Source organism: Corythoichthys intestinalis, chromosome 2 (genome assembly GCF_030265065.1).
Source record: "Corythoichthys intestinalis isolate RoL2023-P3 chromosome 2, ASM3026506v1, whole genome shotgun sequence".
Lineage (NCBI taxonomy): Eukaryota > Metazoa > Chordata > Actinopteri > Syngnathiformes > Syngnathidae > Corythoichthys > Corythoichthys intestinalis.
This window is the reverse complement of record NC_080396.1, coordinates 75423113-75999828: the sequence shown is the minus strand read 5'-3', so window position 1 is coordinate 75999828 and position 576716 is coordinate 75423113. Positions and strand designations below refer to the sequence as shown.

General features: G+C 42.1%; 3 protein-coding genes and 147 non-coding genes across 153 annotated transcripts; 145 read left to right on the top strand and 5 right to left on the bottom strand.

Annotated features, from left to right (window-relative positions):
- Positions 1 to 26676: 26676 nt before the first annotated feature.
- LOC130910563 (retrotransposon-derived protein PEG10) lies at positions 26677 to 28144 on the bottom strand. The gene is made up of 2 exons (XM_057827983.1): positions 27968 to 28144; positions 26677 to 27894 (listed from the first exon to the last, which is right to left on the bottom strand). The coding sequence occupies exon 2, from the start codon at positions 27670 to 27672 to the stop codon at positions 26677 to 26679; it is 996 nt and encodes a 331-aa protein (XP_057683966.1). The 5' UTR covers positions 27673 to 27894; positions 27968 to 28144.
- A 51529-nt stretch (positions 28145 to 79673) lies between these two features.
- Positions 79674 to 79755, bottom strand: trnas-uga (transfer RNA serine (anticodon UGA)). Its single transcript has one exon. It is a non-coding gene; the product is annotated as a tRNA-Ser (tRNA).
- Positions 79756 to 111256: 31501 nt separating this feature from the next.
- gabrd (gamma-aminobutyric acid type A receptor subunit delta) lies at positions 111257 to 184783 on the bottom strand. 2 transcript variants are annotated; one of them, XM_057817748.1, is made up of 10 exons: positions 184709 to 184783; positions 174315 to 174683; positions 142739 to 142854; positions 134809 to 134876; positions 131257 to 131477; positions 127245 to 127327; positions 122725 to 122862; positions 119551 to 119706; positions 115096 to 115307; positions 111257 to 112047 (listed from the first exon to the last, which is right to left on the bottom strand). In XM_057817748.1, exons 2-10 carry the CDS (start codon positions 174380 to 174382, stop codon positions 111730 to 111732), a joined length of 1380 nt encoding a protein of 459 aa, XP_057673731.1. In that variant the 5' UTR covers positions 174383 to 174683; positions 184709 to 184783; the 3' UTR covers positions 111257 to 111729. The 2 variants fall into 2 exon arrangements, with proteins under 2 accessions (XP_057673731.1, XP_057673740.1); XM_057817757.1 differs by lacking the exon at positions 184709 to 184783 and adding an exon at positions 184564 to 184582.
- On the top strand, positions 184260 to 529171 carry cfap74 (cilia and flagella associated protein 74). 3 transcript variants are annotated; one of them, XM_057817725.1, is made up of 40 exons: positions 184260 to 184350; positions 184824 to 184949; positions 185185 to 185293; positions 194876 to 194927; positions 195867 to 196016; positions 198689 to 198787; positions 203039 to 203143; positions 211007 to 211180; positions 211429 to 211539; positions 211666 to 211768; positions 219455 to 219612; positions 219957 to 220164; positions 220235 to 220375; positions 227224 to 227352; positions 227429 to 227547; positions 245085 to 245151; positions 253801 to 253890; positions 253982 to 254164; positions 254260 to 254359; positions 257700 to 257806; positions 263278 to 263400; positions 263476 to 263597; positions 295751 to 295879; positions 340606 to 340693; positions 341386 to 341559; positions 348528 to 348661; positions 348733 to 348982; positions 349091 to 349219; positions 351365 to 351486; positions 358097 to 358231; positions 358409 to 358521; positions 358613 to 358668; positions 360945 to 361064; positions 364519 to 364674; positions 364775 to 364913; positions 518049 to 518203; positions 518293 to 518416; positions 524621 to 524739; positions 528687 to 528821; positions 528954 to 529171. In XM_057817725.1, exons 3-40 carry the CDS (start codon positions 185191 to 185193, stop codon positions 529056 to 529058), a joined length of 4827 nt encoding a protein of 1608 aa, XP_057673708.1. In that variant the 5' UTR covers positions 184260 to 184350; positions 184824 to 184949; positions 185185 to 185190; the 3' UTR covers positions 529059 to 529171. The 3 variants fall into 3 exon arrangements, with proteins under 3 accessions (XP_057673708.1, XP_057673700.1, XP_057673717.1); XM_057817717.1 differs by lacking the exon at positions 184260 to 184350 and having other exon boundaries at positions 184748 to 184949; XM_057817734.1 differs by lacking the exons at positions 184260 to 184350; positions 348528 to 348661; positions 348733 to 348982; positions 349091 to 349219 and having other exon boundaries at positions 184748 to 184949.
- On the bottom strand, positions 260015 to 260096 carry trnas-aga (transfer RNA serine (anticodon AGA)). The gene has a single exon. It is a non-coding gene; the product is annotated as a tRNA-Ser (tRNA).
- trnas-aga (transfer RNA serine (anticodon AGA)) lies at positions 305131 to 305212 on the top strand. Its single transcript has one exon. It is a non-coding gene; the product is annotated as a tRNA-Ser (tRNA).
- Positions 307202 to 307283, bottom strand: trnas-cga (transfer RNA serine (anticodon CGA)). Its single transcript has one exon. It is a non-coding gene; the product is annotated as a tRNA-Ser (tRNA).
- trnas-uga (transfer RNA serine (anticodon UGA)) lies at positions 374637 to 374718 on the top strand. Its single transcript has one exon. It is a non-coding gene; the product is annotated as a tRNA-Ser (tRNA).
- On the top strand, positions 377667 to 377748 carry trnas-aga (transfer RNA serine (anticodon AGA)). The gene has a single exon. It is a non-coding gene; the product is annotated as a tRNA-Ser (tRNA).
- trnas-uga (transfer RNA serine (anticodon UGA)) lies at positions 378678 to 378759 on the top strand. Its single transcript has one exon. It is a non-coding gene; the product is annotated as a tRNA-Ser (tRNA).
- trnas-aga (transfer RNA serine (anticodon AGA)) lies at positions 381708 to 381789 on the top strand. The gene has a single exon. It is a non-coding gene; the product is annotated as a tRNA-Ser (tRNA).
- Positions 382719 to 382800, top strand: trnas-uga (transfer RNA serine (anticodon UGA)). The gene has a single exon. It is a non-coding gene; the product is annotated as a tRNA-Ser (tRNA).
- Positions 385073 to 385154, top strand: trnas-aga (transfer RNA serine (anticodon AGA)). The gene has a single exon. It is a non-coding gene; the product is annotated as a tRNA-Ser (tRNA).
- On the top strand, positions 386084 to 386165 carry trnas-uga (transfer RNA serine (anticodon UGA)). The gene has a single exon. It is a non-coding gene; the product is annotated as a tRNA-Ser (tRNA).
- trnas-aga (transfer RNA serine (anticodon AGA)) lies at positions 389114 to 389195 on the top strand. The gene has a single exon. It is a non-coding gene; the product is annotated as a tRNA-Ser (tRNA).
- trnas-uga (transfer RNA serine (anticodon UGA)) lies at positions 390125 to 390206 on the top strand. Its single transcript has one exon. It is a non-coding gene; the product is annotated as a tRNA-Ser (tRNA).
- On the top strand, positions 393155 to 393236 carry trnas-aga (transfer RNA serine (anticodon AGA)). Its single transcript has one exon. It is a non-coding gene; the product is annotated as a tRNA-Ser (tRNA).
- trnas-uga (transfer RNA serine (anticodon UGA)) lies at positions 394166 to 394247 on the top strand. Its single transcript has one exon. It is a non-coding gene; the product is annotated as a tRNA-Ser (tRNA).
- On the top strand, positions 397196 to 397277 carry trnas-aga (transfer RNA serine (anticodon AGA)). Its single transcript has one exon. It is a non-coding gene; the product is annotated as a tRNA-Ser (tRNA).
- trnas-uga (transfer RNA serine (anticodon UGA)) lies at positions 398207 to 398288 on the top strand. The gene has a single exon. It is a non-coding gene; the product is annotated as a tRNA-Ser (tRNA).
- Positions 401237 to 401318, top strand: trnas-aga (transfer RNA serine (anticodon AGA)). The gene has a single exon. It is a non-coding gene; the product is annotated as a tRNA-Ser (tRNA).
- Positions 401911 to 401992, top strand: trnaf-aaa (transfer RNA phenylalanine (anticodon AAA)). Its single transcript has one exon. It is a non-coding gene; the product is annotated as a tRNA-Phe (tRNA).
- Positions 402920 to 403001, top strand: trnas-uga (transfer RNA serine (anticodon UGA)). The gene has a single exon. It is a non-coding gene; the product is annotated as a tRNA-Ser (tRNA).
- On the top strand, positions 404268 to 404349 carry trnas-aga (transfer RNA serine (anticodon AGA)). The gene has a single exon. It is a non-coding gene; the product is annotated as a tRNA-Ser (tRNA).
- Positions 405279 to 405360, top strand: trnas-uga (transfer RNA serine (anticodon UGA)). The gene has a single exon. It is a non-coding gene; the product is annotated as a tRNA-Ser (tRNA).
- Positions 406961 to 407042, top strand: trnas-uga (transfer RNA serine (anticodon UGA)). The gene has a single exon. It is a non-coding gene; the product is annotated as a tRNA-Ser (tRNA).
- On the top strand, positions 408309 to 408390 carry trnas-aga (transfer RNA serine (anticodon AGA)). The gene has a single exon. It is a non-coding gene; the product is annotated as a tRNA-Ser (tRNA).
- Positions 409320 to 409401, top strand: trnas-uga (transfer RNA serine (anticodon UGA)). Its single transcript has one exon. It is a non-coding gene; the product is annotated as a tRNA-Ser (tRNA).
- Positions 411002 to 411083, top strand: trnas-uga (transfer RNA serine (anticodon UGA)). The gene has a single exon. It is a non-coding gene; the product is annotated as a tRNA-Ser (tRNA).
- Positions 412350 to 412431, top strand: trnas-aga (transfer RNA serine (anticodon AGA)). Its single transcript has one exon. It is a non-coding gene; the product is annotated as a tRNA-Ser (tRNA).
- On the top strand, positions 413361 to 413442 carry trnas-uga (transfer RNA serine (anticodon UGA)). The gene has a single exon. It is a non-coding gene; the product is annotated as a tRNA-Ser (tRNA).
- On the top strand, positions 415043 to 415124 carry trnas-uga (transfer RNA serine (anticodon UGA)). The gene has a single exon. It is a non-coding gene; the product is annotated as a tRNA-Ser (tRNA).
- Positions 416391 to 416472, top strand: trnas-aga (transfer RNA serine (anticodon AGA)). The gene has a single exon. It is a non-coding gene; the product is annotated as a tRNA-Ser (tRNA).
- Positions 417402 to 417483, top strand: trnas-uga (transfer RNA serine (anticodon UGA)). Its single transcript has one exon. It is a non-coding gene; the product is annotated as a tRNA-Ser (tRNA).
- trnas-uga (transfer RNA serine (anticodon UGA)) lies at positions 419084 to 419165 on the top strand. Its single transcript has one exon. It is a non-coding gene; the product is annotated as a tRNA-Ser (tRNA).
- Positions 421443 to 421524, top strand: trnas-uga (transfer RNA serine (anticodon UGA)). The gene has a single exon. It is a non-coding gene; the product is annotated as a tRNA-Ser (tRNA).
- trnas-aga (transfer RNA serine (anticodon AGA)) lies at positions 423125 to 423206 on the top strand. Its single transcript has one exon. It is a non-coding gene; the product is annotated as a tRNA-Ser (tRNA).
- trnas-aga (transfer RNA serine (anticodon AGA)) lies at positions 423799 to 423880 on the top strand. The gene has a single exon. It is a non-coding gene; the product is annotated as a tRNA-Ser (tRNA).
- trnas-uga (transfer RNA serine (anticodon UGA)) lies at positions 424136 to 424217 on the top strand. The gene has a single exon. It is a non-coding gene; the product is annotated as a tRNA-Ser (tRNA).
- On the top strand, positions 424808 to 424889 carry trnas-aga (transfer RNA serine (anticodon AGA)). Its single transcript has one exon. It is a non-coding gene; the product is annotated as a tRNA-Ser (tRNA).
- Positions 425145 to 425226, top strand: trnas-uga (transfer RNA serine (anticodon UGA)). The gene has a single exon. It is a non-coding gene; the product is annotated as a tRNA-Ser (tRNA).
- On the top strand, positions 425818 to 425899 carry trnas-aga (transfer RNA serine (anticodon AGA)). The gene has a single exon. It is a non-coding gene; the product is annotated as a tRNA-Ser (tRNA).
- On the top strand, positions 426155 to 426236 carry trnas-aga (transfer RNA serine (anticodon AGA)). The gene has a single exon. It is a non-coding gene; the product is annotated as a tRNA-Ser (tRNA).
- Positions 427166 to 427247, top strand: trnas-aga (transfer RNA serine (anticodon AGA)). The gene has a single exon. It is a non-coding gene; the product is annotated as a tRNA-Ser (tRNA).
- trnas-aga (transfer RNA serine (anticodon AGA)) lies at positions 427502 to 427583 on the top strand. Its single transcript has one exon. It is a non-coding gene; the product is annotated as a tRNA-Ser (tRNA).
- On the top strand, positions 427839 to 427920 carry trnas-uga (transfer RNA serine (anticodon UGA)). Its single transcript has one exon. It is a non-coding gene; the product is annotated as a tRNA-Ser (tRNA).
- Positions 428176 to 428257, top strand: trnas-aga (transfer RNA serine (anticodon AGA)). Its single transcript has one exon. It is a non-coding gene; the product is annotated as a tRNA-Ser (tRNA).
- Positions 428850 to 428931, top strand: trnas-uga (transfer RNA serine (anticodon UGA)). Its single transcript has one exon. It is a non-coding gene; the product is annotated as a tRNA-Ser (tRNA).
- On the top strand, positions 429187 to 429268 carry trnas-uga (transfer RNA serine (anticodon UGA)). Its single transcript has one exon. It is a non-coding gene; the product is annotated as a tRNA-Ser (tRNA).
- trnas-aga (transfer RNA serine (anticodon AGA)) lies at positions 429861 to 429942 on the top strand. The gene has a single exon. It is a non-coding gene; the product is annotated as a tRNA-Ser (tRNA).
- On the top strand, positions 430872 to 430953 carry trnas-uga (transfer RNA serine (anticodon UGA)). Its single transcript has one exon. It is a non-coding gene; the product is annotated as a tRNA-Ser (tRNA).
- trnas-uga (transfer RNA serine (anticodon UGA)) lies at positions 432554 to 432635 on the top strand. The gene has a single exon. It is a non-coding gene; the product is annotated as a tRNA-Ser (tRNA).
- Positions 434913 to 434994, top strand: trnas-uga (transfer RNA serine (anticodon UGA)). The gene has a single exon. It is a non-coding gene; the product is annotated as a tRNA-Ser (tRNA).
- trnas-aga (transfer RNA serine (anticodon AGA)) lies at positions 436595 to 436676 on the top strand. The gene has a single exon. It is a non-coding gene; the product is annotated as a tRNA-Ser (tRNA).
- On the top strand, positions 437269 to 437350 carry trnas-aga (transfer RNA serine (anticodon AGA)). The gene has a single exon. It is a non-coding gene; the product is annotated as a tRNA-Ser (tRNA).
- Positions 437606 to 437687, top strand: trnas-uga (transfer RNA serine (anticodon UGA)). The gene has a single exon. It is a non-coding gene; the product is annotated as a tRNA-Ser (tRNA).
- Positions 438278 to 438359, top strand: trnas-aga (transfer RNA serine (anticodon AGA)). Its single transcript has one exon. It is a non-coding gene; the product is annotated as a tRNA-Ser (tRNA).
- On the top strand, positions 438615 to 438696 carry trnas-uga (transfer RNA serine (anticodon UGA)). Its single transcript has one exon. It is a non-coding gene; the product is annotated as a tRNA-Ser (tRNA).
- Positions 439288 to 439369, top strand: trnas-aga (transfer RNA serine (anticodon AGA)). Its single transcript has one exon. It is a non-coding gene; the product is annotated as a tRNA-Ser (tRNA).
- trnas-aga (transfer RNA serine (anticodon AGA)) lies at positions 439960 to 440041 on the top strand. The gene has a single exon. It is a non-coding gene; the product is annotated as a tRNA-Ser (tRNA).
- trnas-aga (transfer RNA serine (anticodon AGA)) lies at positions 440634 to 440715 on the top strand. Its single transcript has one exon. It is a non-coding gene; the product is annotated as a tRNA-Ser (tRNA).
- trnas-uga (transfer RNA serine (anticodon UGA)) lies at positions 440971 to 441052 on the top strand. Its single transcript has one exon. It is a non-coding gene; the product is annotated as a tRNA-Ser (tRNA).
- trnas-aga (transfer RNA serine (anticodon AGA)) lies at positions 441643 to 441724 on the top strand. Its single transcript has one exon. It is a non-coding gene; the product is annotated as a tRNA-Ser (tRNA).
- On the top strand, positions 441980 to 442061 carry trnas-uga (transfer RNA serine (anticodon UGA)). Its single transcript has one exon. It is a non-coding gene; the product is annotated as a tRNA-Ser (tRNA).
- Positions 442653 to 442734, top strand: trnas-aga (transfer RNA serine (anticodon AGA)). The gene has a single exon. It is a non-coding gene; the product is annotated as a tRNA-Ser (tRNA).
- On the top strand, positions 442990 to 443071 carry trnas-aga (transfer RNA serine (anticodon AGA)). Its single transcript has one exon. It is a non-coding gene; the product is annotated as a tRNA-Ser (tRNA).
- trnas-aga (transfer RNA serine (anticodon AGA)) lies at positions 444001 to 444082 on the top strand. Its single transcript has one exon. It is a non-coding gene; the product is annotated as a tRNA-Ser (tRNA).
- Positions 444337 to 444418, top strand: trnas-aga (transfer RNA serine (anticodon AGA)). The gene has a single exon. It is a non-coding gene; the product is annotated as a tRNA-Ser (tRNA).
- Positions 444674 to 444755, top strand: trnas-uga (transfer RNA serine (anticodon UGA)). The gene has a single exon. It is a non-coding gene; the product is annotated as a tRNA-Ser (tRNA).
- trnas-aga (transfer RNA serine (anticodon AGA)) lies at positions 445011 to 445092 on the top strand. Its single transcript has one exon. It is a non-coding gene; the product is annotated as a tRNA-Ser (tRNA).
- On the top strand, positions 445685 to 445766 carry trnas-uga (transfer RNA serine (anticodon UGA)). The gene has a single exon. It is a non-coding gene; the product is annotated as a tRNA-Ser (tRNA).
- Positions 446359 to 446440, top strand: trnas-uga (transfer RNA serine (anticodon UGA)). The gene has a single exon. It is a non-coding gene; the product is annotated as a tRNA-Ser (tRNA).
- Positions 446696 to 446777, top strand: trnas-aga (transfer RNA serine (anticodon AGA)). The gene has a single exon. It is a non-coding gene; the product is annotated as a tRNA-Ser (tRNA).
- trnas-uga (transfer RNA serine (anticodon UGA)) lies at positions 447033 to 447114 on the top strand. Its single transcript has one exon. It is a non-coding gene; the product is annotated as a tRNA-Ser (tRNA).
- Positions 447705 to 447786, top strand: trnas-aga (transfer RNA serine (anticodon AGA)). The gene has a single exon. It is a non-coding gene; the product is annotated as a tRNA-Ser (tRNA).
- On the top strand, positions 448042 to 448123 carry trnas-uga (transfer RNA serine (anticodon UGA)). Its single transcript has one exon. It is a non-coding gene; the product is annotated as a tRNA-Ser (tRNA).
- Positions 448715 to 448796, top strand: trnas-aga (transfer RNA serine (anticodon AGA)). The gene has a single exon. It is a non-coding gene; the product is annotated as a tRNA-Ser (tRNA).
- On the top strand, positions 449052 to 449133 carry trnas-aga (transfer RNA serine (anticodon AGA)). The gene has a single exon. It is a non-coding gene; the product is annotated as a tRNA-Ser (tRNA).
- trnas-aga (transfer RNA serine (anticodon AGA)) lies at positions 450063 to 450144 on the top strand. Its single transcript has one exon. It is a non-coding gene; the product is annotated as a tRNA-Ser (tRNA).
- On the top strand, positions 450399 to 450480 carry trnas-aga (transfer RNA serine (anticodon AGA)). Its single transcript has one exon. It is a non-coding gene; the product is annotated as a tRNA-Ser (tRNA).
- trnas-uga (transfer RNA serine (anticodon UGA)) lies at positions 450736 to 450817 on the top strand. Its single transcript has one exon. It is a non-coding gene; the product is annotated as a tRNA-Ser (tRNA).
- On the top strand, positions 451073 to 451154 carry trnas-aga (transfer RNA serine (anticodon AGA)). The gene has a single exon. It is a non-coding gene; the product is annotated as a tRNA-Ser (tRNA).
- On the top strand, positions 451410 to 451491 carry trnas-aga (transfer RNA serine (anticodon AGA)). Its single transcript has one exon. It is a non-coding gene; the product is annotated as a tRNA-Ser (tRNA).
- trnas-uga (transfer RNA serine (anticodon UGA)) lies at positions 451747 to 451828 on the top strand. The gene has a single exon. It is a non-coding gene; the product is annotated as a tRNA-Ser (tRNA).
- On the top strand, positions 452421 to 452502 carry trnas-uga (transfer RNA serine (anticodon UGA)). Its single transcript has one exon. It is a non-coding gene; the product is annotated as a tRNA-Ser (tRNA).
- trnas-aga (transfer RNA serine (anticodon AGA)) lies at positions 452758 to 452839 on the top strand. Its single transcript has one exon. It is a non-coding gene; the product is annotated as a tRNA-Ser (tRNA).
- On the top strand, positions 453095 to 453176 carry trnas-uga (transfer RNA serine (anticodon UGA)). The gene has a single exon. It is a non-coding gene; the product is annotated as a tRNA-Ser (tRNA).
- Positions 453768 to 453849, top strand: trnas-uga (transfer RNA serine (anticodon UGA)). The gene has a single exon. It is a non-coding gene; the product is annotated as a tRNA-Ser (tRNA).
- Positions 454105 to 454186, top strand: trnas-aga (transfer RNA serine (anticodon AGA)). The gene has a single exon. It is a non-coding gene; the product is annotated as a tRNA-Ser (tRNA).
- Positions 454442 to 454523, top strand: trnas-aga (transfer RNA serine (anticodon AGA)). The gene has a single exon. It is a non-coding gene; the product is annotated as a tRNA-Ser (tRNA).
- On the top strand, positions 455453 to 455534 carry trnas-uga (transfer RNA serine (anticodon UGA)). The gene has a single exon. It is a non-coding gene; the product is annotated as a tRNA-Ser (tRNA).
- On the top strand, positions 456463 to 456544 carry trnas-aga (transfer RNA serine (anticodon AGA)). Its single transcript has one exon. It is a non-coding gene; the product is annotated as a tRNA-Ser (tRNA).
- On the top strand, positions 456800 to 456881 carry trnas-uga (transfer RNA serine (anticodon UGA)). The gene has a single exon. It is a non-coding gene; the product is annotated as a tRNA-Ser (tRNA).
- Positions 457137 to 457218, top strand: trnas-uga (transfer RNA serine (anticodon UGA)). The gene has a single exon. It is a non-coding gene; the product is annotated as a tRNA-Ser (tRNA).
- trnas-uga (transfer RNA serine (anticodon UGA)) lies at positions 476209 to 476290 on the top strand. Its single transcript has one exon. It is a non-coding gene; the product is annotated as a tRNA-Ser (tRNA).
- trnas-aga (transfer RNA serine (anticodon AGA)) lies at positions 477219 to 477300 on the top strand. Its single transcript has one exon. It is a non-coding gene; the product is annotated as a tRNA-Ser (tRNA).
- On the top strand, positions 477892 to 477973 carry trnas-uga (transfer RNA serine (anticodon UGA)). Its single transcript has one exon. It is a non-coding gene; the product is annotated as a tRNA-Ser (tRNA).
- On the top strand, positions 478229 to 478310 carry trnas-aga (transfer RNA serine (anticodon AGA)). The gene has a single exon. It is a non-coding gene; the product is annotated as a tRNA-Ser (tRNA).
- trnas-aga (transfer RNA serine (anticodon AGA)) lies at positions 478566 to 478647 on the top strand. The gene has a single exon. It is a non-coding gene; the product is annotated as a tRNA-Ser (tRNA).
- On the top strand, positions 478903 to 478984 carry trnas-uga (transfer RNA serine (anticodon UGA)). Its single transcript has one exon. It is a non-coding gene; the product is annotated as a tRNA-Ser (tRNA).
- On the top strand, positions 479577 to 479658 carry trnas-uga (transfer RNA serine (anticodon UGA)). The gene has a single exon. It is a non-coding gene; the product is annotated as a tRNA-Ser (tRNA).
- trnas-uga (transfer RNA serine (anticodon UGA)) lies at positions 480250 to 480331 on the top strand. The gene has a single exon. It is a non-coding gene; the product is annotated as a tRNA-Ser (tRNA).
- Positions 480923 to 481004, top strand: trnas-uga (transfer RNA serine (anticodon UGA)). Its single transcript has one exon. It is a non-coding gene; the product is annotated as a tRNA-Ser (tRNA).
- On the top strand, positions 481595 to 481676 carry trnas-aga (transfer RNA serine (anticodon AGA)). Its single transcript has one exon. It is a non-coding gene; the product is annotated as a tRNA-Ser (tRNA).
- On the top strand, positions 481932 to 482013 carry trnas-aga (transfer RNA serine (anticodon AGA)). Its single transcript has one exon. It is a non-coding gene; the product is annotated as a tRNA-Ser (tRNA).
- Positions 482269 to 482350, top strand: trnas-aga (transfer RNA serine (anticodon AGA)). Its single transcript has one exon. It is a non-coding gene; the product is annotated as a tRNA-Ser (tRNA).
- Positions 482606 to 482687, top strand: trnas-aga (transfer RNA serine (anticodon AGA)). The gene has a single exon. It is a non-coding gene; the product is annotated as a tRNA-Ser (tRNA).
- Positions 482943 to 483024, top strand: trnas-uga (transfer RNA serine (anticodon UGA)). Its single transcript has one exon. It is a non-coding gene; the product is annotated as a tRNA-Ser (tRNA).
- trnas-aga (transfer RNA serine (anticodon AGA)) lies at positions 483280 to 483361 on the top strand. Its single transcript has one exon. It is a non-coding gene; the product is annotated as a tRNA-Ser (tRNA).
- On the top strand, positions 484290 to 484371 carry trnas-uga (transfer RNA serine (anticodon UGA)). Its single transcript has one exon. It is a non-coding gene; the product is annotated as a tRNA-Ser (tRNA).
- trnas-uga (transfer RNA serine (anticodon UGA)) lies at positions 484963 to 485044 on the top strand. The gene has a single exon. It is a non-coding gene; the product is annotated as a tRNA-Ser (tRNA).
- Positions 485635 to 485716, top strand: trnas-aga (transfer RNA serine (anticodon AGA)). The gene has a single exon. It is a non-coding gene; the product is annotated as a tRNA-Ser (tRNA).
- On the top strand, positions 485972 to 486053 carry trnas-uga (transfer RNA serine (anticodon UGA)). The gene has a single exon. It is a non-coding gene; the product is annotated as a tRNA-Ser (tRNA).
- trnas-aga (transfer RNA serine (anticodon AGA)) lies at positions 486309 to 486390 on the top strand. Its single transcript has one exon. It is a non-coding gene; the product is annotated as a tRNA-Ser (tRNA).
- Positions 486646 to 486727, top strand: trnas-aga (transfer RNA serine (anticodon AGA)). The gene has a single exon. It is a non-coding gene; the product is annotated as a tRNA-Ser (tRNA).
- On the top strand, positions 487657 to 487738 carry trnas-uga (transfer RNA serine (anticodon UGA)). Its single transcript has one exon. It is a non-coding gene; the product is annotated as a tRNA-Ser (tRNA).
- Positions 488667 to 488748, top strand: trnas-aga (transfer RNA serine (anticodon AGA)). Its single transcript has one exon. It is a non-coding gene; the product is annotated as a tRNA-Ser (tRNA).
- Positions 489004 to 489085, top strand: trnas-uga (transfer RNA serine (anticodon UGA)). Its single transcript has one exon. It is a non-coding gene; the product is annotated as a tRNA-Ser (tRNA).
- trnas-uga (transfer RNA serine (anticodon UGA)) lies at positions 489341 to 489422 on the top strand. Its single transcript has one exon. It is a non-coding gene; the product is annotated as a tRNA-Ser (tRNA).
- trnas-aga (transfer RNA serine (anticodon AGA)) lies at positions 490351 to 490432 on the top strand. The gene has a single exon. It is a non-coding gene; the product is annotated as a tRNA-Ser (tRNA).
- trnas-uga (transfer RNA serine (anticodon UGA)) lies at positions 491024 to 491105 on the top strand. Its single transcript has one exon. It is a non-coding gene; the product is annotated as a tRNA-Ser (tRNA).
- On the top strand, positions 491361 to 491442 carry trnas-aga (transfer RNA serine (anticodon AGA)). The gene has a single exon. It is a non-coding gene; the product is annotated as a tRNA-Ser (tRNA).
- On the top strand, positions 491698 to 491779 carry trnas-aga (transfer RNA serine (anticodon AGA)). The gene has a single exon. It is a non-coding gene; the product is annotated as a tRNA-Ser (tRNA).
- trnas-uga (transfer RNA serine (anticodon UGA)) lies at positions 492035 to 492116 on the top strand. Its single transcript has one exon. It is a non-coding gene; the product is annotated as a tRNA-Ser (tRNA).
- trnas-uga (transfer RNA serine (anticodon UGA)) lies at positions 492709 to 492790 on the top strand. The gene has a single exon. It is a non-coding gene; the product is annotated as a tRNA-Ser (tRNA).
- trnas-uga (transfer RNA serine (anticodon UGA)) lies at positions 493382 to 493463 on the top strand. Its single transcript has one exon. It is a non-coding gene; the product is annotated as a tRNA-Ser (tRNA).
- trnas-aga (transfer RNA serine (anticodon AGA)) lies at positions 494054 to 494135 on the top strand. The gene has a single exon. It is a non-coding gene; the product is annotated as a tRNA-Ser (tRNA).
- Positions 494391 to 494472, top strand: trnas-aga (transfer RNA serine (anticodon AGA)). The gene has a single exon. It is a non-coding gene; the product is annotated as a tRNA-Ser (tRNA).
- On the top strand, positions 494728 to 494809 carry trnas-aga (transfer RNA serine (anticodon AGA)). Its single transcript has one exon. It is a non-coding gene; the product is annotated as a tRNA-Ser (tRNA).
- Positions 495065 to 495146, top strand: trnas-aga (transfer RNA serine (anticodon AGA)). Its single transcript has one exon. It is a non-coding gene; the product is annotated as a tRNA-Ser (tRNA).
- trnas-uga (transfer RNA serine (anticodon UGA)) lies at positions 495402 to 495483 on the top strand. The gene has a single exon. It is a non-coding gene; the product is annotated as a tRNA-Ser (tRNA).
- trnas-uga (transfer RNA serine (anticodon UGA)) lies at positions 496075 to 496156 on the top strand. Its single transcript has one exon. It is a non-coding gene; the product is annotated as a tRNA-Ser (tRNA).
- Positions 496747 to 496828, top strand: trnas-aga (transfer RNA serine (anticodon AGA)). Its single transcript has one exon. It is a non-coding gene; the product is annotated as a tRNA-Ser (tRNA).
- On the top strand, positions 497084 to 497165 carry trnas-uga (transfer RNA serine (anticodon UGA)). The gene has a single exon. It is a non-coding gene; the product is annotated as a tRNA-Ser (tRNA).
- Positions 497758 to 497839, top strand: trnas-uga (transfer RNA serine (anticodon UGA)). The gene has a single exon. It is a non-coding gene; the product is annotated as a tRNA-Ser (tRNA).
- trnas-uga (transfer RNA serine (anticodon UGA)) lies at positions 498095 to 498176 on the top strand. The gene has a single exon. It is a non-coding gene; the product is annotated as a tRNA-Ser (tRNA).
- Positions 498432 to 498513, top strand: trnas-uga (transfer RNA serine (anticodon UGA)). Its single transcript has one exon. It is a non-coding gene; the product is annotated as a tRNA-Ser (tRNA).
- trnas-uga (transfer RNA serine (anticodon UGA)) lies at positions 500115 to 500196 on the top strand. Its single transcript has one exon. It is a non-coding gene; the product is annotated as a tRNA-Ser (tRNA).
- On the top strand, positions 500788 to 500869 carry trnas-uga (transfer RNA serine (anticodon UGA)). Its single transcript has one exon. It is a non-coding gene; the product is annotated as a tRNA-Ser (tRNA).
- trnas-aga (transfer RNA serine (anticodon AGA)) lies at positions 502135 to 502216 on the top strand. Its single transcript has one exon. It is a non-coding gene; the product is annotated as a tRNA-Ser (tRNA).
- On the top strand, positions 502472 to 502553 carry trnas-uga (transfer RNA serine (anticodon UGA)). Its single transcript has one exon. It is a non-coding gene; the product is annotated as a tRNA-Ser (tRNA).
- trnas-aga (transfer RNA serine (anticodon AGA)) lies at positions 502809 to 502890 on the top strand. Its single transcript has one exon. It is a non-coding gene; the product is annotated as a tRNA-Ser (tRNA).
- trnas-uga (transfer RNA serine (anticodon UGA)) lies at positions 503482 to 503563 on the top strand. The gene has a single exon. It is a non-coding gene; the product is annotated as a tRNA-Ser (tRNA).
- On the top strand, positions 504155 to 504236 carry trnas-uga (transfer RNA serine (anticodon UGA)). Its single transcript has one exon. It is a non-coding gene; the product is annotated as a tRNA-Ser (tRNA).
- On the top strand, positions 505165 to 505246 carry trnas-aga (transfer RNA serine (anticodon AGA)). The gene has a single exon. It is a non-coding gene; the product is annotated as a tRNA-Ser (tRNA).
- On the top strand, positions 505502 to 505583 carry trnas-uga (transfer RNA serine (anticodon UGA)). The gene has a single exon. It is a non-coding gene; the product is annotated as a tRNA-Ser (tRNA).
- trnas-uga (transfer RNA serine (anticodon UGA)) lies at positions 506175 to 506256 on the top strand. The gene has a single exon. It is a non-coding gene; the product is annotated as a tRNA-Ser (tRNA).
- trnas-aga (transfer RNA serine (anticodon AGA)) lies at positions 506510 to 506591 on the top strand. Its single transcript has one exon. It is a non-coding gene; the product is annotated as a tRNA-Ser (tRNA).
- trnas-cga (transfer RNA serine (anticodon CGA)) lies at positions 517254 to 517335 on the top strand. The gene has a single exon. It is a non-coding gene; the product is annotated as a tRNA-Ser (tRNA).
- Positions 522886 to 522971, top strand: trnal-caa (transfer RNA leucine (anticodon CAA)). The gene has a single exon. It is a non-coding gene; the product is annotated as a tRNA-Leu (tRNA).
- Positions 529172 to 576716: the final 47545 nt, after the last annotated feature.

The window sequence follows — 576716 nt, the reverse complement described above, 5'->3', positions numbered from 1 at the left end:
TATGTGCCATGTTTGTCTTTGTTGTAAAGCATTTTGGGGACCTTCCGGGTTTTGTAAAGGGCTATATAAATAAATTTGATTGATTGATTTGATTGATAGTCTTTGCTCTAAGTTTCTTTCAGCCTTTACAGTTGTCTATGTATATGATGCTGTTTAGCTGATTTATGGTTCATCTTCAGCTGTGTACGGCTGTGGGCAGCCTTTTTCTCATCAAGGGGGACTATGTAACGGTTACTTCTGTGATCCTCTTTGTTCCTTAGGACATTCACCACACAGTGGCTGTCTGTATGTTCACGTTCTTCTTCAGTTGCTACCTACTTTTTGGGGAGTCAAGTGTGATCATGTGTGCGTGGTCCGTTGCACTCCAGAGTGACGAGTGGTTGAGCTGGATTTACTTATTTTTTGTGTATTAAAAATGCATAAGTGGAAGTTTGCTCCCTTTTTTACTTTTTATGTACCCATCCAGCCCTGCCATGCGTTACAAAAACTATGTGTGTGTTCGGAATCGAATGTCCACACGAAGTGGTGACCCAGTCGGCCAAAAACTGCCAGCTTTTTATCACTTTATGTCGTATTTTTGGTTGGTGTACTTTATCATTTATTGTGTACATATGATTGCTGTGAGTCTGTGACTTATTTACGTGTTACCCTTCAAGGATATGAAGAATAAAGCACAGGTTTGGTGTCAAAAGAGTTGTTTTGATTTTTAGTTTTCAACAATAGACAGTTCACACACTTGACACATCATCACTGATTGAGAGTGCCTCAGTGCTTTTATGATAATGTGTTTACCATCAAGGCTTACAACGCAGTTTGGAAAGTTACATAGCACCAGAAATCTGCTATGGCTTCCCACTGGCTGATTGTAGGACACGGCAAAAAAAAAAATCGGGCTGGAGGGCTGTCCATAATTCTTTGCAGACCTCGGACAAAACGCTGAACACAGTGCTCGACGCCAATTTGATGCTAGCCCCCACAGCTTCCTGGCTTCCACCCGAGGCTAAAATTCGTAATGTGACGGCATCAACAATCTGACAGACCGCCTCCAAATCAGTCTTCTGCGTCGCCTGCGCCTCAACATTTGTATGATCAACATTTGTTGTTCAATGTTGATGAACTAAAGATCCACATTCAAGCGTTTTATCTCCGTTAGCATTTTAGCATAGTCTTCAAGAGTCCCCCAAAACCCTACAAACACAACTCCACACCCCTCTAGTGGCTTGGCGGTGAATGAGAGGGCTAAACAAGAGTCATTACATTTATCCTCTTATTGTACATATTAGATTTATTTGTTTATTATTATTATTTATTTATTGCCAGCGATGCCAAGAGTAGAGACGTGCCTGGTGTATTACTGGGGTAGCGCTACCGATTTCACCAACGAGACCTCGCAACAATAATCACATGACTCCATTATACCAATCAGATGCAAGCTTGCTGCTCTAGCTTCACGCCTGCCTGTTTAATCATGTGGTGTCTTTAAAGAACCGTAAAAAATGAAGTACAGTGCCTTGCAAAAGTATTCGGCCCCCTTGAACCTTGCAACCTTTCGCCACATTTCAGGCTTCAAACATAAAGATATAAAATTTTAATTTTTTGTCAAGAATCAACAACAAGTGGGACACAATCGTGAAGTGGAACAAAATTTATTGGATAATTTAAACTTTTTTAACAAATAAAAAACTGAAAAGTGGGGCGTGCAATATTATTCGGCCCCCTTGCGTTAATACTTTGTAGCGCCACCTTTTGCTCCAATTACAGCTGCAAGTCGCTTGGGGTGTGTTTCTATCAGTTTTGCACATCGAGAGACTGACATTCTTGCCCATTCTTCCTTGCAAAACAGCTCGAGCTCAGTGAGGTTGGATGGAGAGTGTTTGTGAACAGCAGTCTTCAGCTCTTTCCACAGATTCTCGATTGGATTCAGGTCTGGACTTTGACTTGGCCATTCTAACACCTGGATATGTTTATTTTTTAACCATTCCATTGTAGATTTGGCTTTATGTTTTGGATCATTGTCCTGTTGGAAGATAAATCTCCGTCCCAGTCTCAGGTCTTGTGCAGATACCAACAGGTTTTCTTCCAGAATGTTCCTGTATTTGGCTGCATTCATCTTCCCGTCAATTTTAACCATCTTCCCTGTCCCTGCTGAAGAAAAGCAGGCCCAAACCATGATGCTGCCACCACCATGTTTGACAGTGAGGATGGTGTGTTCAGGGTGATGAGCTGTGTTGCTTTTACGCTAAACATATCGTTTTGCATTGTTGTGGCCAAAAAGTTCAATTTTGGTTTCATCTGACCAGAGCACCTTCTTCCACATGTTTGGTGTGTCTCCCAGGTGGCTTGTGGCAAACTTTAAACGAGACTTTTTATAGATATCTTTGAGAAATGGCTTTCTTCTTGCCACTCTTCCATAAAGGCCAGATTTGTGCAGTGTTCGACTGATTGTTGTCCTATGGACAGACTCTCCCACCTCAGCTGTAGATCTCTACAGTTCATCCAGAGTGATCATGGGCCTCTTGGCTGCATCTCTGATCAGTTTTCTCCTTGTTTGAGAAGAAAGTTTGGAAGGACGGCCGGGTCTTGGTAGATTTGCAGTGGTCTGATGCTCCTTCCATTTCAATATGATGGCTTGCACAGTGCTCCTTGAGATGTTTAAAGCTTGGGAAACCTTTTTGTATCCAAATCCGGCTTTAAACTTCTCCACAACAGTATCTCGGACCTGCCTGGTGTGTTCCTTGGTTTTCATAATGCTCTCTGCACTTTAAACAGAACACTGAGACTATCACAGAGCAGGTGCATTTATACGGACACTTGATTACACACAGGTGGATTCTATTTATCATCATCGGTCATTTAGGACAACATTGGATCATTCAGAGATCCTCACTGAACTTCTGGAGTGAGTTTGCTGCACTGAAAGTAAAGGGGCCGAATAATATTGCACGCCCCACTTTTCAGTTTTTTATTTGTTAAAAAAGTTTAAATTATCCAATAAATGTTGTTCCACTTCACGATTGTGTCCCACTTGTTGTTGATTCTTGACAAAAAAATTAAATTTCATATCTTTATGTTTGAAGCCTGAAATGTGGCGAAAGTTTGCAAGATTCAAGGGGGCTGAATACTTTTGCAAGGCACTGTATATACATATATATATATATATATATATATATATATATATATATATATATATATATATATATATACAGTGGTACCTCTACATACGATCGCTTCAACACACGAACTTTTCGACATCCGACGTAAAATTTGACTCGCCATTTGTTTCTACATTAGACGACATGCTCGAAATACGACGACAATGGCAGCACCGCAGACGAATACACGGCGGATTTTCTTGTGTGACAAATCAACACAGGTTTCAGAAAAGGTTGGTACAGGTGGTGAAACAAGGAAAAAGTTGATGCTTACCTTCGAAATGAAGATGCAAATGACAGAAAAATATGAGCGTGGGGTGGGCATCCATGAAATGGCTCAACAATACATCTCCACGGTCCTCCTCCGACCATCGTTCGCCAGTCTTTATAAATTAAGCTGACAATTCTTATTGTCTCCAAAGAAATCGCCAGCTTCGCCACGTTTTCATCATTTCTTTTACAACTTATTCAACACAAAACGCCTGCTGTCTGCCGCAATTGGTGGTGTTCTCAAGAGAACATTCAAAGTGAAAGTGAAACTCAAGCTCACCGGTCTGTCTCTGGCACGTGAGCCCCGCGGTGCGTTCAGGTACACAAAAAAACGTCCGCCTTATTAGAACCCGAGTCGTTACACTATTACAGGAATTATTATTATTCTTTTTATTACATTATTCCAATTTTGATTTATAATTTATATGTTTTGCTACGTGTAATTGCCATTTGTAATAGCACCAGCAGTATTTTTTAAGTATTTAGTGCAGGTTTTTGGGCTGTGGAACGAATTAATGGAATTATAATGTATTCCTATGGGAAAATCCTGCTCGACATACGACCATTTCGACTTACAAACAAGGTCCTGGAACGGATTAACTTCGTATGTAGAGGTACCACTGTATATATATATATATATATATATATATATATATATATATATATATATATATATATATATATATATAAATATATATATATATATATATATATGTGTGTGTGTGTGTGGTTGTGTGTGTATATATATGTATATATATATATATGTATATATATATATATATGTGCTCAGAGAAAAATACCCATTGTGAAAAAAAAAATCCAACAAAAATATAAGCAGTTACTCATTTCTTGAGTATTCTTTTCACCAAATACTTTTTTACTTGTAATTGAGTATATTTTTTGGACGACTACTTTTATTTTTACTTGAGTAATATTATTTTGATGTAACGCTACTCTTACTTGAAAAATGTTATGGCTGCTCTGCCCACCTCTGCATAAATTGCCAGATGACACGTAATGACATCTGGCATAACCATTCAATAATCTTCATGACAGTGTCATGTCATAAATATGAGTGTCTTATGACAAACTTATGACTCCACTGTCAAATGAAGTGTTACCTGACAAAATAATCTGTCTAACAACTTGGTGTTGAAATGGAATACATTTGATCCAAGTATAGATAGCTCCAATTTTAAACTCACTAAACAGTCACAAACTGCAAGAACCATTAGGAAATATATGGACGATTTTGGCTTAAGTGACGTCTGGAGAGCAAAACATTTAACAAAAAGGGAATATACCTTTCAATCCCTAGCCCATGGTTCGTGTTCAAGAATCGATTTTTTTCTAGCGAATAATTCCGCTATTAATAATATTTCGCCAAGAATACATCCAATAATCATCAGTGATCATGCACCAATTTCTTTAGCCCTTAAAATTGACTCCCGCACAATACCCCCTGCAACCTGGCGCTGTAATGATTCCTTATTAGATGACCCAGCATTTGATACATTGTTAAGAAAGAATGGAAAGACTTCATGGAACTTAACGATTCCCCAAACATCTCACCATCGCTGCTTTGGGAAACAGGAAAATGCGTAATTCGAGGCAAGATTATCTCATATTCATCATATAAAAAAAAACAAGAACAGAAGTTGGAAAACGAGTTAGAAATAAAAATCAAACAACTGACAGAGGAATTCGCCAATAATCCCACGGACAATACCACAAAAGAACTTTTCAGCGCCAAAGAACAACTCAATAGTATTCTGTCTAAAAAAACTCAGTTTCTGTTACAACAACTACGATATACCAACTTTGAGCATAATAACAAATCCGGGAAATATTTAGCAAACCAACTCGAACGTAACAAAGAAAAAACATTAATTACAACAATACAAGATTCAGCCGGCATAATAACACAATCACCAGAAAAAATTAACGAAACTTTCTACAGCTACTACAAAAACTTATACTCGGTGACAAACGATCATAATGAAGACATTGACCTATTCATTAATAATCTTGACATCCCCCAAATAACTTTAGAAAGCCAACAATTGCTAGATACCCCACTTACCCTCGCTGAATTATGGAATGCCGTAAAGGACATGCCAACAGGTCGCGCACCGGGGCCCGACGGGTTCTCGACATCATATTTTAAACACTTTTGGAATATGCTGGCACCACTTTTCTATAGAATGGTTCAAGAAATCAGTGCCAAGGGTCAAATTAGAGACAATATGAACACTGCAGTAATCAAACTACTGCCAAAAGAAGGGAAAGACCTAACCCAACCAGCAAACTATAGACCAATATCCTTAATGAATACAGATATTAAAATTATTGCAAAGGCTTTAGCTACTAGATTAGAACAAACTCTTCCCACTATAATTCATAAAGACCAGACCGGCTTTATTAAAGGACGTAACTCTACAAACAATATAAGACGCTTGTTAAATCTTATTAATATTGCACAGAATTATAAACAGAAAGCAATTATCCTCTCTTTGGACGCAGAAAAAGCATTTGACAAAGTCAACTGGATTTTTCTCTTCAAAGTTTTGGAAAAATTTGGCTTCGGTGAGCCATTTATCCGCTGGATAAAAATATTCTACAACGCCCCAAAAGCCACTGTAAACACAAACGGGGTCATTTCACAAAGTTTCTGTCTTCAAAGGGGAACTCGACAAGGCTGTCCACTCTCACCCCTATTATTCGCTCTATTTATTGAACCATTAGCAATTGCAATAAGACAAAACGCTAATATCAAAGGGATTTGCTCGCGCACATCAGAACACAAAATTAACTTATACGCAGACGATATACTATTATATCTAGAAAAACCAGAATCCTCCCTACATGAGACTTTTGAACTAATAAAGACATTTTCACAAATATCAGATTATGCTATAAATTGGTCGAAATCAATTATAATGCCCTTATCAACAAACTCATGGAATCCTGCAAATCAAAATCACAATATTCCAATAGGGAATATAAAGTATCTTGGAATCAACACTTCACCAAAACTTACAGAATTAACTAAACTAAACCATACACCTCTCTTAGCAAAAATATGTGAAGATTTGACACACTGGAATAATCTACCCATCTCACTTTTGGGCCGGATAGCAACAGTCAAAATGAAAGTATTACCACAAATAAACTATTTGTTCTCAATGATCCCCTTTAAACCCACTCAAAAATGGTTTCAAGACCTAGACTCAGCCGTCACAAAATTCTACTTTAAAAACAAGAAAAACAGAATTAGCCTTGCCAAATTGCAAAGAAATAAACCAGAGGGGGGTCTAGAGGCCCCTAATTTCCAACACTATTATATAGCAAATCAAATACAATATCTTATTAGGTGGTTATATCTTAACACTGAACAACAGTCATGGCTAGAATTAGAGCAAACAGACTGCAACCAAATACAATTGGCAAACCTCCCCTTTATTAGCTCTAGTATTAAGCACCATAGCTGCTTCAAAAACCCAATGATAGCATGTACCTTGAAAGCCTGGTGGAGAGGTATGGAAATTACGCAATCACAACAAGCCCCGTGTAAATTCTCACCAATCTGGCACAACCCAGACTTTGGAGTTAATAAAATTCCTATTTATTTCAGCGCATGGGATGATACGGGAATAAACCAGTTACAGCATTTGTTTAAAGATAATACATTCATGTCATATGAAAAAATAATGCAAGATTTCCAGATCAAAGGGGTCAATTTCCTGCAATACAATAAAATCAGGGCAGCCATCAGAAGCAAATTTCCATCACTAACGGGTACGTTAGACCCACCACCTTTCGTAAATAAAATAATAAATATACATCCTCAACAAAAAAAAATACTTTCAAAAGTATATAAAGCCCTCTCATGTAACAACTCTACTTGCCTACCAATCGAAAAATGGAATAACGAACTTTCGGTAACATTAGATAATAACTATTGGTCCAACATCTGTAAAAATACATTTATAATGACAAAGAATAAGAACCTTCAGCTTATACAGTTTAAAATACTGCACAGATGGCATATTACTCAATCTAAAATGCACAAAATGGGGTTCTCCCAATCCGATAAATGTACAAACTGCAACGAAGATACTTCAGATACATACATTCATGCTCTTTGGCAATGTAAACCAATACAAGATTTCTGGGCACAGGTAACGAAGAAACTCTCTTTCCTATTGAACTGCAGGATTCCATTGTCTCCAACTCTTTGTCTGCTTGGCGATCTGAATACAGTGAATATCTCTATCCATCAAACCCGTCCACTACTAGCAAGTCTAACGATAGCCAAAAAAACAATATTGTTGAATTGGAAAAACAAACAAAACATTAACATTAACCAATGGCTAAATCTAATCATTGAATATATAACATTAGAGAAAATATCTGCCAAACAGACAAATAAAATGGACAAATACGAACAACAGTGGGAAACGGTCGCAAGAATGATGAACATAGAATAAGGATTCTCTCTCACCTGCGAAGGAATGCCACAAAAATAATAAAAATGTACACATAAATTGATGTATGCGGGGTGTCCAGGGAAGTTGTATGCATCCTTCTGCAGCTGGAAACAGGACATGTTTAAATCCAAACTGTTTTGTACACTCCCAACAGCATGTAATAAATACACTTTCTTCCTTCACAGTTTAGTCGGTCAATGGGCTTATTTTACAAGGATACTCATAGACAATTTGGTTTCCAGCTGCTGGGGAACATATGCAACTTTTTTTTGGAACACCCTATATATTATCAGACTTGGAACAATTAAGGAACTATGCGTAAATAATACACTTCACCGGTCCTTGGCATACATCTAATGGTGTTTGATAAACCTCTTCTTCTGTCAGCTTTGCAGGTGGAGTTTGTTGGCGTCCTGCCCTGGGCCGTCCCGTCGCCGGTCTTGGCCCCCGGGATTTTCGGCCGGGGCTTGTCTGGTTGCGTCTGGCTGTGCGGGGGTCCCGTCGGGCGCGCGCTGGTGTCGTGGGCGGGTGGGGGGGCCGCGCGGGTGCCGGTCCGGGGCCGCGGCCCTTCCCCGGCCGGCCGGGGTGGGGTGGGGTGGAGTTGGGGTGGGGGCCGGGGGGTACATACGGCAGCCATGGTTCCCTCCCAGGTCCGCCCGGCCGGAGCCGCGTCTCCCTGTACCGGGTGCCGGGGAGGTGCCCTCTGGTGTCATGCCGCGCGCCCCTCCTGGCCCGGGGGTGGGTTGTGGGGGGCGCGCTTCCGTCCCCTTGGTCTGCTTCCGGCCCTGTCCGCCTCCCTGGGCCGCGGCGGCCGCTGCTGCCCCCCGGCCGGCGGAGTCGTTGGCGGGGCCTCTTGGGGCCCGCGGGGCCTTGGGTGAGGCTTGCTGTCCCTTGCCGGTGGGGTGGACGTCCCCTGGTCGCCGGCGCTTGGTGTGGCGCCTGCTCGGGGTGCGGGGTGGGTGCTCGGTGGTGGTGGGGGGGGGGGGGGCGGTCGCGGAGGCGCCGTGGGTGGTCTGGGGCGGGGATTGATCGGGGCCCTGACGCCTCTTCTGCCCTGCGGCCGGTGGTTCTGGTGGACGGGGCCACGCCCGCGGGAGCCTGCCTCTTAACTCACGCACTTCTCACTTCGGCACTGTAAATATTTTTCACCTTGGCACTTACATGCTCATACATTTCTCCGGGGAGAGTTGGGACGGGGCTTTACAGTCCCGGCCCGGCTCCCCCCTGTTTTTAATGCACCACACACCAAGGTTGTGGGATGGTTGGGACCTGTTGGGGGTGGGGGTACCTCACGGCTGCCTCCTCACCACGGGCCCCGCCATCTCTGCACCTTTTTTAAATGCACCACACATCATACTCCACAGGAGAGCTCTGGCAAAGGGCGGTGGGACGGGCGGCTGGGCAGAAGCTCCATGCTGCGGTCCCACTGCCCCAAGCCAAGCTCTCCTATTTTAATGCATACATTGCACTACCCTCCCCTCACACCCCCATCACGGTGCTGGGTGATGGCTGCCAGTCGGGAACCTGGCAGCCACAGTAATAGGGTGGTAGGTGGGTCCCACACTTTTTTATATGGCGTGGCTCCTGGGGTGTGGCCTCCCCTCTGCCTCGGCTGCCGGCCGCGGGAGTAGGTTGGGGGGTCGGGTCCCCGATCTTGCATCGCCCCGTGGCAGTTCCTGGGCGTTCTCCTGCCTCCGCCTTCCCCTCTCTTCTCTGGCTGGGCATCCGCCCTGCGCTCCGTCGCGGGTCGCTGACTGGGCGCCGGTGTATCAGCGGGGTGTCGCCTGCACCGCCGGGGGACCCTGCCTTGCCTGGGGCTTGGTGGGCCGCTGGGGGTCCCGTGGCGTGCCGTGCCGGTTGGGGGGCTGTGGCTCGTGGCCCGGGTGGGCGGGCGGGAGTGGGTGTAGGCGTGGGGTTGGTGGTGCGTCCCCTCCTGCCATCCCTGAAGGCCGGTTGATGGGTGCGCGGGTGGCCCGGGGGACCACCCTGGGTCCCGGGGGGGGGGACGATGGCTCCTTTGCTGGGCTGCGGGAGGAGGGATGGGCTGCGCATGGCCCCCCACCCCCGCGCCCGCCCTCCCTCCCTCCCCGGGCTGGCTGGGTGGGGGCTGTGGCCCTGGGTTGGCGCCCGCGCGGCTTCTCCGCCCGTCTGCGTGGCTGTCGCGCGCCCGGTGGGGCCTGCGTGCTGCTGGATGTGGTAGGGCATTCTCGGGTCGGGGGTCCCGGTGCCGGGATTGGCGATGCGGCGGCGTAGGGTTGGTCGCCAACGGGCTTACTCGTAAGAGATTCACACGATTACTGGGTTCTAGATCACAGAACTGATTTGTGCACACTCTACCCCTTTCAATCACTTAGCTTATAGGCTTATAGACACCCCCACCCCCATTCTCCTCTTTCACTGGCCAATAGGCCCCCACATGGTGTAAACCGGAAATACATCTTGCTGACGATAGCACCAGCATATTAGTAACTAGTTTAGATGTTCAATGTATATCTAGTTGTTGTTTGTGTATGTGTTTCTTTTCCTTCTTCTCTTGTATTTCTTTTCTTCTGTCCCCCCATAATCCCTTCCTGTTCGCTGCTTTGTCATAATAAAAAGGTATTTTGAATGATCACAATGGGAGTATGTCAGACTCTCAATGTGAAACATTAAAACTGTTCAGAATCTGGGCACTTAGACTTCCATTCTCTGTGTCAAACAGCTGAACAGGACAGGTTTAAAAAAAAAAAAAAAAAAAAAAAAAAAAAAGAAATGGAATACATTTCAGTAAGCATATATTATCTCCTGGGTCATTTCATCATCTTAGCATCCTGGTCTCTTCACCAATCGTTTTGAGTTTGAGTTAAATTTGACGTGATGGATAAAAAAATAAAATAAAATGAAAAACAGTATGTTGCAATGCATTGAAGTTGCTGGTAGAAATCTTTACTTGAGTTTAACAGAAAGAAGTTTAACAGGACGGCATGCCAGAGAGTGTAACACTTAATCATCCTTATGTGGACAATTGCATTCGACCAAATTACATGTAATTAATGTAAAAACATATAATTATTTCAGTATTTAATGAATTATTTCATGAACACATATTGCAGCACTTCATTAATTTATTTTATTTGTCAAGCTCACCCAGTGAGTCAGTAGGCCAGACTAACACCTGATTGGTTACCCAGCACATCAAGCCAAGATAAGTCAATTTTAGAGAAAGAAAATGGTCATGTGACCGTATTCCAGGCACGTGTAGAGGGGGAGGGGAGGAGGCTGCCCCTTTCCTCCTACATGCCCAAAGTGCCCCTTTTGACTGTTTTTTTTTTTTTTTTTTTTTTAATATATTTATTTATTTTTACTTATGTGTGTTTGTGTTGGCCGATTGTACAAGCACGCCACCGGGTTTACTTGAACACCGTCAACACCTAAGCCCTAACAGACACCTAAGCCCCTGCGCGCTTTTCTTCTGTGACCTGGGTGTGTGGTAAGGAGCCTGAGGACATCTGGTGGTTGAAAACAAACGGTGATACCCTATTAAACCGTGTTTGAGCAAATACTGTAGTGAATTCTTACACCAGGCTTATTGTGAGAATTTTAAAAAAATAATAATATGTAATTTTATCTGATTTAGTTTTCTTCTTTAATAATGAATTACCCTCCGTCCCAAGGCTATTTCGACCAGTGTGTCACTACCCTGTATAGTCAACCATATTTCTCCCAAGGCTATTTCAACCCAACCATACCGATAACCATATTTGTCTGTTCTCTTCACAACTTATCTAGATGGGTATACATCTTTAAGTTCTCTAATAATGAAATAAGAGTTTTGAAAAAAAAACTGTGCTGATGGTGGCTCAGTGAACATCTTATTTGGTTTGTTCTCAGATGAACAACAAGATGAGTAAGGAAGTTTTGATATAGAGGTTGAAGGAAGAAAGACTGACTGAGTCACAGCCAGAAAGTGTTGATGACAGTGTTGATTTCTATTCACTGTTTCCCTCTACCAATTAAAGTCTGTCACAATCAGGGCTGTCAACAGACTTGCAGGGGCCCGGGGACAAGAGACCATTATAGGGCCCCCCCACCCCTGCTACAGGCTTGTCATGACAACATGACTTTTAATGCTTTGCAAGCAAATGACAGTGTAAATTTTCAAATTATTTAATTTGAGATGGACAGTTATATTTAACAGACCGTAATGTGATATGACACAATATAATGAAACAATTTCCATCTATTATCCTATGTTGGCTACAATATAATACAACTAAGAGTGTTATGCCTGCCTGCTAAGCAACAAAACAGTATAACTAAACATCCTGTGCCTGCCCCCTCCGCATCCCTGGGGTTATCAAGCCCAAGTCAAACAGTGATGCGCCTAGATTTTTTGACAGCAAAGTCTTTTATAACATCAGTGAAATCCAGTTTTTGAGCACGCTCACGCTCAATGGAGAGCATGGCTAGGTTGTTAACAGGTTTGTTTGTGCTGTTTCGGTGATGGATTCGTATCAGCGTTTGCTATAATACACAGTGGGTTGTAAACCCAACATAAATCCAGCCACCTGACCCGAGTGTCTGTTCAGCCTCGCACACCTGCTCCCCAAAGACTAACATATATCCCTGATTTCCCATCTCCGTCTCTCTCCTCGGCTCAACGCGAGCGGTATGTCTTGTCATACCGCAGCTCAATAGGCTACAAGCGGCCGGCGACAGACTCGAATCGGGCTTTGGTCCCAGTGATCGCGAATGTAAACCGTTCAGTGTTAGCGGCTGTTGTTCACTTACAGACATCACCGTCCACAGTCAACTCTAGCCCTAATTCTCTGGCTTCTTGTCCCCCTTTTAAAAACTTAATTTTTTTGTCATTCACCTCCATGATTTTCATCTGTTTTTCTTTTCTTTTCTGCGCACCCGATTTATGACGATTCACCATGTTTAGAGTTCATAACAGTGACAGATTTTATTTTCCTGCTTCAGGGCACATAGATAGTGTAGCCTTGAGTGCGCCAGAGCAGGGTCAGTCCATTCTTTGCTAAGACGGGGGGTGTTGTGCAAAAAAAAAAAGGAAAAAATATTTGTATTTGTATTTGAAATATTTAATATGTTAGAGTTTTTAACTATATCGAGTGACCCCAAAATGCCCCCAAATCAACATGAAGTGACCCTGAAATGCCCCCAAATCAATAGGAAGTGACCCGATATCAACAGGAAATGACCCGGAAATGCCCCAAAATCAACAGTAAGTGACTCCAAATGCCCCCATATCAACAGAGGGTGACCCGATAGCAACAGGAATTGACCCCTAATCAACTGGACGTGACTTGATATCGACAGGAAGTGACCCCAAAATGCCCCTAAATCAACATGAAGTGAGCCGATATAATACTAAGTGACTCCAAATTCCCCCAAATCAACAACTAGTGTCCCCATATCAACAGGAATTGACCCCAAAATGCCCCCCAATCAACTGGAAGTGACCTGATATCAACAGGAAGCGATTCCCCAAATCAACAACTAGTGACCCTATATCAAGAGGAATTGACCCTGAAATGGCCTCAAATTACAGTAAGTGACCTGATATCAACAGGAAGTGACACTGAATGGCCCCAAATCAACGACTAGCGACCCTATATCAGTGGGAATTCACCCCAAAATGCCCCCAAATTACAGGAAGTGACCTGATATCAACAGGAAGTGACCCTGAAATGCGCCCAAATCAACAGGACGCTACCTTATATCAATATGACATGACCCTGTAATGCCCCAAAATCAACAGGAGGTTACCTCATACCAAAAGAAAGTGACCCCAAATCAATAGGAAGTGACCCAATACAGCAGGAAATGACTCCGAACGCCCCCAAATCAACAACTATTGACCCCATATCAACGGCAGTTGACCCGAAAATTCCCCCAAATCAATTGGAAGTGACCTGATACCAACAGGAAGTGACCCCAAAATGCCCCCGAACAATAGGAAGTGACCCAATACAGCAGGAAGTGACTCTGAATGCCCCCAAATCAACAACTAGTGAGCCTATATAAATAAGAATTGACCCTGAAATCCCACAAATCAACTGGAAGTGACACAATACAACGGGAATTGACCCAAAATGACCCCAAATCAACAGGAAGTGACCTGATATCAATAGGAAATGACCCTAAAACACCCCAAGATCAACAGGAAGTGACCCAGTACAACAAGGGACTCCGAATGCCCCCAAATCAACTGGAAGAGACTTGAAATCGACAGGAGGTGACCCCAAATTGCCCCAAAACAGGAAGTGATCCACCACAGCAGGAAGTGACTCCGAATGCCCCCAAATCAAAAACTAGTGACCCCATATCAACACGACTTGACCCCGAAATGCCCCCAAGTGGGAAGTGACCCACAACCGGAACTGACCCAAAATGCCCTCAAATCAACAGGGAGTGACCCGATCTCAACAGAAAGTCATAACGAAATGCCCCCAAATCAACAGGAGGTTACTTCATATCAACAGGAAGTGATGCTGAAATATCGCCAAATCAACAAGAAGTGATCTTGAATGTCACGCATTACTACTCACCTCGGATACTACACATTTGCAGTGTATTATGTTGAAATCTGAATTGTTATTTCTGAGATTTATAATGTCATATGTACAACCACATTCACTGAATTCTCATTGAGTTTCCACCCAATGTTCACTAACACCATGGCCCAATAGTGTAGGCACCTTGCTTTGTTAAACAGCGTGGGTGGATAGTCATTGCAGTTGCGTTCACTTTCTTTCACTGAGTCGTGTAAATGAGATGGCAATACGGCTCCTCGATTGTCAACCCTAAGCCGAGCGCAATAGGCATTGTCTGCTTGCGGTGGAATCTTTTCTGAGTCGGGGTGATGAGATTGAATTCGCTTTGTGGGAGTTACAAACAGAAGCAATCATGGTTGATGCAAGCTGGGATTTCAGTAGCTGTTTATTTCCAGGCCAACAAATGAGAGGTGCAGTTAAATAGCAAGCAAATTGGAGGGTAAAATGGCAGATCAGGGCTCACAATACCCAGAGCTACTATACACTCCGTCCCACTCACAGGATGCAGGGCCCCTTTGGGTGTACTCTCGTAAGTGCTCCATGTGTGTCAACGTCTCCATCCAGTCAGAGGGTTTTTTTAACGAGCGTCACATGTGACCTGGCATAGAAAAATGAGTCAGGTCATCTTCAAAAACACATTTTGTGAAACGTACTCCACTAAGACATTAAAAAGTATCTCAATGCAAATGAGATGATGCAACTACTAATGACATGACAAGACCACACACAGCTTTGTTGTTGGAAGTCCTATGATCACACCGGTGTTATTTTCCTCAACAATGATTATGAAAATATTTCATCGACGAACAGTTTTTTCATGACGAGCTAAAAACTAGCTAAAAACACGACTAGAACATAGCGAGATGAATGCCATTTTTCGTCTGACGAGATGGCAACGAGACGAAAATGCAACATTTTTTCAGTCATATGCACACAATGCGTGACATTTTCATATTGTTCGTGGTGTACGTTAGCTTGCATCGTAGCACTGTTTGGGTCGTGTCACTCATGTGAGATGTGCTGCACCTCTCCTCCTCACCGGTGTTTAGGAGGTACATGTAGTCCCCGGTTTACGAACGAGTTCCGTTCCTTCGCTGGCGATGTAACCCGGATTTCCGCGTAAATTGGGATTAACCCTTTAAATACATCAAAACACCCTCAAAATTAAAAAAAATAAATAAAAACTATGCAAAATCATGTATTATACGTCATTGCCAAGACGTTGGAGCTAAGTCCTAGTTAAACAGTAAGCTAAGCTCCGAAATGACGATGTCAGACATCCATGTGTTTTGCTAACTCATGACTTCAACGCTTGCAGAATGAAACTAAAATAAAATGAAATTAAATCCGTCTCATCTTCAATAACAGCAATAACATACGATTAGCATGTATAAGTTAGCGTCATCATCAAATTCATTAAAATCAATCACATAAATTTGCCCCAAGTATTCGATCACAATTGAAAACGCACAATAAACTGTACAAAATAGGTTAAATGCAGCTGTCGCCTCTGGATGCTTCACAGGCAACAATTGTGCGCGTAGGCTGTCACCTCTGTCATTCTGCTGACGGCTGCTCTGTGTGTGCGTGCGTGGGGTGGGTGGGTGGGTGTTACATGTTATCGCGTCTACGCTTCCTGCACCAAAATAAAAGCATGTATCACAAAACAAAAGTCAACATTTAAAATGAGAAAGAAAGAAAAAACGACGACACTCAGGCGTCGTGAAGTCAAAATCGCAAAAGTCGGGTCCATCGTAAACCGGGGACTACCTGTGTCTCAAGCTAGACTGCGCTCCATCTTGCTTGTTTGGAAACACGGTAAGATTGTTTTTTGGCAAGAGAGAACATGCAATGTTGCTATAACCTTTAAAGGTCTGTGCTGAGTGATCATCAGATGCTAAACGTAACCCTAGCATTAGCGTTGCATTCGCGTTAGCATTAGCTTCAGAATGGCGAGCGTCCTTTTAAAACACTGGCCAGTCTAAAGCAGAGTCACTTGGCTTTTCTGGTCAGTAAGTCTAGAGGATGTTAAACGCTTGGACAATTTTTTTTTACAAGCGGTTCGTGGCTTCTTGGTAACTGAAAGTCCCAGAGTTTTGGGGGCTATAAAGAAAGACCACAAAGGCGTCAAATAACCCCAATACCAAATTGACTACTTGACTTTGTCAAACAATAGACTGCTCAAACAAGCAATCAAGCAGAAAACCCCCCTACACACTCCTGTGCAGTCGCTGCCTAGGTGTGAAGGGGGGGGCTTCACTCTGGATAGCTGCAATTAGCATCTTGAATATTTGCAAAGCCAGGGCTTCCTTGGCTTTGTCAAACAGGAAGGAACACGGAGATGGCCTGTCACCATGTTCTACAATATGATAGACATGGCAGCACTGAATGCATATGTGTTGTATCAGGCGTGCACCGGAAGGCAAGAGAGACGAGTGGACTTCTTGGTGGGTCTTGCAAAGGAATTGGCTCACGCTCATGTGGACGCAAAGAAGGGGCAGAAGGAAAAATTGCTTTAGCAACAACCTCCAACACCTAGCCCCGGGAAAAGGGCGAAGTGTCATATTTCACCACATAAAAAGTGATTTGTTTTATTTTTTTTTATTACACCATCCCTTGTACTGTAGACAAATTGCACCTTTTGAAATATGTAAAAAGGCTGTCTGCTCGATTGCCTGCCTGAGCGGTCCACTGTCCAACAAAGCCAAGGGAGCCCTGCCCTGCAAACACTCAAGATGCTAATTGGAGATGCAATCCGGCCGTATGGTTTTGCGAGTGTGAATGGGGTTGACTAATGAGGACCTTAATGCTCACAATAGATATGCTGATTAGGGTCAGATGACCCTTCTCTGGATACAAATGGGATTTGTATCAACTGATCCACCCTTGGTATTGAAAGTAATGTACTGATTCTCCTGCTGAGTGTGTATTATCATCACAAAGTTGGCGTTGTCCTTGTAGACGCTACAATACGTGTGTGTCTATGTTCATTCGAAATTGTTGGAAAACTTTATTAACTTTTGGACTAAAACTATAGAATTTTACAGACGAAAACATTATGAGTAACTGTCGATGAAAACAAGACAACATTTTTATAAGATTTCGTCGCCTAAAACTGCAGGAAGACAAAAACATTTTGTAATAACTAAAATATGACTGTGACGAATAAGTAAGAATGAAACAGAAAGCAAAATTCTTGGACAAAACATAAGACGGAATATTGAAAACACTTGGCCGAAAAACTAAAAACCGAAAGGCTGAAAAATACACGTGCATACAAGTTTAAAAAATATATATTATTATTTTATTGCTTTATTTTCCAATTAATGTCCTTTGCCTTGGCATTGGTTCTACAACCCCTGATGCATGGGACATTTACCGTAATTTTCAGACTTTAAGGTGCACCGGATTAGAAGCTGCAGCTGTCGTCACTGAATTATGGGATATTTTCACCAAATGATATTAACCGTAGAACTTTATTTGACAGTGGCATCACAAGACTGTCGTAATTATGACTTGACAACGTCATGAGCTTTAAACGAGAGTATTTTTTTCTCATAGGCACCATCTAACTGTTTGTATTTCTCTAACACACCAGATATAAAATAAATAGCACTTATACCATAGTTTAAGGAAGACAAGCTGAATATTGGGCATAAAAGATACACGATGCCTTCTTTTCACGGAAGCCGAACGTGTGCGTCATGAGCCAGATTGAAACACCAACTGACACACCACCGGTCTGTCCCAACACCAGAGAACGCCCGATATCCAACTGTCAAAACGATTTACATGACTCCAACAGCCCCTTTGGCGCTAAAGTGGCAAAATCCACAACCCTCGTTGCCTAATCCTCCTTTCCAATCCACAAACAAATAATAATCCCAAACACACCCTTCTTCCTGCCGAAGGCCCGCCTCGCGAGAGCCTTCGAACGCCTGAATGTTTAACGAAGTGTTGTCATTTTTTTCTTGGGAACCTTTTGTTGACTTCTGATATGGTGACCTTGGAACGAGTTTGCTTCCTCGCCTGAGTCTGTGCCTGTTTGTCCTTTCTGTTTGATCAATGTCGACTCAGAATAAATTGTCAACTGGTTTTTCGAAGCCTTTTTCCAGCTTTTAAAATGGCGTCTGTACAAAGGGTTAAGACTAAGGTGAACGCGCAGAGTTTGGCCTTCTGGCCGGAGTCCCGACGGCCTGGGTCGTTAGAGCTGCGCCAGCGCGGGTCTGGCGGTCTGGCTAGAAGGTCAGATTCCTTCAGCATTAATGAATGCTTATGACAGATGTCATTTAGTGTCATCTGGTAGTTTGTGGATTTGGAGAAGGCTTATAAAGATGTCCCCAGGCGCACCCTGTGGGGGGTACTCCAGGAGTATGGGGTGGATGGGTTGGGGTTAGGGGCCATCCAGTCCCTCTACCACAGGAGCATAAGTCTTGTCCATGTCGCCGGCAACAAGTTGAACCTGTTCCCGGGGGGGGTTGGACTCCACCAGGGCTACCCTTTGTCAACAGTTCTGTTCGTGACTTTCATGGACAGAATTTCTAAGCGCAGCCAGGTGGTGGAGGGGGTCAAGTTCGGTGGGGGGAGGATCTCATCTCTGGTTTTTGCAGATGATGTAGTCCTCCTGGCTCCATCTCACAGCAACCTCTAGCTGTCACTGGGACGGTTTGCAGCCGAGTGTAAAGCGGCTGGGATAAGAAACAGAACCTCCAAATCTGAGGCCATGAGTCTCAGCTGGAAAAAGGTGAATTGCTCGCTTGAGGTCAGGGGTGAGTGCCTGCACCAAGTGGAGGAGTTCAAGTATCTTGGGATCTTGTTCACAATGGAGGGTAGGTCAGAGCGTGAGAGCGACAGGCGGATTGGGGCGATGTCTGCAGTGTTGCGGGGTCTTAACCGGTCTGTCGTGGGGAAGATTCCGGAAGGCAAAGCTCTTGATTTACCGGGCCATATACGTTCCTACCCTTATCTATGGCCATGAACTTCGGGTAATGAACAAAAGAACAAGATAGCGGATACAATCATCTGAAATTAGTTCGCAGAGGGGTAGGGTGAAGAGCTCAGTCATCCAGGACAGACTTGGAGTAGAGCCGCTGCTCCGCCATGTCGAGAGGAGCCTGTTGAGGTGGTTCGGATATCTGGTTAGGATGCCCCCTGGATGCCTTCCTTGGAAGGTGTTTCAGGCATGTCCAACTGGAGAGATTATATCTCTCAGCTGGCCTGAGAATGCCTTGGGATTCTCCCAGACGAGCTGGTGGAAGTGGCTGGGGGAGGGCTATATGGGCCTCTTTTCTGAGGCTGCTTCCCCAGCGACCCCGATTCGGCAAAGCAGGAGACAACAAGAACAATGTTACTTGAGTCAAATTTTTGGCTACTCTACCCACCTCTGCTGCCTGTATTCAGACAACGTCTACCACATAATCAGGAATTATGACCAGTTTAGGTCACTAGCTGCTAAATTACTGTGCTATGCCAGGATTGAAAAGGGCTTATGATACTGTATGCGTGCATAGGAGCGTTTAACTAGTGTGTGTAAGACCTATTCCAGAATTACAGCATGTCCATAACGGCACCTCATAAAACGGGCAGTTACAATATGGTAAGGTGATGAACCTGTACCACGTTGTCACCCGTTTCAAATTGTGTGCTCAAAGCCTTTCGACCTTTGTTTCGGAAATAATTCATTTGAACAGATATTTACGTTATACTCACAAAAGCCAGAGGGTCTACAAATTTCCAGTGCGACTCTCTCTTGCTACACAATGATTGCTTTCTGTGTTTTTTCCGTCCATGAATCGAGCAGATTTTGTGTACCTAACATGAGTAATGGTAAGGCAAACACACATCAGGCTGAACGCCAGAGCTTTAGCGCGAGGTGTCACAATGAATTCATGCAAGGCAGTGGGATGCGCGACTGCTCAGCTTGGGTGTGAATTCACAGAAAGCTTGACTGGGCTCTTCCGCTCCTCCAGTGTGCATCTCCGGCACCTGATGATTAATGCGGTTATAAAATCAATTGGCCGACTTTTAAGCTTTACACTAGATCATCTACCGAGAGCTCAGTCGTGCGCATCGAAGCGAAGCAAATGCTAGGAACTGGGAGAAGAGCACGGGATACAAATCAAACATCCAATTCCGGTACGCTCCCACCTTCGCTGTCATCTGTAAGACTTTATTTGTCCCCGGAGAGCTTTGCTAGTCCAGTTTAGCATGTTAACAATATTGAGGATATGCTGCTTCTGGTTTTATTTTGACATTTACGGCCCCGTAAGGGAAAACGTTCAATTTAGTGGTGATTGGTTTGGTGAAAACCTTTTTTCACCACGGCTCAATAATTATATTGAATCTCACTTGCAGCCCTGGCCTGATTAGAACGAAAAGAATTTCTTTCTAATTTGTGACATGTCTTGATTAAGGGAAAAACATCCTATAAAATGAAAATTAAATCCTGCTTTGGCAAAATTCATATACGAGTAATTAGGAGGGTGTGGGGGGATTTGGTTTTCTTGATGTGAATGTCTTATTTTTGGGGACAGTTTAAATACAGTGAGGAATATAAGTATTTATAAGTATAATCTAAAAAAAAAAAATCCCGAAATCACTGTGTGATTTTTTAAAACATTTTATATGTGTTATACTGCTGCAAATAAGTATTTGAACACCCTAACCCAAACCCTAACCTAACAGCACAAACAATACCACTTCCAGCCCCACTGAGTCTTCCTTATAAATAGATAACGAAATATTTCTTTAGCCCTAAACTTAACTAGACCCTGATATTACGTTGTACAGTGGTATGGAAAAAGTATCTGAACCTTTTGGAATTTCTCACATTTCTGCATAAAATCACCAACAAATGTAATCTCATCTTTGTCAAAATCACTCAGATAAAAATGTGTCTGTTTTAACCAAAACCACCCAAACATTTATAGGTTTTCATATTTGAATTAGGATAGCATGCAAACAATGACAGGTGTGTGCCCAATCACCAATGAGTGGTTTAAAGCTGCCCTGTCGACAAAAAAACAAACATCTGGTAAGAATTGTCTTGATGAGAAGCATTGTCTGATGTGCATCAAGGCTCGGTCAAAAGAGCTGTCTGAAGACCTGTGATTAAGGATTTTTGAGTTGTATAAAGCTGGGGAAGGATACAAAACCATCTCTAAAAGTTTTTGGATGTTCATCAATCGACAGTCAGAGGAGTTGTCTACAAATGGAGAGAGTTTGGCACTGTTGCTTCTCTCCCAAGAAGAGGCCGTCCACCAAAGATGACGCCAAGAGTTCAGTGCAGAATACTCAGAGAGGTAAAAAGGAAACCTAGAGTGTCTGCTAAGGACTTACAGAAATCACTGGCACAGTCCAATACCTATGTGCACACGTCAACTATATGTAAAACTATGGCCAAGAATGCTGTCCATGGGAGGACTCCACAGAGGAAGTCAATGCTGTCTAAAAAACATTGTTGCTTGTTTAATGTTAGCAAAAAGGCACTTGGACACTCCACAGAAGTTTTGGCAAAATATTTTGTGGACTGATGAAAGTTGAATTGTTTGGCAGTAACACACAACGTCATATGTAGAGGAAAAATGGAACAGCTCACCAAATGAGGGATCATCATGATTTGGGGCTGTTTTGCTGCCTCAGGGCCTAGACAGCTTGCAATAATTAATGGAAGAATGAATTCAAAAGTATATCAGGATGTTTTGCTGGAAATCGGAGACTGTCAGACAGTTAAGGCTAGAAATAGGATGGATGCTGCAACAGGACAATGATCCAAAACACAGAAGTAAATCAACTTCACAATTGTTTCAGAAGAACAAAATACATGTTTTGGAGTGGCCAAGTCAAAGTCCAGACTTGAACCCCATTGAGATGCTGTGGCATGACCTAAAGACTCTGACAGCAGTTTTGTAGAGAAGAATGGGCCGAGATTAGCCCTTGTCGATGTACCGGACTGATCTGCTGCTACCGGAAGCGTCTGGTTGAAGTTATTGCTGCCAAAGTGGGGGGGCACAAAATATTAAATGTGATGGTTCACTTACTTATTTTTCCCCCTTCTGTCATTGTTTGCATAGTATCCACATTAAAATATGAAAAGCTACAAATGTTTGGGTGGTTTTAGTTAAAGCAGTTTTTTTTTTTTTTTTTTTTTTTTTTACATTTTTACATCTGAGTGATTTTGACAAATATCAGATCACATTTGATGGTGATTTTATGCAGAAATGTGAGAAATTCTAAAAGGTTCAGATACTTTTTCATTCCACTGTACTGGTATATAATCCTATTTAAAATTTAACTACAGTATATGACTTTAAAGCAGGGGTGTCCAAACGTTTTACAAAGGGGGCCAGATTTGGAGTGGTAAAAATGTGGGGGGGCGACCTTGGCTGACGTCCCTTACGTAGAACAATGTTAGGGAGGCGTGAGCAAGGAGGGGATCCCAAAGCAGACAGCCGGTTGTGAGGATGGATATTTTATTGGTGAACAAAATGATGACACGAGCGTCGAGGCAGAAGGCGGGTGACGTCAGGCTTGGAGGGCTTAGCAGGGAGGCGAAGCGGAGGCTCGGGGAGAGGCAGGCGTGGAATCCGACAATCGGCGCGCATAAGACAAGTCCTGGGGCAAGAGCAAAAATGTCAGCAACTAGTAATCAAAACGATGAATCAAGGAAATGCGAGATACAACTGACGGAAGTAACCAGACGAGTTGATCGGGCGACGAGGTGGTGGCGTCCACTGGCTTTTAAGGAAGGCTGATTGTTAGTTGCCCTCACCTGTGGCCGCTCCACCCGTCTCAACCTGTAATCAGATAAAAACATGTGCACCTGCCCCAGGTGGGTTAGGTGTCAGGAGGGAGGGGCGGAGGCCCTAACAGGACCCCCCCGCCTACGGGCGCCACCTGGCGCACGACGAAGAGCCCCGGGATGGGCACGGTGGAAATCCCGGATGAGTGCACGAGACAACACCCACCGGGCCGGGATCCAGGACCGCTCCTCCGGGCCATAGCCCTCCCAGTCGACCAGGTACTGGAGCCCCCGGCCACGGCGGCGAACGTCCAGAAGCCGCTCCACCCTGTAGGCCGGATGCCCGTCGACCGACAGAGGCGGCGGAGGGGGCGGAACAGGGGGGGCCAAGGGACTTGTGGAAACCGGCTTGACTTGGGAGACATGGAACGTGGGGTGCACCCGGTAATGAGCAGGGAGCCGAAGACGCACAGCGTTGGGGTTCACCACCTTGATGACCTCAAATGGGCCGACGAACCGGGGGGCGAGCTTCGCCGATTCAGTCTTCAAAGGCAGGGATCGGGAGGAGAGCCATACCTTTTGGCCGACGTTGTAAACCGGCGCAGGCGCACGGTGACGATCGGACTGCGCACGGGACTTCTCAGAGGCACGGAGGAGCGCCGAGCGCGCCTGCTCCCAGACCCTGGAGCAACGCTCGATGTGAGCCTGGACCGAGGGGACTGCTATGTCCCGTTCCTGCGTGGGGAACAATGGGGGCTGGTACCCCAACGAACAAAGGAACGGGGACATGCCTGACGAGGCATTCGGCAGAGTGTTGTTGGCATATTCTACCCAAGGTAGGTGATCGCTCCAGGTGTTGGGGTGAGCTTGCGTGATGCAACGGAGGGCTGCCTCCAGCTGTTGATTCGCACGCTCACACTGGCCGTTGGACTGCGGGTGGTAACCGGAGGAGAGACTCACACCCACCCCAAGTGCTGCGCAGAACGCCCTCCAGACCTGCGAGGTGAATTGAGGGCCTCTGTCGGAGACTATGTCCGCCGGAATGCCGTGTAGACGAAAAACGTGGTCAGTGAGCAGGGTTGCGGTTTCCGTGGCTGATGGGAGCTTGCGTAGAGGGATGAAATGGGCGGCCTTGGAGAATCTGTCCACTACAGTGAGGATCACGGAGTTTCCTTTGGAAGGGGGTAGACCAGTGACGAAGTCCAGGGCTATGTGGGACCAGGGCCGGCTCGGGATGGGTAGCGGGCGAAGGAGTCCACTGCTGGGCCTGGTGGATGTCTTGCTGCGAGCACATACGGTGCAGGCCTGGACATAGGATCGTGTGTCCTCTTGCATGGTTGGCCACCAGAATCGTTGGCGCAGGACATTCAGAGTCCTCCGGATGCCGGGGTGGCAGAAGAGGCGGGATGAGTGAGCCCACTCTAATACTTGTGCACGAAGCTCCTGGGGTACAAATAGGTCAGATTGGGGACCGTCTCGAGGATCTGGGTGCTCACCCTGGGCGTCTTTTATTTTACGCTCGATATCCCACTCCACGGAGGCAAGGAAGCGGGTTTGTGGGAGTATCGGGGCAGGTTCTTCCTTAGGTTCGATAGTCTGGAATTGACGTGAAAGGGCGTCGGGCTTGATGTTTTTGGATCCTGGAATGTAGGACAGGGTGAAGTCAAAGCGACAGAAAAACATTGCCCACCTGGCTTGTCGTGGATTTAATGTCCGCGCTGACTTGAGGTACTCTAGATTCTTGTGGTCAGTGAGCACGACAAAGGGCTGTGGGGTGCCTTCCAGGAGGTGGCGCCATTCCTCCAGAGCTAGTTTGACTGCCAGGAGTTCTCTGTCCCCGATGCTGTAATTCCGTTCTGCGGGTGAGAGCCTGCGGGAAAAAAAAGCACACGGGTGGACCTTGCCATCGGCGGGCTGGCGTTGGGAGAGCACAGCGCCCACACCCGTTTCTGAGGCATCAACCTCCACGATGAACTGCAAAGATGAGCTGGGGTGGACCAGCACCGGGGCGGAGGTGAACCGGCTCTTAAGGTCACTGAAAGCGGCGTCCGCAGCGTCTGACCAGAGGAAGGATTTGGCAGTGGAGGTGAGAGCCGTGAGGGGGGCAGCTACCCGGCTGTAATTGCGGATGAACCTTCGGTAAAAGTTGGCAAACCCGAGGAAGCGCTGCAGTTGCTTCCTGTTGGAGGGGCGAGGCCAGTCCAGGACCGCCGTTACCTTTGCCGGGTCCATGCGTAGCTCCCCCTTTCCTACGATGTACCCAAGAAAAGTAGTCTCCGGAACATGGAATTCACACTTCTCAGCTTTTACATACAGCCGGTTCTCGAGGAGCCTCTGAAGGACTTGACGGACATGGATCTCATGTTCTGATCGCGTGCTTGAGAACACTAGGATGTCATCCAAATAGACTACCACGAACCTGTTGATCATATCACCTAGGACGTCGTTAACCAAGTTTTGGAAGACTGCAGGGGCGTTAGTGAGCCCAAAGGGCATCACTAGATACTCGAAATGGCCCAGGGGCGTGTTAAAAGCAGTCTTCCACTCGTCACCCTCCTTAATACGGACGAGGTGGTAGGCGCTACGCAGGTCTAACTTCGTAAAGAGGGTAGCCCCGCGGAGGGGGGTGAAGGCAGAATCCATAAGAGGAAGAGGGTATTTGTTTTTAATTGTGATGTTGTTCAGGCCTCGGAAGTCGATGCAGGGTCTACGGCCGCCATCTTTTTTACTCACAAAAAAGAACCCCGCACCGACTGGGGAGGAAGAAGGACGAATAATACCTGAGGCCAGGGACTCCGTGATGTAAGCTTTCATTGCCTCCCTCTCTGGTAGCGAGATGTTGTAAAGCCGTCCCTTCGGGAGAGTCGCACCAGGAAGCAGAGTGATGGCACAGTCGTATGGACGGTGAGGAGGGAGTGACATTGCCTGGTCCTTACTAAAAACTTGCCCCAGGTCGTGGTAGCATTCTGGTACCGCCGAGAGGTCAGGCTGCTCCAGTTCGCGGACCGATCGGGTAGGCACTAGGGCAGATTTCAGACAGTGAGTGTGACAATATTCACTCCATGCCGTTAACTTGGGGTGTGTCCAGTCTATGGTGGGGTTATGAGTTCTCAACCAAGGCAAACCAAGGACCAAGGGTGTACGAGGACTACGGAAAACGAAAAAGGAGCTCACCTCTCTGTGGTTGCCAGATAAAAGGACGTCGAAGGCTTCAGTCTGTCGGCTCACGCTGAAAAGAGGCTGTCCATCAAGCGCAGTTGTCTTTAACGGGGCAGGAAGTGGGTGTGTCTCCAGCCCCAACTGGTTCACCAGGCTCTGATCTATGAAATTTTCATCTGACCCACAGTCTACTAGGGCTGTGACTGTGCGGGAGTGACCCCTCCAAGAGAGTGTAGCGGTGAGCTGGAGCCGACGTGAGGAATTTTGGGAAACGTGGCTCACCAGTAGTCCCTCTTCTATTGGCGAGCCTAGCAGTTTCCCGGACGCACCGGGCAGCTGCGTATAAAGTGCCCTCCCTGACCGCAGTAAATGCACAATTGAGCAGCATACCTGCGTGTGCGCTCCTCTTGGGAGAGCCTGGTGCGACCCAATTGCATGGGCTCGGGCTGGTCAGCAGGGGGCGGGGTCGCCGGCGCAGCGTCTGTGACCTGTACAGGAAGTGGAGGCGGGGACGGAAGGGCCGCGAAGCGAGTGCGCGGAGCGCCCGGTTGTTCCTTGCGTTGTCGTCGTCTCTCCCTCTGGCGATTATCGATTTGAATCGATAATCGAATCAGACTGTCCAATGAATCCGGCTCGTCCCTCGTAGCCAATTCGTCTTTAAGAGATTCGTTCAATGCGCCGGTGAAAATCTCCTGGAGCGCCGCGTCGTTGAAACGGCTTTCAGCGGCTAGTGTCCGGAACTCGATTGAGAATTCTGCGACGCTCCGAGACCCTTGGCGCACGGACATAATTCGCTTAGCGGCCTCTCTGCCGCGAACGGGATGGTCGAAGATTTTGCGCATCTCCTCTGTGAAGCGGGAGTATGACGTGCACAACGGGGAACCCTGCTCCCATATGGAGGAAGCCCAATCCAACGCGGTCCCTCTCATGCTACCAATAAGGTAAGCTATCTTTGCTCTGTCCCCCTGATACATGGACGGCTGTTGCTCAAAAACAAGGCTGCACTGGACTAAGAAAGCCCGACACGTGCCAAGGTTACCGTCGTATGGAGCCGGTGCGGGAACGTGGGGTTCTCGACCTGTAGCCGATGACGCTGGGTTAGCAACAGGCGTGTGGCTTGGCGAGGCGGTGGGGTGACGTAGGGGTGACGGGGCCGTGCGCGCCTGAGGTAGTGGTGTGAGTTGCGCCTGGATGGATTGGAGTGCATGAGTTATGTCCGTTACCTTACTGAAGAGATAGTCTATGGCTTGGTGGTGGTCGGCGAGTGACGTGGGTGAGCCGGCTGTGTTGTCCGCGGGATCCATGGTGGCCCGATCAATCTGTTAGGGAGGCGTGAGCAAGGAGGGGATCCCAAAGCAGACAGCCGGTTGTGAGGATGGATATTTTATTGGTGAACAAAATGATGACACGAGCGTCGAGGCAGAAGGCGGGTGACGTCAGGCTTGGAGGGCTTAGCAGGGAGGCGAAGCGGAGGCTCGGGGAGAGGCAGGCGTGGAATCCGACAATCGGCGCGCATAAGACAAGTCCTGGGGCAAGAGCAAAAATGTCAGCAACTAGTAATCAAAACGATGAATCAAGGAAATGCGAGATACAACTGACGGAAGTAACCAGACGAGTTGATCGGGCGACGAGGTGGTGGCGTCCACTGGCTTTTAAGGAAGGCTGATTGTTAGTTGCCCTCACCTGTGGCCGCTCCACCCGTCTCAACCTGTAATCAGATAAAAACATGTGCACCTGCCCCAGGTGGGTTAGGTGTCAGGAGGGAGGGGCGGAGGCCCTAACAGAACAATATATTTAAGCAAATTTTAGCAAGCCATTCTGTGTGTCACATTTGCTTTATTATTTTTTTGAATTGATAATTTTAACAATCTCACAACTAGCCTTTGTGGCGTTCTCTTTCAACTCTCAGGCTCTAGCAAAATACCGCTGCTGTGAAATTAAACTAGCTTCAAGTTGCTTCAATTTCTCTCTGCGTATCTTGTTGTTGCGTATTTTAGTGAAGAATTAGTCCAATTTCCACCTATCCTTGAAGCGTCGGACATCGCAGTCAACTTTTTTTTTTGTTGATTGTCCCCATTTTAGAAAATTGCAAGTAAAGCGTAACATGGGGTAATGTTGTTTGGAGTGCTGCTGCCTTTTAGTGGGTAAATGAGGAGCAGCATTTAGTATGTAAGCTACTTCATATGCTGGTAGCAGTACTGCTGACTAATTTATTAAGTCTGTGTGCGGGCCAGACGTTATTGATTTTATGACAGATGCTGGGGGCCAGATGAAATTTGACCACGGGCCGCATTTGGCCCCTGGGCCGGACTTTGGACATGTCTGCTTTAAAGGATTAATATATCTAGTTCTAAAAGTAGAAGCTGGAGGAATGGTTTAATGTATTCCCTGAAGAGTGACCTCTTCTGACCAGCTTGAGCTCTTACCTCCTATCAACGACCAATCAGATCAAGTGTTTGTCCTCCCCACCAAACACGCGCACTGCTTTCAACTACCAAGCCGATCAAACGTTCCTCATCCACCTACCGCGCCCCCTACGAGTACCGCGGGTGGCAGCTGGATCTACTTTGGAAGCAATGCAGACCATGTGGATGCGTCAGGTTAAAAAAAAAAAGTCCATGTCAAAGTTGGTCCTCCTCCAATCCAGGGGGCAGTAGAGGTAACGTAATGCGCCTAAACCAACAACCAACATTACGGGGCACAGAAGACAAACTAAAACAGGCGAAGAAGTTATCATTGATTAATACTAGGAAAGTTGTGGCAAATGTACAGAGTGGGAACTATTAAATGCAGTATTACTAACACTCTTGAAGTGTATTTATTTTATATTTTAATATCAGGAAATGCTTATTTTGCTTCAGCACCTATTTTGCACTATTTCAAGAGATGATTTGTCAGTTTTGGAACCACAGCTGTCCTCACTGTATTATGGGATATTTACGCCAAAAGATATTAACCAGTAACACTTTGACAGCGGCATCATAAGACCAAATGAACCACCATGAAGCTTTGAACCAATTGGCTGCTAAGCATCACTGCTTCAAGAAGCTTCATTTGGCCATCACTCCTCCCTTGCGGGAGACAGTCAACCTCTGCTGTCAACACTGTTGTCATCCAACATGCGTCCTAGCATGCATTGCAGCGCAACAGATGTAAATAACAATCAAAATTCATGTTCCGTGCTAATTATTTCTTCAGTTACTGTTCCAGTTGTTTAATTCATTGCTAGCTATGGTATCTGGTAAATCTTTATTTGACAGTGGTGCCATAAGACTGTCATATGACCATTATAATCATGACATGACACTGCCATGAAAATTAATGAATGCTTATGACAGATTTCATTTTGTGTGATCCGGCAAATGATCTCACTTTTGAATGGATATTGAAGGGAATAGTATCTTTTTTCGTGTTTACTGTTTGACTGTTTGTATTGCTCTAACACACTCAATAGAAAATAAATAGCACTTACAGTGGGGAGAAGTATTTGATACACTGCCAATGGGTTTTCCCATTGGCAGTGTATCAAATACTTGTTCTCCCCACTGTATACCGTAGTTTATGAAAAACAAGCAGAATATAGGGCATAAGAGATACATGACGCCTTCTTACCACGGAAGTCTAACATGTGCGTCATACAACTGACTGAGCAAGACTGACGCTGACGAGGCAAGACATCTACAAGCCCACGTATGCACCACCAACTCTCGAAATCAGTTCTCCCAGACAGTCCAGAACAAATAGCGGGACGTCCTGTCCCAACACAAAGAACACCGAAGAACGCTCGATATCCAACTGAAAATACGACTGATAAGACTCCAAGCGCCGTTTTGACGCTAAGGCGGCAAAATCCACAATCCACGTTGCCCTGACAACATTAACTCCTGAATCCTCCTGTCCAATCCACATACAGACAATAATCCTAAACAATGCCCAAGCACACCCTTCTTCCAACAACCCGCCCCGCGAGAGCCTTCAAAAAGACTGAATGTTTATCATTGTCATTTTCTTCGGGAACCTTTTGTTGACTTGTGATATGGTGACCTTGGAAAGAATCTGCCTCCTCGCCTAAATCTGTTTCTGTTTTACCTTGCCGTTTGATCGCTGTCAACTCAGAATAAATTGTCAACTGGTGTTTCGAAGCCTTTTTCCAGCTTTCAAAATTGAGTCAGTAAAAGGGGTTAAGACTAAGGCAAACACACAGAGTTTGGCCTTTTGGTCGGGTTGTCGGGGTCTCGTCGGCCCAGGTCATTCGATCTGCGCCAGCGCGGGTCTGGCGGTTCGGGTGGCGTGGTTCTGGTAATCTGGCTAAAAGGTCTGATTCCTTCAATGTAAAAGATTCGAGCTGGACATGAATGGAGTTCGTGAAATAATTTGCAGGATGACACTTAATGACATGTGTCATAAGCATTCATCAGTGCCCATGATAGTTTATTGTCATAATTATGACGGTCTTATGGCAGTCTTATGACACTGCTGTCAAATAAAGTGTTAGTAACTATTGCTATTAACCCAAATGAATCAACAAATAAGCAGGACTGGATTATTAGCTGCAGGATTCATAATGAGGGAAAAACGTAGTGGTTTATAGTCTGAAAATTACGGTATGTTTTGTGGGAGTATGTTCACTGGTAATGATTTACAGCTAACTGTCTGTAAGCCAACATTGAAAATGTTAGTATCTTATTTTTATAAAAAGATTTCCAGCTGACAACTGCTACCTGACTTTAACTGTTACCTCAGTCAATACTTACAAAAATGCGTGTTTTGTCTATTTTTGCACATACACTGTGAATTGAAGAATGTTAGAACAATAAAAATGCAAATTCACAATTCTTCTTCTATTTATTTTGCACTTTAAAATGAGCTGCTTTTTGTTTTTAGCCAATAGACCAAACTTTATCTTTGGCCACTTCCATCTGAGGATTGGAATATCTGATGAAGTGGGAACACTAGGAGAAGCTCACCCAAAGCCCACTATACTGCTGTTGCTGAATTTCAACATGGGGAAATAATAAGAGAATGGAGACGATTTTTCTGACATGACTCTTGGTCCTCCTCCGGCAGAATCCTGGAGGGTGATGTCAGGCCGTCAGGTAAATTACACTTACCCAGACTGACTCCCTGATTTCACTGCATAAGCCTTTGGCACTCTCCTCATCATACTCCCCTGACTTCCACCTTAATATATGTTCCTCTTGTGGATGACAAAATATATTTCTATCTGATCAAATTATGATACTTTTTATTAGTAGCAGTAGGGTTGGGCATCGTTTGAATCTGAACGGTTCCGATTCCATGTTTCGATTCCGGTTCCAAACAATTCTCGATTCTGATTCTTTTAAAAGGCAGGTTTAAAAAAATTACATAGCTTATATTAATTTCTTAACTTCTTGATTATTTTTTTTTAATTATACGAACTTTCAAATAACTTTGCTATGAATTTCTCACAGGGCTATTTTTAACTCGTATATAAATATCAGTCTTTGAACTTGAATATGATGAAGTTTCTTTCCACAGGAGTGCACTTTCACAAAAAGCTGACAGAGAAAACATTTACACATATTCTTTTGCCTATTTTTTAGAGTGTCTTATGCTGCAGGCATTTATCGTATTGCATCGTTTGTTTTAACTGGCATTTCTACAAGTTAGTTAAGGGCTAACATTTTGCAGATGTCAGGCGGGAAGTGTTCTGATCTTAAGTTGACTAAATTTGAAGTTTGAGTTCTTTCTAAACTGATATATTGTTCATCTGTCCACAAGATATCACTATTGTAACTCCGGACTCTACAGTTTTTCTTTGGTTTTGCTAAGTGCTATTGGCTTCCTCTAGTGGTGACTTTAGTTGGAAAAGAATCCTTGAGGTGTACAGACACCACACACCTCCTCTGCTCTACATATTGTTGGGAACCATGTATAAAACAAAATCTGTAAGTTTGCAAGCTTTAACAGAGGGTCTGATATCATTTCGATGTGTTTTTTCTGTTACTATGTTGTTATTTATGTGAAGTGAAGCAACATGTTTTTGTGCTAAGCTAAATTAGCCACTTCATATGATTTGCTCATAATGGAGCTAGTCTTCACATGGCTTATTCTTCGTAGTGTTTGGCAGCTATTTTTTCCGGTCGGCGGTAAGCGCATCGAAACTTGGAATCGAAATGAAAAAATTTGAACGGTTCCGGGGCAACCGAAGTGTTTGTTCTGGATCCCATCTATGCTTGATGCCCGACCCTAACTATTAGGCTACAAAATTGTTTGTAAATTTAAACTCTATGAGTGAAAGCCATATTCCGAAAACAACATATTCTCTCCAGCAGTCGATTTGGGGCATTTTGACTGATATTTCAAGGTCCCGTATTGTGTTTTAATGTTTTTCTTTTTTTCCCAGTTTTACAAAAGTTTTTATATTATGTATTATGTATATATGGCGGAAAACAATCAGGTGACTTGAAGGTCCGCTCTGAGACCCCCAATTTGGCCAAATTTCAAAATTGTCCTATATGCATATGCGATACATCATTGGAAAGATTAAAATCTCAGTTTTCCTGGGGGAGGAAAATTTTTGAACAGGAGGGCATTTAAAAAAAAAAAAAAGAAAAAAAAAAAAAAACAGATGTAGAAGTGAGAGCATGAGAGAGCATAATTTTACCGAGATATTATCGCGGTCTTACCTTGTTTTGATCCAAAAACACAGCTGTGAATGGCCGGACTTTTTGGGGATTTTATGGGTAAAACACGGTAACATAACAAGGGTTGCTTTGCAGATATCGCAGACATCAAGGAGTGGTCGAGATTTTCGTTTTCAAATATTTACCCTTTTAAACGTTTTTTTTTTCTTTGTTTGTTTGGATTGATTATTTACTATCTAAAATATCAGGGGAAATGCGACAGTATAAAAAAAAAAATACAATTAAGCAATAGTTTTGAGGTAGATATCTGTGACCTATTTACAGACACTATTTTTTTCATTGACGTAATTTGTCCAAAAGTTAAAAATATGCGATTGAGTAAATTTTTAAAGTCATTTTTTTAAAACAAAATATTAGACATAAATTAATCATTCTAAGCTAAAAATGATAGACATTTTGAATAATAAATATAATTATGCTACTTACCTTCTTTTTATGGCTGGGTTGAAACAAAAGCGGTTGCGTGGTGTCCGTAAACTGGGGTCTCCAAGGTAAAATGGAAAAATTAAAAATAGTTTCGGCATAAACTTCATTATGTATTGACGGGGCGCGGGGCCAATAAATAGGGGGCCTGCATTATTGGCGAGGCCATGAAAAGCTGACCGAGTGGAATCACAGACAAAGAGCTTCTTTCGTTGAAAATTCATGTGACTAATTGCTTAAATCCCTGAATTCTTTATAGATATGGACGTAAACGTCTCGGTTCTTGGTTAAAAGCAAAAAAAAAAAAAAACGTGCAGTTAGCATTCATTTTAAGAAAATACGTCAAAGTACAATGCTAGTCTGTTAGTAGATGTAGCTAGCAGCCAACTTATGTAAACAGAGCTTTTCCGGTGAAAATTCTTGTGAATAAATGCTTAAATCTCTGAATTCTTTATAGATATGGACGTAAAACAGTCTCTTTATTTTACGTAAATATTGCAAACTATGATGCCAATGCAGTAGCGGCTAATTTCTCCAATTGATTTTTCACACAACATTTCAAAATGCATGCATGGTACGTAAGATATAATAATTACCTTGAATCCTTGAACAAATCACTTCTGAGACAATCCTTCCCGTTTGTATGCGGTAGAGCTTTCGTACTTTTACGACAGACATCCGTCGTTAGATCGCTGGGTGCATGTGTTTGTGAACAGCTCCTCTTGATGTGGGCAGCCCCCTACTTGAAGGCGTGTAGCAGTGCATAACCGATCTGACCCGTCAATACCATTATGAAGTCTATGGTTTGGGGGCTTAATGTGCCATGAAATGGCTATGGCAACATATAGACATATCTATCAAACACAACAGTTCTTTTAGCTTAAAATACAACCGTTTATTTTAAAGTGGGGTGCAAGAGCAGAAACTGTTTTTTCAGCTTTGTCTGTGTTATCTGCCATAAAAATGAGTGTAATGGGTATTTTTTATTTGTCCATATATACAGGACTGTCTCAGGAAATTAGAATACACAATATTCTAATTTCCTGAGACAGTCAGGAACGGCAGCTTGCACAAAACAATGCTCTTGTCCATTGTCCCATCAGGATGCGTTTTATAGGGGAAAACTAGCCCCTAACTGTCCAAATAAAATGTCGCCTCCCATCACTGCTGCTGTTAGCGTTTGTTTGTGTGCGTCAGATTTACCGGCGTACCAGAAACATATGAGTAGGGAGGTTCCGCATGCGGACAAATGGAACTGAAACAATTAATTGCGTTAAAATTTTTAACACGTTAAAAGCTTTATAATTAATTAATCGAAATTAATGCGTTAAAGTCCCAGCCTTAATATATATATATATATATATATATATATATATATATATATATATATATATATATATATATATATATATATATAAATTATTTTATAGCAATTATTTCACATTCTAATGATTTTGCAGTAATTTAGTAGTAAACTTATGTATTTTTTGCTTCTAAATGTGATATTATGGTGCAACATATTAATTCACATGAATTCACATAAATAGCCCATTACAAGGCTTAGCAAAGCAGTAGGTACTTTTGTGTGTTTATCCACACGCACCAGTGCATGTATGCAGTTAGTAAATATTACAATGCACACATATGCGCTTGAGTCATTCTTTAAGAGAAAACACAATAACATCCAATTCAGAGGACAGCAGGTGTTCGGCATCCAATTAGTAGACACCACATGAAGTGCGAGAGCTGCGGAATACTAAATGTCCAAAAGACTCAAAGGAGACAAATTGCAGTTTTTGATAAAGTGTATTGGTATTAGGAAAGAAACATCATGTAGTTTTTGTTTGATGTTGTCAGGATGTCTGTCCAGTTTGCTAATTTGCTAAAGCTGCTTAGCTATAGACATGGGTGTGCTAGTTATGGATGGGACGATACACCTAAACTTACGATACGATGCACCTTGATATGCCAGGGTTACAAAATTATAGGTCCTGATACAATATCTTAAAAAAAAGGAAAAAAAACCTACATAATTAAAACATTTTTGTTTCAGTTGCCCAAACGGAAACACAAGGGCCTATCAGTCATCTCACATTTTTGGAATTGGGAATGTTCAAGTATATTATATAAAGCTAGTGAAATACTTTCCCAAAAAAAAAAAAAAAAACTGGTTAAAGCCAAACACTTTGGGAATGCTATTATCTATGAAAAAAATGAATAACAAATTATCTCTGGAGTACTTGTTTCATTTTGTTCATATAGTAACATAAGCACATTCATATCATTTTCTGACAAGAACTACCAAGGGTGGATCCGTTATTACAAATTTCTTTTGTATCAACAGAAGGGTCATCAGACACTAAGCAGCATATCTTTTGTGAGCATTGAGGTCCTCATTAGTCCTTCCCAGTCACACTCGCAAAACCACAGGGTTGGATTGCTCCAGTCAGCATCCTGAGTGTTTGCAGGGCAGAGGTGCCTTGGCTTTGTCGGACAGTGGACTGCTCAGGGAGGAAATCAGGCAGACAACCTTTTTATATCCTCCAAAAGCTGCAGTTTGCCTACGTACAAGGGGCGGTGTAATACAAAGCAAAACATTTTTTTATGTGGTGACATCCAGTGTTGTTAATAACGGCGTTACAATATAACGGCGTTACTAACGGCGTTATTTTTTTCAGTAATGAGTAATCTAATTAATTACTTTTCTCATCTTGGCAACGCCGTTACCGTTACTGAGGCGGGAAAGGCGTGCGTTACTATGCGTTACTAAGTTGGTTGAATAAAAAAAAGTCTGAGAGAAACGGACTCACGGGGACGAGAGCAGAGCAGGAGTGGGGAAGACGCCGTTGCAACCGCGATGCTAGGTGGCTCCAATAATACCTGACTGCAGCCATAGCCGACAAACTACGCCCACATGACACGGTAGATATCATATTATAGAATTAGATGCAAATGACAGACACTGCTGCATTGCCAACATGTTTTAAGGACTACATGCGTTTGTAAACAGCCGCCATCTTAAAGCAGTAGACCTCTCAGGAAGGCCCTGATGTAGAGATCCTTCCTCGCGAACCTAAGTAATTTTTTTAAATCTAAAATGCTCCTAAATCGGCAAAATCTTAACTTAAATCTATCTTTAAATGATTAAACAGTTTTAAAACTTACACATGTTAAAAGTAGACAGAAGGGAACTAATGTAATAACGGGAGAAATTTTAACAACTTTAACGATTGATTTACAACTTTAAATGACTTCCACACATAGCAAAGGTTACTAGCTAGTTATCGCAATACCCTTGTGTCTAGTTAAGTGGAGGGTAAAGAATTGGGCTTGGGCCAATTGTCCCCCAAACCCTTTAAGCTTCACATTGTGTGACCTGTTTTTTTTTTTTTTTTTTTTTTTTTTTTTTTTGAGAAAAAAAAAATATCACTAGTTACTTTGCCAAGTAACTAATTACTCTTACATTCAGGTAACTGAGTTACTAACGCAATTACTTTTTGGGAGAAGTAATTTGTAACTGTAATTAATTACTTTTTTAAAGTAAAATTAACAACACTGCATGGCACTAAATGCGTTAGTAGACAGCCGCCATCTTAAAGCAGTAGACTTTTTAGGACGGCTCTGTTGTAGAGAACCTTCCTAGCGAACCTAAGTAACTTTTTATCTAAAATACTTCTAAATCGGCAAAATCTTGACTTGAATCTATCTTTAAATGATGAAACAGTTTTAAAACTTTCAGATGTCGAAAGTAGAGAGAAGGGAACAAATGCAATAATGGGAGCAATTTTAACAACTTTTAACAGTTGATTCAGGGTAAAGGGTAAATTAGGGTAAAGAATTGGGCTCGGGCCAATTGTACCAAAAACCTTCACATAGTGTGGCCAATGTTTTTTTTTTTTTTTTTTTTTTTTTTTTTTTTGAGGGGAAAAAAAAAGTAATTATCACCAATTACTTTGCCAAGTAACTAATTACTCTTAGATTCAGGTAATTGAGTTACTAACGCAATTACTTTTTGGGAGAAGTAATTTGTAACTATAATTAATTACTTTTTTTCAGTAAGATTAACAACACTGGTGACATATGACACTTCACCCTTTTCACGGGGCTAGGTGTTGGAGGTTGTTGCCAAAACAATTTTTTCTTCTGCGCCTTCTTTGCACCCAAATGAGAGTGAGCCAATTCCTTTGCAAACCCACCAAAAAGTCCACCCCTCTCTCTTGTCTTCCGGTGCATGTATGATACAACACATATGCATTCAGTGCTGCTATGTCAATCATATTGTAGAACTCGGCGACTGGCCATCTCCGTGTTCCTCTGTGTTTGACAAAGCAGAGGGTGCCCTGGATTTGCAAATATCCAAGATGCTAATTGCAGCTATCCAGAGTGAAACCCCACCTTCACACCTAGGCAGCGACTCCACAGGAGTGTGCAGGGGGGTTGGCTGCTCGATTGCTTGTTTGAGTGGTCTATTGTGTGACAAAGCCAAGTAGTTAATTTGGTATCGGGGTCATTTGACGCCTCTCTGATCTTTCTTTATAGCCCCCGAAAACCCAGGACTTCCAGTGTTCAAGACCCCTTACAGCAAATGAACCAACATGAAGCTTTGAGCCAGTTGACTGCAGAGCTTCATTGCTTCAAGAAGCTTCATTTGGCAACTCACTGCTAGATGTAATTTCTCACTTCCCTTGGGAGAGACAACCGTCCACTTGCTGTCAACACTGTTGTCGTCCAACATGATTCCCAGCATGCATTATGGCACTACAGATTTAATAACATTCGAAGTTCATGATCTGTGCTAATTATTTCTTCGGTTACTGTTTTCATTGTTTCATTATTTGCTAGTCATGCTATTTATTTGTTGTTATGTGATAATTTTAGTTTTCTTTTGAGTTATGACTTTCATTTGATTATATAACCACTTGCTATTACTTGTCAATGCTTGTGAAGTGGCGAGAAGCCTATTCTTCTGCTGATACATTTTCAGTGGGAATTCCACAAAAAATTTGGCGTCTACTTATGGTGAAGGTGCTTAATCTGTAAATTGATGCATGCACCCCAGAAAACTGCCGTGACTATGATACAATAACACAATGTACAACTGGGGGAAAGAAATTGCTCTTCCTGCATGCTTTCTATGTCAAAGTAAAGGGTTATTTACCCAAGTATCTGAAATAACTCGGATGTGATCCTGTTAATTTAATTGTTTTTGATGTTTTATGTTTTTCAAAACTGTTTTTTCATTGCATAGCCCCAGACATACTTCTGATTAAAAATTCTTCTCCCCAAACAGGAGCGTTCCCTCAGACTTTAAAAACTGCAGTAAAAAATCCTCTTCTAAAATAAAACTAATCTGGATTTCTCAACCCTTAGTAGTTATAGGCCACTATCAAATCTGACATTCCTGGGGAAAATCATCGAGAGGGTTGTTTTTGAACAGATCCAGGCTTTTATGATGCAAAACAATCTTTTTAACTCATTTCAGCCTGGATTTCGGCCACAACACAGCACTGCGACTGTGCTTATCAAAGTCCTAAATGATATTTGTTGGAATACTGACGCATTCTGCCACTATTGGATCTGAGCGCCGCATTCGACACGGATGATCACGACCTACTCAGCAGATTGGAACAGTGGTTAGGACTCAGTGACACTGTTCTTCAGTGGTTCACATCTTATTTACAATGTAGGGAATTCTTTGTGTCAGTCGGAAACCATCAGTCAGAATGAGCCAAATTCACGTGTGGTGTTCCTCAAGGGTCCATTCTTGGACCATTTTTATTTAATATCTACACTGTATCACAAACGTGAGTACACCCCTCGCATTTCTGCATATATTTAAGTATATCTTTTCATGGGACAACACTGACAAAATGACACTGACACAATGAAAAGTAGTTGGTGTGCAGCTTATATAATAGAGTTAATTTATTTTCCCCTCAAAATAACTCAAAATACAGCCATTAATATCTAACCCCCTGGCAAAGAAAGTGAGTAACCTCTTAGAAACTACATATGTACATCCCTAAATGTCCAAATTGAGTACTGCTTGTCATTTTCCCACCAAAATGTCATGTGACTCATTACAGGAGTGCTGTCAGCATTGCTGCAGAGATTGAAGAGGTCGGGGTTCAGCCTGTTAGTGCTCAGACCATACGCCACACTCTACATCAAATTGGCTGTCAACCCAGGAGGAAGCCTTTTCTGAAGACGGTACACGAGAAAGCCCGCCCATTTCATCAGACCATAGAACATGGTTCCAGTAATCCATGTGCTATGTTGGCATGTCTTCAGCAAACTGTTTGCGGGCTTTCTTGTGTACCGTCTTTAGAAGAGGCTTCCTCCTGGGGTGACAGCTATGCACACCAATTTGATGTAGAGTGCGGCGTATGGTCTGAGCACTAACAGGCTGACCCCCCACCCCTTCAATCTCTGCAGCAATGCTGACAGCACTCCTGTAACGAGTCACGTGATATTTTGGAGGGAAAATGACAAGCAGTACTCAATTTGGATATTTAGGGGTGTATGTAGTTTCTAAGAGGCTACTCACTTTCTTTGCCAGGGGTTTAGATATTAATGGCTGTATTTTTAGTTATTTTGAGTGGGAAATAAATTATATAAGCTGCACACCGACTACTTTTCATTGTGTCAAAGTGTCATTTTGTCAGTGTTGTCCCGTTCTGTGATACTCTGTATATGCTTCCCTTAGCTCAGCTCATTGAACAGTATGACTTCTATCACACCTATGCAGATGACACACAACTCTATATTTCTGTCCCCCAGCATGATTATAGTCCCCTAGTCTCCCTGAGTAAATGCATTCATCAAATCAATGAATGGATGTGCAGAACTTTCTCCAGCTACATGTGGGGAAGACAGAAATACTCATTTTTAGGCCAAAAAAGGTAAGGTCAAAGATGCACGCACCTTGGCACAATGTCACTTACATCTACAAATCAATTCAGAAATCTTGGCGTAATTATTGCCTCAGACCTAAAATTTGATAGCCATCTAAAGTTAGTCACTAAATCTGCTTATTACCACCTAAAAAATATAGCCAGAATTAAGGGGCTTCTGACTAAACAAGACATGGAAAAGCCTATCCATGCATTCATTTTCATAAGATTGGACTACTGCTATGGTATATTTACAGGTCTTAATAAAAAAAATTAAAAAAAAAAACGTCAGCAAACTGCAGCTAGTACAGAATTCTGTTGCCAGAGTTTTTACAAATACGTGGAAACTGGACCACATTACACCGGTTTTGAGAACGTCACATTGGCTTCCAGTGACAAATGATAGACTATAAAATACAGTACAACTGCTCGTCTACAAAACACTTAATGGCCTTGGACCAAAATACATGCTGGATTTGTTGGTTCCTTATCAAGCATCTAGACCCCCAAGGTCGTCTACAACCGGTCTACTGTATGTTCCACGAACAAGAACCAAGCAAGGTGAGGCAGCATTTAGTTATTATGCTCCTTAACTCTGGAACAAGTTACCTGAAGGTCTGAAGTGTGCCCAAACTGTCAGCTCCTTTAAATCAGGGCTAAAACACTTTTATTCATCACAGCATATTCCTGACTGTCTATACTACTATATTTCAAATTGCAAGCTATTTGCTTTTTATTCTTTTTCTGCTTTATTCCCATTTCTGATTTCAGTTATTATTAGGTTTTTTTTTTTTTTTTTTTTGGTTGTTTGTTTGTTTGTTTTTTACTCTTCGTGAGTTAATGTGATTTTTATGTATACTTTTATTTCTGCTTGTGGATCTTCTTGTGATGTAAAGCACTTTGAATTGTCTTTGTTTTAACTTTCTTCTGATTTAATGTGATTTTGACGAATCATATATATGGCGGAAAACACAGACAAGACTGAAAAAGCAGTTTCTGCTTTTGCACTCCTCTTTAATAGAAACTGCTGTATTTTAAGCTTAAACAACTGTTGTGTTTGATAGAACAATATGTCTATATGCTGCTGTAGCAGATTCATGGCACAATAAGCCCCCGAACTATTTTTAATTTGTCCGTTTTACCCTGAAAACCCCCGTTTACAGACGTCGCGCAACCACTTTTGTTGCAACCCAGCCATAAAACACAGGTAATTAATTATATTTATTATTCAAAATGTCTGTCGTTTTTAGCTTAGAATCATACATTGATGTCTCATATTTCACAAAAAAAAAAAAAAACAACTTTAGAAAATTATTCACTCACATATTTTAAACTTTTAAACAAATTATGTCACAATGAAAAAAATGGCGTCTGTAAAAAAGTCACGGATATTTAACTCATAACTATCGCTTAATTGAATTTTTTTTTTTTTGTTTAGTGTTGCATTTTCTCCGATATGTTAGATGATAAATAATTGATCCAAACAAAAAAAAGTTGGGAAAAAAATGTTTAAAAGGGTAAGTATATGAAAAAGAAAATCTCGACCACTCCTTGATGTCTGCGATTTCTGCATCGCGACCCTTGTTATATTACCATGTTTCACCCATAAAATCCCAAAAAATCAATCTGTGGCCATTCACAGCTGTGTGGAGTTCTTGGATCAAAACAAAGTAGGTACGCGATAATATCTCGTTAAAGTCATGGCGTCTGTAATTCTGTTCTCGCGTGCTCTCACCTCCAGATAGCGTTTTGCTGTTTAAAAAATATATATTAAAAAAAAAAAGCCCTCCTGCTCAAGATTTTTCTTCCCCCAGAAAATTGAGATTTTAAGCTTTCCAATTATGTATCACACATGCATATCGGACAATTTTGAAATTTGGCTAAATTGGGGCTCTCAGAGCGGAACTTCAAGTCACCTGTATGTTTTCCACCATATCTCTGCTCATGATTCTTCATGTGATGTAAAGCACTTTGAATTGCCTTGTGTTGAATTGTACTATACAAATAAATTTGCCTTGCCTTGCCTGGCCATGTACACTGCTGGCCAAAAGTATTGGCACCCCTGCAATTCTGTAAGATAATGCTCAATTTCTCCCAGAAAATGTTAAGTTGCAATTACAAATGCTTTGGTAGTAATATCTTCATTTATTTTGCTTGCAATGAAAAACCACAAAAGACAATGGAAAAAAACAAAATAAATCATTATCATTTCGCACAGAACTACAAAAATGGGCCGGACAAAAGTATTGGCACCCTCAGCCTAATACTTGATAGCACAACCTTTAGACAAAATAACTCCATCAATCAGTTTCTTACAGTGCTCTGCTGGAATTATATACCATTCTCCACAGGTGTTCTATGGGATTCAGGTCTTGACTCATTGCTAGCCACCCTAGAAGTCTCCAGTACTTTCTCTCAAACCATTTTCTAGTGCTTTTGAAGTGTGTTTTGGGTCATTGTCCTGCTAGAAGACCCATGACCTCTGAGGGAAACCCAGCTTTCTCACACTCACATTATGCTGCAAAATTTGTTGGTAGTCTTCAGACTTCATAAAGCCATGCACACGGTCAAGCAGTCCAGTGCCAGAGGCAGCAAAACAACCCCAAACCATCAGGGAACCTCCATCATGTTTGAATGTGGGGACTGTGTTGTTTTCTTTGAAAGGCCTCATTTTTTCCCCCTGTAAACTCTCTGTTGATGATTTGGCCCAAAAAACTCTCTGGGTCAGAAGTGGGGTCTTCCTGGGTATCCAACCATAGAGTCCCTTTTCATTCACACGTTGACGGATACTACGGGTTGACACTGTTCTATCCTCGGCCTGCAGGACAGCTTGAACTTGTTTGGATGTTTGTTGAGTTTGTTCATCCACCATCCGCACAATCTTTCGTTGAAATCTCTCATCAATTTTTCGTTTCGTCCACATCTAGGGAGGTATGTCACAGTGCCATGGGCTTTACAATTATTGATGACACTGGACACGGTAGACACAGGAACATTCAGGTTTTTGGAGATGGATTTGTAGCCTTGAGATTGCCTATGCTTCCTCACAATTTTGCTTCTCAAGTCTTCAGACAGTTCTTTGGTCTTCTTTCCTTTCTCCCTGCTCAATGTGGTACACACAAGGACACAGGACAGAGGTTGAGTCAACTATATTCCATTTTAACTGGCTGCAAGTGTGATTTACTTATTGCCACCACCTGTTATGTGCCACACCTAAGTAATGTGCTGTTAATTACATAAATTAGAGAATCATTTTACTTTCCTCTGGCCCATTTTTGGAGTTTTGTGTAAAATGATAATGATTTTTCATTGCAAGCAAAATAGACGAAGATATTACTACCAAAGCATTTGTAATTGCAATCATTTTCTGGGAGAATTTGAGCATTATCTTACAGAATTGCAGGGGTGCCAATAAGTTTGGCCAGGAGTGTACAGTGCTTCGTCACAGCTGTGGTATTTAAGTGCTGTTGGAATAAAGCTAAAGATTAGAATTGTTACGAATTTAAAAAAAAAAAAAAAAAAAAAAAAAAAAAGCCCCTTGTCCAATTGCAATAAAATTGTCTTAAAATCATGAGAGACAACAAATGTAACAATTTAACTTATTACTTGTAAAGTATCTATGTAATCTAAAAATTCATACACTTTTGGAGGCGATATACAGTATATATATTGCATTGTTGTCTTATTCAATTGAACTCAGCCGAGCAGTGTAGCGCCCCCGGCAATTGCATTTTCAATGTATTTGAAGAATCATGTTTTAAAACTGAGGTAGTACTTCAAATATCTACGTGTATTCTTGCAGATTTGGGCAACATCCTCCCCCAGGATATCAAATTGTATGCCTTTACATCTACAATACCTACCGTGAATGGAAACTTAAAAATAATACGAAAAGTTTCCCGAAGCCTGCCTGACTTTTACTGAAAAGAAAATGTCTTTGTTGTTGTTTTGCTTGCTGTTTTCTGTAGCAGACTCTTAAGTCTGCCACCTCAAGTTGACCTTTTGAGAAGACTTGATTTTCCTGCCAGTTTCTTAACAACTTGCCAAAAATATTCCGTTTAACACCACACTTAATGTTTCTTCCATGCTGCACAGAAAAACAGTTATACTGCTGATCCTTCTTTGTCTCCTTTTCACCGTCTACAGCTATCCTCGCGTGAGGTACTGATTGAAAGTCTGACTGCCGGCAGTGTTGGTGAGTTTGCGCCCGTCCTTTTATAGCCTCAATTATATTGATGTGGCTCCCTATCTTTTCCTTTCAATCCCAAAGGCGTTGGGTAGGCGAAGACAATTATTTGTTCAAAAACAAGGGATCAGCAAAAAGGCCTCTGTCTGGATTAAGCAATCTTTTAGCTGCGAGGCAAGAATGACAGCACATCATGTCAGGGAAGAATTCACTTTGTAGGTAAAGCACAGATGTATACACAGAGTGAGTGTAGCTTATAGGAGCGTAATGCTACACGAGTGCAGGATAAGCCTATTTGCCTGTTGTCCAGTGCCAATCATGGGTTAGAACAGTCTTTCATTGTTGTACATACATGCAGGCCAGAAGTGACAATAACACATGAGGCCTCGTTGTTGTTTTTTTTGTGGTGATCTGAAACAGCGAGCGATAAAAGTCGAAGCCCACTATGAGAACTCCTCCTCTCTGTTTCTGCATATTGCTTCTGGCAATCATCTACAGGGAATCTACCTTCAAAGCATTGTTTTATGCTGTGTACCTGCATCAAAGCACGCGATGACAATTTGGATTTGAATAACATGTTTTAGCACGGAAACATATTGGCAACGTTGTGTGCTAACTCCATGTGGTGTCACGTTAAAGGAATACAAGCGTAGATCACGAGGGCCCTCCAATCCATTAGTCTTCATTTTCCTCGGGATTGGCTTTGATCATCGGCCACAGCTCCAGATGGGCGAGGTGTCAATGGCGGAATCGAGCTACAGATATGAAAGTCAAGTCTTTAAACAGATGCATTCGAGGAGGTTTTAGTTGTGCATGGAAAAGAGTACACTTAATCACATGCTGGTAAAAGGGATTAACACAAACAGCCCTGCGCATAGGCAATTAGACAGTTGCCTAGGGGGCCATCGACACTGCGGGCCAAAAGTATTGCCCCCCCTGCAATTGTCAGATAATGCTCATTTTCTCAATTATAAATGCTTTGGTAGTAATATCTGCATTTATTTTGCTTGCAATGAAAAAAACACAAAAGAGGGTCGAACAAAAGTATTGGCATTCTTTGAAAAATCATCTGATGCTTCTCTAATTTGTGTCATTAACAGCACCTACTGCCCGCCTGTGGCACATAACAGCTAGTGGCTATAACTAAATCACACTTGCAGCCAGTTAAAATGGATTAAAGTTGACTCAACCTCTGTCCTGTGTCCTTGTGTGTACTACATTTAGCATGGAGAAAATATAGAAGACCAAAGAACTGTCTGAGGATCTGAGAAGCAAAATTGTGAGGAATCATGGGCAATCTCAAGGCTACAAGTCCATCTCCAAAGACCTGGATGTTCCTGTGTCTACCGTGCGTGGTGTCATCAATAAGTGTAAAGCCCATGGCACTGTGGTTAACTTCCCTAGATGTGGACAGAAAAGAAAAATTGATGAGAAATTTCAACGAAAGATTGTGCGGATGGTGGATATAGAACCTCGACTAACATCCAAACAAGTTAAAGCTGTCCTGAGGTCTGAGGGTAAAACAGTGTCAACCCATACTATCCGTAGACGTCTGAATGAAAAGTGATTCTATGGTAGGATACCCAGGAAGACCCCACTTCTGACCCAGAGACATAAAAAAGCCAGGCTGGAGTTTGCCAAAACTTACCTGAGAAAGCCAAAAACGTTTTGGAAGAGTGTTCTCTGGTCAGATGAGACAAAAGTAGAGCTTTTTGGGAAAATGGATCAACATAGAGTTTACAGGGGGGGGAAATGAGGCCTTCAAAGAAAAGAACACGGTCCCCATAGTCAAACATTGCTGAGGTTTTAGGGTTAGTTTGCTGCCTCTCGTACTGGACTGCTTGACTGTGTGCATGGGCGTGCCAACAAATTTTGCAGCATAATGTAGGGCCCAGTGTAAGAAAGCTGGGCCACCATCAGGGGTCATGGGTCTTCCAGCATAACATTCATCCAAAACACACTTCAAAAAGCACTAGAAAATGATTTGGATACACTGGATACCTCTTAATTAGCCAGCAATGAGTCCAGACCTGAATCCGATAGAACACCTGTGGAGAGATCTGAAAATAGCACCCTTCAAATTTCAGAGACCTGGAGCAGTTGGCCGAAGAAGAATAGTCTAAAATTTCAGCAGAGCATTGTAATGGTGTATACTTATATAGCACTTTTCCACCTTTCAAGGCGCTTTACACAATCTCGCCATCCACCTGTTGTTGACGCAGCAGCAGGAGCAATGTGGGGTTCAGTGTCTTGCTCAAGGACACTTAGACGAGTTCATCAGAGCGGAGACTTGAACTACTCTACCACTGAGCCACGCCACCCAAGAAACTCATTGATGGATACCAGAATCAGTTGGTCGCAGTTATTTTGTCTTTTGTGTTTTTTCATTGCAAGCAAAGTAAATAAAGATATTACTACAATAGCATTTGTAATTGCAATCATTTTCTTGGACAAATTGCGCATTATCTGACAGAATTGCAGGGGTGCCAATACTTTTGGCCAGCAGTGTAGTTGAAGGGGCGCCGAATTGCGTTGGACAGAAAAAAAAAACTCAGGGACATTGTTGTTTTGGTCAACAATTTTTATAACACAAATATTTTTCCGTTATTATGACAAGACGATAACGAGATAAAACGTGTCTTGGGAGACTAGAACGTAAAGAGACGAATGCCAGTTTTCGTGTGACGAGACAAAAATGCGCCATATTTCTCTCATTTGTTAACAATGTGAGACACTTTCTTATTTTACGTGTAGTCAATCAGCTTGCAATCGTAGCAGTGTTTGGGTCGTGGCACTCATGTGAAATGTCCTGCAACCCCCATCCAGACCAATAAAACAAACATAGAAACCAACGTAATTTCCAGACAATAGAGCCGTCCCGATTAATCGACATAGTCGATGACGTAAATGCATCAACGAGCACGACATCCCATAGATGGTTAAAGGCGAGTTAAAAAATATGTATACATATATACAGTACGTGTGGAAAGTTGAGAATGGCAGACACTTGGGATGTAAACGGGGAAAGTGGCACAAAGCCCAAAAATCAGACCAGAGTGGCCAAAGCATAAATTTATTTTAACACAACAAAGGTGGGTGTCACTGTCGTGTGCAGTCTTTGTGCCGAGCTTGCATACCACGGCAGAACGTCGGCCATGAAGTGGCACATGACACTCAGGCATAATTTTGGAAGACGACAGGAGACAACAAGCTGGCGGATCGTAAGTCCATCAAACAACATTTTTTTATTGTAGTTGCCTTTATGTGTGTCGTACGACGGAGTATTAGGGGCTAATGTCGGGCTAACGTAGCTGGATAAGCAGCTTCCCTTCCGTTGCCGCCTCCGTTAAAATCAACAATATTAAAAGCATTTTGTGTTTTAGAATCAGTTTTATAAATAACGAAATCCTTATAACGTCGCTATATTTACATCAAATTATAATCATTAGAAGAATTTATACTACTGCTTCGACGTAGTTCCTTGCTAAGGTAAATGTATGTAAAGTGTGTAGTGGCTCACAGCTACTGTACATTACCCTACGTAATAACAAGACTATATATTGTCGTTGTACGAGTACGACTTTAATCTCGTAGTCACTTTTAAAAATGTATATATATGGCTCTAATATACGGTGGCCGAGAGGTGTCAGGTGAAGTCCAAACACTTTGCGAATAGAAAAAGCACGAACCCTAATTGCAAACGCTTTGCAAAAGAAAAAAAGCACGAATGCAAACTGCCACAACACGATCCCCCAATTCCTAAAGCGCGATCGCAAATTGGCAAAAGCACAAACCCCAGTTGCTACAACACGGCAGCAAATGGCTCGCAGCATGAATGCAAATTGCCACAACACAATCCCCAATTCCTAAAGCGCGATTGCAAATTGGCAAAAGCACAAACGCCAATTGCCACAACACGACAGCAAATGGCTCGCAGCACGACCGCAAAAGGCTCACAAGACAATTGCAAAGACGATGAACCAGAAGTAAAAAATAAATAAATAAATAATAAATAAGACGACACTTTGCCGTAAAGTTGCCCCCCCCCATCAGTCACAAATTTATACAAAAATGATGTTAATCGTTTGTGCTGCAACGGTTTTGTAGATACAGTATTATGCTTTGATTGAGATATTAATTTCGAGTGGGGACGTCACTCGTAGCTTTTTCTTAGCTTAGCTCCCGCAGCTAATGGAGCGTACCAACTCTCTCAATAACAGAGGGGTGTCCTAACAACTAGCACGAAAAGAGCAAAAAAAAATTTGGGTCCATTTTGCGGTAAATTGGGGGGCTTGAAATATTAATTTTGAGTGATGACGTCCCTCTAAGCCCCTCATTTACTGCAAAAATGGTTCCGAATTGGTGCCACTCGTTTGTGCTACTTGTTAGGACACCCCTCTGTTATGTTATGTTAATGGTGCGTACCAACTCTCTCAATAACAGAGGGGTGTCCTAACAACTAGCACAAACGTAGACATAAGACGTAAACGTTCCGCGCACCCCCCAGCTCTCTGCCACCACTGTAAATACATTGTAGTAACATTTGTCTATAAAATTCTTATTACTGTATAAGTACACCTCAGCATAACATTGTGTCCTTTTTAATATTAAAGAAGAAAATAAAAATAAAGCAAAAAAAAAAAAAAAAAAAAAAAAAAACATCTAGCCAGATGAGACGGGGGCAACAAGGACGTCCATTCAGCCAGGGGTCAGGATAGTCAGGCGGCTGCAGCTGAAAAAGTAGCCCGTCACCCAGAGGGGAGGGGGGAAAGGGGACACCGGGTGACTTGTGATGAAGAGACTAGTCAACTAGATATTAGAATTACAAAAGAGAAAATAAAGACAAGTGGTAGGTAGAGTAAAAAAAAACGGGGGATAGGACTCAGTGGCTGTACTTACCCCAGCATTATAGCTCCTAGGGCAGCTTAGAGTGATCTGTCAGTCCAGTCATTTTTCAACTATCCTGAATATAAGCTTTGTCAAACAGGAACGTTTTTAGTCTAATCTTAAATATACAGACCGTGTCGGCCTCTTTAACTTTCTTTAGCTTCATTAGCTGGTAGCTGATTCCATAAGACAGGAGCTTGGTAACTGAAGGCTCTAGCTCCTACTGTACTTTTAGAGACCCTTGGAACTACCAGTAGACCTGCATTCTGAGAGCGTAGTGTTCTGTTGGGGCGGTATGGAACCAGAGCGTCTGTGAGATAAGATGGCACCATATTTAATTAATTAATTAATGGTCTTAAATGTAAGAGGGAGGATTTTAAATTTAACTCTAAACTCAACTGGAAGCCAGTGAAGGGCTTGGAGCACAGGAGTGATGTCTAAAAGTCTTGCTGCTGCGTTGTGGACTAGCTGAAGACCTTTTAGGGAACTTTTAGGAAAAGCTGCGAGTAAGGAGTTACAGCAATCCAATCTAGATGTAACGAACGTGTGAATTAATTTTTCTGCATTGTTTTTAGACAGAATATTTCTAATTTTGGCTATGTTGCGCAAGTGAAAAAAGGCTGTTCTGCAGGTTTGTTTAATATGAGTATTTAAGTGTATATCAGAGTATATGAGTAGGGTTAGGGTTAGGGTTAGCTACTTTTTTGATACACTGAACGTCACTTCCCCTTTTCCCCATTTAATATAAAGAAAAAAGAATTTTAAAAACATTATAAGTCGATGCGAACTCTTTTGTGCAACTAACTCTACTAATTATGCAAAGATGGCAGGGAAACAAAAGAGATACAAAGTTTTGTCCAAAGAGGAAACAAAAAAGGGAGGCTACTAGGATACTCAAGAATTAACATTGGCCAAACATTTAATTCCATGGAGTGACATCACCCCCCCCCCCCCCCCACTCCCAACCGAACTTGTTAGCGCTGACAAGCTCGGGTGGTTGCTTTAGCCACACTAAGCCACACGGTTGCTCGGCACGGTTGATCGGCATAGCATCCTCTCATCATAACAAATAGTAGATATCCATCCTTATAATATCATTCTTCTGTACCAATATTCAGCATTGGATGGAAGCCAAATTATCTGTTTTATTTTATTACATTGTTAAGTTTGCAATCATTAATGCAGATGCTGTAGAATGTTAGTAACAGAAAAATGTCAAGTGTGTTTAAGTATTTTTTTTTCTCATGAAGTGATTTTCCTAAAAATCAGGACTCTCCCAGTCTAATGGGATTGGGTGTCTTAGCGCTGTCAATGGCAGCCATTGAGTAAACCGTTAGTGGACTTGTGGAAGATTTTGGTAGCAACTATTTAGAACACCTTTTCAGGTTTATACTGTATATTGATTCTTGGCAGAAGGATATCGATAATCTATCAGGATACAAAGTATCACGAAATATTACAATTTTAATATTTTGCTACAACCCTGGTCAAAATAAAAGCATGTGATTCTATATGTACTGTATGAATGAGCTACAACGTGCCTGTCAGGCACAACGCCATTAGTTTCACATCCCTGACCTAAGCACTACCTAAGCTATATGGTTCACTAACAAAATATCCTAACTTGTTGTTACACCGCCAAGGGCAGTGAGGTTCGATAACAAACATTCTAATGTGTGAAATATGTTTATTCCCTGAATGGAGCCTGTTCGCCTCGCTACTAACCCACTTCCTGAAATAGATCCGCTCCATTCACTCTCTGAAGTGTTCCAAAGAGGGTGGGGGGGATGCTTCAGCTGCCCATGTCCTACATAATGTAGTTATTGAAACCAAAAAAAGAGAAAGAAATCAAACCTTGCATTTACATCATATCACAGTCATCACTGTCTTCATCGTCAGACAAGCAGTCAATTGTAGAATAGAATAGGATAGAATACATTGGTTTGAAAAAGTGTCTGAACCTTTTGGAATTTCTCATATTTCTGCAAAAAAATCTTCATCAAATGTGATCTGATTTTTGTCGTAATCACACAGATGAAAATACAGTGTCTGCTTTAACTACAACCACCCAATCATTTAGAGGTTTTCATATTTTAATGATGCATGCAAACAATGACAGAAGGGGGGAAATCAAGTGAATGAACTCTCTGCCTAAGGACACTTTTGAAACCTTTGAGCAATTGGAACCAATTTTTACCAAAGTCCAATTTTTACAAAGTCCAATATCTCTGTGCACACATTAATCTATATAAAACTATGGCCAAGAATGGTGTTCATAGGAGGACAGAGGAAGCCACTGCTATCTAAAAAAAATAATAAAATAAAAACATTGTTGCTCATTTAATGTTCGCAAAAAGGCACTCGGACACTCCACAGAAATCACAGAAGTTTTAGCAAATTATTTTGTGGACTGATGAAACCAAAGTTGAATTGTTTGGCAGTAACACACAATGTCATGTGTGGAGGAAAAATGGAACAGCTCACCAACATCAACCCCTCATCCCCATTGTGAAGCATGGTGGAGAGAGCATCATGATTTGGGGCTGTTTTTCTGCCTCAGGGCCTGGACAACTTGCAGTCATTAATGGAAGAATGAATTCAAAAGTATAAGGAGGTGTTGCAGGAAAACCTGAAGCCGTCTATCAGACAGTTGAAGCTAAAAAGAGGATGGATGCTGCAACAAGACAACTATCAAGAACATAGAAGTAAATCAACTTCAGAATGGTTTCAGAAGAACCAAATACACTTCCTAGAGTGGTAAATGTCCCAACTTGAACCTCATTGAGATGCTGTGGCATGACCTAAAGACAGAGATTCATGAATCTGACTGAACTACAGCAGTTTTGTAGAGAAGAATGTGCCAAGATTAGTCCTGATCGATGTGCCAGACTGATCTGCAGCTACAGGAAGCGTCTGGTTGAAGTTATTGCTGCCAAAGGGGGGGCCGCAAAATATTAAATGTAATGGTTCACTTACGTACTTATTTTTCCCCCTTCTGTTATTGTTTGCATACTATCCTCATTAAAATATGAAAAACTATACATGTGTTGGCAGTTTTAGTTAAAGCAGACACTGTTTTTTCATCTGTGTGGTTTTGACAAAGACCGGATCAAATTTGATGGTGATTTCATGCAGAAATGTGAGAACTTGCAAAAGGTTCAGATACTTTTTCTTACCACTCTAGAATAGAATAGAATAGAATAGAATAGAATAGAATAGAATAGAATTAGGGCCGCAGCTATCGATTATTTAGTTAATTGATTAATCCATTGATTAGTTAGTTCAAATAATCGAGCAATCGGAATACGAAGATGTAATACATTGCAGAATACATTTTAAAAGATGTTAAACAAAGAAACAAGTGTTTATATTTGCAATAATATTTATTTTGGCTTGCTAAAATTTGACTTTCAAAAGAGCATTACCGTATACGCGAACACTAAGTAAAATTCCTGTGTGTATGTTCAAACTTGCACTTGCAGAATTGCACTTTCATATTACTAGAGCAACAAATGCATTTAAAACTAAATTAAAATACCTGAGGTTAGCCTTAAACTATATTAAAATAATATTAATAAATGAGGATTTAAGTACAACATAACAATTCGCTAACTTACATAGCAAAAGTCCACTTTCTTAAATGCGATAAAATGCTTTTTTTTCTACAAAGCTCTTAACAAACCGTTCAAACACATATTCCCACAAAAAACTGCTAAATATATTTCCACAATAAATAACAAATACATAAACAAACATTAGCTCAAACAAAAACCTACCTTATGTTGGTCTTAGCAGGGAGCAGCTGGATTCAGCTGCTCCCTGGATTCAGCTATTTTAGACGAGTTATTCACCATTGCCACTAGAGGGAAGCGTTTCCGTCAAATCAATAAAACTAAATGCAACACTGTCAAACCAAACCCTTACAACGTCACTCTAATTAAACGAATCGTCGACCCAGAAAATTTGATTCGAAGCTTTTTTCAAATCAAATTATTCAACTTAATCAGTTAATCGTTGCAGCACTAAATAAAATAGAAAAGATGCGCTTATTGTCATCGCACAAACATTAGCTCAAACAAAAACCTACCTTATGTCGGTCTTAGCAGGGAGCAGCTGGATTCAGCTATGTTAGACGAGTTATTCACCATTGCCACTAGAGGGAAGCGTTTCCGTCAAATCAATAATACTGAATGCAACACTTTCAAACCAAACCCTTACAATGTCACTCTAATTAAACGAATCGTCGACCCAGCAAATTTGATTCGAAACTTTTTTCAAATCAAACTATTCAAGTTATTCAGTTAATCGTTGCAGCACTAAATAGAATAGAAAAGATGCGCTTATTGTCATTGCACAAAGTACTACGAGATTTAAAGCTTTGCCATAATTTGCACCACATCAAAAAAAAAAAGTACAATAAGGCTAAGATAAAAACACAGGTTACATTGTACACAGATTGGGAATCAAATTGACATTTACAGTACTCAGACGAAGAGGCAGATGGCTGACTTGATATGACAGTTTGTGCATAGATATTGACGTAACAGTGCAAAAATGCTATAGTGTAACTGCAAATATTGCATATGCAGTACACAGATCATGCAGTATTCAGATTGAGACAGATGTCGGAGAACATATTACTTAGTGAGATGCATGTGACAATGTTGTGGCATTAGCAGTGCAATTACACTGACATTTCAGTGCAGACTTAAGTTGAGTATGGTGACAGCTACTGGAAAAAATCTGTCAGTTTGTTTGTTTTTGGCTGGTAGCGCCTGCCAGAGGGCAACATGTTGATGACGTGGAAGCTGGGGTGTGTATATTTTTTTTATCATTAAATTCGTATGTCAAGGTACCACTGTACTTAAAGGGACAAGTCAGAAAGCAAACAAAAAAAGAGTACTGAATTCCATGCAGGTTGGTTTCACATGTAGACACATAGGTTCAACCTAATAAGTTTCCTTTTACAAGACCATTATACCCCTAACTGCTCTTTAATATGGCAATCTGGCTGTAAATATTTGAAGAACAGATGCTGCGATGTGGATGCTCATTTAACACATTATGAGCCAAATTTTCTCCCAGGAAATGTTACAAGAAAACATTGTTCTTTTTTTTTTCACAGACGGTGCATTTGCAATTAAGCTTGAAAACCAGCGAATGTTTTCATGCGGGCTCCTGGCACCTGTTTGTGAATTAGGTGACATGACCGCACAATGCTCCAATAAAATGAAGGGCCCTGTGCGTTCGGATGGCGTTTGAGAGATGTGACCTGGAAATGCGCTGTTAAAGGGGAAGTTCAGAATTTTTTACATTTGGCTTAATTTTCGCGCTAGCGGAGATTTAATTAGTGGGTGGAGTTGGTTTTAACAAATTCCGTGCAGTTTGTTAGTTATTTGTTAGTTGCAGGGCTCCAGAGTGGCTAAGCTAGCACAAATCAATGGTGGTTGCTAGCCAGTGTACTTTTGGTAACCCTTTTAAATTTCATCTTAATCTTTTGGCCGATAATATTTATTAGTCTTTGTCATATTTTAGTCATCTCAAAATGTCTTTGCCTAGTATATAATTTTCGTCGACGAAAGCACAACACTAATTTAGTCTAATTTTAGTGGATGTTTACTAAAAAAAATTGTTTTAATTTTTTTTTTTTTTTTTTTTTTTTAATTTACTCCAAAAATAACACTTTTTGGTCCATTTTGCAGTAAATGATGACACGACTTGCAGCCCCTCCATTTACTGCAAGATGGACCCGAACGGGTGCCATTCGTGTGTGCTATGTTTGCCCTAGTTGTTTAGACACCCCTCTGTTATTGAGTGAGTTGGTACGCTCCGTCATCCGCGATGGAGAGGCTGCGAATGACGTCATCACTTGAAATTAATATCTTTAAAACGATTGTAGCACAAACAAAAAATTTTAAGGCACATATAAACCATAAGCGATTGAAAACATTTTTAGCCGTTTTTAATTAAAATGGGGGGCTGGTTGACCTCAGATTGACCTATAAAAGAATTGTAAATATCTCAAAAACGATATCAGCACAAGCAAAACTTTTTACAGCATAACTAACAACAAACGATTGACATATTTTTCATATAAATTTGCGTCTGATGAGGGTTACGGAGCCCCTAAAAGGACAGCAACAGAAATAAAATAAATTTAAACTATCTGGTGTGCACTAAAAACAATCATGTAAATATAAAGCATTTAAGCGGGCTTTGCTATGCACGTTGGCCAATTGTTCTTTTGTAGTAAAGCTCAACTAAATCCTGTATTATCATTTTTAGCACGCCAAAAATGCTGGTGTCCAATGCGCGCTCAAACTTAACTCAAACAATATAATAAATAAATAATTAAATAAAAATCTTACAGAAAAACTATTGGCCAACTTGCATAGCAAAAGTCCGCTAGCTCAAATGCTATATAAAGCTCATGTTTACCAGATTGTTTATAGTGCGCACCAGATAGTTTAAATTTATTTTATTTTTGTTGATGTCCCTTTAGGGGCGCCGTAGAGGGCCAACTTCACGGAGGTAGTTTTTGGCGCCAAATTTTCGGTCACATCTCTAGATAATTACATATTTATATGGCGGAAAACACAGACAAGGCTGTAAAATCAGTTTCTGCTCTTGCACCCCTCTTCAAAACAAACTGTTGTATTTTAAGCCAAAAGAACTGTTGTGTTTGATAGAACAATATGTCTATATGCTGCAATAGCAGTTTCATGGCGCATGAAGCCCACGAACAATTTTTAATTTGTCCGTTTTACCCTGGAGACCCCCGTTTACATACACCTCGTAACTGCTTTTGTTTCAACCCAGCCATAAAAAGAAGGTAAGTAATCGTATTTATTATTCGAAATGTCTGTCATTTTTAGCTTAGAATCACTAATTTATGTCTAAAATTTCATTTAGAAAAAAAACGACTTTAAAAAATTATTCACTCGCATATTTTAAACTTTTAAACAAATTACGTCACTATGAAAAAATTGGCGTCTGTAAATAAGTCTCGGATATCTACCTAATAACTATCACTTAACTGCAATTTTTCGTTACCGTCGCATTTTCCCCAATATTTTAGATGATAAATAATTGATCCAAACCCCAAAAATTGAAAAGAAAATACGTTAAAAAGGGTAAATTTATGAAAATGAAAATCTCGACCACTCCTTGATGTCTGCGATTTCTGCATCGCGACCCTTGTTATATGACCATGTTTCACCCATAAAATACCCCAAAAATACAGCTGTAGCCAAACACATTGTGTCTTGACACTCAGTGAAACATGCTACGTGGAGTTTTTGGATCGAAACAAGGTAAGTACACGATAATATCTAATTAATATTGTGGCATCTCAATTTTCTGGGGAAGAAAATTTTTGAACAGGAGGGCATTTAAAAAAAAAAAAAAAAGTGTTTTTTAAACAGCAAAACCCTACCTGGAGGTGAGAGCAAGCGAGAGCAGGATTACAGACGCCATGACTTTAACGAGATATTACCGCGTACTTACCTTGTTACGATCCAAAAACTCCATGTAGCATGTATCACCAATTGTCAAGACACAGCTGTGAATGGCCACAGCTGGATTTTATGGGTGCAACATGGTAATATAATAAGGTTCGCGATGCAGAAATCGCAGACATCAAGGAGTGGTCGAGATTTTCATTTTCATATATTTACTAGGGCTGTCAAACGATTAAAATTTTTAATCGGGTTAATCACAGCTTAAAAATTTATTATTCTTTATTAATTGCAATTCAAACCATCTATAAAATATGCTATATTTATCTGTAAGTTATTGTTGGAATGGAATGATAAGACACAAGACGGATATATACATTCAACATACTGTACATAAGTTCTGTATTTCTTTATTATTATCATTAACATTAACATTCTGTTAAAGCGATCCATGGATAGAAAGACTTGTAGTTCTTAAAGGATAAATGTTAGTACGAGTTATAGAAATTTTATATTAAATCCCTTCTTAATGTTTTCGTTTGACTAAAATTTGTAAAATTTTCAATCAAAAAATAAACTAGTAGCTCGCCATTGTTGATGTCAATAATTACACAATGCTCATTGTGCTTAAACCCATAAATTCAGTCGCACCAAAGTGCCAGCAGAGGGAGACAAATAAACACAAGTAAAAAGTGGACATGTCACTGTGCTGTCATTTTAATCTGTTTGAGCGGGGCATGTGCGTTAATTGCGTCAAATATTTTAACGTGATTAATTTAAGAAATGAATTACTGGCCATTAACGCGATAATTTTGACAGCCCTAATATTTACCCTTTTTAATGTTTTTTTTTTTTTTTTCTTTGTTTGGATTGATTATTTTTCATCTGACATATCGGCGAAAATGCGACAGTAACAAAAAAAATAAAATTAAGCGATAGTTATGACTTATTAGGTAGATATCCAGGACTTTTTTACAGACACCACTATTTTCATTGTGACGTAATTTGTTTAAAAGTTACAAATATGTGAGTGAATAATTTTTCAAAGTCTTTTTTTTTTTTTTTTTTTAAACGAAATATTAGACATCAATTAATGACTCTAAGCTAAAAATGACAAACATTTTGAATAATAAATACTTACCTTCTTTTTATGGCTAGGTTGAAACAAAAGCGGTCGCGCAACGTCTGTAAATGGAGGTTTCCAGGGTTAAACGGACAAATTAAAAATAGTTCGGGGGCTTCATGCGCCATGAATCTGCTATGGGACCGTATAGACATATTGTTCTATCAAACACAACAGTTCTTTTGGCTTAAAATACAGCAGTTTCTTTTAAAGAAGAGTGCTAGAGCAAAAACTGCTTTTTCAGTCGGGTCTGTGTTTTCTGCCATATATATATATATATATATATACAGTGGTACCTCTACATACGAAGTTAATCCGTTCCAGGACCTTGTTTGTAAGTCGAAATGGTCGTATGTCGAGCAGGATTTTCCCATAGGAATACATTATAATTCCATTAATTCGTTCCACAGCCCAAAAACCTTCACTAAATCCTTAAAAAATACTGCTGGTACTATTACAAATGGCAATTACACATAGCAAAACAAATAAATTATAAATCAAAATCGGAATAATAATAATAATAATAATAATAATAATAATAATTCCTGTATTAATGTAACGAATCGGGTTCTAATGTGGCGGACGTTTTTTGCTGACCCTGAACGCACCGCGGGGCTCACGTGCCAGAGACAGACCGGTGAGCTTGAGTTTCACTTTCACTTTGAATGTTTTCTTGAGAACACCTCAATTGCGGCAGACAGAAGGTGTTTTTGTTTTGAATAAGTTGTGAAATAAATGATAAAAACGTGGCGAAGTTGGCGATTTCTCTGGAGATGTTACCACAAAAGGATTGTCAGCTTAATTTATAAAGACTGGCGAACGATGGTCGGAGGAGGACCGTGGAGATGTATTTTTGAGCCATTTCACGGATGCCCACCCTACGCTCATATTTTTCTGTCATTTGCATCTTCATTTAGAAGGTAAGCGTCAACTTTTTCCTTGTTTCACCACCTGTACCAACCTTTTCTGAAACCAGTGTTGATTTGTCACACAAGAAAATCCGCCTTGCATTCGTCTGCGGTGCTGCCATTGTCGTCGTATTTCGAGCATGTCGTCGGATGTAGAAACAAATGGCGAGTCAAATTTTACGTCGGATGTCGAAAAGTTCGTGTGTCGAAGCGATCGTATGTAGAGGTACCACTGTATATATATATATATATATATATATATATATATATATATATATATATATATATATATATATATGTGGTGCACACAGTCAGAAGTCAAACATGTTTTAGTAAAAAAATTAAAAAATACATACATGTATATACATATATATACATCAGAAGTCAAACATGTTTTAGTAAAAAAATAAAAAAATACATACATGTATATACATATATATATATATATATATATATAAAAATGTGTTGTTTTTATGGTACTTTACTAATTTTAACAGGGAGATGTTTTGAAATGAGAGCATTTGACGTTACGATTGTGGTCACTGAACAAATTAATGTCTTATCTTGAGGTATTTTTTTCCACCTCAAATTAAATACGGATTAAAAATAAAGTAACGACTTGCATAGCAAACCTCTCCCTGTAAAGGCGCGAGTGTTCCCGAGCAAGCCGATATAATCAATGGACACAACACAGATGGAAAGTAAGGAGCTTGTTCCTGCTAATGGCCGAGCCAATGAGCTGTACTAGTGACAAGCTGCAATAGACGTAAGATAAGACGTGCAAAGCTGTTTTGCACCCAAAGCCATTATTGTTTCCTCCCCTTCACCGGTCTCAACCCCTTTCAGGCATTTAGAATCTCACTCTGCTGTAGATTCTAAATTGAGGATTGCATGCTGTGAAGCATGTGCACAAACTTGGATCAGTTCAAATTTCATGGCAGAGCAGCATTTCTCCAAATGATGAGCAATGATAGAGTTTACATGCAAGCGTAAAATAGCCGTTGTTTTTTAGACTCAACAAGGCAATCTATTCGCGAGATTGAGATACTGAGTGTTTTGGTCCAAGTCTGAAGTAGTTCTATTGTGAGCAAATTAAGATTATATCGAGTCCAGTCAAGTCAAGTCACAAGGTTAAATAAAGTCAAGCCGGGTCAAAAGGTTGTCAAGCAGAGTTGCGTCAAGTTACAAAACTGTTGAGTCGAGTCACAGATTTGCATAATTTTCAGACCATAAACTGCAACTTTTTTCCTTAATTTTAAATCCTGCAGATTATAGTCCAGTGCGGAATTTTTAATTGATTTATTTGGGTTAATAGGTAACACTTTATTTGACAGCAGCGTCGAGTTAGTGACATAATTTGCCAGATGACACTTAATGACATCTGTCAAAAGCATTCAGTAAAGCCCATGATAGTGTCATGTCATAATTATGATGTCACTGTCAAATAAAGTGTTACCAAATACCATAACTAGCAGTCAATGAAACAACTGGAACATTAACTGAAGAAATAATTAGCACAGTTGTTGAAAACAGTTCGTTGAAAAGCTTGCAAGGAGAAGGAGGAAGCTATACAATGGACTACAAAATAAAGCTTCCACAATCGTTCTAACTAGCCCCTCCTTCACTTCGTTTTTTATTTGGGATGGCCCTAGCAACAGAAGGGTGTCTTGCCCTAAAAGGGAAAAAGGAGAAGCAAGCTGGCGACACCTCTTGTCTTTGTTTAGCTATGTGTGTGCATGTAGGTAAATGGTGTTATACTTGTATAACATCATTCAATCACCACCTTTCAAGCTGCTCAAAGCACTTTACACTACAGTGCCATCTACCTACTGGTGACGCAGCACCAGGAGCAATGTGGGGTTCAGTATCTTGCTTCAGGATACATAGGCGAGTTCATCAGGGCAGAGAGTTGAACCCACAACCCCTGGGTTGGGGACAACTACTCTACCACTGAGCCACGCCATCCCCAAATAGGTGGAATTATATACATATGTGTCAGCACATTTCAGCAAAGCAAAGCGGCCTCTTCTGACCTTGACCAGGCAAGACAAAAAATTCTTTCTTTGTCAACAATAATAGTAAGCAAAAGCATTTCTTCATTGCGGGCCGCAATTGATAAAAGCAAATATATAGTAACTTAATAACTATTTCATCAAATACATTTCATGAAGCAATAGCATTTGGTAAGTAGTAAAATGCAACAATATAATTCATTCAACATATGATGTTCCTTTGGTGGGCTGCGGGACGAGGGATGGGCTGGGCTGCCCCATAACCCCCCGGGTGGGTTGTTGTTTAGGCACTCAGGTTTACCCTAAACTAGCAGTATGCCCAGCGTTGCCGGTGTAGGTAGACAATACCCCTGGATTTCACAAACTGCTTTGGGCCATGCACTTGACAGTGACGTTCCATTATTCTTGGCCGAAGAGTCGAAATGCTCTCCCAGAGCCGTGCTCTCCTGCAAAATGCCTTTTTACAGGTGTGACAGTTGTTCCTGAGAGTAGCAGTAATGCATTTGCTTGAAAGTGTTTGTTTAAAAATGCCTATTTAAAAGCGATTGAGGATATCACACACGGGATATAATTATTAATAATTAAAGTGCCGATGACAGCAAAAAGCATGTTTATTTCACATTTCACGCTGTATTTCATGCTCCTGATTGAAATGGACCGCTTGGATGTGTGTGGAAGCGATCGATATATTTATTTAATCATTTGAATCCCGCGCCGTGAAAATGAGTGACTGAGTCTGAATTGAGGAAGAAGGCGAATGTGACGTCAGCAGACTAATCATCTTCTCAATACAGCCATTAAATTATTATGCAGAATGACTGCGGATTCAGCTGATTAATTCTTTTATTTTTCGCATCACACCAGCCCAATGTGCTGCAGGCTTTTGTTGCTGCACTAGGGAGCGGCATGTGAGCCTTTTTGGGTTTCAAGAAGATCCTGTTCACCACGAAGAATGGGCAAAACAGGTCCAACAACTGTAGGACCATTGGACGGACAAGGAATTGAGTAAGCTACATGTTTCATGTAATGTCAAATACTGGGATCATGGCACACATTTTAATAAGGAGGTGGCTTGCATTTTGTGAGTGAGAATGCTCCCTGTCCACCGAAATGGCAGGAGTGGCCGCCTCCCTCGGCCGACAACGGGTGGCTTGTCGCACAGCATGGTTGCCATGATCGAGCAACCCAGCCGCCATGTGTGACATGAGTCGGGGTAGTTTTGTATGTTTTTTTCTTTTTCAAAAGGCAAGGAAGAGACTTGGAAGAGCTGCTCGGTTCAGGTTAGCATGTAACATAGCATTTAAGTTTGACTAAAACATTGTAGACAGTGGTTGATACCACTACCACCACAGTTTAATGTTCCGAGATTTAGTACAATTTTTATTTATTTGATATTTTGAGTTATTTGGACATGTATTTTCAAAGGGTGCACACTTTAGTTAATATTTGAATGTTTACTTGATTTGATATTATAATTTGAGGTAACGACCTACAGCTGTTTAAGACCTGGCACTTACCATCTGGCGGGGGGGTTGGGGTGATATTTCAAATTCATTTAAGTAGGATTACGTGGCATTAATTTTTCCACTGTTTATTATGATGCACATTAGTTGATTAATTGTTTGAAGTCATTGTATGTTTCTTTTTCCATCTGTTGTTATTTAAGTTGACAATGTTTGAATAATTTGTTGTCATACCTCCCTCAGGTGGTCGTTAGTAGAGTCCTTCCTGATTTAAAAGATTAGGAGGACAGTTTTGGTTGAAGCATATTGTTATGTTGCCCTTTTTTTTATGTTGGGCCCAAATTTAACTGTTTTTTGTGACTTTATGAAGTTGAATTTTAACTTTAAACACCAATGTCCTTGTGTATGTTGGTCCACTACATAGACATTGTAGTCAGTTGGAGTGAATACAAATGTTTGTTTGTAAATGCCTTGTAATTGGGTGGCAACCAGTCCAGGGGTTTCCCTGCCTCACACCCTAAGTTTAACAGCTAAAGCTCAATCTCGACCCCGCTGAGGACAAGCGCAGTTGAAGATGTATGTAAATCGTAATCAAAGCAAAGTGACTGCTGAATCTAGATGCATCCAATTACACAAAGTAATCAGCGTTGTAACAAAATCATCTGTCTATTAAGTCGGGATGGCCAGCTACAGGATAAGTGAAGTGACGAAAATCCTCTAGAAATCTCTTTACCAAAACTAATGCATGGCCAGATGGGGTTGTTTTAGTTGCCAATGATACTGCTTTCCTTGTATTTAACGATGTGACTGCTGAACTAGTGTTGTTTTTGGCAGCCCTTTTAATTTTTGTCTTAGTCTTTTGGATGTAAATACTTATTAGTCTTAGATATATTTTAATCATTTCAAAATGTTTAATTTTAGTCGCCATATACGCAAAATGTTTTTGTCTGCAAAATTCAAAGGCTTTAGTCAAAAAATAAGGGCTTTCGACAATATTGAAGCTCACTTCCTGTTGATTTGGGGATATTTCAGGGTAACTTCCTGTTTATATTCCTATTAGATGGGCGCTTTGCATTGCAAAGCTCCCGTTTCATAAATTAGAAATTGACGGTCTGAACAGGACAAAGCGCATAGAAGTGGACCATTTCAAATCCGATCTGGGCCACATTTTTCCAGAATGTGGTGGCGGTCCGAACAGTCAAATCTCTCAAATTGGAATTTATGCAACAATTACGTCAGCAAAGAGCGAGAGGCATGGAGGACGGCATCAATGTAGCTATACAGTAGCGATAGCGCCTAGCTTGAACTCTGCTTTCTGGGAAGAGGTGAGTTTAACAACAGTCAAAAAATAAATGAAATGGGGGGATGCTTGGTTTTCTTTCTCTGTGGTAAATGAGCAGTACTGTATTTCAATATTGCTTACATGGCCGAGTGTCGGGGCAAACTGACTGTATGTGTGTGCGTGCAAGCACGACGCACACACATACGGTGCATGCGTTCTGTCAATCCATATTATCTTTAGTGCTGTGAAATTTATAGCGTTAACTGGCGATAATTAATTTTTCAATTAATCATGTTAAAATATTTGATGAATTTAACGCATGCGCGGAATGACCCGCTCATGCATTGCCTCAAACAGATTACAATGATGCTGTTTTTTTGCACATTGAGAGCTAAGAGGCAGAGGAAGGCGAGTGGACACAGGCGTTCATTGGACCGCGCCGTTTATTGGCATACGCTTCGGCAACTCCTTCACAACAAACATAAGTATCATTTAGTTAAATCACAACAAAAATAATATTCCTATCTCTCAAGAAAATTATTGTTCACAAAAAAAAAAAAAAGAAGCTGGCATTCCCAATCAAAATAGCTATGCGAAATACAGATATAACTTACTCAGACTTTGGTCAAACTCTATTCATATATTTCGCTTAGCTCAACAAATACACTGGATGGCAATATTTAGTCACAATATACAAACTATCAGTGGTGTCGTACGTTGTGAAGCCAGCACTCAAATGACCGTGAAGTACAATGGAATGGATGGACCCAGTATACAGGGAACCACAGTGTCAGTCAAGGGACAAAACACACTCATTGGCTCGATTTCTAAGTAATTTAAAACTCGCCATTGACACCTTGTGGTGTATTTCAATCACTACCTTACGTAGTTAAAGACACTGTGGAAGAACGGCAGGGAGCCCATGTGACGTCACCGCGGCGACGTCAACAATGGCGAGCTACTAGTTTATTTTTTGATTGAAAATTTTACAAATTGTATTAAAACGAAAACATTAAGAAGGGTTTTTAATATAAAATTACTATAAATTGTACTAAAATTTATCTTTTAAGAACTACGTCTTTCTATCTGTGGATCCCTTTACCAGAAAGAATGTTAATAATGTTAATGCCATCTTGTGGATTTATTGTTGTAATAAACAAATACAGCACTTATGTGCAGTACTTTGAATGTATATATCCGTCTTGTGTCTTATCTTTCCATTCCAACAATAATTTACAGAAAAATATGGCATATTTTAGGGATGGTTTGAATTGCAATTAATTACAATTAATTAATTTTTAAGCTGTGATCAACTCGATTAAAAATTTGAATAGTTTGAAAGCTCTAATAAACTTTGAATATTGTGTGTGCATGCATTTTATCAATCCATATTAACTTTGAATATAAGACTGAACGGAGATTATGTCTGTTATTTGTGTTCTTTTTTTGGAAATCTGAAATCTGATCACCGTGGAATGATGCAGAGCCAGCATGCGTCGTTTGTTTTGATGCTTCTGCGCATGCGGGTCAGTTTGCTTGGTGACTGTCAGACTGCGAGTTAATGCGCATGCGCAATACTTGAACGTGCTCAATGGACAAACGCAGTCTGAACGGGCACGCCAAAAAATGGATATGACAAAAGATTGGAATTGTGCATTAATACCTGCGGTATGAACCTAGCCTTAGAGTGTGAAAGATCACTCAGCACAGACCTTTAAAGGCCAATGCAATTTGCATTTTCTCTCTTGCCAAGACAAGAAAACAAATATTATCATGTGTTTTAAATAGGGCTGACAAACGATTAAAATTTTTAATCGAGTTAATTACAGCTGAAAAATTAATTAATCGTAATTAATCGCAATTCAAACCATCTCTAAAATATGCCATATATTTCTGTAAATTATTGTTGGAATGGAAAGATAAGACACAAGACGGATATATACATTCAACATACGGTACATAAGTACTGTATTAGTTTATTATAACAATAAACAATATGACATTAACATTATTAACATTCTCTTAAAGCGATCCATGGATAGAAAGACTTGTAGTTCTTAAAAGATAAATGTTAGTACAAGTTATGGAAATTTTATATTAAAACCCCTCTTAATGTTTTCATTTTATTAAAATTTGAAAAATTTTCAATCAAAAAATAAATTAATAGCTCGCCATTTTTTATGTCAATAATTACACTGCTTACTCATGGTGCAGCAAGCTATAAGATCAGTTGGACCCAAGCGCCAGCAGAGGGCGCCAAACACCAAAAAACAAGTAACAAGCGAACATTACACTCTGCTGTCATTTTAATCTGAGCGGGGCATGTGCGTTAATTGCGTCAAATATTTTAACGTGATTAATTTAAAAAATTAATTACCACCCGTTAACGCGATAATTTTGACAGCCCTAGTTTTAAAACAAGCAAGCCTGGAACATAACTTGAAGGGCATCCTAAACTCCGATGAGCGGAGGGGGCGCAGCACATGTCACATGAGAAACACGACCCAAACACTCTATGATGCAGGAATTTCATATGTACAATAGGAAAATGCCACTCATTGTGAACATATGACAGAAACTATGTCGAATTTTCTCTCGTTCTCGTCTCGTCAAACGAAACTCTCATTATGTTTTAGGATGTATTCACACCAGGAAAGAGCATAGTTCAGTTTATCAATACATTTGGCCCGGACTTTTTTGATGCGGTTCCTTTTCACATTGCAATTTGAGCAAGCAAACCAGGATTTGACAAAATGGTCTGGGCAGGGTAACATGGTAAAATGAGGAAATAAACGATCCAGAAGTTCCAGAGTACTGCAAATGCGCTCATAATGATTTGTTTTATCCAATGACAAGCATTTGTGGGAAATTTGGAGCATCAAAGGCCTTTGATGCCGCGTTCATTTTACAAGGACAGTAGACATTCCGCTTCTCATGGTTCCACATTGAACCCTGACTCATATTAGGTGATTTACTGCTAACCACAGACTGTGATACTAACCATACAACATTTCCTTGCTACAGAAGCCTGTTACATGCAAAAAGTTATGTGATTTCAGCTATGATCCGGACTATGGTGCGGTCACTTTCACACATATTGCAAACTGCACCACGGTAACTTGGAAGCGAACCAAGACAACCTCTCCGGCAAGGTCTTGGACCGGCTGTTTGGTCCGCACCAGAGTTTGCTGGTTTGTATTCACACCAGCCCGACTTTTTTGGTTTGGTCCGGAACAAACAGGGCAGGTGTGAATGCGTCCTTAAGGCTGATTTATGCATCTGCGTTGCGCTGACGTCAAACCTACGCCGTTAACGCAGACCATATTTGGATGCTCCGTTGTAGCCTGACGTGCGCCCCCCAAAAAATCGGATTCAGATTCAGAGATTTTATCTGTCATTCGCACAGGTCACGTGCGGGGATTTTTTGTATGAAAAAAAAGGAAAACTACCAGTGACTACTGTCATATTAACACGTCGTGAGATGAACGTCGAAGGACTCTGATTGGTCGGCTCAGAACATTGTTTCCGGTTCAGCACAACAACACCGTCATTTTCAAACATCCAAACACCTCTGCAGATGTCTTCTGTTTCACCTACGCTTCAATATTTGTATTTAAAACATTTGTTGTTCAATATTGATTAGCTGCAGCTCCAATACATGCGTTACATCTCTGTTGCCATTGATGTTTATGACCGTAGGAAAACTAAAGCATTTCGACAAGTCCCCCAAAACTGTACAAAGACAAAGTCACACTTCTCTAGTGGCTTGGCGGAGAATTACAGAGCAACGGGTTCCCCTGACGCAAAACTTCGAATGCTCAATGACGACGTAGGGTCTATGCCGTCACTCCGTCGTCAACGGAACACAGAAGCATAAATCAGCCTTTAATCTCCCATGCAGATCGCGGACCCGTGGGGCTCCCATGGAATACATTGCTTTGGTCATTATGGGGCTGCTGAATGAGACCAAACGCCGGAAACTGTATGTGTTGGAAATTCAGGATTATTTCACCAATTGGACTGAAACTTTTCCCCTTCCTGACGAGCGTGCTGGGACTGTCGCAGAAGTTGTGGCGTCCGAATGGATATGTTGCTACGGGATCCCTCAAGTGCTGCGCAGTGAAAAGGGCCACAACTTTGAGTCCGAAGTGTTTCGAGGGTTGTGCAACTTGTTTGGCATCGAGAAGAAATATATGGCACCATTTCGAACCCAGTCAAATGGTCAAGTTAAATGATTCAATGCCACTCTCCAAAAGGTTCTTACCACCAGGCGGATCATTGTGGACTGGGACCTTATGGTTCTGTATGCGGTGATGGCCTAGAGAGCGACCAAACACAATTCCAGTTTTGGTTCACTCAAAACTTTCTAATGTTTGGTATAGAAGTGAGTGAGGCAGTGGACCTCGTGGCAGGATTACCCCCTGACATGGTCGATTAACCATTGCAGCCGGAGTATGTCCAGCAGATGCGGGATCGGCTGGAGTTGGTCCACCTAATTACACGAGATGTCATGAATGAGTCAGTCGCACTTGCAAAATGGCAGTATGACAAAAATGTAGAAAAAGGTTGGCGATCCTGTGTGGTACCTTGTCAAAGGTACTCGTCATGTCAAGAACAAGGTGAGGAAGTTCCTCCTATCTTATGATGAACCGTTCTTTGTACTTGGTCAATCGGACAATTTGGTTTATGGTATCCAGAAGGACTCGAGGTCAAAGGCAAAAGTTGTTCACCATGATCAGCTGAAGCACTACCACAGTCGAGAGCCATTGAACAATGCCTGGGCTCTGGACCAGTCACGACCGTCTTCCCATGTTGATCATGAGGCGGTTGGGAGTGTGGTGGTGTGTCACACCAGCTGGAAGGACAAAGTCAATGACTTGGATGTCGGCCCAGTGCACTGGACCATTATGGTGCATGGGTGAGGTAATGTTGCACTGTTATTGTGTGTCATTTCTTGTTATTGTTGGACCGGCTGCCTCTTGTTAACTGCTGAGTCTATTTATTTGTTCATTTTGTATAACAACTGTAAGAATGCTGCAATGTTATTTCTCAATTGCCATTCAGAGTTGGGGTAGTGTTGTGAGTGCTATCTTGGAACCCACAGGCTTTGTGTGGCATGCGCGGGTGGGGAGATAAAGGAAGCGCGCGCTGGAATGAATGCGTGTGAGGGCGATGTTCGAGGCAGCCGGACGTGTTGTGTTCACATCAAGAAACGCCACATGTTGTAAGTGATCCTGAGCAGTTTGTGATTTCCACATGTCACTCCAAGAGTCACGACCAAGGAAAGTACGTGTATTACATGTATTAACATCCACGGGAGGCATTTTTTAATTTTCATTTTGGTATTCTAGGTTGAACCAGAAACTTTTATCATCATCCTAGCGACACTTGCTTTGTTAAAAACGACTAGTGAAAAATCGAGCTTCTATTTCTGGTGTTTTTTCTATTGTAGCTGCTTGTGTTTGGAGACTTGACTTCTGGCACCCTAGTTTTTTTTCCCTACCGAACAACTGGTGCCGCTGAACCCTCCACCATCACAAAGCGCTCACAGACGGACACACTTTGAGCTTCCCCTCATTGAAAGACCAGCATCCCCCACTGCTCTCTAGACGCCTTTAGCACATCATCGTCATGAAAAAAACTGTTCGTTGACGAAATATTACCGTTATCGTAGTCGGCAGCGAAAACAACAACGCTGCCGACAAAATATGGATGAGAATATCCTCAATATTCTTGGACCTGACTGTACATGACTACGATTTGAGTTTTCCTTGGCAAAAATGGAAATTGGAAGAACATAAAAATCGACGCTTAAAAAAAATGACACCATGTTTCATGTGTTCCTGGAAAGTGTTTCCAGCATATTGCTTTCACATTCAGCTCACTTAACAAGTCCTTGGGCTTCCACTGGTAAAAAGCAATTCAGAGCTGGCAACTCTATTGAGCAGGACAGAATTAGGACATGGCTATCTCACTGCGAAGCCATCAGCAGACATATGGCTCAAACGATACTTGAGCTAACTTAACATATGAGTTTATTCGGAGCGCTCTCTCTGCTCTCCTTATTATGTTGTAGTCAGACAACTGACTGCGTTTTTGCTTTAAGACTGGGGTCCCGACGTAGCCTGGCCTCAATGACCACAGGCGCTGTTGTAAATTGGAAATGAATGTCGTGGCAGCTCTCCCAGCTCAGAGAAAAGTAGGGGATGGCAAAGGAAGCAACCAATTAGTATTTAAACAATAAATCCTCCGTGCCCTTGGAGTGATTGCCCCGACTGCGGGCGTTGTGCAAATTTTCATTGTTTATCCGTATTAGCAAAGTGTCAGATTTCACGTAAAACACTAACAGGCGGAGAGCAAGGTCCAAAATTTGAATGTTAGGGCCCAAAAAATCTTGCAAAATAATCTTTCAAAACTTCACATATGTTAGGGGTGGAAACCTCTGGGTAGCTCACGATACGATACGGTTTGCAATATAATGGGGATGATGTGGCTCAGTGGTAGAGTAGTTGTCCCCCAAACCAGAGGTTAAGGGTTCAATTCTGTGCCCTGATGAACTTGCCTAAGTATCCTTGAGCAAGATACTGAACCCCACATTGCTCCTGGTGCTGCGTCACCAGTTGGTAGATGACGATGTAGTGTAAAGCGTTTTGAGTGCCTTAAGGTAGAAAAGCGCTATACAAGTATAACACCATTTACCATAAGGCTCACGATATGGCGCTACAACCATTACAAATACATGTGTGAGGAAATCATTCTACATAACAACTAATAAACAGAAAATTTAGCTGTTTTTAAGCTTCTGCTGTGAATTGAAATGAGTTTATCACTAGTACACATCAAATCCATTTGAAGTTGGGAGGGTGGCAGCAAATAAACAATCATTCACCCGTCTAAAATGTTGTTTTTTACAATACAGTGGCAGCTCGAGATACGATCACTTCGACACACGATCTTTTCGACGTCCGACGTAAAATTTGACTTGCCATTTGTTTCTATATCCGACATGCTTGAAATATGACAATTTATGACAGCGCTGCAGTTTTTTTGTTTTCCCGCAAGACGGACGCACGGCGGATTTTCTTGTGAGGGAAAGCAACATGGGTTCCAACAATTTTAGTGCAGGTGGTGAAAAAAAGGAAAAAGGTGAGGCTTACCATTGAAATAAAGATGGAAATAATAGGAAAGTATGAGCGTGGTGTGCGCGTCCGTGAACTGGCTCGACAATACGGCCGTAGAATAGGGTTGTGTCATCTTAGGCACCCCACGATTCGATTTGATCACGATTCAGGGTGCTATGATTCGATTATTGAACAATGATCACGGTATTGACTATGATCAAGCTTATAAGGATTATCGATGCATCGTACATTACTAATTAATGAAGTAGCCAAACAAAATTTATGTCCATTATTTATTTAAAATATCCTAATGATTCAACAGGAACGATGGAAACATGCCCATACAACATAAGGCTGCCCTTAAGCTGCTTTTTTATTTATTCATTTATTTTTACATGAAAGTGCAAAAACATTAACCATTTTAAAGGCAGTTCTTATTTCTCACAATAATACAATAAAATTTACACAGGTGGAATGAATTCCACATTTTCTGGAAACAAAGTGTCTTTAGAAATAAGACTTCTTTTAACCAATATTCTTATGTATATATATATATATATATATATATATATATATATATATACAGTGCCTTACAAAAGTATTCGCCCCCCTTGAACCTTGCAACCTTTTGCCACATTTCAGGCTTCAAACATAAAGATATAAAATTTTAATTTTTTGTCAAGAATCAACAACAAGTGGGACACAATCGTGAAGTGGAACAAAATTTATTGGATAATTTAAACTTTTTTAACAAATAAAAAACTGAAAAGTGGGGCGTGCAATATTATTCGGCCCCCTTGCGTTAATACTTTGTAGCGCCACCTTTTGCTCCAATTACAGCTGCAAGTCGCTTGGGGTATGTTTCTGTCAGTTTTGCACATCGAGAGACTGACATTCTTGCCCATTCTTCCTTGCAAAACAGCTCGAGCTGGATGGAGAGTGTTTGTGAACAGCAGTCTTCAGCTCTTTCCACAGATTCTCGATTGGATTCAGGTCTGGACTTTGACTTGGCCATTCTAACACCTGGATACGTTTATTTTTTAACCATTCCATTGTAGATTTGGCTTTAGGTTTTGGATCATTGTCCTGTTGGAAGATAAATCTCTGTCCCAGTCTCAGGTCTTGTGCAGATACCAACAGGTTTTCTTCCAGAATGTTCCTGTATTTGGCTGCATCCATCTTCCCGTCAATTTTAACCATCTTCCCTGTCCCTGCTGAAGAAAAGCAGGCCCAAACCATGATGCTGCCACCACCATGATTGACAGTGGGGATGGTGTGTTCAGGGTGATGAGCTGTGTTGCTTTTACACCAAACATATCGTTTTGCATTGTAGCCAAAAAGTTCAATTTTGGTTTCATCTGACCAGAGCACCTTCTTCCACATGTTTGGTGTGTCTCCCAGGTGGCTTGTGGCAAACTTTAAACGAGACTTTTTATGGATATCTTTGAGAAATGGCTTTCTTCTTGCCACTCTTCCATAAAGGCCAGATTTGTGCAGTGTACGACTGATTGTTGTCCTATGGACAGACTCTCCCACCTCAGCTGTAGATCACTGCAGTTCATCCAGAGTGATCATGGGCCTCTTGGCTGCATCTCTGATCAGTTTTCTCCTTGTTTGAGAAGAAAGTTTGGAAGGACGGCCGGGTCTTGGTAGATTTGCAGTGGTCTGATGCTCCTTCCATTTCAATATGATGGCTTGCACAGTGCTCCTTGAGATGTTTAAAGCTTGGGAAATCTTTTTGTATCCAAATCCGGCTTTAAACTTCTCCACAACAGTATCTCGGACCTGCCTGGTGTGTTCCTATGTTTTCATAATGCTCTCTGCACTTTAAACAGAACCCTGAGACTATCACAGAGCAGGTGCATTTATACGGAGACTTGGTTACACACAGGTGGATTCTATTTATCATCGTCGGTCATTTAGGACAACATTGGATCATTCAGAGATCCTCACTGAACTTCTGGAGTGAGTTTGCTGCACTGAAAGTAAAGGGGCCGAATAATATTGCACGCCCCACTTTTCAGTTTTTTATTTGTTAAAAAAGTTTAAATTATCCAATAAATGTTGTTCCACTTCACGATTGTGTCCCACTTATTGTTGATTCTTGACAAAAAAATTAAATTTCATATCTTTATGTTTGAAGCCTGAAATGTGGCGAAAGGTTGCAAGATTCAAGGGGGCTGAATACTTATATATATATATATATATATATATATATATATATATATATGTTTTCACAGATTTCTGTACTATTTTGCCTGTTTGTAGTGTTACCTCTGTACTTAATCATGGTTTTACACGTTCTGCATATGAAATACACTTCAGCGAATTTGCTAATGAGCTTAGCGCTCAGCACCAACTGTTAACACCTCAAAAACAACATCAATAAAGGCTAAACAGTGCAAGAGAGTTCGTGTACTTCTTATAGACACAAACGGGTCTTAGCAACACACTCAGGACATTTTTCAATTGACATGATTTGAAACTACTGCTGGACATCTGAAAGACAAGGAGCAACGAACTATCTCTCTTCCCCTCTCGCTCTAAAAAATAACTTGCTCATAGAAGCGCAACCACTGGGTCCCTGGCACTCCATGCCTGTCTCATACACAAATTTATTTTTCTTTCTTTTGAAAAGGAGTAAATCTCTCGCTCAGTAACTGGCAGCATCCAGCCTAACGTTGTGCGTGCGTCCATTAAAGGTGTCCGGGGCGGCAGACCTGTCTTGAATTTTGTTCCGCTAAGAGCGGCTGTCATAATTTATTAGGGAAAATCATCGTTTTTTAACCTTTATGAATCGTAATCGAATCTTCACGTGTCAAATCGCGATGCATCTAATAATCGATTTTTTGGAACTCCCTTAATGTCTATGATCTCGGTGGTCCTCCTCCGTTCGCCAGTCTTTATGCAATGCTGGCCAAAAGTATTGGCACTCCTGCAATTCTGTCAGATAATGCCCAGTTTCTCCCAGAACATGATTACAAATGCTTTTGTAGTAATATCTTCATTCATTTTGCTTGCAATGAAAAAACACAAAAGAGAATGGGAAAAAAATTAAAACACTATCATTTTACACAAAACTCCAAAAATGGATCGGACAAAAGTATTCGCACCCTTTGAAAAATCATGCGATGCTTCTCTAATTTGTGTAATTAACAGCACCTGTTGCTTAGCTGTGGCACATAACAGGTGGTGGATTAAAGTTGACTCAACCTCTGTCCTCTGTCTTTGTGTGTACCACATTGAGCATGGAGAAAAGAAAGAAGACCAAAGAACTGTCTGAGGACTTGAGAAACAAAATTGTGATAAAGCACAGGCAATCTCAAGGCTGCAAGACCATCTCCAAAGACCTGAATGTTCCTGTGTCTACCGTGCGTAGTTTCATCAATAAGTGTAAAGCCCATGGCATTGTAGCTAACTTCCCTAAATGTGGACAGAAAAGAAAAATTTACTAGAGATATCAATGAAAGATTGTGCGGATGGTGGATAAAGAACCTCGACTAAAATCGAAACAAGTTCAAGCTGTCCTGCAGTCCGAGGGTCCAACAGTCTCAACCCGTACTATCCGTCGGCGTCTGAATGAAAAGGAACTCTATGGTAGGATACCCAGGAAGACCCCACTTCTGACCCAGAGACATAGAAAAGCTAGGCTGGAGTTTGCCAAAACTTACCTGAGAAAGCCAAAAACGTTTTGTAAGCATGTTCTCTGGTCAGATGAGACAAAAGTAGAGCTCTTTGGGAAAAGGCATCAACATAGAGTTTACAGGAAAAAAAAAAACGAGGCCTTCAAAGAAAAGAACATGGTCCCCTCAGTGAAACATGGCAGAGGTTCCCCTTATGTTTTGTGGTTGCTTTGCTGCCTCTGGCACTGGACTGCTTGACCGTGTTTACGGCATTATGAAGTCTAAAGACTACCAACAAATTTTGCAGCATGATGTAGGGCCCAGTGTGAGAAAGCAGGGTCTCCCTCAGAAATCATGGGTCTTCCAGCAGGACAATCACCCAAAACACACTTCAAAAAAGTACTAGAAAATGGTTTGAGAGAAATAATAATAATAATAATGCATTTTATTTATAACGCACTTTACATTTAACAAACAAATCTCAAAGAGCACATTGGCAAAAAAGAAAATAATAAATAAAATGAAAAAGACTAAGAATAAAACAGTAAAAGCAAAACAGACACAAGCACAGATAAAATCAGATGCCAATCAGATAGAAGTAAGTCAAATAAAATTAGCTAGAATAAGCTTTTTTAAAAAGGTGAGTTTTTAGTCCTTTTTTAAATGCATCCACCGTCTGCGGGGCTCTGAGATGGTCTGGAAGGGCGTTCCACAGACGGGGAGCAGCAGCTGCAAAGGCCCTGTCGCCCATAGTCTTGAGCCGAGTCCTGGGCGGGAGTAGACGGTGCTGTTGGCCTGACCGGGTTCTGTCTGAAGTATGTAATGTGAGGAGTTCGGTGAGGTAGGTGGGGGCTACACCGTGTAGACAGTGATGGGTGTGAAGGAGGATTTTGAATTCAATACAGAGGTGAACAGGGAGCCAGTGTAGGGTGCGGAGGATGGGGGTGATGTGCTCATGTTTACGCACCCTCATCAGGACCCTGGCAGCGCTGTTTTGGACATACTGAAGCCTCTGTAGGCTCTTGCCAGGGATCCCGATGAGGAGTGCATTGCAATAGTCCAACCTGGAGGAGATAAAGGCATGTACGAGTCTCTCTGCAGCAGGACGGGAGAGAGATGGCCGGAGTTTGGCAATATTGCGGAGGTGAAAGAAGGAGGTTTTGCAAATGTAATTGATGTGATTGTTAAAGCTAAGATGGGGGTCAAACCTGACTCCCAAATTAGTCACAGAAGGGGAGAGGGAAGATTTGTGGCCGAAAAAGGAGACTGAGGAAATGGGGGCGGAACGGAGCTGGTGAGGGGTACCAATGTGAATGGCTTCTGTTTTGGAGCTGTTCAGCTGCAGGAAGTTTTCACTCATCCAAGCCTTTATCTCCTCCAGGCAGGAGTCAAGTTGAGAAACAGAGGAGGAGGGGGTGGAGGACGGAGTGACCTTGAAATATAGTTGTGTGTCGTCAGCATAGCAATGGAATTGTATTCCATGCCTGCTGACGACACGACCGAGGAGTAGTATGTAAATGGTGAAGAGGGTTGGACCGAGCACAGAGCCCTGGGGGACTCCGCAGACAACAGTGTTAGGGCGGGATTTAGCATCCCCCAGGGCTACCAACTCGGTCCTTCCCCTGAGGTATGAGTTAAACCACTGTAGGGCAGTGCCAGAGATACCTATATCGTGTTGGAGGCGGTGAAGGAGGATGTGATGATCAACAGTATCAAATGCAGCAGAGAGGTCGAGAAGGATAAGGTGGGAAGTAGAACCGGAGTCAGAGGTCATCAGAAGGTCATTGGTGACTCTGATGAGCGCTGTCTCGGTGCTGTGGGATGGACGAAAACCAGATTGGAATTTTTCATATAAACGATTTGATTTCAGGTGGTTATGGAGTTGGATGGATACAGTTTTTTCAAGAATTTTGGAAATGAAGGGGAGATTGGAGATGGGTCTATAATTTGACAGAGGATCGGGATCAAGAGTGGGTTTTTTGAGGAGGGACTTGATGATACCTGTTTTGAGGGTGGCCGGAACATGCCCGGTTTGAAGGGAAAGATTGATAATTTTTGTTATTAAGTGGCTAATGGAGTGGCAGTGTGCTTTAAGCAGAGGGGAAGGAAAGGGGTCTAAGGAGCAAGTGGATGGTTTGGATTTATTGATGACCTTCACGACCTCCTGCTGCACTGTGGGGGAAAAGTGAGACAGGTTGTGGGTGACGGGTGCAATGTCACATGATGTGACAGAACTGTAAGTATGGGAGAAAGACGCGCGGATATTGTGTATTTTGGTAGTGAAGAAGTCCATGAATTTGTTGCACTGTGAGACTGTCTGATTGTGGTGTACTATAGTTGGAGGTTTAAGGAGGTGTTTGACGGTGGTGAAGAGTTGTTTGGAGTTACCTAAGTTACTGTTAATAATGTTGGAGTAGTGAGCTAACCTGGCCCTGGAGAGTTCTTTGGCATATTTCCGTTGATGTTCCCGGTAGGCCAACTTATGCACCAGCAGCCGTGATGTAACATAGGCCCGCTCCAGGACTCGGCCAGTCCTTTTTAGTGTTCTCAGCTCCTCTGTGAACCAGGGAGCTGAACGGGTGAAGGTGACTGTCCGGTTTTTTTGTGGCGCATGAGTGTCAAGGATAGACAGGAGATTGTGGTTGTAGTAATCCATGAGTCCAGTGACTGATGTATTTGGAGGAGGGGAAAGGAGCTGCAGATGCTGACTGAGGGATGTGGAGTCGATGTTCTTGAAATTCCTGAAGGATATATGACGACGTAGTTTGGTGAGGGGGGCAGGGAGAGGGATTTTGAAGGTGACTGCATGGTGATCAGAAATGCCAATGTCCTGGATATGAAGATCTGAAATGTGAATGGAATCTGTAATGACTAAGTCCAAGGTGTGGCCCTTGGTGTGGGTGGGACCATCGACAGATTGGTGGAGATTGAGACAGTCCAGAACCTGTTTGAATTCTGCAGCCAATCGACAGGAGAGTGAGTCCATGTGAATGTTGAAATCGCCCAGTACCAGTACGTTAGCGTGTAGGGTGCAAAGTGAAATGAGAAAATCATGAACTTCAGAGAGGAATGATGGATGTGGTTTTGGGGGGCGATAAATAACTGCTATGGTTGCAGAAGTGGCGTGATGTGAAGTGATGTGTTTACAGTTGAATACCAGGTGTTCAAAAGTGTTGACGTCTGGGACAGACAGTAAGGATGTTTGGATGGTGCTACGGTGAAATACAGCGAGGCCACCCCCCCGGCCAGTAGTGCGAGCCTTACTGAGGTAGTTATATCCAGGGGGGCAAGCCTCATTGAGGACAGAATAAACATCCGGCTGCTGCCAGGTCTCCGTGAGACAGAGAATGTCTATTTTCTTGTCTGTGATATGATCTTGGATGAGTCCAGCTTTGTTAGACAGTGATTGCACATTGAGTAGTTCCAGTGTGGAATAGCTTGTAGAGTCCGGTCCAGTTAGTGGGCGAAGAACGCTGTGATCCACTCCGGATTTTCTCACCGCCGAGCCGCACGAACCCCCACCTCCAGCATTCGAAGCAATGGCGCGCACCACCGGCCAGAGGGATGCGATGCGCCCGGCACGGTCACCGAGACCCGACTGAACAAACCGGCGACCGGATCCTCTATGGATGTAGCGGGGTCGGCATGGGAGATGGAACTCACCAGAAGACGCGCCGGTGTGACGGGAGCTCTGAAGCGGCACAAAGATGACGGTGGAGTGGCCAGGAGCACCGGCGCTAGCCATTAGCCAGGATCCCGGCGAGCGACGATGGGTGGCAGCCGCGCAGCCAGCACGATCGCAAGCCCCCACAGAGACGGCAGTCCACCCCCAGACACCCACTCGAGGGCAGACAGCAAGCACGAGCCGATAATAGGTGAACAGATAGATGTCTGCTCAAACGCCAGCACCGAGGTGAGCTTGACAGCTAGCTCCGTGTTAGCAACGCCATTCAGGCTGAAGGTTCACCGGGCTTGATGGTAAAATGTATTAAAAGAAAGGAGCGATGGTGGGAACGTGGAGAGCCAAAGTGGAAAAAAAATAACTTATCTCGTGGAGGACGGATTTGAAGGGTTATGTGGTGTGCGGGAATGAATCCGGTATGGAGAAGCGGCGAACAGTCAACGCCAGCGTCCTCTCCCACTGAAGACCTACAAAGTGGACAGCAATGAGTCCAGACCTGAATCCCATAGAACACCTGTGGAAGGATCTGAAAATGGCAGTTTGGAGAAAGCACCCTTCAAATCTCAGAGACCTGGAGCAATTGGCCAAAGAAGAATGGTTTAAAATTCCAGCATTGTAAGAAACTCATTGATGGATACAGGAAGCGGTTGTTCGCAGTTATTTTGTCTAAAGGTTGTGCAACAAAGTATTAGGCTGAGGGTGCCAATACTTTTGTCTGGCCCATTTTAGGAGTTTTGTGTAATATGATAGTGATTTTATTTTTTTCATTCTCTTTTGTATTTTTTCATTGCAAGCAAAATAAATGGAGATATTATTCCCAGAGCATCTATAATTGCAATCATTTTTTGGGAGAAATTGAGCATTATCTGACAGAATTGCAGGGGTGACAATACTTTTGGCCAGCGGTGTAATATTAGCATTAAAGAATGAGCCCAGGGAAGGAAACGGCATGAGTTGGGTTCCAGAAAACAATTAAACATATACCGTATGGATTTCAAGTCCATTGGCTGAACACAAGTTATGATGATCGCATTAGCAAGAATACCTGTACAGAGCAATAGATCGAAATGCATATCCGTTGTTGGCAGGACTCGAACCTGCGAGGGGAGACCCCAATGGATTTATTAGCATTCAATCATCACCCGATTGAAGGAATAGGTATGAAATTGGGCTCTAGAAAACAAGCATTGCTGTCAGGAATGAAGAAGAGCTTCAAGTCTATTGGCTGAAGACAAGATATGACGCTAACATTTGCATCAATGCTTGGACCAATCAAGTAAGAATCTTTAGTATCACACGTCCACTGTCAGCAGGACTCGAACCTGGAAGGGAGACCTTAACCACTCGGCCACAACAACTACCATGATATAAGTAAATGCTAATATTAGCATTCAATGAGGAGCCGACTGAAGTAAACAACATGAAGTTGGGTTCCAGAAAGCAATTAAAGATATGCCGTGCAGATTTCAAGTTTATTGGCTGAACGCAAGATGTGACACTAACATTAGCAGCATTGATTGTACCAAGTAATGGCGCAATCATTAATAAAGCATGCCCGTTGTTGGCAGGACTCGAACCTGCGAGGGGGGACCCCAATGGATTTCAAGTCCATCGCCTTAACCACTCGGCCACAACAACTGCCAGCATGTAGTGGAATGCTACTTTTAGCATTCAATAATCACCCTATTGCAGGAATCCATGTTTAATTTTAGAAAGAAATTAATAAAAAATATATATGAATATATTTAAATAAAGGGTTTTCAAGCACTTCAAATGTAAGAATTATGATAAGTTTAAATTACTGTCACACTGAATTATTTTTAAACCAGAATAAATTAGAATATATGTTTGTTTTTATTAAATATTCAAAGAGTGAGTCCACTCATATCAGCTCAAGCTGCTCACTTACACACAGTAAGTTGCCACAGCAACTGTTTAACAAGTTAAACGATTATTAACGCATACGGCGCTTTCAGACATCTCTGGCAAGAGGAAACTTTAACATCTGTCAATCATCGTTAACTTTAGTAAGCAACTCCAGTGCACTGCCTGACCAAGAAAAAGAGCAGTTTACAAAATAGTGTCAAAAGGTGCAATTTTTGGAATGTAAATGACTCCGTGCTCATTTGCTCAACCTCGATGTGCAATATGTCAAATTAAAGCTAAGATGTTAAAATTTTATGACCAGTTGTCAAAACCGTACTAAGATTTTTTGTTTATCAGTAATCAAGCACTGTGTGTGATTTTCCATATTTGGCATTTGAAAAGTCCTCAACTTTAGCTGCTTATGACACTTTCAAAAATATAAACGTTTTGGAAAAAAGTTCATAACATAATCTTTTGATGATTTAGGAATAAAACAATGTGTAACAAGCAGAGGTTAATTTGTGCCGTAACAAGATCCGGCACCTCTTGATTTTGGCCTCCCTGTGTTCCGGGACCTATTTGGGCAGATCCAGCACCTCTCCTGTATAGAAAATAATAATAATAATATAAAAAAGTTTTTTAAAAATGTATTGTAATAGCCCCGAATGGGGGGGGGGGGGGGGGGGTCTCCACTTTATTGTGGCAGCAATAGGAAAACAATAAATAAAATAACAGCGGACTGCCGCCACATTCGACCGCTAACTTTTGCTTCTCGCCCGTCTCCCCCTCGCGTCCTACTATCTCACAGCTCTCCAGTCCCAGCGTCTATTAATGGGACTCTGCATAGTTACGGACATTATAGTATAGAATAAAACAATAATATGCATAAATTATTAATTTTAAAGAGACCCTGCCTCTAACTATTGATATTATCTTAAATATAATAAATACCTCATTAGTTACTGGCCACGTGCCGCAGTCCTTTAAATATGCAGTTATTAAACCGCTTTTGAAAAAAAACACTCTTGATCCTGATATTTTGGCCAATTATAGACCTATCTCTAATTTACCATTTCTCTCCAAAGTCCTTGAAAGAACGTTAATTAAACAGCTCTGTCAGCACCTACAGGACAATAGTTTATTTGAACATTTCCAGTCTGGCTTTCGAGCTCATCATAGCACTGAAACTGCATTAGTCAAAGTAACTAATGACTTGTTACTAGCTGCTGACGTTGGATTAGTCTCGATCCTGGTTCTGTTGGACCTGAGTGCAGCCTTTGACACAATCGACCATAATATCTTATTGCAGAGATTAGAATGTGACATAGACATTAGAGGAGCAGCCCTCTGCTGGCTTAAATCATATTTATCTAATAGGTACCAGTTTGTCAATGTAAACCAGCAATCATCACCGTACTCTAGAGTTAGTTATGGTGTGCCGCAAGGATCGGTCCTCGGGCCCATCTTGTTTACGCTCTATATGCTTCCTCTAGGTAATATCATCAGAAAACATAGCATTAACTTTCATTGTTACGCTGACGACACACAACTGTATTTATCAATTAAACCTGAGCAGATCAGGCAAGTGGACAAACTAAGCACCTGCGTCCGAGATATAAATACCTGGATGAGCACTAACTGTCTTCTACTTAATCCTGAAAAGACAGAAGTCCTTATAATAGGCCCGAAAAGTGTGAGAGACTCTTTAGCTGCCCAGATAGTCACTCTGGACAATGTAAGTGTAGCCTCCAGCACCACAGTTAAAGTTTTATTCGACCCTGACTTATCGTTTAAAGCTCACATTAAACAAACCTGCAGAACGGCCTTCTTTCACCTGCGCAACATAGGCAAAATTAGAAATATTTTATCTAAAAGCGATGCAGAAAAATTATTTCACGCGTTCGTTACATCGAGATTAGATTACTGTAACTCCCTACTTGCAACTTGTCCTAAAAGTTCCCTAAAAGGTCTTCAGCTTGTCCAAAACGCAGCAGCAAGACTTTTAACAGGAACCAATAGAAGAGAGCACATCACCCCTGTGCTCCAGGCCCTTCACTGGCTTCCAGTCGAGTTTAGAATTAAATTTAAAATCCCCCTTCTTACATTTAAGACCATTAATGGGTTGGGGCCATCTTATCTCTCCGATGCTCTGGTTCCATACGGCCCCAACAGAACACTCCGCTCTCAGAATGCAGGTCTACTGGTAGTTCCCAGGGTTTCTAAAAGTACTTTCGGAGCTAGAGCCTTTAGCCACCAAGCCCCTGTTTTATGGAATCAGCTTCCAGCTAATATTAAAGAAGCCGAGACAGTCTGCACATTTAAGATTAGATTAAAAACGTTCCTATTCAACAAAGCTTATGGTCAGGCTAGTTGAAGTCGGAGTAGACTCAAAGTTTAGTCTAAGCAGCACCAGAAACTATAAAGCTGGGGGAAGTACAGCCACTGAGTTCTATCTCCTTTTTCTCACTCTACCTACCACTTATCTTACTTTATTTCTATTTTCCAGTGTTAATATCTAGTTGTCTAGTCTCTTCATCACTAGTCACCCGGTGTCCCCTTTCCCCCCTCCCCTCTGGGGAGGGGCTATTTTTCAGCTGCAGCCTCCTGACTGTCCGGACCCCAAGCTGGATGGATGTCCTTGTTGCTACCCCCGTCTCATCTGGCTAGATGGACCTCTTCTTGTTCCTTTACTCCACCGCATTTTTTACGGACTGTAACTTCACCTGCTAATTCCCATTAGCGGTCCTGGGGCTTCCTGTCTATCCGTCCTGGGAGTGGATCTCTCCTGACCGTGGTACTCCCCAAGGTTTCTCGTTTTCTCCCGAAGACTCTGGAGTTTTTGGAGTTTTTCCTTGCCGACATGGAGGGTCTAAGGACGGGGGATACCCAGGACTTGAATTTATTTATTCATTTTTGTGGCTTCATTTGCTGTTTCTGATTGTGTATCATATTGCCTCTGCAAAGCCCTTTGAGACGACATTGTTGTGATCCAGGGCTATACAAATAAAATTGAATTGAATTGAATTGAATAAATTCATTTACCGAACAAATCCCAAGAATTGCATGTTGTTTATGAAAAATTAAAGTTATTTGAAAGAGTTTGAGATTTGTTGATGCACTGAAAAGCTGGACCAACAAATCACACCCCTGACATAAAACAAAAAAACTTTGGAAATTGGTGGTATCTGGGGAGCAAGCAGCGAGGATCAAACGGTATTTCAACATGCCAAAAAGACAGTTACATTTACGGTCTTATTTCAAAAAGAAGGAAGTTGATTCAAAACGAGTCAGAAACGCATCAACCGGCAATGTGGGCAGCTGCAGCAATCATGCTAACAGGCGGGACCAGGTGCGGCAAGAGGCTAGCGCCGCAGCAGCTAGCCAGGTTTACGGACAGCCAGCCAAGCCGGGGCAGAAGGCTGCTACCGTGGCAGCAGCTGGTCAGGTTCAGTGCTACCCGGAGTGGGGGCCAGCTACAGTGCCAGCAGTCAGCCAGGTGGACCACCAACAGCTGAAGCAACAGGCCAGTACCCTTATGGAAAATTCGGGTTTGAGCTGCACAATTTGTAAGGTGGTAGGAACTTTGGGGCCAGAGGAGACAGGGGGGAGGAAACTCTTAAAAGAATAGGTTTGTGTTATTTATTGTACTCTTGTAATCAATCAAATCTATTGTAATCAAGTTAGACCTGTTGAGAAACTAATTGCTGACTGTGTTCTGTTAGTCCCACCTGTGGTTATGTGGGCAATTGCCCGTGCTGTGCAGAGTATAGCCTAAATATTTGTAATTTGTTGTCATAACATCTATACGATGGATATTATCTGAAACTGGGCCTTGTAAGTCCCGTGTTGTTTTCCGCACCATTTTCTCATCCAGGACCTGTGCCTGTCTCGTCATCCCTGCGCTGTCATATGTACTATGCGTTCCGGCACCTTATGATTTACAAATTAAGCACTGGTAACAAGGCATGTTTGAACAGTTTTTTTTTTCGTCTATACTCAGAGAGAAACCCATAATTTCACCAAAAAAAGAAATGCTCAAAGTGTAAAGGATTGAATAAAAATATAAAATCCTCAGATCAAAGTGTTGTCAATGTGCAGCTGACATCCTCACTTACCAGAAGCATCATTTTTAGTATGTTTAATTGAATGATCGTATGCGCAAATAAAGCTTTCTGGGGGGCGTCATACATGCATTTAATGATATGCAAAGAGTACCACACAGGCAGCACCTGAGGGCACCATCACTCTCTTCGTGCGAACAGAGAAGCACTTCTAAGGGTTGATATCCCCCCCCCCCCCAACTTCTGTTTTTTTTTTTCCTTCTTCTTCATCCATGTGCACTGGAGTGGCAGGGTTTCAGTTTCCATGCTCTCCTCCTCTCACTCTGTCTATGTAGGGCAGCCCGTGGATCAGCTGACAACCCCATCCTCCCACATGCCCACACAATCTTGTTAAAGCATGCAGTTAATCTGAAGAGGAAAAGGGCTCTCTTCACTCACAAGTCACACTTTCATCATGCCATTGTGTTTTCTTCATCACGTTGTCACAAAAGATTTCACATTTGCCCTAAACCCAGGTGCTGGGATGACTGTTCCCTACATTATCGCTTCCTGCGATGCCGTTTTTCCTCACTGGGAGTGTCACTCGGAATTGGGATTTTACGCAGCAGGTGTATATTTTTACCTCAAAATTTGCTAGTTGGGTTGCCACTCAAAATTAGACACAGAAAAAGACTCGCAAGGCCAGAATTGGTGGTATACAAATAAGATATTTGTATTTTAGAGATATTTGTTCCCATAAGTTTGTTCATTTTACTTTATATATTCATTTCTATATTGTTTTTGTATATATCTGTATTGTTTCTTTTTGAGAATGGGAGTAGAGAAAATCCACTGCGAATTCATGCTCAATTTCAGTGTTTTTCAACCTTTTTTGAGTTACGGCACGCTTTTACATTGGAAAAAATCTGGCTGCACACCACAAACCAAAAATGTTCCTAAAAGACTTTCTGTAGTCTTAAAATAATTTCTCATTATCTATATGTCCGCAGTAGTGATGGGCGATACCAGTGATTTTTGATTCGATCCGATACCAAGTATTACCAAGGCCAAATATTGCGCTCCCGATCCGATATCGATACCGGAAGTTCATATTTTTTATATATATATATATATATAACCCTGCAGAGTTCTCAGCCTTTCTGATGATATCTAATGTACAACAACAGCAAGCACTCAAAAACTAATAAAAGTCTTTTTGTGTCAAATATGCATTGCAATGGAAAAACTGCTGCTTTTAATAACTAGCAAAGCAGTTTCCCTACAAACTCACAAACCAATCCATCAACAACAAAATCTGATTAGTCATTCTCTCTTTAAATATGACCCTTAAATTCATATGCACAGAACATTTCCCTGCTACACATTGTATTGATCAAATTTTAATCTACCTAAGTTAAATATTTTGAATCTAATTAAAGAAGCAATTAATAGTACCAGGTTACCGCCCTCTAATGATAGATAATTAAAAACAAATCCAATAAACGATAGTAACTTGCAATTTAAAAAAAAAAAAAAAAAAAAAAAAAAGGAATAATAGCTAATTTTAGAAATACAGTAAGGGGAGATGTGTGTATTTAAAATGTTATGTAATAATTCATGAACGTGATATGGGCTGATTTGTCCTCATTGTATCAAAAATTAATAACATGGAGACTCACATTTAGGTTACAGTAATACTTCACTGTTGAATATGTCACAATGGTCATTTTTATATAATGCGGTATAAACTTTGCTTTTCACAAACAAGATGTAGCTATAACTTTCCATCACAAAGCATATTCAGTAGTGCTGCAAAGTTCTTTTTATGTGAGATGACAAAAACGCCATATTTATCGTTTCATATTGCACATCAGCCACTAATGCTTATATCGTCTCTGATTATCTATTAGCACCTACGTTACCTGGATAAGTCCTGCCTTTCGCAATCGCCCCTTCTAAAGTACTTTGCTTTGCTTCGGCGGCGTGCGCTTGTCTTTCCTCGTGTCCTCCTCGGCTTGAGCGGCATGTTTTTCATCCATTTAATTCGTCGTGTGCTTCGGGATGCATGTTTCTTTAGTGTTTCGTGAGGCTTTTGGTATAACCAGAATATCTGACAGTTTCGGCACAAACTGTGCACTTAGCCTCGTTGCTATTTATTAAAATGAAATATGTCCAAACCAGACTTCTTTTATGATCCATTGTCGATGCCGCAGCCATGCTACCACTAGCTTCCTAATGTTTGTTTGTATTGACTGTGTTGGTGCCTCGCTAGAGGGGCGGAGGAAAAGCAAGCTGATCGACATATGATAGGGACGTAAATGGGGGCGGGAGCAGACACCGGTGCTCTGCTTATGTGCGTGCACTGCTTACGTGCGTGCAGAACGCAAAAGGCAAAGTCGTACAAAAAGTGCACAAAAATATACCCCAAAAAAAGACAAAGAAAATATAATATACTTATTCCAAATATCGATACTTTTGCTTGGGGATCGATACCTAAAACTTAACGCGCTGGATCGAAATATCGATATTTTGGTATCGATCCGCCCATCCTTAGTCCACAGTGTAAAACTTGAGCCTGTTTAGATGAACTCAAAGCCGATATCCTGGCTGGAATCTTCTTCAACAGCTCTCAGTCCTTCTCTGTTTTTTTTTTTTTTTTTAAGCATTTAGGCTTGAAAAGCTCAGAATTATCAGACAGGGGGACTTTAGCTATGTCTTTAACTGCATCTCGCTGATAATGGCTTTGCAGGCAAGTAATATTAATGTCGCTGCCACATTGTGGGACTTTTTGGATTTAGCAACAAGTTCAGCAACAAGGTAACTGGCTTTCAGGGTTTCTCATTTACCTTTGTATTTTTTCGCAAAAAGTTGACTGTTTCTCTGTGTTTTCATCAGCCACTTTGCTGTCCTCAACAATGTGTTGGAACAAAACACAGGGGGAGGATTGACGGTCATCACATTTGGATAAAATGGAAAGGACACTTTCATGTGTATGAACACTTGACGAGTTTAATCAAATGATGTACAATAGAAGTGCTAGGGTCCACATCCATTGTCGCGGATAGCAGGGTGGTTGACGGCTAGAAATCCGACCAGTTATTGCTCATGACACAAGCATTACCTCGCTCATCTGCACACGAATCAACCTTCTGCCTACTCCTTCCGTCGTACTGCACCTCCGCCCGATGACATAAAAAAAATGCGACATTGGATAATTTCTCGCGGCACACCTGACGATCTCTCAAGGCACAATTGTGTGCCCTGGCACACTGATTGAAAAACGATGCTCTTATGATCTTAAATAGCTTTATTATGTGAATTAGAATCATATTTTGAGACGATTGGACTGTATACAACAATTTGGCAAAGCGCAGATGACGAGAAATTAGTCTTTTAATCTGCTGTTTAACCCTTGCCTGTCTTTATAGCGCTCTAGCGTCCCCAGAAGGAGAATGACGTCGGCATTGTCACGATTTAATTTAGCGCTCTAGCGTCCCCAGCAGGAGAATGACGTCGGCAGGGTCACGATTTAATTCGATTTAGAATTCAGCCCACTGAGGGGGAATTATTCAGAATGAAGAAAATGAGACGAAGGGAGCAGCAAAATGTCATTGCTTCAATCTTTCTACTCTAATATTTTTACAGAATATTCTTTTTATCAAAGTATTTTTCCCAATTGCTAAATAAATGGTGTGATCATGACAAATAACAGTCTTGTGCTAAATGGAATATGAAATATTAAATTATATTAATTAATGTCATATTTATTCATTACGGCACGGCAAAATTACTCCATAATGGTCAACTCCTGAATGATATTTTATGCCACTGGAGTTAGTCCGGCTTTTGTCATTTCCCTGCCCCAGCTTTGGAGAGCGTAAACAAACCAGGAGGCGTGACAGCTAGCTGACATGCTAACCAGAACTGAGCGGCGTTTCAAAGTCTTACTCTCGCCTTTCGAAGTGAAAAATCACACAAAACTACCCTGGATCATATGATACGGCGGCTGTGGTTGTCAGTTGTCTTCCCCGATCGGCAACCCACTGGCGGCAAGCAAATTACAGCTCATTGTTCCTCTGCTGCGGGCAGGAGAGCTCGTTTTCCATGGAAGCCTGCCGACGTCAGAGCGGGGCGCTGCTCGTGGCCAAGCCGAGAAAAGCGCATTCTCGCTGGCGTGGTGCGAAAAATCAAATAATCCGAAAAATAGGCTTAATCCACAGTCGTTCTGCATACTGTAGTATTGGCTGTATACTGAAGATGATTACCCCGCTGATATCTCTTTCACAGTCTTCGTCAATCCAGGAAGTCACTCATTTTCATGGCGCGAGATCCAAAAAATTGAATAAATATATCGATCGCTTTCACACACATCCAAGTGGTCCATTTCATTCAGGAGCATAAAATACCGCATGAAATATGAAATAAACATTCTTTTTGCTGTCATAGGCACTTTAAGGACTGCAGTCTTGTTTTTTCTCTCACAATAAAGACCATTGAAACAGCAAGGTTTTGCTCATGTTCATCAAAATATACTGTGGATAAAAGCTGTAGAGTTGCTAATGTATGGACTGAATCTTTGGCAACAAAGCTTTATGGAAATCCCAGTAATCTGAGGGCTGTCCTCTCACTGCTAGAGTAAACCCTAGTTGGATAAGGATTTGAAATTGAATGTGAAGATGAATCTGACAGAGTTGCAGTGTTAAAGTGGATAGAATAATTGCTGTCTGTGGTTTTAAATCAACTCTGTCAAAAATTGCTTACAGCAATTATTGGGGAGAAGAAATAACAGAATAACAAACTTTTTTTTTTTTTAAATCATGAACTTGAGTTCAAAATTTCCTCCCTCATGGTGTCCACTGCTAAATATAAATAGATCACGATAGCAACGCTACAATCATAAGCAACATATGGCGGAAAACACTCAGGTGACTTGAAGTTCCGCTCTGGGACCCTCAATTTGGCCAAATTTCAAAATTGTCCGACATGCATGTGTGATACGTCATTGGAAAGCTGGGGGAAGAAAATTCTGAACAGGAGGGCATTTAAAAAAAAAAATTAAACAGTAAAACCCTATCTGGAGATGAAAGCACGCGAGAGCAGAATTAAAGATGCCACGAATTTAATGACATATTATCGCGTACTTACCATTTTTCGATCCAAAAACTCCATGTAGCAGGTATCACCGATTGTCAAGACACAGATGTGAATGGCCAAAGCAGGATTTTTGGGGGATTTCATGGGTGAAACATAGAAATATAACAAGGGTCGCGATCCAGAAATCGCAGACATCAAGGAGTGGTTGAGATGTTCTTTTTCATATACTGTATTTACCCTTTTAAAGTTTTTTTTTTTTATTATTATTATTATCAATTTTTCTTCATTTAGATCGATTATTTATCATCTTAAATATTGGGGGAAATGCGACAGTCACGAAAAAAATACAATTAACTCATTCACTCCCAGCAATTTTCACCGGAGCAAGGCCCTTCGCTCCTGGATTTTTAATGATTTTGCAAGGCCCACAGAAAATTCTGTTCTATTGCTATATGAACATGGAACCCACCATAAGAAATATTAGACTCTCTTCTTTCAGCAGAAAAAAAAGTAAGTTCATATCTTTTTCCATTCTTAAGAAATCAGCATTAGAAAATAGCTTAGTTTGAGCAATTTTCCAATTTCTGATGAAAAAACCGAGAAAATGAGCTTTTTTTTAAACGCATACATTTCAAACATAACTTTGACTTTAACACTGCTATTTTTTGCTTTAGTCACATCCCAAAATTCTGAATAATGTTTTCCTTTTACAAAATAACATGAACAACCAGACAAATAGACCTTTTGATAGCAAAGTAACAATTTATTCACACATACCTAACTGAGAGATGACGCTTGGTGGCCGCGACAGCGGGTTAAACTTTTCCCTCATTGCCGCCTGTCTCTTAAAGATGGATTTTTTTTTTAGTCTTTCTTTTGTGGTGACCACTGCCTCGTTCGCCCGGGGGAACTTGTGTTCCTGGGGTGGAACTGGTTGTGGCGTGCGTATTTCCGCGCGGGAAACTGCGGGGGACGCGGGCGGCAAGCCTGTGGAGCAGGCCCTGCTAGGCGAGCAGCACGGTCACAACTACGCTGTACTGGTTGAATCGGGTTGGAGGTTTTACCATATGGCCCTCCAGTGGCCAGTTTTATTGCTTTAAAATGGGTTTAGAGCTTTGTGCATTCTAAGATACATGGGAACCTGTAAAAGGCGTAAATATACGTTTTTGGGACAGTGAAGCAATTAAAAATAGAACGTATTTATATGTTTTTGGGAGCAAATGAGTTAAGCGATAGTTATGAGGTAGATATCCGTGACTTTTTTACAGACGCCAATTTTTTCATTGTTACGTAATTTGTTTAAAAGTTTAAAATCTGCGTGTGAATAATTTTCTTAAGTCGTTTTTTTTTTTTAACTAAATATTAGACATCAATTAATGATTCTAAGCGAAAATTGACAGGCATTTCGAATAATATATACGATTACTTACCTTCTTTTTATGGCTAGGTCGAAAACAAAGCGGTTGCGCGATGTCTGTAAACGGGGTTTCAAGGGGAAAACGGACAAATTTAAAAATAGTTTGGGGAATTAATGCACCATGAATCTGCTATGGCAGCATATAGACATACTGTATTGTGCTATGAAACAAAACAGTTCTTTTGGCTTAAAATACAGCAGTTTATTTTAAAGAGGGTGCATGAGCAGAAACTGCTTTTTCAGCTTGTCTGTGTTTTCCGCTATATGTGATAATTATTTCAAACCCCTTCATGTCCGCTGCTTTAATAATAATAATAATAATAATATCAACCACAATGGGAGTACATCAATCTCCCACGTAGCACAATAAAACCAGGGGCACTGGAAGTCAGTCAGAGCAGGGGGTGCTGAGGGTCTTTTTTAGTTTTTACCACCCAAAAAAGTTTTTTATGCCCGCGCGTTTTCTCCATAGAAGGCCTGCACAAAGGCAGTACACACGCATGCTGGATAGTTTATGTACAACTACTAGGCTACTAAAAAGACAGCATTCTATTTCACCCACAGTGTGTGTTGGAGTTTTTGTATTGAAAATAAAAGCGTCAGTGTATTATAATGCAGTTTCCTGCAGCTAGACAGCACAATGAAACACATTTGAAAAGTAATAAGCCTCAGTTTAACGCCCCATTTTCATGAATTGCGTCATATTCTATATGACCCGATGTTCTGCCAAAATATCCTACACAGCGAAACATCCTACCAGACATCGGCCAATCAAACGTGCGTTTGAGGAGGAGAAAATGGACCGGCACATTCAGCACGTGAAAAGAGATAACTTTAAGTCTGAACAGTATGAAAACAATTAACTTAAAATTGTAGAGTCTATTCTATCCTTACAACATATGTAAAGACAATCTATCATAATTTTCAGACTATAAGCCACTACTTTTTTTCCCTCATTTTGAATCCTGCATTTTATAGTCCAGTGCAGCTTATTTGTTGGTTTACTTGGATTAATAGGTAACACATTGACAGCGGTGTCATAAGATCGTCATTAATATGACATGACACTATCATGGGGCTTACTGAATGCTTATGATAGATTTCATTAAGTGTCATCCGGCAAATTATGTCACTCCATGTATGTCCATCTTGGATCTTTTACATCCATTCAAAAGTGAGATAATTTGCCTGATAACACTAAACGACATCTGTTATAAGCATTCATTAATGCTCATGATAGTGTTATGTCATTATCATGATTGTCCAGTGACAGTCTTATGGAGCCGCTGTCAAATTAAGTCTTACCAAATACCATAACAAGCAATGAATTAACATTAACTGGAACTGGAACAGTAACTGAAGAAATAATTAGCGCAAAAGATGAATTTTGATTTTTATTTACATCTGTAGCGCTGTAATGCATGTTAGGAGGCATGTTGGACACCATTAGGTGGCAGCAGAGGTTGACTGTCTCCCGCATGGGAGCAGTGATGGCCAAATGAAGCTTCTTGAAGCAATGAATGGTGGTTCATTTGGCCTTATGACAGTTGTATGATGCCGCTGTCAAATAAAGTGTTTTCGGTTAATGTCTTTTGGTGTAAATACCCCATAATACTGTGAGCAGTCCAGTGCGGCTTATCTATGAAATAATGTCGTTTTCGTGTCAAATTTGGTGGGTGGGGGCTTATAATCTGTTGCGGTTTAGTCCTAAAATGACCTATATAACAAAACTCATTATATAATGCAAATTGGTTGCTTCAAAGTTGGTGAGGACAATTTGAGCATCCTGAAACGTTGGTAGTGTTATGTCCTTACCGTCCCTTTGCAAACCTACGCCCTTGCATGTAACCTGTCTAGTATGAAAAAAAAAGAATCAGAGGCCTGTTGTTGATCTGAGCCCTAAGCTGCTTTCCAACGAGCGGGCGGAGCAATGTCTTCAAGAGAGCAACAAGAGCACACACAGGGATAACAATATAACAAAAAAAAATACACAAAGAAAGCCTCGTCGGGCCACTTTGCCTTCACTCGAATGGTTGCAGCTGCAATATTTGGAGCAAAGCAGGGGAGCTTTATTTTCATTTGCACCACATTAGCTTTCAATTTCACCCATTCATGGCCATTGACAGCAATAGGCAATGACTGCCCAACCCAAGTGGATTGAACGTCTCTTGGCAGGTACAGAAAAATATCACTCCTACGAGCGATTGTAATTAGAAAATATGCAAGGCCAGTTGGATCTTCTCGTATCTCATTCTGTGATAATTTGTTCATCCATGACTTCTCCTAAGGATACCAAAGAAGCAAGAGCAAAAAGTTAAACAAGACATCAGTGAGACAAACAGTGTTGATAGATGGGAACAGGGGCATAGGCGAGCTAAGCGGTTGCCCAGGGGGTCATATAGTGGAATGAGCACCAAATGGTTTGGGGGGAGGGGGTCCTCTCTTGCTTCCTGAGCGTATTCTAACATATCAAGTAAGGATGGGAACATATGGGCGCCACATGAAACGTTAGGATTTTCTATACAAGGCTCCCGATAACGTACAATGACAATAAAGGCTTTTCATTGGATTCAATATCTATTTTTGGGAGAACGGAATTTTTTTAGCGGGTCGTTTTGGTGTTTGGGCAATGTGGATGGGTCACGGTTTTGGCTAGGCGGTACGCAGAGAAACCCAATTGGGAAAAAAACAGAATTATAGATGGTAGTTTTTGCATTGCATGCAAAGCTAAGCTGCTGCATTTTATCGCTGCGTGTGTGCATACATTTGCGTGTTGATGGCATTTGAGACTCCAGTTCCTTTTACAGATGTTTATTGGTCATCAACACACCGTGTAATTAAAGTTCAAATAGACAAAATAAGTGTTAGGGCCTCTGCTTCTCCTTCCTGAGCCCTGGCCCACCTCTGGTAGGTGTGCGTGTTTTTATTCTGATTACACAGTGGACGTCAGACGGGTGGAGCGGCCACAGGTGATGGCGATGATAATCAGCCCTCTTTAAAAGCATCGGACGCAGCCACCTCGTCACCTGATCAACGTGTCTGTTTGCTAAGTCAGTTGTATCTCGCATTCTTCAGGTATTGCTCTGATTACCGGCTCACGACATTTTTTGCTCTCGTCCCAGGTCCTGTTTTTTGCGCGCCCCTTGTCGGATTTCATGCCTGCCTCCTTCCCGAGCTTCATCACCTCACACCCACTCGACGACCCCGATCATCGAGTTCCACTGCTTTTGTGTTGGACACAATAAAGCCTTTTGGTTCATTGCCACACCGTGCCTGTGTCTGCATGAAGATCCCCTCCATTCCGGGAATGCTAACAGTTTGATCGGGCCACGATGGATCTCGCAGACAATCCCTCCGGCTCTCCCAGGTCACTCCGGGACCAACACCAAGCCATTGACTTCCTCTTCCATAAGGTAACAGACATTTCCCACTCACTCCAGGCCATACAAGAACAACTCGCCGTCACCCCTTCGCCATGCTGCCGCCTCGCCAAGCCGCGTTCCCGCATGTAACCCGGCGTCATTGGCTACGGGCCGAGAACCTCACGTCCCCGCTCCGGCGCCTTACGACGGCAACCTCGGCGCTTGTCGCGCCTTTCTTTTGCAATGTAGCCTAGTTTTTGTAGCCTGGTACTCCAGACTCGCCGCTGTTCCAGCTATTGAGTCTGGCCACCATTAAGCGGATAAAATTTCCAGGGCGGAGCAAGCCACAGCAAACAGACAGCGGAGTGGACCAATCAGCGACGGGCGGGACGAGGGACTTGCGCGCGAAAGTAAACATACGAGGATAGCGGAGTTTATTCAACATGGTTAGCGCGAGACAGACTGTTGTCAATGACTTGTGTCGATGTGTTTTTGGTAATTTAAAACTGATTTTACCATGGATTAGAACATATTCTCGGCTCTCCTGTGATTTGAACATATTCTCGGCTCTCCTGTACGCCATCTGTGTTGTTGTGGGGACGACTTCCGACGCGGAAAAGTGACGTTGCTCGTTAAGAACACGTCACCGCAAATAAACAAATCTGATTTGTCGATTGATTTTGTACTTGCTCGAGAGGCCGTTAATGGGCTGGGTCCCGGACTATACTCTCAGTGTTTGGAAAAACACAGGGAGAACAGTCTGGCCGTGCCAGGCAATAGTTTTTGAGCAACAGCCGTACACATACCACGAAGACAGAGCAAAAATTGCCTACCATATTGGCTGCCTAAGTGGCGTTGCTCTCGATTGGGCATCATCGGTGTGTGAGCAGGGATGTGTGAGTCGCTCATACGCACTTTCACTGGGGAAATGCGCAAAATCTTTGACCACCCAATCCGTGGAAAAGAGGCAGCCAAAGGGCTCATGTCGGCTCACCAAGGGTCTCGGAGCATCGTCGAATTTTCAGTTCCGGACGTTGGCCGCTGAGAGTCGTTTTAATGACGCGGCACTTCAAGAGGTATTCCTCCGCGCATTAAACGAGCCTCTCAATGACGAATTGGCCACCTGGGACCAGCCAGATTCATTGGACAATCTCGTCAGCCTTTCTATCCAAATTGACAATCGCATTCGTGAACGCCAGAGACAACGCAGGGTGCTGCCAGACGTCCTGCATTTGCCCCTCACGGTCTTCCCACGACCACCCCCGCTTCCTGTCCGGGCCACTGACATGGCGTCGATGACATCGCCCCCTGCTGAACGGACTGCACCAATGCAGTTTGGCCACACCAGGCTGTCGCAGGAGGAGCGTGCACACAGGTATTTTGCACAATTATGTATTTACGGTGGTCAAGGTGGGCACTTTATCTGCAGCTGCCCGCTGCGTTGGGGCTCACCAGGAAAGGGGGGACTACTCGTGAGCCATCTGTCCCATCATTCCTCACGCCGGCTCCAGCTCACAGCCACACTCACCTTGAAGGAACAGTCCTGCAGCGTGACCGCCCTCGAGGATTGTGGTTCTGACGAGAACTTCATGGATCGTGACCTCGTGGACCAGCTGGGGCTGGTTACGCACCCGCTTCCTGCCCCATTGAAAACCACGGCACTCGATGGGCGTCTCCTTTCAGTGTGTGTCATAAAACCGACGCAGTTGACATCCTGCTGTCCGGAAACCACAGAGAGGTGAGCTCCTTTCTAGTCTTCCACAATCCCGGCACACCGTTGGTCCTCGGCCTGCCTTGGCTAAAGACACACAACCCTGCCATAGACTGGACACACCCCAAGCTAACGGTGTGGAGTGACTTCTGCCATACTAACTGTCTCAAATCCGCTTTAGTGCCTGCTCGTCCTGTCCAGAGCGTGGGACAAGCTGACCTGTCCACTGTACCAAAATGTTACCACGACCTGGGGCAGGTATTTGATAAGGACTGTACAGCATCGCTCTCGCCACACCGTCCTTATGACTGTGCGATCGAAGTCCTTCCTCGTGCGACTCTTCCCAAAGTTCGCCTCTTTAACATCTCTCTACCAGAAAGGGAGGCGATGGAAAAATACATTACAGAGTCCTTAGCAACTGCTACCATTCGCCCGTCGTCTTCCCCTGTAGGTGCGGAATTGTTTTTCATAGGTAAAAAAGACGGCGGCCTGAGACCCTGCATAGACTTCCGAGGCCTGAACGAGATAACTGTCAAAACCAGGTACCCTCTTCCACTTCTTGATTCTGCGTTCACCCCCCTCCAAGGTGCTGCTATTTTCACAAAACTCGACCTACGTAGCGCCTTTCACCTTGTCCGTATTAGGGAGGGGGACGAGTGGAAGACAGCCTTTAATACACCCCTGGGCCATTATGAGTACTTGGTAATGCCGTTCGGACTCACAAACGCTCTAGCGGTTTTCCAGAACCCTTTTAGTGACGTCCTGGGAGACATGATTAATATATTTGTGGTGGTCTACTTGGATGACATTCTTGTGTTCTCCCGCACACCTCAAGAGCACGAGAACCACATCCGTCAAGTACTCCAGCGGCTCCTCGAGAACAGACTGTACGTCAAGGCAGAAAAAGGCAAGTTTCATGTTCCAGAGACTACGTTTCTTGGTTGTGTCGGAGCTCAGGGGCAGCTACGCATGGACCCGGCAAAAGTCACGGCGGTTCTGAACTGGCCTCGCTCCTCAGATTGGAAGCAGCAACAGCGGTTTCTCGGATTTGCCTATTTTTACCGCCGCTTCATCCGTAATTACAGCCGGATCGCGGCTCCACTCACTGCCCTCACTTCCTTCGCCAAACAGTTTCTTTGGTCCAACGCCGCAGACTCCGCCTTCAGCAACCTCAAAAGCCGTTTCACCTCTGCCCCGGTGCTAGTCCATCCCCACCCCTCACTGCACTGCAGTTCATCGTGGAGGTCGACGCCTCAGAGATTGGCGTGGGCGCTGTGCTTTCCCAACGCCGGCCCGCTGACGGCAAGATCCATCCATGTGCCTTTTTCTCCTGCAGGCTCTCTCCCGCTGAACGCAATTATAGCATCGGGGACAGAGAACTGTTAACGGTAAAACTGGCCTTGGAAGAATGGCGCCACCTCCTGGAAGGGACATCCCAACCCTTCATCATGCTCACTGACCACAAAAACCTGGAGTACCTCAAGTCCGCCCAGAGACTGAATCCACGACAAGCCAAGTGGGCCATGTTTTTCTGCCGCTTTAACTTCACCCTGTCATACATTCCAGATTCCAAAAACGTCAAGCCAGACGCTCTGTCATGCCAGTTCCAGACCACCGAATCCAAGGAGGAACCCACTCCCATTCTTCCACCAACCTGCTTCCTCGCTTCAATGGAGTGGGAGATCGAGCAGAAGGTGAAGGACTCCCATGGTGAACACCCAGACCCCCGAGCTGGCCCACAACCCGACCTGTTTGTACCCCAGGCTCTCCGTTCCCAGGTGCTGGAGTGGGCTCACTCCTCCCGGCTGTTCTGCCACCCCAGCATACGTAGAACCATGGCTGTGCTGCACCAGTGGTTCTGGTAGCCGTCCATGTCAGAGGATACCAGATCCTTTGTTCTGGCATGTACAGTATGTGCCCGCAGCAAAACTTCCACCAAGCCCAGCTCTAGACTCCCCCGCCCGTTACCCATCCCAAGCTGCCCTTAGTCACACATAGCGCTGAATTTCATCACCGGTCTGCCTCCTTCCAAGGGCCACACAGTGATACTCACCGTCGTGGACAGGTTCTCCAAAGCCGCCCATTTCATCCCCCTTCGCAAGCTCCCGTCAGCCACAGAAACCACAACCCTGCTCACTGACCATGTATTCCGTTTGCATGGCATTCCGGCAGACATCGTCTCTGACCGTGGACCCCAATTCACCTCACAAGTTTGGAGGGCTTTCTGTGCGGCCCTGGGTGTGGGCGTGAGCCCCTCCTCTGTTTACCACCCACAGACCAATGGCCAGTGCGAGCGGACCAACCAACAGCTCGAAGCGGCCCTCCGTTGCACCACTCAGGCTCACCCCGGCACCTGGAGCGATCAACTACCCTGGGTCGAATACGCGCACAATTCCCTGCCAAATGCCTCCTCGGGTATGTCACCATTCTTGTGTTCCTTGGGTTACCAACCCCCATTATTACCCTTACAGGAACATGAAATCGCCGTCCCGTCTGTCCAAGGCCACATAGATCATTGTTCCAGGGTCTGGGAGCAAGCGCGCTCCGCACTCCTTCGCGCCTCTGAGAAGTCCTGTGCCCAGGCTGACCGCCACCGTACACCTGCACCCAGCTACGCCGTCGGCCAAAAAGTGTGGCTCTCTTCGAAGTCCCTGCCACTGAAAACTGAGTCTGTTAAGCTATCCCCTCAGTTCGTTGGCTCCTTTGAGATCACCAAGGTAGTGATCCACCCTACCTTCCATGTCTCCCAAGTCAAGCCAGTTTCTACGAGCCCTTTGGCCTCCTCTGTTCAGCCGCCTCCACCAACTCTCTCGATCGATGGGGGTCCTGCCTACCGTGTGGAGCGGCTTCTCGACGTCTGCCGTCGTGGCCGTGGGCTCCAGTATCTGGTGGACTGGGAGGGTTATGGCCCAGAAGAGCGGTCCTGGGTTCCAGCCCGGTGGGTGTTGTCCTGCAAGCTCATCCGTGATTTACACCACGCCCATCCTGGGCGTCTTCGTCAGGCGCCAGGTGGCGCCCGTAGGAGGGGGGGGTCCTGTTAGGGCCTCTGCTCCTCCTTCCTGAGCCCTGGCCCACCTCTGGTAGGTGCGCGTGTTTTTATTCTGATTATAGAGTGGACGTCAGGAGGGTAGAGCGGCTAGCCTGGTACTCCAGACTCACCACTGTTCCAGCTATTGAGTCTGGCCACCATTAAGCGGATAAAATTTCCAGGGCGGAGCAAGCCACAGCAAACAGACAGCAGAGTGGACCAATCAGCGATGGGCGGGACGAGGGACTTGCGCGCGGAAGTAAATATACGAGGAGAGCGGAGTTTATTCAACATGGCTAGCGCGAGACAGACTGTTGTCAATGACTTGTGTCGATGTGTTTTTGGTAATTTAAAACTGATTATACCGTGGACTGGAACATATTCTCGGCTCTCCTGGTCGCCATCTGTGTTGTTGTGGAGACGACTTCAGACGCGGAAGAGTGACGTTGCTCGTTAAGAATACATCACGCAAATAAACGAATCTGATTTGTCGATTGATTTTGTACTTGCTCGAGAGGCCGTTAATGGGCTGGGTCCCAGACTATACGCTCAGTGTTTGAAAAACACAGGGACAATAGTCTGGGCGTGCCAGGCAATAGAGCGGCCACAGGTGATGGTGATGATAATCAGCTCTCTTTAAAAGCAGTTGACGCCGCCACCTCGTCCGCCCGATCAACGTGTCTGTTTGCTAAGTTAGTTGTATCTCGCATTCTTCACTTATTGCTCTGATCACCGGCTCACGACATTTTATGTTCTCGTCCCAGGTCCTGTTTTTTGCGCGCCCCTTGTCGGATTTCATGCCTGCCTCCTTCCCGAGCTTCATCACCTCACGCCCACTCGACGACCCCGATCATCGAGTTCCACTGCTTTTGTGTTGGACACAATAAAGCATTTTGGTTCATTGCCACCCTAACCCTAACCCTGTGTCTGCATAAAGATACCCCTCCATTCCGGGAATCCTAACAATAAGGAAACACATCTACGTACATTAAACACTGTAAACATTAGCATTGCTACATTGAGGCTAATGAGGAAAAAGACAATGGGGAAAAAGACAACCTACTTTAGCCTGCTAGTCTTCTCCAAAACACAAACTTACGGTTAAAAAGTGACACCTCAAAACATGAAAAATTGCTGGTTAACAGCATTTGTAAACGGGAAAAAAAAATCTATTACTGGCACCAAGCAATGACAAAAAGTGCTTTTTTGCAGAGTGTAAAGCTTATGGTTAGCGGTTTAGTGAACGTACTTGCGGTGAACATTTCAAAATAAAAGCACGCCATGTTCGTCATATAAATAACGATTTCTGGAGTTAATCCCACAATTCACAATTCAGATTCCACACTAAGAATAGCTTTAAAATGACACCCTTTACGAAAAATCTGATTGGCAATAAATAATTATTATAATCATTATAATATATAGTAGTATACTATAATATTAATGCTAGCTTTTTTTAAGAATTGTTTTAAATCATGTCGGAAAGGCTAAGTCAGTGTTCTGAATGTGTGAAAATGTTTTTGTGATTTAATAACCGTAAAAAAAAGTCATTGCTAAAGTATATATATATTTTTTTTTAATTATTAGATTAGTCGACTAATTGTAAAAATAGTCGGCTGACTAATCGGGAGAAAATTAGTCGTTTGGGACAGCCCTGCTAAGAATGCTTGATTGATGAATTAGTATTAAAATGCCATTTCCCGTTAATACACAGCACTAATACTAAAAATACTAATACTAAAAGCTATTTACTACTTCAATGAGAACATTGTTTTCTTCATTCTGTGCGTGCTGGGGTGATGTGCAGCAATTTGATACCGAGGGATGCGGACTAGGTAGTACTACAAAGGCCATACTCGTGGCAGGCGCTGTTCTTCATTTCATTGCTACCCCGCACAGTGTGAGAGAAGACAAGCGAGAATGTCATCTCGAAGCGTAGGAGGGCTGCATTTGAAAGGTATTGTCTGGTAAGAAGAGGCTGCAAGCGTTTATCCCCGTTCTAAAGTGGCTCAAAACCTTGAGACCTCAAACACTCGATATCGGTCCTCGTAGGCTCTTAGAACGACATTCTCTGTATTTACGAGTTGCGGAGGAATTCTTCTAAAGCGTGTTCCATCCCTCAAAAGAGAGAAAGGGCAGGGAAATTAGAACGAACTTGAACAACTCCCCCGCACAATCATGAGTGGGCCTTTTCAGACATCATAAAAATGCAGAGCACTCAAACGGACTGATCAGGCTCGCGAGGAAAGCCAGCCCTTCAAAATGAAGTAATCAGCTTTTTTTTTGGTAAAAACTGTTTCCTTGAAAGGATATGTTTCACATAAAAAACAGCAAAGGTGTGAATTGTTTTGCTTTGTTCATTTTAACTTCACTCTTATTCCTGATAAGTGTTTTGTTGTACGGTTACGGTGCGTTCGGTTGTCTTGGCAATACTGCCATCTCATGGTGATGGGAATAATAACCTGACCCCTGCTCATTTTTCTTATATGTTCCAATTCCTTTCCTGGGTGCAGGGGTTTGGGGAAATTAATTTTCAACACGAACTAGTTTAAAGTTCTCTTCACTAATTTAAAATGAACTACATGTGTTCAGATATCTTCAAATTCGATATTATATTGCAACTGGAACGTTTTCAAAAACACGTTATGGACAAGGGCTTAGGTTTGGGCTCAACATTGGTAGAGACGATATAACAGCATAACCTGCAATAACCCTTTTTGCTGGGACAGGACATTAATAAGACAAAACAGATTGGGTGAATGAGGGTCAGGGCTACATTTCTCACGAGTATGAACCTTATTAATTGATAGGCGAAATAATCCATGCGAAATAAGTCTGTATTGATTTATACTAACTTTTATATGTATTAGTTCAAGTTATACATTGTTTGATTCAACCCTTTGTTTTCAAAAACTACTAAAGAAACACTTTGAAAACTTCCAGAATAATTATCTGGATTTTTTTTAAAGCAAATTTAAATTGCAATATTTTAACATAAATTATATTAACATACACAATAATCTCTTAACTATCCAGGAATGCAAAATAAAAATAAATAAATAATCAATTGTTTTGAGACCACACAACAATCTGTCTAAATCAAGAAATTGAATATAACTGAAAAACGTCCTAATCAGGGAATACTAAAAATAACTAAAAATGGAACTTTCCTTCAAGTAAAACACTGATGGTTTTGTCCACAAACAGAGCCAAACTCAACAAAGAATAAAAGCTCCTTTGGGCTGCTTTTAGACCACATAAATATTTTTTTTCTCACACTTTAATTTATGGTAACATTAGAAAACACATACTGGAGAGCACTTCTCTCTCCCTAAGCAGCTTCCTACTCGAGTTTTGCAGGTTAGCGAATTCACACAGTTTCATGTTAGGCTAACTCTGATGCAGATCGGACTTTCAAGAGCAAAATTAGTGTTGTGTTCCCCACCTCCACAACATTGACGTCTTTTTACATCTGTTACAGGGGTTGCCTGGGGCGTCACTAGGTTTTAAGAATGGCGGTGGGTCAGCCCCCAGGAGTTAAACGGAATGTAAGTGAACATAGCGTACAAGCACAAAACTTCACAAAAAGCTAACAAAGACTAATCATTCTACTATACTTTATATATGGCGAAAACACTTGGTTTGAAGTTCCGTTCTGAGACCCCCAATTTGGCCAAATTTCAAAATTGTTCTAATTGCATGTGTGATAAATCATTGGAAAGATTAAAATCTCGATTTTCTGGGGGAAGAAAACATTTTGAACAAGAGGGTACAGTATTTTAACGAAACAAAAAATTAAACAGTGAAACCCTACTGGAAGTGAAAGCACGAGAGACATAATTAAAGACACCATGTTTTTAATGAGATATTATCGCATACTTACACTTAATTACATTATTTAAAATAAATTAAGTAAAACATTAATGAATCAAATTAAATTAGTTACACTTAATTCGCTACAAAATTACTTATTGGCCTTAAAGTACCTATGACAGGATAAAAAAAAGTCCTAAATAGCATTATTATGTGAAATAGAATTATATTTTGAGACAATTCGACTATATACAACAATTTGGGAAAGCGCAGATGACGAAAAATTTGTCTTTTAATCTGCTATTATAGCGCTCTAGCGTCCCCAGCTGGAGGATGACGTCGGCAGGGTCACGATTTAATTTGATTTAGAATTCAGCCCACTGAGGGGGAATTATTCAGAATGAGGAAAATGAGACGAAGCGAGCAGCAAAATGTCATTGCTTCAATCTTTCTACTGTAATATTTTTACAGAATATTCTTTTTATCAAAGTATTTTTTCCCGATTGCTAAATAAATTGTATTATCATGACAAATAACAGTCTTGTGCTAAATGGAATATGAAATATTAAATTATGTTAATTACGGTATTTATTCAGTACGGCATGGCAAAATTACTCCATGATGGTCAAAACTGTCAACTTCTTGCACCTCCTAAACGATATTTTATGCCACCGGAGTTAGTCCGGCTTTTGTTATTTCCCTAGCCCGGCTTCGGAGGGCGTAAACAAACCAGGAGGCGTGACAGCTAGCCAACATGCTAACCCAAACCGAGCAGCGCTTCAAAGTCTTATTCTCGCCTTTCGAAGCGAAAAATCACTTAAAACTACCCCGGATCATATCACAAGGCGGCTGGGTTGTCGATTGTCTTCACCGATCGGCAACCCCCCGGCGGCAAGCAAGTGACAGCTCGTCGTTCCCCTGCTTCGGGCAGGAGAGCTCGTTTGCCAGGGAAGCAGCTGGAGAATGACCGCCGGACAAACCGCCGATGTTGATGGACCGCTGCCCGAGCTCAACCCGAGGATAGTGGTCCATTTCCGGTGTTCTGCCAAATTTAGCACCCTTGTAATATTTTGCTCCCAAAACTGTTGTAGCTGTGAATAAGCTCTCTTTTACATTCAGTTGGACTCTTAATGTTATCCACAGGTGCTAAATAAACAAGTAACATCATAAGCATACATGTTCAACAGGAATATGGTGTAAATTAATGCTTAACTACACGGCGAAGGCGTAAACAGTGAGAGAGCAGCGTGCAGTTGTTGTGTGCAGCTAACATGGCAGGATGCGTCTGAGGAGAATTTTCTACATGTCCGTCCATGATCAAACGTAAGTAAATATTCCTTCATTTAAATAAAGTTTGAAGTGTTTACTTTGTAATCGCTGCATTCGCGGCAATTTTTAACACAAAAGTTGCAATTTCTGATGGAGTGAAAAATTTGAGAGAACACTGGGCACACGAAGAGGGCAATAAGCCGAGTATGGCCCTTTCCCGGCGGGCAAGCGAAGAGGACCAAGGGGTTGTGCGACAAGCCACCGGTCGTCGGCCAAGTGGCATTCTCGGTGGACAAGGAGCATTGTCAGCCACAAAATGCAAGCCACTTCAATATTAAAATGTGTCCCATGAGCCCATGAACACGATATTTACTCACTTCCTCGTAAGTCCAATGGGCCTCTCCCTGGTGCAGCAACAAAACCCTGCAGCACATTTGGCTGGCGGGATGCGAAAAATAAACAAATTAATCCGCAAAATCAGTCCATCTGCATGCTATAAAGCAATGCTGTATTGTGAGATCCTAACCAAGGTGACGTCACATTCGCATTCGTCCTCAACCTGAGATTGGAGCTGGAAGTCAAGCGGTCCATTTCATTCAGGAACATACAAAATACTGCGTGAATTATGAAATAAACATGCCTTTTGATGTCATAGGCACTTTAAATCAGCAAAAAACAAACCAGAAATGAGCAAGATTAAAAAAAAAAAAAAAAAAAAAAAAAAACTTGCAATAGGAAATGGGTCCTAAAATGCAGATACAAAGGGACCAAGCAAATCCAGCAGGTATTTTGGTCCAAGGACATTAAGTGTTTTGTTGACCAGCAGTCAGATTTTATAGTCTATCCTTTGACTCACCAAAAGCCAGTGTAGTGATTTCATGGCTGGTGTAATATGGTCCGCTGCTTTACATCACTATAAAATCGGCAAGACACAATTAGGAAAAAGAAATAAAAACACATATAAACGGATACATAAAATTCACGTTAAAATCAGCAAGATGCCGTTTGAAACAAAAACAATTGAAACAAGCAATAGAAGTAAAAAAACTAAAACAAATAAATGGATTAAAAGCTAAAGTCACACACTTAGGTATTTGAACAGTAGAGGCCGTTATGACTACGCTGCAGTAAACAGTAGTATTTTGAGCCCTGATTTAAAGGAGCTGACCTTTTGAGCACATGTCAGATCTTCAGGTTGTTGTTGCCTCTCGTCCAACTTTTTCTAGTTTCAGCTCCTCCTTAAATTTAATTGGGTTGTTCTCAAGATCCAGGATAGTAAATCTTGTTGGCTGTGATTTACTATTGAATATGTAGGACAGGGGTCCCCAACTTTTTTTGCACCTCGGACCAGTGTGATGTGGGCCTTTGCTTTTCCACAGACCGGCAATGTGTGACAGAAAAATAAAGAAAATATAAATAACTCGACCGAGCTAAAAACAAATGTTAAAGGGAACCTCTGACTTAAAGACTTCTAGGCTCTAATTAGCCACAATTGTTCTCTTTTATTAAAATATGTTATTAGAAACACATAAAATATTGCCATTAATTTCAAAATCTATAATACTGAGTACATATTTTTACCTACGGAGGGCACCATGTTTTATGCACGCAAAGGAGGCTCGTGGTGATGACGTAGATTGTCACTGTCACTAGACGAACACTACCGAGTTACTCCAATTCCTTCCGAGACGTCCAACACATGCGCACATCGGTTAAAAGCGGCGTGTACTTACTATTTGTGTTTTTATTGAGTCTTTTATTACTTTTTAATCTCAACTCATAATACTTATTGCATGTGTTTCACTGTCATACTTTTAAGCATTGTGTTTTCTTGTGGTAGCTTTAAAGCAGACTGTTGATCTGTTGACCACATTATTATTTAAACCACCCTTATTTGATATTACTACGTTTTAGTATTTCCTCAAGGCATCTTTAGTATGTTCTGTCTGTATGCATCTAAACAAAACAAGCTGAAAGCGCATGGTAGTACTTTGGGTGTCATATTCCCCTCTTGTAGGACGTTTCGCTAGTGAAGCACATTTTAGCAGAAAACCATTTTTTTCCCTACTCTCCTCGAGTCTCATCCAGCCTTTTCCTGTTCAATTTGCTTTTGCTGCTCGTTTTGTGAAATATCGAGAGTGCTGTAATGCTCATTAATGTTCCTCTTGGGTTCAAATTGAAAGGGTTGAACAGATGACATAGTCTCATGGTTTCACAGATGTTACCGCCCTGCGACATCAACAACAATGGCGACCTACGAATTAAACTAATTTTACAAATATTGTATAAAAACAAAAACATCAAGAATGGTTTCAATATCAAATCAATGTAACTCATAATAACGTTTATCTTTTAAGCACTATAAACCTTTATATCTGTGGATCCCTTTAAGTGCAGGGAAAGTGTAACTCACCATATGCTGAATCAGGGGCAAAACAAATGTCAACACGGCCTGGGTGCGATGAGCATATATGGGAAACCCCCCCAGAGTTCACATCACTGCACTGATCCGCCGGTCGAGCTCCCGCTTCCTCCTACCATCACTCGTGAACAAGACCCCAAGATACTTGAACTCCTCCACTTGGGGCAGGATCTCATCCCCGACCCAGAGAGGGCACGCCACACTTTTCCGACTGAGGACCATGGTCTCGGATTTGGAGGTGCTGATCTTCACCACAACCACTTCACACTTGGCTGCGAACTGCTCCAGTGAGAGTTGGAGGTAAGGATTGATGAAGCAAACAGCACTACCTCATCTGCAAAAAGAGATGCAATACTGAGGCCACCGAACCAGACCCCCTCAAGGTTTCGGCTGCACCTAGAAATTCTGTCCATAAGAATTATGAATAGAATTTGTGACAAAGGGCAGCTTTAGCTGAGTCCATCCCTCACTGGGAACGAATCAAACTACTGCTGGCAATGCGGACCAAACTCTGACACCAGTCGTACAGGGACCGAACGGCCCTTACTAAGGGTACCAAGAGTACCCCGTACTCCCGAAGTGCCCCCCACAGGACTCGCCGAGGCGCACGGTCAAACGCCTTCTCCAAATCCACAAAACACATGCACCCTTGAGGACCCTCCCGAAGGTGTAGAGCTGGTCCACTGTTCCACGGCCAGGATGAAAATCACACTGATTCAACTTCCCGACGGACCCTCCTCTCCTGCAGTCCTGAATAGACTTTACCGGGGAGGCTGAGGAGTGTGATCCCTCTATAGTTGTAACACACTCTCCTGGCCCCCTTCTTATAAAGGGAGACCACCACCCCTGTCTGCCAATACAGAAGCACTGTCCCCGATGTCCATGCGATTTTGTCAAGGCGGGTCAGCCATGACAGCCCCACAACATCCAGAGCCTTTTGGAACTCCTGGCGGATCTCATCGACCCCCGGCCTTGCCACTAAGGAGATTTTGCTTTGATTTACAGACAAAATATTACAAAATGGACAATACACACTGATTGTCCTATTTGTAATATTTTGTCTGTAAGGTCAAAACAGGACTTTTCCGACACCATTTACAGTACATTGCCGTCAATGGCAGCCAACGAGTATCAATAGATTCTTTTTACATAACAGCCACACACGACATCATAAGAGGTGCATTTCTTCCCTCGGAAAATATCATCTTTCATAGGGGCAATTATTCTCATCGTATATGCAAATCCCACTTGACAGTGCAAAGCCTTGTGCGTGAGGAGAGAACTTCAAAGTAATACTTGGAGAGAAAACTAGAGGCCTGAAGAAAGCTGAGAGACTGAAATTTTTCAGTCAGCTTTCCAATGAGCAGGTGTGACACTAAACACGCATATCTTTTGGAAGCTTGCAAATGGGAGGTCAGACTTAGTTTATTTTCACGCAATACAAATCCTCTTGTTGGAGATCACCTCATCCTGAAAACAAGTATCTTAGGTGGGGTCGATGATGTGTCTACATGCATCAAGCAAATCACCTAATTAAATAAATGATTTTGATCTCTTGCCTCCACCTATCCCTTACACCCAACATTACTGCTATCCTGGTTCACACTAGAGGTGTGGCAATACAGTCATGTAAAAAAAAATAGGACACCCTATGGAAGCCTGTGTGGGTTCTAACATATTTGGTCATATGGATATTTAATATCAATTTTAACAATCTTGAGAGATTCAAGTAATACAACTAAACAATTAAAACGGAAAAAAATATACAGTTTATTTTTAATAACTTTTTGTAAACTGTAATTTTAAATAAATGCAATTTCTGTTGAGGAATAAATAAGGACACCCTCACATTCAATCCCACTTAAAATGGCTAAAATCACACACAGGTGTATCACATCAGATTACAACATCAATACCCAGTGTTTTGAATGAGGCTTGCCTTATTTAAACCTCACATTTAGTTTGTTGTGCCACTGACTGTTGAAGTGAGAGAAAACACCTTGGTGAGATGAGGAGCTGTCTGAGGCCTTTAGAAAGAAGATTGTAGACGCTTATGAGTCTGTTAAGGGATTTCAAAAGATCTCAAAAGAATATGAAATTATCCATTCCACTATCCTGAAAATAGTCTACTAGTGGAGAACATTCAAAACAAATGCCAACATGCCGAGGTCTGGCCGTCCAAGCAAGTTCACCCCGAGAGCAGACCGCAAGATGCTTAAAGAAGTCTCCAAAAACCCTAAAATGTCATCACGGGACCTAAAGCAGGCTCTTGCTACTGTTGATGTGAAAGTGCATGCCTCTACAATCAGAAAGAGACTTCACAAGTTTAAACTTCATGTGCAAGGAGGAAACCTTAGCTCTCCAAGAAGAACACAAAGGCCAGACTGAAGTTTGGCAGAGTGAATGTAGACAAAGACCAGGATTTCTGGAATAATGTTCTTTGGACAGATGAATCTAAAATTGACTTATTTGGACACCAGAACAGAGGACGTGTTTAGCGTAAACCCAATACAGCATTTCAGGAAAAGAACCTCCTACAAACTGTGAAGCGTGGAGGTGGACGGTTTGGGGATGCTAATCCACCATGAATTCTATCGTGTATCAGAGAGTGCTTGAGGAACATGTGAGAAAAATTAAAGCTAAAGCGAAACTGAACCCTGCAACATGACAATGACCCTAAACATACCAGTAAATTCACCAAGGACTGGCTGAAAAGGAAGAAATGGAGAGTCCTAGAATGGCAGAGTCAAAGCCCACATCTTAATCCCATTGAGATGGTGTGGGGTCACTTGAAACAGGTTGTACATGCAAGACACCCCTCCAACATCTCACAGCTGAAAGTATTCTGTGTTGAGGAGTGGGGGAAACTTTCTTTAGACCGATATCAAAGACTGGTAGATGGCTACAAAAAGTGGCTCACTGAAGTTATTTAAGCCAAAAGGGGCAACACTATCTATTAGGTGGTAGGGTGTCCTTTTTCCTCAGTTAGAATATGCATTTTGTAGATATATTTGGTTTAAAACTTTATTAATTTTTGTTGTTTACCCTCAACTAAATCATTTTTTTCCAGAGATAAAGAAAAACAAGATGAGATATTGATATGTGAACATTTCTTAATAAAGAACTGAATATTTCATGGGGTGTCCTAATTTTTTAGCATGACTGTATATTGAAAACGTGAAATATTGCGATAAATTGTAGCCCACAAGGTTATCGATATGCACCCATCGAGAATCAATATATCGTTTTAAAAAGGTGTGACTTTTAAAAACAAAAGAACCCAACAGGTTGCTCCCAAACTCATCTATTATAATCGTGTCTACGTTAGCTCACTGGCAGCCATTGATGGCTGCCAGTTTGACTTTTTCATAGCCAGTCTTGTAGGCATTTACAGGTCACTTCCTGTTCATTTAGGGCACTTCAATATGAATGTTGGTACCAGGATTAGCGATCAGGCAGAATAGAATAGGATGTCAACATGTCCATACATACAAGTGATTCACATATTACTGGGTTCTACACCTCACAATGCTGATTTGTGTACTCTTTTTGACTCACCGCCCACCTCCGCATTCTCCTTTGCCCCTGAAGGGAATAGTATCCTCTCCCATATTTTCTGTTTCACTGTTTGTATTACTCGAACACAACCAATAATAAAAGAGCATAGCATCTAAATCATAGTTTAAGAAAACCAGTTGAATATAATGTATATGAAGTATGAGTGGATTGATTGGAATTTGCAGCACCTAGACAACGGGTAGATAAGGATGCTTGCTGACTACGGAAGCACAACATGCTCGTCATGCAGCTGACTGAGCGAGACTGATGCTGACAAATCCTGCCATCAGCTCTTCTGGGGGCCAACAATGGACAGTCCAGAACAAAGACGGGACAGTCTGTCTTGCTACAAGGAACGCCTGATAACAAGAAGACTCCACAACCAGAATTTGAACACTCAGCTCTCTTTGGTGCTTAGGCTGACAAAATCTCCAACTCTGGTTGCCTCAGCAACAGTGACGCACGAACTCCGCAGCCCAATCTGCAAACAGACAATTACGCAAAATAACACCCAAACACACCCTTCTTCTGGACCACAGCCCGCCCCACCAGAGCCTTCAAAAGACTGAATTCTTTAGCTTGAGCTGTCTTTTTTCGGGAATCTTTTGTTGTTGACCCTTCCTCCTTGTATGGGTCTATTTGCTGTTTTTGCCTTGCTATCTGACTGCTGTCGACTTGGAATACATTGTCAACTTGTGTTTCGGAGCCTTTTTCCAGCTTTAAATATTGAGTCAGTACAAGGGGTTAAAACAGACCCCCTCAATGCTTTAGCTGCGCCTAGAAGGTCTGCCCTTAAAAGTTATGAACTGAATTGGTGACAAAAGGCAACCTTGGCGGAGTCCAACCCTCACTGGGAACGAATCCGACTTACTGCTTACTCTGACATCGGTCGTACAGGGACCGAACAGCCCTTACCATGGGGCTCGGTATCCCGTTCTCCCGAAGCACCCTCCACAGGACTCCCCGAAGGACACGGTCCGAATCTACAAAACACAATTAGACTGGTTAGACTGGTTCCCATGCACCCTTGAGGACCCCGCAGAGGGTGTAAGGCTGTTCCACGGCCGGGACGAAAACCACACTGCTCCTCCTGAATCCGAGATACAACTCAACCCGACGAACCTTCCTCTCCAGCACCCCTGAATAGACCTTACCGGGGAAGCTGAGGAGTGTGATCCCTCAATAGTTGTAACACACCCTCCGACACCGTCCTCGATGTCCACGCGATGTTGTAAAGGCGTGTCAGCCACGACAGCCCCACAACATCCAAAGCCTTTAGGAAATTCGGGTGAATCTCATCCACTCCCGGGGCTCTTCCACCGAAGAGATTTCCAACCACCTCTGTGACTTCAACCCCAGAGATAGGAAGCCCATCTTAGAGTCCCCAGACTCTGCTTCCTCAAAGGAAGGTGTGTCAGTGGAATCAAGGAGGTCTTCAAAGTATTCTCCTACTGTAACTAATTACTTTTTAAAGCAAGATTAACAACACTGCATAAAAGTAACATTACTTTTTAATCCCCAAACATTTTAGGATCCATGCAAACACACACTGGAACCAGTCATGGACGAAGTTCTTTAATGGCGAGGAAACTGTCAGAATAGGAAGAAGGAGTAAACATACTCCAGTCTAAATGAAAAATCAGAAGGAAGGAAACAAGTGGTGGCCACAGTAGGGAGAAAAATGAGTTATCAGCCATGCAAAGTAGTAGGAACACTTCATCTTGTTGTACTCGTTCGATTCCAAACTGTGGCTTGCAGAGCTAAGCTATCAACCGTTGGCAAGATAAACTGTATTTGTGTGTGCAGGGTCACTACTGAAGATGCACTAGCAGGTTGATGCACTTATTAAAGCCGTCCTTTGCATACTTGCATTCCATGTTTGTGTTTAAATTTGAAGGTCACAACAATTTGCCATTTCCACAGGCGTCATTCCCTCTAAAGTTATTTTGGTTTTCCCCACAGCTGCCTAAGACATATATACACAGTCCTTCTTGGATGGCAGCCATAAGCGTCCGTGTTTTTTCTTCCCTTCTCACATGGTATACGCCACCCAGTAGATCACGTTGACCACAGCGAAGGTGAAAGGGAAAACGGCTCTGGCGTAGATGTCAATGGTATCGGCGTCAATGGGTTTGCAGACGCACTTGGAGCAACACTTCTTCTCCTCGCTCTCTTGCATCTGTCCGGATCTCCTCCTGGACTCGGACTCCTCGGAGACGGCCTCCCCGGGGATCTCGCTGCTAGAGCGCTGTGCTCTGTTGTGGCGGTTGGATATGACAACGCCTTGGTTCATTCCGGTGACGGACAAGGAGAACAGAACCATGGCCTGTTTGCCGTTCTTCACGATGGACTGCAAGAACACACAGAGAGGCAATTTCTGAGGACAAGAACAAAATAGTCTTAAGCTTAGCTGTTATTAAAATAATTACCCTAAATTCATACAATTCATGATTTAAGCAAAGATGTTTGAAACGCTGATCTCGATGTGATCTTTATCTTTAACCTCTAAAGGCCTACGATCACGCCGATGTGATAGATCGCATACAAAAGTGAAAAATAACATTTTTTTTTCAGTTCGAATTTGCTGATTTTTGTCAATTTTTCAGCATAATGTGGACATGAAGTAGGTTATTGTAAAAATAATAACTTTAAATGTGAAGCTGTGCTGAAAAAAACGATACGAAACAAAGAAATGTAAAGCAACTTCAGAATGAGCCTGTGGCAGCAATGAAGCAAATTTATTTATTTTCCTTCATTTAATTATTTCTATATTTCTTTGATACCTAAAAATACTTTCAAACTGCAGATATGTTGGCTGTGAGCCAGTAATGTTAGCTCGCTGTGCTATGATTGCGTCATCACATGAGGACGAAGTTTCTTCACACTTCACGGTGGTGAACTGCCGAAGGTTTTTGGCGCCCAATTTTTGGTCACATTTCTACAATAAAGTGAATAAGTGACTAGCAGCAAGTGGGGATGTGGTGGTAATATAATAGTGCGTATATGACAATATACAGTATTATCTAAATTATTATTATTATTATATTATTCATTCATTCATTCATTCATTTTCCATGCCGCTTATATAATTATTATTATATTGTCTAAATTTTCTTTTTGTCCTATGGCCATACCAGCCAAAACAAACATACAAAGCGACAGTTTCTTTCCAAAAACTGTCACCATACTCAAGTTTGCAGTGAAATATCACTATCATTACACTGCTAATGACACAACATTGTCAAGTGTATCTCACCAAGCATTATGTTATCAGACATGCATTGAGGAAAATAAGTATTTTAACACCCTGCAGTTTTGCAAGTTCTCCCACTTAAGAAAGATGGACGGGTTTGAAATTGTCATGATAGGTGCTTGTCCACTGTGAGAGACAATCTAAAAAAAATCCCGAATTCATAGTGTATGATTTTTTTAACAATTTATTTGTATTATACTGCTGCAAATATGTATTTGAACACCTGTCTATTAGCTAGAATTGTGAGCCTCAAAGATCTGCTAGTCACCTTTAAAAAGTCCAACGAATGCGTGGAGTGGAGGTGGACTTTTTGAGTCTGACTTTAATGACCTATTTGAGGCGGGTAGCTGCATATAAACACCTGTCCACCCCATACAATCAGGAAGATTCCAATTCTTAACATGGTCAAGACCAAAGAGCAGTCCAAAGACACCGGAGACAGAATTGTAGACCTCTACTAGGCTGGACAGGGTTACGGGGGAATTTCCAAGCAGCTTGGTGACGTAAGACCCACTGTTGGAGCAATTATTAGAAAATGGAAGGAGCTAAACATGACTGTCAATCTCCCTCGGACTGGGGCTCCATGCAAGATCAACCTCGTAGGGTCTCAATGATCCTAAGAATGGTGAGGAATCAGCCAAGAACTACACAGCAGGAGCTGGTCAATGACCTGAAAGGAGCTGGGACCACCATTTCCAAGATTACTGTAATACACTAACAGGTCATGGTTTAAAATCATGCATGGTACAGAAGGTTCCCCTGCTTAAACCAGCACATTTCCAGGCCCCTTTCAAGTTTGCCAATGACCATGGATGATCCAGAGGAGTCATGGGAGAAAGCCAAGTGGTCATCTGAGATCAAAATGGAACTTTTTGGTCTTAATTCCACTTATTGTGTTTGGAGGAAGAAGAATGATGAGGACTATCTTAAGAATACCATCCCTACCGTGAAGCATGGGGGTAGTAGCATCATGCTTTGGGGGTGTTTTTCTGCATATGGGAATAAATGACTGCACTGTATCAAGGAGATGATGGCCAGAGCCATGTATTGAGAGATTTAGGGCAATAAACTCCTTCAAACAGTTAGAGCATTGAAAATGGGTCATGACTAGCAACCCGAAGCAGACAGCAAGAATAAACAAGGAGTGGCTTCGTAAAAAGCATATCAAGGTTCTGAAGGGGACTATCCAGTCTCCAGACCTAAACCCAATAGAACATCCTTGGCTGAAGCTCAAACTCTGTGTTTCTCAGTGACAGCCCAGAAACCTGATTGATCTTCAGAAGATCTGTGTGGAGCAGGGGTGCAAAATCCCAGCTGCAGTCTGTGCAAACCTGGTGAAAAGCTACAGGAAATGTTTGGCCTCTGTAACTGTAATCAAAAGCTACTGCAGTAAATATTAACATTGATTTTCTCAGGTGCTCAAATACATATTTGCAGAAGTATAATACAAATAAATTGTTAAAAACATCATACACTATGAATTCGGGATATTTTTTAGATTGTCTTTCACAGTGGACAAGCACCTACCATGAAAATTTCAAACCAGCCATCATTCCTAATTGGGAAAACTTGCAAAATCGCAGGGTGTTCAAATACTTATTTTCCTCACTGTATGTCTGAGAACATAATGCTTAGTGAGATACACGTGACAATGTTGTGGCATTAGCAGTGCAATGATAGTGATATTTCACTGCAAACTTGAGTATAGTGACAGTTTTTGGAAAGAAACTGTCTCTCAATATGTTTGTTTTGGCTGGTATGGCCATAGTAGACGGGACAAAAAGGGAATTTAGACAATTTATAGGTAAGAAATCTCTCTAAAGGTTGTACTTTATTGAATTTGTTAAACAATTAGTTGTCAGATAGTCAATTAATCAAGGCGCTCTTCGTCCTTTGAGTGTGAATATCGAAGGTTAAGGGGTTTTAAAACAATTCACATGGGAACAAAGTTTTTTGACTCCCTATTTTATATTCCTGGTACAGTATGTGCTATGAAATTGAGTAGTTTTGAAGGTCAGCGGCATAGAAGCTTGTCAGCGAATGGATTAAAAGCTGTGTTCTCAAAGGCCTACTCATTACTCACAACAACACCTGAAGCGGTTAGCGGCCAATAGCGCTAAAACATCTCGGGAATGGGTTCCTCACCTCAGAGCCGAGCTTGTTGGCCTTCACCTTGGCTTTTTCTTTGAGTCTGTAGTCAGCGTTGTAATGAGCAAAGGCGTACTCGATTAAGGCGGCGAACACAAACACGTAGCAGATCCAGAAGTAGACGTCCAGCGCCTTGATGGCTGATGCGCGAGGAAGGGAGGAGCGGGCGCTCACCATTAGAGTGGTCATGGTGAGAACAGTTGTGATACCTGTCGGAACAGAACAGCGTGAACGTTTTCGTTTGTCTCATTTTGCTTTGGTGCTCAGTTGCTGCTGTTCCATTATAAAACACTCTTAAGGCCGAGTTATGCTTCCGCGTCAGACCTACGGCGTCAAGGAACACCCGATTTACGACATTTCGCTGTAGCCTCTTTGGCTCCTTCTCATTTTTCTGACTTCGTGCCGTGTCAACACATGTGACTTGGTGGAAATGGACGATGGATGATTAATCCGCTCAGACAGTTGTTTTCGGTTAAGCGCGAAATCACCGACAATGTCAAACATTTTTCTACACGCAAAAAGGAACAAAGCCGACGAGAGTATCAACGAAGAGCAAGTACAACTACTTCTACAATGTCTCGTCAAGACATTATGAAGATTGCCAAATGGCAAGCAATTTGTGGGTGGAGATTGCTGAAAATACGGGGCTGGAGGTCAGCCAGCGATTGAATAGAAAAAATGGAATAACTACCGAGACAAGTATGTGTGTGTGTTCGGAATCAAATGGCCACACAAAGCGGTGACCCAGTCAGCCAAAAACTGCCAGCTTTTTATCACTATATGTCGTATTTTTGGTTGGTGCACTTCATCATTTATTGTTTACATATGTTTGCTGTGAATCTGACTTATTTACGTGTCACACGTCAAGTATATGAAGAATAAAGCACAACTTTCAACAACAGACTTTTCACACTCGATACATCATCACTGATTGAGAGTGCCTCTGTGCTTTTTATGATAACGTTAACATCAAAGCTTCCAACGCAGTTTGGGAACTTCCATAACCGCCAGAAATCTGCTATGGCTGTCCACTGGCTGGGCTGGATGGCTTTGCAGACCTCGGACAAAACGCTGGACGCAGTACTCGACGCCAGTTTGAAGCTAGCCGCCACAGCTCGCTGGTTTCCACCCGAGGCTAGAACTCTCTGTGCGGCATCAAAAGTCGGACAGACCGCCTCAAAACGTCTTCTGCGTCGCCTGCGCTTCAACATTTGTATGATCAACATTTATTGTTATGTTGATGAGCTGAAGATCCACATTCAAGTGTTCCATCTTGCATTGTTTACTTATTTTTTCTCATGTTAAACTAGACTAGAGGAAATCAACAAGCATTCCCCAAAACCGTACAAACACAACGCTACACCCCTCTAGTGCTTTGGCAGTGAATTACAGAGCAGCGCGTTCCCTTACAGCAGAACTATCGATTGCTCATGCCGTAGTCACTTCACCATCACCGCAAAGCAGGAGCATAACACAGGCTTTAAGTTCACGTGTGTAGCAGCACGCATTTACAGTGAGTTGTCGAGGCTATGTTTATGAAATGGTGTACATGCCGATTTGCTGTCGAAAAAAGAGTCTAGGTGCTACTCAGGTGAAAGTGGCTAGAACAAAGAGACTAAAAATGCGACAGTGTCATGTTCTGGATGCGTCACATTTGTTTAGTGCTGCAACGATTAATCGGTTAACTCAAGTAACTCCATTACAAAAAAGGTTCGATTAAAATTTTGCTGCTTCGAGGATTCGTTTAATTAGTGGCGTTGTAATGGTTTATTCTGAAAGTGTTTGCATTTAGTTTTATTGATTTGGGGTGGAGTCACTGAGTGGCAACAGTGTATATGATATAAATCATCTAACATGGCTGGATCCAGCTGCTCCCTGTTAAGACTAACATAAGGTTGTAAAGTTTTTGTTTGAGCTAATATGATTGTTTAAGCATTCGTAATTTAGCTTAGAGGTATATTTAGAAGTTGTTTGTGGGAATATATGTTGGAAATGATTGGTTAAGAGCAGGGGTGCTCAAGTCCAGTCCTCGAGAGACCCTATCCAGCTTGTTTTCCATTTCTCCTTCCTCCAACACACCTGACTCAAATATTCAGGATCATTATCAGGCTCCTGCAGAGCTTGCTGATGAACTGATCATTTGATTCAGGTGTGTTCAAGGAGGGAGACATTAAAAATAAGCTGGATAGGGGCTCTCGAGGACCGGACTTGGGCACCCCTGGTTAAGAGCATTGTAAAAAATAAAATTTAGCATTTAATAGCATTTTAGCTAACTGACTTTTGCCAAGCAAGTTAGCCAATTGTTCACATGTTGTACTTTGATCCTCATTTATCAGTTTTTTTTTATACAATTTGAGGCATGAAAGGTCCCTAAATTACTCGATTATTCGAGCTAACGGATAGATTAATCGATGACTTAAATCATCGATAGCTGCAGCCCTACATTTGTCTAATGTACGCTGTAGAGATATTTATTCCCAGATATTTTTTAGTTTTACTCAAGACTAGAGCTGCAACAATTAATCAATTAAATCGAGTAATTTGATTAGGAAAAAAAGCTTTGAATCAAATTTCACTGCTTCAAGGATTAATTTAATTAGAATAGAGTTGTAATGGTTTGTTTTGAAAGTGTTTGCATTTAGTTTTACTGATTAGGGGGGATACACTACCCTCGAGTGGCAGCAGTGAATATGTTATAACTCATCTAACGTGGCTGGATCCAGCTGCTCCCTGTTAAGACCAACATAAGGTTTTTGTTTGAGTTGAGTTGAATATGATTGTTTATGCATTTATAATTTAGTTTAGAGGTATATTTAGAAGTTGTTTGTGGGTATGTGTTTGAACAATTTGTTAAGAGCATTGCAAAAAAAAGTTAGCATTTTATAGCATTTAAGCTAGCAGACTTTTACGAAGCAAGTTAGCCAATTGTTCTTTTGTTGTACTTCGATCGAGTTGTAATGGTTTGAAAGTGTTTGCTTTCAGTTTTATTGATTTGGATGGATACTGCTCTTTAGTGAAAACAGTGAATATAACATTAACTCATTTACCATGGCTGAATCCAGCTGCTCCCTGTTAAGACCAAAATAATGTAGGTTTTTATTTGAGCCAATGTTTTAAGCATTCCTAATTTAGTTTATAGGTGTATTTAGCTCTTTTGTGTGGGAATATGTGTTTGAACAACTGGTTAAGAGCATTTTATCGCATTTAAGCTAGCGGACTTTAGCAATGGAAGTTAGCGAATTCTTCTCTTGTTGTACTTAAACGAATGTGCAGTCCTGCATAGTTTGAAAAAGCACTCGGGAGTTTTATTATGTATATGCATTAATGCTCTTTTGAAAGTGCCATCTTGCTCTCTTCGATATCCGATTAGTCAATTATTCGAACTAACTAGTTGATTGATTAATCCACTACTAAAATAATCGATAGCTGCAGACCTACTCGAGACATTCATGTATACAGTATATTACCGTATTGGCCCGAATATAAGACGGTGTTTTTTGCATTGAAATAACACTGAAAAAAGAGGGGCTCGTCTTGTATTCACGGTCTAGACATTATACCCATTCACGACACTAGATATCATTGAAGCGATGTTTTGTCATGACAGTTCTCAGCTACTCTCTCCATTCACGACGCTCGATGGCGCCAAATATCATTGAAGCCATGTTATGTCATGACAGATCTCAGCTGCTCTTTTTAGTTTAACCAGTTTACATTATTTTATTGCAATGTTTTTCCTTATTCAGATTTGTTTCAAGACTACAGTTACAGTTAGACTTCACTTTGATGGTTAATGATGTTATTGCAATTATGTTGTTTTATCACAATAGATTGGTTTATTTACATTTCAAAAACCAGAAGCCATTCATTTACGAATGTGATTGCACTTTAGTTTACATATTTAAATGTTCAGACATTGAGATTTGAACGAGGCAAAATAACATGCTTTTTCTCTCAAATATATTGTTATGATCATTTGTTTCGGATGTACTCTAATTATTTTCTGTATAAAAATTAATTTGGTGTTGAAAAAGCCTTTTTTCAAACTTCAGTCTTGAAAAAGAGGGGGTCGTCTTATAACCAGGGCCGTCTTATATTCGGGCCAATACGGAAGTATTAAGTCTTTTTGACTTAATTTGGATAAGATAAGAGTGCAGCTCTTAGCTTCTTCTCTGAAACAAGGTCATAAACAGATAACACAGCCAAAAACGAAACCACAACTAGGAACCAAATATTGAGAACTCACCACGCTCGTCCCATTTGGCTTGCCAGATAAGTGCTTTGCCATAGAGAATGATGTTGCGTTATCATAGCAATGTTGCATTTCAATCAGAAAAGACAGAGGCTAACTAGCTACACATTAACGTAAACAAAGATCATACGAAAATATGTAATGATGTGTTGTGAGAGACCAAAAGTATTAAGGACAACAGCAATCTTTCCAATACCAACCTAAAGATACACGGGCAGGAACTGCTGATTGGCTGATCCAAAAGGACACCCAGGACATGGCAACCAGTAAAATGGAAGGCATGTACGATTGGATGATGTACACTCCGCGATTACGTCTCAGCTGGAAGCGAAGGCTGAGCCTTGGAAATCTTCCCGCTGAGAAGAATAGGAAAACCAGTGGTTAATTGACTTGTTGTTTTTATTCATTCATTCATTCATTTTCCATGCCGCTTGTCCTCACGAGGGTCGCGGAGGTGCTGGAGCCTATCCCAGCTAACTCGGGGCAGTAGGCAGGGGACACCCTGAACTGGTTGCCAGCCAATTGCAGGGCACAAGGAGACATACAACCATTCACGCACACACTCATATCTACGGACAATTCAGAGTGTTCAATCAGCCTACCAAGCATGTTTTTGGGATGTGGGAGGAAACCGGAGTTCCCGGAGGAAACCCACGCAGGCACGGGGAGAACATGCAAACTCCACACAGGAAGGCCGAAGCCCGGGATTGAACCCTTGATCTTAGAACTGTGAGGCAGACGTGCTAACCACTCAGCCACCGTGCCGCCTTGCTGTTTTTAGAAGATTGCAATTATCAATGATGAAAATTCCCCAGTTGAAATTCAGCTGTTCTTCAAACATGCTGACGGTAGGGATTTTTAAGCCTTGTGGAGTCAAAGCTTTACATTTTAAAAGAGATGTGCAGACTGCCATATTTGTTTGAAACACTGGAGCTACTAATATTTTCTAATCCTCCTATGGTGCTACGGTTTTGCACTGCTTTTGTGAATAGAATACAGTGTATAATGATAAGGGACCAGAGGTGGGTAGTAATATGTTACATTTACTCAGTGGTGAAATGTTACTGTTGTGTATCAGTACTTTACTTAAGTAAAAATATGAAGCGTTACTTTTTACTGTTACTTCACTACATTTTCGAGCACATATCTACTTTTACTCCACTACTTTTCAATTTTTCACCTGCGTTCCATGGTACTTAATACTAATATTATATACAGTGAGGGGCAGAAGTATTTTCACCCCTTGCGATTTTGCAAATTCACCCACTTAGAAAATAGGTAGAGGTCTGAAAGCCCCCAAAACCTGAAAGATCTAGAGAAGATTTGTGTGGAAGAATGGGCCAAAATCCCTGTTTCTATATATGGCGAAGAACAACAGAAAGCATCTGACCTTTGTAATTGCAAACAAAGGCTTCTGCACTAAATATTAGCTCTGATTTTCTCAGGGGTACAAATACTTATGAACCCTGGTAAATTATAAATAAATTATTGAAAAATCGTAAAATTTGAGTTCCCGGTTTTTTTTGTTTGTTTGTTTGTTTGTTTTATGTCTCTCTAATAGTGGCAATGCATCTATGATCGAAATTTCAGACCTCTACCTATTTTCTAAGTGGGTGAACTTGCAAAATCACAAGTGGTGCAAATACTTCTGCTCCTCACTGTATATGTACGTATATATCTTATGTAAAACATTTTTGTATCAGGAGAAAAATACTTACACTTTTCACTTGTAAAATACATTTAAAAGCATGTACTTTTGTACTTTTACTCGAGTAATGTTTTTCTTATACTGCAGGTATCATCACACACTAAATGGAACTTGTAGTGTTAGTGTAGCTTAATTTTTTTGCCACTGTATCTGTACTTTCTTAAGTAACAAAGTGAGTATTTCATCCACCACTGCATTTACTTGAATCCTTTACTTTGGGCTACACTAGATTAGTTTCGTTTCCTCTTTATTCTACGTATTAGATTTGACTATTTTTGCCAGCACAGCGGCTCTACCAGTTTCACCAATGAGACGTCGCAACAATAATCACATGATTCCATGATACCAATCAGAAGTAACAATACAAATGGCCACACATGAGCTGACAGTCAGAAGTCCTATGATCACGCCGGACTGTTTAATCGCGTGGCCTCTTCAAAGCGCCATAAAAATGAAACGATTTGACAACGAGTCAACGTGACTGGAAAGCACGGATTTCAAGATCCAACGATAGACCAGGGAAAACCAGAGATATGATCATTTTTATTTAATTGTAGGAAATGTGTTTTTCCTCCACTAGAAGGCACTCATCGTCTTTGGATAGGTGATTTTTTATTTTTGTATATTTATTGTCTAATATTGCCTAATATTGTCATGTAACAGGTTATAGTATAGTAATATAATAACGGTTCTACTCGATGGGCTTGAAAAAAAAAGTACCATCGTTTAAACCATCAGAGGTCGACAATCACGCCCTAGAAAATAAAGATAAAAAAAAAAACTAGGGCTGTCAAAATTATCGCGTTAACGGGCGGTAATACATTTTTTAAATTAATCATGTTTAAAATATTTGACGCAATTAACGCACATGCCCCGCTCAAACAGATTAAAATGACAGCACAGTGTCATGTCCACTTGTTACTTGTGTTTTTTGTCACCCTCTGCTGGGTGCGACTGATTTTATAGGTTTAAGCACGATGAGATTTGTGTAATTATTGACATCAACAATGGCGAGCTACTAGTTTATTTTTTGATTGAAAATTTTACAAATTTGATCAAATCGAAAACATTAAGAGGGGTTTTAATATAAAATTTCTATAAGTTGTACTAATATTTATCTTTTAAGAACTACAAGTCTTTCTATCCATGGATCGCTTTAACAGAATGTTAATGTTAATGCCATCTTGTTGATTTATTGTTATAATAAATAAAATCCAGTACTTATGAACAGTATGTTGAATGTATATATATATATATATATATATATAGAATTGTGAATAATTACGATTACTTAATTTTTAAGCTGTGATCAACTCGATTAAAAATTTTAATCGTTTGACAGCCCTAAAAAAACATTTAAAAAAAAAAAAAAAAAAAAAAAAAGACTTCCCTTAAGGATCCTTCGAAAGTGCGGACTTGAAATTCTCTTCCAGTTTTTATTTGGACCCGATACACCACAGGAAACCGGGGATACGATTGTTTTAATCTCATGGTCATCTCATGGTCAAATACATTGAATATACGCCCCGAAACACTTTTATGATCAGGATGACTACTTTTACCTAAGTAATATTGTTTTGAAGTAACGCTAGTCTACTTTTTTTGAGCTATTTTACCCGCCACTGAACTACAAAATGCCTAAACCACTGGCAAAACTGAGACTCACCAGATTTGAAATTCATCATCTCTGTGACAAACCGATAGTCCGTGATTGTGAACTGTGAGAGCTCCAGTTTGTCCAGGCCGTGGATGTGCTTCTGACTTTCTGACCAGTGGTAGACAATGTCCTCCGAGGAGTAACCGTCTAAAACAGAACAAAATTAGCTATTCGCTAGCGATGGTTGAAGTTAGGGAGTAGAAATCAATTTATTTAAAAACATTATTCTAAAGAAGTGTTTCCTCAACTTAGAACAACAAGAAGTACAAAAATATGTACAACATGAATAGTTTCATAGTAGATCCTGATAACCGAGGGGAGAGGGTGAGTCAAGAGGAGAGGTAGGCAGGGTGGAGTGAATCACATGTACAGGTAAGTGTGGCTATACTAACATCCTATTCTATGCTGCCTGATCGCTAATCCTGGCACTGACAATCTCTCTACCTGAGTGTGTCTAATTGCACCCAATCATGCATGAATCCATTCAAGCCTCTTTTTGACTTATATCCCGGTAAATTCTCGTGTAAGGTGATGCGGGATTTACATGAGTCATTGCTTTCACATTGGGACAGATATCCTGGGAATAACGCTGGTTGGACACTTTCACAGACTTGTCCCATGTTGCCGACTTGGCGCTCTCTGTGCGGGGAGGGCGGCTGGCGCGATTTTATAACCCGGACATTACGTCATTTTTAGTTGGCATTGGCAACAAAATAAACCACACATTTTCAAAGATGGACCAAGGACTCTCTTCCTCAGCTCTATGATCCAGAAGAGTAGCAATTTAATTTCGTTATGTTTTCAGTTTAATTTAGCTATTTCCAGTTTTCCAAAATAATAATTGCGATTTGTTGTTGTTTGTTTACCGCTTTTCGTCTTACTGCGAGGAAATGACGATCGGCCCTCCATGATATGTATGTCGTCAGCCGTCGTGCTGTGACCCGGTAATTTAACGCCTGTTTTCACACATACCGCTTCCCGGGAAAGTCCCGTACATTATACTAAGACATGACTCGGTAAATTTCCGCGTCATCTCTGTGTCAGTCAACCTGGAAAATTGCTTTCACACATAAAGGCTATCCGTTTAAATTCCAGGATTTTAACGGTGTTTAGGTAGGTGTGAAAGGAGCTTCAGATGTGTGATAGTCCTTCATACAAGTGGAAATGGTGCACGGGGGCCGTCCCAATACCCCGGCACCTCCCCAGCCAATCAGGAGGGTGAGCTACCACGGTTTATCCCTCCTCCTGCAGCTCCGACAAAGGAGCCACCGCCATCCCCCCCGGACCCAGGGCGGTCCCTTAGACCATCCGCGCCCCCAATAACCAGCCTTCAGGGAAGGGAATGTGGGGACCCGCCACCACCCCTAAGCCTGCCCCTAACGCTAAACCAGCCACCGTCGCAACCCCCCAACCGACACGGCACACCACAGGACCCCACGGCCCAATAGGCCCAGGGAAGGACAGGATCCCCACCGGGAGGGGGCGACACCCCACCGGGATTCAGCCGGTGACACGCGCCGGGGCTCAAGGAGAGTGCTTGCATAGATACAGTGGGGCAAATAAGTATTTAGTCAACCACTGATTGTGCAAATTCTCCAACTTGAAATTGTTATTGATGCCTGTAATTGTCAACATGGGTAAACCTCAACCATGAGAGACAGAATGTGGAAAAAAAAAAAAAACAAACAGAAAATCACATTGTTTGATTTTTAAAGAATTTATTTGCAAATCATGGTGGAAAATAAGTATTTGGTCAATACCAAAAGTTAATGTCAATACTTATGTTATGTACCCTTTGTTGGCAGTAACGGAGGCTAAACGTTTTCTGTAACTCTTCACAAGACTTTCACACACTGTTGCTGGCATTTTGGCCCATTCCTCCATGCAGATCTCCTCTAGAGCAGTGATGTTTTGGGGCTGCCATTGGGCAACACCGATTTTTAACTCCCTCCCCAGATTTTCTGTGGGGTTGAGATCTGGAGACTGGCTAGGCCACTCCAGGACCTTAAAATGTTTCTTACGAAGCCACTCCTTTGTTGCCCTCGCTGTTGGGATCATTGTCATGCTGAAAGACCCAGCCACGTCTCATCTTCAATGCCCTTGCAGATGGAAGGAGATTTTCACTCAAAATCTCTCGATATGTGGCCCCATTCATTCTTTCCTTTACACAGATCAGTCGTCCTGGTCCCTTTACAGAAAAACAGCCCCAAAGCATGATGCTTCCACCCCCATGCTTCACAGTGGGTATGGTGCAATTCAGTATTCTTTTTCCTCCAAACACGAGAACCTGTGTTTCTACCAAAATGTTATATTTTGGTTTCATCTGACCATAACACATTCTCCCAGTCCTCTTCTGGATCATCCAAATGCTCTCTAGCGAACCGCAGACGGGCCTGGACGTGTACTTTCTTGAGCAGGGGGAGACGTCTGGCAGTGCAGGATTTGAGTCCCTGGCAGCGCATTGTGTTACTGATAGTAGCCTTTGTTACTGTTGTCCCAGCTCTCTGTAGGTCATTCTCTAGGTCCCCCCGTGTGGTTCTGGGATTTTTGCTCCCCGTTCTTGTTATCATTTTGACGCCACGGAGTGAGGAGGGAGTTGAAAGTCCGTGTTGCCCAACGACAGCCCCAGAACATCACTGCTCTAGAGGAGATCTGCATGGAGGAATGGACCAAAATACCAGCAACAGTGAGTGAAAAGCTTGTGAAGAGTTACAGAAAACGTTTGGCCTCCGTTATTGCCAACAAAGGCTAAATAACAAAGTATTGAGATGAACTATTGGTATTGACCAATTACTTATTTTCCACCATGATTTGCAAATAAATTCTTTAAAAATCAAACAATGTGATTTTCAGGTTTTTTTTTTGCACATTCTGTCTCTCATGGTACCCATGTTGACAATTACAGGAGACTCTAATATTTTCAAGTGGGAGAAATTGCACAATTAGTGGTTGACTAAATACTTATTTGCCCCACTGTAAGAGGGAGGAAGGCGGAAGCTGGCGATACCAAGGCCACCCTGATGCGGTGCGGGACCAGAGCCTCGACCCCAACAACCGGCATCTTAGGCAAAGAGGAGGCCCCGCCCTGAGAGCCCCCACCTACCGCCCTATTACCCAGCACCGTAATGGCATTGTGTGGGGAGGGTAGTGCAGTATATGCATTAAAATAGGACAGCCGGCTCAGGGCAGTGGGTCAGCTGCATGAAAGTTCTTCTGAGATCTCAAAATAATACATTTTCGAGGTGTAATTGCAATACCGTGACACGAGTGTTGTTTTCGTCAACGATGACAATAACTAAAATATTTCCTCAACGAACTATTATTTCATGACGATGACAAGCTAAAAACGCGTCTTGGGAGACTAAAACATTGCAAGATGGATGCCACATATCGTCTGACTAGATGGGAACGAGATGATGATTTGCATAGTTTCCGTCATAAGTTCACAATGCGTGACATTGTCGTACAGTAGACAGTGTAGTTAGCACGCATCTTAGCAGTGTTTGGTCGTGTCACTAATGTGACGTGCTGCGCTTTTCCCCCGGCCCCACACGCATGCTTACTTACCAGCCGGTAAGTAAGCTTGTGCCCACTCCAGGCTCCTTTTGTGAGACACGTGTCAGGTGATGCTTGTTTAGTTTTGTTTTCTCATCTTGGCTCGATATGCCATGTTGCTTTAGCCTTTGAAGGTCTGTGCCAAGCAATCATTAAACACTACTTAACTTGCGTTCGCCTTAGCATTGGCATTTAGCATGGTGAATGGTAAATGGTGTTATACTTATATAACGCTTTACCACCTTTCAAGGCGCTTTAGACTACATCGCCATCTACCTACTGGTGACGTAGCACCAGGAGCAATGTGGGGTTCAGTATCTTGCTCAAGGATACTTAGGCGAGTTCATCAGGGCAGAGAATTGAACCCACAACCTCAGGGTTGGGGGACAACTACTCTACCACTGGGCCACGCCATCCCCATGTCAATGTCGTCTTAAACTCTTGAAAAACTTTTTTTATACAGTTTGCAGCATCCAGGTTTATTTAATTGAAAATAATTTGCTTTTTTCCTGCTGAGTGTGTATTATCATCACGGAGATGTGTCCTTTTAGACTCTACAATTTTGTGCTCGTCGTCAATGTTCATTCAAAATCGTTGAAAACCTTTTATTTAATGATTTATTCATGGACTAAAACTTTTGAAGTTGATAGATGAAAACATGAGTATTTGTGACTAGAACTAGACGAAATTTGTCTGACTTTCGTTAACTAAAACTAGACAAAGACGAACACATTTTGAAATGACTAAAATATGACTAGGACTAATAAGTATTTTCGTCCAAAAGATTAAGACTAAGACGAAAATCAAAAGGGCTGCCAAAAACAACACTGCTTGACACCCTGATGTTTTGGCTTGTTGGTTAGCATACTGTCAGAATCTCATATTGGCATATGTAGCCACAAGGCGTAGTACGAGCGACAAAACGCTGCCAGTCTGAACGCAACATTTTAACAAGGATTGAATGTGTGTCTTACAGCTTTCCAGGTCAAGCATGCACTCCTGTTCATCCATGGGATACTTTGTCAGGTCCATGTCGCAGGCCACTGTTGAGGTAATTCTGTGGAGGGGGAGAATACCAATTAATCAACATTCTTTTATTGTTCTTCAAAGGTGCAGGGCACAGAAGCTTGAAGCCATAACATCTGTGAAAAATGTAGCAGGGCTCCAGGCTGCGACCAAAACTATTTTGCGACTAAAATTAAAGTCAGTACGAGGTTAAAACCACTAGTTGGCGGTAATGTAGCGAACTGATTTGACGGGAAAAAATACAAGACAAGAAAAATAAGGTGGAGGTGGTGGGCAATGTGTGGAGCGGGTTTATAATTGGGGTAGCCGGAAAACTTGACAGCACTTTTGAACACTGGCTAAAAGGACAATAAGTGACTTCTTCCTTTTCAACAAACCCGCCGTCACTGTTTCAAAGGAGGCCGACGGGTGGAATAAGTTCGGCTAGGTGGCTCGACACACACGATGAGCGATGGCAAAATGCCAAAGTCATCGCCGTTGAGCTGAAAACCAACACACGCGATGCAACTGCAGCGGCAAGCGACACGCACCGCCCTCTGCCTGTACGTCATCTCTCATCTCTGAGTATCGATGAATTTAAATGGCATTTTAAAATTTCCGGTGTTTTCTGAGCGCTAACAACTTCCCATACTGCTGCTTTTTTATTTATGTTCCAGAAATTATGCCAAGAGTTATCATAAAGTATGTGCTGGTTGCACACTGCTAAAATGATACGCTACTCCATATAAATAGTGACCAAGTAAGTTGATGCTATTGCGTGAAACGGGGCGCGGGGCCGCTCCGTAGGGGTTCTATTTTCAAAAACTTAAAATTCAAATATTTTACAGACCAAAGCCGCTAGCAATGAGTCACCATGAGCAGCGGCATAGAAAAAAATTCAAAGTTGTTCCCAAACAAAATCCTGATTAATTATTTTTTTTATATAACTATAGCAAAACTTGAATGGCTATAAAATTCTCAAATTTTACGCTCGATGCACAAAAATCACCATATGCAGCGATAATCACCAACAGTTTCAGGATCAATAGCAATATTTAACATATCATATAAATTTTGGCCCATAATAGCGACTTCAATTGTTTTTTATTTAGTTCCATTTTGACATAGGTTTTCAACAGCTAATAAATTAATAAATCACTCAATTTTCACATCAGAAACTTGAGTAAAGCAAATGTTGCACTTTTTTATTTACTCTGAATTTATTTAGGTTCAATTCCGATGTCACTATTGCCTCAGCACGTCTTGCTGGCTATCTAGCCCTCGTCGTTTTTAGATTGAAATGTTACATAATATAAAACACGTCAGAGCCATTTTTTTTTGTAATGATGCAGAAATGTCTAAGTTACTAGATTTTGGGGAGGTTGGACAAAAATTAGCTGATTATTTGAATGTAAACTTATTACGCTATTGTGTATGGATACAAAATCCAACATGGCGGCCGTCACAAAACAAAGAGCTTTTTAAGTTGAAAATTCTTCTAAATAAATGCGTAAAACCCAGAATTTCTTTTGATATGAACGTAAAACAGTCTAGATTCTTGGTTAAAAGCAAAAAAAAAAAAAAAAAAAAAAAAAAAAAAAAAAAAAAAAACAGCCAGTTATCATTCATCAACATAAATCACACATAAATATTTCAGGCTAAACTTACTTAAATTTTTTCCATTAATTTCATTTTTCACATTTCAAAGTGCATGCATAGGGCTATTTTATTCAATAATTACCTTGAATCCTCTACCACATCACTCTTGAGACACTCCTGCCTGCTTGTATGCCCTAAAACTTTCTTCCTAAATCCGGCGTTAGAACGTGTGTTTGAATTTATTGCAGTGAAAGCCGCCACAACGCTCTGCCTGGCCAGGCCTTATACGGGAAGCAATGGCGCAATGTCTGTACAAGCTTTCTCGTCAACTGATTGGGAAGTCTATGGCCATTGACAGCCAAGTACTTCCATGTTATTGACAGCCATGTGCGTGCTTGACAATGACAGCCATGTACGGTGATACCTTTACTTGAGAACACCTCTACATACAGAATTTTCAGGTTAAGACACACTTAAATGGGGAAATATTGCCTCTTCTTCAGAAAGAAATTTCAGGATACAAATGGCAAAAATACACTATGGCTAGTACCGGCACCTCCCAGAGTTTACTGAATGTAACATACTTATAGTTGCTTTGCCATTGGCTATTGCATAGCATTCCTGGCATCCAACTGGCTAAGAGGGGCCTCTACTGTTTGTGTATGTGTGTATGCCAGCATCCGCGTCATTCGCCCCTCGTGTTCCGACAGCTTTACATGAGTGTATTAGCTTTTATTATTTACTCTATTCTTGGTTTTTTACATTTTGCTCAACTCTGATTTGTTTATTGCACATTAATCTAATTGTAACATGTATTTGTTACATATTTTTATGCATTTTTATGCATTATAAAAGATAAATGTCTGAATTTTGGGTGGCTTGGAACAGATTAGGGCATTCACATGGAAAAAGTGTCTCTACTCACAGAATTTTCAAGTTAAGAAACTACTTCCAGAAGTTACAACCAATTAATTTCGTAGGTAGAGGTACCACTGTATGTCACTGCCATTGACAGCTATGTGTCTCAATTCTATTGATGCAAATGTACTTGGATTCAATTGACAGCCATGTACATCCTTGCCACCGACAGACATATACGTCTTTGCTATTGACGGCCATGTATGTCCATGCCATTGACAGCCATATACGTCCTTGCCATTGACTGCCATGTACGTCGATTCTATTGATGCCACAGTACTTGGATTCCATTGACGCATATGTAAATCAGTGCCATTGACAGCCATGTATTTCGATTCTATTGATGCCAATGTACTTGGATTCCATTGACAGCCATGTACGTCCATGCCATTGGCAGCAATGTACGTCCATGCCATTGATGGCCATGAACGTCTTTACCATTTACGGCTATGTACGTCATTGCCAGTGACGGCCATATACGTCCTTGCCATTGACGACCACATATGTCGATTTTATTGATGCCAATGCACTTGGATTCCATTGACAGCCATCTAGGTCCATGCCATTGACGGCCATATACGTCCTTGCCATTGACAACCATATATGTCGATTCTATTGATGCCGATATACTTCGATTCCCTTGACAGGCATGTATGTCCATGCCAATGACTGCCATGTACATCCCTTCCATTGACAGCAATGTACGTCCATGCGATTGACGTCCATGTACATCCATGACAATGACAACCATATATGTCGATTCTATTGATGCCAATGTACTCTGATTCCATTGAAGCGTATGTAAGTCGGTGCCATTGAAGGCCATGTACGCCAATGTATCAACAGGAAATGACCATATAATGTCTCCAAATCAACAGGAAGTGACCTTATAGCAACAGGAAGTGACCCTGAGATGTCCCCAAATCAACAGAAAGAGATCTGATATCAGCAGGACGTGACCCCAAGGGCTTTACCTGCCAAAGCAATGGTACTGTTGCCATTTCTCCAGAAATGGCATTTTCTAGTTGTATGAGTCATTTGTCTGAATCTGGTGGGCCATTTCTGCTTTGGCATCTGTTTTGCGAAGGAGTTCCCATCTGGCCTGTTGCTGAGCTTGCACATCACCTCCCTCTGAGAGTTGAAAGCGTTTCACATTCCCTCAGTCATACCACACATCAGTATTCTCAACTATTCCTAGGAAAATTGCGTGCATCTTTCATGACATTTGTGAGTTCGTGTAGTATATTTGCTGCAGAGGCTGCCGGCGCTTCAAGACAAAAAGTTCAAACTTTAGAGGTTACCATGGAAACTGTGTTTATTCGCCTCTCGTGGCATGAATAATGAGGCGCAGTAAGTGGGAGACGGTGCGCTCACGTTTTTTTTTTTCAAGTGCAAACATTTGAATACTGCAAAATAATGGCAATGCGATCAACACATTTTTCACGGCCGACATTCCGCTCGTACCGGCTGCTGTACAGAATGACGCCGTTGGGCTGCAAGCGTATCAGTTTGTTCTCCACGGTAACATCGTGGAACCAAGCAGATTTGGCATTGACAATGAAGGTGTCGGGCAGCCAAAGCTTGTCGACGAAGCGGCTGTCCAGTCCCAGCGTTTTGTTGGTGTGGTTGTAGGACAGGCGGTCGTCGTGCCAGCTCTGCCTCAGGAACACAGTCATGGTGTACTCCTGCCAAAGACACACAAATATGAAGACTGAGTCATGGACTGACCAACAGACTAGAAGGAAGATTAACATTGCTGCTTACCATAATTAGTGAACATCAATTATGGCACAGCCAATTTTTTTGTTGTTGTTGTTTGTTTTTGTTTGTTTTTATTTAACCACAGGTGAACGCATTTAAATTGCAGAGATGCGCGTGTGTCTACATTTCCAGCTAAAGCTTTAAGCCCAGAATGATATAATCGTAAACTAATCGCAAAAGAATTTAGTGATTAATAGATTTTTTTTTTAAAGGGCGGGAGTGTAAATGTCTCAAATTTAGCATTTAAATTTGTACTAAGCAAAAAAAATCGCATAACACCAAATCATTCAATAATTCTGCCAAACAATAAAGTACAAATAAATTTACTCAAGTACAAGTAAAAAGGTATTTGGTAAAAAGAATACAGGTAGTCCTCGGTTTACAAAGGAGTTGCGTTCCTGCGCTGGCAACATCATCCGAATTTCCGCGTGAATCGGTATTAGCCCTTTAAAAATTCAAAATAACTATCCAAAACGACCAAAAGTATTGTACTTTGTTTAATGATGGAGGATACACTGCCCTCTGGTGGCAGCATTGGGTCTGGCTGGACTGTCCTTCAATAATGCTCTCATAAAGGAGGACTCAGACGTCTGACATGGATAAAGGATAGCTGCGCTCTGGTTCGGCCCACATAAGGCTTTAAGTTGCTTCAGCCAAAATATGTTTGTGTATGTACGTGTGAGCAATTTGTTATAAGAATTGTAAATACAGTAGCATGCATAGCATTTAAGGTAGCAGACTTTTGTGAGGCAAGTTAGGCTAATTTAATCTACTAAATTTACACGTTTGAACACCAATCATTTTGTGTATTATTTTATTGTTAAAAAGTGTGTCGTTTTGCACAGACGTGTACATATGTGTGTTACAGCTTTACGAATTGTCAAACACGAAAGAAGTAAAACGCTTCAAAAAGCACAATTGCTTTGTTTGCTGTCTGTCAAGCTGAACAACTTCACTTTCAATGAGGACAGAACAAGTCATGTTAATAAAGTAAAGTAAAAAATGAAATACTGTGAGGTACAATTAGGTACTGTTTGTGTGACAAGAAAAAAAAAAGACTAGAGACAAAATGGCGGACGAGACTCCGGGGTCGTAAATAATATAACTTATTACATAACCATATTAGGCCAAACAAACAGACAAATATCTTCACGTTCCAACTGGAAAACTCTAAAGAAATGAGCTGCATAACAGCTGCACGCCGCTCTCTGTTTACGTCTTCGCCGTGTAGTAAAGCATTATTTTACACCATATTCGTGTTGACCATGTGGCAGCTACGCGCTCCTCCGACGTCGGCCGGTTTGTCCGGCAGTACTCTCCAGCTGCTTCCCCGGCGAGCTCTCCTGTCCGTAGCAGGGGGACGAGCTGTAACTTGCACGCCACCGGGTGGGTTGCCGATCGGCGAAAACAATCAACAAACCCGCCGCCATGTGAATTGATCCGGGCTAGCTTTGTGTGATTTTTCGCTTCGAAAAGCAAAAATAAGACTTTGAGACATCACTTGGTTCGGGTTAGCATGTCGGCTAGCTGTCACGCCTCTTGGTTTGTTTACATTCTCTGAAGGGCAGGGAAATGACAAAAGCCTGACTAACTACTGTGGCATGAAATATCGTTCGGGGGGTGCGACAGTAAAGGTGAAATCGACAGTTTTGACCATTATGGAGTAATTTTGCCACGTCGTACTGAATAAATGCCTTTTTATTATTTCATATTCCATTTAGCACAAGACTGTTATTTGTCATGACCATACCATTTATTTAGCAATTGGGGGAAAATAGTTCAATAAAAAGAATATCCTGTAAAAATATTGGAGTACAGAGACTGAAACAATGACATTTTGTGGCTCTCTTCATCGCATTTTCCTCCTTCTGAATAATTCCCCCTCAATGGGTTGAATTCTAAATCAGATAAAACCATGACCCTGCCCGCGTCATCCTCCTGTTGGGGACGTTAGAGCTCTATAATGGTAGGCGTGGCTAAATGCCGGATTAAAATACTAATTTCTCGTCATCTGCGCTTTGTCAAATTGTTGTATATAGTCGTCTCAACATATGATTCTAATTCACATAATAATGCTATTTAAGACTTTTTTTTAATCCTGTCGTACACACTTTAAGCTTATTTTCAGCTAGCTATTATTCTTATTTCCAGAAATCTGAGTAAAATTTACTTGAAGCACTGGCAGATCATTTCACTTATTTCTAGTAGATTTACACTGAAAATAAGGGATTTTAACTAGTTTTAAGCAGGTGTGTTTTTGTAGTGCATATGTATTGCTTCAGGAAGCAAGAAATAAACCATAAGACCACTCAACATTGTCAGAAATAAAGAAATTAAATACAACTGAAAAAAACTTAAATCAGGGATTAACAAAATTAATAAAAATGGAGCCTTTCTTCAATTAAGACACTACTGCTTTTGTCCACAATCACAGCCAAACTCAACAAATATGAAAGCTTCTGTGGGCTTCTTTAAGACCACAAATATAAAATTAAAATGAAAAGGGGGTAAACCTCGGTTCGTTACATTTCTCACAGTTTAATTAACGTTAACAGTAGAAAACACATACAGGAGGATATTTCTCTCTAAGCAGCTTCCTACTCAAGTTTTGCAGGTTAGCTAGTTCACATAATTTAATGTTATGCTAACTCTGATGCAGGTCAGTCTTTCAGTAGCAAAATTAGGGGTGTGTTCCCCATCTCTACAACATTGACCTCTTTTTACATTACTTACAGTGGCTCCTGCTGTCGGGGGAAAAACTACTATTCCTCGTCTTCGAAGGGGGTGGAGGAGGCGTCATGTTGTACTGTATTTGTGTCAGGGCTGTGATTGCATGTGTGTGTGTGCGGGGGGTCAAGTCATCAGCCAATGAAAAGTGCGTTTGAGGGGTAAAATATGGACTGGCACATTCAGCAAATGAAAAGGGGTCAATGAAAGTCTGAACACAATGAAAGTAATTCACTTAATAATGGTAGGGTCAATTCTATCCTTATAACATATGGGAAGACAATCTAAATGACCTTTATAACTGAAGTCATTATATAATGCAAACAAGGTTGCTTAACAGTTGGTGGAGACAATTTGAGCATCCTGAAAAGTTGCTAGTGTTATGTCCCTTCCGTCCCAATGCAAACCTACGCCCTTATGATATAGTAAACTGCTTCCAAGCCCTTGAGGCATTAATCAGGTTTATTAAAACCAAATTTGCTGTGAATCGATTTTTCCTGTGCATGTGTGCGAATGCCTGAAATTTACCATGTTGGCTTCAGAGATGTGATCAATGCTGGCCACTTCTATCGCCATGGCCACGTTCACGGGTGGACCTGCAGGAGGAGGTGTGAGAAGAGAAAAGCAAACACACACACACATACAAACGCACTACTACCCCACACCTCAATTTCCCTCCCACAACTCCAACACTCCTACGGCGCACAGCGATTAGGCATTATCCAGTTGAACCATGCTAAGTGGCACATCACACCACGGGCCGTCATAAACACCGCCGAGCTTTCACGGGCTCACACGGGGCAAGCTTCTGCTGGCGTTCATGCAAACCCACACTCACACACACCCACGCGTGGCTGGGTTCTCACTCTGCAGTTCGCCATATGATTAGCATGAAGCTCGAGGGCGCTCGCGGGGGAGCACAGCGAGGAATAACGGAGGTTATTTTGGCTGAACATTATGGAATCATAAACAGCCTTTCCCCACCATTCAACACCTTCCTTTGGGAAATTGTTTACGAGGCGGATAAGCTACAGTGCTGTCAAGGTTAACAGAGGCGAGTGCATCTACTTTGCGTGCTAGCTTTGAATTTTAAATATGTTTATATTGGATTTTAAACCCTATCATTCCAAGATTTGATTCTGAATATACAGCAGGGTCATTTTTTATAGAGTGCCATTTGGACGTAACAGGGTGGACACTAACAGAGGGGACATTTTGTGCTCAAGTTAGTCCTCGGCCGAGCTGAGCTCACACAATAGCTAATATGATTTAGGATACTGGATGGGAAAGCTATCATTTTACAAATAAACCTGGGGAAATTATTTAATTTCTTTGATATATAACTTGAGCAGAGTGGACACGTAATGATCAACCCCATTGAACGTACTTCATAAAACTGCAAAATCATATTCTTAAAGAAGGTCAAAAATAAAATTACTCAGCATAGTCTAATTTCCCGCCATTGGTGGGATGTTATCGCAGAAGAGTAATGTCATGAATATATTGGGAATTTTTTTAAAGACTAGAGATGTCGCGATCGATCGGCATCCCGATCGATCGGGTTAGATCACGTCATTTTCAAAGTATCAGAATCGGCAAAAAAATATCGGTCATGCCTTTTTTAAACATATATATATTTTAATTAAATCGTTTTCTAATTGTATTTAACGTTACAGACATAATATGTTGCACTCATCCAGAGTCTTTAATTTAGCGGCAATTAAATTATTAAAAAATGTGTCACGATAGAATATTTAATGCTATAAATATATGCGCTGCACGACCCTCTCACTCAATGTCATGCTCAATCTGTAATGACGCCATTTTACCAATATAGAGAGATAAAAGGCAGCGCAAAACAAGTAGAGTGAATTTTGGCAGGCTTTGTAGCCTTCCTTCAATCAGCTATAACCTTGCAATCCCTCTCCTTATGATTAGAAATATCATAGGACGCAATGTGGGGAAGTAAGGTGGCAATAGATCTTTGTCTTAATACCATAACGTATTCCCCAAAGCAGAGAAGATATATCCATTGGTAGCATGACGCACAGTCATGGTTTTACTTCCCATCATGGTTTAACTTCCCATCATGCATTGGGGCATGCTGCAGCATCATTTACTGAAAGCTCAACAAATACACTAGATGGCAATATTTTGTCACAATACACAAAGTCACAAGTCTTTCTATCCGTGGATCCCTCTCACAGAAAGAATGTTAAAAATGTAAATGCCATCTTGAGAATTTATTGTCATAATAAACAAATACAGTACTTATGTACTGTATGTTGAATGTATATATTCGTCCGAGTTGTATTCATTTTTTTCTTAATGTATTGCCAAAATGTATATGATCGGGAAAAATTATCGGGAACGATTGGAATTGAATCAGGAGCAAAAAAAAGCAATCGGATCGGGAAATATCGGGATCGGCAGATACTCAAACTAAAACGATCGGGATCAGATCGGGAGCAAAAAAACATGATCGGAACAACCCTATTAAAGACCAAATGTGCAGTAATTTCATAAAATGTCAAATAGGGTCACAATTAAAGTAATTAAACATTGTCCAACAAATAAAGCATGAAAAAAAATTTTATATGTTGTATATTTGACAAAATAATCGCGTTTCCAAAGTTCGAGCCTGAAAGGGGACGAACCCGGAAGTGATACGTCACACCGAGAACAGCGATGGCAGCGCTCCATAAGGCCGCCATACAAAGCCCTTCAAACAATGATTCAAACAGCGATATAAGCGATAGATCGAGCGCAAGTGAAGAGATCCAAGTTTTTGAAGAGGAGGAGGTTGGAATTTTATGTTGAACAGTACATGTATTAGCCAGACGCTAATCAGGATGCAAACAATGTGCCCAGACTACCTGACATGGAATGGAGACAAGACCCATCGAGATTCCAAGATTGGTAAGATATAGGCTGTTATTATTATTATGATTTGAAGCATGTCAGGTAAATAAACCACCTACTATTGCCTGGGATAAAAGAAATGTTTTGACGAATCCCCGGTCATGTTGTGGAATGAACAGTAGAAGCTAGCGACGTTAGCTTTTATTTACCTGATATGTTTCGGCGAACACTTCCGCTTTCGGACCCTCTGACGAAGGCAGAAGTGTTCGCCAAAACATGTCAGGTAAATAACCACCTACTATAGCCTGGGATAAAAGAAAAGTTTTGACGAATTCATAAGTGTAGGCAAAATTAACTCAATACAACTATGATCGGGGAACTATGACTTCTACTGTTCATTCCACAACACGATCAGGGTTTTGCCTTGAGTTACCTTTCGACTTACGTAGCTACCTTGTACTGTTCATTCCACAACTGTTGGTAGCTCTGCTTTGACAAAGGCATCAGTCATCTATCCAAAAATCACACTTACTTTTTTGCAAATCCTTGATCATAAGCAGACGGGTTGAGGAAGCAGGCATCTTCGAAGTGTTTGTAGCCGAGAACACTACTCGATGAAGGCGTGAAATTCATTCGCTTCGTGCGAACGAAGGATGTCCATTTACGTGCCCTGCTATCCTTTGGCCACTCATACAAGTTTTCTTTCGATTGAGAACAATACATCGCCACACACCGCCGTGGCATCTTACCGAGAAGCAATGCAACAATACTGTTCTATGGCGGACTTCCCTCGCAGTTCTCTGTGTGACGTAATTTCCGAAAATTTTCGAAGATTGTCGAAGAAAAGCATTATCGTTGTCAAGGGCGTTGCTATGGATTAAACAAAGAATCTGGAAGGGTTGCGTAAAAAAAAAAAAAAAAAATGACGAAAATATTCTTATAATTGTTTAGCCATTGATATTATTCAAAAACATGGTTGGCCAACCTTACTTCACATTTGGTCTTTAAAGGGACAGGAACACAAATTAACATAGTGGACAGCGACATAGGGAATGAAAATGTTTTGCTTTTTTTTTTAAATTAGATAATATATTTTAATTTCAAAACAACACAAAATTAAAGATTAAAGAATAAAATAATAACAATTATTTTAGATTAATAATAATAATTTATAGACTGAATTTGAATGAAACACTGGAAAATTCAATAACTACTTTTTACCAAAAGTAAATTAAATTAATAAAATAATGAAAGAAAAAAAAAAAAAAACTTAGGAGCATGCACTCTTGAATTTATAATAAATGGCAATTAATAAAACTTAGGAGCGTGTACTCTTGAATTTATAATGAATGGCAATTAATAATACACAAAAAAAGTTGAATGTGTATTTGTCATACTTTAGTGTAAGTAGAGCTTCATTTATACGAGGGATACAAATGGGGCCCTTTCAAAAAAAAAAAATGACCCAGCATTACCTTGAGATACGAACGCTTCTGTATAAATAAATTTCATTTTAACGAAAGGTTTTTCGAAGCGTTTCGCTGTGTATTAGGAAAAATTAGTCATTATTGGAACGATAATACATATTTAGGCTGCAACAACTAATCGATTAAAATCGATTAATAAATTAGTTGCCAACGAATTTGGTACTCAATTTTTTTCCCTGCAGCTATAAGCAGTCTCGTTTGGGTCCTTGTTTGTGTGTAATGTGAGTCTTTGCGGGCGCCAGTGATTAGAGCAAGAGAGAGAGAGAGAGAGTTCACTGCTACACTCAGGTTGGGTTGCTTAACCAATAATATTACGAAGTGTCGAGAGTTAATTGTCTTGTGTGTTGTTAGATCCAGTGTGCCTCCCTCAGAGGTGACAAAATGAAGCCAATTCTATTGTTTGTATTCTTTGTTGAGGAGACGTTACAACATAGCACGCAGTGCTAAGCTACATAGCTATTATGCTAATCAGTGTCTTATAGCAATCCTAAGTAACCTTTCAGTTTTGGTCAATTTAGGGACGCAGGTGGACAAAAGCGGTAGTGTTTTTGCCTTCAGAAGGACTGCGTTTTCCATAAGGTGTTGTAAAATCCTGACTTCCCGGTCGCCTGCAGATGGATGGAACGACATTTCTGTTTCCAGCGGCTGTGTGAAGGGTGAATAGTCATAAGGTAATGAATATAGTTGTGGCTAAGCATATGACAATGCTGAAAATAAGAAATGTTTGATTTTGTACTGTATTCCCATATAGAGATAGATTAGGATTTTACGACAGTGTGTGCTGGTCCTCATGGGAAACGCAGTCCTCCTTAAGGCAAAAACACTATCGCTTTTGTCCACCTGCGTCGCTAAAATCGACCAAAACTGAAAGGTTACCTCGTGTTACGTTAAGTGTCCGTTTGTATTGTGTTCTGGAAAAGCACATTAGCACTTGAGTTGCTGTCATTTCTTATTTTATAAAGAAACTACACACACAAACCCATTCATATAAGAGCTTTTTATGTTTTCTACTCACAATCTTTATTAAAAACTTTAACAACTTTTATGTACTTAAAACAGTACAGTTGTATACTATAGTTAAGTAAGGAATTTTGTCTTCATTGTTACTTACAAGATGCCTAAAACAACAACAGTTTTTTTTTCTTCTTCAGTGGCCTGATCTTTCCCAAGATGTTACCGTATATTACATTTTTTTCACCATTGTAGCTCTTCAGGCATAGAAGTATTGTCAGCATATACTAAGTGTAATCGACACAGGTCACAAGTTATCTTGGATTCAGGGGATATTTACTTGCAGTCACACTAACTGACCACTGAATTGACCCGAATAGAGTATGGCAGAAGAGAGCACACTTTAGGTTGCTATGCAGTTAAACCATTGAAACCAGTGCATTAAAGAGAAAGGTACGTTTCAGGCTACATCTACACTAGGACAGATACTTTTCTCCAGGGTGTTTTGCCAACTATTTTTATACCTCCCCGCAATACGTTTAAGGTGCGTTTAAGGCCCTTCAGCTTCTGCAAGGTACGCTTGCATTTGCGCAAACTACGCATACGTAGAAAGGAGCAGCCTCATGTGTTGCGTCAACACCAGCGTGGTTTACCAATTACCACACCAGGGGTCGGGAACTCCGTTTTGTGATCACTGTTTTTTTTGTAGTGAACGCAATTGAACGTACCACGCGGGAGCGAGAGTGAAGGGAGAGTACGCTCGGCTTTTACGAGCAGTCACCGAGTTGTGATTGAAATAAATCTTTAGAAAACAACAACGAAAGCCTGACATCGTTACTTGGGATGTTACAAACGATGCTCAGTTGAACTCTCACCACTTGGAAAATAACAAATAGAAACAAATGGAGTGGCGCTGCGTATATTTCCTGGAAGCTGCAACCTGGAGTGCTTGTCGATAACAGTGGAGATCCTGGAAGTGGCGACAGTTTTGACAGGTGTAAATGTGAAGTGGCGACAGTTTTGACAGGTGTAAATGTCAAGAAAAAAACTGATCCCACGCCTCTTTGACTTGGGGGTACCACGCAGGTCACTTTTCGGGGTTTAATTTTCCTCTACACAATTTTGTATGCTCATGTTCAGTCAGCATTGAGTTGGAAGGGGCCAGTTGGCTGAACGGAGACGAGCTCTGTATGAAAACGCTCATTTCAGCGTAATCTGCGACGGGAGGATCACTAATGGGCACTAAATTGAAGCATATTATTGTGACATACTTAGAAGGTTCACGAAAAATATGTGGAAATGAAAAAAGGGGAAGGAATGTCACATCTTGATCGTCCGCCTCCACTGTTTACGATGCCGTCATGCCGCAATAAAAATGGCGACGGCATGTCGTTACCTTCTTAGTATCCGATTGTTGTTCGGACACACTAGTCTATATTAAGCGGCGAGTAATATTAGCCGACTAATTTATCTGTGTAAATTCTTGTACGGATCAGAGGCAGATTAGCGTAGCTGACATGCCGTATATTCTAACTAATTACATGTTTAAGGCTATTATCCGTCCTAATGTAGACATAGCCTGAATAGCTGTCCACTATAGTGACCTCTTAAATTAAATCACTCCAGTAATTACTTCATTTAATCATGTCATAATTATCATTGAATATGTAATTTAAATCATGTGCGCATTTTTAACGTACCGTTTTGCCATATTTTTTTATAATGTCCCTCGGAAATTAATGTGTATTTCTCACCACCTCTAGACATCTCCAAGCTAAGATGCCTGGGATTTGTTAACTGAGGGAAAGACCCTAATCACTCGTGCAAGAGTGCACAAATAAAATGAAGGAAAAAAACGGGAAAATAATGAATTATAAAGTCATTACATACTAACATTACATGACTCTAAGTACAGCCGCTGTTCTAAACTGTGACCAGCCCATGCACAAAGGCTTCAGTATATTAATTTACAGTGTATCACAAAAGTGAGTACACCCCTCGCATTTCTGCAGATATTTAAGTATATCTTTTCATGGGACAACACTGACAAAATGACACTTTGACACAATGAAAAGTAGTCTGTGTGCATCTTGTATAATATAGTTCATTTATTTTCCCCTCAAAATAACTCAAAATATAGCCATTAATGTCTAAACCCCTGGCAACAAAAGGGAGTACACCCCTTAGAAACTATGTACATCTCTAAATGTCCAAATTGAGTACTGCTTGTCATTTTCCCTCCAAAATGTCTTATGACTCGTTACAGGAGTCCTGTCAGCTTTGCTGCAGAGATTGAAGAGGTGAGGGGTCAGCCCGTTAGTGCTCGAACCATACGCCACACTCTACATCAAATTGGTGTGCATGGCGGTCACCCCAGGAGGAAGCCTCTTCTGAAGACAGTACACAAGAATGCCCGCAAACAGTTTGCCAAAGACATGTCAACAAAGCACATGGATTACCGGAAACATGTCCTATGGTCTGATGAAACGGGTGGGCTTTCTTGTGTACCGTCTTCAGAAGTGTGTACTGTCTTTGTCAGTGTTGTCCCATGAAAAGATATCCCTAAATATCTGCAGAAATGCGAGGGGTATACTCACTTTTGTGATACACTGTATAAGCAAGTTAATATACTGGCACAAAATCAATACCGATTACTTCCAATATTATTTTGAATGCTTTTATCGGCAGATATATCAGATAACTGAATATTTCAACGAAGCTATTTTACTAAATAACTGTGGTAAGACTTACAATGAATTGAATGAGGGGAATGGCAGCACACAACGGACTAGATTCCTGAATGCTCAGAGCACTTTTTTGTTGTTGTTAAAATGAATATATTCCATTCACAGTCTGCACTGAGCACAAGATGCTGCATGATGATGGTCATTGCGCATGACATGCTCCACCTTAGCACAACTGAGTTAAGCTGTGAGATTGAGAAATCTATCTGTGAGGTCATTGGATAGTTTACATCTTGCAGCCATTCTTAGCAAAGAACACTCTATCCATCTGTTTTACATCCATCAAATGATGAAGGACTGCACATGACTGTATAACGATGCATATTAGTGTAACTAATGTTATGCTAAGGATGGCTGTAAATGTCATGGGATGAAATGTCATCCAATGCCACAAGCAATAGATCTCATACTCACCTCCTATCCCAGGGCGAAAGTTTCTGGCATAGCCCTTCATGAGCTCATCCAGATTAGGTAACCAGGATATTTCAATGTCTGTACCTACATAGTCCCCAATGTCGCTCAGCATGGCCCTGAAAGTCAGACACAAAAAGAGCAAATATAGCAGTCAATGAATCTTCAGTCACATTAAATTTGAAATAGGACTCAAAAATATTCAGATGGGAAAATAAATACTTTACACTTTAACACTCAAAAGAGTCATTTCCACCTGGATTCGACGGAAAAGAGAACACTGGGAGTCTCACACACTTTTTTACTATTTGAAATGAAGATGTTAGCCCAGAGGTTGTTACCCTTTTTGACTGAGAAAGCCCAAAAAAATAACTTCAATTATGTTTAAATGTGATTTCACCAGAGCCATACACTGCAAATTTATAATATCCCAATAAGATTGATCTTGTTTTGAGTGTTAAGGAGTAGTTAACCAAAGGAGATAGTACCTTTTCTCGTAGGCACAGTCTAACTGTTTGCATTATTCTAACACACAATATAATCAATCAGGGAATAGTATCTTTTCTCATATTTACTGTTTCACTGATTATATTGCTCTAACACACGCAATATAAAATAAATAGCATTTATACCATAGTTTAATGAAAAAGGGCATCATATAGGACATAAGAGATACATGACGCCTTCTTATCATAGAAGCCCAACGTGTGCGTCATGCAACTGACTGAGCAAGATCGACGCTGACAAGCCCACATCTGCACCCCAAACTCTCGCAATAAGTTCTCCCGGACAGTCCAGAACAAATGGCGGGACACCCTGCTCCAACACATGGAACACCGGAGAACGCCTGATATCCAACTGATAACACGACTGACAAGACTCCAAGAGCCCCTTTGACGCTGAGGTGGCAAAATCCAAAACCCTCGTTGCCCTGACAACAGTAACTCCCAAATCCTCCTGTCCAATCCACAAACAGACAATAATCCTAAACAATGCCCAAACACACCCTTCTTCCTGCATACGGCCCACCCCGCCAGAGCCTTCAGAAGAATGAATGTTTAACCAAGCATTGTCATATTTTTCTCGGGAACCTTTTGCTGACTTGTGATATGGTGACCTTGGATCCTTGCCTGGGTCCCTCCGTGCTGTATGATTGCTGTTGACAGGAAGAAATTGTCAACTTTTGTTTCAAAGCATTTTTACAGCTTTCAAAATGGAGTCAGTACAAAAAGTTAAGACTAAGGTGAACGCGTGGAGTCTGGCCTTTTGTCTGATTTGTTGGAGTCTTGCCGGCCCGGGTTGTTGGATTTGCGCGAGTCCGGCGGTCTGGCTGCCGTGATTCCAGCAATCTGGCTAAAAGGTCAGATTCCTTCATAACAGATTAATGCATCAGATTATTTCACTTACTTTAAGTAAATGTTACTATTTGTTGTTATTAAAGCGACATTAGGCTTAATCTTCGAGCGAGGGTTTAATTAGTCACTGGAGTTGATTTCAACAAATTCCGTGCAGTTTGTTATTTATTAATTTCAGGGCCCCGGAGTGGCTAAGCAAGCGCGAGTCAATGGGGCCATCCTAGCATGCCAAAAAAAAAAAAAAAACGATATTAACATATCTATACATACATATACAGTGGGGCAAATAATTATTTTGTCAACCACTAATTGTGCAAGTTCTCCCACTTGAAAATATTAGAGAGGCCTGTAATTGTCAACATGGTTAAACCTCAAACATGAGAGACAGAATATGGGGGAATAAAACAGAAAATCACATTGTTTGATTTTAAATAATTTATTTGCAAATCATGGTGCAAAATAAGTATTTGGTCAATACCAAAAGTTCATCTCAATACTTTGTTATGTACCCTTTGTTAGCAATAAAGGAGGCCAAACGTTTTCTGTAACTCTTTACAAGCTTTTCACACAGTTTTGCTGGTATTTTGGCCCATTCCTCCATGCAGATCTCCTCTAGAGCAGTGATGTTTTGGGGCTGTCGTTGGGCAACACGGACTTTCAACTCCCTCTGTAGATTTTGTATGGGGTTGAGACCTGGAGACTGGCTAGGCCACTCCAGGACCTTGAAATGCTTCTTACGAAGCCACTCCTTTGTTGCCCTGGCTGTGTGTTTGGGATCTTTGTCATGCTGAAAGACCCAGCCATGTCTCATCTTTAATGCCCTTGCTGATGGAAGGAGATTTTCACTCAAAATCTCTTGATACATGGCCCCATTCATTCTTTCCTTTACACAGATCAGTCGTCCTGGTCCCTTTGCAGAAAAACAGCCCCAAAGCATGATGTTTCCACCCCCATGCTTCACAGTGGGTATGGTGCATTTGAGTATTCTTTTTCCGGCAAACACGAAAACCTGTGTTTCTACCAAAAAGTTCTATTTTGGTGTCATCTGACCATAACACATTCTCCCAGTCCTCTTCTGGATCATCAAATCCTCTCTAGCGAACCGCAGACGGGCCTGGACGTGTACTCTCTTCAGCAGGGGGACACGTCTGGCAGTGCAGGATTTGAGTTTCTGGCGGCGCATTGTGTTACTGATAGTAGCCTTTGTTACTGTAGTCCCAGCTCTCTGTAGGTCATTTACTAGGTCCTCCCCATGTGGTCCTGGGATTTTTGCTCCCCGTTTTTGTTATCATTTTGACGCCACGGGGTGAGGAGGGAGTTGAAAGTCTGTGTTGCCCAACGACAGCTCCAAAACATCACTGCTCTAGAGGAGATCTGCATGGAGGAATGGGCCAAAATACAAGCAACTGTGTGTGAAAAGCTTGTGAAGAGTTACAGAAAACGTTTGGCCTTCGTTATTGCCAACAAAGGGTACATAACAAAGTATTGAAATGAACTTTTGGTATAGACCAAATACTTATTTTCCACCATGATTTGCAAATAAATTATTTAAAAATCAAACAATGTGATTTTCAGTTTTTTTTTTTTTTCACATTCTGTCTCTCATGGTTGAGGTTTATCCATGTTGACAATTACAGGCCTCTCTAATAATTTCAAGTGGAAAAACTTGCACAATTTGTGGTTGACTAAATAATTATTTGCCCCACTGTACATATCTATATATCACATAGTCAAATAAAGTCAAAATGCAAATCGTTGTTCAAAATGCCCATGCAGCCAAAACAATGTCACGCTAAACAGCCGTAATTCATTTATTTGTGCAGGACTATTTTTTTTTTTAGATGCGTAATGCGACCACAATAGAGAGAGGAATGCATCGGCCACTCGTGCTCATGCTGCATTCGAGGAAGGACCAGGACCAGGATGCTTAGATGATTAAATGACCCAGGAGATGGGAGTTGCTTCTTGAAATGTAATCCATTTTAACATCTAGTTGTTACAGATTATTTTGCCAGGTAACACTTTATTTGGCAGTGGAGTCATACACTGCTGCCCAAAAGTATTGGCATCCCTGCAATTCTGTCAGATCATTTTGCAAATTTTGTAGCATAATGTAGGGCCCAGTGTGAGAAAGCTGGGTCTTCCTCAGAGGTCTTCCAGCAGGACAATGACCAAAAACACACTTCAAAAAGCATTAGAAAATGGTTTGAGAGAAAGCACTGGAGACTTCTAAAGTGGTCAGCAATGAGTCCAGACCTGAATCCCATAGAACACCTGTGGAGAGATCTGAAAATGGCAGTTTGGAGAGGGCACCCCTCAAAATTCAGAAACCTGGAGCTGTTGGCCTCAGAAGAATGGTCTAAAATTCCATGCAGAGCAATGAGAAACTCATTGATGGATACCGGAAGCGGTTGTTAGCAGTTACTTTGTCTAAAGGTTGTGTTACCAAGTATTAGGCTGAGGGTGCCAATACTTTTGTCTGGCCCATTTTTGGAGTTTTGTGTAAAATTATTCATTCATTCATTTTCCATGCCGCTTATTCCTAATGATTTAAAAAAATTCAATGTCTTTTGTGTTTGTTCATCGCAAGCAAAATAAATAAAGATATTGCTGCCAAAGCCTATTTTACTCTAGGCTAATTAAGGGCTTGGGATATTGTTTGCTATATTGTTATTGTCCTCCATTTTGAAAGCTGTAAACAGTCCTGCTGTTTTTTTTCCATTAAGGTACAGGTACTTGGATGGCTTCCAATAAGTCATTTAATGACTCCCCAGTTCACCCCTGGTAATTGGATATTGGATGTCCTGTTCCCAAACACTATTATTAAAGTGTTATTACTATGAGAAAATGTGCAAAGACTGAAATAGATTTAGTATTGAATTATTGAAAGAAAGCGCTATTTTTCTAGGAATAATTTTCATTGCTACTCTGCAAAAAGACAACTCCTTCAAACTAGTTAAATTCCCTTGTTTTCAGAGTAAATTTACTAGAAATAAGTGAAATTATCTGCCAGTGCTAGTAAAATTTACTCACTTAGATTTCTTGAAATAAGAAATAAAACCCAGTTTTCATTAAGCCGATATTAAGCCTGACAGGTCATTTCAAGCAATACATATGAGTATTTAATCTTAAAAAAAAAAAAAAAAACTTTAAACACTCATTTTAAGTAACATTTTGTTTATAATAAGCAAAAATCATAACACATTAAGGAAATTGAATCTTAAAAAAAAAAAAAAAAAAAGGACTCAATTATATCAAGCAACAAATCATGTACTGTATATTCCAGCTTTTTAAAAAGGCAATAAACACTCACTCGAAGCAAAATGAAGTTTAGAACAAGCAAAGAAACAGTTGAAACAAAAACTTGTTTTCTAAGATTAAAATGTCTTATTTGTTACTTTTTTTAAACAATAAAAATTGATATGATGTTCGGACATTTGAGATTAACTTTGTCAATAAAAGTGATTTGTTCAAGTTATATTGGAGTGTTTCTTATTGGGGGGGGGGGGGGGGGGGTAAATGTGTCAGAAATGTTATTAATTTAAGATTTATTTTTTTTCTTGATTTAGGTGAAAAATTATGGAGGACCAGGAGTGCAAAAATTAAATAAATCAATACACAATTAAATATACTATTACATGTGTCATCAAAAGCCTTCTATTTCAATATTTATTTATTTATTTCAATATTTATTTCATTTTAATTTATTTCAATATTCATATATTTATATATAATATTTTATAATATAATATTTTATAATAAATTATTAGTTGCGTGCGTAGAGTAAAATCACTGGGAGAAATTAGCCGCTACAGCACTGACATTATACTTCGCAATATTCACGTAAAATAAATGCAAATTGCACGTTTTTTTTTTTTTTTTTTTTTTGCTTTTACCCAAAATCGAGACTGTATTCCGTCCATATCTGTAAAGAATTCGGGGAGTTAAGCATTTATTCACAAGAATTTTCACCAGAAAAGCTCTGTTTACATAAGGCGGCCGCTAGCTACATTTACTAACAGACGAGCATTGTACTTCGACATACTTACGTAAAATAAATGCTAACTGCACTTTTTTTTTTTTTTTTTTTTGCTTTTAACCAAGAATCGAGACTGCTTTACGTCCATATCAATAAATAATTTGGGGATCTAAGCATTTGTTCACAAGAATTTTCACCGGCTCTGTTTATATAGGGCGGCCGCTAGATACTCTACATTCACTAATTGACTAGCATTGTACTTTGACATATTTACTTTGACATATTTACGTACAATAAATGCTAACTGCAAATTTTTTTCCTTTTAACCAAGAATCGAGACAGTTTTACATCCATATCTATAGATAATTCCGGGATTTAAGCATTTATTCACAAGAATTTTCAATGAAAAAAGCTCTTTGTGATTCTACTCAGTCAGCTTTGACGGCCTCTCCAACAATGCAGGCCCCCTATTTATCGCCCCCGCGCCCCATAAATACATTATTAAGTCTATGTTGTGTGTATATTTATGTAATTTTTGCACTCCTGGTCCTTCATTAAAAAATTACCTTTTAGACTGAAGGGGAAAGGATATCATCATCGCACACACCGTATAATTGTTTGCATTAGTCTAACACATATATAGTCTAACACATACATATGGTACAGGTTCTCGTAGGCACCGTCTAACTGTTTGCATTACTCTAACACGCGTAATATAATTAATCAGGAAATAGTATCATTTTCATATTTACGGTAGGACTCCACTACTAATATAAAATAAATAGAACACCATAGTTTAATGAGAAGAAATAGAAGAGATACACAATGCCGTCTTATCACAAGATTGACGCACCAACTCTGGCAATCAGCTCTCCCAGCAAACTCCAAGGACAAAGCGCTTTGTCCTAAAACAAGTACAACCAGCCCGGACAGCAAAGTTGATAGCGGGCGTCCCAATCCGCGGACGAACCTAAGCCGCCCAAAACCGGCCACAGAGGGGATGACCCAAAAGCAACGCCCAGAAACACCTTCGACAAGGCCCGCCTCAGCAAAGACTTTAAAAAGACTGGACACTGAGATAACACAGATTTTTGCTGCTCTTAAACATGTAGCCTTGTTTTGGATCCAGAATTGTCCCTCCGTCATCTGTTTTTGCCTTGTTTTTACCATTGTCGACGAATAAACTGTCAACCTGTTTTCGGCCCAGACGACGGAGGGGATGGACGAGCGGCTGCGGAAGAGTCAACTGAAGCCCTTTCTGAAGGTAAAAAGACGTTTGGTCATAATTCGAGGCGGGTGAAAGTTGACTTGACGCGACCTTCGACCATTTTGTGTTTTGTCTAACGGTGAATGTTGCATTCTGTCATATGGGGAATTAGTTTGGTAACAGTAGTCTTAACACTAGAGGGGCAGTATTATAGATTTGCGCATGAAGTACAACATCCATTTCGTAGTTTAGGCTGGGCAAAAGAAAAAAAAAAAAAAAAAGAGATAAAAGGACAAGTTTAGATTAGAAGCGTGGTGTCCCCGGTAACCAATTAAATTGCGAGAGGCAACAATTGAAGAGGGGTTGTGAGTCGCCCCCTCCCCCACACCCCCCACGCGTCCCAACCGCAGGTTGTGAAACAGCGCTTTCTGTCCCCCCCCCCCGCATGCTGTTTGGCGTCTGGGCGACACAATCACCGGATTGTTGCTTCCCGATTGGATTTGGTGGGACACACGTAATATATACATGCGCATGTATGCATAGACATATAAATATATGTGTATGGGATAGGTATGGGCATGTATATGGAATTGTAGATTAGTGTGCGAGTGCCCCCCGAGATAACAGAGTGAGTGTTCTTCAAGCTTTTAAAACATGGAGTCAGTACAAAGGGTTAAAATAAGAGGACGCGCGAGATTCGGCCTTCCCGGCGCGGGGCAGCGTCAGCCGAGCGGCACTTGTTTTGGCTGGTGCTGTTCCCGGGTGCGTCTGGGCCGGGGGGGCGAATTTCAACAAGACGTAAACACTTCCTGAGATCAAATTGTAATATTTACTTACAAAGTAAGTGGAAAAAGTCTTACAAATTAATCTGCTAACTAGTATTTAAAATCTAAAACAAGATAGAGAAAAGAATTGACTAGATTTAAGAAAAATCATGTTATTAAGACCTTATAAATTTGTAATGTAGGAGTACATTGTCGTTTGTTTGTTTGTTTGTTTGTTTTATTTGTTGTTGTTGTTTATGATGAATCACTTTTGTACGGCTTTTTAAAAATTATTATTATTATTATTATTACTTTACATATATGCCCACAACAAGCATTTGTTTCTGTTATTCCACAATGTGCTTATATATATTTTCTCATTAAAATTTTAAGCATGCTGTCATTTAAATTGGCTTTTTTTTTTTTTTTTTTCCCCCCATCATGGAGTCTGGTAGAATCTCTTATTGATTTTTTTGCTGTAATTTCAGGGATTTTCTATATTTGTTAGATTTTTTTTTTTTTTTTAATTAAATCTAAGACAATGGAACCCCGTTGGAGCCCTAAAGATCATTTCAAAATTTTGCATGTAAGCGCAGTACAGCTTCAAAACCACTAGATGGCAGTTTTGTACTCTAAAATAAATGACTGAAGAGGGACAGCGTGTCCTCTTACAAATAAACAGCACACTCTGCATCTGATTGCACTTGACAGAATGTCAAGTCTCGTCCACCCTGTCACGAGAGGCCCATATTCAATAATGAGTTTTCACTCAACGTGAAGACCTTTCACCAGAGATTGACTTTGACAAATCACGACTTGCAGAAAATAAATGGACGGCCGCACAAGGCGGATGTTCATAATGCGTGTGAGGCAAAACCTTGCGAGAAGGTCATAACATTTGAAAGTCACCTTACGCTTATTGGAAGCATGATTTTCAGGAATGAACAGCGGCTAAAATGATATTCCTGCAGTGAAGCCATTTTGTTGAAGCGGCAGTATTTTTAGCTTGGCAATCATTGCCATGTCTGAAATAAATGGGATCATTGTGGAAAATTAATTAATCACTGTGTGAGTCCTGGTTAGCGTTCGCAAAATTCATGGTGCCGGAAAAAGCCATTTCTGCTCTTGCACCCCTCTTTAAAATAAACTGCTGTATTTTAAGCCAAAATAACTGTTGTGTTTGATTGAACAATATGTCTTTATGCGAAATGTCTGTCATTTTTTGCTTAGAATCATTTATTAATGTCTAATATTTAGTTAAAAAAAAAAAGACTTTAAAAAATTATTCACTCGCACATTTTAAACTTTTAAACAAATTATGGCACAATGAAAAAATTGGCGTCTGTAAAAAAGTCATGGATTTCTACCTCATAGCTATCGCTTAATTGTAATTTTTTTCGTTACTGTCGCATTTTCCCCAATATTTTAGATGATAATCTGTCCAAAGAAAGAAATTAAAAAAAAGTTTAAAATATAAATATATGTAAATGAAAATCTCGATTACTCCTTGATGTCTGCGACTTCTGCATCGCGACCCTTGTTATATTACCATGTTTCACCCATAAAATCCGCCAAAATCCAGCTGTGACCATTCATAGCTGTGTCTTGACACTCGGTGATAAATGCTACATGGAGTTTTTGGATCGAAAAGAGGTAAGTACGCGATAATATCTCGTTAAAATCATGGCGTCTTTAATTCTGCTCTGGTGTGCTCTCACCTCCAGTTAGGGTTTTGCTGTTTTTTTGTTTGTTTTTTTTTAAAGGCCCTTCTGTTCAAAAATGTTCTTCCCCCAGAAAATTGACATTTTAAGCTTACCAATGATGGATCACACGTGTATATTGGACAATTTTGAAATGTGGCCAAATTGGTGGTCTACAAATTCTTAAGACACCAAGTCAAGTGTTTTAATATATATTAGGGCTGTCAAAATTATAGCGTTAACGCGCGGTAATTAATTTTTTTAATTAATCACGTTAAAATATTTGACGCAATTAACGCACACGACCCGCTCACACAGTATTCTGCCTTTTGGTAAGTTTTACAGCAAGGCTTTTTGTGCTGCAGCACAACAGCGAACTCTTGTGGTCGCTTTGCGACATGGTTTATTTTTTTCTTGCCAGTTCAATATGGCTGCACGACGTCTCGGGCTGACGCCTACGTTGTAATGTTGTGCTTATATGATCTTTGGACAAGATTTGTCCGTAAGTATGGTTGTTGTAAAGAATGTACCTATTATGTTAGTTAGCGAAATGTTCTATTTTTTGTATGAGACGCTTTTTGTTTATGTTTAGTGAACCTGTATAGCGTGCTAAGCTAACGTTGTTGCTAATGCAATGCTTGTGTACTTTTTTTTTTTGTAGTTTTATGACGGTCTAAAGAGGACAATGGTTTGAGGCTATTTTATTAATAAATCAGATGAAAAAGGAAGAAGTCTGATTATTAAGGCGTCGTTCACTAGCTGTCTAGCTTTGGAAAAAGTAGACGCTTCGGAGTGAGGACAGCATAGACAGATTTAAATTACAGTAGAGCGAAATGCCCACTACAGTCCTTATGTACCGTGTGTTGAATGTACAGTGGGGAGAACAAGTATTTGATACACTGCCAATGGATTTTCCCATTGGCAGTGTATCAAATACTTGTTCTCCCCACTGTATTTATCCATCTTGTGTCTTATCTTTCCATTCCAACAATTTATTTTACAGAATATATATAATTTACAGAAAAATATGGCATATTTTATAGATGGTTTGAATTGCGATTAATTGCGATTAATTACGATTAATTAATTTTTAAGCTGTAATTAACTCGATTAAAATTTTTAATTGTTTGGCAGCCCAAATATATATATATATATATATATATATATATATATATATATATATATATATATATATATATATATATATATATATATATATATATATATATATATATATATATATATATATATATATATATATTTTTTCCATGTATGCCTTGCCTGCCAGCATCTTACCCCCTGCTGTGATGTGCTGGACTGTCTCAGGGGCCTCTTTGCATAGCCTGCACCTGGGGTCCTGTCTAGTGTGATAGACCCCAGCCTCTATTGATCTTGTGTTTAGGGCTTGTTCTTGTGCTGCCATGATCAGTGCCTCCGTGCTGTCCTTCAGTCCGGCCTTTTCCAGCCACTGGTATGTTTTCCCCATGTCAGCTACCCCCTTAATTTGTGAGTTGTACATACCATGCAGGGGCTTGTCCTTCCACATCTCCGCAGGGTCCTCCTCCTTACTGAGCTTCTGTTTTATATATATATATATCAGGGGTCGCGTTAACCTAATATTTTCCGTCGTTCACCGGTTTTTTAAAACGGTGACGGAAAAAACTGAAGTCCATCTGTCATTTTGACAGGTTGCAATTCACACCCCAGACCACAGGGTGGCGAGTGAGCATATTAAGTAGCTATTGTCTCTCTTGATGCATGACGTCGTTGGCTTTACTCGGAAAAATGTCAAGGCAACTGAGTGTCCGAAGTTTCTTCAAAAAGCCCCAAAACGACGATGTTGATAAAAGAGGTGAAAAAATAGGGACTGATGCAATGGAGGATGAAGGATGACAACGATTCAAGTGAATCGCCGGTTCACTCCTCACTGCGGCGAGCAGCTGAAAACGCCACCAATTACCAAGAAGGGCAGAATTGGTAACACGGTGAAACCGGCATAAAGCCAAAAAAGCGGACCAGACTAGCCAGAGCCTGAAATTATTTCAAGGAAAATATGGAGGGTGCCACCACTGTGTGTACTCTTTTTGCTAAGCTGAGCTCGCATACCACGGTAGCACGTCGGCTATGAAAGAACACTTGACGCACCGTCACCCATGTGTATTTCGGAAGACAACAGGAAACAACAAGCTAGCGGATTGTAAGTCCATACAACTTTCTAACGATTTTTTAAAAAATTGAAGTTTCCTTTATGTGCGTCGTATCAACGTGCATTCTTATTTAATAATAATAAAATAAAATTAAAATATATATATATATATATAATGGAATTATATAATATTTTATTATTATTAAATGTATTAGGATCATGGAAGGTCCCACTTGGGGGGGTGTACATATATCCTGTATATACATAATATAATAATATATATGGAAACACAGCACTGGCCTGCTTACTGTAATCCATGACTGCACTAATGTTATTTACTCTAAAGTATTATTGTGTATATACATATAGTGACTGCATCAAGATATAGTCATTTTAAATATTTAAGTGACGGGTAAAAATAGATTATGACCGGATTTTTATGATTGTCAGTCAAAATGACAGACAACAAAAAAGTGTAGCGCATCCTCTGATATATATATATTAGGGCTGTCAAACGATTAAAATTTTTAATCGAGTTAATTACAGCTTAAAAATTAATTAATTGTAATTAATCGCAATTAATCGCAATTCAAACTATCTATAAAATATGCCATATTTTTCTGTAAATTATATATATATTCTGTAAAATAAATTGTTGGAATGGAAAGATAAGACACAAGATGGATATATACATTCAACATACGGTACATAAGGACTGTAGTGGGCATTTCACTCTACTGTCATTTAAATCTGTCTATGCTGTCCTCACTCCGAAGCGTCTACTTTTTCCAAAGCTATACAGCCAGTGAACGACGCCTTAATAATTAGACTTCTTCCTTTTTCATCTGATTTATTAATAAAATGGCCTCAAACCATTGTCTAAAACTACAAAATAAAAGTACACAAGCATTGCATTAGCAACAATGTTAGCTTAGCACGCTATACAGGTTCACTAAACATAAACAAAAAGCGTCTCATACAAAAAATATAACATTTCACTTGCTAACATAATATGTACATTCTTTACAACAACCATACTTACGGACAAATCTTGTCCAAGGATCATATAAGCACAACATTATCAGCCCGAGACGTCGTGCAGCCATTATGAAGAAAGAAAAGAAGAAAATAATAAACCATGTCACAAAGCGACCACAAGAGTTCGCTGTTGGACAGCACAAAATGCCTTGCTGTAAAACTTACCAAAAGGCAGAATACTTTCTGAGCGGGACATGTGCGTTAATTGCGTCAAATATTTTAACGTGATTAATTTAAAAAATTAATTACCGCGCGTTAACGCGATAATTTTGACAGCCCTAATATATATATATAATTAGACCGTATACATATATAGGCTCGGTCCTTGGGCCCATCTTGTTTACACTGTGTATGCTGCCATCAATATCATCAGAAAACACAGCACTAATTTTCATTGTTACGCTGACGACACACAATTGTATTTATCAATTAAACCTGATCAGATCAGGCAAGTGGATAAACTAAGTACCTGCGTCAAAGATGTAAATACCTGGATGAGCATTAATTATCTTTTACTTTACCCTGAAAAGACAGAAGTCCTTTACATAGGCCCAAAAAGTGTGAGACACTCTCTAATAGGCCCAGATAGTCACTCTGGACAATGTGAGTGTAGCCTCCAGCACCACAGTTAAAAACCTTGGAGTTCTATTTGACCCAGACCTATCATTTAAAGCTCATATTAAACAAACCTGCAGAACAGCCTTTTTTCACCTACGCAACATAACCAAAATTAGAAATATTCTGTCTAAAATCGATGCAGAAAAATTAATTCACGCGTTCATTACATCTAGATTGGATTACTGAAACTCCTTACTCGCATCTTGTCCTAAAAGTTTCCTAAGAGGTCTTCAGCTAGTCCAGAACGCGGCAGACTTTTAACAGGAACTAACAGAAGAGAGCACATCACCCCTGTGCTCCAAGTCCTTCACTGGCTTCCAGTCAAGTTTAGAATTAAATTTAAAATCCTCCTTCTTACATTTAAGACCATTAATGGTTTGGGGCCATCTTATCTCACAGATGCTCTGGTTCTTTACCGCCCCAACAGAACACTTCACTCTCCAGAATGCAGGTCTACTGGTAGTTCCCAGGGTCTCTAAAAGTACAGTAGGAGCTAGAGCATTTAGTTACCAAGCTCCTGTCTTATGGAGCTTGGTAACTAATACCAAAGCTAATATCAAAGAGGCCGACACAGTCTGTACATTTAAGACAGTTCAGTCTAAGATGCACTAGAAGCTATAATGCCAGGGGAAGTACAGCCACTGAGTCCTATCCCCTGTTTCTCACTCTACCTACCACTTGTCTTTATTTCTCCTTTCTAATTTTAATATGTAGTTGACTAGTCTCTTCATCACTAGTCACCCGGTGTCCCCTTTCCACTTTCCCCTCTGGGGGAGGGGCTATTTTTCAGCCGCAGCCACCTTATTATCCTGACCCCTAGCTGGACGGACGTCCTCGTAATACCCCACCAGCCCCCCCCCCCCCCGTCACATCTGGCTAGATGGATCCCCTCAATTTGTCTCACCCCATTGCGTCTCTACAAACTGGAACTCCTTCTGCTAATACCCATCATCAGTCCTGGTGCTTCTATAGTCTGTATAGTCTGTCTGTCCTGGGAGTGGATCTCTCCTGATTGTGGTTCTCCCCAAGGTTTCTCCTTTCCCATGGGGTTTTTGGAGTTTTTCCTTGCTGCCATAAAGGGTCTAAGGATGGGGAATGCCCAGGACTTGAACTCATCTAATTCATTTACTGTATCTGACTGTGTATCATATTGACTCTGCAAAGCCCTCTGAGACAACCTTGTTGTGATATAGGGCTATACAAATAAAATTGAATTGAACTGAATATAGGGAGGAAGGAGTAGGTCGAAAGTTTCGGTCGTGTGCAGATGAGCGAGGTATTGCTCGTGTGGCGTTCAAGAACTGCTCGGATTTCTAGCCATCAGCCACCTTGCTGTCCGCAACAATGTGGACCCCAGCACATCTATTGTACATCATTTGATTAGACTCATCAAGTGTCGATATACACAAAAGTGTCCTTTCCATTTTATCCATATGTGACCACCGTTAATCCTCCCCGTTTTTTATTCCAACACATTGTCGAGGACAGCAAGGTGGCCGGTGGCTAGAAACCTGAGCGGCTCTTGAACGCGACATGACCAGCTATCCAACAGTCTATGGTGCCAAGCAAGCTTAAATGTTTTCTCCAATCGAAACAATTATCGATGGACTATTTCCTTCACCTTTGTAAAAACACAGAGAAAGGGGCAACTTTTTTTATTTTATTTTTTTTAAACTACATAAGTCAATGAGAAAGCCCTCGAAACTTTGTTGCTGAACTTTTTGCTAAAAGTCCCACACAGTGGCAGAGACATTAATACTACCTGCCTGCAATGCCATTGTCACCAAGATGCTTGGCCCTGGCGGTTAAAGGCATTGCTAAAGTCCCCCCGTCTGATAATAGAAAAAAAGAAAGAAAAAAAAAACAGACTTGGTGTGTGTGTCTTTCTTCAATTCCTGCCAGGATATGATGCTTTGTGTCCATCATTTTTTGTGTTTAAATGATGACTTTTGTTTAGTGATGAATGCTTTTATTTTGGCACAGGAAGCGTAGCGCAGGTTGTAGCTCCGCACACAAGAGCATTTACACACCCGCCCACCCCACGCATGCACACATGAGGAAGCAGCCGAGTGAAGAGGTGACAGCCTGCGTGTACATTTGTTGCTTTTGAAGCATCCAGAGGCAACGGCCGTATATAACCCCTTTTGTACTGTTTATTGTGTGTTTTCAATTGTGGTCGAATGCTTGGGGCAAATTTATGTGATTGCTTTTGATGATGTGCGGACGCTAAATGATACATGATAATTATTTGTTACCGCATTATCAGTAGCTACTTGTAAACACAAATTTGAATTGCTGTTATTGAAGATGAAACTGATTTAATTTCATTTTATTTTGGTTTCATTATGCAAGTGTTGATGTCACTAGCAGCTGAATAGGCAGCAAACCAGACATCATCATTTTGGAGTTTAGCTCGCCGTCGAGCTAGCTAGCTCCAACGTCTTGGCGAGGACAGAACAATGACATATAGTACATGTTGTTAGATAATTTTTTTTTAATTTAGAAGGTTTTTAGAGGTATTTAGAGGGTTGATTCCGACTTATGCGGAAATCCGGGTTGCATCGCAAGCACAGGAACAGAACTCGTTCATAAACCGGGGACTACCTTTTGGAACATTTTTGGTTTGTGGTGTGCCGCAAGAATTTTTCAATGTGAAAACGTGCCGTGAATCAGAAAAGGTTGAAAAACACTCGCTCAGGTGATTATTGCTTTTGTCTTTTTTTTTTTGTCCTGAGTTTTGTTTCATCATCTCGTATTCATTAAAAGAATTAAGAACCCTCACTAAATAAACCTTCCTGCGTGCAGGGTTACCAATTTGATTGCTCTCCAGAGGAGGCGTATTAAACATTTGCATCGCTCCATCCATGACAAACATTCAAGTCAATTTCCTCTCTTCCTCACTCTCAAGGCTTGGATCTTCGCCCCGTCTCTATGTGGCTGCCAACATTTCGCAATGAATTGGATGTGCGGCAAAAGCTTTGAGAGCTAATTACAGTACATTTAGGTAGTTGCGTGTGTCGTCATACAGACGCAGGCCGTGATTTTTATTTCATCACTGTTTGATTCGATATACTGTACATGTATTAAGAGTGTGGCTATAATGTGTTAATTACAATTAATTACAATGTTGCGGCACAGTGGGTGAGCAGTTGCACATCCGTCTCACAGTTCTGAGATCAAGAGTTCAATCCGCTTCTTGGGTGGAGTTTGCATGTTCTCTCCATGCGCGGTTTTCTCCGTGATTAATTCAGTCTCCTAACCTGTCACGCCATATTGATTGTTACATATATTCGCTACGAATACATTCCACATATAAATTGGGGAAAGATCCAATCGAGAAATGTTTTATTTTAAAAAAATATACAGCTGCTGGTTAAACAATGGCTCATCTCGTCAAACTCGCGAAAACATCGTTTCCCGTCCCAAAAAAAAAAAGCTTTTAGTGACGTTCATTGCTCCTCTTTTAATGAGGAACTTTATTTCTGACAAAACTTTGGAATTGGGCTTATCTACAAAAAACAATCCACATGACGCCACAGTATGATGTATTGCTTTCCGTAAGAGCAACATATTGTTTCCCGTAAGAAAAGCTTTTCGTTCAAGGTAGCCATTTATATCGATACTTATATAAAAATGGAACTTTGTCTATGTGTGTACACATATTAGGCAGTATTCAGATTAAGACAGATGTCTGAGAACATATTACTCATTGAGATGCACGTGACAGTGTTGTGGCATTAGCAGTGCAGTGACATTTCAGTGTAAACTTGAATATTGTGACATCTCTTGGAAAGTTTTTTTTGGCTGTTAACGCCTGCCAGAGGGCAACAGGTTGAAGAGGTGGAAGCTGGTTTGTGTATAGTCTTTTATGATCCTATTCATCATTGCTCCTCTTACTCCGCTACTTTGGGCTACACTAGTCATTGCATTTTTCCTTTTTATTCTACAACCCCTAGCAAAAAGTATGGAATCACCAGTCTCGGACGAGCACTCACTCAGACATTTTATTATGTAGAACAAACTCAGATTAAAAACTTGAAAAAATAATGAATTAGTTCAAGACTCTTTGGCATTCAGAAACACTAAAAGAAATGAATAAAAAATATTGTGGTGGTCAGTAAATGTTACTTTTATAGAGCAAGTGCAGGGAAATAAATATAGAATCACTCCATTCTGAAGAAAAAAATATGGAATCACTCCATTTTGAGTAGAAAATTCAGACACACCCAGTCAATTTCCTTTCCTTAATTGGGCCCCTGCCTCAGATTAGATCTGCTCGTTTGTCAGCAGTTAAAAACAGCTCAGTTATCACACCTTGGAGGGCCGCTGGACCAAGTGGATTCACAAGAATCATGGCTCCAATAAGAGAGATGTCTCTTGAGACCAAGGAGAGGATTATCAAACTTCTTGAAGAAGGTAACGCTACACGTATGGTTGCCAAAGATGTGGGCTGTTCACAGTCAGCTGTATCAAAAATCTGGACCAAGTACAAACAGCATGGCAAGGTTGTTAAAGTTAAGCGTACTGGTAGACCAAGGAAGACGTCCAAACAAACAACTAAAGGCCATATGTCTTGAAAACAGAAGCTGTACAACAAGACAAATGAAGAAGAAATGGGAGAAGGCTGGAGTCAATGTATGTGACAGAACTGTGCAAAATCGCCAAAAAGAAATGGGATTTTCACACAGGAAAGCTAAAAGGAAATCATCAATGACACTTAAACAGAAAAGGACAAGACTGCAATGGGCCAAGGAGAGGCAATCATGGTCTGTCAATGACTGGCTGAAGGTTATTTTCAGTGATGAGTCAAGAATCTGCATTGGACAAGGTGATGATGCTGGAACTTTTGTTTGGTGCCGTTCCAGTGAGATCAACAAAGAACAAAACATCAAAATTCCCTCAGTCCTTGATGATATGGGGCTGCATGTCAGGCAAAGGCACTGGGGAGATGGCTGTGGTTAAATCTTCAATAAATGCACAAGTTTTTAGAAGAAATTTTGTACAGCTTTCTTATCGCTTCAATTGAAAATATGTTTGGGGATAATGAAATCATTTTCCAATATGACAATGCATCATGCCATAGAGCTAAAACTGTTCACACATTCCTTGGAGAAAGACTCATGCAGTCAATGTCATGGCCTGCAAATAGCCCAGATCTCAACCCTATTGAAAACCTGTGGTGGAAATTGAAAAAAAAAATGGTCCACAGCAAGGCTCTTACCTGCAAGGATGATCTGGGATCTGCAATCAAAGAGAGTTGGCACCAAATTGATGAAGAATACTCATCAAGTCCATGCCTCAGAGACTGCAAGCTCTCATAAAAGCCAGAGGTGGTGCTACTAAATACTACAGATGGGTTTTGATTGTTATTTCTTTCTTTATTTCTCATAATTCCATATATTTTTTCCTCAGGATGGAGTAGTTCTATATTTATTTCCCTGCACTTGCTCTATAAAAGTAACATTTACTGACCACCACGATGCTTTTTATTCATTTCTTTTAGTGTCTGAATGCTAAAGAGTTGCATTTTTTAAAAATAATTCATTATTTTTATATCTGAGTTTGTTTTAAATAATAAAATTTCTGAGTGAGAGCTCGTCCGAGACTGATGATTCCATACTTTTTGCTAGGGTTTGTACATGGCGGAAAACACAGACAAGACTGAAAAAGCAGTTTCTGCTCTTGCACTCCTCTTTAAAATAAACTGCCATAGCAGATTCATGGTGCGTTAGGCCCCCGAACTATTTTTAATTTGTCCGTTTTGCCCTGAAAACCCCCGTTTACAGACGTCGCGCAACCGCTTTTGCTTCAACCCAGCCATAAAACAAAAGTAATTAATTATATTTATTATTCAAAATGTCTGTCGTTTTTAGCTTAGAATCAATAATTGATGTCTCATATTTCGTTTAAAAAAAAAAAAAGACTAAAAAATTATTCACTCACATAATTTAAACTTTTAAGCAAATTTTGTCACAATGAAAAAAAATGGCGTCTGTAAAAAAGTCACGGATATCTACCTCATAACTATCGCTTAATTGTATTTTTTTTGTTACTGTCACATTTTTTCCGACATTTTAGATGATAAATAATTGATCCAAACAAAGAAAAATTAAAAAAACATTTAAACATTTAAAAGGGTAAATATATCCCCGAAAAAATCTCGACCACTCCTTGATGTCTGCGATTTCTGCATCGCGACCCTTGTTATATTACCATGTTTCACCCATAAAATCCCCCCAAAATCCAGCTGTGGCCATTCACAGCTGTGTCTTGACACTTAGTGATACATGCTACATAGAGTTTTTGGATCGAAACAAGGTAAGTACGCGATAATATCTCCTTAAAGTCATGGCGTCTGTAATTCTGCTCTCGCGTGCTCTCACCTCCAGATAGGGTTTTGCTGTTAAAAAATATATTTTTTTAGAAAATGCCCTCGCGTTGAAAAATTTTCTACCCCCAGAAAATTGAGATTTTAAGCTTTCAAATGATGTATCACACATGCATATCGGACAATTTTGAAAGTTAGCCAAATTGGGGGTCTCAGAGCAGAACTTCAAGTCACCTGAGTGTTTTCCGCCAAATACATATTAGACTTGACTTTATTTTTGCAAGCACAGTGCCTCTGCTAGTTTCACAAATGAGTCATAATAACAATAATCACATGATGTCATGATACCAATCAGACGTAACAATCAGTGTTGTTAATAACGGTGTTAGAATATAACAGCGTTACTAATGGTGTTAATTTTTTCAGTAGTGAGTCATCTAATTAACTACTTTTCTCATCTTGACAACGCTGTTACCTGACGATGTAAAGGCGTGCATTACTACGCTGGTTGAATGACGCGAGAAAAGTCAGAGACACAGACTCACGGAAACGAGAGCAGAGCAGAAGTGGGGAGGAGGGAAGGAAGTTGTGATGCCGTTGCAAATGCGATGCTAGGTGGCTCCAATAGTACCTAACAGTAGCCTACAAACTACGCCCACATGATGCTGCGGTACGATGCTAGATATCACCTGTACTGTACAGTATAATGGCGCGCCAATCGTCATTTCCTTTTTCTTCGCCGTAAGACGAAAAGAACCGAGGAAGAGACAGCCTATCGTCCATCCATAGACTTCATAATGATATTGACGGGCCACGGAGTGCGGAGCCGATGAATAGGGGGCCTATCTCCGTCAAAGCTGACCGAGTGGAAACACAGACAAAGAGCTCTTTACATTGAAAATTCTTGTGAATAAATGCGTAAATCCCTGAATTCTTAATAGATATGGAAGTAAAACAGTCTCGATTCCTGGTTAAAAGCAAAAAAACGGGCAGTTAGCATTTATTTTACGTAAATATTGCAAATTATGACGCTGATGCCGTTGCGGTTAATTTCTCCCATTGATTTTTTTCACAACGTTGCAAAATGCATGCATGGTACGAAAAATATAATAATTACCTTTAATCCTCGAACAAACTGAGACAACCTAAATCCGGAGTTGGATTGCTGCATGTGGTGAATAACTGCGACTGACCTTGACCGATTGAAGCGGAGTGTGGGATGGCCCCCTACTTTAAGGCGTGGCGCAGCGTCTGGCGAATGTGACCCGTCAATATCATTATGAAGTCTATGGTCCATCTTTGGAAATGTGAGGTAATTTGTTGCCGATGTCGACCAAAAATGACATAATAAAAAATCCCGTCCTTCGCACACCACGCACAGAGAGTGACGAGTCACCAACACGAGACAAGTCTGAAAGTGTCCAACCCTCAGTTTATTGTCCCCTAAGAAGGGGAAACTTGTCTTACAGCAGGTAAGACACAATTAAGCGATATTTATGAGGTGGATATCCGTGACTTTTTTACAGACAGTAATTTTTTCATTGTGACGTAATTTGTTTAAAAGTTTAAAATACGCGATTGAATAATTTTTTAAAGTCATTTTTTTAAACGAAATATTAGACATTAATTAATGATCCTAAGCTAAAAATGACATACATTTTGTTTCTTTTTATTTGAGTTTAACACAAGTACCTCAGTCTATACATCTCAGCCAAAACAAAAGTAACAATTAGAATAATCTTATTCATGGTCCATTTGGTAACAGTGGAAAGGTAAATGCTTAATCTTTGTCATAATTCCAAAGTTGTGATTGGCTGTGTCATAAGCAGGTCCTTTATCTATTTTACACAGACCACATATACATCACTAACAAAACAATACACAGGGAGACACTCGCACACACACAAAAAAAAAAAAAAAAAAAGAAATAAATTTAACCAAAATAAATAAATGAAAGAATAACAACCAGGAAACAAAAAGCATATAGTTCGATAATTCAATAGGTAGCATTGATATTGTAATGAGAAAAAAATAAAATAAAATAAAAGTTAAATTAATTACATACATAAATTTTGAATAATAAATATTATTAATTCCCTTCTTTTTATGGCTAGGTTGAAACAAAAACGGTTGCACAACGTCTGTAAACGGGGGTTTCCAGGGTAAAACGGACAAATTAAAAATATTTCGGAGTTTATGCGCCATGAATCTGCTACGGCAGCATATAGACATATTGTTCTATCAAACGCAACAGTTTTTTTGGCTTAAAATACAGCAGTTTATTTTAAAAAGGGGTTCAAAGACCAGAAACTGCTTTTTCAGCCTTGTCTGTTTTCCACCATATAGAACTGAAATAGCTTGTAAATACAAAAAAATTTTGCATTTTAAACTTTTTATGTAATATGTGTTTTAAATTGCGAGTTTTCTTGCTTATAGACTTGTCGCAAATAAAATAGGAGACTAATCGGCATGGAAATTAGTCGAAACTCCCATCCCTACTTTTCACACACGTGTTTACTTTTCTAATAAAGAACTCTACCACTGCTGTTTCCTCCATCAACCCAGCCTCAGTTAGCTGCTTGCTAATGCCGGTTGCCAAGCAACCTTGAAAGAAACGGATGGAATTCCACAGGCAACCAGGAACCCCCACGAATGGACAATTATTTATAGAAACGTAGACATTTATGCTGGTTAACGATTTTTGTGTTCTCTTATATATTTGAGTTCAGTTGATGGAAAAGAAATATCATGATTTTTTTTACAACTAACATTAACAAAGCCATATCCTTAGCTGTCTGCTGATATTTCTCATTATCCCGACGTACTGTGAAAAATCACCACCGATAAGAATAATCTTTTATTAGACGCAGGGTTTGGTGGTGAATCGAAAGGTGAGTGACAGCTCAGCGGTAGCAAAAGGTGCCTGAGTCCTAAATTTAGCCACGAGCCAAGTGCGGTGGAACGGAGGAGCGGGAAAGAGTCATTATTTTCTCAGATGGGTGGGCGGTTGTAGTGATGCTGGCAGGCTGCAATTTTAAGCGCGTGTGTCCGAGAGCGGGAGAGCTGACACGCAACGAGGCGGAAGAAGCATAGCCCACACTTTGCATTGTACTGGGCAGCAGTGTTTTTTTAGGCAGCCCTTTTTATTGTCGTCTCATTTGTCTCAATCATATTTTAGTTATTTCAAACTGGGTTGGTCTCCGTCTAGTTTTCGTCGACATTTCCAACAATTTGGAATGACAGACATAAATTGACAGACGACCACATATTGTAGCGACTACAACGACTATGCCAATTCCGTAAGGCTTTTCCATAGATTTTACTTAGAGGTGTCAGATAATGACTTTTTAACCTATACCCCAGTATTGTCCAACTCCAAAAATCCTTTATCGATGTCATACCGATAAGCGGTCATAGCCTTAACATTCACTTAGTAATAATTATGTATTTTATTACTTTTCTTACGGACTATTTATTTCTGCTGACTAACTGTAAACTGTGATGAGTTTACAATTCATTATTTTTTTTCATTTATTGTTCATTTTAATTGTGCACCATTAATGATTATGGCGATCGATAGGGTCCGATCACGTCATTTTCAAAGTATCGGAATCAGCAAAAAAATATCGGCCATGCCTTTTTTAAATATATATATATTTTTAAATTAAAGCGTTTTCTAATTGTATTTAACGTTACAGACATAATATGTTACACTCATCCAGAGTCACACTCATCCAGTGTCTTTAGTTTAGGCTTAAGGTAGGGTTATCAAATTTATCCCGATAACGGCGGTAATTAATTTTTTAAAAAATGTATCACGTTAAAATATTTAACGCAATTAATGCATGCGCTGCACGACCCACTCACGCATTGTCGCGCTCAATCTGTAATGGCGCCGTTTTACCTACATAGAGAGATAAAAGGCAGCGTAAAATGAGTAGAGTGAATTTTGGCAGCCTTTGGAGCCATTTTTTAATTGGCTAAAGCCTTACAATCCCTCTCCCTACGATTAGAAATATCATGGGAAGCAATGTGGGGAAGCAAGGTAGCAATTGATCTTTTTCTTAAAACCCTAACTTATTTCCCAACGCAGAGAAGATATATCAATTAGTAGCACTACGCACAGTCAAGGTTCCACTTCCCATCATACATTTAGACATGGCTACAGTATCATTTACTGAAAGCTAAAAAAATCCACTAGATGGCAATATTTAGTCACAATGTACAAAGTCACAAGTCTTTCTATCCGTGGATTCCCTCTCACAGAAAGAATGTTAATAATGTAAATGCCATCTTGAGGATTTATTGTCATAATAAACAAATACAGTACTTATGTACTGTATGTTGAATGTATATATTCGTCTGAGTTTTATTCATTTTTTTCTTAATGCATTGCCAAAATGTATATGATCGGGAAAAATTAGCGGGAATGATTGGAATTGAATCGGGAGCAAAGAAAAGCAATCGGATCGGGAAATATCGGGATGGGTAGACACTCAAACTAAAACGATCGGGATCGGATCGAGAGCAAAAAACATGATGGGAACAACCCTAATTATGGTCTTTCCCTCAATTATCAGATCTCAAGCATCTTAGTTTAGAGACATCTAGAGCTAATTCTAGGAACAGCTGCTGTGCTAAGCTATGACCAGCCCATGCACAAAGGTTGCAGGCCTGCACATTAGTTTATGACCCAGCATACATACTGGCGTGAAACAGATACCAATATTTCCCAATATTACTTTAAATGCCGTTATTATTGGACAATAATAATGCCGGCATGTTCACAAATGGAGACACAGAGTTCTTGTTCCACTGATTTACTGTAGTATAACTTTCTTTACACCACACACATTTTAGAACTGGTGAGACAACGAAATGGTGTACAATTGAATCAATGAACATATGCAAAAATATAAAACAAAAACAATAAGATACATACCACTTTGGCCTGCTAGTGAACAAACAGGTAAGTAAATGTGACTTATTAAGCTTATTTATAGCTCGATTTTAGCAACTTGAACGAGGTCAAGCTATCTAATGCACACTGGTGATTTCTGCTCCGGACTTTCTTAGCAGAAAACAGGAAGCAACCTGATTAGGTGTGCGCTCATAGTTAATTAAACTTATAAAATTCAACATTTAATTTAACTTGTAAACAAATTATTATTGAAAATATAGTCCCATGTACTGAGGAGGTAGTCCCTGGTTTACAAACGAGTTCCATTCCTACGCTGGTGACATAACCCGAATTTCAGCGTGGAATTAACCCTATGTGTACCCCTAAATTAAAAAAAAAAAAAAAAAAAACTATCCAAAAATATTGTATTTTGTTTAATGATGGAGGATACACTGCCTTTTGGTGGCAGCGCTGGGCCTGGCTGGACTGTAGCCTTGTGTTGACTGAGGAGCAGACTCGTCCGACATGTATAAACGACAGCTGCACTCTGGTTTGGCCCACATAAGGCTGTAAGTTGTTTCAGCTAATATGTTTGTGTATGCATTTGTAATTAGGTTTTGAGCTACAGTTTGTGGAGTTATGTGTAAGCGATTTGCTATATGAATAGTAAATACGTTAGCATTCGTAGCATTTAAGGTAGTGGAATTCTGTTAGGCAAATTGGGCTAATTTAATCTACTAAATTTACATATTGATCAAACTAGATGAACGTTTGAACACCAAGTGTATTGTGTCAAGTGTTTTATTGTTAAAATGTGTGTAGGTTTGCACATAAGTGTAGATATGTGTGTTACAGCTTCTGAAATTGTCACAAGTGAAGGTAGTAAAAAGCTTCAAAAACCACAGTTTCCTTGTTTGCTGTTTAGTGAGGACAGAACATGTCATATCAATAAAGTAAAGTAAAAAAAAGAGGTACAATAAGGTACTGTTTATGCGACAAAAAAGAAAAAAGAAAAAAATGCCTGGAGAGTAAATGGCGGACAAGTCTCCGGCGTTGAAAAGTCGAGATCACGGAAGTCGTGTACGTCATAACATGGGGACTACCTGTAAAATGAAAATAGCTAAACAAAAACAATGCACACTTAAAAAAAAAAAAAGTACTATGTAAACCTCCAATTAACATAAGCGAAACAAAACCTCCTCCCTTTGGTGAAATAAAAGATTGCAGGGAAACTTCACAGCTGTTACAATAATATTTATATTTTATCTAGTTTTATTTTCAACTGGAAGCACAGAGCGCGACGAGTATAAACCGTAGCTGACTGTACGCTTGCTATGCTAAAGTTAATTCTAACGCTGTGCTAACACAACGAGTTACATTTAGCGTGTAATGATCAATCAGCACAGACGCATAGACTTCATACTATATTGGGGCCAATTAATAGGGGGCCTGCATAGTTAGTGTGGCTGTCAAAGTTGACCGAATGGAATCACAGACAAAGAGCTTTTTTTATTTAAAATTTTTGTTAATAAATGTTTAAATCCCTGAATTCTTCATAGACTTGGATGCAAATCAGGATCGATTCTTGGTCAAAAGCAAAACAAAAACAAAAAAAAAACACGCAGTTAGCATTTATTTTATGTAAATATTGCAAACCATGATGCTAGTCATTAAGGAAATGTAACGGCCGCCTTATGTAAATAGAACTTTTCTGGTGAAAATTCTTGTGCATAAATCCTTAAATCCCTGAATTCTTTATAGATATGGACGTAAAACAGTATTGATTCTTGGTTAAAAGCAAAAAAAAATGTGCAGTTAGCATTTATTTTAAGTAAATATGTCGAAGTACGATGCTAGTATGTTAGTCACTGTGGCGGCCGCCTTATGTAAACAGAGCTTTTCCGGTGAAAATTCTTGTAATTGAATGCCTAAATCCCTGAATTCGTTTTAGAAATGGATGTAAAACACTCTCGATTCTTTGTTAAAAAAGCAAAAAAATCGGCCAGTTAGCATTTATTTGACGTATATATGTCGAAGAATGATGCTAGACCGTTAGACAATGTGGCTGCTGCCTTACAACAAAGAGCTTTTTACGTTGGAAATTCTTGTGAAAAAACAAAAAATATAATAATTTCCTTGAATCATCGAAAAATCACTCCTGAGACAATCCTTCCTCTTTGTATGCGGTACAGCTTTCGTACTTTTTCAACCTAAATCCGGTGTTGGATTGCTGCTTTCGTACTTTTTCAAACTAAATCTGGTGTTGGGTTGCTGCATGTGTTGCTGCGACCGACTGCCGGTAACTGAAGCGGATTGTGGGATGGCGCCCTACTTGAAGGCGTGGCGCAGTGAAGGTGGCATCTGACCGGTCAATGTCATTTTGAAGTCTATGACAGACCTTAAAAGGCTAAACAATACTGCACATTCTCTCTTGCCATGATACAAAAACAAATCTTACCATGTTTTTCAAATCAGGCAAGCCCGGAGCGCAGCCTAGCTTGAAGAACATCATTTTTTGTATGTCTTTGGAAGTGAATGCGTTAACCACCAGCCACCGGTGACGGTCAGGTTGTAAGGACATGTCACATGGGTGACACGACCCAAACACTGCTAGGATACAGCCTTACGTAGTACTATTAAACTATGCATGGCGCATTTTCGTATTGTTGTCGTCTCATCAGACAAAAACTGTCATTCGTCTCGTTCCATTTTCAACCTCCCATGACACGTTTTTAGCTCGTTATTATCTTGTCATCGTCGTGAAAAAAATTGTTCGCCGACCAAATATTTCCTTAATCGTCATCGTTGATGAAAGTAACAATGCTGTGAAGAACATAATATGGTTGGAGACAAAGATAAATAATCAGCTTAACTGATGATGTTTTTATATTGGAGGCTAGATTATTGCAAATCTATTCATTTCAATGGGGAACATTGATTTGAAATGAGTGTTTAAAATTATGAGCATAGTTGTAGGACAATTTGAAACCTCACCAATGTCCAAGTTTTAGTATTAAATCATTTAATGCTTGACCCCTATTGACCAGGCCCGGATGTGTGGTTGTAAGTGACATGTGAGCCGCCAGACATGGGTGCACCTGCCCACCTCATTTGGCATTCATCTCCATAACAAACGAGTCACCTCCTCCATATGCATTATGGAAATTGTGTCATTGAGACCGTGAGTGCAAAAGTAAAGCAGACCAAAATGTATTGTTGGTTACACTTAATTTGAAATCAGTGTAATAAGACTGTCAAAATGATGATATGAACGAGGGCTATGACAGATGTCATTAGCCCCTTTCACATACCGAAACACCGTTTAAATCCTGGGATTTAAACAGGCAGCACTTACAATTAAGAGCAATTTCACGGGTCGACTGACACGGAGAACACACGGACATTTACTGAGTAGTGTTTTAGTATAATGTCCGGGACTTTCCGGGAAGCAGTGTGTGTGAAAGCAGGCGTCAAATTCATGGGTCACAGCATGATGGCTGATGACGTAAATATCATGGCGGGCCGATCATCACTTCCTCTTTCTTCGCTTCACGAAAAATGGTAAACAAACATCGCAATTATGAACACACCAAGCTGGAAATAGCTAAATTAAACTGAAAACATAACAAAATTAAATTGCTTCTGGATTGTAAAGCCGATTGACTCTATCGATTATTTTGTAGTCGATTAATCGATGAACTAGTTAGTTCGAATAATCGAGTAATCGGATAAGGAACATAAAAGGGTTTAAAAAAAATGAATAGGGATCAAAGTACAACCAAAGAACAATTGGCTAACTTACATAGCAAAGGTCCGCTAGCTTAAATGCTATAAAATGCTAACTTTTTTTTTTTTTAACAATGCTCTTAACAAATGGCTCATATTCCCACAAAAACGGCTTAATATATTAATTAACTAAATTATGAGTGCATTAAAAAAAATTAGCTCAAACAAAAACTTTCAGCCATGTGAAATGAGTTATGTCATATTCAGTGTTGGCACTAGAGGGCTGTGTATCACTCAAATCAATAAAACTCAATGCAAACACTTTCAAAACAAACCATTACAACGCCACTTTAATTGAACGAATACTCAAAGCAGCAAAATTATTTGAATCTTTTTTCCAATCGAATTACTCCAGTTAATCAATTAATCGTTGCAGCACTAGTGTGGTTTATTTTGTTGCCGATGTTACGGTCCAAAACTGCGGGAAGAAGGTTGTACCTTAAAGCAAAAAACAACGGAGGGATGCGTTCAAGGGTTTATTAAATGTAAACAATAATAAATGCGATCGCGGAAAAGGAGGCATAACATAATGGGTCCTTGACACCAGGTCGACGGGGATCAATAATACTAACCTAAGCGGTAGGCAGAAAGCTGTTAAACAACAAAACAAATACACTCAAATACCAGCACAAAGTGGGGGATTTCAAAACAAGGGCGGCAGACGACCAAGCTAGCAAATGCACGAAATTTGAGAGTACAAGGTGTCAAATGGCGCCCAGCAAGTTAATATCTCGGCAATCTTCTCTTGGATTGCCTGGGTTTAAAAACAGTCTTGATGAGCTTGAATTGGCTGCAGGTACGACGTCGAGAACGCTCCCACAACTGGCTCTGTAACAAAACACGATCCGACCAACAGAATGTGACAGGCGATGCTGACCGAAAATTACGTAATTTCCGGGTTATAAAATCTTGCCAGCAGCCCTCACCGCACAGAGAGCGCAGAGTGGGCAACACGGGACAAGTCTGAAAGTGTCCAACCTATGTCATTTCCAGGATATCTCTCCATGCGTGAAAGCAATGACGCGAGTAAATCCTCGACACCTTACATGGGAATTTACCAGGATATGTGTGTGAAAGGGGCTATTGAGTGTCATTTAGTAAATCATGTCCCTTTTGATGCAATATTGAGATTTTTTTCAAGGACACTTAATGTAATCAGCATTCATTAATGCTGTTGACAGTGTCATGTCAGTCTTATTTGGAGAGTCAAATGATGTACATTTTACTAATCTGATGATATAATTATGGCCAATTCATAAAAGCAAATTTACAGGATGAAAGCCGTGTTTATTCCATTCAAAACAAATTCAAACATATTTTTAACAATCATTCATTTCAAAATAAGGCAACCAAAACTATATATATTTTTTTTATAGGTTGCTATTTGTTTCCTCAGTATATATGAAGCTGTATTGTCAATAAAGTTGGACAAAAGCTCATTCAACTTTTTTTGTGTGTGCATCATCAATTGCCATCTATTATAAATTCAAGGGCACAGGCTCCAAATTTTTTTTTTTTTTAATTTAATTGAGTTGACTTCTGGTAAAAGGTTGTGATGGAATTTTGCTATGTGTTTTATTTAAATTCAGTGTATAAAGTAACTAATATAAGTAGAAAGAAATTCCAAACAATAAAATATCTTTAATCATGTTGTTGTTTTTTAATTAAAATATTTTTTAGTTGTGTTTGTGTTTTCCAAAATTCCAAAATTCCCCATTCATGAATGACATCACTCTTCTGAGATAACACCACACCAGTGGCGGGAAATTCAACTGTGGTAAGCAATTTGATTTTTTTTTTTACCTCCTTTAAAAATCTGATTTTGCCGTTTTATGTAGTACTTTGACTGCGCTTGATCATAATGTGTCAGCTCTGTTAAAAGTATGTATTAAAGAAATTGAATCATTTCAAAAGGTTTATTTGTAAAATGAAAGATTTCTCAGTCCAGTCCCAAAGCCATGTTAGCTATTAGGCTAGCTTTCTAGACTGACGACTAACGTTTGCACAAAATGTCCCCTCTGTTAGTGGCCACTCTGTAACGTCCAAATGGCACCCTATTGAAAAAAAAAAACATAAATGTGAAATCATATTGGAGGTCCTGCTGTCATTCCTCCTCTAAGCCGCGGCCGTCTGTTTCTTTTCAGTGGCCGAAGTACTCCCATTTCTCGCTTCACTTTTGGGACATTTAAAATGCAGTGGTAATAAAAATTATATGGACCTTTTGGAATGTCTCAAATTTCTGCATATAATCACCATCAAATGTGATCTGATCTTTGTCAAAATCAGACAGATGAAAAAAATGTATAGGTTTTCATATTTTAATCAGGATAGTATGCAAACAATGACAGAATGGGGGAAAATAAGTAAGTGAACCATCATATTTAATATTTTGTGGACCCCCCTTTGGCAGCAATAACTTCAACCAGACTCTTCCTATAGCTGCAGATCAGTCTGCCACATTGATCAGGACTAGTCTTAGCCCATTCTTCTCTATAAAACTGCTGTAGTTCAGTCAGATTCCTGGGATGACTGGCATGAACCGCTGTCTTTAGGTGATGCCACAGCATCTCAATGGGGTGCAAGTCTGGACTTTGAGAATGTGTATTTTGTTCTTCTGAAACCATTCTGAAGTTGATTTACTTCTGTGTTTTGGATCATTGTCTTGTTGCAGCATCCATCCTCTTTTTAGCTTTAACTGTCTGACAGAGGGCCTCAAGTTTTCCTGCAAAACATCCTGATAAACTTTTGAACTCATTCTTCCATGAATGATTGCAAGTTGTCTAGTCCCTGAGGTAGCAAAACAGCCCAAAATCACGATGCTCCCTCCAGCATGCTTCATGGTGGGGATGAGGTGATGATGTTGGTGAGCTGTTCCAATTTTCCTCCACACGTGACGTTGTGTGTTACTCCCAAACAATTCAACTTTGGTTTCATCAGACCGCAAAATATTTTGCCTAAACAATTGTGGAGTGTCCAAGTGCCTTTTGGCGAACATTAAACGAGCAAAAATGAGGGTTTTTTTAGACAGCAGTGGCTTCCTCCGTGCAGTCGTCCCATGAACACCATTCTTGGCCAATCATTCCTTATAGAAATGCGAGGAATTCCAAAAGCTTCAGATACTTTTTCATGCCACTGTAGCTAATACCGTATTACAGTATGATGGAAAATGTTTGTGGTTTTGAAACCATGACGTTTTAATACCACGATAAACCTTGAAACTGCTAACTGGCACATGCCTACCCGTAAGTACCCTAAAATTGCAAGGAAGTGACTCAAAATCAACAGGACGTAGCCTTCAAAAGCCCTAAAATCAACGGGAATGATCAATGGACGCCCGGAAATTCCCTAAAATCAACAGGAAGGGATCCAAAATTTACAAGAAGTGACCCGTAAGTACCCAAACATGACAAGGAAGTGACGTAAAATTTACAGGGAGTGACAAATAAACAGAAAGCGGCTCTGAAAACGCCCTAATACCAACAGGAAATGATCCAAAATGTACATGACCTGACCCCTTAATGCCCCAAATGTATAGGAAGTGACCCACAAGTAACCTAAAACGACAAGGAAGTCACCCAAAATGAACTCTTTGGTTTACATTGACAACTACAGACATCCAATTCACTTTAACTAAGAGGACTGTCTGTGAATACGAATATTTCAGTGCTATTGTCAAATCCACACGAATCTATAACATGTACCGCGAACCAAAAACGAATCACCAATATATCTGAACACCTGTAAGAACCTCATCTCACCTGGTGAGAAGATCCTTTCCGACCAGGAGCAGAGCCATCGTGCTTAGCATAAAATTGGACAGATCCATCTTCACATGTGGTCCAAAAAAAAAAAACTGGATAAAAATAAGTTTTCCTCAGTGAAAATTGACGCCGGAGCTCTTTAGATGTTATTTAAAGAGACTCTCCTGGTGATCAAATGACGCGAGGAACAATAAAGTGAAAGTGCGCGTCTGAAGCTGATGAAAACAATTGCGGTCGTCATGATGATGATGATGGCACCATGTTGTCTGAAAGCGCGCAAGGGGAAGGCGCACCGGAGGAAAAGCGCGTGGATCTAGCTCCAAACTGCAACGGACTGATCCGACAGCAGCGCAGTGCAGCCTCCTCCTACAGCAATGAGAGAGTGAGAGAGAGAGAGAGATTTACTAATCTGTTGTTCTTCCCGCCCTGGTTTGACATTTTAACACCACACACTCAATCTGTCTACATAGACACGAAAATGGGACTGTAGGATATTATAATACAGAATTACATAATGTGGTGGTACATACACAAGTTATCCCCATTAGATCATATGGTGTCTGGCTTTCCATCATGACAACTTAACACTGTCACTGACTGGATGTTCATCATGATTCTATTGCCTTGCCTCCTGGACAAGAAATTACTGTAGCATGTACAAAAGTGATGGCAGCTATGCTGTCATGGTTGGTATATCGGGTCACTTCCTGTTGATTTTGAGGCATTTCGCGGTCACTTCCTGTAGATATTGGGTTAGCTGTTGATTTTTGGCCATTTCAGGGTGAAGGAATCTGACCCTTTAACCAGACTGCTGGAATCACGCCAGCTGAACCGCCAGACCCGCGCTGGCACAGATCCAACGACCCGGGCCGGCGAGACTCCGACGACCCGGGCCGGCGAGAGTCCGACAACCCGGCCAAAGGGCCAGACTCCGCGCGTTCACCTGAGTCTTAACCCCTTGTACTGACTCTATTTTGAAAGCTGGAAAAAGGCTTCGAAGCACAAGTTGACAATTTATTAAGGTCGACAGCAATCATATAGCACAGAGGGACCCAGGCGAGGATCCAAGGTCACCATATCACAAGTCAACAATAGGTTACCGAGAAAAATGACAACGATTACTTAAAAATTCAGTCTTTTTGAAGGCTCTCGTGGGTCAGGCTGTGGGCAAAAGAGGGGTGTGTTTGGGCGTTGTTTAAGATTATTGTCTGTTTGCGGATTGGACGGGAGGATTCGGGAGTTACTGTTATCAGGGCAATGAGGTTTGTGGATTTTGCCACAACAGCGTCAAAGGGGCTCTCTTCGCAAACCATTTCCATATATTCTGGGAATGTGTGGTTATTCAAAAATACTCGTTGGATTTTCATTATCATCTATAAAAGATTTTTAATTTTGATATTCCTATGTCCTTTGCTACCATTTACTTATGTAAAATACGTATATGTGCAACAAATTAGCTGTAATGAAAAGAAACTCATCCACATTCTGTTGGCTGCAAGCAAAAAAGCATTGACAAGAAAGTGGCTCAAACCTGAAAGATCAACAACAGAGGACTGGTTTGACATCGTTAGAGAGATTTTCATTCTGGAGAGGATTTCCTCCTCACTAAAACTATAACTTAACATTTTTTACTTGATGTGGACAAAATGGACAGAATATGTTAAGCCTTGAAGGAGATAATACCTTTTCTCATAGGCACCGTCTAACTGTTTGTATTACTCTAACACACCCAATATATAATAAATAGCATTTATACCATAGTTTAAGGAAAACAAGCAGAATATAGGGCATAAAAGATGCACGACGCCTTCTTATCACGGAAGTTCTCCCGGACAGTCCACAAAACAAGGAACACAGGAGAACACCCGATATCCAACTGATAACACGACTGACAAGACTCCAAGAGACCCTTTGCCGGTGAGGTGGCAAAATCCACGACTCTCGTTGCCCGGACAACAGTAACTCCCGAATCCTCCTGTCCAATCCACAAACAGACAATAATCTTAAACAACGCCCAAACCCAACCTTCTTCCTGCCCACACCCCGCCCCGCGAGAGCCTTCAAAAGACTGAATATTTAACTAATCTTTTCTCCTGCGAGTCTTTTGTCATCTTTTGTTGATGGGTGTGATATGGTGATCTTGGAACGAGTTTGCATCCTCGCCTGAGTCTGTTTCGCCTTTCAGTTTGATCGCTGTCGACCCGAATAAAATTTTAACTTGTCCTCGGTAAGCCTTCTTTAAACCTTTCAAAATGGAAGTGGAAGTTGGAATGGAAGTTTCAAAGTGTTAAGACTAAAATGAATGCGCGGAGTTTGGCCTTCTGACCGGATTTTCAGGGTCTCGCCAGCCAGGGTCATTGGAGTTGCGCCAGCGTGGGTATTGCGGTTCGGCTGGCGTGATTCCGGCTGTCTGGCTAGAAGGTGAGATTCCTTCAAAGAGTAACTAGTTACTTGGCAAAGTAACTGGTCTTGCTTTTCATGTTTTACACGTTATTACATGATCCATTCTATAATGTCTTTCACATCAAATGTGTTTATATTAACTGATTGAATTGAACTGTTTTTTTTTTTTTTTTTCTTTCGTTAATTCAAAAAAAAAAAAAAAAAAAAAAACACAGGTCACACTATTTGAAGTTCAAAGGGTTTTTGGGACAATAGGCCCTAGCCCAATTCTTTACCCTAAACTTAGACACAGGGATATTGTGATTACTAGATTGTAACCTTTGCTATGTTTGGAAGTCATTTAATGTTGTGAATCAACTGTTAAAGTTGTTAAAATTGATCCCGTTATTGCATTAGTTCCCTTCTGTCTACTTTCGACATGTGAAAGTTTTAAAACTGTTTCATCATTTAAAGATAGATTCAAGTCAAGAGTTTACCGATTTAGGAGTATTTTGGATAAAAAGGTACTTAGGTTTGCTAGGAAGCTTCGCTACAACAGAGCCTTCCAGAGAAGTCTACTGCTTTAAGATGACGACTGTTTACTAACGCCGGCGAGTCTGTCATTTCGCATCTAGTTCTATATACAGTGGGGCAAATAAGTATTTAGTCAATCACTAATTGTGCAAGTTCTCCCACTTGAAAATATTAGAGAGACCTGTAATTGTCAACATGGGCAAACCTCAACCATGAGAGACAGAATGTGGGGGAAAAAAACAGAAAATCACAATATTGCTGAATTGGAAAAACAAACAAAACGTTAGCATGAACCAATGGCTAAATCTAATCACTGAATATATAACATTAGAAAAAATATCTGCCAAACAGTCAAATAAAATGGACAAATACAGTGCCTTGCAAAAGTATTCGGCCCCCTTGAACCTTGCAACCTTTCGCCACATTTCAGGCTTCAAACATAAAGATATAAAATATTAATTTTTTGTCAAGAATCAACAACAAGTGGGACACAATCGTGAAGTGGAACAAAATTTATTGGATAATTTAAACTTTTTTAACAAATAAAAAACTGAAAAGTGGGGCGTGCAATATTATTCGGCCCCCTTGCGTTAATACTTTGTAGCGCCACCTTTTGCTCCAATTACAGCTGCAAGTCGCTTGGGGTATGTTTCTATCAGTTTTGCACATCGAGAGACTGACATTCTTGGCCATTCTTCCTTGCAAAACAGCTCGAGCTCAGTGAGGTTGGATGGAGAGTGTTTGTGAACAGCAGTCTTCAGCTCTTTCCACAAATTCTCGATTGGATTCAGGTCTGGACTTTGACTTGGCCATTCTAACACCTGGATACGTTTATTTTTGAACCATTCCATTGTAGATTTGGCTTTATGTTTTGGATCATTGTCCTGTTGGAAGATAAATCTCCGTCCCAGTCTCAGCTCAGGTCTTGTGCAGATACCAACAGGTTTTCTTCCAGAATGTTCCTGTATTTGGCTGCATCCATCTTCCCGTCAATTTTAACCATCTTCCCTGTCCCTGCTGAAGAAAAGCAGGCCCAAACCATGATGCTGCCACCACCATTTTTGACAGTGGGAATGGTGTGTTCAGGGTGATGAGCTGTGTTGCTTTTACGCCAAACATATCGTTTTGCATTGTGGCCAAAAAGTCCAATTTTGGTTTCATTTGACCAGAGCACCTTCTTTCACATGTTTGGTGTGTCTCCCAGGTGGCTTGTGGCAAACTTTAAACGAGACTTTTTATGGATATCTTTGAGAAATGGCTTTCTTCTTGCCACTCTTCCATAAAGGCCAGATTTGTGCAGTGTACGACTGATCGTTGTCCTATGGACAGACTCTCCCACCTCAGCTGTAGATCTCTGCAGTTCATCCAGAGTGATCATGGGCTTCTTGGCTGCATCTCTGATCAGTTTTCTCCTTGTTTGAGAAGAAAGTTTGGAAGGACGGCCGGGTCTTGGTAGATTTGCAGTGGTCTGATGCTCCTTCCATTTCAATATGATGGCTTGCACAGTGCTCCTTGAGATGTTTAAAGCTTGGGAAATCTTTTTGTATCCAAATCCGGCTTTAAACTTCTCCACAACAGTATCTCGGACCTGCCTGGTGTGTTCCTTGGTTTTCATAATGCTCTCTGCACTTTAAACAGAACCCTGAGACTATCACAGAGCAGGTGCATTTATACCGAGACTTGGTTACACACAGGTGGATTCTATTTATCATCATCGGTCATTTAGGACAACATTGGATCATTCAGAGATCCTCACTGAACTTCTGGAGTGAGTTTGCTGCACTGAAAGTAAAGGGGCTGAATAATATTGCACGCCCCACTTTTCAGTTTTTTATTTGTTAAAAAAGTTTAAATTATCCAATAAATGTTGTTCCACTTCACAATTGTGTCCCACTTGTTGTTGATTCTTGACAAAAAAATTAAATTTCATATCTTTATGTTTGAAGCCTGAAATGTGGCGAAAGGTTGAAAGATTCAAGGGGGCTGAATACTTTTGCAAGGCACTGTATGAACAACAGTGGGAAATAGTCGCAAGAATGATGAACATAGAATACGAATTCTCTCTCGTCTGCTAAGGAATGCCACAAAAATAATAAAAATGTATACATAAATTGATGTACGCGGGGTGTCCAGGGAAGTTGTATGCATCCTTCTGCAGCTGAAAACTGGACATGTTTAAACATGAACCGCTTAAAATATGAATACCTATAAATATTTGGGTGGTTTTAGTATGTACAGTATGAATGAGCTACACCGTGCCTGTCAGGCGGAAGAACACTTCGGGACGCACATTTGACACCCCTGCGCTAAATCATTTATCAACTGGGATAGCTTCCAACTCACCCACAATGCTAATGAGGATAAGCTGTATAGAAAATGGATAGACGCTGTCAAATGAAGAAAATTGTCCCGCTTCAATAGCGATCAGCTAGAATGCACTGTCAATGTCTTTTCCCAGCGCAGCTTCATCAGATAGGGGACAGTATCTGGCATGTGTAACAAAAGATTTTGCATACCTCACAGATTTATCCTTCTTTCTGAACCAGTTCAGACATTTTTGCTGAATGTTGCTTTAGAAATATAAGTAATAACATGTCAGTATGACATTGGAAGTGCTGGTGAAGGGAGGGCAATTTCTGTGTTCAAATTTTATACCTGTGTTTTAAAATGCTTCATTATTTTACGCAACCTGAAGAAGCAATTGAACCAAGACGTTGTTTCTATTTTGACCCTGTATTCCAATTAGTTTCGATACAGTACAAGGCTCACGATAACAATGTTCTCACGATGTGGTGATACAATAATTATGGGATAAGGATATCATTCTACGATATTCTACAATAAACACATAAACAAGCTATTTTCAACCTTCAGCTGTGAGTTTATCATCAGTAGACGTGCAATCTATTTGAGGTGGAAGCCATCCCTCCCACTTCAAACGGATTGGACATCTACAGTCATGTGAAAACATTAGGACTTCCTAAGGAAGCCTGTGTGTTTTCTAACATATTTGATCATGTGGATATTTGATCTTGAGACAAGTAATAGAATTATACAATTTTTTAATAACTTTCTGTAAAATGTCATTTTAAATAAATGCAATTTCTACTGAGCAAGAAATTAGGACACACCCACATTCAGTCCCACTTAAAATGGCTAAAATCACACACAAAGGTATCACATCAGGTGCACATGATTAGAACATCATTACCCAGCGTTTTGAGGGAGGCTTGCCTTATTTATACCTCACATTTAGTTTGTGCCCTTGACTGTTGAAGTGAGAGAAAAACCCATGGTGGGATCAAAGGAGCTGTCTGAGGCCTTCAGAAAGAAGATTGTTGACGCTTATGAGTCTGGTAAGGGATTTCAAAAGATCTCGAAAGAATATAAAATAAGCCATTCCACTGTCCGGAAAATAGTCTAAAAGTGGAGGACATTCAAAACAACTGCCAACTCTCCCAGGTCTGGCCGTCCAAGCAAGTTTACCCCGAGAGCAGACAGCAAGATGCTAAAAGAAGTTTCCAAAAACCCTAAAATGTCATCACGGGACATACAGCAGGCTCTTACTACTGTTGATGCGAAAGTGCATGCCTCTACAATCAGAAAGAGACTTCACAAGTTTAACCTTCATAGGAGGTGTGCAAGGAGGAAACCTTTGCTCTCCAAGAAGAACATGAAGGCCAGACTGAAGTTTGCCAGAGTCAATGTAGACAAAGACCAGGACTTATGGAATAATGTTCTTTGGACAGATGAATCTAAAATTGAAATATTTGGACACCAGAACAGAGGACATGTTTGGCATAAATCCAATACAGCATTCCAGGAAAATATCTCATACCAACTGTGAAGCATGGAGGTGGAAGTGTCATGGTTTGAGGATGCTTTGCTGCAGCAAGACCTAGCCAGCTCACCATCATAGAATCCACCATGAATTCTATCGTGTATCAGAGGGTGCTTGCGGAACATGTGAGATCATCTGTGAAAAATTTAAAGCTGAAGCGAAACTGGACTCTGCAACATGAAAATGACCCGAAACATACCGGTAAATCCACCAAGGACTGGCTGAAAAGGAAGAAATGGAGAGTCCTGGAATGGTCGAGTCAAAGCCTAGATCTCAATCCCATTGGGTGATTTGGAATGGGCTGTACATGCAAAAAAAAAAAACCTCAAACATCTCCAAGCTGAAGTTATTCTGCGTTGAGGAGTGGGGCAAACTTTCTTCAGACCCATGTCAAAGACTGGTAGATGGCTACAAAAAGTGTCTCACCGTAGTTACTTCAGCCAAAGGGGGTTACACTACCTATTAGTGTCCTAACTTTTTCTCAGAATATGCATTTTTGTTGATATACTTGCTATAATGAGTAAAACAATGTTAATTTTTGTTGTTTACTACTCCAGATATAAAGAAAAAAAGATCAGACATTGATACATGAACATTTCTTAATAAGAACTGATTATTTCATGTGGTTTCTTAATTTTTTCACGTGACTGTATGGCCTTCAGTGGCAGCCCATGGTTGGCAATGAGTTCTTTTTGGGGCATTTCACGTCATTTCTTATTGATTTTCAGTTACATCGCTTACAATGCCGATGATTGTAAACCAGTGGTCTCAAACCGGTCCTCAAAGGGCCGCAGGGGGTACTGGATTTCATTCCAACCAAACGAGACAAATACCTTTTCACCAATCTGGTTTCTTACAAGTGTAATCAGTTGATTGCAATCAGGTGCTGCTTATGTTAGTAGAAACCTCATTGGTTGAACTGTTTGTGCTGGATCTGTTGGAACAAAAACCAGGACCCACTGCGGCCCTTTGTGGAGTCGGTTTGAGACCGCTGTTGTAAACTTTTATAGCAATGTTTGATTTTTGCCTTGGCTACCGGTGCTAGCTGTCAGTGAGGGAAGCCGCGCTAGGCATGAAGGGATATGTAGTTCTGAGCTGCTGCGTTTGGAAACATGCTGGTTGAATTGTTTGTCAGCTTATTTCTGTTATTGTTTGCATGCAATTTAGAACATTGAATGGCAATAATAATGAATGGGAATAACAATTTGTCAACGACAACTGTCGTGATAGTCTTGAGGCTACGGTTTGTTTTACATTATGTCACTGGAAAGAAAAATGAGCTTTTTGTTGTGGCTGGATTTTCTACAGAAGATGTATTATTTAGAACTGTGTGTCAGATATTTATTTGTACAGTAAGAATTGAAAAGACAGCAATTATTTTGTTCAAGGATTCAACAATACAGAAGAGGCTTTTTTTTCTCTCTTTTTTTTTTTTTTTTAAAGGCATCTTTGAGTGGATTTCAAATAAAATTTAAGTATCTCCAGGCAGGGCCGAATGTCCTATTTTTTGGAAATCAAAATAGTGTCACACTAAGCAACATAATGCTAATGTTTACAACAATTGGCTAACTTGCATAGCAAAAGTCCGCTAGCTTAAATGCTATATAGTGAAAATGTTTACCAGACAGTTTCTGGTACGTACTAAAAACAATCTGGTGTGCAACAGATTGCTTAACTTTTAATAAATTTTATTATAAATATTAGCTCCTAAAGTTTAGGAGCTCCGTAAATACTTAAACGTGTCATTAATCAATTAAAATTAGAATGGGGGGGGGGGGGGGGGGGCGTCATTAAATGCGCTAATTCATAAATGTGCAGATGTGTTAATTCATTAAAACACCAGCTCATTTAATGTAAAAAATATATACTATATCATGGGTCCTCAAATATAAATCTTGAAGGTCCACAATTATTTTTCTCATACAAGCATGGGTCCATTTATTAATGTAGGTCAAGTACAAGGCAGATCGAAGGTGGTAAAGGTGGTTTTCTTTTGACCAAACAAAAATAAAATGTACATTTGGATTAAATAAAAATAAATTAACAAAAAAAAAATTTTTTTTTTACTTAAAACAAAAATACAACAAAAAAACATGCAAGTACAACATTTACACATGTACACTAAATAACTGACTAGGTCTGTCATTAAGGTGCAAACAATAATTATTGACAATACATTTTGTCCTGTAAAACACTGCTGGACAAAAATGAAAGCGTGCAAGTAGTACAGTGCATGTACACTTGTTCAGCACATAAATTACAAGCCCTGTCATTAAGGTGCAAACATAACAATTGTTGACAGTAAGTTTAACTGTAAAACACTGCTCAATGAGAGAAATGGCATTTGGGAGTCACGAAGCTGTTTACTCATCATCAGCCAGTACTTCAGTGTGTGTTGTGGTTGGTAAATCTGAGAGTGAGATTTGATTTATGTGGTAATTTCCTCCTTTTCTTTCCCTTTGAACATTGCCGTCATTGCTTCAGTCATACACTCTTTTATTATTTCTCAATCAGAGAACGGCTTCTTATGTTTGGCCAACACCCACGACACTCTGAGTGAGCACTCCGTTGCAATTGCTGTGATCTACTGCTGGCATGTGTGGTGTTAGTGAACGTTGCTTAACGTTGTGATCTTGAACGTTGCCCGCATGCAACGAGAGTGCCGGGGTAACACGGGGAAATACATAAATAAATCACGTTTGCTCACAGTATGACTCACGTTCTTGAATGAAAAATAAAGTACACGACAGCATGTACAAATGGTTTGCAAAGTGCCGGGTGCGACTCATGTTTGAGGTTGCTGACACTGCTGTGGTCCATCCATGCTAGCTAGTAACATGCAGGCTCTCTCAGCCAACCAGCGCATCCATGTACGCTCTCTCAGCCAATCAGCTCATCCACGCAGGCTCTCTCAGCCAATCAGCGCATCGTTGCCACAGATATGACAACAGAAGTGAGAACACGAAATATATCTGACTAAAAATAAAACAGAATTTAGCGATAGAATAGTAGCGCATAGCGATGGATTGCGATTTTAAAAAAAGGTTGTATGTTGAAAACTTTTTTTTTCATTTTTCCATTCGTCCGTGGGTCCGCAAAGAGGTGTGCCATGGTCCGGCTGTGGACCGTGGTCTGCTAGTTAAGGACCCCGGTACTATATCATACATATAGTACCGCCCACTGACTTTGATCAGTGAGTTTGACTGGGAAAAAATAAATTCAGTAAGTTTTTTTAATTAATAAATGGATTCGTATTTAAATGAATAAATGAATTCAGTAAGTTGTTTTAATTAATAAATGGATTCGTATTTAAATGAATAAATGACATTTCATAACACTTTAATTTATTCAATTCCCATTTTAATGAATTAATGACACATTTAAGTATTTATTTAAAGATGCACCAATATATTCATACAATATTTGTGATGACTACTTATCATGTGTTTGTTTTGTTAGTTTGTTGTTATTTTGTTGGCGAGTACGTACCAATTTGGCTTCCAGCAGTGCATACTGGGTTATCCGATTTTTTCCCCCTCAAACACAACTTTTACGTGTATATAGCATTAGACAGTAAAATTTAAGAAAATACATTTTTAACTGTTATACAAAAAAATATATGGCTAGTACGTACCAATTTGGCTTCTAGCAGTGCATTCTGGGTTATCCGATCCCCCCGATTGGTTGTAGCTTCTCGTGCTTCCGGGGAAGACGAGTTTTGTGAACTTCCTGATTCTCTTGTTTCCTAGGAAACAGCCAAACATCCCCTGAATCTTTCACTGACTCGGAGTCAAAAACAAAAAAAAAAAAAAAAAAAAAAAAAAGTAAAGCAGAGAGAAGCACGTGAGGATTGAAGAACGGACAGGTCTAGTGAGGTAACTTATCCTTGAACTAGTTGTGTTTTTTCCAGTGCGAACATTTGCATTACTGACGACACGTTTTTGCTGCCGAGAACATAGTACCTTACTTTGAAAACAAACCAACTCCCTCGCTTCTTCTTCCTCAGGTTCATGTAAAATGACCAAATAATTATCCACGGAAATTTTCACTATACGATAGTTGTTTTGTTGGCGACTGACTCCGCTAATCTATTCGGTTATTCATTCAAAGGGGAAGATGGAGGATTCGGACAATCTATGTGAATGGGACGTGTTTTCTGACACCTGTGAACCGACGAGCTATCAATTTAGCTCTGACGAGGACATTGATGGTGAGACTGGTGAGTGATACTTGCTTAAAAACGCAATTACGACATGAGTAATTTGCAGCCTGTTATATTTTGGAGCCAAACATCACGTGAAATTTTTGAGAGCAAAACAATTCCCACTGCTGGGTGGGTGGATAGCAAGGGCGTAGGTTTGGTCTCAATATTAGGTAGGTAGGGACAATGTAACAGCATAACCTGCCTGTACTCTTTTTGCTGGGGACGGGACATTAATAAAAATAAGAGCCTAATTAATTGATAGGCTAAATGATTAATGCAAAATAAATGTGTATTGATTTATGCTTAAACTTCCACACTGCAAATTTATAACGTGTTCATCTGATAATTTTTCTTAAATTTATCTGAATATTTTTTTCCATCTTGTTTTGAGTGTTAAAGGCTAGTTAACAGATTAATGCGTCAGATTATTCCATTTACTTTAAGTAAATATTACTGTGTTATTATTAAGCCCATACATCTAAAAGTTGGTCATTTTTCACCTAAATCTTGGGGGAAAAAATGCTTTCAAATAATGTTTTGAACCAGCTATTGTTCTTATTACAAGAAATCTGAGTAAAATTTACTTGGAAGCACTGCCACATAATTAGGGCCCGAGCACTAAGCGTGCGAAGGCACATTTGAGACCTTGTCGACAAAGGAGTTAGTTGGATCGTCTTCGTCTTGGTGAGACTATTCAGGAGACACATGAGACCTTAAGTTTTCAAAATAATGCGTTTTCATTAATGGGTCCAACCTGGATGGGGTGCCAAAGTCGGCCATTTTTTTGGCAAAGTGACACATTCAGTAAATGACTAATAACTCCTTGATACAAGGATCAATCGTTTTCATATCTGGCATGTATGTGAGGTATCTCAGCCTGAACGTGTCTGCATTGAAATTTTCTCCATTAGGCCTGGCGCCCACTGCTGGGATCAGGAAATGCCTTTCTTTTACGAGACAGGCTCCTCCTCCAATGGAAAAAAATCTATTGACCTCAAACGTACATCAGGGGAGCCTTAAGACATGTGTTCAGGTGCCTAATGAAAAATATTGAGGTTATGTTGAAGTTGAGGGTTCCAAACAGGAAAGTGAAAATGAGTGTAGCCATTTTGTCTCACCACAAGTTTTGAGCAGTCATAACTTGGCAGATATACAACATATCTGCGCCAAATTTCCCGGGCTTGTTGAGAGTCATACCGTTAATCAGAGGTCCCCAACCGCCGGGCCGCGGACCGATACCGGCATGTCTGACGTAGGGCAGGCAAATCACATTTGTTTCTGGAAATAATTAGCCCCCACACTAGAATGACTGAAAAACACATTTTTTACGAGGAAAAATGCACCTGACGAGCCAGAAGATGAGCCTACAACCTCGAAGAAAACCAAACCTACGCTACTTCCCAATCACTAAAGACCCACGAACTGTGAAGGAGTCGATTCGTGACCTGTTTGTGAATAAACCTGAGTGATTCGAGCATGTCTGTGCAACAGGATGATCAATTTGTAGAGATCACAAATGACGATGACCTTAAGCGTACATTTGAGACAACAACTCTACCGAGGTTCTGAATTAAAGTCATTCTGGAATATCCTGGTATCGCTAGGAGAGCATTGAAAACCGTGCTACAATTTCCAACATCGTATCTTTGTGAAGCGGGCTTCTCTCACTCTCCCATCACACTTTGATGGGACCACCTCGTCTCAACGAAACAAGCTCAGGCCTCCCACTGATTCAATGGGTGAGTTATTTTTTCCCTGTACTGAACACGACGGGTCTAAAAACAGATATTTTTTATATTTGCTGTATTTTTCTGCCGCACATTGCCGGTGTGCTGACAAATCTTGCATGTGCATAACATTAAAAATGGCCGCGAATGCAGCGTTTCCAAAGTAAACACTACAAACTTTCTTTAAAGAAAGGAATATTAACTTACGTTTGCCATGTTAGCTGCACACAGCAACTACACGCAGCTCTCTCACTTAGCATTAATTTACACCATTTTCGTGTTGCACATGTATGTTTATGATGTAAATAGTTTTTTAGCACCCTAGGTTAACATTGAGAGTCCAACTGAATATAAAAGAGGGCTTTTTCACCGCCAAAAAGCTTTGGGAGCAAAATTTTACGAGGGTGCAAAATTTGACAGAACACCGGCTCGTAAAAAAAAAAAAAAAAAAAAAAAAAATCACACCGGTCCGTGGTGCAAAAAAGATTGGGGACCCCTGCCCTAAAGGGTCCTTTAGGGGTAATTTGCATCAAGCCTACAGGACCAACTAGTGTCGACAGGAGTTTTTAATAAGGCCTCTCCTATTAGGTTTTTTTCAACATAGAGCGACGACATTCGGGGAGTCTACCATTGTTTTTCAACCGGTGTGCCGCGGCACGTTAGAGATCCGAGCAGTTCTTGAATGCGGCACGAGCAGGTACGTCATCTCCAGGTGAAACACCCGTCACTTCAAAACAAGTTTATGGACTATTTTGTTTGCCTTCATGAAAACACAGAGAAATACGCAACTTTTTGAGAAAAACTACAAAGGTAAATAAGGAAGCCCTCAAAGCCAGTTACCTTGTTGCAGAACTTGCTAAATCCAAAAAGTCCCACACTGTGGCAGAGATTATAATACTACCTGCCTGCAAAGCCATTGTCAGCAAGATGCTCGGCCCTGATGCGGTTGAAGACATCGCTTAAGTCCCTCTGTCTGATTATTCTGAGCTTTTCAAGCCTAACTGTTGTAAAAAATAAAAAATAAAAACAGACTGAGAGATGTTGACGAAGATTCCTGCCAGGATATCGGCTTTATATTCATCTAAGCAGGCTCAAGTTTCACACTGGGTAAGTATAAATATTGAGAAATTATTTTATAATTAAATATACTGTACAGAAAGTAATTTTCGAACGTTTTTGGTTTGTGGTGGCTGCGAGGTTTTTTCCCAATGTAAAAACGTGCCGTGACTCAGAAAAGGTTGAAAAACACTGGTCTATACCTTGTCCAAAACCACTCCAAAAAGTCTCTTGCACTCATGTTCCAAACCAACAGGAAATCTGGTATTTTGGATTGAATGTGAAATATTTATTGATTTACAGGGTGCACATTTGAGACCTTGCCCCCTAGGGAATTAGTTGGATCCTCCTCAAAATTGTTGAGACTATTCATGAAACATATGATATCTTAAGTTCTCAAAATGGTGAGTTTTCATTCACTGGCCTGACCTGGGCAGGGCGCCACAGTCGGCCATTTTTTGGGAAAAACACCAAATTCAGAGCATGACTAATAACTCCCTAATACAAGGTTGATTCTTTTTCAAATCTGTCATCTATGTGAATTATCCCAGCCTGAACTTGACTGCATTAAAATATTTCCCATTAGGACTGGCGCCCCCCTGCTAGGAACAGGGAACGCCCTTTTTTACCAGACAGGCTCCTCCTCCATGGGAAAAAAATCAATTGGCATCAAACCTGATTCAGGGGAGCCTTATGACATGTGTTCACGTGCCTGATGAAAAATATTGAGGTTTCATTGAAACGGATGGGTCCAAACATGAAAGTGAAATTTACCGCCGCAGTTTTGTCTAGCCACATATGTTGAACAGTCATTACTTGGCAGACATACAACATATCTGCGCCAAACTTTCCATGCTTGGTGAAAGTCATACCCTGAAGGCTCCTGTACCACTTATTTGCATCAACGCTACAGCACCTATTAGTGGCGACAGAAAGTCACTAGTTTTACTGACACGTCCAGTTATTTTCAGGTTGGTCCGTTTGAAGACCTTTTGTAAGACTACATTTTAAGCCCCATACCCACATGTTTCTGTCTGTCACCGTCACGAACTTTTGTTCACCATTAAAAAGAAGTGTATTTTTTCAGGGACTTAGCCAGCTAATAGGGCCATGGAATGTGGCACACTTGGTCGAATTGGCCCAAAGTAGAAGATTCATTTTGGTTTTTAGTAAGGGCGTGGCAGCACAGCTCAGTAGCACCACGCTTTTTTTAGGACCCTCTCCTACAAGTTTTGTTTTCTACGTGTGTGAGTGTATTTCTAATCCCCCCAAAAAAGGCGAGTCGAGTCAGAGTTGCGCGAGGGCCCGTTCAGTCCTGCTTGCAGGCCTAGTTATACTTATTTTTTCTTGTAGATTTACACTGAAAACAAGCGAAGTTTTTTTTTCCAGTTTTAAGGAGGTGGGTTTTTGCAGTGCATGTGTATTGGTTCAGTGATACATCGTTTGATTCAAACCTTTGTTTTCAAAAACTGCTAAAGAAACATTTTATTAGCAAATTTAAATTGTATTATTTCAACACAAATTATATTAACATATGGCAGAAAACACTTAGGTGACTTAAAGTTCCGCTCTGAGACCCCCAATTTGTCCAAATTTCAAAATTGTCCGATTTGTACGTGTCATCATTGGAAAGCTTAAAATGTCAATTTTCTGGGGAAAGAAAAATTTTGAACAGGTGGGCATTTAAAAATTATTTTTTTTTTTTTAACAGCAAAACCCTAACTGGAGATGAGAGCACACGAGAGCAGAATTAAAGATGCCATAATTTTAACGAGATATTATCGCATACTTACCTTGTTTCGATCCAAAAACTCCATATAGCATATATCATCTAGTGTCAAGACACAGATGTGAATGGCCACAGCTGGATTTTATGGGTGAAACATGGTAATATAACAAGGGTTGCAATGCAGAAATCGCAGACGTCAAGGAGTAATCGAGATTTTCATTTTCATATATTTACCATTTTAACTTTTTTTTTTGGGGGGGGGGGGTTCATTATCATCTAAAATATTGGGGAAAATGCGACAGTAACAAAAAAAAAAAAAAAAAACAATTAAGTGATAGTTATGAGATAGATATCCATAACTTTTTTACAGACGCCATTTTTTTTCATTGTGACATAATTGGTTTAAAACTTTAAAATATGCGAGTAAATAATTTTTTAAAGTCGTTTTTTTTTTTAAATAAAATATTACACATCAATTAATGATTATAAGATAAGAATGACAGACATTTTGAATAATAAATATAATTACTTATCTTCTTTTTATGGCTGGGTTGAAACAAAAGTCGTTGCCTGATGTCTGTAAATGGGGGTTTTCAGGGTAAAACGGACAAAATAAAAATAATTTGGGGACTTAATGCGCCATGAATCAGCTATGGCAGCAAATAAACATATTGTTCTATGAGACACAACAGTTCTTTTGGCTTAAAATACAGCAGTTTATTTTATAGAGGGGTACGAGAACAGAAACTGCTTTTTCAGCCTTGTTAATCATCTGTAAAGTATCCAGGAATCCAAAAAAATATACATTTTTGCGAATACCACTCAAAATTGTCAAATTAAATTAAATTAGGGCTGTTAAACGATTAAAATTTTCATCGAGTTAATCACAGCTTAAAAATTAATTAATCATAATTAATCGCGATTCAAACCATTTATAAAATATGCCATATTTTTTGGGTAAATTATTGTTGGAATGGAAAGATAAGACACGAGACGTATATATACATTCAACATACTGTACATAAGTACTGTATTTGTTTATTATAACAATAAATTAACAAGATGGCATTAACATTAACATTCTGTTAAAGCGATCCATGGATAGAAAGACTTGTAGTTCTTAAAAGATAAATGTTAGTAGAAGTTATAGAAATTTTATATTAAAACCCCTCTTAATGTTTTCGTTTTAATAAAATTTGTAAAATTTTCAATCAAAAAATAAACTAGTAGCTCGCCATTGTTGATGTCAACCCATAAAATCAGTCACACCAAAGCGCCAGCAGAGGGAGACAAAAAACACAAGTAACAAATTGACATGACACTGCTGTCATATTTTTTAATCTGTTTGAGCGGGGCATGTGCGTCAATTGCGTCAAATATTTTAACGTGATTCATTTTAAAAATTAATTAACGCCCGTTAACACGGTAATTTTGACAGCCCTAAATTAAATATAACAAAAAAACTTCTTAGTCAGGGAATAACAAAAAAGATAAAAATGGAGCTTTCCTTCAGGTAAAACACTACTGCTTTTGTCCAAAAGCACAGCCAAACTCAAAAAAAAAAATGAAAGCTCCTTTGGGCTGCTTTAAGACCACATGAATAAAATAAAAATGAAAACTGGGGAAAAGAGGTAAACCTTGGTTCACTACATTTCTTACAGTTTAATTAACGTTAAAAGTAGAAAACATCCAGGAGGATATTTCTCTCAAAGCAGTTAGAGAAATTCGCACAGATTAATGTTATGCTAACTCTGATGCAGGTGTGACTTTCAGTAGCAAAGTTAATGGTGTGTTTCCCACCAACACAACATTTACGTTTTTAAATTACTTAAAGTGGCTGCTGCTGGCGGGGGAAAAAAACTTCTAACATTCCTCGTCTTCGAAGGGGGCAGGGGAGGCAGCATGCTGTACTGAATTTCTGTCGGGGAGTGTGAATGCGTGTGTGTGTTTGGGGGTTACGTGATTAGCCAGTTAGGGGAAAAAATGGACTGGCACATTCAGCGAGTGAAAAGGTCAATGGAAGTCTGAACATAATGAAATCACTGTAAATGACTTAATCATGGTAGGGTCAATTCTATCCTTACAACATATGGGAATCTAAATTACGGGCAGGCAGACAGGGGAGAGAGGGGAATGAACGGGCATTCTCGGTCTTGAGCCCAAGCCGAGGATAGTGGTCTATTGGCAGCCACACGAAGAGGACCGACGGGGCGGAAGTGACCATGGTGTGTGACAAGCTGCCAGTTGTCGGCCGAGTGGCCTTCTTGGTGGACAGGGAGCATTGTCACCCACAAAATGCAAGCCACCTCCTTGTTAAAACGTGCGCTATGATCCCAGTATTTGACATAATACAAAACACGTAGTTTACTCACTTCCTCGTCAGTCCAATGGTCCCACAGTTGTCAGAATTTGTTTTGGCCATTATCTGCGGTGAACAGGAACTTTTTGAAACCCAAAAAGGCTCACACACTTCTCCTTGGTGCAGCATCAAAAGCCTGCAGCACATTGGGCTGGAGTGATGCGAAAAATAAATGAAATAATCCACAAATCAGTTGAATCCGCAGTCGTTCAGCATAATGTAGCATTTGGCTGTATACTGAAGATGATTAAGCCTGAGTTATACTCCTGCGTTGCAGTGACGGCGAAGCGATTACGGCTTCAATGAGCATTCGATAGTTTTGCGGTGAGGGAACGCATTACTCTGTAAAGCCTGAGTTATACTCCTGCGTCGCGGTGACGGCGAAGTGATTACTTCGTCAATGAGCATTCGATAGTTCTGCGGTGAGGGAATGCGTTGCTCTGTAGTTCGCCACCAAGCCACTAGAGTGGTGTGGCGTTATGTTTGTACGATTTTGGGGCATGCTTGTTGACTTCCGCTAGTGTACTTTAACGGAGAAAAAATAACCAATGCAAGATGGAATGCTAGAATGTAAATCTTCTGCTCATCAACATTGAATAAATGTTGATAATACAAATGTTGAGGGGCAGGTGACGTAGAAGACGGTTTCGAGGCAGTCTGGCCGACTTTTGATGCCGCACAGAGAGTTCTAATCTCGAGTGGAGACAGCTAGCTGTGGCGGCTAGCTTCAAACTGGCGTCGAGCACTGTGTCCAAGGTCTGCAAAGCCCTCCAGCCCGATTTGTTTGCCGTGTCCTACAACCAGCCATAGCAGATTTCTGACGTCTATGGAATTTCCCAAACTGCGTTGGGAGCCTTGATTTTAACGTTATCATAAAAAGCACCAAGGCACTTTCGCTCAGTAATGAGGTATCGTGTGGTAACTGTCTGTTACTGAAAATTAAAGATCAAAACAACTCTTTTGACACCAAACCTGTGCTTTATTCTTCATAAACTTGAAGTGTGACACGTAAATAAGTCACAGACTCACAGCAAACATATGTACACAATAAATGATGAAGTGCACCAAACAAAAATATGACATAAAGTGATAAAAAGTTGGCAGTTTTTGGCCGACAGGGTCACCGCTTCGTGTGGCCACTCGATTCCGAACACACACGTCTCGGTGGTTTTTCCATTTTTTTTTTTTTTTCAATCGCCGACCTTGCCATTTGGCAATCATAATAATGTCTTGACGAGACTTGCTCTTCGATGATACTCCCGTCGGCTTGGTCCATTTTTGCGTGTAGAAAAATAATGTTTTACAATGGCAATCATGCTGAACCGGAAACAACAGTCTGAGCGGACCAATCACAGTCCATTTCCGCCACGTCATATGCGTTGACGTGACGCTAGGCTGATGCTAGAGTTTGAAAAATCGATAGGAGCGCGTCAGGCTACGGCGCAGGGTCGTAAATCGGGTCTTCCTTGACGGCGCAGGTCTGACGCGGAAGTATAACTCAGCCTTTAGCCCGCTGACATCACACTCGCATTCTTCGTCAATCCAGGAAGTCACTCAGTTTCCTGGCACGAGATTAATAAAATGTAATAAGTATATCGATCGCTTCCACACTTATCTAAGCGGTTTATTTGATTCAGGAGCATAAAATACCCCATGAAATATGAAATAAACATGCTTTTTGCTGTCATAGGCACTTTAAGTACTGGTACTGGTCCAGTGTTCTGTCAGCTTTTGTACCCCATCAGAAATTGTAACTTTGCGGTTATGCACATGTAATTTGCATTCCTGTTGTGGCAATTGGGGTTTGTGCTTTTGCCAACTTGCAGTCATGCTTTGGCAAATGGAAGTCATCTTGTGCCAGCCTGCATTCGTGTTTTTTTTTTCCTTTGCAAAGTGTGTGCATATAGGGTCATTGCTTTTTTTCTGTTTGCAAAGACTTTGCATTTTGTCTGACACATCTCGGCCACTGTAGTTTTCTTCTTGGAGATGAGACGCAAAGGTGGCAGCTTATCAGTTTTTTTTTTTCTTTTTTTTTTTTACATAGGCTTTTGACAGTTGCCATCATATTTTCTTGTACCGAAACAGCATTCTGGACCGTTTTGGCCCACTTTCACCCCTGAGTAAGAGTGGCGTTTTTCTCCAAAAGTTACTCAAATAAATGTAACGGAGTAAATGTAACGCGTTACTACCCAGCTGTGTACCCAAGTCACGGTTTAGTGCGTACCTCGGTATGGGGATGACTGATCAGTACAGGTTCGATACAACAGAAAAAACAAAGGCTTTTGTTTTTTAATCACAACATTTGAAAGTTGTAAGTTTGTTCTGTTGGCTAAAACTAAAAAGCAGCTCTTAATAAAGCGCAAAATAAACAGAAGAAAACATCAAACTTTTGAATTTGTCTTTCATAAATCACCTGCTCTAATAACAATCGGTCACTTTCTGGAAATACTGTCTTTTTCTTCCGCTTTTTTCCACTACTCCACATTTTCTGAATTTTTGAAACACTGGAAGCTGCCTTCAATATTTCAGTTAACACTGTAAACTACATTTAATCACTAAACTGAACATATTAATACATTATGAATACCCCTTAACATCAACAAGTGAGCATTAATTGGTGACATTTTTTGTGAACAGGTTGTGTGCGCTTGCTAGTCAGTCACAGTACACATTGTAGCTTTAATGACAATATATTTTCAGTCAATATTCCTATGTTTGTCTCCCAGAGGAGGAAAAAGAGGAGCTTCCTGATCTAGAGTGGCTAGAAGAGTTATACGAGTAAGTGCTTTTTAATATACCCTAATTTTCGCACTAAAGGGCGCACCTGACTATAAGCCGCCACCCACCAAATTTGGCACGAAAACAGCATTTGTTCATAGATAAGCCGCACCGGACTATAAGCCGCAGCTGTCCTGTAGTATTTATGTATGTATGTATCTCATTAAGTATGTATTATGGGATATTTACACGAAAAAGATATTAACCAGTAGTAATACTTTATTTGACAATGGCATCATACCAATTACTTTGAACCAATTGACTTCAAAGCTTCATTGCTTCAAGAAGCTTAATTTGGCCATCACTGTCAAACAGTCAACCTCTGCTGCCACCTGCTGTCAACACTGTTGTTGTCCAACATGCCTCCCAGCATGCATTGCAGCGCTACAGATGTAAATAACAATCAAAATTCATGTCCTGTGCTAATAATTTCTTCAGTTACTGTTCCAGTTGTTTTTTTAATTGCTAGTAATGGTATTTGGTAACACTTTAATTCACCGTGGCCCCACATGACTGTCATTAGATAAGCATAATTATGACATGACACTGTAATGAGCATTAATGAATGCTAATAACAGATGTCATTTTGTGTTATCCAGCAAATTATCTCACTTTTGAATGGATGTAAAAGATCCGAGCTGGACATAAATGGAGTTAGTGACATAATTTGCCGGATGTCACTTCACGACATAAGCATTCAGTAAAGCCCATGATATTTCATGAGTATCGATGAAAGTCTTATGACAATGTTATGATGCCGCTCTGTAATAAATTGTTACCTATTAACCCAAAAAAATCATCAAATGAGCCGCACTGGACTATAAGCCGCAGAATTCAAGATGAAGGAAAAAAGTAGCGGCTTATAGTCCGAAAATTACGGTACTCAAATAATGAACATTATCAGAGACTGTTGCAATTTCAATTTTGCCACCTAAATAGAGAAAACAGTGATGATGACCTTGCGGGCGAGCCTGACGAAGAGAAGCCTAGGACTTTTGCAGCGACGGCACGGATGTTCAAGCTGAGACGGAATCTGTACCAGCTGGACAACTTCCAGAGACAGAAGGAACGCTCCTTGTTGAAAGCCAGGTTTGGTGATGTTCCCGGCTGCCACCAATGCACTGTTTGCTCAAAGCTCAATGCATCATGTGATTTTTAAAAAAATGTTCCTAGAGATTTCTAAAGAAATGGAAATACACTGCTGGCCAAAAGTATTGGCACCCCTGCAATTCTGTCAGATAATGCTCAATTTCTCTCAGAAAACGATTGCAATCACAAATGCTTTGGTAGTAATATCTTCATTTATTTTGTTTGCATTGAAAAAGCACAAAAGAGAATGAATTTTTTTGTTAAAAATCATTATCATTTTACACAAAATTCCAAAAAAGGGCCGGACAAAAGTATTGGCACCCTCAGCCTAATACTTGGTAGAATAATCTTTCGACAAAATAACTGTGAACAACCGCTTTCAGTATCCATCAGTGAGTTTCTTACAATGCTCTGCTGGAATTTTAGACCATTCTTCTTTGGCCAGTTGCTCCAGGTCTCTCAGATTTGAAGGGTGCCTTATCCAAACTGCTATTTTCAGATCTCTACACAGGTGTTCTACGGGATTCAAGTCTGAACTCATTGCTGGCCACTTTTTAAGTCTCCAGTGCTTTCTCTTTAACCATTTTCTAGTGCTTTTTGAAGTGTGTTTTGGGTCACTGTCCTTCTGGAAGACCCATGAGCTCTGAGGGAGACCCAGCTTTCTCACACTGGGCCCTACCATATGCTGCAAAATTTGTTGGTAGTCTTCAGACTTCATAATGCCATGCACACGGTCAAGCAATCCAGTGCCAGAGGGAGCAAAGCCACCCCAAATCATCAGGGAACCTCAGCCATGTCTAACTGAGGAGACCGTTTTCTTTTCTTTGAAGGCCTCTTTTTTTTCCCTGTAAACTCAATGTCGATGCCTTTTCCCCAGAAACTCTACTTTTGTCTCATCTGACCAGAAAACATTCTTCCAAAACGTTTTGGCTTTCTTAGGTAAATTTTGGCAAACTGCAGCTTGACTTTTTTATGTCTCTGGGTCAGAAGTGGGGTCTTCCTGGGTATCCTATCATAGAGTCCTTATTCAGCCAGACGCCGACCCTCGGACTGCAGGACAGCTTGAACTTGTTTGGATGTTAGTCGAGGTTCCTTATCCACCATCCGCAATCTTTCGTTGAAATCTTTCGTCATTTTTCCGTCCACATCTAGGTAGGTTAGCCACAGTGCCATGGGCTTTACACTTATTGATGACACTGCGCACGGTAGACAAAGGAACATTCAGGTCTTTTCAGATGGACTTGTAGCCTTGATATTGCCCATGCTTTCTCACAATTTTGCTTCTCAAGTCCTCAGACAGTTCTTTGGTCATCTTTCCTTTCTCCATGCTCATTGTGGTAAACACAAGGACTCAGGACAGAGGTTGAATCAGCTTCAATCCATTTTAACTGGCTGCAAGTGTGATTTAGTTATTGCCACCACCTGTTATGTGCCACAGGTAAGTAACATGTGCTGTTAATTTCACAAATTAGAGAAGCATCACATGATTTTTTTAAAGGGTGCCAATACTTTTGTCCGGCCCATTTTTGGAGTTTTGTGTAAAGTGAAAATGACTTTAAATTTTTTTTCCATACTCGTTTGTGTTTTTTCATTTCAAGCAAAATGAATGAAGATATTACTACGAAAGCATTTGTAATTGCAATCATTTTCTGGGAGAAATTAAGCATTGTCTGACAGAATTGCAGTGGGGCCAATACTTTTGGCCAGCAGTGTAGCTTACTCACCTCACAGTGGTCCCACAGTTGCCGGACTTCTTTTGGCCATTTTATGTGGTCAACGGGAAATTTTTGAAACCCAAAAAGGCTCACACGGCCCTCCCTGGTGCAGCAACAAAAGCCTGCAGCACATAGGGGCTGGCGTGTTGCGAAAAATTAACAAAATAAACCTCAAAATAGGCTGAATCCGCAGTCGTTCTGCATTCTGTAGTAGTGGCTATATACTAAAGATGATTATCCCGCGGACGTCACATTAGCAGTCTTCGTCAGTCCAGGAAGTCATTCATTTTCATGGCGCAGGATTAAAAAAACTGAATAAATATATTGCTTCCACACATATCCAAGTGGTCCATTTCATTCAGGAGCATAAAATACTGTTTGAAATATGAAATAAACATGCTTTTGCTGTCATAGGCACTTTAAAATCTGTGGACATGAGTGGAAATTAAGGACTGTCTGTCACGTTAGCCTACCCTTTTTCAGTATTGCTTAGAATTCAAAATGATAGCTGTAGATTTTGCCTGAATGAAAGCTTGCCTTGGATCCCAATCAGTTCAATTTCTCTGCAACGCATTTAGCAGTTTGCAAGAAAATAGTTTTCTAAAGGTCTGTCACTTATTGCCCATGTCCTTGTCATCTATCCGCAGTCATGAAGCACACGAAAATGCATGATGCAGTAGCTGGCAAATGCGCCTGTCATTTTTTTCTTGAACACTAAAACCTCTCAAAGTTGTCATGGAGCTGCTACACAGCACTTTAATCAAACATGAACTGGAACTTGAGCACTCTCTGTTTTTAACCCATCTGTGACTCTCGGCACACTGAAAATATTTCCTGTATTTGTTTGTCTTCTATCATCCTTTAATTGCACTGGCTTTGAAATGCCTTTGGAATTTTTGTCTCTCTGTCAACAGTTGCAAGCTGTTTGTCTGGTCTTGTGTTTGTTTCCATTTCCAGAGAGGACCTTAACCTCTTACGTCAGAGCATTGAGACTCTACTTGAGCAGCGGGATGTCTTGGAGCAAGAAATAAAACATCAAGAAGCAGCAGAGAACAGGTTCACTCAGCACCAATGATAAGTTCTGTACTTTTAGGATAATGTAGTCCAGGGGTGGCAAACATAGGGAGCCCGATTCAGCCCGTGTTTTTGTTTTGCCTGACAGGCACTTTGTAGCCCACTCATACTGTACATATAAAATTACATGCTTAAATTATGACATTGGCGCCGTAAAACCGGAGATTTGTGCACTCCTGCAGTCACATTCATTCATTCATTCGCCCTGTCCCTGTGTAAATGGAATTGGCGTCTAGTGCCATCAAAGCCAACCGATTGAATTAACAAAAACTGACCCCCAAAACCTAAAACCAAAAGGAAGTGACCCGAAATCAACAGGAAGTAAACTGGAAATGCCTCAAAATCAACGGGAACTGGCCATTGAACAGGAAGCAGCCCTGAAATGCCCTAAAGTCAACAGAAAATGATCTAGAATGTACAGGAATTGACTCCGGTAGGCCCCCAAATGTGCAGGAAGTGACCCATTAATACAAAAAAATTGCAAGGAAGTGACCCAAAATCAACAGGAAGTGACCAATGAACAGGAAGTGGCCCGTAAATAACCTAAAATGTACAAGCAATGACCAATGAGCAGGAAGTGGCCAGGAATTATCCAAAATGTACAAGAAATCACCCTGGTATGCCCCCAAATGTTTAAGAAGGGACCCATAAGTACCCAAAAATTAAAAGGAAGTGACCCAAAATCAACAGGAAGTGGCCCGGAAACAACCTAAAATGTCCAAGCAGTGATCCAAAATGTACAAGAATTCACCCCGGTATGCCCCAAAGTGTACAGGAAGTGACCCATAAGTACTCAAAAATTTCAAGAAAGTGACCCAAAATCAACAGGAACTGACCAATGAACAGGAAGTGGCCCGAAAATGCCCTAAAATCAACAGAAAGTGATCCAAAATATGTAAGAATTGACCCCTGTATGCTCCCAAATATGCAGGAAGTGATCCATAAGTACCCAAAAATTACCAAGAAGTGACTTGAAATCAACAGGAAGTGACCAATGAACGGGAAGTGGCCCCAAAATGCCTTAAAATCAACAGAAAATGATCCAAAATGATCCAAAATGAACAAGGAACTGACCCAGGTATGCCCCCGAATGTGCAGGAAGTAACCCAAAATCAACAGGAAGTGACTAATTAACAGGAAGGGGCCCAGAAATGCTCTAAAAATGACAGAAAATGATCTATAATGTACAGAAAGTGCCACTGAGATACCCCAAAATGTACAGCAAGTGACGAATGAACAGGAAGCGGCCTGGGAATGACAAAAAATCAACATAAAATGATCTAAAATGTGCAGGGAGTGACCCATAAGTACCCTAAAATTACAAGGAAGTGACCAATGAACAGGAAGCGGCCTCAAATGACCTAAAATCAACAGGAAATGATCCAAATTGTACGGGAATTGACACTTAAATACCCCGATACAGGAAGTGACACAATATCAACAGCAAGTGACCAATGAACATGAAGCGGCCCGGAAGTGACCTAAAATCAACAGAAAATGATCCAAAATGAACAGTAAGTGACCCGTAAGCACCCAAAAATGACAAGGAAGTGACCCCAAATCAACTCTTTGACTAACGTTGACAACGATAGACGTCCAATTCACTTAAACTGAGGACTGGCTGTGAATGCTAATATTTCAGCACTATTGACGGTGCAATACATTACGTTTCTTCGCCTCTTGCAGTCACAATGGAATTGATGACCAATGGCAGCCAATGAATTGACAAAGAAGTGACCCCAAAACCCTCCTAAAACAACATGAAGGGATCCAAAATCAACAAGCCGTAACCTGGAAATGCCCCAAAATCAGCGGGAAGTAACCAATAAACATAAAATGGCCCAGAAATGCCCTAACATCAACAGGATATGATCCAAAATGTACAGGCAGTGACACTGAGATACCCCAAAATGCACAGGAGTTTACCCATAAGTACCCTGGAAGTGACTCAAAATCAAAAAGAAGTGACCAACGATCAGAGTCTGGCACGGAAAGGCCCTAAAGTCAACAAAAAATGATCCAAAATATATAGGCAGTGACACTGAGATACCCCAAAATGTACATGAAGTGGCCCTAAGCACCCTAAAATTCCAAGGAAGTGACCCCAAAATCAAAAAAGAAGTGACCGAAGAACAGGAAGCGGCACGGAAATGCCCTAAAATCAACATGTAATGATCCAAAATGTGCAGGCAGTGACCCATAAGCACCCTAAAATTATAAGGAGTGACCCAAATACCCCTCAAAACCAACAGGAAGTGAACCAAAATCAACAAGATGTAACCTGGAAATGCCCCAAAATAAAACTTAAGTATCCAATAAACAGGAAAACTGTACAGGAAGTGACCCAAAATGAACTCTTTGGCTTACATTGACAACGGTAGCCATCCAGTTCACCTATACTGGAAGGCTTTTTCCTGAATGCTAATATGTCAGTGCTATCAATGACGGTTTTGTTTATTCGCCTACCCCAGTCCAAATGAAATGGACATCTAACACCGTCAATGGCATCATATGTCCCACAAACCAAAATGAGTTGGACCCCCCTGATATGCAGTGGTATGAAAAAGTATCTGAACCTTTTGGAATTTCTCACATTTCTGCATAAAATCATCATCAAATGTGATCTGATCTTTGTCAAAATCACACAGATGAAAAAAACAGCGTCTGCTTTTTACTAAAACCACCCAAACATTTATAGGTTTTCATATTTTAATGAGGATAGTATACAAACAATGACAGAAGGGGGGAAAATAAGGAAGTGAACCATCACATTTAATATTTTGTGGCCCCTCCTTTGGCAGCCATAACTTCAACCAGACACTTCCTCTGGCTGCAGATCAGTCTGGCACATCGATCAGGACTACTCTTGGCCCATTCTTCTCTACAAAACTGCTGTCAGATTCCTGGAATGTCTGGTATGCATCGCTGTCTTTAGGTCATGCCACAGCATCTCAATGGGGTTCAAGTCTGGACTTTGACTTGGCCACTCCAAAACATGTATTGTGTTCTTCTGAAACCATTCTGAAGTTGATTTACTTCTGTGTTTTGGATCATTGTCTTGTTTCAGCATCCATCCTCTTTTTATCTTCAACTGTCTGACAGATGGCCTCATGTTTTCCTGCAAAACATCCTGATAAACTTTTGAATTCATTCTTCCATTAATGATTGCAAGTTGTTTGGGCCCTAAGGCAGCAAAACAGACTCAATCATGATGCTCCCTCCACCACGTTTCACGGTGGGGATGAGGTGTTGATGTTGGTGAGCTGTTCCATTTGTCCTCCACATGACGTTGTGCGTTTCTCCCAAACAATTCAACTTGGGTTTCATCAGTTCACAAAATATTTTGCCTTAACTTCTGTGGAGTGTCCAAGTGCCTTTTTACGAACATTGAACGGGCAACAATCTTTTTTTTAGACAGCAGTGAATTCCTCCATTGAGTCCTCCCATGAACACCATTCTTGGCCATAGTTTTACATATAGTTGATGTGTGCACATAGATATTGGACTGTGCCAGTGATATCTGTAAGTTTTTAACAGACACTCGAGGGTTCTTTTTTTACCTAACTGATATTCTGCACTGAACTCTTGGCGTCATCTTTGGTGGACGGCCACTCCTTGGGAGAGAACAGTGCCAAACTCTCTCCATTTGTAGACAACTTCTCTGACTGCCGACTGATGAACATCCATACTTTTAGAGATGGTTATGTATCCTTTCCCAGCTTAATACAAATCAACAATCCTTGATCGCTGGTCCTCAGACAGCTCTTTTGACCTAGCTATGATGCACATCAGACAATGCTTCTCATCAAGATAATTCTTACCAGGTGTGTGTTTTATAGTGGGCAGGGCAGCTTTAAACCACTAATCAGGGATTGGGCACACACCTGACTTCAAATGTTTTGTAAAAATTGGTTTCAATTGCTCTTTAAGTCTCCTTAGGTAGATGGTTCACTTACTTATTTTACCCCTTCTGGCATTGTTTGAATGTTTACCTTATTAAAGTATGAAAACCGATAAATGTTTGGGTGTTTTTAGTTAAAGCAGGCACTGTTTTTTCATCTGTGTGATTTTGACAAAGATCAGATCACATTTGATGGTGATTTTATGCAGAAATGTGAGAAATTCCAAAAGGCTCAGATACTTTTTCATACCGCTGTAGTCGATAGTATCAAAGCATGTTCAAATTGTTTTCCTCTGGTCTTAACTACTTTCCCCCTTGATTTCACTCTGCAGCGTTGCAGTTATTCGTTTACGGGCTCAGCATAAGAATGTGTGTTACGAGCTGCAAAGGGAAGAGGAGATTGAAGCTCACACCAACAACGAGCTGAGGCAACAAGAGTGAGTCTCCGTGGGGAAAACGAGTTTTGGCAGGGACGAACTAACTCAACCACTGTTCTGAACAGTGGGCGGCTGCCACCACAGATGGAGCAGTAAAAATAGCGGAACCTCGCAAAAAAGCGCAGTCCGACATAGTCAGACCTTACCGTGCAAGTTGATCTCTATGGAAATGTACAACATAATAATACAGAACAGCAGCTATTTGGTACAAATCCATGTCTAGAAATAAGGTTTTGACAAAGTAGCCCAAAATTTTACTCAAGTAAGAGTGTCGTTACTCCCAAATAATATGACTCAAGTAAAAGTATAAAAGAATGCTCAATTAATGAGGAACTGCATCCATTGTCAGATTGTTTTTAATGCTGCATAGGCTGTGCCGGTATCAGATTTTGAGGATGTGATAACCTTAAGCAAAAATACTGCGGTTTGACTGTATCATGGTATTGCAATTATAGCTCTAAAATGTGTTACTTTGAAATGTATGTGTAAAAAAAATCCATTGAACAGGATTTTTCATTTTTCAATATTTTTTCAAAATTGGAACATCTCCATAGAATAAAATAGAAAACAGTAAAATAGAATAGCCCTTTATTGTCATTATACAGTTGTACAGTGAAATTATGGAGCATTTCCCTTTACAGTGCATCTCAAATGACTTGCAAGTATAAAACTATAAAAACAAATATATATATAAAACACAGACAAGACTGAAAAAGAAAGTAAGTAATTATAGTTATTATTCAAAATGTCTGTCATTTTTAGCTTAAATCATTAATTGATGTCCAATATTTAGTTAAAAAAAAAAAAAAACGACTTTAAAAAATTATTTACTCCCATATTTTAAACTTTTAAACAAATTACGTCTCAATAAAAAATATGGCGTCTGTAAAAAAGTCACGGATATATACCTCATAACCAGAGGTTGCGCTAGACTTTTTCGTTGTCTGTCATTTTGACTGACAGGGTCATAAAAATCCGGTCATAATCTATTTTTACCCGTCACTTAAATTTTTAAAATGTTAATAATGAAATATTCAATAGTATTTAGTTTTCATTCATCTTTAATTAATATTCTGTCCGAACAAGCTTAACAGAGAATCCACACTGCGCCATCACACATCAAGCAGCTGTGCGTTATTCGCGCCTAGCTTGCCTTGAACACGGCTTTTTAGGAAGGGTCGGACTTGACAAGTCATTAAAAAAAAAAAAAGGGTTTGAGGATAAGCCTGAGAATGATCGGTTTTCTCTCTGCTCCATATAAGCAATATTTCAACATTGCTTACACGGCCAAGAGTCGGTGCAAACTGCTCGCATGTGTGTGTGACATGCACGAACAGTGCGTACATGCTAATGATCCATATACTTTGAATATAAACCTGTACAGGGATTATTTATGCCTGTTATTTGTGTCCTCTTTTTAATAAGCAAAATATGATATCCCTGGAATGACGGATGACAGCCAGCATGTGTGATTGTATGGTCATTTGTTTTGATGCTTCTGCGCATGCGGGTCGTCTTGCTCAGCGCATGTCGGACTGCGAATTAGTGCGCAGATATGACAAAAAATCGGATTCGTGCATTAAGACCTGTAGTATGAACGTAGCCATAGGCTTGTTGCTGTTAAAAAGAGGACACAAATAACAGGCATATATAATCCCCGTTTAGGCTTATATTCAAAGTATATGGAGCGATAGCATGCACGCACTGTTCGTGCATGTCACACACACATACGGGCAGTTTGCCCCGACTCTCGGCCGTGTAAGCAATGTTGAAATATTGCTTATATAGAGCAGAGAGAAAACCGATCATTCTCAGGCTTATCCTCAAACCTATTTTTGTTTTTTTATGACTGTTGTCAAGTCCGACCCTTCCTATAAAGCCGTGTTCAAGGCAAGCTAGGCGCTAATAACGCACTGCTGCATCGCTACCGTAGCTACCGTACCGTCTCTCGCTTTTTGATGACGTAATTGTTGCATTAAATCCGGTTTGCGGGACTGGACAGTACAGACCGCCGCGACAGTCTGGAAAAATGTGGCCCAGATCGGATTTAGACCACATACGAAAGTGACCCAGATCGGATTTGAAATGGTCCCGTTCTATGCGACTTGTCACGTTCAGACCGTCAAGTTAATGCCTCACTCGAGTCGGAACAACACGAAAAAATCGGATTCGTGCATTAAGACCTGTAGTATGAACGTAGCCTTAGTTCGGACACTCAGTTGCCTTGACATTTTTCCGAGTAAGGCCAACGACGTCATGCATCAAGAGAGACAATAGCTAATTAATATGCTAACTCGCCACCCTGTGGTCTGGGGTGCGAATTGCAACCTGTCAAAATGACGGCTGGACTTCAGTTTTTTCTGTCACTGTTTTAAAAAAACGGTCAACGACGGAAAATATTCGGTTAACGCGACCCCTGCTCATAACTATCGCTTAATTTTATTTTTTTGTTACTGTCGCATTTTCCCCGATATGTTAGATGATAAATAATCGATCCAAACAAAAAAAAATTTGAAAAATAACGTTTAAAAGGGTAACTATATGAAATAGAAAATCTCAACCACTCCTTGTTGTCTGCGATTTCTGCATCGCGACCCTTGTTATATCACCATGTTTCACCCATAAAGTCCCAAAAAAATCCGGCTGTGGCCATTCACAGCTGTGTCTTGACACTCGGTGATACATGCTACATGGAGTTTGTGGATCGAAACATGGTATGTTCGCGAAAATATCTCGTTAAAATCGTGGTGTCTTTAATTCTGCTCTCGCCTCCAGTTAGGGTTTTGCTGTTTTAATTTTTTTTATTTTTTTTACATGCCCTCCTGTTCAAAATTTTTCTTCCCCCAGATAATTGAGATTTTAAGCTTTCCAATGATGTATCACACGTGCATATCGGACAATTTTGAAATTTGGCGAAATTGGAGCGGAACTTCAAGTCACCTGAGTGTTTTCCCCCATATATATTAGGGCTGTCAAACGATTAAAATATTTAATCGGGTTAATCACAGCTTAAAAATCAATTAATCGTAATTAATCACAATTCAAACCATCTATAAAATATGCCATATTTTTCTGTAAATTATTGTTGGAATGGAAAGATAAGACACAAGACGGATATATACATCCAACATACTGTACATAAGTACTGTATTTGTTTATCGTAACTATAAATGAACAAGATGGCGTTAACATTATTAACATTCTGTTAAAGCGATCCATGGATAGGTAGACTTGTAGTTCTTAAAAGATAAATGTTAGTACAAGTTATAGAAATTTTATATTAAAACCCCTCTTGATGTTTTCATTTTAATAAAATTTGTAAAACGTTCAATCAAAAAATAAACTAGTAGCTCGCTATTGTTGATGTCAATAATTACACAATGGTGCTGAAACCCATAAAATCAGTCGCACCCGAGCGCCAGCAGAGGGCATCATAACACCAAAAAACACAAGTAACAAGTGCATATGACACTGTGCTGTCATTCTAATCTGTTTGAGCGGAGCATGTGCGTTAAATGCGTCAAATATTTTAACGTGATTAATTAAAAACATTATATACACACACAACATATCTAACTATATATGGCGGAAAACACTCAGGTGACTTGAAGTTCCGCTGTGGCCAAATTTAAAAATTGTCCTATATGCATATGCGATACATCATTGGAAAAGCTTAAAATCTCAATTTTCTATGGGAAGAAAAATTTTGAACAGGAGGGCATTTAAAAAGAAATGTAAACAGCAAAGCTCCAACTGGAGGTGAGCGCACGCGAGAGCATAATTAAAGACGCCATGATTTTAACCAGATACATTGTATCACAAAAGTGAGTACAACCCTCGCATTTCTGCAGATATTTATGTATATCTGACATCACTGACAAAATGACACTCTGACACAATAAAAAGTAGGCTGTGTGCATCTTATATAAGAGTTATTTCATTTTCCCCTCAAAATAACTCAAAATATAGCCAAAAATATCCAAACCCCTGGCAACAAAAGTGAGTACACCCCATTGAAAGTACGTACATCGCTAAATGTCCAAATTGAGTACTGCTTGTCATTTTCCCTCCAAAATGTCATGTGACTCATTACAGGAGTGCTGTCCGCATTGCTGCAGAGATTGAAGAGGTGGTGGGTCAGCCTGTTAGTACTCAGACCATACACCGCACTCTACATCAAATTGGTGTGCGTGGCTGTCACCCCAGGAGGAAGCCTCTTCTGAAGACGGTACACAAGAAAGCCCGCAAACAGTTTGCTTAAGACATGTCAACAAAGCACATGGATTACTAAGACAATGTCCTATGGTCTGATGAGACAGGCGTGCTTTTTTGTGTACCGTCTTCAGAAGACTTCCTCCTGGGGTGACACTAACCAAAAAATAAAATTAAGCGATAGTTATAAGGGAGATAGATATCCATGACTTATTTACAGACACCACCTTTTTTTCATTGTGACGTAATTTGTTTAAAAGTTTAAAATATGAGTGAATAATTATTTAAAGTCGTTTTTTTAAAATGAAATATTAGACATCGATTAATGATTCTAAGCTAAAAATGACAGACGTTTTGAATAATAAATATAATTACTTACCTTGTTTTTATGGCTGGGTTGAAACAAAAGCTGTTGCGCTACGTCTGTAAATGGGGGTTTCCAGGGTAAAACGGACAAATTAAAAATAGGTCAGGGGTTTATGCGCCATGAATCTGCTATGGCAGCATATAGACAAATTGTTCTATCAAACACCACAGTTCTTTTGGCTTAAAATACAAAAGTTTATTTTAAAGAGGGGAGAGAACAAAAACACCATAGGCCTTATTATGAAAATGTTATTTTGAACTGATGTTTACAAAGGCGGAAGACTTTACAAAAGTAGGCTAATGGTAGGGAGGAAACTAGATAGCCGTCTTGGCTTGCTAACTAGCCAAGTTTTCTGCCTCGTTAATAAGATTACATTATAGTATAGTATGTGTTTTACCATCGCTAGACACACAAAACACGCTGGAGTTAAATCTCGTAGCTGGTGGGAAACGTTCATGACACCGTTTACTCACCTTGAAATTTTGTGTAAAGTGACGGATGATGGTCACATAAATGTGAAATCATGTTGGAGGTGTTACCTGCACGTCGGCTGTCCTTCCTCTTCTAAGCAGCAGCCGTCTGTTTCTTATCGGTAGCAGAAATACTCTCATACTAGCGACTTTTTGAGGGGGTTTTGAAAAAGCTCATGTGTAGTTTCGAAAGCAACAGCAGTGTTACTGACAGAACAAAAACCGGAGGGGCAGGGATGAGCGCTGCCACTATTTCTCCATTTCTCGCTGCATTTTTGTAACAGAAAAAATAGCTAATACCATACTACAGTATGACAAAAAATGTTAGTATGTTTGGAACCGTGATCAAATCGGTAATCGGCACATGCCTAGTGCTGAAATGATTAATCGAGTAATTCGATCAGGAAAAAAAGCTTCAAATCGAATTTTGCTGCTTTACAGATTTGTTAGAATGGCGTTGTAATGGTTTGTTTTGAAAGTGTTTGCATTCAGTTTTATTGATTTGGGTTTATATACTGCCCTCCAGCCGCTACTGTGAATATGACGTAACTTATTTAACATGGCTGACTTCCAGCAGCTCCCTGTTAAGACCAACATAAGGATGTAAGTTTTTGTTTGTGCTAATGTTTTTTTTTACGCATTCGTGATTTAGTTTAGAAGATGTTTAGCAGTTTTTTTTCTCCAAATGTGTGTTTGAACAATTTTCTAAGAGCTTTGTAAAAAATAAATAAATAATAAATGTTAGCATTTTATAGCATTTAAGCTAGTGGACGTTTGCTGTGCAAGTTAGCCAATTGTTTGTTTTGTGTACTTGGATCTGCATTTATTGTTTTTTTAAAACTGTTTGATGCAAAGCTTAGGTACTCTAGTTATTTTTAAATGTATTTGTTGCTGAATGAAATGAAGGTGCAATTCTACTTCGTTTAAAGAAACGCTTCGGAATTTTATTTTGTATTTGCATTTATTGCTCTTCTGAAAGTGCACTCTTAGCAATTGAAAATCTTACTGTAAGCCTAAACACGTTTTTCTTTGTTTTACATCCACTAAAATGTATTCTGAAACGCATTAAATGTTTGTAAGCTGATAACTTGATTATCCGAACTAATTAATCGATAGGTTAATCGATTAGTTAAGTAATAAATAGCTGCAGCCCTATTTGCTACGTCTCTTTGGTGAAAATGGTAGAGGCAATTTCGGCATCTCTGGCAAAAATGAAGTCAAATCTACTAATTATAATAAAGAGGAAAAGTGTAAAGACTATTTCATATACACTCACCGGCCACTTTATTAGGTACACCTGTCCAACTGCTCGTTAACACTTAATTTCTAATCAGCCAATCACATGGCGGCAACTCAGTGCATTTAGGCTTGTAGACATGGTTTAAGACAATCTCCTGCAGTTCAAACCGAGCATCAGTATGGGAAGAAAGGTGATTTGAGTGACTTTAAATGTGGCGTGGTTGTTGGTGCGAGAAGGGCTGGTCTTAGTATTTCAGAAACTGCTGATCTACTGGGATTTTCACCTACAACCATCTCTAGGGTTTACAGAGAATGGTCTGAAAAAGAAAAAAGGCGGAAATGCCTTGTTGATGCCAGAGGTCAGAGGAGAATGGCCAGACTGGTTCGAGCTGATAGAAAGGTAACAGTGACTCAAATAATCACCCGTTACAACCAAGGTAGGCAGAACAGCATCTCCGAACGCACAGTACGTCGAACTTTGAGGCAGATGGGCTACAGCAGCAGAAGACCACGACGGGTGCCACTCCTTTCAGTTTAGAACAGGAAACTGAGGCTACAATTTGCACAAGCTCATCGAAATTGGACAATAGAAGATTGGAAAAACGTTGCCTGGTCTGATGAGTCTCGATTTCTGCTGCGACATTCGGATGGTAGGGTCAGAATTTGCCGTCAACAACATGAAAGCGTGGATCCATCCTGCCTTGTATCAACGGTTCATGCTGGTGGTGGTGGTGTAATGGTGTGGGGAATATTTTCTTGGCACTCTTTGGGCCCCTTGGTACCAATTGAGCATCGTTGGAACGCCACAGCCTACCTGAGTATTGTTGCTGACCATGTCCATCCCTTTATGACCACAATGTACCCAACTACTGATGGCTACTTTCAGCAGGATAATGCACCATGTCATAAAGCTGGAATCATCTAAGACTGGTTTCTTGAACATGACAATGAGTTCACTGTACTCAAATGGCTTCCACAGTCACCAGATCTCAATCCAATAGAGCATCTTTGGGATGTGGTGGAACGGGAGATTTGCATCATGGATGTGCAGCCGACAAATCTGCACCAACTTGTGTGATGCCATCATGTCAATATGGACCAAACTATCTAAGGAATGCTTCCAGCACCTTGTTGAATCTATGCCACGAAGAACTGAGGCAGTTCTGAAGGCAAAAGGTGGTCCAACCCGTTACTAGCATGGCGTACCTAATAAAGTGGCTGTTGAGTGTATATTATACTGGACTGTCTCAGGAAATTAGAATACACAATATTCTAATTTCCTGAGACAGTCAGGAAATTAGAATATTGTGTATTCTAATTTCCTGAGACAGTCCTGTATATATACACAGGACTGTCTCAAAAAATTAGAATATTGTGTATTCTAATTTCCTGAGACAGTCCAGTATACTGTTATAGAACTCTTAGCGCATGGCACATAACGGCTGATAAACCTCGAACACAGTGATAAATAAGCAAAAATAATATAGGCGCACACTCTTTAAGTTATTCCAGCGTTCTTCCTCTTTTCTTCTATCTTGGAAGACGAAAGCTGTTTTGTATTTGTTTTGCATTTAGATTAGCACTGAGTGAGTTTGAGTTGGAGGTCGGCAAGTTCTCTGTGCTGAGGCAAGAGGTGCAAGAGGAGGAGCGAGTCTACCATGTCCTCAAAGCCCAGAATGCAGTGAAAAGGCTAGAGCAGGAGAAAAACAACAGTCATACCCTGCGGCGGAAGATTCAACAGCTCAAAAAGTTGGTCTCCTTCTCATTCTGCCCCCATAAAATTATTCATGCATTCACAGACTGCGTTTACTTTGGAAATCATGATCTAGCTTTTTCAACAGTGAAACTTGTTCCCGTACAGTGGGACCTTGTTGAATGTTACGTATTGATATAATAACATGATTACTACAACTGCAGTGTACAACTTTGAGAACGAGGATCATTCTAAACATTGAAAAGTCACCATTTGTATGTTGTATACACGCATGTGATGACAGGAAAAATGTAGACGTGCCAGAGAAACCGGACACTTTGGTCAGGAAGAAATCTGAAGATGGCGGGGCGAACCGTGAAAAAGGGGCTAAGTACTTGAAGGAAACAATCAGAAGGTAATCAAAAAGTATACTAAGTATGAATAGGAAAGTGTACTGCTTGCTCCCCACCTTCTGTTATGAAGGACACGGTTGGTGTTGCATTGTATTTGCATTACCCTTGTGGCTGTCCTCATCATTAAGGATGCAGCAGCAAGAGGCTGAGCGAGAGCAGAAGAAGAGGGAGTCAATGCAAAAGAGAATAGAGGCTGTCAAGTTACTGAAATCGAACATTGAAGCAACCCAAGTAAGCAGCAGGAATCCTTCCACACACCTCTGTCTCTGTTTTGGAGGACGTTTAACTGACTAGTAGCACCAAACAAGTATATTGCAACCTTTAATTTGACCACAGCGTCCTCTCCATTTATATGCAGTGAAGAAAATAAGCATTTGAACACCCTGCTATTTTGTATCGTAGGTGCGTGTCCACTAGCAGTGCAACGGTTTGCGGTTCAAAGCTGAACCGTATGGTTCGCCCTGTACGGTTCAATACGCCTTTATGAACTGCGCCTTTTCGGTTTTGCAATTTATTCCGATCACTTGTGGAATGAATTGGTCGAGCTCTGTATGCCTGTGTGTGATGTGAAGCACCGCTGTGGAGAAATTCCTGCCCCGCAAGTAAATGTCCGATTGCTGTCAAGCACCGGTGTAATAGAAGACGAGTAATGCCCTCTTGCTTACGAGCGAAGTGTAAGTGAAACAAGAAAGAAAACAAAAAGCTATGGCGGGCGCAGGAGTGGAGAGACCGAATTTTGAGGAAGCACCAGCTTCTTTCAAATTTGCGGTGTGGCAACATTTGGTTCCCCCATGGACTACAGTGCGGAGGGAGAGAAAATATTGAAAAAGAAAAAATTTAAATTTGCAAGCATTGCTCAGTGCTTGCTCCCTATGCTAATGGCAACACTTATAACTCCGGCACCTCAGCCGGCATCACCCACAGATATCACTTTCTCAGAGCAGGACAACCCCGAAGATGACACCCGTGAAATCACACAGCGGGCTTCGTTAATTTATTTGCAACGCTTGAACCGCGTTACTTTGTTCCCTCGCGGACATATTTCTCCAACAACGAAAACCCCGACATTTATGAAATGGCACGCAAAGCACATCGAAGATGATTTCGCTAAAGCACATCGTTTCGCCCTGACCAGTGTTGTTAATAACGGCGTTAGAATATAACGGCGTTATTTTCTTCAGTAGTGAGTAATCTAATTAATTACTTTTCTAATCTTGGCAACGTTGTTACTGTTACTGAGGCGGGAAATGCGTGCGTTAAGATGTTGGTTGACTGCCGCGAGAAATGTCTGGAAAAAGACGGACTTACGTACACGAGAGAGCAGAGCAGGAGTGGGGAGGAGGCAAGGGAGTATGATGCCATTGCAAACGCGATGCTACTATGCTAGGTGGCTCCAATAATACCTGACTGTAGCCGATAGCCTACAAACTACGCCCACATGCTTCGGTAGATATCACATATATATGTAACTAGATGCAAATTACAGACACGCGGCATTAGCAACATATATAATAAAGAACTAGATGCGTTAGTAAACAGCGGCCATCTTAAAGCAGTAGACTTCTCATGAAGGCTCTGTTGTAGTGATCCTTCCTAGCGAACCTAAGTAACTTTTTATCTAAAATACTCCTAAATTGGCAAAATCTTGACTTGAGTTTATCTTTAAAGGATGAAACAGTTTTAAAATTTTCACATGGCGAAAGTAGACAGAAGGGAACTAATGCAAAAACGGGAGCAATTTTATCAACTTTAACAGTTGATTCACAACATTAAATGACCTCCAAACATAGCAAAGGTTACTATGTTTTTTTTTTGTTTTTTGTTTTTTTTGTTTTTATGAAAAAATGAAAAAAAAAAACTCATGAAAGGTAACACCAGTTACTTTGCCAAGTTACTTTTTTACTACTGTGTGTGTATTTCAGTAGTCAGTTACTACACTAGCCAAAAAGCTAAGAGGCATTTTAACAGTCGAAAATGTTTACATTTTTAGTGTTTATTTAATTTTCTTAAAAGCAAAATAAAGGCAGTTTAAAGAAAAAAAAAAAAAAAAAAACGAAACCGAACCGAAACCATGATCCCAAACCGAGGTTCAAACCGAACCGTGGGCTAACTGAACCGTTGCACCCCTAGTGTCCACTGTGAGAGAGATCATCTTGAAAGAAAAATCCAGAAAACACAATGCATGATTTTTTTTGTTATTATTTTTTTTTGTTAATTATTTGTGTGATACAGCTGCAAATAAGTATTTGAACACCTGTCAATCAGCTAGAATTCTAACTCTGAAAGACCTGTTAGTCCGCCTATTTAAAGTCCACCTCCACTCCATGTATTATCCTGAATCAAATGCACTTGTTTGAGGTCGATAGCTGCATAAAGACACCTGTCCACCCCGTACAATCAAAAAGACTCAAACTTGTAACATGGCCAAGACCAAAGAGCTGTCCATAGACACCAGAGGCAAAGTTGTAAGTCTCCACAAGGCTGGAAAGGGCTACGGAGAAATTACCATGCAGCTTGGTGAAAAAAAGTCCACTGTCAGAGCAATCATTAGAAAATGTATGAAGCTAATCATGACAGTCAATCAAAGTGGAACCCCATGTAACATATCACCTCACTGATTGTGACGGTCCTGGCCGTTTAATTGTTATTTTGCTTGAGACGTCAACAGTCAGCTGATCCTCACCTCCGCCAGCTGGCTGCCTCCACTCTCAACGTGACGTAGGCTGACCGACACCGAATGGGCAGACGTCGTTGCCGCTGCTGTTGGTCACAAAGGAAGGGCGCCAAGCTTCAAAAGTCAGCCGCTGTCAATGGAAAGACGAGGTCGTAGCATTTGTGTCGCGTACCTCTTCGCCAGCTATTTTTTGCTCACCATACATTCGCCTTTGCACTCGATCGCTTGTGTGTTACATTCCCGCTTTTTTGGTGAGGTCTTTTGTGTTAGTTCGTTATTGGAACATTTTTGTTCAGCACTGTACATAAGAGCACCGAAGCAGTCGGGGTAAGATACCATTCATGTTCAACCCGCATTCTTCTGCTTTGTTTATTGTAGGAAGCCAGGGTAGTGGCTGTCTATTTGTTATTTCTTCTTGTATGTTCAGGATTTAGTTAGCGGGTGGGGTTTAAGAGTAGATTCCTTTTGTTTGTTGTTTTGGTCTGGGCTTACCCTGAAACAAAGCTTCTCCGTATTTTGTACTCCATTGTTCCTTGTGTTTTGGATTTGTGAAATAAACTGTGTCCACTTGTAACCTCGAGGCTTTTTTTGTGTTACATCCTTAGTGAGCCTTCGATTTGGGACGTAACACTGATCCTAAAAAAGGTGAAGAATCAGCCGTTTTGACCTCTGCAAACAAAGGCTACTGTACCAAATATTAGCATTCGTTTTCTCAGGTGTTCAAATACTTATTTGCAGCTGTATCACACAAATAAATCGTTACAAATCATACATTGTGATTTCTGGATTTTTCTTTTTAGATTCTCTCTCTCACAGTGGACATGCATCGACGATGAAAATTTCAGACCCCTCCATGATTTCTAAATGGGAGAACTTTTTCAACAATTTCAGGGTGTTAAAATACTTATTTTCTCCACTGTATATAGTATATTATTATATTGGATATACGTATGGCACACACAAGTCAGGGTTCAGTACATACCTCGGTATGGGGGTCACGGTTCGGTAAGGGTCCGGTAAGCATCATGTATAAAAAGCGTTGACGCTAACCTGTTTTTTTTGTTTTGTTTTGTTTTAATTAGATTCCAACCAGATTCCTCCTCAAATCTGATGTTACTGTTCACACTACTTTTAGCAATTGTCCAAATCAGATCTGGGCCTGTTTAGACTGGGCCACATTTTTGACACACCGGCACATGCTGGCAGCGAAGGTGTCATCCCGCATAACCTGACGTCACCCATCTGAGATGTTCAGACTGAGAAGCATCTTGTCCAAATCTAATATAAAACTGGTTTCAATCTGTCCAAAGAGCCATTCAGTTTCCATCTGGATGAATTAAAATCCCATTTTGTCTGCCAGTCTGAAAACGACCTAACATGTGTCTTCTAGTTTTTGCAGATTTTTAAATAAGCAAGGGTCAAGGAATCAGTGAGTAAAAGGAGAAAACAGAAATCCGTGCCAGCATTTGAAATGCATAACTGCCTCAGAAATTCATGATGACATGTTGAGAACATAAGCAGAAAGTGCCCCTTCATATGCGACAGTCACACGTTGGATCAGATAATTCAAGCATGGCGTGACATTTCATGAGTGATGATGATGTCGTAGCTGCAGTTGAGGAGTTTGGGTCTCAAAAAAATAGCTCTTGTACACCGGGGATGAACGTGCTTCAGCGCCGATGGAGCAAGTGTTTAGCCCTTATTGGGGGACTAACTTTAGTTTTTCTGATGCTTCAAACTTTTCATACACCCCTCGTATGTGTGTGTATGTATACGGTTGTAGACAACCGTAACGCTGCTAATGTCGGCTACCGCTAAGCCCCGGCAGTGCGGCTGAAGGCCAGCCGGCTGTTTCGTCATGCATCATTTCACTGCCCAAATAGCATGAGTCATTGCGAAATTGAATGACTTTTTGGCTTTAGAATCCTTGGAAAAAAGCCCCCACTTCTGCAGTTTTAATCTCAATCGGGGGCTGCATGCAGCTCTTTGAAACCTCTGCTGCAATTCAGTTTTATAATAAATAAATATTTGCCGGCAGTAAGTCAAATTTGTTCCTAGCGAAGGTTGGACTCCGCCAAGGCTGCCCTTTGTCACCGATTCTGTTCATAACTTTTATGGACAGAATTTCTAGGCGCAGCCGAAGCGTTGAGGGCGTCCGGTTTTGTAGCCTCAGCATTGCGTCTCTGCTTTTTGCAGATGATGCGGTGAAGTTGGCTTCATCAAGCTGTGACCTCCAACTGTCACTGGAGCGGTTCGCAGCCGAGTGTGAAGCAGTCGGGATGAAGAGCACCACCTCCAAATCCAAGACTACGGTCCTCAGTCAGAAAAGGGTTGCGTGCCATCTCCGGGTCCGTGATGAGATCCTGCCCCAAGTGGAGGAGTTCAAGTATCTTGGGGTCTTGTTCACAAGTGAGGGTAGAGGGAGCGAGAGATCGACAGGCGGATCGGTGCAGTGATGCGGACTCTGCACTTGGGGTGTGCCATCTTAGGCACCACACGATTCAATTCGATTACTGTTCAGGGTGCAACGATTCGATGATTGAACGATGACTACGGGATAGACGCTGATCACGATTATCGATGCATCATACATTATTAATTAATGAAGTAGCCAAACAAATTCATGTCCATTATTTATTTAAAATGTCCTAATGATTCAACAGGAACGATGGAAACATGCCCACACAACAAATTGCTGCCCTTAAGCTTTTTTTTTGTTTGTTTGTTTTTTACACAAGAAGCTGCTAAAACATTTAGCAACTACTTAGCATGTTTGTAGTTTTACCGCTGTACTTAATCCTGGTTTTACACGTTCTAAATCTGGAGTAACTTTTGTACACCACCAAACAATGCACAAATTAACACGTTAGCGAATTCGCTAATTTGCATAGCTTTCTGAGCTAACAGTAACATCTCAAAAACAACAACAATGAAGGCTAAACAGTAGAAGAGGGTTTGTGTATTCACATCTTATAGACGCACAGGGGACTTAGCAACACACTAGGGACATTTTCCAATCAACACGACTTGAACTTACTGCTGGACAACTGAAAGGCAAAGAAGAAATAACTATTTCTTTTCTACTCTTGGTCTAAAAAATAACTATAACAGAAGAGGACCCAAAGCGCGACAGCGACAAAGCGCGCTTGCCTGTCTCATACACAAATGTATTTTCGAGTCTTTTGAAAAAGAGTAATTTTTCGCTCAGTAACTTCCGCTGCAGCCATCTTAACCTTGTGCATCCCTTTATGTGTCCGGGTGGCAGACGTGTCTTGAATTTCGTTCCACTAGCAGCAGGCTGTCATTAAGTTATTTGGGAAAATCATTGTTTATGAACATTTATGAATCGTAATCGAATCATCACGCGTCGAATCTTGATGAATCTAATAATTTATTTTTTTTGGCGCACCCTTATATTAGTCTTTTTCCCTATTAGCCTCACTGTAGCAATGCTAACGTGTTTAATATAGATGTGTTTCCTTATTTTGTATGTCTGAACCTTTCAACATGCCATTTCTATGGCATGTTGATGACCAATAAACATCTGTGAAAGGAACTGGAGTCTCATATGCCATCAGCACACACACGTACACCACGCACAAATGTATGCATGCACACGGCGATAAAACGCAGCCGGGAAAATTACCGCCATCATTTTTATTTACCGTGCAATAAATGGACTTTTTGCGACCTTATGATGGTGCGTCCCCTCTTTCCATCCTTGAAGACCAGTTGATGGAGGCACGAGTGGCCCGGCGGACCACCCTGGATCCCTGGGGGGTGACAATGGCCCCTTTGCAGGGCTGCGGGAGGAGGAATGGGCTAACCCTAGCTAACCCTAACCCGCCCGCCCTCCTTCCTCGGGCTGGCTGGGTGGGAGCCGTGGCCCTGGGGTGGCTGTCGCATGTTTGATGGGGCTCGCGCACGGCTGGATGTGATTGGGCGCGCCGGGTGGGGAGCCTCGGTGCCGGGATTGGCAATGGGGCAGCATAGGGTCGGTTGCCAGATTCACACGAACTAGTTTCTGGGTCACAGAACTGATTTGTGTACACTCCACCCCTCCCAATCACTTATCTTATAGACCCCCCCCCTTTCCCTGGTCAACAGGCCCCCCACATGGTGTCAACCACAAATACATCTAGCTAATGATAGCACCAACATATTCATAGTTAGAGTAGGCGTTCGATGCATTTCTTGTTGTTTGTTTCTTTTGTTTCTCATCTTGTGTTTCTTTTCTTTTCTACTGTGCCCCCATAACCCCTTCCTGTTCGCTGCTTCGTCTGAATAAACGAGGTATGTTGAATGATCACAACGGGAGTATGTCAGACACCCAATGTGAAACATTAAAACTGTTCAGACCAACCGGACACTTCGAATTCCATTCTCTCTAGCAGCTGAACAGGACAAGGTTTAATTTTTTTTTTTTTTTTTTAATTAAAAAAATTAAATGGACTTTTTGCATATCGTGACAGGCTTGGCAACTTCAGTAAAAAATGTCGTTAGTTATATGAACTTACGATCTGCCAGCTTGTTGTCTCCTGTCGTCTTTCAAAATTACAACTGGGTGATGGCGCTTTAGGTGTTCATTCATGGCCGACATGCAGCCTGGTATACAAGCTTGGCATTGAAAAAAACGGACACAACAGTGTACCCTCCTTTGTTTCGTTGAAATAAGTCAATGTTTTGGCCACTCTGGTGCGCTTTTTTGGCTTTGTACCGCTTTCCCCTCTTGCATACTGAGTGTCCGCCATTCGCAACTTTCCACGCATTTTTTTTTTTAACCCTTCATTAACCGACGACGGGATGTTGTGCTCGTTGACGCGTTTACGACAGATGTACGACAGCTGTAGTTCACTTACATCCTTACATCTTCTGGGGGCTAAGCCTCCCTGTTCTTAAAACCTAGTCACGCCCCTGGTAGTAGATAATGTTTTGGCCTACCAAAAAATAAAAATCCTGCGGGCTGAGGTGGTGAACAAGAGTTTAATGAGCAACTCAGTACTAAATTGTGCTCACTCTTTGCACATTTTCATATGTATTTCGAAACAAATCGCGTAAATGACTTTTTAGGTAGAAAGAGGAGTTGTACTTCAGTGTTTTTGATGATCAGACTTCTCCATGCCACCAATGGTCCGAATCTTGGTACCGAAAAATTAAGGTTTTACATTCAAAATGTGTAAATGTCCATGGGCATCTGTAGTTTGTGTTTGTGTTGCCTCCTAAACCTTGTGCTGTTTCTTCAGGAAAACCTACGGGTCAGGCAGAGCCGAGCCAAAGCAAACACCCTGAAGAAAGAAAGGCAAGAGAAGCGTCTGAAAGAATCCATGCACGCCCAAGGCCTCAACAGCACCAGGCACATATACCAACAAAAACGAGACGAGGAAGTGAAACGGCAGCAAGAGTACGTCTTTCCCTTCCCAGTTTGCTCTCTTGAGAATTTAGAAATAAATTTCACCAACATTATGCAATAAGTGGACTGTTTTCCAGCCACTCTGAGCTCGAGCAAGTTCCACAAAATTTCAAAGAAAATGCCTAGTCAGGATTGTTTTCATGTGATTGGAATTTTTGCTAATTAGAAAAAATATGATGTGCAAAACCATACGGCTCCTTTACCTTTCTGCTGCTCTCCCACATGCATGTCCTTTACTCCCACTCCACTGAACAGTGTGTAGGTGTTTTCTTTCGCTGTGCGCAGAGGTATACATGACCCCGTTTCTGTATAATCCGTCGATGTGCTCTTCACAGGGAATTCAAGGAGAGACAAAAGGCGAGGAGAGTAGAGATTGTGGACAAGCTCCTCGAGGAGCAGCTGGTGAAGAACAGAAAAGCACGCCAGGCACCACAGCCCAAAACCAAACCTGGTCAAAAAATCTTATCCCCGGGCAGGATAAAAGAGAGGCTGCTGCGTTACCTGGATTCGGTACACCCGTCAGGCACGGAGAGAGACACAACAGTGAGGGGGGATCTCATAACGTGTGATGCTATTTGTGCAGCAAAAAGACTGATAACCTGTTTCCTCTAAGTTAAGAAAGTTAAGTGCGAGCGGCTCCTCGTCAGATTCAGAGTACCAGGAAGACATCATCGAGAAGGAAATGCAGCACCTGAGCCTCCCCGATAGCCTTGAAGAGCCTGAGTTCTGTGGGCTTTGGGACCAAAGTTATAAGGTGAAATGATCAACTGAATGCTAAAAAAAATGGTGTAGTGGGGCGGGGCCCGACACACGATAGCCTGCCGCTTAACTCACGCACTCTTCACTTCGCAGTGTAATTATTACCAGTGTTGTCACAGATTACTTGAAAAAGTAATTTAATTACTGATTACGCCTCAATAAAGTAATCTAGTTACTGATTAATTTATTATCAGAGTAAGTTACTTTAAAAGTAATTTATCGGTTATTTTTTTACCAATTTTTCTCCCTTTGCTGCCTCATCATAAGAATGACAACAGTAAAATGTCATCGCGTGTAAATGACTTTCCGATAATTGAATTTAAAGGGGAAGATCAGAATTTTTCACATTAGGCTTACCGGGGGTTTAAGTAGTCGATGAAGTTGATTTCAACCACCATTGACTTGCGCTAGCTTAGCCACTTCGGAGCCCTGAAACTAACAAATAGCTGACAAACTGCATGGAATTTGTTGAAATCAACTCTAACGTAATTTTTCTGACTCTAAGCCGCTACTTTTTGCTCTCATTTTGAATCTTGCGGTTTATAGTCCATTGCAGCTAATTTGTTGATTTATTTGGGTTAGTCGGTAATGCTTTATTTGCTAGCAGCGTCATAAGACTGTCATATAACCGTCATAATTATGACATGACACTATCATGGGCATTACTGAATGCTTATGACAGGTGTCATTAAGTGTCATCCGGCAAATTATGTCACTAACTCCATTTATGTCCAGCTCGTATCTTTTACATCCATTCAAAAGTGAGATCATCACTAAATGACATCTGTTATAAGCATTAATTAATGCTCATGACAGTGTCAAGCCATAAGTATGATCGTCTAATGACAGTCTTATGGCGCCACTGTCAAATAAAGTGTTATGAAATACCATAGCGAGCAATTAATAAAACAACTGGAACAGTGAAGAAATAATTAGCACAGAGCATGAATTTTGATTGTTATTTACATCCAATGCGCTGCAATGCATGATAGGAGGCATGTTGGACGACACAGGTGGCAGCAGAGGTTGACTGTCTCCCCCAGGGAGCAGTGATGGCCAAATGAAGCATCTTGAAGCAATGGAGCTTTACAGCCAATTGGTTCTAAGCTTCATGGTGGTTCATTTGGTCTTGTCAAATAGTGTTCCGGTTAATTTCCTTTTGTGTAAATATATAATACAGCGAGGAAAGCTGCGACTTGTAGTCCAGTGAGGCTTACCTATGAACACATTTTGTTTTCGTGTCACATTTGGTGGGTGGTGGCCTATAGTTAGGTGCGTCTTATAGTCAGAAAATTACGGTAGTTAACTCCCCGCTAACTCAAAGATTAAGCGTAATGTCAAAAATTCTGAACTTTGGATTAGGGTTTAGGGGCAGCATATTGGTGCTGATGTAAAACAATGCAAATTGACTACAAAATAATCAACAACACACAAGTTAATTGCATAGTGAAATAAACACAAAGGTGGGGCTGGCGCGAATGCGCGCCCACACAACCCGAAGTGCGCCGTACACATACGCGGTCAATTTGGCCACAAAACGTGGCGGCAACTAAGCACTTGACATTCAATAGGACTTACAACACATCCCAAAGATGCTAAACGAACACGTCAACTCACAGCATAAATATGCAACACAAATATTATGTAAACAATGCTCGCCGATGACTACACGCAATTGTAACGGAAAAGCTACTAAACAGCCGTGCATGTAGCGGCTCCAACCTATTGCTGGAACCCTCCAGAGTGAAGGAGAAATACTCACGTACATTCAGGGACACACACAGATCAACATTTCCCCACACATCTTAACAGGTGGCTGCACTCGGCTCAAAGGTGCACCCGCAATCCTCACGAGGCCCAAAACCCGTAGCGCGTGTGACTCAAACAGGAAGTAACAATGAGCGGTTACCATTGAAACGAGCACGTAGTGGAAACCTTTCTAACATATTGTGTTCAAAATGCTCTTCATACATGTCTAGAAATGGTCTTCATTCTACATACTTTATGAGGCAATAGAAAAATAATAATGCACAGAAACTAAGGAAACTCACTTAAATCAGATTACTGGTTTGGAGAAGTGAACGCCTTAGATTGCTCGTTACTGAAAGGAAGTAATCAGAATTCAATAATGCATTATTGTATGAATATGCATTCGTGGACTTAACGTTTTATGGCTAATTATATTGTGATGCCCCAATGGATGCTTTAATAATGGTAAATGTAACAAAGTCAAGGTTTTTCAGTGAAAAATAAGAACAACTTCATCTGAGGTCATAGGAAAATTTCAGTGATCTCTCGCTACTTCGCGCTTCAAACATCGCGCCCTCAGTCCATCGCGGATTCTTTCTCCCCAATTATAAAAAATAGATAAATAAATACAGTATTTCATATAGATGTTCCGATCTGATCACATACAGCCTCCACTGGCCGGAGTTGTGAGGTTTAGGGCGTGCCACGCTCGCACCCGCTCGGTTGGCGGGTGCGGTGCCAGGGTCCCCTGACGAACTCCGTGCAGCATTTCCATTTTTCTGCATGACTATCACACGTTGAAGTGGGTTCACGCATGACTAAATGCAAATAGGCACATTCAGGTAAATGAGATTTTCAGTGCCAGGATTGGCGATCAGGTAACATTGAGTAGGATGTCAACCACTCAACTCTTACAGGTGTTTTTCATAAAACTGAGTTCCCCACCTCACATTGCCAGAATTGTGTAATTCTCTCTCTAATCATGTTTCTTTTGACTTACTTTCCCTCCTCTTTTCCCTTGGATACACCCCCCCACACACACACACACACAGAGGGTGTCCACAGGTAATTATTATTAGACTACAAAAGCACCACTATGTTCTTAGGGTTAATAGGCGTGTAATAGTGTATTTCTTGTTGTTGTTTTTCTTCTCTTCTGTCAGCTTTCTTCCTTTCTGTCCCCTATAACCCCCTTCCTCTCTGTTGCTTTCTTCTAATAAATAAAACAAAATGAAAAACCATGATGGAAGTATAGCAAACTCCTATATTGCAGATAAGAACTGTTCAGTCTATAAGTACACTCAGATTCCCATTCTGTCTGTCTAAGCAGCTGAACAGGACAGGTTAAAAAAAAAAATGTTTTGCTGCGGCAAAAGCAAAAACAAAAGCAGTGTAGCTGTAGTACTGTAAGTGTGTTGAACCACAGTGTGCTGCAGAATGAATTGCTTCGCTCGACGCCAGCTCTGTGGCACTCGCTGCGGTGTAACTTCTAGTTCGCCCCTACGGAGGTGTGTTGGCTCTCGAGCTCATCCAGCAACCCACACACGAAATGTAGGGCGACAGGCATCATTTCACATTTTGCTGGTGCCTTTGATGCCTAGGAGCGGGCCACTGCATGTGCAGCTCCGAGGCCTGAGCGTGCGACAAGTGGAGTGTAAGTGATCTTACGGACCCGACTCGTACCCTCATCAAAGGGCCGTCTCAGCATAGTTAATGACGGGTAATAGACGAGTGCAGCGATAGAAGCGTGCTCATGAATTGATACATTACTGCCGGGCAGATGATCAAATACCACATTTTAATAATGCCTCTAAAAAGATGAAAACATCACTTTTTCAAATTTCAGTCATCTGTTGGACTACTTGAAGTGAAGCAGTAAACAGCAGCCAGTGAGTTAATACTTCAAATTACGTTTCACCCGATTCAGAACTTCTAGAAATAACAATATCGGGCACATCTCTAATGCAGTAGGTTACCACTGGCTCCTGCAGAACAATAAATCATTGTGTTTTAGTTTAACGTGACTGTTGCACCATAAAAAAAATCTTAAATAGCATTATTATGTGAATTAAAATCATATTTTGAGACGATTCGACTATATACAACAATTTGCCAAAGCGCAGATGACAAGAAATTAGTCTTTTAATCTGCCGTTTAGCCCTTCCTGTCATATTAGCGCACTAGCGCCTCCATCTGAGTGATGACTTCGGCAGAGTAACAATTTCAGCTGATTTAGAATTCAGCCCACTGAGGGGGAAGATTCAGAACAAGGAAAAGGCAACAGAGAGTAGCAAAATGTCCTAATTGTTTTAATCTGTCTACTTCAATATTTTTACAGCAGTGGTTCCCAAACCGGTCCTTAAGGACCCCTGTGGGTCCTGGTTTTTGTTCCTGCCGATTGAGCACAGACCGTTTAACCAATGAGGTTTCTGCTAAAACAAGCAGCACCTGACTACAATCAACTGATTACACTTGTAAAACACCAGATTGGTACACATGTGTCATCCTGTTTTGTTGGAAACAAATCCAGCACCCACAGCGGCCCAATGTGGAAAAGTTTGGGAACCCCTGTTTTTACAGGATAGTCTTTTTATCTGCTAGAGCATTGGTCATGCTCAATGGAATCTGAAATATTAAAAATGCCTCTATTCAGTACGACAAAGCAAAGTTACTGCAAAATGTTCCAAACTGCCGACTTCTTAAACCTCCCGAACAGTATTTTATGCCACCGGAGTTGGTCCGGTTTTTGTCATTTCCCTGCTCTGGCTTCAGAGACGGAGGAAAGAGTGTAAACAAAACAGGAGGCGTGACATCTAGCCGACATGCTAACCCGACCCGAGCAGCTTTTCGAAGTCTTTTTCTTGCCTTTCTAAAATGAAAAATCACACAAAACTACCCCGACTCATGTCAAACACGGCAGCGGGGTTGATTGTCTTCACCAATCGACCACCTCCCTCCCAAATCTTCCCCAGGCGGCGAGCAAGTTTCGGCTCGTCGTTCTGCTACGGCCCCGGCAGACAGGCAGTGCTTGTCGCTAGGGACGCAGAGGGGAATGAACGCCGAAAATGGCGCATTCTCGATGGACGAACCGACCGACATAAGATCGTGTGGATGCCTGAGCCCAAGTCGAGTATAGCGCTCTCTAGGCGGGCACGTGAAGAGGGCTGAGGGGGGTGAAAGTCTCGACACAATCGAGAACTATAGACGACAGCGGGGGGCTCCCCAGGCCCAAGCCGAGGATAGTGCTCTATAGGCAGGCAAGCGAAGAGGACGAAGGGGTGTGGAATTCTATACAATCGAGAACCGGAGACGAGAGCGGGGAGATCCCCGGGCCCAAGCCGAAGATAGTGCTCTATCGGCGGGCACCCCATTATCGGCTGGCGACCATAGTGTGCGACAAGCTTCCGGTCGTCGGCAGAATGGCCTTTTCGGTGGACAGGGAGCATTGTCACCCACAAAATGCCATGATCCCAGTAGTTGATATAACATAAAACACGTAGCTTACTTACTTAGTACACAAAAATCTCAGTTCAATACGTACCTTGGTTTTGAGGTCACAGTTCGGTTCATTTTCGGTACAGTAAGAAAACAAAATGCAAAATATAAATGTGCTAGTTGTTTATTACACACCTTTGTGCTTTCAACAATAGGAACATTAGCCTATACAAAGCTAGAAAGTAGCGGGTATTTAAAGATAATCCAACAACAATTTGCCTTTCAGACCCCACGTATTGATCAGCTTTCTTTCTGTAAGAAAGAAGAAAAAAATAAGTCCTGCGCTAAATAGAAAAGCAATCCCAATGACAAAGATTTTAACATGTATTTTACAAATGAAATGCCTCAATGAATCATTTTTTTTTCCTATGAACGGTTTTCAAAAGCTTTATTGGTGGATTTTCTCAAGTTAAAGCGCCACACAGAAATTGATAAATTTAATTGTGTAAGCAGGATCTGTTTATAATTCTTATTATTTGATTACAGGTGTTTTAGCTCATTTCAATTTATTTTATTTAAAGGGGCTATTATTTATTTTATTATGTGTTTAAATTTTACAAATGCGGTATAGTATTCTTTTATATTGTATATTTTATGTTGTATAACTTTAGTTCCTATGTGAATATTAGTTTCTACTTGTTTTGTTGTGGTAGGAGGGTTTTGTATTGAACACGGGGCCGTGTTGGTTATTATTATAGCAGAGAAGACAGCAGTAAATAAATAAAAACAAGTCAACTATGCCCCGATCTACCACTCAAGAGATACACGAGTGACTTCCGGTCTGCCCGATCCTAGCTACCGGTAGTAGTATTGACGTAGGAGGGTCGCGTCTCGCGTCAAATAATAAACTCTGCCGTCCTTTTCACGCGCGTCGTGTTGAGCCGCTTTCTGGGACGCGTCTAACACGTGGCCGCATTGCGACTGGTGTGCATTGGCTGATTGACTTTAACGCTCGCGTTTCACTGCTTTCTCGCGGCGGCCACGTTGTCGCGCCGTTGACGTTTCTGGGTTATACTGTCCTACCGTGTTGGTCCTCATTATAGTAGAGAAGACGGAGTAAATATAATCTACACAAAGAAACTGTAACCCGATCGACTCACATCCTCGAAAAGTAAGGGTTACATTACGTCAGAAACTCGTTCGGTATGCCACCGTTCCGAACCGAGCACCACGTACCGTAACGGTTCAATACAAATCCATGTACCATTACACCCTTACTGTATTGTGAGTTGGTTACTCGGCTGACGTCACATTCGCCTTCTTCCCCAACCCGAGACTCGATCGGGAAGTCACTCATTTTCATGGCGCGAGATTCACAAAATTGAAAAAATATATCGATCGCTTCCACACACATCCAAGCGGTCCATTTCATTCAAGAGCATAAAATACCATCTGTAATATGAAATAAACATTGTTTTTTTTGTGTCACAGGCACTTTAAGATGAATTCATTTTTACACAACTACAAACTGCTTTTCATCTACAGGGGCTTCACTATGTTAAGCAGCTTTTATGTAATGGCAGTGACCTTTGATTTCATTGTATTATATTATTAAAACGTTATTGGATTCTTTAGTAAATATCATTTCATCACTTACAGCTCCCTTTGAATGAGAAGAAAACAGCTGCAGTGGTCTGCCCGAAGCTCAGAAAAACGCCCAAAAAAGGTGTTGGTAAGCAGATAAAAGGGCCCTCTTTCACCAGTAAACCAGAAGTCATCCTTTTTAAGGTATAACACAAAAGAACAGCCGCACGTTAGCTATTTTTAGGGCTCTATTATTTATATCGTTTGACATCTATTTTAGGATTTTGAAGTGGGGGAAACCTATAAAAAGAAAGTAATACTGACAAACATCAGCAACATCACCAATCACTGCAAGTTTCTTGAGATCTCCGCTCAACTGCAGGATTTTATCATAATTAAGTAAGTAACCACAAAGCCTTACCACACTGCACTACCCTCCCCTTATAATCTCATCACGGTGTTGGGTATTGGCTTCCAGTCAGGGACCTGGCAGCCACTGTAATACGGAGGTAGGTGGGTCCCACAATTTTTATGGTGGGTCTCCCAGGGCAGGGCCTCATCATCATCTGGGCTGTCGGTTGCACGGTCGGGGATCCGGAGGTGTCGCCCCCCCCTCCCGGTGGAGATCCTTTCCTGCCCTGGGCCTAGTGGGCTGTGAAGGTCCCATGTGGTGTCACGTCAGTTGGGGGGGTTGCGGCGGAGGATTGGTTAATGGAAGGTGCTAGTACGTCCCATTATCCCTTCCCTGATGGCTGGTTATTGGGTTTGGGATGGTCTGGGGGACTGCCCTGGGTCCTGGGGGGATGGCGGTGGTCCCTTTGCCGGAGCTGTGGGCCGCTATCGGTCCCCCTCCTGATTGGCTAGGGCGGTGCTGGGGCCCTCTGGCACCCCTCCTTCGTAGCATTTCCACTTTTCTGCAGAACTATCACACGTCTGAGTAGGTTCACGCATAACTGGGTGCAATTCAACACACTCAGGTAGCGAGATTGTCGGTACCAGGAATAGCGATCAGGTAACATAGAATAGGATGTCAACATATCCACACTTAGGCTAGGTTTATACCGCAGGTCTTAATGCACAATTCTGATTTTTTGCATATTTAGCCAATGACATGTTGTAACGCGTGGCAGGGCCGGATAAGTGCATAAAAAGTAAAAAAGGGAGCAGACTTCCACTTATGCACTTTTAATACACAAAAAAATAAATAAATCCAGCTCAACCACTCGTCACTCGGGAGTGCAATGGACCACGCACACATGATCACACTTGGCTCGCCAAAAAGTAGGTAGCAACTGAAGAAGAAACTGAACATACAGAGGCGCCACCGTGTGGGGGATGTCCTAAGGAACAAAGATGATCACAGAAGTGACCGTTACAATGTACACACAATAGTATACATTTGATCACTTATTTTTTGACATTTTGGAGGAAGCTGAGCTTCCCTTGACGTCCTTGTCATCTGTCTGCCAATCTAAATTTTGTCCAGTCAGACCTGCTTCAGGTGGAAATCCTAACCCCTCCAATGTTCAACTCGAAGTTACGCCCTTCGAACAATGTACCGATCTTTTTTTTTACTCGCCCTCATATTTACATCAATGCCTTCACTGACAGTGTTACCCAAGCCTAAGAGTGTTGATGATTACTTCGAAACATCTGCTTGTGTAGCACAATTTGCCACAAGCACTTGTCAGTTTAACAACACAGTGGACTTGAGAAGCAAGCATGTCCTCCCACATGCGAACAAAATATCTCACATCACGACTGCTGTGAGTCAAGTCTATTTCACTCTCTCAGCCTCTGAGGGTTCCGGCAGGAATGCATTTTCACCAGGTCTATGACTTCATACCTCATTCCCATTAACATGCAGAGTCCCACAGTTATATTTTATTTCTTTTTCCCCTCATTACACAGCATCTCTTGAGCTAAAAATGATAGGTTGTAAGCGATCTTTAAACTTATAAGGCAACTCAGATATTAACTCAGACAAATTGTGTTTGTCATTTGTGACCTGGTATAGCAAATTGAGTGTCACAATGACCCATTTTTCAAAATTGAGGCTCAGGGATCATCTTTCCAATGACCTATCATGCATTTTGCTACGATGTTTTAGCTCTGAGAAATTGTGACTTGAAGTTGGTTGAATTCCAAAAAGCCATTTTACCAGGTTCACACAACAATTTGCACTGAAAGTGCCCAGAATGTCATTTTTTAAATTAATAAGTTGTACTTTTTTGATTCATCTGAAGATTCTCATTGCAATATAGCTGACTGGAGCTAATTTGTGTACTCTTTACTCTGATTGGAAAAAGTGTATCAGTCGGAAGGTCGTGGGCGCTAACACCTATGAAGTAATTGAAGTCAAATTAAATATGTACCAGTGCTAGGTTTGACTACTGAAGCAGTGAATGCATAAACCAAATAAATGACATAGACAAGTAATGGATTTGAGCTGCCGGCCTATTTTTAATATATAAAACACACACACAATGGACATAAGTTAACATAAAAATTGAAAAAAAATACAAATTTCAAAAAAAGAAGAATTTTTAATTTCCTTATTGATAAATCAAAGTTTTCCTTAAAGATCTCTTCCTACCTTTTAATTGTTTAGTTTTGATTATTGGTAGGATATAGTTATCAACCCTTTTTTTTTTTTTTTTTTTAATTTTTTTTTTTTAATCAATTGTTTTCTTCAACTTCCTCAATTTTATAGGTAATGTTTGGATTCTATTTTGAGTTTCAATATTCACTTTTTCTCATCAAACGTTTTTCTTTGGTTGATCAACAAAATTTTTAAGGCAATAACACTTCATGTATTAAAGACAGATGCATAAAGAATAAAAATGACAAATATAGTAAACTTAAAACAAATTCAACAAAAGGCTGAACGGCTCCAATAGAAAGGAGTCTATCTGCATATTGCTATAGCAATGTCTTTTGTCCAGTTTTTCTGGTGGTGCAAAGCAGCAAAAAAAAAAAAAAAAACCTCCGCTGGGTAACAAAAATATGGTGGATCCCACCAGGTTGAAGGATGCCAAATAGAAGTCGTGCGTGCGTCTCGCTCCTGTGTGAGGCACAGTTCAGATTCAGGTGCAGAATATTTATTGTCATTGTTACAAAGAAAGCACAACGAAACTTTGTTTGGAGCATCCATCCAGCTCATACAGCTAAGTTGGTAAAGTGCAAAGTGCAAACCCATAAAATAAATACCCATCAGTAACAAGTGTAAACATTGACACAGTTTTGGACATATGTACAGCAAAGATTCAACAGCAGCATGAGGTCGTGTCAGTGCTAAAGTGCAGAGCAAAAATATACCAGTTGAAAACAGGCAAAAATCAGTGCAAAACCCAGATAAGTTAATCAAGTATAATCAAGTACAGCCTACTGGTTGTCAACCAATGGGTAAGTGTCAGGGATGAGGAAATAGTGGATAGTGACATACTGCAACAATGCAAACCAGCTCAGAGTTATTGTTGTTGGTGGATGTGGATTATTGTCCGTAAGAGGGGTGCAGAGAGGGGAGAGGGGCAGAGTTCAGTAGCCTCACAGCCTGTGGGTACAGACTGATGGACAGTCGTGATGTTCTGGCCTGTATGGACCTGTACCTTCTCCCTGAGGGCAGCAGGTGGAAAAGACTGTGAGCAGGATGGTGCTGGTCTCGCAGGATGTTGTGCACTCTTCTCAAACAGCGAGTGGAGTAGATGGTGCTGATCTCAGGGAGAGTCATTCCTATGATTCTCCCGGCAGCTTTCACCACGCGCTGGAGCGCCTGCTGGTCTGCCTTAGTGCAGCTGGAAAACCACACTAAAAATCCGTATGTCAGAACACTGCTGATGGCACAGTTGTAAAAGTTCACCATCAGTGGTCTGGGGATGTTAGTGCTCTTCAGCTTCCTCAGGTAATAGAGGCGTTATTGTGCCTTGCCCACCGCTGTGGAGATGTGGTCCCCCCAGGACAGGTCCTCAGTCACTGTTACCCCCAGGAATTTGAAGCTTCTCACCCTCTCCACCACATCGTTGCCGATAGTAAGAGGCTGATGGATGATGTGACTCCCCTTACGGAAATCCACCACGATCTCCTTGGTTTTCTTTGTGTTTAGAGCCAAGTTGTTTTTGTGACACCATGACTCCAGATGTTGCACCTCTCTTCTGTAGTCCGTTTCATCGTCGTCGGAGATGAGTCCGAGCACTGTGGTGTCGTCGGCAAACTTGACGATGAGGTTGGATGCAGAGGAGGCGGAGCAGTCATGAGTGTACAGGGTGTAAAGCAGAGGGCTCAGGACACACCCTTGAGGGGCCCCGGTGTTGATGGTGAGAGTGGAGGAGGTGTTTTTGCCCACTGTGACACTCTGTGTGCGATTAGTCAAAAAGTCCACAGTCCAGTTGCACAGGGTGGTGTCTAGGCCCAGTTGGTGAAGTTTGGACCGGAGTTTGAACGGCCGGATGGTGTTAAAAGCAGAACTGTAGTCCACAAAGAGGAGCCGTGCATAGGTGTTTTTATGCTCCAGGTGCACTAAAAGTGTGTGCAGCACTGTGGCGATGGCGTCCTCAGTTGAACGGTTCCCTCTGTATGCAAATTGGTGTGGGTCAAGTGAAGGCGGTATTGCAGCTTTAATGTGCTTGATGACCAGTCTCTCCAGGCATTTGGCGGGGATGGGGGTGAGAGCCACAGGTCTGTAGTCATTGAGACATGTGACGTTGGACTGTTTTGGGAGAGGGACGATTGTGGCTGCTTTAAAGCAGGCAGGGACCAGAGAGCAGGACAGTGAGGTGTTGAAAATGTAGGTGAAGACGTCTGTCAGCTCCGCGGCACAGTCCTTTAGCACCCGGCCCAGTACTCCATCTGGACCAGCCGCCTTCCTGGTGTTAATGTGGTGGAGGACACATCTCACCTCATGCGCGCTCAGGACAGGAGCGGGGTCGGACGAGGAGAGGGGGGGCAGGACGGCGTCTTTATTGTCCCTGTCAAAACGGGCATAAAAAAGGTTTAAGTCCTCAGCGAGAGTGGGACTGTCAGCTGAGGGTGGTGGTGGTTTCCTATTGTAGTCCGTGATGGCCCTGATGCCCTCCCAGATCTGCCTCGGGTTTGTGGTGTTTTCTAACCTGGCCTCAATACGCCTCTGGTGGTGGTGCTTGGCAGTATTGATGCCCCTCCTGAGATTAGCCCGAGCAGCCCTGTATGCCTCCTGATCACCAGTGTAGAATGCAGTGTCCCCTTCCCGTATAAGTTGTTTTACCTCATGTGTCATCCATGGTGGTGTATTAGGAAACACACGGAACTCTTTCCAGCCTGTGACATTGTCCACACAGAAGCAGATGTAGTCCAAAACAGTAGAGGTGTAATTCTCCAGTGAGGTGCGATTATCTGTGTCGTGCTCTTTAAATACATCCCAGTCAGTGTGGTGGAAACAGTCCTGGAGCATATGAACAGCATCCTCCGGCCAGGTTCTCACTGTTTTTACTGTAATCCCAGCGCTCTTGATCTTTGGTGTATACAGTGGATGTAGCAGAAGAGAGAGGTGGTCTGACAGGCCCAGGTGAGGATAGACCTGGGCTCTGTATGCATCCGCTACGTTAGTGTACACCTGGTCCAAAGTTCTATCTCCTCTGGTGGCACACTTCACATTTCGGTGGAATTTGTGAAGCACTGATTTTAAATCCGTGTGATTAAAGTCCCCAGCTGCAATGAAAACGCAGTCTGGATGTGCTGCCAGGCTGTTGTGGCAGCTGCTGCTCACTTGTGCTAGCGCTAGCTTAGCGTTAGCATCGGGTGGAATGTAAACGGCGTAGATGTAAACACACGAGAATTCACGCGGGAGATAGAATGGTCGACACTTTAACAATAACAGTTCTGCCTCTGAACTACACAGTTTCTCCATTACCGTGACATTCGTGCACCAGGAGTTGTTTATGTAGATGCAAAGTCCCCCGCCGGTCTTATTACCAGAGTCCGCGGTCCTGTCGGCCCGGTAGGCGGTGCGGCTAGTTAGCTAGATAGCCGCGTCTGGAATGGAGCTGTCTAGCCAGGTCTCGGAGAAAATCAGACACGAACATTGATTTAAAGTCCTTCGCGTCGCCATCTGCAAACGTATCTCATCCAGCTTGTGACGGATCGACCTCGCGTTAGAGAGAAAGATGGTCGGCAGTGGTGGTTTGAAAGGGCTAGCCTTAAGCCGGGCCCACACGCCCCCGCGCTTGCCTCTCTTCTGCTTCCGCTCACAGCGCCTCCTCCCCCGGCCTGTTGCAGCGGGTTTCCCCGGGGATGTTCTTGCAATCTCCGGGGGGATAAAATACTCTACGGCAGTGGTCTCAAACCGGTCCTCAAAGGGCCGCAGGGGGTACTGGATTTCATTCCAACCAAACGAGACAAATACCTTTTCACCAATCTGGTTTCTTACAAGTGTAATCAGTTGATTGCAATCAGGTGCTGCTTATGTTAGTAGAAACCTCATTGGTTGAACTATTTGTGCTGGATCTGTTGGAACAAAAACCAGGACCCACTGCGGCCCTTTGTGGAGTCGGTTTGAGACCGCTGCTCTACGGACAGCCGATAATCTCCGCGCAGTTGTAGGAGTTCGTCTTTAGTGTACTGAAATGTGCAAAAACCGTGTGAAATCACACACAGCACCACCAACAAAGTGTAAACATAAAAGGAGCTCCGGGCCGCTGCGTCTGTGCGCGCCGCCATGACAAGCCTCAATGGCGTATTTGCTATATCGGGTCAACGGGTCTTCTTTGGATAGCTCGCCATCTTGTCTCTCAGTTGGAAATTTTGACTTCAACAATTTTTCAGTCGCTTCTGAATCAAGCCTTTAATCCCTAAGTTCCTTTCAGCAAAGTGGTTTTGTCACCAATATGAACAAAGCTTGAGTATAATCCGAAAATACACCCCTTTCTTTCCTCAATCAGGTGTGAGCAACAGCGGTGAAGTTTAGCGCATTCTACAAGTTTCCATGTTAGTGCATTTTGCCAATTGAGATTTTCAAAATAAAAGTCTAGCGGAAAGTTATATATATATTTTTTAATTTCAACTAAATAATTGTTAACATTTTGACCTTAGCAGGTTAAAAATCTTTTTCAAACATGGATTTTTAAACATTTTTCATTTAATGTTTAAACTATGTATTCTTTTAATGGTTGTCTTTATCAATGGAATCTTGATTTAGTGAGACTATGTTAACCTGGGTTACACCTGACTCATGTTTAGGGTCATTGTCTAGTTGAAATATTCTGCCCCTGCGCAACTTGTACTTTGTCATTGGCTCTGGAACATTGTTTGAAGAATCTGTTGGTATTGATTCGAATCCATGAGACCTACAACCTTAACAAGATTGCCAGTGATTGCGCTGGACACGTAGCCCCAACACATGATGGAACCACCACCAAATTTTACTGTGCGTAGCAAGTGTTTGTCTTGGAATGCTGTGTTCTTCATACTCCATCCATACCGCCCCTTGCTATTCCCTATAAAGGAATTCGGCCTCCCAGCTAAGCCCCCGGAACAGCGACAGCTGAACTAGAGGGCGTTGCACTGGCGCAGCTCAAGCAAGTAGGCCGGGAGGGCCAAACTCCGCGTGTTCACTCCGGTGTTAACCCTTTGCACTGACTCCAAGTTCCAAAAGTTTGGGGAAGGCTCACCGAAAACAGGTTGACAATTTATTCGTTGACAGTGATCAAACAGCAAGGCAAAACAGACGACGCAGAGGCACTACTGGATCCAGGGTCAGCAAAATAACGGATGCATCGAAATGTCCTCGAGAAGCGACAGTTCTTCGCTAAATGTTCAGTCTTTTGAAAGCTGCGGTGGAGTGGGCTGGGCGGAAGGCGTGCCTGGGTGTTGTCTTTGGATCCTCTTTCTGTGGCAGGTTTGGGCGATCAAGTTCGTGTCATCTTTCGTGCCTGGGTTGTGGTTGCCACGACAACTGGGGTTCGGCATGCATTGATGTCTAAGGCTTCGAGCTATCAATATGTTACCTTGGTAGGGCGGGGGTGTTCTGACCCCACCGAAGAGCTGATGACGTTTTTTCGTCGCTTATCAGGCGAAGGCTGATAAGCTGCTTCGTTTTACTGTGTCAAAGGGCATGGAGTGAAGTCTGCCTACACTATGATTAAATGTTTTGCTATAATAAATGTGTTAGACTAATGCAAACAGTGATACGGTATCTGCGAGAAAAGTAACTATACCCTTCACCTAGTAATTTAATTTTTCCTATTCCAAAATGAGGCTGGTTTATCCAGATGTGCTTTGGCCTACCTCAAGCAACTCTTTGTGGCATGTGCACAAAAAAGGCTTCATCCGTCTGCATTACTCTCCCATTCAGCTCATTCATCTCATTGTGCAAACAACACTGAATACCTGAAAGTTGCACAGTGACACCATCTGCAGCAAAATTATGTTTGTAGTTCTTTGGAGCTGGTCTGTGGTTCAATTTGACTCTTCTCACCATCCTCTGCCTCTGCTTAGCCGAGATTTTACTTGGCCTGCCGATCTTAATTTAACTGTGCCTGAGGTCTTCCATTTCCTTACTATGTTCCTCACAGTGGAAACTAACAGCTGAAATGTCTGTGACAGCTTTTTGTATCATTCCCCTAAACCAGGGGTCGGGAACCTATGGCTCGCGAGCCATATCTGGCTCTTTTGACGGCCGCATCCAAAAAAAAAAAAAAAAAAAAAAAAAAGCTTAGTTATACTCCTTAGTTGACTTGAAAACGGCGACGATCCCCGGCGACTAGATAGCCGGTTCGCAGTTATTTTAGTGGGAAAGTGGCAAACATACATGTCGTTGCGTCTATGTATTTATCTGTCTATCAATCGCATTGACAACGCAGATGAGGCAGACACTGATCGAGTGGGGTCGCTATTTTGCTGTCAAAAAGAGCGGCCGATGTGCGCACGTGCGTAGTCATTTTCCCACGGTTTTAGTTTCGTTTTCCCGCTCATTTTAGAAACCCTTTTGAGAAGATGGCAAAAAGAAAAAAAGACGAGGAGTATCGTACTTTTCAGCAGGAATGGACAGAGGAATCTGCCTTTGTGGAGAGAGTAGGTTCTGCGGTGTGTCTAATATGCAATGATAAAATTGCATCTATGAAAAGGTCAAATATAAAGCAGCACTTCGACACCTGCCATACAATATTTGCATCGAAATATCTAGCGGGGGACAACAGGAAGAAAGCATGTCAAGAACTTCTTACAAGAGTGCAAGTTAGTCAGTAGCAACTCCGCGTTTGGACCAAACAAGGTGATTGGAATTCGGCTAGTTTTGCTGGCGCTTTAGCAATTGTGAGAAACGGGAAGCCATTTACAGATGGGGAGTACACCAAAGCAATCATGCTTGATGCTGCCAATGAACTTTTTGCCGACTTCTGGTAAAGACAAGATTATTAAACGGATAAAAGACATGCCCGTGTCAGCAAGAACTGTTCACGATCGTACCATAATGATGTCAAATCAAATTGAGGCAACGCATGAAGGACATAAATTCGGCTCCATTTTTTTCACTCGCTTTGGATGAGACAACGGACATAAGCAATTTATCACAGTTCAGCGTGATCGCAAGGTATGTTGTCAGTGACGAACTACATGAGGAAAGTCTGGCAGTTTTGGCTATGCAAGGGACAACAAGAGTGGAGGATTTATTCAAATCCTTCATTGAGTTCGCTAAAGAAAAAAATCTACCAATGGACAAATTTGTTTCGGTGTGCACTGATGGTGCTCCGTGTATGGTTGGAAAAAACAGAGGATTCGTGTCGTTTCTTTGTGAACATGAAAAGAGACGTATCCTAAGTTTCTGAAAGCCTGCATGACGCTTAACCTCATCAAGTCTCAACCAGACTACAAAGCCATCAGCAACACCATGCAGCACCAGATGTCGCATTAATGGTAAGAAATACTCATCATTGATTACGAACAGCATAACAATCTTATTAAAAAGAATTCAGAGACTTATTGTACTTTAAAAATGTTGAAATTACATAAAATGCACACATTACTCGTATTTTTAGTTTTAAACAAATTGTATGGCTCCCACGGAATTACATTTTAAAAAATGTGGTGTTTATGGCTCTCTCAGCCAAAAAGGTTCCCGACCCCTGCCCTAATCTATAGTGTTGAATAATATTTTCTTTAAGATAGTTTGACGGCTGTTTCGAGGCTCGCGTGTATCCACTCTACAGAGATGATGCAAAGAGGAGAACAATTTGCAATTTGTCACCTTAAATACCATTTTTCATGATAGGCTTTACCTATGTGTGTAGGTGAAGGTCAGTCAGCTTATCAAAGAAATTTTTAGTTCCAAAAATTAGGATGAAAGATTTTCTAATCAATATAAAGACAAGGGTGCCCAAATTTATGCACCAGCCTTTTTTTGTTGTTGTTGTTGAAATAATTATTACACACTATCTGTTTATCCTATAAACTTCATTTCAGTTCTCAATTATTACAGTGTTCATCTGCTATATGATATATTTAATAACTGAAATTTTTGTTCCAAATAATCAGGGATTTACAAATCAAAATCCTAAAAATGATCAGGGGCGCCCAAACTTTTGTATACCACCGTATTTGTATTAACAGTGGGGAGAACAAGTATTTGATACACTGCCGATTTTGCTGGTTTTCCCACTTGCAAAGCATGTAGAGGTCTGTAATTTGTATCACAATCACGTTGTATGATTTTTAAATAATAAATTTGCATTTAATTGCATGAAATAAGTATTTGATACATCACAAAAATCAAACTTAACATTTGGTACAGAAAACTTTGTTTGCTATTACAGATACCAAATGTTTCCTGTAGTCCTTGACAAGGTTTCCATACACTGCAGCAGGGATTTTGGCCCACTCCTCCATGCAGATCTTCTCCAGAGCCTTCAGGTTTCGGGGCTGCTGCCGGGCAACACGGACTTTCAGCTCCCTCCATAGATTTTCTATCGGGTTCAGATTTGGTGACTGGCTAGGCCACTCCAGGACCTTAAGATGCTTCTTACGGAGCCACTCTTTAGTTGCCTTGGCTGTGTGCTTTGGGTCGTTGTCATGCTGGAAGACCCAGCCACGACCCATTTTCAGGGCTCTCACTGAAGGAAGGAGGTTGTCAGCCAAGATCTGGCGATACATACCCCCATCCATCCTCCCCTCTATACGGTGCAGTCGTCCTGTACCCTTGGCAGAGAAGCAGCCCCAAAAAATGATGTTTCCTCCTCCATGTTTCACGGTTGGGATGGTGTTCTTGGGGTTGTACTCATCCTTCTTTTTCCTCCAAATATGATGAGCCGAGTTTAGACCAAAAAGTTAAATTTTGGTCTCATCCGACCACATGACCTTCTCCCATTGCTCCTCTGGATCATCCAGATGGTCAGTGGCAAACTTCAGACGTGTCTGGTCATGCACTGGCTTCAGCAGTGGGACCTTGCGTGCGCTGTAGAATTTTAATCCATGACGGCGTAATGTGTTTCCGATGGTTTTCTTCGAGACTGTGGTTCCAGCTCTCTTCAGGTCATTGACCAGGTCCTGCCGTGTAGTTCTGGGCTGATCCCTCCCCTTCCTCATGATCAGTTATGCCCCACGAGGTGAGATCTTGCATGGAGCCCTAGAACGAGGCAGATTGACCGTCAACTTGAACTTCTTCCATTTTCTAATAATCGCTCCAACAGTTGTTACCTTCTCACCAAGCTGCTTGCTTATTATCCTGTAGCCCATCCCAGCCTTGTGCAGGTCTATTTTTTTTTATCCCTGATGTCCTTACACAGCTATTTGGTCTTGGCCATTGTGGATAGGTTGGAGTTGTTTGTTTGAGCATGTGAACAGGTGTCTTTTATACAGGTAACAAGTTCAAACAGGTGCAGTTACTTCCGGTAATGAGTGGAAAACAGGAGGGGTTCTTAAAAAAGAACTAAGAGCCGAAATATTTACTAGCTGGTAATGTATCAAATACTTATTTCATGCAGTTATATACAAATTTATTATTTAAAAATTATACAATGATTTTCTGGATTTTTGTATTAGATTCTGTCCCTCACAGTTGAAGAGAACTTATGATACAAATTACAGACCTCTACATGGCTTGCAAGTGGGAAAACCAGCAAAATCGGCAGTGTATCAAATACTTGTTCTCCCCACTGTAAGTCACATGAAATGAAAAACACAAACATACATGAGGAATCATTTGAACCCGATCCTCTCTGCAGATCATCTCCAAATCCTGGAGGTGTTGAGGAACTCAAAGCTTCAGTTCAGTTCATATTTTGTTAGGTTTTAGTTCATCCAATTTTCATTCTTGTTATATGGTCAAACAACATCTAATTATATTGTGCAAAAAACAATGAAATTATCAATATAAAAACTAGATTATTGTAAGCTCTTAAAACTTATAATGAAGATGTGGCGTCAGCTTGTGCAGCGTGAAAACTCCTGTATGGCCTCATTTGCAGCGCTTTATATAGTGCTGTCATAGGCTTTTTCCGACTTTGTCTCATTCGGCGTTTAATCCCCAGTGAACTGTTCTATTTTACTTGGCGTGCCTCTTCATATCACGTCTTAAAACTAGAACAGAAGAATGATACTCGCAGGATGAGAATTACCCAAAAGTAGAATGAGAGAGAAAAATTTGGATGAAACTGTCATTTCAATTTAGCGTCTGAGTGCTTGCGCTAGGGCTGGGCGATATTGCCTCAAAATAAATAAATATTTTTCTGTGGTTAACATTTTAATTGAACAAAAGAATTTAGCTTCCATTTGGTAAGCAGAATCCGTGCATAAGGGCAGATGTGACTACAGTAGTGGCTTACCACCATCAAGTGTGAAGTGAAAGAGTAACGCAATGTTAACCTTCTTTGAGGGTCTGAAAAAAGGCAGGGCAACGGACATGATTGGCTGGCGAGGCGTTTTCCAGGGGCTTGGATTAGTCCTAAATTGGAGGACGCGACTCGCTGACTGGTTTAGGTTTGTTTTAAGAGTGTTTGTATTCAGTTTTATTGATTTGGGTGAATACACTGCCCTCTGCTTGCAACAGTGAATATGACATAACTCATTGAACCTAGCTGAATCCAGCTGCTCCATGTTAAAGTGATCCTTTACTTTAAATACATATAGGCTCTGATAAACCACAATTGTTCTCTTGTACTAAAATATGTTTTAGGAACACATAAAATGTTAAATCAATGGCAATATTTTATAATATTTACTACATATTTTGACCGTTAGTTGGCGCCGTGGTTTGCGTGCTCGCAGTGATGACGTCACTGGGATCTTTCCAAATGTGTAGCGTGTTCAACAATTGCTTATTGCTGCCTAAACTCGCGAAGTAAAATGCCACGATGTGCTGCTTTTGGATGCAATTTCCAGTCAAATGGAAACAAGGGGAGTGAAGTGAGTGGTCAAGGTGGAATTATTATTTTTAGTGAATAAATGTGCACAAGTGGAAGCTTATCCCCCTTTTTGGTCCCTGTATGCACGTATCCTACCGACCCCGCGTTACAACTGGCGCCCGAACATTTTTCCTGGATCCTCAGTCATGTAAGGGATCCGTCTATTTTCTGGATTTGACGGTCCCACTGCGTCTGCAATATTGGTTTCGGATCTGTCTATTTTTTTTATTCACCGGTCCCACAGCGGCTTTTCGGATCAGTCTATTTTGTGGAATCAACGGCCTGCTCGCGGCTGACACATTGCCATGGGATCGGTCTAATTCATGGATCTTCGAGTGAGTAAAAAAACGCGGATTTGGATTACAATTGCTATCTTTTTTGTTGACTATTCTTCGTTGGAGTTGTCCCCAAATCATACCAAATAATCAAAGCACTATGGCACACTACAGTGACGACAGTGACTCTGACATGGACCTTACAACAATGTTGGCGTTCGTCAGAGAACGCGTGTTTGCGTACTGCTGAGCTCCCGAGTGAAGAGTGGTCAAGGTGGAAATATTTTTTGTGAATAAAATTTGCATAGGTGGAAGCTTCTCCCCTTTTTGGTACTTTTATACACGTATCCTACCTACCACGCGTTACAATGTACAAGACATGGATTACACAATGTGTGCTCTTTGGCCTGTACTGTATGTAAAGCACACGGCAGCTCTGGATGCTAACAATCTACATAATTATATTGGGATAAGTATGAAAACGCAATATGCTTACCTTGAATATCTGCTAATAAAACCGGAGTTCCCAAAAGCATACACTCTCGCTCCCAACCGGAGTTCCCAGCAGCATACGCGCTCTCGCTCTGTTGTCATTGAGACTTTTGCCCAACTTTTGTCTTATCAGGTATTTGCTGCGCGCATTTTTCCCTGAAGCTCGTTTTGTGAATGACCGACAGTGCTGTCCTGCTCCTCACTTTTCAGATCTGGTTGAAATAGGAAGGCTAGAACTGACGATATGTTGGGAAAGCTAACGAGTGAGACGCTGGAATTTTGGCAACGAGCCCGGTGACGTCATGCACTGCTACGTAACAAGAATGGTGACCTATCACTTAAAATAATTTTACAAAGTATTAAAACAAAAACATTAAGAGGGGTTTTAATATTTTAAATTATTATAACTCATACTAACATTTATCTTTCAAGAATTACTTGTCTTAAAAATAGAGGATTCCTTTAAAACCAAAATTTTTTTGTTTGAGCTAATATTTTTTTTATGCATTCATAATTTAGTTTGTTGGTCAATTTAGCCATTTGGTGGCAATATGTGAACGATTTGTTACGAGCATTCAAAAAAAAAAAAAAAAAAACAAATGTTAGCATTTTATAGCATTTAATCTAGTGGACTTTTGCTATGCAAGTTAGCCAAATGTTCCCTTGTTGTACTTAGATCCTAATTTATGTTTTTTTTTTAAATACCATTTGAGGCTAATCTCGGGTATTTTCATTTATTTGTAAATGAAAGTGCAATTCTGCATCGTTTGAAGAGACACTCGGGATTTTTATTTTGTATTCGCATTTAATGCTCTTTCAAATTTGCAATCTTAGCAAGCCTTTGTTTTACATCTGCTAAAGTTTATTCTGCAACACATTAAATGTTCCTAATCCGACTATTCAATTTTTAGAACTGACTAGTTAATAGAATTATCGACTACTAAAATAATCACATACCTGTCAACCCGAGGCCGTTGGTAATCTTGCAAATAGTGACGTATGCCCTTACAAATTGGTGACTAATCTTACAACGTCGTAAAAAGCGTGCAATATAAAACAAAAATAAAACTCAATTTTTAAAATAATATGAATTCATTGGTAATATTGCTACATACAGTGCCCTCCATAATTATTGGCACCCCGGGTTAAGATGTGTTTTTTTAGCTTCTAATATATTTTTTTTAATTCAAATAATATGGGACCTTCATTGAAAAAAAGAGAAAAAATCCAACCTTCAATACAAGTGCATTTATTCAGTGGGGAAAAAATCCCACTTAAAGAAATAATTATTTGACATCAAATAATGTGTGCCACAATTATTAGCACCCCTGGTGTTAATGCTTTGTACAACCCCCTTTTGCCAACAAAACAAGGTCTGGGGACTGAGATGGCCAGGGGAGGAGCTTGATTTTGTGTCTGGTGAACCATTTCTGTGTAGATTTGGCCATATGTTTAGGGTCATTGTCTTGCTGAAAGACCCAGTGACAACCCATCTTGAGCTTTCGGGCAGAGGGCAGCAGATTTTGATTTTAAAATGTCCTGGTATTTCAAAGCATTCATGATGCCATGCACCCTAACAAGGTTCCCAGGGCCTTTGGAAGCGAAACAGCCCCACAGCATCACTGACCTACCCCAATACTTCACAGTGGGTATGAAGTGCTTTTCAGCATGCGCATCTTTCGTGGCACGCCAGACCCACTTAGAGTGTTTGGTTCCAAAAAGCTCAATTTTGGTCTCTTCTGACCAAAGCACACGCGCTTTAGTCAGCTGAGACAGATGAGGCATCATGAATGCTTTGAAATACCAGGACATTTTAAATCAAAATCTGTTGCCCTCTGCCCGAAAGCTCAAGATGGGTTGTCACTGGGTCTTTCAGCAAGACAATGACCCTAAACATATGGCCAAATCTACACAGAAATGGTTCACCAGACACAAAATCAAGCTCCTCCCATGGCCATCTCAGTCCCCAGACCTTGTTTTGTTGGCAAAAGGGGGTTGTACAAAGTATTAACAATTAACTGTCGGCTACAGTCAGGAAAATTTGGAGCCACCTAGCCTAGCATTTTGAACGTACGGCGTACACATTTAAAAATCAGTGCTCACTTGTACAAATTAATCCGAAACCGTACAACTTGACAGGGGTGTAATCGATAGCTGCACCCCTGTACAAAGATAATAACAAAAGCAACAACAACAAGAAAAAACTGGAAAAAAAGGATTTTATGGTTAACATAAATATTTGGGGTCACTTCAATAAAGCAAATCAAGATTTCCCTGGGAGCAATGTCCACTTCAGGATACATTTAGAAAATAGTCATGAAAAGATTCACGATATGAACTAATGCCTAAATATTGTCGTGGGTGAAACTATTCAATAGAGACCTGTGATAATATGTGACAGAAGCATCAGATAATGTTGGAAACATCAGAGAACTGTACACAATAATTTGCATCAATGTACCAATGCATTCACAACTTTTTCAGAGAAACAAAAAACTGCTTTTTTGATGTCCACAAGTTGCACAATGTCATGAAGACTGTGCGAGTAGTTTTGAGAAGTTCATTTGTCATCACCATCAATGGCAATGGGAACCATAGACAGAAAGAATTGTAGTTCTTTAAAAATAAATGTTAATATGAATTATAATAATTTCATATTCAAACCACTCGATTTCATTTTTATAAAATTTGGTAAATTAAGTAGTAGGTCGTCATTGTTTTTGATAACGCAATGCACTCTGCGCGGTGACGTCACTGGGCAGCGCTGCCATAATTCCCCAGTGTCACTCGTTAGCTACATGTCATCGGTTCTGCCCATCCAATTTGGACCCGAGCAGAAAAGTGATGAGCAGGGCAGCACTGCCAATATTTCACAAAACGAGCAGCAAATTAAAAGAAGGTCTCTAACGGGATTAGAGTCTAGGTTTCCCGTGCGGCAGATGAGCGCGTAGACTACAGGACTAAGGGAAATATTTCTGCGAGACGTTAGGGTCATGATTTTCCTTATAAAGTAATCGCAACCCACATGCATTGTCTGTCTGTGTGGTAAAACCTGAAAGGGAAACACAACTGAAAAGAAAGTGCAGCTGACTTGTCCACGGAATTAGAAAATGCGGCTCACTACAGACGGCAAGCAGACAACAGTAACATAGGGATTGGGTAAAAAGGTTTATTGAACACACACAAAAATGCGATCGCGAAAAGGGAGACACAAAAAGGGTCCGTCACAGGAGGTCGGGATCAATTTTTTAAAAAAAATGAGGGAAAACTGTGGTGAGAGGCAGACAAACGAAAAAGAAAAAAAAAAAGTAATGTGCAACTACCAATGAAGGGATATACAAACGGTCAAATGGCAGCAAGTCAGCATCTCAGCATGTCGCCTAGGATCGGTTTAAAGAAACTGCTGATGAGCTGGAATTGGATGCAGATACAATGTTGGGAACTCATCCCACAGCTCTGTAACAAAACAATCTGACCAGCAGCAGAATGTGTCAAATTATTCCAGTTGTTATACTAGCTTCGCTTGCTAGCTAGCACAGCTATTCTCCCAGTCCAAGCTAACCGCGTCATTACCCCCAGTGTGCATTGCGCACGTAAAACATGGCGCCCTCAGTAGGTCAAAACATGTACTAAATATTATAGATTCTTAAATCAATGCCAATAATATACGTGTTTCTAATAACATATTTTCGTAAAAGAGAACAACAGTGGCTTATTAGAGCCTACATGTCTTTAATTGCGAGGTTCCCTTTAAAAACGATTAAGCTCTTCATTGTTTATTAACTTTGATTTTTTTTTTCAACAGCTTTCAACCTCCTGGTCCTTTATCGACTGGGATGTCATGTGAGATGCACATTACTTTCCACCCTTCGGTCAGTAACCAAGTGACAGTGGTACCTCAAAATACGAAATGAATTCAGTCTGTAGTGGCTTTCGTATCATTAAATGCGTTTTACACGTAAATCACCTAATTTGTTCCAAGCACTAGGAAAAACACCATAAGGGTAAAACCAGATTAAAATACGAGCCAAATACATTTGAATCATTCAATGTACGTACCATGTTTTATATTGTTTGTTGTGTGTTTTCAGTCTTAATCGGACACTTAAAGCGGGTTATGTTTTGGACGTGTGCAAACGCTAGCTAATGCATGCTAACCATTTGTATAGGTGTTATATCAGTACTAGCAGTGAAGAAGAAAAAAAGGTGATTTTCTTTTGTAGCAAGTTCTTTAATTCTCCTCATGAACAGAAGATGACGACGTACAATTCAGGAACAAAAAGAAAGCTATTATCACCTAAGCGAAATATATTTGGACAATTTCGGGTCCATTTTGCAATAAATGGGGGGGCTGCGTGACATCATCACTCAAAATTAGCACTAGAACTACCTAGGAGGGATCAATTGTTCTAAATCACTTTCATAACCAGAGAAGGATCATTTGATCCTAATGAGCATATCTTTTGTGAGAAATATGGTCCTCATTAGTCATTCCCATTCACTCTCGCAAAACCACAGGGTTGGATTGCTCCAATTTGCATCTTGAGTGTTTGCAGTGCAGGGGTGCCTTGGCTGATGGGGGAAGGGTAAACTGGTGTTATTCTAGCTGGCCGGTTGTCACTTTCAAACTCATAAGGCAGGTTGTGGTGAAAAAGCCACCATAAAATAGACCAAACTACTGACAGAATGTGACTTTTCTTTTTACTTGTCCCTTCAACTCTTACAGTTTTATCATCTGTGTAAACCAAATAGAACATACTAGTCAGGTTTTCTTTTCTTTCTTTCTTTCTATTCTTTTTTTTTTCTTCATGCATGGAACCATACAATATGTCTTACATATAATGTATGTGTGTGTAAACTGTATGGAGACAGAAAGGTGCCATTGGATTGTTGTCTGAGGCAACGAACAGCTTTGGAGGTCATTTTCTCTTCCCCTTCAAAATAGGCTTGTCCAGTTCGACAAAACATTAGTTGCTTGTCAGATAGTGGACCGCCCAGGACAAACGTTTACATCTTCCAAAAGCTGCAGTTTGCCTACACTGCTGGCCAAAAGTAATGGCACCCCTGCAATTGTGTCAAATAATGCTCAATTACTCCCAGAACATGATTGTAATTACAAATGCTTTGGTAGTAATATATTCATTTATTTTGCTTGCAATGAAAAAAACACAAAAGAGAATGAAAAAAAAAAAAAAATCAAATCATTATTATTTTATACAAAACTCAAAAAATGGGCCGGACAAAAGTATTGGCACGCTCAGCCTGATTCTGGGTTGCACAACCTTTAGACAAAATAACTGTGAACAACCGCTTCCAGTATCCATCAATGAGTTTCTTAAAATGATCTGCTGGAATTTTAGACCATTCTTTGGCCAACAGCTCCAGGTCTCCCCTGGCACCCGTGCAATTCTGTCAGATAATGCTCAATTTCTCCCAGAAAATGATTGCAATTTAGAAATGCTTTGGTAGTAATTAGGGTTGTTCCGATCATGTTTTTTGCTCCCGATCCGATTCCGATCGTTTTAGTTTTAGTATCTGCCGATCCCGATATTTCCCGATCCGATTGCTTTTTTGCTCCCGATTCAATTCCAATCATTCCCGATAATTTTTCCCGATCATATACATTCTGGCAATGCATTGAGAAAAAAATGAATAAAACTCAGACGAATATATACATTCAACATACAGTACATAAGTACTGTATTTGTTTATTATGACAATAAATCCTCAAGATGGCATTTACATTATTAACATTCTTTCTGTGAGAGGGATCCATGGATAGAAAGACTTGTGACTTTGTGTATTGTGACTAAATATTGCCATCTAGTGTATTTGTTGAGCTTTCAGTAAATGATACTGTAGCCATGCCCAAATGCATGATGGGAAGTGGAACCATGACTGTGCGTAGTGCTACCAATTGATATATCTTCTCTGAGTTGGGAAATAACATAAGGTGTTAAGAAAAAGATCAATTGCTGCCTTGCTTCCCCACATTGCTTCCCATGATATTTCTAATCATAGGGAGAGGGATTGTAAGGCTTTAGTCAATTAAAAAAATGCTCCAAAGGCTGCCAATTTCATTCTACTCATTTTACCTGCCTTTTATCCCTATACATAGGTAAAACGGCGCCATTGCAGATTGAGCGCGACAGTGCATGAGTGGGTAAATCAAATCTCCCAAAAATAGGCCGGACAAAAGTATTGGCACCCTTTGAAAAATCAAGTGATGTTTCTCCAATTTGTGTAATTAACAGCACCTGTTACTTACCTGTGGCACATAACAGGTGGTGGCAATAACTAAATCACACTTGCAGCCAGTTAAAATGGAATAAAATTGAGTCAACCTCCGTCAGCATCTGAATGATAAGGGACTCTATGGCAGGATACCCACGAACACCCCACTTCTGACCACCATTCTTCATGAAAAATGTGCCAATCACCTCATTTTTTAACCACGGACAGCCTGGCTTTTTTGGAGACACAAAAAAGCCAGGCTGAAGTTTGCCAAAACTTACCTGAGAAAGCCAAAAACGTTATGGAAGAATGTTCTCTGGTCAGATGAGACAAAAGTAGAGCTTTTTGGGAAAAGGCATCAACATAGAGTTTACAAAACTAGGCCTTCAAAGAAAAGAACATGGTCCCCACAGTCAAACCTGGCAGAGGTTCCCTGATGTTTTGGGGTTGCCTCTGGCACTGGACTGCTTGACCGTGTGCATGGCATTATGTAGTCACTTTGGTATCGGGATCATTTTGATGCCTTTCTGGTATTTCTATATAGCTCAGAAAAACCCGGTGGTTCGAGTGTTAGTGTCTCAATATCTCAAAACGATAGCAACATAAATAAAAATTACATTGACTTCATTATCAGTTGATGAGACAGTTCCTACAGACATTGCCCCACGGCTTCCTGTAGGGGGCCAGGCAGAGCGTTTTGGCGGCTTTCGCTGCGATAAACTCAAAACACGGTGCGTACTAACGCTGGATTTTTGGGGAAACAGGTCGAACGTTTTAGTGCATGCAAGCAGGCAGTCTCAAGAGTGATTTGTTCAAGGATTCAAGGTAATTACTGTATTATGATAAATAGCATCATACATGCACTTTGAAACGTGGAAAAAATGAAAGAATTAGCGTAACTTAAGCTTGAAATATTTACGTAAAATGATCACTGCCCGTTCTTTTTTTTTTTTTTTTACCAAGAATCTATTCTAGACTATTTTACGTTTATACCTATAGAAATTCCAGGGTTTACGCATTTATTTACAAGAATGTTCAACTTATTTGGTGATTTTTTGTGCATCTAGTGTAAAATCTGAGAATTTTATAGCCATTTTAAGATTTGTTATAAATAAAACTTAAAAATCCTAATTATTTTTTTATTTTACCAGGGAACGACTTTGAATTTTTGATGCCGCTGCTCATGTATATGCCTAAGGGAGGTGCTTGTTTTGGTTGTAGGTCGCTAGTGCCTTTGGTTTTGGAAATATTTGAATGTTAAGTTTTTGAAAATAGGACCCCTAAGGAGCGGCCCCGCGTCCCATTTCCCGTCAACTGATAGTGAAGTCTATGAAAATTCTTACAGCATAAACGTTTGACACCATTTTTTGCCAGTGCTATTAAAAATGGAGGCATGGTTGACCTCAGATTGACTTATGAAAGAATTGTAACTATCTCAAAAACGATAGCTGCACAAAATAAAAATTCTTGGCACAAACCTAGCACAAACGAATGACATAATTTCTCTATAAATATGCGTCTGATGGGGGGCCAACTTCACAGAGGTGACAGCAGCATACAGTGGGGCAAATAAGTATTTAGTCAACCGCTAATTGTGCAAGTTCTCCCCCTTGAAAATATTAGAGAGGCCTGTAATTGTCAACATGGTTAAACCTCAACCATGAGAGACAGAATGTTGAAAAAAACAGAAAATCCCATTGTTTGAGTTTTAAAGAATCTATTTGCAAATCATGGTGAAAAATAAGTACAATGGGGAGAGCAAGTATTTGATACACTGCCAATGGGTTTTCCCGTATCAAATACTTGTTCTCCCCACTTTATCTGGTCAATCCCAAAAGTTCATCTCAATACTTTGTTATGTACCCTTTGTTGGCAATAACGGAGGCCAAACATTTTCTGTAACTCTTCACAAGCTTTTCACACACTGTTGCTGGTATTTTGGCCCATTCCTCCATACAGATCTCCTCTAGAGCAGTGATGTTTTGGGGCTGTCGTTGGGCAACACGGACTTTCAACTCCCTCCGCAGATTTTCTACGGGGTTGAGACTTGGAGACTGGCTAGGCCACTCCAGGACCTTGAAATGCTTCTTACGAAGCCACTCTTTTGTTGCCCTGGCTGTGTGTTTGGGATCATTGTCATGCTGAAAGACCCAACCACATCTCATCTTCATTGCCCTTCGATACATGGCCCCATTCATTCTTTCCTTTACACAGATCAGTCGTCCTGGTCCCTTTGCAGAAAAACAGCCCCAAAGCATAATGTTTCCACTCCCGTGCTTCACAGTGGGTATGGTGCAATTCAGTATTCTTTTTCCTCCGGACAAAAGAACCTGTGTTTCTACCAAAAAGTTATATTTTGGTTTCATCTGACCATAACATATTCACCCAGTCCTCTTCTGGATCATCCAAATGCTCTCTAGCGAACCGCAGACGGGCCTGGATGTGTCCTGGCTTCAGCAGGGGGACACGTCTGGCAGTGCAGGATTTGAGTCCCTGGCAGGGCATTGTGTTACTGATAGTAGCCTTTGTTACTATGGTCCCAGCTCTCTGTAGGTCGTTCACTAGGTCCCCTCGTGTGGTTCTGGGATTTTTGCTCCCCGTTCTTGTTATCATTTTGACGCCACGGGGTGTGGAGGCAGTTGAAAGTCCGTGTTGCCCAACGACAGCCCCTAAACATCACTGCTCTAGAGGAGATCTGCATGGAGGATTGGGCCAAAATACCAGCAACAGTGTGTGAAAAGCGTGTGAAGAGTTTCAGAAACGTTTGAACTCCGTTATTGCCAACAAGGGGTACATAACAAAGTACTGAGATTTAACCTTTGGTATAGACCAAATACTTATTTTCCACCATGATTTGCAAATAAATTCTTTGATAATCAAACAATGTGATTTTTCTGTTTTTTTTCCACATTCTGTCTTTCATGGTTGAGGTTTACCCATGTTGACAAATACAGGCCTCTCTAATATGTTCAAGTGGGAGAACTTGCACAATTAGTGGTTGACTAAATACTTATTTGCCCCACTGTATGTGAAAATGATGACATGAAAGTACCTCCGTGAAGTTGGCCCCCCATCAGACGCAAATTTATATAAAAATTATGTCAATCGTTTGTGCTATGATTGTGCTTGTTTGTGCTGCAAAAAGTTTCGTTTGTGCCATCATCGTTTTGCAGTTATTAAACATTGTTTTTTAGGTCATCCAGAGTTCACCCAGCCCCCTATCTGCGGCGGAATGGAACCCCGGTGGTGTCATTTGATTCTGCCTCGTTAGTGCTGGATTGTGCTGCAAAAAGTTTTGTTTGAACTGCTACGGTTTTCGAGATATTCATAAAAATTTCTAGTGATGACGTCACGCGCAAACCCCCATCTGCGGTGGAATGGAACGGCGATGATGCCATTTTTTTCTTCGTCGTTAGTGCTGGTTTGTGCTGCAAAAAGTTTCGTTTGTGCCATCATCGTTTTGCAGTTATTAAACATTGTTTTTTAGGTCATCCAGAGTTCACCCAGCCCCCCATCTGCGGCGGAATGGAACCCCAGTGGTGTCATTTGATTCTGCCTCGTTAGTACTGGATTGTGCTGCAAAAAGTTTTGTTTGAACTGCTACGGTTTTCGAGATAATCATAAAAATGTCTAGTGATGACGTCACGCGCAGCCCCCCATCTGCGGTGGAATGGAACGGCGATGATGCCATTTTTTTCTTCGTCGTTAGTGCTGGATTGTGCTGCAAAAAGTTTTGTTTGAACTGCTACGGTTTTCGAGATACTCATAAAAATGTCTAGTGATGACGTCACGCGCAGCCCCCCATCTGCGGCGGAATGGAACGGCGATGATGCCATTTCTTTCTTCGTCGTTAGTGCTGGATTGTGCTGTAAAAAGTTTTGTTTGAACTGCTACGGTTTTCGAGATATTCATAAAAATGTCTAGTAATGACGTCACGCGCAGCCCCCCATCTGCGGCGGAATGGAACGGCGATGATGTAATTTCTGTCTTCGTCTTTAGTGCTGGATTGTGCTGTAAAAAGTTTTGTTTGAACTGCAGTTTTCGAGATATTCATAATAGAGCGTAGTTCGGGCCTAAAAAATCCAGCCCGACCCGACACGGCCCGCTGGTATTGAGGCCCGACCCGGCGCGAGCCCGATCAATTAACTAGATTTGCAGGCCCGAGCCCGAAAAACCTGTTTTTTAAAATTTATTTATTTGTTGGAGTGACGCGGGAAAAAAAACGCAGCAGCAATTTATTTTCATTTCTTCGAGTAGGCAGAAAAAAACGTTTTCTTAATGTTTAAATAGTCTACATATTTTTATGATCGTTACAAAAACATTACACAACGAAATAACGCAGGGAAAATTTAATATTAAAAACAATATATGCGGTTTTGCAGACACACAGAGGAGACGATTCAAAAGGATCACATTTGTCTTGCCTTTGTGTGCATAAATAAAAGTCTTTCGTAACGAATTCACAGTTGTCAGAAAAAAAATGCAAGTTTACTCAATATTGAAATAGTCTACATATTTTAATGAGAATTATAAAAACATTTACACAACGAAATAACGCTGGGAAAGTTTGTTAAATATATTTCTGAGTGTGTAGGATATTGTTCTCACATGGACGCGCCTCTCTGACAAGGAGAGGGAACAGCAGCAGCAAAAAAAAAAAAAAAAACCTACAAATGCTTTGAAATAACATTCTTTATTGTAATGACAACAATACCAAAAATTAATTATAAAAAAATAAAAATTAAATAAAAGCTTTTAAACTGCGGGCCGGCCTTGACTGCAGTCTGCAACTTGCGGTCTCATGTCCTGCTCTTTATTCCTGTGAAATAAGGGAAATAATTAGACCGGCTCGGACTAAAAATGGCGATTTGAACAGCAGGATATTATGGCTTACTTACAGTGTTTAAATTTTTTGGTCGTCGTCGTGCAGGAATAAGATTGCGTCCACTGACAGGTTTCAGTGACGTTCTCCGCTGATCTATTGTGCGGCCCGCAGCGCTGAAAACTGAGGTCATCACTTTACATTATTATGAATATCTTGAAAACCGTAGCAGTTCAAACAAAACTTTTTGCAGCACAATCCAGCACTAACGACGAAGAAAGAAATGGCATCATCGCCGTTCCATTCCGCCGCAGATGGGGGGCTGCGCGTGACGTCATCACTAGACATTTTTATGAATATCTCGAAAACCGTAGCAGTTCAAACAAAACTTTTTGCAGCACAATCCAGCACTAACGAGGCAGAATCAAATGACACCACTAGGGTTCCATTCCGCCGCAGATGGGGGGCTGGGTGAACTCTGGATGACCTAAAAAACAATGTTTAATAACTGCAAAACGATGATGGCACAAACGAAACTTTTTGCAGCACAAACCAGCACTAACGACGAAGAAAAAAATGGCATCATCGCCGTTCCATTCCGCCGCAGATGGGGGGCTGCGCGTGACGTCATCACTAGACATTTTTATGAATATCTCGAAAACCGTAGCAGTTCAACCAAAACTTTTTGCAGCACAATCCAGCACTAACGAGGCAGAATCAAATGACACCACCAGGGTTCCATTCCGCCACAGATGGGGGGCTGGGTGAACTCTGGATGACCTAAAAAACAATGTTTAATAACTGCAAAACGATGATGGCACAAACGAAACTTTTTGCAGCACAAACGAGCACAATCATAGCACAAACGATTGACATAATTTTTATATAAATTTGCGTCTGATGGGGGGCCAACTTCACGGAGGTCCTGAAAGTGACATTGTCCACGGTGATTTAAAAAAAAAAAAAAAAAAAAAAGTGCATTAGTTATCTTTCAGAACAACTTTATTCATCGAGGGCAGCGGCAGCCATTGGGCAGCTGCTCGCTTGTTCCGTCCATGTTTTGAGTCCCTGCCAAATTAAAGTGGTGACTACCGGTGACTTCCCGGGTCATTGCTAAACTGTGGGCACAGATTAGCTATGCAAAATATTTTTTTCTACCCTGATACCCGGAGTGGTTCGTATAAGACAAGCGCATTTATGGAGAGACTTTTAAAATGTTCTGCAAGCAGGAATAAAGCATCCTTTGTGTTATGTATTAGCTTTCGTGAACGGAATAATTTTTCATTATATGAAGGGAAAGAAGCTTTGAAAAACTTTGCCTAAGATGAATTTCTCATTACAGAAGCTTTCGTATCTCGAGGTACCACTGAATGTGCGGGGGTTTTTTCTGTATGTTTGTTTCTTTTTCTGTTGTCGGAAGTACTAAATATTACACAAAGCAACACTTTTTGCTGTCTGTCCACAGATCAATGAGGACCTGGAAGGAGAGGTTGCCTTTGCTTCAGCAGAAAGTAACTTTTTTGTGGCTGTCAAATGCACCATAAAGAGATGTGATGTAAGAAACTGCTGATATTTTGTTGAATCCATGTCGTCACTCTGACAAGCCAATGCTTTTCACTCATAATGCTAATTTCTGTTAACTCTAGTTAGAGGTGGACAGCCAGTTTATCGACTTTGGTTCGCACGTAGTGGGACAAACCATTTTACGGACTATCACTTTGACCAACAAGGGTGCACTTGCAACCCGTTTCAGCCTGGACACTACCAAGCCCGTTCCGGAAATTCACCAGGTCCAGATTCCATCACATTGCTCGGCCGACACACAGCAGGTCAGACTGACAGTAAATCTGTTAATACTGATAGTGGTGCTAACTGTGTGTGTGATCAGTGTAAAATAAACTATTCATGTGATGATGGAGGACAGGACACACCTTGTGCTGATCAGAACCAGAGTGCTGCATCCATTCCCACCAGTATGGATCATGTTTTGGATAGGTCTACTGTATCCCGGCAGTGCCAGCGAGGTAAAGTGAATGCAAAGACAAAGGAGTGAATTAAATATGAACTAGAGATCAACCGATTGGGGGTTTTCTGGACCGGTACGGGTTATTAGTAGTTAGAGGGGCCAAAAACCAATTTTTTGAGCCGATATTCATTTGCAGTAAAAGTGTAAAAATTGGCGTTAAAAAAATGAATAATGTAAACTCTGAACTTCATTAAAATGCCTAAAGCACGTTTATTGAATCACACAAATAAACTAGAAACTGCAATTTCTGGAGAAATTACTAAGGGGCTTTGCTGTTGGGAGACTTACTCCGACCCAGGTTGATTTGGAGACATTTTGGGGACAATATCAGGTCACTTCCTGTTGATTTGGGGACATTTTGCGGAGATGTCCTGGTAATATCAGGTCCCTTCCTGTTGATTTGGGGACATGTCCTGTTGATATCACGTCACTTCCTGTTGAATTGGGGACATTTTGGGGACATGTCCTATTGAAATCCAGTCACTTACATTTGATTTGGGAACAGGTTTTTTTGCCATTGAAAATAAATGTGAAAGAAATTTGGTTGTACATGGACGTCAATAGCATCGACTTAGATATGCTTCAAAGGAATCCGAGTACACTGGCATCAATAGAATGCACATATATAGCCGTCAATGGCATTAACCAAAGTAAATGCCATTGGAAATGAATGGGAAATTTGGATGTATATGGCTGTCAGTGGCATCGACTTACATATGCGTCAATGGAATCCAAGTACATTGGCATCAGAATCAACATACAGTGGGGCAAATAAGTATTTAGTCAACAACCAATTGTGCAAGTTCTCCTACTTGAAAAGATTAGACAGGCCTGTAATTGGAGGGTCCAAGGATGGGGGCTGCCCAGTACTTGAACTTTATTTATTCATCTTTGTTTACTTCATTTGCTGTTTCTGACTGTGTATCATATTGCCTCTGCAAAGCCCTTTGAGACAACCTTGTTGTGGTTTAGGGCTATACAAATAAAATTGAATTGAATTGATTGTCAACATGGGTAAACCTCAACCATGAGAGACAGAATGTGGAAAAAAAACTGAAAATCACATTGTTTGATTTTTAAAGAATTTATTTCCAAATTAGAGTGGAAAATAACTATTTGATCACCTACAAACAAGCAAGATTTCTGGCTGTCAAAGAGGTCTAACTTCTTCTTACGAGGTCTAACGAGGCTCCACTCGTTGCCTGTATTAATGGCACCTGTTTTAACTCATTATCGGTATAAAAGACACCTGTCCACAACTTCAGTCAGTCACACTCCAAACTCCACTATGGCCAAGACCAAAGAGCTGTCGAAGGACACCAGGGACAAAATTGTAGACCTGCACCAGGCTGGGAAGACTGAATCTGCAATAGGTAAAACACTTGGAAAAGAAATCAACTGTGATTGTAAATTATTAGAAAATGGAAGACATACAAGACCGCTGATAATCTCCCTCGACCTGGGGCTCCATGCAAGAACTCACCCTGTGGCTTCAAAATGATAACAAGAACGGTGATCAAAAATCCCAGAACTACACAGAGGGACCTAGTGAATGACCTACAGAGAGCTGGGACCACAGTAACAAAGGCTACTATCAGTAACACAATGCCCTGCCAGGGACTCAAATCCTGCACTGCCAGACGTGTTCCCCTGCTGAAGCCAGGACACATCCAGGCCCGTCTGCGTTCGCTAGAGAGCATTTGGATGATCCAGAAGAGGACTGGGAGAATGTGTCATTGTCAGATGAAACCAAAATATAACTTTTTGGTAGAAAGAAAGGTTCTCGTGTTTGGAGGAGAAAGAATACTGAATTGTATCCGAAGAACACCATAGCCACTGTGAAGCATGGGGGTGGAAGCATCATGCTTTGGGGCTGTTTTTCTGCAACAGGACCAGGACGACTGATCAGTGTAAAGGAAAGAATCAATGGGGCCATGTACTGTATCGTGAGATTTTGAGTGAAAATCTACTTCCATCAGCAGGGCATTGAAGATGAGACGTGGCTGGGTCTTTCAGTATGACAATGATCCCAAACACACAGCCAGGGCAACAAAGGAGTGACTTTGTAAGAAGCATTTCAAGAACCTGGAGTGGCCTAGCCAGTCTCCAGAGCTCAACCCCACAGAAAATCTGTGGAGGGAGTTGAAAGTCCGTGTTGCCCAACGACAGCCCCAAAACATCACTGCTCTAGAGGAGATCTGCATGGAGGAATGGGCCAAAATACCAGCAACAGTGTGTGAAAAGCTTGTGAAGAGTTGCAGAAAACGTTTGGCCAACGTTATTGCCAACAAAGGGTACATAACAAAGTATTGAGATGAACTTTTGGTATTGACCAAATACTTATTTTCCACCATGATTTGCAAATAAATTCTTTAAAAATCAAACAATGTGATTTTCTAGTTTTTTCCCCCACATTGTCTCTCGTGGTTGAGGTTTACCCATGTTGACAATTACAGGCCTCTCTAATATTTTCAAGTGGGAGAACTTGCACAAATAGTGGTTTACTAAGAACTTATTTACCCCACTGTACATGGGGTACGTGGGCGTCAGTGCACTGTAAATGCCATTTGAAATGAATAGGAAATATGGTCATACATGGCTGTCAATGGCATCGACTTACATATTCGTCAATGGAATCTAAGTATATTGGCATCAATCGAATCAACATATATGGCCCTCGATGGCATGGACGTTCATAGCCCTCATTGACATATGTGTACTTGGGCGTCAATTCAATGTAAGTGCCATTGGAAATGATCGGGAAATTTTGATGAAAACTAAAGTTGTAGAATTTTATTACCTGGGCCTTTGCAATGCAAAGCCCCATATAGCCCCACAAAAATGGCTAAATATACCTATAAACTAAATTCCGAATGCATTAAAAGACAAAAACCTACCTTATGTTGGTCTTAACAGGGAGCAGCTGGATTCACCCATGTTAAATGGGATCATATTCACTGTTGCCACTAGAGGGCAGTGATTCCACCCAAATCAATAAAGCCAAATGCAAACACTTTCAAAACAAACCATTACAACACTACTCCAGCTAAAGGAATACTCGAAGCAGAAAAATTTAATTCGAAGCTTTTTTCTGATCGAATTACTCGAGTCAATCGATTAATTGTTGCAGCACTCGTCTTATCATAGTCGTTGGAAGCAAATGAGGTAACTCTCGGCAAATAAAGTCTTTAGTTACTTGTTTTGAGTCATTTTACCCCAGAAATAATCTCATTGGCACTGCACTAATATAGAAAGCTGCTGTGAAAAGTTGATGTTCTCCTCAAGCAGGTTCAGTACTCGAAGAACAAAGTAGGTAACATTGCTCTGTGGGTTGGCAGAATCACAGATTTCAACTTCAGATCCAAGAGCTGCTTCTGTGGCTTCCAGCATCCATTCCCAGATCCAAGACGGCCTGTCTGACTCTTGTGACATACGTATAGGAAATGTAAGTATTGTAAGAATATCACAAAATGCTTGGATATCGATGTCGATAACCGTCAAAAACAAAACAAGGCTACGAGCAACAAATTTGGCAACAGAGAGACAAACTGGGCCAAAGGTCCAATTCTAGCAGCATGCACAAGGCATCCAGAGAAGTAATGACCTTTGAGGGAATTGTTCAGTCTTTTTGAAGGGGGTTGATGTCATCTTAGGTGGGACGTGGTATGGTCAACTATCAGCATACTAGCGTTCTTATCACTTGGTGGGGGAAGGAGTCCAAGTAGGACAGATTACGCTCCTCGATTGTTAAAGTGCCTGTGACACAAAAAAAGCATTTTTATTTCATATTACTCCTTCATCTGCTCCTGAATGAAATGGACCCCTCGGATGTGCGTGGAAGCGATCGATATATTTATTCAATTTTTTTAAGCCTGTGCCATGAAATTGAGTGACTTCTTGCCATAGTCTGGACTGAGAAAGAAGGCAAATGTGACATCAGCGAACTAACCATCTTCACAATACAGCCATTAGTATTGTATGCAGAAGACTGCGGATTCAGCTGATTAATTCGTTTATTTTTGCGTCACGCCAGCCCAATGTGCTGCGGGCTTTTGTTGCTACATCAGGGAGAGTGGGGTGAGGTTTTTGGATTTCCAAAAGATTCCGTTCACCGCAAAGAATGGGCAAAACAATGGAGCAATCACTGGACGGATGATTAAGTGAGTAAGCTACGTGTTTTATATTATGTCAAATACTGGGAGGTGGCTTGCATTTTGTGGATGACAATGCTCCCTGTCTAACGAAAAGGCGACCAGCGGCTTGTCGTATACCATGGTCGCCGACCGATAAAGGTGTGCCGCGGCTTGGGCCCGGGGAGCCCCCCCCGCTCTTGTCTCCGGTTATCGATTGTGTAGACTTCCACCTTCCTTGGTCCTCTTCGTGTGCCCGCCTATTGGGTGCTATACTCTACTTGGGCTTGGGCAGCCACGCGTTCTGACGTCGGCCCGTTTGTCCACCGAGAATGCCCTATTTTCGGCGTACATTCCCCTCTGCGTCCCTGGCGATGAGCACTGCCTGCCTGAAAGGGGCCGCAGCAGAACGATGAGCCGAAACTTTCTCGCCACTGGGGGCTGGCCGATCGGTTAAGACATTCAAGCCCGTCGCCGTGTGTGACATGAATCGGGATAGTTTTGTGTGATTTTTCGTTTTCAAAAGGCAAGGAAACGACTTGGAAATGCCGCTTGGTTCGGGTTAGCAGGTAGCTCTCACGCCTCCTCTTTTGTTGACGCTCTTTCCTCTGAAGCCAGGGCAGGGAAATGACATAAGCCGGACTAACTCCGGTGGCATAAAATCCAGGAGGTTTAAGAACTCCGCTGTTTTGACCAATAAATTAGCGCTGTCGTACTGAATACATTTTTGTAATATTTAATATTCCATTTAGCACAAGACTGTTATTTGTCATGACCATACCATTTATTTAGCAAATGGGGAAAAATACTTAGATAAAAAGAATATCCTGTAAAAATATTGGAGTAGAGAGATTAAAACAATAATGACATTTTGCTGCTCTCTGTCACATTTTCCTCGTTCTGAATCTTCCCCCTCAAAGGGCTGAATTCTAAATCAGCTGAAATTGTTACTCTGCTGACATAACTCAGCTGGAGTCGCTAGAGCGCTATAATGACAGGCGGGGCTAAATGTCAGATTAATAGACTCATTTCTCGTCATCTGCGCTTTGTCAAATTGTTGTATATAGTCGAGTCGTCTCAAAATATGATTTTTAATTCACATATGAATGCTATTTAAAAAAAAAAAAAAAACATTTATCGCGTCACAGGCACTTTCAGGCTGTTGCTTTAACCACAAGACAAAAACAACCTGAAAGATTTGCATTAAATATTTTTTAATTTTTTAATTTTAAAATCGGATACCCTCGCCATAACCAATTGGCCACAACAACACATAAAATAAGCATGTCCTACAATTTATCATACAATCAGTAAACATGCATGAAGGTAAATTCCCAAATTCAAATAAATGTGTGAGCTGTCATAAATGGATTTCGAGTCCATATATTGCAAAAAACTAAATGGTCACCCAACAATGGATTTCAGATTTATCGCCTTAACCAGACAATGTTGCTCATATGCTCAAATGATTGTGCTTCCTAAAATGGACAAAACATTTTACTTTAACTTCAGGAACACATTTACGTTGTTGGCAGGACTCGAACCTGCGAGGGGAGACCCCAATGGATTTCTAATCCATCGCCTTAACCACTCGGCCACAACAACTGTTTCAATGTTAAGGAATGCTAATATTGACGTTCAACAATCAGCCCGCTAAAGGGAAAGGAAAGTCTGTTTCCATAAAAAAAAATAATAAATATCGCCGTACAGATTCAGAATGGATTTCAAGTTGGATCACTAAGACAAGATCATGATAGAATCAAATATAATTTGCAGATTCTTATATGAGCAGCAATAGTTGCTTCAAGGAACGCAGATCCCAATGGATTTCTAACCCATCACCTTAACCACTTGGCCACAACAACTATTTCTTGTTAGTCTCGCTAATTAAACAGTTTCAGAAAGTAATCAGACAGATCGGAGAGACAGATCAAGGTAACACTTGTGCATTAGCGCTCAGGTTAGGATGTGGTTTACGTTGCTGGCAGGACACAAACCTGAGAGGGGAGACGCCAATGGATTTCAAGTCCATCGCTTTAACCACTGAGCCACATGCAGCAGGCACAAGCTAATAGTACCATTTATGTAGTATCCAGGTAAAGGAAGACTCATGAAGTTAAGTTCCAGAAAACAACTGGCCGTATGCGGGATAGCTTTTAAGTGTTATCGACTGAACACACAGTCATGACTAATATCAAATATCGCTTCATTATGCGAGCATTAGCATTAAGGCTTGCACAAGTTTCTTAGTTGTACATACCTGTTCTGATATACAGTGAGGAGCAGAAGCATTTGCAGCACTTGTCATTTTTCAAGTTCACCCACTTAGAAAATAGGTAGATGTCTGAAATTGCAGTCATAGTTGCATTTCCATTCATCGAGAGACAAACTAAAAAAAAATCCAGAAATCACATTGTATGATTTTTGTAAATAATTCATTTGTAATTTACTGGCGTCCATAAGTATTTGTACCCATGAGAATCAGCAATAATTATGACATTCAAGGAGTTGTCAGTCTACTTTAGAGGAATCCACCTATACCCAATGAGTAACCACCCACCCACCACCCGTTTGAGCTCATAATTGTCACCTGTGCACCCCACAGTCAGTCATAATCCAACTGCTACCATGGGGAAGACCAGAGAGCTTTCGAAAGACACCAAAGAAAAAAATGTTGACCTCCACAAAGCTGGAAAAGGCTATGGGACAATTAGAAAGCAGCTTGGTGAGAAATCAACAGTTGCAGCAATTGTTAGAAAGGCTAAACATATTCTACCTTGGACTGGGGCTCCATGTAAAATCTCTCCCCGTGGGGAATCAGTCAAGATGAGAAAAGTGAGGACTTAGCCTAGAACTACATGGCAGGAGCTGGTCAATGACATAAGAAGAGCTAGATGCACAGTTTCAAAGGCTACTGTCAGTAGAACACTACGGGTGCAATGGTTAAAAATCATCCATTGCTCAGAAGGTTCCCCTGTTGTAACCAGTACATGTTAAGCCCGTCTGAAGTTTACCAGTGACTATCTGAATGATGCAGAGGGATGATGGGAGAAAGTTATGTGGTCAGATGAGCCAAAAGTAGAACTTTTTGGTGTAAAATTTACTCGTCGTGTGTGGAGAAAAAAAGAAGGATGAGTACAATCCCAAGAACACCATCCCCACTGTGAAGTATGGGGGTGGAAACCTCATGCTTTTCAGCAAGGGAGACAGGACGACTGTACTGTATAAAGCAGAGAATGAATGGTGAAATGTATCGTCAGATTTTGAGCCACAACCTCCTTCCCTCAGTCAGAGACTTGAAGGTGAGTCGTGGCAGGATCGTCCAATATGACAATGATCCGGAGCACACAGCCAAACTGACCAAGGAGTGGCCGCGTAAAAAGCATATCAAGGTGGAGTGGCCTTGCCAGTTTCCAGAACCTCAATCCAATAGAAAATCTTTGGATGGAGCTGAATCTTGGTGTTTCTCAACAACAGCACAGAAAGAGCTAGAGAGGATTTGTGTAGAGGAATCGGCCAAAATCCCTGTTTCCATAAGTGAAAACCTGGTGAAGAACTACAGAAAGTGTCTGACCTCCATAATTGCAAACAATGGCTTCTGCACTAAATATTAGCACTGATTTTCTCAGGGGTATAAATACTTATGAACCCCAGTAAATTACAAATGAATTATTGAAAAAAAGTTTTTTGATTATTGTAACCCGAGTCTGTTCTGTGCCGCCCCGCGGTCCGCTCCCACCTCTGACTAGGCTGGGACGCGAACCCGCGTGCCGCGACGATTCTAGTCGGCAGGCAAGCTCGGTAACCACTGCGCCAATAAAGCTCGAGCCAACGGCGCAGCCATTAGCGACCTTACATGAAGGAATCGGCGGGGAGGTTTCCACGTGCTACAACGGATACACTTTCTGTGTACCCGTTGGGTCGCTAACGGCTGCGCCGTTGGCTCGAGCTTTATTGGCGCATTTGTAACCCGAGTCTGTTCTGTGCCGCCCCGCGGTCCGCTCCCACCTCTGACTAGGCTGGGACGCGAACCCGCGCGCCGCGACGATTCTAGTCGGCAGGCAAGCTCGGTAACCACTGCGCCAATAAAGCTCGAGCCAACGGCGCAGCCGTTAGCGACCTTACATGAAGGAATTGGCGGGGAGGTTTCCACGTGCTACAACGGATACACTTTCTGTGTACCCGTTACACTGTAACGGGTACCCGTTACAGTGTAACGGGTACACAGAAACCTCCCCGCCGATTCCTTCATGTAAGGTCGCTAACGGCTGCGCCGTTGGCTCGAGCTTTATTGGCGCAGTGGTTACCGAGCTTGCCTGCCGACTAGAATCGTCGCGGCGTGCGGGTTCGCGTCCCAGCCTAGTCAGAGGTGGGAGCGGACCGCGGGGCGGCACAGAACAGACTCGGGTTACAAATGGGGGCTCGTCCGGGATCGGCAGCGAAGGTTTCGGGGGGAGAGTGTAACGGGTACACAGAAAGTGTGTCCGTTGTAGCACGTGGAAACCTCCCCGCCGATTCCTTCATGTAAGGTCGCTAACGGCTGCGCCGTTGGCTCGAGCTTTATTGGCGCAGTGGTTACCGAGCTTGCCTGCCGACTAGAATCGTCGCGGCGCGCGGGTTCGCGTCCCAGCCTAGTCAGAGGTGGGAGCGGACCGCGGGGCGGCACAGAACAGACTCGGGTTACATTATGTATCTATAAGTGGGAATGGCTCAATGACTGAAATTTCAGACTGCCTACCTCAAAGTGGTTGAACTTGCAAATAAATACTTTGTTATCTTATATCAGGTAAGAGAAGGGGATATTGGACCATTTGAAAGTGTGAAACTGGAAATAATATTCTCTCCGACTGTTCCTGGAGAAGTCAAATTGGACCTTTACATCAAGTTTTCAGATCCAACCAGCTACCCAGTAAGACCAATAATTCGTTATAAATTGGTGAGTTTTTTATCAAGCTAGATCTAGCAAATATGCTGTCTTCAACAGATAGCCATCCTGGTGAAGGGTGAAGGAGTGGGCCTCCCAGTCTGGGTTGTCGAACCCAATATTGACATGAAGATCTGCATGTTTGACCGCCTTTATCAGGAGGAGGTCACACTCCAAAGCAGGTATGTCCCACTCTGTAATATACCACACTGTATGCAGCATTCAATAAACTGTTCTCTTGCTCTGATGAAATGATACAACTACAACGTAACACAAAAGATTAGACGGATTTGCATAGCACTTTCTGATTTATAACAAAATGCAGGAATGTTGATTTCTGCTTAGTGATAGTGTAAACTGTCCGATCCACGCCAGCGACGCGGTCCGCCCACTCGACCAGGTCAGGAAAGCACGAGAACCACTAGACCACAGGTGTCAAACCGATTCCAGAAAGGGCCAAGTGGGTGCAGGTTTGCTTTCCAACCAATGAAGAGGACACCTTTTCACCAATTAGATCTTTTACATGTGTAATCAGTTAAACTTTGTCAGGTGCTGCTTGTTTCAGCAGAAAGTTCATTGGTTAAACTCTCTGCGTTGTATCGGTTGGAACAAAATCCAGCACCCACTCGGCCCTTTCTGGAATCGGTTTGACACCTGTGCACTAGACTAAAAGACCAGGCTAGCAGCATGAATACATCGGGAGGGAGGGTTCCTCAGCATGCAACGCGCCAACTTGCACCCTTTACACTCACCCCCTGAAACCTTTAATTCCGTTCCTGGTCACAGCACCAATGTTACTGATCCGGCGACGAAAGCCGCACCCCTCAATCAGGTCAGGACTCGAACAGCGCGACAGGAAAGTATAATAACCACTAGGCTTAAATCCCAGGCTAGCAGGTCTAGCCGTTAGCATGCTCACTTGAATTCATCAGGAGGGCGGTTTCCTCGACGTGCTGGCACCCGTTACCCTCACCCCCCGAAACTTTCACTGCTCAGCCAGGTCAGGACTTGAACCCCCACAACCGGCGCAGAGGACAGCTCGATAACCATTAAGCTAAAAGTTCCGGCTAGTAGGTCTAGCCACTAGTATAATCTCTCGAAGGCATCTGAATTTAGGTTCCCTTGGCGTGCACCTGTTATCCTCACTCCCCGACCACTAAGCTACCACCTGTATCCGCTAGCATGTTCTCTTGAATGCATTGGGAGGGAGGTTTCCTCGAGGTGCTGGCACCCGTAACTCTTACCCCACCGAAACCTTCACTGCCGATCCAGGTCACAGCACCGATGTCCCCGGTCTGATCTGTGCCGGCAACGTGATCCGCCCCCTTCGACCGGGTCAGGACTTCAACTAGGGTTGCCACCTTTCAGAAATAGAAATACGGGAGACCCCACCCCCTGCGCCCCACCCACCCCCCGCTCCCAAAGTTTTACAGCCAGAAAAAAGGGACATCCTCAAAACTCCTAAAATGCATAAAAATGTATCTATTCATGTATATTCCATATTGGTTCAACACGGAACGCAACATTTAACTCTTTCACTCCCAGCCATTTTCACCAGAGCAAGGCCCTTCGCTCCCGGCCGTTTTTTTCTGGATTTTGACTGATTTTGCAAGGCCCACAGAAAATTATGTTCTATTGCTATATAAACTTGGAACCCACCAAAAGAAAAATTAGACTCTCTTCTTTCAGCAGAAAAAAAAGTAAGTTCGTATCTTTTTCCATTCTTTAGAAATCAGCATTAGAAAATAGCTTAGTTTGAGCAATTTTCCAATTTCTGATGAAAAAACGGAGGAAATGAGCTTTTTGTAAACGCATACATTTCAAGCATAACTTTGACTTTAACAAAGCTATTTTTTGCATTAGTTACATTCCAAACATCTGAATAATGTTTTCCTTTTACAAAATACCATGAACAACCAGACAAATAGAGCTTTAGATAGCAAAGTAATAATTTATTAACACACGACTACTGAGAGATGACGGTTTGTCGCCGAGATGACGCCGTTGTCGCCACGTCAGCTTTGTAAACTTTTCCCTCATCGTTGTCTGTCTCACAAAGATGGATTATTTTTGTATTTCTGCGGGGTCTGCTTGGCGAGCCGCTCCACGGGGGGTTTCACTCGTTTTGCATGGTCATCCAGCGCCTGGCGTCCCAGGCGTCCTCTCGTTGTTTTGTCCGGTCGGAGCGCCGCCTGGCTTCATGCCGCCAGCGCTCTGACAAAGCTGCCCGGCCATTCACTGCTATTGAATCGGTTTCCTGGTCTTCCAAAATGCGCTACTGCCCTCCAGTAGCCAGTTTTGTTGCTTTAAAAGGGGTTTGGAGCATTGTTCTTAGTTTCTGAGATACAGCGGAACCTATATTTGCTTCTTATAAAAAAAATGTAAAAAACGCAAAAGACGTATAAATACGTTTGTGGGCCAGTGGAGCGTTTAAAAATAGAACGTTTTTATACGTTTCTGGGAGCAAATGAGTTAATTCCCAATTACTGATTGTTCCGTATTTCAAGCGACAGGTGGCAACCTTAACTTCAACCCGCGCCGCCAGCGCAAAAGGGAGCACAATAGCCACGCGGCTCTAAGTCCAAGCTAGCAACTCAAGCCGGTGGCGTGCTCTCTTGAAGGCATCAGAAGGGAGATTTCCTCTGCGTGCAACGCATATGCTTGCACCCGTGACAATAGTTTCTGTCACTTTATCCCGCATTCTCATAAGTCCAACATTTTCCACCATGGGATTTGCATAACCATCTGTTGTTACACCTGCCAGCTTGTCCCATATGAGTTATCACATAAAACAATTTTTTAACTATGTAATTCAAAGAATGTTGTTCATGATGCGCAACTATGATTAAATGAGATACCATATAAATTATATTTGAGATGCATTATAAGCAGGGCAGGAAGGGACTTGAGTAGGTGTGTGGTCCATTGCCTTTACATTGACAATGACACATCACATGAGGGAGCAAGCGCTGTATAGACTATTGATGACTGCCATCTGGTTTGACATGTGACAACACAGCAAAGACGTCAGCGCTCAAAGCAAACCATCAAAAATGTCACTCTAACTCTGGCAGTTTGGGCTAAAACTAAAATGTCTTGACAGATTTTCGGGGGTGGACAGAGCTGTCTGTTGTTATCTCAATTTTCTGTCATGTCGTTAGAAATGATAAACAGATACCACACAGAATTCTTTATAAATCTCCCCAAAGAGTGGTTGCTTCTCAAACTGACGCACTGCCTCAGTTAGTTAACTGCAGCGCTGTATTATACATTTGAAGAACAAATAGCAACTAGGCCTGCAAGCAGGACTGAACGGGCCCTCGCAATCTAGCGCAACTCGGACGTCACGCAACTCGGACTGTGTGCAGGTCAGGGTGGTGGCAGATCCTCCTCTCTAATCATCTCATTAGAACCTAACATGCTCGAAAGTCGCCTATTTACATTCCCACACCCAAGAGATAAAAAACCCTATTGGAGAGAGTACTACAAAAAAGGAGCCACTACTGAGCTGTGCAGCCAAGCCCTTATTCAAAATCAAAATTAATCTTCTAACTGGGCCAATTCGACCAAGTGTGCCAACTATTGTGGCTCTATAAGCTCCCTGAGTCTCTGAAAAAAAATATTTCCTTTAAATGGCGAACAAAGGGTCGTCACGGCAACAGACAGAGACACGTGGACATGGGCCGTAAAAAAGTATTTTAATAGGTCTTGAAACTACAATGACCAACATGAAAAGAACTGGACATGTTTTGGAAAAACGAGTGACTTTCTATCGCCACTAGTTGGCGCTGTAGGGTTGATGCAAATGACCCCTACAAGGCCCTTCAGGGTATGACTCTCAACAAGCACGGGAAGTTTGGCGCAGATATGTTGTATATCTGCCGAGTTATGACTGTTCAAAGTTTTTGGAGAGAAAAATTGTTGACAGTCATTTTCACTTTCCTGTTTGGACCCCTCCGCTTCAACGAAACTTCAATATTTTTCATCAGGCACCTGAAGACAGGTCTTAAGGTTTCCCTTATGCAGGTTTGAGGTAGATTGATTTTTTCCCTTTAGAGGAGGAGTGTGTCCCGTAAAAAAGGGCATTTCCTGTTCCCACTAGGAGGCGCCAGGCACAAATGGTAAATTTTCAATCCAGTCCTGCTCAGGCTGGTATACCTCACACACATGCCAGATTTAAAATAGATTGAACGTTGTATGAGGGAGTTATCAGTCATTTTCCGAATTCGGTGTTTTGGCGAAAAAATGGAAGAATTTGGCGCCCCGCCCAGTTCAGGCCCGTGAATGAAAACACACCATTCTTATAACTTAAGATTTCATATGCCTCATGAACAGTCTCACCAATTTTGAGAATGATCAAACTAATTCCCTAGGTGCCAAGGTGTAAAATGTGCACACTGTAAATCGATAAAAAGTTCACATTCAATCCAAAATACCCGATTTCCTGTAGGATTTGGAATGTGTGTGCAAGAGACTTTTTGGAGCAGTTTTGCACAAAGTTTTGACTCTCCAAATTTCATCACTCTATGTTAGAAAAACCTAAATGGAGAGGCCTTTTTGAAAATTTCAAGGGGGCGCCACTGAGCCATTTTGTTAAATTGTTTCGTAACGTTGCAAGATTATCGAACGTTATCCAAAGCCGCATGTATGTGCAAATTTTGGTGAGTTTTTATGCATATTCAAGCCTCCAAATGTAAACTCTTACTGTGAACCCATGAAAATTTCACATTCGATCCAAAATACCCGATTTCCTGTTGGATTTGGAATATGGGTGCAAGAGACTTTTTGGAGCAGTTTTGCATAAGGTATCTACTCCCCAAATTTCCTTGCTCTATGTTGAAAAAACCCAATAGGAAAGGCCTTTTTTAAAACTTCTTTCTGTCGCCACTAGTTGGCACTGTAGAGTTGATGCAAATGACCCCTACAAGAACCTTCAGGGTATGACTCTCAACAAACACGGAAAGTTTGGCGCAGATATGTTGCATATCTGCCGAGTTATGACTGTTCAAAATTTTTGACGAGACAAATTGTTGACAGTCATTTTCACTTCCAGTTTGGACCTCTCCGCTTCAACGAAACCTCAATATTTTTCATCAGGGACCTGAACACATGTCTTGAGGCTCCCCTGAAACAGGTTTGAGGTCAATAGATTTTTTTCCCTTGGAGGAGGAGCCTGTCTCGTAAAGAAGGCCATTTCCTGTTCCCACTAGGGGGCGCCAGGCCTAATGGGTAATATTTCAATGCAGTCGTGTTCAGGCTGGGATATCTCATATACATGCTAGAAATGAAAAAGATTGAACGTTGTATCACGGAGTTTTTAATCATTTTCTGAATTTGGTATTTTGCCCAAAAATGGCCGACTTTGGGACCACGCCCAGGTCAGACCCTTGAGTGAAAACTCACCATTTTGAAAACTTAAGATCTCATATGTCTCCTGAATAGTCTGACCAATTTTGAAGACGATCCAACTATTTTCTTCAGCGACAAGGTCTCAAATGTAAATCGATAAAATTTCACATTTGATCCAAAATTTCCGGCTTCCTGTTGGGTTTGGAATATGGGTGCAAGAGACTTTTTGGAGCAGTTTTGCACAATGTATCGACTCGCCAAATTTCATTGTTCTACGCTGAAAAAACCTAATAGGAAAGGCCTTTTTGAAAATTTCAAGGGGGCGCCACTGAGCCATTTTGTTAAATTTTTTTGTAGATTATCAAAATTTACGCAAAGTTGCATGTATGTGCAAATTTTGGTGAGTTTTCGTGCATGTTCAGGCCTCCAAATGTAAACTCCAACTGTGAACCGATAAAAATTTCACATTTGATCCAAAATATCCGATTTCCTGTTGGATTTGGAATATGGGTGCAAGAGGCTTTTTTGAACAGTTAGGCATAAGGTATCTACTCCCCAAATTTCATTGCTCTACGTTGAAAACCTGAGAGGAGAGGCCTTTTTGAAAATTTTAAGGGTCAAGGGGGCGCCACTGAGCCATTTTTTGACATTTTTTCAAAACGACACAAGATTATCGAATTTTACGCAAAGCCGCACGTATGTGCAAATTTTGGTGACTTTTCGTGCATGTTCAGGCCTCCAAATTGGCCATTTTCATTTGCCCTGAAAAAAGAATAATAATAATAATAATAACTAGGCCTGCAAGCAGGACTGAACGGGCCCTCGCGATCTAGCGCAACTCGGACGTCACGCAACTCGGACTGTGTGCAGGTCAGGGCGGTGGCAGATCCTCCTCTCTAATCATCTCATTAGAACCTAACATGCTCGAAAGTCGCCTATTTACATTCCCACACCCAAGAGATAAAAACCCCTATTGGAGAGAGTACTACAAAAAAGGAGCCACTACTGAGCTGTGCAGCCAAGCCCTTATTCAAAACTAAAATTAATCTTCTAACTGGGCCAATTCGACCAAGTGTGCCAACTATTGTGGCTCTATAAGCTGCCTGAGTCTCTGAAAAAAAATATTTCCTTTAAATGGCGAACAAAGGGTCGTCACGGCAACAGACAGAGACACGTGGACATGGGCCGTAAAAAAGTATTTTAATAGGTCTTGAAACTACAATGACCAACATGAAAAGAACTGGACATGTTTTGGAAAAACGAGTGACTTTCTATCGCCACTAGTTGGCGCTGTAGGGTTGATGCAAATGACCCCTACAAGGCCCTTCAGGGTATGACTCTCAACAAGCACGGGAAGTTTGGCGCAGATATCTTGTATATCTGCCGAGTTATGACTGTTCAAAGTTTTTGGAGAGAAAAATTGTTGACAGTCATTTTCACTTTCCTGTTTGGACCCCTCCGCTTCAACGAAACTTCAATATTTTTCATCAGGCACCTGAAGACAGGTCTTAAGGTTTCCCTTATGCAGGTTTGAGGTAGATTGATTTTTTCCCTTTAGAGGAGGAGTGTGTCCCGTAAAAAAGGGCATTTCCTGTTCCCACTAGGAGGCGCCAGGCACAAATGGTAAATTTTCAATCCAGTCCTGCTCAGGCTGGTATACCTCACACACATGCCAGATTTAAAATAGATTGAACGTTGTATGAGGGAGTTATCAGTCATTTTCCGAATTCGGTGTTTTTGCGAAAAAATGGAAGAATTTGGCGCCCCGCCCAGGTCAGGCCCGTGAATGAAAACACACCATTTTTATAACTTAAGATTTCATATGCCTCATGAACAGTCTCACCAATTTTGAGAATGATCAAACTAATTCCCTAGGTGCCAAGGTGTAAAATGTGCACACTGTAAATCGATAAAAAGTTCACATTCAATCCAAAATACCCGATTTCCTGTAGGATTTGGAATGTGTGTGCAAGAGACTTTTTGGAGCAGTTTTGCACAAAGTTTTGACTCTCCAAATTTCATCACTCTATGTTAGAAAAACCTAAATGGAGAGGCCTTTTTGAAAATTTCAAGGGGGCGCCACTGAGCCATTTTGTTACATGTTTTCGTAACGTTGCAAGATTATCGAACGTTATCCAAAGCCGCATGTATGTGCAAATTTTGGTGAGTTTTTATGCATATTCAAGCCTCCAAATGTAAACTCTTACTGTGAACCCATGAAAATTTCACATTCGATCCAAAATACCCAATTTCCTGTTGGATTTGGAATATGGGTGCAAGAGACTTTTTGGAGCAGTTTTGCATAAGGTATCTACTCCCCAAATTTCCTTGCTCTATGTTGAAAAAACCCAATAGGAAAGGCCTTTTTTAAAACTTCTTTCTGTTGCCACTAGTTGGCACTGTAGAGTTGATGCAAATGACCCCTACAAGAACCTTCAGGGTATGACTCTCAACAAACACGGAAAGTTTGGCGCAGATATGTTGCATATCTGCCGAGTTATGACTGTTCAAAATTTTTGGCGAGACAAATTGTTGACGGTCATTTTCACTTGCAGTTTGGACCTCTCCGCTTCAACGAAACCTCAATATTTTTCATCAGGGACCTGAACACATGTCTTGAGGCTCCCCTGAAACAGGTTTGAGGTCAATAGATTTTTTTCCCTTGGAGGAGGAGCCTGTCTCGTGAAGAAGGCCATTTCCTGTTCCCACTAGGGGGCGCCAGGCCTAATAGGTAATATTTCAATGCAGTCGTGTTCAGGCTGAGATATCTCATATACATGCTAGAAATGAAAAAGATTGAACGTTGTATCACGGAGTTTTTAATCATTTTCTGAATTTGGTATTTTGCCCAAAAATGGCCGACTTTGGGACCACGCCCAGGCCAGACCCTTGAATGAAAACACACCATTTTGAAAACTTAAGATCTCATAGGTCTCCTGAATAGTCTGACCAATTTTGAAGACGATCCAACTTTATCCTTCAGCGACAAGGTCTCAAGTGTAAATCGATAAAATTTCGCATTTGACCCAAAATTTCCGGCTTCCTGTTGGGTTTGGAATATGGGTGCAAGAGACTTTTTGGAGCAGTTTTGCACAATGTATCGACTCGCCAAATTTCATCGTTCTACGTTGAAAAAACCTAATAGGAAAGGCCTTTTTGAAAATTTCAAGGGGGCGCCACTGAGCCATTTTGTTAAATTTTTTTGTAGATTATCAAAATTTTTGCAAAGTTGCATGTATGTGCAAATTTTGGTGAGTTTTCGTGCATGTTCAGGCCTCCAAATGTAAACTCCAACTGTGAACCGATAAAAATTTCACATTTGATCCAAAATATCCGATTTCCTGTTGGATTTGGAATATGGGTGCAAGAGGCTTTTTTGAACAGTTAGGCATAAGGTATCTACTCCCCAAATTTCATTGCTCTACGTTGAAAACCTGAGAGGAGAGGCCTTTTTGAAAATTTTAAGGGTCAAGGGGGCGCCACTGAGCCATTTTTTGACATTTTTTCAAAACGACACAAGATTATCGAATTTTACGCAAAGCCGCACGTATGTGCAAATTTTGGTGACTTTTCGTGCATGTTCAGGCCTCCAAATTGGCCATTTTCATTTGCCCTGAAAAAAGAATAATAATAATAATAATAATAATAATAATAATAATAATAATAATAATAATAATAATCCTTTGCAAAACAATAGGGCCTTCGCACGTCTAGTGCTCGGGCCCTAACTAGGCCTGCAAGCAGGACTGAACGGGCCCTCGCAATCTAGCGCAACTCGGACGTCACGCAACTCGGACTGTGTGCAGGTCAGGGTGGTGGCAGATCCTCCTCTCTAATCATCTCATTAGAACCTAACAAGCTCGAAAGTCGCCTCTTTACATTCCCACACCCAAGAGATAAAAACCCCTATTGGAGAGAGTACTACAAAAAAGGAGCCACTACTGAGCTGTGCAGCCAAGCCCTTATTCAAAACCAAATTAATCTTCTAACTGGGCCAATTCGACCAAGTGTGCCAACTATTGTGGCTCTATAAGCTCCCTGAGTCTCTGAAAAAAATATATTTCCTTTAAATGGCGAACAAAGGGTCGTCACGGCAACAGACAGAGACACGTGGACATGGGCCGTAAAAAAGTATTTTAATAGGTCTTGAAACTACAATGACCAACATGAAAAGAACTGGACATGTTTTGGAAAAACGAGTGACTTTCTATCGCCACTAGTTGGCGCTGTAGGGTTGATGCAAATGACCCCTACAAGGCCCTTCAGGGTATGACTCTCAACAAGCACGGGAAGTTTGGCGCAGATATCTTGTATATCTGCCGAGTTATGACTGTTCAAAGTTTTTGGAGAGAAAAATTGTTGACAGTCATTTTCACTTTCCTGTTTGGACCCCTCCGCTTCAACGAAACTTCAATATTTTTCATCAGGCACCTGAAGACAGGTCTTAAGGTTTCCCTTATGCAGGTTTGAGGTAGATTGATTTTTTCCCTTTAGAGGAGGAGTGTGTCCTGTAAAAAAGGGCATTTCCTGTTCCCACTAGGAGGCGCCAGGCACAAATGGTAAATTTTCAATCCAGTCCTGCTCAGGCTGGTATACCTCACACACATGCCAGATTTAAAATAGATTGAACGTTGTATGAGGGAGTTATCAGTCATTTTCCGAATTCGGTGTTTTGGCGAAAAAATGGAAGAATTTGGCGCCCCGCCCAGGTCAGGCCCGTGAATGAAAACACACCATTTTTATAACTTAAGATTTCATATGCCTCATGAACAGTCTCACCAATTTTGAGAATGATCAAACTAATTCCCTAGGTGCCAAGGTGTAAAATGTGCACACTGTAAATCGATAAAAAGTTCACATTCAATCCAAAATACCCGATTTCCTTTAGGATTTGGAATGTGTGTGCAAGAGACTTTTTGGAGCAGTTTTGCACAAAGTTTTGACTCTCCAAATTTCATCACTCTATGTTAGAAAAACCTAAATGGAGAGGCCTTTTTGAAAATTTCAAGGGGGCGCCACTGAGCCATTTTGTTAAATTGTTTCGTAACGTTGCAAGATTATCGAACGTTATCCAAAGCCGCATGTATGTGCAAATTTTGGTGAGTTTTTATGCATATTCAAGCCTCCAAATGTAAACTCTTACTGTGAACCCATGAAAATTTCACATTCGATCCAAAATACCCGATTTCCTGTTGGATTTGGAATATGGGTGCAAGAGACTTTTTGGAGCAGTTTTGCATAATGTATCTACTCCCCAAATTTCCTTGCTCTATGTTGAAAAAACCCAATAGGAAAGGCCTTTTTTAAAACTTCTTTCTGTCGCCACTAGTTGGCACTGTAGAGTTGATGCAAATGACCCCTACAAGAACCTTCAGGGTATGACTCTCAACAAACACGGAAAGTTTGGCGCAGATATGTTGCATATCTGCCGAGTTATGACTGTTCAAAATTTTTGGCGAGACAAATTGTTGACGGTCATTTTCACTTCCAGTTTGGACCTCTCCGCTTCAACGAAACCTCAATATTTTTCATCAGGGACCTGAACACATGTCTTGAGGCTCCCCTGAAACAGGTTTGAGGTCAATAGATTTTTTTCCCTTGGAGGAGGAGCCTGTCTCGTAAAGAAGGCCATTTCCTGTTCCCACTAGGGGGCGCCAGGCCTAATGGGTAATATTTCAATGCAGTCGTGTTCAGGCTGGGATATCTCATATACATGCTAGAAATGAAAAAGATTGAACGTTGTATCACGGAGTTTTTAATCATTTTCTGAATTTGGTATTTTGCCCAAAAATGGCCGACTTTGGGACCACGCCCAGGTCAGACCCTTGAGTGAAAACTCACCATTTTCAAAACTTAAGATCTCATATGTCTCCTGAATAGTCTGACCAATTTTGAAGACGATCCAACTATTTTCTTCAGCGACAAGGTCTCAAATGTAAATCGATAAAATTTCACATTTGATCCAAAATTTCCGGCTTCCTGTTGGGTTTGGAATATGGGTGCAAGAGACTTTTTGGAGCAGTTTTGCACAATGTATCGACTCGCCAAATTTCATCGTTCTACGTTGAAAAAACCTAATAGGAAAGGCCTTTTTGAAAATTTCAAGGGGGCGCCACTGAGCCATTTTGTTAAATTTTTTTGTAGATTATCAAAATTTACGTAAAGTTGCATGTATGTGCAAATTTTGGTGAGTTTTCGTGCATGTTCAGGCCTCCAAATGTAAACTCCAACTGTGAACCGATAAAAATTTCACATTTGATCCAAAATATCCGATTTCCTGTTGGATTTGGAATATGGGTGCAAGAGGCTTTTTTGAACAGTTAGGCATAAGGTATCTACTCCCCAAATTTCATTGCTCTACGTTGAAAACCTGAGAGGAGAGGCCTTTTTGAAAATTTTAAGGGTAAAGGGGGCGCCACTGAGCCATTTTCTGACATTTTTTCAAAACGACACAAGATTATCGAAATTTACGCAAAGCCGCACGTATGTGCAAATTTTGGTGACTTTTCGTGCATGTTCAGGCCTCCAAATTGGCCATTTTCATTTGCCCTGAAAAAAGAATAATAATAATAACTAGGCCTGCAAGCAGGACTGAACGGGCCCTCGCAATCTAGCGCAACTCGGACGTCATGCAACTCGGACAGTGTGCAGGTCAGGGTGGTGGCAGATCGTCCTCTCTAATCATCTCATTAGAACCTAACATGCGCGAAAGTTGCCTCTTTACATTCACACACCTAAGAGATAAAAACCCCTATTGGACAGAGGACTACAAAAAAGGAGCGAATAAAGGGTCATCACAGCAACAGACAGAGACATGTGGACATGGGCCGTAAAATAAGTATTTTAAAAGGTCTTGAAACTACAATGACCAACCTGAAAAGAACTGGACATATATTTAAAAAAATGAGTGACTTTCTATTGCCACTAGTTGGCGCTGTAGGGTTGATGCAAATGACCCCTACAGGACCCTTCAGACTATGACTCAACAAGCACGATATGTTTGGCGCAGATATGTTGTAGAAGTTATGACTGTTCAAAACTTGTGGTGAGACGAAATGGCTTCAGTCATTTTTACTTCTCCTGTTGGACCCTTCTGCTTCAACCAAACCTCAGTATTTTTCATCAGGCACCTGAACACATGTCTTCAGGCTCCCCTGATGCAGGTTTGAGGTGAATAGATTTTTTTTTCCTTGGAGGAGGAGCCTGTTTCGTAAAAAAGGCATTTCCTGTTCCCACTAGGGGGCGCTAGGCCTAATGAGTAATATTTCAATGCACTCGTGTTCAGGGTGGGATCCCGCACATACATGCCAGATATGAAAAAGATTGAACGTTGTTTCAAGGAGCTATTAGTCCTTTACTGAATTTGTCATTTTGCCGAAAAAATGGCCGACTTTGGCACCACGCCCAGGTCAGACCCATGAATGAAAACACACCATTTTGAAAAGTTTAGATTTCATAGGTCTCCTGAATTGTCTAACCAATTTGGAAGATGATCCAATTGATTCCCTCTGTGACAAGGTCTCAAATGTGCACCCTGTTAATTGATAAAAATTTCACATTCGATCCAAAATACCCGATTTCCTGTTGGGTTTGGAATATGGGTGCAAGAGACTTTTTGGAGCAGTTTTGCACAAGGTATCGACTCCCCAAATTTCATTGCTCTACGTTAAAAAAACTTAATAGGAAACGCCTTTTTGAAAAATTCAAGGGGGCGCCACTGAGCCATTTTGTTACATTTTTTTGTAACGTTGCAAGATTATCGAAATCCACACAAAGCCGCATGTATGTGCAAAATTTGGTGAGTTTTCGTGCATGTCCAGGCCTCCAAATGTAAACTGTACTAGAAATGGACAGAAATTTCACATTTGATCCAAAATACCCGATTTTCTGTTGGATTTGGAATATGGGTGCAAGAGGCTTTTTTGAGCAGTTAGGCATAAGGTATCTACTCCCCAAATTTCATTGCTCTACGTTGAAAAAACCCAACAGGAAAGGCCTTTTTTAAAACTTCTTTCTGTCGCCACTAGTTGGCACTGTAGAGTTGATGCAAATGACCCCTACAAGAACCTTCAGGGTATGACTCTCAACAAACACGGAAAGTTTGGCGCAGATATGTTGCATATCTGCCGAGTTATGACTGTTCAAAGTTTTTGGCGAGACAAATTGTTGACGGTCATTTTCACTTCCAGTTTGGACCTCTCCGCTTCAACGAAACCTCAATATTTTTCATCAGGCACCTGAACACATGTCTTGAGTCTCCCCTGAAACAGGTTTGAGGTCAAAAGATTTTTTTCCCTTGGAGGAGGAGCCTGTCTCGTAAAGAAGGCCATTTCCTGTTTCCACTAGGGGCGCCAGGCCTAATGGGTAATATTTCAATGCAGTCGTGTTCAGGCTGGGATATCTCATAAACATGCTAAAAATGAAAAAGATTGAACGTTGGATCACGGAGTTTTTAATCATTTTCTGAATTTGGTATTTTGCCTAAAAATGGCCGACTTTGGGACCACGCCCAGGCCAGACCCTTGAATGAAAACACACCATTTTGAAAACTTAAGATCTCATAGGTCTCCTGAATAGTCTGACCAATTTTGAAGACGATCCAACTTTATCCTTCAGCGACAAGGTCTCAAATGTAAATCGATAAAATTTCGCATTTGACCCAAAATTTCCAGCTTCCTGTTGGGTTTGGAATATGGGTGCAAGAGACTTTTTGGAGCAGTTTTGTACAATGTATCGACTCACTAAATTTCATTGTTCTACGTTGAAAAAACCTAATAGGAGAGGCCTTTTTGAAAATTTCAAGGGGGCGCCACTGAGCCATTTTGTTAAATTTTTTTGGAGATTATCAAAATTTACGCAAAGTTGAATGTATGTGCAAATTTTGGTGAGTTTTCGTGCATGTTCAAGCCTCCAAACGTAAACTCCAACTGTGAACCGAAAAAATTTCACATTCGATCCAAAATACCCGATTTCCTGTTGGATTTGGAATATGGGTGCAAGAGGCTTTTTTGAACAGTTAGGCATAAGGTATCTACTCCCCAAATTTCATTGCTCTACGTTGAAAACCTGAGAGGAGAGGCCTTTTTGAAAATTTTAAGGGTCAAGGGGGCGCCACTGAGCCATTTTTTGACATTTTTTCAAAACGACGCAAGATTATCGAAATTTACGCGAATCTGCACGTATGTGCAAATTTTGGTGACTTTTCGTGCATGTTCAGGCCTCCAAATTGGCCATTTTCATTTGCCATGAAGAAAGAAGAATAATAATAATAATAACTAGGCCTGCAAGCAGGACTGAACGGGCCCTCGCAATCTAGCGCAACTCGGACGTCACGCAACTCGGACTGTGTGCAGGTCAGGCTGGTGGCAGATCCTCCTCTCTAATTATCTCATTAGAACCTAACATGCTCGAAAGTCGCCTATTTACATTCCCACACCCAAGAGATAAAAACCCCTATTGGAGAGAGTACTACAAAAAAGGAGCCACTACTGAGCTGTGCAGCCAAGCCCTTATTCAAAACCCAAAATTAATCTTCTAACTCGGCCAATTCGACCAAGTGTGCCAAATACTGTGGCTCTATAAGCTGCCTGAGTCTCTGAAAAAAAATATTTCCTTTAAATGGCGAACAAAGGGTCGTCACGGCAACAGACAGAGACACGTGGACATGGGCCGTAAATAAGTATTTTAATAGGTCTTGAAACTACAATGACCAACCTGAAAAGAACTGAACATGTATTGGAAAAACGAGTGACTTTCTATTGCCACTAGTTGGCGCTGTAGGTTTGATGCAAATGACCCCTACAAGGCCCTTCAGGGTATGACTCTCAACAAGCACGGGAAGTTTGCCGCAGATATGTTGTATATCTGCCGAGTTATGACTGTTCAAAATTTTTGGAGAGAAAAATTATTGACAGTCATTTTCACTTTCCTGTTTGGACCCCTCCGCTTCAACGAAACTTCAATATTTTTCATCAGGCACCTGAAGACAGGTCTTAAGGCTTCCCTTATGCAGGTTTGAGGTCGATTAATTTTTTCCCTTGGAGGAGGAGTGTGTCACCGTAAAAAAGGGCATTTCCTGTTCCCACTAGGAGGCGCCAGGCACAAATGGTAAATTTTCAATCCAGTCGTGCTCAGGCTGGTATACCTCACACACATGGCAGATTTAAAATAGATTGAACGTTGTATGAGGGAGTTATCAGTCATTTTCCGAATTCGGTGTTTTGGCGAAAAAATGGCCGACTTTGGCACCCCGCCCAGGTCAGGCCCGTGAATGAAAACACACCATTTTGATAACTTAAGATTTCATATGCCTCATGAACAGTCTCGCCAATTTTGAGAATGATCAAACTAATTCCCTAGGTGCCAAGGTGTAAAATGTGCACACTGTAAATCGATAAAAAATTCACATTCAATCCAAAATACCCGATTTCCTGTTGGGTTTGGAATACGCATGCAAGAGACTTTTTGGAGCAGTTTTGTACAAGGTATTGACTCTCCGAATTTCATCCATCTACGTTGAAAAAACCTAAATGGAGAGATCTTTTTGAAAATTTCAAGGGGGCGCCACTGAGCCATTTTGTTACATTTTTTCGTAACGTTGCAAGATTATTGAACGTTATGCAAAGCCGCATGTATGTCGAAATTTTTGTGAGTTTTCGTGCATGTTCAAGCCTCCAAATGTAAACTCCTACTGTTAACCGATAAAAATTTCACATTTGATCCAAAATACCCGATTTCCTGTTGGATTTGGAAAATGGGTGCAAGAGACTTTTTGGAGCAGTTTTGCACAAGGTATCAACTCCCCAAATTTCCTCACTCTATGTTGGAAAAACCCAATAGGAAAGGCCTTTTTTAAAACTTCTTTCTGTCGCCACTAGTTGGCACTGTAGAGTTGATGCAAATGACCCTTACACGAACCTTCAGGGTATGACTCTCAACAAACACGGGAAGTTTGGCGCAGATATGTTGTATATCTGCCGAGTTATGACTGTTCAAAGTTTTTGGCGAGACAAATTGTTGACGGTCATTTTCACTTCCAGTTTGTACCTCTCCGCTTCTACAAAACCTCAATATTTTTCATTAGGCACCTGAACACATGTCTTGAGGCTCCCCTGAAACAGGTTTGAGGTCAATAGATTTTTTTCCCTTGGAGGAGGAGCCTGTCTCGTAAAGAAGGCCATTTCCTGTTCCCACTAGGGGGCGCCAAGCCTAATGGGTAAAATTTAAATGCAGTCGTGTTCAGGCTGGGATATCTCATATACTTGCTAGAAATGAAAAAGATTGAACGTTGTATCACGGAGTTTTTAATCATTTTCTGAATTTGGTGTTTTGCCCAAAAATGGCCAACTTTGGGACTACGCCCAGGCCAGACCCTTGGATGAAAACTCACCATTTTGAAAACTTAAGATCTCATATGTCTCCTGTATAGTCTGACCAATTTTGAAGACGATCCAACTATTTTCTTCAGCGACAAGGTCTCAAATGTAAATCGATAAAATTTCGCATTTGATCCAAAATTTCCGACTTCCTGTTGGATTTGGAATATAGGTGCAAGAGACTTTTTGGAGCAGTTTTACGCAATGTATCGACTCACCAAATTTCATCATTCTACGTTGAAAAAACCTAATAGGAAAGGCCTTTTTGAAAATTTCAAGGGGGCGCCACTGAGCGATTTTGTTAAATTTTTTTGTAGATTATCAAAATTTACGCAAAGTTGCATGTATGTGCAAATTTTGGTGAGTTTTCGTGCATGTTCAGGCCTCCAAACGTAAACTCCAACTGTGAACCGAAAAAATTTCACATTTGATCCAAAATATCCGATTTCCTGTCGGATTTGGAATATGGGTGCAAGAGGCTTTTTTGAACAGTTAGGCATAAGGTATCTACTCCCCAAATTTCATCGCTCTACGTTGAAAACCTGAGAGGAGAGGCCTTTTTGAAAATTTTAAGGGTCAAGGGGGCGCCACTGAGCCATTTTTTGAAATTTTTTCAAAACGACGCAAGATTATCAAATTTTACGCGAATCTGCACGTATGTGCAAATTTTGGTGACTTTTCGTGCATGTTCAGGCCTCCAAATTGGCCATTTTCATTTGCCATGAAGAAAGAAGAATAATAATAATAATAATAATAATAATAATCCTTTGCATTACAATAGGGCCTTCGCACGCCTAGTGCTCGGGCCCTAATAATAATAATAACTAGGCCTGCAAGCAGGACTGAACGGGCCCTCGCAATCTAGCGCAACTCGGACGTCACGCAACTCGGACTGTGTGCAGGTCAGGCTGGTGGCAGATCCTCCTCTCTAATTATCTCATTAGAACCTAACATGCTCGAAAGTCGCCTATTTACATTCCCACACCCAAGAGATAAAAACCCCTATTGGAGAGAGTACTACAAAAAAGGAGCCACTACTGAGCTGTGCAGCCAAGCCCTTATTCAAAACCCAAAATTAATCTTCTAACTCGGCCAATTCGACCAAGTGTGCCAAATACTGTGGCTCTATAAGCTGCCTGAGTCTCTGAAAAAAAATATTTCCTTTAAATGGCGAACAAAGGGTCGTCACGGCAACAGACAGAGACACGTGGACATGGGCCGTAAATAAGTATTTTAATAGGTCTTGAAACTACAATGACCAACCTGAAAAGAACTGAACATGTATTGGAAAAACGAGTGACTTTCTATTGCCACTAGTTGGCGCTGTAGGTTTGATGCAAATGACCCCTACAAGGCCCTTCAGGGTATGACTCTCAACAAGCACGGGAAGTTTGCCGCAGATATGTTGTATATCTGCCGAGTTATGACTGTTCAAAATTTTTGGAGAGAAAAATTATTGACAGTCATTTTCACTTTCCTGTTTGGACCCCTCCGCTTCAACGAAACTTCAATATTTTTCATCAGGCACCTGAAGACAGGTCTTAAGGCTTCCCTTATGCAGGTTTGAGGTCGATTAATTTTTTCCCTTGGAGGAGGAGTGTGTCACCGTAAAAAAGGGCATTTCCTGTTCCCACTAGGAGGCGCCAGGCACAAATGGTAAATTTTCAATCCAGTCGTGCTCAGGCTGGTATACCTCACACACATGGCAGATTTAAAATAGATTGAACGTTGTATGAGGGAGTTATCAGTCATTTTCCGAATTCGGTGTTTTGGCGAAAAAATGGCCGACTTTGGCACCCCGCCCAGGTCAGGCCCGTGAATGAAAACACACCATTTTGATAACTTAAGATTTCATATGCCTCATGAACAGTCTCGCCAATTTTGAGAATGATCAAACTAATTCCCTAGGTGCCAAGGTGTAAAATGTGCACACTGTAAATCGATAAAAAATTCACATTCAATCCAAAATACCCGATTTCCTGTTGGGTTTGGAATACGCATGCAAGAGACTTTTTGGAGCAGTTTTGTACAAGGTATTGACTCTCTGAATTTCATCCATCTACGTTGAAAAAACCTAAATGGAGAGGCCTTTTTGAAAATTTCAAGGGGGCGCCACTGAGCCATTTTGTTACATTTTTTCGTAACGTTGCAAGATTATTGAACGTTATGCAAAGCCGCATGTATGTCGAAATTTTTGTGAGTTTTCGTGCATGTTCAAGCCTCCAAATGTAAACTCCTACTGTGAACCGATAAAAATTTCACATTTGATCCAAAATACCCGATTTCCTGTTGGATTTGGAAAATGGGTGCAAGAGACTTTTTGGAGCAGTTTTGCACAAGGTATCAACTCCCCAAATTTCCTCACTCTATGTTGGAAAAACCCAATAGGAAAGGCCTTTTTTAAAACTTCTTTCTGTCGCCACTAGTTGGCACTGTAGAGTTGATGCAAATGACCCCTACACGAACCTTCAGGGTATGACTCTCAACAAACACGGGAAGTTTGGCGCAGATATGTTGTATATCTGCCGAGTTATGACTGTTCAAAGTTTTTGGCGAGACAAATTGTTGACGGTCATTTTCACTTCCAGTTTGTACCTCTCCGCTTCTACAAAACCTCAATATTTTTCATTAGGCACCTGAACACATGTCTTGAGGCTCCCCTGAAACAGGTTTGAGGTCAATAGATTTTTTTCCCTTGGAGGAGGAGCCTGTCTCGTAAAGAAGGCCATTTCCTGTTCCCACTAGGGGGCGCCAAGCCTAATGGGTAAAATTTAAATGCAGTCGTGTTCAGGCTGGGATATCTCATATACTTGCTAGAAATGAAAAAGATTGAACGTTGTATCACGGAGTTTTTAATCATTTTCTGAATTTGGTGTTTTGCCCAAAAATGGCCAACTTTGGGACTACGCCCAGGCCAGACCCTTGGATGAAAACTCACCATTTTGAAAACTTAAGATCTCATATGTCTCCTGTATAGTCTGACCAATTTTGAAGACGATCCAACTATTTTCTTCAGCGACAAGGTCTCAAATGTAAATCGATAAAATTTCGCATTTGATCCAAAATTTCCGACTTCCTGTTGGATTTGGAATATAGGTGCAAGAGACTTTTTGGAGCAGTTTTACGCAATGTATCGACTCACCAAATTTCATCATTCTACGTTGAAAAAACCTAATAGGAAAGGCCTTTTTGAAAATTTCAAGGGGGCGCCACTGAGCGATTTTGTTAAATTTTTTTGTAGATTATCAAAATTTACGCAAAGTTGCATGTATGTGCAAATTTTGGTGAGTTTTCGTGCATGTTCAGGCCTCCAAACGTAAACTCCAACTGTGAACCGAAAAAATTTCACATTTGATCCAAAATATCCGATTTCCTGTCGGATTTGGAATATGGGTGCAAGAGGCTTTTTTGAACAGTTAGGCATAAGGTATCTACTCCCCAAATTTCATCGCTCTACGTTGAAAACCTGAGAGGAGAGGCCTTTTTGAAAATTTTAAGGGTCAAGGGGGCGCCACTGAGCCATTTTTTGAAATTTTTTCAAAACGACGCAAGATTATCAAATTTTACGCGAATCTGCACGTATGTGCAAATTTTGGTGACTTTTCGTGCATGTTCAGGCCTCCAAATTGGCCATTTTCATTTGCCATGAAGAAAGAAGAAGAATAATAATAATAATAATAATAATAATAATAATAATAATAATAATAATCCTTTGCATTACAATAGGGCCTTCGCACGCCTAGTGCTCGGGCCCTAATAATAATAATAATAATAATAATAATCCTTTGCATTACAATAGGGCCTTCGCACGTCTAGTGCTCGGGCCCTAATAATAATAATAATAATAATAATAATAATAATCCTTTGCAAAACAATAGGGCCTTCGCACGCTGAGTGCTCGGGCCCTAATAATAATCCTTTGCAAAACAATAGGGCCTTCGCACGCTCAGTGCTCGGGCCCTAACAAGAAATACATGATTACAGGCCCATACTACCTGTACACTGTAGTGCTATCGTTAGCAAATTATATTTACCTGTGTTTACCATATGGGGGCCTGATAACTGAGGAGAAAGAGGCAGGAAAGTGAAAGATGTGATTAGGTGTGTTGGAGTGTACATAATTCAGCAATGTGAGATAGGGAACAAAGTACAGGTAGTCCCTGGGTTACGATGTAACCGACTTTCGCGACTACGACTCTGCAAAACCGAAGTCTCGTCCGCTATTCTGTCTCCAGTCATGTTTTTTTTTTTTTTTTCTAGTTGCGTAAACAGTACCTAGTTCTTGCCATGTCTCCTCCCCCAGCAGCGTCGACACGGTCCTGCAGTTCCTGACGGCATCAGTTCCCACCCGCTATCATCTCCAGTTCTCATGTGTCTGCCTGAGAAGCTCCCTTTTTGTTTTTTTTGTTTACATCTTTTTATTTGAGTTTTTTAACAGAAGTCAATACATCTCAGCCAAAACGAAAGTAACAGAATAATGTTATTCATGGTCCATTTTGTATCAGCGGAAAGGTAAACGCTTAGTCTTTGTCTTAATTCCAAAGTTGTGATTGGCTGTGTCATAAACAGGTCCTTTATCTTTTTTACACAGATCACATATACATCACTAACGAAGCAAAACACAGGGAGACGCACACACACACACACACACACACAAAAATTAAAAAAAAAAAAATGGAAATAACTTTAACCAAAAATAAATAAATGAAAGAATAACAACCAAGAAACAAAACGCATAAAGTTCGATAATACAATAGGTAGCATTGATATTATAATAAGAAAAATAAATAAATTGATAAAAGTCAAATTATTAACTAAACTAACTAAATTTGACAAAATAAAAGGGGAAGTGGGGGGACAGGGCCTCAATAGTCACTTTCTTGAGAGATTGTGAGTCCATACAGGTAGTCCTTAAAGGGCTGCCAGGTTTTGTGGAAGATACTTCCCCTACCAGAGAGTGAAAATCTCATCTTCTCTAGCTTAAAATGAGTCAAAACTTCTTCGAGCCAACTAGATGGGGGATGTGCATGTTTCCACTTGAGTAAAATGAGCCGTCTCGCTAGTAGGGTCGTAAAAGCAATTACATGGCGTATCGGTGCAGATAAAACAAGTGATAGAGGAGGGCAACCAAAAAGTGCTATGTATGGGTCGTTCCCCAGGTTTGTGCCAGACACGGTTTCCAATGTCTCAAAGATCTGCCGCCAGAAACCAGTGAGACTGGGACAGGACCAAAACATATGGGTATGATTGGCAGGTGATTGTTTACATCTATTGCAGCAGTCAGGGGTAGTGGGGTAAATTTTTGCGAGTCGAGCATTAGTGTAGCGTACTCTGAAAAGTACTTTGCATTGCAATAAACCATGTCTGGCACAAATGGCGGAGGAATGGACCAGCTTACAGATCTGCTTCCAACGTTTGTCCGATATTGCAGTCTCGATCTCGTCCTCCCACTTCTGTTTTAAAGAGTGAGTATATAGATTCAATTCAATTCAATTTTATTTGTATAGCCCTGGATCACAACAACGTTGTCTCAAAGGGCTTTGCAGAGGCAATATGATACACAATCAGAAACAGCAAATGAAGCAACAAGATGAATGAATAAATTCAAGTCCTGGGTATCCCCCATCCTTAGATATAACACCCTCCATGTCGGCAAGGAAAAACTCCAAAAACTCCAGAGTCTTCGGGAGAAAACGAGAAACCTTGGGGAGTACCAGTCAGGAGAGATCCACTCCCAGGACGGATAGACAGGAAGCCCCAGGACCGCTAATGGGAATTAGCAGGCGAAGTTACAGTCCGTAAAGATGCAGTGGAGTAAAGGAACAAGAAGAGGTCCATCTAACCCGATGAGACGGGGGTAGCAACGAGGACGTCCATCCAGCTTGGGGTCCGGACAGTCAGGAGGCAGCAGCTGAAAAATAGCCCTTCCCCAGAGGGGAGGGGGGAAAGGGGACACCGGGTGACTAGTGATGAAGAGACTAGACAACTAGATATTAACATTGGAAAACAGAAATAAAGTAAGATAAGTGGTAGGTAGAGTGAGAAAAAGGAGATAGAACTCAGTGGCTGTACTTCCCCCAGCTTTATAGCTTCTAGTGCAGCCTAGACTTAATTTAGATGGCTCTGACAGTCAGTCAGAGGAATTATAGATGAATGAAATGGTTTGTCTATGGGCATAGTTGAGGTTAAGCAAAGAATCAATCAAAGAGGTTGGTGGCTGATTGGGAAAATTTGGATAGGTAGATTGGACGAAGTGCCTAATTTGTAAAAACCGGTAGAAGTGGGATTGAGGTAGGTTGAATTTCGATAGCTCTTGGAAATTCATAAAGCGGCCGTCAACGTATAGAATATTTATCAGGCCTCTGTTGCGCCAAGTCCCAAAGATGGGATCGAGGTTAGACGGAGGGAATAAATGATTTTTTGCTATTGGTGCAAGAATTGAATGATCTACCAGACCATAGTTTTTAAGAAACTGAATCTAAATTTTTAATGAATTGATGGCAACTAGGTTTTGGGAAATATGGCGAATTTTTAAAGGAAGCTTTGCAGTTAGGAGAGACTTCAGCGACAACCTAGAAGATCTTAACTCAAGTTGGGCCCATGAGGGACACAAGTCTGTGTCTCCCAATAGCCAATTATTTATTTTGACAATATTATATGCCCAATAATAAAGAATAAAATTCGGAAGAGCAAGGTCTCCCTGATTCTTAGGCAACCGCAGTATTGTTTTGTTAATACGGGGGTGCTTGTCCGGCCATAGAAATGCAGGGATTAATTTATCTAGATTGTGAAAAAAGTATTTCCTTAAAAAAATTGGAATATGTTGAAACAGGTAGAGAAATTTAGGGAGTAAAACCATTTTAACCAAATCAACTCTGCCTGTCAATGAGAGTGGAAGCACTGACCAGCGTGTCATGTCAAGCTTACATTTATCAATTAACGGATGAAAGTTACTCATAAAAAGGTCCGCAAAAGAAGCAGGGATGAAAATACCCAGGTATCGAAACCCTTCAGCTGTACCTTTGAATGGAAACGAGGATGCAGGTATCATTCTTGATAAGGTGTTGATGGGCAGAACTTCACTTTTTCCAATATTTAATTTATAACCAGAATATTCGCCAAACTGAGTTAAAATGTCAATGACAATAAACTGGGTTTGACAAATACAACAACAAATCGTCCGCGTAAAGAGATAATTTATGGGTGACCTCATTCCTGGAGATGCCCACTACTCGTGCCTCCTCATGAAGCCACATAGCCAGTGGTTCCACTGCCAGGGTGAACAGAAGTGGAGAAAGGGGGCAGCCCTGCCTAGTACCCCTATGAACGGGGAATGAAGCTGACGTTACCCCTTTTGTAAGGACCTGAGCAGATGGGGACTGATAAAGCATTTTGATCCATTTAATAAAATCATCACTAAAACCAAACTTTGATAAAATATAAAACAAATACTTCCACTCAACCATATCAAATGTCAGCATCTAACGAGATCACCACTTAAGGTACCTCAGAACTAGGAGAGCCGATAATGTTAATAAGTCTCCTTGTGTTAAACGACGAGTCTCGGCCAGCCATGAACCCTGTCTTGTCAGCCGCGATAAGAGTAGGTAGGGCTTGCTGTAGACGTGTTGCTAGAACCTTAGCAAGTATCTTCTGATCAACGTTTAAAAGGCTGATAGGCCTATAGCTCCCACACTCAACTGGCTCTTTTTCCCTCTTTAATAGAAGAGAAATGTTGGCCTCATAGAAAGTTGAAGGTAATCTACCAGTAAAAAAAGGCCTCGTTGTAGACCTTGACCAGCTGTGGACAAATTACATCTGAGTAGGCTTTGTAGAATTCCACCCCAACTCCGTCAGGGCCAGGGGATTTCCCATTCTGTAGTTTACTACGTGCTTCTTCTACTTCCGATAGTAAAACCGGACCGCCCATTCCGCAAACTAACTCAGCGTTAATTCTAGGGTAAGTAAGGCTCTCCAGCGGGTTATCCCCCTCCCAGACCTCTGGTGGGGAGTCAGACGTGTACAGATCGGAATAACATTTTTAAAAGTTCTGTTCACAAGGTTGGGATCTGACACTATTGTCCCAGAGGTTGATTTTATTCTTGGAATCAATTTTGAAAGAGCAGCTGATCTAGCTTGATGAGCGAGGAGGTTACCTGCCTTATCGCCCTGCTCAAAGTAACGCTGTCTTGAGTGTAACAATTTAATTTCTACCTTTGAAGTCGACAGTAAATCATACTCAGCTTGGAGTTTAAGACGTTCGTCATAAAAAGCATTAGTGGGGGTAACAGAATATTGTGCGTCTATTTTTAAAATCTGATTAGCGAGCCAAATCATCCTAGCCGCTTCTGCCTTTTCCTGGTAGGATGCAAAAGAAATAGCTTGTCCCCTCAAATATGCCTTGCAGGCTTCCCATAGATTGCCTCTGGAGACCTCAGGAGTATCATTAATCTGAAAAAAAGTTATGATTTCTTGCTGAAAAAACTGTTTGAATTCTAAGTTATTTAACAAAAAAATAGTTTCCATTGAATGCATGGGGGTATGTAATTTGGAAAATATATATCCAGTGAAACAGGTGCGTGATCTGAAACAACTATACTGTGATATTCACTCAGAGTTACCCAGTCCAACAATCTATTGTCTATTAAAACAAGTCAATTCTAGAATAAGTGTGATGGACGTGGGAAAAAAAAGAAAAAACCTTGTCAGATTGATTAAGATGTCTCTAAGGGTCGCTGAGTCCCAGCTGATCTGCAAAAGCTTTTAATGTAGTAGCAGAGTTGGATAGAGTAAAGGGTCTGGATGAGGACCTATCCAGAACTAGATCTTGGATAAGGTTGAAATCGCCGCCTATAATAGGGTAGCAGGACTCTATATCGGGCAGGGAGGAAAACAGACGTGTAATGAACTGGGGATTGTCCCATACTGGGGCGTAAACGCTCACCAAAACTACCGGGATATCAAACAACCTGCCAGAAACAGCAACAAATCGACCATTTGGATCTTCAATTGACTTTATAGGCTCAAAGGGTGTATTTTTGTCTATGATCATGGCTGCACCTTTTGACCTCACTGAAAACTTTGAATGAACTCATGATTCATTCAGGGTTTGTTAAGAAGGGAAACCTCAGATGTTGATGAGTATCTTGAATGAAGTAAATATCCCCACTGAGCTGTTTTAAATGTGATCGAACTTTGCCCCTTTTTATTGTATTGTTAATTCCTCTAACATTCCAGGACGCAAACCTGCAGCCCTTACTTTTATATGTAGAAATGATGGACATGCTTATGTTATAGAAATAGACACAGCAACATTGCCCTGCACAGTTGGGGAGGAGGGGGGAAAACACACAGAACTAATAAAAGAAAAAAACCAAAACAAAACGAGGCATAACAAAACAAAACAAAACAAAAAAACAATAATAACTACAACAACAAACGTCGTACATACATCTCTGTAGCCTCCAGTTTCTACCATACCTACGTCGCTCCCGCTGGACGTAAAGTTAACCCAGGTTCTCAACAAGGAGCACTCCCTCAGTAAGAGATTTTAAAGAAATGTACCTTTTTCCCCCTTTAATTAAAAATATTAAAGGATCGGAAAATGGTGAGGAAAGAAAAAAAAAAGAACAATAATAAATTAAAATAATAATAATAATGATAAATCTTTAAATAATCAATGAAAATCCCACACAAGAAAAATAGCCCATATCTAATAGGTCAAGCATACAAACAATACTTGATAGCAAGTGTATTAACCGAACGTTAAAACAAACCAACAAACACAAGTGAGAGGCAGAAAAAACAAAAACTGAATGAAAGAAACATGTGGGACCATTGAAACACAAAAAAAAGCACTAAAATATGAAAATTTGGTTCCTCTGCATTTGAGAGGATTGGAGAATGCGGGGGGGGGGGGGTTCTCGAGAGAGCACAAAAATTAAACAAGAACCAGTTCACAAAAGTTGAACCCTGTACAGAATTTCATAAAACGAGAGCGAGAGAAGGAGAGAAAAAAAGGACACTCTGTAGTTACTTCCCACGGAGTGTGAAAATAACAAAACAAAAAACATTGAGTGTAAAGAGTTCCTAGTAGTTAACCCTAAAGTTAACAGGTTACTAGCCACCAGTAGTAAAAAAAAAAAAAAACATCTCACTAATAGTCCAAGCCTAATAAAGGCCACCCAGTCAGAAAAAGATGTGGAAAAATAAATTTAGGCAGAAGTCAAAGAGCTCAGGAAGGCAGTAGCCTCCTCGAGAGAGGAAAATCGTTGTCTATTACTGTCTTTCTTGGTGATCTGTAGCTTCGCCGGGTGGAGCAGAGCTGGCCTGAGGCCCAAGTCGTATAGTTTCGCCATTATTCCTCGGTAGGCCGATCGTTGCTCCTAGACGTCGGGCGAGTAGTCTTCATAAATCCGAATCGGCGAGTCCTGGTAGTTCAGCATATTCCTCCGTCGACGGGCCTCCCGAACAATCAGCTCCTTTGTCTGGTATCGAAGGAAGCTCAAGATCACTGATCTCGGTCTATCCCCTGGTTTCGGCTTGGGAGCGAAGCTGCGATGAGCCCGGCAGCAGCTGTACACCGAAAATCTCCTTCAGTGCCTCGGCGATGAACTCAGTTGGTTTTGGAACCTTCCACTGACTCTGGCAGACCGATGATCCGAAGATTATTTCGCCTATAAGCGCCCTTTTTGGCTTGGGAGCGTCATGACGCCCGCCCCAACCTCCGATTCTTCCCTGGCCGCCGACAACGCTTCTTTTTCGGACTTCCCACTTCCTTGTTCTCATGCTGCTGCTGCTTCTCCCCTGGCACCGACTTCTCTTGCGAGTCCCGATCCCTTTTTTTTTGTTTCCACAGCCCCTTTTCTCTCGGCAAAGCAACTCACTCGCAAGTAAAGCCCAAATAGTTTTTTTTTAAGATGGAATATTCATTCAGTATAACGGCATTAAACACAGCGTACCTCACAGTATCTTTTTTTTTACTTGATCTTATTAATATGATGTATAATACATGTTTTCGGACAGCTAAATTGTTATTTTGAGGTACTTAAGGGTTAATTACGACTTACCCGGAAATTCGCGTTACATCACAAGCCTAGGAACGGAACTCTTTTGGAACCCAGGGACTACCTGTACTATGTGAATCACCTTTAAGTTTGGATATGCTGACATCCTATTCTATGCTACCTGATCGTTAATCGTGACATCGACAATCGCTCTACCGTGAGTGTGTCCCATTGCACCCAGTTATGCGTGAACCCTCTCAGACGTGTGATAGTCGTGCAGAAAAGTGGTAAATCTACGCGGGGGCCTCCCTGGGGCCCTGGCACCACCCCTGGAAGCGAGAATGGGTATAACATCATCGTATGACTGAAGATTTTTTGGTAGGCGGGGCCACTGCAGCTGAGAAAGAAAGACTCATAAGGATCTACTTTTTTAAAAAAAAATTTTTATGGATTTGTGTCTGCTTTCATTTTAAAGTGACTTGTTGGATATCATAGCACCTTTGAGGGTCTTTTTTTTTTTTAACACAGGCCACAATTCATCCAATGAATTTAGTTACAACAAAACGTTATCAAGTGATTATTTTTTATTTGTTATAAGGTGGGAGCGCGCAAGATAGGTTTGAATATTCCCATGTTGGGAATTAGAATTGTTGGGGGGGGGAATGGTTATTCCCTGGTGCATTGTTTTGGATGGAATGACTAAGAAATGGTGAAAGACAAGCATAGAATAGGATGTCAACATATACACACTTACAGGTGATTTACACAATACTGGGTTCCCATCTCAAATTGCTGAATTATGTACGCTCCACCCTGCCTAATCCCGTCTCCTTTTGACTCACCTTCCCCCCTTTTTCTCCTCGGTTATCAGGCCCCCCACATGGTGTCCACGGGTAAATGTAATTAGTTACCACTATGTTCATAGGTAGAGTAGGTGTGTAAAAATGTATTTCTTGTTGTTGTTGTTTGTTCTTCTCCTTTTCTGTCTGTTTCTTTCCTTTCTGTCCCCCATAGCATAACCCTTTCCTGTTCACTGCTTTTTTCTAATAAATAAAACATAATTAACAGCCACAACGGGAGTATATCGAACTCCCATGTGATAACTGTCCAGATTCCTATTGTATGTGTCTAAGCAGCTGAACAAGACAGGTTTAAAAAAAAAAAAAAAAATCCCATGATGGGAAGACATTTATATTACAGGCTATCACTGAGGCTTGTAGCTACAGGCACAGCAATCTGTTGGGTCTCCTGGAAACTGGGTGACCTAATTGTTATGGACCTGGTGTACACATCTCATAATGAGGGAATTTTGCTGAAGATGTGCAACCAAAAATAATCCAGATAAGCTGGAAGCATTGTTGTTTTCGTAAACGATTTCGAAAATATTTCGTCAACGAACAATATTTCTTTCATGGTGATGACCAGGCGATAACAAGATAAAAACGTGGCTCGTGAGACTAAAACATATTTCTGCTTAGTGAGAGTGTAACCGGTCTGATCCACGCCAGCGACGCAATCCGCCCCACTCGACGAGGTCAGGACAGCACGAGAACCACTAGACTAAAAGACCGGGCGAGCAGCATGAATGCATCGGGAGGAAGGTTTACTCTGCATGCAACGTACCAACTTGCACCTTTTACACTCACCCCACAAAACCTTCGGTTCCGATCCGGGTAACAACACCAATGTAACCGGTCTGATCTGCTCCGGCGTTGTGATCCACACCCCTCAACCAGGTCATACTTGAACAGCGCAACAGAAGAGTATGATAACCACTAGGCTTAAAAACCAGGGTAGCAGCTGTAGCTGGTACCATGAGCTCTTGAATGCATCGGGAGGGAGGTTTTCTCGACATCCTGGCACATATCACCCTCACCCCCCAAAACCTTCACTGCAAATCCGGGTCACAGTACAAATTTAACTGGTCTGATCCGTGCCGGCGATGAGAGCCACACCCTTTACCAGATCAGGACTTGAAACCGCTCAGCCAGCGCAGAGGATAGCACGATAACCCTCCCGGATCATCGAGCCCGGACACCCTGCTGAGGAAACTAATTTTGGCCTATTCTATTTGGTATCTTGTTCTTTCGGTCACGATCCAAAGCTCGTGATCTTAGGTGAGGGTAGGAACTTAGATGGATTGGTTAATCAAGAGCTTCACCTTGTGGCTTTGCTCTTTCTTCACCACAACATACCGGTACAGAGTTCACATCACTGCAGACGCTGCACCGATCCGCCTGTCAATCTCCCACGTTCTCCTGCTTTCACTCGTAAACAAGGTCTCCAACCCGGTCGTCAAAGGCCCACTGTGGGTCGTGTTTTTTGTTCCTGCCAATCCAGCACAGATAGTTGAACCAATGAGGTTTCTGCTCAAAACAAGCAGCACCTGACTGCAATCAACTGATTGCACTTGTAAAACACCAGATTGGTGAAAAAGTGTTGTCATTTGTCTGGTTGGAATGAAATTCTGCACCCACAGCGGGCCTTTGAGGACCGGGTTGGAGACCACTGCTCTAGATACTTGAACTCATCTATTTGGGGCAAGATTTCATTCCCGACCCAGAGAGGCCACGCTTCCCTTTTCTGACTGAGGACCGTGGTCTCCGTTTTGGAGGTGCATATCTTTCCGTTTCACACTCGGCTGCAAACTGCTCCAGTGAAAGTTGGAGATCACGGCTTGATGAAGCCAGCAGCACCACATCATCTATAAAAAGCAGAGATGCAATGCTGAGGCCACAAAACCGGAACCCTTCAACGCTTCGGCTGCGCCTAGAAATTCTGTCCGTAAAAGTTATGAACAGAATCGGTGACCAGTCCAAACCTCACGGGAAACGAATTCAACTTACTGCCATCAAATAGGACCAACTGATATTCAAACGTTATATCGTGCAGGCCTATTTGCAATGCATATGTAATACAGTGCCTTGCAAAAGTATTCGGCCCCCTTGAATCTTGCAACCTTTCGCCACATTTCAGGCTTCAAACATAAAGATATGAAATTTAATTTTTTTGTCAAGAATCAACAACAAGTGGGACACAATCGTGAAGCGGAACAACATTTATTGGATAATTTAAACTTTTTTAACAAATAAAAAACTGAAAAGTGGGGCGTGCAATATTATTCGGCCCCTTTACTTTCAGTGCAGCAAACTCACTCCAGAAGTTCAGTGAGGATCTCTGAATGATCCAATGTTGTCCTAAATGACCGATGATGATAAATAGAATCCACCTGTGTGTAATCAAGTCTCCGTATAAATGCACCTGCTCTGTGATAGTCTGAGGGTTCTGTTTAAAGTACAGAGAGCATTATGAAAACCAAGGAACACACCAGGCAGGTGCGAGATACTATTGTGGAGAAGTTTAAAGCCGGATTTGGATACAAAAAGATTTCCTAAGCTTTAAACATCTCAAGGAGCACTGTGCAAGCCATCATATTGAAATGGAAGGAGCATCAGACCACTGTAAATCTACCAAGACCCGGCCGTCCTTCCAAACTTTCTTCTCAAACAAGGAGAAAACTGATCAGAGATGCAGCCAAGAGGCCCATGATCACTCTGGATGAACTGCAGAGATCTACAGCTGAGGTGGGAGAGTCTGTCCATAGGACAACAATCAGTCGTACACTGCACAAATCTGGCCTTTATGGAAGAGTGGCAAGAAGAAAGCCATTTCTCAAAGATATCCATAAAAAGTCTCGTTTAAAGTTTGCCACAAGCCACCTGGGAGACACACCAAACATGTGGAAGAAGGTGCTCTGGTCAGATGAAACCAAAATTGAACTTTTTGGCCACAATGCAAAACGATATGTTTGGCGTAAAAGCAACACAGCTCATCACCCTGAACACACCATCCCCACTGTCAAACATGGTGGTGGCAGCATCATGGTTTGGGCCTGCTTTTCTTCAGCAGGGACAGGGAAGATGGTTAAAATTGACGGGAAGATGGATGCAGCCAAATACAGGAACATTCTGGAAGAAAACCTGTTGGTATCTGCACAAGACCTGAGACTGGGACGGAGATTTATCTTCCAACAGGACAATGATCCAAAACATAAAGCCAAATCTACAATGGAATGATTCAAAAATAAACGTATCCAGGTGTTAGAATGGCCAAGTCAAAGTCCAGACCTGAATCCAATCGAGAATCTGTGGAAAGAGCTGAAGACTGCTGTTCACAAACACTCTCCATCCAACCTCACTGAGCTCGAGCTGTTTTGCAAGGAAGATTGGGCAAGAATGTCAGTCTCTCGATGTGCAAAACTGATAGAAACATACCCCAAGCGACTTGCAGCTGTAATTGGAGCAAAAGGTGGCGCTACAAAGTATTAACGCAAGGGGGCCGAATAATATTGCACGCCCCACTTTTCAGTTTTTTATTTGTTAAAAAAGTTTAAATTATCCAATAAATTTTGTTCCACTTCACGATTGTGTCCCACTTGTTGTTGATTCTTGACAAAAAATTAAAATTTTATATCTTTATGTTTGAAGCCTGAAATGTGGCGAAAGGTTGCAAGGTTCAAGGGGGCCGAATACTTTTGCAAGGCACTGTATATTAACTTTGAGTGATTAGTCTTAACGTGAATCATGCGTGTGTTTTCCACGTCAGCACCAGCACAGCCTTGAAGCTTACTTTTGACTTGTGGCCAGAGATGAGGAAACACATGGAGATTATCCCAAGGACTGGTTTTCTCCAGGCTCAGTCAAGCTTCACTGCTCACCTCAAGTTCCTGCCAAGGTATGCCACACCCTGCAGAAGACATAGTCAGGATGTAGCCGTCTTAATGAAATAGAATAGAAAGCCTTGATTGTCGTTATACAGAGTACAATGAGATTTAGATTTACATTCAAGATTACCTTTACATTTTGGATCATTTCATGTTGATCTTCGGGTATTTACAGGTCACTTCATGGTCATTGGTCACTTCCTGTTGATTTTGGGTTACTTCTAGCAATTTTAGGGTATTTACGAGTTACATCATGTACATTTTGGATCATTTCATGTTGATCTTAAGGCATTTTCTTGCCACCTCATGTTCATTGATCACTTCCTGTTGATTTTGGGTCACTTGCTTGTAATTTTAGGCTACTTACGGGTCACATCCTGTACATTTTGGATCACTTCATGTTGATCTTAGGGCATTTCTGGGCCTCTTCATGGCCACTGGTCCCTTCCTGTTGTTTTTGTGTCACTTCCTTGTAATTTTAGGGTACTTAAGGGTCACATCCTGTACATTTTGGATCATTTCGTGTTGATCTTAGTGCACTTACGGGACAGTTCCTGCACATTTTCGATCATTTCTTGTTGATCTTAGGGCATTTCGGGGCCACTTCATGGCCATTGGCCACTCACTGTTGATTTTGGGTCCGTTCCTTTTCATTTTAGGGTACTTACAGGTCACATCCTTTACATTTTGGATCATTTTGTGTCGATCCTAGAGCATTTCCAGGCCACTTCTTGGTCATTGGTCACTTCCTGCTGAATTTGGGTCACTACCTTGTAATTTTAGGGTACTTACGGGTCACGTCGTTTACATTTTGGATCATTTCGTGTTGATCTAAGGGCATTTATGGGCCACTTCATGGTCATTGTAGGACATTTTTGGGCCACTTCATGGTCATTGGTAACTTCCTGTTGATTTTGGGTCACTTCCTTGTAAATTTAGAGTACTTATGGGTCACATCCTGTACATTTTGGATCATTTCACGTTGACTTCAGGGCATTTCCAGGCCCTTCATGGTGATTGGCCACTTTCTGTTGATTTTGTGTCACTTCCTTGTAACTTTAGGGTACTGACAGGTCACGTCTAGTACTTTTTGGATCATTTTGTGTTGTTCTTAGGGCACTTACGAGTCACTCCATGTACATTTTGGATCATTTAGTGTTGATCTTAAGGCATTTCTGGACGGCTTAATGCTCATTCCTGTTGATTTTGGGTCACTTTCTTTTATTTTTAGGGTATTTACGGATTCCATTTTACACATTTTAGATTATTCCATGTTGATTTTAGGGCATTTTTTGGGCCACTTCGTGGTCATTGTCCACTTCGTGTTGATTTTGGGTCACTTCCTTGTCATTTTTAGGTACTTACGGGCCACATCCTGTACATTTTGGATCATTTAATGCTGATTTTAGGGAATTTTCAGGCCACCTCTTGTTCATTGGTCACCTCCTGTTGGTTTTGGGGCATTTCTGGGTAAGCTCTTCATTAAACTTCTTCATTAATTCTGCGGTTCATTTGACACCCCTGACTTATTGAATCTGAAGCCCATGAACTCATACACTATCAAAAACCATGTCACAGGACATTCTCTTCTTTCAAGCGCCACAGAATATTGTGTTCTATGGCCACATGAACAAAAACAAACTGAAAGGAAGATTTGATTACCATATTTCATCATTTCTTGTTCATTTTTTAGTTATAAGCAGTTGAACATCAAAAACAACACTGTATACGTCCTTAGCATTGAATGAGTTAATTTAAGCCTTCTGCAAAGTGTAAAGGAGAAGAATTGTGTATCACAGTAAAGTCAGTAATATTAATCAGCACACCATAAAAGACAAATAATAATGCAGTAGTAAATGTCAGGAGATCAACCGGGAGACCTTTAGAGCAAATATGAGATGCACACAGTATGTGGGTGTATGTTTTCTAATTCCCACATTATTTTGCTTTGTATCTTAACAGTCTAATGCAGGGGCGCTCACAATATTTTGCTCCAATATCTACTTTTCAAGGAGACAACATCCAGCGAGCTACTTTTTTTTTTTTCAAGGGGGCGTTAGCAAGTTCAGCAGCACTGTATATTGCGGGCTACTATGAAATGACCAAGTAAAATGATCTACCCATATATTAAATGAGAAATATATATAATATATATATATATATATATATATATATATATATATATATATATATATATATTAGGGCTGTCAAACGATTAAAATTTTTTAATCGAGTTAATTACAGCTTAAAAATTAATTAATCGTAATTAATCGCAATTAATCGCAATTCAAAACATCTATAAAATATGCCATATTTTTCTGTAAATTATTGTTGGAATGGAAAGATAAGACAAGATGGATATATACATTCAACATAGGGTACATAAGGACTGTATTTGTTTATTATAACAATAAATCAACAAGATGGCATTAACATTATTAACATTCTGTTAAAGTGATCCATGGATAGAAAGACTTGTAGTTCTTAAAAGATGAATATTAGTACAAGTTATAGAAATGTTATATTAAAACGCCTCTTAATGTTTTCGTTTTAATAAAATTTGTAAAAATTTCAATCAAAAAATAAACTAGTAGCCCTATTCTGTCCTCAATGTGTATGAGTACACAAATTGACAGATAGCAAACATAAGTTCCAAAAAGAAATCAGACGGTGTGGCAAAGTTGCATGGGCTTTACTGAAGTCATCTCTTTTTGACAGGAGCACGTTTCTTGTATTTTTGTAAAACTGAAAATAACAAGGCAATGTGTCAATAACTTGCATAAATCACAAAATAACATCAAATGTACACACACGTGTCCATTTGAGCAGTAGCATTAGTCAATTAGCTCACAAGCATCTAAAAATGTAACTGCATTTCACCATATATGTGAACAAATTCAAATACACATCATCAATAACTATCTAATGCTCATGAATATAAACAAAGGAGGAATATAACTCACAAGCAATGCATGTATTAGACACAAACAGTGTGATGGGGCTATGAGAACTGCCACTGAATGCTGGATGCGGACGTTAGCTGGTCTGAATAGCACTGTCTATTAGTGTGAGTTCGCGTCGACATATAATCACGTCAGAAAAGCGCGCCGAAACCCAAATAATCAGCTGCACTGAATCGCCAGCAGAGGGCGACATTACGCCACATAACATATGCAAGTCACACCCAAGCGCCTGCAGAGGGCGGAAAAACTCCATAAAACACAATTAACAAGTTGGCCTTTCACTGTACTGACATTTAAATCTGTCTGAGCGGGCCTAGTGCGTTAATTGCGTCAAATATTTTAACGTGATTAATTTAAAAAATTAACACCCGTTAACGCGATAATTTTGACAGCCCTAATATATATATATATATATATATATATATATATATATATATATATATATATATATATATATATATATATATATATATATATATATACACTTCTGGCCAAAGTAATGGCACCCCTGCAATTCTGTCAGATAATGCTCAATTTCTCCCAGAAAATGATTGCAACTGCTTGCAATGAAAAAGCACAAAAGAGAATGGGAAAAAAATTAAATCATTATCATTTTACACAAAACTCAAAAAATGGGCTGAACAAAAGTATTGGCACCCTTTGAAAAATCATGTGATGCTTCTCTAATTTGTGTAAATGACAGCACCTGTTACTTACGGTACATAACAGGCGGTGGCAATAACTAAATCACACTTGCAGCCAGTTAAATTGGATTAAAGTTGACTAAACCTTTGTCCCGTGTCCTTGTGCGTATCACTTTGAGCATGGAGAAAAGAAAGAATACCAAGAACTGTCTGAGGACTTGAGAAGGAAAATAATGGGCAATCTTAAGGCTACAGGTCCATCTCCAAAGACCTGAATTGTTCTGTGTCTACCGTGCGCAGTGTCGTCAATAAGTGTAAAGCCCACCGCACTGAGGCTAACCTCCCTAGATGTGGACAGAAAAGAAAAACTGACGAGAGATTTCAACAAAACATTGTGTGGATGGTGGATAAAGAACCTCGACTAACATCCAATTAAGTTCAAGCTGTCCTGCAGTCTGAGGGTACAACAGTGTCAACGTGTACTATCCTTCGGCATCTAAATGAAAAGGGGCTCTATGGTAGGATACCCACGAACACCCCACTTCTGACCCAGAGACACAAAAAAGCCAGGCTGGGGTTTGCCAAAACTTACCTGAGAAAGCCAAAAACGTTTTGGAAGAATGTTCTCTGGTCAGATGAGACAAAAGTAGAGCTCTTTGGGAAAAGGCGTCAACATAGAGTTTACAGGGGAAAAACCTAGGACCTCAAAGAAAAGAACATGGTCCCCACAGTCAAACATAGTGGAGGTTCCCTGATGTTTTGGGGTTGCTTCGCTGCCTCTGGCACTGGACTGCTTGACCGTGTGCATCGCATTATGAAGTCGGACGACAACCAAAAAATTTTGCAAACATAATGTAGGGCCCAGTGTGAGAAAGCTGGGTCTCCCTCAGAGCTCATGGGGCTTCCAGCCCCAAAAATAGCCCCAGAGGGGAGGGGCTATTTTTCAGCTGCAGCCTCCTGACTATCCGGACCCCTGGCTGGATGGACGTCCTCATTGCCACCCCCGTCTCATCTGGCTAGATGGACCTCTTCTTGTTTCTTTACTCTCCTGCATCTTTACAGACTGTAACCCCGTCTGCTAATTCCCATTAGCAGTCCTGGTGCATCCTGTCTATCCGTCCTGGGAGTGGATCTCTCCTGACTGTGGTACTGCCCAAGGTTTCTCATTTTCTCCCAAAGAGCTTGGAGTTTTTCGAGTTTTTCCTTGCCGACATGGAGGGTCCAAGGATGGGGGATGCCCAGGACTTGAACTTTATTTATTCATCTTTGTTTACTTCATTTGCTTTTTCTGACTGTGTATCATATTACAATAGCCAATAATAATACAATAGCCTTTTGAGACAACCTTGTTGTGTTTTAGGGCTATACAAATAAAATTGAATTGAATTGAATTCCAGCAAGACAATGACCCAAAACACACTTCAAAAAACACTAGAAAATGGTTAGAGAGAACTGAAGACTTCTAAAGTAGCCAGCAAGGACTAAAGACCTGAATCCCATTGAGCACCTATGGAGAGATCTGAAAATGTCAGTTCGGAGAAGGCACCCTTTAAATCTCAGAGATCTGCAGCAGTTGACCAATGCAGAATTGTCTAAAATTCCAGCAGAGCATTGTAAGAAACACATTAATGGATTCCGGAAGCGGAATTTTGTCAAAAGATTGTGCTACCAAGTATTAGGCCGAGGGTGGCATTGCATTTATTGCAGTTATGTGTAAAATGATAATGATTTAATTAATTTATTTATTTTTTTCTTTTTCTTTTGTTTTGTTTTTTTTCATTGCAAGCAAAATAGATGAAGATATTACTACTAAAGCATTTGTAATTACCATCATTTTCTGGGAGAAACTAAGCATTATCTGACAGAATTGCAGGGGTGCCAGTACTTTTGGCCAGCAGTGTAGATCCTCATTTATATTTTTATACCGTTTGAGCCTCAGCTAAGGTATTTTAATTTTCTATGTTCCGATTACTCAATTATTCCAACTAACTAGTTAATCAATTAATTGACCACTAAAATAATCGATAGCTGCAGCCCTACAAGAGAACAATTTGCATAGCAAAGGTCCAGCAGCTTAAATGCGATAAAATGCTAACTTTTTTTTGTTTGTTTTTTACAATGCTCTTAAATGGTTCATATATTAGCTCAAAGAAAACCTTACCCTATGTTGGTCTTAACAGGGAGCAGCTGGATTTAGCCATGTTAAATGAGTTATGTTGCAGCACTACGTAGAATAAATAAATCGAACACATTATTTCTATATTATTTGCGATTATCACGGGTTGGGGGGTTCAAAAATGAGGGATCACTGTAATAGCTGTCCCTCAGGGTTTTACGGCACAAGTCGTCCAAACCATCTGAACTTAGAGAGGCTGGCAACAAATAATAATAGGTTAAAGCAGAGCAGCGGGGTAGGAAGGGAAAGTGGGAAATGGCAGTAATCAGCTTTAGTGAATCAGCCGAGGTTTTAATGTGGGATTACAGTGTGTCGGTCTGCTTGTGCTTACCGCTTCTGTTTGCTTCTCCCACTCTCGTACACAGACATCTATTTTTCTTCGACTTCCAGCCTTTCACCTCCGTACTCAACGATACGCTCCTATTTTTTCCCTAATTTGTCTTTTTCTCCCACTCAAAGCCTCACAAATTGGAGACTCTATGCATCAAATCTATTCTTTGGTATTCCTTCTTAAGACATCAGTGTTTGTGAGCAGCCTTGAACGCATAATGCAACGAGACGGCAGACTTTTGACTGCACTGCCATTGGAGATGTTTCCATAGAAGGGCTGGCAGGCGGCGAATGATCATGTTTCAGTGCCGTTGACGGTGATCAACGTCCAATTCATTCCCTGCCGAACCTGTAAAAAATATTTTGATTTAATTTTTTTTCAAATGGAAAAAAAAAGTCTCCAGGTTACGACGTACTCGACTTACGCGATTTTGACTCTACGAGTCTCGTCGCATACAGTAACTTATTGTAGCTCACACTATCTTATTTTTTACTTGACTTTATTAATCCTCTGTCCTCACTAAATGTGAGTTGTTCAGCTTAACAGACATATATTTTTAATACAGGCTGTCGTTTATTTAAAGTGCCTGTGACGGCATAAAAAAATCTTCAATAGCATTATTATGATGAATTAGATTACATTAGATTTTGAGGCGATTCGACTATATACAACAATTTGGCAAAGAGCAGATGACGAGAGATTAGTCTTTTAAACTACGGTTTAGCCCCGCCGGTCATTATTGCGCTCTAGCAGCTCTAGACAGCGTCACGATTTCATCTGATTTAGAATTAAGCCCATTGAGGGGGAAGATTCAGAATGATGAAAATGCCACAGAGAGCAGCAAAATTCATGAATCAATCTCTTTACTCCGATATTTTTACATGATATTCTTTTTATCCAAGTACTTCGCCCTAATTGTTAGGTAAATGGTATGATCATGACAAATAACAGTCTTGTGCTGAATTGAATATGAAATAATAAAGATGCATTTATTCAGTATGACAGGGCTAAATTACTGCATAATGGTCAAAACTGCCGACTTCTTCGTCTGCCGAATGGTATTTTATGCCACCGGTTTTTGTCATTTCCCTGCCAGGCTTCGTAGACAGAGGAAAGAGCGTAAACAAAACAGGAGGCGTGACAGTTGGCCGACATGCTAAGTCGAACCGAGCAGCTTTTCAAAGTCTTATTCTCTCCTTTCGAAAACGAAAAATCACACAAAACTACCCCGACTCATACACACGGCGGCGGGGTTGATTGTCTTCACCCACCGGCCAGCCCTCGGCGGTGAGCAAGTTACAACTTGTCATTCTGGGCAGGTAGAGAGGGGAAAGAACGCAGAAAATAGCGTATTCTCGGTGGACAAACCGGCTGACGTCGGAACGGGGGCTGCCTGAGCCCAAGCCTAGGGTAGAGGTCTATTGGCGGCCCCACGAAGAGGACCGAGGGGGTGGAAGTGACCATGGTGTGTGACAAGCCGCCGGTCGTTGGCCGAGTGGCCTTCTCGGTGGACAGGGAGCATTGTCACCCACAAAATGCAAGCCACTTCCTTATTAAAACGTATGCCATGATCCCAGTAGCTGACATAATATAAAACATGTAGCTTACTTGGACTGGGTCCAATCTTTCCACAGTTGCCGGACTTGTTTTGGCCATTATGCAAGGTGAAATGGAACTTTTTGAAACCCAAAAAGGGTCACACGCCTCTCCCTGGTGTACCAACAGAAGCCTGCAGCACGTGATACGAAAAATGAACGAAATAATCCGTAAAATCGGATGAATCCGCAGTTGTTCTGTATACTGAAGATGATTAGCCCGCTGACGTCACATTCGCATTCTTCGTCAAGGAAGTCTCATTTTCATGGCGCAGGATTCAAAAAATTGAATATATAGATCGATGGTTTCCACACACATCCAAGCGGTCCATTCCATTCAGGAGCATAAAATATCACGTGAAATATGAAAAAAAAACGTGCTTTTTGCTGTCATAGGCACTTTGAAGCAACACTAGGTCAATTTTCAGTTATGGTCGATTTTAGTGACGCCACTGGACAAAAGCTGTAGTGTTTTGCCTTAAGGAAGACTGCGTTTCCCATGTGGACCAGTGCTCACCCGCAGTGTTGTAAAATCATCATCTCCTAGTCGTCGTAAAATCATCATCTCCCAGTCGCCTGCAGGTGGATTAAACGACATTTCTGTTTCCAGCGGCTTTGTGAAGGATGAATAGTAATACGGTAATTAATCCAGTTGTGGCTAAACAAAGCCAGGTGACCGTTAGTAACCATGTGGCTTAGTGTGGCTAACACCCCAACCCCACCCGAACTCGTCAGCGCTGACAGTTGAGGGAGGTGGAGTCACTCCAGCGAGTGAAAGCCAGGCCAATGTTGATTCTTGAGTATCATTTTAGCCTCTGTTTGTAGCCTCAGATTTCGCGCAAAAGCATTCGCATCGACTTCTGTCTTTGTAATGAATGGGGAAAGGGAGAAGGGTTTGTTTGTGTGGCAGGAACACCAGTTAATTAGTGCCAGTGAAAGCGATACAGACCCCCTCAAGATATAAAAAAAGGTATCATTCAACTAGTTGTCAGTCAACGTATAATCACAAATGTTAAGAATATTTTACCAAGGTTGAAAAGTTAACGAGTGTTGCTTTAAATTTGTGTAATTCTAATACAAGAGAATAAATTCGTTGTTGGCAGGATTCGAACCTGCGCGGGGAGACCCCAATGGATTTCTACTCCATCTCCTTGACTGCTCTGCCACAACAAGTGCTGCAGTGTAATGGAAAATGCTAAATGGTGTTATACTAATATAGCGCTTTTCCACCTTTCAAGGCGCTCAAAGCGCTTTACACTATCTCACCATCCACCTACTGGTGACACAGCACCAGGAGCAACGTGGGGTTCAGTATCTTGCTCAAGGGCACTTAGACAAGTTCATCAGAGCAAAAAATTGAACCCACAACCTCTGGGTTGGGGGACAACTACTCTTCCACTGAGCCACGCCATCCCACCCCCAAAAATATCAACGTTCAACAGTTAACCACTCGGCCACAACAACATGTAGAGGTAGTCTTTCTTGGCTTGAACCTTGCCAACAGACATCTTTATAGTTGCTTGTAATCTTGGCATAGGACACGAGCTGTACGTGTTGTTGTGGCCGAGTGGTTAAGGCGATGGATTAGAAATCCGTTGGGGTCTCCCCTCGCAGGTTCGAATCCTGCCAACAACGGAGGTGTTTACTTTTTCAAGGATTACTGCCGATACTCGCATCATGAGGCTCCATTTAAGTACCTCGTGCGAACCAGTTGCGCCAATGAAATGCTGAGGACGATGAATCAGTCAGTTGGGATGAAGAAGAAGCTTTATATTGACTGATTGATGTACGTTCCTACCATTCCAATGGTCACGAGCTGTGGGTCGTGACTGAAAGAACAATTTCCGTCCGCTGTGTTCCTTTTCATTGGCATTGCTGCTAATATTAGCATCACAAAGTTACAGTCAATATGGTCATGATCTTGTGTTCAGTGATACAGAGTCCTCAGCATTCCATTGGCGCAATCGGTTCGCACAAGGTACTTCAATGGAACCTCAAGGTGCGAGTATTGGCAGTAGTACTTGCAAAAAGTAACATAACAAAGCATTCAAACCTGCCTTGTCCTTTTCAAAAAGCACAATCACTGATGCTAATACGAGCATTGTTTTCTGGTTAAGGCCGTAAACCTAAAATTCATTGCGAGGAGACCAATTAAATTTAACTTCTAGACTTGAAATCCATTGATGACGGCTTACACATTTAATTGATCTGAGAAATTTAAATTCATAGATGCTTGTTGACTGTATAGTTGATTGTAATTTTGGCCTAGGACACAGTAGCTATACATGTTTTTGTGGCCGAGTGGTTAAGGTGATGGATTTGAAATCCATTGGGGTATCCCCTTGCAGGTTTGAATCCTGCCAACAACGGAGATGTTTTGTTGTGTTCCATTTTGCGAGTATTACTGTCAATACTCGCACCATGAGGTTCCATTTAAGTACCTCGTGCGAACCAATTGCGCCAATAGAATGCTGAGGACTGAATCCGTCGGTTGGGGTGAAGCAGGAACTTGATATTGACTGATCGATGTACGTTCCTTCCATTACCTCTAGTCACGAGCTGTGGGTCGTGATCGAAAGAACAATTTCCGTCCCCTGTGCTCCTTTTCATTGGCATTGCTGCTAATATTAGCATCAGAAAGTTACTTTCTATATGGTCACAATCTTGTGTTCAGTTAATCGACATGAAATCCATCCTGAATCTGTAGAGCCTAGTTTTGATCGTTTTTTTCGAACCCAACTTTATTCTTTACGTGACAGGTCCCAGGAGTGGAGACCCGTCAAAGTTTAAGTTGTGTGTCTGAAATACAGGACACAAATGAATTGACAAATAGAAGCATGTTGCCATTGCAGGAAACATCCAAGAACGATCTTTATTATCAACCAAACATATCTGTCTGTCTCTTTTCTGAGCTTCATATTATTTTCAATGTGCATATTGTTGTCTGTGTACAACTAGAACATTCATTTTGCCACTTGAAACAAACACACATTATCAAACATAGCCAATATTCTCTTATTAAATATCTCTACATTTCACACACGATTCTTTTACATGTTGTCTTACTCCACAATACACTAATTATACTATTATAGTACCTCTCATATTTCAGTAACCGTACCTGCAGTAACTTATTGTAGTGGCACAACTTATGTGGTAGCTATGGTTAACTGCACTGCTAACGCGTTAGCAAACAGACAATAAAATTGACATGAATAACATGTAATAATAATGATGATAACATTTAACTGAACAATATTAAATAATTAAATAAAGATTTCCTTCTTTACCACGACGGACCGATGCAGTCCTCAGCGTTCCACTTGCCCAATCGGTTTGCACGACGTACTTGAATGGAACTTCATGATGCGAGTATTGGCAGCAATACTCGCATAAAGGAACATAAAGTTTAGTAAAGCATCCAAGTTGTTGGCAAGAGTCAAACCTTCGAGGAGACATTGATTAAATGGATTTCTACTCTATCACCGCTCGACCACAACAACTGCCAGTGTTTTGAAATGCTAATATTAACGTTTAACAATCAGATCATAACAGTATCAACAGTAACTTCATGACAGAAATACTAACAACAACACTGGTGCCAAGAAACACAGCAAACCGTTCCGTTGCTGGCAGGATTCGAACCTGCGAGGGGAGACCCCAATGGATTTCGAGTCCATCGCCTTAACCACTCGGCCACAACAACATGTGGAGTAGGTGTGTCGTAGGCCACATTTACAAACAACCGTACAGTCAACAAGCATCTGTAGATTTAAATTCTCCAAATGAATTAAATGTGTAAACCATCATCAATGAATTTCAAGTCTAGAAGTTAAATTTAAATTGTCACTTAGTAATGGATTTCAGGTATATCACCTTAACCAGACAATAAGAGTCGCTCATATTAGCATCAATAACTGTGCTTCTTGAAAAGGCTACTTAATAGGACTAGCTGTTAAAGAGTCCTACCTCATGATAATACTCACACAAAGGAGCATAGCAACGTATCCCCATTGTTGGCAGGATTAAACCCTGCGAGGAGAGAACCCAATGCATTTCTAGTCCATCGCCTATCCACTCAGCCACAACAACTGTCAATATGTTATGGAATGCTAATATTAACGCTCCTCCAACTAAAGGGTAAAGAATGAAGTCGGGTTCGAAAAACCGATCAAACCTAGGATCTACAGATTCAGGATGGATTTCAAGTCGATTCACTGAACACAAGATCATGACCGTATTCACGTCAGACATCCCAGGAATCTGACTGAACTACAGCAGTTTTGTGGACAAGAATGGGCTAAGATTAGTCCTGATCAATGTGCCAGACTGATCTGCAGCTACAGGAGCGTCTGGTTGAAGTTTTTGCTGCCAAAAAGGGTGGGGGGGGGGGGGGGCACAAAATATTAAATAATAAATGGTTCACTTACTTATTTTCCCCCTTCTGTCATTGTTTGCATGCTATCCTCATTAAAATATGAAAACTCTAAATAAAGCAGACAGTTTTTCTCATTTGTATGATTTTGACAAAGATCAGATCACATTTGATGGTGATTTTGAAGAAATGTGAGAAATTCCAAAAGGTTCAGATACTTTTTCATACCACTGTATGTTGACATCCAATTGTATGATACCTGATCGTTATTCCTGGCACCGACAATCTTTCTACCTGAGTGTGTCGTATTGCACTCAGTCATGCGTGCATGGCCCCTGAACTAACAAAGAAGCACTGTTTAACTGACTATCTCCATTTAGTGTTAGAATTTTGAAATGCAACTCTAATAAGGTTGAATTTTAAGTTTCTTGTGTGGGCCACGTTCTATGATATTTCCATAATTTGCCGCGGGCCAATAGAAAATGGGTATCAGGCTGCAGTTTCAACACTACTGCACAAAAAACAATTAGCCCCAACCGTGATCAGGTGACGCAATACAAAATATGACAAAAGGAAATCAATTAACTTGCCTGCTTCTATGCCTATTTTTCAGGTTGTTTTTGTGATATTAGATTTAGAAATAAGCTGCAACAAGCATGTTTGATTTTCCAAAGCCCTGTTGCCTTCATTCCTAAAACACACAGTTTTAAATCGAGAAGCTACTGTAGAATGACTCATAGGCTCTTGCTCTGCTTCCTGTCCGCGATGTTAGTTCAGCCTACCCACCAGCTTTCCCTCACTGCATCCCTCTTTTTTTCCACCCTCACCCCATCCTGCAAATCCATAGTATTGTTCCATATTCTCCATAATCCTTTCTCCATTATATCAAGGTCAGTGGTTCGTTTGCTAGTGACCCTTATCATGTGATCGGAATGCTACTCATTGTCATTCAAATGTACACTGTATATTTTTTCCATGGTTTCATTCAGCAGGAATTGAACAAGTGATTTTTAAACTGTTCAACAAATTGATCTTATGAGCTAGGGCTGCTGTGAATTTAATTGAGTTTATCACCAATAGATTTCCTTTCCATTTGAACTAGGAGTATATCTAGTATCACGAAATATCATTTCGATATTTTGTCACACTCCTAGTGTATTGGTGCCACCCAAAAAAATAAAATAAAAAAGTCCAGTATAACGTTTTTAGATGATAGTTATGTAAAACTGTGATATCATGTAAAAACGTGATTACTATCATGTATTAAAGTGATCTGTAAAAACGTAATAACTATTATGTAAAAACGTGATTTCATGTAAAAATGTGATAAATACCATGTAAGAAGATGACACTATCATCAAAGGTACATGTAAAAGTAATAATTATCATGTTAAAACGTGATAACTATCATGTAAAACCGTAATAAGTAAAATGTAAAATGTGATAAGTATCATGTAAAACTGATAATTATCATGTAAAACTGTGATATTCATGTAAAAAACGTGATAACTATCATTTAAAAACGAGCTAACTTTCATGCAATAACTTGAAAAAACAACTCATGTAAAAAAAAATTGCTAACATCACGTAAAACGTGATTTCGTGTAAAACTGTGATGATTATCATGTAAAAACGTGACACTGGCATGTAAAACATGATATTTTAAAACGTAATTACTATCATTTAAAAACTTGATAACTGTCATTTAAAAATGTAATAATTATCATGTAAAAATGTGCTAATCATGTAAAAACCTGATAACTATCATGGAAAAACATGATAATTATCATGTAAAAATTTTATAATTACCATGTAAAATCGTGATATGTAAAAAAAAATAATAATAATCAAAACGTGATAACCATCATGTAAAGATTCAATACCTATCATGTAAAAGTGTGATAACTGTCACGTAAAAACGTAATACCCATTGTGTGAAAATATGATAATTATCCTGCAAAAACGTGATAATCTTCGGGTGAAAACATGATATGTGAAAACATAACAACTATCATGTAAAAACATGATAATTATCATGTAAAAATGTGATAATTACTAGGTAAAATTGTGATATGTAAAAAACGTGATCGCTATCATGTAAAGATTTGATACCTATCATGTAAAAAAAAGTGATACTATCATGAAAAAAAATGTATTGGTATCATGTAAAATGTGATAATTGTCATGTAAAAATGTAATAACTGTAGTGCTGAAACGAAGTCTCGAGCAACTCGAGTAACTCGAGTTTATAAACTGATCCGAGTAATTTTATTCACCTCGAGGAATCGTTTAATTTTGCCAGCTCTACGCATCACGTTTTGCACGACGCTAACGTGTCTTACATACAGGCTTTATTTAATTTGTAAAAACACAGCGCTGCAGAGTGATGGGGGTGTAAAAATAAAACATAATAAAGCTAACTGTCAGTTTTAGCTCAGTAGTCATTGCTGAATAAATAACTGAGTAGCACTGGTCCCTAATTTGCTCCAATACAGCAGGTATCATACATTTATTTTGAACACTGCAAAAACTCAAAATCCTATCAGGACTTAAGGTTTAGACTAACTAAAAACTTAACTACTGTAGAACTTAAAAACAGCTTGACACAAATGGAAATTCAATTGAAACACGTGGGAAAAACACGTAGCTTTCAAGTGATGTGTGCTATCAAGCGTAATTACATTTTTAGGTAAGAAATATTTTTTTGTAAGATCTAGAAGTTTTTTGAGCGAAAGCAGTGAATTTTTTTTTCTAGTCACATCTGAGATGCAATTGTTGGCTGTTTTCAACAATGTACATCGAAAATAAAGTCATTGATTGACTGAAAATGATTCTATATGGGATTAAATGTCTTTTTTCCTCATGGATATTTATAATTGCTCTTTACCTAAAAAAAATGTTTTATCCGATTATTCGAGCAATAATATTTTCAGTCGATTACTCGATTACTAAAATATTCGATAGCTGCAGCCCCAAATAACAGTAATGTAAAAATGTGATAATTATCTTGTAGAAACGTGATTATCATCACGTAAAAACGTGATTTGTAAAAATGTGACAGCTATCATGTTAAAACAAGTATTATCATGTAAAATCGTGATGATTACCATATAAAATCATGATATGTAAAAAATATGATAACCATCATGTAAAGCTGTGATACCTATCATATGGAAAAAAATGTGACGCTATTATGTAAAAACGTGATATTATGTAAAAACGTAAAAAAATAACATGAAAAAACAAAAACTATTATGTATGAACGTGATGAACATCATGTAAAAACCTAATGTGTAAAAATGTGATAATTATCAGGTAAAAACATGATAATTACCATGTAAAAACATGATGATTACCATGTATAAACATGATATATTTTTTTAAAAATGTGATACCTATCATAAAACATCATAATTATCATGTAAAGTTGTGATACCTGTCATGTTAAAATTTGATATCATATAAAACGTAAAAAGTAACATTAAAAAACATGATAATTATCATGTAAAAAGGTGATAAAGGTGATACTGATGCTATCATATAAAAACGTGATCTCATGTAAAAATTTAAAAAGTCACATGAAGAAACGTGATACTATCATGTAAAAACGTGATACGTAAAAATGTAAAAAGCAACATGAAAAAAATTAAAAACTATCATGTATAAACATGTAAATTGTGTAAAAAAATATCTCTCATAAAACGTCATAATTATCATGTACAGATGTGATACCAGTCATGTAAAAATGTGATATCATGTAAGACATAAAGAGTAACATGAAAAAACATGATAATTATCATGTAAAAAGCTGATAATTACCATGTAAAAACATGATACGTAAAAAATTTATCGCGTATAGATGTGATACCTGTCATGTTAAAAAAAATGTGATACTGTTGCTGAAAAAACATGTAAAAACTTATAATTATCATGTATGAAGGTGATAATCATCATGCTAAAACATGATACGTAAAAAATTTGAGACCTATCATAAAACGTCATAATTATCATGTGAAGCTGTGATACCTGTCATGTAAAAAAAAATGTGATACTACCATGTAAAAACATTATAACTATTATGGAAAAATTTGATAATCATCACGTAAAAATGTGATATCGTCATGACTTTTTTTTGTGGGGGGGTTAGTTTGGGTGGCAGCAATTTGTTTCCGAACACTCCTATAAATTACTCATTGGTCAACTAATAGCAAAAAACAATTGGTGATTAGCCACAATCAAAATAATCATTCAAGGCAACTCTAATTTAAGAATAGAATTCGAACTGTTTTGTTTCACGTCATAATCATGGAAACAGTTGTAACACGATTTTAGGGAACTGATGTGGCTAACCTGATGGCAGAGTCACTGGAAAAAGCATCCCTTGAATCAGCGGTTCTAGGCTTAATCTCCAAAGAGTGTCCTACAGCTGTGGTTCCATCTGATAAAAGGGAGATTACAAGGATGAGTTCCCGCAGACTTGCAACAGATTACGTGGAACGGCACGGCCGACACCGCCAAGCCCGCGGTGGCACGCGCCATTAGCGGCGTTTTTAATTTACGTCGTGCATACAAAAAAAAAGAACTTTTCCTGCTCATCGTTATTTGGCAACAATCTTGATAAGTTTTTCCATTATTTTTTGTTTTTTCGTCCGTACAAAGTACAGTAAAATATCACTAAGCCTCTTAATCCGTTTTGTAATCCTTTTTATAATCACTTTTTATTAGTGAAGTCAAATCTAAGCAGGGGTCGATGTTTCAGTGGGATGTGCGTGGTCCATTCACAACACATAAATTGTGGCCCAAAATATCAATAGTTCACAAGACTTCATTTTTTTCCTAACACTACTCGTAAACTACACGAATCATTTATAGCTCCGTGTAATTATCGCAGAATGTAGTCGGGAACAATGTATAGATGACGCTGTCTGTGCATGATGCTGACAAATCTGAACCCTCATCCATCCGCAAAATTCTCCATAACATATGGGCCTTGCGACATCCCGCTAGGCTTTTCCACTCGGCCCTGCCAAGCTAATTCAAGAGTGACTCTCCAGCAGTGATTCTATTAGCAGGCAGCATCAGAGTGCTTCCTTAAGTACACCCTTTGCAGTCATTGGTCAGGACAACTACTCATTTTCATCACTCTCCTTTGTTTAATACAGAGATTTCATTCCACACTTTAGGAAGTGATTTTCTTGCTTCCGCTTATAGTGTCTTACAGTAGAAGATTTTTAGATATTTTACCAGCGGGGCCAAGAATGAAAAGTGGTATTTGGTATGTGGCAAAGTGGAATTTGGTATGTGGCAAAACAGATTTTGATATGTGGCAACATGGATTTTGGTATGGGGCATTTTTATTATGTATGTGGTGTGGTATTTGAAAATGAAGATTACCAAAGACGCAAACGTGGCTTCCGCCATTAATCATCAAATTAATAATTAATAAATCGTCAACCGCTTTGAATTTTTTATTTCAGACATACATATGAACTAAAACATATGAACTAAGATATGCCGGTTCCGCGATGGTGTGTCAGCGCAACTTTGATATGGTTGGATTTATAGCGGAAGCCACGTTCACGTCTTTGGTAATGCTCATTTTCAAATACCACACCACATACCAAATAAAAATACCACATGCCAAAATCCATTTTGCCACATACCAAATGAAAACGCCATACCAAAACCAATTTTTGCTGCATACCAAATAAAATACCCAAATCCATTTTGCCACATACCAAATAAAAATGCCACATACAAAAATCAATTTTGCCACATACCAGATAAAAATGCAACATACCGAAAAAAGGCCACATACCAAATAAAAATGCCACATACAAAAATCCATTTTGCCACACACCAAATAAAAATGCCACATACCAAAATCCATTTTACCACATGCCAAAAATATGCCACATACCAAAATCCTTTTTGCCACATACCAAAAAGAATGCCTCATACCAAATGAAAATGCCAGATACCAAAATCCATCTTGCCCCATACCAATAAGATGCCGGACACTAAAATCCATTTTGCCACATACCAAAAAAAGCCACATACCAAATAAAAATGCCACATACCAAAATTCATTTTGCCACATACCAAATAAAAATGCCACAGACCAAAATCCATTTTGCCACATACCAAAAAACATGCCACATACCAAAATCCATGTTGCCTCATACCAAATACCACTTTCCGTTCTCGCTGTCTCTCCATTTTACAGTGTACAGTATTAATGCCTATAGCATATTCAATTCAATTCAATTTTATTTGTATAGCCCTATATCACAACAAGGTTGTCTCAGAGTGCTTTGCAGAGTCAATATGATACACAGTCAGATACAGTAGATGAATGAGATGAGTTCATGTGCTGGGCTTCCCCCATCCTTAGACCCTCCATGGCGGCAAGGAAAAGTTCGTAAAACCCATTGGGAAAAGAGGAAACCTTGGGGAGAACCACAGTAAGGAGAGATCCACTCCCAGGACGGACAGGCTATAGTTGCACCTGGACTGATGATAGGTATTAGCAGGAGTTCCAGTTTGTAGAGATGCAATGGGGTGAGGGAACATGAGGGGATCCATCTAGCCAGATGAGATGAGGGGGGGGGGGCAACGAGGACGTCCATCCAGCCAGGAGTCAGGATAGTCAGGCGGCTGGGGCTGAAAAATAGCCCCTCCTCCAGAGGGGGGGGGGACACCGGGTGACTAGTGATGAAGAGACTAGTCAACTAGATATTAGAATTAGAAATGAGAAATAAAGACAAGTGGTAGGTAGAGTGAAAAACAGAGGATAGGACTCGGTGGCTGCACTTCCCTCAGGCATTATAGCTTCTAGTCCAGTGGCCTATACTACGAAGCCGGTTTTCTGGCTTAGCAGGGTAACTTCGAGAGTAACTTTATCACGTGCGACGTAAGTTCGCGGCTATGCGAGACTACGAAAGGTGGATATGTTGGAACCGAGAAGTGTTGCCATGGCAACACACGCCACACGCCAAACCTGGTCGTGTCAGAGTTAGATCTTGCTTAACATCAGGATTCCAATTAACCACGCTCTATTTAAACAGCACTCCTCCGCGGACGTGTCCTCCTGACAATGACAGCGTACTTGGACGACCCATACGACATTGGCGCGCGGATTGTGAGGGGCTCTCTCCGGAGGGCACGGGTTTTTCGGGACCGCCAGAATCCGCTGGCGTACCCGGAAGATGTTCTCCATGAAAGATATAGATTTTCAGCTGAGGAAATTCTTTACCTGTGCCAACTGATCTCACAACCGCGCAGATTGTGTGTGCCTGTCCGTGCGCTCTTTCGCCAGGGACAATATATGTATTCCATCGGTGATGCTGAATATCTGCGTAAGAACACTGTATGCCGTGCGATTCGGAGTGGGTTATGGAAACGTTTCAAATTGATGCATTTATAATAATCATAGAAATATGTAGACTATTTAAACATTAAGAAAACTTTTTTTTTCTGCCAACTCGAGGAGATTAAATTAAATGTCAAATCCACTGATAGGACAGACGCACAAATATAAAAGATATAAATATTTAATGAATATGCATCTTACAGTCTTGTTTAACTGTGAAAAATTGTTACAAAAGATGGGCTTTTATTTACGCAACAACGCATGGCATCCCCGCATTTCCTTCTTCTCCTGAGTCCTCACAAATATAACATTTTTTTTTTTTTTTTGGGGGGGGGGGGGGGTTGTCGGGCTCGGGCCTGCAAATCAAGTTTATTGATCGGACTCGGGTCGGGTCGGGCTGGATTTTTTAGGCCCAAACTAAAAAAAAGGAACATACGTATTCGTACAGTCAAGGGGACTAAACATACAATCATCCTGTTTCGTGTGGTGATGCGTGACAATTATTTCTTACTGTTAATGTACCAAATCTTATTTTATTGTCCTGACAGCAGGCTTTATTTCTTTTCATGGACATAAGTAAACTGGCATATTGACGCATTCACAAATCACACGATCTGTAAATTCGCTGTCAACAGACCCGTTGCGCTCTACTCGCCGAAGCGGTGTTGGATTTCGCGGTGAGGGTGGATTTTAATCCTCATAATTCCGCATGATCATCGCGCATTCCTCCTCCGTGAAGTAAGGTGCCCGTGCCATCGTCACAAGTAGTGTTTGACTCTGGTCACCGCCCCCTTTTATGTGAACGCGCAGTAACTCTGACTGGGTTGACACAGGTTCGACTAATCAACCTCATAATCAGCGTCGTAGCACCGATTGACCACAAACTAGACAACCAGGTTTTGTCAACTCCGGTTACCCGATGGTAAACTGGATTACTTCTGGGGAGGGTGAACTCGGTTCGTAGTATAGGCCACAGCTTAGACTGAACTGTGAGTCCAGTCTGTTTTCAACTAGCCTGACCATAAGCTTTGTCAAATAGGAACGTTTTTAGACTAATCTTAAATGTACAGACTGTGTTGGCCTCTTTAATATTAGCTGGAAGCTGATCCCATAAGCTTGTTAACGAAAGGCTCTAGCTCCTACTGTACTTTTAGAGACCATGGGAACTACCAGTAGACCTGCATTCTGAGAACAAAGTGTTCTGTTGGGGCGTAAACAAGATGGGCTTGAGGACCGTCCCTTGCGGCACACCATAACTGACTCTGGAATACGGTGATGCTTGCTGGTTTACATTGACAATCTGGTACCTATTAGATAAATATGATTTAAACCAGCAGAGGGCTGCTCCTCTAATGCCTAGGTCCCATTCTAGTCTCTGCAATAAGATATTCTGGTCGATTGTGTCAAAAGCTGCACTCAGGTCCAACAGAACCAGGATCGACACTAATCCATCGTCAGCAGCTAGTAACAAGTCATTAATTACTTTGACTAATGCAGTTTCAGTGCTATGATGAGCTCGAAAGCCAGACTGGAAATATTCAATTCTATATAAAATAATATTATATAATATTAGCATTTTATTGTATTCAGACTGCTGTTGTGGCTGAGCGGTTAATGGGATGGATTTCAAATCCATTGGGGTCTCCCCTCGCAGGTTTGAATCCTGCCGACAACTGACATGCTTTCCTGAATATTTTGTCTTTTTCAAGAAGCACTATCATTGATGCGAGTACGAGCAGCATTGTCTGGCTAAGGGTTAATCCAAGGTCGTGTCGCAGATAAGCATGAGAAATAGAAAGGAAGGAAAATATATTTAATATTTTCCTGATAGACTTGAAATTCGTCCGCAATCCATACGGCATATGTTTGATTGTGTTCTGGAACCCAACCTTATACAGTTCCCTGTAGAGTGCTGCTTCTTCAATACTAATATTAGCATTTTCCCACATGTGGATAGTTGTTGTGGCCGAGTGGTTAAGGCGATGGTTTTGAAATCCATTGGGGTCTCCCCTCGCAGGTTCGGATTCTGCCAGCAACGGGCATGCTTTGCTATGCTCCTTTCTGCAAATTTTTTTGCCAATACTCGCATCATGAGGTTCCGTTCTAGTACCTCGTGTGAACCAATTGCGATTGTGATGATCTTGTTGACATTGAATCGACTTGAAATCCATCCAGAATCGAATAAAACGAAGGATTTGAGATCTGTTGGTGTATCCCCTTGCAGGTTTGAATTCTGCCAACAGCGGACATGCTATACTAGACTTTGCTGCCTTACTTTGTGTGAGTATTACTAGCATCATTAGGTTCCATTGTGCCTTGTGCCAAGTACCTTGTGCAAACCAACTGTGCCAGGGGAACGCTGAGAAATCGGCATCAGTCCGTCGTGGTGAAGAAGGAAACGTCGGCCGGTTTGTCCGGCGGTCATTGTCCAGTTGCATCCCTGGCAACGAGCACTCCTGCCGGGGCGGCGAGCCAAAACTTGGTCGATCGTTGTTGACAATCAACCCGCCGCTGTTTGTGACATGAGTCAGGGTAGTCTCTTGTGATTTTTCATGATCATTGCTGTTAATATTCTTGAAGTTACATTTGATACTGTCACGATCTTGTGTTCACTGAATCGACTTGAAACCTATCCTGAATCCGTGGAGCATCAGTGTGATTGTTTTATGGAACCCAACATCCTTTTCAATTTTGCGGGCGGATTGTTGAACGTTAATATTACCATTCCGGCACACAGTAATGCTTGTTGTGGCCGAGTGGTTAAGGCAATGGACTAGAAATCCATTGGGGTCTCCCCTTGCAGGTTAGAGTTCTGCCAACAACGGACATGTGCTCCTAAAGTTTGTTTCAAATGGTTAGTCCTCAATGGTTGAGCAACATTGTTTGGTTAAGATGAAAACCTGAAATCCATAGTTAGGTGACCATTTAAATTTAACTTCTAGACTTGAAATTGATTGATGACGGTTCACACGTTGAATTGATTTGGAGAATCCAAATTCAAAGATGCTTGTTGACTATATACTTTACTGTAATTTCGGCCTAGGACACCTTGGCGCCATGTGTTGTTGTGGCCGCACCCGCTAGAAGTCGGGCTGCTTTGAGGTCCTAACACTTCCGAAAAAGGTCCGAACAAATAACAAAAGGTCCGAACGGCGACATAAGAAAAGGTCCGAACGTTTGTCCGAACACTTCCAAACAAAGGTCCTAACACTTCCGAATGAAAAAGACCCGGATGAAGAAAAAGACCCTAATGTAACAAGCCGGCGCACAGTGACGTGGAGGAGAAGGCGTCGCCAAGTTTCGCGTGTCAGCCATGTTTTCCGCCGCAATGAAGAAACAATCGGAGAAAGGTAAGTGAAAATAAAGGCAACAAAACATGCAAGACGAATGGAAAACAGCGAGATAAAACAATGACTATTTCGTTTTCCGCCCTGTTGTCGCGTATGGACGATCGGAACAATCAGATCGCTAAAAACATTCTCTAGTCTCATATCTGTTTTCTCCAAGTTCTCAAAGAGGTCTAGTATATTCATTCATTAATATTGAATCTCACAATTTAAAAATAATGCATTAACACATTATACAGTATCGTCTAAGCATACGGTAAAAAGAGACACGTCTTAAAGAATATATTCTCTAGACTCGTATGTGTTTTTCTCCAAGTTCTTTAAGGGGTCTTGTATAGTCATTCATTCATCTTCTATATCACAATTTTTAAATAAATGATACATGAACACTATTTAGAGTTTATTGTATACATAGTACTATAATTAAAAAGTCAACTTTGGGTGTCCATAAAGTCTAAGCATGTGGTAAAAAAAAGACACTTCTTAAAACAAAATGATTTTTAACATTGGAATGCAAAATTTATATGAACCTGTCCTGCTTGATATTTAATTCTTACAGATGACAAAAACAGGGAAGCCGGATAGCTACTGGAAGGACATCTGCTTCAAATATGCCTGGGGCCAATTCCATTTTTCAATTGGTAAACAGCCAGGGTCCAAGAAATGGAAAACGGCTTTCACCGACACCAGCGCACTTTTGTTCCAGGTGCATTTGCTTCAAGGTACAAAATAGTCACTGTTTTGTACACCATAATTCAGGGGTGGCCAGCCCTGGTCCTCGAGAGCCGCAACCCAGCTTGTTTTCCATGTCTCCCTCCTTTAATACACCTGAATCAAATGATCAGCTCATCAGCAAGCTCTGCAGTTGCCTGATAACAATCCTGATAATTTCTCTCGAGGACCAGGGTTGGCCACCCCTGCCATAATTATATGTACATGTATATTCCATGGGACAGATGATGATGATGATGCTTTTTTATTTTGAGCATGCACACGTTCATTTGTACTTTGCTGTCTTTTATTCATATGGATGACTGGAGGAGGAATTTGCAGTAGTTGGTGTCACCAATATTCGTGACTTTATTTGTCACACGTTGCACACGTTCATTTGCACTTTGTTGTCTTTTATATTTTATTTTTATTTTTTAATACTATAATAGGCTATAATATATATTATGAATATTCATGCAAAAAATAAAAAAGAATTGCTGTCCTTACTATGTGGTCATGTTATTATTAACTGTTTTCTCCTTTGGTAATTTGTTTTATTCTGAATTTATTTTCATCGAGAAGACATACCTAATAATCATTCAAACAAAATAATCTTGTAGATAGTTAAACTTTTTGAAAAGATGAGAGGATATATTATGAAAGGGCCATCTACATTTATGTATACGTGCACTCACATTGTTTTGATTTCACAAACAAAATCTTGCAAATAATTAAAAGGTTTGAAAAGATGATATATTATGTAAGGGCTATCTACATTTACGTATACATACACTCACATTGTTTTGGTTTCACAACCATGAAAACAAAATCTTGCAGATAATTAAAATTTTTGAAAAGATGAGAGGATATATTATGTAAGGGCCATCTACATTTACGTATATGTACAGACACATTGTTTTGGTTGTACGAGCACTCGTAGGTCTCATGTGCCGCATTGGATCAGGTGGATGTGAGTTCAAATCCCACAGGAAACATGACGATTAAAGTGGCAAAACACCTACTGACGACTTGACTATAAACATTGTTGAGAAGATAAAGTAAGAAAAAATGCAAATTGTGTAGAATTTCCTCCTTTTCTTCTTCCCTCTTCCCCCATCTTTCCCCCTCGCAGGCAGTCCACTATGCCCCTTTTTCTTTGTGTCATGACATTTGACAGGCTTTAATTCTGTCAATATCATGAGGTCAGTTAATCTAATACGAGCATTGTTTTCTTGTTAAGGCGATAAACCTAAAATTAAAATTGGGGTTTATGGTGCCATCCCTGAAGGCCGTTTGATGGGTGCGCGGGTGGCACCAGGGGACCACCCTGGATCCCGGGGGGGGGACGATAGCTCCTTTGCTGGGCTACAGGAGGAAGGATGGGCTGTGTTGAACAATCCTGAATCTTGTGAGCATAGGTTTGATGATTTTTTTGGAACCCGACTTCTCTTGACTTTTATGGGCGGATTGCTGAACATTAATATTAGCATTCCAAGACATTTAGCAGTTGTGTGGTCGAGCAGTTAAGGCGATGGCGCAGGTTTGAGTCCTGCCAACAACGGTGAAGCTTTGCGATGTTCTGTTGTGCGGGTATTACTGCCAATACTCTCTTCATGAGGTTCAATTTAAGTCCCTTGCCCCACTGGAAGGCTCAGGATTCTTTATCAGTCTGTCGTGGTGAAGAAGGAGTTCCCTATTTACTGATCAATATACATTCCTACCCTCACCTATGGTCACAAGCTGTGGGACGTGACCAAAAGAACAACAACCATTTCGTGTGTTGCTTGTCATGTGCATTGCTGCTAATTTTAGCATCACAAAGTTACATTCAATACAGTCATAATCTTGTGTTCAGTGAATCGACTTGAAATCCATGCCCTATCTGTAGAGCATAAGTTTGATCATTCTCTGGAACCCAACTTCATTCTTTTCCCTTTCGTGGACAGATTGTTGAATGTTAATATTAGCATTCCATTAAACATTGGCAGTTGGAGCAATCCATTGGAGTCTCCACTCGCAGGTTCCAATCCTGCTATCATCGGAGATGATATGATTTACTAAAGTTTACGATTAACTTTTTCATGAGCATTAGGGCTAATACTAGCATCATGAAGTTATATTTCCTGTCATATAAATACCCTGCGCTAACCGACTGCACCTCTGGAGCTTTGCAGACTCTGCATTAGTCCTTCATCTTATTTACCGGTCCGTCTTCGTTCCTACCCTCACCCATGTTCACGAGCCGTGAGTCGTGACCAAAAGAACAAGATCCTGGGTACAAGCGTCCAAAATGAGTTTCCTCTGCAGGATGTCCAGTAACACGTTTTTGATAAAAATCAGGTTTGACATGACACTTATCATGTTTATACATGGTGTTACGTTCTTACATGATACTTACAATTTACATATCACATTTTTACATGAAAATGATCACATTTTTACATGAAATCATGTTTTTATATTCTAATCATCACATTTTTACGTGTTAGTAATCACGTATGAGATTTTTTTACATGAAAATGATCACATTTTTAGATGATTATTACATTTGTACATAATAGTTATCACATTTTTACATGATAACACTTCTTTGCATGATAATTATCATGATTTTACATGATAATTAACACATTTTTACATGATAGCTCGTTTTTACATGATTATCATAATGTTTTTAAATTTTTACATGATTATTATCAGACTTCTACATGATAGTTATGTTTTCACATGATATCATGATCTTACATGACAGTTTAAATGTTTTTTACATGTTAATTGTCACGTTATTTATGAAATCATGTTTTAACATGATAGTTATCACATTTTTAAATGACTTCACGATTTTACATGATAATTATCACATTTTAACATCAAAACATACCACGTTTTTACATGACAAACATCACATTTTTAGATGATAGTTATTACGTATATACAAGCTGTCACATTTTTACAAGATAATTATCACATTTTTACATGGTAATGATCACATTTCTACATGATAGTTATATTTTTACATGATCATATTCTTACATGATAATTATCATGTTTTCACATGATACTTATCATGTTTTTACATGAAACCATGTTTTTATATGCTAATTATCACATTTTTACATGATAGAAGTCACGTATGTACAAGATATCACGTTTTTAAAAGTTATCAAATTTTTACATTGTAATTTTTACATTTCTAAATGATAGTTGTCATGTTTCTTCATGGTATCATGTTTTTACATGAGAATTATTACATTTTACATGATAATTATCACGTTTTTACATTAAATCACGCTTTGGTATGCTAATCATCACATTTTTATAGGATAGCTATTACATATATACAAGCTATCACGTTTTTACATGATAAATATCACATTTTACATGGTAATTATTAGAGGCGTGCAAAATTTCCGATTCTTAGATTATTCGCGATTCGGCCGTGGAAGATTCGAGAACGATTCACAAATATTCAAATTCCGATTATTGAATTATACCAGGTAAAGCGGAAGTAAAACATAGTCAGCGCGGTCTTTGGGACGCAATGAGGAACGGACCAAGAGTAAATATCATGTTCAACTCATGCTGCTAGATAAAAAAAAAAAAAATCATACCTGACTGCGGCTGACAGCCACTACAAACAACTACTGACACTATTCTTCAGTGCATCACATCCTATTTACATGATAGGGATTTCTTTGTGTCAATCGGAAACTATCAGTCAGAACGAACCAAATTCACGTGTGGAGTCCCTCAAGGGTCAATTCTTGGACCACTCTTATTTAACATCTATATGCTTCCGTTAGCTCAGATAATGGAACAGTATGACATCTCCTATCACGCCTATCCAGATGACACACAACTGTACATTTCTGTGTCCCCACATGATTATAGTCCCTTAGTCTCCCTGAGTAAATGCATTCATCAAATCAATAAATGGATGTGCCAGAATTTTCTCCAGTTAAATGTGGAGAAGACAGAGGTGATCATTTTTGGGCCAAAAAAGGAAAGGTCAAAGATAAGCAGGCAACTTAGCACAATGTCACTTACAGCTACAAATCAAGTCAGAAACCTTGGCGTAATTATTGACTCAGACCTAAAATTTGATAGCCATCTAAAGTCCGTCACTAAATCCGCTTATTACCACCTAAAAAATATAACCAGAATTAAGGGGCTTCTGACTCAACAAGACATGGAAAAACTTATGCATGCATTCATTTTCAGCAGATTGGACTATTGCAACGGTATATTTACGGGTCTTGATAAAAAATCAGTCAGGAAGCTGCAGCTAGTACAGAATGCTGCAGCCAGAGTCCTCACAAATACAAGGAAGCTGGACCACATTACACCGGTTTTGAAATCGCTACACTGGCTTCCAGTGAGTCAAAGGATAGACTATAAAATACTACTGCTCGTCTACAAAACACTTAATGGCCTTGGACCAAAATACATGCTTGACTTGTTAGATTCCTATGAGACATCTAGACCCCTAAGGTCGTCTGGAACGGGTCTTCTGCATATTCCAAGAACAAGAACCAAGCAGGGTGAGGCAGCATTTAGTTATTATGCTCCTCACCTCTGGAACAAGTTACCTGAACGTCTGAAGTATGCTCAAACTGTTAGCTCTTTTAAATCAGGGCTAAAAACGCTTTTGTTTAGCACTGCATATCCATAACTGGCTATATATTTCAGTCTACCTGCTTTCTATTCCTCTTGTGCTTATCTCCATTGCTGATTTCAATTATTATTAGTAGTAGTAGTTTTTGTTATATTTTTCTTTTATTTTTATTTATTTATTTTTATTCTATTTGTGATTAAATGCGATCTTTTGTCTTGGTTTTTACGTTGTATTGATTTAAATGTGATTTTTATGATCTTCATGTGAATTAAAGCACTTTGAATAGCCTTGTGTTGAATTGCGCTATATAAATAAATTTGCCTTGCCTTGCCTTGCCTTGCCAATGGGAAAACCCATTGGCAGTGTATCAAATACTTGTTCTCCCCACTGTAAATACATATATATATATTATAATTATCACGTTTTTATATGCTAATGATCACATTTTTTATTTGATAGCTATCAGATATATGGAAGATATCATGTTTTACATGACAATTATCACATTTTTACATAATTATTACGTTTCTACATGGTAGTTATCACATTTTTATATGATATTACGTTTTTACATGAGAAGTATTATGTTTTTACATGATAATTATCACGTTTTTATATGACATCCTGTTTTTATATAAGTATCACATTTTTACATGGTAATTATTCAATTTTTAAATGATAGTTATCACATGTTTACATGATATCATGTTTTCACATAATAGTTATCACCTTTGTACATGATAATTCTCATGTTTTTAAATAATTATGACATTTTTACATAACAGCACGTTTCTACATGATTATGATGTTTATACATGATATTTGGAAAGTTTTTAGATGATTCTGTCAAGTAAAAACCTGATACTGGATTTTCTTTTGGGTGGCAGCAATACGCTTCTATAGAATATAAAGTGTTCACAAATCAACTCAAGATCAAATTGTTACTGTTCCTGAATATGCCTGAAAATTAGGCGATATCCCCCTATTACCAGCAAGTCTGCAGGTACAGTACCTGTTCATAACTCGCCCCTCTCACCACCTTAATTACCTTTGCATGCACCCAAAGTGGCAACATCACCATGACTGTCGCTAAGCAACATAAATGAGCGAAACGATTATCGTTCAACAACTTGTAACTAAGATACTTGGTTATTAGAGCTGCAGAGTTGAAAGAAAGGAAAAAAAAGCCATGTTTTATAGTCTGAAAAATATGTAATATTTGGAAAAAGCTTTGACGTTTGACCGCACGATGTCTACACTTATATGCATCAAGTGGGTAGTGAGTGATACTGAGGATTTGTACATGAACATAACTAGTGGGCCTCTTTGAATCATACATATGTCTGCCATCACCATGGCTACAACCTACAGCAGTGTGGAGGCGTATGCTGCATCTCTCTGTCTCTCGCTCCGGTTTTCCCAAGCGAGCGGATCCCACAGCCGTGGGTTCAAGTAAAATAATGGGTCTTCTGGGTCTGAATACTTGTCTTACTTTGAAAAGCTCAGCTTGTGGCTTTTGACTTCGGTAATCATAGACGGAGAGCTAATTTGTTAGCTGTGATTGAACTATGCAGCGATAGTACGTCACATTTACTCCATTGCATTTACTTTTGGAGAAAAATGTACTACAAAGAATTAGTTTTACCACGCCACGTGGTATCTCACTGTCACTTCCTGTACATTTTGGATGGCTTTCTATTGATTTTACGGCATTTCCGGGTCACTTTCGGTAACTTGGTCATTTTATGTTGATTTTGTGTCACTTCCTTGTAATTTTTGGGTAATCACGGGTCAATTCCTGTACATTTTGGGTTGTTTCCATAGGCAGATTTTGACTTTTTGGGGAGGGGGGGGGCACATCATGTTGATGAACCCGAAACGCAGTATCACCTATAAAATTAACTTACAAGAATATTTATAATAACATGCTTTGGACAGCTATACTTTTCGCTAGGATCGTCATCCATTGAATACGGTACGCCCACTGGTGGCTTGCCAATGTAGTTATCCTAGTCAAAAATTGTACACCCTGGGCGGAGTCACTGCACCGATTTGCTTGATTTCCATTTTTAGGCAGTGACGTGCGGTGAGGTTCATGGTTGGTGAGGCACTGACTCCTTTAGTGTCAGATTTCCAAATATATAAACCAAAAACGGTAGCTTATTCAATTGGCTACTGGTTATTTCCTATCTCATCAGCATTCTTCACAAAACACACACACACGGTACATATTATCGATACGTAAAAGCAAGAAAATAGCATGCATTTGCCCCACACCCTCAATGTGTTGGTCGTCGCAATTCTATAATTCATGCAACATAAATGAGAGTAAAGAGTGGTGTACAAAGCCACAGAATTCAATTCTGACCTATGGTGAACTATTCAGTTGTTTTTAAAACTTTTAATTCCGATACTTTAATCAATTTATTACAGATTGCTAAACAAAAAGTGTGAAAAGAAAAACAAAGAATATTTTATTTAAGGCCAAAATTTAGTTTTTAAATATTCTATTGTATTTTTCTTGGTCTAAGCTTTTTTTTTTTTTTTTTTTTTTTTTAATAAGATTGAAATGAAAACTGTTTGTGCTCTTGCGCCTGTCCTTCACCACAAAAACCGGCATTACTTTGGAAGGGCATAGGTTTGGTATCAACATTCGTAGGAACGATATAACAGCATAACCTGCATGTAGGTACACTTTTTGCTGGGGACGGGACATTAATTAGACCAAACAGATTGGATGCAGGTGGCAAAGGGCCACATTTCTCATGTATATGAACCTAATTAATTAAGAGGCAAAATGGTCAATGCAAAATAAATCCTTATCTTCTGATAATAACTTTTACATGCATTGGTTCAGATGATACACTGTTCGATTCAAATCTTTGTTTTCAAAAAATACTAAAGAAACATTTGAAAACTTCCTGAATAAATGTCTGGTTTTTATTAGCAAAAATAAACATAATGAAAATAATTGACTTAATAATGGTAGGGTCAATTCTATCCTTACAACATATGGAACTATTGAAAGATCTAAATTCTATATATAACTGAACATTATATCATGCAAAAAAGGTAAGGTTGCTTAAAAGTTGGTGGGGACAATTTTAGCATCCTGAAAAGTTGGTAGTGTTATGTCCCTACCGTCCCTATGCAAACCTACGCCCTTTTCGTAAAAGTCCTCCTTATTTTCCTTTACTTTAAAAAAAAATCTCTCCGCCTCAATGGAGAGGATTGCTTCAATTAGATCGTTCTGTGTTCTATTTGACAAGCCAGAAAACACAGTGGATGTGTCCAAAAGTCTAGCTAACCTTTCATCTTTCTCAGCAAAACCATGTAATCGTTCTACATATATGCCACGTTTAGAAGCGCTTACACGCTCATCGTTACCACGAAATGTTAACTCCTGTTTAGCTAGGATGCAGGTTGCATTAATGAGGTCTTTCAAACTCTTTTCTTTACCTTAGAATTGAGGATGCTACCGTTGAGCTTCCGCTGTTCGTCAAAGCCAAATCGATCCTTGAGCTTCCAAAAGTTTTTAAAGCAATCAGGCTTTGAATGTGAGTGGTCGAGCGCTCATGTTTGCTGAGGCTTCGTCGTAGTTTTTTAATGTCACAATATCTCGTGTTAGTCCAGACATTGGCACAAGTTGAGAAGAAAAGGCAGGGAAAGCAGCAAAGGCGATTTTTCAAAGGACAGCCACATAGCCAGTCTTTTCGGGTGTACCAGTCCGTTTGAAAAGCGCGAGTTATCTTCTGTCCCGTAGTTTGAAGCAAACCTTCTAGCTCCGGTGTTGTGTTAACCGCGTCCACATTTAACGGAAAGTCCAGTTTACTAATAGGGTGGTAGGTGGGTCCCACACTTTTTTATATGGCGTGGCTCCTGGGGTGTGGCCTCCCCTCTGCCTCGGCTGCCGGCCGCGGGAGTAGGTTGGGGGGTCGGGTCTCCGATCTTGCATCGGCGCCGTGGCAGTTCCTGGGCGTTCTCCTGCCTCCGCCTTCCCCTCTCTTCTCTGGCTGGGCATCCGCCCTGCGCGCCGTCGCGGGTCGCTGACTGGGCGCCGGTGTATCAGCGGGGTGTCGCCTGCACCGGCGGGGGACCCTGCCTTGCCTGGGGCTTGGTGGGCCGCTGGGGGTCCCGTGGCGTGCCGTGCCGGTTGGGGGGCTGCGGCTGTGGCTCGTGGCCCGGGTGGGCGGGCGGGGGTGGGTGTAGGCGTGGGGTTGGTGATGCGTCCCCTCCTGCCATCCCTGAAGGCCGGTTGATGGGTGCGCGGGTGGCCCGGGGGACCACCCTGGGTCCCGGGGGGGGGACGATGGCTCCTTTGCTGGGCTGCGGGAGGAGGGATGGGCTGCGCATGGCCCCCCGCGCCCGCCCTCCCTCCCTCCCCGGGCTGGCTGGGTGGGGGCCGTGGCCCTGGGTTGGCGCCCGCGCGGCTTCTCCGCCCGTCTGCGTGGCTGTCGCGGGCCCGGTGGGGCCTGCGTGCTGCTGGATGTGGTAGGGCATTCTCGGGTCGGGGGTCCCGGTGCCGGGATTGGCGATGCGGCGGCGTAGGGTTGGTCGCCAACGGGCTTACTCATAAGAGATTCACACGATTACTGGGTTCTAGATCACAGAACTGATTTGTGTACACTCTACCCCTGTCAATCACTTAGCTTATAGGCTTATAGACGCCCCCACCCCCATTCTCCTCTTTCACTGGCCAATAGGCCCCCACATGGTGTAAACCGGAAATACATCTCGCTGACGATAGCACCAGCATATTAGTAACTAGTTTAGATGTTCAATGTATTTCTAGTTGTTGTTTGTGTATGTGTTTCTTTTCCTTCTTCTCTTGTATTTCTTTTCTTCTGTCCCCCCATAATCCCTTCCTGTTCGCTGCTTTGTCATAATAAAAAGGTATTTTGAATGATCACAATGGGAGTATGTCAGACTCTCAATGTGAAACATTAAAACTGTTCAGAATCTGGGCACTTAGACTTCCATTCTCTGTGTCAAACAGTTGAACAGGACAGGTTTAAAAAAAAAAAAAAAAAAAAAAAAAAAAAAAAAAAAGGAAAGTCCAGTTTCACGTACGCCCCCTTGCAGTGCGGCAGAGTACTATCTGCCGCAGCATGTGCCTTTTCACTGCGGTTTTATGTCCCATCAGCAAAACTAAATATGTCGCTAACAAACATTCAACTTTAAGGGATAAAGACATTAGCCAGAATGTGGAAAATCAGGTCAAATAAACGTATCTGGAAACATTATAACGGCGACATGCAGATGTATGGCAACCAGCACGCTCCAATTCCATGTATCAACCCAGTTTGTTATGGATTGCGCAATCAGAGGTCAGGCTTTACTCGTTGATGCCGCACCTCTCGTTTCATTTCTTTATTTGAACAGGAAATAGGCAAATTCAGCGATTTTGACTATAAAAAATGTTTGAAATGAGTCATACATAAAGAGCAATGGACAAATATTCATATAAATTTGATGCTATAATTATTTTTTTGTCATGATGACAGGTGAGGCCCTGCCTCACCTGACCGCACGTCACTGTGTTTAGGTGATGTAGTTATATACTAGGTTTTAAAACTGGCCCATCCATAAAAGAATTTTTTTTCCCTCTGTCGCATAACGTAACATACACTGTAAAAAATGTCCGTAGAATTAACAGGGAAATACTGTGAATTCATGATATTAAAACCATGTAAATGGGAAAAATGTTTTTCATCGTCAAACTTAGTTATACTCTGCAAAATACAGAACAAAGCACAACTGTTAATTCAAGGGTATTTGTATGTAAAAATAACTATACTTGTTTGTATAATGTACAGTGTACTGTAAATTAAATGCAAAATAAACATAATAAAATAAGCAATACAATACAGTAAAATTTATAAATTTATATATCTAGCTAGCAGCTGGTTAGCTCAGTGGTAATAGCACTGACTTTGGTACGGGCTGGGGGTTCAAATCCCAGTCAGGACCATAGTGATATCCAGGTGGGCAAGGCCCTTCATGCTATATGCCTATACCTCACAATGAGCGGAACAATCCATGAGAGTCATACCGGCTCGAACGTCGCCCGGGTTAAAAATGTTCACGTCAGGTGTTGGGGGACCAGGACAACCAGATGTTAAGTGGGCTACTGGAACAAGACACAGCTGGAGCAGGACGGAGAACAGGGTGTTAATGGAGTGCTACTACAGCAGCAACCACTGCGAAAGGGGGTGCATGGAGAGAATGTGGGAAGAATGGTTACTTCGAAATCCCACATCCACACTGACCAAGAAACAATTACTGGCTCAGTGTTCTAATATCCGCAATAAGAACTTGCTATCACAGTTAGAGATTGATGAGGCAGAATGTGTCTCATCCAAGGTACAAATATGCTATATGTACAAATATGCTACGGCAAGGGGGAGCCATGACGCCAGGTCAAGGTCAAGAGTGGGTGCCAAGCAAAAGCAGCGGAAGAGAATGAGAGCAGCAGACCTTAGAGAGAAGATCATGAAGTCCTGGGGGAACTCAACTACCTCCTACCTGACAAGGCTAACAAACAAAGTACCATCAGAATCTGTGCTGGAGGATGTAAACACAGCGCTGCTGAACATCCCCACCGTAAACATCACTGAGACCAATCAGCTGATATATGCAGAGTCACTTGGCTACAGGATAAGCAACGCCAGGAGAATAAACACTATGTTCTCCAATAATCCAGCTAAGGCCTACTCTCAGTGGCAGGGTACCAAGACCACAGCAGACCCACCCAGGGCTGAGACTGAACAATTCTTGAAGAGTATCTGGGAAAAAGAGGCGTCTCACAACACTAACGCCCAGTGGCTGGCAGACATGCAGTCAGAACATCGCAACATCCCAGAACAAGACCCAGTACTCATCACAACAGCAGACATTCAGACAAGACTGTCCAAGATGAAGAACTGGACAGCTTCAGGGCCTGACAAGATTCATGCCTACTGGCTTAAGAAGCTAACAGCACTCCATGAACGCCTAGCAGCACAAATGAACCAGCTGCTCAGGTCGGGGACCCACCCAGAGTGGCTAACCCAAGGTCGGACAGTCCTCATCATGAAGGACCCCCAGAGGGGGACAGTACCATCCAACTACCGGCCTATCACCTGCCTCAGCACCACATGAAAGCGCCTATCAGCCATCATAGCAGCTAAAATGAGCAAGCACATGGAGCAATACATGCACAGGGCACAGAAAGGGATTGGCAATAACACCAGGGGAGCCAAGCACCAACTACTGGTGGACAGGGCAGTTGCCAGGGACTGCAAAGCTAGGAGCACCAACCTGTGCACTGCCTGGATTGACTACAAGGAAGCCTATGACTCAATGCCACACACATGGATACTGGAATGCTTGAAGCTGTATAACATCAACAGGACACTAAGGACTAGAGCTGTCCCGACTAGTCGACATAGTCGACGTCATCGATGACGTAAATCCGTCGACGAGCACAACATCCCGTCGACGGTTAATGAAGGGTTAAAAAAATATATTGAAGGGTTAAAAAAATATATGCGCGGAAAGTTCAGAATGTCGTATGCTCTGTATGCAAGCGGGGAAAGCGGCACAAAGCCAAAAAAGCGCACCAGAGTGTCCAAAACATTGACTTATTTCAAAGAAACAAAGGAGCGTACACTCTTCCGTCCTGTCTCTTCAATGCCAAGCTTGGCTGCACGTCGGCCGTGAATAAACACCTCAAGCGCCGTAACCCAGTTTGTAAATTTTTGTTTGTTTGTTTTTTCATTTTTTGTAGACCAGAGGGTGCTGTCGCCTTACTAAATAATAATGTTTCACTGACAATGGGCCTATAAGTGCTATTAGTATTGTTCTTAATGCTAACTGAAAGGTTTATTTCATGTTATGGTTTATTTTATGGTATAGAAAATTATATAAGGTTAAAAGGTCATAAATATATACAGTGATTGCACTCAAGGGAGAGATTGTCAATGATAAGGTAATAAATTAAGGTAAAGGCAATTCATATAGGCAATTCATTGATATATAAATAAGGTTTAAAAGGAAAAAGGTGAAAAGTTTTCGTTAATTTCGTTCTAATTGTGTTGTTTTATTTGTGTGCACCGTAGCTTTTACAGTGTGATTACATCAAGGATGGAATAAAAGTTGTAAACCATCAGTTTAAGACACCAGCTTTTCAATCGGGATGCTACACTAGTTAATTCTATCAGCATTTGAACTCATTGTTTATTTGTGATTTATTATTGTTATTTACGTGTTTATTTGTGCTTTAATAAATAATTTAAGTGTTCCAATATGTTTTTTGTGAATTGATAAGCGTCAACAAAAATGTCATTGCTAAATTAGAAAACAAAAAAACAAAAAAATGTTTTTTTTTAAAATTATTAGATTAGTCGACTAATCGTAAAAATAGTCGGCTGACTAATCGGGAGAAAATTAGTCGTTTGGGACAGCCCTACTAAGGACCTTCCTCCAGAACTCGATGGGACTGTGGAAGACAACTCTAGAAGTCAACTCGAAGCCAGTTGCTTATGTGAGCATCAAATGCGGTATCTACCAAGGAGATGCTGTGTCACCCCTGCTGTTCTGCATAGGCCTAAACCCCCTCAGCCAGATCATCACCAAGAGTGGTTTCGGGTACCGGTTCCGAAGTGGAACAACCATCAGTCACCTCCTCTACAAGGATGAAATCAAGCTGTATGCCAAGAACGAGCGTGACATCGACTCCCTGATCCACCTCACGAGAATCTACAGCAATGACATCGGGATGTCATTCGGACTACATAAGTGTGGGCGAATGGTATCCAGAAGAGGAAGGTGATCTCAACTGAAGGGGCTGAACTACCTGAAGGCAACATAACAGATGTGCAGGACAGCTACAAGTACCTGGGTATCCCACAGGCAAATGGAAACCATGAGGAAGCAACTAGAAGGTCTGCCACAACCAAATACCTACAGAGGGTGAGGCAGGTCCTCAAGAGTCAGCTGGATGGCAAGAATAAGATCCAGGCCATTAACAGCTATGCCCTACCAGTAATCAGATACCCTGCTGGCATCGTATCCTGGCCACTGGAAGAGATGCAGGCTACCAACATCAAGACACGGAAGCTCCTTACAATGCACGGAAGGTTTCACCTAAGTCCAGCATCCTGAGGCTCTACACAAAGCAGAAAGAGGGAGGCCGAGGACTAGTGAGCATCAGAGCCACGATCCAGGAGGAAACTACATCCCTCCAAGAGTACATTATGAAAATGGCCCCCAGTGATGGCCTGCTCGGTGAATGCCTCAGGCAACAGAAGCCCAATAAGGAGGAGGACCCTGAGGAGCTATCATGGATGGACAAGCCCCTGCATGGTTTGTACCACCGACATTGAGGAGATAGCAGACATGGGAAAAACATACCAGTGGCTGGAAAAGGCCGGACTAAAAGACAACTGGGAGGCACGGATCATGGCAGCACAAGAACAGGCCCTTAACACAAGAGCAATAGAGGTTGGGGTCTATCACACAAGACAGGACCCCAGGTGCAGGCTATGCAAAGAGGCCCCTGAGACAGTCCAGCACATCACAGCAGGGTGTAAGATGCTAGCAGGCAAGGCATACATGGAACGACATAAGCAGGTAGCAGGCATAGTGTATAGGAACATCTGTGCCGAGTACGGACTGGAGACCCCGGAGTCAAGGTGGGCGACACCTCCGAAGGTGGTCGAGAACAACCGAGCCAAGATCCTGTGGGGCTTCCAGATCCAGACAGACAAACTGATGATGGCCAACCAGCCTGACATATTGGTGGTGGATAAACATCAGAAGACAGCAGTAGTGATAGATGTAGCAATCCCAAGCGACAGCAACATCAGGAAAAAAAGAACATGAAAAGCTGGAGAAATATCAAGGGTTGAAGGAAGAGTTGGAGAAAATGTGGGGAGTGAAGGCAAGGCCAGTAGTGATCGGGACACGAGGGGCAGTAACCCCCAAGCTGGGTGCATGGCTCCAATAGATACCAGGAACAATGTCCGACGTCTCTATTCAGAAGAGCGCAATTCTAGGGACAGCTAAAATCCTGCGCAGGACCCTCAAGCTCCCAGGCCTCTGGTAGAGGACCCGAGCTTGAAAGGAGAGACCATACCGCCCGGGTGGGCGAGACGATGATTTTTTATTTATATACAGTGGGGAGAACAAGTATTTGATACACTGCCGATTTTGCTTGTTTTCCCACTTGCAAAGCATGTAGAGGTCTGTAATTTGTGTCACAAGTTCTCTTCAACTGTGAGGGACGGAATCTAATACAAAAAAAAACAGAAAATCACGTTGTATGGTTTTTAAATAATACATTTGCATTTAATTGCATGAAATAAGTATCTGATACATCAAAAAAATCGAACTTAATATTTGGTACAGAAACCTTTGTTTACTATTACAGATACCTAACGTTTCCTGTAGTTCTTGACAAGGTTTGCACACACTGCAGCAGGGATTTTGGCCCACTCCTCCATGTAGATCTTCTCCAGAGCCTTCAGGTTTCGGGGCTGCTGCCGGGCAACACGGACTTTCAGCTTCCTCCATAGATTTTCTATCGGGTTCAGAGCTGGTGACTGGCTAGGCCACTCCAGGACCTTAAGATGCTTCTTACGGGGCCACTCTTTAGTTGCCTTGGCTTTGTGCTTTGGGTCGCTGTCATGCTGGAAGACCCAGCCACGACCCATGTTCAGGGCTCTCACTGAAGGAAGATTGGCAGAGAAGCAGCTCCAAAAAATAATGTTTCCTCCTCCATGTTTCACAGTTGGGATGGTGTTCTTGGGGTTGTACTCATCCTTCTTTTTCCTCAAACACGACGAGCCTTGTTTAGACCAAAAAGGTCCATTTTGGTCTCATCCGACCACATGACCTTCTCCCATTGCTCCTCTGGATCATCCAGATGGTCAGTGGCAAACTTCAGACGTGTCTGGACATGCACTGGCTTCAGCAGCGGGACCTTGCGTGCGCTGTAGGATTTTAATCCATGACGGCGTAATGTGTTTCCGATGGTTTTCTTCGAGACTGTGGTTCCAGCTCTCTTCAGGTCGTTGACCAGGTCCTGCCGTGTAGTTCTGGGCTGATCCCTCACCTTCCTTATGATAAGTGATGCCCCACGAGGTGAGTTTTTGCATGGAGCCCCAGAACGAGGCAGATTGACCGTCAACTTGAACTTCTTCCATTTTCTAATAATCGCTCCAACAGTTGTTACCTTCTCACCCAGCTGCTTGCCTATTTTCCTGTAGCCCATCCCAGCCTAGTGCAGGTCTATTATTTTATCCCTGATGTCCTTACACAGCTCTTTGGTCTTGGCCATTGTGGAGAGGTTGGAGTTTGTTTGAGCATGTGAACAGGTGTCTTTTATACAGGTGACAAGTTCAAACAGGTGCAGTTACTTGCGGTAATGAGTGGAGAACAGGAGGGGTTCTTAAAAAAGAACTAAGAGCCGAAATATTTACTAGTTGGTAATGTATCAAATACTTACTTCATGCAGTTAAATACAAAATTATTATTTAAAAATTATACAATGTGATTTTCTGGATTTTTGTATTAAATTCCGTCCCTCACAGTTGAAGAGAACTTATGATACAAATTACAGACCTCTACATGGCTTGCAAGTGGGAAAACCAGCAAAATCGGCAGTGTATCAAATACTTGTTCTCCCCACTGTGTGTATATATAAATATATATTAGGGCTGTCAAACGATTAAAATTTTTAATCGAGTTAATCACAGCTTAAAAATTAATTCATCGTAATTAATTGCAATTCAAACCATCTCTAAAGTATGCCATATTTTTCTGTAAATTATTGTTAGAATGGAAAGATAAGACACAAGACGGATATATACATACAACATACTGTACATAAGTGCTGTATTTGTTTATTATAATAATAAATCCACAAATGGCATTATTAACATTCTTTCTGTTTAAGTGATCCACGGATAGTAAGACTTGTAGTTCATAAAAGATAAATGTTATAGTTACAAGTTATAGTAATGTTATATTAAAACCCCTCTTCATGTTTTCGTTTTAATAAAATTTGTAAAATTTTCAATCAAAAGTAGAGTTAATATAATAATAATAAGAATAAAAACAACAATAATAAAAATAGAGTGACCAAAGTCTAAGTTTTACGTGTATTTTGCATAGCTATTTTGATATAGAATGCCATTTCATTTTGCATTGTTATTTAACTGTGTCAGAATAGGGCCTCATTACTATAGACTGAAGTGCTTTTCTTTTTGTGAACATTATTTTTTGGGGGGAGAAATAGGAAGATTATTTTTGTTGTGTTTTCACTAAACGATATTTACAGTGGGGAGAACAAGTATCTGATACACTGCCAATGGGTTTTCCCATTGGCAGTATATCAAATACTTGTTCTCCCCACTGTATGTTTGTTGTGAAGGAGTTGCCAATAAACGACGCGGTCCAAAGAACACCCGTGTCCACTCGCCTTTACTGTATAACATATATCTGTACATATCTTACCCAAAATACAACAAGAGACACATAATTGCCACTAAAATAAAGAAAACTTACCGAAATATGTCTGGAGCACAAATAGCAATTTGCATTGCATTGTGAATACAGCATAAATGTCCCACAACTACTAATTCTCCCACATTTAGAAGAAATAACATGAGTATGGAACGGCGCTGCCCCCAAGCGGCTGGTAGCATTTTCGCCACCCTTAATGTCCATAAACGGCCTCATTGTAATCTGTTTGAGGCAATATGTGAGATGGTCATTCACCCAAGCGCCTGCAGAGGGCGGCAAAACTCCATAACAACAAGGGAGCGTTTCACTGTACTGTCATTTAAATCTGTCTGAGCGGGACATCTGCGTTAATTGCGTCAAATATTTTAACGTGATTAATTTTTAAAAATTAATTAACGCCCGTTAACGCGATAATTTTGACAGCCCTAATTAAAACTAAAGTTGCACCGATAACGATACCAGTATCGGCAGGGGGCGCCGATCCGGCCCGAATTGGTAGTATCGGTATCGACGAGTACCAACATTTAGGGCGCCGATACCATCTACTGGCATCACTTGAACGCAAATGTACTGTCCTCCCCACTTGAGCTAACTTCCCAATTCCCAATGCATGACATCTGTATGTCTTTGTCTCAAAATTACCAAACGAAATTAACACCTTCGTCTTCAGTTTTAAGGATGTAGATAGACTACAACGCATATCCGCAATGTTACGCTGCTCATCTAACATGGCATTCATAAACATTTAGCATACGTAAGCTAACGCCTGCTATTGAAACGCCGATGGGATCAGAAAGGTTAAAACCGTGGGAGACTAAGCAAACTCATGGTTTCATGATGAACAATGAGTGGCAAATTAAGAGCGCCGTACTTCAAACTCGTCCTGTTTATGAAAGTCGATTGTCATATGTGTTGTGCAGTAATGAGCAGAAGTGACTTCTGTGGCCAGACAACACTCAAGTGGCGCAGCGCGCACACTAGATATCATCAAATAGCAACCTAGATGTCCTATGTTAGATCCCATGCTAACTCCCGCGCGCACACACTAGATATCATCAAATAGCACCATAGATGTGCTACATTAGATCCCATGCCATTCGCTGCGTGAGCCCAGAGCGACGCGTAGTCCATATACTACATTGATGAATTAGAAACCACCATGACTGAATGGAAGTTAAGCAGGCGAAATCAATCCATACCAGTGACGAAAGATAATGCTGCAAATACTGTTAATTCAGTACATGTTACAGATGGACTCGGACCACAAATAGGATGTTTTGCTTGTATGGTAAATATAGCTGCTAAGAGAGCTGCAGCAATCAACAGTGTGCCCCACTTTACAAACAGTAAAGGTTGTTCTCAGCTCTTATATACAAAATTTCTTCAGATCAGTAAGAAGTAAGCACATAAATATTATGCACTAAAATGCTTGTTTATATGATGTTATTTTTGCATGTTAGCAAATAAAAATAATAATAATAATAATAACAGTTGTATTTTCTGTTTCAGAGCATTAAACGTATTGAATTGTATCGAAAATCTTACCGAACCATGACTTAACTGTATCGTTGCATCCCTTATACGTACATATCATATACACATATACATATACATATACAGTACTGTGCAAAAGTTTTAGGCAGGACACCTGCCTAAAACTTTTGCACAGTACTGTATATTTTTATTATGTATATACATTATACAGGATATACCGATTGTATATATTTTCCCCAAGTGGAAGCTTCCATGATCCTAATAAATTTAATCATTATAAAATATATATACTGTGCAAAAAGGTGTCCTGCCTAAAACTTTTGCACAGTATTGTATTATATATACATATATGTTTTTTTTTGTGTTTTTTTTTTGCTAACAGAGTGGTATCGGAATGGTATCGGTATCGGCCGATACTGCACAGCCAGGTATCTGTATCGGTATCGAGCCCAAAAAATGGTGTCGGTGCAACACTAATTAAAACCCCTCTTCATATTTTCGTTTTAATAAAATTTGTACAATTTTCAATCAAAAGTAGAGTTAATATAATAATGAGAAGAATAAAAATAACAATAATAAGAATTGAGTGACCAAACTCTGAGTAATGCCAGTTCACTTTGCATTGTTGTTTAGATGTGTGAGAATAGGGTCTCATTACTACAGACTGAAGTACTTTTCTTTTTGTGAATATTTTTTTTTTTGAGAGATAGCAATATTATTTTTGTTGTGCTTTCACTAAATGATACTTCTGTTTGTTGTGAAGGAGTTGCAGAAGCGTATGCCAATAAACGGCGCAGCCCAAAGAACGCCTGTGTCCACTCGCCTTTATAACAGATATATCTCTGTGCATATCTTACCCAAAATACAACAAGAGACACATAATTGCCACTAAAAGAAAGCAAACTTACCGAAATATGTGTGGAGCACAAAGCAACAGCATAAACGTCTCACAACTACTAATTCTCCCACTATTAGAAGGAATAACATTAGTATGGAACGGCGCTGCGCTGCCCCCAAGCGGCCGGTGGCATTCTCTTCACTCTTAATGTCCATAAACGGCGTCATTGAAATCTGTTTGAGGCAATGCGAGAGCGGCTCATTCAGTGCATGCGTTAATTGCGTCAAATATTTTAACGTGATTAATTTAAAAAATTAATTAACGCCCGTTAACGCGATAATTTTGACAGCCTTATATATATGTATATATATGTATATATATATATATATATATATATGTATATATATGTATATATATATATATATATATATATATATATATATATATATATATATATATATATATATATATATATATATATATATATATATATGTATATACCCCTCCCGTACCCCTCAAAGCGTCTGCCGTCCTTAAGATGGAAGCAGCATTCTTGCTGGCTGACAGTGGGGGATGGGAACGAGGCTAGCATTCAGGTGTGGCAAAAACAGAAACGTTAGCAAGCTTTGGAAAGCATTGTCTAATTGAATGAGCAGGGACAAACAGCCTCGAGTCATAAGAAGTACGTGCTGTAATATTCTGATACAGAATTATCCGAGGCACCCTAAAGTGCACACGGCGCCAATATTGTTTTGCTCACATGATGCGGGAGTGAGTTAGAGACACGGCCTGCCGAGAGCCGTACGTTTGTGTTAATGTTGAAGTTATATGTGCTATTAAAGAAACAGAGTGCCAGCACGTCCTGTCTGGTATATCTTTGCTAAGAAAAAGCACAAAACAAAACACGTGCGTTATTCTCGAACCTGAAGGCACCACAAGTCTTGGATGACAAATAAATAGAGCAGAGTAGACTCGCTACGGCTGGTAGTTTCTTCAATTTATTCAGAGTAAGTAACGCACCGCTTTTGACCGTGAGTAACGGTAACGGCGGAAAAAATAATTAGATTACTGAAAAAGTAATGCCGTTACGTAACGGCGTTATTTATAACGGCGTTATTTCCAACACTGTTGATGACACTGCGCACGGCAGACACAGCAACATTCAGGTCTTTGGAGATGGACTTGTAGCCTTGAGATTGCCCATGCTTCCCCAGAATTTTGCTTCTCAAGTCCTCAGACAGTTCTTTCTTCTTTCTTTTCTTCATGCTCAATGTGGTACACTAAAGGACACAGGACAGAGGTTGAGTCAACTTCAATCCAATTTAACTGGCTGCACGTGTGATTTAGTTATCGCCACCACCTGTTATGTGCCACAAGCAAGTAACAGGTGCAGTTAATTACACAAATTAGAGAAGCATCACACGATTTTTCATAGGGTGCCAATACTTTTGTCCGGCCAATTTTTGGAGTTTTGTGTAAAATGAGAGGGATTTTTTTTTTTTTAATTCCCTTCTCTTTCGTGTTTTTTCATTGTGAGCAAAATAAATTAAGATACAACTACAAAAGCATTTGTAATTGCAATCATTTTCTAGGAGAAAATAAGCATTATCTGACAGAATTGCATGTGTGCCAATACTTTTGGCCAACATTGTATGGTTCACATCTCAGTTTTTTCTTCATGGTGAACATCCATTTTGACTGTGCTGCTCTCGGTCAAAATGAATTGGACTGAAACATGACCATTTACTGTCTTTCTGGTTGTCTCTCAGAAACACCTTACCCGAAGACGCTGACAAGTATTTTGACAGTGCTACTGGTGTCCTAGAGGTTCCAATGGCTGTTCAAGTTGCGGGGCAGGTTTGTATTATTCTTGACATTATTTTTTTAACATCGCAATGAGATCCTGTGAACATCATTGCACCCACAGGAGGTTGTATCCTATTTAGCTGGTTAGCTAAAATTATCTCCTGCCCCCAAGGCCCATTTGCTCCATGGGTGTTACAAGCCAAGCATAAAGGTTGTTCCGCTATTTCGAAAGGCAAAAATCTCTCGACTGAAGCCTAGATTCTAAAATGTTGAGCAGCTGCAAATAAATCTGCTTTTTCAGATCCAGTCTTTTTGCAAAATGGTCACCTTCTCCTAACCTTGTATCTGCACGGACAAGGAGAGGAGGCATAGCTCTGCCAAGTAGCCAGAAACAACCAGGATGTTCCTGTGGAGCACCAATGTGTTGCCTCCTGGCATTAAAGCATGCATACTCATGAGCAAGTGAACGTACATTGTTGGAAGGTCAAGAACGAATATAGCCTCTAGCATTTGAGAGTTAAAGAAGAAATGCAGATTGGTGGGATGTGATTTTTACGCCATGGCTTCAGAGACATGATCATGAAAACGTATCATAATGAGTTAAATTAGTGTATTTTATCAAATGCAGACATCCAGAGTCCTAAAAACTCTTTACCCAAGCCGAATTTTGTAGAAATATCAATGTTTTGAACAGCTGTCTTCATTTTTGCAATGACAATCATGGCATTCTGATTCTGATTCAGGTGCAGCCTGTCATTTACACTGTCCAAGCAATTGTGACATCGTCTGACTTGAACTTTGACCAGAGCGAGGTGGACTTTGGCTATTGTTCTATCTACCAGTCAGTCAAGAGCAGTGTTCGCATGACCAACATGTCCCTGCTACCTCAAGAGTTTGGCTTCGTTGGTCTTCCAGAGGTAGGCCTACTATGTCAAAACAGTGCAAAAAAAGCTTCACCTGCACTACATTATCAAATCGCTTATTTCAACCGTATCTGTTCAGACGATATACATACTGTATGTAAATAAGCACTGATAGTGAGAATGGAATTGCAATTTGTAATGTGCTCTTTTTTTGTTGCTGTAAAATCTGAGTACCGTAATTTCCACACCATGGACTACACCTGACCAGATGTATAAGTCAAACAGCAAGCGTCCATGTCTTAAAGGGAAAGTTCGGAATTTTTGACATTATTAGTAATAATAATTAGTCAGTGGAATCTATTTCAACAAATTCCGTGGAGTTAGTTATTTATTAGTTTCAGTGGCTAAGCTAGCCACTAGTCAATGGGCCCGTCATAGCAAGCCAAAAAAAGACAACATATGCACGCGTGAAAATCACAGATGACCCATGCAATCAATAGATTTGGATATGTTTTCAGGATGAAGTTATTCAAACTTTCCATTGCATGTCAATAACTGTTGTATGAACAGCAACATTTGTAATCCAGCAGCTCTGTAGGTAATAAGGGAGTTCCAAAACATCGATTAATAGATGCATCGCGATTCGACACGTGACGATTCGATTACGATTCATAAAGGTTAAAAAAACGATGATTTTCCCTAATAACTTTATGACAGCCACTCGTAGCAGAGCGAAATTCAAGACATGTCTGCCGCTCTGACCCCTTTAACGAACACACGCACAACATTATGATGGATGCTGCCGGTTACTGAGCGAGAGATTTACTCCTTTTCAAAAGATTGGAAAATAAATTTGTGTATGAGACAGGCAAGGACCTGGGAGTCACGCTTCTGTGCGCAAGTTATTTTTTAGAGCGAGAGGGGAAGAGACATAGTTCGTTGCCCATTGTATTTCAGACGTCCAGCAGTAGTTTCAAGTCATGTCAATTGAAAAATGTCCTGAGTGTGTTGCTAAGACCCGTGTGCGTCTATAAGAGGTGAGTACACGAAGCCTCTTGTACTGTTTAGCTTTTATTGTTGTTGTTTTTTGAGATGTTAACAGTTAGCGCCGAGTGCTAAGCTAATTAGCTAATTCGCTAACGTACATTTCATATGCAGAACGTGTAAAACCATGACTAAGTATAGCGGTAACACTACAAACATGCGAAATAGTACAGAAATCTGTGAAAGCCAAGTAAACTGGTTAAAAGAAGTCTTATTTCTAAAGATACTTTGTTTCCAGAAAATGTGGATTTCATTCCACCTGTGTAAATTTTATTGTATTGTTGAGAGAAATAACTACTGCCTTTGAAATGGTTAATGTTTTTGCACTTTCTTGTAAAAAAATAAATAAATAAAATACTGTAATTTCCTGAATATAACGCGCACTTTTTTCCCCAAAATCATGCCGACCATTACGGTACGTGACGTCACCATTTTGTTTCGGTAATACTTCACTCTAATCGGCAGAATGATTTCGTCTGTGTTAAATTCTGCTTTTTTCACTCTTCATAAAGCACAGAATTTAGTTTCTTGAACTCATTTGAAGAGCATACGACACCAGAAAAAAAGTCTTAAATGGCATTATTATGTGAATTAGAATCATATTTTGAGACGATTCGACCATATACAACAATTTAGCAAAGCGCAGATGACGAGAAATTAGTCTTTTAATCTGCCGGTTAGCCACGCCTACAATTATAGGGCTTTAGCGTCCCCAACAGGTGGATGACGTCAGCGGTAGACTAGGCTCATCGGTTTTACTATTCAGCCCATTGAGGGGGAATTGTTCAGAACGAGGAAAACGAGACGAAGAGAGCTGCAAAATGTCATTGTTTCAGTCTCTCTACTCCCAATATTTTTACAGGATGTTCTTTTTATCCAAGTATTTTCCCCAATAGCTATATAAATGGCTTGAGAAGGACCAGTCAGCCCGTCGAGGGGGAACTATTCACAATGAGGAAAACGCGACGAAGAGAGCGGCAAAATGTCATTGTTTCTGTCTCTTTATTTCAATATTTTTACAGGATATTCTTTTTACCCAAGTACTTTCCCCAATTGCTAAATAAATGGCATGGTCATGACAAATAACTTGTGCTAAATGGAATATAAAATAATAAAAATCCATTTATTCAAGACGACATGGCAAAATTACTCCATAATGGTCAAAACAGTCGACTTTACCTTTACTGTCACACCTGCCGAACGATATTTTATGACACCTAAATCGGACATATGTCATTTCCCTTCCCCGGCTTCGGAGAATGTAAACAGACCAGATGGAGTGACAGCTAGCCGACATGCTAACCCGAACCGAGGGATGTTTCAAAGTCTTCGAAGTGGAAAATCACACATAACTAGCCTGGATTATTTGACATGACGACCCGGTTGTCGAGTTTCTTTGCGGATCGGCAAACCGCCCGGCGGAGAGCAATTTACAGTTCGTTCCCTGGAGGAGGGTGGCTGGAATTGTTGTGTAGCTAACGTGCTAACAGCTAACTGCTAATGAGCGTGAGGATAGCTTTTTACATGCCTATCAATGATCAAACGTAAGTAGTCCTTTATTTAAAGGAATTTTATAGCGTTTACTTTGTAATCACTGTATTCGTATTTGACATAATACAAAACAAGATGTTTACTCACTTCCTTGTAAGTCCAATGGTCCCACAGTAAATATCCATGGTGAATGGGAACCTTTTGAAACTCCAAAAAGGCGCATACGCCTCTCCCGCATACAGAATGATTTTTCTGCAGCCGTTTGGCTGGCGTGATGCAAAAAATAAAAGTATTAATCCGCAAAATCAGCTGAATCCTTCGTCCTCATACACAACAGTACACTGTAGCGTGAAGAGGACGTCTTCTACCGTACACGTCACAGCGCCCTCCTCCTCAATGCGAGACCGAAGCCGGAAGTCACTCATTTTCCTGGCGCGGGATTCAAAAAACTAAATAAATATAGCGATCGCTTCCACACACATCCAAGCGGTCCATATCATTCAGGAGCATAAAATACCGCGTGTATTATGAAATAAACATGCTTTTTCGTGTCACAAGCACTTGAGTCAGCGTATATTGTAGCTCCGCAACTCGGAACATAACAAACATAAGCACACAGACTTCTTGTGTCCGTCAACTATATCTGTCCCTCGGGGGACTCAACCCCAAATAACAATAGCTCCTATTGTTACTGTCGTGTTGACAGCGATGAGCTCTCATGGATTTCCGACTTACATTCTCACTTTCATTTTACCGTATCAATCCATGGAAGAAACATTTATTCATCATGATGAAACGAGCAAGTTATACAGCAGCCTTTAAAAGAAAAGTCACATCTGTTTTGTTTTCTCCTAGATTCCGGTAAGTTGTCAAATCATATTATTACCGTAAATATTGTCAGTTTATGGTGATGTTTTGAACTACCAATGTGCTATGCTTGTGCTGTTTCTGTATCCGTACACGAGCTCTGTTTTCTTGTATTATTTATTTGTATTTGTATATTTATTGGTGCTAAAATTAGGTTGTGCGTTATAAACGGGTACAATAATTTTCCCTAGATTTTACAAGTAAATTTGGGGTGCGCATTATACACGGGTGCGCCTTATATTCGGGAAATTACGGTAAATAAAAAGCAGGTTAAAGTGCGTATGACACCAAAAAGTATGTTTAATTCATATTTCACGCGGTGTTTTATGCTCCTGAATGAAATGGACCGCTTGGATGTGTGTTGAAGCGATTGTTTTATATATTCAATTTTTGAATCCCGCGCCATGAAAATGAGTGACTTCCAGCTTCAGTCTCGGGTTTAGGACGAATGCGAATGTGACGTCAGCCGGGTCAGCATCTCACAATACAGCATTGCTTTACAGTGTGCAGATGGACTGCGGATTCAGCTGATTTTGCGGATTAATTCGTTTATTTTTCGCTTCACGCCAGCCAAAAGGCTGCAGAAAATTGTTGCTGCACCAGGGATAGGCGTGTGAGGCGCCTTTTTGGGTTTCAAAAGGTTCCCGTTCACCGCGGATATTGGTCAAAACAAGCCCTACTACTGTGGGACAACTGGACTTACGAGGAAGTGAGTAAACATCGTATTTTGTATCATGTCAAATACTGAGATCATGGCACATGTTTTAACACGGAGGTGGCTGGCATTTTGTAGCTGATTGTCCACCGAGAATGCCACTCGGCCGACGACCGGCGGCTTGTCGTACCCCCCCGCCAGGAGAGCTCCATGCTCGGCTTATTGCCCTCCTGGTGTGCCCGGTTTTCTGTCAAATTTTCAGCCCCATTAGAAATTGCAACTTTGTCTTAAAAATAGCTGCAAATACAACGATTACAAAGTAAACACTACAAAATTTCTTGAAATAAAGGACTATTTACTGATGTTTGATCGACGTTTGATAGAAAAGTTCTCCTCAGACACATCCTGCGATGTTAGCTGCACAACAACTGCACGCCGCTCTCTCATTGTTAACGTCTTCGCCGTGTAGTAAAGCATTATTTTACGCCACATTTGTGTTGACCATGTGGCAGCTATGCGCTCCTCCGACGTCGGTCGGTTTGTCCGGCGGTACTCTCCAGCTGCTTCCCCGGCAAGCTCTCATGGGAACGAGCTGTAAACCTGCTCGCCGCCTGGTGGGTTGCCGATCGGCGAAGACAATTGACAACCCCGCCGCCATGTGATATGACCCGGGCTAGTTTTGTGTGATTTTCCGCTTCGAAAAGCAAAAATAAGACTGAGACGTCACTCGGTTCGGGTTAGCATGTCGGCTAGCTGTCACGCCTCTTGGTTTGTTTACATTCTCCGAAGCCGGAGTAGGGAAATGACAAAAGCCTGGCTAATAACTACGGTGGCATAAAATATTGTTCGAGAGGCGCAACAGTAAAGGTGAAGTTGACAGTTTTGACCATTATGGAGTAATTTTGCCATGTCGTACTGAATAAATGCATTTTTTTTTTTTTTTTCATATTTCATTTAGCACATGACTGTTATTTGTCATGACCATACCATTTATTTAGCAATTGGGGAAAAATACATAAAAAGATAAAAAGATTCTACTTGAAAAATATTGGAGTAGAGAGACTGAAACATTGACATTTTGCGGCTCTCTTCATCGCATTTTCCTCGGTCTGAATAATTCCCCCTCAATGGTTTGAATTCTAAATCAGATGAAACCATGACCCTGCCGACCACATTCTCTCTCGACACTAGAGCCCTATAATGGTAGGTGTGGCTAAACGGCGGATTAAAAGACGAATTTCTCGTCCTCTGCGCTTTGCCAAATTGTTGTATATAGTCAAATCGTCTTAAAATATGATCCTAATTCACATAATAATGCTATTTAAGACTTTTTTTTATCCTGTCGTACGCACTTTAAGGGCAGTTTTTTGTTGTATGAACATGTTTTCATCGTTCCTGTTGAATCATTAGGATATTTTAAATAAAAAATGGACATAAATTTGTTTGGCTACTTTTTTTAATTATTAATGTACGATGCATCAATAATCATAATAACCGTGATCATCGTCAATACCGTGATCATTGTTCAATAATCGTAACGCCCTGAATCTTAATCGAATCGAATCGTGGGGGGCCTAAGATGGCATACCCCTCGTAGGTAACAGGCTGCAGACCGGATTTATATATTTTCCACCGGTGTGGTTATGTCGTAGCTAGCAGCAAATATCCACAGTTAGTATCACAAAAGTGAGTACACCCTTTAGAATCTACATACATCCCTAAATGTCCAAATTGAGTACTGCTTGTCATTTTCCCTCCAAAATGTCGTGACTCGTTACAGGAGTGCTGTCAGAGATTGAAGAGGTAGGGGGTCAGCCTATTAGTGCTCAGACCATACGCCATACTTTACATCAAATTGGTGTGCATGGCTGTCACCCCAGGAGGAAGCCTCTTTTGAAGACTGTCCACAGGAAAGCCCGCCCGTCTCCTCAGACCATAGGACATGGTTCCAGTAATCCATGTGCTTTGTTGACATGTCTTCGCAAACTGTTTGCGGGATTTTTTGTGTACCGTCTTCAGTAGAGGCTTCATTTTGAATCCTGCGGCCTTTAGTCAGTGCGGCTTATTTGTTGATTTGGGTTAATAGGTAACACATGCCTCCTAGGATGCATTGCAGCGCTTTAGATGTAAATAGCAATCAAAGTTTATGTTCTGTGCTAATTATTTATTCAGTTACTGTTCCAGTTGATTCATTGATTGTTAGTGATGGTATTTGGTCACACTTTTTTTGACAGCAGCATCATAAAACTTTCATAAGACCGTCATAATTATGACATGACACTATCATGAGCATTACTCAGTGCTTATGACAGATGTCATTAAGTGTCATCTGTCAAATTATGTCACTAACTCGTATGTTTTACATCCATTCAGAAGTGAGATAATTCGCCACACTAAATGACGTGACAAGCATTCATAAATGCTCATGACAGTGTCATTTCATAATTATGATTGTCTAATGACAGTCTTATGGCACCACTGTCAAATGAAATGTTGCCAAATACGATAACTAGCAATTAATGAAACTGGAACAGCAATTGAATAAATAATTAGCACAGAACATGAATTTTGAGTGTTATTTACATCTGTAGCGCTGCAATGCATTCTAGGAGGCATGTTGGACAACAAATGTGTTGACAGCAGGTGGCAGCAGAGGTTGACTGTCTTCCCCGAAGACATTGAAGCAATGAACCTTTGCAGCCAATTGGTTCAAAGCTTCATGGTGGTTCATTTGGTCTCAGACAGGCTTATGATGCCACTGTCAAATAAAGTTTTACCGGTTAATATCTTTTGGTGTAAATATCGCATAATGCAATGCGGACAGCTGTGGCTTATAGTCCAGTGCGGCTGATATATGAACAAATATTGTTTTCGTGTCACATTTGGTGGGCGGCGGCTTATAATCAGGTCCACCTTATAGTGCGAAAATTACGGTATGTACTATTATGTTCTTCTCACACCACAGTTTGTTGACGTCCAACCTAATGACGGTTTTGGCACTCTCCTCCCGCAAGAAACACTGGAGGTCGACATCATTTTCAGCGCTAACAAAGCCAAAGAGTACCGTTTCAGTCTCAACTGCAAATCAGGAATTAACAGGTTCTCGGCCACTTTTGTATGTCAATGAAATAATCACGATAAGAATGGTATTCCATACATATTATCTTCAGAGTTTTTCCCCTGGCTTGCCGCGCCATGGGCGTCTGCCCAACGTTGGCGCTCTCCCATTCGCTGGTGCAGTTCGGACCAACGGCCGTGGGCGACCACTCCACCGCTCTTCTTTATCTTACTTATAACCAAACCGTCCGAAACCAGTCCAAACAACGGCCGTCCGCTGGAGCAAGGCTGTTTTCTTTCACCTCGCCTCAAGACTCCAGCATCAGGATCACTCCTGCAGCAGGGCGACTGTTGCCTGGGAAGGTGATGTATCTTGTGTTCTGGCGCCCTCGAGTGGAGTTGTAGTACAAGCGCCAATCGTATCAGACATGATGCGCTTTCAAAAGCTTTGGCTTTGTTCTTGCAATCCAGAGATGTTTAGTCCTGGTCACATTTAAACCTAAACTGGAAGACCGAGATATCAAGGAAGAAGCCCAGCGTCTCCTTCTCAAAGCCAAGAAGACCAATGAGGAAGACAGTAAAAAACTCCTTGAAGAACAGGTGCTCTTTCATCCATATTTTTTGCAGATATGCTCCCACTAAGAATTGATTTGTCACTTTAAAAAGGTGTCACTGTTTAAAAAGAAAAACAGAATAAAATAAAAAACAGGTTGCTAACAAAATCTTCCATTAGAATCAGTGTTGTTCTTGGCAGCCCTTTTAATTTCCATGGACGAAAATACTTATTACTCTTAGCTACGGCTGCAGCTGTCTATTATTTTGGTAGTTGATTAATCTATCAACTAGTTAGGTTGAATAATCGAGCAATCATCTTTGAAACATTTAATGCTTTGCGGAATAAATTTTAGGAGATGTAAAACTAAGACTTGCTAAGATTGCACTTTCAAAAGAGCATTAAATGTGAAACACAAAATAAAATTCCCGAATATTTCTTCAAAGTATGCAGAGTTGCACTTTCATTTGAAAATTAATTCAAATACCTGAGCTTAGCCTCAAACGTTTTTAAAAAAGGAAAATAAATAAATGAGGATCTAAGTACAACAAGATAACAATTGGCTAACTTGCATAGCAATAGTTCGCTAGCTTAAATGGTATATAATGCAAACGTTTTTGTTTTTTCCACCAATACTCTTAATAAATCATTCAAACACATGTTCCCACAAAAAAACAGCTAGATATTCCTATAAACTAAATTACGAACGCATAAAAAACATATTAGCCTATGTTGGTCTTAATAGGGAGCAGCTGGAGTCAGCCAGGTTAAATGAGTTATATTCACTGTTGCCACTAGAGGGCAGTGTATCCACCCAAATCAATAAAACTAGATGCAAACACTTTCAAAACAAACAACGCCACTGTAATTAAACAAATACTCAAAGCAGTGTTGTTTTCATCAAGGATGACTATAACGAAAATATTTCGTCAACGAACATTTTTTTTCATGACGATGACGATACGATAATGGGCTAAAAATGTTTTGGCAGACTAAAACATAACGAGACTAATGCCAGTTTTTGTCTGACAAGATGACACAATAGTTTCCGTCACATGTCCACAATGTGTGACATTTTTTGTGTGTCGTTAGCCTGCATCGTAGCAGCGTCTGGTTGTTTCACTCATGTGACGTGCTGCTGCTTTCGAGTCTCCAGGCTTGCACACATAGTAAGATTTGTTTTCTTGGTCAGAGAGAATATGCAATGTTGATTTAGCTTTTAAAGGTCTGTGCTGAGTGATCGTCATACACTAAATGTAACTCGTAGCATTAACATAGCATTCGCGTTCGAGTTAGCATTTGGCTAACGCTAATGGCAAGCGTCATTTTTAACTCTCCGACATTTTATTACATACACTTCGTGGTGTTCACGTGTGTATAATTAATTGAAAATAATACTGTTTTCCTGCTGAGTGTTTTTTATAAGTTCGTGTGGTACCTGTAGACGCTACAAGATGTTTTCGTCTGTCAATGTTCATTCGAAATAGTTAGAAACCTTTATTTATTTATTTATTTTTGGAATATATTTTTTTTTACTTTACAGACTAAACCATTTTTAGTAAACATCGACTAAAACTAGATAAAAATTAGTCATGAGTTTTCGTCAACAAAATCTGGACGAAGACCAACACATTTTGAGAAGACTAAAATATGACTGAGACTAATAAGTATTATTGTCCACAAGACTAAGACTAAAATGAAAACTTAAAGAGCTGCTAAAAATAACACCGACTCAACGCAACAAATTTGATCCGAAGCTTTTTTCTGATCAAATTACTCAAAGTAATCGATTAATTGTTGCAGCACTACTCTTAGCCGTATTTTAGTACTTTCAAAATGTGTTCGTCTTCGTCTAGTCTTAGTCAACAAAAACTTGAGTGAGACTTTGTTTGCATGTACAGGTCACTTTCTGTTCATTTTAGGGCATTTACAGTTTAATTCCTGTTCATTTTGAGTCACATGCTATTCATTTAGGTACATTCTATAGGCCCCAAAAGGGAAAGGAATTGACTTAAAATAAACAGGAAATGACGTGAAATGGCCAAAAATGAACTCATAGACGTCCAATCCGTCTGAAGGGGGAGGGGCGAATTTTGCCCCCTCCCACTCAAAATGGGCATCGGCTGTCAAGCGCCGTCAACGGCAGTCGGTGAGTTAACTAATTTCTCCTCCTATTTGTCATGTTTTGAAAGGCAAAGAGGGAGGCAGAGCCCAACAAAGGGAAAAAATTGTCCAAGAACACCAAATTATCGGATTTTTCTCCCAAGTGTGCAACCCCAACAGAAACAACAGCACCAGACAACATCGAGGCTGGGTAAGAATTTTTTTAAGAAGTTTTTTTAACACCAAAAATAAATATGATGTATGTTAGTAGGTTAAACCCAATTAATGCTACGGACATACAGTGGTATGAAAAAGTATCTGAGCCTTTTGGAATTTCTCACATTTCTGCATAAAAATCACCCTCAAATGTGATCTGCTCTTTGTCAAAATCACAGAGATGAAAATACAGTGTCTGCTTTAATTAAAACCGCCCAAACATTTATAGGTTTTCATATTTCAATGAGGATAGCATGCAAACAATGACAGAAGGGGGGAAAATAAAGAGCAATTGAAACCAATTTTTACCAAACATTTTAAGTCAGGTCTGAGCTCAATCACTGATGAGTGCTTTCAAGCCCACTATAAAACACACAACTGGTAAGAAATGTCTTGATGAGAAGCATTGTCTGATGTGCATCATGGCTCGGCCAAAAGAGCTGTCTGAAGACCTGCAATCAAGGATTGTTGGTTGGTATAAAGCTGGGAAAGGATACAAAACCATCTCTAAAAGTCTGAATGTTCATCAATTGTCAGTCAGAGAAGTTGTCTACAAATGGAGAGAGTTTGGCACTGTTGCTTCTCTCCTAAGGAGTGGCCGTCCACCAAAGACGACGCCAAGACTTCAGCGCAGAATACTCAGAGAGCTAAAAAAGAACCCTAGAGTGTCTGCTAAAGACTTACGGAAATCACTGGCACAGTCCAATATCTCTGTGCACACATCAATTATATGTAAAACTATGGCTAAGAATGGTGCTCATGCGAGGGCTCCATGGAGGAAGCCACTGCTGTCTAAAAAAAACAAAACAAAAAACATTGCTCGTTTCCCAAAAAGGCACTTGGACACCCCACAGACGTTTTGGCAAAATATTTTGTGGACTGATGAACCCAAAGTTGAATTGTTTGAAAATGACACACAATGTCATGTGTGTAGGAAAAATTGAACAGCTCACCAACATCAACACCTCATCCTCACCACAAAGCATGGTGGAGGGAGCATGACTGATTTGGGGCTGTTTTGCTGCCTCAGGTCCTGGACAACTTGCAAACATTAATGGAAGAATGAATTCAAAAGTTTATCAGGATGTTTTGCAGGAAAACCTGAGGCCGTCTGTCAGACAGTTGAAGCAAGAAGAGGATGGAAGCTGCAACAAGACAATGATCCAAAACACAGAAGTAAATCAACTTCAGAATGGTTTCGGAAGAACAAAATACACGTTCTGGAGTGGCCAAGTCAAAGTCCAGACTTGAACTCCATGGAGATGCTGTGGCATGACCTAAAGACAGCGATTCATTCCAGACATCCCAGGAATCTGGTCACGTCCTGTTGATTTTGGGTCACTTCCTTGTAATTTTAGGGTACTTCCGGGTCAGTTCCTTCACATTTTGGGGTATTCACTTTTATTTTCTGTGCATTTTGGATCATTTCCTGTGTATTTTAGGACATTTCGACAACAAAAAGCATGGTTTATTTCATATTTCATACGGTATTTTATGCTCCTGAATGAAATGTACCGCTTGGATGTGTGTGGAAGCGATCGTTTTATTATGAAAATGAGTGACTTCCGGTTCCAGTCTCTGGTTGAGGACGAATGCAAATGTGACGTCACCCGGGTCAGCATCTAACAATACAGCATTGCTTTATAGCATGCAGGTGGACTGTGGATTCAGTTGATTTTGCGGATTAATTCGTCTATTTTTTGCATAACACCAGCCAAATGTGCTGCAGGGTTTAGTTGCTGCACCAAGGAGAGGCGTGTGAGCCTTTTTGGGTTTCAAAAAGTTCCCGTTCACCCTAGGAAAATGGCCAAAACAAGTCCGACAACAAGGCGGCGTATAGAGAGGCGGTTAACAGACTGGCAGTGTGGTGTTCGGAGAACAACCTCCTTCTGAACACCACAAAAACCAAAAAATTCATACTTGACTTCAGAAAGAAAGGCACAGACCCAGCACCACTTACCATTAATGGAGACTCCTGGTCTGCTAATACCAGATACCAGTGGTGGGAAGGGCCCAGAAGCGACTCCACTTCTTGAGAGTGCTCAAGAAGAACCACCTGGAACAGAAGCTGCTGGTGTCTTTCGACAGAGCCGCGGTGGAGAGCATATTGCATCACGTGTGGTATGCTGGGTGCACAGCAGCAGACAGGAAATCCTTACAGAGAGCCATCAACACAGCCCAGAAGATAATCAGCTGCCCTTTGCCCTGTCTCGAGGAGATCGCCTCCTCTCGCTACCAAAAAGAGCTAATAAAATCATTAAGGACCCTTATCATCCCGGCCACCACCTCTTTGACCTGCTGCCCTCCGGCCGACGCTACAGGTCCCATAAAACAAGGACTAACAGACTGAGAGACAGCTTCTTTCCCAGGGCCATTACTACCCTAAATAATCATAAAAACTGAACTCAGCATAAACGCTCTTCAACTGGTGTTTGTAACCTGCACTACACTGGGAACTTGCACATTACTAAGTCAACTTTTCTTTTAATAGAAAATTTTTATTCACATTTTATTTGTTTTGCACAAATGACGCTGCTAATTCAGGACCGCATTGCACTATTCCTGTGTTGCACATACAGTATTAAGTTCAAGCAAGCTATAATTACTCACTTATAGCCCTAGAGTAGCTATTTTCCAATTACCGTAATTTCCCGAGTATAAGGCGCACCCGTGTGTAATGCGCACCCCAAATTTACTTGTAAAATCTCGGGGAAATGATTGTACCCATTTATAACGCGCACCCTAATTTTAGCACCAATAAATAGAAGATTGCAAGAAAACAGAGCTCGTGTACAGATACAGAAATGTCATTTTAATGACTGGTGAAACAACAAGCACATTAGTAGTTCAAAACATTACCATAAACTGACAATATTTACGGTAATAATATGATTTGACAACTTCTCCAACTTACCAGAATCTAGGAGAAAACAAAACAGATGTGACTTTTCTTTTAAAGGCTGCTGTATAACCTGCTCGTTTCATCATGATGAATAAATGTTTCTTCCATGGATTGATACGGTAAAATGAAAGTGAGAACGTTAGTCGGAAATCTGTGAGAGCTCTTTGCTGTCAACACGACAGTAACAATAGGAACTATTGTTATTTGGGTTTGAGTTTCCAGAGAGACAGATATAGTTGACGGACACAGGAAGTACAGTGGGGAGAACAAGTATTTGATACATTGGCAGTGTATCAAATACTTGTTCTCCCCACTGTATGTGTTGTTATGGTCCGAGTTGCAGAGCTGCAATAAATGTTGACTCAAATGAGCTCTAGAAACTAAATTCTGTGCTTTATGAAGAGTGAAAAAAGCAGAATTTAACACAGACGAAATCATTCTGCCGATTAGAGTGAAGTATTACCGAAACAAAGTGGTGACGTCACGTAATGGTCGGCAACTGGTCGCCGCATACGTTTCTTCAACACAACGTGGTCGTGTCAATAAAAAAAAAAAATCGGTTTATATATATATATATATGTAATATATATATATTTCTGTCTCCATCCATGTACCCGTTTATAATGCGCACCATGGTTTTACAAGTTGATTTTGGGGAAAAAAAGTATGCGTTATATTCGGGAAATTACGGTATTTATTCTATTCTTTTATTATTTAATACATATTTTTATACTGGAGTGGCACGTCAAATTTCGTTGATGACACATGGCACGGCTCCTCTTTGTGGACTACACTTCTGCTTTTAACACCATCCGGCCGTTCAAACTCCGGTCCAAACTTCACCAACTGGGCCTCAACACCGCCCTGTGCAATTGGACTGTGGACTTTTTGAGTAATCGCACACAGAGTGTCACAGTGGGCAAAAACACCTCCTCCACTCTCACCATCAACACCGGGCCCCTCAAGGGTGTGTTCTGAGCCCTCTGCTTTACACCCTGTACACTCATGACTGCTCCGCCTCCTCTACATCCAACCTCATCGTCAAGTTTGCCGACGACACCACAGTGCTCGGACTCATCTCCAACGACGATGAAACGGACTACAGAAGAGAGGTGCAACATCTTGAGTCATGGTGTCACAAAAACAACTTGGCTCTAAACACAAAGAAAACCAAAGAGATCGTGGTGGATTTCCGTAAGGGGAGTCACATCATCCATCAGCCTCTTACTATCGGCAACGATGTGGTGGAGAAGGTGAGAAGCTTTAAATTCCTGGGGGTAACAGTGACTGAGGACCTATCCTGGGGGGACCACATCTCCACAGCGGTGGGCAAGGCACAACAACGCCTCTATTACCTGAGGAAGCTGAAGAGCACTAACATCCCCAGACCACTGATGGTGAACTTTTACAACTGTGCCATCAGCAGTGTTCTGACATACGGATTTTTAGTGTGATTTTCCAGCTGCACTAAGGCAGACCAGCAGGCGCTCCAGCGCGTGGTGAAAGCTGTCGGGAGAATCATAGGAATGACTCTCCCTGAGATCAGCACCATCTACTCCACTCGCTGTTTGAGAAGAGTGCACAACATCCTGCGAGACCAGCACCATCCTGCTCACAACCTTTTCCACCTACTGCCCTCAGGTAGAAGGTACAGGTCCATAAAGGCCAGAACATCACGACTGTCCAACAGTCTGTACCCACAGGTTGTGAGGCTACTGAACTCTGCCCTTCTCCCCTCTCTGCCCCCCTCATACGGACAATAATCCACATCCACCAACAACAATAACTCTGAGCTGGTTTGCATTGTTGCAGTATGTCACTATCCACTATTTCCTCATCCCTGACACTTACCCATTGGTTGACAACCAGTAGGCTGTACTTGATTATACTTGATTAACTTATCTGGGTTTTGCACTGATTTTTGCCTGTTTTCAACTGGTATATTTTTGCTCTGCACTTTAGCACTGACATGACCTCATGCTGCTGTTGAATCTTTGCTGTACATATGTCCAAAACTCTGTCAATGTTTACACTTGGTACTGATGGGTATTTATTTTATGGGGTTGCACTTTGCACTTTACCAACTTAGCTGTATGAGCTGGATGGATGCTCCAAACAAAGTTTCGTTGTGCTTTTTTGTAACAATGACAATAAATATTCTGAATCTGAATCTGAATCTGACAATGTTCTTGCTGACAATGACAATAAATTCTATAATATTCTATTCTACGGGAGAGCGCTATACTCTGCTTATTGCCCTCTTCGTGTGCCCGGTGTTCTGTCAAATTTTCCACCCCATCAGAAATTGCAACTTTGTGTTTGAAATGGCCGCGGATACAGTGATTACAAAGTAAACACTACAAACTTTCTTTAAATAAAGGACTATTTACTGATGTTTGATGGACTTTTGATAGAAAAGTTCTCCTCAGACATTATATTCCATTTTGCATAAGACTGTTATTTGTCATGACCATACCATTTATTTAGCAATTTTTGAAAAATACTTTGATGAAAAGAATATCCTGTAAAAATATTAGAGTAGAGAGACTGAAACAATGACATCTTGCAGCTCTCTTCGTCGCATTTTCCTCATTCTGAATAATTCCTCCTCAATGGGCTGAATTCTAAATCAGATGAAACCATCACCCTGCCGATGTCATCCTTCTGTTGGGGACGCTAGAGCGCTATAATGACAGGCAGGGGCTAAACGGCAGATTAAAAGACTAATTTCTCGTCATCTGCGCTTTGCTAAATTGTTGTATATAGTCCAATTGCCTCAAAATATCATTCTAAATCACATGATAATGCTATTTAAGACTGTTTTTATCCTGTCATAGGCACGTTAAGGGTACTTAAACTCTGTTTAACTCTGTTTATTTTACATAATTTCCTGTTGATTTTAGGTTACTTGTTTGTAACATTTGGGCACTTCACATTTTGGAGTATCTCAGTGTAACTGAGGTGGTTTTGGATCAATTCCTGATGATTTTAGGGCATTTCCAGGCCACTTCTTGTTCATGGGTAACGCTCTTGTAATTTAAGTGTAGTTAAACTCTGTTTATCTCTGTAGCCTACTTATGGGTCACTTCCTGCACATTTTGGAGTGTCTCGGTATTATTTTCCGTACATTTTAGATCCTTTCCTGTTGATTTTATGGCATTTTTGGGCCACTTTCTGTTTACTGGCCCCGTCCGTCGATTTGGGGGTATTTCCTGGTTATTTCTTGTTGATTTCGGGTCACTCCCTGTTAGTTTTAAGGGCATTTTTGGGTCACATCATCATCAATTCATTAGCTGCCATTGACAGAGCTAGATGTCAATTCCATTTTGTCAGGGAGGGAGTGAATGAACGAATGTTACTGCTGACACATGAGCCAGAAGCAGTCTTGCCCAAATCTGCAGTTGTATGGCGCCAGTGTCGAAACCAAAGCATGTGATTCTACATGTACAGTATGAATGAGCTCATTGGGCAAACTGCACCCGCAAGTGGGGCGCTCTGGCCTGCGAGTCTTATTTTTGACACCACTCTTCCAAAGTAAAAATAGTTACAGAGTTTTTAACTCATCGCATACTACTAATGGCTATAGAGATCCGATTCATTTCGATTGGAAAGATTGACTGTCAATGCTCATATTTCAGTGCCATTGATGGCACTACACCAAAGGGTTACATTTCAAATCAGTTGCGCTGAATTGTCTTTGTAGAGGTCAAAGGTTCGAGGAGGCAAGGGCGTCTCTGCTGCACTCCTTCACCTCGCGCTACAATGAGTACACCATCCCCTGCTTTGTGTCAGACGGAGACCCACCCGAGGAAGACAGGCAAGCACAACCAGCGTGGAGGTAAAAAACAGACTCTAGATATGTTAGTATTACTTACTGAAGTTCAGGTCGTTGTTCAATTGCAATTAAATTATAAATATATATTACTGTATGTGTAAATGTTTGTTTTGGCGTGTTAAAGGTGAATGTTAGCACACTCAATTTTTTGTTTATGTTCCATCTAATGTCTGTCCACAGTCCTCTTAATACGCTCTACTTGAAGCTGCAGTGCCCTGCTGTACAGCCTCCTCTAGTGGTGGTATCCAGCAATATCAGAAATTATGCCTTGGATTTCCAGCAAGTGGCAGTAGGTAAGTACCATTTTGTGCGTGCTGAATTCCCACGTGTCGTTCCAATTATTCAAATTTTTTCTCCACGGTTTTGGGACCCTCTGATTTTTAGGAGAACGAGTGATTAAAAGGTTTTCCGTGCAGAACATTTCTGAGGAATCTTTAGAGGTATTTTTTTTCGCATTTTCATAAAAAATGTCTTATCTGTATTGGTAGTAGGAGTGGTAGTAATAGTAATGATATTGCATTAGTGACCCCGAAATGCCCCCAAATCAACAGGAAGTGTCCCTGAAATCCTCCCAATGAATAGAAAGTGACCCCGAAATGCACACAAATAAGCAGGAAGTGTCCCGCAAATGCCCCCAGATCAATAAGAAGTGGCCCAATATCTACAGGAAGTCCCTAATAGCCCCCAAATCAGCAGAATGTGACCAGTTATCAAGTGGAACTGACCCCAAAATCCCCCCAAATCAACAGGAAGTGACTTGATATCAACTGGTAGTCAAAACCGAAAAACCAACAGGAGGTGACCCCGAATTACATCTCCTGAAATTTATTCTGCAAGACATTAAATGTTTGTAATCTGATTAATCGATTATTCGGACTAATTAATCAATAGATTGATCGATTATCTTAAATAATCGATAACTGCAGCCCTAGAACTCATATACCGTATACAGAGTGGTATGAAAAAGTATCTGAGCCTTGGGTATTTGTCACATTTCTGCATAAAATCACTATCAAATGTGATCTGATCTTTGTCAAAATCACACTGATGAAAAAACTGTCTGCTTTAACTAAAACCACCCAAACATTTATAGGTTTTTATATTTTAATGAAGATTGTATGCAAACAGGGTGTGAAGCTGTACTTCAGTCAGATTCAGAATATTTATTGTCATTGTTACAAAAGCACAACGAAACTTTCCTGGGATGTCTGATTCCTGGGATGTCTGGCATGAATCGCTGTCTTTAGGTCATGCCACAGCATCTTAATGGGGTTCAAGTCTGGACTTTGACTTGGCCACACCAGAACGTGGATTTTGTTCTTCTGAAAACATTCTGAAGTTGATTATCTCTTATGTTTTGTATCATTGTCTTGTTGCAGCATCCATCCTCTTTTTAGCTTCAACTGTCTCACAGACAGCCTCAGGTTTTCCTGCAAAATATCCTGATAAACTTTTGAATTAATTCTTCCGTTAATAATTGCAAGTTGTCCAGGCCCTGAGGCAGAAAAACAGTTCCAAATCATGATGCTCCTTCCACCATGCATCACGGTGGGGATGAGGTATTGATGTAGGTGAGCTGTTCCATTTTTCCTTCACACATGAGGTTGTGTGTTACTTCCAAACAATTCAACTTTGGTTTCCTCAGTCAACAAAATATTTTGCCAAAACATCTGTGGAGTGTCCAAATGCCTTTTTGCGAATATTAAATGAGCAACAATAGGTTTTTTGGACAACAGTGACTTTCTCCCATGAACACCATTCTTGGCCATAGTTTTACATATACTTGATGTGTCCACAGAGATAATTGACTGTGCCAGTGATTTCTGTAAGTGTTTAACTGACACTCTAGGGTTCTTTTTTTTTTACCTCTCTGAGTATTCTGCACTGAACTCTTGGCATCATCTTTGGTGGACGGCCACTCCTTGCAAGAGAAGCAACAGTGCCAAATTTTCTCCATTTGTAGACAACTTCTCTGACTGTCGATTGATGAGCATCCAAACTTTTAGAGATGGTTTTGTATCCTTTCCCAGCTTTATACAAATAAACGATCCTTGAATGCAGGTCTTCGGACAGCTCTTTTAACCGAGCCGTGATGCACATCAGACAATGCATCTAATCAACACATTTCTTACCAGGTGTGTGATTTATAGTGGGCAGGGCAGCTTTAAACCACTCAACAATGATTCTGTCATTGTTTGCATGCTATCCTCATTAAAATATACAAACCTGTAAATGTTTGGGTGATTTTAGTTAAAGCAGACAATGTGTTTTCATCTGTGTGATTTTGACAAAGATCACATCACATTTGATGGTGATTTTATGCAGAAATGTGAGAAATTCCTAAAAGTTCAGATACTTTTTCATATCACTGTACAAATGCAGTGCTATGAAAATAAGTATTTGAGCTCTTCTCAAAGTATTAATTTGATCTTTAATTTCCTCACTTAAATGTTTTAAGATGATCAAACAAACGTAAATATCAGACAAAAACATCCTGTGTAAACATAAAACGCTATGGTAATTTTTATTTTCTGGATATTGATCAATGAAGAAGAATTATTTTGAAGTTGGTTTAATGTTATTTAATCTTAAGTATATTTTTAAATATATTTTATTCATTTGGGAAACTATAACCTGGTGGGTAAACAGATTAAAATTTAAATTACGTTTATATTTTACATGTATGTGTCTATGTATTTAATGCATGTATTTCTAGCTGAGATCTTCATTGCTGGATATATATGGCCCTTTTTTACTCCTCAATGCTCTGAGAGCCATCGGGCCTGGGGAGAAACACACCCTGGCTTTGGCTTTCTGTCCTACGTTGGAAAAAAAGGTGCCGCATTCAATGAATACTGCTTTTTTGCAAAGTTATTACAGTTGTCGTTCTCAAGCATAATCTACTCCGCTCAAAAAAATTAAAGGAACACTTCGATAACCAGTGTTGTCACAGTTTACTTGAAAAGGTAATTTGATTACTGATTACACCTCAAAAAGGTAATCTAGCTACTCTACTGTTTGCTTTATTATCAAAGTAACAAAGTTACTTTAACAGTAATTTATCGGTTACTTTTTACCAATTTTTCTCCCTTTGCCGCGTCAACATATGAATGACAACAGAAAATGTCATTGCATATAATTGAATTTAACGGGGAAGCTCAGAATGTTTTACATTAAGCTTAATCTTTGAGTTAGTGGGTGTTTAATTAGTTGATGGAGTTGATTTCAACCATAAACATTGACTCGCCTTAGCTTAGCCACTCCGGAGCCCTGAAACTAACAAATAACTGACAAACTGCATTGAATTTGTTGAAATCAACTCCCCTGACTAATTAAACTCAAATATCAAAGTGCGTATGACAGGATAAAAAAAAATTTCAATCGCGATATTATGTGAATTAGAATCATATTTTGAGACGATTCGACTATGACGAGAAATTAGTCCTTTAATCTACCGTTTAGCCTTTAGCGTTCCTAAATGGAGAATAACGTCAGCAGGGTCATGAGTTCATCTGATTTGGAATTCGGCCTATTGAGGGGGAATCATTCAGAACGAGGAAAATGCGACGAAGAGAGCAGCAAAATATCATTGCTTCAATCTATCTACGTCAATATTTTTACAGGACATTCTTTTTATCCAAGTATTTTTCCCCAATTGCTAAATAAATGGTATGGTCATGACAAATAACAGCCTTGTGCTAAATGCAATATGAAATATTAAATATGCATTTATTCAGGAGGACATGGCAAAATTATATAATGGTCAAAACTGTCGACTTCTTGGCACCTCCCCATGATATTTTATGTTAGTCCGGCTTTTGTCGGAGAGCATAAACAAACCAGGAGGCGTGACAGCTAGCCGACATGCTAATCCCAACCGAGTGACGTCTCAAAGCCAAAAATCACACAAAACTACCCCGGATCATGTCACACGGTGGCGGGGTTGTCGATTGACTTCACCGATCGTCAACGAGCAACTTACAGCTCGTCGTTCCCCTGCTGCGGTCAGGGGAGCTCATTTGCCGTGGAAGTAGCTGGAGAATGACCGCCGGACAAACCGGCCGTCGGAGGAGGAGTGCGTAGCTGCCACCTGGTTAACACGAATATGGCTTAAATTAATGCTTAAAAACACGGCAAACACATAAACAGTGAGAGAGCGGGGTGCAGTTGTTGTGTGCAGCTAATAAGGCAGGATGTGTCTGAGGAGAACTTTTCTACATTTCCGTCCATGATCAAACGTAAGTAAATATTCCTTTATTTAAAGAAAGTTTGTAGCGTTTACTTTGTAATCGCTGTATTCGCGGCCATTTTTAACATAAAGTTACAATTTCTGATGGGGTGGAAAATTTGACAGAACATTGGGCACACAAAGACGGCAATAAGCAGAGTATAGGGCTCTCCCGGCAAGGGGATGTGGGACAGGCCGCCAGTCGTCGGCCGAGCGGCATTCTCGGTGGACAAGTAGCATTGTCAACCACAAAATGCAAGCCACCTCCGTATTAAATCGTGTGCCATGATCCCAGTATTTGACATAATACAAAACACAATATTTACTGACTTCTTCATAAGTCCAATGGTCCCACAGTTGTCGCACACTTGTTTTGGCCGATCCCGGGGTGAACGTTAACTTTCTGAAACCCAAAAAGGCTCACATTCCTCTCCCTGGTGCAGCTACAAAAGCCTGCAGCCGTTTGGCTGGCATGATGCGAAAAATAAACAAATTAATCCGCAAAATCAGCTGAATCCGCAGTCCATCTGCTAACTTTAATCCAATTACTGGTTTGTAAAAATGAACGCCCCAGATTACTCGTTACTGAAAGAAAGTAATCAGATTACAGTAACGCGTTATTTAGAAAGCCGCACGTGACAACACTGCCGATAACACGTCAGATCTGAAACGGAGGGGAGAAAATTATCTTAAAAGCTTTACTGATAGTAAGAAGGGGAAGTTTTTGTAACAAAATGATGCTACATCACTTGATAGAAATGAAAATGATCACCCTATAGAGGTGGGCAATCAAAGACACCCATGGCACCTCACAACAGATGGTGTCCTGCATGTGGGATCTTCTCCCAGATCTGGATCCAGGCATCACTGAGCTCATAAACAGTCTGAGGGGCTACCTGGCGGAGATTCCAGTAGACAGGTCCTTTTTCCTTGAGAGCTGGACAGGGTCGTGAAGGTCCTTAAACCCTGAGCAGAGTTGTTATCTGCTCCTTTGTGCAAGGAGGAACAGGATGAGCACTGCAAGAGCCCTACAAAATAAACTCCTGAAATCTTTCGGTGTGAATGTTTCTGACCAAACAATCATGAGTAGGCTACATGACGGTGGACTGAGGTCACGACATCGTGTAGAGCAATGGTCTCCAACCCAGTCCTCAAAGGCCCGCTGTGGGTCATGATTTTTGCTCCTGCCCATCCAGCACAGATAGTTAAACCAATAAGGTTTCTGCTAAATCAAGCAGCACCTGACTGCATTCAACTGATTCCACTTGTAAAACACCAGATTGGCAAAAAAGTTACTGAACCCACAGCGGGCCTTTGAGGACCGTGTTGGAGATCAATGCTGTAAAGGGCCCTGTGGTCACCGCCCAGAGCCGTAAAGCTGGATTGGCATTTGCCATAGACCAGCAGAATTGGCAACTATGCCACTGGCGTCCTGTGGTCTTCACCCATGAGAGCAGGTTCCACCGGAGCACATGCGACATACTGTACGTGAAAGGGTTTGGAGATGCCGTGGAGAATTTTATGCTGCTGGTCTCGGGAGGCATAGCCCTTGAAGGACACAAAGACTATAGGTTAAATAATGGCACCCTGACTGCTATTAAGTACTGGGATTAAATCCTTGGACCCATTGTCAGGGCTGGTTAAGTGGGACTTGGTTTCCCACTGATCCATGACGATGACCGACCTCATGTGGCTAGAGTATGCAGACAGTTCCTAGAGGACAAAGGAATTGATAATGTTGACTGGCCCCCATGTTCGCCTGACCTAAGCCCAATAGAACACCTCTGGGATATTATGTTTAGGTCCATTCGGCACCGCCAGGTTGTTCCTCAGACCCTCCAGGAGCTCAGTGATGCCTGTCAGAAGATACCTCAAGACACTATCCGTTGTCTTTTCAGGAGCCTAATTTTGTCCGGCACACGTACAAGAACGTGGGGCCCACAAAAACTAAGAATTATCAGCAAAGCTTTTCAAGATAATTCCCCCACCCCGTTTAGAGCTGATGTGTTTTCGAAGTGTTCCTGTTATTTTTTTGAGCAGTGTATATTATCTCCTACTGTAGTACTGTGAGACTCTAGAGGTGCGCTGTCATAAAATGACCCTTGCTGTGACTCTGCGAGGGGAAGGAGTGGTTCCTGCTATAACCTCCTCCCATTCTGGAGGTCTCTTGGATTTTGGCTATGTGCTCGAGAAGGAGAGCACCTCACATGTCCTGAAGGTGAAGTTGGTTACTTTGGATGTTTGAGTCTAGATCTTGTGTGCCAAAACTGCAAGGTTTTGTGGTTGTTGTATCAACTTTGGCCTTTTGTTAATTGTAGCTCCAGAACAGTTCGACTGTTGCAGTGGGTTTCAAAGCCATGTTGTACAGCCTAACGCCATCTGAAACTCGGGGTCCTGATGAGAGGGTGGCCATATTGTTAGGTGGTTACACAGACTCCAAGATTCAGCCTGTTGTGGGTAAGTAATTAAATGGGTTGATAAGTACGTAAGTAGTTGGGTACGTAGTAGATTTCGTCACGAAACGCAACAAGCTTGAAAAATTGGATTGAGAATGCACAGCCATGTGATTTTAGTAATATGGCCCTTAAAAAAATGAAGTCAATATGCTGTACTGACCCAACAACATGATCACATGCAGCCACGGGCAGTTTTATGTAACCCATGAGGAAGGGAAGAGCCATTCCCACTTACAGTGTGTAAGTACAGAACTAGGCTTCCACTTGTTTCAGAATGACAAGTAACAGCAGGTCATTAAATCAAAGTTTAATTCAAACTCACGGTTTCAAAATGAAACTAAAACTGTTACATTATAACTAGGAGTTAACCCTTTAACACCGAATGTGTCGGCTGCAACATGTTTACCCATATTATCTTTGAAGCCTCGTCACGCTGCAATTACGTCACCCACGTGCCGCTGGTTCCTCTCATTTGAAAGTGCGGAAGTTGATGTCCACGCCAGTTTTTACTTGAAGTCAATCGTCCAACTAAAACGGGTGATAATGTCATTTGAGTTTTATACTTTTATTGCACTCATAAATAAGCATTCAAACGCTGCATTGACCATGTGTTTATCTCCATATTTCCATCATTTCTTGTCTTTTTTTCAAAACCGACACGAACACGAAAGACTACATATCCCAGGATCCGTTGTGAGGTCATGAAGGATGAACCTAATGAGAACATTTTTAATACATTTCCGAGCGAGGCGCCACCTAAGAAAGGGACGCAAGCGAACGAGCAACGGCCGGTTGGATTGAGCGAGCGACTTTGAAACGTGCAGAATGAATCGAAAACTAAATTTAGCGCAAGCTAATGGATTATTTCATCAACTCAATGAAGAGGATGAGCCGTATTTGTCGTTGTTTTCCTCGGATGAGTCGGCGTCTCGGCGAGTAGAACTGACAGCAGCGCGCAAACGGCGGAGTGGCCTGTGTAACGTAGTGTGAAACGTACAGTGGGGAGAACAAGTATTTGATACACTGCCGATTTTGCTGGTTTTCCCACTTGCAAAGCATGTAGAGGTCTGTAATTTGTATCATAAGTTCTCTTCAGCTGTGAGGGACGGAATCTAATACAAAAAAAACAGAAAATCACGTTGTATGATTTTTAAATAATAAATTTGCATTTAATTGCATGAAATAAGTATTTAATACATCACAAAAATCAAACTTAATATTTGGTACAGAAGCCTTTGTTTGCTATTACAGATACCAAACGTTTCCTGTCGTCCTTGACAAGGTTTGCACACACTGCAGCAGGGATTTTGGCCCACTCCTCCATGCAGATCTTCTCCAGAGCCTTCAGGTTTCGGGGCTGCTGCCGGGCAACATTTTCAGCTCCCTCCATAGATTTTCAATCGGGTTCAGATCTGGTGACTGGCTAGGCCACTCCAGGACCTTAAGATGCTTCTTACGGAGCCACTCTTTAGTTGCCTTGGCTGTGTGCTTTGGGTTGTTGACATGCAGGAAGACCCAGCCACGACCCATCTTCAGGGCTCTCACTGAGGGAAGGAGATTGTCAGCCAAGATCTGGCGATACATAGCCCCATCCATCCTCCCCTCTATACGGTGCAGTCCTCCTGTACCCTTGGCAGAGAAGCAGCCCCAAAAAAGGTGTTCTTGGGGTTATACTCATCCTTCTTTTTCCTCCAAACACAACGAGCCGAGTTTAGACCAAAAAGTTCAATTTTGGTCTCATCCGACCACATGACCTTCTCTCATTGCTCCTCTGGATCATCAAGATGGTCAGTGGCAAACTTCAGACGTGTCTGGACATGCACTGGCTTCAGCAGCGGGACCTTGCGTGCGCTGTAGGATTTTAATCCATGACGGCGTAATGTGCTTCCGATGGTTTTCTTCGAGACGGTGGTTCCAGCTCTCTTCAGGTCATTGACCAGGTCCTGCCGTGTAGTTCTGGGCTGATCCCTCACCTTCCTCATGATCAATGATGCCCCACGAGGTGAGATCTTGCATGGAGCCCCAGAACGAGGCAGATTGACCGTCAACTTGAACTTCTTCCATTTTCTAATAATCGCTCCTACAGTTGTTACCTTCTCCCCAAGCTGCTTGCTTATGTGCAGGTCTATTATTTTATCCCTGATGTCCTTACACAGCTCTTTGGTCTTGGCCATTGTGGAGAGATTAGAGTTTGTTTGTTTGAGCATGTGAACAGGTGTCTTTTATACAGGTAACAAGTTCAAACAGGTGCAGTTACTTCTGGTAATGAGTGGAGAACAGGAGGGGTTCTTAAAGAAGAACTAAGAGCCAAAATATTTACTAGTTGGTAATGTATCAAATACTTATTTCATGCAGTTAAATACAAATTTATTATTTAAAAATTATACAAGGTGATTTTCTGGATTTTTGTATTAGATTCCGTCCCTCACAGTTGAAGAGAACGTATGATGCAAATTACAGACCTCGACATGGCTTGCAAGTGGGAAAACCAGCAAAATCGGCAGGGTATCAAATACTTGTTCTCCCCACTGTAGCTCCGTGTGCAGTTCAAGGGGAAACTTTATTGAGTCGCAAAAAAAAAAACTTTATTGCGTTGCATGCCTGAAAAAATTTAACTGAACTACTTGTCAATATTTTTGAAAATACTTTTTTTTAATGTTTTATTTGTATATGTTTTTATTTTCGTCACTATCAATATTTTCTATTACTATATAGACGTGTGTGTTCGAGAACCTTGATTGCATGTTCATACTTTTGATAACGTGATGGGTACAATACCTAACCTCACAGAGAAATATCCTCCAAACCCTTTGTGTGTTAGATGACATATGTTTGTATATATTTTTAAATGTTTTTTTTTCGCTATTTTGCACTGTATATAACCTATTTTGACCATAGTATAAGGGAAGGCCAAAAACGCCTATGACAATACATGCTGTTTGTGTTGATTGTCAAACATAAAACTATTCAGTATTATTTTTTTCTGTTGAATGTTTATCCTAACAGGTTGAATGAATATTATCAAGCTTCAAAACGGTTGGTCGAGCATGTTTGGTTATCAATGGGACATCAACATTACAAATTTTGACACAAGATTTTGGGCTTTTTTTTTTCCTTTTTGGCTTTTTTTCTAATCAAAATATTGATTATAATTTATCAGTGAAGAAACAACAGTTTGGACATGAATGTTTTGGTGTCCTGAAAAAAGAGACCCAACCTGGCCATTGTCAACAATTTTTTCTTTGAAATATAAAGGCAACATCAAAGGCATGCAAATTCAGACAAAAAGGCTTAGGTGTTGAAGGGTTAAAAGCATTGCTGCTAATGTTAGCATCATAAGTTTTATTCAGCCAGTAGACTTGAAATCTTTCTTCAAAATGTACTGGCTTGTTTTCTGGAACCCAACTTCATCCCTTTTCCTTCAGTTGGGTGATTCTTGAATGCTAATACAAGCATTAAACTCAACGGTGGCAGTTGTTGTGGCCGAATGGTTAAGACGATGGCCTTAAAATCCATTGCGGTCTCTTCTAGCAATTTTGAGTCATGCCGACAATGGACATGCTTGACTAAAGAGTGCTCTATTATTAGGTAGTAGCATTGCTACTAATGTTAGCATCATTACTTGTGTTCTGCCAATGGACTTCAAATCCTTCTTCTATCTTTCCTGCAAGACTTGTTCTAAGGAACTCAGCAGTTGTGGCCAAGTTGTTAAGGCATTCTTGACTGCAAGGCTTGTTTTTTTTTTTTGTGGAACCCAAAATCATACCTACTCCTTCAATAGGGTGATTATTGAATGCTAAGATTAGCATTCCACTCCTCACTAGCAGTTGTTGTGGCCGAGTGGTTGAGGCGGTGGGCGAGAAAATCCACTGGGGTCTCTCCTCGCAATTTTGAGTCATGCCAAAAATGGACATTTTTTACGAAAAAGTGCTCTATTATTTGGTACTAGCATTGCTGCTAATGTTAGCATCTTTACTTGTGTCCTGCCAATGGACTTCAAATCCTTCTTCAATCTGTCCTGCAAGACTTGTTCTCAGAAACCCAGTAGTTGTGGCCGAGTGGTGAAGGAATTCTTGACTCCTTCAATGGGGTGATTATTGAATGCTAAGATTAGCATTCAACTCTCCACTTGCAGTTGTTGTGGCCGAGTGGCTAAGGCGATGGACTAGAAATCCATTGAGTTCTCCTCTCGCAGGTTTGAGTCCTGCGGACAGTTGTTGCTATCTATTGTTAGGTACAAGCATGGCTGCCAATGTTAGCATCATTACTTGTATTCTGCCAATTGACTTCAAATCCTTCTTCAATCTGTGCTGCAAGGCTTGCTCTCAGGAACCCAGTAGTTGTGGCTGAGTGGTTAAGACATTCTTGACTGCAAGGCTTGTTTTCTGGAACCCAAAATCATAACTACTCCTTCAATGTGGTCATTATTGAATGCTAAGATTAGCATTCCACACACCAGAGGCAGTTGTTGTGGCCCAGTGGTTAAGGCGATGGACTTGAAATCCATGAGGGTCTCCCCTCACAGGTTCGAGTCCTGCCAACAACGGACGTTCGTTACTATCTATTGTTAGGTACAAGCATGGCTGCTAATGTTAGCATCGTTACTAGTGTTCTGCCAATTGACATCAAATCTTTCTTCAATCTGTTCTGCAAGGCTTGTTCTCAGGAACCCAGTAGTTTTGGCTGAGTGGTTAAGGCATTCTTGACTGCCAGGCTTGTTTTCTGAAACCAAAATCATACCTACTCCTTCAATGTGTTTATTATTGAATGCTAAGTTTACCATTCCACACACCACTGGCAGTTGTTGTGGCCGAGTAGTAAAGGCGATAGACTACAAATCTATTGGAGTCTCCCCTCACAGGTTGGAGTCCTGACAACAACGGACAGTCGTTGCTGTCTATTGTTAGGTACAAGCATGGCTGCTAATGTTAGCATCGTTACTAGTGTTCTGCCAATTGACATCAAATCTTTCTTCAATCTGTCCTGCAAGGCTTGTTCTCAGGAACCCAGTAGTTGCGGCTGAGTGTTTAAGGCATTCTTGACTGCCAGGCTTGTTTTCTGGAACCCAAAATCAGACCTACTCCTTCAATGGGGTTATTATTGAATACTAAGATTAGCATTCCACACAGTGGTGGCAGTTTTTGTGGCTGAGTGGTTAAGGTGATGGACTTGAAATCGATTGGGGTCTCCCTTCGCAGGTTCGAGTCCTGCCAACAACGGACGTTCGTTACTATCTATTGTTGGTACAAGCATGGCTGCTAATGTTAGCATCATTACTAGTGTTCTGCCAATTGACATCAAATCCTTCTTCAATCTGTCGTGCAAAGCTTGTTCTCAGGAACCCAGTAGTTGTGGCTGAGTGGTTAAGGTGTTCTTGACTGCAAGGCTTGTTTTCTGGAACCCAAAATCATAACTACTCCTTCAATGGGTTTATTATTGAATGCTAAGTTTAGCATCCAACACACCACTGGCAGTTGTTGTGGCCGAGTAGTAAAGGCGTTAGACTACAAATCTATTGGAGTCTCCCCTCACAGGTTGGAGTCCTGCCAACAACGGACAGTCGTTGCTATCTATTGTTAGGTACAAGCATGGCTGCTAATGTTAGCATCATTACTTGTCTTCTGCCAATTGACATCAAATCCTTCTTCAATCTGTCCTGCAAGGCTTGTTCTCAGGAACCCAGAAGTTGTGGCTGAGCGGTTAAGACATTCTTGACTGCCAGGCTTGTTTTCTGGAAACCAAAATCATAACTACTCCTTCAATGGGTTTATTTTTTAATGCTAAGATTAGCATTCCACAGACCACTGGCAGTTGTTGTGGCCGAGTGGTTAAGGCAATGGACTTGAAATCCATTGGGGTCTCCCCTCGCAGGTTTGAGTCCTGCCAACAAAGGACGTTCGTTACTAACTATTGTTAGGTACAAGCATGGCTGCTCGTGTGAGCGTCATTACTAGTGTTCTGCCAATTGACATCAAATCCTTTTTCAATCTGTCCTGCAAGGCTTGTTCTCAGGAACCCAGTAGTTGCGGCTGAGTGTTTAAGGCATTCTTGACTGCCAGGCTTGTTTTCTGGAACCAAAATCATACCTACTACTTCAATGGGTTTATTATTGAATGCTAAGTTTAAAGGGGATGTTTCGGCAAAGGGGGTGTGAGACATCAATAGAACCGTTATGCGCCAAGATAACAAATATTGATAAAGTTAACAAAAAAATCAATCACATTAATGAGCAATTATCGAAAATAGATCGAAAATGACGAACACTACCGAAAGTGTTCCGGAAACAGCCGAATGGGGCGGCGACGTCACGACAAGTGATTGAAAGTCGAGGCGGAGCTAGGTGCCATTGTTTTTTAACGACGAGAGAGTAGCGTTGGGGTTTGTTTGACCAAAACATCACAACAATGGTTCAAAACTGCTGTGCTATGTGGTGTACAAATAGTTGTTTATCGGAATATAGTATCCATGAGTTCCTGAACGCGAAAAAAAAAGCTGGACTACACAGAAAATGGGTAAAGTTCGTCCGTGCAAAGAGGGCTAATTTTCTAGACACAGCCTCCGGCACGCTTTTCTGTGGTGCGCATTTTCCAACTGAAAGCTTCTCGAACTATGGACAAGAGAAATCGGGTTTTGCTAAAAGATTGCTGCTCAAAGGAGATGCGGTGCCGACCATAGATGCACAGCCACCTAAATGTCCCGAGATATCAAGAGAGAGACGATGACTGCTAAAGGAGGCTAAAGCTACGCAAAGAAGGGAGCAGCCAAGCTTGAAATGGCCAGAGTGAGTACTCTTTTATAATTAATAAAAAAAAATGTCACGCCTTTGGATACAGGACTCGACACATGTATAAATGATCGTTCGTAAAATATATAGAACAAATCCTCTGATCCCGTTCATATTTGTGTCTGTTGGCAGAGCGAAAAGCTATGATAGCGCAATAAATTATAATTATTCTATGCATTCCTTTATTTTGCAGTCACGGTGTATCAGCTTCACAAAAAGAAATGCTAAACAAATCATTGGTGTTTCCCACACGATCTGCTGCCGATGTTTCATCAGTGTCATTGCTCCCCTCAATGACCGTTTCATTACGCTGCATTGGCGTTCGTTTGGGCTCAAATTGGTCACCTATAACACCGATTAAAGCTTTGCAACTCTCCTCGTCACCATTAGATGAACATTCGTTACGTCCTTCTACGTCGGATTCGTCGCTGAAACTAGAAACGAAATTGTCTGCCATCATCGCCGCCATTCAGTATTAAAGCACTGAGCCTTTTTCTTGTTGAAGAAACAGCCCTCACTGCCAACTCTGAATTCTCTTTTATTGACAACGAGCGGTGTTTCTTCATGAGGGAACCTGGAATATGTGCAGGACGAACACAATGCATCAGCATAAACAGCTCAAAACACCCCCAATTCTCCCCACACTAGAAGGAATTATATTGATGCAGACAGGCGCTGCCCCCCTAGTGGCCGGTGGCACTCTCTTCACTTGACGTGACGTCACGCACACAATCTGCCAGATCTCGGGCGCCGGTCGTTTTAGCTTGACAATCGAGCCAAATTTCTCTCATTTTCTTGTGTGTAATTACACGAAGTGGCATGATATGAATACAAAAGGCATGCGTTTATGGATAAATGATGGAATATCAAAATTTTCCCAGGGCGCTACATCCCCTTTAACATTCCACACACCACTGGCAGTTGTTGTGGCCGAGTAGTAAAGGCGATAGACTACAAATCTATTGGAGTCTCCCCTCACAGGTTGGAGTCCTGCCAACAACGGACAGTCGTTGCTATCTATTGTTAGGTACAAGCATGGCTGCTATTGTTAGCATAATTACTTGTCTTATGCCAATTGACATCAAATCCTTTTTCAATCTGTCCTGCAAGGCTTGTTCTCAGGAACCCAGTAGTTGCGGCTGAGTGTTAAAGGCGTTCTTGACTGCCAGGCTTGTTTTCTGGAACCCAAAATCATACCTACTCCTTCAATGGGGTTATTATTGAATACTAAGATTAGCATTCCACACCCCACTGGCAGTTTTTGTGGCGGAGTGGTTAAGGCGGTGAACTACAAATCCTTTGAGGTCTCCCCTCACAGGTTCGAGTCCTGCCAACAACGGACGTTCGTTATTATCTATTGTTAGGTACAAGCATGGCCACTACTGTTAGCATTATTACTTGTCTTCTGCCAACTGACATCAAATCCTTCTTCAATCTTGCCTGCAAGGCTTGTTTTCTGGAACCCAGTAGTTGTGACCGAGCGGTTAAGGTGTTCTTAACTGCAAGGCTTGTTATCTGGAACTCAAAATCATGCCTCTGCCTTCAATGGGGTTATTTTTTAATGCTAAGGTTAGCATTCCACACAACAGTGGCAGTTGTTGTGGCCGAGTGGTTAAGGCGATGGATTAGAAATCTATTGGGGTCTCCCCTCGCAGGTTCGAGCCCTGCCAACAACGGATGTTCATTGCTATCTATTTTTAGGTACAAGCATGGCTCCTAATGTAAGCATCATTACTTGTGTTCTCCCAATTGACATCAAATCCTTTTTCAATCTGTCGTGCAAGGCTTGCTCTCAGGAACCCAGTAGTTGTGGCTGAGCGGTTGACATTCTAGACTGCAAGGCTTGTTTTCTGGAACCCAAAATCATAACTACTCTTTCAATGGGTTTATTTTTAAATGCTAAGATTAGCATTCCACACAACCGTGGCAGTTGTTGTGGCTGAGTTGTCAAGGCGATGAACTTGAAATTGATTGGGGTCTCCCCTCGCAGGTTCAAGCCCTGCCAACAACGGACGTTCGTTACTATCTATTGTTAGGTACAAGCATGGCTGCTAATGTTAGCATCATTACTAGTGTTCTGCCAATTGACATCAAATCCTTCTTCAATCTGTCGTGCAAAGCTTGTTCTCAGGAACCCAGTAGTTTTGGCTGAGTTGTTAATGCATTCTTGACTGCCAGGCTTGTTTTCTGGAACCCAAAATCATACCGACTCCGTCAATGGGTTTATTTTTTAATGCTAAGATTAGCATTCCACAGACCACTGGCAGTTGATGTGGCCGAGTGGTTAAGGCGATGGACTTGAAATCCATTGGGGTCTCCCCTCGCAGGTTCGAGTCCTGCCAATAACGGACGTTCGTTGCTATCTATTGTTAGGTACAAGCATGGCTGCTCATGTTAGCATCATTACTAGTGTTCTGCCAATTGACATCAAATCTTTCTTCAATCTGTCCTGCAAGGCTTGTTCTCAGGAACCCAGTAGTTGTGGCTGAGTGGTTAAGGTGTTCTTGACTGCAAGGCTTGTTTTCTGGAACCCAAAATCATAACTACTCCTTCAATGGGTTTATTATTGAATGCTAAGTTTAGCATCCAACACACCACTGGCAGTTGTTGTGGCCGAGTAGTAAAGGCGATAGACTACAAATCTATTGGAGTCTCCCCTCACAGGTTGGAGTCCTGCCAACAACGGACAGTCGTTGCTATCTATTGTTAGGTACAAGCATGGCTGCTAATGTTAGCATCATTACTTGTGTTCTGCCAATTGACATCAAATCCTTCTTCAATCTGTCCTGCAAGGCTTGTTCTCAGGAACCCAGAAGTTGTGGCTGAGCGGTTAAGACATTCTTGACTGCCAGGCTTGTTTTCTGGAAACCAAAATCATAACTACTCCTTCAATGGGTTTATTTTTTAATGCTAAGATTAGCATTCCACAGACCACTGGCAGTTGTTGTGGCCGAGTGGTTAAGGCAATGGACTTGAAATCCATTGGGGTCTCCCCTCGCAGGTTCGAGTCCTGCCAACAACGGACGTTCGTTACTAACTATTGTTAGGTACAAGCATGGCTGCTCGTGTGAGCGTCATTACTAGTGTTCTGCCAATTGACATCAAATCCTTTTTCAATCTGTCCTGCAAGGCTTGTTCTCAGGAACCCAGTAGTTGCGGCTGAGTGTTTAAGGCATTCTTGACTGCCAGGCTTGTTTTCTGGAACCAAAATCATACCTACTACTTCAATGGGTTTATTATTGAATGCTAAGTTTAACATTCCACACACCACTGGCAGTTGTTGTGGCCGAGTAGTAAAGGCGATAGACTACAAATCTATTGGAGTCTCCCCTCACAGGTTGGAGTCCTGCCAACAACGGACAGTCGTTGCTATCTATTGTTAGGTACAAGCATGGCTGCTATTGTTAGCATAATTACTTGTCTTATGCCAATTGACATCAAATCCTTTTTCAATCTGTCCTGCAAGGCTTGTTCTCAGGAACCCAGTAGTTGCGGCTGAGTGTTAAAGGCGTTCTTGACTGCCAGGCTTGTTTTCTGGAACCCAAAATCATACCTACTCCTTCAATGGGGTTATTATTGAATACTAAGATTAGCATTCCACACCCCACTGGCAGTTTTTGTGGCGGAGTGGTTAAGGCGGTGAACTACAAATCCTTTGAGGTCTCCCCTCACAGGTTCGAGTCCTGCCAACAACGGACGTTCGTTATTATCTATTGTTAGGTACAAGCATGGCCACTACTGTTAGCATTATTACTTGTCTTCTGCCAACTGACATCAAATCCTTCTTCAATCTTGCCTGCAAGGCTTGTTTTCTGGAACCCAGTAGTTGTGACCGAGCGGTTAAGGTGTTCTTAACTGCAAGGCTTGTTATCTGGAACTCAAAATCATGCCTCTGCCTTCAATGGGGCTATTTTTTAATGCTAAGGTTAGCATTCCACACAACAGTGGCAGTTGTTGTGGCCGAGTGGTTAAGGCGATGGATTAGAAATCTATTGGGGTCTCCCCTCGCAGGTTCGAGCCCTGCCAACAACGGATGTTCATTGCTATCTATTTTTAGGTACAAGCATGGCTCCTAATGTAAGCATCATTACTTGTGTTCTCCCAATTGACATCAAATCCTTTTTCAATCTGTCGTGCAAGGCTTGCTCTCAGGAACCCAGTAGTTGTGGCTGAGCGGTTGACATTCTAGACTGCAAGGCTTGTTTTCTGGAACCCAAAATCATAACTACTCTTTCAATGGGTTTATTTTTAAATGCTAAGATTAGCATTCCACACAACCGTGGCAGTTGTTGTGGCTGAGTTGTCAAGGCGATGAACTTGAAATTGATTGGGGTCTCCCCTCGCAGGTTCAAGCCCTGCCAACAACGGACGTTCGTTACTATCTATTGTTAGGTACAAGCATGGCTGCTAATGTTAGCATCATTACTAGTGTTCTGCCAATTGACATCAAATCCTTCTTCAATCTGTCGTGCAAAGCTTGTTCTCAGGAACCCAGTAGTTTTGGCTGAGTTGTTAATGCATTCTTGACTGCCAGGCTTGTTTTCTGGAACCCAAAATCATACCGACTCCGTCAATGGGTTTATTTTTTAATGCTAAGATTAGCATTCCACAGACCACTGGCAGTTGATGTGGCCGAGTGGTTAAGGCGATGGACTTGAAATCCATTGGGGTCTCCCCTCGCAGGTTCGAGTCCTGCCAATAACGGACGTTCGTTGCTATCTATTGTTAGGTACAAGCATGGCTGCTCATGTTAGCATCATTACTAGTGTTCTGCCAATTGACATCAAATCTTTCTTCAATCTGTCCTGCAAGGCTTGTTCTCAGGAACCCAGTAGTTGTGGCTGAGCGGTTAAGGCATTCTTGACTGCAAGGCTTGTTTTCTGGAACCGCAAATCATACCTATTCCTTCAATGGGTTTATTATTGAATGCTAAGTTTAACATTCCACAGACCACTGGCAGTTGTTGTGGCCGAGTGGTTAAGGCGATGGATTAGAAATCCATTGGGGTCTCCCCTCGAAGGTTCGAGTCCTGCTAACAACGGACGTTCGTTACTATCTGTTGTTAGGTACAAGTATGGCTGCTATTGTTAGCATAATTACTTGTCTCATGCCAATTGACATCAAATCCTTCTTCAATCTGTCGTGCAAGGCTTGTTCTCGGGAACCCGGTAGTTGTGGCTGAGCGGTAAAGGCATTCTTGACTGCAAGGCTTGTTTTCTGGAACCGAAAATCATACCTATTCCTTCAATGGGTTTATTTTTGAATGCTAAGATTAGCATTCCACACAATAGTGGCAGTTGTTGTGGCCGAGTGGTTAAGGCGATGGATTAGAAATCCATTGGGGTCTCTCCTCGCAGGTTTGAGTCCTGCCAACAACGGACGTTCGTTGCTATCTATTGTTAGGTACAAGCATGGCTGCTATTGTTAGCATAATTACTTGTCTTATGCCAATTGACATCAAATCCTTTTTCAATCTGTCCTGCAAGGCTTGTTCTCAGGAACCCAGTAGTTGCGGCTGAGTGTTTAAGGCGTTCTTGACTGCCAGGCTTGTTTTCTGGAACCCAAAATCATACCTACTCCTTCAATGGGGTTATTATTGAATACTAAGATTAGCATTCCACACCCCACTGGCAGTTTTTGTGGCCGAGTGGTTAAGGCGGTGAACTACAAATCCTTTGAGGTCTCCCCTCACAGGTTCGAGTCCTGACAACAACGGACGTTCGTTACTATCTATTGTTAGGTACAAGCATGGCCACTACTGTTAGCATTATTACTTGTCTTCTGCCAACTGACATCAAATCCTTCTTCAATCTTGCCTGCAAGGCTTGTTCTCAGGAACCCAGTAGTTGTGACCGAGCGGTTAAGGTGTTTTTAACTGCAAGGCTTGTTATCTGCAACTCAAAATCATGCCTCTGCCTTCAATGGGGTTATTTTTTAATGCTATGATTAGCATTCCACACAACAGTGGCAGTTGTTGTGGCCGAGTGGTTAAGGCGATGGATTAGAAATCCATTGGGGTCTCCCCTCGCAGGTTCGAGTCCTGCCAACAACGGATGTTCATTGCTATCTATTTTTAGGTACAAGCATGGCTCCTAATGTAAGCATCATTACTTGTGTTCTCCCAATTGACATCAAATCCTTTTTCAATCTGTCGTGCAAGGCTTGTTCTCGGGAACCCAGTAGTTGTGGCTGAGCGGTTAAGGCATTCTTGACTGCAAGGCTTGTTTTCTGGAACCCAAAATCAGACCTACTCCTTCAATGGGGTTATTATTGAATACTAAGATTAGCATTCCACACAGTGGTGGCAGTTTTTGTGGCTGAGTGGTTAAGGTGATGGACTTGAAATCGATTGGGGTCTCCCTTCGCAGGTTCGAGTCCTGCCAACAACGGACGTTCGTTACTATCTATTGTTAGGTACAAGCATGGCTGCTAATGTTAGCATCATTACTAGTGTTCTGCCAATTGACATCAAATCCTTCTTCAATCTGTCGTGCAAAGCTTGTTCTCAGGAACCCAGTAGTTGTGGCTGAGTGGTTAAGGTGTTCTTGACTGCAAGGCTTGTTTTCTGGAACCCAAAATCATAACTACTCCTTCAATGGGTTTATTATTGAATGCTAAGTTTAGCATCCAACACACCACTGGCAGTTGTTGTGGCCGAGTAGTAAAGGCGATAGACTAAAAATCTATTGGAGTCTCCCCTCACAGGTTGGAGTCCTGCCAACAACGGACAGTCGTTGCTATCTATTGTTAGGTACAAGCATGGCTGCTAATGTTAGCATCATTACTTGTGTTCTGCCAATTGACATCAAATCCTTCTTCAATCTGTCCTGCAAGGCTTGTTCTCAGGAACCCAGAAGTTGTGGCTGAGCGGTTAAGACATTCTTGACTGCCAGGCTTGTTTTCTGGAAACCAAAATCATAACTACTCCTTCAATGGGTTTATTTTTTAATGCTAAGATTAGCATTCCACAGACCACTGGCAGTTGTTGTGGCCGAGTGGTTAAGGCAATGGACTTGAAATCCATTGGGGTCTCCCCTCGCAGGTTCGAGTCCTGCCAACAACGGACGTTCGTTACTAACTATTGTTAGGTACAAGCATGGCTGCTCGTGTGAGCGTCATTACTAGTGTTCTGCCAATTGACATCAAATCCTTTTTCAATCTGTCCTGCAAGGCTTGTTCTCAGGAACCCAGTAGTTGCGGCTGAGTGTTTAAGGCATTCTTGACTGCCAGGCTTGTTTTCTGGAACCAAAATCATACCTACTACTTCAATGGGTTTATTATTGAATGCTAAGTTTAACATTCCACACACCACTGGCAGTTGTTGTGGCCGAGTAGTAAAGGCGATAGACTACAAATCTATTGGAGTCTCCCCTCACAGGTTGGAGTCCTGCCAACAACGGACAGTCGTTGCTATCTATTGTTAGGTACAAGCATGGCTGCTATTGTTAGCATAATTACTTGTCTTATGCCAATTGACATCAAATCCTTTTTCAATCTGTCCTGCAAGGCTTGTTCTCAGGAACCCAGTAGTTGCGGCTGAGTGTTAAAGGCGTTCTTGACTGCCAGGCTTGTTTTCTGGAACCCAAAATCATACCTACTCCTTCAATGGGGTTATTATTGAATACTAAGATTAGCATTCCACACCCCACTGGCAGTTTTTGTGGCGGAGTGGTTAAGGCGGTGAACTACAAATCCTTTGAGGTCTCCCCTCACAGGTTCGAGTCCTGCCAACAACGGACGTTCGTTATTATCTATTGTTAGGTACAAGCATGGCCACTACTGTTAGCATTATTACTTGTCTTCTGCCAACTGACATCAAATCCTTCTTCAATCTTGCCTGCAAGGCTTGTTTTCTGGAACCCAGTAGTTGTGACCGAGCGGTTAAGGTGTTCTTAACTGCAAGGCTTGTTATCTGGAACTCAAAATCATGCCTCTGCCTTCAATGGGGTTATTTTTTAATGCTAAGGTTAGCATTCCACACAACAGTGGCAGTTGTTGTGGCCGAGTGGTTAAGGCGATGGATTAGAAATCTATTGGGGTCTCCCCTCGCAGGTTCGAGCCCTGCCAACAACGGATGTTCATTGCTATCTATTTTTAGGTACAAGCATGGCTCCTAATGTAAGCATCATTACTTGTGTTCTCCCAATTGACATCAAATCCTTTTTCAATCTGTCGTGCAAGGCTTGCTCTCAGGAACCCAGTAGTTGTGGCTGAGCGGTTGACATTCTAGACTGCAAGGCTTGTTTTCTGGAACCCAAAATCATAACTACTCTTTCAATGGGTTTATTTTTAAATGCTAAGATTAGCATTCCACACAACCGTGGCAGTTGTTGTGGCTGAGTTGTCAAGGCGATGAACTTGAAATTGATTGGGGTCTCCCCTCGCAGGTTCAAGCCCTGCCAACAACGGACGTTCGTTACTATCTATTGTTAGGTACAAGCATGGCTGCTAATGTTAGCATCATTACTAGTGTTCTGCCAATTGACATCAAATCCTTCTTCAATCTGTCGTGCAAAGCTTGTTCTCAGGAACCCAGTAGTTTTGGCTGAGTTGTTAATGCATTCTTGACTGCCAGGCTTGTTTTCTGGAACCCAAAATCATACCGACTCCGTCAATGGGTTTATTTTTTAATGCTAAGATTAGCATTCCACAGACCACTGGCAGTTGATGTGGCCGAGTGGTTAAGGCGATGGACTTGAAATCCATTGGGGTCTCCCCTCGCAGGTTCGAGTCCTGCCAATAACGGACGTTCGTTGCTATCTATTGTTAGGTACAAGCATGGCTGCTCATGTTAGCATCATTACTAGTGTTCTGCCAATTGACATCAAATCTTTCTTCAATCTGTCCTGCAAGGCTTGTTCTCAGGAACCCAGTAGTTGTGGCTGAGCGGTTAAGGCATTCTTGACTGCAAGGCTTGTTTTCTGGAACCGCAAATCATACCTATTCCTTCAATGGGTTTATTATTGAATGCTAAGTTTAACATTCCACAGACCACTGGCAGTTGTTGTGGCCGAGTGGTTAAGGCGATGGATTAGAAATCCATTGGGGTCTCCCCTCGAAGGTTCGAGTCCTGCTAACAACGGACGTTCGTTACTATCTGTTGTTAGGTACAAGTATGGCTGCTATTGTTAGCATAATTACTTGTCTCATGCCAATTGACATCAAATCCTTCTTCAATCTGTCGTGCAAGGCTTGTTCTCGGGAACCCGGTAGTTGTGGCTGAGCGGTAAAGGCATTCTTGACTGCAAGGCTTGTTTTCTGGAACCGAAAATCATACCTATTCCTTCAATGGGTTTATTTTTGAATGCTAAGATTAGCATTCCACACAATAGTGGCAGTTGTTGTGGCCGAGTGGTTAAGGCGATGGATTAGAAATCCATTGGGGTCTCTCCTCGCAGGTTTGAGTCCTGCCAACAACGGACGTTCGTTGCTATCTATTGTTAGGTACAAGCATGGCTGCTATTGTTAGCATAATTACTTGTCTTATGCCAATTGACATCAAATCCTTTTTCAATCTGTCCTGCAAGGCTTGTTCTCAGGAACCCAGTAGTTGCGGCTGAGTGTTTAAGGCGTTCTTGACTGCCAGGCTTGTTTTCTGGAACCCAAAATCATACCTACTCCTTCAATGGGGTTATTATTGAATACTAAGATTAGCATTCCACACCCCACTGGCAGTTTTTGTGGCCGAGTGGTTAAGGCGGTGAACTACAAATCCTTTGAGGTCTCCCCTCACAGGTTCGAGTCCTGACAACAACGGACGTTCGTTACTATCTATTGTTAGGTCCAAGCATGGCCACTACTGTTAGCATTATTACTTGTCTTCTGCCAACTGACATCAAATCCTTCTTCAATCTTGCCTGCAAGGCTTGTTCTCAGGAACCCAGTAGTTGTGACCGAGCGGTTAAGGTGTTTTTAACTGCAAGGCTTGTTATCTGCAACTCAAAATCATGCCTCTGCCTTCAATGGGGTTATTTTTTAATGCTATGATTAGCATTCCACACAACAGTGGCAGTTGTTGTGGCCGAGTGGTTAAGGCGATGGATTAGAAATCCATTGGGGTCTCCCCTCGCAGGTTCGAGTCCTGCCAACAACGGATGTTCATTGCTATCTATTTTTAGGTACAAGCATGGCTCCTAATGTAAGCATCATTACTTGTGTTCTCCCAATTGACATCAAATCCTTTTTCAATCTGTCGTGCAAGGCTTGTTCTCGGGAACCCAGTAGTTGTGGCTGAGCGGTTAAGGCATTCTTGACTGCAAGGCTTGTTTTCTGGAACCCAAAATCAGACCTACTCCTTCAATGGGGTTATTATTGAATACTAAGATTAGCATTCCACACAGTGGTGGCAGTTTTTGTGGCTGAGTGGTTAAGGTGATGGACTTGAAATCGATTGGGGTCTCCCTTCGCAGGTTCGAGTCCTGCCAACAACGGACGTTCGTTACTATCTATTGTTAGGTACAAGCATGGCTGCTAATGTTAGCATCATTACTAGTGTTCTGCCAATTGACATCAAATCCTTCTTCAATCTGTCGTGCAAAGCTTGTTCTCAGGAACCCAGTAGTTGTGGCTGAGTGGTTAAGGTGTTCTTGACTGCAAGGCTTGTTTTCTGGAACCCAAAATCATAACTACTCCTTCAATGGGTTTATTATTGAATGCTAAGTTTAGCATCCAACACACCACTGGCAGTTGTTGTGGCCGAGTAGTAAAGGCGATAGACTAAAAATCTATTGGAGTCTCCCCTCACAGGTTGGAGTCCTGCCAACAACGGACAGTCGTTGCTATCTATTGTTAGGTACAAGCATGGCTGCTAATGTTAGCATCATTACTTGTGTTCTGCCAATTGACATCAAATCCTTCTTCAATCTGTCCTGCAAGGCTTGTTCTCAGGAACCCAGAAGTTGTGGCTGAGCGGTTAAGACATTCTTGACTGCCAGGCTTGTTTTCTGGAAACCAAAATCATAACTACTCCTTCAATGGGTTTATTTTTTAATGCTAAGATTAGCATTCCACAGACCACTGGCAGTTGTTGTGGCCGAGTGGTTAAGGCAATGGACTTGAAATCCATTGGGGTCTCCCCTCGCAGGTTCGAGTCCTGCCAACAACGGACGTTCGTTACTAACTATTGTTAGGTACAAGCATGGCTGCTCGTGTGAGCGTCATTACTAGTGTTCTGCCAATTGACATCAAATCCTTTTTCAATCTGTCCTGCAAGGCTTGTTCTCAGGAACCCAGTAGTTGCGGCTGAGTGTTTAAGGCATTCTTGACTGCCAGGCTTGTTTTCTGGAACCAAAATCATACCTACTACTTCAATGGGTTTATTATTGAATGCTAAGTTTAACATTCCACACACCACTGGCAGTTGTTGTGGCCGAGTAGTAAAGGCGATAGACTACAAATCTATTGGAGTCTCCCCTCACAGGTTGGAGTCCTGCCAACAACGGACAGTCGTTGCTATCTATTGTTAGGTACAAGCATGGCTGCTATTGTTAGCATAATTACTTGTCTTATGCCAATTGACATCAAATCCTTTTTCAATCTGTCCTGCAAGGCTTGTTCTCAGGAACCCAGTAGTTGCGGCTGAGTGTTAAAGGCGTTCTTGACTGCCAGGCTTGTTTTCTGGAACCCAAAATCATACCTACTCCTTCAATGGGGTTATTATTGAATACTAAGATTAGCATTCCACACCCCACTGGCAGTTTTTGTGGCGGAGTGGTTAAGGCGGTGAACTACAAATCCTTTGAGGTCTCCCCTCACAGGTTCGAGTCCTGCCAACAACGGACGTTCGTTATTATCTATTGTTAGGTACAAGCATGGCCACTACTGTTAGCATTATTACTTGTCTTCTGCCAACTGACATCAAATCCTTCTTCAATCTTGCCTGCAAGGCTTGTTTTCTGGAACCCAGTAGTTGTGACCGAGCGGTTAAGGTGTTCTTAACTGCAAGGCTTGTTATCTGGAACTCAAAATCATGCCTCTGCCTTCAATGGGGTTATTTTTTAATGCTAAGGTTAGCATTCCACACAACAGTGGCAGTTGTTGTGGCCGAGTGGTTAAGGCGATGGATTAGAAATCTATTGGGGTCTCCCCTCGCAGGTTCGAGCCCTGCCAACAACGGATGTTCATTGCTATCTATTTTTAGGTACAAGCATGGCTCCTAATGTAAGCATCATTACTTGTGTTCTCCCAATTGACATCAAATCCTTTTTCAATCTGTCGTGCAAGGCTTGCTCTCAGGAACCCAGTAGTTGTGGCTGAGCGGTTGACATTCTAGACTGCAAGGCTTGTTTTCTGGAACCCAAAATCATAACTACTCTTTCAATGGGTTTATTTTTAAATGCTAAGATTAGCATTCCACACAACCGTGGCAGTTGTTGTGGCTGAGTTGTCAAGGCGATGAACTTGAAATTGATTGGGGTCTCCCCTCGCAGGTTCAAGCCCTGCCAACAACGGACGTTCGTTACTATCTATTGTTAGGTACAAGCATGGCTGCTAATGTTAGCATCATTACTAGTGTTCTGCCAATTGACATCAAATCCTTTTTCAATCTGTCGTGCAAGGCTTGCTCTCAGGAACCCAGTAGTTGTGGCTGAGCGGTTGACATTCTAGACTGCAAGGCTTGTTTTCTGGAACCCAAAATCATAACTACTCTTTCAATGGGTTTATTTTTAAATGCTAAGATTAGCATTCCACACAACCGTGGCAGTTGTTGTGGCTGAGTTGTCAAGGCGATGAACTTGAAATTGATTGGGGTCTCCCCTCGCAGGTTCAAGCCCTGCCAACAACGGACGTTCGTTACTATCTATTGTTAGGTACAAGCATGGCTGCTATTGTTAGCATAATTACTTGTCTTATGCCAATTGACATCAAATCCTTTTTCAATCTGTCCTGCAAGGCTTGTTCTCAGGAACCCAGTAGTTGCGGCTGAGTGTTTAAGGCGTTCTTGACTGCCAGGCTTGTTTTCTGGAACCCAAAATCATACCTACTCCTTCAATGGGGTTATTATTGAATACTAAGATTAGCATTCCACACCCCACTGGCAGTTTTTGTGGCCGAGTGGTTAAGGCGGTGAACTACAAATCCTTTGAGGTCTCCCCTCACAGGTTCGAGTCCTGACAACAACGGACGTTCGTTACTATCTATTGTTAGGTACAAGCATGGCCACTACTGTTAGCATTATTACTTGTCTTCTGCCAACTGACATCAAATCCTTCTTCAATCTTGCCTGCAAGGCTTGTTCTCAGGAACCCAGTAGTTGTGACCGAGCGGTTAAGGTGTTTTTAACTGCAAGGCTTGTTATCTGCAACTCAAAATCATGCCTCTGCCTTCAATGGGGTTATTTTTTAATGCTATGATTAGCATTCCACACAACAGTGGCAGTTGTTGTGGCCGAGTGGTTAAGGCGATGGATTAGAAATCCATTGGGGTCTCCCCTCGCAGGTTCGAGTCCTGCCAACAACGGATGTTCATTGCTATCTATTTTTAGGTACAAGCATGGCTCCTAATGTAAGCATCATTACTTGTGTTCTCCCAATTGACATCAAATCCTTTTTCAATCTGTCGTGCAAGGCTTGTTCTCGGGAACCCAGTAGTTGTGGCTGAGCGGTTAAGGCATTCTTGACTGCAAGGCTTGTTTTCTGGAACCCAAAATCAGACCTACTCCTTCAATGGGGTTATTATTGAATACTAAGATTAGCATTCCACACAGTGGTGGCAGTTTTTGTGGCTGAGTGGTTAAGGTGATGGACTTGAAATCGATTGGGGTCTCCCTTCGCAGGTTCGAGTCCTGCCAACAACGGACGTTCGTTACTATCTATTGTTAGGTACAAGCATGGCTGCTAATGTTAGCATCATTACTAGTGTTCTGCCAATTGACATCAAATCCTTCTTCAATCTGTCGTGCAAAGCTTGTTCTCAGGAACCCAGTAGTTGTGGCTGAGTGGTTAAGGTGTTCTTGACTGCAAGGCTTGTTTTCTGGAACCCAAAATCATAACTACTCCTTCAATGGGTTTATTATTGAATGCTAAGTTTAGCATCCAACACACCACTGGCAGTTGTTGTGGCCGAGTAGTAAAGGCGATAGACTAAAAATCTATTGGAGTCTCCCCTCACAGGTTGGAGTCCTGCCAACAACGGACAGTCGTTGCTATCTATTGTTAGGTACAAGCATGGCTGCTAATGTTAGCATCATTACTTGTGTTCTGCCAATTGACATCAAATCCTTCTTCAATCTGTCCTGCAAGGCTTGTTCTCAGGAACCCAGAAGTTGTGGCTGAGCGGTTAAGACATTCTTGACTGCCAGGCTTGTTTTCTGGAAACCAAAATCATAACTACTCCTTCAATGGGTTTATTTTTTAATGCTAAGATTAGCATTCCACAGACCACTGGCAGTTGTTGTGGCCGAGTGGTTAAGGCAATGGACTTGAAATCCATTGGGGTCTCCCCTCGCAGGTTCGAGTCCTGCCAACAACGGACGTTCGTTACTAACTATTGTTAGGTACAAGCATGGCTGCTCGTGTGAGCGTCATTACTAGTGTTCTGCCAATTGACATCAAATCCTTTTTCAATCTGTCCTGCAAGGCTTGTTCTCAGGAACCCAGTAGTTGCGGCTGAGTGTTTAAGGCATTCTTGACTGCCAGGCTTGTTTTCTGGAACCAAAATCATACCTACTACTTCAATGGGTTTATTATTGAATGCTAAGTTTAACATTCCACACACCACTGGCAGTTGTTGTGGCCGAGTAGTAAAGGCGATAGACTACAAATCTATTGGAGTCTCCCCTCACAGGTTGGAGTCCTGCCAACAACGGACAGTCGTTGCTATCTATTGTTAGGTACAAGCATGGCTGCTATTGTTAGCATAATTACTTGTCTTATGCCAATTGACATCAAATCCTTTTTCAATCTGTCCTGCAAGGCTTGTTCTCAGGAACCCAGTAGTTGCGGCTGAGTGTTAAAGGCGTTCTTGACTGCCAGGCTTGTTTTCTGGAACCCAAAATCATACCTACTCCTTCAATGGGGTTATTATTGAATACTAAGATTAGCATTCCACACCCCACTGGCAGTTTTTGTGGCGGAGTGGTTAAGGCGGTGAACTACAAATCCTTTGAGGTCTCCCCTCACAGGTTCGAGTCCTGCCAACAACGGACGTTCGTTATTATCTATTGTTAGGTACAAGCATGGCCACTACTGTTAGCATTATTACTTGTCTTCTGCCAACTGACATCAAATCCTTCTTCAATCTTGCCTGCAAGGCTTGTTTTCTGGAACCCAGTAGTTGTGACCGAGCGGTTAAGGTGTTCTTAACTGCAAGGCTTGTTATCTGGAACTCAAAATCATGCCTCTGCCTTCAATGGGGTTATTTTTTAATGCTAAGGTTAGCATTCCACACAACAGTGGCAGTTGTTGTGGCCGAGTGGTTAAGGCGATGGATTAGAAATCTATTGGGGTCTCCCCTCGCAGGTTCGAGCCCTGCCAACAACGGATGTTCATTGCTATCTATTTTTAGGTACAAGCATGGCTCCTAATGTAAGCATCATTACTTGTGTTCTCCCAATTGACATCAAATCCTTTTTCAATCTGTCGTGCAAGGCTTGCTCTCAGGAACCCAGTAGTTGTGGCTGAGCGGTTGACATTCTAGACTGCAAGGCTTGTTTTCTGGAACCCAAAATCATAACTACTCTTTCAATGGGTTTATTTTTAAATGCTAAGATTAGCATTCCACACAACCGTGGCAGTTGTTGTGGCTGAGTTGTCAAGGCGATGAACTTGAAATTGATTGGGGTCTCCCCTCGCAGGTTCAAGCCCTGCCAACAACGGACGTTCGTTACTATCTATTGTTAGGTACAAGCATGGCTGCTAATGTTAGCATCATTACTAGTGTTCTGCCAATTGACATCAAATCCTTCTTCAATCTGTCGTGCAAAGCTTGTTCTCAGGAACCCAGTAGTTTTGGCTGAGTTGTTAATGCATTCTTGACTGCCAGGCTTGTTTTCTGGAACCCAAAATCATACCGACTCCGTCAATGGGTTTATTTTTTAATGCTAAGATTAGCATTCCACAGACCACTGGCAGTTGATGTGGCCGAGTGGTTAAGGCGATGGACTTGAAATCCATTGGGGTCTCCCCTCGCAGGTTCGAGTCCTGCCAATAACGGACGTTCGTTGCTATCTATTGTTAGGTACAAGCATGGCTGCTCATGTTAGCATCATTACTAGTGTTCTGCCAATTGACATCAAATCTTTCTTCAATCTGTCCTGCAAGGCTTGTTCTCAGGAACCCAGTAGTTGTGGCTGAGCGGTTAAGGCATTCTTGACTGCAAGGCTTGTTTTCTGGAACCGCAAATCATACCTATTCCTTCAATGGGTTTATTATTGAATGCTAAGTTTAACATTCCACAGACCACTGGCAGTTGTTGTGGCCGAGTGGTTAAGGCGATGGATTAGAAATCCATTGGGGTCTCCCCTCGAAGGTTCGAGTCCTGCTAACAACGGACGTTCGTTACTATCTGTTGTTAGGTACAAGTATGGCTGCTATTGTTAGCATAATTACTTGTCTCATGCCAATTGACATCAAATCCTTCTTCAATCTGTCGTGCAAGGCTTGTTCTCGGGAACCCGGTAGTTGTGGCTGAGCGGTAAAGGCATTCTTGACTGCAAGGCTTGTTTTCTGGAACCGAAAATCATACCTATTCCTTCAATGGGTTTATTTTTGAATGCTAAGATTAGCATTCCACACAATAGTGGCAGTTGTTGTGGCCGAGTGGTTAAGGCGATGGATTAGAAATCCATTGGGGTCTCTCCTCGCAGGTTTGAGTCCTGCCAACAACGGACGTTCGTTGCTATCTATTGTTAGGTACAAGCATGGCTGCTATTGTTAGCATAATTACTTGTCTTATGCCAATTGACATCAAATCCTTTTTCAATCTGTCCTGCAAGGCTTGTTCTCAGGAACCCAGTAGTTGCGGCTGAGTGTTTAAGGCGTTCTTGACTGCCAGGCTTGTTTTCTGGAACCCAAAATCATACCTACTCCTTCAATGGGGTTATTATTGAATACTAAGATTAGCATTCCACACCCCACTGGCAGTTTTTGTGGCCGAGTGGTTAAGGCGGTGAACTACAAATCCTTTGAGGTCTCCCCTCACAGGTTCGAGTCCTGACAACAACGGACGTTCGTTACTATCTATTGTTAGGTCCAAGCATGGCCACTACTGTTAGCATTATTACTTGTCTTCTGCCAACTGACATCAAATCCTTCTTCAATCTTGCCTGCAAGGCTTGTTCTCAGGAACCCAGTAGTTGTGACCGAGCGGTTAAGGTGTTTTTAACTGCAAGGCTTGTTATCTGCAACTCAAAATCATGCCTCTGCCTTCAATGGGGTTATTTTTTAATGCTATGATTAGCATTCCACACAACAGTGGCAGTTGTTGTGGCCGAGTGGTTAAGGCGATGGATTAGAAATCCATTGGGGTCTCCCCTCGCAGGTTCGAGTCCTGCCAACAACGGATGTTCATTGCTATCTATTTTTAGGTACAAGCATGGCTCCTAATGTAAGCATCATTACTTGTGTTCTCCCAATTGACATCAAATCCTTTTTCAATCTGTCGTGCAAGGCTTGTTCTCGGGAACCCAGTAGTTGTGGCTGAGCGGTTAAGGCATTCTTGACTGCAAGGCTTGTTTTCTGGAACCCAAAATCAGACCTACTCCTTCAATGGGGTTATTATTGAATACTAAGATTAGCATTCCACACAGTGGTGGCAGTTTTTGTGGCTGAGTGGTTAAGGTGATGGACTTGAAATCGATTGGGGTCTCCCTTCGCAGGTTCGAGTCCTGCCAACAACGGACGTTCGTTACTATCTATTGTTAGGTACAAGCATGGCTGCTAATGTTAGCATCATTACTAGTGTTCTGCCAATTGACATCAAATCCTTCTTCAATCTGTCGTGCAAAGCTTGTTCTCAGGAACCCAGTAGTTGTGGCTGAGTGGTTAAGGTGTTCTTGACTGCAAGGCTTGTTTTCTGGAACCCAAAATCATAACTACTCCTTCAATGGGTTTATTATTGAATGCTAAGTTTAGCATCCAACACACCACTGGCAGTTGTTGTGGCCGAGTAGTAAAGGCGATAGACTAAAAATCTATTGGAGTCTCCCCTCACAGGTTGGAGTCCTGCCAACAACGGACAGTCGTTGCTATCTATTGTTAGGTACAAGCATGGCTGCTAATGTTAGCATCATTACTTGTGTTCTGCCAATTGACATCAAATCCTTCTTCAATCTGTCCTGCAAGGCTTGTTCTCAGGAACCCAGAAGTTGTGGCTGAGCGGTTAAGACATTCTTGACTGCCAGGCTTGTTTTCTGGAAACCAAAATCATAACTACTCCTTCAATGGGTTTATTTTTTAATGCTAAGATTAGCATTCCACAGACCACTGGCAGTTGTTGTGGCCGAGTGGTTAAGGCAATGGACTTGAAATCCATTGGGGTCTCCCCTCGCAGGTTCGAGTCCTGCCAACAACGGACGTTCGTTACTAACTATTGTTAGGTACAAGCATGGCTGCTCGTGTGAGCGTCATTACTAGTGTTCTGCCAATTGACATCAAATCCTTTTTCAATCTGTCCTGCAAGGCTTGTTCTCAGGAACCCAGTAGTTGCGGCTGAGTGTTTAAGGCATTCTTGACTGCCAGGCTTGTTTTCTGGAACCAAAATCATACCTACTACTTCAATGGGTTTATTATTGAATGCTAAGTTTAACATTCCACACACCACTGGCAGTTGTTGTGGCCGAGTAGTAAAGGCGATAGACTACAAATCTATTGGAGTCTCCCCTCACAGGTTGGAGTCCTGCCAACAACGGACAGTCGTTGCTATCTATTGTTAGGTACAAGCATGGCTGCTATTGTTAGCATAATTACTTGTCTTATGCCAATTGACATCAAATCCTTTTTCAATCTGTCCTGCAAGGCTTGTTCTCAGGAACCCAGTAGTTGCGGCTGAGTGTTAAAGGCGTTCTTGACTGCCAGGCTTGTTTTCTGGAACCCAAAATCATACCTACTCCTTCAATGGGGTTATTATTGAATACTAAGATTAGCATTCCACACCCCACTGGCAGTTTTTGTGGCGGAGTGGTTAAGGCGGTGAACTACAAATCCTTTGAGGTCTCCCCTCACAGGTTCGAGTCCTGCCAACAACGGACGTTCGTTATTATCTATTGTTAGGTACAAGCATGGCCACTACTGTTAGCATTATTACTTGTCTTCTGCCAACTGACATCAAATCCTTCTTCAATCTTGCCTGCAAGGCTTGTTTTCTGGAACCCAGTAGTTGTGACCGAGCGGTTAAGGTGTTCTTAACTGCAAGGCTTGTTATCTGGAACTCAAAATCATGCCTCTGCCTTCAATGGGGTTATTTTTTAATGCTAAGGTTAGCATTCCACACAACAGTGGCAGTTGTTGTGGCCGAGTGGTTAAGGCGATGGATTAGAAATCTATTGGGGTCTCCCCTCGCAGGTTCGAGCCCTGCCAACAACGGATGTTCATTGCTATCTATTTTTAGGTACAAGCATGGCTCCTAATGTAAGCATCATTACTTGTGTTCTCCCAATTGACATCAAATCCTTTTTCAATCTGTCGTGCAAGGCTTGCTCTCAGGAACCCAGTAGTTGTGGCTGAGCGGTTGACATTCTAGACTGCAAGGCTTGTTTTCTGGAACCCAAAATCATAACTACTCTTTCAATGGGTTTATTTTTAAATGCTAAGATTAGCATTCCACACAACCGTGGCAGTTGTTGTGGCTGAGTTGTCAAGGCGATGAACTTGAAATTGATTGGGGTCTCCCCTCGCAGGTTCAAGCCCTGCCAACAACGGACGTTCGTTACTATCTATTGTTAGGTACAAGCATGGCTGCTAATGTTAGCATCATTACTAGTGTTCTGCCAATTGACATCAAATCCTTCTTCAATCTGTCGTGCAAAGCTTGTTCTCAGGAACCCAGTAGTTTTGGCTGAGTTGTTAATGCATTCTTGACTGCCAGGCTTGTTTTCTGGAACCCAAAATCATACCGACTCCGTCAATGGGTTTATTTTTTAATGCTAAGATTAGCATTCCACAGACCACTGGCAGTTGATGTGGCCGAGTGGTTAAGGCGATGGACTTGAAATCCATTGGGGTCTCCCCTCGCAGGTTCGAGTCCTGCCAATAACGGACGTTCGTTGCTATCTATTGTTAGGTACAAGCATGGCTGCTCATGTTAGCATCATTACTAGTGTTCTGCCAATTGACATCAAATCTTTCTTCAATCTGTCCTGCAAGGCTTGTTCTCAGGAACCCAGTAGTTGTGGCTGAGCGGTTAAGGCATTCTTGACTGCAAGGCTTGTTTTCTGGAACCGCAAATCATACCTATTCCTTCAATGGGTTTATTATTGAATGCTAAGTTTAACATTCCACAGACCACTGGCAGTTGTTGTGGCCGAGTGGTTAAGGCGATGGATTAGAAATCCATTGGGGTCTCCCCTCGAAGGTTCGAGTCCTGCTAACAACGGACGTTCGTTACTATCTGTTGTTAGGTACAAGTATGGCTGCTATTGTTAGCATAATTACTTGTCTCATGCCAATTGACATCAAATCCTTCTTCAATCTGTCGTGCAAGGCTTGTTCTCGGGAACCCGGTAGTTGTGGCTGAGCGGTAAAGGCATTCTTGACTGCAAGGCTTGTTTTCTGGAACCGAAAATCATACCTATTCCTTCAATGGGTTTATTTTTGAATGCTAAGATTAGCATTCCACACAATAGTGGCAGTTGTTGTGGCCGAGTGGTTAAGGCGATGGATTAGAAATCCATTGGGGTCTCTCCTCGCAGGTTTGAGTCCTGCCAACAACGGACGTTCGTTGCTATCTATTGTTAGGTACAAGCATGGCTGCTATTGTTAGCATAATTACTTGTCTTATGCCAATTGACATCAAATCCTTTTTCAATCTGTCCTGCAAGGCTTGTTCTCAGGAACCCAGTAGTTGCGGCTGAGTGTTTAAGGCGTTCTTGACTGCCAGGCTTGTTTTCTGGAACCCAAAATCATACCTACTCCTTCAATGGGGTTATTATTGAATACTAAGATTAGCATTCCACACCCCACTGGCAGTTTTTGTGGCCGAGTGGTTAAGGCGGTGAACTACAAATCCTTTGAGGTCTCCCCTCACAGGTTCGAGTCCTGACAACAACGGACGTTCGTTACTATCTATTGTTAGGTCCAAGCATGGCCACTACTGTTAGCATTATTACTTGTCTTCTGCCAACTGACATCAAATCCTTCTTCAATCTTGCCTGCAAGGCTTGTTCTCAGGAACCCAGTAGTTGTGACCGAGCGGTTAAGGTGTTTTTAACTGCAAGGCTTGTTATCTGCAACTCAAAATCATGCCTCTGCCTTCAATGGGGTTATTTTTTAATGCTATGATTAGCATTCCACACAACAGTGGCAGTTGTTGTGGCCGAGTGGTTAAGGCGATGGATTAGAAATCCATTGGGGTCTCCCCTCGCAGGTTCGAGTCCTGCCAACAACGGATGTTCATTGCTATCTATTTTTAGGTACAAGCATGGCTCCTAATGTAAGCATCATTACTTGTGTTCTCCCAATTGACATCAAATCCTTTTTCAATCTGTCGTGCAAGGCTTGTTCTCGGGAACCCAGTAGTTGTGGCTGAGCGGTTAAGGCATTCTTGACTGCAAGGCTTGTTTTCTGGAACCCAAAATCAGACCTACTCCTTCAATGGGGTTATTATTGAATACTAAGATTAGCATTCCACACAGTGGTGGCAGTTTTTGTGGCTGAGTGGTTAAGGTGATGGACTTGAAATCGATTGGGGTCTCCCTTCGCAGGTTCGAGTCCTGCCAACAACGGACGTTCGTTACTATCTATTGTTAGGTACAAGCATGGCTGCTAATGTTAGCATCATTACTAGTGTTCTGCCAATTGACATCAAATCCTTCTTCAATCTGTCGTGCAAAGCTTGTTCTCAGGAACCCAGTAGTTGTGGCTGAGTGGTTAAGGTGTTCTTGACTGCAAGGCTTGTTTTCTGGAACCCAAAATCATAACTACTCCTTCAATGGGTTTATTATTGAATGCTAAGTTTAGCATCCAACACACCACTGGCAGTTGTTGTGGCCGAGTAGTAAAGGCGATAGACTAAAAATCTATTGGAGTCTCCCCTCACAGGTTGGAGTCCTGCCAACAACGGACAGTCGTTGCTATCTATTGTTAGGTACAAGCATGGCTGCTAATGTTAGCATCATTACTTGTGTTCTGCCAATTGACATCAAATCCTTCTTCAATCTGTCCTGCAAGGCTTGTTCTCAGGAACCCAGAAGTTGTGGCTGAGCGGTTAAGACATTCTTGACTGCCAGGCTTGTTTTCTGGAAACCAAAATCATAACTACTCCTTCAATGGGTTTATTTTTTAATGCTAAGATTAGCATTCCACAGACCACTGGCAGTTGTTGTGGCCGAGTGGTTAAGGCAATGGACTTGAAATCCATTGGGGTCTCCCCTCGCAGGTTCGAGTCCTGCCAACAACGGACGTTCGTTACTAACTATTGTTAGGTACAAGCATGGCTGCTCGTGTGAGCGTCATTACTAGTGTTCTGCCAATTGACATCAAATCCTTTTTCAATCTGTCCTGCAAGGCTTGTTCTCAGGAACCCAGTAGTTGCGGCTGAGTGTTTAAGGCATTCTTGACTGCCAGGCTTGTTTTCTGGAACCAAAATCATACCTACTACTTCAATGGGTTTATTATTGAATGCTAAGTTTAACATTCCACACACCACTGGCAGTTGTTGTGGCCGAGTAGTAAAGGCGATAGACTACAAATCTATTGGAGTCTCCCCTCACAGGTTGGAGTCCTGCCAACAACGGACAGTCGTTGCTATCTATTGTTAGGTACAAGCATGGCTGCTATTGTTAGCATAATTACTTGTCTTATGCCAATTGACATCAAATCCTTTTTCAATCTGTCCTGCAAGGCTTGTTCTCAGGAACCCAGTAGTTGCGGCTGAGTGTTAAAGGCGTTCTTGACTGCCAGGCTTGTTTTCTGGAACCCAAAATCATACCTACTCCTTCAATGGGGTTATTATTGAATACTAAGATTAGCATTCCACACCCCACTGGCAGTTTTTGTGGCGGAGTGGTTAAGGCGGTGAACTACAAATCCTTTGAGGTCTCCCCTCACAGGTTCGAGTCCTGCCAACAACGGACGTTCGTTATTATCTATTGTTAGGTACAAGCATGGCCACTACTGTTAGCATTATTACTTGTCTTCTGCCAACTGACATCAAATCCTTCTTCAATCTTGCCTGCAAGGCTTGTTTTCTGGAACCCAGTAGTTGTGACCGAGCGGTTAAGGTGTTCTTAACTGCAAGGCTTGTTATCTGGAACTCAAAATCATGCCTCTGCCTTCAATGGGGTTATTTTTTAATGCTAAGGTTAGCATTCCACACAACAGTGGCAGTTGTTGTGGCCGAGTGGTTAAGGCGATGGATTAGAAATCTATTGGGGTCTCCCCTCGCAGGTTCGAGCCCTGCCAACAACGGATGTTCATTGCTATCTATTTTTAGGTACAAGCATGGCTCCTAATGTAAGCATCATTACTTGTGTTCTCCCAATTGACATCAAATCCTTTTTCAATCTGTCGTGCAAGGCTTGCTCTCAGGAACCCAGTAGTTGTGGCTGAGCGGTTGACATTCTAGACTGCAAGGCTTGTTTTCTGGAACCCAAAATCATAACTACTCTTTCAATGGGTTTATTTTTAAATGCTAAGATTAGCATTCCACACAACCGTGGCAGTTGTTGTGGCTGAGTTGTCAAGGCGATGAACTTGAAATTGATTGGGGTCTCCCCTCGCAGGTTCAAGCCCTGCCAACAACGGACGTTCGTTACTATCTATTGTTAGGTACAAGCATGGCTGCTAATGTTAGCATCATTACTAGTGTTCTGCCAATTGACATCAAATCCTTCTTCAATCTGTCGTGCAAAGCTTGTTCTCAGGAACCCAGTAGTTTTGGCTGAGTTGTTAATGCATTCTTGACTGCCAGGCTTGTTTTCTGGAACCCAAAATCATACCGACTCCGTCAATGGGTTTATTTTTTAATGCTAAGATTAGCATTCCACAGACCACTGGCAGTTGATGTGGCCGAGTGGTTAAGGCGATGGACTTGAAATCCATTGGGGTCTCCCCTCGCAGGTTCGAGTCCTGCCAATAACGGACGTTCGTTGCTATCTATTGTTAGGTACAAGCATGGCTGCTCATGTTAGCATCATTACTAGTGTTCTGCCAATTGACATCAAATCTTTCTTCAATCTGTCCTGCAAGGCTTGTTCTCAGGAACCCAGTAGTTGTGGCTGAGCGGTTAAGGCATTCTTGACTGCAAGGCTTGTTTTCTGGAACCGCAAATCATACCTATTCCTTCAATGGGTTTATTATTGAATGCTAAGTTTAACATTCCACAGACCACTGGCAGTTGTTGTGGCCGAGTGGTTAAGGCGATGGATTAGAAATCCATTGGGGTCTCCCCTCGAAGGTTCGAGTCCTGCTAACAACGGACGTTCGTTACTATCTGTTGTTAGGTACAAGTATGGCTGCTATTGTTAGCATAATTACTTGTCTCATGCCAATTGACATCAAATCCTTCTTCAATCTGTCGTGCAAGGCTTGTTCTCGGGAACCCGGTAGTTGTGGCTGAGCGGTAAAGGCATTCTTGACTGCAAGGCTTGTTTTCTGGAACCGAAAATCATACCTATTCCTTCAATGGGTTTATTTTTGAATGCTAAGATTAGCATTCCACACAATAGTGGCAGTTGTTGTGGCCGAGTGGTTAAGGCGATGGATTAGAAATCCATTGGGGTCTCTCCTCGCAGGTTTGAGTCCTGCCAACAACGGACGTTCGTTGCTATCTATTGTTAGGTACAAGCATGGCTGCTATTGTTAGCATAATTACTTGTCTTATGCCAATTGACATCAAATCCTTTTTCAATCTGTCCTGCAAGGCTTGTTCTCAGGAACCCAGTAGTTGCGGCTGAGTGTTTAAGGCGTTCTTGACTGCCAGGCTTGTTTTCTGGAACCCAAAATCATACCTACTCCTTCAATGGGGTTATTATTGAATACTAAGATTAGCATTCCACACCCCACTGGCAGTTTTTGTGGCCGAGTGGTTAAGGCGGTGAACTACAAATCCTTTGAGGTCTCCCCTCACAGGTTCGAGTCCTGACAAGAACGGACGTTCGTTACTATCTATTGTTAGGTACAAGCATGGCCACTACTGTTAGCATTATTACTTGTCTTCTGCCAACTGACATCAAATCCTTCTTCAATCTTGCCTGCAAGGCTTGTTCTCAGGAACCCAGTAGTTGTGACCGAGCGGTTAAGGTGTTTTTAACTGCAAGGCTTGTTATCTGGAACTCAAAATCATGCCTCTGCCTTCAATGGGGTTATTTTTTAATGCTATGATTAGCATTCCACACAACAGTGGCAGTTGTTGTGGCCGAGTGGTTAAGGCGATGGATTAGAAATCCATTGGGGTCTCCCCTCGCAGGTTCGAGTCCTGCCAACAACGGATGTTCATTGCTATCTATTTTTAGGTACAAGCATGGCTCCTAATGTAAGCATCATTACTTGTGTTCTCCCAATTGACATCAAATCCTTTTTCAATCTGTCGTGCAAGGCTTGTTCTCGGGAACCCAGTAGTTGTGGCTGAGCGGTTAAGGCATTCTTGACTGCAAGGCTTGTTTTCTGGAACCCAAAATCAGACCTACTCCTTCAATGGGGTTATTATTGAATACTAAGATTAGTATTCCACACAGTGGTGGCAGTTTTTGTGGCTGAGTGGTTAAGGTGATGGACTTGAAATCGATTGGGGTCTCCCTTCGCAGGTTCGAGTCCTGCCAACAACGGACGTTCGTTACTATCTATTGTTAGGTACAAGCATGGCTGCTAATGTTAGCATCATTACTAGTGTTCTGCCAATTGACATCAAATCCTTCTTCAATCTGTCGTGCAAAGCTTGTTCTCAGGAACCCAGTAGTTGTGGCTGAGTGGTTAAGGTGTTCTTGACTGCAAGGCTTGTTTTCTGGAACCCAAAATCATAACTACTCCTTCAATGGGTTTATTATTGAATGCTAAGTTTAGCATCCAACACACCACTGGCAGTTGTTGTGGCCGAGTAGTAAAGGCGATAGACTACAAATCTATTGGAGTCTCCCCTCACAGGTTGGAGTCCTGCCAACAACGGACAGTCGTTGCTATCTATTGTTAGGTACAAGCATGGCTGCTAATGTTAGCATCATTACTTGTGTTCTGCCAATTGACATCAAATCCTTCTTCAATCTGTCCTGCAAGGCTTGTTCTCAGGAACCCAGAAGTTGTGGCTGAGCGGTTAAGACATTCTTGACTGCCAGGCTTGTTTTCTGGAAACCAAAATCATAACTACTCCTTCAATGGGTTTATTTTTTAATGCTAAGATTAGCATTCCACAGACCACTGGCAGTTGTTGTGGCCGAGTGGTTAAGGCAATGGACTTGAAATCCATTGGGGTCTCCCCTCGCAGGTTCGAGTCCTGCCAACAACGGACGTTCGTTACTAACTATTGTTAGGTACAAGCATGGCTGCTCGTGTGAGCGTCATTACTAGTGTTCTGCCAATTGACATCAAATCCTTTTTCAATCTGTCCTGCAAGGCTTGTTCTCAGGAACCCAGTAGTTGCGGCTGAGTGTTTAAGGCATTCTTGACTGCCAGGCTTGTTTTCTGGAACCAAAATCATACCTACTACTTCAATGGGTTTATTATTGAATGCTAAGTTTAACATTCCACACACCACTGGCAGTTGTTGTGGCCGAGTAGTAAAGGCGATAGACTACAAATCTATTGGAGTCTCCCCTCACAGGTTGGAGTCCTGCCAACAACGGACAGTCGTTGCTATCTATTGTTAGGTACAAGCATGGCTGCTATTGTTAGCATAATTACTTGTCTTATGCCAATTGACATCAAATCCTTTTTCAATCTGTCCTGCAAGGCTTGTTCTCAGGAACCCAGTAGTTGCGGCTGAGTGTTAAAGGCGTTCTTGACTGCCAGGCTTGTTTTCTGGAACCCAAAATCATACCTACTCCTTCAATGGGGTTATTATTGAATACTAAGATTAGCATTCCACACCCCACTGGCAGTTTTTGTGGCGGAGTGGTTAAGGCGGTGAACTACAAATCCTTTGAGGTCTCCCCTCACAGGTTCGAGTCCTGCCAACAACGGACGTTCGTTATTATCTATTGTTAGGTACAAGCATGGCCACTACTGTTAGCATTATTACTTGTCTTCTGCCAACTGACATCAAATCCTTCTTCAATCTTGCCTGCAAGGCTTGTTTTCTGGAACCCAGTAGTTGTGACCGAGCGGTTAAGGTGTTCTTAACTGCAAGGCTTGTTATCTGGAACTCAAAATCATGCCTCTGCCTTCAATGGGGTTATTTTTTAATGCTAAGGTTAGCATTCCACACAACAGTGGCAGTTGTTGTGGCCGAGTGGTTAAGGCGATGGATTAGAAATCTATTGGGGTCTCCCCTCGCAGGTTCGAGCCCTGCCAACAACGGATGTTCATTGCTATCTATTTTTAGGTACAAGCATGGCTCCTAATGTAAGCATCATTACTTGTGTTCTCCCAATTGACATCAAATCCTTTTTCAATCTGTCGTGCAAGGCTTGCTCTCAGGAACCCAGTAGTTGTGGCTGAGCGGTTGACATTCTAGACTGCAAGGCTTGTTTTCTGGAACCCAAAATCATAACTACTCTTTCAATGGGTTTATTTTTAAATGCTAAGATTAGCATTCCACACAACCGTGGCAGTTGTTGTGGCTGAGTTGTCAAGGCGATGAACTTGAAATTGATTGGGGTCTCCCCTCGCAGGTTCAAGCCCTGCCAACAACGGACGTTCGTTACTATCTATTGTTAGGTACAAGCATGGCTGCTAATGTTAGCATCATTACTAGTGTTCTGCCAATTGACATCAAATCCTTCTTCAATCTGTCGTGCAAAGCTTGTTCTCAGGAACCCAGTAGTTTTGGCTGAGTTGTTAATGCATTCTTGACTGCCAGGCTTGTTTTCTGGAACCCAAAATCATACCGACTCCGTCAATGGGTTTATTTTTTAATGCTAAGATTAGCATTCCACAGACCACTGGCAGTTGATGTGGCCGAGTGGTTAAGGCGATGGACTTGAAATCCATTGGGGTCTCCCCTCGCAGGTTCGAGTCCTGCCAATAACGGACGTTCGTTGCTATCTATTGTTAGGTACAAGCATGGCTGCTCATGTTAGCATCATTACTAGTGTTCTGCCAATTGACATCAAATCTTTCTTCAATCTGTCCTGCAAGGCTTGTTCTCAGGAACCCAGTAGTTGTGGCTGAGCGGTTAAGGCATTCTTGACTGCAAGGCTTGTTTTCTGGAACCGCAAATCATACCTATTCCTTCAATGGGTTTATTATTGAATGCTAAGTTTAACATTCCACAGACCACTGGCAGTTGTTGTGGCCGAGTGGTTAAGGCGATGGATTAGAAATCCATTGGGGTCTCCCCTCGAAGGTTCGAGTCCTGCTAACAACGGACGTTCGTTACTATCTGTTGTTAGGTACAAGTATGGCTGCTATTGTTAGCATAATTACTTGTCTCATGCCAATTGACATCAAATCCTTCTTCAATCTGTCGTGCAAGGCTTGTTCTCGGGAACCCGGTAGTTGTGGCTGAGCGGTAAAGGCATTCTTGACTGCAAGGCTTGTTTTCTGGAACCGAAAATCATACCTATTCCTTCAATGGGTTTATTTTTGAATGCTAAGATTAGCATTCCACACAATAGTGGCAGTTGTTGTGGCCGAGTGGTTAAGGCGATGGATTAGAAATCCATTGGGGTCTCTCCTCGCAGGTTTGAGTCCTGCCAACAACGGACGTTCGTTGCTATCTATTGTTAGGTACAAGCATGGCTGCTATTGTTAGCATAATTACTTGTCTTATGCCAATTGACATCAAATCCTTTTTCAATCTGTCCTGCAAGGCTTGTTCTCAGGAACCCAGTAGTTGCGGCTGAGTGTTTAAGGCGTTCTTGACTGCCAGGCTTGTTTTCTGGAACCCAAAATCATACCTACTCCTTCAATGGGGTTATTATTGAATACTAAGATTAGCATTCCACACCCCACTGGCAGTTTTTGTGGCCGAGTGGTTAAGGCGGTGAACTACAAATCCTTTGAGGTCTCCCCTCACAGGTTCGAGTCCTGACAACAACGGACGTTCGTTACTATCTATTGTTAGGTCCAAGCATGGCCACTACTGTTAGCATTATTACTTGTCTTCTGCCAACTGACATCAAATCCTTCTTCAATCTTGCCTGCAAGGCTTGTTCTCAGGAACCCAGTAGTTGTGACCGAGCGGTTAAGGTGTTTTTAACTGCAAGGCTTGTTATCTGCAACTCAAAATCATGCCTCTGCCTTCAATGGGGTTATTTTTTAATGCTATGATTAGCATTCCACACAACAGTGGCAGTTGTTGTGGCCGAGTGGTTAAGGCGATGGATTAGAAATCCATTGGGGTCTCCCCTCGCAGGTTCGAGTCCTGCCAACAACGGATGTTCATTGCTATCTATTTTTAGGTACAAGCATGGCTCCTAATGTAAGCATCATTACTTGTGTTCTCCCAATTGACATCAAATCCTTTTTCAATCTGTCGTGCAAGGCTTGTTCTCGGGAACCCAGTAGTTGTGGCTGAGCGGTTAAGGCATTCTTGACTGCAAGGCTTGTTTTCTGGAACCCAAAATCAGACCTACTCCTTCAATGGGGTTATTATTGAATACTAAGATTAGCATTCCACACAGTGGTGGCAGTTTTTGTGGCTGAGTGGTTAAGGTGATGGACTTGAAATCGATTGGGCTCTCCCTTCGCAGGTTCGAGTCCTGCCAACAACGGACGTTCGTTACTATCTATTGTTAGGTACAAGCATGGCTGCTAATGTTAGCATCATTACTAGTGTTCTGCCAATTGACATCAAATCCTTCTTCAATCTGTCGTGCAAAGCTTGTTCTCAGGAACCCAGTAGTTGTGGCTGAGTGGTTAAGGTGTTCTTGACTGCAAGGCTTGTTTTCTGGAACCCAAAATCATAACTACTCCTTCAATGGGTTTATTATTGAATGCTAAGTTTAGCATCCAACACACCACTGGCAGTTGTTGTGGCCGAGTAGTAAAGGCGATAGACTAAAAATCTATTGGAGTCTCCCCTCACAGGTTCGAGTCCTGCCAACAACGGACGTTCGTTATTATCTATTGTTAGGTACAAGCATGGCCACTACTGTTAGCATTATTACTTGTCTTCTGCCAACTGACATCAAATCCTTCTTCAATCTTGCCTGCAAGGCTTGTTTTCTGGAACCCAGTAGTTGTGACCGAGCGGTTAAGGTGTTCTTAACTGCAAGGCTTGTTATCTGGAACTCAAAATCATGCCTCTGCCTTCAATGGGGTTATTTTTTAATGCTAAGGTTAGCATTCCACACAACAGTGGCAGTTGTTGTGGCCGAGTGGTTAAGGCGATGGATTAGAAATCTATTGGGGTCTCCCCTCGCAGGTTCGAGCCCTGCCAACAACGGATGTTCATTGCTATCTATTTTTAGGTACAAGCATGGCTCCTAATGTAAGCATCATTACTTGTGTTCTCCCAATTGACATCAAATCCTTTTTCAATCTGTCGTGCAAGGCTTGCTCTCAGGAACCCAGTAGTTGTGGCTGAGCGGTTGACATTCTAGACTGCAAGGCTTGTTTTCTGGAACCCAAAATCATAACTACTCTTTCAATGGGTTTATTTTTAAATGCTAAGATTAGCATTCCACACAACCGTGGCAGTTGTTGTGGCTGAGTTGTCAAGGCGATGAACTTGAAATTGATTGGGGTCTCCCCTCGCAGGTTCAAGCCCTGCCAACAACGGACGTTCGTTACTATCTATTGTTAGGTACAAGCATGGCTGCTAATGTTAGCATCATTACTAGTGTTCTGCCAATTGACATCAAATCCTTCTTCAATCTGTCGTGCAAAGCTTGTTCTCAGGAACCCAGTAGTTTTGGCTGAGTTGTTAATGCATTCTTGACTGCCAGGCTTGTTTTCTGGAACCCAAAATCATACCGACTCCGTCAATGGGTTTATTTTTTAATGCTAAGATTAGCATTCCACAGACCACTGGCAGTTGATGTGGCCGAGTGGTTAAGGCGATGGACTTGAAATCCATTGGGGTCTCCCCTCGCAGGTTCGAGTCCTGCCAATAACGGACGTTCGTTGCTATCTATTGTTAGGTACAAGCATGGCTGCTCATGTTAGCATCATTACTAGTGTTCTGCCAATTGACATCAAATCTTTCTTCAATCTGTCCTGCAAGGCTTGTTCTCAGGAACCCAGTAGTTGTGGCTGAGCGGTTAAGGCATTCTTGACTGCAAGGCTTGTTTTCTGGAACCGCAAATCATACCTATTCCTTCAATGGGTTTATTATTGAATGCTAAGTTTAACATTCCACAGACCACTGGCAGTTGTTGTGGCCGAGTGGTTAAGGCGATGGATTAGAAATCCATTGGGGTCTCCCCTCGAAGGTTCGAGTCCTGCTAACAACGGACGTTCGTTACTATCTGTTGTTAGGTACAAGTATGGCTGCTATTGTTAGCATAATTACTTGTCTCATGCCAATTGACATCAAATCCTTCTTCAATCTGTCGTGCAAGGCTTGTTCTCGGGAACCCGGTAGTTGTGGCTGAGCGGTAAAGGCATTCTTGACTGCAAGGCTTGTTTTCTGGAACCGAAAATCATACCTATTCCTTCAATGGGTTTATTTTTGAATGCTAAGATTAGCATTCCACACAATAGTGGCAGTTGTTGTGGCCGAGTGGTTAAGGCGATGGATTAGAAATCCATTGGGGTCTCTCCTCGCAGGTTTGAGTCCTGCCAACAACGGACGTTCGTTGCTATCTATTGTTAGGTACAAGCATGGCTGCTATTGTTAGCATAATTACTTGTCTTATGCCAATTGACATCAAATCCTTTTTCAATCTGTCCTGCAAGGCTTGTTCTCAGGAACCCAGTAGTTGCGGCTGAGTGTTTAAGGCGTTCTTGACTGCCAGGCTTGTTTTCTGGAACCCAAAATCATACCTACTCCTTCAATGGGGTTATTATTGAATACTAAGATTAGCATTCCACACCCCACTGGCAGTTTTTGTGGCCGAGTGGTTAAGGCGGTGAACTACAAATCCTTTGAGGTCTCCCCTCACAGGTTCGAGTCCTGACAAGAACGGACGTTCGTTACTATCTATTGTTAGGTACAAGCATGGCCACTACTGTTAGCATTATTACTTGTCTTCTGCCAACTGACATCAAATCCTTCTTCAATCTTGCCTGCAAGGCTTGTTCTCAGGAACCCAGTAGTTGTGACCGAGCGGTTAAGGTGTTTTTAACTGCAAGGCTTGTTATCTGGAACTCAAAATCATGCCTCTGCCTTCAATGGGGTTATTTTTTAATGCTATGATTAGCATTCCACACAACAGTGGCAGTTGTTGTGGCCGAGTGGTTAAGGCGATGGATTAGAAATCCATTGGGGTCTCCCCTCGCAGGTTCGAGTCCTGCCAACAACGGATGTTCATTGCTATCTATTTTTAGGTACAAGCATGGCTCCTAATGTAAGCATCATTACTTGTGTTCTCCCAATTGACATCAAATCCTTTTTCAATCTGTCGTGCAAGGCTTGTTCTCGGGAACCCAGTAGTTGTGGCTGAGCGGTTAAGGCATTCTTGACTGCAAGGCTTGTTTTCTGGAACCCAAAATCAGACCTACTCCTTCAATGGGGTTATTATTGAATACTAAGATTAGTATTCCACACAGTGGTGGCAGTTTTTGTGGCTGAGTGGTTAAGGTGATGGACTTGAAATCGATTGGGGTCTCCCTTCGCAGGTTCGAGTCCTGCCAACAACGGACGTTCGTTACTATCTATTGTTAGGTACAAGCATGGCTGCTAATGTTAGCATCATTACTAGTGTTCTGCCAATTGACATCAAATCCTTCTTCAATCTGTCGTGCAAAGCTTGTTCTCAGGAACCCAGTAGTTGTGGCTGAGTGGTTAAGGTGTTCTTGACTGCAAGGCTTGTTTTCTGGAACCCAAAATCATAACTACTCCTTCAATGGGTTTATTATTGAATGCTAAGTTTAGCATCCAACACACCACTGGCAGTTGTTGTGGCCGAGTAGTAAAGGCGATAGACTACAAATCTATTGGAGTCTCCCCTCACAGGTTGGAGTCCTGCCAACAACGGACAGTCGTTGCTATCTATTGTTAGGTACAAGCATGGCTGCTAATGTTAGCATCATTACTTGTGTTCTGCCAATTGACATCAAATCCTTCTTCAATCTGTCCTGCAAGGCTTGTTCTCAGGAACCCAGAAGTTGTGGCTGAGCGGTTAAGACATTCTTGACTGCCAGGCTTGTTTTCTGGAAACCAAAATCATAACTACTCCTTCAATGGGTTTATTTTTTAATGCTAAGATTAGCATTCCACAGACCACTGGCAGTTGTTGTGGCCGAGTGGTTAAGGCAATGGACTTGAAATCCATTGGGGTCTCCCCTCGCAGGTTCGAGTCCTGCCAACAACGGACGTTCGTTACTAACTATTGTTAGGTACAAGCATGGCTGCTCGTGTGAGCGTCATTACTAGTGTTCTGCCAATTGACATCAAATCCTTTTTCAATCTGTCCTGCAAGGCTTGTTCTCAGGAACCCAGTAGTTGCGGCTGAGTGTTTAAGGCATTCTTGACTGCCAGGCTTGTTTTCTGGAACCAAAATCATACCTACTACTTCAATGGGTTTATTATTGAATGCTAAGTTTAACATTCCACACACCACTGGCAGTTGTTGTGGCCGAGTAGTAAAGGCGATAGACTACAAATCTATTGGAGTCTCCCCTCACAGGTTGGAGTCCTGCCAACAACGGACAGTCGTTGCTATCTATTGTTAGGTACAAGCATGGCTGCTATTGTTAGCATAATTACTTGTCTTATGCCAATTGACATCAAATCCTTTTTCAATCTGTCCTGCAAGGCTTGTTCTCAGGAACCCAGTAGTTGCGGCTGAGTGTTAAAGGCGTTCTTGACTGCCAGGCTTGTTTTCTGGAACCCAAAATCATACCTACTCCTTCAATGGGGTTATTATTGAATACTAAGATTAGCATTCCACACCCCACTGGCAGTTTTTGTGGCGGAGTGGTTAAGGCGGTGAACTACAAATCCTTTGAGGTCTCCCCTCACAGGTTCGAGTCCTGCCAACAACGGACGTTCGTTATTATCTATTGTTAGGTACAAGCATGGCCACTACTGTTAGCATTATTACTTGTCTTCTGCCAACTGACATCAAATCCTTCTTCAATCTTGCCTGCAAGGCTTGTTTTCTGGAACCCAGTAGTTGTGACCGAGCGGTTAAGGTGTTCTTAACTGCAAGGCTTGTTATCTGGAACTCAAAATCATGCCTCTGCCTTCAATGGGGTTATTTTTTAATGCTAAGGTTAGCATTCCACACAACAGTGGCAGTTGTTGTGGCCGAGTGGTTAAGGCGATGGATTAGAAATCTATTGGGGTCTCCCCTCGCAGGTTCGAGCCCTGCCAACAACGGATGTTCATTGCTATCTATTTTTAGGTACAAGCATGGCTCCTAATGTAAGCATCATTACTTGTGTTCTCCCAATTGACATCAAATCCTTTTTCAATCTGTCGTGCAAGGCTTGCTCTCAGGAACCCAGTAGTTGTGGCTGAGCGGTTGACATTCTAGACTGCAAGGCTTGTTTTCTGGAACCCAAAATCATAACTACTCTTTCAATGGGTTTATTTTTAAATGCTAAGATTAGCATTCCACACAACCGTGGCAGTTGTTGTGGCTGAGTTGTCAAGGCGATGAACTTGAAATTGATTGGGGTCTCCCCTCGCAGGTTCAAGCCCTGCCAACAACGGACGTTCGTTACTATCTATTGTTAGGTACAAGCATGGCTGCTAATGTTAGCATCATTACTAGTGTTCTGCCAATTGACATCAAATCCTTCTTCAATCTGTCGTGCAAAGCTTGTTCTCAGGAACCCAGTAGTTTTGGCTGAGTTGTTAATGCATTCTTGACTGCCAGGCTTGTTTTCTGGAACCCAAAATCATACCGACTCCGTCAATGGGTTTATTTTTTAATGCTAAGATTAGCATTCCACAGACCACTGGCAGTTGATGTGGCCGAGTGGTTAAGGCGATGGACTTGAAATCCATTGGGGTCTCCCCTCGCAGGTTCGAGTCCTGCCAATAACGGACGTTCGTTGCTATCTATTGTTAGGTACAAGCATGGCTGCTCATGTTAGCATCATTACTAGTGTTCTGCCAATTGACATCAAATCTTTCTTCAATCTGTCCTGCAAGGCTTGTTCTCAGGAACCCAGTAGTTGTGGCTGAGCGGTTAAGGCATTCTTGACTGCAAGGCTTGTTTTCTGGAACCGCAAATCATACCTATTCCTTCAATGGGTTTATTATTGAATGCTAAGTTTAACATTCCACAGACCACTGGCAGTTGTTGTGGCCGAGTGGTTAAGGCGATGGATTAGAAATCCATTGGGGTCTCCCCTCGAAGGTTCGAGTCCTGCTAACAACGGACGTTCGTTACTATCTGTTGTTAGGTACAAGTATGGCTGCTATTGTTAGCATAATTACTTGTCTCATGCCAATTGACATCAAATCCTTCTTCAATCTGTCGTGCAAGGCTTGTTCTCGGGAACCCGGTAGTTGTGGCTGAGCGGTAAAGGCATTCTTGACTGCAAGGCTTGTTTTCTGGAACCGAAAATCATACCTATTCCTTCAATGGGTTTATTTTTGAATGCTAAGATTAGCATTCCACACAATAGTGGCAGTTGTTGTGGCCGAGTGGTTAAGGCGATGGATTAGAAATCCATTGGGGTCTCTCCTCGCAGGTTTGAGTCCTGCCAACAACGGACGTTCGTTGCTATCTATTGTTAGGTACAAGCATGGCTGCTATTGTTAGCATAATTACTTGTCTTATGCCAATTGACATCAAATCCTTTTTCAATCTGTCCTGCAAGGCTTGTTCTCAGGAACCCAGTAGTTGCGGCTGAGTGTTTAAGGCGTTCTTGACTGCCAGGCTTGTTTTCTGGAACCCAAAATCATACCTACTCCTTCAATGGGGTTATTATTGAATACTAAGATTAGCATTCCACACCCCACTGGCAGTTTTTGTGGCCGAGTGGTTAAGGCGGTGAACTACAAATCCTTTGAGGTCTCCCCTCACAGGTTCGAGTCCTGACAACAACGGACGTTCGTTACTATCTATTGTTAGGTCCAAGCATGGCCACTACTGTTAGCATTATTACTTGTCTTCTGCCAACTGACATCAAATCCTTCTTCAATCTTGCCTGCAAGGCTTGTTCTCAGGAACCCAGTAGTTGTGACCGAGCGGTTAAGGTGTTTTTAACTGCAAGGCTTGTTATCTGCAACTCAAAATCATGCCTCTGCCTTCAATGGGGTTATTTTTTAATGCTATGATTAGCATTCCACACAACAGTGGCAGTTGTTGTGGCCGAGTGGTTAAGGCGATGGATTAGAAATCCATTGGGGTCTCCCCTCGCAGGTTCGAGTCCTGCCAACAACGGATGTTCATTGCTATCTATTTTTAGGTACAAGCATGGCTCCTAATGTAAGCATCATTACTTGTGTTCTCCCAATTGACATCAAATCCTTTTTCAATCTGTCGTGCAAGGCTTGTTCTCGGGAACCCAGTAGTTGTGGCTGAGCGGTTAAGGCATTCTTGACTGCAAGGCTTGTTTTCTGGAACCCAAAATCAGACCTACTCCTTCAATGGGGTTATTATTGAATACTAAGATTAGCATTCCACACAGTGGTGGCAGTTTTTGTGGCTGAGTGGTTAAGGTGATGGACTTGAAATCGATTGGGCTCTCCCTTCGCAGGTTCGAGTCCTGCCAACAACGGACGTTCGTTACTATCTATTGTTAGGTACAAGCATGGCTGCTAATGTTAGCATCATTACTAGTGTTCTGCCAATTGACATCAAATCCTTCTTCAATCTGTCGTGCAAAGCTTGTTCTCAGGAACCCAGTAGTTGTGGCTGAGTGGTTAAGGTGTTCTTGACTGCAAGGCTTGTTTTCTGGAACCCAAAATCATAACTACTCCTTCAATGGGTTTATTATTGAATGCTAAGTTTAGCATCCAACACACCACTGGCAGTTGTTGTGGCCGAGTAGTAAAGGCGATAGACTAAAAATCTATTGGAGTCTCCCCTCACAGGTTGGAGTCCTGCCAACAACGGACAGTCGTTGCTATCTATTGTTAGGTACAAGCATGGCTGCTAATGTTAGCATCATTACTTGTGTTCTGCCAATTGACATCAAATCCTTCTTCAATCTGTCCTGCAAGGCTTGTTCTCAGGAACCCAGAAGTTGTGGCTGAGCGGTTAAGACATTCTTGACTGCCAGGCTTGTTTTCTGGAAACCAAAATCATAACTACTCCTTCAATGGGTTTATTTTTTAATGCTAAGATTAGCATTCCACAGACCACTGGCAGTTGTTGTGGCCGAGTGGTTAAGGCAATGGACTTGAAATCCATTGGGGTCTCCCCTCGCAGGTTCGAGTCCTGCCAACAACGGACGTTCGTTACTAACTATTGTTAGGTACAAGCATGGCTGCTCGTGTGAGCGTCATTACTAGTGTTCTGCCAATTGACATCAAATCCTTTTTCAATCTGTCCTGCAAGGCTTGTTCTCAGGAACCCAGTAGTTGCGGCTGAGTGTTTAAGGCATTCTTGACTGCCAGGCTTGTTTTCTGGAACCAAAATCATACCTACTACTTCAATGGGTTTATTATTGAATGCTAAGTTTAACATTCCACACACCACTGGCAGTTGTTGTGGCCGAGTAGTAAAGGCGATAGACTACAAATCTATTGGAGTCTCCCCTCACAGGTTGGAGTCCTGCCAACAACGGACAGTCGTTGCTATCTATTGTTAGGTACAAGCATGGCTGCTATTGTTAGCATAATTACTTGTCTTATGCCAATTGACATCAAATCCTTTTTCAATCTGTCCTGCAAGGCTTGTTCTCAGGAACCCAGTAGTTGCGGCTGAGTGTTAAAGGCGTTCTTGACTGCCAGGCTTGTTTTCTGGAACCCAAAATCATACCTACTCCTTCAATGGGGTTATTATTGAATACTAAGATTAGCATTCCACACCCCACTGGCAGTTTTTGTGGCGGAGTGGTTAAGGCGGTGAACTACAAATCCTTTGAGGTCTCCCCTCACAGGTTCGAGTCCTGCCAACAACGGACGTTCGTTATTATCTATTGTTAGGTACAAGCATGGCCACTACTGTTAGCATTATTACTTGTCTTCTGCCAACTGACATCAAATCCTTCTTCAATCTTGCCTGCAAGGCTTGTTTTCTGGAACCCAGTAGTTGTGACCGAGCGGTTAAGGTGTTCTTAACTGCAAGGCTTGTTATCTGGAACTCAAAATCATGCCTCTGCCTTCAATGGGGTTATTTTTTAATGCTAAGGTTAGCATTCCACACAACAGTGGCAGTTGTTGTGGCCGAGTGGTTAAGGCGATGGATTAGAAATCTATTGGGGTCTCCCCTCGCAGGTTCGAGCCCTGCCAACAACGGATGTTCATTGCTATCTATTTTTAGGTACAAGCATGGCTCCTAATGTAAGCATCATTACTTGTGTTCTCCCAATTGACATCAAATCCTTTTTCAATCTGTCGTGCAAGGCTTGCTCTCAGGAACCCAGTAGTTGTGGCTGAGCGGTTGACATTCTAGACTGCAAGGCTTGTTTTCTGGAACCCAAAATCATAACTACTCTTTCAATGGGTTTATTTTTAAATGCTAAGATTAGCATTCCACACAACCGTGGCAGTTGTTGTGGCTGAGTTGTCAAGGCGATGAACTTGAAATTGATTGGGGTCTCCCCTCGCAGGTTCAAGCCCTGCCAACAACGGACGTTCGTTACTATCTATTGTTAGGTACAAGCATGGCTGCTAATGTTAGCATCATTACTAGTGTTCTGCCAATTGACATCAAATCCTTCTTCAATCTGTCGTGCAAAGCTTGTTCTCAGGAACCCAGTAGTTTTGGCTGAGTTGTTAATGCATTCTTGACTGCCAGGCTTGTTTTCTGGAACCCAAAATCATACCGACTCCGTCAATGGGTTTATTTTTTAATGCTAAGATTAGCATTCCACAGACCACTGGCAGTTGATGTGGCCGAGTGGTTAAGGCGATGGACTTGAAATCCATTGGGGTCTCCCCTCGCAGGTTCGAGTCCTGCCAATAACGGACGTTCGTTGCTATCTATTGTTAGGTACAAGCATGGCTGCTCATGTTAGCATCATTACTAGTGTTCTGCCAATTGACATCAAATCTTTCTTCAATCTGTCCTGCAAGGCTTGTTCTCAGGAACCCAGTAGTTGTGGCTGAGCGGTTAAGGCATTCTTGACTGCAAGGCTTGTTTTCTGGAACCGCAAATCATACCTATTCCTTCAATGGGTTTATTATTGAATGCTAAGTTTAACATTCCACAGACCACTGGCAGTTGTTGTGGCCGAGTGGTTAAGGCGATGGATTAGAAATCCATTGGGGTCTCCCCTCGAAGGTTCGAGTCCTGCTAACAACGGACGTTCGTTACTATCTGTTGTTAGGTACAAGTATGGCTGCTATTGTTAGCATAATTACTTGTCTCATGCCAATTGACATCAAATCCTTCTTCAATCTGTCGTGCAAGGCTTGTTCTCGGGAACCCGGTAGTTGTGGCTGAGCGGTAAAGGCATTCTTGACTGCAAGGCTTGTTTTCTGGAACCGAAAATCATACCTATTCCTTCAATGGGTTTATTTTTGAATGCTAAGATTAGCATTCCACACAATAGTGGCAGTTGTTGTGGCCGAGTGGTTAAGGCGATGGATTAGAAATCCATTGGGGTCTCTCCTCGCAGGTTTGAGTCCTGCCAACAACGGACGTTCGTTGCTATCTATTGTTAGGTACAAGCATGGCTGCTATTGTTAGCATAATTACTTGTCTTATGCCAATTGACATCAAATCCTTTTTCAATCTGTCCTGCAAGGCTTGTTCTCAGGAACCCAGTAGTTGCGGCTGAGTGTTTAAGGCGTTCTTGACTGCCAGGCTTGTTTTCTGGAACCCAAAATCATACCTACTCCTTCAATGGGGTTATTATTGAATACTAAGATTAGCATTCCACACCCCACTGGCAGTTTTTGTGGCCGAGTGGTTAAGGCGGTGAACTACAAATCCTTTGAGGTCTCCCCTCACAGGTTCGAGTCCTGACAACAACGGACGTTCGTTACTATCTATTGTTAGGTCCAAGCATGGCCACTACTGTTAGCATTATTACTTGTCTTCTGCCAACTGACATCAAATCCTTCTTCAATCTTGCCTGCAAGGCTTGTTCTCAGGAACCCAGTAGTTGTGACCGAGCGGTTAAGGTGTTTTTAACTGCAAGGCTTGTTATCTGCAACTCAAAATCATGCCTCTGCCTTCAATGGGGTTATTTTTTAATGCTATGATTAGCATTCCACACAACAGTGGCAGTTGTTGTGGCCGAGTGGTTAAGGCGATGGATTAGAAATCCATTGGGGTCTCCCCTCGCAGGTTCGAGTCCTGCCAACAACGGATGTTCATTGCTATCTATTTTTAGGTACAAGCATGGCTCCTAATGTAAGCATCATTACTTGTGTTCTCCCAATTGACATCAAATCCTTTTTCAATCTGTCGTGCAAGGCTTGTTCTCGGGAACCCAGTAGTTGTGGCTGAGCGGTTAAGGCATTCTTGACTGCAAGGCTTGTTTTCTGGAACCCAAAATCAGACCTACTCCTTCAATGGGGTTATTATTGAATACTAAGATTAGCATTCCACACAGTGGTGGCAGTTTTTGTGGCTGAGTGGTTAAGGTGATGGACTTGAAATCGATTGGGGTCTCCCTTCGCAGGTTCGAGTCCTGCCAACAACGGACGTTCGTTACTATCTATTGTTAGGTACAAGCATGGCTGCTAATGTTAGCATCATTACTAGTGTTCTGCCAATTGACATCAAATCCTTCTTCAATCTGTCGTGCAAAGCTTGTTCTCAGGAACCCAGTAGTTGTGGCTGAGTGGTTAAGGTGTTCTTGACTGCAAGGCTTGTTTTCTGGAACCCAAAATCATAACTACTCCTTCAATGGGTTTATTATTGAATGCTAAGTTTAGCATCCAACACACCACTGGCAGTTGTTGTGGCCGAGTAGTAAAGGCGATAGACTAAAAATCTATTGGAGTCTCCCCTCACAGGTTGGAGTCCTGCCAACAACGGACAGTCGTTGCTATCTATTGTTAGGTACAAGCATGGCTGCTAATGTTAGCATCATTACTTGTGTTCTGCCAATTGACATCAAATCCTTCTTCAATCTGTCCTGCAAGGCTTGTTCTCAGGAACCCAGAAGTTGTGGCTGAGCGGTTAAGACATTCTTGACTGCCAGGCTTGTTTTCTGGAAACCAAAATCATAACTACTCCTTCAATGGGTTTATTTTTTAATGCTAAGATTAGCATTCCACAGACCACTGGCAGTTGTTGTGGCCGAGTGGTTAAGGCAATGGACTTGAAATCCATTGGGGTCTCCCCTCGCAGGTTCGAGTCCTGCCAACAACGGACGTTCGTTACTAACTATTGTTAGGTACAAGCATGGCTGCTCGTGTGAGCGTCATTACTAGTGTTCTGCCAATTGACATCAAATCCTTTTTCAATCTGTCCTGCAAGGCTTGTTCTCAGGAACCCAGTAGTTGCGGCTGAGTGTTTAAGGCATTCTTGACTGCCAGGCTTGTTTTCTGGAACCAAAATCATACCTACTACTTCAATGGGTTTATTATTGAATGCTAAGTTTAACATTCCACACACCACTGGCAGTTGTTGTGGCCGAGTAGTAAAGGCGATAGACTACAAATCTATTGGAGTCTCCCCTCACAGGTTGGAGTCCTGCCAACAACGGACAGTCGTTGCTATCTATTGTTAGGTACAAGCATGGCTGCTATTGTTAGCATAATTACTTGTCTTATGCCAATTGACATCAAATCCTTTTTCAATCTGTCCTGCAAGGCTTGTTCTCAGGAACCCAGTAGTTGCGGCTGAGTGTTAAAGGCGTTCTTGACTGCCAGGCTTGTTTTCTGGAACCCAAAATCATACCTACTCCTTCAATGGGGTTATTATTGAATACTAAGATTAGCATTCCACACCCCACTGGCAGTTTTTGTGGCGGAGTGGTTAAGGCGGTGAACTACAAATCCTTTGAGGTCTCCCCTCACAGGTTCGAGTCCTGCCAACAACGGACGTTCGTTATTATCTATTGTTAGGTACAAGCATGGCCACTACTGTTAGCATTATTACTTGTCTTCTGCCAACTGACATCAAATCCTTCTTCAATCTTGCCTGCAAGGCTTGTTTTCTGGAACCCAGTAGTTGTGACCGAGCGGTTAAGGTGTTCTTAACTGCAAGGCTTGTTATCTGGAACTCAAAATCATGCCTCTGCCTTCAATGGGGTTATTTTTTAATGCTAAGGTTAGCATTCCACACAACAGTGGCAGTTGTTGTGGCCGAGTGGTTAAGGCGATGGATTAGAAATCTATTGGGGTCTCCCCTCGCAGGTTCGAGCCCTGCCAACAACGGATGTTCATTGCTATCTATTTTTAGGTACAAGCATGGCTCCTAATGTAAGCATCATTACTTGTGTTCTCCCAATTGACATCAAATCCTTTTTCAATCTGTCGTGCAAGGCTTGCTCTCAGGAACCCAGTAGTTGTGGCTGAGCGGTTGACATTCTAGACTGCAAGGCTTGTTTTCTGGAACCCAAAATCATAACTACTCTTTCAATGGGTTTATTTTTAAATGCTAAGATTAGCATTCCACACAACCGTGGCAGTTGTTGTGGCTGAGTTGTCAAGGCGATGAACTTGAAATTGATTGGGGTCTCCCCTCGCAGGTTCAAGCCCTGCCAACAACGGACGTTCGTTACTATCTATTGTTAGGTACAAGCATGGCTGCTAATGTTAGCATCATTACTAGTGTTCTGCCAATTGACATCAAATCCTTCTTCAATCTGTCGTGCAAAGCTTGTTCTCAGGAACCCAGTAGTTTTGGCTGAGTTGTTAATGCATTCTTGACTGCCAGGCTTGTTTTCTGGAACCCAAAATCATACCGACTCCGTCAATGGGTTTATTTTTTAATGCTAAGATTAGCATTCCACAGACCACTGGCAGTTGATGTGGCCGAGTGGTTAAGGCGATGGACTTGAAATCCATTGGGGTCTCCCCTCGCAGGTTCGAGTCCTGCCAATAACGGACGTTCGTTGCTATCTATTGTTAGGTACAAGCATGGCTGCTCATGTTAGCATCATTACTAGTGTTCTGCCAATTGACATCAAATCTTTCTTCAATCTGTCCTGCAAGGCTTGTTCTCAGGAACCCAGTAGTTGTGGCTGAGCGGTTAAGGCATTCTTGACTGCAAGGCTTGTTTTCTGGAACCGCAAATCATACCTATTCCTTCAATGGGTTTATTATTGAATGCTAAGTTTAACATTCCACAGACCACTGGCAGTTGTTGTGGCCGAGTGGTTAAGGCGATGGATTAGAAATCCATTGGGGTCTCCCCTCGAAGGTTCGAGTCCTGCTAACAACGGACGTTCGTTACTATCTGTTGTTAGGTACAAGTATGGCTGCTATTGTTAGCATAATTACTTGTCTCATGCCAATTGACATCAAATCCTTCTTCAATCTGTCGTGCAAGGCTTGTTCTCGGGAACCCGGTAGTTGTGGCTGAGCGGTAAAGGCATTCTTGACTGCAAGGCTTGTTTTCTGGAACCGAAAATCATACCTATTCCTTCAATGGGTTTATTTTTGAATGCTAAGATTAGCATTCCACACAATAGTGGCAGTTGTTGTGGCCGAGTGGTTAAGGCGATGGATTAGAAATCCATTGGGGTCTCTCCTCGCAGGTTTGAGTCCTGCCAACAACGGACGTTCGTTGCTATCTATTGTTAGGTACAAGCATGGCTGCTATTGTTAGCATAATTACTTGTCTTATGCCAATTGACATCAAATCCTTTTTCAATCTGTCCTGCAAGGCTTGTTCTCAGGAACCCAGTAGTTGCGGCTGAGTGTTTAAGGCGTTCTTGACTGCCAGGCTTGTTTTCTGGAACCCAAAATCATACCTACTCCTTCAATGGGGTTATTATTGAATACTAAGATTAGCATTCCACACCCCACTGGCAGTTTTTGTGGCCGAGTGGTTAAGGCGGTGAACTACAAATCCTTTGAGGTCTCCCCTCACAGGTTCGAGTCCTGACAAGAACGGACGTTCGTTACTATCTATTGTTAGGTACAAGCATGGCCACTACTGTTAGCATTATTACTTGTCTTCTGCCAACTGACATCAAATCCTTCTTCAATCTTGCCTGCAAGGCTTGTTCTCAGGAACCCAGTAGTTGTGACCGAGCGGTTAAGGTGTTTTTAACTGCAAGGCTTGTTATCTGGAACTCAAAATCATGCCTCTGCCTTCAATGGGGTTATTTTTTAATGCTATGATTAGCATTCCACACAACAGTGGCAGTTGTTGTGGCCGAGTGGTTAAGGCGATGGATTAGAAATCCATTGGGGTCTCCCCTCGCAGGTTCGAGTCCTGCCAACAACGGATGTTCATTGCTATCTATTTTTAGGTACAAGCATGGCTCCTAATGTAAGCATCATTACTTGTGTTCTCCCAATTGACATCAAATCCTTTTTCAATCTGTCGTGCAAGGCTTGTTCTCGGGAACCCAGTAGTTGTGGCTGAGCGGTTAAGGCATTCTTGACTGCAAGGCTTGTTTTCTGGAACCCAAAATCAGACCTACTCCTTCAATGGGGTTATTATTGAATACTAAGATTAGTATTCCACACAGTGGTGGCAGTTTTTGTGGCTGAGTGGTTAAGGTGATGGACTTGAAATCGATTGGGGTCTCCCTTCGCAGGTTCGAGTCCTGCCAACAACGGACGTTCGTTACTATCTATTGTTAGGTACAAGCATGGCTGCTAATGTTAGCATCATTACTAGTGTTCTGCCAATTGACATCAAATCCTTCTTCAATCTGTCGTGCAAAGCTTGTTCTCAGGAACCCAGTAGTTGTGGCTGAGTGGTTAAGGTGTTCTTGACTGCAAGGCTTGTTTTCTGGAACCCAAAATCATAACTACTCCTTCAATGGGTTTATTATTGAATGCTAAGTTTAGCATCCAACACACCACTGGCAGTTGTTGTGGCCGAGTAGTAAAGGCGATAGACTACAAATCTATTGGAGTCTCCCCTCACAGGTTGGAGTCCTGCCAACAACGGACAGTCGTTGCTATCTATTGTTAGGTACAAGCATGGCTGCTAATGTTAGCATCATTACTTGTGTTCTGCCAATTGACATCAAATCCTTCTTCAATCTGTCCTGCAAGGCTTGTTCTCAGGAACCCAGAAGTTGTGGCTGAGCGGTTAAGACATTCTTGACTGCCAGGCTTGTTTTCTGGAAACCAAAATCATAACTACTCCTTCAATGGGTTTATTTTTTAATGCTAAGATTAGCATTCCACAGACCACTGGCAGTTGTTGTGGCCGAGTGGTTAAGGCAATGGACTTGAAATCCATTGGGGTCTCCCCTCGCAGGTTCGAGTCCTGCCAACAACGGACGTTCGTTACTAACTATTGTTAGGTACAAGCATGGCTGCTCGTGTGAGCGTCATTACTAGTGTTCTGCCAATTGACATCAAATCCTTTTTCAATCTGTCCTGCAAGGCTTGTTCTCAGGAACCCAGTAGTTGCGGCTGAGTGTTTAAGGCATTCTTGACTGCCAGGCTTGTTTTCTGGAACCAAAATCATACCTACTACTTCAATGGGTTTATTATTGAATGCTAAGTTTAACATTCCACACACCACTGGCAGTTGTTGTGGCCGAGTAGTAAAGGCGATAGACTACAAATCTATTGGAGTCTCCCCTCACAGGTTGGAGTCCTGCCAACAACGGACAGTCGTTGCTATCTATTGTTAGGTACAAGCATGGCTGCTATTGTTAGCATAATTACTTGTCTTATGCCAATTGACATCAAATCCTTTTTCAATCTGTCCTGCAAGGCTTGTTCTCAGGAACCCAGTAGTTGCGGCTGAGTGTTAAAGGCGTTCTTGACTGCCAGGCTTGTTTTCTGGAACCCAAAATCATACCTACTCCTTCAATGGGGTTATTATTGAATACTAAGATTAGCATTCCACACCCCACTGGCAGTTTTTGTGGCGGAGTGGTTAAGGCGGTGAACTACAAATCCTTTGAGGTCTCCCCTCACAGGTTCGAGTCCTGCCAACAACGGACGTTCGTTATTATCTATTGTTAGGTACAAGCATGGCCACTACTGTTAGCATTATTACTTGTCTTCTGCCAACTGACATCAAATCCTTCTTCAATCTTGCCTGCAAGGCTTGTTTTCTGGAACCCAGTAGTTGTGACCGAGCGGTTAAGGTGTTCTTAACTGCAAGGCTTGTTATCTGGAACTCAAAATCATGCCTCTGCCTTCAATGGGGTTATTTTTTAATGCTAAGGTTAGCATTCCACACAACAGTGGCAGTTGTTGTGGCCGAGTGGTTAAGGCGATGGATTAGAAATCTATTGGGGTCTCCCCTCGCAGGTTCGAGCCCTGCCAACAACGGATGTTCATTGCTATCTATTTTTAGGTACAAGCATGGCTCCTAATGTAAGCATCATTACTTGTGTTCTCCCAATTGACATCAAATCCTTTTTCAATCTGTCGTGCAAGGCTTGCTCTCAGGAACCCAGTAGTTGTGGCTGAGCGGTTGACATTCTAGACTGCAAGGCTTGTTTTCTGGAACCCAAAATCATAACTACTCTTTCAATGGGTTTATTTTTAAATGCTAAGATTAGCATTCCACACAACCGTGGCAGTTGTTGTGGCTGAGTTGTCAAGGCGATGAACTTGAAATTGATTGGGGTCTCCCCTCGCAGGTTCAAGCCCTGCCAACAACGGACGTTCGTTACTATCTCTTGTTAGGTACAAGCATGGCTGCTAATGTTAGCATCATTACTAGTGTTCTGCCAATTGACATCAAATCCTTCTTCAATCTGTCGTGCAAAGCTTGTTCTCAGGAACCCAGTAGTTTTGGCTGAGTTGTTAATGCATTCTTGACTGCCAGGCTTGTTTTCTGGAACCCAAAATCATACCGACTCCGTCAATGGGTTTATTTTTTAATGCTAAGATTAGCATTCCACAGACCACTGGCAGTTGATGTGGCCGAGTGGTTAAGGCGATGGACTTGAAATCCATTGGGGTCTCCCCTCGCAGGTTCGAGTCCTGCCAATAACGGACGTTCGTTGCTATCTATTGTTAGGTACAAGCATGGCTGCTCATGTTAGCATCATTACTAGTGTTCTGCCAATTGACATCAAATCTTTCTTCAATCTGTCCTGCAAGGCTTGTTCTCAGGAACCCAGTAGTTGTGGCTGAGCGGTTAAGGCATTCTTGACTGCAAGGCTTGTTTTCTGGAACCGCAAATCATACCTATTCCTTCAATGGGTTTATTATTGAATGCTAAGTTTAACATTCCACAGACCACTGGCAGTTGTTGTGGCCGAGTGGTTAAGGCGATGGATTAGAAATCCATTGGGGTCTCCCCTCGAAGGTTCGAGTCCTGCTAACAACGGACGTTCGTTACTATCTGTTGTTAGGTACAAGTATGGCTGCTATTGTTAGCATAATTACTTGTCTCATGCCAATTGACATCAAATCCTTCTTCAATCTGTCGTGCAAGGCTTGTTCTCGGGAACCCGGTAGTTGTGGCTGAGCGGTAAAGGCATTCTTGACTGCAAGGCTTGTTTTCTGGAACCGAAAATCATACCTATTCCTTCAATGGGTTTATTTTTGAATGCTAAGATTAGCATTCCACACAATAGTGGCAGTTGTTGTGGCCGAGTGGTTAAGGCGATGGATTAGAAATCCATTGGGGTCTCTCCTCGCAGGTTTGAGTCCTGCCAACAACGGACGTTCGTTGCTATCTATTGTTAGGTACAAGCATGGCTGCTATTGTTAGCATAATTACTTGTCTTATGCCAATTGACATCAAATCCTTTTTCAATCTGTCCTGCAAGGCTTGTTCTCAGGAACCCAGTAGTTGCGGCTGAGTGTTTAAGGCGTTCTTGACTGCCAGGCTTGTTTTCTGGAACCCAAAATCATACCTACTCCTTCAATGGGGTTATTATTGAATACTAAGATTAGCATTCCACACCCCACTGGCAGTTTTTGTGGCCGAGTGGTTAAGGCGGTGAACTACAAATCCTTTGAGGTCTCCCCTCACAGGTTCGAGTCCTGACAAGAACGGACGTTCGTTACTATCTATTGTTAGGTACAAGCATGGCCACTACTGTTAGCATTATTACTTGTCTTCTGCCAACTGACATCAAATCCTTCTTCAATCTTGCCTGCAAGGCTTGTTCTCAGGAACCCAGTAGTTGTGACCGAGCGGTTAAGGTGTTTTTAACTGCAAGGCTTGTTATCTGGAACTCAAAATCATGCCTCTGCCTTCAATGGGGTTATTTTTTAATGCTATGATTAGCATTCCACACAACAGTGGCAGTTGTTGTGGCCGAGTGGTTAAGGCGATGGATTAGAAATCCATTGGGGTCTCCCCTCGCAGGTTTGAGTCCTGCCAACAACGGATGTTCATTGCTATCTATTTTTAGGTACAAGCATGGCTCCTAATGTAAGCATCATTACTTGTGTTCTCCCAATTGACATCAAATCCTTTTTCAATCTGTCGTGCAAGGCTTGTTCTCGGGAACCCAGTAGTTGTGGCTGAGCGGTTAAGGCATTCTTGACTGCAAGGCTTGTTTTCTGGAACCCAAAATCAGACCTACTCCTTCAATGGGGTTATTATTGAATACTAAGATTAGCATTCCACACAGTGGTGGCAGTTTTTGTGGCTGAGTGGTTAAGGTGATGGACTTGAAATCGATTGGGCTCTCCCTTCGCAGGTTCGAGTCCTGCCAACAACGGACGTTCGTTACTATCTATTGTTAGGTACAAGCATGGCTGCTAATGTTAGCATCATTACTAGTGTTCTGCCAATTGACATCAAATCCTTCTTCAATCTGTCGTGCAAAGCTTGTTCTCAGGAACCCAGTAGTTGTGGCTGAGTGGTTAAGGTGTTCTTGACTGCAAGGCTTGTTTTCTGGAACCCAAAATCATAACTACTCCTTCAATGGGTTTATTATTGAATGCTAAGTTTAGCATCCAACACACCACTGGCAGTTGTTGTGGCCGAGTAGTAAAGGCGATAGACTACAAATCTATTGGAGTCTCCCCTCACAGGTTGGAGTCCTGCCAACAACGGACAGTCGTTGCTATCTATTGTTAGGTACAAGCATGGCTGCTAATGTTAGCATCATTACTTGTGTTCTGCCAATTGACATCAAATCCTTCTTCAATCTGTCCTGCAAGGCTTGTTCTCAGGAACCCAGAAGTTGTGGCTGAGCGGTTAAGACATTCTTGACTGCCAGGCTTGTTTTCTGGAAACCAAAATCATAACTACTCCTTCAATGGGTTTATTTTTTAATGCTAAGATTAGCATTCCACAGACCACTGGCAGTTGTTGTGGCCGAGTGGTTAAGGCAATGGACTTGAAATCCATTGGGGTCTCCCCTCGCAGGTTCGAGTCCTGCCAACAACGGACGTTCGTTACTAACTATTGTTAGGTACAAGCATGGCTGCTCGTGTGAGCGTCATTACTAGTGTTCTGCCAATTGACATCAAATCCTTTTTCAATCTGTCCTGCAAGGCTTGTTCTCAGGAACCCAGTAGTTGCGGCTGAGTGTTTAAGGCATTCTTGACTGCCAGGCTTGTTTTCTGGAACCAAAATCATACCTACTACTTCAATGGGTTTATTATTGAATGCTAAGTTTAACATTCCACACACCACTGGCAGTTGTTGTGGCCGAGTAGTAAAGGCGATAGACTACAAATCTATTGGAGTCTCCCCTCACAGGTTGGAGTCCTGCCAACAACGGACAGTCGTTGCTATCTATTGTTAGGTACAAGCATGGCTGCTATTGTTAGCATAATTACTTGTCTTATGCCAATTGACATCAAATCCTTTTTCAATCTGTCCTGCAAGGCTTGTTCTCAGGAACCCAGTAGTTGCGGCTGAGTGTTAAAGGCGTTCTTGACTGCCAGGCTTGTTTTCTGGAACCCAAAATCATACCTACTCCTTCAATGGGGTTATTATTGAATACTAAGATTAGCATTCCACACCCCACTGGCAGTTTTTGTGGCGGAGTGGTTAAGGCGGTGAACTACAAATCCTTTGAGGTCTCCCCTCACAGGTTCGAGTCCTGCCAACAACGGACGTTCGTTACTATCTATTGTTAGGTACAAGCATGGCCACTACTGTTAGCATTATTACTTGTCTTCTGCCAACTGACATCAAATCCTTCTTCAATCTTGCCTGCAAGGCTTGTTTTCTGGAACCCAGTAGTTGTGACCGAGCGGTTAAGGTGTTCTTAACTGCAAGGCTTGTTATCTGGAATTCAAAATCATGTCTCTGCCTTCAATGGGGTTATTTTTTAATGCTAAGGTTAGCATTCCACACAACAGTGGCAGTTGTTGTGGCAGAGTGGTTAAGGCGATGGATTAGAAATCTATTGGGGTCTCCCCTCGCAGGTTCGAGCCCTGCCAACAACGGATGTTCATTGCTATCTATTTTTAGGTACAAGCATGGCTCCTAATGTAAGCATCATTACTTGTGTTCTCCCAATTGACATCAAATCCTTTTTCAATCTGTCGTGCAAGGCTTGCTCTCAGGAACCCAGTAGTTGTGGCTGAGCGGTTGACATTCTAGACTGCAAGGCTTGTTTTCTGGAACCCAAAATCATAACTACTCTTTCAATGGGTTTATTTTTAAATGCTAAGATTAGCATTCCACACAACCGTGGCAGTTGTTGTGGCTGAGTTGTCAAGGCGATGGACTTGAAATTGATTGGGGTCTCCCCTCGCAGGTTCAAGCCCTGCCAACAACGGACGTTCGTTACTATCTATTGTTAGGTACAAGCATGGCTGCTAATGTTAGCATCATTACTAGTGTTCTGCTAATTGACATCAAATCCTTCTTCAATCTGTCGTGCAAAGCTTGTTCTCAGGAACCCAGTAGTTTTGGCTGAGTTGTTAATGCATTCTTGACTGCAAGGCTTGTTTTCTGGAACCCAAAATCATACCTATTCCTTCAATGGGTTTATTATTGAATGCTAAGTTTAACATTCCACAGACCACTGGCAGTTGTTGTGGCCGAGTGGTTAAGGCGATGGATTAGAAATCCATTGGGGTCTCCCCTCGCAGGTTCGAGTCCTGCCAACAACGGACGTTCGTTACTATCTGTTGTTAGGTACAAGTATGGCTGCTATTGTTAGCATAACTACTTGTCTCATGCCAATTGACATCAAATCCTTCTTCAATCTGTCGTGCAAGGCTTGTTCTCGGGAACCCGGTAGTTGTGGCTGAGCGGTAAAGGCATTCTTGACTGCAAGGCTTGTTTTCTGGAACCGAAAATCATACCTATTCCTTCAATGGGTTTATTTTTGAATGCTAAGATTAGCATTCCACGCAATAGTGGCAGTTGTTGTGGCCGAGTGGTTAAGGCGATGGATTAGAAATCCATTGGGGTCTCTCCTCGCAGGTTCGAGTCCTGCCAACAACGGACGTTCGTTGCTATCTATTGTTAGGTACAAGCATGGCTGCTCATGTTAGCATCATTACTAGTGTTCTGCCAATTGACATCAAATCTTTCTTCAATCTGTCCTGCAAGGCTTGTTCTCAGGAACCCAGTAGTTGTGACCGAGCGGTTAAGGTGTTTTTAACTGCAAGGCTTGTTATCTGGAACTCAAAATCATGCCTCTGCCTTCAATGGGGTTATTTTTTAATGCTATGATTAGCATTCCACACAACAGTGGCAGTTGTTGTGGCCGAGTGGTTAAGGCGATGGATTAGAAATCCATTGGGGTCTCCCCTTGCAGGTTCGAGTCCTGCCAACAACGGACGTTCGTTACTATCTGTTGTTAGGTACAAGTATGGCTGCTATTGTTAGCATAATTACTTGTCTCATGCCAATTGACATCAAATCCTTCTTCAATCTGTCGTGCAAGGCTTGTTCTCGGGAACCCGGTAGTTGTGGCTGAGCGGTTAAGGCATTCTTGACTGCAAGGCTTGTTTTCTGGAACCGAAAATCATACCTATTCCTTCAATGGGTTTATTTTTGAATGCTAAGATTAGCATTCCACACAATAGTGGCAGTTGTTGTGGCCGAGTGGTTAAGGCGATGGACTTGAAATCCATTGGGGTCTCTCCTCGCAGGTTCGAGTCCTGCCAACAACGGACGTTCGTTACTATCTATTGTTAGGTACAAGCATGGCTCCTCATGTTAGCATCATTACTAGTGTTCTGCCAATTGACATCAAATCTTTCTTCAATCTGTCCTGCAAGGCTTGTTCTCAGGAACCCAGTAGTTTTGGCTGAGTGGTTAATGCATTCTTCACTGCCAGGCTTGTTTTCTGAAACCAAAATCATACCTATTCCTTCAATAGGTTTATTATTGAATACTAAGATTAGCATTCCACACCCCACTGGCAGTTTTTGTGGCCGAGTGGTTAAGGCGGTGAACTACAAATCCTTTGAGGTCTCCCCTCACAGGTTCGAGTCCTGCCAACAACGGACGTTCGTTACTATCTATTGTTAGGTACAAGCATGGCCACTACTGTTAGCATTATTACTTGTCTTCTGCCAACTGACATCAAATCCTTCTTCAATCTTGCCTGCAAGGCTTGTTCTCAGGAACCCAGTAGTTGTGACCGAGCGGTTAAGGTGTTCTTAACTGCAAGGCTTGTTATCTGGAACTCAAAATCATGCCTCTGCCTTCAATGGGGTTATTTTTAATGCTAAGATTAGCATGCCACACAACAGTGGCAGTTGTTGTGGCCGAGTGGTTAAGGCGATGGATTAGAAATCCATTGGGGTCTCCCCTCGCAGGTTCGAGTCCTGCCAACAACGGACGTTCATTGCTATCTATTTTTAGGTACAAGCATGGCTCCTAATGTAAGCATCATTACTTGTGTTCTCCCAATTGACATCAAATCCTTCTTCAATCTGTCCTGCAAGGCTTGTTCTCAGGAACCCAGTAGTTTTGGCTGAGTGGTTAATGCATTCTTGACTGCCAGGCTTGTTTTCTGGAACCCAAAATCATACCGACTCCGTCAATGGGTTTATTTTTTAATGCTAAGATTAGCATTCCACAGACCCCTGGCAGTTGTTGTGGCCGAGTGGTTAAGGCGATGGACTTGAAATCCATTGGGGTCTCCCCTCGCAGGTTCGAGTCCTGCCAACAACGGACGTTCGTTACTATCTATTGTTAGGTACAAGCATGGCTGCTCGTGTGAGCGTCATTACTAGTGTTCTGCCAATTGACATCAAATCTTTCTTCAATCTGTCCTGCAAGGCTTGTTCTCAGGAACCCAGTAGTTTTGGCTGAGTGGTTAATGCATTCTTGACTGCCAGGCTTGTTTTCTGAAACCAAAATCATACCTATTCCTTCAATGGGTTTATTATTGAATGCTAAGTTTAACATTCCACACACCACTGGCAGTTGTTGTGGCCGAGTAGTAAAGGCGATAGACTACAAATCTATTGGAGTCTCCCCTCACAGGTTGGAGTCCTGCCAACAACGGACAGTCGTTGCTATCTATTGTTAGGTACAAGCATGGCTGCTCGTGTGAGCGTCATTACTAGTGTTCTGCCAATTGACATCAAATCTTTCTTCAATCTGTCCTGCAAGGCTTGTTCTCGGGAACCCGGTAGTTGTGGCTGAGCGGTTAAGGCATTCTTGACTGCAAGGCTTGTTTTCTGGAACCGAAAATCATACCTATTCCTTCAATGGGTTTATTTTTGAATGCTATGATTAGCATTCCACACAACAGTGGCAGTTGTTGTGGCCGAGTGGTTAAGGCGATGGATTAGAAATCCATTGGGGTCTCCCCTCGCAGGTTCGAGTCCTGCCAACAACGGACGTTTGTTGCTATCTATTGTTAGGTACAAGCATGGCTGCTCATGTTAGCATCATTACTAGTGTTCTGCCAATTGACATCAAATCTTTCTTCAATCTGTCCTGCAAGGCTTGTTCTCAGGAACCCAGTAGTTGTGGCTGAGCGGTTAAGGCATTCTTGACTGCAAGGCTTGTTTTCTGGAACCCAAAATCATACCTATTCCTTCAATGGGTTTATTATTGAATGCTAAGTTTAACATTCCACAGACCACTGGCAGTTGTTGTGGCCGAGTGGTTAAGGCGATGGATTAGAAATCCATTGGGGTCTCCCCTCGCAGGTTCGAGTCCTGCCAACAACGGACGTTCGTTACTATCTGTTGTTAGGTACAAGTATGGCTGCTATTGTTAGCATAATTAGTTGTCTCATGCCAATTGACATCAAATCCTTCTTCAATCTGTCGTGCAAGGCTTGTTCTCGGGAACCCGGTAGTTGTGGCTGAGCGGTAAAGGCATTCTTGACTGCAAGGCTTGTTTTCTGGAACCGAAAATCATACCTATTCCTTCAATGGGTTTATTTTTGAATGCTAAGATTAGCATTCCACGCAATAGTGGCAGTTGTTGTGGCCAAGTGGTTAAGGCGATGGATTAGAAATCCATTGGGGTCTCTCCTCGCAGGTTCGAGTCCTGCCAACAACGGACGTTCGTTGCTATCTATTGTTAGGTACAAGCATGGCTGCTATTGTTAGCATAATTCCTTGTCTTATGCCAATTGACATCAAATCCTTTTTCAATCTGTCCTGCAAGGCTTGTTCTCAGGAACCCAGTAGTTGCGGCTGAGTGTTTAAGGCGTTCTTGACTGCCAGGCTTGTTTTCTGGAACCCAAAATCATACCTACTCCTTCAATGGGGTTATTATTGAATACTAAGATTAGCATTCCACACCCCACTGGCAGTTTTTGTGGCCGAGTGGTTAAGGCGGTGAACTACAAATCCTTTGAGGTCTCCCCTCACAGGTTCGAGTCCTGCCAACAACGGACGTTCGTTACTATCTATTGTTAGGTACAAGCATGGCCACTACTGTTAGCATTATTACTTGTCTTCTGCCAACTGACATCAAATCCTTCTTCAATCTTGCCTGCAAGGCTTGTTCTCAGGAACCCAGTAGTTGTGACCGAGCGGTTAAGGTGTTTTTAACTGCAAGGCTTTTTATCTGGAACTCAAAATCATGCCTCTGCCTTCAATGGGGTTATTTTTTAATGCTATGATTAGCATTCCACACAACAGTGGCAGTTGTTGTGGCCGAGTGGTTAAGGCGATGGATTAGAAATCCATTGGGGTCTCCCCTCGCAGGTTCGAGTCCTGCCAACAACGGACGTTCGTTACTATCTGTTGTTAGGTACAAGTATGGCTGCTATTGTTAGCATAATTACTTGTCTCACGCCAATTGACATCAAATCCTTCTTCAATCTGTCGTGCAAGGCTTGTTCTCGGGAACCCGGTAGTTGTGGCTGAGCGGTTAAGGCATTCTTGACTGCAAGGCTTGTTATCTGGAACTCAAAATCATGCCTCTGCCTTCAATGGGGTTATTTTTAATGCTAAGATTAGCATGCCACACAACAGTGGCAGTTGTTGTGGCCGAGTGGTTAAGGCGATGGATTAGAAATCCATTGGGGTCTCCCCTCGCAGGTTCGAGTCCTGCCAACAACGGACGTTCATTGCTATCTATTTTTAGGTACAAGCATGGCTCCTAATGTAAGCATCATTACTTGTGTTCTCCCAATTGACATCAAATCCTTCTTCAATCTTTCCTGCAAGGCTTGTTCTCAGGAACCCAGTAGTTTTGGCTGAGTGGTTAATGCATTCTTGACTGCCAGGCTTGTTTTCTGGAACCCAAAATCATACCGACTCCGTCAATGGGTTTGTTTTTTAATGCTAAGATTAGCATTCCACAGACCCCTGGCAGTTGTTGTGGCCGAGTGGTTAAGGCGATGGACTTGAAATCCATTGGGGTCTCCCCTCGCAGGTTCGAGTCCTGCCAACAACGGACGTTCGTTACTATCTATTGTTAGGTACAAGCATGGCTGCTCGTGTGAGCGTCATTACTAGTGTTCTGCCAATTGACATCAAATCTTTCTTCAATCTGTCCTGCAAGGCTTGTTCTCGGGAACCCGGTAGTTGTGGCTGAGCGGTTAAGGCATTCTTGACTGCAAGGCTTGTTTTCTGGAACCGAAAATCATACCTATTCCTTCAATGGGTTTATTTTTGAATGCTATGATTAGCATTCCACACAACAGTGGCAGTTGTTGTGGCCGAGTGGTTAAGGCGATGGATTAGAAATCCATTGGGGTCTCCCCTCGCAGGTTCGAGTCCTGCCAACAACGGACATTCATTGCTATCTATTGTTAGGTACAAGCATGGCTGCTCATGTTAGCATCATTACTTGTGTTCTCCCAATTGACATCAAATCCTTTTTCAATCTGTCGTGCAAGGCTTGTTCTCGGGAACCCGGTAGTTGTGGCTGAGCGGTTAAGGCATTCTTGACTGCAAGGCTTGTTTTCTGGAACCCAAAATCATAACTACTCCTTCAATGGGTTTATTTTTGAATGCTAAGATTAGCATTCCACAGAACACTGGCAGTTGTTGTGGCCGAGTGGTTAAGGCGATGGATTAGAAATCCATTGGGGTCTCCCCTCGCAGGTTTGAGTCCTGCCAACAACGGACGTTCGTTGCTATTTGTTGTTAGGTACAAGCATAGCTGCTATTGTTAGCATCATTACTTGTCTTCTGCCAATTGACATCAAATCCTTCTTCAATCTGTCGTGCAAGGCTTGTTATCGGGAACCCGGTAGTTGTGGCTGAGCGGTTAAGGCATTCTTGACTGCAAGGCTTGTTTTCTGGAACCCAAAATCATACCTACTCCTTCAATGGGTTTATTTTTGAATGCTAAGATTAGCATTCCACACAGTAGTGGCAGTTGTTGTGGCCGAGTGGTTAAGGCGATGGACTTGAAATCCATTGGGGTCTCCCCTCGCAGGTTCGAGTCCTGCCAACAACGGACATTCGTTACTATCTATTGTTAGGTACAAGCATGGCTGCTCATGTTAGCATCATTACTAGTGTTCTGCCAATTGACATCAAATCCTTCTTCAATCTGTCTTGCAAGGCTTATTCTCAGGAGCCCGGTAGTTGTGGCTGAGCGGTTAAGGCATTCTTGACTGCCAGGCTTGTTTTCTGGAACCCAAAATCATACCTACTCCTTCAATGGGGTTATTATTGAATACTAAGATTAGCATTCCACAGACCACTGGCAGTTGTTGTGGCCGAGTGGTTAAGGCAATGGACTTGAAATCCATTGGGGTCTCCCCTCGCAGGTTCGAGTCCTGCCAACAACGGACGTTCGTTACTATCTGTTGTTAGGTACAAGTATGGCTGCTATTGTTAGCATAATTACTTGTCTCACGCCAATTGACATCAAATCCTTCTTCAATCTGTCGTGCAAGGCTTGTTCTCGGGAACCCGGTAGTTGTGGCTGAGCGGTTAAGGCATTCTTGACTGCCAGGCTTGTTTTCTGGAACCCAAAATCATACCTACTCTTTCAATGGGTTTATTTTTAAATGCTAAGATTAGCATTCCACACAACCGTGGCAGTTGTTGTGGCTGAGTTGTCAAGGCGATGAACTTGAAATTGATTGGGGTCTCCCCTCACAGGTTCGAGTCCTGCCAACAACGGACGTTCGTTACTATCTATTGTTAGGTACAAGCATGGCCACTACTGTTAGCATTATTACTTGTCTTCTGCCAACTGACATCAAATCCTTCTTCAATCTTGCCTGCAAGGCTTGTTCTCAGGAACCCAGTAGTTGTGACCGAGCGGTTAAGGTGTTTTTAACTGCAAGGCTTTTTATCTGGAACTCAAAATCATGCCTCTGCCTTCAATGGGGTTATTTTTTAATGCTATGATTAGCATTCCACACAACAGTGGCAGTTGTTGTGGCCGAGTGGTTAAGGCGATGGATTAGAAATCCATTGGGGTCTCCCCTCGCAGGTTCGAGTCCTGCCAACAACGGATGTTCATTGCTATCTATTTTTAGGTACAAGCATGGCTCCTAATGTAAGCATCATTACTTGTGTTCTCCCAATTGACATCAAATCCTTTTTCAATCTGTCGTGCAAGGCTTGTTCTCGGGAACCCAGTAGTTGTGGCTGAGCGGTTAAGGCATTCTTGACTGCAAGGCTTGTTTTCTGGAACCCAAAATCAGACCTACTCCTTCAATGGGGTTATTATTGAATACTAAGATTAGTATTCCACACAGTGGTGGCAGTTTTTGTGGCTGAGTGGTTAAGGTGATGGACTTGAAATCGATTGGGGTCTCCCTTCGCAGGTTCGAGTCCTGCCAACAACGGACGTTCGTTACTATCTATTGTTAGGTACAAGCATGGCTGCTAATGTTAGCATCATTACTAGTGTTCTGCCAATTGACATCAAATCCTTCTTCAATCTGTCGTGCAAAGCTTGTTCTCAGGAACCCAGTAGTTGTGGCTGAGTGGTTAAGGTGTTCTTGACTGCAAGGCTTGTTTTCTGGAACCCAAAATCATAACTACTCCTTCAATGGGTTTATTATTGAATGCTAAGTTTAGCATCCAACACACCACTGGCAGTTGTTGTGGCCGAGTAGTAAAGGCGATAGACTACAAATCTATTGGAGTCTCCCCTCACAGGTTGGAGTCCTGCCAACAACGGACAGTCGTTGCTATCTATTGTTAGGTACAAGCATGGCTGCTAATGTTAGCATCATTACTTGTGTTCTGCCAATTGACATCAAATCCTTCTTCAATCTGTCCTGCAAGGCTTGTTCTCAGGAACCCAGAAGTTGTGGCTGAGCGGTTAAGACATTCTTGACTGCCAGGCTTGTTTTCTGGAAACCAAAATCATAACTACTCCTTCAATGGGTTTATTTTTTAATGCTAAGATTAGCATTCCACAGACCACTGGCAGTTGTTGTGGCCGAGTGGTTAAGGCAATGGACTTGAAATCCATTGGGGTCTCCCCTCGCAGGTTCGAGTCCTGCCAACAACGGACGTTCGTTACTAACTATTGTTAGGTACAAGCATGGCTGCTCGTGTGAGCGTCATTACTAGTGTTCTGCCAATTGACATCAAATCCTTTTTCAATCTGTCCTGCAAGGCTTGTTCTCAGGAACCCAGTAGTTGCGGCTGAGTGTTTAAGGCATTCTTGACTGCCAGGCTTGTTTTCTGGAACCAAAATCATACCTACTACTTCAATGGGTTTATTATTGAATGCTAAGTTTAACATTCCACACACCACTGGCAGTTGTTGTGGCCGAGTAGTAAAGGCGATAGACTACAAATCTATTGGAGTCTCCCCTCACAGGTTGGAGTCCTGCCAACAACGGACAGTCGTTGCTATCTATTGTTAGGTACAAGCATGGCTGCTATTGTTAGCATAATTACTTGTCTTATGCCAATTGACATCAAATCCTTTTTCAATCTGTCCTGCAAGGCTTGTTCTCAGGAACCCAGTAGTTGCGGCTGAGTGTTAAAGGCGTTCTTGACTGCCAGGCTTGTTTTCTGGAACCCAAAATCATACCTACTCCTTCAATGGGGTTATTATTGAATACTAAGATTAGCATTCCACACCCCACTGGCAGTTTTTGTGGCGGAGTGGTTAAGGCGGTGAACTACAAATCCTTTGAGGTCTCCCCTCACAGGTTCGAGTCCTGCCAACAACGGACGTTCGTTATTATCTATTGTTAGGTACAAGCATGGCCACTACTGTTAGCATTATTACTTGTCTTCTGCCAACTGACATCAAATCCTTCTTCAATCTTGCCTGCAAGGCTTGTTTTCTGGAACCCAGTAGTTGTGACCGAGCGGTTAAGGTGTTCTTAACTGCAAGGCTTGTTATCTGGAACTCAAAATCATGCCTCTGCCTTCAATGGGGTTATTTTTTAATGCTAAGGTTAGCATTCCACACAACAGTGGCAGTTGTTGTGGCCGAGTGGTTAAGGCGATGGATTAGAAATCTATTGGGGTCTCCCCTCGCAGGTTCGAGCCCTGCCAACAACGGATGTTCATTGCTATCTATTTTTAGGTACAAGCATGGCTCCTAATGTAAGCATCATTACTTGTGTTCTCCCAATTGACATCAAATCCTTTTTCAATCTGTCGTGCAAGGCTTGCTCTCAGGAACCCAGTAGTTGTGGCTGAGCGGTTGACATTCTAGACTGCAAGGCTTGTTTTCTGGAACCCAAAATCATAACTACTCTTTCAATGGGTTTATTTTTAAATGCTAAGATTAGCATTCCACACAACCGTGGCAGTTGTTGTGGCTGAGTTGTCAAGGCGATGAACTTGAAATTGATTGGGGTCTCCCCTCGCAGGTTCAAGCCCTGCCAACAACGGACGTTCGTTACTATCTATTGTTAGGTACAAGCATGGCTGCTAATGTTAGCATCATTACTAGTGTTCTGCCAATTGACATCAAATCCTTCTTCAATCTGTCGTGCAAAGCTTGTTCTCAGGAACCCAGTAGTTTTGGCTGAGTTGTTAATGCATTCTTGACTGCCAGGCTTGTTTTCTGGAACCCAAAATCATACCGACTCCGTCAATGGGTTTATTTTTTAATGCTAAGATTAGCATTCCACAGACCACTGGCAGTTGATGTGGCCGAGTGGTTAAGGCGATGGACTTGAAATCCATTGGGGTCTCCCCTCGCAGGTTCGAGTCCTGCCAATAACGGACGTTCGTTGCTATCTATTGTTAGGTACAAGCATGGCTGCTCATGTTAGCATCATTACTAGTGTTCTGCCAATTGACATCAAATCTTTCTTCAATCTGTCCTGCAAGGCTTGTTCTCAGGAACCCAGTAGTTGTGGCTGAGCGGTTAAGGCATTCTTGACTGCAAGGCTTGTTTTCTGGAACCGCAAATCATACCTATTCCTTCAATGGGTTTATTATTGAATGCTAAGTTTAACATTCCACAGACCACTGGCAGTTGTTGTGGCCGAGTGGTTAAGGCGATGGATTAGAAATCCATTGGGGTCTCCCCTCGAAGGTTCGAGTCCTGCTAACAACGGACGTTCGTTACTATCTGTTGTTAGGTACAAGTATGGCTGCTATTGTTAGCATAATTACTTGTCTCATGCCAATTGACATCAAATCCTTCTTCAATCTGTCGTGCAAGGCTTGTTCTCGGGAACCCGGTAGTTGTGGCTGAGCGGTAAAGGCATTCTTGACTGCAAGGCTTGTTTTCTGGAACCGAAAATCATACCTATTCCTTCAATGGGTTTATTTTTGAATGCTAAGATTAGCATTCCACACAATAGTGGCAGTTGTTGTGGCCGAGTGGTTAAGGCGATGGATTAGAAATCCATTGGGGTCTCTCCTCGCAGGTTTGAGTCCTGCCAACAACGGACGTTCGTTGCTATCTATTGTTAGGTACAAGCATGGCTGCTATTGTTAGCATAATTACTTGTCTTATGCCAATTGACATCAAATCCTTTTTCAATCTGTCCTGCAAGGCTTGTTCTCAGGAACCCAGTAGTTGCGGCTGAGTGTTTAAGGCGTTCTTGACTGCCAGGCTTGTTTTCTGGAACCCAAAATCATACCTACTCCTTCAATGGGGTTATTATTGAATACTAAGATTAGCATTCCACACCCCACTGGCAGTTTTTGTGGCCGAGTGGTTAAGGCGGTGAACTACAAATCCTTTGAGGTCTCCCCTCACAGGTTCGAGTCCTGACAAGAACGGACGTTCGTTACTATCTATTGTTAGGTACAAGCATGGCCACTACTGTTAGCATTATTACTTGTCTTCTGCCAACTGACATCAAATCCTTCTTCAATCTTGCCTGCAAGGCTTGTTCTCAGGAACCCAGTAGTTGTGACCGAGCGGTTAAGGTGTTTTTAACTGCAAGGCTTGTTATCTGGAACTCAAAATCATGCCTCTGCCTTCAATGGGGTTATTTTTTAATGCTATGATTAGCATTCCACACAACAGTGGCAGTTGTTGTGGCCGAGTGGTTAAGGCGATGGATTAGAAATCCATTGGGGTCTCCCCTCGCAGGTTTGAGTCCTGCCAACAACGGATGTTCATTGCTATCTATTTTTAGGTACAAGCATGGCTCCTAATGTAAGCATCATTACTTGTGTTCTCCCAATTGACATCAAATCCTTTTTCAATCTGTCGTGCAAGGCTTGTTCTCGGGAACCCAGTAGTTGTGGCTGAGCGGTTAAGGCATTCTTGACTGCAAGGCTTGTTTTCTGGAACCCAAAATCAGACCTACTCCTTCAATGGGGTTATTATTGAATACTAAGATTAGCATTCCACACAGTGGTGGCAGTTTTTGTGGCTGAGTGGTTAAGGTGATGGACTTGAAATCGATTGGGCTCTCCCTTCGCAGGTTCGAGTCCTGCCAACAACGGACGTTCGTTACTATCTATTGTTAGGTACAAGCATGGCTGCTAATGTTAGCATCATTACTAGTGTTCTGCCAATTGACATCAAATCCTTCTTCAATCTGTCGTGCAAAGCTTGTTCTCAGGAACCCAGTAGTTGTGGCTGAGTGGTTAAGGTGTTCTTGACTGCAAGGCTTGTTTTCTGGAACCCAAAATCATAACTACTCCTTCAATGGGTTTATTATTGAATGCTAAGTTTAGCATCCAACACACCACTGGCAGTTGTTGTGGCCGAGTAGTAAAGGCGATAGACTACAAATCTATTGGAGTCTCCCCTCACAGGTTGGAGTCCTGCCAACAACGGACAGTCGTTGCTATCTATTGTTAGGTACAAGCATGGCTGCTAATGTTAGCATCATTACTTGTGTTCTGCCAATTGACATCAAATCCTTCTTCAATCTGTCCTGCAAGGCTTGTTCTCAGGAACCCAGAAGTTGTGGCTGAGCGGTTAAGACATTCTTGACTGCCAGGCTTGTTTTCTGGAAACCAAAATCATAACTACTCCTTCAATGGGTTTATTTTTTAATGCTAAGATTAGCATTCCACAGACCACTGGCAGTTGTTGTGGCCGAGTGGTTAAGGCAATGGACTTGAAATCCATTGGGGTCTCCCCTCGCAGGTTCGAGTCCTGCCAACAACGGACGTTCGTTACTAACTATTGTTAGGTACAAGCATGGCTGCTCGTGTGAGCGTCATTACTAGTGTTCTGCCAATTGACATCAAATCCTTTTTCAATCTGTCCTGCAAGGCTTGTTCTCAGGAACCCAGTAGTTGCGGCTGAGTGTTTAAGGCATTCTTGACTGCCAGGCTTGTTTTCTGGAACCAAAATCATACCTACTACTTCAATGGGTTTATTATTGAATGCTAAGTTTAACATTCCACACACCACTGGCAGTTGTTGTGGCCGAGTAGTAAAGGCGATAGACTACAAATCTATTGGAGTCTCCCCTCACAGGTTGGAGTCCTGCCAACAACGGACAGTCGTTGCTATCTATTGTTAGGTACAAGCATGGCTGCTATTGTTAGCATAATTACTTGTCTTATGCCAATTGACATCAAATCCTTTTTCAATCTGTCCTGCAAGGCTTGTTCTCAGGAACCCAGTAGTTGCGGCTGAGTGTTAAAGGCGTTCTTGACTGCCAGGCTTGTTTTCTGGAACCCAAAATCATACCTACTCCTTCAATGGGGTTATTATTGAATACTAAGATTAGCATTCCACACCCCACTGGCAGTTTTTGTGGCGGAGTGGTTAAGGCGGTGAACTACAAATCCTTTGAGGTCTCCCCTCACAGGTTCGAGTCCTGCCAACAACGGACGTTCGTTACTATCTATTGTTAGGTACAAGCATGGCCACTACTGTTAGCATTATTACTTGTCTTCTGCCAACTGACATCAAATCCTTCTTCAATCTTGCCTGCAAGGCTTGTTTTCTGGAACCCAGTAGTTGTGACCGAGCGGTTAAGGTGTTCTTAACTGCAAGGCTTGTTATCTGGAATTCAAAATCATGTCTCTGCCTTCAATGGGGTTATTTTTTAATGCTAAGGTTAGCATTCCACACAACAGTGGCAGTTGTTGTGGCAGAGTGGTTAAGGCGATGGATTAGAAATCTATTGGGGTCTCCCCTCGCAGGTTCGAGCCCTGCCAACAACGGATGTTCATTGCTATCTATTTTTAGGTACAAGCATGGCTCCTAATGTAAGCATCATTACTTGTGTTCTCCCAATTGACATCAAATCCTTTTTCAATCTGTCGTGCAAGGCTTGCTCTCAGGAACCCAGTAGTTGTGGCTGAGCGGTTGACATTCTAGACTGCAAGGCTTGTTTTCTGGAACCCAAAATCATAACTACTCTTTCAATGGGTTTATTTTTAAATGCTAAGATTAGCATTCCACACAACCGTGGCAGTTGTTGTGGCTGAGTTGTCAAGGCGATGGACTTGAAATTGATTGGGGTCTCCCCTCGCAGGTTCAAGCCCTGCCAACAACGGACGTTCGTTACTATCTATTGTTAGGTACAAGCATGGCTGCTAATGTTAGCATCATTACTAGTGTTCTGCTAATTGACATCAAATCCTTCTTCAATCTGTCGTGCAAAGCTTGTTCTCAGGAACCCAGTAGTTTTGGCTGAGTTGTTAATGCATTCTTGACTGCAAGGCTTGTTTTCTGGAACCCAAAATCATACCTATTCCTTCAATGGGTTTATTATTGAATGCTAAGTTTAACATTCCACAGACCACTGGCAGTTGTTGTGGCCGAGTGGTTAAGGCGATGGATTAGAAATCCATTGGGGTCTCCCCTCGCAGGTTCGAGTCCTGCCAACAACGGACGTTCGTTACTATCTGTTGTTAGGTACAAGTATGGCTGCTATTGTTAGCATAACTACTTGTCTCATGCCAATTGACATCAAATCCTTCTTCAATCTGTCGTGCAAGGCTTGTTCTCGGGAACCCGGTAGTTGTGGCTGAGCGGTAAAGGCATTCTTGACTGCAAGGCTTGTTTTCTGGAACCGAAAATCATACCTATTCCTTCAATGGGTTTATTTTTGAATGCTAAGATTAGCATTCCACGCAATAGTGGCAGTTGTTGTGGCCGAGTGGTTAAGGCGATGGATTAGAAATCCATTGGGGTCTCTCCTCGCAGGTTCGAGTCCTGCCAACAACGGACGTTCGTTGCTATCTATTGTTAGGTACAAGCATGGCTGCTCATGTTAGCATCATTACTAGTGTTCTGCCAATTGACATCAAATCTTTCTTCAATCTGTCCTGCAAGGCTTGTTCTCAGGAACCCAGTAGTTGTGACCGAGCGGTTAAGGTGTTTTTAACTGCAAGGCTTGTTATCTGGAACTCAAAATCATGCCTCTGCCTTCAATGGGGTTATTTTTTAATGCTATGATTAGCATTCCACACAACAGTGGCAGTTGTTGTGGCCGAGTGGTTAAGGCGATGGATTAGAAATCCATTGGGGTCTCCCCTTGCAGGTTCGAGTCCTGCCAACAACGGACGTTCGTTACTATCTGTTGTTAGGTACAAGTATGGCTGCTATTGTTAGCATAATTACTTGTCTCATGCCAATTGACATCAAATCCTTCTTCAATCTGTCGTGCAAGGCTTGTTCTCGGGAACCCGGTAGTTGTGGCTGAGCGGTTAAGGCATTCTTGACTGCAAGGCTTGTTTTCTGGAACCGAAAATCATACCTATTCCTTCAATGGGTTTATTTTTGAATGCTAAGATTAGCATTCCACACAATAGTGGCAGTTGTTGTGGCCGAGTGGTTAAGGCGATGGACTTGAAATCCATTGGGGTCTCTCCTCGCAGGTTCGAGTCCTGCCAACAACGGACGTTCGTTACTATCTATTGTTAGGTACAAGCATGGCTCCTCATGTTAGCATCATTACTAGTGTTCTGCCAATTGACATCAAATCTTTCTTCAATCTGTCCTGCAAGGCTTGTTCTCAGGAACCCAGTAGTTTTGGCTGAGTGGTTAATGCATTCTTCACTGCCAGGCTTGTTTTCTGAAACCAAAATCATACCTATTCCTTCAATAGGTTTATTATTGAATACTAAGATTAGCATTCCACACCCCACTGGCAGTTTTTGTGGCCGAGTGGTTAAGGCGGTGAACTACAAATCCTTTGAGGTCTCCCCTCACAGGTTCGAGTCCTGCCAACAACGGACGTTCGTTACTATCTATTGTTAGGTACAAGCATGGCCACTACTGTTAGCATTATTACTTGTCTTCTGCCAACTGACATCAAATCCTTCTTCAATCTTGCCTGCAAGGCTTGTTCTCAGGAACCCAGTAGTTGTGACCGAGCGGTTAAGGTGTTCTTAACTGCAAGGCTTGTTATCTGGAACTCAAAATCATGCCTCTGCCTTCAATGGGGTTATTTTTAATGCTAAGATTAGCATGCCACACAACAGTGGCAGTTGTTGTGGCCGAGTGGTTAAGGCGATGGATTAGAAATCCATTGGGGTCTCCCCTCGCAGGTTCGAGTCCTGCCAACAACGGACGTTCATTGCTATCTATTTTTAGGTACAAGCATGGCTCCTAATGTAAGCATCATTACTTGTGTTCTCCCAATTGACATCAAATCCTTCTTCAATCTGTCCTGCAAGGCTTGTTCTCAGGAACCCAGTAGTTTTGGCTGAGTGGTTAATGCATTCTTGACTGCCAGGCTTGTTTTCTGGAACCCAAAATCATACCGACTCCGTCAATGGGTTTATTTTTTAATGCTAAGATTAGCATTCCACAGACCCCTGGCAGTTGTTGTGGCCGAGTGGTTAAGGCGATGGACTTGAAATCCATTGGGGTCTCCCCTCGCAGGTTCGAGTCCTGCCAACAACGGACGTTCGTTACTATCTATTGTTAGGTACAAGCATGGCTGCTCGTGTGAGCGTCATTACTAGTGTTCTGCCAATTGACATCAAATCTTTCTTCAATCTGTCCTGCAAGGCTTGTTCTCAGGAACCCAGTAGTTTTGGCTGAGTGGTTAATGCATTCTTGACTGCCAGGCTTGTTTTCTGAAACCAAAATCATACCTATTCCTTCAATGGGTTTATTATTGAATGCTAAGTTTAACATTCCACACACCACTGGCAGTTGTTGTGGCCGAGTAGTAAAGGCGATAGACTACAAATCTATTGGAGTCTCCCCTCACAGGTTGGAGTCCTGCCAACAACGGACAGTCGTTGCTATCTATTGTTAGGTACAAGCATGGCTGCTCGTGTGAGCGTCATTACTAGTGTTCTGCCAATTGACATCAAATCTTTCTTCAATCTGTCCTGCAAGGCTTGTTCTCGGGAACCCGGTAGTTGTGGCTGAGCGGTTAAGGCATTCTTGACTGCAAGGCTTGTTTTCTGGAACCGAAAATCATACCTATTCCTTCAATGGGTTTATTTTTGAATGCTATGATTAGCATTCCACACAACAGTGGCAGTTGTTGTGGCCGAGTGGTTAAGGCGATGGATTAGAAATCCATTGGGGTCTCCCCTCGCAGGTTCGAGCCCTGCCAACAACGGATGTTCATTGCTATCTATTTTTAGGTACAAGCATGGCTCCTAATGTAAGCATCATTACTTGTGTTCTCCCAATTGACATCAAATCCTTTTTCAATCTGTCGTGCAAGGCTTGCTCTCAGGAACCCAGTAGTTGTGGCTGAGCGGTTGACATTCTAGACTGCAAGGCTTGTTTTCTGGAACCCAAAATCATAACTACTCTTTCAATGGGTTTATTTTTAAATGCTAAGATTAGCATTCCACACAACCGTGGCAGTTGTTGTGGCTGAGTTGTCAAGGCGATGGACTTGAAATTGATTGGGGTCTCCCCTCGCAGGTTCAAGCCCTGCCAACAACGGACGTTCGTTACTATCTATTGTTAGGTACAAGCATGGCTGCTAATGTTAGCATCATTACTAGTGTTCTGCTAATTGACATCAAATCCTTCTTCAATCTGTCGTGCAAAGCTTGTTCTCAGGAACCCAGTAGTTTTGGCTGAGTTGTTAATGCATTCTTGACTGCAAGGCTTGTTTTCTGGAACCCAAAATCATACCTATTCCTTCAATGGGTTTATTATTGAATGCTAAGTTTAACATTCCACAGACCACTGGCAGTTGTTGTGGCCGAGTGGTTAAGGCGATGGATTAGAAATCCATTGGGGTCTCCCCTCGCAGGTTCGAGTCCTGCCAACAACGGACGTTCGTTACTATCTGTTGTTAGGTACAAGTATGGCTGCTATTGTTAGCATAACTACTTGTCTCATGCCAATTGACATCAAATCCTTCTTCAATCTGTCGTGCAAGGCTTGTTCTCGGGAACCCGGTAGTTGTGGCTGAGCGGTAAAGGCATTCTTGACTGCAAGGCTTGTTTTCTGGAACCGAAAATCATACCTATTCCTTCAATGGGTTTATTTTTGAATGCTAAGATTAGCATTCCACGCAATAGTGGCAGTTGTTGTGGCCGAGTGGTTAAGGCGATGGATTAGAAATCCATTGGGGTCTCTCCTCGCAGGTTCGAGTCCTGCCAACAACGGACGTTCGTTGCTATCTATTGTTAGGTACAAGCATGGCTGCTCATGTTAGCATCATTACTAGTGTTCTGCCAATTGACATCAAATCTTTCTTCAATCTGTCCTGCAAGGCTTGTTCTCAGGAACCCAGTAGTTGTGACCGAGCGGTTAAGGTGTTTTTAACTGCAAGGCTTGTTATCTGGAACTCAAAATCATGCCTCTGCCTTCAATGGGGTTATTTTTTAATGCTATGATTAGCATTCCACACAACAGTGGCAGTTGTTGTGGCCGAGTGGTTAAGGCGATGGATTAGAAATCCATTGGGGTCTCCCCTTGCAGGTTCGAGTCCTGCCAACAACGGACGTTCGTTACTATCTGTTGTTAGGTACAAGTATGGCTGCTATTGTTAGCATAATTACTTGTCTCATGCCAATTGACATCAAATCCTTCTTCAATCTGTCGTGCAAGGCTTGTTCTCGGGAACCCGGTAGTTGTGGCTGAGCGGTTAAGGCATTCTTGACTGCAAGGCTTGTTTTCTGGAACCGAAAATCATACCTATTCCTTCAATGGGTTTATTTTTGAATGCTAAGATTAGCATTCCACACAATAGTGGCAGTTGTTGTGGCCGAGTGGTTAAGGCGATGGACTTGAAATCCATTGGGGTCTCTCCTCGCAGGTTCGAGTCCTGCCAACAACGGACGTTCGTTACTATCTATTGTTAGGTACAAGCATGGCTCCTCATGTTAGCATCATTACTAGTGTTCTGCCAATTGACATCAAATCTTTCTTCAATCTGTCCTGCAAGGCTTGTTCTCAGGAACCCAGTAGTTTTGGCTGAGTGGTTAATGCATTCTTCACTGCCAGGCTTGTTTTCTGAAACCAAAATCATACCTATTCCTTCAATAGGTTTATTATTGAATACTAAGATTAGCATTCCACACCCCACTGGCAGTTTTTGTGGCCGAGTGGTTAAGGCGGTGAACTACAAATCCTTTGAGGTCTCCCCTCACAGGTTCGAGTCCTGCCAACAACGGACGTTCGTTACTATCTATTGTTAGGTACAAGCATGGCCACTACTGTTAGCATTATTACTTGTCTTCTGCCAACTGACATCAAATCCTTCTTCAATCTTGCCTGCAAGGCTTGTTCTCAGGAACCCAGTAGTTGTGACCGAGCGGTTAAGGTGTTCTTAACTGCAAGGCTTGTTATCTGGAACTCAAAATCATGCCTCTGCCTTCAATGGGGTTATTTTTAATGCTAAGATTAGCATGCCACACAACAGTGGCAGTTGTTGTGGCCGAGTGGTTAAGGCGATGGATTAGAAATCCATTGGGGTCTCCCCTCGCAGGTTCGAGTCCTGCCAACAACGGACGTTCATTGCTATCTATTTTTAGGTACAAGCATGGCTCCTAATGTAAGCATCATTACTTGTGTTCTCCCAATTGACATCAAATCCTTCTTCAATCTGTCCTGCAAGGCTTGTTCTCAGGAACCCAGTAGTTTTGGCTGAGTGGTTAATGCATTCTTGACTGCCAGGCTTGTTTTCTGGAACCCAAAATCATACCGACTCCGTCAATGGGTTTATTTTTTAATGCTAAGATTAGCATTCCACAGACCCCTGGCAGTTGTTGTGGCCGAGTGGTTAAGGCGATGGACTTGAAATCCATTGGGGTCTCCCCTCGCAGGTTCGAGTCCTGCCAACAACGGACGTTCGTTACTATCTATTGTTAGGTACAAGCATGGCTGCTCGTGTGAGCGTCATTACTAGTGTTCTGCCAATTGACATCAAATCTTTCTTCAATCTGTCCTGCAAGGCTTGTTCTCAGGAACCCAGTAGTTTTGGCTGAGTGGTTAATGCATTCTTGACTGCCAGGCTTGTTTTCTGAAACCAAAATCATACCTATTCCTTCAATGGGTTTATTATTGAATGCTAAGTTTAACATTCCACACACCACTGGCAGTTGTTGTGGCCGAGTAGTAAAGGCGATAGACTACAAATCTATTGGAGTCTCCCCTCACAGGTTGGAGTCCTGCCAACAACGGACAGTCGTTGCTATCTATTGTTAGGTACAAGCATGGCTGCTCGTGTGAGCGTCATTACTAGTGTTCTGCCAATTGACATCAAATCTTTCTTCAATCTGTCCTGCAAGGCTTGTTCTCGGGAACCCGGTAGTTGTGGCTGAGCGGTTAAGGCATTCTTGACTGCAAGGCTTGTTTTCTGGAACCGAAAATCATACCTATTCCTTCAATGGGTTTATTTTTGAATGCTATGATTAGCATTCCACACAACAGTGGCAGTTGTTGTGGCCGAGTGGTTAAGGCGATGGATTAGAAATCCATTGGGGTCTCCCCTCGCAGGTTCGAGTCCTGCCAACAACGGACGTTTGTTGCTATCTATTGTTAGGTACAAGCATGGCTGCTCATGTTAGCATCATTACTAGTGTTCTGCCAATTGACATCAAATCTTTCTTCAATCTGTCCTGCAAGGCTTGTTCTCAGGAACCCAGTAGTTGTGGCTGAGCGGTTAAGGCATTCTTGACTGCAAGGCTTGTTTTCTGGAACCCAAAATCATACCTATTCCTTCAATGGGTTTATTATTGAATGCTAAGTTTAACATTCCACAGACCACTGGCAGTTGTTGTGGCCGAGTGGTTAAGGCGATGGATTAGAAATCCATTGGGGTCTCCCCTCGCAGGTTCGAGTCCTGCCAACAACGGACGTTCGTTACTATCTGTTGTTAGGTACAAGTATGGCTGCTATTGTTAGCATAATTAGTTGTCTCATGCCAATTGACATCAAATCCTTCTTCAATCTGTCGTGCAAGGCTTGTTCTCGGGAACCCGGTAGTTGTGGCTGAGCGGTAAAGGCATTCTTGACTGCAAGGCTTGTTTTCTGGAACCGAAAATCATACCTATTCCTTCAATGGGTTTATTTTTGAATGCTAAGATTAGCATTCCACGCAATAGTGGCAGTTGTTGTGGCCAAGTGGTTAAGGCGATGGATTAGAAATCCATTGGGGTCTCTCCTCGCAGGTTCGAGTCCTGCCAACAACGGACGTTCGTTGCTATCTATTGTTAGGTACAAGCATGGCTGCTATTGTTAGCATAATTCCTTGTCTTATGCCAATTGACATCAAATCCTTTTTCAATCTGTCCTGCAAGGCTTGTTCTCAGGAACCCAGTAGTTGCGGCTGAGTGTTTAAGGCGTTCTTGACTGCCAGGCTTGTTTTCTGGAACCCAAAATCATACCTACTCCTTCAATGGGGTTATTATTGAATACTAAGATTAGCATTCCACACCCCACTGGCAGTTTTTGTGGCCGAGTGGTTAAGGCGGTGAACTACAAATCCTTTGAGGTCTCCCCTCACAGGTTCGAGTCCTGCCAACAACGGACGTTCGTTACTATCTATTGTTAGGTACAAGCATGGCCACTACTGTTAGCATTATTACTTGTCTTCTGCCAACTGACATCAAATCCTTCTTCAATCTTGCCTGCAAGGCTTGTTCTCAGGAACCCAGTAGTTGTGACCGAGCGGTTAAGGTGTTTTTAACTGCAAGGCTTTTTATCTGGAACTCAAAATCATGCCTCTGCCTTCAATGGGGTTATTTTTTAATGCTATGATTAGCATTCCACACAACAGTGGCAGTTGTTGTGGCCGAGTGGTTAAGGCGATGGATTAGAAATCCATTGGGGTCTCCCCTCGCAGGTTCGAGTCCTGCCAACAACGGACGTTCGTTACTATCTGTTGTTAGGTACAAGTATGGCTGCTATTGTTAGCATAATTACTTGTCTCACGCCAATTGACATCAAATCCTTCTTCAATCTGTCGTGCAAGGCTTGTTCTCGGGAACCCGGTAGTTGTGGCTGAGCGGTTAAGGCATTCTTGACTGCAAGGCTTGTTATCTGGAACTCAAAATCATGCCTCTGCCTTCAATGGGGTTATTTTTAATGCTAAGATTAGCATGCCACACAACAGTGGCAGTTGTTGTGGCCGAGTGGTTAAGGCGATGGATTAGAAATCCATTGGGGTCTCCCCTCGCAGGTTCGAGTCCTGCCAACAACGGACGTTCATTGCTATCTATTTTTAGGTACAAGCATGGCTCCTAATGTAAGCATCATTACTTGTGTTCTCCCAATTGACATCAAATCCTTCTTCAATCTTTCCTGCAAGGCTTGTTCTCAGGAACCCAGTAGTTTTGGCTGAGTGGTTAATGCATTCTTGACTGCCAGGCTTGTTTTCTGGAACCCAAAATCATACCGACTCCGTCAATGGGTTTGTTTTTTAATGCTAAGATTAGCATTCCACAGACCCCTGGCAGTTGTTGTGGCCGAGTGGTTAAGGCGATGGACTTGAAATCCATTGGGGTCTCCCCTCGCAGGTTCGAGTCCTGCCAACAACGGACGTTCGTTACTATCTATTGTTAGGTACAAGCATGGCTGCTCGTGTGAGCGTCATTACTAGTGTTCTGCCAATTGACATCAAATCTTTCTTCAATCTGTCCTGCAAGGCTTGTTCTCGGGAACCCGGTAGTTGTGGCTGAGCGGTTAAGGCATTCTTGACTGCAAGGCTTGTTTTCTGGAACCGAAAATCATACCTATTCCTTCAATGGGTTTATTTTTGAATGCTATGATTAGCATTCCACACAACAGTGGCAGTTGTTGTGGCCGAGTGGTTAAGGCGATGGATTAGAAATCCATTGGGGTCTCCCCTCGCAGGTTCGAGTCCTGCCAACAACGGACATTCATTGCTATCTATTGTTAGGTACAAGCATGGCTGCTCATGTTAGCATCATTACTTGTGTTCTCCCAATTGACATCAAATCCTTTTTCAATCTGTCGTGCAAGGCTTGTTCTCGGGAACCCGGTAGTTGTGGCTGAGCGGTTAAGGCATTCTTGACTGCAAGGCTTGTTTTCTGGAACCCAAAATCATAACTACTCCTTCAATGGGTTTATTTTTGAATGCTAAGATTAGCATTCCACAGAACACTGGCAGTTGTTGTGGCCGAGTGGTTAAGGCGATGGATTAGAAATCCATTGGGGTCTCCCCTCGCAGGTTTGAGTCCTGCCAACAACGGACGTTCGTTGCTATTTGTTGTTAGGTACAAGCATAGCTGCTATTGTTAGCATCATTACTTGTCTTCTGCCAATTGACATCAAATCCTTCTTCAATCTGTCGTGCAAGGCTTGTTATCGGGAACCCGGTAGTTGTGGCTGAGCGGTTAAGGCATTCTTGACTGCAAGGCTTGTTTTCTGGAACCCAAAATCATACCTACTCCTTCAATGGGTTTATTTTTGAATGCTAAGATTAGCATTCCACACAGTAGTGGCAGTTGTTGTGGCCGAGTGGTTAAGGCGATGGACTTGAAATCCATTGGGGTCTCCCCTCGCAGGTTCGAGTCCTGCCAACAACGGACATTCGTTACTATCTATTGTTAGGTACAAGCATGGCTGCTCATGTTAGCATCATTACTAGTGTTCTGCCAATTGACATCAAATCCTTCTTCAATCTGTCTTGCAAGGCTTATTCTCAGGAGCCCGGTAGTTGTGGCTGAGCGGTTAAGGCATTCTTGACTGCAAGGCTTGTTTTCTGGAACCCAAAATCATACCTATTCCTTCAATGGGTTTATTATTGAATGCTAAGTTTAACATTCCACAGACCACTGGCACTTGTTGTGGCCGAGTGGTTAAGGCGATGGATTAGAAATCCATTGGGGTCTCCCCTCGCAGGTTCGAGTCCTGCCAACAACGGACGTTCGTTACTATCTGTTGTTAGGTACAAGTATGGCTGCTATTGTTAGCATAATTACTTGTCTCATGCCAATTGACATCAAATCCTTCTTCAATCTGTCGTGCAAGGCTTGTTCTCGGGAACCCGGTATTTGTGGCTGAGCGGTTAAGGCATTCTTGACTGCAAGGCTTGTTTTCTGGAACCCAAAATCATACCTATTCCTTCAATGGGTTTATTTTTGAATGCTAAGATTAGCATTCCACACAATAGTGGCAGTTGTTGTGGCCGAGTGGTTAAGGTGATGGACTTGAAATCCATTGGGGTCTCTCCTCGCAGGTTCGAGTCCTGCCAACAACGGACGTTCGTTACTATCTATTGTTAGGTACAAGCATGGCTGCTCATGTTAGCATCATTACTAGTGTTCTGCCAATTGACATCAAATCCTTCTTCAATCTGTCCTGCAAGGCTTATTCTCAGGAGCCCGGTAGTTGTGGCTGAGCGGTTAAGGCATTCTTGACTGCAAGGCTTGTTTTCTGGAACCCAAAATCATACCTATTCCTTCAATGGGTTTATTATTGAATGCTAAGTTTAACATTCCACAGACCACTGGCAGTTGTTGTGGCCGAGTGGGTAAGGCGATGGATTAGAAATCCATTGGGGTCTCCCCTCGCAGGTTCGAGTCCTGCCAACAACGGACGTTCGTTACTATCTGTTGTTAGGTACAAGTATGGCTGCTATTGTTAGCATAATTACTTGTCTCATGCCAATTGACATCAAATCCTTCTTCAATCTGTCGTGCAAGGCTTGTTCTCGGGAACCCGGTAGTTGTGGCTGAGCGGTTAAGGCATTCTTGACTGCAAGGCTTGTTTTCTGGAACCGAAAATCATACCTATTCCTTCAATGGGTTTATTTTTGAATGCTAAGATTAGCATTCCACACAATAGTGGCAGTTGTTGTGGCCGAGTGGTTAAGGCGATGGACTTGAAATCCATTGGGGTCTCTCCTCGCAGGTTCGAGTCCTGCCAACAACGGACGTTCGTTACTATCTATTGTTAGGTACAAGCATGGCTCCTCATGTTAGCATCATTACTAGTGTTCTGCCAATTGACATCAAATCTTTCTTCAATCTGTCCTGCAAGGCTTGTTCTCAGGAACCCAGTAGTTTTGGCTGAGTGGTTAATGCATTCTTCACTGCCAGGCTTGTTTTCTGAAACCAAAATCATACCTATTCCTTCAATAGGTTTATTATTGAATACTAAGATTAGCATTCCACACCCCACTGGCAGTTTTTGTGGCCGAGTGGTTAAGGCGGTGAACTACAAATCCTTTGAGGTCTCCCCTCACAGGTTCGAGTCCTGCCAACAACGGACGTTCGTTACTATCTATTGTTAGGTACAAGCATGGCCACTACTGTTAGCATTATTACTTGTCTTCTGCCAACTGACATCAAATCCTTCTTCAATCTTGCCTGCAAGGCTTGTTCTCAGGAACCCAGTAGTTGTGACCGAGCGGTTAAGGTGTTCTTAACTGCAAGGCTTGTTATCTGGAACTCAAAATCATGCCTCTGCCTTCAATGGGGTTATTTTTAATGCTAAGATTAGCATGCCACACAACAGTGGCAGTTGTTGTGGCCGAGTGGTTAAGGCGATGGATTAGAAATCCATTGGGGTCTCCCCTCGCAGGTTCGAGTCCTGCCAACAACGGACGTTCATTGCTATCTATTTTTAGGTACAAGCATGGCTCCTAATGTAAGCATCATTACTTGTGTTCTCCCAATTGACATCAAATCCTTCTTCAATCTGTCCTGCAAGGCTTGTTCTCAGGAACCCAGTAGTTTTGGCTGAGTGGTTAATGCATTCTTGACTGCCAGGCTTGTTTTCTGGAACCCAAAATCATACCGACTCCGTCAATGGGTTTATTTTTTAATGCTAAGATTAGCATTCCACAGACCCCTGGCAGTTGTTGTGGCCGAGTGGTTAAGGCGATGGACTTGAAATTCATTGGGGTCTCCCCTCGCAGGTTCGAGTCCTGCCAACAACGGACGTTCGTTACTATCTATTGTTAGGTACAAGCATGGCTGCTCGTGTGAGCGTCATTACTAGTGTTCTGCCAATTGACATCAAATCTTTCTTCAATCTGTCCTGCAAGGCTTGTTCTCAGGAACCCAGTAGTTTTGGCTGAGTGGTTAATGCATTCTTGACTGCCAGGCTTGTTTTCTGAAACCAAAATCATACCTATTCCTTCAATGGGTTTATTATTGAATGCTAAGTTTAACATTCCACACACCACTGGCAGTTGTTGTGGCCGAGTAGTAAAGGCGATAGACTACAAATCTATTGGAGTCTCCCCTCACAGGTTGGAGTCCTGCCAACAACGGACAGTCGTTGCTATCTATTGTTAGGTACAAGCATGGCTGCTCGTGTGAGCGTCATTACTAGTGTTCTGCCAATTGACATCAAATCTTTCTTCAATCTGTCCTGCAAGGCTTGTTCTCGGGAACCCGGTAGTTGTGGCTGAGCGGTTAAGGCATTCTTGACTGCAAGGCTTGTTTTCTGGAACCGAAAATCATACCTATTCCTTCAATGGGTTTATTTTTGAATGCTATGATTAGCATTCCACACAACAGTGGCAGTTGTTGTGGCCGAGTGGTTAAGGCGATGGATTAGAAATCCATTGGGGTCTCCCCTCGCAGGTTCGAGTCCTGCCAACAACGGACGTTTGTTGCTATCTATTGTTAGGTACAAGCATGGCTGCTCATGTTAGCATCATTACTAGTGTTCTGCCAATTGACATCAAATCTTTCTTCAATCTGTCCTGCAAGGCTTGTTCTCAGGAACCCAGTAGTTGTGGCTGAGCGGTTAAGGCATTCTTGACTGCAAGGCTTGTTTTCTGGAACCCAAAATCATACCTATTCCTTCAATGGGTTTATTATTGAATGCTAAGTTTAACATTCCACAGACCACTGGCAGTTGTTGTGGCCGAGTGGTTAAGGCGATGGATTAGAAATCCATTGGGGTCTCCCCTCGCAGGTTCGAGTCCTGCCAACAACGGACGTTCGTTACTATCTGTTGTTAGGTACAAGTATGGCTGCTATTGTTAGCATAATTAGTTGTCTCATGCCAATTGACATCAAATCCTTCTTCAATCTGTCGTGCAAGGCTTGTTCTCGGGAACCCGGTAGTTGTGGCTGAGCGGTAAAGGCATTCTTGACTGCAAGGCTTGTTTTCTGGAACCGAAAATCATACCTATTCCTTCAATGGGTTTATTTTTGAATGCTAAGATTAGCATTCCACGCAATAGTGGCAGTTGTTGTGGCCAAGTGGTTAAGGCGATGGATTAGAAATCCATTGGGGTCTCTCCTCGCAGGTTCGAGTCCTGCCAACAACGGACGTTCGTTGCTATCTATTGTTAGGTACAAGCGTGGCTGCTATTGTTAGCATAATTACTTGTCTTATGCCAATTGACATCAAATCCTTTTTCAATCTGTCCTGCAAGGCTTGTTCTCAGGAACCCAGTAGTTGCGGCTGAGTGTTTAAGGCGTTCTTGACTGCCAGGCTTGTTTTCTGGAACCCAAAATCATACCTACTCCTTCAATGGGGTTATTATTGAATACTAAGATTAGCATTCCACACCCCACTGGCAGTTTTTGTGGCCGAGTGGTTAAGGCGGTGAACTACAAATCCTTTGAGGTCTCCCCTCACAGGTTCGAGTCCTGCCAACAACGGACGTTCGTTACTATCTATTGTTAGGTACAAGCATGGCCACTACTGTTAGCATTATTACTTGTCTTCTGCCAACTGACATCAAATCCTTCTTCAATCTTGCCTGCAAGGCTTGTTCTCAGGAACCCAGTAGTTGTGACCGAGCGGTTAAGGTGTTTTTAACTGCAAGGCTTTTTATCTGGAACTCAAAATCATGCCTCTGCCTTCAATGGGGTTATTTTTTAATGCTATGATTAGCATTCCACACAACAGTGGCAGTTGTTGTGGCCGAGTGGTTAAGGCGATGGATTAGAAATCCATTGGGGTCTCCCCTCGCAGGTTCGAGTCCTGCCAATAACGGACGTTCGTTACTATCTGTTGTTAGGTACAAGTATGGCTGCTATTGTTAGCATAATTACTTGTCTCATGCCAATTGACATCAAATCCTTCTTCAATCTGTCGTGCAAGGCTTGTTCTCGGGAACCCGGTAGTTGTGGCTGAGCGGTTAAGGCATTCTTGACTGCAAGGCTTGTTATCTGGAACTCAAAATCATGCCTCTGCCTTCAATGGGGTTATTTTTAATGCTAAGATTAGCATGCCACACAACAGTGGCAGTTGTTGTGGCCGAGTGGTTAAGGCGATGGATTAGAAATCCATTGGGGTCTCCCCTCGCAGGTTCGAGTCCTGCCAACAACGGACGTTCATTGCTATCTATTTTTAGGTACAAGCATGGCTCCTAATGTAAGCATCATTACTTGTGTTCTCCCAATTGACATCAAATCCTTCTTCAATCTTTCCTGCAAGGCTTGTTCTCAGGAACCCAGTAGTTTTGGCTGAGTGGTTAATGCATTCTTGACTGCCAGGCTTGTTTTCTGGAACCCAAAATCATACCGACTCCGTCAATGGGTTTATTTTTTAATGCTAAGATTAGCATTCCACAGACCCCTGGCAGTTGTTGTGGCCGAGTGGTTAAGGCGATGGACTTGAAATCCATTGGGGTCTCCCCTCGCAGGTTCGAGTCCTGCCAACAACGGACGTTCGTTACTATCTATTGTTAGGTACAAGCATGGCTGCTCGTGTGAGCGTCATTACTAGTGTTCTGCCAATTGACATCAAATCTTTCTTCAATCTGTCCTGCAAGGCTTGTTCTCGGGAACCCGGTAGTTGTGGCTGAGCGGTTAAGGCATTCTTGACTGCAAGGCTTGTTTTCTGGAACCGAAAATCATACCTATTCCTTCAATGGGTTTATTTTTGAATGCTATGATTAGCATTCCACACCACAGTGGCAGTTGTTGTGGCCGAGTGGTTAAGGCGATGGATTAGAAATCCATTGGGGTCTCCCCTCGCAGGTTCGAGTCCTGCCAACAACGGACATTCATTGCTATCTATTGTTAGGTACAAGCATGGCTGCTCATGTTAGCATCATTACTTGTGTTCTCCCAATTGACATCAAATCCTTTTTCAATCTGTCGTGCAAGGCTTGTTCTCGGGAACCCGGTAGTTGTGGCTGAGCGGTTAAGGCATTCTTGACTGCAAGGCTTGTTTTCTGGAACCCAAAATCATAACTACTCCTTCAATGGGTTTATTTTTGAATGCTAAGATTAGCATTCCACAGAACACTGGCAGTTGTTGTGGCCGAGTGGTTAAGGCGATGGATTAGAAATCCATTGGGGTCTCCCCTCGCAGGTTTGAGTCCTGCCAACAACGGACGTTCGTTGCTATTTGTTGTTAGGTACAAGCATAGCTGCTATTGTTAGCATCATTACTTGTCTTCTGCCAATTGACATCAAATCCTTCTTCAATCTGTCGTGCAAGGCTTGTTCTCGGGAACCCGGTAGTTGTGGCTGAGCGGTTAAGGCATTCTTGACTGCAAGGCTTGTTTTCTGGAACCCAAAATCATACCTACTCCTTCAATGGGTTTATTTTTGAATGCTAAGATTAGCATTCCACACAGTAGTGGCAGTTGTTGTGGCCGAGTGGTTAAGGCGATGGACTTGAAATCCATTGGGGTCTCCCCTCGCAGGTTCGAGTCCTGCCAACAACGGACATTCGTTACTATCTATTGTTAGGTACAAGCATGGCTGCTCATGTTAGCATCATTACTAGTGTTCTGCCAATTGACATCAAATCCTTCTTCAATCTGTCTTGCAAGGCTTATTCTCAGGAGCCCGGTAGTTGTGGCTGAGCGGTTAAGGCATTCTTGACTGCAAGGCTTGTTTTCTGGAACCCAAAATCATACCTATTCCTTCAATGGGTTTATTATTGAATGCTAAGTTTAACATTCCACAGACCACTGGCACTTGTTGTGGCCGAGTGGTTAAGGCGATGGATTAGAAATCCATTGGGGTCTCCCCTCGCAGGTTCGAGTCCTGCCAACAACGGACGTTCGTTACTATCTGTTGTTAGGTACAAGTATGGCTGCTATTGTTAGCATAATTACTTGTCTCATGCCAATTGACATCAAATCCTTCTTCAATCTGTCGTGCAAGGCTTGTTCTCGGGAACCCGGTATTTGTGGCTGAGCGGTTAAGGCATTCTTGACTGCAAGGCTTGTTTTCTGGAACCCAAAATCATACCTATTCCTTCAATGGGTTTATTTTTGAATGCTAAGATTAGCATTCCACACAATAGTGGCAGTTGTTGTGGCCGAGTGGTTAAGGTGATGGACTTGAAATCCATTGGGGTCTCTCCTCGCAGGTTCGAGTCCTGCCAACAACGGACGTTCGTTACTATCTATTGTTAGGTACAAGCATGGCTGCTCATGTTAGCATCATTACTAGTGTTCTGCCAATTGACATCAAATCCTTCTTCAATCTGTCCTGCAAGGCTTATTCTCAGGAGCCCGGTAGTTGTGGCTGAGCGGTTAAGGCATTCTTGACTGCAAGGCTTGTTTTCTGGAACCCAAAATCATACCTATTCCTTCAATGGGTTTATTATTGAATGCTAAGTTTAACATTCCACAGACCACTGGCAGTTGTTGTGGCCGAGTGGGTAAGGCGATGGATTAGAAATCCATTGGGGTCTCCCCTCGCAGGTTCGAGTCCTGCCAACAACGGACGTTCGTTACTATCTGTTGTTAGGTACAAGTATGGCTGCTATTGTTAGCATAATTACTTGTCTCATGCCAATTGACATCAAATCCTTCTTCAATCTGTCGTGCAAGGCTTGTTCTCGGGAACCCGGTAGTTGTGGCTGAGCGGTTAAGGCATTCTTGACTGCAAGGCTTGTTTTCTGGAACCCAAAATCATACCTATTCCTTCAATGGGTTTATTTTTGAATGCTAAGATTAGCATTCCACACAATAGTGGCAGTTGTTGTGGCCGAGTGGTTAAGGTGATGGACTTGAAATCCATTGGGGTCTCTCCTCGCAGGTTCGAGTCCTGCCAACAACGGACGTTCGTTACTATCTATTGTTAGGTACAAGCATGGCTGCTAATGTTAGCATCATTACTAGTGTTCTGCCAATTCACATCAAATCTTTCTTCAATCTGTCCTGCAAGGCTTGTTCTCAGGAACCCAGTAGTTTTGGCTGAGTGGTTAATGCATTCTTGACTGCCAGGCTTGTTTTCTGAAACCAAAATCATACCTATTCCTTCAATAGGTTTATTATTGAATGCTAAGTTTAACATTCCACACACCACTGGCAGTTGTTGTGGCCGAGTAGTAAAGGCGATAGACTACAAATCTATTGGAGTCTCCCCTCACAGGTTGGAGTCCTGCCAACAACGGACAGTCGTTGCTATCTATTGTTTGGTACAAGCATGGCTGCTATTGTTAGCATCATTACTTGTCTTCTGCCAATTGACATCAAATCCTTCTTCAATCTGTCCTGCAAGGCTTGTTCTCAGGAACCCAGTAGTTGCGGCTGAGTGTTTAAGGCATTCTTGACTGCCAGGCTTGTTTTCTGGAACCCAAAATCATAACTACTCCTTCAATGGGTTTATTTTTGAATGCTAAGATTAGCATTCCACAGACCAATCGCAGTTGTTGTGGCCGAGTGGTTAAGGCGATGGACTTGAAATCCATTGGGGTCTCTCCTCGCAGGTTCGAGTCCTGCCAACAACGGACGTTCGTTACTATCTATTGTTAGGTACAAGCATGGCTGCTCGTGTGAGCGTCATTACTAGTGTTCTGCCAATTGACATCAAATCTTTCTTCAATCTGTCTTGCAAGGCTTGTTCTCGGGAACCCGGTAGTTGTGGCTGAGCGGTTAAGGCATTCTTGACTGCAAGGCTTGTTTTCTGGAACCTAAAATCATACCTATTCCTTCAATGGGTTTATTTTTGAATGCTATGATTAGCATTCCACGCAACAGTGGCAGTTGTTGTGGCCGAGTGGTTAAGGCGATGGATTAGAAATCCATTGGGGTCTCCCCTCGCAGGTTCGAGTCCTGCCAACAACGGACGTTTGTTGCTATCTATTGTTAGGTACAAGCATGGTTGCTCATGTTAGCATCATTACTAGTGTTCTGCCAATTGACATCAAATCTTTCTTCAATCTGTCCTGCAAGGCTTGTTCTCAGGAACCCAGTAGTTGTGGCTGAGCGGTTAAGGCATTCTTGACTGCAAGGCTTGCTTTCTGGAACCCAAAATCATACCTATTCCTTCAATGGGTTTATTATTGAATGCTAAGTTTAACATTCCACAGACCACTGGCAGTTGTTGTGGCCGAGTGGTTAAGGCGATGGATTAGAAATCCATTGGGGTCTCCCCTCGCAGGTTCGAGTCCTGCCAACAACGGACGTTCGTTACTATCTGTTGTTAGGTACAAGTATGGCTGCTATTGTTAGCATAATTACTTGTCTCATGCCAATTGACATCAAATCCTTCTTCAATCTGTCGTGCAAGGCTTGTTCTCGGGAACCCGGTAGTTGTGGCTGAGCGGTAAAGGCATTCTTGACTGCAAGGCTTGTTTTCTGGAACCGAAAATCATACCTATTCCTTCAATGGGTTTATTTTTGAATGCTAAGATTAGCATTCCACGTAATAGTGGCAGTTGTTGTGGCCGAGTAGTAAAGGCGATAGAATACAAATCTATTGGAGTCTCCCCTCACAGGTTGGAGTCCTGCCAACAACGGACAGTCGTTGCTATCTATTGTTAGGTACAAGCATGGCTGCTCGTGTGAGCGTCATTACTAGTGTTCTGCCAATTGACATCAAATCTTTCTTCAATCTGTCCTGCAAGGCTTGTTCTCGGGAACCCGGTAGTTGTGGCTGAGCGGTTAAGGCATTCTTGACTGCAAGGCTTGTTTTCTGGAACCGAAAATCATACCTATTCCTTCAATGGGTTTATTTTTGAATGCTATGATTAGCATTCCACACAACAGTGGCAGTTGTTGTGGCCGAGTGGTTAAGGCGATGGATTAGAAATCCATTGGGGTCTCCCCTCGCAGGTTCGAGTCCTGCCAACAAAGGACATTCATTGCTATCTATTGTTAGGTACAAGCATAGCTGCTATTGTTAGCATCATTACTTTTCTTCTGCCAATTGACATCAAATCCTTCTTCAATCTGTCGTGCAAGGCTTGTTCTCGGGAACCCGGTAGTTGTGGCTGAGCGGTTAAGGCATTCTTGACTGCAAGGCTTGTTTTCTGGAACCCAAAATCATACCTATTCCTTCAATGGGTTTATTTTTGAATGCTAAGATTAGCATTCCACAGACCCCTGGCAGTTGTTGTGGCCGAGTGGTTAAGGCGATGGACTTGAAATCCATTGGGGTCTCCCCTCGCAGGTTCGAGTCCTGCCAACAACGGACGTTCGTTACTATCTATTGTTAGGTACAAGCATGGCTGCTCGTGTGAGCGTCATTACTAGTGTTCTGCCAATTGACATCAAATCTTTCTTCAATCTGTCCTGCAAGGCTTGTTCTCAGGAACCCAGTAGTTTTGGCTGAGTGGTTAATGCATTCTTGACTGCCAGGCTTGTTTTCTGAAACCAAAATCATACCTATTCCTTCAATGGGTTTATTATTGAATGCTAAGTTTAACATTCCACACACCACTGGCAGTTGTTGTGGCCGAGTAGTAAAGGCGATAGAATACAAATCTATTGGAGTCTCCCCTCACAGGTTGGAGTCCTGCCAACAACGGACAGTCGTTGCTATCTATTGTTAGGTACAAGCATGGCTGCTCGTGTGAGCGTCATTACTAGTGTTCTGCCAATTGACATCAAATCTTTCTTCAATCTGTCCTGCAAGGCTTGTTCTCGGGAACCCGGTAGTTGTGGCTGAGCGGTTAAGGCATTTTTGACTGCAAGGCTTGTTTTCTGGAACCGAAAATCATACCTATTCCTTCAATGGGTTTATTTTTTAATGCTATGATTAGCATTCCACACAACAGTGGAAGTTGTTGTGGCCGAGTGGTTAAGGCGATGGATTAGAAATCCATTGGGGTCTCCCCTCGCAGGTTCGAGTCCTGCCAACAAAGGACATTCATTGCTATCTATTGTTAGGTACAAGCATGGCTGCTCATGTTAGCATCATTACTTGTGTTCTCCCAATTGACATCAAATCCTTTTTCAATCTGTCGTGCAAGGCTTGTTCTCGGGAACCCGGTAGTTGTGGCTGAGCGGTTAAGGCATTCTTGACTGCAAGGCTTGTTTTCTGGAACCCAAAATCATAACTACTCCTTCAATGGGTTTATTTTTGAATGCTAAGATTAGCATTCCACAGAACACTGGCAGTTGTTGTGGCCGAGTGGTTAAGGCGATGGATTAGAAATCCATTGGGGTCTCCCCTCGCAGGTTTGAGTCCTGCCAACAACGGACGTTCGTTGCTATTTGTTGTTAGGTACAAGCATAGCTGCTATTGTTAGCATCATTACTTGTCTTCTGCCAATTGACATCAAATCCTTCTTCAATCTGTCGTGCAAGGCTTGTTCTCGGGAACCCGGTAGTTGTGGCTGAGCGGTTAAGGCATTCTTGACTGCAAGGCTTGTTTTCTGGAACCCAAAATCATACCTATTCCTTCAATGGGTTTATTTTTGAATGCTAAGATTAGCATTCCACACAATAGTGGCAGTTGTTGTGGCCGAGTGGTTAAGGTGATGGACTTGAAATCCATTGGGGTCTCTCCTCGCAGGTTCGAGTCCTGCCAACAACGGACGTTCGTTACTATCTATTGTTAGGTACAAGCATGGCTGCTCATGTTAGCATCATTACTAGTGTTCTGCCAATTGACATCAAATCCTTCTTCAATCTGTCCTGCAAGGCTTATTCTCAGGAGCCCGGTAGTTGTGGCTGAGCGGTTAAGGCATTCTTGACTGCAAGGCTTGTTTTCTGGAACCCAAAATCATACCTATTTCTTCAATGGGTTTATTTTTGAATGCTATGATTAGCATTCCACACAACAGTGGCAGTTGTTGTGGCCGAGTGGTTAAGGTGATGGACTTGAAATCCATTGGGGTCTCTCCTCGCAGGTTCGAGTCCTGCCAACAACGGACGTTCGTTACTATCTATTGTTAGGTACAAGCATGGCTGCTAATGTTAGCATCATTACCTTGGTCTTTCCAAGGGAAAGAACAAGGTTATGTTGTTGTGCAACTTTATCGTACTTATTTTTATTTTTATTATTATTACCTTGGTCTTTCCAAGGGAAAGAACAAGGTAATGCTGTTCTGCAACTTTATCGTACTTATTATTACCTTGGTCTTTCCAAGGGAAAGAACAAGGTATTGTTATTGTGCAACTTTATTCGTCTTATTACCTTGGTCTTTCTGAAAGAAAGAACAAGGTTATGTTATTCTACAACTTTATTATTATTATTATTATGCAATGGTTTCTCCGCGTTTTTTCGGCGCGCCGCGCAGCCCAAACCGTACCACCGATCGGCACCGTTCAAGTATCGACACGACCGGAATTTTCGCGCGACGATGGGAATTTTTCAAACGACCCCGAAAAATTTTTCGTTCGCCCGTAAACGGCAATTTTCCGATTTTTTACAACTTTTTCAAAACGCTACTTGTCCTACAATTTTTGACCAAATCACATAATTTGGACATCAAAAATTCCGGGACGGTGGGGGGCATAAAGATTGTATACAGAATTTGGAAAAAATTTACGGTTCTCCAGATATTTGCCAAAAACTATCCCATTCATTTCCAATGGGAAAAGTTCCCATTCACTTTCAATAGTATTTCCAATGGACTTTACATTGCATTGATGCCATTGACGGCCATGCATGTCGAATCTATTGATGCCAATGTACTTGGATTCATTTGACTATATGGATGTCGATGCCATTGACGGCCATGGACGTCCAAAATTTTTCCCATTCATTTTCAATGGGGAAAAAACTAAATTTCCCCAAATCAACAGAAAATGACCAGATATTAATAGGACGTATACCCCAAACGTCCCCAACTCCATTGACGCTTATGGGGGGTGCTGCCATTGACGTCCATGGACGTCCAAAATTTTTCCCATTCATTTTCAATGGGGAAAAAACTAAATTTCCCCAAATCATCAGAAAATGACCAGTTATCAATAGTACGTCTCCCCCAAACGTTCCGAACTCCATTGACGCTTATAGGGGGTGCTGCCATTGACGTCCATGGACGTCCAAAATTTTTCCCATTCATTTTCAATGGGGAAAAAACTAAATTTCCCCAAATCATCAGAAAATGACCAGTTATCAATAGTACGTCTCCCCCAAACGTTCCGAACTCCATTGACGCTTATAGGGGGTGCTGCCATTGACGTCCATGGACGTCCAAAAATTTTCCCATTCATTTTCAATGGGGAAAAAACTAAATTTCCCCAAATCAACAGAAAATGACCAGATATTAATAGGACGTATACCCCAAACGTCCCCAATTCCATTTACGCTTATGGAGGGTGATGCCATTGACGTTCATGGACGTCCAAACTTCCCATTCATTTCCAATGGCATTTCTTCATGTTTGTTCATTCTGTTGATGCCAATGTACTTGGATTCCATTGACGCCTATGTAAGTTGATACCATTGACGTCCATGGACGTCCAAAATTTTTCCCATTCATTTTCAATGGGAATTTTTTTTTTTCCCCCAAAATCAACAAAAAATGACTAGATATCATTAGGACGTGTCCCCCAAATGTCCCCGATTGCATTGCCGCTTATGGAGGGTGATGCCATTGACGTCCATGGACGTCCAAAATTTCCATTCATTTCCAATGGCATTTCTTCATGTTTGTTCATTCTATTGATGCCAATGTACTTGGATTCCATTGACGCTTATGTAAGTTGATACCATTGACGTCCATGGACGTCCAAAATTTTTCCCATTCATTTTCAATGGGAATTTTTTTTTTTTTCCCCAAATCAACAGAAAATGACTGGATATCATTAGGACGTGTCCCCCAAATGTCCCCGATTGCATTGCCGCTTACGGAGGGTGATGCCATTGACGTTCATGGACGTCCAAACTTCCCATTTATTTCCAATGGCATTTCTTCATGTTTGTTCATTCTATTGATGCCAATGTACTTGGATTCCATTGACGCTTATGTAAGTTGATACCATTGACGTCCATGGACGTCCAAAATTTTTCCCATTCATTTTCAATGGGAATTTTTTTTTTTTTCCCCAAATCAACAGAAAATGACTAGATATCAATAGGACGTTTCCCCCAAATGTGCCCGATTGCATTGCTGCTTATGGAGGGTGATGCCATTGACGTCCACGGACGTCCAAACTTCCCATTAATTTCCAATGGCATTTCTTCATGTTTGTTCATTCTATTGATGCCAATGTACTTGGATTCCATTGACGCTTATGTAAGTTGATACCATTGACGTCCATGGACGTCCAAAATTTTTCCCATTCATTTTCAATGGGAAATTTTTTTTTTTCCTCAAATCAACAGAAAATGACTAGATATCATTAGGACGTGTCCCCCAAATGTCCCCGATTGCATTGCCGCTTATGGGGGGTGATGCCATTGACGTCCATGGACGTCCAAACTTCCCATTCATTTCCAAAGGCATTTCTTCATGTTTGTTCATTCTATTGATGCCAATGTACTTGGATTCCATTGACGCTTATGTAAGTTGATACCATTGACGTCCATGGACGTCCAAAATTTTTCCCATTCATTTTCAATGGGATTTTTTTTTTTTTCCCAAATCAACAGAAAATGACTAGATATCATTAGGACGTGTCCCCCAAATGTCCCCGATTGCATTGCCGCTTATGGAGGGTGATGCCATTGACGTTCATGGACGTCCAAACTTCCCATTCATTTCCAATGGCATTTCTTCATGTTTGTTCATTTTATTGATGCCAATGTAATTGGATTCCATTGACGCTTATGTAAGTTGATACCATTGACGTCCATGGACGTCCAAAATTTTTCCCATTCATTTTCAATGGGAAATTTTTTTTTTTTCCCAAATCAACAGAAAATGACTAGATATCAATAGGACGTGTCCCCCAAACTTCCCCGATTCCATTAACAATTATGGAGGGTGCTGCCATTGACGGACATGGACGTCCAATTCTCCCAATCTTTTCTAATGGCTTTAACTTTGTTTAGTGCCAATGACTGGCATTATGGTCCATTCTATTGATAGACCTGAGTGGGGCTAAGATTTGTATCTCCACAGAGGAAAGACCAAGGTGTGTAATTTCTCCCGAAATTGCAGTTTCTAGTTATTATTATTATTTATTATATCATCATCTTATTCTCCGCGTTTTTTCGGCGCGCCGCGCAGCCCGAACCGTACCACCGATCGGCACCGTTGAAGTATCGGCACGACCGGATTTTTCGCGCGACGCAGGGACTTTTTCAAAATCCTCCGAAAAATTTTCCGTTCGCCCGTAAACGGCAATTTTCCAAAAAAAAAAAAAAGTTAAAAAATGTATCTAGTCCTACAATTTTTGACCAAATCACATAATTTGGGTATCAAAAATTCCGGGACGATGAGGGGCATAAAAGTTGTATACAGAATTTGGCAAAAATTTACGGTTCCCCGGAAATTTGCCAAAAACTTTCCTATTCATTTTGAATGAAAAAAAAACGCACGCTGCACAGCCCGAACCGTTTGACCGATCGGCACCGTTCTAATATCCGCACGACCGGAATTTTCGCGCAACGATGGGAATTTTTCAAACGGACCCGAAAAATTTTCCCTTCGCCCGTAAACGGCAATTTTCCGGAAAAAAAAAAAAAGTTTCAAAATGTATCTAGTCCTACAATTTTTGACCAAATCACATAATTTGGGCATCAAAAATTCCGGGACGGTGAGGGGCATAAAAGTTGTATACAGAATTTGGAAAAAAATTACGCTTCCTCGGAAATTTGCCAAAAACTATCCCATTCATTTCGAATGGGAAAAGTCCCATTCACTTCCAATGGGATTTCCAATGGAATTTACATTGCATTGATGCCATTGACGGCCATGCATGTCGAATCTACTGATGCCAATGTACTTGGATTCAATTGATTATATGGATGTCGATGCCATTGACTGCCATGGACGTCCAAAATTTTTCCCATTCATTTTCAATGGGGAAAAAACAAAATTACCCCAAATCAACAGAAAATGACCAGATATCAATAGGACGTGTCCCCCAAACTTCCCCAATTCCATTGACGCTTATGAAGGGTGCCGCCATTGACTTACATGGACGTCCAAAATTTTTCCCATTCATTTTCAATGGGGAAAAAACTACATTTCTCCAAATCAACAGAAAATGACCAGATATCAATAGGACGTATACCCCAAACGTCCCCAACTCCATTGACGCTTATGGGGGGTGCTGCCATTGACGTCCATGGACGTCCAAAATTTTACCCATTCATTTTCAATGGGAAATTTTTTTTTTTCCCCAAATCAACAGAAAATGACTAGATATCAATAGGACGTGTCCCCCAAATGTCCCCAATTGCATTGCTGCTTATGGAGGGTGATGCCATTGACGTCCAGGGACGTCCAAACTTCCCATTCATTTCCAATGGCATTTCTTCATGTTTGTTCATTCTATTGATGCCAATGTACTTGGATTCCATTGACGCTTATGTAAGTTGATACCAGTGACGTCCATGGACGTCCAAAATTTTTCCCATTCATTTTCAATGGGAATTTTTTTTTTCCCCCCAAATAAACAGAAAATGACTAGATATCAATAGGACGTTTCCCCCAAATGTCCCCGATTGCATTGCCGCTTATGGAGGGTGATGCCATTGACGTTCATGGACGTCCAAACTTCCCATTAAATCCCAATGGCATTTCTTCATGTTTGTTCATTCTATTGATGCCAATGTACTTGGATTCCATTGACGCTTATGTAAGTTGATACCATTGACGTCCATGGACGTCCAAAAATTTTCCCATTCATTTTCAATGGGAATTTTTTTTTTTTTCCCCAAATCAACAGAAAATGACTAGATATCAATAGGACGTGTCCCCCAAATGTCCCCGATTGCATTGCCTCTTATGGAGGGTGATGCCATTGACGTCCACGGACGTCCAAACTTCCCATTCATTTCCAATGGCATTTCTTCATGTTTGTTAATTCTATTGATGCCAATGTACTTGGATTCCATTGACGCTTATGTAAATTGATACCATTGACGTCCATGGACGTCCAAAAGTTTTCCCATTCATTTTCAATGGGAATTTTTTTTTTTTCCCCAAATCAACAGAAAATGACTAGATATCATTAGGGCGTGTCCCCCAAATGTCCCCGATTGCATTGCCGCTTATGGAGGGTGATGCCATTGACGTTCATGGACGTCCAAACTTCCCATTAAATCCCAATGGCATTTCTTCATGTTTGTTCATTCTATTGATGCCAATGTACTTGGATTCCATTGACGCTTATGTAAGTTGATACCATTGACGTCCATGGACGTCCAAAAATTTTCCCATTCATTTTCAATGGGAATTTTTTTTTTTCCCCAAATCAACAGAAAATGACTAGATATCAATAGGACGTGTCCCCCAAATGTCCCCGATTGCATTGACGCTTATGAAGGGTGCCGCCATTGACGGCCATGGACGTCCAATTCTCCCAATCTTTTCTAATGGCTTTTACTTTGTTTAGTGCCATTGACTGGCATTATGGTCCATTCTATTGATAGACCTGAGTGGGGCTAAGATTTGTATCTCCACAGAGGAAAGACCAAGGTGTAATTTCTCCCGAAATTGCAGTTTCTAGTTATTTATTATATCTTCATCTTATTCTCCGCGTTTTTTCGGCGCGCCGCGCAGCCCGAACCGTACCACCGATCGGCACCGTTGAAGTATCGGCACGACCGGATTTTTCGCGCGACGCAGGGACTTTTTCAAAATCCCCCGAAAAATTTTCCGTTCGCCCGTAAACGGCAATTTTCCGAAAAAAAAAAAAAGTTAAAAAATGTATCTAGTCCTACAATTTTTGACCAAATCACATAATTTGGGTATCAAAAATTCCGGGACGATGAGGGGCATAAAAGTTGTATACAGAATTTGGCAAAAATTTACGGTTCCCCGGAAATTTGCCAAAAACTTTCCTATTCATTTTGAATGAAAAAAAAACGCACGCTGCACAGCCCGAACCGTTTGACCGATCGGCACCGTTCAAATATCGGCACGACCGGAATTTTCGCGCGACGATGCGAATTTTTCAAACGGACCCGAAAAATTTTCCCTTCGCCCGTAAACGGCAATTTTCCGGAAAAAAAAAAAAGTTTCAAAATGTATCTAGTCCTACAATTTTTGACCAAATCACACAATTTGGGCATCAAAAATTCCGGGACGGTGAGGGGCATAAAAGTTGTATACAGAATTTGGAAAAAAATTACGCTTCCTCGGAAATTTGCCAAAAACTATCCCATTCATTTCGAATGGGAAAAGTCCCATTCACTTCCAATGGGATTTCCAATGGAATTTACATTGCATTGATGCCATTGACGGCCATGCATGTCGAATCTACTGATGCCAATGTACTTGGATTCAATTGACTATATGGATGTCGATGCCATTGACGGCCATGGACGTCCAAAATTTTTCCCATTCATTTTCAATGGGGAAAAAACTAAATTTCCCCAAATCAACAGAAAATGACCAGATATCAATAGGACGTGTCCCCCAAACTTCCCCAATTCCATTGACGCTTATGAAGGGTGCCGCCATTGACTTCCATGGACGTCCAAAATTTTTCCCATTCATTTTCAATGGGGAAAAAACTAAATTTCTCCAAATCAACAGAAAATGACCAGATATCAATAGGACGTATACCCCAAACGTCCCCAACTCCATTGACGCTTATGAAGGGTGCTGCCATTGACGTCCATGGACGTCCAAAATTTTTCCCATTCATTTTCAATGGGAAATTTTTTTTTTCCCCAAATCAACAGAAAATGACTAGATATCAATAGGACGTGTCCCCCAAATGTCCCCGATTGCATTGCTGCTTATGGAGGGTGATGCCATTGGCGTCCACGGACGTCCAAACTTCCCATTAATTTCCAATGGCGTTTCTTCATGTTTGTTCATTCTATTGATGCCAATGTATTTGGATTCCATTGACGCTTATGTAAGTTGATACCATTGACGTCCATGGACGTCCAAAATTTTTCCCATTCATTTTCAATGGGAATTTTTTTTTTTTCCCCAAATCAACAGAAAATGACTAGATATCAATAGGACGTGTCCCCCAAATGTCCCCGATTGCATTGCCTCTTATGGAGGGTGATGCCATTGACGTCCACGGACGTCCAAACTTCCCATTCATTTCCAATGGCATTTCTTCATGTTTGTTCATTCTATTGATGCCAATGTACTTGGTATCCATTGACGCTTATTTAAGTTGATACCATTGACGTCCATGGACGTCCAAATTTCCCATTCATTTCTAATGGCATTTAATTATGTTTTTTCATTTTATTGATGCCAATGTACTTGGATTCCATTGACGCCTATGTAAGTTGATACCATTGACGTCCATGGACGTCCAAAATTTTTCCCATTCATTTTCAATGGGAATTTATGGGACGTCGGCGTCATCCGCACGTTGGACTTCGTCGACTGGACGTCGGCGTCATCCGCATGTTGGACGTCGGCGACGTTTGCTAGTTGGACGTCATCACCGTCCGCTCATTGGACGTCGGCGCCGTCCGCTCGTTGGAAGTCGGCGCCGTCTTTATGTTGGATGTCGGCAGCGTCAGCACTTTGGACGTCGGCAGCGACAGCAATTAGGACGTCGGTGACGTCCGCTCGTTGGACGTCGCCAAACTTTGGACGTCGGCGTCGTCCACTCTTTTGACATCGTCACCATCCGCTCGTTGGACGTAAGACGGCGCATTCTGCACTTTTGACGTTTGCTTGTTGAACGTCGTCATTGTCCCACGTTGGACGTCGGCACCGTCCGCTCGATGGACGTCGGCAGCGTCAGCACTTTGGACGTCGGTGACGTCCGCTCGTTGGACGGCGCATTCTGCACTTTTGACGTTTGCTTGTTGAACGTCGTCACTGTTCCACGTGAGATGTCGGCACCGTCCTCTCGATGGACGTCGGCGTCATCTGCTCTTTTGACGTCTTGGACGTCGGCGTCGTCCACTCTTTTGACATCGTCACCATCCGCTCGTTGGACGTAAGATGGCGCATTCTGCACTTTTGACGTTTGCTTGTTGAACGTCGTCATTGTCCCACGTTGGACGTCGGCAGCGTCAGCACTTTGGACGTCGGTGACGTCCGCTCGTTGGACGTCGGCGCCGTCAGCAGTTTGGAAGTCGGTGATGTCCGCTCGTTGGACGGCGCATTCTGCACTTTGGACGTCGGTGACGTCCGCTCGTTAGACGGCGCATTCTGCACTTTTGACGTTTGCTTGTTGAACGTCGTCACTGTTCCACGTGAGATGTCGGCACCGTGCGCTCGATGGACGTCGGCGTCATCTGCTCTTTTGAGGTCTTGGACGTCGGTGACGTCCGCTCGTTGGACATCGTATTCTGCACTTTTGACTTTTGCTTGTTGAACGTTGTCACTGTCCCACATGGGATGTCGGCGTCATCTGCTCTTTTGACGTCGGCGCCGTTTGCTCGTTGGACGTCGTCACCATCCGTTTGTTGATCGTCGGGGACGTCGGCGTCATCTGCTCTTTTGACGTCTTGGACATCGCATTCTGCACTTTTGACGTTTGCTTGTTGAACGTTGTCACTGTCCCACGTGGGATGTCGGCATCATCTGCTCTTTTGACGTCGGTGACGTCAGCCTCTCGCGCTAACTTTTGACGTCGGCGCCGTCCTCTCGATGGACGTTGGCGTCATCCAATCCACTCTGAGGTATACGCATAAAGTAGGAAACTGACCGGGGATCGAACCACCATCCTCTCGTACCAAGGTCAGCGATATTAACACTGAGCTATCCATCTGCTAAATGCAGTGTTGTGTGATATGTATATAAAGTTATCATGTATGTGATACAGGCATTGACAAAAGCTAACTTGGTATTGACAGAGGTTCGATCCTACGACCTCCCGCATCAAAGTCATTTTCAATTGGAATTTTTTTTTTTTCCAAAAATCAAAAGAAAATGACTAGATATCAATAGGACGTGTCCCCCAAACTTCCCCAATTCCATTTACACTTATGGAGGGTGATGCCATTGACGTCCATGGACGTCCAAATTTCCCATTTATTTTTAATTATGTTTTTTCATTCTATTGATGCCAATGTACTTGGATTCCATTGTAAGTTGATACCATTGACGTCAATGGACGTCCAAAATTTTTCCCATTCATTTTCAATGGGAATTTTTTTTCCCCCCAAATCAACAAAAAAACGACCTGATATCAAAAGGACGTGTCCCCCAAACTAGTCCAATTCCATTGACGCTTATGAAGGGCGCCGCCATTGACGGCCATGTACGTCCAAATTTCCCATTCATTTCTAATGCCATTTAATTATGTTTTTTCATTCTATTGATGCAAATGTACTTGGATTCTATTGACGCTTATGTAAGTTGATACCATTGACGTCCATGGACGTCCAAAATTTTTCCCATTCATTTTCAATGGGAATTTTTTTTTTTTCCCCAAATCAACAGAAAATGACTAGATATCAATAGGACGTGTCCCCCAAATGTCCCCGATTGCATTGCTGCTTATGGAGGGTGATGCCATTGACGTTCATGGACGTCCAAACTTCCCATTCATTTCCAATGGCATTTCTTCATGTTTGTTCATTCTATTGATGCCAATGTACTTGGATTCCATTGACACTTATGTAAGTTGATACCATTGACGTCCATGGACGTCCAAAATTTTTCCCATTCATTTTCAATGGGAATTTTTTTTCCCCCCCAAATCAACAAAAAATGACTACATATCATTAGGACGTGTCCCCCAAATGTCCCCGATTGCATTGACGCTTATGGAGGGTGCTGCCATTGACGGACATGGACGTCCAATTCTCCCAATCTTTTCTCATGGCTTTTACTTTGTTTAGTGCCATTGACTGGCATTATGGTCCATTCTATTGATAGACCTGAGTGGGGCTAAGATCTGTATCTCCACAGAGGAAAGACCAAGGTGTGTAATTTCTCCCGAAATTGCAGTTTCTAGTTATTATTATTATATCATCAAATTATTCTCCGCGTTTTTTCGGCGCGCCGCGCAGCCCGAACCATACCACCGATCGGCACCATTCAAGTATTGACACGACCGGATTTTTCGCGCGACGCAGGGACTTTTTCAAAATCCCCCGAAAAATTTTCCGTTCGCCCGTAAATGGCAATTTTCCGAAAAAAAACAAAAGTTAAAAAATGTATCTAGTCCTACAATTTTTGACCAAATCACATAATTTGGGTATCAAAAATTCCGGGACGATGAGGGGCATAAAAGTTGTATACAGAATTTGGCAAAAATTTACGGTTCCCCGGAAATTTGCCAAAAACTTTCCTATTCATTTTGAATGAAAAAAAAATGCACGCTGCACAGCCCGAACCGTTTGACCGATCGGCACCGTTCAAATATCGGCACGACCGGAATTTTCGCGCAATGATGGGAATTTTTCAAACGGACCCGAAAAATTTTCCCTTCGCCCGTAAACGGCAATTTTCCGGAAAAAAAAAAAAAGTTTCAAAATGTATCTAGTCCTACAATTTTTGACCAAATCACACAATTTGGGCATCCATAATTCCAGGACGGTGAGGGGCATAAAAGTTGTATACAGAATTTGGAAAAAAATTACGCTTCCTCGGAAATTTGCCAAAAACTATCCCATTCATTTCGAATGGGAAAAGTCCCATTCACTTCCAATGGGATTTCCAATGGAATTTACATTGCATTGATGCCATTGACGGCCATGCATGTCGAATCTACTGATGCCAATGTACTTGGATTCAATTGACTATATGGATGTCGATGCCATTGACTGCCATGGACGTCCAAAATTTTTCCCATTCATTTTCAATGGGGAAAAAACAAAATTACCCCAAATCAACAGAAAATGACCAGATATCAATAGTACGTGTCCCCCAAACTTCCCCAATTCCATTGACGCTTATGAAGGGTGCCGCCATTGACTTACATGGACGTCCAAAATTTTTCCCATTCATTTTCAATGGGGAAAAAACTACATTTCTCCAAATCAACAGAAAATGACCAGATATCAATAGGACGTATATCCCAAACGTCCCCAATTCCATTGACGCTTATGGGGGGTGCTGCCATTGACGTCCATGGACGTCCAAAATTTTACCCATTCATTTTCAATGGGAATTTTTTTTTTTTCCCCAAATCAACAGAAAATGACTAGATATCAATAGGACCTGTCCCCCAAATGTCCCCAATTGCATTGCTGCTTATGGAGGGTGATGCCATTGACGTCCAGGGACGTCCAAACTTCCCATTCATTTCCAATGGCATTTCTTCATGTTTGTTCATTCTTTTGATGCCAATGTACTTTGATTCCATTGACGCTTATGTAAGTTGATACCATTGACGTCCATGGACGTCCAAAATTTTTCCCATTCATTTTCAGTGGGAATTTTTTTTTTCTTTCCCCAAATCAACAGAAAATGACTAGATATCAATAGGACGTTTCCCCCAAATGTGCCCGATTGCATTGCTGCTTATGGAGGGTGATGCCATTGACGTCCACGGACGTCCAAACTTCCCATTAATTTCCAATGGCATTTCTTCATGTTTGTTCATTCTATTGATGCCAATGTACTTGGATTCCATTGACGCTTATGTAAGTTGATACCATTGACGTCCATGGACGTCCAAAATTTTTCCCATTCATTTTCAATGGGAAATTTTTTTTTTTCCCCAAATCAACAGAAAATGACTAGATATCATTAGGACGTGTCCCCCAAATGTCCCCGATTGCATTGCCGCTTATGGGGGGTGATGCCATTGACGTCCATGGACGTCCAAACTTCCCTTTCATTTCCAAAGGCATTTCTTCATGTTTGTTCATTCTATTGATGCCAATGTACTTGGATTCCATTGACGCTTATGTAAGTTGATACCATTGACGTCCATGGACGTCCAAAATTTTTCCCATTCATTTTCAATGGGATTTTTTTTTTTTTTCCCAAATCAACAGAAAATGACTAGATATCATTAGGACGTGTCCCCCAAATGTCCCCGATTGCATTGCCGCTTATGGAGGGTGATGCCATTGACGTTCATGGACGTCCAAACTTCCCATTCATTTCCAATGGCATTTCTTCATGTTTGTTCATTTTATTGATGCCAATGTACTTGGATTCCATTGACGCTTATGTAAGTTGATACCATTGACGTCCATGGACGTCCAAAATTTTTCCCATTCATTTTCAATGGGGAAAAAACTACATTTCTCCAAATCAACAGAAAATGACCAGATATCAATAGGACGTATACCCCAAACGTCCCCAACTCCATTGACGCTTATGGGGGGTGCTGCCATTGACGTCCATGGACGTCCAAAATTTTACCCATTCATTTTCAATGGGAAATTTTTTTTTTTCCCCAAATCAACAGAAAATGACTAGATATCAATAGGATCTGTCCCCCAAATGTCCCCAATTGCATTGCTGCTTATGGAGGGTGATGCCATTGACGTCCAGGGACGTCCAAACTTCCCATTTATTCCAATGGCATTTCTTCATGTTTGTTCATTCTATTGATGCCAATGTACTTAGATTCCATTGACGCTTATGTAAGTTGATACCATTGACGTCCATAGACGTCCAAAATTTTTCCCATTCATTTTCAATGGGAATTTTTTTTTTTTCCCCAAATCAACAGAAAATGACTAGATATCATTAGGACGTGTCCCCCAAATGTCCCCGATTGCATTACCGCTTATGGGGGGTGATGCCATTGACGTCCATGGACGTCCAAACTTCCCAATCATTTCCAAAGCCATTTCTTCATGTTTGTTCATTCTATTGATGCCAATGTACTTGGATTCCATTGACGCTTATGTAAGTTGATACCATTGACGTCCATGGACGTCCAAAATTTTTCCCATTCATTTTCAATGGGAAATTTTTTTTTTCCCCAAATCAACAGAAAATGACTAGATATCAATAGGACGTGTCCCCCAAATGTCCCCAATTGCATTGCTGCTTATGGAGGGTGATGCCATTGACGTCCAGGGACGTCCAAACTTCCCATTTATTCCAATGGCATTTCTTCATGTTTGTTCATTCTATTGATGCCAATGTACTTAGATTCCATTGATGCTTATGTAAGTTGATACCATTGACGTCCATAGACGTCCAAAATTTTTCCCATTCATTTTCAATGGGAATTTTTTTTTTTTCCCCAAATCAACAGAAAATGACTAGATATCATTAGGACGTGTCCCCCAAATGTCCCCGATTGCATTGCCGCTTATGGAGGGTGATGCCATTGACGTTCATGGACGTCCAAACTTCCCATTAAATCCCAATGGCATTTCTTCATGTTTGTTCATTCTATTGATGCCAATGTACTTGGATTCCATTGACGCTTATGTAAGTTGATACCATTGACGTCCATGGACGTCCAAAATTTTTCCCATTCATTTTCAATGGGAAATTTTTTTTTTTCCCCAAATCAACAGAAAATGACTAGATATCAATAGGACGTGTCCCCCAAAAGTCCCCGATTGCACTGCCTCTTATGGAGGGTGATGCCATTGACGTCCACGGATGTCCAAACTTCCTTTTTATTTCCAATTGCATTTCTTCATGTTTGTTCATTCTATTGATGCCAATGTACTTGGATTCCATTGACGCTTATGTAAGTTGATACCATTGACGTCCATGGACGTCCAAAAAGTTTCCCATTCATTTTCAATGGGAATTTTTTTTTTCTCCCCCAAATCAACAGAAAATGACTAGATATCAATAGGACGTGTCCCCCAAATGTCCCCGATTGCATTGCCTCTTATGGAGGGTGATGCCATTGACGTCCACGGACGTCCAAACTTCCCATTCATTTCCAATGGCATTTCTTCATGTTTGTTCATTCTATTGATGCCAATGTACTTGGTATCCATTGACGCTTATGTAAGTTGATACCATTGACGTCCATGGACGTCCAAAATTTTTCCCATTCATTTTCAATGGGAATTTTTTTTTTCCCCCAAATCAACAAAAAATGACCAGATATCAATCGGATGTGTCCCCCAAACTTCTCCAAATCCATTGACGCTTATGAAGGGTGCCGCCATTGACGGCCATGGACGTCCAATTCTCCCAATCTTTTCTAATGGCTTTTACTTTGTTTAGTGCCATTGACTGGCATTATGGTCCATTCTATTGATAGACCTGAGTGGGGCTAAGATTTGTATCTCCACAGAGGAAAGACCAAGGTGTGTAATTTCTCCCGAAATTGCAGTTTCTAGTTATTCATCTTATTCTCCGCGTTTTTTCGGCGCGCCGCACAGCCCGAACCGCTGCACCGATCGGCACCGTTCAAATATCGAAACGTCCGGAATTTTTGCGCGACGATGGCTTTTTTAAAAACGGCCCCGAAAAATTTTCCGTTTTCCCGCAAACGGCAATTTTCCAGAATTTTTTTTTTTTTTCAAAATGTATCTAGTCCTACAATTTTTGACCAAATCACATAATTTGGGTATCAAAAATTCCGGGACGATGAGGGGCATAAAAGTTGTATACAGAATTTGGCAAAAATTTACGGTTCCCCGGAAATTTGCCAAAAACTTTCCTATTCATTTTGAATGAAAAAAAAACGCACGCTGCACAGCCCGAACCGTTTGACCGATCGGCACCGTTCAAATATCGGCACGACCGGAATTTTCACGCAACGATGGGAATTTTTCAAACGGACCCGAAAAATTTTCCCTTCGCCCGTAAACGGCAATTTTCCGGAAAAAAAAAAAAGTTTCAAAATGTATCTAGTCCTACAATTTTTGACCAAATCACATAATTTGGGTATCAAAAATTCCGGGACGGTGAGGGGCATAAAAGTTGTATACAGAATTTGGCAAAACTTTACGGTTCCCCGGAAATTGGCCAAAAACTCTCCCATTCATTTCTAATGGGAAAAGTTCCCATTCACTTACAATGGGATTTCAATGGAATTTACATTGCATTGATGCCATTGACGGCCATGCATGTCAAATCTATTGATGCCAATGTACTTGGATTCTATTGACTATATGGATGTCGATGCCATTGACTGCCATGGACGTCCAAAATTTTTCCCATTCATTTTCAATGGGGAAAAAACAAAATTTCCCCAAATCAACAGAAAATGACCAGATATCAATAGGACGTGTCCCCCAAACTTCCCCAATTCCATTGACGCTTATGAAGGGTGCCGCCATTGACTTCCATGGACGTCCAAAATTTTTCCCAATCATTTTCAATGGGGAAAAAACTAAATTTCTCCAAATCAACAGAAAATGACCAGATATCAATAGGACGTATACCCCAAACGTCTCCAACTCCATTGACGCTTATGGGGGGTGCTGCCATTGACGTCCATGGACGTCCAAAATTTTACCCATTCATTTTCAATGGGGAAAAAACAAAATTACCCCAAATCAACAGAAAATGACCAGATATCAATAGGACGTGTCCCCCAAACTTCCCCAATTCCATTGACGCTTATGAAGGGTGCCGCCATTGACTTACATGGACGTCCAAAATTTTTCCCATTCATTTTCAATGGGGAAAAAACTAAATTTCTCCAAATCAACAGAAAATGACCAGATATCAATAGGACGTATATCCCAAACGTCCCCAATTCCATTGACGCTTATGGGGGGTGCTGCCATTGACGTCCATGGACGTCCAAAATTTTACCCATTCATTTTCAATGGGAAATTTTTTTTTTCCCCAAATCAACAGAAAATGACTAGATATCAATAGGACCTGTCCCCCAAATGTCCCCGATTGCATTGCCGCTTATGGAGGGTGATGCCATTGACGTTCATGGACGTCTAAACTTCCCATTCATTTCCAATGGCATTTCTTCATGTTTGTTCATTTTATTGATGCCAATGTACTTGGATTCCATTGACGCTTATGTAAGTTGATACCATTGACGTCCATGGACGTCCAAAATTTTTCCCATTCATTTTCAATGGGAATTTTTTTTTTTTCCCCAAATCAACAGAAAATGACTAGATATCATTAGGACGTGTCCCCCAAATGTCCCCGATTGCATTACCGCTTATGGGGGGTGATGCCATTGACGTCCATGGACGTCCAAACTTCCCAATCATTTCCAAAGCCATTTCTTCATGTTTGTTCATTTTATTGATGCCAATGTACTTGGATTCCATTGACGCTTATGTAAGTTGATACCATTGACGTCCATGGACGTCCAAAATTTTTCCCATTCATTTTCAATGGGATTTTTTTTTTTTTTTCCCAAATCAACAGAAAATGACTAGATATCATTAGGACGTGTCCCCCAAATGTCCCCGATTGCATTACCGCTTATGGGGGGTGATGCCATTGACGTCCATGGACGTCCAAACTTCCCAATCATTTCCAAAGCCATTTCTTCATGTTTGTTCATTTTATTGATGCCAATGTACTTGGATTCCATTGACGCTTATGTAAGTTGATACCATTGACGTCCATGGACGTCCAAAATTTTTCCCATTCATTTTCAATGGGATTTTTTTTTTTTTTTCCCAAATCAACAGAAAATGACTAGATATCATTAGGACGTTTCCCCCAAATGTCCCCGATTGCATTGCCGCTTATGGAGGGTGATGCCATTGACGTTCATGGACGTCTAAACTTCCCATTCATTTCCAATGGCATTTCTTCATGTTTGTTCATTTTATTGATGCCAATGTACTTGGATTCCATTGACGCTTATGTAAGTTGATACCATTGACTTCCATGGACGTCCAAAATTTTTCCCATTCATTTTCAATGGGAATTTTTTTTTTTTCCCCAAATCAACAGAAAATGACTAGATATCATTAGGACGTGTCCCCCAAACTTCCCCGATTCCATTAACAATTATGAAAGGTGCCGCCATTGACGTCCATGGACGTCCAATTCTCCCATTCATTTCTAACGGCTTTTACTTTGTTTTTTGCCAATGACTGGCATTATGATCCATTCTATTGATAGACCTGAGTGGGGCTAAGATCTGTGTCTCCACAGAGGAAAGACCAAGGTGTGTAATTTCTCCCGAAATTGCAGTTTCTAGTTATTATTATTATTATTCATCTTATTCTCCGCGTTTTTTCGGCGCGCCGCACAGCCCGAACCGCTGCACCGATCGGCACCGTTCGGATATCGAAACGTCCGGAATTTTTGCGCGACGATGGCTTTTTTAAAAAGGGCCCCGAAAAATTTTCCGTTTTCCCGCAAACGGCAATTTTCCAGATTTTTTTTTTTTTTTCAAAATGTATCTAGTCCTACAATTTTTGACCAAATCACATAATTTGGGTATCAAAAATTCCGGGACGGTGAGGGGCATAAAAGTTGTATACAGAATTTGGAAAAAATTTACGGTTCCCTGGAAATTTGCCAAAAACTCTCCCATTCATTTCTAATGGGAAAAGTTCCTATTCACTTACAATGGGATTTCAATGGAATTTACATTGCATTGATGCCATTGACGGCCATGCATGTCGAATCTATTGATGCCAATGTACTTGGATTCAATTGACTATATGGATGTCGATGCCATTGACTGCCATGGACGTCCAAAATTTTTCCCATTCATTTTCAATGGGGAAAAAACTACATTTCCCCAAATAAACAGAAAATGACCAGATATCAATAGGACGTGTCCCCCAAACGTCCCCAACTCAATTGACGCTTATAGAGGGTGCTGCCACTGACGTCCATGGACGTCCAAAATTTTTCCCATTCATTTTCAATGGGGAAAAAACTAAATTTCTCCAAATCAACAGAAAATGACCAGATATCAATAGGACGTATATCCCAATTCCATTCCAATTGACGCTTATGGGGGGTGCTGCCATTGACGTCCATGGACGTCCAAAATTTTACCCATTCATTTTCAATGGGAATTTTTTTTTTTTCCCCCAAATCAACAGAAAATGACTAGATATCAATAGGACCTGTCCCCCAAATGTCCCCGATTGCATTGCTGCTTATGGAGGGTGATGCCATTGACGTCCAGGGACGTCCAAACTTCCCATTCATTTCCAATGGCATTTCTTCATGTTTGTTCATTCTTTTGATGCCAATGTACTTGGATTCCATTGACGCTTATTTAAGTTGATACCATTGACATCCATGGACGTCCAAAATTTTTCCCATTCATTTTCAATGGGAATTTTTTTTTTTTCCCCCCAAATCAACAGAAAATGACTAGATATCAATAGGACGTTTCCCCCAAATGTGCCCGATTGCATTGCTGCTTATGGAGGGTGATGCCATTGACGTCCACGGACGTCCAAACTTCCCATTCATTTCCAAAGGCATTTCTTCATGTTTGTTCATTCTATTGATGCCAATGTACTTGGATTCCATTGACGCTTATGTAAGTTGATACCATTGACGTCCATGGACGTCCAAAATTTTTCCCATTCATTTTCAATGGGATTTTTTTTTTTTTTCCCAAATCAACAGAAAATGACTAGATATCATTAGGACGTGTCCCCCAAATGTCCCCGATTGCATTGCCGCTTATGGAGGGTGATGCCATTGACGTTCATGGACGTCCAATTCTCCCAATCTTTTCTAATGGCTTTAACTTTGTTTAGTGCCAATGACTGGCATTATGGTCCATTCTATTGATAGACCTGAGTGGGGCTAAGATTTGTATCTCCACAGAGGAAAGACCAAGGTGTGTAATTTCTCCCGAAATTGCAGTTTCTAGTTACTAGTGTTCTGCCAATTGACATCAAATCTTTCTTCAATCTGTCCTGCAAGGCTTGTTCTCAGGAACCCAGTAGTTGCGGCTGAGTGTTTAAGGCATTCTTGACTGCCAGGCTTGTTTTCTGGAACCCAAAATCATAACTACTCCTTCAATGGGTTTATTTTTGAATGCTAAGATTAGCATTCCACAGACCAATCGCAGTTGTTGTGGCCGAGTGGTTAAGGCGATGGACTTGAAATCCATTGGGGTCTCTCCTCGCAGGTTCGAGTCCTGCCAACAACGGACGTTCGTTACTATCTATTGTTAGGTACAAGCATGGCTGCTCATGTTAGCATCATTCCTAGTGTTCTGCCAATTGACGTCAAATCTTTCTTGAATCTGTCCTGCAAGGCTTGTTCTCAGGAACCCAGTAGTTTTGGCTGAGTGGTTAATGCAGTATTGACTGCCAGGCTTGTTTTCTGAAACCAAAATCATACCTATTCCTTCAATGGGTTTATTATTGAATGCTAAGTTTAACATTCCACACACCACTGGCAGTTGTTGTGGCCGAGTAGTAAAGGCGATAGAATACAAATCTATTGGAGTCTCCCCTCACAGGTTGGAGTCCTGCCAACAACGGACAGTCGTTGCTATCTATTGTTAGGTACAAGCATGGCTGCTATTGTTAGCATCATTACTTGTCTTCTGCCAATTGACATCAAATCCTTCTTCAATCTGTCCTGCAAGGCTTGTTCTCAGGAACCCAGTAGTTGCGGCTGAGTGTTTAAGGCATTCTTGACTGCCAGGCTTGTTTTCTGGAACCCAAAATCATACCTACTCCTTCAATGGGGTTATTATTGAATACTAAGATTAGCATTCCACACAACAGTGGCAGTTGTTGTGGCCGAGTGGTTAAGGCGATGGATTAGAAATCCATTGGGGTCTCCCCTCGCAGGTTCGAGTCTTGCCAACAACGGACATTCATTGCTATCTATTTTTAGGTACAAGCATGGCTCCTAATGTAAGCATCATTACTTGTGTTCTCCCAATTGACATCAAATCCTTTTTCAATCTGTCGTGCAAGGCTTGTTCTCGGGAACCCGGTAGTTGTGGCTGAGCGGTTAAGGCATTCTTGACTGCAAGGCTTGTTTTCTGGAACCCAAAATCATAACTACTCCTTCAATGGGTTTATTTTTCAATGCTAAGATTAGCATTCCACAGAACACTGGCAGTTGTTGTGGCCGAGTGGTTAAGGCGATGGATTAGAAATCCATTGGGGTCTCCCCTCGCAGGTTTGAGTCCTGCCAACAACGGACGTTCGTTGCTATTTGTTGTTAGGTACAAGCATAGCTGCTATTGTTAGCATCATTACTTGTCTTCTGCCAATTGACATCAAATCCTTCTTCAATCTGTCGTGCAAGGCTTGTTCTCGGGAACCCGGTAGTTGTGGCTGAGCGGTTAATGCATTCTTGACTGCCAGGCTTGTTTTCTGAAACCAAAATCATACCTATTCCTTCAATAGGTTTATTATTGAATGCTAAGTTTAACATTCCACACACCACTGGCAGTTGTTGTGGCCGAGTAGTAAAGGCGATAGACTACAAATCTATTGGAGTCTCCCCTCACAGGTTGGAGTCCTGCCAACAACGGACAGTCGTTGCTATCTATTGTTTGGTACAAGCATGGCTGCTATTGTTAGCATCATTACTTGTCTTCTGCCAATTGACATCAAATCCTTCTTCAATCTGTCCTGCAAGGCTTGTTCTCAGGAACCCAGTAGTTGCGGCTGAGTGTTTAAGGCATTCTTGACTGCCAGGCTTGTTTTCTGGAACCCAAAATCATAACTACTCCTTCAATGGGTTTATTTTTGAATGCTAAGATTAGCATTCCACAGACCAATCGCAGTTGTTGTGGCCGAGTGGTTAAGGCGATGGACTTGAAATCCATTGGGGTCTCTCCTCGCAGGTTCGAGTCCTGCCAACAACGGACGTTCGTTACTATCTATTGTTAGGTACAAGCATGGCTGCTCATGTTAGCATCATTACTTGTGTTCTCCCAATTGACATCAAATCCTTTTTCAATCTGTCGTGCAAGGCTTGTTCTCGGGAACCCGGTAGTTGTGGCTGAGCGGTTAAGGCATTCTTGACTGCCAGGCTTGTTTTCTGGAACCGAAAATCATACCTATTTCTTCAATGGGTTTATTTTTGAATGCTATGATTAGCATTCCACACAACAGTGGCAGTTGTTGTGGCCGAGTGGTTAAGGCGATGGATTAGAAATCCATTGGGGTCTCCCCTTGCAGGTTCGAGTCCTGCCAACAACGGACATTCATTGCTATCTATTGTTAGGTACAAGCATGGCTGCTCATGTTAGCATCATTACTTGTGTTCTCCCAATTGACATCAAATCCTTTTTCAATCTGTCGTGCAAGGCTTGTTCTCGGGAACCCGGTAGTTGTGGCTGAGCGGTTAAGGCATTCTTGACTGCAAGGCTTGTTTTCTGGAACCCAAAATCATAACTACTCCTTCAATGGGTTTATTTTTGAATGCTAAGATTAGCATTCCACAGAACACTGGCAGTTGTTGTGGCCGAGTGGTTAAGGCGATGGATTAGAAATCCATTGGGGTCTCCCCTCGCAGGTTTGAGTCCTGCCAACAACGGACGTTCGTTGCTATTTGTTGTTAGGTACAAGCATAGCTGCTATTGTTAGCATCATTACTTGTCTTCTGCCAATTGACATCAAATCCTTCTTCAATCTGTCGTGCAAGGCTTGTTCTCGGGAACCCGGTAGTTGTGGCTGAGCGGTTAAGGCATTCTTGACTGCAAGGCTTGTTTTCTGGAACCCAAAATCATACCTACTCCTTCAATGGGTTTATTTTTGAATGCTAAGATTAGCATTCCACACAGTAGTGGCAGTTGTTGTGGCCGAGTGGTTAAGGCGATGGACTTGAAATCCATTGGGGTCTCCCCTCGCAGGTTCGAGTCCTGCCAACAACGGACATTCGTTACTATCTATTGTTAGGTACAAGCATGGCTGCTCATGTTAGCATCATTACTAGTGTTCTGCCAATTGACATCAAATCCTTCTTCAATCTGTCCTGCAAGGCTTATTCTCAGGAGCCCGGTAGTTGTGGCTGAGCGGTTAAGGCATTCTTGACTGCAAGGCTTGTTTTCTGGAACCCAAAATCATACCTATTCCTTCAATGGGTTTATTATTGAATGCTAAGTTTAACATTCCACAGACCACTGGCAGTTGTTGTGGCCGAGTGGTTAAGGCGATGGATTAGAAATCCATTGGGGTCTCCCCTCACAGGTTGGAGTCCTGCCAACAACGGACAGTCGTTGCTATCTATTGTTAGGTACAAGCTTGGCTGCTATTGTTAGCATCATTACTTGTCTTCTGCCAGTTGACATCAAATCCTTCTTCAATCTGTCCTGCAAGGCTTGTTCTCAGGAACCCAGTAGTTGCGGCTGAGTGTTTAATGCATTCTTGACTGCCAGGCTTGTTTTCTGGAACCCAAAATCATACCTATTCCTTCAATGGGTTTATTTTTGAATGCTAAGATTAGCATTCCACACAATAGTGGCAGTTGTTGTGGCCGAGTGGTTAAGGTGATGGACTTGAAATCCATTGGGGTCTCTCCTCGCAGGTTCGAGTCCTGCCAACAACGGACGTTCGTTACTATCTATTGTTAGGTACAAGCATGGCTGCTAATGTTAGCATCATTACTAGTGTTCTGCCAATTGACATCAAATCTTTCTTCAATCTGTCCTGCAAGGCTTGTTCTCAGGAACCCAGTAGTTTTGGCTGAGTGGTTAATGCATTCTTGACTGCCAGGCTTGTTTTCTGAAACCAAAATCATACCTATTCCTTCAATAGGTTTATTATTGAATGCTAAGTTTAACATTCCACACACCACTGGCAGTTGTTGTGGCCGAGTAGTAAAGGCGATAGACTACAAATCTATTGGAGTCTCCCCTCACAGGTTGGAGTCCTGCCAACAACGGACAGTCGTTGCTATCTATTGTTTGGTACAAGCATGGCTGCTATTGTTAGCATCATTACTTGTCTTCTGCCAATTGACATCAAATCCTTCTTCAATCTGTCCTGCAAGGCTTGTTCTCAGGAACCCAGTAGTTGCGGCTGAGTGTTTAAGGCATTCTTGACTGCCAGGCTTGTTTTCTGGAACCCAAAATCATAACTACTCCTTCAATGGGTTTATTTTTGAATGCTAAGATTAGCATTCCACAGACCAATCGCAGTTGTTGTGGCCGAGTGGTTAAGGCGATGGACTTGAAATCCATTGGGGTCTCTCCTCGCAGGTTCGAGTCCTGCCAACAACGGACGTTCGTTACTATCTATTGTTAGGTACAAGCATGGCTGCTCATGTTAGCATCATTACTAGTGTTCTGCCAATTGACGTCAAATCTTTCTTGAATCTGTCCTGCAAGGCTTGTTCTCAGGAACCCAGTAGTTTTGGCTGAGTGGTTAATGCAGTATTGACTGCCAGGCTTGTTTTCTGAAACCAAAATCATACCTATTCCTTCAGTGGGTTTATTATTAAATGCTAAGTTTAACATTCCACACACGACTGGCAGTTGTTGTGGCCGAGTGGTTAAGGCGATGGATTAGAAATCCATTGGGGTCTCCCCTCGCAGGTTCGAGTCCGGCCAACAACGGACGTTCATTGCTATCTATTTTTAGGTACAAGCATGGCTCCTAATGTAAGCATCATTACTTGTGTTCTCCCAATTTACATCAAATCCTTTTTCAATCTGTCGTGCAAGGCTTGTTCTCGGGAACCCGGTAGTTGTGGCTGAGCGGTTAAGGCATTCTTGACTGCAAGGCTTGTTTTCTGGAACCCAAAATCATACCAACTCCGTCAATGGGTTTATTTTTTAATGCTAAGATTAGCATTCCACAGACCACTGGCAGTTGTTGTGGCCGAGTGGTTAAGGCGATGGACTTGAAATCCATTGGGGTCTCCCCTCGCAGGTTCGAGTCCTGCCAATAACGGACGTTCGTTGCTATCTATTGTTAGGCACAAGCATGGCTGCTCATGTTAGCATCATTACTCGTGTTCTGCCAATTGACATCAAATCTTTCTTCAATCTGTCCTGCAAGGCTTGTTCTCAGGAACCCAGTAGTTTTGGCTGAGTGGTTAATGCAGTATTGACTGCCGGCTTGTTTTCTTAAACCAAAATCATACCTATTCCTTCAATGGGTTTATTATTGAATGCTAAGTTTAACATTCCACACACCACTGGCAGTTGTTGTGGCCGAGTAGTAAAGGCGATAGAATACAAATCTATTGGAGTCTCCCCTCACAGGTTGGAGTCCTGCCAACAACGGACAGTCGTTGCTATCTATTGTTAGGTACAAGCATGGCTGCTATTGTTAGTATCATTACTTGTCTTCTGCCAATTGACATCAAATCCTTCTTCAATCTGTCCTGCAAGGCTTGTTCTCAGGAACCCAGTAGTTGCGGCTGAGTGTTTAAGGCATTCTTGACTGCCAGGCTTGTTTTCTGGAACCCAAAATCATACCTACTCCTTCAATGGGGTTATTATTGAATACTAAGATTAGCATTCCACACAACAGTGGCAGTTGTTGTGGCCGAGTGGTTAAGGCGATGGATTAGAAATCCATTGGGGTCTCCCCTCGCAGGTTTGAGTCCTGCCAACAACGGACATTCATTGCTATCTATTTTTAGGTACAAGCATGGCTCCTAATGTAAGCATCATTACTTGTGTTCTCCCAATTGACATCAAATCCTTTTTCAATCTGTCGTGCAAGGCTTGTTCTCGGGAACCCGGTAGTTGTGGCTGAGCGGTTAAGGCATTCTTGACTGCAAGGCTTGTTTTCTGGAACCCAAAATCATAACTACTCCTTCAATGGGTTTATTTTTCAATGCTAAGATTAGCATTCCACAGAACACTGGCAGTTGTTGTGGCCGAGTGGTTAAGGCGATGGATTAGAAATCCATTGGGGTCTCCCCTCGCAGGTTTGAGTCCTGCCAACAACGGACGTTCGTTGCTATTTGTTGTTAGGTACAAGCATAGCTGCTATTGTTAGCATCATTACTTGTCTTCTGCCAATTGACATCAAATCCTTCTTCAATCTGTCGTGCAAGGCTTGTTCTCGGGAACCCGGTAGTTGTGGCTGAGCGGTTAAGGCATTCTTGACTGCAAGGCTTGTTTTCTGGAACCCAAAATCATACCTACTCCTTCAATGGGTTTATTTTTGAATGCTAAGATTAGCATTCCACACAACAGTGGCAGTTGTTGTGGCCGAGTGGTTAAGGCGATGGATTAGAAATCCATTGGGGTCTCCCCTCGCAGGTTTGAGTCCTGCCAACAACGGACATTCATTGCTATCTATTTTTAGGTACAAGCATGGCTCCTAATGTAAGCATCATTACTTGTGTTCTCCCAATTGACATCAAATCCTTTTTCAATCTGTCGTGCAAGGCTTGTTCTCGGGAACCCGGTAGTTGTGGCTGAGCGGTTAAGGCATTCTTGACTGCAAGGCTTGTTTTCTGGAACCCAAAATCATAACTACTCCTTCAATGGGTTTATTTTTCAATGCTAAGATTAGCATTCCACAGAACACTGGCAGTTGTTGTGGCCGAGTGGTTAAGGCGATGGATTAGAAATCCATTGGGGTCTCCCCTCGCAGGTTTGAGTCCTGCCAACAACGGACGTTCGTTGCTATTTGTTGTTAGGTACAAGCATAGCTGCTATTGTTAGCATCATTACTTGTCTTCTGCCAATTGACATCAAATCCTTCTTCAATCTGTCGTGCAAGGCTTGTTCTCGGGAACCCGGTAGTTGTGGCTGAGCGGTTAAGGCATTCTTGACTGCAAGGCTTGTTTTCTGGAACCCAAAATCATACCTACTCCTTCAATGGGTTTATTTTTGAATGCTAAGATTAGCATTCCACACAGTAGTGGCAGTTGTTGTGGCCGAGTGGTTAAGGCGATGGACTTGAAATCCATTGGGGTCTCCCCTCGCAGGTTCGAGTCCTGCCAACAACGGACATTCGTTACTATCTATTGTTAGGTACAAGCATGGCTGCTCATGTTAGCATCATTACTAGTGTTCTGCCAATTGACATCAAATCCTTCTTCAATCTGTCCTGCAAGGCTTATTCTCAGGAGCCCGGTAGTTGTGGCTGAGCGGTTAAGGCATTCTTGACTGCAAGGCTTGTTTTCTGGAACCCAAAATCATACCTATTCCTTCAATGGGTTTATTATTGAATGCTAAGTTTAACATTCCACAGACCACTGGCAGTTGTTGTGGCCGAGTGGTTAAGGCGATGGATTAGAAATCCATTGGGGTCTCCCCTCGCAGGTTCGAGTCCTGCCAACAACGGACGTTCGTTACTATCTGTTGTTAGGTACAAGTATGGCTGCTATTGTTAGCATAATTACTTGTCTCATGCCAATTGACATCAAATCCTTCTTCAATCTGTCGTGCAAGGCTTGTTCTCGGGAACCCGGTATTTGTGGCTGAGCGGTTAAGGCATTCTTGACTGCAAGGCTTGTTTTCTGGAACCCAAAATCATACCGATTCCTTCAATGGGTTTATTTTTGAATGCTAAGATTAGCATTCCACACAATAGTGGCAGTTATTGTGGCCGAGTGGTTAAGGTGATGGACTTGAAATCCATTGGGGTCTCTCCTCGCAGGTTCGAGTCCTGCCAACAACGGACGTTCGTTACTATCTATTGTTAGGTACAAGCATGGCTGCTCATGTTAGCATCATTACTAGTGTTCTGTCAATTGACATCAAATCTTTCTTCAATCTGTCCTGCAAGGCTTGTTCTCAGGAACCCAGTAGTTTTGGCTGAGTGGTTAATGCATTCTTGACTGCCAGGCTTGTTTTCTGAAACCAAAATCATACCTATTCCTTCAATAGGTTTATTATTGAATGCTAAGTTTAACATTCCACACACCACTGGCAGTTGTTGTGGCCGAGTAGTAAAGGCGATAGACTACAAATCTATTGGAGTCTCCCCTCACAGGTTGGAGTCCTGCCAACAACGGACAGTCGTTGCTATCTATTGTTTGGTACAAGCATGGCTGCTATTGTTAGCATCATTACTTGTCTTCTGCCAATTGACATCAAATCCTTCTTCAATCTGTCCTGCAAGGCTTGTTCTCAGGAACCCAGTAGTTGCGGCTGAGTGTTTAAGGCATTCTTGACTGCCAGGCTTGTTTTCTGGAACCCAAAATCATAACTACTCCTTCAATGGGTTTATTTTTGAATGCTAAGATTAGCATTCCACAGACCAATCGCAGTTGTTGTGGCCGAGTGGTTAAGGCGATGGACTTGAAATCCATTGGGGTCTCTCCTCGCAGGTTCGAGTCCTGCCAACAACGGACGTTCGTTACTATCTATTGTTAGGTACAAGCATGGCTGCTCATGTTAGCATCATTACTAGTGTTCTGCCAATTGACGTCAAATCTTTCTTGAATCTGTCCTGCAAGGCTTGTTCTCAGGAACCCAGTAGTTTTGGCTGAGTGGTTAATGCAGTATTGACTGCCAGGCTTGTTTTCTGAAACCAAAATCATACCTATTCCTTCAGTGGGTTTATTATTGAATGCTAAGTTTAACATTCCACACACGACTGGCAGTTGTTGTGGCCGAGTGGTTAAGGCGATGGATTAGAAATCCATTGGGGTCTCCCCTCGCAGGTTCGAGTCCGGCCAACAACGGACGTTCATTGCTATCTATTTTTAGGTACAAGCATGGCTCCTAATGTAAGCATCATTACTTGTGTTCTCCCAATTTACATCAAATCCTTTTTCAATCTGTCGTGCAAGGCTTGTTCTCGGGAACCCGGTAGTTGTGGCTGAGCGGTTAAGGCATTCTTGACTGCAAGGCTTGTTTTCTGGAACCCAAAATCATACCAACTCCGTCAATGGGTTTATTTTTTAATGCTAAGATTAGCATTCCACAGACCACTGGCAGTTGTTGTGGCCGAGTGGTTAAGGCGATGGACTTGAAATCCATTGGGGTCTCCCCTCGCAGGTTCGAGTCCTGCCAATAACGGACGTTCGTTGCTATCTATTGTTAGGCACAAGCATGGCTGCTCATGTTAGCATCATTACTCGTGTTCTGCCAATTGACATCAAATCTTTCTTCAATCTGTCCAGCAAGGCTTGTTCTCAGGAACCCAGTAGTTTTGGCTGAGTGGTTAATGCAGTATTGACTGCCGGCTTGTTTTCTTAAACCAAAATCATACCTATTCCTTCAATGGGTTTATTATTGAATGCTAAGTTTAACATTCCACACACCACTGGCAGTTGTTGTGGCCGAGTAGTAAAGGCGATAGAATACAAATCTATTGGAGTCTCCCCTCACAGGTTGGAGTCCTGCCAACAACGGACAGTCGTTGCTATCTATTGTTAGGTACAAGCATGGCTGCTATTGTTAGCATCATTACTTGTCTTCTGCCAATTGACATCAAATCCTTCTTCAATCTGTCCTGCAAGGCTTGTTCTCAGGAACCCAGTAGTTGCGGCTGAGTGTTTAAGGCATTCTTGACTGCCAGGCTTGTTTTCTGGAACCCAAAATCATACCTACTCCTTCAATGGGGTTATTATTGAATACTAAGATTAGCATTCCACACAACAGTGGCAGTTGTTGTGGCCGAGTGGTTAAGGCGATGGATTAGAAATCCATTGGGGTCTCCCCTCGCAGGTTTGAGTCCTGCCAACAACGGACATTCATTGCTATCTATTTTTAGGTACAAGCATGGCTCCTAATGTAAGCATCATTACTTGTGTTCTCCCAATTGACATCAAATCCTTTTTCAATCTGTCGTGCAAGGCTTGTTCTCGGGAACCCGGTAGTTGTGGCTGAGCGGTTAAGGCATTCTTGACTGCAAGGCTTGTTTTCTGGAACCCAAAATCATAACTACTCCTTCAATGGGTTTATTTTTCAATGCTAAGATTAGCATTCCACAGAACACTGGCAGTTGTTGTGGCCGAGTGGTTAAGGCGATGGACTTGAAATCCCTTGGGGTCTCCCCTCGCAGGTTCGAGTCCTGCCAACAACGGACGTTCGTTACTATCTATTGTTAGGTACAAGCATGGCTGCTCGTGTGAGCGTCATTACTAGTGTTCTGCCAATTGACATCAAATCTTTCTTCAATCTGTCTTGCAAGGCTTGTTCTCGGGAACCCGGTAGTTGTGGCTGAGCGGTTAAGGCATTCTTGACTGCAAGGCTTGTTTTCTGGAACCTAAAATCATACCTATTCCTTCAATGGGTTTATTTTTGAATGCTATGATTAGCATTCCACGCAACAGTGGCAGTTGTTGTGGCCGAGTGGTTAAGGCGATGGATTAGAAATCCATTGGGGTCTCCCCTCGCAGGTTCGAGTCCTGCCAACAACGGACGTTTGTTGCTATCTATTGTTAGGTACAAGCATGGTTGCTCATGTTAGCATCATTACTAGTGTTCTGCCAATTGACATCAAATCTTTCTTCAATCTGTCCTGCAAGGCTTGTTCTCAGGAACCCAGTAGTTGTGGCTGAGCGGTTAAGGCATTCTTGACTGCAAGGCTTGCTTTCTGGAACCCAAAATCATACCTATTCCTTCAATGGGTTTATTATTGAATGCTAAGTTTAACATTCCACAGACCACTGGCAGTTGTTGTGGCCGAGTGGTTAAGGCGATGGATTAGAAATCCATTGGGGTCTCCCCTCGCAGGTTCGAGTCCTGCCAACAACGGATGTTCGTTACTATCTGTTGTTAGGTACAAGTATGGCTGCTATTGTTAGCATAATTACTTGTCTCATGCCAATTGACATCAAAACCTTCTTCAATCTGTCGTGCAAGGCTTGTTCTCGGGAACCCGGTAGTTGTGGCTGAGCGGTAAAGGCATTCTTGACTGCAAGGCTTGTTTTCTGGAACCGAAAATCATACCTATTCCTTCAATGGGTTTATTTTTGAATGCTAAGATTAGCATTCCACGTAATAGTGGCAGTTGTTGTGGCCGAGTAGTAAAGGCGATAGAATACAAATCTATTGGAGTCTCCCCTCACAGGTTGGAGTCCTGCCAACAACGGACAGTCGTTGCTATCTATTGTTAGGTACAAGCATGGCTGCTCGTGTGAGCGTCATTACTAGTGTTCTGCCAATTGACATCAAATCTTTCTTCAATCTGTCCTGCAAGGCTTGTTCTCGGGAACCCGGTAGTTGTGGCTGAGCGGTTAAGGCATTCTTGACTGCAAGGCTTGTTTTCTGGAACCGAAAATCATACCTATTCCTTCAATGGGTTTATTTTTGAATGCTATGATTAGCATTCCACACAACAGTGGCAGTTGTTGTGGCCGAGTGGTTAAGGCGATGGATTAGAAATCCATTGGGGTCTCCCCTCGCAGGTTCGAGTCCTGCCAACAAAGGACATTCATTGCTATCTATTGTTAGGTACAAGCATAGCTGCTATTGTTAGCATCATTACTTTTCTTCTGCCAATTGACATCAAATCCTTCTTCAATCTGTCGTGCAAGGCTTGTTCTCGGGAACCCGGTAGTTGTGGCTGAGCGGTTAAGGCATTCTTGACTGCAAGGCTTGTTTTCTGGAACCCAAAATCATACCTATTCCTTCAATGGGTTTATTTTTGAATGCTAAGATTAGCATTCCACAGACCCCTGGCAGTTGTTGTGGCCGAGTGGTTAAGGCGATGGACTTGAAATCCATTGGGGTCTCCCCTCGCAGGTTCGAGTCCTGCCAACAACGGACGTTCGTTACTATCTATTGTTAGGTACAAGCATGGCTGCTCGTGTGAGCGTCATTACTAGTGTTCTGCCAATTGACATCAAATCTTTCTTCAATCTGTCCTGCAAGGCTTGTTCTCAGGAACCCAGTAGTTTTGGCTGAGTGGTTAATGCATTCTTGACTGCCAGGCTTGTTTTCTGAAACCAAAATCATACCTATTCCTTCAATGGGTTTATTATTGAATGCTAAGTTTAACATTCCACACACCACTGGCAGTTGTTGTGGCCGAGTAGTAAAGGCGATAGAATACAAATCTATTGGAGTCTCCCCTCACAGGTTGGAGTCCTGCCAACAACGGACAGTCGTTGCTATCTATTGTTAGGTACAAGCATGGCTGCTCGTGTGAGCGTCATTACTAGTGTTCTGCCAATTGACATCAAATCTTTCTTCAATCTGTCCTGCAAGGCTTGTTCTCGGGAACCCGGTAGTTGTGGCTGAGCGGTTAAGGCATTCTTGACTGCAAGGCTTGTTTTCTGGAACCGAAAATCATACCTATTCCTTCAATGGGTTTATTTTTTAATGCTATGATTAGCATTCCACACAACAGTGGAAGTTGTTGTGGCCGAGTGGTTAAGGCGATGGATTAGAAATCCATTGGGGTCTCCCCTCGCAGGTTCGAGTCCTGCCAACAAAGGACATTCATTGCTATCTATTGTTAGGTACAAGCATGGCTGCTCATGTTAGCATCATTACTTGTGTTCTCCCAATTGACATCAAATCCTTTTTCAATCTGTCGTGCAAGGCTTGTTCTCGGGAACCCGGTAGTTGTGGCTGAGCGGTTAAGGCATTCTTGACTGCAAGGCTTGTTTTCTGGAACCCAAAATCATAACTACTCCTTCAATGGGTTTATTTTTGAATGCTAAGATTAGCATTCCACAGAACACTGGCAGTTGTTGTGGCCGAGTGGTTAAGGCGATGGATTAGAAATCCATTGGGGTCTCCCCTCGCAGGTTTGAGTCCTGCCAACAACGGACGTTCGTTGCTATTTGTTGTTAGGTACAAGCATAGCTGCTATTGTTAGCATCATTACTTGTCTTCTGCCAATTGACATCAAATCCTTCTTCAATCTGTCGTGCAAGGCTTGTTCTCGGGAACCCGGTAGTTGTGGCTGAGCGGTTAAGGCATTCTTGACTGCAAGGCTTGTTTTCTGGAACCCAAAATCATACCTATTCCTTCAATGGGTTTATTTTTGAATGCTAAGATTAGCATTCCACACAATAGTGGCAGTTGTTGTGGCCGAGTGGTTAAGGTGATGGACTTGAAATCCATTGGGGTCTCTCCTCGCAGGTTCGAGTCCTGCCAACAACGGACGTTCGTTACTATCTAATGTTAGGTACAAGCATGGCTGCTCATGTTAGCATCATTACTAGTGTTCTGCCAATTGACATCAAATCCTTCTTCAATCTGTCCTGCAAGGCTTGTTCTCAGGAACCCAGTAGTTGCGGCTGAGTGTTTAAGGCATTCTTGACTGCCAGGCTTGTTTTCTGGAACCCAAAATCATAACTACTCCTTCAATGGGTTTATTTTTGAATGCTAAGATTAGCATTCCACAGACCAATCGCAGTTGTTGTGGCCGAGTGGTTAAGGCGATGGACTTGAAATCCATTGGGGTCTCTCCTCGCAGGTTCGAGTCCTGCCAACAACGGACGTTCGTTACTATCTATTGTTAGGTACAAGCATGGCTGCTCATGTTAGCATCATTCCTAGTGTTCTGCCAATTGACGTCAAATCTTTCTTGAATCTGTCCTGCAAGGCTTGTTCTCAGGAACCCAGTAGTTTTGGCTGAGTGGTTAATGCAGTATTGACTGCCAGGCTTGTTTTCTGAAACCAAAATCATACCTATTCCTTCAATGGGTTTATTATTGAATGCTAAGTTTAACATTCCACACACCACTGGCAGTTGTTGTGGCCGAGTAGTAAAGGCGATAGAATACAAATCTATTGGAGTCTCCCCTCACAGGTTGGAGTCCTGCCAACAACGGACAGTCGTTGCTATCTATTGTTAGGTACAAGCATGGCTGCTATTGTTAGCATCATTACTTGTCTTCTGCCAATTGACATCAAATCCTTCTTCAATCTGTCCTGCAAGGCTTGTTCTCAGGAACCCAGTAGTTGCGGCTGAGTGTTTAAGGCATTCTTGACTGCCAGGCTTTTTTTCTGGAACCCAAAATCATACCTACTCCTTCAATGGGGTTATTATTGAATACTAAGATTAGCATTCCACACAACAGTGGCAGTTGTTGTGGCCGAGTGGTTAAGGCGATGGATTAGAAATCCATTGGGGTCTCCCCTCGCAGGTTCGAGTCTTGCCAACAACGGACATTCATTGCTATCTATTTTTAGGTACAAGCATGGCTCCTAATGTAAGCATCATTACTTGTGTTCTCCCAATTGACATCAAATCCTTTTTCAATCTGTCGTGCAAGGCTTGTTCTCGGGAACCCGGTAGTTGTGGCTGAGCGGTTAAGGCATTCTTGACTGCAAGGCTTGTTTTCTGGAACCCAAAATCATAACTACTCCTTCAATGGGTTTATTTTTCAATGCTAAGATTAGCATTCCACAGAACACTGGCAGTTGTTGTGGCCGAGTGGTTAAGGCGATGGATTAGAAATCCATTGGGGTCTCCCCTCGCAGGTTTGAGTCCTGCCAACAACGGACGTTCGTTGCTATTTGTTGTTAGGTACAAGCATAGCTGCTATTGTTAGCATCATTACTTGTCTTCTGCCAATTGACATCAAATCCTTCTTCAATCTGTCGTGCAAGGCTTGTTCTCGGGAACCCGGTAGTTGTGGCTGAGCGGTTAATGCATTCTTGACTGCCAGGCTTGTTTTCTGAAACCAAAATCATACCTATTCCTTCAATAGGTTTATTATTGAATGCTAAGTTTAACATTCCACACACCACTGGCAGTTGTTGTGGCCGAGTAGTAAAGGCGATAGACTACAAATCTATTGGAGTCTCCCCTCACAGGTTGGAGTCCTGCCAACAACGGACAGTCGTTGCTATCTATTGTTTGGTACAAGCATGGCTGCTATTGTTAGCATCATTACTTGTCTTCTGCCAATTGACATCAAATCCTTCTTCAATCTGTCCTGCAAGGCTTGTTCTCAGGAACCCAGTAGTTGCGGCTGAGTGTTTAAGGCATTCTTGACTGCCAGGCTTGTTTTCTGGAACCCAAAATCATAACTACTCCTTCAATGGGTTTATTTTTGAATGCTAAGATTAGCATTCCACAGACCAATCGCAGTTGTTGTGGCCGAGTGGTTAAGGCGATGGACTTGAAATCCATTGGGGTCTCTCCTCGCAGGTTCGAGTCCTGCCAACAACGGACGTTCGTTACTATCTATTGTTAGGTACAAGCATGGCTGCTCATGTTAGCATCATTACTTGTGTTCTCCCAATTGACATCAAATCCTTTTTCAATCTGTCGTGCAAGGCTTGTTCTCGGGAACCCGGTAGTTGTGGCTGAGCGGTTAAGGCATTCTTGACTGCCAGGCTTGTTTTCTGGAACCGAAAATCATACCTATTTCTTCAATGGGTTTATTTTTGAATGCTATGATTAGCATTCCACACAACAGTGGCAGTTGTTGTGGCCGAGTGGTTAAGGCGATGGATTAGAAATCCATTGGGGTCTCCCCTTGCAGGTTCGAGTCCTGCCAACAACGGACATTCATTGCTATCTATTGTTAGGTACAAGCATGGCTGCTCATGTTAGCATCATTACTTGTGTTCTCCCAATTGACATCAAATCCTTTTTCAATCTGTCGTGCAAGGCTTGTTCTCGGGAACCCGGTAGTTGTGGCTGAGCGGTTAAGGCATTCTTGACTGCAAGGCTTGTTTTCTGGAACCCAAAATCATAACTACTCCTTCAATGGGTTTATTTTTGAATGCTAAGATTAGCATTCCACAGAACACTGGCAGTTGTTGTGGCCGAGTGGTTAAGGCGATGGATTAGAAATCCATTGGGGTCTCCCCTCGCAGGTTTGAGTCCTGCCAACAACGGACGTTCGTTGCTATTTGTTGTTAGGTACAAGCATAGCTGCTATTGTTAGCATCATTACTTGTCTTCTGCCAATTGACATCAAATCCTTCTTCAATCTGTCGTGCAAGGCTTGTTCTCGGGAACCCGGTAGTTGTGGCTGAGCGGTTAAGGCATTCTTGACTGCAAGGCTTGTTTTCTGGAACCCAAAATCATACCTACTCCTTCAATGGGTTTATTTTTGAATGCTAAGATTAGCATTCCACACAGTAGTGGCAGTTGTTGTGGCCGAGTGGTTAAGGCGATGGACTTGAAATCCATTGGGGTCTCCCCTCGCAGGTTCGAGTCCTGCCAACAACGGACATTCGTTACTATCTATTGTTAGGTACAAGCATGGCTGCTCATGTTAGCATCATTACTAGTGTTCTGCCAATTGACATCAAATCCTTCTTCAATCTGTCCTGCAAGGCTTATTCTCAGGAGCCCGGTAGTTGTGGCTGAGCGGTTAAGGCATTCTTGACTGCAAGGCTTGTTTTCTGGAACCCAAAATCATACCTATTCCTTCAATGGGTTTATTATTGAATGCTAAGTTTAACATTCCACAGACCACTGGCAGTTGTTGTGGCCGAGTGGTTAAGGCGATGGATTAGAAATCCATTGGGGTCTCCCCTCACAGGTTGGAGTCCTGCCAACAACGGACAGTCGTTGCTATCTATTGTTAGGTACAAGCTTGGCTGCTATTGTTAGCATCATTACTTGTCTTCTGCCAGTTGACATCAAATCTTTCTTCAATCTGTCCTGCAAGGCTTGTTCTCAGGAACCCAGTAGTTGCGGCTGAGTGTTTAAGGCATTCTTGACTGCCAGGCTTGTTTTCTGGAACCCAAAATCATAACTACTCCTTCAATGGGTTTATTTTTGAATGCTAAGATTAGCATTCCACAGACCAATCGCAGTTGTTGTGGCCGAGTGGTTAAGGCGATGGACTTGAAATCCATTGGGGTCTCTCCTCGCAGGTTCGAGTCCTGCCAACAACGGACGTTCGTTACTATCTATTGTTAGGTACAAGCATGGCTGCTCATGTTAGCATCATTACTAGTGTTCTGCCAATTGACGTCAAATCTTTCTTGAATCTGTCCTGCAAGGCTTGTTCTCAGGAACCCAGTAGTTTTGGCTGAGTGGTTAATGCAGTATTGACTGCCAGGCTTGTTTTCTGAAACCAAAATCATACCTATTCCTTCAGTGGGTTTATTATTGAATGCTAAGTTTAACATTCCACACACGACTGGCAGTTGTTGTGGCCGAGTGGTTAAGGCGATGGATTAGAAATCCATTGGGGTCTCCCCTCGCAGGTTCGAGTCCGGCCAACAACGGACGTTCATTGCTATCTATTTTTAGGTACAAGCATGGCTCCTAATGTAAGCATCATTACTTGTGTTCTCCCAATTTACATCAAATCCTTTTTCAATCTGTCGTGCAAGGCTTGTTCTCGGGAACCCGGTAGTTGTGGCTGAGCGGTTAAGGCATTCTTGACTGCAAGGCTTGTTTTCTGGAACCCAAAATCATACCAACTCCGTCAATGGGTTTATTTTTTAATGCTAAGATTAGCATTCCACAGACCACTGGCAGTTGTTGTGGCCGAGTGGTTAAGGCGATGGACTTGAAATCCATTGGGGTCTCCCCTCGCAGGTTCGAGTCCTGCCAATAACGGACGTTCGTTGCTATCTATTGTTAGGCACAAGCATGGCTGCTCATGTTAGCATCATTACTCGTGTTCTGCCAATTGACATCAAATCTTTCTTCAATCTGTCCAGCAAGGCTTGTTCTCAGGAACCCAGTAGTTTTGGCTGAGTGGTTAATGCAGTATTGACTGCCGGCTTGTTTTCTTAAACCAAAATCATACCTATTCCTTCAATGGGTTTATTATTGAATGCTAAGTTTAACATTCCACACACCACTGGCAGTTGTTGTGGCCGAGTAGTAAAGGCGATAGAATACAAATCTATTGGAGTCTCCCCTCACAGGTTGGAGTCCTGCCAACAACGGACAGTCGTTGCTATCTATTGTTAGGTACAAGCATGGCTGCTATTGTTAGCATCATTACTTGTCTTCTGCCAATTGACATCAAATCCTTCTTCAATCTGTCCTGCAAGGCTTGTTCTCAGGAACCCAGTAGTTGCGGCTGAGTGTTTAAGGCATTCTTGACTGCCAGGCTTGTTTTCTGGAACCCAAAATCATACCTACTCCTTCAATGGGGTTATTATTGAATACTAAGATTAGCATTCCACACAACAGTGGCAGTTGTTGTGGCCGAGTGGTTAAGGCGATGGATTAGAAATCCATTGGGGTCTCCCCTCGCAGGTTTGAGTCCTGCCAACAACGGACATTCATTGCTATCTATTTTTAGGTACAAGCATGGCTCCTAATGTAAGCATCATTACTTGTGTTCTCCCAATTGACATCAAATCCTTTTTCAATCTGTCGTGCAAGGCTTGTTCTCGGGAACCCGGTAGTTGTGGCTGAGCGGTTAAGGCATTCTTGACTGCAAGGCTTGTTTTCTGGAACCCAAAATCATAACTACTCCTTCAATGGGTTTATTTTTCAATGCTAAGATTAGCATTCCACAGAACACTGGCAGTTGTTGTGGCCGAGTGGTTAAGGCGATGGATTAGAAATCCATTGGGGTCTCCCCTCGCAGGTTTGAGTCCTGCCAACAACGGACGTTCGTTGCTATTTGTTGTTAGGTACAAGCATAGCTGCTATTGTTAGCATCATTACTTGTCTTCTGCCAATTGACATCAAATCCTTCTTCAATCTGTCGTGCAAGGCTTGTTCTCGGGAACCCGGTAGTTGTGGCTGAGCGGTTAAGGCATTCTTGACTGCAAGGCTTGTTTTCTGGAACCCAAAATCATACCTACTCCTTCAATGGGTTTATTTTTGAATGCTAAGATTAGCATTCCACACAACAGTGGCAGTTGTTGTGGCCGAGTGGTTAAGGCGATGGATTAGAAATCCATTGGGGTCTCCCCTCGCAGGTTTGAGTCCTGCCAACAACGGACATTCATTGCTATCTATTTTTAGGTACAAGCATGGCTCCTAATGTAAGCATCATTACTTGTGTTCTCCCAATTGACATCAAATCCTTTTTCAATCTGTCGTGCAAGGCTTGTTCTCGGGAACCCGGTAGTTGTGGCTGAGCGGTTAAGGCATTCTTGACTGCAAGGCTTGTTTTCTGGAACCCAAAATCATAACTACTCCTTCAATGGGTTTATTTTTCAATGCTAAGATTAGCATTCCACAGAACACTGGCAGTTGTTGTGGCCGAGTGGTTAAGGCGATGGATTAGAAATCCATTGGGGTCTCCCCTCGCAGGTTTGAGTCCTGCCAACAACGGACGTTCGTTGCTATTTGTTGTTAGGTACAAGCATAGCTGCTATTGTTAGCATCATTACTTGTCTTCTGCCAATTGACATCAAATCCTTCTTCAATCTGTCGTGCAAGGCTTGTTCTCGGGAACCCGGTAGTTGTGGCTGAGCGGTTAAGGCATTCTTGACTGCAAGGCTTGTTTTCTGGAACCCAAAATCATACCTACTCCTTCAATGGGTTTATTTTTGAATGCTAAGATTAGCATTCCACACAGTAGTGGCAGTTGTTGTGGCCGAGTGGTTAAGGCGATGGACTTGAAATCCATTGGGGTCTCCCCTCGCAGGTTCGAGTCCTGCCAACAACGGACGTTCGTTACTATCTATTGTTAGGTACAAGCATGGCTGCTCATGTTAGCATCATTACTAGTGTTCTGCCAATTGACGTCAAATCTTTCTTGAATCTGTCCTGCAAGGCTTGTTCTCAGGAACCCAGTAGTTTTGGCTGAGTGGTTAATGCAGTATTGACTGCCAGGCTTGTTTTCTGAAACCAAAATCATACCTATTCCTTCAGTGGGTTTATTATTGAATGCTAAGTTTAACATTCCACACACGACTGGCAGTTGTTGTGGCCGAGTGGTTAAGGCGATGGATTAGAAATCCATTGGGGTCTCCCCTCGCAGGTTCGAGTCCGGCCAACAACGGACGTTCATTGCTATCTATTTTTAGGTACAAGCATGGCTCCTAATGTAAGCATCATTACTTGTGTTCTCCCAATTTACATCAAATCCTTTTTCAATCTGTCGTGCAAGGCTTGTTCTCGGGAACCCGGTAGTTGTGGCTGAGCGGTTAAGGCATTCTTGACTGCAAGGCTTGTTTTCTGGAACCCAAAATCATACCAACTCCGTCAATGGGTTTATTTTTTAATGCTAAGATTAGCATTCCACAGACCACTGGCAGTTGTTGTGGCCGAGTGGTTAAGGCGATGGACTTGAAATCCATTGGGGTCTCCCCTCGCAGGTTCGAGTCCTGCCAATAACGGACGTTCGTTGCTATCTATTGTTAGGCACAAGCATGGCTGCTCATGTTAGCATCATTACTCGTGTTCTGCCAATTGACATCAAATCTTTCTTCAATCTGTCCAGCAAGGCTTGTTCTCAGGAACCCAGTAGTTTTGGCTGAGTGGTTAATGCAGTATTGACTGCCGGCTTGTTTTCTTAAACCAAAATCATACCTATTCCTTCAATGGGTTTATTATTGAATGCTAAGTTTAACATTCCACACACCACTGGCAGTTGTTGTGGCCGAGTAGTAAAGGCGATAGAATACAAATCTATTGGAGTCTCCCCTCACAGGTTGGAGTCCTGCCAACAACGGACAGTCGTTGCTATCTATTGTTAGGTACAAGCATGGCTGCTATTGTTAGCATCATTACTTGTCTTCTGCCAATTGACATCAAATCCTTCTTCAATCTGTCCTGCAAGGCTTGTTCTCAGGAACCCAGTAGTTGCGGCTGAGTGTTTAAGGCATTCTTGACTGCCAGGCTTGTTTTCTGGAACCCAAAATCATACCTACTCCTTCAATGGGGTTATTATTGAATACTAAGATTAGCATTCCACACAACAGTGGCAGTTGTTGTGGCCGAGTGGTTAAGGCGATGGATTAGAAATCCATTGGGGTCTCCCCTCGCAGGTTTGAGTCCTGCCAACAACGGACATTCATTGCTATCTATTTTTAGGTACAAGCATGGCTCCTAATGTAAGCATCATTACTTGTGTTCTCCCAATTGACATCAAATCCTTTTTCAATCTGTCGTGCAAGGCTTGTTCTCGGGAACCCGGTAGTTGTGGCTGAGCGGTTAAGGCATTCTTGACTGCAAGGCTTGTTTTCTGGAACCCAAAATCATAACTACTCCTTCAATGGGTTTATTTTTCAATGCTAAGATTAGCATTCCACAGAACACTGGCAGTTGTTGTGGCCGAGTGGTTAAGGCGATGGACTTGAAATCCATTGGGGTCTCCCCTCGCAGGTTCGAGTCCTGCCAACAACGGACATTCGTTACTATCTATTGTTAGGTACAAGCATGGCTGCTCATGTTAGCATCATTACTAGTGTTCTGCCAATTGACATCAAATCCTTCTTCAATCTGTCCTGCAAGGCTTATTCTCAGGAGCCCGGTAGTTGTGGCTGAGCGGTTAAGGCATTCTTGACTGCAAGGCTTGTTTTCTGGAACCCAAAATCATACCTATTCCTTCAATGGGTTTATTATTGAATGCTAAATTTAACATTCCACAGATCACTGGCAGTTGTTGTGGCCGAGTGGTTAAGGCGATGGATTAGAAATCCAATGGGGTCTCCCCTCGCAGGTTCGAGTCCTGCCAACAACGGACGTTCGTTACTATCTGTTGTTAGGTACAAGTATGGCTGCTATTGTTAGCATAATTACTTGTCTCATGCCAATTGACATCAAATCCTTCTTCAATCTGTCGTGCAAGGCTTGTTCTCGGGAACCCGGTATTTGTGGCTGAGCTGTTAAGGCATTCTTGACTGCAAGGCTTGTTTTCTGGAACCCAAAATCATACCGATTCCTTCAATGGGTTTATTTTTGAATGCTAAGATTAGCATTCCACACAATAGTGGCAGTTGTTGTGGCCGAGTGGTTAAGGTGATGGACTTGAAATCCATTGGGGTCTCTCCTCGCAGGTTCGAGTCCTGCCAACAACGGACGTTCGTTACTATCTATTGTTAGGTACAAGCATGGCTGCTCATGTTAGCATCATTACTAGTGTTCTGCCAATTGACATCAAATCCTTCTTCAATCTGTCCTGCAAGGCTTATTCTCAGGAGCCCGGTAGTTGTGGCTGAGCGGTTAAGGCATTCTTGACTGCAAGGCTTGTTTTCTGGAACCCAAAATCATACCTATTCCTTCAATGGGTTTATTTTTGAATGCTATGATTAGCATTCCACACAACAGTGGCAGTTGTTGTGGCCGAGTGGTTAAGGTGATGGACTTGAAATCCATTGGGGTCTCTCCTCGCAGGTTCGAGTCCTGCCAACAACGGACGTTCGTTACTATCTATTGTTAGGTACAAGCATGGCTGCTAATGTTAGCATCATTACTAGTGTTCTGCCAATTGACATCAAATCTTTCTTCAATCTGTCCTGCAAGGCTTGTTCTCAGGAACCCAGTAGTTGCGGCTGAGTGTTTAAGGCATTCTTGACTGCCTGGCTTGTTTTCTGGAACCCAAAATCATAACTACTCCTTCAATGGGTTTATTTTTGAATGCTAAGATTAGCATTCCACAGACCAATCGCAGTTGTTGTGGCCGAGTGGTTAAGGCGATGGACTTGAAATCCATTGGGGTCTCTCCTCGCAGGTTCGAGTCCTGCCAACAACAGACGTTCGTTACTATCTATTGTTAGGTACAAGCATGGCTGCTCATGTTAGCATCATTACTAGTGTTCTGCCAATTGACATCAAATCTTTCTTCAATCTGTCCTGCAAGGCTTGTTCTCAGGAACCCAGTAGTTTTGGCTGAGTGGTTAATGCAGTATTGACTGCCAGGCTTGTTTTCTGAAACCAAAATCATACCTATTCCTTCAATGGGTTTATTATTGAATGCTAAGTTTAACATTCCACACACCACTGGCAGTTGTTGTGGCCGAGTAGTAAAGGCGATAGAATACAAATCTATTGGAGTCTCCCCTCACAGGTTGGAGTCCTGCCAACAACGGACAGTCGTTGCTATCTATTGTTAGGTACAAGCATGGCTGCTATTGTTAGCATCATTACTTGTCTTCTGCCAATTGACATCAAATCCTTCTTCAATCTGTCCTGCAAGGCTTGTTCTCAGGAACCCAGTAGTTGCGGCTGAGTGTTTAAGGCATTCTTGACTGCCAGGCTTGTTTTCTGGAACCCAAAATCATACCTACTCCTTCAATGGGGTTATTATTGAATACTAAGATTAGCATTCCACACAACAGTGGCAGTTGTTGTGGCCGAGTGGTTAAGGTGATGGATTAGAAATCCATTGGGGTCTCCCCTCGCAGGTTCGAGTCTTGCCAACAACGGACATTCATTGCTATCTATTTTTAGGTACAAGCATGGCTCCTAATGTAAGCATCATTACTTGTGTTCTCCCAATTGACATCAAATCCTTTTTCAATCTGTCGTGCAAGGCTTGTTCTCGGGAACCCGGTAGTTGTGGCTGAGCGGTTAAGGCATTCTTGACTGCAAGGCTTGTTTTCTGGAACCCAAAATCATAACTACTCCTTCAATGGGTTTATTTTTCAATGCTAAGATTAGCATTCCACAGAACACTGGCAGTTGTTGTGGCTGAGTGGTTAAGGCGATGGATTAGAAATCCATTGGGGTCTCCCCTCGCAGGTTTGAGTCCTGCCAACAACGGACGTTCGTTGCTATTTGTTGTTAGGTACAAGCATAGCTGCTATTGTTAGCATCATTACTTGTCTTCTGCCAATTGACATCAAATCCTTCTTCAATCTGTCGTGCAAGGCTTGTTCTCGGGAACCCGGTAGTTGTGGCTGAGCGGTTAAGGCATTCTTGACTGCCAGGCTTGTTTTCTGAAACCAAAATCATACCTATTCCTTCAATAGGTTTATTATTGAATGCTAAGTTTAACATTCCACACACCACTGGCAGTTGTTGTGGCCGAGTAGTAAAGGCGATAGACTACAAATCTATTGGAGTCTCCCCTCACAGGTTGGAGTCCTGCCAACAACGGACAGTCGTTGCTATCTATTGTTTGGTACAAGCATGGCTGCTATTGTTAGCATCATTACTTGTCTTCTGCCAATTGACATCAAATCCTTCTTCAATCTGTCCTGCAAGGCTTGTTCTCAGGAACCCAGTAGTTGCGGCTGAGTGTTTAAGGCATTCTTGACTGCCAGGCTTGTTTTCTGGAACCCAAAATCATAACTACTCCTTCAATGGGTTTATTTTTGAATGCTAAGATTAGCATTCCACAGACCAATCGCAGTTGTTGTGGCCGAGTGGTTAAGGCGATGGACTTGAAATCCATTGGGGTCTCTCCTCGCAGGTTCGAGTCCTGCCAACAACGGACGTTCGTTACTATCTATTGTTAGGTACAAGCATGGCTGCTCATGTTAGCATCATTACTAGTGTTCTGCCAATTGACGTCAAATCTTTCTTGAATCTGTCCTGCAAGGCTTGTTCTCAGGAACCCAGTAGTTTTGGCTGAGTGGTTAATGCAGTATTGACTGCCAGGCTTGTTTTCTGAAACCAAAATCATACCTATTCCTTCAGTGGGTTTATTATTGAATGCTAAGTTTAACATTCCACACACCACTGGCAGTTGTTGTGGCCGAGTGGTTAAGGCGATGGATTAGAAATCCATTGTGGTCTCCCCTCGCAGGTTCGAGTCCTGCCAACAACGGACGTTCATTGCTATCTATTTTTAGGTACAAGCATGGCTCCTAATGTAAGCATCATTACTTGTGTTCTCCCAATTGACATCAAATCCTTTTTCAATCTGTCGTGCAAGGCTTGTTCTCGGGAACCCGGTAGTTGTGGCTGAGCGGTTAAGGCATTCTTGACTGCAAGGCTTGTTTTCTGGAACCCAAAATCATACCGACTCCGTCAATGGGTTTATTTTTTAATGCTAAGATTAGCATTCCACAGACCACTGGCAGTTGTTGTGGCCGAGTGGTTAAGGCGATGGACTTGAAATCCATTGGGGTCTCCCCTCGCAGGTTCGAGTCCTGCCAATAACGGACGTTCGTTGCTATCTATTGTTAGGCACAAGCATGGCTGCTCATGTTAGCATCATTACTAGTGTTCTGCCAATTGACATCAAATCTTTCTTGAATCTGTCCTGCAAGGCTTGTTCTCAGGAACCCAGTAGTTTTGGCTGAGTGGTTAATGCAGTATTGACTGCCAGGCTTGTTTTCTGAAACCAAAATCATACCTATTCCTTCAATGGGTTTATTATTGAATGCTAAGTTTAACATTCCACACACCACTGGCAGTTGTTGTGGCCGAGTAGTAAAGGCGATAGAATACAAATCTATTGGAGTCTCCCCTCACAGGTTGGAGTCCTGCCAACAACGGACAGTCGTTGCTATCTATTGTTAGGTACAAGCATGGCTGCTATTGTTAGCATCATTACTTGTCTTCTGCCAATTGACATCAAATCCTTCTTCAATCTGTCCTGCAAGGCTTGTTCTCAGGAACCCAGTAGTTGCGGCTGAGTGTTTAAGGCATTCTTGACTGCCAGGCTTGTTTTCTGGAACCCAAAATCATACCTACTCCTTCAATGGGGTTATTATTGAATACTAAGATTAGCATTCCACACAACAGTGGCAGTTGTTGTGGCCGAGTGGTTAAGGCGATGGATTAGAAATCCATTGGGGTCTCCCCTCGCAGGTTCGAGTCTTGCCAACAACGGACATTCATTGCTATCTATTTTTAGGTACAAGCATGGCTCCTAATGTAAGCATCATTACTTGTGTTCTCCCAATTGACATCAAATCCTTTTTCAATCTGTCGTGCAAGGCTTGTTCTCGGGAACCCGGTAGTTGTGGCTGAGCGGTTAAGGCATTCTTGACTGCAAGGCTTGTTTTCTGGAACCCAAAATCATAACTACTCCTTCAATGGGTTTATTTTTCAATGCTAAGATTAGCATTCCACAGAACACTGGCAGTTGTTGTGGCCGAGTGGTTAAGGCGATGGATTAGAAATCCATTGGGGTCTCCCCTCGCAGGTTTGAGTTCTGCCAACAACGGACGTTCGTTGCTATTTGTTGTTAGGTACAAGCATAGCTGCTATTGTTAGCATCATTACTTGTCTTCTGCCAATTGACATCAAATCCTTCTTCAATCTGTCGTGCAAGGCTTGTTCTCGGGAACCCGGTAGTTGTGGCTGAGCGGTTAAGGAATTCTTGACTGCAAGGCTTGTTTTCTGGAACCCAAAATCATACCTACTCCTTCAATGGGTTTATTATTGAATGCTAAGTTTAACATTCCACAGACCACTGGCAGTTGTTGTGGCCGAGTGGTTAAGGCGATGGATTAGAAATCCATTGGGGTCTCCCCTCGCAGGTTCGAGTCCTGCCAACAACGGACGTTCGTTACTATCTGTTGTTAGGTACAAGTATGGCTGCTATTGTTAGCATAATTACTTGTCTCATGCCAATTGACATCAAATCCTTCTTCAATCTGTCGTGCAAGGCTTGTTCTCGGGAACCCGGTATTTGTGGCTGAGCGGTTAAGGCATTCTTGACTGCAAGGCTTGTTTTCTGGAACCCAAAATCATACCTATTCCTTCAATGGGTTTATTTTTGAATGCTAAGATTAGCATTCCACACAATAGTGGCAGTTGTTGTGGCCGAGTGGTTAAGGTGATGGACTTGAAATCCATTGGGGTCTCTCCTCGCAGGTTCGAGTCCTGCCAACAACGGACGTTCGTTACTATCTATTGTTAGGTACAAGCATGGCTGCTCATGTTAGCATCATTACTAGTGTTCTGCCAATTGACATCAAATCCTTCTTCAATCTGTCCTGCAAGGCTTATTCTCAGGAGCCCGGTAGTTGTGGCTGAGCGGTTAAGGCATTCTTGACTGCAAGGCTTGTTTTCTGGAACCCAAAATCATACCTATTCCTTCAATGGGTTTATTTTTCAATGCTAAGATTAGCATTCCACAGAACACTGGCAGTTGTTGTGGCCGAGTGGTTAAGGCGATGGATTAGAAATCCATTGGGGTCTCCCCTCGCAGGTTTGAGTCCTGCCAACAACGGACGTTCGTTGCTATTTGTTGTTAGGTACAAGCATAGCTGCTATTGTTAGCATCATTACTTGTCTTCTGCCAATTGACATCAAATCCTTCTTCAATCTGTCGTGCAAGGCTTGTTCTCGGGAACCCGGTAGTTGTGGCTGAGCGGTTAATGCATTCTTGACTGCCAGGCTTGTTTTCTGAAACCAAAATCATACCTATTCCTTCAATAGGTTTATTATTGAATGCTAAGTTTAACATTCCACACACCACTGGCAGTTGTTGTGGCCGAGTAGTAAAGGCGATAGACTACAAATCTATTGGAGTCTCCCCTCACAGGTTGGAGTCCTGCCAACAACGGACAGTCGTTGCTATCTATTGTTTGGTACAAGCATGGCTGCTATTGTTAGCATCATTACTTGTCTTCTGCCAATTGACATCAAATCCTTCTTCAATCTGTCCTGCAAGGCTTGTTCTCAGGAACCCAGTAGTTGCGGCTGAGTGTTTAAGGAATTCTTGACTGCCAGGCTTGTTTTCTGGAACCCAAAATCATAACTACTCCTTCAATGGGTTTATTTTTGAATGCTAAGATTAGCATTCCACAGACCAATCGCAGTTGTTGTGGCCGAGTGGTTAAGGCGATGGACTTGAAATCCATTGGGGTCTCTCCTCGCAGGTTCGAGTCCTGCCAACAACGGACGTTCGTTACTATCTATTGTTAGGTACAAGCATGGCTGCTCATGTTAGCATCATTACTAGTGTTCTGCCAATTGACGTCAAATCTTTCTTGAATCTGTCCTGCAAGGCTTGTTCTCAGGAACCCAGTAGTTTTGGCTGAGTGGTTAATGCAGTATTGACTGCCAGGCTTGTTTTCTGAAACCAAAATCATACCTATTCCTTCAGTGGGTTTATTATTGAATGCTAAGTTTAACATTCCACACACCACTGGCAGTTGTTGTGGCCGAGTGGTTAAGGCGATGGATTAGAAATCTATTGTGGTCTCCCCTCCCAGGTTCGAGTCCTGCCAACAACGGACGTTCATTGCTATCTATTTTTAGGTACAAGCATGGCTCCTAATGTAAGCATCATTACTTGTGTTCTCCCAATTGACATCAAATCCTTTTTCAATCTGTCGTGCAAGGCTTGTTCTCGGGAACCCGGTAGTTGTGGCTGAGCGGTTAAGGCATTCTTGACTGCAAGGCTTGTTTTCTGGAACCCAAAATCATACCGACTCCGTCAATGGGTTTATTTTTTAATGCTAAGATTAGCATTCCACAGACCACTGGCAGTTGTTGTGGCCGAGTGGTTAAGGCGATGGACTTGAAATCCATTGGGGTCTCCCCTCGCAGGTTCGAGTCCTGCCAATAACGGACGTTCGTTGCTATCTATTGTTAGGCACAAGCATGGCTGCTCATGTTAGCATCATTACTAGTGTTCTGCCAATTGACATCAAATCTTTCTTGAATCTGTCCTGCAAGGCTTGTTCTCAGGAACCCAGTAGTTTTGGCTGAGTGGTTAATGCAGTATTGACTGCCAGGCTTGTTTTCTGAAACCAAAATCATACCTATTCCTTCAATGGGTTTATTATTGAATGCTAAGTTTAACATTCCACACACCACTGGCAGTTGTTGTGGCCGAGTAGTAAAGGCGATAGAATACAAATCTATTGGAGTCTCCCCTCACAGGTTGGAGTCCTGCCAACAACGGACAGTCGTTGCTATCTATTGTTAGGTACAAGCATGGCTGCTATTGTTAGCATCATTACTTGTCTTCTGCCAATTGACATCAAATCCTTCTTCAATCTGTCCTGCAAGGCTTGTTCTCAGGAACCCAGTAGTTGCGGCTGAGTGTTTAAGGCATTCTTGACTGCCAGGCTTGTTTTCTGGAACCCAAAATCATACCTACTCCTTCAATGGGGTTATTATTGAATACTAAGATTAGCATTCCACACAACAGTGGCAGTTGTTGTGGCCGAGTGGTTAAGGCGATGGATTAGAAATCCATTGGGGTCTCCCCTCGCAGGTTCGAGTCTTGCCAACAACGGACATTCATTGCTATCTATTTTTAGGTACAAGCATGGCTCCTAATGTAAGCATCATTACTTGTGTTCTCCCAATTGACATCAAATCCTTTTTCAATCTGTCGTGCAAGGCTTGTTCTCGGGAACCCGGTAGTTGTGGCTGAGCGGTTAAGGCATTCTTGACTGCAAGGCTTGTTTTCTGGAACCCAAAATCATAACTACTCCTTCAATGGGTTTATTTTTCAATGCTAAGATTAGCATTCCACAGAACACTGGCAGTTGTTGTGGCCGAGTGGTTAAGGCGATGGATTAGAAATCCATTGGGGTCTCCCCTCGCAGGTTTGAGTCCTGCCAACAACGGACGTTCGTTGCTATTTGTTGTTAGGTACAAGCATAGCTGCTATTGTTAGCATCATTACTTGTCTTCTGCCAATTGACATCAAATCCTTCTTCAATCTGTCGTGCAAGGCTTGTTCTCGGGAACCCGGTAGTTGTGGCTGAGCGGTGAAGGAATTCTTGACTGCAAGGCTTGTTTTCTGGAACCCAAAATCATACCTACTCCTTCAATGGGTTTATTTTTGAATGCTAAGATTAGCATTCCACACAGTAGTGGCAGTTGTTGTGGCCGAGTGGTTAAGGCGATGGACTTGAAATCCATTGGGGTCTCCCCTCGCAGGTTCGAGTCCTGCCAACAACGGACAGTCGTTGCTATCTATTGTAAGGTACAAGCATGGCTGCTATTGTTAGCATCATTACTTGTCTTCTGCCAATTGACATCAAATCCTTTTTCAATCTCTCCTGCAAGGCTTGTTCTCAGGAACCCAGGAGTTTTGGCTGAGTGGTTAATGCATTCTTGACTGCCAGGCTTGTTTTCTGAAACAAAAATCATACCTATTCCTTCAATGGGTTTATTATTGAATGCTAAGTTTAACATTCCACACACCACTGGCAGTTGTTGTGGCCGAGTAGTAAAGGCGATAGACTACAAATCTATTGGAGTCTCCCCTCACAGGTTGGAGTCCTGCCAACAACGGACAGTCGTTGCTATCTATTGTTAGGTACAAGCATGGCTGCTATTGTTAGCATCATTACTTGTCTTCTGCCAGTTGACATCAAATCCTTCTTCAATCTGTCCTGCAAGGCTTGTTCTCAGGAACCCAGTAGTTGCGGCTGAGTGTTTAATGCATTCTTGACTGCCAGGCTTGTTTTCTGGAACCCAAAATCATAACTACTCCTTCAATGGGTTTATTTTTGAATGCTAAGATTAGCATTCCACAGACCACTGGCAGTTGTTGTGGCCGAGTGGTTAAGGCGATGGACTTGAAATCCATTGGGGTCTCCCCTTGCAGGTTCGAGTCCTGCCAACAACGGACGTTCGTTACTAACTATTGTTAGGTACAAGCACAGCTGCTATTATTAGCATCGTTATTTATGTTCTGCCAATTGACATCAAATTCTTCTTCAATCTGTCCTGCAAGGCTTGTTCTCAGGAACCCATTAGTTGTGGCTGAGCGGTTGACATTCTTGACTGCAAGGCTTGTTTTCTGGAACCCATAATCATAACTACTCTTTCAATGGGTTTATTTTTGAATGCTAAGATTAGCATTCCACACAATCATGGCAGTTGTTGTGGCCGAGTGGTTAAGGCGATGGATTAGAAATCCATTGGGGTCTCCCCTCGCAGGTTCGAGTCCTGCCATCAACGGACGTTCGTTGCTATCTGTTGTTAGGTACAAGCATGGCTGCTGTTGTTAGCATAATTACTAGTGTTCTGCCAATTGATATCAAATCCTTCTTCAATCTGTTGTGCAAAGCTTGTTCTCAGGAACCAAGTGGTTGTGGCTGAGTGGTTAAGGTATTCTTGACTGCAAGGCTTGTTTTCTGGAACCCAAAATCATAACTACTCCTTCAATGGGTTTATTATTGAATGCTAAGTTTAGCATTCAACACACCACTGGCAGTTGTTCTGGCCGAGTAGTAAAGGCGATAGACTACAAATCTATTGGAGTCTCCCCTCACAGGTTGGAGTCCTGCCAACAACGGACAGTCGTTGCTATCTATTGTAAGGTACAAGCATGGCTGCTATTGTTAGCATCATTACTTGTCTTCTGCCAATTGACATCAAATCCTTTTTCAATCTCTCCTGCAAGGCTTGTTCTCAGGAACCCAGTAGTTTTGGCTGAGCGGTTGACATTCTTGACTGCAAGGCTTGTTTTCTGGAACCCAAAATCATAACTACTCTTTCAATGGGTTTATTTTTAAATGCTAAGATTAGCATTCCACACAACCGTGGCAGTTGTTGTGGCCGAGTTGTTAAGGCGATGGACTTGAAATTGATTGGGGTCTCCCCTCGCAGGTTTAAGTCCTGCCAACAATGGACGTTCGTTACTATCTATTGTTAGGTACAAGCACGGCTGCTATTATTAGCATCGTTACTTATGTTCTGCTAATTGACATCAAATCCTTCTTCAATCTGTCCTGCAAGGCTTGTTCTCAGGAACCCAGTAGTTGTGGCTGAGCGGTTGACATTCTTGACTGCAAGGTTGGTTTTCTGGAACCCAAAATCATAACTACTCTTTCAATGGGTTTATTTTTGAATGCTAAGATTAGCATTCCAGACAACCGTGGCAGTTGTTGTGGCCGAGTAGTATAGGCGATAGACAATAAATCTATTGGGGTCTCCCCTCACAGGTTCATGTCCTGCAAACAACGGACGTTCGTTACTATCTATTGTTAGGCACAAGCATACCTGCTAATGTTTGCATCATTACTTGTGTTCTGCCAATTGACATCAAATCCTTCTTCAATCTGTCGTGCAAGGCTTGCTCTCAGGAACCCAGTAGTTGTGGCTGAGCGGTTGATATTCTTGACTGCAAGGCTTGTTTTCTGGAACCCAAAATCATAACTACTCTTTCAATGGGTTTATTTTTGAATGCTAAGATTAGCATTCCACACAACCATGGCAGTTGTTGTGGCCGAGTTGTTAAGGCGATGGACTTGAAATTGATTGGGGTCTCCCCTCGCAGGTTCAAGTCCTGCCAACAACGGACGTTCGTTACAATCTATTGTTAGGTACAAGCACGGCTGCTATTATTAGCATTGTTACTTATGTTCTGCCAATTGACATCAAATCCTTCTTCAATCTGTCCTGCAAGGCTTGTTCTCAGGAACCCAGTAGTTGTGGCTGAGCGGTTGACATTCTTGACTGCAAGGCTTGTTTTCTGGAACCCAAAATCATAACTACTCTTTCAATGGGTTTATTTTTGAATGCTAAGATTAGCATTCCACACAACCGTGGCAGTTGTTGTGGCCGAGTTGTTAAGGCGATGGACTTGAAATTGATTGGGGTCTCCCCTCGCAGGTTCAAGTCCTGCCAACAACGGACATTCGTTACAATCTATTGTTAGTTACAAGCACGGCTGCTATTATTAGCATCATTACTTGTGTTCTGCCAATTGACATTAAATCCTTCTTCAAACTGTTGTGCAAGGCTTGCTCTCAGGATCCTAGTAGTTGTGGCTGAGTGGTTAAGACATTTTTGACTGCAAGGGTTGTTTTCTGGAACCCAAAATCATAACTACCCCTTCAATGGGGTTATTATTGAATTCTAAGATTAGCATTCCTCACCCCACTGGCAGTTGTTGTGGCCGAGTGGTTAAGGCGGTGGACTAGACATCCATTGGGGTCTTCCCTCACAGGTTCGAGTCCTGCCAACAACGGACGTTTGTTACTATCTATTGTTAGGTACAAGCATGGCTGCTGTTGTTAGCATCATTACTTGTCTTCTGCCAATTGACATCAAATCCTTCTTCAATCTGTCATGCAAGGCTTGTTCTCAGGAACCCAGTAGTTTTGGCTGAGTGGGTAAGTCATTATTGACTGCAAGGCTTGTTCTCAGGATATTAGTAGTTGTGGCTGAGTGATTAAGGCATTCTTGACTGCCAGGCTTGTTTTCTGGCACCCAAAATCATACATACACCTTCAATGGGGTTATTATTGAATGCTAAGATTAGCATTCCACACACCACTAGCAGTTGTTGTGGCCGAGTGGTTTAGGCGATGGACTTGAAATCCATTGGGGTCTCCCCTCGCAGGTTCTAGTCCTGCCAACAGCGTATGTTCTTGACTATCTGTTGTCTGGTTCAAGCATCGCAACTAATGTTAGCAGCATTACTTGTCTTCTCCAGTGGACTTTAAATCCTTCTTCACTCTAACCTGCAAGGCTTGTTCTCAGGAACCCAGTAGTTGAGTAGTTGTGGCCAAGCGGTGAAGGCATTCTTGACTGCAAGGCTTGTTTTCTGGAACATAAAATCATACCTACTCCTTCAATGGTTATTATTGAATGCTAAGATTATCATTTCACACCCCGGTGGCAGTTGTTGTTGCTGAGTGGTTAAGGCGATGGATTAGAAATCCGTTGGGGTCTACCCTCGCAGGTTTGAGTCCTGCCACCAGCGGACATTCCTTACTATCTAATGTTAGGTAAAAGCATTGCTGCCAATGTTCGCGTCATAGCTTGTGTGCAGCCAATGCACTTCAAATTGGAAGTCGCAGGTTCGAGTCCTGCCATCAATGGATATTCATTACTATGTATTGTTAGGTACAAGCATGGCTGTTAATGTTAGCATCATTTGTTGTGTTGTGCCAATGGACTTCAATCTGTACTTTAAGGCTTTTTTTCAGGAACCCAGTAGTTGTGGCCAAGTTGTGGTGAAGGCATTTTTGACTGCATGGCTTGTTTTCTTGAATCCAAAATCATACCTACTCCTTCAATGGGTTTTTTATTGAATGCTAAGGTTAGCATTCCGCACCCTACTGGCAGTTGTTGTGGCAGAGTGGTTAAGGCGATGGATTAGAAATCCATTGGGGTCTCCCCTCTTCGGTTTAAGTTCTGCCCATAGGGGATATTCTTGACTATCTCTTGTTTGGTACAAGCATTGCTGCTAATGTTAGCATCATTAGTTGTGTTATGCCAATTGACATCAAGTCCTTCTTCAATCTGTCCTGCAAGACTTGTTCTCAGGAACCCAATAGTTGTGGCTGAGTGTTTAAGGCATTCTTGACTGCCAGGCTTGTTTTCTGGAACCCAAAATGATACCTACCCCTTCAATGGGTAAGGCATTGGTCTCGAAACTATTCCACATGGGGCCTTAGTGGGTGCAGGATTTCAATCCAACGAAATAAGACCACATCTTTTCACCAATCTGGTGTTTTATAAGTGTAATCAGTGAAGAAAAGGTGCTGCTTGTTATAGTAGAATCCTCATTGGTTAAAAGGTCCCTATTTGATCGGTATAAACAAAAACCAGGACCCAGAGCGGCCCTCGAGGACCAGTTTGGAGACCCCTGGTTTAAGGCATTCATGACTGCAAGGCTTGTTTTCTGGAACACAAAATCGTACCTACTCCTTCAATGGTTAATATTGAATGCTAAGATTATCATTTCACACCGCGGTGGCAGTTGTTGTGGCTGAGCAGTTAAGGCGATGGATGAGAAATCCGTTGGAGTCTACCCTCGCAGGTTCGAGTCCTGCCACGAGCGGGCATTCCTTACTATCTATTATTAGGTACAAGCATTGCTGCCAATGTTAGTGTCATAGCTTGTGTGCAGCCAATAGACTTCAAATTGGAAGTCGCTGGTTCGAGTCCTGCCATCAATGAATATTCATTACTATCTATTGTTAGGTACACGCATGGCTGTTAATGTTAGCATCATTAGTTGTGTTGTGCCAATGGACTTCAAATCCTTTAATCTGTACTTTAATGAGCATACGACAGGAGAAAAAAAGTCTTAAATAGCATTATTATGTGAATTAGAATCATATTTTGAGACGATTCGACTATATACAACAATTTAGCAAAGCGCAGATGACGAGAAATTAGTCTTTTAATCTGCCGGTTAGCCACGCCCACCATTATAGGCCTCTAGCGTCCCCAACAGGTGGATGACGTCAGCGGGAGAATGGGCTCATCGGTTTTACTATTCAGCCCATTGAGGGGGAATTACTCAGAACGAGGAAAACGCGACTAAGTGAGCCGCAAAATGTCATTGTTTCAGTCTCTCTACTCCAATATTTTTACAGGATATTCTTTTTATCCAAGTATTTTTCCCCAATAGCTAAATAAATGGCTTGAGAAGGACCAGTCAGCCCGTCGAGGGGAAACAATTCACAACGCGGAAAACGCAACGAAGAGAGCTGCAAAATGTCATTGTTTCTGTCTCTTTACTTCAATATTTTTACAGGATATTCTTTTTATCCAAGTATTTTCCCCAATTGCTAAGTAAATGGCATGGTTATGACAAATAACAGTCGTGCTAAATGGAATATGAAATAATAAAAATGCACTTATTCAGGACGACATGGCAAAATTACTCCATAATGGTCAAAACTGTCGACTTCACCTTTACTGTCGCACCTCCCGAACGATATTTTATGACACCTAAATCGGACATATGTCATTTCCCTTCCCCGGCTTCGGAGAATGTAAACAAACCAAGAGGCTTGACAGCTAGCCGACATGCTAACCCGAACCGAGTGATGTGTCAAAGTCTTCGAAGCGGAAAATCACACATAACTAGCCTGGATTATTTGACATGACAACTGGGTTGTCGATTGTCTTCGCGGATCGGCAAACCGCCCGACGGAGAGCAATTTACAGTTCGTTCCCCGGAGGAGGGCGGCTGCAGTTGTTGTGCAGCTAACGTGCAGCTAATGTACACGAGGAGAGCTTTTTACATGGCTGTCAATGATCAAACGCAAATAGTCCTTTATTTAAAGAAAGTTTGTAGTGTTTACTTTGTAATTTCTGTATTAATATTTGACATAATACAAAACAAGATGTTTACTCACTTCCTCGTAAGTCCAGTGGTCCCACAGTAGTAGGGCTTGGCCAATATCCATGGTGAATGGGAACCTTTTGAAACTGCAAAAAGGCGCACACGCCTACCCCTCATAAAGCAAGATTTTTCTGCAGCCGTTTGGCTGGCGTGATGCAAAAAATAAATGTATTAATCCGCAAAATCAGCTGAATCCTTAGTCCTCACACACAACAGTATGGCTGTTTAGTGAAGAGGACGCCTTCTCCCGTACACGTCACAGCGCCCTCCTCCTCCTCAATGCAAGACCGAAGCCAGAACTGCCTCATTTTCATGGCGCGGGATTAAAATAAATAAATATAGCGATCGCTTCCACACACATCCAAGCGGTCCATATCATTCAGGAGCATAAAATACCGCATGTATTATGAAATAAACATGCTTTTTCGTGTCACATGCACTTTAAGGCTTTTTCTCAGGAACCCAGTAGTTGTGGCCAAGTGGTGAAGGCATTTTTGACTGCAAGGCTTGTTTTCTGGAATCCAAAATCATATCTACTCCTTCAATGGGGTTTTCATTGAATGCTAAGGGTAGCATTCCACACCCTACTGGCAGTTGTTGTGGCAGAGTGGTTGAGGCTATGGGTTAGAAATCCATTGGGGTCTCCCCTCTTAGGTTCAAGTCCTGCCCACAAGGGATATTCTTGACTATCTCTTGTTTGGTACAAGCATTGCTGCTAATGTTAGCGTCATTAGTTGTGTTATGCCAATCGACATCAAATCCTTCTTCAATCTGTCCTGCAAGACTTGTTCTCAGGAACCCAGTATTTGTGGCCGAGTGTTTAAGGCATTGGTCTCAAAACTATTCCACATAAGGCCTTAGTGGGTGCAGGATTTCAATCCAACAAAATAAGACCACATCTTTTCACCAATCTGGTGTTTTATAAGTGTAATCAGTTGATTGCAGTAAGGTGCTGCTTGTTATAGTAGAATCCTCATTGGTTCAAAGGTCTCTATTTGATCGGTATGAACAAAAACCAGGACCCACAGCGGCCCTCGAGGACCAGTTTAGAGACCCCTGGTTTAAGGCATTCACTACTCCAAAGCTTGTTTTCTGGAACTCAAAATCATACCTACTCCATGAATGGGTTGATTATTGAATGCTAAGATTAGCATTCAACTCCCACTGGCAGTTCTTTTGGCCGAGTGGTTAAGGCAATCCTCATTCCCATCTTTCCATGGGCTCACCAACTATGGGAGTCACCAAAGGGGTCGGGTGCGTAGGGAGTTGGGCGGCAGCCAAAGGCGGGGGCCTTGGCGGTCCGACCCCCAGCTGCAGAAGTTAACTCTTGGGACATAGAATGTCACCTCTCTGGCAGGGAAGGAGCCTGAGCTGGTGTGTGAGGCAGAGAAATTCCGACTAGATATAGTCGGACTCTTCTCCACACACAGCTTGGGTTCTGGTACCAATCCTCTCGAGAGGAGTTGGACTCTCTTCCACTCTGGAGTTGCCCATGGTGAGAGAGGCCGGGCAGGATTGGGCATACTTATTGCCCCCCGGTTTGGCGCCTGTACGTTGGGGTTTACCCCGGTAGACGAGAGGGTAGCCTCCCTCCGCCTTCGGGTCGGGGCATGGGTTCTAACTGTTGTTTGCGCTTATGTACCGAACAGCAGCTCAGAATACCCACCCTTTTTGGAGTCATTGGAGGGTGTGCTAGAGAGAGCCCCCTCTGGGGACTCCCTCGTTTTCCTGGGGGACTTCAACGCTCACGTGGGCAATGACAGTGAGACCTGGAGGGGCGTGATTAGGAGGAACGGCCCCCCCGATCAGAACCCGAGTGGTGTTCTGTTATTGGACTTCTGTGCTCGTCACGGTTTGTCTATAACGGACACCACGTTCAAACATAGGGGTGTCCATATGTGCACTTGACACCAGGACACCCTAGGCCGCAGTTTGATGATCGACTCCGTAATCGTGTCATCAGACTTGCGGCTGCATGTTTTGGACACCCGGGTGGAGAGAGGGGCGGAACTGTCAGCCGATCACCACCTGGTGGTGTGTTGGCTCTGATGGCGGGCGAAGATGCTGGCCAGACCTGGCAGGCCCAAACGTATTGTGAGGGTCTGCTGGGAACGTCTGGCGGAATCCCCTGTCAGAAAGAGTTTCAACACCCACCTCCGGCAAAACTTCTCCCTTGTCCTGGGGGAGGTGGAGGACAATGAGTCCGAGTGGGCCATGTTCCGCACCTCCATTGTTGAGGCAGCCGATCAGAGCTGTGGCCGTAAGGTGGTTGCTGCCTGTGGTGGCGGCAATCCCCGAACCCGCTGGTGGACACCAGCGGTAAGGGATGCCGTCTTGCTGAAGAAGGAGGCCTATCGGGCCTTTTTGGCCTGTGGGACTCCGGAGGCAGCTGAAAGGTACTAACTGGCCAAGCGGACTGCGGCTTCGGCGGTCACCAAGGCAAAAACTCGGAAATGGGAGGAGTTCGGCGAGGCCATGGAAAACGACTTCCGGATGGCTTAGAGGCAATTCTGGTCCACCACCCGGTGTTTGAGGAGAGGAAAGCAGTGCACCATTAACACTGTGTATAGTAAAGATGGTGTACTGCTGACCTCGACTCGGGACGTCGTGAGCCGGTGGGGAGAATACTTCAAAGCCCTCCTCAATTCCACCGACATGCCTTCCTTTTGGGAAGCGGAGTCTAGGGACTTCGAGGTGGGCTCTTCGGTCTCTGGGCTTGGGGTCACTGAGGCTGTTGGAGGGCTCCTCGGTGGCGGGGCCCCGGGAGTGGATCAGATCCGCCCGGAGTTCCTGGGGGCTCTGGATGTTGTGGGGCTGTCGTGGCTGACACGTCTCTACAACATCGCGTGGACATCGGGGACAGTGCCTCTTGATTGGCAGATCGGGGTGGTGGTCCCCCTTTTTAGGAAGGGGGATCGGAGGGTGTGTTCCAATAATAGAGGGATCACACTCTTCAGCCTCCGTGGTAAAGTCTATTCAGGGGTGCTGGAGAGGAGAGTCCACCGAGAAGTCGAATCTCGGATTCAGGAGGAGCAGTGTGGTTTTCATTCCGGCCGTGGAACAGTGGATCAGCTCTACACCCTCGGCAGGGTCCTCGAGGGTGCATGGGAGTTCGCCCAATCAGTCAACATGTGTTTTGTGGATCTGGACAAGGCGTTCGACCATGTGCCTCGGGGAGTCCTGTGGGGGGTGCTCCGGGAGTACGGGGTACCGAGCCCCTTGGTAAGGGCTGTTCGACCGGTGTCAGAGTTTGTTCCGCATTGCCGGCAGTAAGTCGAATTCATTCCCAGTGAGAGTTGGACTCCACCAAGGCTGCCCTTTGTCACCGATTTTGTTCATAATTTTTATGGACTGAATTTCTAGGCGCAGCCGAAGCGTTGAGGGGGTCCGGTTTGGTGACCTCAGCATTGAATCGCTGCTTTTTGCAGATGATGTAGTGCTGTTGGCTTCATCAAGCCGTGACCTCCAACTCTCACTGGAGCGGTTCGCAGCTGATTGTGAAGTGGTTGGGATGAAGATCAGCACCTCCAAATCCGAGACCATGGTCCTCAGTCGGAAAAGGGTGGCGTGCCCTCTCCGGGTCAGGGAGTAGATCCTGCCCAAAGTGGAGTTCAAGTATCTTGGGGTCTTGTTCACAACTGACGGTAGGAGGGAGCGGGAGATCGACAGGCGAATCGGTGCAGCGTCTGCGGTAATGCCGACTCTGCACCGGTCCGTAGTGGTGAAGAAGGAGTTGAGCCGAAAGGCAAAGCTCTCGATTTACCAGTCGATCTACGTTCCTACCCTCACCTATGGTCACGAGCTTTGGGTCGTGACCGAAAGAACAAGATCCCGGATACAAGCGGCCGAAATGAGTTTCCTCCGCAGGGTGACCGGGCTCTCCCTTAGAGATAGGGTGAGAAGCTTGGTCATCCGGGTGGGACTCGGCGTCTAGCCGCTACTCCTCCGCGTAGAGAGGAGCCAGCTGAGGTGGCTCGGGCATCTGGTTCGGATGCCTCCTGGACGCCTCCCTGGAGAGGTGTTCCGGGCATGTCCTACCGGCGGGAGGCCCCGGGGACGACCCAGGACACGCTGGAGAGACCATGTCTCTCGGCTGACCTGGGAACGCCTTGGGATCCCGCCGGAGGAGCTAGTTGAAGTGGCTGGGGAGAGGGAAGTCTGTGCTTCCTTGTTAAAGCTGCTGCCCCCGCGATCCGACCCCGGAACAAGCGGAAGATGATGGATGGATGGTTAAGGTGATGTATTAGAAATCCATTAGGGTCTCCCCTTGCAGATTCGAGTCCTGCCAACAACGGACATTCGTTACTATCTATTGTTAGGTACAAGCATGGCTGCTAATGTTAGCATCATTAGTTCTGTTGTGCCAATGGACTTCAAATCCTTCTTCAATCTGTGTGCAAGGCTTGTTTTCAGGAACCTAGTAGTTGTGGCCGAGTGGTGAAGGCATTCTTGACTGCAAGGCTTGTTTTCTGGAACCCAAAATCATACCAATTCCTTCAATGGGGTTATTATTGAATGCTAAGATTAGCATTCCACACACCACTGGCAGTTGTTGTGGCCAAGTGGTTAAGGCGATAGACTAGAAATCTGCCTTTCCTGTTCGAGTCCTGCCACCAGCGGACATTCCTTCCTCGCTATTGTTAGGTAGCATTGTTACTTGTGTTCTGCCATTGGTCTTCAAATCCTACTTCAATCTGTACTGCAGGGCTTGTTTTCAGGAACCACTCTTCATATCCGTTGGTGTGGCCGAGTGGTTAAGGTGGTTGACTAGAAATCCATAGTGGTCTCCCTTCGCAGGTTTGAGTCCTGCCAACAACAGACATAGCTTATTAATGTTTGCTGTGTTCCTTGGTGCAAGCATTTCTGCTTATATTAGCATCATGAAGTTACATTTGTCATGATTCTGCGTTCAGCCAACAAACTTGAAGCCAATCCGTACAGCACTGGATTGATTGTTTTCAGGAATCCAACTTCATACCTCTCCATGTACTGGGCTTCTTCTTGAATGTTAATATTAGCATTCAAATTCACAGTTGTTGTGGCCAAGTTATTAAAGCAATTGACCAGAAATCCATGGGGTTCTGTCTTCGTAGTTCGAAACCTGACAACAGACAAAGTATGCTGTGTTCCTTGGTGCTAGCACTGCTGCTACTTCATCATATCTTTTTTTTATTTTTTCGGCAAATAGACGTAAATCCTTCTTCGATCTGTACAACAAGGTTTGTTTTCTTGAACCCAACAACATTCCTTTTCTGTCGGTGGGATGATTCTTAAATCCTTTCATTTTTGAAGTTTGCTGTGTTCCTTGGTGTAGGCATTGCTGCTAATGTTAGCATCATGAAGTTACATTTACAAGTTCCAGTTACATGACCTTGTGTTCAGCCAATAAACTTAAAATAAACCCATCGCCAATCCCTACGGCATAGGATTGATTTTTTTCCGGAATCTGACGTCTGACGAATCTGACCTTTTCCTTCGGTGGGTGGGGATATTCTTCAATCCTAATATCAGCACACCCCTGACAAGCAGTAGTTGTTGTGGCCGAGTGGTTAAGGCGATGGACTCGAAATCCGTTGGGGTCTCCCCTCGCAGGTTCGAATCCTGCCAACAACGTATAAGCATTATTGAAATGTACTGTTCCTTTGTTGTTCCTGCTAATGTTAGCATCACAAAGTAACATTTACCGTTGTTGTTATCTTGTTCAGCCTTCCAACTTGAAACACATTGCCAATTCTGGAATACAACTTCATCCCTTTCCATGTAGTTTGCTTCTTCCTAAATATTAATATACTACAGTGGCAGTTGTTGTGGTGGAATGGATTTTAAATCCATTGGGGTCACCCCCTCACAGGTTTGAATTCAGCCAACAACGCCCATGTGATCTTAGATATCGAATAAAATGGCATTTCCTTTTCATGAACCATAATAATTGATGCCAATACGAACAACATTTGCGTGAGCATTTGCCTTCGGCGATACACTGAAAATCTGGTACTGAGTGACCACTTAGATTTGTTTTCTGCAATTTATAGACTTGAAATCCATTGGTGACTGCACTCACAGTGTTTTTTCAAGCTTACATGGTGTATGTCAGATTCGGATTTTTTTATTCAACTATTAAAGATTAGTCATTCGAATGTGAATGATTCAGATTCAGGTAACAGCACAAATTTCACAACTTAAATTTGTCATATTTATCCATCCGTAGTACAGAAAGCTATTGATTTTGCATGTAAAGAGTGATAACTCATATAGTGACATGCGTGTCGATTAATAGTAAGTTACTTCATTAGTATACAGTGTTGTTAATTCTGTTTTGTGCGCAGGGACCCAGAACTACAATGGGCTTAGTGTTTTCAGTGTTCTGCCTGTGGAGGGAAGCATTGCTGCAAAACAAAGCCAGGATGTCATTGTCACCTTTCACCCCGATCACCCCTCTGTCAACTATTCCGATCAACTCACCATTGAACTTGTTAATAAGGTCGCTAAAAGCAACACACATTTAATCATCATATTTTGTGGTACAACTGAAATATTCATATAAAGAGTGGTTCTTGTTTTGTGTCCCAGAGTAAACTGTGCGTTCTGGATCTGAAGGGTGCGGCGTCATCACACAATATGTATCTACAAGGAGGAGACCAACTTGCAGTTCCCATTGAATCCCTTCTTCCTCCACCAATAACAAGTCAACAAGGTACCGGTACATTAGCATCCACATTCATCACTACTCTTCTCAGCCTGCACTAATATTATACACTAATAATTAGGGATGCAACGATACAGTTAAGTCACGGTTCCGTATGATTTTCGATACGAGGGACACCATTTTCGATTCTATTCAATACATTTAATGCTCTGAAACAAAAAATACGCATATTCACTAATTCACAATCCGAGATGCGCTCAGCAAAGTGACCCGCGTGCGCAGAAACATTAAAACAAATTACACATGCTAGCTGTATGACATTCCAGGGTGATCATATTTTGTTTTCCAAAAAGATGGCACAAATAACAGACATTAATAATCCCCGTTTAGTCTTGTATTCAAAGTTTGTATGGACTTATAGAACGCATACACGCACGCACATAAGCCTTGACTTGTGTGCGTGACATGACGTGGGTGTGTCAATTTTCCCCGTCAGTGTGCGTGACATGACGTGGGTGTGTCAATTTTCCCCGTCTCTGCCATGTAAGTAATACTGAAATATTGCTCATTTGGCGTATAGAATGAAAATCGAAAATTGTCAGGCTTATCCTTTTCTTCATTATTTTTTTTATGACTGTGGTCAAGCCCGCTTCGTGCATAAAAGCAGAGTTCAGGCTAGAAGCTAATGCACAGCTACATCGGTCCCGTCCTGCCTGCCGCTTTCGCTTTGCTGACGTCATTGCTGCATGAATTCCGATCCGGGAGACTTGAAGTTCAGACCACCAGCCACATTATGGAAAAATGTGGCCCAGATCAGATATAGACCACATACGAAAGTGACCCGGATCAGATTTGAAATGCTCCACTTCTATGCGACTTGTCACGTTCAGACCGTCAAGTTAATGCTTCACTTGAGCCAGAAAAACTCGAAAAAATCGGATTTGTGCATTAAGACCTGTAGTATGAACCTAGCCTTAAGTGTCAAACAACATTAAACAGAGATAAAACGGTTTCATTTCTTCAGCAATGTAGCGGACTACACTTTCCGTGAGGGAACGCCATTTTGCGGGCTCTCGTTTGTATTTCTCAAATCAAGCTCTGTAATTGTCGATTGCCGTGATGAGGTAGGCTCCACTTGTTGCGATGCAGTTTTCTTACTAAGCAGTGAAAACTAAACAGGGTGATAGTGTTTCAAATGAGCATGTAGATTTTGCAGACTGGTTTGTCCTTTCTGGTTGCCTCGCCATTTTCATTTGGTTTAAAATAAAAATATTCCTTCACCGTGGCTGTGGTGTTTGGGTTGGAAATCAGCATTTTTCGTTCATTTTCTGCTCGCTCATTGCTGTACGCCGGCAGTGCACTCGGCCCCGCCTCCCTCCATTGAATGATGGTCACGCAAACTCAAATGTATCAAACCAACAAACCCAGAAGTAAATAAAACAGAGTGTATCCTCGTCACAGCATATTGCGCTGTTGGTAACAAGGAAGCCGAACTTTTAACAGCACGTCCGCCGCACATCTGCTGCACACACGCACAAACGAACCTGAGGCGATAAAGCACAGCGGGAAAATTACCGCTTTCATTTTCATTTACTGCACGATAAATGGAATTATTGCATATCGCGACAGGCTTAGTCGGAGCATTAAAAAAGTTAACAAACACCACAGAAGTCACACGTCCGCTCATTACTGCACAACACTAGCATATGACAACCGACTTTCATAAACAGGAGTTATAGGACGAGTTTGAAGTACAGCGCTCTTAATTTGCTACTCATTGTTCATCATGTAACCGTGAAGTAGCTCTCAGTGTCCAGCTGTCTGTTGTCAAATCGAGGTTGTTCGTAGCAGTCAAGTCAGTAACAATGTTTTGCCGGACTTCGTTGTCAATATCCGGGAAGACGGTCTTTGTGAAATATAAACGAGAGTGGATAGCATATCAGCAAACCCAAAATGCTGCCACACAGCGGATCTGTACGACGCTGAAACCGCCTCCTCAAACTTTTGTCTTTCCTCGCTAACCATGATTGTCGTGTCTGTTACCTCTGCCACAAACAAATGCAGCGTGCCTCACTCCATGCGGTTTGGGGAAGGAGAGAAGAGGGCTGCTCGTGAGGAGGAGCTGTCTCAAAGCTATTCAAGGCACAGCCCTCACCCTCTGTTTCCAATGCACCCCGGGCATATTAGCGAGCGCACGGAAGAAAAAATTCGGACAATACATTTTGGGAGGTTTAATTTGCATCGAATATTTTGCATATTGAATCAAAGAGGGCGTATGGAATGGTTCAATATAAATCCGAGTATTGTTGCATCCTTACAAATGATTCATGGTGTCAGACTGATTGACTGTGTTCTTATACCAACCGTCAGGAAGTTGGCTCTGCCATCAGAGGCAAATTTATATAAAAAATGATGTCAATCGTTTGTGCTTGTTTCTGCTGATAAAAGTCTTGTTTGTGCTGCTAACCATTGGGGTCTTGCTGACAACAGACATGCTTTGTCAAAGATTGCTCTATTACTTGGTACAACCATTGCTGCTAATGTTAGCGTCATATCTTGTGTTCAGCCAATAAACTTGAAATCAGTACGGCATTTGTTTAATTCCTTTCTGGAACCCAACTTCATGCAATTTCCTTCAGTGGGCTCCTTATTGATGCTAATATTAGCATTCTGCTCCACAGTGGTAGTTGTTGTGGCCGAGCGGTTAAGGCAATGGGCTAGAAATCCATTGGGGTCTCCCCTTGCAGGTTTGAGTCCTGCGGACATGCATTACTTGGTAAAAGTACTGCTGCTAATGCTACCGACATATCTTGTGTTCACCCAATGGACTTGAAACCATTCTTCATTCTTGATTGCAAGGCTTGTTTTCCAGAAACCAAGTTCATACTTATGCCTTCACTTGGGTGATTATTGAATGCCAATATAAGCATTCAACTTCACAGTGGCAGTTGTTGTGGCTGAGTGGTTAAGGCGATGGATTAGAAATCCGTTGGGGTCTCCCCTAGGTTCGAGTCCTGCCAGTAACACTTATGCATTTCAATCTATTGCTTTGTACAAGCATTCTTGCAAATGCTAGCATCATAACTTGTGTTCTGGAACCCAGTGCCATTTCCTTCCGTGGGCTGATTATTTCATGCTAATGTTAGGATTTTTTTCTATGCTGTTGTTGTGGCCGAGCGGTTAAAGTGATGGCTTCAAAAACCATTTGGGTCTCCCATAGCAGGTTCGAGTCCTGCGACAATTGATGTCCTTTACTGAAGTTTGTTGTGTTCCTCAGTGAAAGCATTGCAGCTTATGTTGGCATCGTAACAGGTCCTAGAAGTGGAAACCCGTTTAAGTTGTGTGTCTGAAATACAGGACACAATTGGAAGCGTGTTGCCGTTGCAGGAAACATCCAAGAATTTCTTTATTAACAAGCAAGCTAATAGCGGAATGTCTGTTTTTTAGCTTCATAGTATTTACAATGTTCATCTTCTTGTCTTTTGAGTTTGGAACAACTAAAACATTCATTTTGTCACTTGGAACCAACTCACATTCTCAAATATACAGGTAGACAATTTTCTCTTTAATAACTAAATACATCTTCATTTCACACACTATATTCTTTTATTGTGTTACCTTACTCTACAATACCATGATTATACTATTATAGTACACCTTATTTTTCAGTAACTGTTACTGCAGTAACTTGTTGTAATGGTACAACTTTAGTGGTAACTACTGTATGGTTAGCTGCACCGCTAACGTGCTAGTAAACAGACAGTAAAATTGGCACTAATAACAATATTAACCTTTATATTTACAGTACATAATGATAGCGTGATAAACACATATAAAGTACTTCAAAATAGTTCTCTAAACTGTTCTGTACAGGAGCCTTCTAATAGCTGTTAAATACCCAGCATCTACGCCATAAAAATATCAACATAAAGCAACATTATCTTTGATCGAGAATCATTTATCATACAATTCCAGCGTTTTTTTTAAGCTACACTAACCTGAAATAGAGGACACTAATGAACTGACAAATGGAACCGTGTTGCTGTTGCAGTAAAAAAAAACATCCATGAATGGCGTCTTACCACATTGCTGCTAATGTTAGCACCATAACTTATGTTCAGCGATTAAACTTGAAATCCGCACGACATATGTTTAATTGCTTTCTGAAATGCAATATCCCTCGTTGGGCTCATTATTGAATGCTAATATTAGCATGCGAAGGACTCGAAAGCCATTGGGGTACCCCCTCGCAGGTTCGAATCCTGCTGACAACGGTGGTGCATTTTTGAAGTGTGCTGTGTTCCTTGGTGTAGACATTGCTGCTAATATTAGCATCATAAAGTTACATTTACAAGTTCCACCTACATGACCGTGTGTTCAGCCAATAAACTTAAAATAAACCTATCGCCAATCCCTACGGCATAGGATTGATTGTTTTCTGGAATCTAACGTCATACCTTTTCCTTCGGTGGGGTGATTCTTCAATGGTAATATTAGCACACAACTGCCTGGCAGCAGTTGTTGTGGCCGAGTGGTTAAGGCGATGGATTCAAAATCCATTAGGGGCTCCTCTCGCAGGTTCGAATCCTGTCGACAAAGGACATGCATTAATAAAGATCTCGTGTTCCTTGGAGCAAGCATTGCTGCTAATGTTAGTGTCACGAAGTTCCATTTAACATTGTCGTGGTCTTGTGCTCAGCCAATAAATCTCAAAATAACAGTCCAAAAACATGTATTACGTGTTATATTAATAAGATGAAGTAAAAAAAAATAAGCTACTGTGAGGTATGTTATGTTAAATGCCTTTATATTCAATGACTATTCAGTCTTTTAAAAAAATGACCGGAGACAGAATGGCGGACGAGACTACGGCGTCGTAAAGTTGTGTAGGGCAGGGGTCCCCAAACTTTTTCCTGTGAGGGCCACATAACTTTTCCATTCTCTGATGAGGGGCCAGGGTCAGTTTGTAAAAGAAAAAGTTTGACGATTGCAGGAGTGCTTAAATGTAAAAAATTATTGTTTTTCAGAAAGCCACAATCAAATAACCCTTTCTGGGTTCATCACGGAAGAAAAGTAAATAAAATAAAAATAATAATTTAATATAATATAATATAATATAATATAATATAATATAATATAATATAATATAATATAATATCAATTAAATAGATAATAACCAAATAACCCTCTCTGGGTTCTTCACAGAAAAAGGCCAGGAAATAAATAACACTATTGAAGAAAAAAAAAAAAAAATCAAAATGCTCTCTGGCATTGTACAGGGGGCCGGACCGGGGATAGTTACTTTTCTCGCAGACACCATATAACTGTTTGCATTAGTCTAACACATTCATTATAGCAAAGCATTTAACCATTGTGTAGGCAGACTTCACTCCATGCCCTTGGACACAGTAAAATGGACCAGCTTATCAGCCCTTGCCTGATAAGCGAAGGAAAAAACGTCAACATCTCTTCGGTCGGGTCAGGACACCCCCACCCTACCAAGGCAACAAATTGAAAGCCTGGCGCCTTGGACGTCAAGACATGCCCCAGTTGCCGTGGCAACCACGACCCAGCCATGAAAGATGACACACGAACTTGACCGCCCAAACCTGACACAGAAGAATGATCCCAAGACAACACCCAGGCGCGCCTTCCGCCCGGCCCACTCCGCCGCAGCTTTCAAAAGACTGAACATTTAGCTAACAACTGTCGCTTCTCGGGACCATTCTGATGTATCCATTGTTTTGCGGACCTCGGATCTAACATTGCCTCTCCGTCGTCTGTTTTGCCTTGCTTTTTAATCACTGTCGAATAAATTGTCAACCTGTTGTCGACGAGCTTTCTTTAAACCGTTCAAAATGGAGTCAGTACAAAGGGTTAACGCTGGAGTGAACGTGCGGAGTTTGGCCCTTCTGGCCGACTTGCTGGGGCGGCGCCAGCGGGATGCCTACTGGTTCGGCTGTCGCGGTTCCGGCGGCTTGGCTGGGGGGCCGTATTCCTTCAGTCGAAATCAGATGTTCATACTGTGAAGCATCTTGTCCGTATCTGATATGATCAGATTTTTGTGCTTCATGACAACCAGGCGTGCTGAATTTTAAAAAGTAATTTTTTAAGACGATTAATACGTACTTCCTGTTTTGTCAATATTCTCAAATGTTGTAATTCAGTTCATCTCTATCATACAACAGTTTCTTTGATTGTCACTCAGCAAACTTGCAAGAGACGTTAATGCTCTTTGTTCTTCTCCACCAGGACCCTCAGAGGACACGGACATCCCTGTCCTGGTCACCCTGCGAGCCAGCTATAGCATGGGGACCATCAGACCTGCAGTCAGAGAGTTGCAAGTAGGCTGCATAAGGCCCAGTAAGAAGGTAACCATTTCATTCCGGGTTTAGCTGGAGTAGTGAGAGGCGTGTCGAACCGGTCCTAAGCACTTGTGTGCTACCGCTTTGAAGTTGGCCTCCCATCAGACGCAAATTGATATGAAAATGATATCAATCGCTTGTGCTTGTGCTGCTTTCATTTTTGAGATATTGATTCTTTTTAGGTAAATCTGAGGTCACCTCGACCCGTTTCGATTAAAAATGGTGTCGATCATTTGTTCTTTGTTTCTGTTTGTGCTGCAACAGTTTTGTAGATATTATGCTTTTAATGGGTAGTGATGACGTCATGCAGCCCCCCATTTAGGGCAGAACTGAACTGTTACGGTGCCATTCGTTTGTGCTGTAAAAATTTGCATTTGTGCTGCTATCGTTTTTTAGATATAGAAATGTTAACTTCGAGAGATGACGTCACTAGTAGCGCTTCCATATCCTAACTCCCGCGCCTGACGGCGCGTACCAACTCACTTAATAACATAAGGGTGTCCCAACAACTAGCACAAATGAATGGAATCACTTCGGGGGCTCGCGGTGTTGATTTCGAATGATGACGTCACTCGCAGCCCCCCATTTGTGCTAGTTGTTGGGACACCCCGCTGTTGTTGAAAGAGTTGGTGCGACGTCATTCTAACTTCTGCGGCAGACATCATTACTCAAAATTAATATCTCAATATCTATAAAATGATAGCAGCACAAACGAAAAAAAATATTTTTACCGCACAAACAAGCACAAACCTAGCACAAATAAATGGCGCCACTGCAGTTCCAGTCTGCTGTAGATGGGGGGGCTGCGTGACATCATCACTACAAATTAAAAAAGCATTATAGCTACAAAACCGTTGCAGCACAAACAAATATTTTTACAGCACAAATAATTTACACAATTTTTAATCAAAATGAGGGGCTGGTTGACCTCAGATTGAACTATAAGAGAATTGTAATTGTAATTGTACAGGTAGTACCCGGGTTACGAACAAGTTCCGTTCCTACGCTTGCGCCATAAACAGAATTTCTGCATAAGTCTGAATTAACCCTTTAAGTGCCCCAAAATAACTCCAAAAGTCCAACAGTATTGTATTTTGTTTAATAATGGAAGATACACTGCCCTCTGATGGCAGTGTTGGGTCTGGCTGGACCGTCGCCTTATGACTGAGGATCAGACTCTCATCTGACATGGATAGATGACAGCTACGCTTTGGTTTGGCCCACATAAGGCTGTAAGTTGTTTCAGCTAATATGTTTGTGTATGCATTTGTAATTAAGTTTACAGCTACAGTTTGTGGAGTTACGTGTGAGTGATTTGCTATGAGAATTGTAAATACCTTAGCATCCATAACATTTAAGCAAGCGGACTTTTGTTAGGCAAAATAGAATAGAATAGAATAGAATAGAATAGAATAGAATAGAATAGAATAGAATAGAATAGAATAGAATAGAATAGAATAGAATAGAATAGCCTTTTATTGTCATTATACAGTTGTACAATGAAATTGTGGAGCATCCCCCATTAAAGTGCAGGACAGGTAAAAATCTCAAAAGTGACTTGCAAGTATAAAAGTATAAAATCTAAATAAATATAAAATGTGTATGAGGTAGTCCTATGTTCAGGCAGTGCAAGTAATCGAAGTGAAGTAACAGCAGCTGACAGTGCAGGCATTGAATATTGTACGTTAATATTGCACGTAAGTAGTATTGCACATAGAATATTGCATGTAAATGAATATTGGACATTGGGTGATGTGGTGTTACACATGGCTGTTCTGGGTGGAAATGGCTTTAGCAGAGAAATTGTTCCTCAGTCTTGTTTGTTGGCTGTTCTGGGTGGAAATGGCTTTAGCAGAGAAATTGTTCCTCAGTCTTGTTTGTTCTTGTTTTTAAACACCTATAGCGTCTCCCAGAGGGCAGTAGTTCAAACAGCTGGAAACCACGATGTGAGCTGTACTTCAGGATGTTTAGAGCTGCTGAGGCATCGGGTGGAGTATGTCTGTCAGGAAGGGGAGAGGACAGCCAATGATACTCTGCGCTGCCTTGACTGCCCTCTGAAGCCTCTCCCTGTCTGCGGCAGTGCAGCTCCCGTACCAAGTTGAAATGCAGTATATTAGCAAGCTCTCAATGGATGAGTGATAGAAGGCCAGCAGCAGCTTGCTATCCAGCTTGTTCTTCCTGAGGACTCGCAGGAGGTACAGACGCTGCTGAGCCTTCTTTATGATACAATAGCTGTTATGTTTGCTGTCCATGAGAGGTCATCTGAGATCTGGACTCCCAGGAACCTGAAGGTGTGCACCCTCTCCACACACTCACCCTTGATGTACAGGGGCGGCGGGGCGGTACTCTTCCTCCTGAAGTTAATGATGACCTCCTTGGTTTTGGTGGTGTTCAGGGCTAGGTTGTTGTCTGAGCACCAGGCTGAGAATTTGTAGACCTCCTTTGTAGGCTGCCTCATCTCCCTGTGAGATCAGTCCAACCACTGTGGTGTCATCAGCAAACTTGACAATGGTGTTGCTTCTGTGGATTGGACTGCAGTCGTAGGTGTAGAGACAGTACAGGAGGGGGCTCAGCACGCAGCCCTGTGGTGAGCCGGTGCTCAGTGTGCGGGTGTAAGAATGGTGGGGGCCAAGTCTCACAGTCTGGGGTCTGTTGGACAAGAAGTTCTTGATCCAGGAGCATCTGAGTGGAGGGGGTCAGGATGTCCAGCTTTGTAATGAGAATGTCCGGGATGATGGTATTAAATGCAGAACTATAATCCACAAAGAGCATCCTGGCATAGCTCTGCTGCTGTTCCAGGTGACTCAGCACAGTAGACTAATTTAATCTACTAAATCTATTTCTTGATCAGACTAGCTGGACGTTTGAACACCAATTGTTTTGTGTCAAGTGTTTTTCTGTCAAAATGTGTGTCGTTTTGAACAGACGTGTACATATGTGTGTTACAGCTCTACAGATTGTCAAAAGTAAAGGAAGTAAAAGCGTCAAAAAGCACAATTTTGTTTGATGTCTGTAAAGCTGAACAACTTCATGGTTAGTGAGGACGGAACACGTCATATCAAAAATTACAAAACAAGATACTGTGAGGCCAAGGGCGTAGGTTTGGTCTCAATATTTGTAGGGACGATATAACAGCATACACTTTTTCCTGGGGATGGGACATTAATAAGACCAAACAGATTGGCTGAACGGAAGTCAGGGCTACATTTTTCACCAATATGAACCTAATTAATTGATAAGCTAAATGATTCATGCAAAATATATTTGTATTGATTTATACTACCTTTCAGACTGCAAATTTATAACGTCGTAATCAGATTTTTTTTTTAATCTGGTCAAATAATTTTCTCCATTTTGTTTTGAGTGTTAAAGGCTAGTTAAAAAATTAACAGAACTCACACAGATTAATGTTATGCTAACTAATGCAGGTCGGACTTTGAGTAGCAAAATCTAGACAATCTAAATGACCTATATAACTAAAGTCATTGTATAATTGAAAAGTTGCCTATGCAAACCTACGTCCTTGTGTGAGGCGCAATAAGGTACTTTTTAAGCGACAAAAAAAAAAAAAAAAAAGAAAGAAAGACTGAAGACAGAATGGCGTCGAGACTCAGTCGTCATAAAGTCGAAATTGCTTAATTCAAGTACGTCGTAACCACGGGACTAACTGTATCTCAAAAACGAAAGCAGCACAAAGGAAACTTTTTACAGCACAAACAAGCACTAACGCAGCACGAACGATTAACATCCTTTTTATATAAATTTGCGTCTGATGAAGGGCCAACTTCAAGGAGACTTTTGAGCTACCCGCTCGTTCTGCCGCCCAACTTCGGGTTCTGACCTTGGTATTAATTCAGCATACAGTACTGTATATCCCTCAATGTGTATAAATATGCAATATAAGCGATGCAGTGATTGTATCGTTACTGCTTGTTTTTCCCCAAACAATCCAGGGCACCGAGTTTACCTGGGACAACTTGGCATCTATGCAGCTGAAGGGCTTCAACGTGGACCCCAACAAGGCTAGTGTAGAGGCGGGCACCAAACGCGCCATCAAACTCACATGGACGCCCCTAAGTGGACATAAGGTGAGGACCATTGCTCTCTTTGGATCGGTCTTAACCAGGAAGTGAGAAATGGATCATCAAAATAGCATTGAAATAGTTTACTTCCAGGTAGAAGAAATTGTGAAGTATTGATATAAATAATTTGTGTTTCAGCCCAATGAAGTGGTGCAGATGTGTGTGCCTCTCACAATCAAAGGGGAAGAAACCAGGGTGTACCAAGTAACCCTCATGGCTTTAGTCTGCACTCACGTGAACTAAACCACAATTTTTTTTACCATCTCATGTCGTTATTAATATGAAGTTGCACAAAGATCTGAGGATATTGTCAATAATTTTCGACCAATTTCTGGCGGAAATATCAGAAAGACTAGTTAATAAACAATTCAAAAACATTTTTTGTCTTCTAATAATTCAATTCCTTATCAGTCCAGTTATAGACTTGCACTCCGTCAGCAATAGCAACAGTCTGAAGTGGCTATGCTATAGATAATAAAAGCTCACCTGTGCGCTGTTTATAGTGATCTTTCTAAAGCATTTAGTTAAGTTACTTACTATGTGACTTTTATCCCTATCTATCCCAAACAGAGCTAATCAAGTTATCAGGTGATAAAAGCACATCGACAGAAATAAAATAAATTTAAACCATCTGGTAAACATTCTCCTCCGTGAGTCATCACCTTATCGTGGTGGAGGTGTTTGCGTGTCCCAATGATCCTAGGAGCTATGTTGTCTGGGGCTTTAAGCCCCTGGCAGGGTCACCTATGGCAAACAGGTCCTAGGTGAGGGGCCAGACTAAGCATGGCTCAAAATGACCCCTTATGATGAGAAAAATAAATGAACTCCAGTTTCCCTTGCCCGGACGCGGGTTACCGGGGCCCGCCTCTGGAGCCAGGCCTGGAGGTGGGGCTCGAAGGCAATTGTATGGTGGCCGGGCCTATCCCCATGGGGCCCGGCCGGGCACAGCCCGAAAAGGCAAGATGGGTTCCCCTTCCCATGGGCTCACCACCTGTGGGAGGGGCCAAAGGGGTTGGGTGCGCAGAGTTGGGCGGCAGCCAAAAGCGGGGGCCTTGGCGGTCCAACTCCCAGCTGCAGAAGCTAACTCTTGGGACATGGAATGTCACCTCTCTGGCAGAGAAGGAGCCTGAGCTGGTGGGTGAGGCAGAGAAGTTCCGACTAGATATAGTCGGACTCTCCTCCACACACAGCTTGGGTTCTGGTACCAATCCTCTCGAGAGGGGTTGGACTCTCTTCCACTCTGGAGTTGCCCACGGTGAGAGGCGCCGAGCAGGTGTGGGCATACTTATTGCCCCCCAGCTTGGTGCCTGTACGTTGGGGTTTACCACGGTAGACGAGAGGGTAGCCTCCCTCAGCCTTCGGGTCAGGGGACGGGTTCTAACTGTTGTTTGCGCTTATGTACCGAACAGCAGCTCAGAATACCCACCCTGTTTGGAGTCATTGGAGGGTGTGCTAGAGAGAGCCCCCTCCTGGGACGCCCTCGTTTTCCTGGGGGACTTCAACGCTCACGTGGGCAATGACAGTGAGACCTGGAGGGGCGTGATTAGGAGGAACGGCCCCCCCCGATCAGAACCCGAGTGGTGTTCTGTTATTGGACTTCTGTGCTCGTCACGGTTTGTCCATAACGAACACCATGTTCAAACATAGGGGTGTCCGTATGTGCACTTGGCACCAGGACACCCTAGGCCGCAGTTCAATGATCCACTTTGTAATCGTGTCATCGGACTTGCGGCCACATGTTTTGGACACTCGGGTGAAGAGAGGGGCGGAGCTGTCAACTGATCACCACCTGGTGGTGTGTTGGCTCCGATGGCGGGGGAAGTTGCTGGCCAGACCTGGCAGGCCTAAACGTATTGTGAGGGTCTGCTGGGAACGTCTGGCGGAATCCCCTGTCAGAAAGAGTTTCAACACCCACCTCCGGCAGAACTTCTCCCTTGTCCCGGGGGAGGTGGAGGACATTGAGCCTGAGTGGGCCATGTTCCGCACGTCCATTGTTGAGGCGGCCGATCGGAGCTGTGGCCGTAAGGTGGTTGGTGCCTGTCGTGGCGGCAATCCCCGAACCCGCTGGTGGACACCAGCGGTAAGGGATGCCGTTAGGCTGAAGAAGGAGGCCTATCGGGCCTTTTTGGCCTGTGGGACTCCGGAGGCAGCTGACAGGTACCGGCTGGCCAAGCGGACTGCGGCTTCGGCGGTCGCCGAGGCAAAAACTCGGACATGGGAGGAGTTCGGCGAGGCCATGGAAAATGATTTCCGGACGGCTTTGAGGAAATGCTGGTCCACCATCCGGCGTCTGAGGAGAGGAAAGCAGTGCACCATTAACACTGTGTATAGTGAAGATGGTGTACTGCTGACCTCGACTCGGGACGTCGTGAGTCGGTGGGGAGAATACTTCGAAGCCCTCCTCAATTCCACCGACATGCCTTCCTTTGAGGAAGCAGAGTCTGGGGACTCTGAGATGGGCTCTTCAATCTCTGGGGTTGAAGTCACTGCGGCGGTTGGCAAGCTCCTCGGTGGCAAGGCCCCGGGGGTAGATGAGATCCACCCGGAGTTCCTAAAGGCTCTGGATGTTGTAGGGCTGTCATGGCTGACACGCCTCTACAACATCGCGTGGACATCGGGGACAGTGCCTCTGGCTTGGCAGACCGGGGTGGTGGTCCCCCTTTTTAAAAAGGGGGACCGGAGGGTGTGTTCCAATTATAGCGGGATCACACTCCTCAGCCTCCCCGGTAAAGTCTATTCAGGGGTGGTGGAGAGGAGGGTCCGTCGGGAAGTCGAATCTCGGATTCAGGAGGAGCAGTGTTGTTTTCGTCCCGGCCGTGGAACAGTGGACCAGCTCTACACCCTCGGCAGGGTCCTCGAGGGTGCATGGGAGTTCGCCCAACCAGTCTACATGTGTTTTGTGGATTTGGAGAAGGCGTTCGACCGTGTGCCTAGGGGAGTCCTGTGGAGGGTGCTCCGGGAGTACGAGGTGCCGAGCCCCTTGGTAAGGGCTGTTCGGTCCCTGTACGACCGGTGTCAGAGTCTGGTCCGCATTGCCGGCAGTAAGTCGAATTTGTTCCCAGTGAGGATTGGACTCCGCCAAGGCTGCCGTTTGTCACCGATTTTGTTCATAATTTTTATGGACAGAATTTCTAGGCGCAGCCGAAGCTTTGAGGGTGTCCAGTTTGGTGGCCTCAGCATTGCATCTCTGCTTTTTGCAGATGATGTGGTGCTGTTGGCTTCATCAAGCCGTGACCTCCAACTCTCACTGGGGTGGTTCGCAGCCGAGTGTGAAGCCGTTGGGATGAAGATCAGCACCTCCAAATCCGAGACCATGGTCCTCAGCCGGAAAAGGGTGGCATGCCCTCTCCGGGTCGGGGATGAGATCCTGCCCCAAGTGGAGGAGTTCAAGTATCTTGGGGTCTTGTTCACGAGTGAGGGTAGGAGGGAGCGGGAGATTGACAGGTGGATCGGTGCAGTGTCTGCAGTGATGCGGACTCTGCACCGGTCCGTTGTGGTGAAGAAGGAGCTGAGCCAAAAGGCGAAGCTCTCGATTTACCGGTCGATCTACGCTCCTACCCTCACCTATGGTCACGAGCTGTCGGTCATGACCGAAAGAACAAGATCCCGGATACAAGCGGCCAAAATGAGTTTCCTTCGCAGGGTGTCCGGGCTCTCCCTTAGAGATAGGGTGAGAAGCTCGTTCATCCGGGAGGGGCTTGGTGTCGAGCCGCTACTCCTCCGCGTTGAGAGGAGCCAGTTGAGGTGGCTTGGGCATCTGGTTCGGATGCCTCCTGGACGCCTCCCTGGAGAGGTGTTCTGGGCATGTCCCACCGGCGGGAGGCCCCTGGGTCGACCCAGGACACGCTGGAGAGACTATGTCGCTCGGCTGGCCTGGGAACGCCTTGGAATCCCGCCGGAGGAGCTGGCTGAAGTGGCTGGGGAGAGGGAAGTCTGGGCTTCCCTGCTAAAGCTGCTGCCCCCACCACCCAACCCCGGACTAAGCGGAAAATAATGGCTGGATGGATGGATTTAGTTGAACTTTACTTCAATCTTGGACTTAACTAGCGCCTGAGCTTAGCCTCGAATCACATAAAAAATAAATAAATGAGGATCTAAGTACAACAAAAGAACAATTGGCTAACCTGCATAGCAAAAGTCCGCTAGCTTAAATGCTATATTAGGGTGGCCAAACGTCCTCTTTTGCCCGGACATGTCCACTTTTCACATTCTGTCCGTGGCGCCCGATTGGGTTTTATAAATTCATGAAAATGTCTGGTTTTCATATTTTTCACGGGACCAATTAGCATGTGTTGAAATTGACTGACACTTTGCACAGAATATTAAGGTACTGTGTTGCCCGTGATGTGTTCCCAGAAAGCTTGCCCAGTTGTTGTTGAGTTTTTTACGATCAATACGTAAATAATCAAATGCTCATGTATAGGGATGGCAATTGATAAGATTTTTATGATTCCGATCCCATTATTGATATTGCTTAACGATTCGATTCTTTATCGATTCCCTTATCAATTCTAATTTGGACTAATGGACTGTATGAGGTTCTGGGTTCAATATGTTTTATGGTTCATTCGCCTGTCGGTTAGAACACAAGGAGCAGAGAGTGGAGTTGGTCTTTGGCACTTTTAATCCAACTTGGCAACAGGCCCAACTATATACAGGCAATGGCACTTGATATGACAATCACTCAATGAGCAGATGAGAGCATGCGTGGAAAGATGTTGATGTATTTGTATGTGTGTGGAAGAAGACTGGAATGTGTGGGTATATGTGTGGTTCTGAAGGGAAAGGAAATTACATCATATTAGTGCGGATGCAATAAACAATGCAAATTGACTATAAAGCAGTCAATAACACACATACATGACTTGCACATTATAATTACAAAAAGGTGGGGGTGGGGCGCTAGGGCACGCACCACCCGGAAACACGCTGCATGCACGTGCGGTCATCTTGGCCATAAAAGTGGGGAAAACTAAGCACTTTACACTCATATGAATGTACAACATCAGCTTTAGTTGCTAAACTAACACATTCCCTCTTAATACAAATGTGCAACGCAAATATAATGTAAAAAACGCTCTCCTTGATGCAGCAAGAACGAGCGGGAGCAACTAGCTGACGTAACAGTAAAAGCACAAAACGGTCGTGCTGATAACGGCTCTAACTTCTCATAAGAACTTTATGGCATGAAAAGGAAACTCACACATATACTTCCTCTAATAGGTGGCCGTCCTCTGCTCGAAATGCGCACCTTATGCCTATTCTCGTCTCAGAATACACAGCGCGCATGACGTAGGACAATAACAGGAAGAAACTGACTGGTTGCTATGAGAACGAACGCATACCCATGGAATCTTTCTAACTGGAGTAGTAAAATTGCTAATAAAATCATTTAGTATTATTTTAGATGCATATAAGTTATATTTTTCTTATAGAGTATTCGACGAGGAATACGATAGGCGTATTAATAGACTTTTTGGGAAAAATCACAATTTCTTTAAGTAGTCTCATGAATAATGACATGGCCTGTGAAAGTCAGTGCGAAGGAACTCGGCAACGACTTTCTCCAGGTTACATTTGATGAAAAGTCTCTCCATGAGCAGTTATGTATTCGTGCTTGCTGAATTGAATGTGTATAGCTTGCACAGGTTACAAAACGCAAATCATGCTGGATGGAATCGATAAGAGCGTTAAGTAAATTTCCAAACGATTTCATGGAATCGGAACACACGGAACCAGTTCTTGGTTCTCGATTCTCATCCTTACTCATGTACCCAAAAGAATAATTAAATCGAAAATACCTTTATTCTACTTTGAATACAAATTTGCGCATGCGTGTGCAGTCACAGATTGGCTTTATCGTGGCGTTAACTGTCAATTGTCATTCACAAACAAACCTTCGTCACGACAGGAGCTCACAGGCTACAGGTACACCTGATAAACTTACTTTTTGGCAACTGTTGACTTCTGTCAGAGCTTTTTTACTGGCGTGATGTGTAAAATCCTGTTTGGTGTCTTATCGTTGCGCTGCCGATGATTGTAAACTTGAATAGCAACTTTTATTGCCTCGGCTACTGGTGCTCGCTAATAGGGTAGCTATCAGTGAGGTAAGCCGCGCTAGGCATTAGGCAAGGCAAGGCAAGGCAAATTTATTTATATAGCACAATTCAACACAAGGCAATTCAAAGTGCTTTACATCACATGAAGATCATAAAAATCACATTTAAATCAACACAACGTAGAAACGAAGACAAAAGATCGCATTTAATCACAGAATAAAAATAAATAAATAAAATAAAAATAAAACAAAAACTACTACAAATAATAATAATTTAAATCAGCAATGGAGATAAAAACAAGAGGAATAGAAAGCAGGTAGATTGAAATATATAGACAGTTATAGATATGCAGTGCTAAACAAAAGCGTTTTTAGCCCTGATTTAAAAGAGCTAACAGTTTGAGCATACTTCAGACGTTCGGGTAACTTGTTCCAGAGGTGAGGAGCATAATAACTAAATGCTGCCTCACCCTGCTTGGTTCTTGTTCTTGGAACATGCAGAAGACCGGTTCCAGACGACCTTAGGGGTCTAGATGTCTCATAGGACTCTAACAAGTCAAGCATGTATTTTGGTCCAAGGCCATTAAGTGTTTTGTAGACGAGCAGTAGTATTTTATAGTCTATCCTTTGACTTACTGGAAGCCAGTGTAGCGATTTCAAAACTGGTGTAATGTGGTCCAGCTTCCTTGTATTTGTGAGGACTCTGGCTGCAGCATTCTGTACCAGCTGCAACTTCCTGACTGATTTTTTATCAAGACCTGTAAATATACCGTTGCAATAGTCCAATCTGCTGAAAATGAATGCATGCATAAGTTTTTCCATGTCTTGTTGAGTCAGAAGCCCCTTAATTCTGGTTATATTTTTTAGGTGGTAATAAGCGGATTTAGTGACGGACTTTAAATGGCTATCAAATTTTAGGTCTGAGTCAATAATTACGCCAAGGTTTCTGACTTGATTTGTAGCTGTAAGTGACATTGTGCTAAGTTGGCTGCTTATCTTTGACCTTTCCTTTTTTGGCCCAAAAATGATCACCTCTGTCTTCTGCACATTTAACTGGAGAAAATTCTGGCACATCCATTCATTGATTTGATGAATGCATTTGCTCAGGGTGACTAAGGGACTATAATCATGTGGGGACACAGAAATGTCCAGTTGTGTGTCATCTGCATAGGCGTGATAGGAGATGTCATACTGTTCCATTATCTGAGCTAACGGAAGCATATAGATGTTAAATAAGAGTGGTCCAAGAATTGACCCTTGAGGGACTCCACACGTGAATTTGGTTCGTTCTGACTGATGGTTTCCGATTGACACATCTACTATCAAGTAGATAGGATGTGAACCACTGAAGAATAGTGTCAGTAAGCCCTACCCACTGTTCCAATCTGCTGAGTAGTATGTTGTGATCAACCATGTCAAATGCGGCGCTGAGATCCAATAGTAGCAGAACAGATGATTTGCCTGCATCGGTATTCCGACGAATATCATTTAGGACTTTGATAAGCACAGTCTCGGTGCTGTGTTGTGGTCGAAATCCAGACTGAAATGAGTTAAAAAGATTGTTTTGCATCATATAATTCTGGATCTGTTCGAACACAACCCTTTCGATAATTTTCCCCAGGAATGTCAGATTTGATATTGGCCTGTAATTACTAATGGTTGAGCCATCCAGATTAGGTTTTTTTAGGAGAGGTTTTATTACTGCAGTTTTTAAAGTCTGAGGAAACTCTCCTGTTTGGAGAGAAGTATTTATAATCTGAAGTATGTCTGGGGCTATGCAATGAAAAACAGTTTTGAAAAAGTTTGAAGGAAGGATGTCAAGGCAGCATGTTGTGGGCTTTAATTTCGACGCAATTTCTGTTAAAGTGGCATAGTCCAAGAGGCTAAACTGTCTAAGATTGACGTGGGGTACATTTTGGGAGGCATTTAATGTAACATTTGTTAATCTGGAGTTGCACACAGTCGGTCTAATCTTTAGTACTTTGTGTGTAAAGAATGCTGCGAAATTATTACAGGACACCTCAGATGCCAATTCCTGAGGTATTGATGCTTGTGGGTTTGTCAGTTTGTCAACAACAGAAAATAGTGTGCGGGTATTGTTAGTGTTTCTACTAATGATCTCTGAAAAATATGACTGTCTAGCATTTTTCAGTTCCTGGTTATATTTGCGAAGACTGTCTTTGTAGATATCATAAAAAACTAGGAGTTTGTTTTTTCGCCATCTGCGTTCTGCTCGTCTACAAACTTGCTTTTGTTTTATAGCTAGTATGGCATTTCTCCAGGGTGACCTCTTCTTTCTTGACAAAGATTTTGTCTTAATCGGGGCAATAGTGTCAATTACAGTTATCACACTGGAACTGAAACTATTTACAAGTTCTTCCACTGGAGCTATTGTAGGGGTTAATGGTGAGACATAGGCCTGTGTGAATAACGCACAAGTGTTATCACTTATGTAACGCTTCCTAATCACCTCTGTTTCCCTTTTCAGAGGATGGACAGGGGTGGTCATTTTAAACATAATGCAGTAGTGATCAGACAGAGCAACATCATTCACTGTGACCTCAGAGATGTTAGGACCTTTGGATATTATTAAATCCAGTATGTGCCCTCTGTTATGTGTTGGAACTGTGACATGCTGAGATAAACCAAATGTATACAAAAATTTAAAAGCTCTATAGCACATCCTTCTTCAGGATTATCAACATGAATGTTAAAGTCACCCACTAGAACAACACAATCAAAGTCCATGCAGACAGAAGACAGCATTTTGGTAAACTCATCAAAAAACATTGTGTTATACTTTGGTGGTCTGTAAAGTGTTACCAAGGCAGCTTTGCAAGGGCTTTTTAGCTGAATGACAATATATTCAAAGGAATCAAACTGACCACATGAAATATTTGTGCATTGGAAACTGTCCCTGATCAGACTGGCAACCCCACCTCCTTTCTTATGGGTTCTTGGCGCACTAAAGAAATTGAAGTTTGTGGGGGTTGCCTCAATCAGAACTGTCAAGCTCTTATCTTTATCTAACCAAGTTTCTGTTAGGAACATCATGTCAAGGTTATGTTTGCTGATAAAATCATTAATTAAGAAAGATTTGCCAGCTAAAGATCTTATATTTAGCAGAGCCAATTGGAGATGCCAGACTGGATTCACTGGTGAGTTTTGGGAATGACATACTATGCTTAACAGGTTGGCAGAGTTGATTGAACGTTTTTTATTTCTCACCAATCTAGCCCTTTTTGTGTTGTTTATCACCACTGGGATGGTTGAGCATACAGACTGTACTCCATAGGGCCCCGGCTTATGCTGGGACAGAACAGTCTTTGTAATGTTGTCACAGCCTGGACCCGGTGCATATCATATTGGTGTCGCAAACATGGCTTCCTCCATAGAAGGATAATACCGTGTAGTTCCAGAGTTGTAGTGCTTTGGCTTTGCCCCGAGAGAATTCCAGGGGAGGCTGGTTGGTTTGTTGCCATCTTCCCCTGGCACCTGTCGGGTGTGACAGGTACAGGGTGGAAGCGAAGACATGAACTTGAGGAGATCAAGAGACTGGTTAACCTTGCTATTTAGATCCATGGAGTCCAGACCAGGTTGACTCATTATTCCATCCAAACTAAGTCGTCGGCGGGGTGGCTTCCGGGACTGTGGGGATTTAGGCCTTGATGAGGCCTTAGCCTGACTGAGTCGGCGGAGTGGTGGCGTCTTGGAGTGTGAGGATTTGGTGCTGGATGGGGCCTCATCCTGGAGTCGGCGGCGTAGTGGCGTCTTGGAGTGTGAGGATTTGGGGCTGGATGGGGCCTTATCCTGGAGTCGGCGGCGTGTTGGCGTCTTGGAGTGTGAGGATTTGGGGCTGGATGGGGCTTTAGCTTGGAGTCGGCGGTGTGTTGGCGTCTTGGAGTGTGAGGATTTGAGGCTGGATGGGGCCTCGTCAGCAGAGGATTGCACGGTCAGGTGGTTCTCCTCCTGTTGAGCTGATGGAGCCGCTTCTTGGGTCTCGTCTGAGGGAGGTCGATCACCTGCTACCAGGGTCTCCTCCCGTTGAGGCAGTGGAGCCTCAGCAGAGGGTTGGTCACAGCCTGGCAGGGCTGGCTTAGTCACTTCTCCTTCAGCGATTGTAGGCTCCATTTTTGGAGGAGACGATCCTGCGTGCTCACCAGCCTCAATGTTTATCAGATGTTTTAGGACAGCTTGCCTCCTTTCCTCGAGATAAGCAGACTGTCTGTGCCTCAAGAGATAAAACATGCTGCTGCTTAGTAACCGCACTCCTGACTTATTTAGGTGAAGGCCATCGTTTTTAAAGAGATGCCTGCGCCCTGAAAATATGTTGAAATTGTCAATGAAGTACATCGATTGTCCAGCGCATGTAGCTTTGAGCCATTTGTTGAGCATCATCACTCTGCTGAAACTTTCATCCCCCAGCCTGGGCACGGGTATGGGTCCACTGAAAAACACCTCAGTATTTAAAGTACTGACTTTGTTTATCAGTTCAGTGAAGTCTTGCTTTAAAAGCTCTGATTTTTGCTTTGCAATATCGAGTGCTCCTGTGTGTATTATCAGAGTAGTGGCTGTTGGATGCTGAGCAGCAATGCTCAGGATACTAGCTGTGATATCAGACACAGTTGCTTTATTAAAACAACATACTTTGGTATTGTTGCTACAAAAGTGTTTTATCCCATTCACAGCAATGTCGCCCACTATCAGAGTGCGGGGCCCAGTGGGTCGCTTTCTCTGTAGCCGGTTAGCACATGCATTAGCATCGTACCTCTCTTTCGAGCTGGGTGTTCCAACTTTCCCGGGTTCAGGAGTCTCGGAGAGTGGCGTAAATCTATTTTCCAGTAGAATTCCAGCAGCTTGAGGCACTTTGCTTTGACCCTTTGTTGTTGCCTTGATCTGTGATAATTTCTTTTCTGGTGCCGGAGTAGATGACGCAGTCTTCTGCAGAGGTGGCCATTCCTTTTCATCGTAAATCTGCCAGTGCTGGGTTCTGCCAGGGTCCCGTTGAGTCTCGATGGTGTTTGTTTGCATTCTGTGGGTCCGCTCCCACTCGCTGTTTTGGGAGATCGGCAGAGTGGTTTCATTCCCAAGTTGTCCATTTACCTCCATATTCACTTCAAGCCGGTAGATTTTTGTTTCCAGTACTGCTATCTTCTGGAGCAGTTTGTGGTAATCATCCATTGACAGGGGAGGCATGTTGCTACTTAGCTTCCGTTAGCCGAATTCCTCAGTTCCAGTCGCGATAAGGCAGACTTGTGTTCCAGTAACGACAAAAAAGCACTTTAAAAGGCTCAAAAATGCTCAAAAAGCCTTTGTTTAAATATAAACAAGATTAAAAGAAAATCCCAAGACTTGCTGAGTAATTTAGAGGTGATTAAAAATGATTAAAAAGATGATTGAAGCTTGAGAAGCAGGAGCAAAGCAGAGAGACGTCTGCACAGTAGCGAAGCAGCAGGACTATCATTATTATGGGAAATGTAGTTGTGAACTGCTGCGTTTGGAAACGTGCTGGTTGAATAGTTTGTCAGTTTATTTCTGTTTTTGTTGTGTGCAATCTAGAACATTGAATGAGACTAACAATAGTGTGGGAATAAAAATTTGTCAACGACAATTGTCGTAATAGTAATTTATAAAAATGTTTAGTTGGCACGTAGCCTCCAGTGTGTGTGTTTTGACTGAACTACATTTCCATGGGTCTGCATTGCATTATTATTTTTTTATCATTATTTAATTCCTTTTTTTTTATTTGTTGTTGCGTTTTTATTGTTTATTTTTTAGGAAGAATTAAGCCTGTTGAGTAACCTCTGAGAATTTGAATTGTTCTTTGTTTATATATATATATATATATATATATATATATATATATATATATATATATATATATATATATATATATATATATATATATGTATGGCAATTTTTTTTTTTTCATAAAACTGATTTCTTCTATCCAGACAGAGGAGGCACACTTTAGATATATTAAACTGATGTAGGCACCTTTGAGTGAACTTCGGGTAAAATTCAAGTTTCTCAAGGCCAGGCGGAGTGTCCTCTTTTTTGGATGAATATTAATGTTTACCAGTTTGTTTGTGATGCGCACTACAAACAGTCTGGTGCGCATCAGATGGTTTAAATTTATTTTATTTCTGTCGATGTCCCTTTAGGGGCTCCATAAAAAAGTAACAAAATAAACCAAAAATACAATGCCATTGCCAAAAGATAAAATAGAGAAGATTTTTGATAAAAGAGAAAAAAACATACATTTTACCCTCTGCAACACCCTCGGAAAAAGTGAAAGAGGAAGTCCTGTAAAAACTACAGTACTTTAACATGTTTATAACTTTTGTTAAAAACAAAACAAGAAATTCGGTATCGGATCGCCACTGTGTATTGGCAGATTCTCAAAATCAGGCAACTCCGACTGGGCTGCAAGAATATGCAATCGGGACATCCCTAGTAATGTCTGTTTGCGAAAAGCCATTAGTAGGGACAGTAGGGACATAAAACCACCAACTTTTCAGGATGCTCAAATTGTCCCCACCAACTTTTCAGCAACCTTATTTGCATGACCGAATGAGTTCAGTTACATATGTCATTTCGACTGTCTTCCCACATGCTTTAGGATAGAATTGACCCTACCATTAGTATTAACTGAATTATTTACAATACATTATGGTCAGACTTACATTGACCCCTTTTCACTTGCTAAATGTGCCAGTGTTTTTTTCCCCCTCAAACGTACGTTCGATTGGCTGATGACCCCCCCCGACAGAAATACAACATGCCACCTCCTCCACCGACTAAGGATATTAGAAGTTGGTTTTTTTTCCACCAGAAGCAGCCACTGTAATTAATGTAAAAACGCCAATGTTGTGTAGGTGGGGAACAACACCACTTAATTTTGCTACTTAAAGTTTGAAAGTTATTTATTTATTTGTCTAAAAATATTAATTTGCAGCCTATACAGACATTTTATCAGATAATCCTACTTTAATCATAATCGAGGTAAAAAGTTTTTATTTTTCTTGAGTTTGGCTGTGCTTGTGCACATAAGCAGTAGCGTTTTACCTGAGAAGGCTTCATTTTTATTTATTTTCATGTTCAAATATTGTCGTTTTTTTCTAATAAAATCCAGACATTTGTTTTGGAAGTTTTCAAATATATTTCTTTAGCAGTTTTTGAAAACAAAGGTTTGAATTAGGTGCATCACCTGAACCAATACACATGAAAGTTAATACAGATTTATTTTTGCATTGATAATTTAGCCCAGGGGTGTCCAAACTTTTTGCAAAGGGGGCCAGATTTGGTGTGGTAAACATGTGGGGGGCCGACCTTGGCTGACGTCCTTTACGGAGAACAATATATTTAAGCAAATTTTAGCAAGCCGTTCTGTGTGTCACATTTGCTTTATTATTTTTAATTAATAATTTCAACAATTTTGCAACTAGCCTTTGTGGCGTTCTCTTTCAACTCTCGGGCTCTTGCGAAATGCTGCTGTGAAATTAAACTAGCTTCAAGTTGCTTCAATTTCTCACTACGTATCTACCCTGTAATCTTGTAGTACATGTCAGCGTGTCTTGGTTGGTAATAATGCCTCATATTGAACTCTTTAAAAACAGCGACTGTCTCTTTGCAAATGAGAGACACAGTTGTTGCGTATTTTAGTGAAGAAATAGTCCAGTTTCCACCTATCCTTGAAGCGCCAGCCGTTGCAGTCAACTTTTTTTGTTGATTGTCACCATTTTAGAAAATTGGGAGGAAAGGGTCACACGTGGTAATGTTGCTGAGAGTGCTGCTCCCTTTTAGTGGGTAAATGAGAAGCAGCATTTAGTGTGTAAGCTACTTCATATTCTTGTAGCAGTACTGCTGACCAATTTATTAAGTCTGTGTGCGGATCAGACGTTATTGATTTTATGAAAGAGGCTGGGGGCCGGATGAAATTTGACCACGGGCCGCATTTGGCCCCCGGGCCGGACTTTGGACATGTCTGATTTAGCCTATCAATTAATTAGGTTCATATTTGTGAGAAATAATGGCCTGACCCCCATTCTCTCAATCTGTTTGGTCTTAACTCATTTGCTCCCAAAAACGTATAAATACGTTCTATTTTTAATTGTTTCAGTGTCCCAAAGACGTATTTATACGTCTTTTACGCTGTTTTTTTTTTTTTTTTTTTTTTTTTTTCCCCCAAAAAAGACATCTCTGCATCGTGATTCAATTTAGCTCCAAAGCACAAACTGAAAATCCATATTAAAGCAATAAAACTGGCCATTGGAGGGCAGTAGCATATTTGGTAAGACCCGCAACCCGATTCAACGGCAACGAACGGCCAAGCTGCACGGCCGGGCGCCGGCAGAAGACGATCGAATGGATGCCAGGCGCTGGACGACCGAGCAGAACGACCGGGACCACTAGTGCAGCAGACGATGCCTTTGAGTCCTTGTTGCTCGCAAGCAGAGCCCGCAGAGACAAAAAAAAAAAAAAAAAAAAAAAATCATCTTTATGAGACACGGCGATGAGGGAAAAGTTTAACCGGCTGTCGCGGCCAGAACAACGTCATCCTTCAGTTAGTTATGTGTAAATAAATTGTTACTTTGCTATCATAAGCTCTTTTTGTCTTGTTGTTTATCTTATTTTGTAAAAGGAAAACATTCCGATGTTTGGGATGTAACTAAAGCATAGCTGTCAATAACTCAAAGTTATGTTGAAATGTATGCTTTCACAAAAAGCTCAAATTCTCCGTTTTTTCATCAGAAATTGGAAAATTGCTCAAACTAAGGTATTTTCTAATGCTGATTTCTAAAGAACGGAAAAAGATATGAACTAACTTTTTTCTGCTGAAAGAAGAGTCTCTAATGTTTCTTTTGGTGGGTTCCATGTTTATATACAGTGCCCTCCATAATTATTGGCACCCCTGAAAAAGATGTTTTTTTAGCTTCTAATATATATATATATATATATATTTTAATTCAAATAATATGGGACCTTCATGGAAAAAAAGAAAAATCCAACCTTCAATACAAGTGCATTCATTCAGTGGGGGGAAAAATTGTTATGATACGGCAATCCGTTAAGCATGGATCCAAACACAGGTGGAAGTTTGTAGTATTTATTACAAAACGAGAACTAATGGAGCACGCCAAAACACGTGAGACAAAATACAAAATAAAAATGGCACGAGCCGAGTCGACGAGTAAACTAAGGAGAAGGCACAAGGGCCGGAAAAAGGCTTAAATAAATGATAGCAAAGTCCAACAAAAATACTAGCACAACAACGTGATAACAAAGAATACAACCGTAAATGGCAAGTAGAACTCGAGATGATGCACACAGCAGTAAGCAAGCAAGTTGGCATGTAATAGTCCGACACTTGCAGATGGTGACAGGCTTCCTTAAATATTGAGCCTTCCTAATGCAGCACAGGTGTGTCACGTTATCCCGCCCATCTGGCTGAATCAGGTGCTGAATACAGGAAAATGAACTGAGAACACGAACAATGATGACAAAAATCCCACATAAAAAAAAATTATTTGACATCAAATAATATGTGTCACAATTATTAGCACCCCTGGTGTTAATACTTTGTACAACCCCCTTTTGCCAACAAAACAAGGTCTGGGGACTGAGATGGCCATGGGAGGAGCTTGATTTTGTGTCTGGTGAACCATTTCTGTGTAGATTTGGCCATATGTTTAGGGTCATTGTCTTGCTGAAAGACCCAGTGACGACCCATCTTCAGCTTTCGGGCAGAGGGCAACAGATTTTGATTTAAAATGTCCTGGTATTTCAAAGCATTCATGATGCCATGCACCCTAACAAGGTTCCCAGGGCCTTTGGAAGCGAAACAGCCCCACCTCAAGTGCAGAAATTAAAAGAAAAATGCTCTAATAACTATTCAAAAGCACCAATAAAAAACACTCCAAAAAAAAAATGCATTAAATAAATTACAATTGTTGCTACAATATGATTAACACCCACCAACACAAACCTATATAAAGACACACAGAACACTTTAAAATGCAACTTTTTTTTTTCACTTTGACCTATAACTTTACTCACCTTGTCTTCACTGATGCAAAAGCATCTATTGTACTTTCATATGACAGTTGTTTTGAAAAGTGCACTTCTATCCTGGACTTTGTTGGGCTTGGACTTGGTGCTGATGTGGATAAGTTCGCTGTAAAAGATGGCCCAGGATGTGCAGAGGTAGAAGGAAAATATTTCAGAAGAGCATCTACAAAGAGAAGAAAGTGGAATGTTACATTATATTAGTCATATAGCTGCTGATTGTGAAACCAGCATGACATAACCATAATAGCGCTTAAATTCTTGCAGCCTACTTTGCCTGTCTATTGGATCGGGTCACTATCTTTGATGGGCGTAGTTGAAAGAAAATAAATTCTTGAAGCACTGCAACTACACAGGACTATCCAATAATAATGGATTAAATAATAAATGATAGCAAAAAAATAAATTGAATATTTTTTTACATGAACGTGATCGTCATTTTAATGAATTAATGACACATTTAAAAACAAATGTTTGCATTTAAATCCATGGCACTTTTAGTCCCCCATACCACAGAACTTTGAAATGATTAATTGCATATATAATGGTGTATTTATTTAATCAACCTGGGCACTTTTAGGCAAGGCAAATTTATTTGAAAAGCACAATTTAACACAAGGTAAAAGTGGTTCACATCACATGAAAGTAAGCAAGACAATTTTAGTCCCCCATAGACTTTGTCCAAATTTCTCACAAATTGGAGGGGGAGTAAATTTAACTGAAACTAATCAACAGCTGGCCGAATACTGAAAATGTTTCTAAAACAACAGCCTGGCTAATGATACAGTATAATTTTGCTTTAGCACTAAGTCATATAAACTAGGGTGACCATATTTTGATTTCCAAAAAAGAGGACACTCAGCCCGGCCTCAAGATACTTGAATTTTACTCCCAAGTTCACTCAATGATGCCTATATCACTTTAATAAATTTAAAGTGTGCCCCCTCACTCTGGATTGAAAAATGCAGTTTTAAAAAAAATAATGAATATATACAGTATGCAGACCCATGGAAATGTAGTCCAGTCAATACACATACACACAGTAGGCTATGTGCCAACTAAACATTTTTATAAATTACTAATACTACAATTGTCCTTGACAAATTGTTATTCCCATTCAATTGAAATTCTCATTCAATGTTCTAGATTGCACACAAACAATAACCGAAATAAACTGACAAACTATTCAACCAGCATGTTTCCAAACGTAGCAGATCAAAAACTACGTTTCCCATAAAGCCTAGCGTGGTTTAGCTTACTGATAGCTAGCTGAGGCAGAAATGAAACTTTGCTATAAAAGTTTACCATCATCGGCAGCGCAACGATGCAACACCCAACAGGATTTTACAGTCAAAGCTCCGACAGAAGTCAACAGTTGCCATTATATACGTATTTATCGTAAAAAACTTAACAACTGGGCAGGTTTTGTGGCCAACTCGTCAACCCAGTAGATGGCGGTAATGCCTCATGATAGGGGTAAACTGCCAACAAAAACAAGAAGAACTGCTCCTTCCCTCCCTACTACTAGAAGCCATGTCATCGCAGGCAGGCGCTGCCACCCAGCGGCCGGAGGGATTCCCTTCAATTTGGTCCCATGAAAAATCATAAAAACCGGACATTTTTATGAATTTATAAAACCCGCCCGGACGACGAGGATACTACGTGAAAGTTGGACTTGTCCGGGCAAAAGAGGACGTTTGGTCACCCAATATAAACTCTATGTAAATAACCGCTAGCTTGCGCTAAGTCTACGTGCTTATTCTGTTGAAAAAAATCATCACAACAAATCTGTTTTTCTTCACGTTTATGGTCTCTTCTTTCTTTTTCTTTCGACCCAGGGGGTTTTGTCTTTTCATGAAGTTGACTTGTCACTGTAATGTCACTCAATTGCGGAGGCTAAAAATAGCATCTTCAGGTAGCTCGCTCGTCTGCTGGGTGGTGAGGGAGACTAGCAGGGATGCATCTGAGAAATTAAAAAAAGGGGCCAGTTGGCCCCCTTTTCAGACACTCTAAAATTCTAAAATTGATGGGGCCCGATTTAACTAGATTGCCGAAGTATACAAAACTGATTGAAATAAACCAAAATACATTCATTGGAGCATGATATTTCTAAATTGCAAATGAAAAACCATTATTTGAGTAAAATCTATTTTTCTAATAATCAGCAAACAATTTTAATTTAAGTCAAAGAATTTAATCATACATAAAATAAACATTTTCATTTTTCTTTAGTTACTACACAATCAAGCTTGTGCTATTTTGATATTTTACGGTATTACAGAGAAGACAAAGAGAACAGACTTATATAATTATTATAATATATTAATATTAATTAATTCTTATATATTATTATTAATAATTTTATTAATTATTAATTATATCAAGATTATTATTAATTAATATATTATTACTAATAAATTTTTTAAAAAAATTTTACTTTGTTAAAATATGGTTTGCGATATTCTAATAATGTGATCAAAATAATAATAGGAATTATTGATATTTCAAGACAATATACAAATCTCTGAACAAAATTTGATTTGTGTTATACATCAAGTCATCTACCTAATTAACATTTTACTCACTTGTGATTTATATGCCTCGTAAGTGTACTAGTTCGCCAGTTGTTGCATCCACTCGTCATTTTATTTCTTTTGTTTTGCTATATGCAGAGATTGCAAAACATGAGGTTTTTACTTGCGTCATACCTTAACCACTTGTATTTCTTCAGCCGCTCTTTCTGAAAGACGTGATCATATTTTTTCGTATCACCATTGTCATCATCGTTTGTAATAGGTTTGTTTTCTTCATCAAAATAATCCATATTGTCAGTTTTCACGCGGTTCTCTGGTGGCGGCAATGTTTCACTATCCAAAGTTTCGTCTGCTTTTGAATCATTCCCAATATCCACTAAATTCGAATCATTAACAGCAGTTTGCTGCAATGAATTGTCACTACCCTCCGCAGACTTATTCGATTGTTTCTTGAAAAACAAGAATATGTTCGTTTACTGCCTGTTTTTAATGTCTTTTAGAGTTTTACTCCTGTTCTCACGCTCCATATTGCAACCATCCGCCATGTTCGATGTAAATACTGCAATGCACCATGGGTAAATGAATATTCGATTATCTCTTTCGGAAGTTTCCGGCAGATTACGGAAAAACCCGAGATAGCCTCTACCACGACTTTGGAACGCACCGAAACAAATGCAAGGTGATTATGGCTAGATATCGGTAAGGCAAGATGGCAGACGACGAAAGTTAAAATCTCTGAAGGAAAACGAACAGTTTTAAATTGATGTTTAAATAAATGTATTTCTTTAGCTATTTTAACAGAAGTATGTCATATGTGGTGTAGATCATGTAGCAATATGCGCCAGACTTGCGCCGGTGCTGGCGCAGTGGAGTTACATAGTTGCGCCAGTGGCTGTAAAAATGCGTAAATGGCGCATGGGCGCGGCCCAGATGCATCCCTGGACTATGGTCTGTGGTGAAGTTATCGCATCACAGGAAAAAGTGAAACAGGCAAAAGGCACACTAGAAAAATGATTTCATTGTTTTTTAAAGACTTATTATGAACGATTTTGTTGTTCTTTTGTTTTATTGTTTTGTTTAATTTTTTGAATACTGCTATCATCAAATATTATTTGAATTATTTTTCTTAACGCCCTTAGGACGCTGCTGCGCCCTTAGGCAGTTGCCTAAATCGCCTTATGGGCGGCACGGGTCTGCCTTTACCATCCCGGGATTTTTTAAGTGTTGTAGGACTAGAGCAATTGCAAAAAAATATATATTTTTTTGGATTTATTTATTTTATTTTATTCTTTTCAAAAAGCATGCGTTTACGGGCGAACGGAAAATTTTGGAAGGTCATTCAAAAATGACAGGTGCCGGTTGGTTGAAAGGGTTGGGCTGTGTGGCGTCCCGACGAAACGCTATTCCAAATTTTTTAAAAAAAAATTTTAAAAAAGGAATTTTACTATCTGGGCCTTTGCATTGCACAGCCCAATCTAAATAACACTGCTCCAATGGTTTGTCCATGTGAACAGCAGATGTCAGTAATGCTTCAGAATAGCGCAATGACCTCTCTGGCCTCCTCTCAGATACATGCAGTAAGCATTTATCACAGATTGTAGGAGATTATACCAAAGACGATTAATGCACCCCAACCTGCCTATAAAAAGCAAGGTCATTATAAGCTTAGCCTCGGGTAATGTCACTGGCTTTTACCGAGCATGTACTCCATCATATTATTCAATATTGGTGTTGTTATTATGCCACTTTTTCTAATCTGATCTCTTCTCGCTAATACCGAGCAATGATGCTATTTACTTCCTCTGGCTGTGGTCTGCCTTTACCTTTATGTGATTACCCATGATATAATCGCATAGGCCAGGGCTGTCAAATTTTGTGTCACTTCCTTGCAATGTTAGGGTACTTACGGGTCACTTCCTGTACATTTTTGGATCATTTTTTATCGATTTTGGGGGCGTTTCCAGGCTGCTTCCTGTTCATTTAGGCCAGGTTCATACTGTAGGTCTTTATGCACAAGTCCAATTTTTCTTCATATCCGTTTTTTGGACGTGCCCATTCAGACTGCCTTTTTTCATTGAACCCGTACATGTAGTACGCATTTATTTATTTATTTTCCCTTCAGGCATGACAAATCCAAACATACAGCATTTATATGTGTTAACAATTAATTCAACCCGAAAAGAAAAGGGCTGACGGGAGAAGCCGAAGCTTATTGAAACTTCCTGTTCATTGGTCACTCACTGTGTATGTTTTGGATCAATTCCTTCTGATTTTAGGGCATCTCTCGGCCATTTTGTGTCCATTGGTCACTTCCTGATGATGTTTTGAGCATTCAGGGTTCACTTCTTATATATTTTGGATAATTTCCTATTGATTATAGACCATTTCTGGAGCACTTACTCTTCATTGGTTACAGCCTGTTGATTGTTAGGCATTTCCAGTCCCCCAAAAAACATGTGATTCGGTATGTACAGTATGAATCCTGCGGACCATACTTTTGACACCCCTTGCTGTGAAAATTACAGAATTCAGCGTACTGGATTAATAAGCACAAGAACTTCTCAATTTTTGTTTAAAAATGTTCACCGTGCCTTAATAAAACTTTTTGTCTTGCACTTTTCAAAATCTTCAATTCATACAATAAACTTCTCCCCTGGGTTGCCTGAAACCTGGCTTAAGCAGCTTTACAACACATGCATTAAGACAGGTGGGAGCGTATCCAGGGGTGACCAAATCTCAGCAGCAGTTACATGGGGCATGTGAGTCCCAGTGGAAACTCACGCCCAGAGACTGTGCATTGCAAGCAAACACACTGAGTTAGTATTTCCAACTCAAGGCTTGATCAGGGACCTGATGAGAAGGTATTTATGGACACTCAATGCTCCATAAATTAGTGGTTAGGACAAAAACAAGCTTGCACGATTCCAGTTCCTGAACTAAAAAAAAAAAAACAGCCCCATCAAACCACCAGAGGTGGGTAGAGTGGCCAAACATTTTATTCAAGCAAGAGTCGCGTTAAAAACAGTGGTGGGTAGCAAAGCGTTACACTTACAGGTAGTCTCCAGGTTACGAACGAGTTCCATTCCTACGCTGGCGACGCAACCCAAATTTCCGCGTAAATTGGATTTAACCTTTTGAATTGTTTTTCCCACGTGTTTCAATTAATTTTACATTTGTGTCAAGCTATTTTTAAGTTCTAGTTTAAGTGCCTGTGACAGGCCAAAAAAGTCTAAAATAGCTGTAGTGCCCTAAGTGGTGTTAAAAACTCCAACCTACTGATGCTAACATTCGTCTAGGTTCGGAGAGCTGGAACTTTCTATTTTATGATACTTTACCTCATAAATTTTGACACGGGAGGCACACGTCTTTGTCCGTAAGATGGCTGTGTTCATGCACGATGCTCACTGGACGAGTCTCAAGGCAGTTATGGATACACTGAGTAACTGACCATGACTTTCTATTAGAGCATATGCGTCACCTACTGGCGAAATGTCATAATGCTTCTAAATAACATAAATCGGTTTTGTACCTGCATATTTTATGGGGGTTACATCCTCCCCTCTTGAATCTGCATGAGTCCCTTCATGACTAGATATCTCTTTGTCGTGTGATTTTTCATAATCATTAACAGTTTCAAGTGCCTGGTTAAAGCTCTGCAAAATACTTTGCGCAAAAGTCAATAACGGCTTCCCTAACGGAATATAGCGGAAACGTTCAAGGGAGTGTCTAATTCTACTCGATCGTCTTATGAGATCACTTTCATCTGTTTTAGCCTCTTTTTCAGATGCTTCAACTACTTGTGTGTGCTCAGAGTCAATATCCTGTCCATCTCTAATTATTTCTTCATTTGGTTGGGGTTCTTTCTCAGCCGCAATCGGTTGAATTTTGTGGGTCTTGTCCAATTCCTCTTCATTTTCCATACTCAGTTGCACATTGTCCTCTTTAGCAGAAGACATTTCAACGATGATCTCTGTCTCCTCTCTTTCCAACTGAGGGTTTGGTTCATCACAAACAGTAGGACCGCTGTCATCGCGACCAATTTGAGGCTTGGACATTGGGCTTTGCGATGGCAACAATTTGGTTGGATGTTGCTTTGATTGTTGCCTCATTGGAATCTCACACACTGTAGTGAACCTTCTACAGGAGAAACATTTGATGAGGTCGGATAGACAATGAAGTCATCATCTGAATCAGAAATCTCCTCTTGATGTTGCTGGTAAGTCTTTCTTGTTCTTGGTCTGCAAACTTTAGGTTTTGTTTCTTGTGGCTCATTTACTTCAGCTAAGTCTGCACATGGAAGTAGTAGGTCCCTATGTAGAGTTCTGATGGGACCATCCCTGTTGACGGATTGCACTTTGTACTCAAGTAGGTCTCCCATTTTCTGCAACACTTTGTACACTGAAGATTACCACTTGTCTGCAAGCTTGTGTTTGCCCTGGAACCGCAAATTTTTCACTAGCACTTGATCGGCAACTTCTAAAGTTGATTCTCTTACTGTCTTATCAAAGCAACGTTTATTTCGGTCGGCAACTTTCTGTGAATTTTTGGTGGCAATCTGATAGCTCTCTTCAAGTCTTGCTCGTAAATGTTTTACGTATTGGGAATGGAACTTTGGAGGACCATTATTAACAGGTAACCCAAAGGCTATGTCCACAGGTAATCGTGGCTGGCGTCCAAACATATGTTCATATGAACTAAAACCTATTACATCATTTTTGGTGCAATTATAGGCATGGCTGAGTGGTTTTATATAGTCCCGCCAATGATTTTTCTCCTTCTCTTTCAGTGTCCCCAACATGCCTAACAGAGTTCGATTAATCCTCTCTACGGGATTTCCTCTCGGGTGGTAAGGTGTTGTTCGCACCTTTGCAATACCAGTGAGGTTGCAGAGTTTCTTGATGAGTTGGGATTCGAAATCTCTGCCTTGATCACTTAGCAATCACTCAGGAAATCCGTAGTGCCCCAAAAATTGCTCCCAAAGAGTATTGGCAACACTTATCGCTCTTTGATCTTTGGTTGGGAGAGCAACCGCATACTTAGTAGAATCGTCTGTGATGACCAAAATGTTTTTAGTGTTGTGACTGTCAGGTTCGAGCGACAAGTAATCGATGCATACTAGTTCCATAGGTCGGGTCGTATGAATGTTCACAAGCGGTGCTGACCTTTCTGGTTGGGTTTTTCTCCTGACACAGCGTTCACATGTCTTGATTTTTGTCTCCACATCCGTAGCCAGTTTAGGCCAATAGAATCTTGACCTAACCAAGTCCAGGGTCCTTTCTAACCCCATGTGCCCCATTTCTTCGTGCAAGCACTTGAGAATTGCAACTCGCAAAACTGTGGGAGCAACGAATTGATAGGTTATTTCCTTCTTGGCGTTTTCTGTACAGCAGACCATCTTTTATTTCCAACTTTTTCCTTTTCTTAAGCAGAAGCTTGAGCTCAAAAGAATCAGGCATAAGAGTTCCCTCATTTCCCGTCTCAAGGACATTGATGATCTGTCCAATTACTGGGTCAGCTCTTTGATATTCTTGTAGCTCTTCAGGACTGCAGGTTGGCATTGCAGGAAAACCAGAGATTTCATCAATTTCGAAAACATCTGGAATAGCATCTGGATGCATAGCGAGAGATTCAACCAGGGTGGAGGAAGGTAGATGTTTATCAGACTCATTCAAAAGATAATGCTGAAATAAGATTGCGACAGTGTCTTTAGGTAAGTTTTGTTGGTTGGGGGATGAAGAGAGATGGTGTGAAGCAAATGTTTTGATTCACTCTTTTTCCTCAAAAGAAACATCATCAGCTATGCTGTCATGAGGCCTTCTTGAAAGGCCATCTGCATCCTGGTTGCTTTTTCCAGCTCGTTACTTGATGTCGAAATTGAATGTTGACAGAGCAGCTAACCAACGATAGCTGGCAGCATCCAGCCTTGCTGACCTCAAAACATATGTTAGGGGATTGTTGTCGGTTATGACAGTTAATAAATTTCCATCAAGGTAGTCATGGAACTTCTCAACAATTGACCACTTTAAGGCAAGGAATTCCAGTTTGTGGGCAGGATATCTCTTTTCACTTGCGGAAAGTCCTCTGCTTGCATAAGCAACAACTCGCATTTCACCATCCTGTTCTTGGTATAGGGCAGCTCCTAAACCTGTAGTGCTGGCATCAGTGTGAAGCACATATGGTAGTGCGGGATCAGCAAATGTGAGGACTGGTGCAGATGTGAGTTTTTCAATTATCAAGTCAAAGGCCTTTTGGCATTCAGTCGTCCAACGATCATTGAAGGGTTCTTTAGGCTTGAAATACTGGTATGAACGGCAAGCCATTGATGCAGATCCAAATCACAGACCAAGAAACAGAAATAGTGAATGTTTGTATTAATAAGTACAACTAAGGGAGCACGCCAAAAAACGCGAGTATGAAAAGGTACAACTAAAAGAGCACGCTATAAGACGCGAATATAACAGAGTACAAAATTCTAACTACAAGATCCAAAAGAACATAAAAGTAAAAATGATCAAACCAAGACACGACCGTAGAAACGTAGGGAAGCTCGAAGGATGATGCACACACAGCAGTAAGCAAGGCAAGTAACACGCAAACAAGCAATAGTCTGACACTCGCAGACGGTGGCCGGAGTCCTTAAATAATGAGCGCTACAATGCGCCACAGGTGTGTTGCAACGGCCCCGCCCATCCAGCTGAATCAGATGCTGGAATGAAAAAAGAACTGAGAAGGCATACAGATATGACAGAACCCCCCCTCAACGGACGCCCCCTGGCGGACCACCTGGTTTCGTGGAATGACGAGAGTGGAAACCCCGCAGCAGCGACGGATCGAGGATCCAGGAGCGGGGGACCCATTGGCGTTCCTCAGGGCCATAACCTTCCCAGTCGACCAGGTACTACACCCCCCTACCCCTCCTCCTAGAGTCGAGAATGGCACGTACTGTGTACACCGGCCCACTGTCAATCACGCGAGGAGCAGGAGGAGGCACTGGTGGAGGGTTCAGGGGACAGGTGAAGACTGGCTTGAGCAGAGAGACGTGGAAAACGGGGTGAACCTTCATCGAGCTGGGAAGCTTCAGCCTTACAGTCACAGGGTTCACCTACCGCAAAAGGACCCACAAACCGAGGGCCCAGTTTCTTTGAAGTCCGAGCCAGGTGTAAATCCCGCGTTGACAGCCAGACCATCTGGCCTGGGCGATAGACTGGAGCGGGCCGTCGGTGGCGATCAGCTATCTGCCGGTTGCGGGCCGCCATGCGGACTAGCGCAACCCTTGCGTCCCTCCAGACCCTATGGGCCCTCCGCAGGTGCACCTGGACAGATGGCACGATGACTTCGGCTTCTTGGGAAGGAAACAGTGGAGGCTGGTACCCATATGCGGTCATGAAAGGTGACCTCCCAGTGGCAGAGGAAACGAGTGTTGCGCGCATAGTCCACCCAAGGGAGTTGCGATGACCAGGAGGCCGGATGCAGTTCACAAACACAACGGAGGGCGGCCTCTAGCTCCTGGTTGACCCGTTCCGTCTGCCCATTGGATTGTGGGTGGTAACCTGAAGATTTGCTTGACGTGGCCCCCAAAGCCTTGCAGAACGCTCCCCAGACCTGTGAGACAAACTGGGGCCCTCTATCAGAGACAAGGTCGTATGGGATGCCATGAGTCCGAAAAACATGTGTCACCAGCAGGTCAGCGGTCTCCAGGGCTGAAGGTAACTTGGGAAGTGCGATGAAATGCGCCATCTTGGAGAACCGGTCGACCACCGTCAAGATGACCAAACAACCCCTGGATCATGGAAGACCAGTGACGAAATCGAGCGCAACATGTGACCAGGGGCGAGTTGGAACAGGCAATGGATGGAGTAAGCCCGCTGGAGCACGATGGACTGGCTTGCCCCAAGCACAGATGGAACAAGCAGAGACATAGTCAGTGACGTCCTTGCGCATGCCCGGCCACCAAAACCGCTGGGAAACGAGGAAGATCGTGCGGGACACACCCGGGTGGCAGGCAAACTTCGAGGAGTGGCCCCACTTCAGCACTCCTGCGCGCTGAGCAACTGGGACAAATAACTTGCTGGCAGGGCAGCCCCCAGGCACTCTAACCCCTCGTAAGGCTTCTTCCACAAGACGCTCTACTTCCCAACGTAGGGTGCCAACGATCAGATTCTCAGGAACAATAGACTCCTCTGAAGGCCCCTCCTCCACTGGCTCATGGAGCCTTGACAGCGCATCGGGCTTCCCGTTCCTTGACCCTGGACGGTAGGTAATCTGGAAGTTGAAACGGGTCAGGAACAATGCCCAGCGGGCCTGGCGAGAGTTGAAGCGCTTGGCAGCACGAAGGTATTCCAAGTTCTTATGGTCTGTGAATATCTGGAACGGTACCTCAGTGCCCTCCAACCAGTGTCTCCATTCCTGCAATGCCTGGACTATAGCGAGCAGCTCCCTGTTGCCGACATCATAATTCGCCTCGGCCGGGCTGAGGCGGCGGGAGTAGAATGCACAGGGGTGCAGCCTCTGGTCGACTGCAGACCTCTGGGAAAGGATGGCCCCCACTCCGGAACTCGATGCGTCAACCTCGACCACAAAAGGGAGATCTGAGCATGAACAAGGACAGGTGAGCTCGTGAACGCTCGTTTAAGGCTTACAAATACGGCCTCTGCCGCCGAGGACCACACAAATGGTCGCTTGTTAGAGGTCAACCTGGTAAGGGGCTCGGCCCTCATACTATAATTGCCGATAAAACGCCTGTAAAAGTTAGCAAACCCGAGGAAACGTTGTAAGTGTTTACGTGAGGTGGGGGTGGGCCACTCTGCCACCGCCTGAATTTTCGCTGGATCAGGCCTTAGCTGCCCTTTTTCCACAACAAAACCAAGAAACTGCATTGACTCACGGTGAAACTCACACTTCTCGGCCTTGACAAACAGCCGGTTTTCCAACAGTCTTTGCAGAACTATCCGGACATGTTGGCGATGTTCTTGCAAGCTTCCGGAGAAAATTAAGATGTCATCCAAATAAACAAAACAGAACACATTTAGCATGTCACGCAATACGTCATTGATGAGGCTCTGAAACACTGCGGGCGCGTTTGTCAGACCGAAAGGCATGACCAAGTATTCAAAATGCCCAAACGGGGTTTTAAAAGCGGTTTTCCACTCGTCTCCTTCATGAATCCTGACCAAGTGGTAAGCGCTGCGCAAGTCTAATTTGGTGAAAATGGTGGCAGATTTTAACGGCGTGAAAGCCGAATCCAACAACGGTAAAGGGTATTTATTTTTAACAGTAATATCGTTGAGACCCTTGTAGTCGATGCATGGTCTAAGTCCCCCATCTTTCTTGCCAATGAAGAAAAACCCCGCCCCCAAAGGAGAGGACGAAGGGCGAATAAGGCCCGAAGCCAAAGAAGAGGAGATGTATTCCCTCATAGCTTCCTGCTCCGGTCTAGAGACCTTGTATAATCGCGAACTGGGCAACAGGGCATTGGGCAGCAGATCAATGGCACAGTCGTAAGGACGGTGCGACGGCAGGGTACTAGCCTGCTCTTTACTGGAGATCATGATACTTGGCGGGAACATTTTTCAAATTAACAGGCTCGGCAGCCGTTTTTGCTTGACCGGGAAGTAGACACGCCGGACGTAAACAGTGCACATAACAGAACGTACTCCAAGCAACTATTTGCGTCTTCGCCCAGGCAATATTATGATTATGCACTTTCAACATGGAGAGCCCCCAGCACGACCGGAGCCGATTTGCACGGCATAACCAAGAAGCTACGGGCCTCAAAATGATTCCCGGACAACTTTAATTCGAGCGGGGGCGTAATAAACTTAACGTCCACCAGAGGGCGCCCATCGAGGTCTAAAACCCTTTTGGGCCTAGCGAGTCTTATTAAAGGACATTTAAGCACGTCAACAACACTCTGGTCTGTAAAACAGTCATCTGCCCCCGAATCAATTAGAGCAGTAAACCTAAAGTGAACCCCACCGTGCGACACTTCTCCCGGCAACTGCAGTCTCGTAACACCTTGGGAATCTCTTGGTTCCTTCAACTCGTCCCAAGGCAACTCACTTGAGGGATTGCTGTCCTGTACGAACCTCATACTAGTACCCCCTCGGGTGAGGGGAGCCCCAGGCAACGAAGATTCCAGTCGATGCGAAGGGGCGGCGTAACAAGCGGCAACACGGTGCCCCGGCAAGCCACAATACAGACACAAGCCTGCCATCATCCGTCTTCGTCGCTCCGCCGCATTAAGATGTCCGCCGCCGAGTTGCATAGGCTCCTTCCCCGTTGGGACCGGCCTCCATGTCGACGTAGAGACGAACGGTGATTTGATGAAGCCGTCCGGACCGGCCGCTGTCGGGCTGCTCTGCGGCGTTGACCAGCGACGTTCCCGATGCTCCGCAGCTCGCTCTCTCTCACGCTCTTTTAGACGATGACCCAAATTTACGGACAACTCAATCAGCTCCTGCAGATTCGATGAGTCCTCCCGGGACGCCAACTCGTCTTTCACCGCCTAAGACAGCCCGCGCCGAAAAATCCCACACAGCGCTGCTTCCTCAAAACCGCGCTCCGCAGCCAAAATGCGAAACTGAATAGAGTAATCCGCTACGGTCAGATCGCCTTGGGAAAAATCCAGCAGGCGGCTGGCTGCCTCCTTGCCTTTTACCGGATGATCGAAAACTTTCACGAGCTCAATCTCAAAAGTTTCAAATGAATGACGGATCGCGGGTCTTGAATTGCTTACCGCCATGGCCCATGTTGCCGCTTTACCGGCGAGGAGGCTCATTGCATACGCTACACGGGATCTATCAGTCGCAAACGTTTGAGGTTGTTGGTCAAACACAAGGGAGTACTGGTGCAAAAATAGTTGGCAAGCCCCTGCCTCTCCCTCATAACGATGGGGGTGTGGCAACAACGGCTCCCGAAAAGTTGCCGGCGAGCCCACTGGAGACGGGGCGGATAGATCAGGCGCCGCGGCAGCGTCAACTATACCCCCGGGCTGTACAGGTGACGTCATATTCTCAATTCTTGTAGTTAGCGAGCCGATCACATTCACTAATGAACGCAATGACTGATCATGCTTGCTGATCATATGCCCGTGTTCCGCGAGCGCATGACGAATACTTTCCGAGTCTGTGGGATCCATGTGGTCGGACTATTCTGTTATGAACGGCAAGCCGTTGATGCGGATCCAAATCACAGACCAAGAAACAGAAATAGTGAATGTTTGTATTTAATAAGTACAACAAAGGGAGCACGCCAAAATTGCGAGTATACCAATTTACAACTAAGGGAGCACGCCAAAAAACGCGAGTATGAAAAGGTACAACTAAAAGAGCAAGTTATAAGACGTGAATATAACAGAGTACAAAATTCTAACTACAAGATCCAAAAGAACATAAAAGTAAAAATGATCAAACCAAGACACGACCGCAGAAACGTCGGGAAGCTCGAAGGATGATGCACACACAGCGGTAAGCAAGGCAAGTAACACGCAAACAAGCAATAGTCCGACACTCGCAGACGGTGGCCGGAGTCCTTAAATAATGAGCGCTCCAATGCGCCACAGGTGTGTTGCAACGGCCCCGCCCATCCAGCTGAATCAGATGCTGGAATGAAAAAAGAACTGAGAAGGCATACAGATATGACAAATACCCAGCAGCAGGCTGTGATGTTTTCTGTCCTTTCCTATAAGGTGGGTATCCTCCTGTGAGGTCATTTAAAGGTTTGACTATTTTCGAGTATTCTTTGACAAAGCGGCGGTAATAACCAGCAAAACCTAAAAAGGACTTGAGTTCACCAAGGTTTTGTGGTTTAGGCCAGGTGCGGAGAGCACTGACCTTGTCAGGGTCAGTCTCTACTCCTTTGCTGGAAACAATGTGACCAAGATACCGCACTGAGGTCTGAAAGAAACAGCATTTTTCAGGGGATAGCTTCAACCCATTTGCTCTCAGTTGCTGAAGCACATGTTTGAGCCTCGTTTCGTGTTCCTCTAGTGTTTTAGAGAACACGATAATGTCGTCCAGAAATACCAGAACTTCTCTCAGACTGATGGTACCCATAACTCTCTCCATCAATCGTTGAAAAGTACTAGGAGCATTCGTAATGCCTTGGGGCATACGATTAAATTCATAAAACCCCAAGGGACACACAAAGGCAGTTTTGGGTTTGTCACATTCTTCCATCTCAATCTGGTAATACCCAGACTTGAGATCCATTACAGAAAACCATTTAGATCCGGTGAGAACGGAAAAGGCTTCAAGATTGGGCAATGCATATGCGTCTTTGATGGTTAGAGAGTTCAGTTTGCGGTAATCAATGCAAAGGCGAACCTCCCCATTTTTCTTGCGAACAACTACAATGGGCGAAGCATATGGTGATTCTGATTCACGAATCACACCCGCGTTTTGGAGTGTCTGCAAGTGTTTTCTGACAGCTTCATAATCATTTGGGTGGATTGGTCGGGATCTTTGCTTGAGTGGCGTTTCATCTTTTAAATTTATATGATGTTTCACTCGAGTTGCATGCCCAAAGTCAGAATCGTCGTTGGCAAATACATCTTGATATTCACTGAGAGCTTGTCTTACTCTTTCTGTCCACTTGTTTGGAATAGTTGAGTCGCCAAAATCAATAGTTAATGAGGACTGTGCTGGGTTTTCAACTGTTTTGGAAAAACCTGAATAACATCTCGCGGCATCACTCGTTTTATTCAGATCAGGAACCATTTCTTTGATTTTTTTAGGAATGTGAAATTCAGCAATGGCACAATTTAAAGGGAGTGTGACATCATGGTCATTTTCATTTGTCAACCAAATAGGCAAAATTTTAGGGCAATGTTTGGGCATAGTGACAAGGCAACACTCCACAAATACTCCACCAGGTATGGCCGATAACTCGGGCTGTTCGACTATAGCAAAGTCACTGGTGGTATCAGTTCTGACATGACCATCTAAGCAAACTCTTGCTTGAGCAGGAAGAACATGTTGCACTTCCCTTTTCGGGTTGCCAAGCCTATTTCGCCTGTGGTGTTCACCTTGTGTCTATAATTGAGTACATGGATAATTTGTCTATATCCATATACAGATGACTGGCAGGTCGAGTTTTCAACATATTCTTCATACAGGACATCAAGGGCATTTGTCCCAATGAGAACTGGTAAGTCATAATTACTACACCAATCTGGAACTACTAAAGCCAGGGTGGAGATTTCTGGCTCAACTTCCAGAAATTCCTTTGGAAACTTAAGAGTAATGGGTACATAACTCAAGTAAGGCACATTCTGACCATTTGCTCCTTCTACATCTAGGGCTTGGAAAGGTTGAATAGGGTCACTTGGCAGGTGAGTTTTCAGAAAAGATGCCGTTATGGTGGTCACCTGAGACCCTGAGTCAAGGAGAAATTTGGTATCAACTCCTGACACTCAGACATAAACAAGACATTTTTGTCCTACTAACCCTTTAGGAAGCTTGGTCTGATGTTCTAGTTGGTGTGACTGTATAGATGCTTTTGCCATAGAGATTTGATTGGGACAGTTCTTTTCTCCAGTTCCTGGTCGTCCCTCGGCAGAAACTGCAATAAGTTTAAATGTTGTTTCCAGGATTCTTGTTTTTCTTTGAGCTCTTTTTTGTTCTTCTCTACCAATTCAGGGTTTGCCTCATTGCTGCAAGCAGAAGCGATGTGGCCATCATCACCACATTTGAAGCAATGCCATGGGCGAGGCATCTTTTTCGTGGGTTTCAGTTCTGGAGAAAGTGACGAATTTTCTTGAGCTGGGGTTTTGGGTTCAGGTTTCTGTTTGCTTCCTGGCTTGGCAGATGATTGTCTTTCATTCAAGCATGCTTTCAAAGAAGCTATTTGGGCTTGTAGCTGTGCCATTTGTTTTTGAAGGTTCTGTGGCTCATACGGAGTTGATGTCACTGTCTCATCAGCAGGAATATGGTCGACGACTGTGAGTGTGTTTAACTGTGTTACTGTTCTGTTAGTGCCAAGGTGCTGTTTCATCCTTGTTGATTTAGCAGCTAGCCCTTAGAACGAATCCAAAGGAGTAATTGTGAGAACGGAGGTGGATTATTTTTCTTTTGTTCAAGCTGAAGACCGGTAATCAAACTGTTATTCCAACAGCCTCTACAAAATTGTTTAAGCAGTTCACGGTCTGAGTCACAAGCAGCCATACAACCTGTTTTGATGACTTTATTCAGCAGTGTTTGCAAGTGCTGCAAATAATTTGAAGGGTTTTCACCTGAATCTTGGTTCAAGTTTAAGAAATTTGCAAATAACTCATCGCCATCATCAATGATACCATATGAGGAGTCGAGTGGCGCGAGATATTCATTGGGAGAGGCGTTTGGCCCAAGATGCTTGACAATGGTTGCAGCAGGGGGAAAAAGGCTCTCCACCATTTTTCTGGTTGTATAACAGACAGACATGGCAGGGTTGGCAAGGAAGAACTCAACATTACTTCGCCAGGTGTCATAATCAGACTCTGAACTGGGACATGGGACTTTTCCTGAGAATGGCCTGAGTCTGTTATTACCAAGATAATGCGAGGACAGGTACTGTTCTTTATCACATGCTCAACCACTACTTTCTGTACTTCTGGAGTGGTTAGACATTCATTAGGGAGAATCTTGGGTTGATTTTTACTAGGGGTTGTTGATGACGCTGCTGCTCCTACCTCAAGTTGAGATGACTCATGAGCAGGGGAGTAGGTTGAAGCATCACTAGCGTTATTAGGAAATGTTTCACCTTGGTATGTGGTGCTAATGTCTTGAGATTCACGTTCTACCGATGCGCCTATTTCAGTTGTCTTTAACTTTGTGGCGTCTTGAATCCAAGCTAGCTCATCTAGCAAAATCTTTTCAAAATCAGTTCCACTTAGCTGAGCAACATCTTTCAATTTACTTAGATAATCCTGAGTTAATGTGGTACCTCTGTCATCTGTGTAAAGTTCAGACAAAAGTTGAATGTGGTGGATTATGTTGGGTTTTGAAGAGCGCCATTCAAGTGGTAAGACATTTTAAAATGCTCAATCACAGCACCGGAACTATATTCCACTATAGCCGTGTCTCGAAATTGGGCTTCACTGCTGGTAACCTTAGTTACCCTCTCAATGTGACCATACTGTCCTAAGTACTCAAATACTTCTTCATCAGCATCACTACCAGTTATACTACTGACTAATAGTGAATTAGGCACTTTAACATTTTCAGACAAAATTGTATCCATGCTTGCACTAGTACTACAAACTTATAATGCAAAGTATGACAACAATACAAGCAGAGAAAAATGCAGTAAGATATCCAACTGTTCAACTTCCACATGTATTAAATTTAAGTATCAAGAAGGTTATTTACACCAGCTCCTGGCTAGCTCACCAAGTTTTATGTAGCGCCCTAAGTGGTGTTAAAAACTCTAACCTACTGATGCTAACATTCGTCTAGGTTCGGAGAGCTGGAACTTTCTATTTTCGGATACTTTACCTCATAAATTGAGACACAGGAAGGTGAACAGCAAGAACATTTATTATAACAACAATGGAAAAACAATAGAAACAAAAATAGAGCTCTTTCAATAAAATAAAAAAATAAATCCCTCTTTGTGTGTGTGTGTGAAAAGAATTATTGTCTTTTCAGTTACTACTCTTACTACTACTAGTAGTTTGTAATGTCTTATCTGAGTGAATGTGTTTTATCAAGTCGCTGTAGTCGATCCTCAGGCAGATTCCACGGCTGGCCACACCATGGAGCTGTCCTGTTCTCTGTCGTCCTGGGTTTTAGCTCGCCACTGAACCACACTGGATTCAGAATCCAAGATCCTTTCCCAATCCAAGGAAAGAAAAAAAAAACAATCGGAGTTCACAAGAGTTTTCACTCGACAACACCGCTCTTCACGTCAATGTAAAGGCACACGTCTTTGTCCGTAAGCTGGCTGTGTTCATGCACGATGCTCACTGGACGAGTCTCAAGGCAGTTATGGATACACCGAGTCACTGACCATGACTTTCTATTAGAGCATATGCGTCACCTCCTGGCAAAATGTCATTAGGCCTCTAAATAACGTAAATCGGTTTTGTACCTGCATATTTTATGGGGGTTACATCCTCCCCTCTTGAATCTGCATGAGTCCCTTCATGACGAGATATCTCTTTGTAAATTCCTATTTTGAGACGATTCGACTTTATGCAACAATTTGGCAATTTCTAAAACAAAAAATCACACAAAACTACCCCGACTCATATCACACACGGTGGCGGGGTTGATTGTCTTCACCGATCAGCCAACCCCCGGCAGCGAGGAAGTTTCGGCTCGTCGTTCTGCTGCGGCCCCGACAGGCCACAGTGCTCGTCCCCTGTGTTCTGCCAGATTTTGCACCCTTATAACATTTTGCTCCCAAAGCTTTTGTGGCTGTGAATAAGCCCCTATTTTACATTCAGTTGAACTATCAATGTTATTCAAGGGTGCTAAACAAACAAGTTACATCATAAACATACATGTGCAACATGAAAATGGACAAAATCAAGAACGAGACGAGAGCAGGGGGCTCCCCGGGCCCCAGCCGAGGCACGTCTTTATCGGCCGATGACCATGGTGTGCGACATGCCGGTGGTCGAGGGGCCTTCTAGGTGGAAAGGGAGCATTCTAACCCACAAAATGCAAGTCACCTCCTTATTAAAACGTTTGCCACGATCCCAGTATTTAACATAACATAAAACACATAGCTTACTCACTCATCCGTCCAGTGGTTGCTCCATTGTCATACTTGTTTTGCCCATTATTCGTGTTGAACAGGATGTTTTAGAAATCCAAAAAGCCTCGCACCACTCACTCTGGTGTAGCAATAAACGCCTGCAGCACATTGGGCTGGCGTGACACAAAAAATAAACTATCTAATCCGCAAAACCAGATGAATCCGCAGTCTTCTGCATACGATACTAATGGCTGTATTGTGAAGACGGTTAATCCGCTGACGTCACATTCGCCTTCTTCCTCAATCCAGACTATGGCCGGAAGTCACTCATTTTCCTGTCGCAGGATTTTAAAAATTGAATAAATATATCGATCGCTTCCACACACATCCAAGCGGTCCATTTCATTCAGAGCACAAAATACCACTTGTTATATGAAATAAACATGCTTTTTTTGTGTCTCACGCATCTTAAATTCAAGTCTAAATTGTGAGAACTGATAGGATTTTGAGTTTTTGCAGTGTTCAAAGTAAATGTATGATATCTGCTGTATCAGAGCATATTAGGCACCAGTGCTACTTGGTGTTTTATCCATCAATTATTACCAAGCTAAAATTGACAATTAGCTTTATTATGTTTTTATTTTACACTAATCACTCTACAGCGCTGTTTTTACAGATTAAATAAAGCCTGTATAAAAGACACGTTAGCCACGCATCAACAGGAGTCATAATTAGTAGAAACCTGGCCCTCTGCAGGGCTAACGTTACGTTATTAAGGTACCGTAATGTTAATCTTATTTATTAGTACTACGTTAACTTAATTTTGCCATGTCCCAAATATCGCTCCTCCGCTCTCAGAGTAAACGGAGTGCTTTAGCTGGAGCGGGGGCTTGGCGGGCGGGTCGCGTGGCGGCGCCCGACCGGGTTTCGAGGGCGGTCATCGTTACCCCTATATACATGCATGGTTGAAATCAAATCTATCCGCCGCCTCTCTCTTCTTCCTGTTCACACATCAGCGCTTTGTGCCGTATTAAAAGTAGTCCGGGCAAAACGGGCTTAGAGCTGGCAAAATTAAACGATTCCTCAATGCAGAGAAAATGCCTTGATCAATTTTTAAAATCGAGTTACTCGAATTATTCGAGCATCGTAATTTTAGGACTAAAAGCCGCTAGTTTTTTCCTTCATTTTGAGTCCTGCGGCCTATAGTCCAGTGTGGCTTATTTGTTGATTTATTGGGTTAATAGGTAACACTTTATTTGACAGCGGCGTCATAAAATTGCCATAAGACCATCATAATTATGACAAGACACTATCATGGGCATTACTGAATGCTTATGACAGATGTCATTAGGTGTCATCCGGCAAAATATGTCACTAACTCCATTTAAGTCCAGCTCGGATCTTTTACATCCATTCAAAAGTGAGATAATTTTCCTGATAACACTAAATGACATCTGTTACAAGCATTTATTAATGCTCATGGCAGTGTCATGTCATAATTGTGATGGTGTTATGACAGTCTTATGGCACCATTGTCAAATGAATTATTACAAAATACCACAACTAGCAATTAATGAAACAACTGGAGCAGTAACTGAAGAAATAATTATCTCAAAACATGAGTTTTTATTGTTATTTACATCCTTAGCGCTGCAATGCATTCTAGGAGGCATGCAGGACGACAACAGTGTTGGCAGCAGATGGCAGCAGAGGTTGACTGTCTCCCTCAAGGGAGAAGTGATAGCCAAATGAAGCTTCTTGAAGTAATGAAGCTTTGCCGCCAATTAGTTCAAAGCTTCATGGGGGTTCATTTGGTCGTATGACATTCTTATGGTGCCGCTGTCAAATAAAGTGTTACCAGGGAAAATCCTTTGGTGTAAATATACCATAATACAGTGAGGACGGCTGTGGCTTAAAGTCCATTGCGGTTTATCTATGAACAAATGCCATTTTTGTGTCAAATTGGGTGGCGGCTTATAGTCAGGTGCGCCTTATAATATGAAAATTATGGTAATCGTTTCAGCTCTACTACTATACGCACTGGTACATTAGCACAACATCACCACTTGCAGCTCATCACTTTATTCTTAATCTGTGTACACTGTAACCTGATTTTAAAAAAAATGTATTAGCCTTATTGTACTTCTGCTTTTGTTATATATGGTGGACGTTATGGCGAAGATTTAAATCTCGTTGTACTCTGTACGATGACAATAAAGGCTTTCTATTCTATTCTTAGAATAATAAGATTGACAACACGTTAGTTACATCACTGCATTGCTGCAAGCAGGAATGACCTATTATAGTATGTTTTATCTTTCGTACAATGAATAATTTTCCATAATGTGTAGCAAAGCGTCGAAAAACTGTACAACGATTTTTCGTGCACTGTAACTTTCGAATCTCGAGGTACCCCTGTATTGTAGTACTCTGCTTTACAAATTCCTTAATCGGAGCTGATAATACTCGTGTTTTCATCATTCACTGGACTAAGTCACTCCCGAAAGACAACAAAGTTGCACGTCTCCAAGTAACGCTTTAACCCAGTAGCCAATATAAACCCTCCTGGGAGCACTCGACCGAGAATACTGTGGCTTCTCTTGTGTGCCAACAAATCCGCAAGCATGCATAAGATGGAAATACTCTACCTGTTGTTTTCTAAGCTTGAACTACTTGTACTGCCGTTTGCCGTGTTTGCTGTATACCAAACCATTGTTTTGGTTTGCAAATGATAAAGTACTGGATGTAGCGGTTGTTGCGCTCATGTAAATCAGACAACCACCTGTACAAACTGTGAAAGGAAATGACATGCAAACTGCACAGAATGGCCAGATTTAACCCTTTGATGCACAAATGATGGGAACGGAAATCTATTATTTTCTTAAATGGCATGTTTAGAAATAATCATCTAGTTCCGGGGGTCTAATTTGGGTCGTTATGTCTGACAGGCATGTTGCGGCTTATTCATACTGTACATACAAAATCCCATGCTTTTATTTGGACATTGGTGCCATAAAACTGTAGATTTGTGTGATATATTGCTCACTTTCGTGTCCGCATGTACATTCGTTCATTCGTCCCTTCCCAATTAAAATGGATTGGACGTCTAGCAAACATCAATGGCAGCAAATGAATTAACAAAAAAGCGGCCCAAAAATGCCCTGAAACCGAAAAAAAGAAATCAACAGGAAGTAATCTGGAAATGCCCCAAAATCAATAGGGAATGACCTATGAACACAAAGTGTTTCGGAAATGCCCTGAAATTAACAGAAAATGTTCTAAAATGTACAATGTGTAATGTATGGACTAAATATTATAAAATATTGCCATTGATGTAACATTTTATGTGTTTCTAACAACATATTTTAGTACAAGAGAACAATTGTGGTTTATTAGAGCCTACATGTATTTAAGTTAGAGGATCACTTTTTTTTCAGCCAGCAGCAGCCACTGTAAGAAATGTAAAAAGACGTCAGTGTTGTGGAAGTGGGAATACACCACTAATTTAGCTACTGAAAGTTCAGGTCTGGACTCATTGCTAGCCACTTTAGAAGTCACCAGTGCTTTCTCTTAAACCATTTTTGAGTGCTTTTTGAAGTGTGTTTTGGGTCATTGTCCTGCTGGAAGACCCATGACCTCTGAGGGGGACCCAGATTTTTCACACTGGGCCCTACATTGCGCTGCAAAATATGTTGGTATTCTTCAGACTTCATAATGCCATCCACACGGTCAAACAGTCCAGTGCCAGAGGTAGCAAAACAACCCCAAAACATTAGGGAACCTCTGCCATGTTTGACTGTGGGGACCGTGTTCTTTTCTCGAAGGCCTCGTTTTTTTCCCCCTGTAGACTTCATGTTGATGCCTTTTCCCAAAAAGCTGTACTTTTGTCTCATCTGACCAGAGAACATACTTCTAAAACGTTTTTGGTTTTCTCAGGTAAGTTTGAGCAAACTGCAGCCTGGCTTTTTTATGTCTCTGGGTCAGAAGTGGGGTCTTACATAGTACCTACGATAGAGTCCCTTTTCATTCAGATGCTGACGGATAGTATGGGTTGACACAGTTGTACCCTCGGACTGCAGGACAGCTTGAAATTGTTTGGATGTTAGTCGGGGTTCTTTATCGCCATCTGCACAATCTTTCATTGAAATTTCTCATCAATTTTTCTTTTCCGTCCACATCTAGCGAGGTTAGCCACAGTGCCATGGGCTTTACACTTATTGATGGCACTGCGTACGGTAGACAAAGGAACATTCAAGTCTTTGGAGATGGACTTGTAGCCTTGAGATTGGCCATGCTTCCTCTCAATTTTGCTTCCCAAGTCCTCAGACAGTTCTTTGGTCTTCCTTCTCTTGTCCATGCTCAATGTGGTACACATAAAGACACAGGACAGAGGTTGAGTCAACTTTAATCCATTTTAACTGGCTGCACGTGTGATTTAGTTATTGGCCACCACCTGTTATGTGCCACAATTAAGTCAGAGGTGCTGTTGATTACACAAATTACGGAAGCATAACATGATTTTTCAAAGGGTGCCAATACTTTTGTCCGGCCCATTTTTGGAGTTTTGTGTAAAATGATAATGATTTTAAAAAAAATTTCATTCTCTTTTGTGTTTTTACATTGCAAGCAAAATAAATGCAGGTATTACTACTAGGGCTGTTAAATTTATCGCGTTAACGGGCGGTAATTAATTTTTTTAATTAATCACGTTAAAATATTTAATGCATGCGCGGGACGACCCACTCATGTGTTGCCGCAAACAGACTACAGTGGCGCCATTTTATGTATACTGAGTGCTAAGAGGCAGAGACTAGCAAGAGGAGTGGACTCATGCATTCATTGGGGCCGCGCTATTTATTGGCATAAGCTTTGGCATCTCTTCCACAACAATTATAACTATTGTGGCGAGCGATGTGGGGTAGAATGACAGGAGGTAATAGGCCTGAACGATATTGGGAAAAACTATTGCTGCGATTTTTTTTGGGTTTGCAATATATTGCGATATTATATTGCGATATTAAAAACAATTTGTACATATTTTTTTCAAGATATTTTCACAAGATGACTTAAATAGCTGTTTGGAAAGACTTTAGATCACCACAGTGTACAGTCATCCCTTGTTTTTCGCGGTTAATGGGGACCAGAACCCGCAGCGATAAGTGAAAAACCGCGAAGTAGCCCACCCCCCCATTTTAATTTTTTTTGTGTGTGTGTTTTTTGTGCCCAATGTATTTATTCAGATTTAGCATTGGAAAGAGATACATACAGGTTGACCCAAAAAAAAGTTTACACTCAGTTGACTGCTTGTTTAAAAGCCATTGAAACATATCTAAATAGGTTGTCATGCTTAAGTGATTCATTAAGGTCACTCAATGCAGCTGGTAATCTCTTGTCTCTACAATTCCTGTGCTTCGGCTGAAAATGAAGAAAACTTTAGCTGTACCTGAATCGTAGCTGTACCTGAATTGCTGTGCGCCGGTCTGACACCTACTGAGATTGCAGCAAATCTGAGAATATCCAGATGTGCACTCTACAAAGTTAAAAAGAAGCTGAAAGATATTGGAACAGCCTCACGAAAACCTGGGTCTGGAAGTGCCGATCTGTGCGGACCAAAAAGTTGATTGACAAGGTGATATGTGGCCACCCCAGAGTCCAGATCTCAATCCCCTGGATTATAGCATATGGGCAACTGTGGAGGACAGTGCCTGTAAGAAGCCACAAACTTCTGTGGCAGCCTTGGAGAGGTCCATTGTTAGATCTTGGGAAAAGATGACAGCATCCTACATAAAGAAGCGTTCCGCAGGCGCCTGGAGGCTGTTGTGACACTTAAGGGAGGACACATTGAAAAATAGAGTGTACTGTACATGTTCTTTACAATAATGTATAATTTGTGATTCAATTCTAATTCTAAGATGAATAAACATGGCATTTAAGTTGTATTATGGCAGTGTAAACTTTTTTTTGGGTCACCGTGTATAAGACATGTTTTTTTTCTCACCCCCCCAACTCCCCCCCCCCCCCCAAGTGATTTTAAAAATGTATATAAATAAATGGTTTTTAAGCACTTCAAATTTCATAATTATGATGTTTTAAACATAACTGTCCAACCAAATCATTTTTGAACAAGAATAAAGTACTGTAGCAGATAAATGCTTGGCTTTATTAAATGCTTCTGTTTATCTACTTTAGCTGTGACCGTTGAAGTGACATGTAGAAATTTCAAACTCCTCATGATCACTTCTGGCATTTAAATGTCTCCAACGTCCCCACAGTACACACATTCATTCCAGCGCGGCTTCCTTGCAACTGTTTAACAAGTTAAACGATGATTGACAGATGCCCGTCTGAAGTCTGCTTCTTTGGCCAGATCAAAGCCATTGTTGTGCCGCAGTGACTGAGAGGATCAAAAGGCTGGGAGAGGGAGGGTAGGAGGCTGTGCGCAGACCAGAAAGTGAGGCGTATGTGGATCAAAAAAAAGAAAAACTATCGCACGTGCTTGCGATGGGACTATTGCGCACACGCACATCGCGATGGCGATGTTTAAACGATATATCGTTCAGGCTTAGGAGGTAATCTTTTTCTTAACACCCTGAATTGAACACAACGCAGAGAAGATATACCATTTGCAGCCACCACTGACAGTCATGGTTGCCCAACTTCCCATCATGCATTAGGGCGTAACAGTTAAGTCGCTACAGCAGGGGTCCCCAAACTACGGCCCCCCTCCACATTTGGTTCGGTCCCCTGAACAATTTATTTATTTATTTTTTCTTTAAACCTGTCCTGTTCAGCTGTTTGACACAGAGAATGGAAGTCTAAGTGCCCAGATTCTGAACAGTTTTAATGTTTCACATTGAGAGTCTGACATACTCCCATTGTGATCATTCAAAATACCTTTTTATTATGACAAAGCAGCGAACAGGAAGGGATTATGGGGGGACAGAAGAAAAGAAATACAAGAGAAGAAGGAAAAGAAACACATACACAAACAACAACTAGAAATACATTGAACATCTAAACTAGTTACTAATATGCTGGTGCTATCGTCAGCGAGATGTATTTCCGGTTTACACCATGTGGGGGCCTATTGGCCAGTGAAAGAGGAGAATGGGGGTGGGGGTGTCTATAAGCCTATAAGCTAAGTGATTGAAAGGGGTAGAGTGTACACAAATCAGTTCTGTGATCTAGAACCCAGTAATCGTGTGAATCTCTTATGAGTAAGCCCGTTGGCGACCAACCCTACGCCGCCGCATCGCCAATCCCGGCACCGGGACCCCCGACCCGAGAATGCCCTACCACATCCAGCAGCACGCAGGCCCCACCGGGCGCGCGACAGCCACGCAGACGGGCGGAGAAGCCGCGCGGGCGCCAACCCAGGGCCACGGCCCCCACCCAGCCAGCCCGGGGAGGGAGGGCGGGCGTGGGGGCGGGGGGCCATGCGCAGCCCATCCCTCCTCCCGCAGCCCAGCAAAGGAGCCATCGTCCCCCCCCCGGGACCCAGGGTGGTCCCCCGGGCCACCCGCGCACCCATCAACTGGCCTTCAGGGATGGCAGGAGGGGACGCATCACCAACCCCACGCCTACGCCCACCCCCGCCCGCCCACCCGGGCCACGAGCCACAGCCGCAGCCCCCCAACCGGCACGGCACGCCACGGGACCCCCAGCGGCCCACCAAGCCCCAGGCAAGGCAGGGTCCCCCGCCGGTGCAGGCGATACCCCGCTGATACACCGGCGCCCAGTCAGCGACCCGCGACGGAGCGCAGGGCGGATGCCCAGCCAGAGAAGAGAGGGGAAGGCGGAGGCAGGAGAACGCCCAGGAACTGCCACGGGGCGATGCAAGATCGGAGACCCGACCCCCCAACCTACTCCCGCAGCCGGCAGCCGAGGCAGAGGGGAGGCCACACCCCAGGAGCCACGCCATATAAAAAAGTGTGGGACCCACCTACCACCCTATTACTGTGGCTGCCAGGTTCCCGACTGGCAGCCATCACCCAGCACCGTGATGGGGGTGTGAGGGGAGGGTAGTGCAATGTATGCATTAAAATAGGAGAGCTTGGCTTGGGGCAGTGGGACCGCAGCATGGAGCTTCTGCCCAGCCGCCCGTCCCACCGCCCTTTGCCAGAGCTCTCCTGTGGAGTATGATGTGTGGTGCATTTAAAAAAGGTGCAGAGATGGCGGGGCCTGTGGTGAGGAGGCAGCCGTGAGGTACCCCCACCCCCAACAGGTCCCAACCATCCCACAACCTTGGTGTGTGGTGCATTAAAAACAGGGGGGAGCCGGGCCGGGACTGTAAAGCCCCGTCCCAACTCTCCCCGGAGAAATGTATGACCATGTAAGTGCCAAGGTGAAAAATATTTACAGTGCCGAAGTGAGAAGTGCGTGAGTTAAGAGGCAGGCTCCCGCGGGCGTGGCCCCGTCCACCAGAACCACCGGCCGCAGGGCAGAAGAGGCGTCAGGGCCCCGATCAATCTCCGCCCCAGACCACCCACGGCGCCTCCGCGACCGAACCCACCGAGCACCCACCCCGCACTCCGAGCAGGCGCCACACCAAGCGCCGGCGACCAGGGGACGTCCACCCCACCGGCAAGGGACAGCAAGCCTCACCCAAGGCCCCGCGGGCCCCAAGAGGCCCCGCCAACGACCCCGCCGGCCGGGGGGCAGCAGCGGCCGCCGCGGCCCAGGGAGGCGGACAGGGAGCAGACCAAGGGGACGGAAGCGCGCCCCCCACAACCCACCCCCGGGCCAGGAGGGGCGCGCGGCATGACACCAGAGGGCACCTCCCCGGCACCCGGTACAGGGAGACGCGGCTCCGGCCGGGCGGACCTGGGAGGGAACCATGGCTGCCGCATGCACCCCCCCGGCCCCCACCCCATCTCCACCCCACCCAACCCCGGCCGGCCGGGGAAGGGCCGCGGCCCCGGACCGGCACCCGCGCGGCCCCCCCACCCGCCCACAACACCAGCGCGCGCCCGACGGGACCCCCGCACAGCCAGACGCAACCAGACAAGCCCCGGCCGAAAATCCCGGGGGCCAAGACCGGCGACGGGACGGCCCAGGGCAGGACGCCAACAAACTCCACCTGTAAAGCTGACAGAAGAAGAGGTTTATCAAACACCATTAGATGTATGCCAAGGACCGGTGAAGTGTATTATTTACGCATAGTTCCTTAATTGTTCCAAGTCTGATAATATATAGGGTGTTCCAAAAAAAAGTTGCATATGTTCCCCAGCAGCTGGAAACCAAATTGTCTGTGAGTATCCTTGTAAAATAAGCCCATTGACCGACTAAACTGTGAAGGAAGAAAGTGTATTTATTACATGCTGTTGGGAGTGTACAAAAACAGTTTGGATTTAAACATGTCCTGTTTCCAGCTGCAGAAGGATGCATACAACTTCCCTGGACACCCCGCATACATCAATTTATGTGTACATTTTTATTATTTTTGTGGCATTCCTTCGCAGGTGAGAGAGAATCCTTATTCTATGTTCATCATTCTTGCGACCGTTTCCCACTGTTGTTCGTATTTGTCCATTTTATTTGTCTGTTTGGCAGATATTTTCTCTAATGTTATATATTCAATGATTAGATTTAGCCATTGGTTAATGCTAATGTTTTGTTTGTTTTTCCAATTCAACAATATTGTTTTTTTGGCTATCGTTAGACTTGCTAGTAGTGGACGGGTTTGATGGATAGAGATATTCACTGTATTCAGATCGCCAAGCAGACAAAGAGTTGGAGACAATGGAATCCTGCAGTTCAATAGGAAAGAGAGTTTCTTCGTTACCTGTGCCCAGAAATCTTGTATTGGTTTACATTGCCAAAGAGCATGAAAGTATGTATCTGAAGTATCTTCGTTGCAGTTTGTACATTTATCGGATTGGGAGAACCCCATTTTGTGCATTTTAGATTGAGTAATATGCCATCTGTGCAGTATTTTGAACTGTATAAGCTGAAGGTTCTTATTCTTTGTCATTATAAATGTATTTTTACAGATGTTGGACCAATAGTTATTATCTAATGTTACCGAAAGTTCGTTATTCCATTTTTCGATTGTTAGGCAAGTAGAGTTGTTACATGAGAGGGCTTTATATACTTTTGAAAGTATTTTTTGTTGTTGAGGATGTATATTTATTATTTTATTTACGAAAGGTGGTGGGTCTAACGTACCCGTTAGTGATGGAAATTTGCTTCTGATGGCTGCCCTGATTTTATTGTATTGCAGGAAATTGACCCCTTTGATCTGGAAATCTTGCATTATTTTTTCATATGACATGAATGTATTATCTTTAAACAAATTTTTTTTTTTTTTTTTTTAACTTGTGTTATTTATTTCCTGGCTTTTTCTGTGAAGAACCCAGAGAGGGTTATTTGGTTATTATCTATTTAATTAATAGTGTTATTATATTATATTATATTATATTATATTATATTATATTATATTATATTATATTTATTGCTGTCAAAAATAGCATGTTATTAAAGCGTTAACGAAAATCAATTTTAACGGCGTCATTTTTTTTATCGTGAGATTAACGTTCATTGTGACTAAGTGGACTTGTAGTTTTTATCAACTGTGGTCACTGGTTTCAACGTGAGAAAAAAAGTTGTAACCCGGAAACAAAACAATAGGCATGCCCAGCGCATGTGCTTGATCTTGCCTGCTCACTCGCTGTGAAAGAGTAGGCTGTTTGAGTGAAACGAAATGGAAACGAAAACAATTCTGAACGGAAAGTTCACGGAGACGTCCAAGGTACAGCACGCGTTGGAGCAGACAAACACAGTCTCACTGGAGATTACTGGACATCCCTCAGTAATGATAACTACCACGGGGTCACAGCACATTATTTCAACCCACTGTGGGAACTTCAGTCGCATGCTTTGACTGTTAGGAAGACCGAAGAGAGGCACTTCAGCGACGTTGTTGCAGCGCATTTCACGCAAGTAGCCAAAGACTGTAACATTGAACACAAAGTGGTCTCACTGACCACTGATAGTGCAGGCAACTTGATTGCTGCGGCCAGACAGCTTCCTTTTGAACACTTGCCATGCATCGCACACAGTGTGCACCGAGCAGTCACGGTTTCTTTACACAACAGCCCGTTTGACAGCGCATTGGCAAAATGCCGAAAAGTTGGACATTTCAAACACAGCCCAGCAAATGCCGTGGAGGTAGAGCAGCAACAGATCGCACACCATCAGAATTGCTCACACAGGAAGTGTCAACTAGATGGAATAGTACCCTTGAAATGATCAAGCACTTCCAGCGGAATACGGGACATCTGAGAGATGCGCTGGCCCTCCACCCAACCAATGTCGCCATGCCAACAGCTACCGAGCTGGAGAAAATGAGGACGCTCAAAGCTGCGTTGGAGCAGTGCAGGTAACTCATAGTTTGTCCATGTCATGTGCCTATCTGTTAATTTCATAATAAAAGTAGATATGTTTCAGAACAGTAATGTTAATGTGTGTGTAGGTGTGTGTGTGTGGGTGTGAGAGAGAGATAGACACACAGAGACACAGGCCACCTCTCTCCCCATATACTACTGTAACTACTGATACCAGTGTGGGCTATCTGTGAGTGAGTGAGTGAGTGAGTGAGTGAGTGAGTGAGTGAGTGAGTGAGTGAGTGAGTGAGTGAGTGAGTGAGTGAGTGAGTGAGTGAGTGAGTGAGTGAGTGAGCGAGCTCTATGTGACTAACAAGACTGAAGAGCTTCTTTATATGATTGCAGGTACGTGTCTGAACTTGTGTGAGATATTGCTTGAAATGTGAATGACTGCTCAAAGTGAGAATGGTACTGCGAAATATACCACTACATATTGTTTTCAATTTTAAAAAAAAAGCACAAAGCAAGCCTATCAATTTTTCCATGTTGATAAGAGTATTACAATAATTAAAGGGACATTAATAATAGATAAAAAGTTGTGATCAATGTGTGATTAATCGCGAGTTAACTATGACATTTGTGCGATTAATCGCGATCAAATATTTTAATCGCTTGACAGCACTAATTAATTATATTATATTCAGGGGTGCACATATTTTTTTTGCCCAGGTTCTCAGAGGAGGACCTGGAGATGTGACTTGGTCCTCATTGAGCTTGAGAGCCGACCCACCTAATGCGATACATTTATGACAAGCTTTACTTAGAGCCAATTAACTTTAATTAATTATATTAACAATTAATGCCTGATTAACATCAACTGGCAAAACAAAATTGCCATTACTTTGAAGTGAAATGTAGAGAAATAAACATAAACGCACCAATTCAAAATAAAGGGCATTATGCGGCTCCCACATTAACTCCAAGCCTTTTTAAAAGTGGGATGTCCTCCTCATAAGACCTCATTGAACGTGCATGTTTAGCTTTGTAAAATGCGAGCAAAAACACGTTTGTCAGTGCATGGCGCTGTTTTCATTACCTTTATTCCGCCACTTGTCCATAGGGCGAGTACGGTGCTGTCTGACATTGATAGTTTGCTTGATTGCCACATGCTCTCTGTTTTTTCGTGCTTTTCAAAGTTTGGATGGCTGAAATTCTTTGACCCTACATAAAATGCGCTGCT

What these genes read in the sequence shown, in the direction of transcription:
- gabrd (XM_057817748.1), bottom strand. Translation starts at nt 174,382, where the DNA reads ATGGATCTGTCCAATTTTATGCTAAGCACGATGGCTCTGCTCCTGGTC. An exon ending in CTTTCGCCCTGGGATAGGAG is followed by an intron (nt 134,877 to 142,738) that starts GTGAGTATGAGA and finishes CTCCTCCTGCAG; the next exon opens with GTCCACCCGTGAACGTGGCC. An exon ending in GATGATGAATTTCAAATCTG is followed by an intron (nt 119,707 to 122,724) that starts GTGAGTCTCAGT and finishes TATTCTTCTCAG; the next exon opens with CGGGAAGATTTCCAAGGCTC.
- cfap74 (XM_057817725.1), top strand. Translation starts at nt 185,191, where the DNA reads ATGGAGGATTCGGACAATCTATGTGAATGGGACGTGTTTTCTGACACC. An exon ending in CGAACATTGAAGCAACCCAA is followed by an intron (nt 211,769 to 219,454) that starts GTAAGCAGCAGG and finishes CTGTTTCTTCAG; the next exon opens with GAAAACCTACGGGTCAGGCA. An exon ending in CCAGACAACATCGAGGCTGG is followed by an intron (nt 351,487 to 358,096) that starts GTAAGAATTTTT and finishes TTGTCTTTGTAG; the next exon opens with AGGTCAAAGGTTCGAGGAGG.
- LOC130910563 (XM_057827983.1), bottom strand. Translation starts at nt 27,672, where the DNA reads ATGGATCCCGCGGACAACACAGCCGGCTCACCCACGTCACTCGCCGAC.